The sequence below is a fragment of the Aotus nancymaae genome, unplaced genomic scaffold (assembly GCF_030222135.1).
Source record: "Aotus nancymaae isolate 86718 unplaced genomic scaffold, 86718_ANA_hifiasm-v0.15.2.pri h1tg000008l, whole genome shotgun sequence".
NCBI classification, from domain to species: domain Eukaryota; kingdom Metazoa; phylum Chordata; class Mammalia; order Primates; family Aotidae; genus Aotus; species Aotus nancymaae.
Genome location: NW_026988419.1, coordinates 62,895,091 through 63,366,954, shown reverse-complemented (window position 1 = coordinate 63,366,954; position 471,864 = coordinate 62,895,091). Strand labels below are relative to the sequence as shown.

General features: G+C 38.9%; 6 protein-coding genes, 1 non-coding gene and 2 pseudogenes across 19 annotated transcripts; 5 read left to right on the top strand and 4 right to left on the bottom strand.

Annotated features, from left to right (window-relative positions):
- Positions 1-23,728: 23,728 nt before the first annotated feature.
- LOC135273775 (U1 spliceosomal RNA) lies at positions 23,729-23,892 on the top strand. The gene has a single exon (XR_010341581.1). It is a non-coding gene; the product is annotated as a U1 spliceosomal RNA (small nuclear RNA).
- Positions 23,893-54,344: 30,452 nt separating this feature from the next.
- GPR155 (G protein-coupled receptor 155) lies at positions 54,345-97,569 on the top strand. 4 transcript variants are annotated; one of them, XM_021668982.2, is made up of 17 exons: positions 54,345-54,557; positions 57,616-57,721; positions 58,765-59,261; positions 67,565-67,964; positions 70,062-70,227; positions 71,538-71,693; positions 74,211-74,294; positions 74,932-75,049; positions 80,079-80,163; positions 80,259-80,349; positions 81,643-81,853; positions 82,684-82,788; positions 87,517-87,653; positions 88,752-88,847; positions 89,895-89,959; positions 91,534-91,671; positions 94,388-94,532. In XM_021668982.2, the coding sequence occupies exons 3-17, from the start codon at positions 58,796-58,798 to the stop codon at positions 94,431-94,433; spliced, it is 2,364 nt and encodes a 787-aa protein (XP_021524657.1). In that variant the 5' UTR covers positions 54,345-54,557; positions 57,616-57,721; positions 58,765-58,795; the 3' UTR covers positions 94,434-94,532. The 4 variants fall into 4 exon arrangements, with proteins under 4 accessions (XP_021524657.1, XP_021524655.2, XP_021524656.2 ...); XM_021668980.2 differs by having other exon boundaries at positions 54,348-54,557; positions 94,439-97,569; XM_021668981.2 differs by lacking the exon at positions 57,616-57,721 and having other exon boundaries at positions 54,348-54,557; positions 94,439-97,569.
- A 1,586-nt stretch (positions 97,570-99,155) lies between these two features.
- On the bottom strand, positions 99,156-123,145 carry SCRN3 (secernin 3). The gene is made up of 8 exons (XM_064373407.1): positions 123,059-123,145; positions 120,470-120,639; positions 118,819-119,000; positions 117,739-117,938; positions 114,584-114,796; positions 106,616-106,778; positions 104,882-105,056; positions 99,156-101,773 (listed from the first exon to the last, which is right to left on the bottom strand). Exons 2-8 carry the CDS (start codon positions 120,626-120,628, stop codon positions 101,603-101,605), a joined length of 1,263 nt encoding a protein of 420 aa, XP_064229477.1. The 5' UTR covers positions 120,629-120,639; positions 123,059-123,145; the 3' UTR covers positions 99,156-101,602.
- Positions 123,146-132,742: 9,597 nt separating this feature from the next.
- Positions 132,743-176,750, top strand: CIR1 (corepressor interacting with RBPJ, CIR1). Its single transcript, XM_064372770.1, has 11 exons — positions 132,743-132,796; positions 133,487-133,552; positions 134,389-134,483; positions 143,452-143,525; positions 144,362-144,450; positions 144,539-144,603; positions 145,001-145,049; positions 145,885-146,002; positions 173,137-173,243; positions 174,095-174,180; positions 175,630-176,750. The coding sequence occupies exons 1-11, from the start codon at positions 132,743-132,745 to the stop codon at positions 176,276-176,278; spliced, it is 1,452 nt and encodes a 483-aa protein (XP_064228840.1). The 3' UTR covers positions 176,279-176,750.
- A 7,774-nt stretch (positions 176,751-184,524) lies between these two features.
- On the bottom strand, positions 184,525-286,402 carry SP9 (Sp9 transcription factor). Of its 9 annotated transcripts, XM_064373406.1 has the most exons (5): positions 286,070-286,402; positions 284,741-284,847; positions 231,682-231,841; positions 197,202-197,317; positions 184,525-188,628 (listed from the first exon to the last, which is right to left on the bottom strand). In XM_064373406.1, the coding sequence occupies exons 4-5, from the start codon at positions 197,277-197,279 to the stop codon at positions 187,201-187,203; spliced, it is 1,506 nt and encodes a 501-aa protein (XP_064229476.1). In that variant the 5' UTR covers positions 197,280-197,317; positions 231,682-231,841; positions 284,741-284,847; positions 286,070-286,402; the 3' UTR covers positions 184,525-187,200. The 9 variants fall into 9 exon arrangements, 3 of the variants coding, with proteins under 3 accessions (XP_064229476.1, XP_012317778.2, XP_012317777.2); XR_010341480.1 differs by lacking the exons at positions 184,525-188,628; positions 197,202-197,317 and adding an exon at positions 198,239-198,584; XR_002478230.2 differs by lacking the exons at positions 184,525-188,628; positions 197,202-197,317 and adding an exon at positions 199,589-200,090.
- LOC105724043 (ras-related protein Rab-28-like) lies at positions 231,247-231,972 on the top strand (annotated as a pseudogene).
- On the bottom strand, positions 248,727-250,536 carry LOC135273628 (heterogeneous nuclear ribonucleoprotein A3-like; annotated as a pseudogene).
- A 273-nt stretch (positions 286,403-286,675) lies between the features above and the next one.
- OLA1 (Obg like ATPase 1) lies at positions 286,676-462,146 on the top strand. 2 transcript variants are annotated; one of them, XM_012462357.3, is made up of 11 exons: positions 286,676-286,782; positions 288,751-288,851; positions 307,101-307,244; positions 312,387-312,514; positions 393,966-394,141; positions 412,251-412,331; positions 412,650-412,747; positions 455,188-455,328; positions 456,002-456,098; positions 458,173-458,295; positions 461,637-462,146. In XM_012462357.3, the coding sequence occupies exons 2-11, from the start codon at positions 288,751-288,753 to the stop codon at positions 461,736-461,738; spliced, it is 1,191 nt and encodes a 396-aa protein (XP_012317780.3). In that variant the 5' UTR covers positions 286,676-286,782; the 3' UTR covers positions 461,739-462,146. The 2 variants fall into 2 exon arrangements, with proteins under 2 accessions (XP_012317780.3, XP_012317779.2); XM_012462356.3 differs by lacking the exon at positions 286,676-286,782 and adding an exon at positions 287,491-287,565.
- Positions 359,744-360,324, bottom strand: LOC105724045 (small ribosomal subunit protein eS10). The gene has a single exon (XM_064372863.1). It carries the CDS (start codon positions 360,283-360,285, stop codon positions 359,788-359,790), a length of 498 nt encoding a protein of 165 aa, XP_064228933.1. The 5' UTR covers positions 360,286-360,324; the 3' UTR covers positions 359,744-359,787.
- Positions 462,147-471,864: the final 9,718 nt, after the last annotated feature.

Here is a 471,864-nt window from a genome sequence, read left to right as displayed (position 1 = left end):
CTTTTGATGATTCAATGCTTCTGAATCATAGTTTTAGCTCTATTAGAGTCATTAAGGAAGAGTTCAGTTTTTGTTTTTGTTTTTGTTTTAAAACAGAGTTTCACTCTTGTTGCACAGGCTGGAGTGCAATGGCATGATCTCAGCTCACTGCAACCTCTGCCTGCCAAGTTCAAGTGATTCTCCTGCCTCAGCCTCCCAAGTAGCTGGGATTATAGGCATGCACCACCACGGCCAGCTAATTTTGTATTTCTAATAGAGACAGGGTTTCTCCGTGTTGGTCAGGCTGGTCTGAAACTCCCAACCTCAGGTGATCCACCTGCCTCGGCCTCCCATAGTCCTGGGATTACAGGCATGAGCCACCATGCCTGGCCTAAGAGTTCAGTTTTATGGGAAACTCAAGGTCAAGTTCCATTGGCCTTTTCTCTCCATCAAAGCTTTAAATACATAGTAAACAGAAACATAGAAGAGATTTATTTGTATATAATCGGTGTGTCTGGTTGGTTGGTTGTAGCTGCAAGTAATCAACTAAAGTAGATTGATTTCATAATCTCCTAGAATAAGAAGTCTGGAGGTAGAGCATTTGAAGGTTGGCTCTGCCTGTTAAGTTTGTACATTCAGTATGAAACTCAGGAACTGTTTTGTTGCAAGGGAGGAAATTCACAAATTCCAATTCTCCTACTTAAAATTTCAGTGGCTCAGTGACTTACTGAGGACCTAGACTCTTTCTACATTTCAACCCATCATCCCAGGCATATTGGTTTTAATCCTAAAGCTTGCCCCTATGGTCAGAAGAGGGCCACTACAGCTCCAATAACTTCCTAACGCGTCACCTGAAGTCCAAAGGACAAGCGTGTCCTCATTACGATGAGGAGAAAGAGCTTCCCAGAAAATACCCAGGCTTCAAATAGTGAGTGACTGATCAGCCCCTAAAGTGGGAACTTGGAAAATTCTATGTATGTACGCTGAAGGTTAATGAGCCTTTCTATTATTTCCCATGGAGACTGTATCTGAGAAATGAGCTTAGAACCAAGTAACCATTTTCTTTTTAGACGGAGTTTCACTCTTGTTGCCCAGGCTGGAGTGCAGTGGCGTGATCTCAGCTCACTGCAACCTCCACCTCCCTGGTTCAAGCGATTCTCCTGATCCAGCCTCCCAGATTTAAGCAATTCTCCTGATTCAGCCTCCCAAGTAGCTGGAATTACAGGTGCCTGCCACCACACCCGGCTACTTTTTGTATTTTTAGTAGAGATGGGATTTCATCATGATGGCCAGGCTGGTCTCAAGCTCCTGACCTCTGGTGATCCACCCACCTCAGCCTCCCAAAGTGCTGGGATTACAGGTGTGAGCCACTGTGCCCAGCTTCAAGTAACCATTTTCTAAACAGTTAAAACAGTACCAAGAGAGTGGGTGTGAGGAGGGTGTCTGAAGGGGTGTGAGGAAGGGGTCTGAAGGGGTGTGTAGCTTGATGATTGGGTTGAGGGGTGATCAAAAATGAAGAAAATGTTCTAGACAGTGATAATTGCTGCCAACATCACAAAAAAAAGAGATAAGCAAACCTTATTTGCCTTCCTACAGAAGATTTCCTAATCATATCAGATTAAACTTCTAGATCTAACAGCCTACAGGAAGTATAGAGATGAAAGCAACTTACTAAACACAACCATGGATGTAGTCAGCAAAATCCAGGACAAATGACCTGGCTTCATAAGTAAAAGGAGAGGGAGCATTTTAGATTAAATGTACTTAAGAGAAGGAGCATTTATAGATTAAAATGTTTGGACCCTGTTTGGATCCTGATTCAAACACAGCAATTGTAAAAAGACACATACAAAATGATTGAGAAAATTTAAACCTGACTGGATATTTGATGATATTAAGGAATCATCAATGTTTTTAGGAATGATAAAGGCATTGTGGTTATATCTGCTAAAAGAGTTCATATTTTTTAGAGGCACATGCTGATATATTTGTAACAGAAATATGACATCTGAGAGTTACCTCAAATGTCTCTTAAAAATCCAGTAGAAGTACAGGAGTGAGGGTAGGAAACAGGTGGCCAGGAGTGATAGCTGGGAAGCTGGGTGATATGTACTTGGGAGTTCCTTATACAATTCTCTCTGTTTTTATTTATTTTGAAATATGATTTTTATATATTTGATTTTGTTTATTTTGTTTTGTTTTGTATTAGAGACAGAGTCTCACACTTTCACCCAGGTTGGAGTGCAGTGACACGATCATGGCTCACTGCAGCCACAAATTCCAGAGCTCACGTGATCCTCCTGCCTCGGCCTCCCAAGTAACTGGAACAACAAGAACATGCCTCAATACTTGGCTAATTTTTAAAGTTTCTGTAGAGACAGTGTGTCACTGTGTTACTCAGGCTGGTCTCCTGGACTCAATCGTCCTGCCTCGGTCTCCCAAAGTATATGTGACTTTTTTACCTACAAGATGAGAAAAGAATAAAAAGAAGAAAAGAGGGAAAGTCAGGTAAACAATCTTGTGTGACTCAGTCACCAATTTGGGCCAATGGACTTCAGTTTGGGATTTCATGGTCCAGAGCAGAGACTGACAGTGATATGTGCCTAGGGCTCCTGGGAATAGGCCATTTGCTTCTTCAGGTGACACAGTCAAGGACGTCTCAAGGGAATACTTACAGCAGTAGGCTGGATGTGAGAACTCCTGATATCTCCATCATTATTATAAGAAAATGCAGAAAAGTCTTCCTGACTCTCCTATACTAAGCACTCCCAAATAAACTTAACCCCATTGAAATAAGCGTTGGCTGGATGCAGTGCCTCATGCCTATAATCCCAGCACTTTGGGAGACCCAGGTGGGTGAATCACCTGAGGTCAGGAGTTCGAATCCATCTCTACAAAAATATAAAAATTAGCCAGGCGTGGTGATGCATGCCTATAATCCCAGCTACTTGGGAGGCTGAGGCAGGAAAATTGGTTGAACCCAGGAGGCAGAGGTTGCAGTGAGCCAAGATGGCACCACTGCACTCCAGCCTGGGTGACAAGAGCAACACTCTGTCTCAAAAAAAAAAGAAAGAAGCATAGTGGGTTATAGAATGTTAATTCTAGCCCATGAGGTCCTAAACATAACTTTTTAGACAAAAATAAAAATTCTAGTAATATTTTACTACATAATTCTGTTAAAGTTGGTGTCTGAGCCCTAAGATCATTTATTCACTTTCAGTACATTTTGTGTTGATTTTGAGAAGATGTAAGTCCAGTGCACCTTAGAATCAGGAAACTTCATTTTTAGATTTTGTTTGCCTGCTATGAATGACAGTAAACTCAAAAGCCAAACCTCTTAACAGAAGTGAGCCAGTTTTGTTTCAACATGACTTCAGTATCCCAACCCGATTTTTAAAAATGCCAAATGCATACACACACCCCAAACAGCAGAGACAGACATTATTTAGATGTTTTTTAAAATGTGAGTGATGGAGATGTCCTCCAAGCTCCAGAATTCTTGTGAAAGATCCATGAGCATGGCCCCACTAAAGCATCTCAACAAAGGCACAAAGCTGTAGAGACATTTGGGCGTTTTACTGACTACATCCAAACATTTCCTGGAATTTCACTTTGGTCATTTTGAAACTACCTCAAGAAACTAGCTTGATTCTCACTTCCACCAGGATGAGAGAGAGAAAAGAGTTGAAGGAAATGTGAGATGGGAATAGACTGGCAAGAACCATAAGAGGCTGAAGGAAATAATTATTATTTTTGGAAGCTTTCTACGTCCGTGATCTTCTTCCTCTCTGGTCCCTCCCTCTTCCTCCTGGGTTCACAGCGCTCTCCTGCCCTCTGGCCTCCTTGAGCTTTTCTCATTTATGTACTCTCTCTAAATGTTCAGTGATCCCAAATTCTTTTGTTTGATCCCCCAAACCCTCTTCCACCAAAACTCTAATTCTCATTTTCTCAGTGTGCTGATCTAATCTAGTAGTTAGGAAATAAATCTGATTAAACAGCTTCTAATAGACCCTCTCAGTGGCCAGTTCACAGTCCTCAGGTCTATTATCCTATATTTTCTCTCATCGGAATGCTCAGAGAGGCCAGGCGCAATGGCTCACACCTGTAATCCCAGCACTTTGGGAGGTCAAGGCAGGTGAATCACTTGAGCTCAAGAGTTCGAGACCAGCCTGGCCAACACAGTGAAAACCTATCTCTACTAAAAAAAATTAGCCAGGCATGGTGGCTCATTCCTGTAGTTCCAGCTACTTGGGGGTGCTAAGGCAGGAGAATCACTTGAACCTGGGAGGTAGAGGTTGCAGTGAGCCAAGATCGTGCCACTGCACTCCAGCCTGGGCAACAGAGTGACTCCATCTCAAAAAAACAAACAAAAAAACTCAGAATGCTCAGAGGTTGCATCTTAGAGAGGTGCAACCTCTCGAAGAACTGGAACTAAACAGAGAATATAGAGTAGAAAAAAAGGTTTCAAATATTTCTGATCATTATGATTTACTTTCAAATAAAAAGACACTCCCGGCTGAGGCAGGTGGATCATGAGGTCAAGAAGTCGAGACCATAACCCCATCTCTACTAAAAATACAAAAATTAGCTGGGCGTGGTGGTGCGTGCCTGTAATCCCAGCTACTCAGGCTGAGGCAGAATTGCTTGAACCCAGGAGGCGGAGGTTGTGGTGAGCTGAGATCATGCCATTGCACTCCAGCCTGGGTAAAAAGAGCAAAACTCTGTCTCAAAAAAAGAAAAAAAAGGAAATTCCCAATTAAATCTCTACCTTGGGCTGGGCATGGTGGCTCTTGCCTGTAATCCCAGAACTTTGGGAGGCCAAGGCAGGCGGATCACCTGAGATCAGGAGTTCAAGACCACCCTGGCCAACATCGCAAAACCCCATCTCTACTAAAAAATACAAAAATTAGCCAGATGTGGTGGCATGCACCTGTAATCTCAGCTACTCAGGAGGCTGAGGCAGGAGAATCACTTGAACCTGAGAGGTGGAGGTTGCAGTGAGCTGAGATCGCACCATTGCACTCCAGCCTGGGCAACAGAGTAAGACTACATCTCAAAAAAACTTAAAAAAAGTTAAGGCCTGCCTCATTAAAGTGTTTAAGAATGAAAGTGGCTCAGATGACTTGAGCAAGGTACTTGGTAGGCTTTGATATTCTCTACTTTGATAAAAGTTTTCTCACAGAAAAGAAATCGAGACTCAGGCTTTACAAAGTATGTCACAAGGTCTGTGTGGTTTTGATAGTTTTATAGAAGTATCTTCCCTTCTGGGAAGTCAAGGTGGCTCATGGCCCCAACACTACTCTTTTTGTGCACCTTACTGAGATACTATGGACATATTTTTCACTATCGGACTTTCAGGCAGGAATATCTTTTAGAATAGTGGTCTCCAAAACTCACTGGTCATCAGAATCACATGGGGACTTTTAAAAATGAAGCATTTTCATTCATCTTGCCCAGCCCTACTCAATCAGATTCTTAGCCAGAGAGAGAGAAAGAGACGTAAGGGGCTGGGGTAGGAATGTTTTTAAATTCTCCATGTAATTCTAGTGATCAGTCAGGTTAGGAGCCTCTGTTGAAGATACGAAGGTGCCTTCCAGTACTTAAGACACCTGCTCAGAACCGTAAAAAGAAGGGAGACAAGCCTTTGGGAGCCCCAGCCTGCTCTCTCCACACCCCACTCCCCCACAGCCCAGCTCCTGACCTCCCCCACCCCACTCTTTCCCCACCTGCTCTCCCCTTCCACCCCCACCCCCAGCACAACGTTCCTTATGTCTCCATCCTCAGACCCCTGAAATCTGAGCCACCCAATTCAGATATTGTAATTCCATGAAAGCAGGCAATTCCTCCTATAAAGAAAAAAAGAAAAGAAAATATACTTACTAGGACCCTAAGTCCTGAGCTTCACAGATAGCTAATTTTATTTCCTGGTCACAATGTCCTTGTAAGGTCTGTATCAGCACCGTTGGTAGTTGAAGAAACTGGGCTGAGAGGACCGTAGGGTAATTTTTCTAGGCTCTCTAAGTTAGTCCCAGAGGGATCTGGAATCCAGTGAGATGGGATAGATTATTGATGTGATAATTTGTGCCCTGATCTTATTTCTATTGGAGACTTATTTGATAGAAGGAGAGGGGGCTTTCCCCTTCTCTTCCTCTCTGGAAAGAAATCTTGCCTTTTGCTCTGAGGTTTCAGACTCTCATATGCTCAATGAGCTCTCAGAGCTTCTGTGTGTGTGTTTTTTGTTTTGTTTTGTTTTCTGAGGCAGCGTCTTGCACTGCCTCCAGGGCTGGAGTACAGTGGTGCGATCTCAGCTCACTGCAACCTCCTCCTCCCAGATTCAAGCGATTCTCCCGCCTCAGCCTCCAAAGTAGCTGGAATTACAAGTGCCCACCACCACGCCCAGCTAACTTTTCATATTTTCAGTAGAGACAGGTTTTCACTATGTTGGCCAGGCTGGTCTTGAACGCCTGACCTTGTGATCCACCTGCCTCGGCCTCCCAAAGTGCTGGGATTACAGGCGTAAGCCACCATGCCCAGCTGCTTCTGTGTGTTTTCTAAGCTGTTCTGGAAAAAGTTCAACCAGGACTTTGAAAGTTCTTGGCTCTTCAAGAAAGAAATGGAATTATCCAGAAAGGAAGGTGATGCAAGCCACTGTTTCACAGGAGAGGCAGATATGCTGATCCCCAAAGAAGAGGGGTCCTAGAGGTGGGAGAGAGGGGTGCACATCTTTTGCACCCAAGTGTATGGAGCAATTAAGAGTTTTCCACTCCACCACAGCTGCAAAAGGGCGAGGAACGTGTCACCCTCAGCCAAACCTCAGCAGTTGTCCTGTCTTCAAACCTGACTCATGAGGAACCACGCAGCGAGAGAGAAGGAACTGGCATTCACTGCATACCTGTAAGGTTCCATGAACGCTTTCCGCTGAGAGCCCTCTGGCATGTCAGAGCAGATGGCAGCCCTACCCAGTCTGATTTTCCTCCTCATTCCCATCCCCCACTGCTGGCTGCACCGAGGTTTGTATCTGTGTCCAGAGCCCTCGGGGGCCATGCTGGGAGATCTCAGCTACCTGCTCCTGGTGGCCATATGCTCACCAGTTCCTAGCCTTTAATGCGTCTTGTTTTTTATGAAAATAACAAACAGGACGATTAAAAGAAACCAAACATGGAAGAGCACAAACTGTGTGTTCCATTTATATGAAATTCAAAAACACACTACACTTGCCTGTAGTCATAGAGGTTAGTTACCTTTGGCTGGGTCTTCTGTGAGACTGGAAACTCTCTATTTCTTGATCTACATGGTGATTACTCAGGTGTATACATTTATAAGAATTCTTTGAGCTGCGCACTTAATATCTGTGCAGTTACTGTTATGTGAATGTTACTGCCACAAAAATAAACACATCATAAAAGCAAATAAGCCAATAGATAGACACAGACACAATAACCTGTAATGACTTGCTAGCTGCAGCTTGCCTATTACTGGGGCCACTTATTCCAACCTGCTGACTCAATCCCATCCCAATTCATAAAATGAATCTGGTTCCCTACCCCTAAAACTGCACAGGAAATTTAAAAAGCTAGAGAAGGGCATTCAGTCCAATAGTCATACCCACGGGGAGCTCTGTGGCACGGTGTTTATATGCAGAGATGACAGAGCCAGGCTGCCTAGGTTCAAATCCCTGCTCTGCCACTTAATGGTTATAACTTTAAGCAGCTTGTGTAAATTCTCTATTCCTCAGTTTCTTGATCTGTGTAATAGGCTTCATAATCAGGATTATACCAGATTAACCCATGTAAATTTACTCAGGAAATATCCAACAGTATTACATGCCAAGTCTAGAGTAAGAACTTCATCAATATTACCGCCTTAATCCTTGCAGCAACGCTCTGACTGATGGTGTTATCCCCATTTTGCAAGTGAAGAAATGGAAGCTCAGAGACTAAACTTGCCTAAGTTTACATAGTTGGTAAGGGGCAAAATCAGGATTTGAAATGAGATCTGTCTTTTCTTTTTCTGTTAAATGGCTTCCTCCTGGACTGCCCTGCTGCTAACCCACTGTCAATCTGCATGTCTCCCACCGCCTGCTGTTGCACCAGGATCACATGGCCTGCTCTTCTGAGAATGTTCCAGTCTTTTACATTCTGTCTGAGCCCAGGTACAGAACAACCAGTCTAAATAATGAGCAGCAATTGGCTTAAGATGGTGAGCTGAGCTCCTAAGATTCTATCCCCTTCCATCCATTGTTTTTTGACAATAACAAGGGGGAGTGTGTTGCTTTTAACAATGAGATCCACACAGCACTGGAAAATAGGAAAGTGTGCCCATTATCAGAACATTTTTGAAATATCTGGTAGATAGGAGTTAAATAAAATCAACATTGACAAGAGGGGGGGGGAAAAAAACACCACACATCCAAAATTGGCAGCATGTTCTGGTTCCCAGGGGTTTTGGGAGGGGGGAGCAAGCTTGGCTGCAAGAAATGAACCAAATAACTAATTAAAACAATTGAAAATTATTTTAATTTTTACAAATTAATATTAATAATTTAATTATTACAAATCCAGAGAGATTCCAAACTCAGAAGGACATTTACAGTAATCAAGAATCCAGAAGACTCCGGACCAACCAACAGTATAATTTATTAAAGAGCTGTGGCCGGCCAGGTGCCCCAGTGGCTCACTCTTGTAATCCCAGCACTTTGAGAGGCCAAGGCGGGCAGATCACGAGGTCAGGAGTTCAAGACCAGCCTGACCAACATGGTGAAACCTGTCTCTACTAAAAATATGAAAATTAGCCAGGTATGGTGGTGCGTACCTGTAGTCCCAGCTACTCAGGAAGCTGAGGCAAGAGAACTGCTTGAACCCGGGAGGCAGGGGCTGCAGTGAGCCAAGATCATGCCACTGCACTGCAGCCTGGGCAACAGAGTGAGACTCTGTCCCCCCACCCAGAAAAAAGAGCTGTAGCCAGAACATGGGGCCCATGGCCTTCCCCTCGCCCCTAAACTGGCCGAAAGAAAACATCAGTAGCATCTAGGCTGGGGAGTGGGGCATGGGAGATGCATGCGCAGGAGGAAGTGTTAGGAGGAGGCCGAGCAGCCATGGAAGAAAAAGATGCTCAGGGTCCGCCACCAGTGTGAAACCTGCCTTACTTCAGCATCGTGGCTAGGAAGTCCTGCTCATCTTCCCGGGTGGTGCACCGCCATAACAAATTACCACAAACTTGGTGGTTTAAACCAACACAGATTTACTATTTTATTGTTCTGTAGGTCAGAAGTCTGACGTAGGTCCCTCAGGACTACATTCAAGGTGACTGCAGGGCACATCCCTTCCTGGAGAATCCAGGGGAGGCTTTTCTGGCTACTAGTGTCCACCCACGTTTCTGTGCTCACAGCCGTCTTCCTCCACCTTCCAAGCCAACAGTGCCGCACCTCTCTGACCCTTCTTTCACAGTCATGCCTCCCTCTGGCCACAGCTGAAAAACAGTCTCTGTTTTTAAGGAATCATATGGGTGGGCCCACCTGGGTAATTCAGGGTCATCTCTTCATCTTAAAGGCCTTAAGGTAATCCCATCTGTAAAGTCCCTTTTGCCACATAAGGGAACATGTTCACAGGTTCCAGGGATTAGGGGCCATTATTCTGGCCCCATGTGTGGTCATTGGCTGCCTGGCAGATGACCTGCACCCTGGTTTGACGCTGGAGCACTATCTGCTTCCACTAGGACCTAAATCTGAGGTGGTATTAGCCAAGGCAACGATGACTTGACCAGACTGTCGCCTCCTTCGTTCCTGCTGGTTTTCCAAGCCTGATTCTCAGCCTTCTGGTTAATTTTGTGAGCTATGTAAAGCCTGCCAATAAATTATTTTTTGCATAAATTACCCAGAGCCAGTATCTGTCACTTGTAATCAAGAATGTTGACTGAGAGGCTGGGCATATGGTTTATGTCTGTAATCCCAGCACTTTGGGAGGCTAAGATGGGAGGATCACTTGAGCCCAGGAGTTCCAGGCCAGACTCGGCAATATAGTGAGACTTTATATCTACAATTTTTTTTTTAATTATCCAGGTGTGGTGGAGCATGCCTGCAGTCCCAGTTACTTAGAAAGACCAGAATAAAATCTTTATGTTAAAAAACAAAAGCAGTCCATGAATATTTTACATACATACAACAAGAGCATTCAGAGAATAAGGAGTTCTGAGAAAATAAAAATCCAATCAAAGGACTTGGCCACTGAATCCCATCACTTGAAATAATGCCTGACACACAGAAGGAACTCACTAAATATTTGTTGAATGAATGAAAGATCAATGGAACCTATAAAATGGAAAATAAAATTAGTACTCTGAGAAATAAAGGTAAGAAACTTTCAAAATTGAAATTAGGCTGGGCATGGGGGCTCATGCCTGTAATCCCAACATTTTAAGAGGCCAAGGCAGTGGGTGAGATGGCTCATACCTGTAATCCCAGCACTTTGGGAGGCCAGGGCGGGTGGATCACATCATCAGGAGTTCGAGACCAGCCTAACCAACATAGTGAAACCTTGTCTCTACTAAAAATACAAAAATTAGCCCAGTGTGGTGGCATGCACCTGCGATCTCAGCTACTTAGGAGGCTGAGGCAGAAGAATCTCTTGAACCTGGGAGTTGGAGGCTGCAGTGAGCCAAGATCATGCCATTGCACTCCAGCCTGGGTGACGGAGCAAGACTCTGTCAAAAAAAAAAAAAACAAAAAAAACGCTGAGGTGTATTTTTGTATTTTGTAAAACTACAGAAAAATTAGCCAGGCATAGTGTCAGGCACCTGTAATCCCAGCTACCCAGGAGACTGAGGTTGGAAAATTGCTTGAACCTGGGAAGTGGAGGTTGCAGTGAGCCGAGATCGCACCATCACACTCCAGCCTGGGCAACAAGAGTGAAACTCTGCCTCAAAAAGAAAAAAAGAAAAAAAAAAGAAATTAAAAGGACAAAGTAAATGGGAGATATAAGAAAGAACTTAAGCAATATGCGAAATTAATCCAGGTGATTGAAAATCCATCTAAATCCATCTAACAGGAGTTCCAGAACAAAAGTAAAAAAGCAATAGAGGGTAAAATCATCAAGGAAAAATCAAATAAAACTTTTCAGAGCTGAAGAAAGCACAATTTTCAATGAATGGAACCCACTGGCAAGTACCAGTACCATTTAAGAAACCCACAGATCAAGAAAATCCTTCTGAAAAATTCCACATAAATAAACAACAAGCAGATTGGCATCAAACTTTCTCATCAACATACCTGGCTGCTGAAGACACCAGAGCATTATCTTCACAATTCTGAGAGGAAAACAGTTTTCGACTTGGAAGTCTATACAGAGGTAAACTTACAATCAAATAAAAACATTGAAGACACGTTTGAACATACAAAGACTCAGAAGCTTTGCCATAAACACACTATCTCCAATATCATTACAAATGTACTATAACAAGACAATAATGACAAAAAGTGCTCCAAAGAAAAATATAATGTGGGATACACACACACACACAAAATCAACAGTAAAACTTACGCTTAACTAAGGATAAAACTCATCTGGCAAGACTGCTTACCCTGTAGAGGTAGCAGTGGAGAAAGGAGGAAGTTGGAGAGTGTAAATTTCTTGTTTAATAGGAAAATATTTAAGGGTGGCAGAATACGCCACCCAAAAAATGCCACTTTTTGGCCTAAGGATTATCTTTAAGCTAAAGGCACTTGAAAAATAGCAGATGAAAAATGCACATTCTCATATCCTTTTTTCTTCCTGGAAACAAGAGATAAAAACTCCCATGTGAAAGATGTCCTTGTACCAGGAGAAAAGAAACATTCTTCAACAGAGAATCATAGCCAAGAGAATGCTGTACAAACAGGCTTCGTTAAAATAGTTCTCATCTTCCTGTAGCCTCCCCTCATAACTTGGTTGTTTTTCTGTAATTGCCTCTTTAGTATGCAGGTTTAGCACTTCTTTGGTCATTTTTTTCCGTGAAGGTCCCCATGTCATGTAAAATTTATAGAAATTTATAAACTTTTCTCCTGTTAATCAGTCCTATGTCAATTTCATTTTCAGGGACAACCAAAAACTCGAAGAGGGTAGAAGTAAAATTTTGCCTCCCCTACAATATAAAGATAGATTAATTCTAGATACTCATAGAAAGCATATGTAATCATGGGAGTAAACATTTTAAGTTAACCATGTAAATAATTGAAATAGAATACATAACCCTGGCTGGGTGCAGTAGCTCATGCCTGTAATCCCAGCACTTTGGGAGATGAAGGTGGGCAGATCACGAGGTCAGGAGTTCAACACCAGCCTGGCCAACATAGTGAAACCCTGTCTGTACTAAAAATACAAAAATTAGCCAGGCATGGTGGTGTGTGCCTATAGTCACAGTTACTCCGGAGGCTGAGGCAGGAGAATCGCTTGAACCCAGGAGCAGAGGTTGCAGTAAGCCAAGATCATGCCACTGCCCTCCAGCTTGGGCAACAGAGTGAAACTTAGTCTCAAAAAAAAAAAAAAAAGAATATATAACTCTGTCAACCCATGGAACAAAGAAAACTTGATCAATCTAACAAAAAAGAAAAGGAGGAAAAAAGAAACAGCAAAAGAGCAACATGGAAGAGAAGCACGTATCAAGATAACAGAAATATATTTAAACATACTACTACCAATAAATGTGAATGAATTCAAAACCATAAATGCCTGGATTAAAACCACGAATTAAAACCCACCAATGCCAGAGTCTCTGGAAAATAGGAAAGGGTGTCCATTATCAGAACATTTTTGAAATATCTGGTAGATAGAAGTTAAATAAGATCAACATTGATAAGAGTGGGGGGAAAAAACCCACATATCCAAAATTGGCTGCATGTTCTATGCTCCTTTATTTAAAAATTTAGTCCTGATTTGAGTCTGCAGTTACAGTAGTCCCTTTATCTGCAGGGATTCTGCAATTTCATTTACCTGTGGTCAGCTCTGGTCCAAAAATATTAAATAGAGAATTCAGAAATAAACAAATCTTAAAGTTTTCAGTTGTGAGCCGTTCTGAGGTAGCATGATGAAATCCCACATTGCCCTGCTCAGCCCTGCCTGGGGCATGAACCACCCCTGTCCCAGCTTATCCATGCCAGAGACACCAGCCATCCCTTAGTCACTTGACCATCTTGGTTACCGGATTGACTGTCATGGTATCACAGTGCTTGTGTGCAAGCAACCCTTATTTTACAAGATTAATCATGCTGGTAATTTGAATGTGCCAAAGAGAAGCTGTAAAGTGCTTCCTTTAAGTGAAAAGGTGAAAGTTCTCAACTTAAGGAAAGAAAAAATAATCATATGCTGAGGTTGTTAAGATCTACGTAAGAATGAATTTTCTATCCCTGAAGTTAAGAAGAAAGAAAAAGAAAAGAAATTCATGCTAATTTTGCTGGTGCACTTCAAACTGCAAAAGTCTCAGCCACTGTGTACGCTAAGTGCTTAGTTAAGATAGAAGTGGCATTAAGTTTGTGGGTGAAAGACAAGGAAAGAAATGTGTTCTCATCAGTGGCAATTGGGTTTGGTAGTACTCAAGGCTTCAGCATCCACTGGAGGGCTTGGACCTATTCCCCTCTGCTAAGTGGGGACTACTGTGTATGCTGTTTACAAAATAGATACCTAAAATTTTAACAGAAAAGAAGGCTATTTCCAAATGATAAAAGTCACAATTCACTAACAGGACACAAGAGTCAAGAACTTTTATTCACTCAATATAGAACTTCACAATTCAGAAAACAAAGATGTTAGAAATACAAGAAGAAATTAAAATCAATCAATCTATAATGATGGGGAAAACTATTTCAGAAATTGATAGACAAAAAAAGTCATCAAGTATATTTGAGCAGTACATTTAACCACCTTGAAAAACTTTGTAAAGATGGCAGGAAACTTCATCACACAAAATCCAACTATGTTCATCTTACTCCATCTCCAGGCGGCAGTGGACACATTTGGCACTGGTCTCTGGAGATGTCATGCTCTCCTGACTCCTGCCACTTTTTGGGTCCAACATGGCCAGGCTGCTTTGCTGGTGCCTCCTCCTGTTTGTGACCTCCCAGTGTTGAGATAGTCCATGACGCAGTCTTCCCTTTCTCCTCTCCTCTCTCTCCACTGCCTTCCTAGGGGACCTCACTAGTCCTCAGTGTTTAAGTGCCATCCCCATGTTGATGACACCCAGATTGATTTCTCCAGTCCTGAACTCACACGAGCTTCAGTTCCCTTTATCCAAATCCACCTGAATATCTGGTAAGCATCTCAAATTTAACATGTGTTAAACTAAACTCTCAGCTTCTCTACATACATCCTGAAGCTTTTGGTTGTTGTCTCAGATTCTTTTTAATTATGGTAAAATACATGGAACAGAACATTGACCGTTGTAACCATTTTAAAATATACAATTCCATGGCATTTGTACATTCGCAGTGCTGTTCAACCAGCTCCACTATCTAGCTCCAGGACTTTTTCAACACCCCAAATGGGAACTCTGTATTTATTAATTACTCATTCCCAGTTACTCTTTCACTGACCTGAACCCCTGACCTTTTTTACTTTATGGATTTGTCTATTTTGGATACTTCATATAAATGGAATCATACAACATGGGGTGTTTGGTGTCTGGTTTTTGTCACTTAGCATGATGCTTTCAAGGTTCATTCATGTGGTAGCATGTGTCAGTACGTCATTCCTTTTCATAGATGAGGGACATTCCACTGTATGGATATAACACGTTTTGTTTATCCATTCATCTATCGATGTACACTAGGTTGCTTCCGTCAACACATACCAAAGTTTTTCTTCCAATTGCACCCCTACACCAACTCTCCTCCTCCCAGTCATCTCTATCTCAGCTGGCAGCATCACCACTGACCCAGGTACTAGGCTCGAAACCTAGGAGTCAACTTTGACTCCTCCTCTTTCCCTTGGCCCCACCCCACCTCTGACATCCAAACCATCAGCACGTCCTGTTATATCATCCGGATACATCCCAAGTTTGGTCACATTTCACCACTTCCCCAGATGCTACCTAGTCCATGCTACTGTCACTCTGGCCACAACTCAAAGTATTTTTGCTTCTTTCATCCCCTTCCAATTCATTTCCCCACAGCACAACATTATCTCTTAAAAGTATAGATCAGATCATGCCACACTAGGACTGAGGAGCCTCTGATGCCTTCCCATTACACTGAAATAAAGCCTAAACATCATGCTGTGGTCAATAAAGCCAGTGTGATGTGGCCCCAGCCACACTGGCCTCCCTCCGATCCTCTCCCACATACTCCCTGAGCTTCCTTCTGGGATACAGGCCTTCCCCTCAGACCACGTGGCTCCCTTCTCAACATGCAGAGAAGCCTTCCTTGACTCTCCGATCTGAACCGTGTGAAACTATCTTACTTTTGTCTCTTATATTATCTGTCTTCCCCTACAAGAATGTAAGCTCCGAGAAAGTAGGTTACTTTGCCTTCAGCCAAATCCCTGGAGCCTAGAACAGTACCTAGCATGTGGGAGGCATTCAATAAACTCTTGTTGCTTGAATAATGAATACAATGTATTATATACACACATAGAGGACTTTGTGCTCAATAAACAAAATATCCATTCTTTGCAAATATCTTTGAACATTTACATGAATAGACCACAGAGCACTTTGCAATCAAGTTGGTGAGACTATAAATTACTATAAGTTTTCTAATGAATCATCTGATAACATCCAATTTTCAAATGCAAATATCCTTTGAACCAACACCATTTATTGAAAAGCCCTTTCTTTCCACATTGAATTTCACTGGCACCTTTGTGATAAATTAAGTGATCCTCTGTATGAGGGTCCATGTGTGGACTCTATTCCTTTCTGTTTATTGTCTATTAGATCACTTTCAGTAATGACATAAATGTTCATATGGACCTGGAAAATGTTTCCTTTTGACAGTGTTAGTTTTTTCTACTGGTGTATGTCCTGGAGCTAGTTACTCTATACAGCAATAGATTTAGTAAAGATTTAATACTATGGTAATACAGAAAATGCTTTTGGTTTTGCTAAGATTTTCACCATATTTTGAAGCATTTTCTGGGACATCGTCCTCTTGGACCTTAGTGTATATGTGTGGAGGGGGAAGAGAGGGGTAAATTTTTTGAAATTAAGGGAACTACCACTTTGCCTTTTTTCTTTTCTTTTTCTTCTTCTTCTTCTTTTTTTGAGAGGGAGTCTCGCCCTGTTGCTCAGGCTGGAGTGCAGAGGCACAATATTTGCTCCCTGCAACCTCCACCTCCCAGGTTCAAGTGATTCTGCTGCCTCAGCCTCTTGAGTAGCTGGGATTACAGACACGTGCCACCACACCTGGCTAATTTTGTGTATTTTTAGTAGAGACAGGGTTTCACCATGTTAGCCAGGTTGGTCTCAGTCTCCTGACCTTGTGATCCGCATGGCAACAATTTCTAAAATCTCTAGCATCTACAAGACTTCTTTGTTGAAATAATAATTTCAATGATAAATTTACTTAAAGAGAACAGAAAAAGCTGGTAGAAGATGGGAGTATTTGTGCAAGACTTTGTTTCACAGTCCTGTGATAGAAATAAAACTCATGTCCTGTGAGAGTTCACATTTAACATCTTGCCTCATCAGATCCTTTTACCAAGTTTTACACTATGAAATGATCTCTCTCTCCTTCTCTCTAATTGCTATGGAGAAGAAACATCTTTTTCATCTCTTTATTAGACATTTTTTTAAATTATGAACATCTGTATTTTCAGAGCCAGACTCTGATATGTCATTAGTTAGCACTAAAAGCAGAGCACGACCTGTGAGTCTCAATTTTAGAAATAGAAATGGACTGTTAGGATTTGACTGGATAGTAGTGCAATAGGAACAATTTATCTTGCATGTTACAAAGAACAAGAGTCAGGCTCACATTGGACTTCTGCTGTATGGTTTGAATGTGTCTTCTCCAAAATTCAGATGTTAAATTAAACCTTGTTGGTCGGTGTGATGCTATTAAGAAGTGGGGCTTTTAAGAGGTGATTAGGCCGTGAGGGCTCCTCCCTCACCAATGGGATGAAAGCCCTTATAAAAGAGGCTTCAGGCTGCTTTCAGCGCTCTTGCCCTTCTGCCTTCTGCCAGGAGAGGACACGGCATTCCTTCCCTCTGGAGGATGCAGCAGCTCTCACCAGACGACTGAAGCTGCCGGCACCTTGAATGTGGACTTCCAGCCTTCAGAACTGTGAGAAAATAAATTTCCATTCTTTATAAATTACCCAGTCTATGGTATTTTGTTATAGCAGCAGAAACGGACTAAGACACAAAGATACTAAAACACAATGAGAAAATAGCTACTATTGTTGGTAACATGATTGTGAACTGGAATATCGTGGCCAGGCAAGCACAATTAAGTGTGCAGGTGGAATAAAGACATTTTCACATGTGCAAGGACTTGAAGCAATTATGTCTCGTGCCCATTTTTGGGAAGTTGCTTAAAAATATTCTGCAGGCTGGGTTCAGTGGCTCACGCCTGTAATCCCAGAACTGTGGGAAGCCAAGGCAGGTGGATCACAAGATCAGGAGTTTGAGACCAGCCTGACCAACATAATGAAACACCATCTGTACTAAAAACACAAAAATTAGCTGGGCATCATGGCACGTGCCTGTAATCCCAGCTACTCAGGAGGTTGAGGCAGGAGAACTGCTTGAACCTGGGAGGTGGAGGTTGCAGTCGGCAGAGATCATGCCACTGCACTCCAGCCTGGACAACAGAGTGAGACACTGTCTCAAAAACATATATATACATATATATATATATATATCTGTCTCAAAAACATATATATATATATATATATATATATATATATATATATTCTGCAGCAAAACAAGAAGAAAACAAAGAACAGGGAAGACCAGTGATCCAGGAAACAGTGAAACAAACCCGAAAAGCAGGAAAGGGACATTGCAATGTGACTTGCTAAGAAGCAAGTCCCCAGGAGGAAAGTCACCAGGGAAAAAGTGTTTGTGGAGGAGGGGACTGGTTGTAAGTAATAAAATGAAATAACTGAAAAATGGTTGAAAATATTATAAAGGCAAATGACACAAGAGATGTAAAAAAGGCAAGTAGAAATATCAGGAAAAAAAAAAAAAAAAACAGGCCAGGCGTGGTGGCTCATGCCTGTAATCCCAGCACCTGAGGTCAGAAGTTCAAAACCAGCCTGGCCAACATGGTGAAACCCCCATCTCTACAAAAATTGGCCAGACATGGTTGGCGTGGGCCTATCTTCCCAGCTACTCAGGAGGCTGAGGTGGGAGAATCACTTGAACCTAGGAGGTGGAGGTTGCAGTGAGCTGAGATCGTGCCATTGCACTCTAGCCTGGGTGACAGAGTGAGACTCAGTCTCAATAATAATAATAATAATAATAATAATAATAATAATAATGATAGAAATCAAGCTTAGTGAGATGCCAGCTCCTACTGGGAGATGGAAGAAAATACTTTTTGAAGTAATTTCTGCTACTTCTTCTTTAATGAAATTCCTTATTTTATGTTTCCTTTCTTTAGCATCCTTTACTTAATGCCACGTCTACCTATTTAGAATTAAAACCAAGTAGTACTGGGAGGTCTGAGCGCAGTCAGGGAAACTCACTTCGAAATTCTTCTTTCAAAATATGTTTTGGCTGAAAACAAATGCACTCATTTTTAGGAAGCAGAGCTACTTAAGCAAGATCCAGCCTAGGAGAAACAAGGATGTTCTACATCTTGTTTTGTTCTTATTTCTGAAGACAAAAAAAAAGCACGTTATTTTCAAAGGAAGCACTAGGTGGCACTTGTGATGTATTCAATAGTTGCCTGAGATCCTTTTTGGAAAAGGTTTGATAGAAAAAAATGCAATAAATATTAAAATGGGAAAATCGTCATTACAATAATGAAGATCAGTATGATTGTGTTTACTATGTTACTATGTATGAGCAATATCTTTATGCAGTATTTGCATTTAAAATCTGGGCTTTGCTTTCTTGATAAAAACTGCAAGAGGCGAACTGACATTTCTATAATACGTGAAAACCCCACATCACCAAGATAATAAAAATATAATGGTTGATTTGCAAAAAAAATTGACTATAAATCTTTTAAATAGTTTCTGTCTTCCATTTAGAGTGTTTGAATTTGTAAAAACAAATAACAGAATACATTTTTCAAGGTCCATCTATTGTGTAAAGCAAAATTTAAAAAATCATTAACTTAAAATGAGGCACTGCAGCTTCAGGGTTTTGACTAATATTAACCAAAAAAAGATAAAATAAAGAGAAAGAAAGAGAGATGAAGGTTAAAGCAGATATTTCAGGGTTTTTACTATCTTTAAGCTAATACCATAAAGACTGTAAGCAAATGTATTCTTTTCTGTTATTCAGTTAGTTTCCATTTGGCAACTGCTTAATTATCTCATGGTCCCACTTTAACGTAGAGAGATTTCATGCTTTTAACAGACATTCAGGTTGAGAAGGAACTATGAAAAGCAGAAAATATTGTTGCCAAATACCATGGCAACAACTGTAGCCTGCAGACCTTTTTACGATACTGCATCTTTCCCCCACCTATTGTCTAGCCTTGGCAGTAACTGTTTAATGGATTAGGTTCTCTTGTGGCTTCATCTCACTTTTCTACCTCTTATTCTTCCTTTGGCTCATTTTTGTTCCTTATTTTAAATGGACTTTTTCTTGCTGTACTTTTGTAAGATAAATTAACACAATGAAATCCTTTTGGAACAACCTGGGTTATAAATAAATTAATAATGATGCTAATATATTGCCTTGTAATTGCCCTAATGTGTAGGTTTGGATGAAATTGACATTTTGAAGGTAGTATCTCATATAGTAGTAAACTCAGCATGTCAGAACTCAGAGCTAAATATGCAAAACAGTGACAGGGCTCAAAAAAATCTTGGATCTCGGTATAATCGTTGGATGTCTTTGGATGTAAATGATAGAAATGGATTCTGACTAACTGAAGCAAAAAGAGACTTTAACAGGGTGCTAGTTAAGAACTCAGAGGATACATGGGAGGCTAGAGAGCCAAATCAGGACACAGGACAGGAACGAAGGCAACTCCCGGAGTCCAGGCAGCATGAACAACTGAAGGATCTTATCTGGGTGCTGCTGCTCCAATATTCGTGTTCCAATATTTTCCCATTCCTTATGTGCCTCCACTCAAGATGAAAAGTTCCAAGAGTCCAGACTGCTTAATGTTTTCTGGGCATTCACAGATTCATAGTACTAAAAATATGTGAGACCAGGTGTGGTGGCTCATGCCTATAATTCCATCACTTTGGGAGGCTGAGACGAGAATTACTTGAGCCCAGGAATTTGAGACCAGCCTGGGCAACATAATGAGACACCATCTCTACAGATAAGTAAATAAATTAGCCAGGCATGGTGGTGCACATCTGTAGTACCAGCTACTTGGGAGGCTGAGGTGGGAGAATTGCTGGAGCATGGGAGTTCAAAGCTGCAGAGAGTGAGTGGTGATCACACCACTGTACTCCTGCCCGGGTGACTGAGAGGGATCCTCGATCTCTCTAAAAAAAGGGAAATTTAGTATGGAATAAAAACTCTCTTGAAAGGTTGCCAAAACATAAAATTGCATAAATTTGGAAAAAGAAGACATTCCAGTAGTCCATTTGTCTTACTTTGGGTCACATGTAGCTCCTTGGTTGCACAGTAAGGATGAGAGATATTGAGTTACATTCCCATCAAGACTGTCCTCCAACTGGGAGATACAATAGGAAATTGGGGTGCTCCTGGGAAGAGAAAATGATCACCTGCAACCCAAAAAACAATGCATGTGCATCACATTACAGCAAGAGTAGGTTGTAAGTTTCTGTGTTGTATCCTAAAGCTCTATCATGGGACACGTAGTGTCTCTGAAAAGTGCATGTCCATGCAGAACCTCAGAATGCAACTTTGTATAGAAATAGAATTACTGCTGATGTTATTAGTTAAGGATCAAGATGAGACCTCACTGGATTAGAGTAGACCCTAAATCTGATAATTGTCCTTACGAGAGTAAAAACAGCATGCACAGAGACACACAGAGAGGAAGGTGATGTGAAGACAGAGCCAGAGACTGGAGTGATGCACCTACCAGGCAGGGAACACCAAGGCTTGCTGGTGTCACCGGAGGCTAAGAAAGAAGCATTGGAAGGTTTCTCCTGCAGAGCCCCCAGGAGCCACTAAGCTTATCCACACTTTGATTTGGGACTTCTGGTCTCCAGAATGGTGACAGAATACATTTCTGTTGTGTTAAGCTACTCATTTTGTGCCACTTGGTTATGGCAGCTGTTGGAAACTAATGCAACCCCTAAGAGCAGAGTCATTGGCAAAACCCTAAGAAGGAAAACCACGAGAATAGGCACATGGTCGATGAATTTTTGTGATAGTGAATACAAGTTTTCCTTTTTATTTCAAAAGCAAGTAAATCTATGAATGGTTTAGTTCATTTATGCCACAAAGAGCTATTGAGTCCCTCTTATGTGCTGGGACATTCTAGGACCTGGAAATACAGGGGTGAACCAATGGGACAGAATCACTCATCTCAGAGGGCTTGTACTCAGAGGGTTAACTGTACACAAGACATATCGGGGTTGAGATCAGGGCCAGGAGGAAAGTGAAGCTGGATGATGTGATCTAAAGTGATGGACAGGAAGTGGGGAGCCCGTTCAGATTGGTGGTCAGTCAAGGAGAAGAGAGCAGAGACCCAATTATGAGAAGGAGTCAGACATTCTTGAGCTGGGGGAAGGGCATTCCAGGCAGAGGGAACAGAGAGAAACTGGAGCAGTGGGACTGCTGACAAGCAAAAGGAGATAAACTAGATTTAGGCAGAGACAGTTCATGACTTATTTATTTATTTATTTTTGAGATGGAGTTTCACTCTCATTGCCCAGGCTGGAGTGCAATGGCACGATCTCAGCTTACTGCAACCTCTGCCTCCTGGGTTCAAGCAATTCTACTGCCTCAGCCTCCTGAGTAGCTGGACTACAGGCATGCACCACCACACCCAGCTAATTTTTGTATTTTTAGTAGAGACGGGATTTCACCATGTTGGCCAGGCTGGTCTTGAACTCCTGAACTCGTGATCCACTGGCCTTGGTCTCCCAAAGTGCTGGAATTACAGGTGTGAGCCACCGTGCCTAGACTCATGATTTATTTTCTAAGACATGTCACAGAAGTGGAGAATCTCAAGCAGGAGAGTAACACCTGCTGATTTAAACATTTAGTCAGTCCACCTGCTGTGTGGGGAAAAAAAACTGCACTGGGGGCAAAGGGTGCAGGGGACACCTGGGAGGCTAGCATAGGCCAGATGAGAGTAAACGGGGCTCAGAATCAAGTCGTTAGTGAGCTGTAGAGAAGTGGGCTAATTCTGGCCATGTGAGAGGTCAAGTCTGACAGGAGGAGTAATTATTAGTTGAGTGCTTTCTCTTGGTACACCAAGAATTACTTGAAATTCTATAAGGGATACCTTATAAAAAATATTACATGGTAGCTCATGCCTGTAATCCCAGCACTTTGGGAGGCTGAGGTGGGCGAATCACGAGGTTAAGAGATCGAGACCATCCTGGCCAACACGGTGAAACCCCATCTCTACTAAAAATATAAAAATTAGCTGGGCATGTTGGTGCATGCCTGTAGTCCCAGCTACTTGAGAGGCTGAGGCAGGAGAATTGCTTGAACCCAGTAGGCAGAGGTTGAATGAGCTGAGATCACACCACTGCACTACAGCCTGATGACAGAGTGAGACTGTCTAAAAAAAAAAAAAAAAATATATATATATATATAAAATATCACCAGGACTCTAATATTTAGGAGGTTTGCATTAAATTGAACAGAAAAGATGGTATACATATGACATATTTATAAAACATATACAAACTCAAAATGCCTCAGTGTGTGATTGACAGAGGCAATAAAGGTAGGAAAGAAGGTCCCTGTGCCAATAAAGGTAACAAGGAAGTCTCCATGCACTTGAGATGGGCCGTTGAAGATACATGAGATGGAAGGAGAGCATTCCAGGGTGGATTAGTCATGAATGAAAGAAAAGAGAAAAGTGGACGATGATTGTGCAATACTTAGGGTGGGTGAATAAACTGATTTGATTGGATTAGAGGGCTTATATACAAAATAATACCAATAAAATTATGTCAGTAAAGTGAGGATAGATGATAGAGGACTGAAATTCAGGAGGAGTTTAGATTTAATCTTTTAGCTGGGCGTGGTGGCTCTTGCCTGTAATCCCAGCACTTTGGGAGGCTGAGGCGGGCAGATCACTTGAGGTCAGGAGTTCAAGACCAGCCTGGCTAACGTGGTAAAACCTCGTCTCTACTAAAAATACAAAAATTAGCCAGGTGTGGTGGCAGGTGCCTGTAATCCCAGCTATTTGAGAGGGTGAGGCATGAGAATCGCTTGAACCTGGGAGGCAGAGGTTTCAGTGAGCCTAGATCTCACCACTGCACTCCAGCCAGGGAAACAGCAAGATGCTGTCACAAAAATAAACACATAAATAAAATAGATTTACTGTTTTAGGCCAGGGGTCTGTAAACTTTTTCTGAAAAGGCCCAGGTGGTAAATCTTTTTGATCTGACAGACCATGCAGTCTTCATCTCAACTCTCAATTCTTTCACTGTAGTGTAAAGACAGCCATACCCAAAACTTTGAAAATAAGCGTGGCTGTTTCAATAAAACTACTAATGAACTTACCTGGCAGGGGAAACACCATGATCATGAAGGTGGTTTTCCCAGGGCGAGGCTTATCCATTGCAGTCCGGATGTGCTGACCCCTGCGATTTCCCCAAATGTGGGAAACTCGACTGCGTTACTCGTGGTAGTGGGGGACTGCACTGGGAGGATCCCTTGAAACCAGGAGTTTGAGGTTGTGGTGAGCTATGATCACACCACTACACTCCAGCCTGGGTGGCAAAAGTAGACTCCATCTCAAAAAATAAAAAAATTAAACAACAACAACAAAAACCAGTGGCAGATTGGACTTGGCCTTTGGGCTAGAGCAGTAGAGCAATAAAATAAAAATGGTGTTTTATTTGGATTTTCAAAATAACCACGTACAAGGGTAGTGGGCATTTTTAGCTATTCAGCATCCATTTCACCTGTCCTTCATCTGCATTCTGTCCAAGATTTCTGTCGGACACCTACTTCTCTCATATGTTTAAGGAGAATCTGATTGCATTCCCAGCTCTATGAGTCGAAGCCCATCAGGTTATCCTGTCTCTCTTTCCACAGTATTGATTCACACAACCCAGATGCAAGCCACCTAGTGCATGCTGTTTCTCAGGCACAGATGTTGGTTCAGGAAGGGCATCTGGCAAAAGGTGACCAGTAACATGCAAAGGATGTTCACTGGAGCTTCTGGAAAGAAGCTTTCTCACTTCTCTGAGTGCCACCACAGAGGACACTCTCTTCTCTTCTGGGTGGGATGGTACATGGATATGAAACCTGGATCTCTGGATTCATTTGGCCACCCTGAGAGAAGCAAGGTCTGGAATGAAGTTGACAAGACTGAAGACAGAGAAGAGAAAGGTAAAGAAGACAGGGCTTGTATAACAACTAAATTAAACCTACCCTGAAGCCTATCCTACCTTGGAATTTTTAGCCAATAAATCACTTCCATTGCTTAAATTTGTCTGAGTTATCTGTCCCTTGAAATTGAAAGTATTCCATTGTCACAGCAAAATCACACGAAATGAGGAAATGCTGAAGGGAGCCAGAGCAGATGGGAGACTAGGCACAAAGTGATGAAATGAGACAGCAGTGAGATGAAGAAGAGGGACAGCCTGAGTCACAGGAAGGGGAGAATTAATTTGGGAGGCTAATCTGTGTCAATGGGACCAGCATGTCCTCATTAAATAAGAAGCAAAGAGAAAAATTACAAAATATAGCTTCCTTTCCCCACCACACCTCACCACCTCATCACTAAAGGCCTATTTATAGCGCTTCCTTCTACCCAATACGCCATGTTTGGCTATCATGAAAAAATTACAAGGCATACTAAAAGGCAAAAAACACAGTTTGAAGAAACAGGCATGACAGGAATGTTGGAGTTATCAGAGAGAAAATTTCAAATAACGATGATTCATATGCTAAGGGCTCTACTGGATAAAGCAGGCAGTGTGCAAGAACAGATGAACAATGGAAGCAGACACAGAAATCTTTGGAAAAAAAATGCCTAGGTGAGGTGGCTCACACCTGTAATCCCAGCACTTTGGGAGGCTAAGGCGGGCAGATCACCTGATGTCGGGAGTTTGAGACCAGCCTGACCAACATGGAGGAAGCCTGTCTCTACTAAAAATACAATGGTGGTGCATGCCTGTGATCCCAGCTGCTCGGGAGGCTGAGGCAGGAAAATTGCTTGAACCCAGGAGGTGGAGGTTGCAAGTGAGCCAAGATGGTGCCATTGCACTCCAGCCTGGGCAACAAGAGTGAAACTCTGTCTCAAAAAAAAAAAGAAAAACAGAACAAAATTTCCAAGAACTGGGACAACTATGAAAGATATAACAAACTCACAATGGGAATACTAAAATGAGAAGAAAGATGAAAAAGAACAGAGGAAATATTTGAAATAACAATATCTGATAATTTCCCCCAAATTAATGTCTGATACCAAACCACAGATCTAGAAAGCTCAGAAAACCCCAAGCAGGATAAGGACAAAAAAACAAAACAAAACAAAAAAAAACACCCCGTAGGCTGGGTGCAGTGGCTCATGCCAGTAATCCCAGCACTTTGGGGGGCTGAGGCAGGTAGATCACCTAAGGTTAGGAGTTCGAGACCAGCCTGGCCAACATAGTGAAACCCAGTCTCTACTAAAAATATAAAAACTAACTGGGCATGGTGGCATGCACCTGTAATCCCAGGTACTCAGGAGGCTGAGGCGGGAGAATCACTTGAACCTGGGAAGTGAAGGTTGCAGTGAACTGAGATAGCAGCACTGCACTCCAGCCTGGGTAACAGAGTGAGACTCTGTCTCAAGAGAAAAAAAAAAAAAAAAACACCTTGCCTATCACTTTTATATTACAGAAAATCAAAGAGAAAGAAAAATTCTAAAAAAGCCAGAGGGAAAAATATTCTTATCTACAGAAGAGCAAAGATAATAATTATATCCAACTCTAATCAGAAATCATGCAAGCAAAAAGATAGTGGAATGTAAAATTTGAAGTGTTGAGAGAAAAAGATCACCAACATAAAATTCTGTACCCAGAGAAATTATTCCTCAAAAGTGAAGGATAGGCCAGGCACAGTGGCTCCTGCCTGTAATTCTTGCACTTTGGGAGGCCAAGGCAGGCAGATCTCTTGAGGCCAGGAGTTCAAGACCAGCCTGGCCAACATAGTGAAACCCCACCTCTACTAAAAGCACAAATTAGCTGAGTGTGGTGTCACACAACTGTAATCCCAGCTACTCAGGAAGCTGAGGCATAGAATCGCTTGAACCTGGGAGGTAGAGGCTGCAGTGAGCAGAGATTGCACCACTGCACTCCAGCTTGGGCAACAGAGCAAGACTTCATCTCAAAAACATAAAAAATAAAAAAAAAATTTAAAACTTCTTTTTTTTGGAGGTGTGGGGAGGAATTTTGCTCTCATTGCCCAGGCTGCAGTGCAATGGTGTGATCTCGGCTTACTGCAACTTTGGAAGATGGTTTAGTGGTTTTCTACAAAGGTAAACATCCTGTTATCAAGCAATCCAGCAGTTGTGCTCCTTGGTATTCACCTAAAGGAGTTGAAAACTTATGTCCTCACAGAAGCCTGCACATTGATGTGTATAGCAAGTTTATTCATAGTTGCTGAAACTTGGAAGCAACCATGATGTCCTTCAGTAAGTGAATGAATAAGTAAACTGTGGAACACCTAGACAATGGAATATTACTTAGTGCTAAAAAGAAATATCTATCAAGCCACAAAAAGACATGGAGGAAACTTAAAGACATATTACCAAGTAAAAGCAACCAATCTGGGCCAGGTGCAGTGGCTCATGCCTGTAATCCTAGCACTTTGGGAGACTGAGGTGGGAAGATCACAAGATCAAAAGATCAAGACCAGCCTGACCAACATGGTGAAACCCCATCTCTATTAAAATACAAAAATTAGCTGGACATGGTGGTGCACACCTGTAATTCCAGCTACACAGGAGGCTGAGGCAGGAGAATAGCTTGAATCCAGGAGGCGGAGGTTGCAGTGAGCCAAGATCATGCCACTGCACTCCAGCCTGAGTGACAGGGCAAGACTCCATCTCAAAAAAAAAAGCAACCAATCTGAAAGGCCACATATCATATGATTCCAACTATATGGCATACTGGAAAAGGCAAAACTATGGAGACAGTAAAAATATCAGTGATTACCAAGGATTAGAGCAGAAGGAGGAATAAAAAGGCAGAACACAGAGCATTTTTTTTTTTTGAGATGGAGTCTTCCTCTATTGCCTAGGCTGGAGTGCAGTGGCACAATCTTGGCTCACTGCAACCTCTGCCTCCTGTATACAGGTGGTGGTTCTCTTGCCTCAGCTTCCTGAGTAGCTGGGACTGCAGGTGTGTGCCACCACACCCAGCTAATGTTTGTATTTTTAGTAGAGACAGGGTTTCACCATGTTAGCTAGGCTGATCTCGAACTCCTGAACTTGTGATCCACCTGTCTTGGCCTCCCAAAGTGCTAGGGTTACAGGCATAAGCCACAATGCCTGGCTAACAAAGAGCATTTTTAGGGCAGTGAAATTATTCTGTATGTGCTATTACGGTGATACATGCATTATACATTTGTCCAAACCCATAGAATGTACCACACCAAGAGTGAACCCTATTGTAAACTATGGCCTTTGAATGATAATACGTCAGTGTAGGTTTGTTGACTGTAACAAATATACTACTCTGGCACTGGGATGTTGATATTGGGGGAGGCTATGCATGTGTGGAGACGGGCTATATGGGAACTCTTTGTGCTCTCTGCTCAATTTTGCTGTAAACCTAAAACTGGCTCTAAAAAGCGGTCTAGTTTTTTGGGTTTTTTTTTTTGAGACGGAGTTTCGCTCTTGTTACCCAGGCTGGAGTGCAATGGCGCAATCTCGGCTCACCGCAACCTCCGCCTCCTGGGTTCAGGCAATTCTCCTGCCTCAGCCTCCTGAGTAGCTGGGATTACAGGCATGCGCCACCATGCTCAGCTAATTTTTTGTATTTTTAGTAAAGACAGGGTTTCACCATGTTGACCAGGATGGTCTCGATCTCTTGACCTCGTGATCCACCTGCCTCAGCCTCCCAAAGTGCTAGGATTACAGGCATGAGCCACCACGCCCGGCCAGTTGTCTAGTTTTTTAAAAAGAGTTTTAGGAGGGGAAGTCATGATCATATTTTAATTTTTAAGAGGTCACTCTGGCTTCAGTGACCCATGTGGGTGGAAATAAAGAACAAAAATGGATGTAGAAGAAAAGTTAACTGCAATGGTCCAGGTGAGAGATGGTGCTAGTTTGATCTCAGGTGGCAGCAAAGAAGATGAAAACATGCTGGCCCTAGAGGGGGAATAAGATTCCCACATGTGTCCCTGAGGAAATCAATGAACTGTGTGCCCTTAGTTTCCTCATCTATTAAAAGAGAGAAGAGGAGTGTAGAGGTTGGCCCGGGGTCTTCATGTAGAGACAGCCTATCACTGTACAAAACATAAGGCAAGCAGAATCAAGTGAGTACTTGAGTCAGACGTCTTTTCCTTTGTAATGGCAGCCCTATATTAGACAAGAGTAGTATCAGGCAGATGATGGTTTCTATGAGAGAATTTTGAAAACATAACTTCCTGGGCACTCTTTAAATATAATGACCCACTTCTTTATTATCCTAACTGTGCTGATAGTGACTATTAAACATGATGACATTATCAAATATCAACAGCACCATTAAGAGACACAGACAGTATTTGGAGAGGTTCCAAACTACTTCACACAGGAGTCCCAGGAGTAAACAAAGGAAATAGAAGAGAAATGCTATTTGAAGAGATAATAGCTAATACACTGATAGACTTTGAGAAAGGCAGAATCCCTCAGATTGAAAGTAATCAGAGCTACAGAGCAGAAAAAGTGAAAGTAAACTCATATCTACACGTTACAGTGGAACTGTGGAAAATCAAACCTGAAGAGGAAAAATCTTAAAGCTCCCAGAGAGAAAGTACAGATTGCTTACAAAGGAATGATGATTAGATGGACAGCCAACTTTTCATCAGCAAAAACAAATGCTGGAGGACAATAGGTAATGATGGAAGTTAGTGCTGATGATAAATAACCATCAACCTAAAAATCTATACCCACATAAACTATTAAGCTATTTAATAGTACCTGAGAAATGTAAGGGAAAGACCATTGATGAAAAGGACATAGTACAGAAAAATACTAATAATAACAGCGAACATTTACTGAATACTTACTATGTGCAAAGATACTGTTCAAAGCCCAAAAGTCATTTAATTCTCACAGCAATCTAACAGAGCTACTATAATTACCCTGATTTTACACAAGAGAAAACTAAAGCACAGAAAGGTTGAGCTACTTATCCAAGATCACACAGCTGTAAAGTGGCAGAGCTAAGGCTCGAAACAAGTTAGTCTGACTTTGAAGCCTATGTATTTTCTCACCACTTCCAGAACCCAGGGGAAGGAATCAGACTCAGGAAAAAGTGGCAGGCACAGAAATGAGTAGTAATATGGGGGTAATATGTTTTTAAAACTTGAGTGAATTAAATTCTTATGTGTCCTTTTAATAAGCAAAATTAAAATTCTTGGCAATACTGACAAGGCAAATAGGGAAAAAGCAGGAGTGAGCTTTGTTCCCTAATAAGTGTAGAAAGTCCAGGAAGTGACCAGAGATAAATCTTGGACTTTGGGCTTTTCCAGTTGCTTTGTAGGTTTAGTTAAATGCAAAAGGTAACAGTAAAAACATATATAAAGAGAATATGAAACCTCATTATAAGGAAGAACGTGGAATTTACCTTTATTCCCACTGAAAGAATTAATTAAATAGGCTGGGCACAGTGGCTCACACCTGTAATCCCAGCACTTTGGGAGGCCAAGGCAGTGGATCACCTGAGGTCAGTAGTTCAAGATCAGCCTGACCAACATAATGAAATCCTGTCTCTATTACAAAAAATACAAAAATTAGCTGGGCATGGTGGTGGGCACCTGTAATCTCAGCTTTGTGGGAGGCTGAGGAAGGAGAATTGCTTGAACCCAGGATGCAGAGGTTGCAGTGAGCCAAGATCATGCCACTGCACTCCAGCCTGGGTGACAAGAGTGAAACATTGTCTCAAAAAATAAAATGAATTAAATGAATTGTGGCCAGTGGCCAGTGTTCCTTCTCTGTGGATAACCCTCAGGAGTTTACAGTGCACATACCAGATCACTCAGGAGTCACCATCACATCATGGGGCACCCTCAGTGGTCTTCTGCATCTCTCACCAAGTTAGCATATGCCTCTGACCAAAGCCTCACCTGTAAGCTCAGGGCAGAGCTGTGAACTGTAAGTGGAATGTCACGTAGGCCTTACAGAGCAACTGTAATTCATGGGTTGGTTGAGTGGAAGTTGTAAACCAAAAATAAAATTCTAAGTCCCCCAGTTGGCTAAATGGGCCTCTGTCTTGGCCAACAGGATCTCAAAGAAACCTGAGAAACTACTTCAGGCCATGATGGGAAAGGCAAGATTGGACACACCTCCTTTTACCCTGGTAAATGATAAAATTACTGGTTATTTATTTATTTTGAGATAGATTCTCATTCTGTCACCAGGCTGGAGTACAGTGGTGCAATCTCGGCTCACTGCAACCTCCACTGCCCAGGTTCAAGTGATTCTCGTCCCTTAGTCTCCTGAGTAGCTAGGACTACAGGCATGTGCCACCACACCTGGCTATTTATTTTATTTTATTTTTAGTAAAGACAAGGTTTCACTGTGTTAGCCAGGATGGTCTCAATCTCCTGACCTCGTGATCCACCTGCCTAGGCCTCACAAAATGCTGGGATTACAGGTGTGAGCCATCACACCTGGCATGACTGGTTATTTTATTTGTTTGTTTGTTTTTGAGATGAGTCTCACTCTTGTCATCCAGGCTGGAGTACAGTAGCATGATATCGATTCACTGTAGCCTCTGCCTCCCAGATTCAAGTGATTCTCTGCCTCAGCCTCCCAAGTAGCTGGAACTACAGGCAGCCACCACCATACCCAGCTAATTTTTTGTATCTTTAGTAGAAATGGGGTTTCACCATCTTGGCAGGCTGCTTTTGAGCTCCTGACCTCATGATCCACCTGCCTCAGCCTCCCAACGTGGTGGGATTGCAGGCAAGAGTCACACGCCCAGCCATGACTGGTTATTTTAAAAAGAGGGATGCTTAAGACAAACAGAAAGTCCAAGCATGTCACAAATGGTTTCTGAAAGTCATGATAAAGTTCATAAAAGGAGAACTTAGGAAAGAAATTTTGTATGTAATTAAGTAAGGAAATTATAACTATCTTTCCAGAGATTCAGCTTTGATATTAAAAACACACTAAGACACTAAATAATTGATTAGAACAACAGATTTTCTTTTTCTTTTCTTTTTTTTTCTGAGACAGAGTCTCACTCTGTTGCCCAGGCTGGAGTGCAGTGGTGTGATCTCAGCTCACTGCAACCTATGCCTCCTGGGTTCAAGAAATTCTCCTGGCTTGACCTCCTGAGTAGCTAGGACTACAGGCATGTACCATCATGCCCAGCTAATTAGAGATGGGTTTTCACTGTGTTGGCCAGGCTGGTCTCAAACTACTAACCTCAAGTGACCTACCTGTCTGGGCCTCCCAAAATGCTGGGATTACAGGAGTGAGCTACTGAGTCCAGCCCAAGATTTTTTTTTTTAATTGAGAGTTGATTTAATAAAGTTGAATTACAAGAAGTTTAAATGTTTCATTCTCCTTCAGCACTTTAACTATGTCATGCCACTCTCTCCTGCCCTGTGAGGTTTCCACTGAGAAGTCTGCTACAAACGTATTGGAGCTCCTTTGTATCTTTCTTTTCTTTTGCTGCTTTTAGGATCCTTTCTTTATCCTTCACCTTTGGGAGTTTGATTATTAAATACCTTGAGGCAGTCTTGTTTGGGTTAAATCTGCTTGGTGCTTTATAACCTTCTTGTATTTGAATATTGATATCTTTCTCTAAGTTTGGGAAGCTTTCTTATTATCCCTTTGAATGAAATTTCTACCCCAACCTCTTTTTTTACCTCCTCTCTAAGGCCAGTGCTTAGATTTGTTTTTTTGAGGCTATTTTCTAAATCTTGTAGGTATGCTTCATTCTACTTTATTCATTTTTCTTTTGTCTCCCCAAACTGTGTATTTTAAAATTGCATGTCTTCAAGCTCACTAATTTTTTCTTCTGCTTGATCATTTCTGCTGTTAAGAGATTGTGGTGTTGGCCAGGTGTGGTGCCTCATGCCTGTAATCCCAGGACTTTGGGAGGCCAAGGTGGGCAGATCACCTGAGGTCAGGAGTTCAAGAGCAGCCTGGCCAATATGGTGAAATCCTGTCTCTACTAAAAGTACAAAATTAGCTGGGCATGGTGGTACGCACCTGTAATCTCAGCTACTCAGGAGGCTGAGGCAGGAGAATTGCTTGAACCTGGGAAGCAGAGGTTGCAATGAGCCAAGATCACACTACTGCACTCCAGTGGTGTGCACTTTTCTTTTGCTGCTTTTGGGATCCTTTCTTTGTCTTTGACCTTTGGAAGTTTGATTATCAAATGCAACAAAGTGAGACTCTGTCTCAAAATAAAACAAAAAAAAAAAGAGAGATTGTGATGCATTCTTCAGTATGTCAACTGCATTTTTCAGCTCCAGAATTTCTGCTCATCTTTATTTATTTTTTTTAAGATAGGGTCTCATTCTGTTGTCCAGGCTAGAATACAGTGACATGATCACAGCTCACTGCAGCCTTGACCTCCTGGGCTCAACAGATCCTTCTGCCTCAGCCTCCCAGGTAACTAAGACTGCAGGAGCACACTACCCCATCACATCCAGCTAATTTTTGCTTTTTTTTTTTTAGAGACAGGGTTTTGCCATGTTGCCCAGGCTGGTCTTGAACTCCTGGACTCAAGTGATCTGCCCACCATGGCCTCCCAAAGTTCTGGAATTACAGACCTGAGCCACTGCATCCAGTCTGACTCTTTTTTAATTATTTCAATCTCTTTGTTAAATCTATCTGGTAGGATTCTAAATTCCTTTTCTGTGTTATCTTGGATTTTGTTAAAGTTTGCCAAAACAGCTATTTTGAATTATTTGTATGAAAGTTTACATACCTCTGTCTCTCTGGGACTGGTCTCTGGTGACTTATTTACTTTGTTTGGTGAGGTCATGTTTTCCAGTATGGTCTTGATGCTTGTGGATGTTTGTCAGTTTCTGTGCACTGAAGAGTTAGGTATTTATTATAGTCTTTGCAGTCTGGACTTGTGTGTACCATTCTGCTTAGGAAGGCTTTCCAGGTATTCAAAAGGACTTGAATGTTGTGATCTAAGTCTTTGGTCACTGCAGCCATATCTGCTTCAGGAGGCACTTAAAGCCGAGCAATGCTGTGGTTCTTGCAAACTCATAGAAGTACCACCTTGGTAGTCTTAGGTAAGGTCCAGGCGAGTTCCCTGGATTAGCAGACAGAGACTCTTCCTCCTTCCCTTACTTTCCCCCAAACAAATGAAGTCTCTCTCTCTCTCAGCTGACTGCTTAGAGCTGGGGGAGTGGTGACACAAGCACCCCTGTGGTCACCACCACTGGGACTGTGCTAGGTGAGACCTGAAGCCAGCATAACCCTAGGTCTCACCCAAGGCCTGCAGTGACCACTGCCTGGCTACTATGTGTGTTTACTCAAGCCCAAGGGCTCCAGAATCATCAGATGGCAAAGCCAACCAGGCTTATGTTCTTCCCTCTAGGGCAGTTAGTTCCCCTTGGTCCCAGTGGGTCCAGAGACACTGTCTGGGAGCTAAGGTCTAGGGTTGGGAACCTTAGAAATCTGCCTTGTGCTCGTCCAGGTGCGGTGGCTCACACCTGTAATTCCAGTACTTTGGGAAGCCAAGGTGGGTGGATCACGAGGTTAGAAGATCGAGACCATCCTAGCCAACATGGTGAAACCCCGTCTCTACTAAAATACAGAAAAAAAAAAATCAGCCAGACGTGGTGGTGCGCACCTGTAGTCCCAGCTACTTGGGAGGCTGAGGCAGGAGAATCTGTTGAACCCAGGTGGCAGAGGTTGCAGTGGGCTGAGATTGCACTTCTGCACTCCAGCCTGGCAACAGAGCAAGACTTCATCTCAAAAAAAGAAAATTTAAATTGGCCTAAACTGCTTTTCATGTTTATTTATGACCCTAGAGCATTTTGGCCCATAATGGAGAGGGCTTGCCAGAACTCAGGTTCCCACCACTCAGATGGATGATTTGCCTCTGGCTAGGGCTGGTCTAAATGTTCCCTTTGTGGGTACAAGCTGGATTCTGCCCCATGTTGCTTTGCACTGTGATAGTGCAGCACTGAGTTCCAATGCAAAGCCCCTGACACTCACTGTGCTCTCTCTCTCTCAAGCACACAGAGTTTCTCTATGCACTGCCAGGGAATGAAGTAAGGGTCATATAGGTAATTCAAGACTGTTTTTCCTACCCTCTGCAGTGCTTCTTTCCTTAATAGCCAGCCTAGAGGGAAATTGAGACTGAGAAATAGGAGGGCAGGAGAAGGCCAAAGAAAAACTTTTACTTCTGAAGCTGCTCCTTTGGTTATGTGAAAGGAAAATACCTTCGGCCCCCAAAATCTCATCAGATAGGTGAGAATGGGTCTCATGTATCTGATGTTAAAACCAGGTACTATAATTACTCACTTGAATTTCCCTTCTTATGAATGTGCTTTCTTATGGGGATAGTTGTTCAATTTGTTGAACAACTTCCCCTATCTTCTTCTTTGTAAAATTTCTCAGACTGATATCTCAGAAGTTCAACTTCTACCGTACTCTGCTGCTTTCAGCTTTTTCTCCCTTTAGAAAGGCCTGGGATGATAATGCTCTCCTTCAACTTTTATTGACTTCTGTGACAATTTTTTCTTTTTCCTCCAGTTCTAAATCTGTTTTTATGGCCTGATGCTAAAATGTTTTATCTTGAAAGTCTGTAATCCCAGCTACTTTGGGAGGCTGAGGCAGAAGGAATGCTTCAGCTCAGGAGTTTAAGGCTAATATGGGCAACATAGTCACACTGTATCTCTACAAAAAAAAAAAAAAATAGCCAGGCATGGTGACACAGGCCTGTAGTACCAGCTACTTGAGAGACTGAGGTGGGAGAATTGCTAGAGTCCAGGAAGTCAAGAATGCAGTGAGCCAAGATTGCGCCACTGCACTCCAGCCTGGGTGACAGAGCAAGACCCATCTCAAAAAAATTGAAAATTAAAAAATAATTATTAAAAAAAAGAAGGCCATGTTTTCCTCCAGTATAACTTAATTCTGCACTCTTAGCTTTTCTAACATATTTAGGGGCCAGGGCCCCCCCAAAGTTTTGCTGAAAAAAATCAACTCACAAAAGACAGATTGGTTGAAGAAGAGGCATATAGATTTGTTTGGCAGATAAATGTGGGAATTTTCAGAGTAAAGGCCCAAGATACAGAAAATTGATCATTTTTAGGCTTAGGTTCAACGAAGTATGAACAGCCATGTAAAAAACAAAGCATATAATTGAATGCTAGTAGACTGTGTGGGGAAAACAGCAAGGCCTGTCTGTCTAGATTCTTCTTCACCTCCCTGAGTATGTATTTTCTTCCTTCTGGGCATAGAGGTCTTATAACCTATAGTCCAACAAGGAAGTTCAGATAATTTCTTTATGGCCAGTTTTTACACAGAAAAGTGGAGAAAAAATTAGAGGTATGTGTTAAAACATGCACTCTGAATGAAGAGACCCCCCTCCCCCAAACAGGCTTTGTGTGAGCAACATAGCTGTTTATTCACCTGGGTGCGGGCGGGCTGAGTCCAAAAAGAACATCAGCGGAGGGTGGTGGGATAGGAGTTGGTTTTATAGGTTTGGGGTAAACAGTGGAAAGTTACAGAAGTTACAGTTTAGGGCAGTTTTTTGCAAGCTGGGAGGGGGTCGTAGGTTTGCAAGCTGGGAAGGGGTCATAGGGTGTGCAGTCACAAGGTTGGCCACGGTTGGTTACAAAGTCCAATGGCCTTGTCAATTGAGGCCGGAATAAAAACAACAGAAGAATGTCTCAAGTTAGTTAGGCACCACAGGGGTTGATAGTTCTGCTTTTCAGAATCTTCCAGCAACTTCAGGTTTTCTAATTCCAGAAGGCTCTCCAGAGGTGTACGTGTGAGTCACAGATGTTGCCATACCATCCATGGCACCATCAGACTTTATGGAATATTTTTAAGTTTTATGGCTGGCTTTCAGGAAAAGGGGATCTGGTTTCTAGAACCCACCTTGGGGAAGAGAGATTCTAGTTTCTATAGCCAGCCTAGATGGAAAATGGGACTGAGAAACAGGAGGGCAGGAGAAGGCCAAAGAGAAGCTTTTACTTCTGAGGCTGCTCCTTTGGTTATGTGAAAGGAAAATACAAAGGAAAAGGCCCCCAAAATCACTAAGGCAAACTCAAGCTGGAAACTGTTTAGGGCAAACCTGCCTTCCATTCTATTTAAAGTTATCCTTCTGCTCACTGACATAGACACATATCTGACTGCCTCCTTTGGAAAGGCTAATCAAGAATGCAACAGTTTGTGTCTCACCTATCTCGTGACCTGGAAGCTCCCTCCTGACTTCCAGTCTTCCTGCCTTTGCTTCAAGTTGCCTTTCCAGGCAACTTCTTACTTCTTACTTATATTGATTGATGTCTCATTCTCCTTAAGATGTATAAATGTATACAACCAAGCTGTGCCCCAACCAATTTGGACACATGTTGTCAGGACTTCCTGAGGCTGTGTCACAGGTGGGTCCTCAATCTTGGCAAAATAAACTTTCTAAATTAACTGGGAGCTGTCTCAGATTTTCTAGGTTCACAGTTATCATTTTGGGGTATTACTTTCTGAGCCCCAACATACGTCTAAAGTGGTCAACATAATCAGAGAACTTCCCCTGCTATAGCTAAGAGTCACATATTCGCCTCCTCAAGGCCTTTATAGCATAGTGGTCACTCAACCTGGGACACACTCTTTCTGTGTGTCTGAGTAATTTATCTTTTCATAAAGTCTGACTTTCAGTTATCCAAATGAGCTTCTCATAAGGGAAAACAGTCACTGTAGAAGGGGTTTTTTCCCTCCTTTTTGGCAACCAGCCTAAGGAACAAAAATTTTAAGGTAATTCCTATGTTGTTGTTATTAGGTTTTTAAAAATTACTTTTAAAAACTAAATTAGAAAAGAGTTAAGGTTTTTACATCTGTATAATTTTCTATACAGTTTTTAAAGTCTTTTGGTGGGGGCGGTGGCTCAAACCTGTAATCCCAGCACTTTGGGAGGCTGAGGAGTGCAGATCACTTGGGGCCAGGAATTTGAGACCAGCCTGGGCAACATGGTGAAACCCCATCTCTACCAAAAAATACAAAAGTTTGCCAGGCCTGGTGGCATGCACTTGTAAAGCCAGCTACTTAGGAGTCTGAGGCAGGAGCATTACTTGAACCTGGGAGGCAGATGCTGCAGTGAGCCAAGATCAGGTCACTGCACTCCAGCCTGGGTAACAGAGTGAGACTCTTGTCTCAAAAATAGTAACAATAAAAATAAAGTCTTTTGATTATCACCCTGGGTAAATAACTATTATTTTATAATGACCCGTGATTCTGTTTCAATCAAATTGAATCTTTTAACATTTTTTGACAAACATTCTCAAAAGTCAAATCCTAACTTAAGCCTCTGAGTTAGACTTATTGCTGGGGGCTTACCAAAACTTAAAATTAATCGCCTCAAGGTTATAGAGTCTTTCTATAGCTTCCAACTAAGATAAACTTCAGTATCATCACCTCCAGTCTGATGATTAGACATCAGTTGAGAGACTCCCTCCATTCCCATTAAATAGGGTCTTTATCAAATATGTTAATTAGCTGTTCCAAATATGTTAATTAGCTGTTAAGTTGCAGGGGTTTCCTTTTCCTGTCCTTGTCAGAGCCAGGCAGGACCTCTGTCCTTTTGTTTTGTTTTCCACAGTTGGAAAAACAAACAGGGCGGGGCACAGTGGCTCACACCTGTAATCCCAGCACTTTGGGAGGCCCTAGGTGGGTGACTCATCTGAGGTCAGGAGTTGGAGACCAGCCTGGACAACATCGCGAAACCCCATATCTGCTAAAAATATAAAAATTAGCCAGGCGTGCTGGCGTGTGCCTGTAATCCCAGCTACCAGGGTGCTGAGGCAGGAGGATAGCTTGAACCTGGGAGGCAGAGGTTGCAGTGAGCCAAGATTGTGCCACTGCACTCCAGCTTGGGCAACAGAGGGAGACTCTGTCTCAAAAAAGAAAAGAAACAGACAAACAAAACCCCTTTTTGTTTTTGAACTATTTATAGCTTACAAAATTCAGGTACCTTTCTCTCTGTACCTGAAAGCTCCAAATTTTAAAGTAATTTAGAATCTCACTGGACTGAATCCACTTTCATTGCTAACACCCACTGCTAAAACTTCCATCTATGGGAAATATAAGCACCTTCCCTCTAGGTCCAGGGACTACTGTGAAAGAGGTGGGCATGTGGGATTGTAAGGACCAATTCTGAGGGATAGAATCAGTTCGGACCCTCCACATCAAAGGTGGGCACGCAGATGCCTAAACAGCTGATAAAATGAGAGACTTTTCCTCCTGGGCCATTATGTGGCCCCTTTCCATCTATCTCAACCATAAAGAATTTCCTGCTTCCTATAGAATTTTTTTTAAAAATTGCCAAGATGATATCAAGTGACAAAGCTTTCTGGGTATAGTGCTCCCAGTTATGAGATTTATGAAGATAAATAGATATAATTATGTGTATTTTTTTGTGCCCGGGAAGATCTTACTATGTTTTATTAGCCATCTTGGAACAAATTACTGAAAGACTGCAAAAAGCATTGCAGTACCACAAAAGTCTCTAAACTCCCAAGTTTAAATGGTTTTAACAAAATGTTTATGTTCTGTATAGCTAATTGCTACAGGTCTGTAACTAAAACCAAGCCTGTAGTAGTTCAATGCATAAAATCTATAGATAAATCATTTCTATGATTTATTAAATCATTCAAAGCTTTCCTTTTGACTTTTTGGCTGTTACATTACTTAGAAGATTTTTAAGATTGATGAATGCCTGCCCATCTCCACTCCTGCCTGGCCTAAAATGCTTAAATTGACTATGAGTCTTTTGGCTCTAAGTGTCTTGGCTGCAGTGGTCCCAGCAAGGGACAGGATGGACGCAGGTCAGGTAGCCACACTACTGTGGCAACGATGCGGAACAAAATAAAAGTTTGGCCATTGATGTTGCTTCTGGCGAATCTTGGCCAGAGAATGTAAACCAAAAATAAAATTCTAAGCACCTCAGTTGGTTAAATAGACCCTTCTCTTGGCTAACAGGATCTCAAAGAAACCTGAAAAACAACTTCATGCCATAGTGAAAAAGGCAAAGTTGGACATACCTCCTTTTACCCTCCTCTCTTTTGAGTCTAGGCACAACTGACCAGCATTAAAGTCAAAATAGAGATCAAAAGACTGACAACGGACTCTGTAGCAGTAAAATGCCAAATTCCAACTTGACTCTGATATAGCATCCCATGGCAGATAGCAGGCCCTGAAAGGAATCAAAGTATTTCACCCCAAAATATATTTCTTTGACATATTTTGAAATGGCCCTGTAAAGCTATCTCTTGTGAGGAATGTGTATTCTGTACAGAGCTTCCCTTCCTAACTAGGTCTTTTCCAGAGAGATTGACACCTTTTGAGGTTCTAATAAGAGGCATTTACCATCTATTCTCTCTGAACCTGCTACCTGGAGGCTTCAACTACATGACCAGGACCTTGGCTTCCACAACTCCCCCTATTTTAAGTCAAGAATTTCTTTATGCTGACTTCAAACTCTTAAGGGGCAAAGCTTAACTTTTCAACCAATTGCCAATCAGGAAATCTTTGAATCCACCTATAACCTGGAAGCCCCTCACTCAAGATGTTCTGCCTTTCCAGGCCAAACAAATATATACCTCCCATGTATCGATATATATGTTTTTAACCTGTAACTTCTGTCTCCCTAAAATGCAGAAAACTGAGCTATAACCAAACCACCATGGGCACATGTTCTCAGGACCTCCTGAGGCTGTGTCACAGACCATGGTCTTTAACATTTGCAAAATAGGCCTCTAAATTGATCGTGACCTCTCTGAGATACTGGTGGTTTACAAGGTTTACCTTCAGAGAAGGAGCACCAGGAGTGCGAGTAGTCCACTGGCTCTTGAGGAAGCAGAAGGAGAGTCCTCTAGACCTATCATTCTTTTGTTTTTCTTTGTTTTTTTTTCTTAGACCTATAACTCTTGAAGCTAGGCTTTTATGGTGGCCAGGGCCCTGCACTGCTATAGGGACTCTGGTGACAGGTCAGATCTATGGCCTGAGATTTTCCCAGGCAAAAACTTTGCTTCCATGTAGAATGCTAACCACTGGGGAGTTCACATCATGGGGTGGAGGTGAGCTCACAGTCAATGACTATAGGGGATCTAAGATGTCAGAGCCTGACTATTTCAGATTCCTGGGCTATTCCAGGGCAGAGAGAATTTGGAAGTGGCAGAAAGAAAAGCGTGTGAGGTAGTGCCTTTTTATTGAGGAGGCAAATGGGGGAAAAGTCCACAAAGTGGTGAGGAAGGAATGGGCCATCTGCCCAGCCAGCCGAGGCAGCCAAGTCAGTGCTGTCAGTTCACCTCCACATCCAGAGGCCCAGCCAGTCCTGGGCAGTTGCAGTGACAGAAGTAATACTTCTTTTTTTTTTTTTGAAATGAAGTCTCATCCTGTCCCCCAGGCTGGAGTGCAATGGTGCGATCTCGGCTCACTGCAGCCTCTGCCTCCCAGGTTCTAGCAATTCTTCTCCCTCAGCCTCCTGAGTAGCTGGGATTACAGGTGCCTACCACCATGTCTGGCTAATTTTTGTATTTTTAGTAGAGATGGGGTTTTACCATGTTGGTCAGGCTGGTCTCGAACTCCTGACCTCAGGTGATCCACTTGCCTCGGCCTCCCAATGTGTTGGATTACAGGTGTGAGCCCCTGCGCCCGGCCCAGTAACACTTCTTATAGTGGATAGCAGGGAAGTCAGCTGCTGGTGAGGAGGGAATCATCCCTTGAACCCACCAAACTCTCAGAGTCACTTGGTGGGAGGAAAATAGGTCTTCCCACAAAGGATGGGCCTATTCAGCCCAGGGTAGCCTAACACAGGTCACCCCTTTGAAAACGGGTGATTTCATATTTATAGAAATACCTCCTTTGCTAGGAGGACTGTCAACAAGACCATTTGAGTGGGTAGAGCTCTCATAATGCTTTGGCTTTGCCAGTACAAGCAATAGTCTCCACCAGGTAACAGCAGGGGAGGTAAGGCTAGAAGCTTACTGCTATCAGCTTAACGTGGTATTAGGGATCACGGAGGGCCTCTGATTCTGAGTGTACAGGTGAGCCAAGTCAATAATAGAGTGGCACCACTGGGGCAGTTCAAAGACAGGAGGTTACAGATGTTCACAGAGCGAGACAAGGGCTAGAGCCCAAAGTGCAACAACCAGTTCCAAAGTTGAGCCAAGGACCTGAGGGAGCAGGTGGACGTGAGAGGCTGCAGCCATAGCAGGGTTCACCTGTGTGGGACACCTTCCAGGAACTGTATCCAAGGATTTCTTTCTTCTATTATTATTATTATTTTTAATTTGTAATTTAATTTTTTTGGAGACAGGCTGTCACTCTGTCACCCACGCTGGAGTGCAATGGTACAATCATAGCTCACTGCAGCCTTGAACTGCTAGGCTCAAGTGATCCTCCCACCTCAGCCTCCTGGGAAGCTATGACTACAGGAATGTACCACTAAAGAGTTCTGTCTTTGAGATGACTTTGTTTTTTAGTTTTTGTTTTTTTAGAGACAGGGATTTGCTCCGTTGCCCATGTTGGTCTTGAACGCCTGGCCTCAAATGATCCTCCCACCTCAGCCTCCTGAGTGACTGGGATTACAGGTGTGAAACACCTCGCCTGACTCTGAGTGATTGGTTACTTATTAGCCATGACCTGAGACTATGAAGTGACTTTTGTTCAAGGGCATCTTCAAGGCCCTGCCAGACATTTGACGAATATATGATAAGTATATCTCTGCTAGACATTTGACAAACATGTGGTAAGATTATCCACACCAGGGTTACTGGCCATTAGACCACACACACTGCATTTGCTCACTCTTCTCAAGGCTTAAGGCCTCATCTCTTCAGTATCTCTGAAGTATTGGCTTTAAGATAATTTATATTTCTATTAGCTGATACTGCTTTTACTGCTCTGCTATCTTTTTTTTTTTTTTTTTTTTTGAGACAGAGTCTCGCTCTGTCACCTCAGCTGGAGTGCAGTAGCACCATCTTGGCTCACTGCAACCTCCACCTCCCGGGTTCAAGTGATTCTCCTGCCTCAGCCTCCTGAGTAGCTGGGATAACAGGCATGTGCCACCACACCCAGCTGAGGCGAGACGATTACTTGAGCCCAGGAATTTGGGGCTGCATCACATCATTGCACTCCAGCCTGGGTGACAGAGCAAGACCTCATCTCTTAAAGGGGAAAAAAAAAGACATAATTTCTAGTTTATTCCCTAAATGAGAAGCTCTTAACTGGGAATTTGCAATAGAATCATCTGCAGAATCTGGTGGAAAAAAATACAGACCTTGGACCTGATTCCTGTGACATTGAGTAAAGTCTGGCTGGGCACTGGCATTTTATATTTTAAAATATAATTTTTTAAAAGTATATTCCCCAGGTGATTCTGGTGTGAAGCTCCTGTTGAGAACTACTGTGACAGACCTTTTGGATTCTTAACTGTGATTCAGCTTTCTGCAGAATGCTCTGTAATAGCCCTCCATCCTTATGACTGTGCTCGCCCCCTTGTTCTTCCATCTGTTTGCTCACTCAACCTTCCTAGGTTCTTCAGCAAGAACCCATACATGCAAATCATGTTCAACAGATAATATGTGGAGCAAGTAGGTAGCCTGGTAGCACCAAGTTGCTAGCATGTAGTAACAATGAAATGAGAAGACTGAGAAGGCGAGAAAATGCTGAGAAAGAGAACGAAAGATGGAGAACCTGGAAGCACACGAAGCCTAAAAGAGGAAACCAGGGGCTGGGTGCAGTGGCTCACGTCTGTAATCCCAGCACTTTGGGAGGCTGAGGCGGGGGAATCACCTGAGGTTTGGAGTTCAAGACCAACCTAACCAACATGGAGAAACCCCGACTCTACTAAAAATACAAAATGAGCTGGGCATGGTGGTGCACGCTTGTAATCCCAGTTACTCTGGAGGCTGAGGCAGGAGAATCGCTTGAACCTGGGAGGTGGAGGTTGCAGTGAGCCGAGATTGAGTCATTGCACTCCAGCCTAGGCAACAACAGTGAAACTTCGTCTCCAAAAAGAAAAAAGAGGAAACAAGGAATGGGAGCAAATGCATAAACGCTGACCCTCTTCCCTTCATCCTGCCTGAAGTAATCCCTGCACCAGCTGTCTCCTTAGCAACAGCTTCCCATTGGTTGCCAGCCTCAATGGGACTGACACAAACCTTCTGTTACTTCCCTTTCTGAGAGCCGAGGAGATAACTGCCTCTTCTTCAGTCCATTCGCTATTACTCTTACTGATGTTCTACACTGTTGGGAATGTCTAGCTATTCCCATGAAGGCTTTTTCCTCTTGAACCTTCACACAGGCTAAGTTCTCTGTAACAGAGCTCATGCTTCTTCCCTGCTTACCACCTTCAGAAGTTAACAGGGAATCCAGACAAATTTGTTTGAGGCAAACATCACCTACATACTCTAATTTTTGACACTCATGGCTGGATGAGGGAGATTAAAGTGGTTATGAAGAGACTGGGATGTCTGCTTGTGGTTTGATTTCTAAAAACTGCTACAATTGCCCTCAGATTTGATTTTCTTTGTTTCTAAGATAAATGATATATTCGGCTGGGCGTGGTGGCTCACGCCTATAATCCAAGCACTTTGGAGGCCAAGGCAGGTGGATCGTCTGAGGTTGGGAGTTCAAGACCAGCCTGACCAACATGGTGAAACCCCATCTTAAAAAAAAAAAAAAAAATGATATATTCACTGTGGCAAATTTTGGGCCGAAATTTTCAATACCAGTTCTTGGTTTGACAAAGACTATTGGGTTAAAACAGTAACAACAAAAAATTTTTGACCAGCCACTGACACAATATATGAAATGAAATTTTTAATAATCCTCTAGGAATTTGTCTTTTTTTTTTTTCCTAGAGTCAAGGTCTCACTCTGTCACCCAGGCTGCAGTGCAGTGATGTAATTAGAACTTCCTGCAGCCTCAAATTCCTGGGCTCAAGCAATCCTCCTGCCTCAGCCTCTCAAATAGCTGGGACACAGGCATGTACTCCCACACCAGGCTAATTATTTTATTTTTTGTGGAGATGGGGGCTCACTTTGTTGCCTAGGCTGGTCTTGAATTCCTGGGCTCCAGCAATCCTCCTGCCTTGGCCTCCCAAAGTGCTGGGATTACAGGTGTGAGCCACTGTGCCTGGCCGCAAGTTTTAACATTACTGTAAACATTTTACTGTCTCCAAAATATGTAAGTATAATAAACCTATGTGAGAAGGTTTGAGTTAGGCCATTTGGACCTATAATAGGTCAGACTTGATATAGTTAATTATGCTATTAGCTATAGACTATAGAAACCTAGACCTCAATTCACACTGCACTGAGAAGCACAGTTTTATCAACGTTATTCTCCAAGAGCAACAATTCTTTGTGAATAGGCCTAGTGAATGCTCTTGTGGTTCAGAAGTCTTAGGTTTCCTTTCCTGTCTCAACTTTTTGGAAAGGTCTAAGGAAAGACTGCATAAGAGTTAATTAAGGTAAAGAAAAGTCTAAATAATGTTTGGAATTCTGAGAACATTTAAATATTTGTAGAATTAACTAATGAACAATATCATATTTAGTCTATGTAATATCAATGATGAGTCCCCATGATTTATTCTGTTTCAGCCACAGTCATTTATAAAAATTACCTGGTTCCAGCCAGGCACAGTGGCTCACACCTGTAATCCCAGCACTTTGAGAAGCCGAGGTGGGTGGACCACGAGTTCAGGAGATCGACACCATCCTGGCCAACATGGTGAAACCCCATTTCTACTAAAATACAAAAAATTTGCTGATTTGGTGGTATGCACTTGTAGTCGCAGCTACTTGGGAGGCTAAGGCAGGGGAATCACTTGAACCCAGGAGGCAGAGACTGCAGTGAGCTGAGATTATGCTACCGTACTTTGGCCTGGTGACAGAGCAAGACTCCATCTCAGAAAAAAAAAACAAGAAAAAAGAAAAAAAAAGTTATCTGGTTCCTCTGCTTCCACACAGACAGTTGAGTTTTGATACTTCTTTTCCATCAGTTACTTTTGTTGATAGCTGAAAGAAGCAGTCTAAGAAAGAGCAGTGGCCTGGCGCAGAGGCTCACGCCTATAATCCCAGCACTTTGGGAGGCTGAAGTGGGTGAATCACTTGGGCCCAGGAGTTCCAGGCCAGCCTGGTTAAAATGAAAAAACCCTATCTCTACAAAAAATAATAATAATAATGATACAAAAAGTAGCAAAGTAGCCGAGTGTGGTAATGCATGCCTGTGCTCCCAGCTACTCGGGAGGCTGAGGTGGGAGGATTGCTTGAGCCTGGGAGGTCCAGGCTGCATTGAGCTGTGATCGTGCCACTGCACTTCCAGCCTGAGCAACAGAGTAGGACTCTGTCTCAAGAAAACAAAAAACAGGTGTTTTTGTTTTGAGTGATTCTCTAAATATAGACACATCACCAACTTATTTAGCTCTATTGTAAGAGTTAGTAGGGCAACAAAAGTTCCTCAAGTTTCTACTTTCTATTCTACCAAATAGTGTTCTGACACTGAGGAGACTATAGCAATCAACACAGATAGAGGGCCTGCCCCTTCAAGGAGGAAGGGAGACTGGAACCCCTGAAAAATGCCCTCTGCTAGAAGAATGCATCTGAGGTATGTGCTTAACTGTTGTGCTGAGGATGTGATAGCCTTTTTTTGAGCTAGCTATTTACTCGAAAATGTTTTAACTAGAATCAGCTAAAAGCCTGCTTAATCTAAAGTCAAGGTTAAATCTGGGATTTCTCCACTTCCTATTTATATTTTACAATGTTGGTTAGTTTTAATTTTTCACCTTAGGCATTATTCAATTAGAAAGTGCTCTGCACAGTTATAAGGTTCTTTCTTTAAAGGCTGCCTATTAAATAAAATCATTAGTGAGCCCATTTTTAAATGAATAAATTAGGAGTAGGAACAAGTGTATTTTTTTTCATCTTCATGTTCCTGATCCCTAATCTAACTCTTTTAAAAAAAAAAGTCGTCAAAACAAAACCACAAGTTTCAAGAAGCTAAGTCTTGAAACAGATTGGTGGAGTCCCAAAAGTTACCATGCTTCTATTGTATGGTTTCTGCAGCCTATCTTATCTAAGTCACCGATTTAAGTTTCAGTTTCATAACCTAATTTTGGTTTCATTGCTTTTCTGCTTAATTTTTTTTTTTTTTTTTTTTTTTTTTTTTTGAGACAGAGTCTTGTTCTGTGGCCCCTGAGCTGGAATACAATGGTGTGACCTCAGCTCAGCACAACCTCCGCTTCCAGAGTTGAAGCAATTCTCCTGCCTCAGCCTCCCCAGTATCTGGGATTACAGACACACACCACTGTGCCCAGCTAATTTTTGTATTTTTAGTAGAAACAGGGTTTCACCGTGTTGGCCAGGCTGGTCTCGAACTCCTGACCTCGAGTGATCCACCCGCCTTGGCCTCCCAAAGTGCTGAAATGACAGGCGTGAGCCACCACGCCCAGCCTCTGCTTGACTTCCTAAGTGTTGGCCTAGACAAAAGCCTCTGCCCATTTAATCACATTTGAGCCTTTCTTGAGGTCAATAACAAGATCAACAGCCACATGAGATGTTTAGGTTCCACTTTCCTCTATTGCTTTTGTGAGAATATATCTGCTTTTGTAGCAGATTGAAAGGGAAAAAAGCTATTATATGTTTATGCACATGTACACACATGTATGTTAAAAATAATATTCAGGGTTTTATCTGGACAGATCAGAAATAATTATTTAATTCTAGCTTTTATAATCACAAAAAAGTCAACAATTTGGGGGAATATTTATTTATTTATTTATTTGAGACAAAGTCTCCTTCTGTCACCCAGACTGTAGTGCAATGGTGCAGTCGCAGCTCACTGCAACCTTTACCTCCATGGTTCAGGCAATTCACCTGCCTCAGTCTCTAGAGTAGCTGGGATTACAGGCTCATGCCTGGCTAATTTTTGCATTTTTAGTAAAGACAGGGTTTCATCCTGTTGGCCAGGCTCATTTTGAACTCCTGGCCTCTTGTGATCTGCCCACCTCAGCCTTCCAAAGTGCTGGGATTACGGGTGTGAACCACTGTGTCTGGCCTGGGGCAATATTTAAATAAGGCTATAAAACTAGGTCAAGTGAAAAGCTGGAAATGAGAAATCCAGTTACTATAAAAGCACTATGTCACAGTTGCTTGTATCAAATACTTCCCACAGTTACAATTCAACTTCCTAGATAGCTGATAGGCAATTATGTTTTATTCAATAATTCAAAAACCATTTACGGAATACCTACCATATGTCAGGGAAAACACTATTCTAAATGCTGAGAATACAAAGATCAACAAAAGCAAGGCCTTTGTCTTCTCTAAGGTCATAGGCTGCATCATATCTGTGCTCTTAAATCATTCTATGTTATGGGTGGATTTTGTATATCTGCCTGGTTTAATACACGAACATGGTTTTAAAATTTGTTTTAGAAGATTTCTATATAGCCAAAATACCACTTTGTATATTAATTTTATCAAGAAAAAGGGAAACTTTTCTGCACAGAAGAGAACTTTTAAATCATGTATATTCTTACCACTCAGAGATAATTATTGTTGTATTTTCCTATAGCATTTTTTTTCTATGCATTTGATTTTAAGTGATAGAAAACTCAACTCAAACTTGTTCAAACAATGAAGAAAACCTGATAGGTACACATGAATGAAGACTCCACAAGCAGACCGGTGAGGCTGCTTCAGGTGGGTCTTGATCCCACAACTCAATATGTCATCAAGGTCCCTGTTTATTTCCTTCTCTCTGCTGTGCCTACCTTGGTCTCTGCATCATTCTAAGGCTAGCTTCTCTTATAGTTCTAAAATGGCTGTCAGCATCTCTCTCTTGTCTAGCAAGAAAGAGAACATCAGCATTCTCTGCAAAAGTCCTGAGAATTATTCAACTGAGCTACCCTAGCTAGGATCAGTGCCCACCCTGACAAAGCATTCAGTGCAAAGGGATGAAATATACTGATTGGAGAGCCTGTGTCAGTTACATCAGCTCTGAAGGGAGAGTGAAGTCAACTTCTCTGGAAACATATGAATCCCTAAAAGGAGAAAATGATGCTTTGGGAAGGGGAAGGGGAGTTTTAAAGAAACTAAAAGTTTTTAAACAAAATTTGGCATCACACTAGACATGTTCAAACAGCACATTTTAAGTCACTGTCTTTCGTTTTTCTGTTCTTTACTCAACTTTGATTAGACTTTATAGATGGTCCAGTTTCCACTTTTTCAAGGATGATCATTCTCAAAATTTCACTATGGAATACATAATAGGCATTAAAAATGATGATATAAATCTATCCATATGAATATAATTGTTTATAGATTAAAACAGTAATATATTATTAAATGAAAAGTTACTAAAAATCGTGTATAAAAATCATATGTATAATCCTATTTTTCTTAATCTCTATTTGTACAAAATGATACATATACTGTATAATGTTAAATAAGTTATACATAAGAATGATTTTTACTTTCTTCGTTCCTTTCTGTATTAACTGAATATGTTATCATTGTTATTTATTACTTTCATAGAAGGAAACGTTAGCAGTACTTCATTTTGGAAAAAATAAAATTCACCAGGAATCCACATGTACATCATATTGCCTCAACATATATCCTACATGACCTTTGTCATTGTATCAAACCATTTGATTTGTTTCTCCCGTCAATTTTGATCAGCTGGACTTGAAGGAAATGGGGATATTGGTATGCCTGAAGTTTTTAAGTCCCACTTATAAAGTGCTCATGCCTGTAATCCCAGCATTTTGGGAGGCTGAGGCAGGCAGATCATGACCAAGAGGTGGAGACCATCCTGGCTAACATAGTGAAACCCCATCTCTTACTAAAAATACAAAAATTAGCTGGGCACGATGGCCTGAGCCTGTAGTCCCAGCTACTTGGGAGCTAAGGCAGGAGAACTGCTTGAACCTGGGAGGTGGAGGTTGCAGTAAGCTAAGACCATGCCACTGCACTCTGGCCTGGGCGACAGAGCGAGATTCCATCTAAAAAAAAAAAAGAAAAAGGAAGTTATGATTGATTTACAGTTTTCCCTCCATTATTCTGCATTACTTTTAACTTTTCTTCCTTTTTTCCAGTTAATAGTATAGAATAAGTCAGCATCTCTGTCACCCAGGCTGGAGTGCAATGGCGCAATCTCAGCTCACTGCAACCCCTGCCTCCCGGGTTCAAGCAATTCTCCTGTCTCAGTCTCCATGGTTACAGGTGCACACCACCATGCCTGACTAATTTTTGTATTTTTAGTAGAGATGGGTTTCTGGCCAGGCGAGGTGGCTCACGCCTGTAATCCTAGCACTTTGGGAGGCCGAGGCAGGTGGATCACAAGGTCAAGAGATGGGGACTATCCTGGGCAACATGGTGAAATGCTGTCCTACTAAAAATGTAAAAATTAGCTGGGTGTGGTGGCGCACACCTGTAGTCCCAGCTGCTTGGGAGGCTGAGGCAGGAGAATTGCTTGAACCCGAGAGGTGGAGGTTGCAGTGAGCCGAGATTGTGCCACTGCACTGTAGCCTGGCAACAGAGTGAGACTCCATCTCAAAAAAAGAGACAGGGTTTCACCATGTTGGTCAGGCTGGTCTCGGAACTCCTGACCTCATGATCTGCCTATCTCAGCCTCCCAAAGTGCTGACATTACAGGCATGAGCTAGCTACTGTGCCCAGCCTAATTTTTCTATTTTTTCGTAGAGATGGGATTTTGTTGTAGGGCTGTGGAGGCCCCACAGGGTCATGGGGTGTCCCTTATGCTATGTTGGGGTGCAGGATCCAAGAGGTAAAAAGACAGGACACTGAAGAACTGGTGAAGAGCATCTGGACTCGGGGAGCTACACCACCTGTGAGCGGAGATCAGCAGCAGCTCCCCCAAATGCCCAAGAGCATCTGTATTTATTAGGTTCAAGCAGGGGGCAGGGTCATGAGTGAGGTCATCATCTATAGGCTTAGTAATAGAGCATACATAATCATGTGAGTTACAAGTGAGGGGACCACCCCATTATGTCACCTGGGCAGAGAGGTGGGCCGTGTGCAGCAGGGGACTGTACCGTGCGCAGTAGTAGAGGGTTGTATACAGAAAAGGGGTCCACCTCCATCAGGTCACCAAGGCAAGGAGGTGGGCTGTGTGCCACAGGTGTCATGCACAACACTTCTTAACTGGGGGCTGGAGACTTCAAAAGATTTCTAATAGAAGGATACTGTACGCTTAATGCAGTGGGAGCTGACAGACTTGTGCTCTTCTCTTAAGATATTTATGGGAGGATTCTTTGAGCTAGCACAGAAGCAAGAAAAGACTGACAGGGTGTACAGCTGCCATGACCGGTCACACCAGAGGGGTTTTTCTCCCTTGGTTACTTCCAGGATCTCAGGGCTGAGGCCTGCTTTCCACAGGAACTGGATGCAAGGTACTACAACTCCTTTATCAGGAGGAGAGGCACTTGCTCCAAGCCTGCCATACAGTGTATGCCCTTTCAGGCAGGGATGCCACCACCTGGATCTTTGGTTCTCATCCTGGTCTGGCTGTTTTCCCATGTACTGCTTCTGTTCTGTGACTGCTCTAGGCATTCCTCCTACTACAAACCACTATATGGTTATATAGAAGGATTCTATAAATCAGCACTAAACATGTCAGTACAGCTCTGACTACAATACCTGTATGATTATATAGAAAGATTATATAGAACTAAGTATGCTAGATATATGTAAGCAGTAAGTTACACTTCAAGCACTAATTCTATAAACTAATATATGATTATGGATGAAGGATTATATAAAGGAAACAGCTGAGCAATAACACTATAAACTAAGATATTCTTCAGGCACTAGTTGTGCCTGGGGTCTGGACAGTTCTCCTTCCTTGGTGCCCATAGGGGGAGTTACCCACATTTTGTCATGTTGCTCAGGGTGGTCTTGAACTCCTGGGCTCAAGTGATCTTCCTGCCTTGCCTCCCACAGTGCTGGGATTACAATGAGCCACCTCGCCCTGTCCTTCCTCCTCTTTAGCCCTATCAGTAATTGAGTCCCATCAGTTCTCTTTTTGTAATGTCTCTCAGACCTATTACATTCTTTTTACTGTCATCACCCAAGAGTAGGTCTTCATTTCCTTATGTCTTGGTTCTTCCTCAAGTCACTACACTGTTTTTCTTGTCTTCAGTCTCTCTTTCAACTAATCGTGGTACAGTTTCCAGATTACACATCTACAAATAGTGTGATCATTAGGACATGTTCCTGTGGGGAAAGAAAAGTTTAAAAAAAATTTTTTTTTGAGATGGAGTTTCACTCTTGTTGCCCAGGCTGGAGTACAATGGCTCCATCTCGGCTCATCACAACCTCCGCCTCCTGGGTTCAAGCAATTCTCCTGCCTCAGCCTCCCGAGCAGGTGGGACTACAGACATGTGCCACCATGCCCAGCTAATTTTTTTTTTTTTTTTTTGTATTTTTAGTAGAGACAGGGTTTCACCATGTTGACCAGGATGGTCTCAATCTCTCAACCTTGTGATCCACCCACCTTGGCCTCCCAAAGTGCTGGGATTATAGGTGTGAACCACCACGCCCGGCCAAGGTTAAGTGTTTTACTGTGGCCAAAGGATAAGGTTCAAACTCTAAGACTAACCCAAGGAACCTCCTACAGGTTTACCGTAACTTACCTTTCCAGGCCTCTCTTCCAGTATTCCCCTAATAATCAATGCTCAATAAGTATTTATTTAATTGAATTAATCTTCATAGTTTCTAAACAAAAATCCTTTTAGCCTTGAGCTAATTGAGATACTCAAATTTTTTTTTGGTTAGTAGTCAGGTTCAAGGGAAACAAAGAAGGCAGTTAAAGTGAGCATAGAAGATAGAGAACAGAGAAGCAAAGAGAACCAGAGCAGGAATGCACGCCTTTTCATAGTTTCAATTTCTGCTCATTTTCTCCTGCTAAGTTACAGATCCTTTAACCTACCCTTAGCTTACTGTAATTTTTCTTAGTAAGCCACACAATTTTGTATCTTTCCACTAAGATGGCCGAGATGACAGGAAGACACTGAAATTGTCATACAGAGAAATGTTTAAGATAGAAAGAAAGATAAAAGGTTTTAAAGGACAAATGCTGTGGATATCTTAAGTGGGATCAGATATAAATTTTTTTTTTTTTTTTTTTTTTTTTTTTTTGAGACGGAGTTTCGCTCTTGTTTCCCAGGCTGGAGCGCAATGGCGCGATCTCGGCTCACCGCAATCTCCGCCTCCTGGATTCAGGCAATTCTCCTGCCTCAGCCTCCTGAGTAGCTGGGATTACAGGCACGCGCCACCGTGCCCAGCTAATTTTTTGTATTAGTAGAGACGGGGTTTCACCATGTTGACCAGGATGGTCTCGATCTCTTGACCTCGTGATCCACCCGCCTCGGCCTCCCAAAGTGCTGGGATTACAGGCTTGAGCCACCGCGCCCGGCCATAAATATTTTTAAATTTAAAATAATTTTTATTTCAAAAGGCTAACTCAGTTGCAGGATTTATTCAGGTTTCAAAGTGGAGCACTATATTTAGCATACTGTAACTATATAGGTTTGTTGTCTGATGCCCATGACAAGTTAATACACTGGGACACCAGGCTGCAGAAGAGAAAGAGGTTTAATTAAACACAGATGGGCGGAAACCTCAAATCTGTCTCCAGGAGGACTTTGAGGCTCAGGTTCTTAAGGGTTTTTGAGTGGTCTGAAGTGTGGAGATCATTAGTTAATTCGTCGAAGAGTGCTGGGGGAAGTCCTGGGACACGGAGATTAAGACTCATGCTGATTACCTTCTTCTGCTGGACGGCGGTGGGAGCACGGGGAGGGGTCTTCAAGCTGGTTGGCGTCAGCTGTTTCGCTGGAATTTGGGGTCTGAAAAACATCTTAAGCAATTCTTAAAAGCCTTATGACTCTAACGTCAGAAATCCTAACTATAGGAACAACGGGGATGCAAATGTGCTATCTAGCGCTACGTGACTTTCGGGTACAAGGAAGTGGGTCAAAGGGTAGCCTAATTAATGCTTAATTATATTTGTCCAGAATTCTTATAAATCCTGTGAGGATAGTTTCAATACCTTTATTTTAAGAAGCTTTGGAAGTTTTCCATCAATACAACCAGTTTCCTTTCAGTATACTGAAAGGATATGCATCTAATTCCCCACCCCTGCCCCCGCAATGGAATAGCAGCAGTCACGGACAGGGCCCTGATTCTAAAGCAAGCCTAGGACTAAGGGTTTACATTTTAATGTCTTGATTTAGGAAGGTCAAGGTCACTCTTCCTCGGTGAGGGTGGAAGGCTGGATTTTGACCCAAGTCTGATTCTAAGTCCTTGCTTTAAAACTCTATGCTATAAAAAGTTCTGGGCTAACTAGGAACGAAACTGGCAAATCACAAAGGGTTGGGGTTAAGCGGAAAGACAAACCCGCTCTGCGTCTGAACTTAGGGAGAGGGAAAAAGAGACTGGACATCCCCACGGCGGCTGCCATTTCGTGGGAGCCAGGAGGCCGGAAGTCCCGCCCCGGAGTATCGCAGCTGGGCGGCTCCCAGCCGGAGGGGCGGGAGGTGGGGGCGGGGACTGAAGGCGGAGTTGGGAACTTGTGGTCCCAAGGCCCTAGGCTGTGGGTGGAGCTTGAGGGCGGGACGGGGACTCTGGCCTCAAGGTTCCGGGCTGTGGGCGGGACTTGGGGCGGGGCGGGACCCGTCTGGCGTGAGGTTCGGGGCTGGGGGCGGGCCCTGAGGGCGGGCGGGGGCGGGGCCTCGCGTCCGGCGAGGTGCTGAGCTGACAGGGCCGCAGCGGCTAACCCCACCTCATTTTATCAGAACGTGCCTGAGCTGCTGCACCTGGCAGCCGGCACCCGGCATCCGGCTGCGCTCGGCGAAGAGGGCTGGGGGCGGGAGATGACAAGTGGTCTCCTCCCTGCTTGTCTCTCCGCGAGCACCAGCTACCTTCTCCTCCTGACCCCAAGGTTGCAGACGAAGCAGGTGAGATGGGCTCCTGGAGCGCGGATCTGCTGGGTCCTGTCTCTGTCTTGGCGGGCACGGGGTACCCCTACCCCGCCCCTCGGGCCTGGGCATGTGGGCAGCCGCCGACCCTCTGCGTCCCGGCCCCGCGGCCCGTTGTCTGGACCTGCTGTCTGTGCTCCGCAGCGCCTGCCTTTGGAATGTGTGAGATCACCCGGGAAGTCTCACGCGGGGGAAGGGGTGTCTCGTCCCCTCCGGAGATAGAACTGCCATCCCTAGTTTGGAAAGCTCCTCACTGCCTGGGCATCAACCCTGTCATTCTTAGACTCTTCCCTTTATCCCAAAGGTACCCTTGGTATCTCGCCCTCCTGAAGTCTTCTTCCCAGGCACCTAGAGCATTGCGCCAAATTTTCTCCCTTACCCATTTTTGGACTATGCTAGTTACCATGACGTGGTTCCCATGCTCTGGGAAGACGAGCGACCACCTTTTTCGTACCCGAAGCACAGACCCCTGGCTGCCTTTTCACTTCCACTGCTGCCTTCCCAGGCGTTGGCTGGCAGCTGTTCTCCGAGCAGCCTGTTTGGTTAGGAACTCTTTGCGCCCCTCATCTTGGAGGGCCACAGTCTGTCTCTGCAGACGAGGGAAGGAGGCAGTGCTCAGCCTTCCCTACACTGGGTCTCTAGGGAGGACATTTGGTCCCCTGCAAGTAGGTGGGAGTGGGTGAATGGTGTGACTGTTGATGTTGAAGAGTGCTTTAATAGTACCACACTGTATTACACTTATCCCACGGGATAAAGGATATTGGCTGTTTGAGAAATAGCCTGAGAGTTTCAAGCTTTCTCTATGAAGTTGGTCAACCCTCTCCTTCCCCCCGCCCCCCATTTTCACTTAATAGCAGGTATTTACGATATCAGTGGTTCATTTATGTGATCTAAGCCAAATATGACGTGGCCAGAAGCAGTCTGTAAGTACCGCAGCATTTGCCTCAGCGAGTGGTCTTTTATTGTGAACGTGTTTGTTCTGTAACAAGCTTTGTTTTTATAGATGAAAAGGCTAGATGTAATTTTTTTTAAACTTCCTTTGCTCTGGTTCCTGTTCATTTTAAAATATGCTTTAGAAAGCATATTATCTTCCCGTTTAAAAAAGATGAGGATGAGATGAAACTGTTTAAGTCGTTTTGATTATTTTGACTTTCCCTCAGCAGGTATTTCTTTTATAATACTGAAAAACATTAAAAGAAACTTCATGGGGAGGGGCAGATTACTTTTTTTTTTTTTACGTTTTCAACGAACTGAAAGTTAAACCTGGACATTGCTACAACTATTCGACCATCACCCTGAGAAAAATGAAAAGCGCTGCCTTCACTGTTAACCATTTACAGTCAAACCAAATTAAATTCAGCTTGGCTTAATTGTTTGGTATAAAGCAAAAACTGATGAATTTATGATGCATCCCATCTCTCTTTTTTTAGTTGGTGGATCTTTTACCTGGTATGTTTGAGGAACTAACATGTTTGCTTTTTTTATCATTATTAGTAGTAAGACAACAGTTCCTAATGCAATTGCTGCCATTTCTTGAAGGCCTACTTCAAAAGTATAAAATATTCTATCCACACAATATCCCTCTAAGAAGGTCTTTGTTTGTTTGACACAGGGTCTTACTCAGGCTGGAGTGCAGTGGCGTGATCATGGCTCACTGCAGAGACCTCCTAGGCTCAGGTGATCCTCCCACCTCAGCCTCCCGGGTAGCTGGGACAACAGGCACACAAGACTATGCTCAGCTAATTTTTTGTAGAGACTGGGGTTTCGCCATGTTAGCCAGGCTGGTCTCAAACTCCTGGGCTTACACAATCCACCTGCCTGGGCCTCCCAAAATGCTGGGATTACAGGTGTGAGCTGCTATGCCCGGCCCCTCTAAGGAAGTTTTTACTCATTTTACAGTTGAGGAAACGAAGGTTCAGAAAGGCTAAGTAACTTAGGAGTTGATAAGCCATAAAGCCCAGAATCTGTCTGACTCTCCACTGAACTTCTACTAGTTTAGTTAAAATTGTTGGTTAGAAAAATTATTGGAATGCATTGACATTCTTGTGTGGTACAAATAAGGACATGTAAGCAGAATGAGTTATTAATACTCCAGGCACTTTTAAAAGTGGACAAAAGCCTGGACTAACCTATTACCTTCTTCTTTAGCACTGCGTTTCCAAGTACACACTTTCTTAACGGCTCCAAATGTTTAACGCCTTTGTTTAATTGTATACCAGCTCTTTACTTCAAGTATTGGTGTTTGTACCAACCGGTAGCTTTCCCAGGATATAATTTGACGCTTGTTTGGTAAACTTCAAGGATGTGAGTGTTGCAGGTTTCATGTAGTATATTGACCACTCCTATCTAATCCTAGTAGAAAAATACTTGTCCTAATCGCGATTAAATATAAGGTTTTTAAATGGTTCAGTTTATACAAGGGTAGGACAGAGAAAATTCCCTTATACCCCCACCAGGTGTCAGTTGTTGGTGATCTCTGGGCTACCATCTAAGTCTTTTTAATGTGATGTAGATGTTTGAGAACTTAACCTGAGCATTGTAAATTTCCAGAAGCATGAGCTTTTTACTTTCTACCTTATATATGTCTACTTTCGATGGTAAACCCAGAATAATCACTTTGATATTGACAGTTGTCATCATATTAATTTCAAGATACTAAAAAAGCCGATTCGTTTTAGAGTTATCCAGACCTCATGTTCATTGTGTTCCTGGCAGCAAGAGGGAGTCTGATAATTATTGTACTATTTGCTTAAATAATTTGTTCCATGCTTTAGCATTTTCTGAACCTCTTTAGAACATTTTACAAAACATTTTGTATTTTGTAACATTTTATGAACACCTTTAGACGCGTTATTGGTTCTGTTGCTATAGTGAAAAACTTAGAACACTTTATCATTCAGAAAAAAAAATTCTGTCCATGAACTAAATACTGCCTGAAAGAGAACATTGATCCATGAAAGGGTAAAAGGTTTATTTAAGTGTAAGTTATTATAGTTAATTCATTAAAAATATTTTTTTTCTGTCTCTTGTGTGCCAGGTACTGCCCTAGATGTTAGACACACAACAGTGAGCAAAAACATGCATAGTTCCTGCTTCCATGACACTTGAGTGAACTGTATGTGCAAGGTCCCTGTGGCACAAAGGTACTGTGGGGCCAGTGTGTATGGCTGGTATAGAAGGAACTAAAGGTATATTGGTGGGATGTTGTCATTTTTTCTCTCTCATAGTCTACCAAAAGTTATATTTAACTCTGGTTAAGTAATGACTGTTCCAGATGTGATTAAAGACTTCAGTTGAATAATCTCAAGTTCTCATGTGGTAGGTATTACTATTATTGCCATTTTACAGGTGAAGAAGGTGATGTACAGAAAAGTTAAAGTTAATTGGTTCAGGTTGGGCACAGTGGCTCATGCCTGTAATCCCAGCACTGTGGGAGGCTGAGGCAGGCAGATCACCTGAGGTCAGGGGTTCAAGAACAGCCTGGGCAACATGGTGAAACCCCATCTCTACAAAAGTAGAAAAATTAGCCAGGGGTGGTGACACACAGATTGCTTCAACCCAGGAGGCAGAGGTTGCACTGAGCCAAGATTGTGCCACTGCACTCTAGCCTGGGCAACAAAGAAAGACCCTGTCTTTAAAAAAAAAAAAAAAAAAAAAAAAGTTAATTGATTTAAAGTTGATTAGTGATGCTCTGCTATATACTCTTCTTCCCATCCTATACTCAAGTATGACCACAGGCTGGAAAGGACTTTCTGGTCCCTGGGTGACTCCTCAATGTAGCCTTGAGAACTTCAGAAATTTCCAGAGAATTTAAATGCAGGGAGACATTCAGCAGAGACTGTGAGCCCAATGCCCTTATCCACCAGGTGGAGCTCAATTGTTGGAGAGCATCACTGGCGAGAACCACAGGGCACCACTAAAGCTCTAATATTTGTGGTTCTTATTTTACTTATGTCTAATATTGAATATAGAACAGCAACATAAATATTTTGAGCTGACCTACCTTTGAGAGTGAAGCGATTATTGTTAGCAACTCCCTACTTTTTTTGCCATTGTTTTTTCCCTGGTGGTAGTTGAAGAAAGTATATATATTTATTTGGCCATTTAATAACTAAATGGCCAGTGTATTTTTTCAACTAGAATTCTTATTGATGGCCATACTGAATCTTTCTTCCTTTCTTTCCAGAGATCTGGTTGGAGTTGGAGGGTGAGAGAAAATGAATTCTTTTTCTAATTTAGCTGCGGAGAACTTAACCATTGCAGTCAATATGACCAAGACTTTGCCTACAGCAGTAACCAATGGATTTAATTCCACTAATGATCCACCTTCAATGTCAATTACAAGGCTTTTTCCAGCCTTACTAGAATGCTTTGGCATTGTCCTTTGTGGCTACATAGCAGGAAGGGCCAATGTCATAACATCCACACAGGCCAAAGGACTGGGAAATTTTGTCTCCAGATTTGCACTTCCGGCTTTATTATTCAAAAACATGGTTGTACTTAATTTTTCCAATGTGGATTGGTCCTTCCTATATAGTATCTTAATTGCCAAAGCCTCTGTATTTTTAATTGTATGTGTATTAACCTTATTGGTTGCCAGTCCTGACAGTAGATTTAGCAAAGCTGGACTTTTCCCTATTTTTGCTACACAAAGTAATGACTTTGCATTGGGATACCCTATAGGTAAGTTATTTTTTATTTTTCAAGTGTTTTATAAATTCAATTTTAATTTATTTAGGCATTTGTTAGTGACAGAGTTTTACTCTTATATCTAAGAAGTTTTTCGGCCGGGCATGGTGGCTCATGCCTGTAATTTCAGCACTTTGGGAGGCTGAGGTGGGTGGATCACCTGAGGTCTGGAGTTCGAGACCAGCATGACCAACATGGAGAAACCCCGTCTCTACTAAAAATACAAAAATTGACTGGGCGTGGTGGCGCATGCCTGTAATCCCATCCTACTTGGGAGGCTGAGGCAGGAGAATCACTTGAACCCTGGAGGCAGAGGTTGCAGTGAGCCGAGATGGCACCATTGCACTCCACCCTGGGCAACAAGAGTGAAACTCCATCTCATAAAAAAAAGAGTTTGGCCGGGTGCGGCGGCTCACACCTGTAATCCCAACACTTTGGGAGGCCGAGGTGGGCGGATCACGAGGTCAAGAGATTGAGACCATCCTGGACAACATGGTGAAACCCTGTCTCTACTAAAATTACAAAAATTAGCTGGGCATGATGGCGGGTGCTTGTAGTCCCAGCTACTCAGGAGGCTGAGGCAGGAGAATTGCTTGAACCCGGGAGGCGGAGGTTGCAGTGAGCCAAGATTGCACCACTGCACTCCAGCCTGGCACCTGGCGACAGAGTGAGACTCTGTCTCAAAAAAAAAAAAAGTTTTTCATTTTTTTCTGAAATATGTCTTAGTATGAATCATAGTTTTTCCTGAACTTCAGAGTTTGAGGATCCTTTAAACATCTACCTAAAATAAATGGTTATATCCTAATAATCTAATTGTATTTTTTTCTTCCCAGTCATATGTAAAAGAAGCTTAGTTTTTAGAAAGGATCTGATTCTGATTTAAATTATGTTAAAAAAAAGTTTATGTCTGTATAAAAATAGTTATTATTAAGAGTTTGTGGAAGGAATTTATTTTTCTTACCATTTAGAATACATATTTTGTTCTGGGGTCAGACGCAGTGGTTCACACCTATAATCCCAGCACTTTGGGAGGCCGAGGCAGGTGAATCACTTGAGCCTAGGAGTTCGAGATCAGATCTATATAAAGTTCGAGATGGTCTCTATAAAAAATAACAACAACAAATTAGTCAGCTATGGTGGCACTGGCCTGTAGTCCCAGCTACCCAAGAGGCTGAGGCAGGAGGATCACTTGAGCCTGAGAGGTAGAGGTTGCAGTGAGTCAATATCACACCACTGCACTCCAGCCTGGGTGACAAGAGTGAGACCCTGTCTCAAATTTAAAAAAAAAAAAAAATTGTTTTTGAGCTTGTTGTTCAAAATTTTAATGTATTTTAGTTGGAATTAATTTCTTAAGAACAAAAATGGTGAGAGCTTTTTTACCTTTCTAACTTCTCCCTTTTTATGTTTCTAACTCTTTTAGCAGCTTAATTTTATGTTTCTATGTGTATATGTTTTCCTGATGAAACAGTAAACATACCAGTTTGGGATATTGACATATCTTTAAAGGAAACATTCTATATTTCAGAACACTCTGTCACTAAGACAATGTATACCTAGTAGCTACTTTTTAATATTTTAAATTAAAGTTATATATCTTTTGATCATGTATCAAGTATGACGACCTGAATATTATAGATATATTCATTCATTGATCCATTCATTCACTCATGGGAGCTTTTTTCATACCAGTGGCTGTGCTAACCATTGGGAATACAGCTGTGCTCTTGCACATATTAAATTTACATTGTAATGGGAGAATAATAAAATTAAAATCATGCCAGCTAGTGGTGACAGGGCCATAAAAATAAAGTCATGTAGAGGGATAGGAATGAGGAGGTGCTATTTGAGATAGGGTGGTCAGTAAAGCCCTCTCTGATGATATGTCTCCTGAGCAGAGACTTGAGCCTATTGAAGTATGCAATTGAAATCTACCATTAACTTCCAAGTTTTTTATCTAGTAGTTTTATCCTCTCCCCTGAAACTCCAACTTATTTGACTAGTGGCACCAAAAAGATTCTAGTTAACTATACTTTTCACCTTTCTCTCTACTTTTGACCTTCCTCTATCTTGCTTACTAGAAAGAGAGAAACACCTAAGAAGTTAAATAACTGTGAGTGAAGTTGGAGGTTTAAGAGAGAGGGAAAAGTAGGCTCTTAGATAATTGAGCTACAAATAGAAACTAGATAGGTGTTCTTTTAAGGTTATTGAATTTTAAAAGGAAATAAAGACGTTTGGAAAGAAAACAGCAAGAAGTTAACGTGTTTGTCCATTTCCCCAGGAGAATTAATAAGGTCAAGGTATTTATGGTATAAGGACCTTAGAACTGACTCAGTACCATAGTTTTAAATGTCTGATAAATACTGCCGTATCTTACTTTAGACATAAATAGAAGTATATAGTTTCATGCTCTCATAGATTAGTAAGCTGATAATGAAATAGAACTAACATTTCTAACTGTATAGTTTACAGAGTACTTTCTTATATACTTATCTCATTTGAGTAGGGCAGATATTATTATCCTCATTTTCAAATAAGGAAACAGGCTTACAGAGATTTAATTATTTTATCCCAGGTCACACAACTAGCAGGTGACTGAGACCCAAACCTAGGTCTTCTGGTTGCAAATCCAGGGCATTCTCTTGTGCCATGCAGTTACATAATGTGTCAGTTCAATCTTCAGAAAACCCACCCAGCCTTGTAATATACTAGTTTCAGAAAGAATCAAAGGGTCTTTCTCTAAAATATTCCATAAAATGAGTAGTAGTGGAAAAAGACCTATTAGAATAGTTAATCTATTGTCATATTGAGGCAGACTTTCCAAATAAAAAATGTAATCAGCCATTTTATCACTGCTTTTCTTATGTCCCACATTAAATCAGTGAATCTGGTAATAATCACGTTTCTAGCCATGTGTCAGCCCAAATTTCCCTGATGGTTTTTTGTTGATTTCAAGGTATAATTTTTGTTTTTATGTTTTTGTTTTTTAAATCACAGTAATGAAAGTTCTTATAACATTAAGCTGTAGTAACTTGGCTAAAAAACAATATATTAGACAAATGCTTTTTCATATACCTAGACATTGGAAGGTGTGGTGTAGAACTATTAGGGCTGAGTATCTGATGAGGTAATGTATTACTGCTGCTGTGCCATCTGCCTCCTGACCTTGTTCTTGGTGAACAGAGAAAGAATATTGTCTCCAGAGAGAAGACCTTTCTTTCTTTTGTTTCCTGGCCTCTCCAAGGACTTCCTACTCTCTTGCTCACAGATGAGCATTGATGGGTCACAAGAAATGTCCTTTTTACGACTGCATTTGTTCTTCATCTGTCCAATTTGCAGTTAACACAGGAAATGCTGGCAAGGAGAAGACATATAAGTTAATGAATAAAGAAAAAGGATAGTCACGTTTTCTTTCGCTACATACTATGACAACTGTAACAGTCAATGAAATTATATTAAAATGATATATTTTTACTCAAGGAACAGAATAGTGCATATAGCAACTAAAAAAGAAGGCTGGGCCCCATGGTGGCTCATGTCTGTAATCCCAACGTTTTGGGAGGCTGCGGCGGAGCGATCCCTTGAGTCTAGGAGTTTGAGACCATCCTGGACAGCATAGTGAATCCCTGTCTCTACAAGAACAACAGCAAAATTAGCCAGATGTGGTGGCGCAAGCCTGTATCCCAGCTGCTTGGGAGGCTGAGGCAGGAGGATCTGTTGATCCTAGGAGTTTGAGGCTGCAGTGAGCTATGATTGCTACTGTACTTAAGCTTGGGTGACAGTGAGACCCGTCTCTAAAAAAAAATAATAAGAGCTGACTGTGTTTTAGAGCAATTGTTTCCTAAAGTACTTTTTAAAATCCAAGTATGAGAAGAAACCAAGAATCTCCCATGGCAAAATGTTGATTTCAGCATATTAGAATGGTTCCCTGCCTCTGTCATTAAAAGATACTAATAGGGCATAGTTAAGTCCTATAATTTATTCTTCAAACAATGCTGATAGCATAAGTACCCTGACTAATCGTAATTATGCTCTAGTGCTTGAGCTGTAAACAGAAAGGAAATGAAGCATTTAACTATATGCCATTACATAATAGAATGATCTTGTCTGGGTCTTTGTGTTATATGCTAGGGATGGAAACCCTTCAGGAATCAAAATAGGAAGCACAGTGGGTGGCTAATTTTGTCTCTTAGTTCTTCAAAGCTATATAATAACTCCTCATAATGTGATTCCCCCCATCCTCCAAGAGCCTTATTTGTAAGCATTAATTAATTAGAACTTAAAAGTTGATATAATGATTATAAATCTAATTTTAGTTACTATACTATATAGCTTTCATGTATATTTTTTCAGGTTTGAAAAACTGTCTTCAGATTGATAGCAAAAAGTAAGTAATGCCAATTTATAGATAAAGATGTAATGTTAATTATGCAAATGAATGACAGAAGTAGACTGAAATTCCCGTGTTGAACCCTATTCTAGTAATTTAACATGTATTTATTTAATCACAAATTTTTATGTGTTCCCTCTGGATACACTTCTGCCTTTGTACACTTGGTCTGCTGACTTAAAATACCCTAATAATAACCTGCTTTATAAATATTCATGATGTTTAAAACATTAAAAAAAGATACAAAATTTCAGTTAGATTTATTGTACAACATGGTGACAATGGTTAATAACAACACTTCTTGAAAATTGCTGAGAGTAGATTTTGTGTTCCCATCAGAAAAAACAATAAATACATGAGATGATATATATTTTAATTAGCTTGATTAGCCATTCCATAATGTATACATATTTCAAAACATGTACATTATAAATATATAATTTATATTTGTGAGTTAAAAATAAATTAGTAAAAATAAAGTTTAAAAATGAATATAAAGATGGATTCATTGACAACAATTCTATGTAAAGAGCTGTGTATTAGCAAATACGTTTACTACATCTGAAACTTGACATTCATTGATGTGTTCGTTAATACCATTCAGCAAGTATTTTCAGATTTTCTCAGCATTATGCCAGGGACTGTGGGCTATTAAAATGATGCTTTCAAGGAACTTAGAATGTGTTGATGTGGAACTAGTATGAAATAAAGTACCACAGCATGCCAGAGAAGGAGAGATTAATGACATAGGTAGAAGACCTGGTGGAAAATGTAGCGCCAGAGACAGGCCTTAAGTAATAGGTAAAACAGGAGATTAAGAAGTTAGAGGGTGATGGTATGAACAGCATATAGAACGAATCATTATTAATGTGGTGGTTGTCTGGTATAACTGTGTTATTAAACTATCTGATGGAGTCTTTGCGTTAAGGATGGGGTGGATAAGTAAGGGCCCAATTGTGGAGACTGGACTGTGGATGTTAAAAGAAAGGTTTTGTAGCTGTTCCTGTGGGCGGTGAGAGCCGTGAGAAAATCTTACCTTTTAAAAGTTTAGATTTAGATGGTCCTGTTAGCAGTGAATAAAATGGATGAAGAAGGTCCAAGAGAATGTTGGTTGGTAAACACATGAAGTAATCTAATTTTGAGATTTTTGACTAATGATTGTAGTAGCAATCAAGAAGAGAAAATCCTTCAAAAGAAGAAAGAATGTGGTGATTGGCCAGATATAAAGACTATTGCTTAAATTTGCACTGAGTTCTTAAAATAATGTCAAGTTCTTTCTATGGTGGTGATTAAATGCTAGTGTGCCAGGAAAGTTAATTTCTGGAAAATGGCATTAAGATAGGGGCTTTAAGTAGATCATAGAACTGTATAAACTGTGTTGTCAAAGGAAGCATGTTATGCATCTTATTGTGGCTGGTTAGGAAAAATTCTTATACTTAGATGAAAACACAAGACTTTTCCAAAATATATGCTCTATTATAAAAGTTGAGTGGTGGGCAGGTATGAACATCCTTCTCTTGAGGTAAAATATCTCAAGAGAATCAGAAATACAGTTATCTAAAAATAGTTATCAAAAGTGCTGCTTTTTGTTTAAAAGATGAAGCCTTCTGAAACCTGAAAGAAAACCAATAACTTATATAACTAGCATATCTAATTTGAAAATCAGTGGAAATAACTTACAAAATTTTATGTTATCAAATATTTTTTAACCACTGCTTTATTTTGGAGATATTATAGATCTCTAAATTTACTTAGCTGAGAAAATGGGGATTGAATCTGTTAAAAAATAGGTTTTAGCTTTTAAGAAAAAGGTGAACTTCTAAAGGTTATATAATCTACTTATATAACTTTAATGGGACATGTGCGTGACATTAACTGAACTTTTATATCCTGAATAAGTAAACAAATGTATTTTCCTACTTATGTCACTTTATCTTAGTGTAAATTGAGAAACCTAATCTTTTACATGTTTTCACCTGGTTGCCTCTCTCCTTGTGAGCAATTGTGGCTGTTCTTTTTCATTGTTATCAACTTCAAGTCAATTATAAATCAGGCTTTGTTTGTATGAGATTGTATAATTTCAGGACCCATTGCCAAAAATGTGCTAGAGACCAGGTTGTTTACTGAAAAGGCCCTAAGTTGCTCTCATAAACTCAACACTAGGTCACCAACCCTCACATCTTCCAGGAAACTGCTAGAAGTCTGATCGAATTCACTTACCTCCCTCATGAGATTAAAAAAAAAAAAAATCTTCTGCAGTGGTTAGGTTCTAAAGTCATCTTGTATATACACTCAGACTCTTGAAAATGCCCACCAAGCCCGGGCATGGTGGCTCACGCTGGTAATCCCAGCACTTTGGGAGGCTTAGGTGGGCAGATCACGAGGTGAAGAGATTGAGACCATCCTGGCCAACATGGTGTAACTCCATCTCTACTAAAAATATAAAAATGAGCTGGGCGTGGTGGCACATGCCTGTGGTCCTAGCTACTCGGGAGGCTGAGGCGGAAGAATTGCTTGAACCCAGGAGGCGGAGGTTGCAGTGAGCTGAGATTGCGCCACTGCACTCCAGCCTGGCAACAGAGCAAGACTCAGTCTCAAAAAAGAAAGAAAGAAAGAAAGAAAGAAAGAAAATGCCCACCAAATACAACACACATAATTTGTCTATATTGTACCATTTTTCCTAAGTCTAACACAGCCAGATTTTTTTAGCTAGCATTGTTCTTCGACGAACAGCAGTTGAAATAATTCATTTGCACTTAGAAACATGCTATGGGGGTTGGGGGAAATTAAGCTTCTGTTTGGTTGAATTTGTTGAATTAAATGTCCATTGATGTGACTCTACCGTACTTCCCTCCCAAACGTACTAAGATCCACCTTTCTATCTCCACTCCTTTGATATCTCTACCGGTCTTCTTTGAAAGCATTCATTCCTTTTCATCCCTCTCAAATGGAGGTTGTTCATTTTCCCATTGCTAGCACACCACATAAGCAGTGGAAGGCAGGACTGGCATCCTCACAGCTGCTGTGGACCATTGCTAGACCATTCCTCTGCTCTGTTGTTAAAAATTACTTTGAGGTTCACGCTCACCAGCTAGACTGCTCATTCTCTCTGCTATTACCTGCTGACCTCATTCTGCACCTGCCCCCTCATTCATATCCCATGTACTGTCATCTTTATCTCAAGTTTTGCCATTATCTTGTGAACTACCATGAAATTCTCTGCCCTGTCATTTCCTTGACCTCCTCGTCTCCAGCGATGTTTTCCTTTACTCCGTTTCAGCCACCAAGTCCCATAGTCACCTGGGATACATTTAACTGAGTTGCCTATTGTCTGATTTTCTCAGAACTCCTGTACCTCCAACTGCCCCTAATTCCTAGAGGCCTCAACCATCTCCCATCTTCATTTCTTTTCTTACACGGCGTGGGCTCCATCGCATCCGTACTCCTTCCTTATCTCCTAACTCTCTCCTCAGTCCTCTCTGATCTGACTTCTGTCTCTTATCACTCCAGTAAAACTGCTCTCTCCATGGATACCAAAAATCACATTTTTGCTAATACTACTTAAATGTCTAGTTTGTCCCTAGATTTTTATTTTGAATTGTTTCTTCTGAAAATTCTATAATTCTGCCCATTTTGGAGACCAATTTTAACCCTTAGATAGTAATAATTAGTGAGGGTTAAAAATAATGTTTAAATTTGATTATCATTTTATAAGCTATAAGATATTTATTACATTTTCTTTTTTCAGCTTTATTACTAAAATGTACTTTTCAAAAATAGGCCATTTGGGTCATTTTGAAAATTTTGTTAATTTATCATTGCTATAATTAAGTACAGAAAATGTTATATACATAAGATATATCTGTATTTCTGTGGTCATCATCTAAAAATCAATATTCTTGTTTTGCAGTTGAAGCTTTATATCAAACTACATATCCAGAATATCTCCAGTACATTTATTTGGTGGCACCAATATCTCTTATGATGTTAAACCCTATAGGCTTTATCTTCTGTGAAATCCAAAAGTGGAAAGACACTCAAAATGCTTCTCAAAATAAAGTAAAAATTGTGGGACTCGGACTCCTGCGTGTATTGCAGAACCCAATAGTATTTATGGTCTTCATTGGCATCGCCTTCAATTTTATTCTTGATCGAAAGGTGCCTGTATATGTAGAAAATTTTCTTGATGGACTTGGAAATTCTTTTTCTGGATCAGCCCTATTTTATCTTGGTCTCACGATGGTAGGAAAAATAAAGAGACTGAAGAAGTCAGCATTTGTTGTACTAATTCTTCTCATCACAGCTAAACTGTAAGTATCACTTATTTAACTTGAGAACTGTGCTTTTCGGAATTCGTATTTAGCCAATTCTTTGGGTTATGGATCTGCAACCATTTTCCCCTTTGAATATTAATAATCCCTCCTTGTAGAGTGGTTGTGAGTTAAAGGAAAATGTGACATTGGTGTATTGTGGAAAGTCATTTCCTTATTCCCTGTAGCTTATTCTTTACATTTTATTGTCAGAGGGTAAAGGCAATGGGTTTCCCTTCAGCTTTTACGTAAAGTTTACTCAGTATCTCCTCATGTCCCAGTTTAACAGTATTTTCCAATAAATTTTGCAGCATTTCTGACTTTTCCAGATCCATAAAGATTCTAAAGACAAAAGCATCTTAGTAATAATGAGAACAATAATTTATAATATAAATTTTTTTCATGAATTTAGGAAAAGTATTTTGTAGTTCTGAGGTTGGCTAAACTTTCTAAACATAGCTAAGTCAATGTGAATGATGATTATCAGCCATATGATCCTGACTTGCCAAATGAAAAATGCTTATCAACTTCTTTTTTGTTTTTTGTTTGAGATGGAGTCTTACTTTGTCGCTCAGGCTGGAGTGCAGTGGTGCAATCTCGGCTCACTGCAACCTCCGCCTCAGAGATTCAAGTGATTCTCCTTGAATCACTTGAATCGGCCTTCCAAGTAGCTGAGATTACAGGTGACTGCCACCACACCTGACTGATTTTTGTATTTTTAGTAGAGATGCGGTTTCACTATGTTGGCCAGGCTGGCCTCGAACTCCTAACCTCAGGTAATCTGCCTGCCTTGGCCTCCCAAAGTAGTAGGGTTACAGGCATGAGCCACCATACCTGGCCTCAACTTCTTAGTTAGTAGTTTTTCAGCTTACTTGGTCCATTAGCCATGGAGTTCTACTTCATGGTGCAGGTGACATAATTTTGCTGCAAGATTATCCCAAAGTACTTGAGGCATACTTAACTATGGAATTCCCCTTGTGTATGGACAGTTATATTCATGAGACCAGTGCAACATATTTATATTTTTATAATAATAAAAATGAATATAAGTACTGAAAATTATTTATTGTGATGTAATGCTCTTCAGAAACAAAGTATTAGTATTGCCGAAGCAATAAGTATAATTTTAACAATAATTGTATTATCAACTTTGGCTTATAAGTAGAATTTAAATATTCTAATTTTAAAGATTTTGGGGATGTCTTTGATACTTATTAGATATTTAAATTTTTTAATTAAAAAAGATAAGAGTAGTTCTTTTCTCCATCCCAGAGTGCCTGTTTAGGGCTGCTGTAAAACTGTTATCAATCTTGGTCTTGTTGATTTCAAAGGAGAGCCCCATTTTCTCAGTTATTATGGATTCGCTCTTTCTTTGGAATCCTGAAGGATTTGTTTAATAATTGACTCTTCAAGAGGTCTGCATTTCACTAGTTTTCTGCTCCATCTCAGTTGTTTTAGTTCCCTTTGCTAAAATTTTTTGGTATTTACAAAGATGAAGAGCTACTTGAAGATATCTGTTTTTCTACAGGATTTTAGAATCTTATTGAGCACTCTTGTTACCATTAACTGAACCATTTCAACCCCTACTCATGATAAAGTTCATGTTTTATTTTTTTTTTTTTTCAAAAAAGGAGTTTCTCTCTCTCTAGAATACTTTGAAAGAAAAAAGTTTAGTAATCCTCTTGAAAGAAATTTTTACTCAAATTGTCAACCTTCTTTCTTTCTTTGAACATTTCAGTAAACCGATAGAGGAAGCAAGAAAGTAGCTAGAATTGCAACTTTTACCATTGTTTGGCAAAAAAAAAAAAAAAGAAAAGAAAAAAATTATTTGTAGAACCAAAAAAAAATTTTTTTCCCTCCTAATCCCTAATGTGTGAGATATTTCCAGAATATTGTTACCCTTTAAATGGCTCCAAGTTGAATTCGTGATTCTTTCAGCAAAATGTGCCCAAGTAGACATGCCCAGAATATGTGCATGCAAATAGACATACCTTCTGGGCAGGAGAAGAACCTAATGCCACATTCACCGGAGCAGTCTGCTACTGTGTACCAGCGTGCTATGATATCAAGTAAATGATGTTTTTCTTTTTTCTTCAGTCTGGTGCTGCCACTTCTGTGCAGAGAAATGGTGGAACTCTTGGACAAGGGCGACAGTGTAGTAAACCATACAAGTTTATCAAATTATGCGTTTCTGTACGGTGTCTTTCCTGTAGCACCAGGAGTGGCTATCTTTGCAACACAGTTCAACATGGAAGTAGAAATTGTATGTATATACTACTTTCTAAGTTTGATTGTGTGTTTAGTAGAAAAAAAATTTTTAATTCATTTAAAAAAATAAATTTTTCATTAATTCATAATTAATGAATTAATGGGGTCTGTGTTGCCTCAGGCTGGTCTCAAACTCCTACCTTCTGCCTCGGCCTCCCAAAGTGCTGGGATTACAGGCATGAGCCACCATGCCCAGCCCATTTTAAATCTCTAAACATAGAAAGCAATGTTTTTTATGAGGCCCAGCATTTGGGAGGCTGAGGTGGGCAGATCACTTGAGGCTAGGAGGTCAAGACCAGCCTGGCCAACATGGTGAAACCCCATCTCTACTAAAAATACAAAAATTAGCTGGGTGTGATGGCAGATGCCTGTAATCCCAGCTACTTGGGTGGCTGAGGCATGAGATTTGTTTGAACCCAGGAGGCAGAAGTTGCCATGAGCTAAGATTGCACCACTGCACTCCAGCCTGGGTGACAGAGCAAGCAACATTGTTTTGTATAAGAATTTGATGTCTATAAGCTACCTCATTGTAAGGAATGGCATCATGTAACAATGTAACAACAGTCATTTAATTTGGGATCTTTAGTCAGCCATGACCTTCTTTATTCGTCTTTTTTGGTTTTAGTTATTTTATTTCTGTACTTATACTGAAACCTAAAAATTATTTACAGAAAAGTAACTTTGAAATTTTGAAGAAAAAAAAGTCGTTTTATTGGTTGATAATTTCAAGCACCAGATGCAAAATACCACATAATTAACTGTAACAAATAGCTAAAATCAATTGACACCAAATTATTAACGGTGTCTAAATGTATTGTACATAGTATCTATAGCATCAGAGTAAATGATTTTAAAATATAATGAAAAGGAACTAAGTTGTTTAATGGAGGTCAATTCTGGTTATTTAAACTGTAAAATAAATATTTGCATGGTAATTTTTCTTTTTGAATTCCTTTTTTTTTTTTTTTTGCCCTATAGTTTATGAGATAGGTTGATTTAGCTCATTGCTATGGTTTACTTTCTAGAACCTAGAAGATAACCATCAATAGTGGAATTTCTAGTATTTATTATGCATAAATATAAATTAAGCATAGATTGGAAGAGGAGCCAAGGTAACTTAATTGTGTTTTCTGTTAAGGATTCTCAGAAAGAGAAAGTATGGTATTGGATAACATGCTGGATTTTATAATATCTTTCCTAACTCTCATTTTTATTTTAGAATGCTTTAGTGTTCCCTGGTTATTTAAAGTTTAAAATATTATTTAATTGAGATTGTAACTCCTCTGTTTGATTTCATTTTTGCAGATAACCTCAGGGATGGTGATAAGCACATTTGTGTCTGCTCCCATCATGTACGTTTCTGCCTGGTTACTGACCTTTCCCACTATGGACCCTAAGCCATTGGCATATGCCATCCAGAATGTTAGTTTTGATATAAGTATTGTCAGCCTGATCTCCTTGGTAAGTACGTTGCCATGCCAAAATAAATGGAAACCACAGAATGAGTTTTGAGAATAGATTGGTAATAAAGGAATTTAAAAATCTAGTTTCAGAAAGCTAAAGCCTGCTCATAAAATATAGTATCAGCCTTCCGATTAACTGAGTTTCATCTTTCCATTTGGGAGTTAGAGTTTTATAGCAGACAAGACATGAGATTTAGTCAGACCTGGATTTTCTTCCTGGCCCTCTCACAAACTAGCTATATGTCTCTGTAGAGTCACCTTAACCTCTCTAAACTTCTGTTTTCCAGCTGTAAAATAATGACAATAATTTTATGTATTTCCATGGGTGTTTTAAGGGATTCAATGAAATAATATATATGAAAAGCATTCTGCAAATGATGAATCACTATAGAATTCCTAGCTGTTCTAGAATCATGGGAATCATGGGGTCAGAAGGGATCTTTGAGATCAAGTCCAACAGCCTATTTAATGTTAATGAAACTTTTGGCTACTTCTCAGATCGAATATATCTAGCTCAAAATTAAATAATTAAGCATATGACAGCTAGAGTATCTTACAGATCAAATGGCCTATTGAATTCATGTTAGTAAAACTACAGATATTCCGGCTGAAAAAAAGGCAATGTGTACAGTTAAAGGAAAGGAGATGGGGTGTGAATATGTATATTGGTAACAAATAAATGTGTGATTAATTTTAAAGAAATTCCACCTCTGTCACATATTCTTAAAATCTACTACACTCATTCATTACAGGGCAGTGGGGAAAAAGACCATATACATTTCAGTTGGCAATAAGGAAAGAAAGAAGGAAGTCAGCCAGGATACTTACCTGGCCACTATGTAGGTACAATGGAAACCCAATCCTTTAAAATATGAGGAATGTGGTTTGGCACCATGGCTCACGCCTGTAATCCCAACACTTTGGGAGGCCAAGGCCAGCAGATCACTTGAGGCCAGGAGTTCAAGACCAGCCTGGCCAACATGGAGAAACCCTATCTCTACCAAAAATACAAAATTAGTCAGGTATGGTGGTGTGCGTCTGTAATCCCAGCTACCTGGGTGGCTGAGGCACGAGAGTCACTTGAGCCTGGGAGGCAGAGGTTTCAGTGACCTGAGATTGCACCACTGCACTCCAGTGAGACTCTGTGTCACACACACAAAAAGAATAAAACATGAGAATGTAAGATGATTAATCTTAAAGGTGGGTGCTATGTGTTGTTTGAAGTGAAACAGCCTGGCATTTAGATATCCCATGAGCCAATGTGGTGGAAATAGAAAAAACTTATATTAAAACATATGTATGTTTTAATATAACTTATAACTAACTCCCACTAAAGCTCCTTTCCTGAATAGTTGTCTGGGACCCTGTGTCCCACCCTAGACACTGGAGGTAGGCATAGTTAGAACATGGCCCTGGTCAAGGCATTAGTTCTTTTTTTTTGAGTGTCCCTCTGTTGCCCAGGCTGGAGTGCAGTGGCATGATCTTGGCTCTGCTCACTTCTACTGCTGCCTTACGGGTTTCAAGCAATTCTCTTGCATTAGCCTCCCAAGTAGCTGGGATTACAGGCATGTGCCACCACACCCAGTAGAGATGGGAGTTTCACCATGTTGGCCAGGCTGGTCTCGAACTCCTAAGCCACTGTGCCCGGCCAAGGCATTTGTTCTTTTTTTTTTTTCTTTTTTCAGACAGAGTCTTGCTCTGTCACCCAGGCTGGAGTGCAGTGGCATGATCTTGGCTAACTGTAACCTCTGCCTCTTGGGTTCAAGCAATTCTCCTGCCTCAGCCTCCCTATTAGCTGAGATTACAGGTGCCTGCCACCACACCTAGCTAATTTTTGTATTTTTAATAGAGATGGGGTTTCACCATGTTGGTTGGGCTGGTCTCAAACTCCTGACCTCATGATCTGCCCATCTTGGCCTCCCAAAGTGCTGGGATTACAGGCATAAGCCACCATGACTGGCCATATCAGTTCTTAAATTCTCTGTAAATTTTGGGACGGGCGCGGTGGCTCACGCCTGTAATCCCAGCACTTTGGGAGGCCGAGGCGGGTGGATCACGAGATCAAGAGATCGAGACCATCCTGGTCAACATGGTGAAACCCCGTCTCTACTAAAAATACAAAAAATTAGCTGGGCATGGTCACACGTGCCTGTAATCCCAGCTTCTCAGGAGGCTGAGGCAGGAGAATTGTCTGAACCCAGGAGGCGGAGGTTGTGGTGAGCCGAGATCGCGCCATTGCACTCCAGGCTGGGTAACAAGAGCGAAACTCCGTCTTAAAAAAAAAAAAATTCTCTGTAATTTTTGGAGAGTTAATTTATTATGGGATCTCTCCATGCTTGTTATTTTACATTGGCTATAATAATTTACCTTTTTGGAACCAGACAGATTAAATATTGGAAATTCTTTCTGAACCAGGATAAAGAGGGTTATTTAAAGAAGCTAATTATTATGTTATTTAATTAGTGATTATAAAGATTAAGAAACATAAGTAACGTTTGAACCTTTTGTCTTCAAGATCTGGTCTCTGGCTATTCTTCTTTTGAGCAAGAAATATAAACAGCTTCCTCATATGCTTACAACTAATTTACTCATTGCTCAGGTTAGTAAAACTACTGATATTTAGAGCTATGTTTTTCTCATGGATTATTCTATTATAGAGGAATAATAACTTTGCTAGGTTTTCTCAGTTATAAAGTCAGAAGTATTATGAAATGCAGTCAATTACAGTTTGATTGCAATTAGTATGTGCCTAACATATTTAATATTGCAAAATGTCTTAAACTATCTAAAGCTGAGGCTAATAATTACATTCAATGATAACTTTGCATTTTTAAATAGGAACAATTGAATTATTAATAATTGAACTCTTTCACAATCTTATTTTTCTAATCTTTGCATGTCTCAGATTATAATGGAAGGAACTTTAGCAATTTTAATTTAAGCCATTACTAAATACAGGTATAAGATTAATATTTAAAATGTAGTCATCTGTTTCAATTGAATATTTATATTGTCCAAGGCTTTGTATAAAAAGGATTTTTAACATAAAGCTTGAAGTTTTAGTATAAGTAGTATGGAATACTTGATAATTATTCATAAAAAATTTTAAATGAACAATTATGTTTGTTGTGAATGAAACATGAATATGGCTGGCTTAATTGGAATTTTCTGTTACAGTATTGAATTATATGGTTTTCTTATCTATTTACAAAGTCTTTTAATAATTTTTTCCTTAGTCTATTGTCTGTGCTGGAATGATGATATGGAATTTTGTTAAAGAAAAAAATTTTGTTGGACAAATTTTGGTGTTTGTTCTATTGTACAGCTCCCTCTATAGCACCTACCTGTGGACAGGTGAGTTGGATTATGAATGAAAATTGAGGCCTGTTCCCCATCCCACCCCATTCCTAATAGACCTGAGCTTCTAGTAATCTATTTGAAGTCTGGTAGTATAGGATCAAGGCATGCACTGAAGCAGATCAGCCCACTCACAGAAGCCATCGGCAAAGCTGAGTTCTGTTTCCTAATATACTCTATTCCTGCCTGAGCTCAGGGCCTTGTCCAGTCATGTGGTCCTTTTCCCCAGGGCCTATGGCTCTAGGCTGCTGCAGTGCTGCTCCATTTTGAAGACAACAGCAACAGGGTAGACACTGGAGGCAGATGGAGAAAGGAGGGAATGGGCAAGATGCATGAGGTGTGTTCCAGAGCTTATTATCGAGTCCTGCTGAACAGGGAAATTCTGGCTCTGGCTCTGCCTCATGGAGATTACTTAACCTTATTTTTTTTTGTTGAGACAGAATCTCGCTCTGACACCCAGGCTGGAGTGCAGTGATATGATCTCGGCTCACTGCAACCTCCACCTCCTGGGTTCAAGGGATTCTCCTGCCTCAGCCTCCCGAGTGGCTGGGACTTCAGGTGCCTGCGACAGCATGCCTGGCCAATTTTTGTATTTTTAGTAGAGACGGGGGATTTCACCATGTTGGCCAGGCTGGTCTCAAACTTCTGACTTGTGATCCACCTGCCTCGGCCTCCCAAAGTGCTGGGATTACAGGCGTAAGCCACTGTGCCTGGCCTACTTAACTTTTGAAACCTCAGTTTCCTCATCTGTAAAATTGGGTTACAGCACCTTACAGAGTTATTTTAAGGACAGAATGAAATGTGAGTATTTATGTCTGGTACATGGTAGGCACTAAACAAATGGAACTGTGTTATTAAATAGAAGGATTAGAGGTAATATGAGAACAAGAAAACTAGGGGAATAAAAAGACATAGAAATAGAAAAGGACCTAATGAGAAAGACTGTTTCTCCTTTCAACTGGCTCCAAAAATGATACTCGAAATGTTCTAGCACATTGCTGTGTTGAAGTGTAATATTTATTTGGATGTATACATTTTGGTATGTTTGTGAAAAATTCTGTCTGGCTGTTTTATATTCATCCTACAAATTTGAACCTGTAAAATGGCACATGAAGGAAAATAGTAGAATAGTAGGAGGCAGGTGTCAGGAAGTGGCTGCAAAGGATGGACCTTTGATTTCATGCTTTCAGGATCAAAAGCAGGTCCCATCTCAATCAACAGCCTTTTGAAGTGAAGCAACAATGTGGTGAGGACTCACAGAATGAAAAATTCAGCACAAATAGAAGATGGTTTGTGCTTCTTAAAGGCAAATGCATCTTGCATAGCATGAGTTTTTATGCGATGTCAAGTTAAAAGAGCTTAAAGACTTTATATTTCAGAATATCAGTGGACCAACTTTAGGGTTATTCAGGTTAGCTTTATAATCAGAATAAGAGAGCAGCAACTGGATCAATCTATTAAAGGCCCTAAGTCTCTCTGAAACCCTCCTCAAGCTTGCATGGCAAAATCCATTCAAATAAGTTGTTCTGAATTCCCTAAACCTAATAAAGGTGCCCTTTAACTATCAGATTATTGTGCTATGGCAGAATTTTAGACCTGGAAATGTCATTTTAAGTCATCCCATTTGATCATTTTTAGTTTTACTCATTTTCATACCATCCTCATAGTTTTTACCATATCTACATACTACTTGTTCTTTTTTCCTTAAAATTGATTTGCTTTTTTCTTTAACTTTAATCAGTTATGCCTTATATCAATAAAATCCCAGGTTTCATTTGCTAATTAATTTTTTTAAATGTACATAAAATAAACGTATAACCAGTCAAAACATTTTCACCTTTGTGACATCTATAATCTCTACACCTTAGGAAACACTGGTCTAATTTAAATCCTTCATTTTGCAAACTGAGAAATAGACCCAAAAAGTTAGACTGATTTAGGCAGAAGCTCTCCCAGCTTCTTCAGTGAGAGATCCAGGGCTAGCTGGATTCTACCTGTTTGTATATAGTTCTTTTCACAAGGCTGGAGTGATGCACATTAGAATTTTGAAGACTGCCTTTGCTGCTGTAACACAGACGGCACCCTTTTGTGATTGGTTACTTGCTTCCCTGGCACTGCAACTATACAGTGTACAAATGGATTGAGGGAGGAGCAGTGGTAAAGAAAACCAGTTCTCAAGCACCTCAATGTAATTTATATTAATTCTAGCACAGTGTTCTTTAATCTGTACAATCATAAATCTAGGTATATATTCTTTACAGCTTAAAATTTCTCATAGAAATATCCAATTCTAAAGCCAAAGCAAATTCACAGATTCTATTCAAACAAAACTACAAACCCAGTAATTCTAATTAGCAACATAAATTAATATGACAAAGGATCTTGTTTTGCTAATGTAAATCACAGCTGGAAACATAAAATGGAACTCATTGCTATAGCTTTTTTGTCTTGCCTTTAGTTCTGTATGTGGGGTTTTGACCTTGTTATCTTACTGATTTTCTTTCTTCAAACTACCACTTCATTTGGACTGTGTGTTGTAATATCATTTGGCCTTCACTTGACTCAAACTTAATATGAAACCCAATATAAGGTCTGGACAGACACAGTTGCTCATGCCTGTAATAACAATACTTTGGGAAATCCAGGCTGGAGGACCGCTTGAGGCCAGGAGTTCAAGAGTAGCCTGGGCAACATAGTAAGACCTTCTCTCTATAAAAAATTTGAAAATTAGGCCGGGCGCAGTGGCTCACGCCTGTAATCCCAACACTTTGGGAGGCCTAGGCAGTGGATCATGAGGTCAGGAGTTCAAGACAAGCCTGGCCAAGATGGTGAAACCCTGTCTCTAATAAAAACACAAAAATTAGTCAGATGTGGTGGCGGGTGCCTGTAATCCCAGCTAGTGAGGAGGCTTAGGCAGGGAATTCCTTGAACCTGGGAGGCAGAGGTTGCAGTGAGCCAAGATAGTGCCACTGAATTCCAGCCTGGGTGACAAAGCAAGACTTCATCTCACACACACACAAAAAAAAAAAAAAAATTGAAAATTGAAAATTAGCTGGGCATGCTGGTGCAGGCCTGTAGTCCCAGCTACTCAGGAGGCTGAAGCAGGAGGATCCCTTGAGCCCAGAATTTTGAGTTATGACTGTGCCACTGCACTCCAACCTGGGCAACAGAGTAAGACCCCATCTCAAAAATAAATAAAAATAAACCCAATGTAAATTCTGAAATCATGAGACTGCACGTTGGTTACAAGGTGGATACACAGAGGACTACCATTGAAAAAAAAAAATTAACATTTCTCATAGAAATTTCCAGATCCTGAAGAATATGTCTTAGGCACCCTAGGGGTCCACAAATCTGAGTTTGAGAAACTGACTCAAGAAACGAAGAATTTAGCTTGTGTCAAAAGACTAGGTTTCTAGTCCCACTCTGCCCTCTGCTGGCTATATGACTTGGGCAAACCCTCATTTCCACATCTATAAAATGAAGGTGCTAATTTAAAATAGAGGTCTCTTTCAACTTTAAAGTTCTGAGATCTTATAACTATGTAGAATTTATTAAATAAAATGTTACTTGAATAAATAATTATATATGTTGTAAGGAAAGTTCAAGAACTTCAAAACATTTGTGTTTGTATTCAGAGTGTGTTTATATTAAGCACTATCATTACACTTAGGCGTTTTCTAAAAGGCATTCTCTAAAAACATAAGGCGTTTTCTAAAAACATAACCTGGGTAAGAGTTGCCCATACTTCTGTTTTGTTTTGTTTTGTTTTGAGACTGAGTTTTGCTCTTGTTGCTCAGGCTGGAGTGCAATGGTGCAGTCTTGGCTCACCGCAGCCTCCACCTCCCAGGTTCAAGCAATTCTCCTGCCTTAGCCCCCCGAGTAGTGAGATTACAGGCATGCACCACCACGCCCAGGTAATTTTCTATTTTTAATAGAGACAGAGTTTCTCCACGTTGGTCAGGCTGGTCTCGAAGTCCCGACCTCAGGTGATCTGCCTGCCTTGGCCTCCCAAAGTGTTGGGCCTGCCAATACTTCTTAGCACCAGAAGAGATGGGTGTTTTTATTTTTCCAATTGTTCCATATTCAGTTATGTTCTTCAGCCGAGCCCAGTGGCTCATGCCTGTAATTCCAGAACTTTGGGAGACCAAGGCAGTGCAGCACTTGAGACCAGGAGTTCAAGACTAGCATGGCCAACATGGTGAAACCCAATCTCTACTAAAATTACAAAATTAGCCTGGTGTGGTGGTACACACCTGTAATCCCAGCTACTCGTATAGCTAAGACATTAAAATTGCTTTAACCAGGGAGGCAAAGGTTGCAGTGAACTGAGATCATACCACTGAACTCCAGCCTGGGTGACAGAGTAAGACTCTGTCTAAAGAAAAAAAATGTTTTTCCATTATACTTAGATTCCAAACACATGAGTCAAAACAATAAAATGATTAGGGCTTTTGGAAAGAAATACTTCTCCAGATGCAATGACTCATGCCTGTAATCCCAGCACTTTGGGAGGCAGAGATGGGAAGATCTCCTGAGCTCAGGAGTTCAAGAACAGCTTGGGCAACATAGTGTGACTCTGTCTCTACAAAAAAAAATTTTAATTAGCCAGGCATGATGGCATATGGCTGTGTTCCCAGCTAATCAGGAGGCTGATGTGGGAGGATCACTTGAATCCTGGAAGTCGAGGCTGCAGGGAGCTGTGATCACACCTCTGCACTCCAGCCTGGGCAACAGAGGAGACCATATCTAAAAAACAAACAAAAAACAGAAAAGAAAATAAATCCTCACAGCGAAAAAGATTTGAGTAAAGAAATAATATATGAGGGAAAGCATGAATGATTTTGAATTAAAACTTGCTTCAAAATATTGGGGATAGCATTTATTTAGAAGGAATAAATTCTAAAGCAAAAAACACAGACTACTACGAAATAAGCTTGGTTTGAAAAAATAAAAAGGAAATAAAGTTCCATGAAGTCTGAGTAATGTCGAGTAATTGTCTCTCTTTCAATTTTCTTGTTCTCAGGACTTCTAGCAATTTCTTTGTTTCTTTTGAAAAAGCGAGAGAGGGTACAAATTCCTGTTGGAATCATCATCATATCTGGCTGGGGGTAAGTTGGTAGTCCTCCGTTTTCTTACATGTTTCCATATACACAGTTATTATTCACCCTTTCTTTTTCTCTCCTAATAACCATTGTGATTACAGAATTCCTGCTCTCCTTGTTGGTGTTCTTTTGATAACCGGAAAACACAATGGAGATAGCATTGACTCCGCCTTCTTTTATGGAAAAGAACAGGTGGGAAGAGCTTATTGGCAGTTCTGTTCTTGAGAATGTCTCTTTAGCTTGTTAATGTGCCTTGCTAGACTTACATTAAAATTAACTTTGAAAATCTATTTCAGTTTATTGCATATCACATTGGTGATCCTATGTCACTTTGTCTCACCTACAACATTAACATTTTACACGTTTAAGTCCATTTTTAGTTGAAGATTTCTAAATGCTTAAAACGTATTGAAGGTTTTTAAACACACTGAGGGATTATGTTTCCTCTATTGGAGAATAGAGTGATTGATTTAAAACCATTTAATAAGTTAGCAGTAATGATAAAGGTCAAATTCCTGACTCTTAATCCTATCATAAATATAAATTTCAGGATAAAATGTATCTAGGAAAAGTATGCTTGAAAAGCTATAGAGTAGGAGGCTTGTGGGAACTGCAGAATTCTTTTTTTTTTCTTTTTTTTATTTTGAGACAGAGTCTTACTCTCGTTCAGGCTGGAGTACAGTGGCATGATCTTGGCTCACTGCAACCTCTGCCTCCTGGGTTCAAGTGATTCTCCTGCCTCAGCCTCCCAAATAGCTGGGATTACAGGTGCCTGCCACTGTGCCTGGCTAATTTTTGTATTTTTAGTAGAAACTGGGTTTCACCATATTGGCCAGGCTGGTCTTGAAGTCCTGACCTTGTGATCCACCCACCTCAGCCTCCCAACGTGCTGGGATTACAGGCATGAGCCACCACACCCAGCCAAGGGGCCTGCAAAATTCTTTAGGGGTAGGGTCCAAAGACGTGTGTTTTTAAAAAACCTCTCCACATAATTTTGATTTCTTACTCTTTTTTTCTGTTTTGCAATTTTGAAATTTATTGTGTTTTTGTGATAATAAGACTATGCATCTGGTTAGTGCTCAATAAATATTAGCTATAATTATTTATTTTTAATATCATTAACATAAAAACATCTCTAGTGACTGGAGTATGCATGAAGTGTACGTGAAAGTGAACAGAAACTTAGAAGTAAAGAAAACATCTGAAAGAAATCATTTAGATGCCTTTTAAAGGAAACCAGTGGCTGTGCTGGTAACCAATTGCTGTACAATGAAAGAAACATCTAAAAACCTTGTGTGGCTACAAGCAAACCTTAATTTCTCTCCAAGTAACTTGTATTCCTTGCATACACTTACCTTTTTAAAAGAACCACTGTTCTAGAGTATGTAAAATGGGTGGAGATATAGTGTTCATCAAAAATGTACCCTAAGATTATCAAGATGAAGTTGTGAAAAGTGGCCTGGTATCTTTTTCTCATGTTGGCAGATGATCACCACAGCAGTCACCCTGTTCTGCAGCATCCTGATAGCTGGCGTATCGCTCATGTGCATGAACCGAACCACACAAGCAGGAAGCTATGAAGGTTTTGACCAGTCTCAGAGCCACAAAGCAATGGAGCCTGGAAATACTGCTTTTGAGGAGAGTCCAGCACCAATAAATGAACCAGAACTTTTTACAAGCTCTATTCCAGAAACAAGTATGATCTTTTTAATTTTATTTTTTTAAAAAATGAATAATTTTATAAGCAGTTTTGTTGACTATGATGTAGATTCTTCATTTGACAAGTACTTATGATATTCAAAGGAGTTCAAGAAAGTTTCCCTTAAACAAAACATTTAAGATACATGCTTCTCCTTCCCCTTCCCCTCCACTTCCCTTTCCCCTTCCTTTCCCCTTCCCTTCCTCCCTCCTCCCTCCCTCCCTCCCTTCCTTCCTTCCCTTCTCTTCCCCGTCCCCTTCCCATTTCCCTTTCCCTTTCCCTCTCCCCTTCTCCTTCCCCTTCCTTTTCTCCTCCCTCCCTCCCTTTCTTCCTTCCTTCCTTCAACAATCTTGCTCTGTCACCAGGCTGAAGTGTACTGGTGCAGTCATTGCTCCCTGTAACCTTGAAATCCTGGGGCCAAGAAATCCTCCCATCTCAGCCTCCCAAGAAGCTGGACTATAGGCACATGCCAACATGCCCAGCTATTTTTTACAAAGTGTTTTGTAAAGACAGAGTCTTGCTGTGTTACCCAGGCTGGTCTTAGATTCCTAGCCTCAAGTGATCCTCCCACCTCAGCCTCCCAAAGCAACAGGTGTAAGCTACCATGCCGGGCCACATTCACTACTCTATGAGATGAAGTTTTTTTTATATTTTGCGTATGAGTGAGAGCACTCGGATACTTTTGGATGGATACCATGTGAAAACTATTGAGGCTACATGGGAAGTGCATGTGAGCGGGTTTGGTTTTGTTTTCTTTGGCATGTGTTGAAATTGTCCATTTCTGTTGTAGTTGGGCTCTACTCTCACATACTATTTGATTGATATAGGTTGCTGCTCCTGCTCCATGGGAAATGGTGAATTGCACTGCTCATCAATAGAGCCAGTAGCAAACCCAAGCTCCAGTGAGCCTGTGATTCCTTCATTTGAGAAAAGTAAGTGCCCCTGGACTATGGGGATGGGATTAAGGCACAGAATATTCCTTATCCTTATCCCTCGAAAGAACTCTACATAGAATATCTACAAAAGCTAAAAACACCAAGAATATAATATAGATTCTCAATTAAGAGCAAAAAAGTGCTGGCCGAGCACGGTGGCTCATGCCTGTAATCCCAGCACTTTGGGAGGCCAAGGTGGGCAGATCACCTGAGGTCAGGAGTTCAAGACCGGGCATGGTGGCACGAGCCTGTAATCCCAGCTACTTGGGAGCCTGAGGCAGGAGAATCACTTGAACCTGAGAGACAGATGTTGTAGTGAGCTGAGATTGCACCATTGCACTCCAGCCTGGGCAACAAGAGCAAAACTCTGTCTCAATTAAAAAAAGTACTAATAGGGAATAATTGTGCATAGATAGAATACTCACTTAAAATAATAAAGTACTCACAAAGCAGTAATAGGTAGTACCATACACACATTTTCCAATAAATTTAACCCAAGTGACAAATCCAGGAAGTTTGCCCTAAAGGGCATTTTGGTGGGATGTGGGAAGAAGGAGGGCTTTTTCTTGTTTTAGAAGCTGAGACTTTTCCTCCAACTCTCATCCTCCAGGACCAGAACTAATTAATTAGTTCTAATTATATTTTGAACCTTTATGCTTTAAATATTGCCATTATTATAAAATAAGGAACAAACACCTTTAAAAGTGATAACCTTTGGACTAAGAGACTGAATTACATTTGTGGCCTAAATTTCAAATTTCTCAAAACAACTGAACATGCTTACGTGGAATTGCAATGCATTTTTCATGGATTATACTTATTTATAATAAAACTAAAAAGGGAACCCCCAAAAATGCTCTTTTTGATAAGGCATATGTCAACAGTATTACTACTAAAGGCATTATGTTTTTATATAAGAGATGTTATAAGGATTATAAGAAACAATGTATGCAAATCACTTGGCATGGTATGTGGTCTACATAGTAAAATGCTCATTAGAATATGTAGTAGCAGTAGTAGCTATTATTATTCAGTTGGGATTTATATTTGGCTGCTATTTGTTGGCAAGGAATGAATCTTAAATAATAGTAGAATTCACATTTCCATAAAAAGGAGTGAAAACATATCAGCGATCAAGCATTCACTGACTTTTTTTTCCTTTTACAAGAAACCCTTTCTGGCAGTTAAAATGTCTTTGTTTTATGTGTCTGTCTGTTTTCTAAAATTGTTTCTTTATATCAGAATTTCCAAGGTTTTCTTCTTATTGTTTTCTCCCTACACAATATACCTAATAGTAAAATCCATGAACAAATTCAACATGTAATCTGATTTGGCAGATTTCTTTTTCCCTCCCCAAATCTCCTTAGGCTTTGCTTATCTGTCATTTTCTTCATTAATAATGTTGATTTTCAGCTGAGCATAGTGGCTCACTCCTATAATCCCAGCACTTTGGGAGGCCAAGGTGGGAGGATTGTGCTTGAGCCCAGGAGCTCAAGACCAGCATGGGCAACCTAGCCAGACCCTATCTCTACAAAGAATCAAAAAAATTAGCTGAGTGCAGTGGCTCATGCCTATAATCCAAGCTACTCAGGAGGCTGAGGTGGGAGGATCACTTGAGCCCAGGAGGCTGAGGCTGCAATAGGCCATGATCACATCTGAGCAACAGAGGAAGACCCTGTCTCAAAAACAAAAAGTTGATTCTTGAAAATTATCTTAAATTATAGGGGCTTGGATTTTCTGATGATATTTTATAAAAATTATATAGAATGAGAGCCATTGTATAGGGACTTCATCTAATCATACAATTTAGTATCATTCCTAAACCTAAAAGAAAGTCCAGGAAATTAAACCATTGGCAAATTAGAATTTTTATAGTTGACAATATAATTCATTCTCCTTGGCATAGTACAAAAGCAAAAATAAGTGTCACATTTAGATTGTTAAATGGCAACAATGTGTGAAAAAGCAAATGAAAGATTTATTTTTATCCATTTTTGTAGTATCTGTACTCTCTCTCTATATATATATGTTAGATGAAGTCTTGCTCTGTCTCCCAAGCTGGAGTGCAGTGGCATGATCTTCGCTCACTGCAACCTCTGACATCTGGGTCCAAGCGATTCTCCTGCCTCAGCCTCCCAAGTAGCTGGGATTACAGGCACCTGCCACCATGCCCAGCTAAATTTTTTTTGTATTTTTAATAGAGACAGGGTTTCACCATGTTGGCCAGGCTGATCGCAAACACCTGACAAGTGATCTGCCCAGCTCAGCCTCCCAAAATGCTGGAATTACAGGCATGAGCCACTGCACCTGGCCTGTACACAATATTTTAAAACCAGATTTATTATATATAGGTATACTTCCAGAATTTTTCCACAGTATATATAAATAATTTTTATTAAAATAGGATCATATTACAGAGACAGTTTGGCAACCTACTTTCATTTTACTAAGCAACATTACGAAGCTACTTCCATGCTATCAGCAATTGTGCTAGACCATGTTTAACAAGTATACATGGCCTTTTCTAAAATGCTTTAGGAAGTACAAAGTTTTTTCTTTTAGGTTGAGGGCAAGAGCTATAGAATTGTTGTTGTTTTTTGAGTTGGAGTCTCGCTCTGTTGCCCAGGCTGGAGTGCAGTGGCATGATCTCAGCTCACTGCAACCTCTGCCTCCTGGGTTCAAGCGATTCTCCTGCCTTAGTCTCCCAAGTAGCTGGGACTACAGGCATGTGCCACCATGACTGGCTAATTTTTGTATTTTTAGTAGAGATGAGGTTTCATTATGTTGGCCAGGCTGGCCTCAAATTCCTGACCTCATGATCTGCCCTCCTTGGCCTCCCAAAGTGCTGGAATTACAGGCATGAGCCACTGTGCCCAACCAGAATTGTGGTTTTTAATCATTGACTTGTATAAAACCGTATGTTGGAGTAGACATCTATTTTGTAAAAAATATTTTTCTTTGCTTTTGCTCCTATAGATAGAGTGGAGCTGAGGTAGAAAAACAAAGATTTCCTGTGAAAAGTACCTCACCTCTATTTTTGGCCAGAAAAGAGTCATGCCTGTGAGTTGTGTTTGGTTCCACATGTGAACAAAACATGGCATATAAATACTTTTATGGTTCCTCAAAGGTCTTTTTGAAGGCAAATTTTTTTCAACTTTTACTTTTGGATTCAGTGGGTACATGTGCAGGTGTGCTACCTGAGTATATTGTGTGATGCTGAGGTTTGGAGTACAAATAAATGATCGCATCACCCCAAAGCATAGTACCCAGTGGTTTTTCAGCCCTTGCCCCCTCCCTCCTACCCTCCCACCTCTTGTAGTCCCCAGTTTCCATCGTTACCATCTTTAAGTCCATGAGTATCTGATGTTTAGCTCCCACTTATAAGTGAGCACATGCGGTACTTGATTTTCTGTTCTTGTGTGAATTCGCTTAGGATTAGGGCCTCCGGATGCATCCATGTTGCTGCAGAGGACATTATTTCTTTTTTATTGAGACAGGTTCTGGCTCTGCCATCCAGGCTGGAGTGAACAGCTCACTGTAACCTTTGCCTTCTGAGCTCAAGCCACCATCCCACCTCAGCCTACCAAGTAGCCAGGACCACAGGCATGTGCTATCATTCATGCCTGGCTAATTTTTGTTTTGTTTTGTGTTGTTTTTTAGAGACAGGGTTTTGCCATGTTGCCCGGACTGGTCTCGAACTCCTGAGCTCAAGTGATCCGCCTGCCTTGGCCTCCCAAAGTGCTGGGACTGTAGGCATGAGCTACTGTGCCTGGCCTATCTCCTTCTTTTTGTGGCTACATAATATTCCATGGTATATATGTATCACATTTTCTTTATGCAGTCCACCATTGATTCAAACCTGGTTTGATTCAATGTCTTTGCTATTGTGAGTAGTGCTGTGATGAACATGCAATTGCATGTGCCTTGGTAGAACGATTTGTTTTCTTTTGGATATGTACCCAGTAATGGGATTGCTGTTCTTTGAGAAATCTCCAAATTGCTTTCCACAGTGACTGAATTAATTTACATTCCCACCAATGGTGTATATAAGCATTCCCTTTTCTCTGCAACCTCACCAGCATCTGTTGTTTTTTGACTTTTTAATAATGGCCCTTCTGACTAGTATGAGATGATATCTCATTGTGGTTTTGATTTGCATTTCTCTGATGATTAGTGATGTGGAGCTTTTTTTTTTATGTTTGTTGGCCACTTGTATGTCTTCTTTGAGAAGTGTCTGTTCATGTCTTTTGCCCATTTTTAAGTGGAGTTATTTGTTCTGTTTTGTTTTTTGTATTTTTAGTTGAGAAGAGGATTCACCATGTTGGCCAGGCTGGTCTTGGACTCCTGACCTTAGGTGATCTGCCCACCTTAGCCTCCCAAAGGGCTGGGATTACAGGCATGAGCTACCACACCTGGCCAAATAATGTGTGATTTCTAAAGGCCAAATTATATAACTTATATTAGATAATTATATATATAACATTGTTGAATAGTGTAGAAAAAAGAACTATTGTGTTCTACTTACGTTTTTTGAGATAAAAACACTTCAACTAGAATTCTTCTAAAACAACATGAAGGAGCTTTCCTCCAATTTCATCTAAAATATTATACTGATTCTTAGCTGAATGTGCTTTTCTGTTGTTTCTCTCAGGAAGTCATTACACATTTAAAATGCATTTAGATAAAAAGCTCTGATTACAAATTGTTGTGCTTACTGTTTTATAGACGATCTTTGTGTGAGTCGCTGTAACTCCCAGAGCTGCATATTAGCTCAGGAAGAAGAACAGTATCTACAAAGTGGAGACCAGCAACTGACCCGACATGTGTTGTTGTGTTTACTTCTCATCATTGGCCTGTTTGCTGTAATTGTTTTTTCTGGTTTTGTTTTGGGGCCATTTCTTTACATTTTGGGGAAAGGTTTTATTCAGGCATCTGGGAAAATCTTAGGTGCTGCTTTCCAGAAGTGTGATAGCTAGGTCACCTGAATTCAAATCTTGAGTTAAATATTTGGGAGTGTGAGGGGAAGAGATGAATCATTCACATTACATTTCCAAGGCCTAAGTGCTCCAATAGCTTATTCTGCTTAGAATCGTTTATTCATTCTATGCTCTGAACCTAGAATTTGGTAAAAGCAGGTATTTCAATAATGTACACATGGCCTCTTATTCCTAATATACCTGACCAAAATGGATAAATGCCTACATTAATCTCTCAGAAAAATGAAACCTCAGAGCCCGCCAGAAAAAAAAAGAAAATCAAAAAACCTCTTAGAACATATTCATTGGATAAGCTTTAAAAAATATTTTTCACTTATCAAAATAATATAACTGCTTCATACAATAGATGCTTGCAAAATAGAGAAAAATAAAATACAGTACTTTATTTTTAGACTACATGGATTTCTTTGGTTACTAAATGTCCTATTTGTGAATTATCAGTTGTTATATTATTCTTTGAGATGGTTCAAGTATAACTTGTCCAGAGGTAGGAGAGGGACCAGATAACCTATGAAGGAACCCTTTGCACACTGGGATGCTCGTGAGAAAGTGTGATTATCAGCCGCCACCATTTTATGTGCTGTTTAAGAACAAAAATCAAAAATAAGAAATGCTGCCAAGAATTGCTTAGTGATGTAATTGTTTTCATTGTGTAGAACTAAATTTAAAATCGGCCTGTCTTAGGCTAGTCGGCAATCTTGATACATTATGTAAGCTTCTGTATTATGGCTCATGTCTTCTTACTTCAATCTGATCAGAATAGATAGTTTGAATGACATCTGTCAGGAGGAGAGGTTGAAACTTCTTGTTGAAAAGACAAAGCCTCTGTATTCTCTCAGTGTTTTTCCCTCTAGTCTTTTTCCCTGTAATTATTAAGTAGGTAAGTTATTGTACTATGCTGTGGATGGAGAGGAATTGTTAGCTTGCTTCATTTTAAAATACTCTTTTCTCCTTCCATTACAGAATCTTTCCAGTTGTTTATGGTGGCTATTCAACCAAGAGCCTGGAAGACTTTATGTTGAGTTACAGTTTTTCTGTGCTGTGTTTAACTTTGGCCAGGTATTTATTTATGGAGAACTTTGAGGGGTTTTTGTTTTCCTGGATAGGTTGATTGGTGGGGGGATGGGGGGAAGTGGGGAGTGGATGAGAATGTTGTTTTCTTTCACATAAAAGGATTTAGTTTGTTTGCCAGCTGCTGGTGTGCATGACAGCTGACAGCTGCTGCCTGTCTTCTAGTACAGAAGAACTATTATATTTCTTGAAGTCATCAGAATGTACACTGAGTGCTTCCATCAGAAAAATACCAGATAGTAACTTTGGTGTGATCTTAATAAGTCACATCGGGGCTGGGCTCCTTGGCTCACACCTGTAATCCCAACACTTTGGGAGGCCAAGGTGGGTAGGTCACTTGAGGCCAGGAGTTCAAGACCAGCCTAGCCAACACGGTGAAACCCCATCTTACAAAAAATACAAAAAAAAAAAAAAAAAGCCAGATGTGGTAGTGCATGCCCGTAATTCCAGCTACTGCAGAGGCTAAGGAATGAGAGTCTCTTGAACCCAAGAGGTAGAGGTTGCAGTGAGCCGAGTTCGTGCCACTGCACTGCAGCCTGGACGACAGAGTGAGAAAAAAGTCTTGTTGTCAAAATCCTTTAAACTCTTCCCCGAACCACTAGCCAGTTTCACTTTACATAAATTATGTTCAATTACTGCATTATTATTAGATACTGCAACACTTGTTAATTATAATTTGTGACACTTCATGGAAAAATAAATACTTAAGCACAGTGGGAAATGTTTTCTTTTGATAAAGGGGAAACAAAGACATATGTACCCTTAAATGTTTTCATTTTACTATCATGTATGTAAATGTGGCTGCTCAGCCCTGGGTTGTAGCTCTCATCATAATAAGTAGGATAGAATGACTGGAAAAGGCAGCAAAGTATCATATCTGCCTTGGAAGGGCCTGCTTCATGTTTGTATTTTAAAATGTTGCTCTCGTCACTGTAAGTTTGCCTCCTCAAACGCTAAATTTGGTGACTTCCTAAATTTCTGTTTTAAAATGTTAGTGTTGAATTCAGAAAAAAACAACTTTGTTTTCTTCCCTAGGGATTTATTTCCTTTGGAATCTTTGGATTAGATAAACATTTAATCATCCTACCTTTCAAAAGAAGGTAAATTAAGTTTTGAAATAAATCTGTATCTGTAAATGTGATCACAAAGCCATTCTATTAAGATACTTATAATGGGGCCAGGCCTGGTGGCTGCCTGTAATCCCAGTACTTTGGGAGGCCAAGATGGGCAGATTGCTTTAACTCGGGAGTTTGAGACCAGCCTGGGGAACATGGTGAAACCTTGTCTTCACAAAAAAAAAATAATACAAAAATTAGCCAGGTGTGGCGGCATGCTTCTGTAGTCCCAGCTACTCAGGAGGTTGAGGCAGGAGTATGGCTTGAACCTGGGAGGCAGAGGTTGTAGTGAGCTGAGATTGTGCCACTGCACTCCAGCCTGGGTGATAGAGCAAGATCCTGTCTCTCTCTCTCTCATATGCACGCGCGGATGTGCTCTCTCTCTCTCTCTCTCTCTCTCACACACACACACACACACACACACAGAAAGATATTGATGTTTTTAAATCTTTATTAACTGCTAGGACACTGCCAAATGCCACACAAAGGTTATAAACAATTGCAAAAAAAATTGCAGGAACTATTATAAATCCCGCATTGTAATTTGCACTTTAACAAGAATTGATGGACATTGATTTCTATCTATGCCATTAACTACATAGTTAAATCAAACTTGAAAATGTCTTTGGAAACGGAAGGAGTAGGTGGTGTGCCCCCATGGTCTGTATTTGATTGTCTTTCTCCTTTGACAACACAATTTCTCTTTTAATCAAATTGACAACTTACAGGAAACTCAAGTTTTCTTTCTAAATTGTTGGTTTTTTATCAGCTTAGTGAAGGGTTTCTTTGAGTTAAGATCAAGGATTTCTTTATGAAAAATAACAAATAGTAATACTCCAACATGGGGGTAGGAGGAAGAGGTGGGGACAAATCTTTGTACTTCATGTGTTTTCAAAGTGCTAAAGAAACGTATCCTGCCAAATAAATCGAACAACAACAAAAAAAAAAGAAATGTATCCTGCCAGCTCTATGAAAAGTGCCTAGTAGATGATAATGGTTCTTTCTTTTTCTTCATCATTATCATCAAGATGTAGTTGCTAGGTTCATAATCATTTCATGAAAGAGGAAAAGCATAATTGGAAAGTCATTGAACTTAGTTATCAGCTTCATAACGTTGATGGGGTAAAGTAATCAACAATTCTCTTGTCTAGGATGGCTGAAACAAAACTGCTCTGTACTCCAGTTTTGGTACTCTGGTATTTGTCTCTGTGGTACTAAAATAGGAAACTGATTAAACAAAACATTTGATCTCTAGTTTATCTTGGCATTTCAAAACGGTAGAATGTAGAGTAAGGAACATTTATTAGTAGAACCTGAAATGGGTTGAACATGTCTGGAGAGTTTATAAAATGAATAAGTCTTCCACCCCAGTAAGCTTTGAATAGGAAAATGAATGTAGAATGCTTTTCTTCTGAGACTAATGATGTCTGGGTATTGTAGATGACAGCTTTGGAGATCAACAGCTTTGGTACAGCCATTTTGATGGGGTGATAAGGCAGGAAGAGTTCTCCTCTCAGTGATTTTCTTTCCTTAAAAATGGCCTTAAATTTGATTTTCAGACTTGAATTCCTATGGAACAATAAAGAAACAGCAGAAAACAGGGATTCTCCTGTTTCAGAGGAAATAAGAATGACCTGTCAACAATTTATCCATTATCACCGTGACCTCTGTATCCGAAACATTGTCAAAGAAAGAAGGTAAGCAAACTGCCAGTACAGGTTCTAGATAATTATATTTTAAATGATTAATTTTGGATTGTAATGGGCTAAATGAGGTGGCTGTCACTGATTACATGATTATTTTTACATGTGCATGTAAAACTTAAAGGATTTATGGTCAGTTTATAGTTTCAGAAATGGCATATAAAAGAGTCATATTACTATGATTTTAATATTTTTAAAATGTCATATCACTTTTGATTGCCATGCAAAATGTGAACACTTCAGTTTAGAATGAACCAAAATGTCATAGAATATTAACACTCCTTTCAAGTTGGCCAGTAGTGTCTCTCACAAAACTTTGAGATATATTGGATTTAGAAGTGATGTTATATTCCCACCTCACCATTTCTTGACAAATGCAATTGTCAAGAAAATGCAATGAAATTTCTGCCTCTTAATTTTATTGCTTATGTTTCAATTCAAGTTCTAATCTTTAGTCTGTGACATATTTATTATTCTAATCCTTAATGTATGAAGTATATAGCAATTTATAAATTGAGAAGAAAATTTATAAATGAAGTATACAGCAGGAAATTATGAACTTTGAATAAATACTATACTACCAGTATTGCTGGTTGTCATAAAAGAGAAAACATAACAAAATACAAAGAACCAAATACTTTTCTGTCTATAAATGAAAATATGAAATGTATGAAAATTAGTATTAAGGAGAGTTTATTTACATATATTATGCCACTATATTTAACATATGTGTCATTATAATCAGAAGGTAGCCTGGTACAGAGAGTGGAAAAGGGGACACCGTGGGTGTGGACTAATACTAGAACTCAGCTCCTGAGCTGCCTCTTGTTGGCTGTGTGACTACAGGCGCGTGGCACCACGCCCAGCTAATTTTTGTATTTTTAGTAGAGACAGGGTTTTACCAGGTTGGCCAGACTGGTCTCAAACTCCTGATCTCAGGTGATCCACCCACCTCAGCCTCCCAAAGTGCTGCGATTACAGGCATAAGCCACTGCGCCCAGCAAAACCCTGCTTTTTGAAATTAAAAAAGAGAACTCCATGTTAGCTCTTTCAGGCCCATTGTGATTGCCAGCTCTCAGGAAGGAAGCATAGCTCTTGCAATTTGCAGGGCTGCCAGGCTGCCTCAGTCCCATTTGGCTGCATGGACACTGGCTGGGAGCATGCTGGCCTATTCCCTGCCCCTTTCCAGGATCTACAGCCTGTACAGTGTCACATTCTCTGCCACTTTGTATAGCTCCATGGGTTGCTTTTTTGTTTTTTTGAGACAGAGTCTCACTTCTGTCACCCATGCTGGAGTGAAGTGGCACAATCTCAGCTCATTGCAGCCTCAACCTCCTGGGCTCAGGTGATTCTCACACCTCAGCCTTCTGAGAAACTGGAACTGCAGGTGTGTGCCACCATACCCAGCTAATTTTTTGTACTTTTTTAGTAGAGACAGAGTTTTGCCACATTGGCCAGGCTGGTCTCAAACTCCTGAGCTCAAGCGATCTGCCTACCTCAGCCTCCCCAAAAAAGCGCTGGGATTACAGGCATGAGCCACTGTGCCAGGCCATGGGCTGTTATTATAGCTGCCTGATCACAGTCATCAGGAAACAAATATTCTGTTGGTGTCTGGAATAGAAGGTGTTAGGCTATAAATCAAAAAATCAACAAGCAAAAAGAAGCTAACACATACTATAATATTCAGGTTTTTGTTGAATATGGTGTTTCTAGTTGCAAGACATAAATTAAGATAACATCACTAAATGAAACACTGATATTAAAGTATTGTAATCTTATGTACTTGAGAAAATTTCATGAGTATTAACCTTTTTTTCTAATTCTCATATAAACTCTAATGAATATTCATTTATGGTGAAATGTTTTAAAATTTTTATTACCTGTTTCTCCTTTCATCTTGATCTTCATCCACCATTTCCCATGTCAAGCACTTTAGGTTTTATAGCCTGAGTGATGCTTGTGGACAGATTCATGTTGTCTAGCTACTATGTATTTGTGCGGAAATGTACAGCATTCATGTAATTAGATATTTTTCCCTGTATCTCTCTCTCCTTTGTTATTTGTACATACTTAAGATATCCCATATTTGTATCAAGAAGACAGATTTTAAATACTCAAGAAGTAGATTCACAAAGCACATTTTTAAAATCTTAGATTTGTAGCAAGTTAGATCTCATTTATTCTGTCCTTGCTTCCTAATGAAGCAAATTTCTGACAAACACATCAGTAGGATTGTCTTGCCTGGTGAGGGCAAGAAGAAAGGCTACTTGTGGGCACTATGATGTATGTAGTGCATATGTATACACGATGTATATGGAGCTAAAAAGTTTGATTTGAATAGCTTAGTGAAAATAACTCAAGAGCTTGTGAAAAATATTTAGTGTTCCTGAGACAAATTACTTAGTATAACTAAAAGTATAAATTATAAAATATATAATATTCAGCTATGTACAGGACAGATCTGATAATAAAAAGAGCATTTCTTTGTATGTACATTTATATTATCTATGACTTTTTTTGGTAATGTTTAAGCATTTCTGTTTTTACAAGCATTACTGGCATATTTTTTCCTCCAGTGGGTCTTTCTAGGGTCAGGAGAGTTAACAAACCCTTTCTATTCAGAACAGTTTCCTTCCTGCCATGCTTTTAACTATCATGCTGTCTTTCCTTCTTTCCTTCTATTTTTCCTTGCTTGTCCTCTATCATGCAGTGCTGATACCAGATTTACAGAACATATGAGTGAATCATTCCTTTGACACAGGTGTGGTGCAAAGACTTCTGCTGGGACTTTCTGTGGCTGTGACCTGGTGAACTGGCTAATTGAAGTTGGCCTTGCCTCTGACCGTGGTGAAGCTGTGATATACGGAGACAGGCTGGTACAAGGGGGAGTCATCCAACATATTACCAACGAGTATGAATTCCGGGATGAGTACTTATTTTACAGATTTCTTCAAAAGAGTCCTGAACAGAGTCCTCCTGCTATTAATGCAAGCACTCTCCAACAGGAAAGATATAAAGAAATTGAGCATTCATCCCCACCCTCACATTCCCCTAAGACCTAAATTATGAAGGGGAGAACCCTACATGGGAATCATATTCTAGCCCCATATTCATTACTTTTTAGCTGGGTGACCTTGGGCCAGTTCCAGAGGCAACCTCTCTGAGCCTCAGTTGTCTCTTCTGTAAAATATGATAAGATGTGTTCCCACCACGTGCTCAGGGTCTGTGATTTTATGTGTATGTAAAACACACAGGAAGCTGACTTATGAAAAAGAAAACCAAATTAAAGTTCTGATAATGAATATAATAATTATAGTCATCCTTCAGTATCCACAGGGGATTGGTTCCAGGACTCTTGAAGATCCCAAAATCTGAAGATGCTCAAGTCCCTTATATAAAATGGTGTAGGCCAGGCAAAGTGGCTCACACCTGTAATCCCAGCACTTTGGGAGGCCGAGGCAGGTGGATCACTTGAGGTCAGGAGTTCAAGACCAGCCTGGCCAACATGACGAAAACCTGTCTCTACTAAAAAATACAAAACAATTAGCCAGGTGTGGTGGCAGGTGCCTGTAGTCCCAGCTACTTGGGAGACTGAGGTGGGGGTACCCCTTGAGCCTGAGAGGGGTAGGTTGCAGTAAGCCAACATTGCATCACTGCACTCCAGCCTGGGTACAGAGCAAAACCCTGTCTCAAAAACAAAAAAACAAGCAAAAAAACCTTAGAAGCACCAGTTTTTTAAAAGTTTGTCTTTTCTTTTCTGCCCAAATTACTAATCTATGCCATTAAGGAAAAGAATAAGAACCTCCATAAATATTATCTCCACAATCCTTCTGCAGAAGTATAATCTGATCTTTAACTTTTATGCTACAAATAATAATTTGAGCAGATTAATTTGAATTTTATAAACAAAATTATTGCCATATGAGGTATCATTTCTGTATTTGAACAACGCATCATAATGCAGGATAACCCTTCTACTTTATTCCCTGCAGTTAGAAAAGAAAAATCTATATAGTATATAGTTCAAGCCAATATTTAAAAATTCTAAACCTAGGCTAGGCATGGTGGCTCACACCTATAATCCCAGAACTTTGGGAGGCTGAGGTTGGTGAATTGCTTGAGCCCAGGAGTTCGAGACCAGCCTGGCCAACCTGGTGAATTCCTGTCTCTACTAAAAACAAAAAAATTAGCCAGGTGTGGTAGCATGCACCTGTAATCTCAGCTTACTTGGGAGGCTGAGGCAAGAGAATTGCTTGAACCTGGAAGAGATTGTAGTGAGCCGAGATCCTGCCACTGCACTTCAGCCTGGGTAACAAGAGTAAGACTGTGTCTCCCCCCACCCCACCCCCCAAAAAAGTCTAAAGATTACATTTAGAATTTTGTCTTTTTTAAGTGTCCATATATAAAAAAAAATAATTTTTAAAATTACTAAATGTTGCCTTCTCTCTTAGTCTATTATTTCAGCTACTACAACAAAGTATCAAAAACTTGACAGTTTATAAACAACAGAAGCTTATTCCTCACAGTTCTGGAGGTCATGAAGCCCAAGATTAAGGCACCAACAGATCTGGTGTCTGGTGAGCGTCAAATTTCTGGCTCAGAGATGGTACCTTCTTGCCGTGTCCTCACATAGTAGATGGGAAGAACTAGTATCTTCAATCCCTTATAAGGGCATTAATTCCACTCATTAGGGCTCCACCCTCATGACCTAATAACCTCTCAACGGCTCTACCTCTTAATACCAACACATTGAGGACTGGGTTTCAACATATGAATTCTGGGAGGACGCAGACATTTAGACCATAGCATCCTCAGTTATCTGAGGTAAATTTAAAAGAGATCTTCAGTAAATTAAAAAGAGATCTATTCATATGTCCTTTGAACATCTTAATTATTAGATGTCAGTGCTGGCTTAACTTGTTTTAAACATGTTTCAGATATTTATTTAATTATATTTTTAGTGTCTCATATGTAAAAGTTATTTATAAAATAATTTATAGGGTTAGAGCCATTGCCCTTTTAATGCAACAAATATACAATTTTTAAAAAACTTGCATGGAGGCCAGGCTCGGTGGCTGATGCCTGTAATCCCAGCACTTTGGGAGGCCGAGGTGGGCAGATCATCTGAGGTCAGGAGTTCGAGACCAGCCTGACCAACATGGAGAAACCCTATCTCTACTAAAAATACAAAATTAGATGGGCATGGTGGCACATGCTTGTAATTTCAGCTACTCAGGATGCTGAAGCAGGAGAATCACTTGAACCCAGGAGGCAGAGGTTGCAGTGAGCTGAGATCATGCCACTGCACTCCAGCCTGGGTGACGAGGGAAACTCCATCTCAAAAACAAGCAAACAAACAAACAAAGAACCCTGCATGGAAGCCTATATTTATTAATAACAGATAAATTATACTTTAGTGTGCTATTAACCTGTACCAACTTTAAGTTGTGATTAGGGAACGGGCATGTTTTTAACTAGAACTGTCTTGCTGTGGAACTTTCCTTATTAAATATGACCACATTATGACTCTGAATGCTCAGGGGTAAGCCTAAGGCCTCACTGCTGTTACCAGGAGACTTTTATAGTTACAATAATAAAGATATTAATTCTCATGCATGCAGACAACTCAAACTCAAGTGGAGAATTTGTGAACAAGTCATAACTACTTATCTTCTGTTATTTGCACGAATGGAATCTGCAACTTTTTTTTCCAAGGGAGACACTAAAAGAAAACCCTGGATCAGAATGATCTGCAATTTCAGATAATAAAGGCTTTTAAGAGACATTTTTAGAATTAAAAATATGCTAATTTTATTAAACGAAAATATTTGTAACTGTTACTTTCTCACTAACAAAGCAAGTTTCTCAATAAAATGCCTATTTTAACTTGCATTGCTGACATCTTTTCTTTGAGTAATCTGAATAATGCAAAAGCCATTATAGAGGTCTTTTCTTTACATTCTCAATGTTCTCTTAAGTGGGTTTCCTGAGCTGTTTTATTCTTCATGACTCTGGGTTCTGCAAACAGGGTTTCCTAATTACGCATTCTATAAACACTTTTATGAATGAGTTGATTCCTTTTCATACAGTTCATCATTTTCAATATGTATAGTGACAGCTAGAAAAAAGGTGATAAAAAATAGATTAAAACCTCTATCTTTTTCTTCGGCATAGTCAATTTTTTTTTTCATTTTTTATTTTTTAACCGGGGACCTCTTGATGTGCAGAGTCAATTGTTTTCTTAACTCTCAATGAGTAACTCCATGCCTAGCTTGTGCTTAGCTTTCAATATTTTTGGATGAAGATAAAGTGTATTTGGCATTTTGAGAACAACAATTAGTGATCAGTAAATTTCTAAAGCAAGAAAAATGTGAAACTAGTGTTTTATATGTTTGTTATGCAGCAGAATACAGCTCTTAGTGTTTACCCCTTCAAATCTCATGTAAAATATTAAATTACTTTAGGCCACTGGACATAGTCATGTGATGAGTGATGGCTGGAAAAAAAGTTCAGGATCATAAATGTTATCACCATTCTTCAAGAAAAGATGAGATTATAAATTTCTGCAATTGGTATGATAAAAGGCTGAATTAATTAATGAAAAAGAGAAAACATTAGCTCTGTAGTTTCTGTAGAAGAAACTAACTCTCCAAAATTCTAGGCTACATAGTTATTTCTAGAGCAAAATGTTTGATTCATGATTAACATATATAAACTGATGTTTTCATCAAATATCAAACAAAACAGCCTTCTCTAGAATACTCATATTATTGCCCTGGCTTATTAAGTAATAGTAAGTAATACACATTATCTAAGAGGTGACAGGTTAACTCGAGACTTATCAAAGGATATCAAGTCGTGCAGATACGTTGTCTAGCTAATTTCTTCAACTTTACATTTCCACAGGCAGAGAAGAGGCGCTGTCTAAGTTCTTCCCATCAGTAATTTAACAGATATTTATTGAGCAATCTAGCATGTACCAGACACAATCTGAACACTGAGCATACAACAGTGGAAACAAATATGATTCCTATCCTTGTGGAGTTTCTATTCTGTGAAAAATAGATGTTAGACATGATTAACTTGTGATCAGGAGTGCCTCTAAGAGTGTGTAAGAGAGACCTTGTGGTGTGAGGAAAACTTCCCTGAGGAAGTCATGTCTTAGTGAAACTCGAAAGGATGTAAAGTATTACTTATGTAAATGGGAGCACATGGAATGAATAGTACAGACAGACAGTACAGCCATGAGGAAGGCACATTCAAGGACATGAAAGAGCAGCATAGTAGAAACGTAAAACACAATGGTTGAAGGTGTAATAAGATATAGATGAGGCAGATCAGTGGGATCTTTTTGGCATTTAAAGAGTTTTAGACTCAACAAGAAGAAAATAACCTGAGTAAACAATGGGCAAAAGATCTAAACAGACAACTCACCAAATAAGATAAACAGATAAAACCATATGAAAAGATGTTCAACATCGTATATCTTCAGGGAATTTTTAATTAAAACAAGATACCATTATACCTATTAGAAGGGCCAAAATCCAAAATTCTGACAATAAATGCTGACAAGAATACAGGGCAACAGAGCTCTTATTCAGTGCTGATAGGGATGCAAAGTGCTGGCCACTCTGCAAGACAGTTTGGCAGTTTCTTACAAACTAAACATAACGTACTTTTACCATATGATCCAGCAATTGTGCTCCTCAGTATTTACACAAAATGAGTTGAAAACATGTCCACACAGAAACCTTCACATGGATATCTACAGCAGGTTTATTCATAATTTTCAAAACTTGGAAGCAACCAAGATGTCCTTCAGTAGTGGTACATTCAGACAATGGAATATTATTTAGAACTAAAATGAGCTATCAGGTCATGAAAAGACATGGAGGAACCTTAAATGCATATTACTAAGTAAGTTAAAGAAGACAGTCCTTAGAAATCACATACTGTATGATTCTGATGATATGACATATGGAAAAGGCAAAACTATGGAGACAGTAAAAAGATCAGTGGTTGCCAGAGGTTGGAGGGAGAGTGGAATAAATAGGCAGAAGATTTTTAGGGCAGTGAAACTATTCTGTATAATACTATAATGGTGGATACATGTCATTTTACAATTTTCAAAGCCCATAGGATGTACCATATCAAGAATGATCTCTAACATGAACTATGGACTTCAGGTGATAATGTGTCAATGTAGGGCCATCGATTGTAACAAATGTACTATTCTGGTACTGTGATGTTGATAGTGGGGGAGGCTATGCATGTGTGGTAATAGGGGCTATATGGAAATTCTGTACTTTCTGTTCAGTTTTGCTGTGAACCTGAAACTGCTCCAAAAAAACAAAGTATCTTTTCAAAGTTTTAGGAGGGGGATTCATAATCAGATTTAAATTTTTTATAGATTACTCTGGCTGCAGTGACTCATGTGGATGGAAATAAAGAACAAAAAGAGTGTGTAGGAGAAGAGTTAACTTCAATGGTCCAGGTAAGAGATGGTGCTAATTTAGTCTAGGGTGGCAGCAAAGGAGAATGTGACATGCTTGCCCTAGAGAGGGAAATAAGATTCCCACATGTGTCCCTTGGAAAATCAATGAACTGTGTGCCCTTAGTTTCCTCATCTATTAGAAGAGAGAAGAGGAGTATAGGGGTTGGCCAGGGGTCTTCATGTAGAGACAGCCTATCGCTGAACCAAACTTAAGGCAAACAGAATCAAGTGAGTACTTGAGTCAGACATCTTTTCCTTTGTAATGTCAGTCCTTTTTAGACAAGAGCAGTATCAGGCAGATGATGGTATTTTGAAAGAACTTTGAAAACATAACTTCCTGAGCACTCTTTGAATATAATGACCCACTTCTTTATTAACCTGTGTTGATAGCAATTAGCAAATATGATAATATAACCAAATACCAAAATGGACAATCTAGAAACCCAAAAATACTTAGTGTTATTTTCAGTTGGATTTTTCTTTTGTTTATATTTGCAATTTTGAGTCTTACTTGATAATCTTTATGTAACCTAAACAATGTTTTATAAACTTTAGGAAGCTGTTACTCATTTATAATATTCATAATATATAATGTATTATAGTGTTCTTAATGTTATCATGTTCATAATATACTAATAATTTTGTTTCATTGCCACTACTTCATTCTTGTTTCTGTTTTCACTGAGTGAATAGAAGTAAACAATGAGAGAGATTTCAGACCCAGAAACAATATATCCTAAGGTTTGGTTCTTTTATGTTATTCTCTAATCTCCCAAATAAGCTCTTGTAAAAATATATGTTATTAACATAAAAGCCTATTAAGGAGAATGACCCTAAAAATGCTAGATAATCAGAGCTACAAGCTCACTGGTTAGCCAAATCTTGACAAAGAGCATGTCTGAGTTTACTAAAAGTGCATTTGCAGAACTAATATACTATATTAACAATGTGTAAATCTAGAAATTTTTCTTGTTAGAGCTGGTTAATATTTGCCTAAAGCACAAACAGCTCATCACTTGAGATGTTTTTCATCAATAAGGAAAATCTGCTTTCTTGATGTAACTGAGAAAATGATTTGAGGGTACTAAATAATTATAATAAACATAAATCCATGCATCATTTTAATGTTTCATTCTTAATATAGAATTGAATACTTAATTATCATGACAAAGTTACTATAGCAAAGAAAATAATACATCACCTGAAATAACACCTGTATCCCACGATACATTAATCCAGTTCCAATGTTTTCTTTCCGAGTATTTCAGCAACAATGTAGTTTTAATAGTCAAGATATCACTTGAATGCTATCCAAGAATAATCAGATCTGCTCAAATTAGGTTTATATAATTTACCAAGGTGACAGATTATAACTTTGGAGATTGCTGACCATTGATCACTAAGAACTAATATTAGCTGACCATATGATCACTAAGAACTAACATTTGACTGATAAATTTGAATTTCATCTTTTGTACACTGAGGAAAGAGATTAACAATTTTATCCACATCAAGATGCTTGTTTTGAAGGATTGATTCCATCTGTCTGAACAGCTCTTTCTCCAGTTTCCTCATGTAGTCCAACATTATTTTGGCTTTTTCCTAAACAATTAAAAATATAAAGATAAACACATATACACATACACATGAATCTAACCAAATTCCAACCCACCTCTACAGAAAGGTTTGTTCATTCTGGCGTCTACTTGTGGTTTGGTTCCCTTCTTGTTCTTTACAGATAGAAAGAATGAAATTCTTTGGGGAAATCATTGCTCTAAATTGAGTTAATGTATGAATATCAAACTATTAATTATTTTTAGTAGAAAAGACAAAAATAATTATGAGACTAGTTTATAAGTAAGAGACCTAAAAGACAACAGGAGAATAGAAAATCTCATATGAACTGTGTATGTGGAAGGTTGCTGAAAACTGAGGCTAAAATATTTTTATCAATTTATATCTTTTATATTTAAAACCAATATCAGATTAAGAAACCAGAATAGTAATGTTGAGGAAAAAATCAACAAAAAGGAGACATTTCCTCTATAACTGCATCCTTATTTCAATAAAGGGAGAAAAAAAGATCCATGACTCCTACAGAAAGAAGCAGCTTTTAAATTGTTGATGAATCACCATGATCAGTTATGAAGTAGTTATCTAGAGGAAAAGTATGTAAGAAAAAAGTTGGCTGGGTGTGGTGGCTCATGCCTGTAATCCCAGCACTTTGGAAGGCCTAGGCGGGCGGACCTTCTGAGGTCAGGAGTTCGATACCAGCCTGGCCAACATAGTGAAACCCCATCTCTACTAAAAATACAAAAATTAGCCAAGCATGGTGGCGCGCGCCTGTAGTCCCAGCTACTTGAGAGGCTGAGGCAAAAGAATCACTTGAACCCAGGAAGCAGAGGTTGCAGTGAGCCAAGATTGCGCCACTGCACTCCAGCCTGGGCGACAGAGTGAGACTGTCTCAAATAAAAAGAAAAAAAGAAAAAAGTTACTAGAAAGTGAGCATAATTTTTAAAATTTGAACCATTATGGGGTAGAACTCTACAAAACAAAGATTGTTAAACTTAACATGGATTTCAATATGAAATTGTATGCAGTTCTTTTCTGAGGAAACACATTTCATATTAGTGGGAAAAAAATTGATTTTGTCTATAAATGGTATGGAATAATTAGTTACCTTTTTGGAAAACAAAGTTAGAATCCCTACTTCATGAAATACACAAGAGTAAATTACAGATGGACTAAAGAACTAAATTTAAAAAAAAACACATATATGCTAGAAGTTATATTTATATTGAGGTGAGACAGGCCTTTTCAAACATGAAATTAAGGTGCCTTAAAGCAAAAGACTAATACATATAATTGACTAAGTTTAAAATTCTTGTCTGACAAAAAAGTTAAATGCCAAACAATAGACTGGGGTAAAATTTTGCCTTATTACAAACAGTTAATATTCACATATTTTTGCCTATTTAAAGCAAAAAAAAAAAACAAACAAAAATAACCCAAAATCAATGGAAAAATAGCCTAAGGGAAAAAACAGACAAGTAATTTAAAAGTAAATACTGATGACCAATAAACACAGGAGAAGGTTTTCAATCTTACTAGTAATCAAGAAATGTAAATTAAAACTACCCATAAGATTGACTCTCCCTAAGACATAAAAGTATTTACTTACAGAGCCAGGACCAGAACCTAGCTCTTTCACTCTTCTTCCCTCAAATTCCATTATCTTTCTACTACTTTATGTTGTCAATCAACATTTTATGCTTTTTAAGTAAAGGCTAAGATAGTTGCAGCTGGCTGGGCACGGTGGCTCACGCCTATAATCCCAGCACTTTGGGAGGCTGAGGCGGGCGGATCACAACGTCAAGAGATCGAGACCATCCTGGTCAACAAGGTGAAACCCCGTCTCTACTAAAAAAAATACAAAAATTAGCTGGGCATGGTGGCGCACGCTTGTAGTCCCAGCTACTCGGGAGGCTGAGGCAGGAGAATTGCTTGAACCCACAGGAGGCGGAGGTTGCGGTGAGCCAAGATCGCGCCATTGCACTCCAGCCTGGGTAACAACAGCGAAACTCTGTCTCAAAAAAAAAAAAAATAGTTACAGCTTAAAATTTTTTATTTAAAATAAAAATTTTCAAATAAAAATTGGAAGTCTAGCAGAGCTCACTGCTTTAAGCATAAGTGAAATAGGTGAGGGGGAAAAAAAGGCGTGGCAACAATGCCAACACTGCAGACAAAAATAAGTAATTACCTGGAGGAAAATTCATTTAATCCATTTTAGTGTGGAGAGAATGTAAATGTATATGCCTTGACAAAGTAAAAGGAATTATAGGAAAAAAAACCAGAAGGTAGTAGAAACAGATGAGAAAAGATTTAAAATGGTTAATGTTTTCTTTCATTGCAGGGAGTCAATGGATGGATGTCTTTAGGCAGACTTTCCATTCCCTTTTTATCTGTTTTTCTGTAGCAGCCTGAATAGGTATAAACATTACAAAATTACCTATCTATTGATGCCAGAAAAAAAGAAATCATTATTTTTCTTTAGCAGACTGGATAGGTAAGAACATTATAAAATTACCTATCTGTCTATGCCAGTAAAAAATAAATCCTTATTTCTAGAGAAGAGATATATTTTGAGTGATATATTACTCTTCTATAATGCTTACATTTTAAAATAATGAGGATGCATCACTTTTTAAAAACTAAAACTTATTATTAGTTTAAGTCTCTGGGGTTTTAAGTCACTTTCAATTAATTTTAATCTGGGGCTGTATGATTAAGAAAATTACATTAAGAAACCAGGCCAACTGCTGTTCGGAGGCTTTGTAAATTTTGGTTATATACTAAGCAAGTTACTTTAACTCTTCTAGATTCAGATACTTTATCAGCAAAGTGGGAATCGAAATAGTGGTTGTGAAGATTAGATAAAATAATCCATGTAAAAATACTATATAAGTGCTCAACAAATGTTAGCTATTGTTACTATGTTTAATGTACTAAATTTCTCTACAAGATTCACAATACATATATTCATAACCAAAGATAAAAATAATACAGCTCTATTATAGTCTGAGCATCTAAACTATTCCTAAACCTGTATTTTTTATAAGAGGGGAGGAAAGCTGATACTCTGAAGTTCAAAATATGGATTGAATCAAACTTTATACTTAATGATACAACAAATAATATAATCTAGCATACCTCATTATTATTTACTACTTCCAATGCCTGTTGATGTTTCTGGTAGAGTGGGTGTCTTCTGTCAGGCTTAAAATGTGACTTCTTTTTAACTAGGTCTTCAGGTTCAAATGTTGGTGAACTGGTATCCAACAGTTGTGAAATATGTGGCACAAATATGAAAGGCTTAAAAACAGATCTAGAAGAAAAGAATCTTTATTAAATTATCATGTCAATATATAAAAATATTCAGTGTTATTCTAAGTCTTCCAAGATTCTTTCTAATTAGAAGTTTCTGTTAATGATGCTACACACTAACTTGTTCCTGTCCCCTTAGTTATACCATGCCTGTCTTCCCTGGTACACTGGGGTCTCCTTTGGGGCAGAGAACCATACTTTATTTAGTCTTGTATTCCCATGAACTTAACAGAGGACCTGGCACATATACAGTATCAGCAAAGTAATAGTCTGTCTTTCCTACTTCAAATTCCACAGTTGGAGGATAAGAACAACCTTTGATGTTACGCATTGAGAATTAAGACTTAGGGTAAACATCAGTGCCAGTGTCAGTAAGGAGGACACAGACTGGGCACAGAAGCTCATGCCTGAATTCCCAGCACTTTGAGAGATCAAGGTGGGAGAATTTCTTGAGACCAGGAGTTTAAGAACAGACTTGGGCAACATAGCAAGACCCCATCTCTACAAAAAAATTAAAAATTAGCCAGGCATGCACCTGCAGTACCAGCTACTTGGGAAGCGGAGGGAGGAGGATCACTTGAGCACAGGAGTTCATGGCTACAGTGTGCTGACTGCCACTGCACTCCACTCTAGTCTTGACTCCACTCTAGTCAAGACTCTATAGTCTTGACACAAGACCCTGTGTCAAAACACAAAAGGAGGACTCAAAGGCTTTATTCTTTTCTTGAGGATATTTTTAGTACTGTGAAAGGCTATAATACTAAGAGATAGTGAATACAAAATCATTTCTAAATGTGAGATACTAGTGACTTAAATCAAGATAGTCTACAAAAGTACTACCTAAAACATAAACTGGGCTGGGTGCAGTGGCTCACACCTGTAATCCCAACACTTTGGGAGGCTGAGGCAGGCAGATCACTTGAGGCCAGGAGTTTGAGACCAGCCTGGGCAACATGGTGAAATCTTGTCTCTACTAAAAACACAAAAATTAGTCAGTGTGGTGTTGCACACCTGTAATCCCAGCTACTAGGGATGCTAAGGCATGAGAATCTCTTGAATTTGGGAAGCGGAGGTTGCAGTGAGCTGAGATCATGCCATTGTACCCCAACCTCAGTGACAGAGCGAGACTCTGTCTCAAAAAAATAATAGTTAAATAAAACTGGAACTATTGATAAGTTGTACATGTATTTTCTAGATATGAGTGCATAAGTAAATCCTGTACAACTATATCATTTAACCTTTTTACTGTTATGAATTATCTAATATCATATCTGAAATCTGAGTAAGAAAATCTATCTACTTTCTTTCCTTAACAATATTAAATCTATTTGTAGGAAGGAGTAGGGATAATGCATACAAGAAACTTCACATTTCCTTCCCATAAAAAGAAAACAGTTACGCATATGTGGATATTGCAGATTAAAGCCTGAACAGAAAATACATAAAAAATTATTGTCCTATTTGTATAACAAAAATTTATCCTGACAAAATCATTAACATACTCATGACTCTACTCCATCCCCTGACCCCTTGCTGGTTTATAGTATTTTGTGGCTTCACCTCTCAGGATCAGGAGTCCCTGTAAAGAAATGAATGCAAGGAAGGCTGGAGTCTTGAGGTAGAATAGAAACCATGCTTGCAGTGGTCAAGAATTCTCCCTCCATATTGATGCCACTTGGTTTATCTCGAAGAATTTCCATCATTGTTTCAAAAGTTATGTTTCCTAGGGAAATAATTTTAAAAATTATCAAATACATATGTATATACAAATGCTTTGCAAATATGAACTGCTTTCTCTACTGATAATATATGAGATATTAGTCTTGACATAAATTAAGAGACTATAAACAAACTTTGTATCAACTGCAATTAGATTCATTCCACTGTCACAAGAAAGGTATTTTATTTTAAATATAAACTAGGCAAAGTTTCAAAGCCATTGTAACAGGTAAAAACTCCCTAGGAAGAAGGAATTAGTAATGCAAAAATATATTCAATCCCATTGCCCTTACAGAATTTTGTTATTATTTTTATTTTTTTTAAGACAGAGTCTCGCTCTGTCAGGCTAGAGTGCAATGGTGTGGTCTTGGCTCACCACTATCTGTGGCTCCTGGGTTCAAGCGATTCTTGTGCCTCAGCTTCTGGGACTACAGTCACGTGCCACCATGCTGACTAATTTTTGTATTTTTAATAGAGACGAGGTTTCACCATGTTGGCCAGGCTGGTCTCCAACTCCTGACCTCAGGTGATCCTCCCCAGCTCAACCTCCCAAAGTGCTGGGATTACAGGTGTAAGCCACTGTGCCTGGCCTATGCCTGGATAATTTTTAAATTTTTCTGTAGAGATGGAGATCTCACTATGTTGCCCAGGCTGGTCTCAAATTCCTGGCTTTAAGTGATCCTCCTCCATCAGCCTCCCAAAGTACCAGGATTACAGGAATGAGCCACTGTGCCTAGCCTTTTGTCTTTAATTGAAAAAATTAAGCCTTGTAAATATAATATAGTTACTAATGATTTGGATTTAAGTAGACCATTTTATTATTAGTTTTCTATATATCCCATCTATTTTTTGTCTCTTTTCTTCTTTCTTGTCTTCTTTATAATTTATCAAGTATTTATTATTCCAGTTCTCCCATTAGCTTATTATTTATACACTTTAGAAAATCTTATTACTTTCTCTTGACTTGACTACAATTGGTCTTAAATTAGTTCTTTATCACTCACCAATTAAGACAAGAAGGACTCATATAGAACTTAGCTCCAATTACTGCCTCCTATCTTTTGTGCTATTCTAATTTCTACTGTGTTCATCTGGGTCTTCTGAGAAGCAGATGCCACAACATGGGATCAAATGTACAAGGAATTTTCGGAGAAATGACTGTTACAGAAAATGGGGTAGGAACCTGGAAAGCCTCAGAGAACCATCAGACTGTGATACAAGTCTGAATCTGAGTTTAGTAGAGAAGGAAGAGAAGTTGGAGAGGTATCCTAGACTGCCGTGCCATCTAAGGAAAGCCTGGCCAGGCTGTCAGGGAGTCCTTGATCCAAGTCAGCCATTAGAGGAGTCCTGTGTATCCCTAGAATGGGCCTGCCTTCATCTCCCTGCAGCTCTCAGTCACTGGCCAAAAGCAACCTGTGGAATATATAGTGCTCCATGAAATCCATGCACAATAGACTTTAAGCACTGCAGCTATGGCCATTGGTTAGAAAATTACTATTATTTTCAACAATGTTTGTTTAGTTTTACCTATGTATTTACTGTTTCTGTTGCTCCTGCATACCTTGCTTCTATCTGCCTGAAGAATGCCCATTAGCATTTCTTTTAGTGCCAATCAGCCAGTAATTCTCTGTTTTATTTCACCTTTATTTTTAGAGGATATTTTCACCGGATATACAATTCTAAATTAGTAGTCATTATCTTTCTCCATCACCTTAAAGTTGTCATTTTACAGTCTTTAGAATTCCCTCCTTTCTGTTGAAAAGTTAGCTATCGGCTTTATATTTGCTCCTTAAATATATATATACACACACACACATATATACACACATGTGTGTGTATATATATATATATATATTTTTTTTTTTTTTTTTTTTTTTTTTTTTTGAGACAGAGTCTTGCTCTGTCACCAGGCTGGAATGCAGTGGCGCTATCTCGGCTCACTGCAACCTCTGCCTCCTGGGTTCAAGCTATTCTCCTGACTCAGCCTCCCAAGTAGCTGTGACTACAGACATGCACCACCACACCTGGCTAATTTTTGTATTTTTAGTAGAGATGGGGTTTCACCATGTTGGCCAGGATGGTCTCGATTCCCTGACCTCTTGATCCACCCTCCTCAGCCTCCCAAAGTGCTGGGATTACAGGTGTGAGCCACTGTGCCGGGCCTCCTCTAGATGTGTTTAAGATTTTTCTCTCTTTTTTTCCCCTCAGGAATCCTACTATGATGGGCATAAGGGTGTTTTCCTCTTATTTGTCCTTCTCGGGATTTGTAGAGCTTCTTGAGACTGTTGCTTGATGACTTTTATTAGTTTGGGCAAATTCTTGGCCAGTATCCTTCAACTAATCATTTCGCCTTTCCCTATTTTCTCTCTCCTTTCCTGTTGAGTCTCTAATTTTATGTACGTGAGACTTTTTCACTGAACCCTATATATGCCTCTCAGACTGTCTATATTTTCTAAGCTTTTATCTCTGTTTGAATTGGAATCTTTTCTACTCATCTTCCAGTTCACTAATTTTTTTCTTCTTCTATATCTAACCCATTGTTAATCAATCTATTGGATTTTTAATTTCAGTTATAATTTTCTAGTTGTATTATTCCCATTTGGTTATCTTTTACAGACTTCAGTTCCCTGATAAAATTTTCTATCTTTTTATCTAATTCTCTTGAATATATAAAATACAGTAATTTTAAACTCTGTTTCCAATAAAGCTAATGTGTAGACAGCCTGTGGATCAGTTTCTACTATCTATTTTTTCTCTTGGTTTTCAGTCATTTGGTCTTATTTCTTAGTATGCCTGATAATTTTTGATTGAATGAAATTTTATAGAGGCTCTGCATGATATTTTCTTTCACAGAGCATTTAATATTCTTCTGGCAACCTGACAGAATATAGGTAGATTATCTTGATCCAATGTTGAGACTAATCTATCCCTTGTTTGTTCTTACTCTTCCTATGGAGTAGCCTTTCTGGGGTCTCAATTGAAAGCTTAGGGGTATTTCCCAGGTCCCTTCTTCTTGGTTGGCCCTCCAATCCAATTTTTGTCCCTAAGGCTTTATGACACTGCAAAAAACCTCTGCTTAGCTTTTAAGGCTGTTAGCAGCTACTTTCTGCTTGATTTCTCAGCATCATGTCTCATCCTACCTACATGCTGCTTAGAAGTCGACAATTGCATTGAGAAACTATGACCCAGAAAGTCAAGCTCTTCTCAAAGTGTAGAGTCTTTTTCTCAGTCTCCAGGATCTAGGCTCTTCATCTCTATTCTTTCATATACTCTTTTGGGTATTCATCTATCTCTTCCAACAACAGGGGTTTTTCCCTCCAAGATCTCATAGATATTCTTGGAAGGAAGTTGGTCTAATACCAGCTACTCCTTCAAAACTAGCTCTGTACTTTTTTTTTTTTTTTTTTGAGACGGAGTTTCGCTCTTGTTACCCAGGCTGGAGTGCAAGGGCACGATCTCGGCTCACCGCAACCTCCGCCTCCTGGGTTCAGGCAATTCTCCTGCCTCAGCCTCCTGAGTAGCTGGGATTACAGGCATGCACCACCATGCCCAGCTAATTTTTTGTATTTTTAGTAGAGACGGGGTTTCACCATGTTGACCAGGATGGTCTCGATCTCTTGACCTTGTGATCCACCCTCCTCGGCCCCCAACGTGCTGGGATTACAGGCGTGAGCCACCGTGCCCGGCCCAGCTCTGTGCTTTTTAACTACTCCACTGCACTAGTATGCCTCCAATTTATTAAATACATTAGTCTCCTTTTACCCTGAAGTAGCACCAATTTATTAATAATAGTAATGAATGTGGTGAATCCATATGGTAACAAGTACAGTTGTTTAAAACACAGACACACACAAACACACACACAGGCCAGGCATGGTGGCTTATACCTGTAATCCCACCAGTTTGGGATTATGAGGCAGGAGTATCACTTGAGCCCAGGAGTTTGACACCAGTCTGGGCAACATGGCAAGTTCCCCATCTATTTAAAAAAAAAAAAAAAAAAAAAAAAAGCCAGGTGTGGTGATGCATGCCTGTAGTTCCAGCTTCTCAGGAGGCTGAGGCAGGAGGATCGTTTAAGTCCAAGAGATTGAGGTTACAGTGAACTATGATTGCGCTACTGCACTCCAGCCTGGATGACAGTGAAAGACCCTGTCAATCAATCGATCAATCACAAAACATTGTTTCTGCTAACAGATATTTTTAGATACTTTGTATGGAAATGTTTAATTATTATATTTCAATTAGTTCTAAAGAAACAACTTTCACTTAACATGGTTGATTAACCACAGATATTTCCTTCCTCTCTCAAAACCCTATTATAATGACAGTAAGAATGAAAAATGAAGTAACTTGTAAAAACAAAGAGAGCATGAAAAGCAAGCATCTCCCCCCTGCCCCATTCCCATAATTGGGAATTAAAAGAAAAAGCTCATGGCAAGTCTGTATCCAAATTGTAATTTATAAAATTTCAAATTAAAACTGACTTCGTATAAAATAACCTAATGTTCTTCCCTCAGTTAATTATATAGGCTACCAACTATTTTATGTTAATAACAACAGATTTATACAATCTACATTCTCTTATCCAGTTTCTCCACAATATAGCCATTACTTCAAAATCAAGAAAAATAACTTATTAACTTTATAGATAACTAGTTACAGAAGTAATATATTTCTGTTTATTCGGAAAAACACAACAAAGAAGGTGTGCCTAAAAGCAGCCCTAAATATTAAAACTAAACAACAAAGCAAAAACCTGCCATCCACACCTATTTATCAGGCACATAGCTTCAGCACCTAGTGAGCCTTAAAAATGATTCAAATCCAAATTTCTACAAATGGCAAGTTTTAGTAAAAACAGTGTCATAACCCTAATACTGTGATAATACAGGTATTAGGAAAATACTTTCTATATACAAAACCTACAATTCTCAAAATGAAAGGAGGATTTACATGATCACTTGAGTAGGATAGCCATAAGTAATCCACTAGCAAGCATTGACTAAGTACTGAGACTGCAGTGGCAGGGTTCAGTAAAATAAATGCAAAACACAGGGTGTAATTTCATTGCAAGGTAAGCTAGTTATTTAAAATACATGAGTGAATATAGATTCAATTTGGATATACATGCAGCACAGTTAATAGCTATCAGGTAGGGATAGTTGGAAAGAAGAGAGGTAGGCTATTCTATCTAGAAAAATCATAGGAAAAAATAACTATAATGTGCTGGTAGACAATTTTCTGTGAAAGTATTAGACATATTCTTTTGTCAAAGCACAGAAAGCTGGATGAACTATACTTCACACTTGAGAAAAAGTAATTTCATGTCAGATGCATCTATTACTATAAGCATGTATGCATTTCAAATCCATGATTCAGTTATTCTTAAATATAACTGAATTAATTAATATGATGCAGTAGCTAATTGGCTTATAATTATTTCTTTTTTCTTCCTTTTGTCCAATTACTCTAAACCTTAGAATTTTCCTCTCCATCTTAATTATGCATTGTTGTTCTTTATTTTTAAAGAATATCTGCTCATTTTATTTCCTGAGCTTTTAAGTTTATTACCAGCAAAAAAGTACCCAACAGTGATCTTTGTTAAACTATCTGCAAATTACAATTTAATTCTAATCAACTAACAATCCTTTATTAATTTATTCAATACTTACTAAGCACACACAACATAGTGAATTAGGTGCTGAGAGAAAAATACGGACAAATAAGAAAGTTCATTTATTTCAGTTTCATGGAAAAGAGCACAAACACAGATGGTTTCTTCATTTGTAAAATGAAGATATCTATTTCACATGGTTGCTTAAAGAATAACATAATTAGGATTGGCACATTGGCTCATGCCTGTAATCCCAGCACTTTGGGAGGCTGAGGCAGGTGGATCACAAGGTCAGGAGTTTGAGACCAGTCTGGCCAACATAGTCAAACCCTGTTTCCACTAAAAATACAAAAAAATAGCTGGGCGTGGTGGCAGACACCTGTAATCCCAGCTACTTGGGAGACTGAGGCAGGAGAATCACTTCAAACTGGGAGGTGGAAGTTGCAGTGAGCCAAGATTGCACCACTGAGTTCCAGCCTGGGTGACAGTGTGAAACTCATCTCAAATAATAATAATAATAATATAATTAAATCATTTAGCACAGTATATGACCCTTGATACAAGCACTTAATAAATGGGAGTAGGTGTTGCTGCAACAGCTACTCCTGATTTACTGTTTTTTTTTTAAATTTTGAGTTCCAGGATACATGTGCAGGATGTGCAGGTTTGTTACATAGGTAAACGTGTGCCGTGGTGGTTTGCTGCACAGATCAACCTATCACCTAGGTATTAAGCCCAGTATACATTAGGTATTTCCCTGATGCTCTCCTTTTACAGTAAGTCTAAAATTAAAGTCCTTAGTATAACATGCTTTAGCATTTTCTACATACCTATCTATCAACATAGGGGAAAAAGATAGGTTAGATTACCTATTTATAAAACTATAAACTAACATTAAGAAACCTTACAGAAAACTTTCAAATTATAAGATATTCTTTTGGAAATTAAAATATAAATAAGATATTAACTACTTTGAAAACAATAATGTTAAGGCATTCCAAAAATATTGTCAAACTTTCTTCTTTTTGTTTGTACTGAGATTGGATTTATTTAAATAGCTGTATTAGGACCAAACAACATTAATAATAAAAAGTACAAGAAACATATATACAGGGGAATGTACTCATAACTTCATGTAAAAATCTCCTTTGCCACTCCCTGTGTACCTGTCAATAAAAGACTCAAAATATCCAAGAGCATCAGCTTTATTCTAGAGTCTTACTCTATTTTTGCTACAGGTCTGAGTTAATATCTTGAATTTCAAGTGGATAGGAGTGCCCACCTCCTAAGACTACTCCTACCCCACACTCCACCCTCAATCACCACCACCTTTTGGGTGAGGTTCTAAACCCAGCAAGGGAAGAGGATGAGTTGTCTTCTCAGACAAAGGAAGATGCAAATCATTCCTTCTGGGAGGGTTAGATTATCATCTCAGAGGAGTTGATTCTTGCAAAACAAAAAACTATACTCTTGACCCTTAGATCTTCCATCTAGCCTGTCTCTACAAATAGCATTTCCAACTGTTCACTGGTTCCCGACAGAAACCTGGTATTCATTTGCGACCTCTTTCTCTATCTAACCTTCACTCCAATTAATTAAATCCTGTCCATTCTGCCACCAAAGTATATCCCAAATCTGTCCACTTTGCTCCATCTCCATGCCACCACTGCCATTCCTGAGCTAGCTAACCTTTATGCAAGTTAGAGAAAGGAGTCTCTTCTTTTGGGCAGATAGTGGGGCTGGATTTCAGCCCCTCCACAATCTTGCTTGGTGGCCCTGGACCCCAGACCAAGCCATCCTGCACTGTTGTAATCAATTCCTCAATGTTTTGCCCACATCACACCACTGCACTCCAGCCTGAGTGTCAGATCAAAACACTGTATCAAAAAAATTTTAAAAACTAGAGTCATTTTATCCTTCAAGTGAAGGAGGGTATATCAGTTACATATCTTTATTAGTAGTATGACCCTTTTGGCAATTATCTGCCACTCTAATCTAAATAAAGCTTACTTTGCTGGAATTATTTGGAAACAAATAATTCAAAAAATAGCTTTTATAATAAATAAATCTTTTCCATTTTAACAGAAGAATATTTTTACTAAGTATAATTCCCCAAAACAGATTTTATCACTTGCATATTACATCTAAACAAAATGTAGTTTGTCATCCTAATATTATTTATATGATAAAATTACCTTTGTGCTTATTTAGAAGCTTGTAGCCCTCACAGTATCTGCCTGATGAAGTCATCATCTTGGCTGTGTCAAGATAGGAGTATGCTGCAGCAAAATCAAACTCCTTTTTACCATCCCACCAACCTTTCTGCTTAGCATAGGTTCTCATGTTTGGGTGTTCCCGGTCAATCTTGGTTGTTATGGAAAGCTGATTAGAAATATTACGAACTCCCTCTATTTTCAAAGAAGAAGAAAAGGGAGAAGAAAGGTCATATTTAACATAAAGCATGCATCTGTACATTATGATTCTTAATCACTATTTAAATGTAAATATAGACTTCTAAATTTTGTGCCATGTGCATGTACATCTATTACATATTCAAAAAAATAAATGATTTTTAAAATTAAACTTATTTTGAGATAATTGTAGATTCACATGCAGTTACAAAAAATAATACTGAGAGATACTGTGTACCCTTTACCCAGTTTCCCCCAATGGTAACATCTTGCCAAACTGTAGGGTAGTATCACAACCAGAATATTGGTATTGATATAGTGAAGATAAAGAATACTTCTATCACCACAAGGATCCCTCATGTTGCCCTTTTATAGCCACAACTACTTATCTCCCACCCCAAATCCTTCATTAACCTCAGGCAACAGCTAGTTTGTTCTCCGTTTCTATAACTGTAATTTCAAGACTGTTATATAAATGGGAACACTACAATATATAAACTTTTGGCTTTTTTCACTGAGCACAGTTCTCTGAAGTTTCATCCATGTTGCTGTATATATCAATAGTTTATTACTTTTATTGCTGAGTAGTATTCCAGGTATGAACGTATGATAGTTTGCTTACTTTTTCTCAAGGTAAAGGATATCTGAATTGTTCCATTTTCAGTCATCATAGAGAAAGTTGCTATATTGTGTACAGATTTTTGTGTAAATGTATGTAAGTTTTTATTTCTCTGGGATAAATGCAAAGGACTACAATTGCTAAGTTGTATGGTACTTGCATGTTTAGTTTTTTTTTTAACTGACAAACTATTTTCTAGAGTGGTTGGTTATACATTCTTACTAGCAATGTATGAATGATGCAGTCTCCACATTCTTACCAGCATTTGGTAATGTCACTGTTTTTTCTTTTAGTCATTGTGATAGAGGTATAGTAAAATCTCATTGGGGTTTGCATTTCCCTAATAATGCTGAACATCATTTCATGTGCTTATTTCACATCTGTACATCTCTTTGGGTGAAACGACTCTTCATATCTTTTGTCTATTTTCTAACTGGATTTTTTTTTACTGTTGAGTTTTGACTGTTCTTTATATATTCGAAATACTAGTCCTTTTTATAATTATTTTTTAGAAATTATAAATAAATCTAGAATCAAAATTTATGACTTCCAAAAACATTATGGCATGAAACTATAAACAAAGTTTTCAACTAACATACAAAATAGGAAAAATAAAAGCCCATCTTAGAGATTATACTAAATGAAATAGATTATGATAAATAAAAATTGATAATGTTTTAAAAACAACTAAAATGACAGACTGTCAAGTAAAAATCAATGAAATTACTCTAATGAAGTCATACTTGGGATACCCTCATTACAAAAACCAGATCCGAGTCATGATAGAATCAGATAGAAGAATTTCTTTCTTTCCCCCTTCCCCTTCCTTCTTTTCTTTTCTTTCAACAGGGTCTCACTCTGTCACCCAGGCTAGAGTACAGTGGCATAATAATAGCTCAGTGCAACCTCAACCTCCTGGATTCAAGCAATCCTCCCCACCTCAGCCTCTTGAGTAGCTGTAACTATAGGTACATGCCACCCCACCCAACACCCCACTGTGTTGCCCAAGCTGGTCTCATACTCCTGGGCTAAAGTGATGCTCCTGCCTCAGCCTCCCAAAGTGCTGGGATTCTAGGCATGAGCCACCATGCCTAGCCAATAATTTTCCATTAATAAATGATTCCCTGCCATTTAACAATTTAGTTCTTGGGCTCAATTAGTAACAGAAAGGAAAACCAGTTGGCAAAGTTAATCTATAGCTAAACAATCAGATCCAATGAAGGTGTTCATTTTAGATGGCCAGGTGGAGCTTTTTCAATAAAATGTATTTATTCATTTCTCTCTTGCGTGTAGTACATTTAATGAAATAAAAGTGCTCAACGGTATTATCAGCCCAATTATCACAAGAGGAAAAAGTCTAACTATAATGTTATATATCAACAAACATATGTGCAAAACATAAAACAAAATGTCCATCAAAACAACTGATAATGACCTGTTTTGAAAAATAACACCCAAATCCTCCAAAGTTCACAGCTACCTTTGTGAAGCCTTTCTGAACTCCTCTAGCTCACAATAACCTTTCTGTTCTCTAAATGTTCACAGCACCTATGTGTCTGTATCATTCATGCACTGTTTAACATTTTCACATGTATATCTTATCTCTCTAGTAAACTAGGAGTCCAGGAGTTAAACACTCAAGAAGCACATGATTATGCTTAAACATAAAGCTATGTTCTAGTGAAAGAACATTGAACTGAGATTCAAGATGAAAAGATTTAAATTCTAGGTCATTCATTCACCACCTTAAATCACCTTATGTCTCTGGATTTCCTCACTTGAAAAATGAGAGAAATATATGATCACAAAGAAAATTAGAAAGAAAAATCAAAGCATTCTACAACAATCAAATAATGTTGTTTTATTCAAAGATACAGAATGTTTATGTTTTACTATTATATCAACATAGCTTTTCCAACCACCGACTCACAAACACTTGTCTCTAACCCCATTCCCATTTCCTCACCTCCACACTTACATGTAGGATTTTGGAGTGCAGCCCAAAGTTTAAAGGGGAAGAAATGGTAAAGGATTATTAAAGTGAAAAAGTACTATGAAACGGCCAAGAGCTGCAGCAAAGAAAGTATATACAGGTTATGTGAAATTCATATTCCCAGAGGTAATGCTACCTTTTTATCTTTTTCAAGAAAGCTCTTTATAGCAATTTTTACTGTTCTTTCAAATTTTTAAATTTCCCTTGTAGTTCAACCCTTCATTGGACTAGATTATCAATCTTGGAAACGATTAAATGCAATATGTACAGGTAAGGATGTATTTTATTAATTGCAAAACAAGTTAAATCACAAAAATTTGTCCATACCTTGAACTTTTTCTGCTGCCCAGTACTTCCCTGCAGTCTCCAGTATCCAGGCTTCATTCCTATCGGCTATCAGGAAACTGTTGTGATAGCTAAATGCCATCCTACCCTCTGTGCAATTTCCACCCTGGCCATATTTTTCTAATAAATCAACAATGACATTGAGGGCTTTTTCAGCTGTATCAGCTCTTTCAAGGCCAAGTCTAAAACAAAAATATAAAGTTCTCAGGTTAAAAGAAATTCCCATTATTTTTCTTAAATAATTTCATGCTTATGATATTTTTTACATTTAAAGTAAAATTTCTTTCAAGTTAACAGATGAAATGACATCTAACTTTAAAATTTTTCCTTCTGAAATCAGTCTAGAATCATGGAAACAAAGTTTCTGGAGTCAAACAAACCCATCACATTTGAAGTTGGTAATTCACTGTCAAGTTACTTTATCTCTGAACCGCAGATATCTCATTTGTAAAATGAGCACAGTAACCCATGAGGTTATGGTGAGAATTAGTTAAGGTGTGATAAAGTATATTAGGTACTTCCAATGCATTATAATTTCTACTTCTTCCCTTCTCCCAAATAATAATATCTGAAAGCTGGGCATGATGCCTTGTGCCTGTAATCCTAGCTCTTCAGGAGGCTGAGGCAGGAGAATGGCTAGAGGGCAGGAGTTCAAGACAAATGTAAGCAACATAGCAAGAACCAGTCTCTGAAAAAAATTTTTTTTAATTAAAAATTAGCCAGGTTTGGTGACATGTGCCTTTGATCCAACCAAGCTACTTTGGTGGCTCAGGTGGGATGATTGCTTGAGCTCAGGAATTCAAGGCCACAGTGAGCCAGGATCACACCACCATACTCCAGCCTGCATGACACTGTGATCTTGTCTCAAAAAAATAAAAAATAAATAATAAGGAAAACAAACAAAACTGAGAGTCATGAAATTGCAAGTTGGTACTCTAAAATATTTTGACACAAACTACAAAGTATCAAAGCTCCCTAAAAAATAGGAAAATAAAACAGGAGTTATACAAAAATTACAAATTTAGACAAGGTCTATAGTATAATATGTAACAAAAAAACAACCTGACAAGATCCATTCCCAGTAGTGCTTCTTCATCACAAACTTCTTCTCTTCCCCAAACAGCTTCATTTCCAATGCAAACTCCATGCTCATTGGCTCCCATTTCTGCCCCCCACAACCAAGCTGGGCGACTCAGGACAACAGCATATGTTTCAGGAACTTGATCAATTTCTATATATGTACACTATAAGAAAAAAAAATCATAGCATGAACCACAAAACCAGCAAAGTTATCAAAATCCAGAATTTAAAATATCAGTCAGAAGACAAGACTGTTATGAAAGAGGTAAAGGAAATAAAATTAAACTGAAATTTTCAATAAAAGGCATTACTCTTAAAACATATTCAGAATAACCCTAAAGTATTATATTCATTCAAATATTTGCTGAGCATTTCCTATAAAAAAACATTCTGCCAAGAGATATGTTAGTTACAAAGATGAATCAGATACAGATCTCACTTTTGAGAAACTAAAACTTGTACATTAACTAGGATAAATAAAGCATAAAGTATTAGGGTCAGGAAGTAAAGATGAGGTGTTACTGAAGCTCAGGAGAAAGATGGTCTCCAGCTATAATAACTTGAAACATTTTTGTAGATGTATGTGAGTTGAAGCTTAAGGAAGTAGTTCTCAACCTGAATGTCCAGTGTTACTTGATTAGTGATATAAGTACCCATAGGGTAGCCTTTGAATACAAGAGTATTGCCATAGGAATCTCATGTCACATGTTGAAGTCATCCATTAGGTATGTCCACAGCAATGAAAAGAATGAGAAACACTGGTTTACAGGATAGACTAGATTTAAATATGAAGAGATAAAGTGGAAATGGTATCACAGATGAATAAGTGGTCTTAGCAAAAGAAAAAAATATGGCATAGTATATAGAAAAATCCAATATTTAATATATTTTAATATTAGAAGATCAATACAATAAAATCTTAAAAGTATGAATTAGCAACAATAGCATAATTTGAAGCTCTCATCTTAAGTTCCGCATTAAATGGGTTTTTTAAATAAGTTCTCAAAGGATCCTTTAATTAATGTGTATAGTACTGCATAAAATGTATATTGATACTGTTAACACAGGGCCTAATAAACCTTTTTTGATGTGTCATAAAACTGTCATTCCCAGAGTCTGGGATGACTTTCCTATTCGACATCAAGTAGAACCTATATCAATTCAGAATCAGAATCCTTTTTGTCCATCCAACTCCAGCTAACTCCAAGCTGAATTAAATGTTCCTTCTCTTCTGCTGCCACAGCATGCTGCTCTTACTTAAATTTAGCATTTAAACCATCCTATTTTATAATGGGGTATAATCATACACATCGTATTCCTATACTAGACTCTAAGCTCTTGGAACAGTCAGAGTCTTGACAGCTGACTTTAAATCTCTTGCCGTATCTAACATGCCTGCATATGGAAAGCATTCAAATAGTTAATAAAAGAATGGATAATTTTTATTACTGTTATTTCACCTTCCTCCAAATCACTGAAATAAAAGATCAGAGTTTATTTCTGACACATTTATTTTTCAAATTTAAATTCCTCAATTTTAACTTCTATAGTTTCTTCCAAATTGCTATTTATAGAAATAGCTTTATGATACTTTTAAAAAGCACATTGCTAACAAAACATTTATTTCACCTACCTTAAGATGTTCTCCCAGGTTATCATGAACTGCAGCAGGAAAATAAACTACCTCTTGTACTTCATCACAGAGTCTATCTGAATTTTTTCCAAAAATAATCCTGTTAGCGACTGTTGCTGGAGGTAATGCCACGAAAGTGTCACAGGAAAAAGGTTCCATTTTTTTTTTAACTAAAAATTACACAAAAGTTTTAAAATAAAAAAAAAATACTTTTAAGTATATAAAAACAAAGGGTTTTACTCAATGACCAAAGGATATTATTACCAAATCTTATGTTCATTGAAGCTTTGATTTTTTTATTTTTGTTTTTTGGAGACAGGGTCTAGCTCTTTCACCCAGGCTGGAGTGTAGTTGTGTGATCACGGCTCACTGCAGCCTGGAACTCCTGGACTCAGGAGATCCTCCCTCTTCTGTCTCCCAAAGCACTGGGATTACAGGCATGACTGACCATGCTTGGCTGTTCATTAAAGTTTTAAATTTCATATATTATAGCGCAAAAATCAGTAAGAATATAACTCGGAACTCAATCTTGTACTACAAATCAATAAGAAAATGACAATGAGAACTACCTTCTAGTCTATAGTTCAAATTTATTCTCTAAGACCTTTCTCTCCTAAAGTCTTCCCTGAATTTCCTTTCACCACTTCCATATTTGGGAATCCCTGTACCTAGCTATACTGTGGTAAAGGCTATATTCTACTGTATTTGTGTATATATGAGTCCCTTTACTGGACAACGAGATCCTTGAGGGCTGGGAGTATATCTTACAAATCTTTGTATTTTCATTGCTGGAACTTGTCTTATGGAAAAAAATCTTATGTGCCAAGTACTTCCTCAAAGGAAGGAAGAAGGGGTCTTCTTTGAGCTGAGAAAAAATATACACAGATAATTCTGACGAGACGGAAATTTTGTAACAGACTTGCTGATTCAGACAAAAATGTCAATATAATCCCAAATTGCTGATATTTCTAGGAGAAAGTTCACATATTTAATTTATAAATCCCAATTGTATACTTTAATATCTACATTACCTCTTCAATTGTAATTTGGAAAATCTTAACTCTTCAGTTATAATAGAACACCTAAAGGTCCTTATTTTGCTGCCAGAATGGACACATTGTTTTAGTTTCCTTCTTTCCTTTAATAATGACAAAACCTTAGAATGGCTTTACATAGGCAGATGCTTGCAATTTAAAAACAATATTTAAATATAATAAATGTTTCCTTAAAAAGAAAACAAAATGGCTAAAGAAAAAACTTCAGCTGGAACTCCTAAGGGTTTTCCTCTTCTCAGTGAGGAGTAGACAGAGATCATGATGGCTTCTGTTATTTTCTTTGTATATTTCAACCCTTATTTCCTGGATCTCCTATTTGTGTTCTGGAGTTAGTTCCATCACTATATAACTTTGGCAGACTATTTAATCTCTCTCTTCCCTATGCCTTCTGCCTCATCAGTAAAATAAAAGATACTGTTTGATGGGCTGTTATGAGAACTTAAGGCAACATATAAAGTGTTTTGCACAGTACAGATTACATAGTAGACACACGAAAGCTGTTATTGTTCTTATTTGGTAGGAGAGGAAATTTCTTATAAAAGCTTATTCTTTTTTTAATTTTTTTATTTTTTTGAGACGGAGTTTCACTCTTGTTGCCCAGTCTGGAGTGCAATGGCGATCTCAGCTCACTGCAACCTCTCCCTCCCAGGCTCAAATGATTCTCCTGCCTCAGCCTCCCGAGTAGCTGGAATTACAGGCGCGTGCCACCACGCCCGACTAATTTTTTGTATTTTTAATAGAGATGGGGTTTTCACCATGTTGGCTGGTCTCGAACTACTGACCTCAGGTGATCCACCTGCCTCAGCCTCCCAAAGTGTTGGGATTACAGGCGTGAGCCACCGTGCCCGGTCAAGGCTTATTCTTAACATCGCCCTGATGGAGAACTTGGTGGATCACCTGCTGCAGTAGCAGCCAAGTCCATTCAAAACCCTGGAGTCTCAAGGGCCATCAAGATGTAATAGGTAATCTGAGCTGCCCAACTGGGATCGTAGGGAAAGCTAAGGAAACTTGCCGCCTGGTTAGAATGGCACTTAGCCCACTGAGGAGGTGAAGCCTTGAGAGATTTTACCAACTTCTAATGCGTATTCGTCATTCAATAAATATTTATTGAACGTCTTTCGGCGCCAGCACCGTACAGCTGGGGACAAAATAGGGCCTCCGTTCTTGCAGAGCTGTCTTTCTATTTCACGCGCTCTTAGTTCACTAGGCGCTTTCAGAAACATATTGTTGGATTCTCACAAACATACTACGGTTAGGGTAGGAATTATTATCTCCATGATACAGATGAGAAAAACGGTGCAGAGAAGTTTCTGCAGATCGAGTTAGAGTTCACAGAAAGTAACGGGCTCGAGCTTCAAGCACCTCCGATCGAAGAGGCGCCGCGGTCCACCCAGCACTCCGGCCTGAGGCGCTCAAACTGCAGCCGGCGCAGGTGGGCCCCAGAGCCCCTCGGTCAAGCAGCGCCGCGCGGCTGTTCCGTTTTTCTGGTTTCTGCCTCAACTATGCACGCCCCTCCCCCGTGCTCGCCCCTCACCTGGCCTCCCAGCTGCCCGAAGAGACTGGTCGACAGAGGGAGGAGTGGTGGGTGGAGGCAACAGTTCCCGGAAGCTGTCACCTTTGACCTCGGAAGTTCCCCCCTGCCGCTGGAAACGCAGTTCCGGTTAGGCGGCTGAGTTTGTTTACGTTGCCTACAGAGCTAGCTGCTGCTTTCCCCAGCGCCAGCTCCAAGATGGGGAAATCCTTCGCCAACTTCATGTGCAAGAAGGACTTTCATCCTGCCTCCAAATCCAATATCAAAAAAGTGAGTAAAGAGACCAGGGGAGGGATCAGGCCCACGGGGACTGCCTTCCCAGAGGCTGCTGGAAGTGAAAGTGGTGGCGTCTCTGAGGTCCCTAGGACAGCCCCCCATTCTCTAGGCCTAAAGCCCTGGTGGTCTCGCCTTTCTTACTGAGCAACCCGCTTATGCAACGGGTCCTCAAAGTTTATTCTGCAACGGCAAGAAGTCCGGCAGACTAGAGGATCTTTGTCGCCCGGAGTGTAACTCCATAATATGTGGAGACTAATGTCAGAATTCCTCAGTACGTCCCTCAGCTGATTCTGGTTTTGTCTTTTCGGATCCCAGGGATCACGGCTTCTGAACTCTACTCTTGTGTACCGAGAAGACGCCCCATTTATTTAAGATACATCTAAAAGAAATTTATCCAATAATCTAGCGTCTTTTTGATGACCTCGTTGAAGTTTAGTGTTTTACATAATTACAGGTCTAGCAGGTGCAATAGTTTGGTGAATATCGTAGTAATGAAAAGCAGAAGAGTGAAGTAGAAAGAATCGGCTTTGGAGTCACAACTGGATTCTAGTTATTCGAGCAGTCACTTTTAGCCTTAAGTCCTTGCATAAAATATTTTAAATATCTGATCCTCAGTCTCCTCATGTGTAAAATTAGGATGAATGACTTGATTGTAAAGATTAAGTGAAATAGTGGAGATAAAGGATTTGAAACAATGTAGGCATCTGTCAGTGTCCACTAGAGAGGAGGTGCTCAATAAAATGTTAATTGACTCTACATAGAAACTTGTGAAAATAACCAAGTTTTTTTTTGTTTTTAAAACGAGTTGAGGTGATGAGATTTTGCTATATACTCACACTGCTAGACCAGTGATTCTCAACTTTTTTTTTCACTGTTACCTTCCTAAAGAGCCTTATTAAACACTTTTTCTTGATCACTCCTCCATGAAATTTTAATAACACAGATAAACCTTGAAAGCTCTTTGGTAATCAGCGAGCCTCATCTCCTCATTTTACAAATGAGGAAACAAATTTGCCAAGAGTTACACAGCTAGTTAAATGTTGAACGAGAACTAGGATCTGGAACACCTGATTAAGTGCTTTTCCACTGCACCAGTTTGCATTTCCGTCGTTGCAACTATGGAAGGGAGAGGTTTCTTGTATTTGCTTGGCTCAAGTAACTTTTGACACCAAACACAGACATTTCCTTTCTCTGCATACTCAGGGTGTTAGCTATTACTATTTTTACAGGAATGAAGAGATTAGATGGAATTCAGGTGCTTGCTTATTTGCTGTTTACATAAACAAATATACTTGAGAAAGCATAATTTGTTACTGGAACTTTTGACATTTAGCTTTATAAAATTCAATGAAGCAGTGTTCTTACAAGAAAAAAGAAATCCACAGAGAATAACTTTAGCAAATCCACTATGAGAAATTCAGTAAAGCAGTTACAGGCTTAGAATCTACATTCTTCTCATCCGTGTAAAGTGTCATGTAAAATGTATCCAATACTGTTGGCCTCTTCGATCTGTTTTATACTTTTCCCAGGACAGAGGAGAAGAATGAAGTGTTTCTGATAGCAGACCTTTATAGATAAGTTAACACTTTATGGAGGGAGGGGGTAACCTCTAGCATTCTTTATTAACTAAGGATAGAGGAACTTTAAATGAAGATAAATAGAAAAATAAAGAACATAGGAGGAAACTTTTGGAAGTGGTGGATATGTTTATAGTGTAGATTGTGGTGATGGTTTCACAGGGATATACTTATCACCAAACTCAGGTTGTATACATTAAATATATACAGTTTTTTTTTTTTGAGACGGAGTTTCGCTCTTGTTACCCAGGCTGGAGCGCAATGGCGCGATCTCGGCTCACCGCAACCTCCGCCTCCTGGGTTCAGGCAATTCTCCTCCCTCAGCCTCCTGAGTAGCTGGAATTATAGGCACGCGCCACCATGCCCAGCTAATTTTTTGTATTTTTAGTAGAGACGGGGTTTCACCATGTTGACCAGGATGATCTCGATCTCTTGACCTCGTGATCCACCCGCCTCGGCCTCCCAAAGTGCTGGGATTACAGGCGTGAGCCACCGCGCCCGGCCATATATACAGTTTTTTATGTGTCATACTCCATTAAAGTTTTTTTTTTTTAATAGAAGTGAAAGAAAGGAGCTTCATCAAAGAGTGCAAAAGAGTTCCACCATGAAATTTTTAAGGGCCAGGTGTGGTGGCTCATGCCTATAATCCCAACATTTTGGGAGGCCAGGAATTCAATACCAGCATGGGCAACAAACTGAGACCCCATCTATATTTAAAAAGAAAGTTCTGATTGTAAAATTAGGCATGTTGGGTTTATTAAAGTCCAGTAGTTTTTTTTTTTTTTTTTTTTTTTTTTCTTGTTTCTTATCAGTTTCCCAAGCTTACAAAAAGTCCGGTAGGTTTTAAGGTCTCATTTGTTCACCAAAAATAACAGTGAATGCTATATGTCTGCTGGTCACTCGGTTATGTATTGTTATGCACTGCCTCAATCATTTATGCCACAGGATACACTGTTTTAGTTCAGTTGTTCTTTTTTTTTTCTTGACTTTGTTAATGAAGGAAACAGTTAATTTACATTGTGGTCCAAGCTCCTTATTTGTCTTCTTGTAGACTGGCAAACAATTTACAAACTTGCTATTGACAATAGTACCACCTTAAACTACTCCCTTTTTGTGAAACTCTCTCTTTCCCTAACTGTAATAACTACTTTCTTTTAGTTTTCCAGCTCTCTTACTAGACTGTCTTTTTCTATCAACTTCACTGGATCTTTATTCTTAGCCTGCTCCTAAAATAAAAGTATTCCCCAGAGTTTCATCCCTGGCTGACTTCTTGCTTACTTTGTATGCTTTCCTCAAGCAATCACATCCAACTAGCATTTTTTTTTTTTTTTTTGAGATGTAGTCCCGCTCTGTCGCCCAGGCTGGAGTGCAGTGGTGCGATCTCGGCTCACTGCAACCTCTGCTTCCTGGGTTCAAGTGATTCTCCTGCCTCAGCCTCCTGAGTAGCTCGGACCACAGGTGCGCACCACCATGTCTGGCTAATTTTTGTATTTTTAGTAGAGATGGGGGTTTTACCATGTTGGTCAGGCTGGTCTTGAACTCCTGACCTTGTGATCCGGCTGCCACAGCCTCTCTCAAGTGCTGGGATTACAGGGGTGAGCCACTGCACTTGGGCCAGCCCATTTTAACTAGCCTGACTACTCATGACTCTCAAATCTGCAGTCCCAGTTTTCTGTTTTTAACTTTGATGTGGCTCAAGACAGCTATCTACTAGACATTTGCATCTTGATGTCCTATAGGCACCTCAAACTCGACATATCTGAAGTAAAAGTTTTTTACTTCAAATCTGCCCTTTTTATACTGGCTATCTCATATGGGTAGAAATATAGATAGTAAAACAATTCTTCATCCTGTTACCCAAACCAGAAGCTCAGGATTCATCCCTTTTCCCATCACTCCTTTATCTAGTCAATTACTGAATACTATCGGTCTTACCTTCCAAATATCTCTTGAATCCATATCTTCTCTCTGTCACTACTGCCTGTGTCTTAGTGTAGACCTTCATCATCTTTCACCTGGATTGTTGCATTTTCTAAGTGCCTTCAATCTTGACTCCTCTCAAATCCATTCACTATACAGCCATCAGAATAGTCATTTTTCATTTTAACAGCTCTGCTGAGATAAATTCACATATCATACAATCACACATGTGAAGTGTACAATTCAGTGGTTTTTAAAATATATTCATGAAGTTGAGTGATCATTACCACAAACAATTTTAGAACTTTTTCATCACCCCAAAAAGAAACCCCCGCTGAGCAAGGTGGCTGACACTTGTAATCCCAACACTTTGGGAGGCCAAGGCAGGTGAATCACTTGAGGTCAGGAGTTTGAGACAGCCTGGTCAGCATGGTGAAACCCCGTCTCTACTAAAAATACAAAAGTTAGCCGGGTATGATGGTGAGAACTTGTAATCCCAGCTACTCAGGAAGCTGAGGCAGGAGAATTACTTGAACCCTGGAGGTGGAGGTTGCAGTGAGCCAAGATTGTGCCACTGCACTCCAGCTTGGGTGACAGAGCAAGACTCCATCTCAAAAAAAAAAAAAAAGAAAACCCCCATACCTGTTATCAGTCACTCCCATTTTTCGTTAACTCTCCTCCCTCTCTCCAGCCCTAGACAAGCACTAATCTACTTTCTGTTTGTGGATTTGCCTATTCTGGAAATTCATTTAAATGGAATCATGCTCCATTCCATGTGGTTTGGGAAAAACAAAGAAAAATAAATAAATATAAATAAATAAATGGAATCATGCGATCTGTGGTCTTTTGTGACTGGCTACTCTCACCATAAAGAGTAGAGTATTTGTTTTTTATTTATTTATTTATTTTGAGACGGAGTCTTACTCCGTAGCCAGGCTGGTGTGCAGTGGCACAATCTCAGCTCACTGCAACTTCGAACTCCCTGATTCAAGCAATTCTCCTGTCAGCCTCCCGAGTAGATGGTATTACAGGCACATGCCACCACACCCAGCTAGTTTTTGTATTTTTAGTAGAGACAGGGTTTCACCATGTTGGCCAGGATGGTCTCGATCTCCTGACCTCGTGATTCGCTCACCTTGGCCTCCCAAAGTGCTGGGATTACAGGCCTGAGCCGCTGCACCCGGCCACACCATGATGTTTTTGAAGTTTACCCATGGTATGGCGTGTATCAGTACTTTATTCCTTTTTATTGCTGAATAATATTCCGTTGTATGGATGTAAGTTATTTCAATAGAATTGTCTTTTTTTTTTAAAAGCACAGACCTGATGATCTCTTTCAGTCCCTTATTAAAATATTACAGGATTGAGTCCAAGTAATCTCCCTCTATCTTCTTTCTCCTTCCACTCCTACTATTCTCTCACCTCAGTTTTTTTTTTGTTTTTTTTTTTTAAGACAGAGGCTCACTCTGTTGCCCAGGCTGGAGTGCAGTGGCACAGTCTTAGCTCACTGCAACCTCCACCTCCCGGGCTCAGGTAATTCTCCTGCCTCAGCTTCCTGAGTAGCTGGGATTACAGACATGCAGCACCACACCTGGCTAATCTTTGTATTTTTAGTAGAGATGGGGTTTCACCATGTTGGCCAGGCAGGTCTCGAACTCCTGACCTCAGGTGATTCACCCGCGTCGGCCCTCCCTCAGATTTTATACGTTAGTAATATCGAACTACTTACATTCTATTTTACATCTTTGGGCCTCTGCCTGAGTTGTTCCCTCTGCCAGTAGTATCTTGCCCTGTTTTTTCCCTTGGCAATGCCTTGATCCTTTTCAAAACCCTGCCAAATGTGTGTGAAATTACCTTTGTATTGAGTTCTTGTGGCAAAGTTTGTAATAGCAAAATATTGGTAATTTCTTGAATGTCCACTCATACAGTAAGAGACTGCTTAAATAAATTATATATTATGGTATAGTTCAACAGTAGAAAAATATGCAACTTTACCACTCAAAAGAAGAAAGCATTTGTTTACTGATCTGGTAACAATCTTGTATTAGTCTGTTCTCATGCTGCTAATGAAAAAATACCTGAGACTGGGTAATCTATAAGGAAAGAAGTTTAATTGACTCAGTTCTGCAGGGCTGGGGAGGCCTCAGGAAACTTAAAATCATGGCAGAAAGGCAAACAAACATGGCCTTCTTCACATGGCAGCAGAAATGCCGAGCAAAAGGGGAAAAGCTCTTTTTCTGATGGTTTTATTCATTAGATTTTGTGAGACCTCACTCGCTATCATGAAAACAGCATGGAGGTAACCACCCCTGTGATTCAGTTACCTCCCCCTGGCTCCCTCTCATGACATGTGGGGATTATGGGAACTACAATTCAAGATGAGATTTGGGTGGGGACACAGCCAAACCATATCATTCCACCCCAGCCCCTTCCAGATCTCATGTCCTCATATTTCAAAACAAAATCATGCCCTTCCAAGAATCCCCTAGAGTCTTAACTCATTCCAGCATTAACCCGAAAGTCTAAGTCTGAAGTCTCATCTGAGACAAGGCAAGTCCGTTCCATCTATGAGCCTGTAAAATCAAAAGCAAGTTAATTACTTCCTGGATACAATAGGAGTACAGGCATTGGGTAAATACACCTGTTCCCATTGGGACAATTTGGAAAAAACAAAGGGGCTACAGGCCCCATGCAAGTCCAAAATCCTGCACCCCGACAATGGAATTAAACCTTTAAGTTCCAAAATGATCTTTGACTTCATGTCTCACATCCAGGGTGTGCTGGTGCAAGAGGTAGACTCCCACAGCCTTGGGCAGCTCTGCCCCTGTGGCTTTGTAGGGTACAGCCCACCTGGATGCTTTCATGGGCTGATGTTGAGTGTCTGTGGCTTTTCCAAGCACACAGAGCAAGCTGTTGGTGGATCTGTCATGCTGGGGTCTGGAGGACAGTGGCCCTCTTCTCACAGCTCCACTAGGCAGTACCCCAGTAGGGACTCTGTGTGGGGGCTCCAACCTCACATTTCCCTTCCACACTGCCCTAATAGAGTTTCTCCATGAGGGCTTCACCTCTACAGCAAAATTCTGCATGGACATCCAGGTGTTTCCATACATCTTCTGAAATCTAGGCAGAGGTTCCCAAGCCTCAATTCTTGCCTTCTGCATACCTGCAGGCCCAACATAACATGGAAGCTGCCAGGGTTTGGGGTTTGGACTCTGAAGCAACAGCCTGAGCTGTACATTGGCCCCTTTTAGCCGTAGCTGGAGCAGCTGGAATGCAGAGCACCAAGTTCCAAGGCTGTACACAGCAGGTGTGGGGCTGGACCCAGCTCAGGAAACCATTTTTTCCCTTCTCCTAGGCCTCCAGGCCTTTGATGGGAGGGGCTGATGCGAAGGTCTCTGACATACCCTGGAGACATTTTCTCCATTGTCTTGGTGATTAACATTTGGCTTCTCATTTATGCAAATTTCTGCAGCCAGCTGGAATTTCACCCCAGAAAACAGGATTTTCTTTTCTGTTGCATTGTCGGGGTGCAGAATTTAGAGACTTTTATGCTCTGCTTCCTCTTGAATGCTTTACTGCTTAGAAATTTCTTCTGCCAGATACCTTAAATCATCTCTCTCTAGTTCAAAGTTCCACAGCTATCTGGGGCGGGGCAAAATGTTGCCAGTCTCTTTGCATAGCAAGAGTGACTTTTACTCCACTTCTCAAAAGATTCCCCATTTCCATCTGAGACCATCTCATCCTGGACTTCATTTTTCATATCACTATCAGCTTTTTGGTTAAAGTCATTAAACAAGTCTCTAGGAAATTCCAAGCTTTCCCACATTTTCCTATTTTCTGAGCCCTCCAGTTCTCTAGGAAGTTCCAGACTTTTCCACATTTTCCTATCTTCTCAGTCCTCTAAACTGTTCTAACCTCTGCCTGTTACCCAGTTCTAAAATCACTTCCACATTTTCAGATATCCTTTTAGCAGCACTCCACTCTACCCATACCAATTTACTGTATTAGTCCATTCTCACACTGCTATGAAGAAATACCCAAGACTGAGTAATTTATAAAGGAAAGAGGTTTAATTGACTCACAGTTCCACAGGAATAGGGAGGCCTCAGGAAACTTAAAATCATGGCAGAAGCGGAGTAAACACATCCTTCTTTGCATGGCGGTAGCGAGGAGAAGTGCTGAGCAAAAAGGGAAAAACCACTTATAAAACCATCAGATCTTGTGAGAACTCACTCAGTGTCATGAGAACAGCATGGAGGTAACCGCCCCCATGATTCAATTACGTCCCACTAGGTCCCTCCCTTGACACATTGGGATTATGGGAACTATGATTCAAGATGAGATTTGGGTGGGGACACAGCCAAACCATATCAGATCTCCATGGTATATAATTTTATACATGTTTTATATGTGTGTGTGTGTTTGCATAAAGTATGTTACCATTTATATAAGAAGAATTGTGTATGTTTTGCATATATATGCATTAGAACATCTTGGAAGGAAGTCAATGTTATACATTTATACAATAATATACATAGGTAGGCAATGTTATACAATATTTAAATATTAAATATAACTTTTAAAAACCAAAACTTGCTATAAAACATTCTATGGGCTGGGCGTGGTGGCTCATGCCTCTAATCCCAGCACTTTGGGAGGGTAAGGTGGGCGGATTGCCTGAGGTCATGAGTTCAAAACCAGCCGGGTCAACGTGGCAAAACCCTGTCTCTACTAAAAGTACAAAAAAAATTAGTCTGGTGTGGTGGCGGGTGCCTGTAATCCCAGCTACTCGGGTAGCTTAGGCAGGAAAATCACTTGAACCTGGAAGGCAGAGGTTGCACTGAGCCAAGATCACACCATTACACTCCAGCCTGGGCAACAAGAATGAAACTCCATCTCAGAAAAATAAAATAAAATAAACATTCTATGATAGCAACCTTCCTCTTTGCCTTCCGAAGTTAATCACTGTCATGTACTATTTCTTTATCTGGCACTGTTGCTCAGATACAAACTTTATTGTTATTTATTTTCACAATTTTTATCTCTTTTATTATGAAATAGTTTAAACACGCAGAAAAATTAATGATTTTCTATTAGCAGATTCTGAGCATCTGAAGGCAGGAGTATGTTTTATTCTTTCTTATTCCAGTCCATGATAAGTTCTTAATATGTATTTAAGCTCAAGCAATTGACACTAGTGAAATAACTTTGTAAAAAAAAAATTTTTTTTGAGACAGGGTCTGGCTCTGTCACACATGCTGGAGTGCAGTGGCGCAATCTCGGCTCACTTCAACCTCCGCCTCCTGAGTTCAAGCGATTCTCCTGCCTCATCTTCCCGAGTAGCTTGGACTATAGGCACATACCACCATGCCCAACTAATTTTTGTATTTTTAGTAGAGACAGGGTTTCGCCATGTTGGCCAGGCTGGTCTTGAATTCCTGACCTCAAGTGATCTTCCTGCCTCGGCCTTCCAAAGTACTGGGATTACAGATGTGACCCACCATGCCCAGCTATAACTTCATGAAATCTAAAGCTTTAAATAAATGGTAGTTATTTTTGTTAGAAATGATATGTTATTCTACCATGCAGTGAAGCCTTACAGTTCTCTGTTGCATTGTTTACATTTTGGGCTTCAGTGAAAATTCCAAATATGTGCCTATTCCAAGTGTAGATTTTTCTTCCGCTAACATTGCAGTAGAAGAAATGTTCAAAAACTTACTCCAAAAGTAATTTTAGGTACATTCTGTTCCTAACAGGTTCTATTTATACCTATTTTTGCTTTTATCTCCATATTAATCCTCTTATTCACATTCCAAACTGTTCACATCTCAAACTGTCCCCATAGACCCTTCCTGTCTCAGTGCTACTTTTAAAATGCTATTAAATACCCTTGTTTTGCTTCTAAAATTGAATAATGGCAACTTGTTCTACATCCTCCTTACCATACTTATCTGCCCCCAACCCACAGGTAATAATTATAAATTATCTCAGTGTAAGTGTTTGTTCTCAAATTTACCCTTTTAAAACTTAGCATGTTTGGAGAGAAAGGTTTGACTTGCTTTTGTTGAATGGTTGTCAAACACTTTGTCCTTTATTCTAAAGGTGGAAGGGAGGTATTAATACCTTTTAAACCAGGAAGTAATGTGATTAAATATCTTTGCATGGCCAGGCATAGTGACTCACACCTGTAATCATAGCACTTTGGGAGGCTGAGGCTGGAGGATCACCTGAGCCCAGAAGTTCAAGACCAGCCTGAGCAACATAGTGAGACCCTGTCTCTACAAAGAATTTAAAAATTAGTTGGGCATGGTGGTGCACACCTGTAGTCCCAGCTACTTGGCAGATTGAGGCAGGAAGATTGCTTGAATCCATCCAACCTGGGCAATAGAGCAAGACCCTATTTCAAATACACACACACACACACTCACACTCTCTCTCTCTCTCTCTCTCTCTCGCATAACTTATGTGGGCTTTCTATCTTCACCACTTTTATAATTTGAGAATTTCACATAGGGGCACATTTAGCCTATGGTGTTCATGTCCCTGAGCAACTCTAGAACATCTGATACACTTGTGTCTTGTTTTTTTCTCGTCTTTTCTCTTTTTTTCTGCAGCTACCTTTATTTCCTTTCTCTTTTTTCCTCTCCTTCTCTCTTAGGGTGTCAGTGACACCCAGTGCCGTCTGTGGTCATTACTTAACCCTGCTAAGTTACCTAGGCTACACGTAATCTGCATAGAGAGATGCTTGTTCTGTTCTCTGAAGTAACATAGGGACCGAATGCATTAAGTTATTATACCAAACCTGCCTGGAGAGGTTCTCAAGTTTGTCATTTTAGCCTAGAAGTCTATTTTGAGTGGTTGGATTTAAGAACTTATATCAGCACTTTGGGAGGCCAAGGCGGGCGGATCACTTGAGGCCAGGAGTTCAAGACCAGCCTGGCCAACTTGGCAAAAACTCATCTCTACTAAAACTACAAAAATTAGCCAGGTGCAGTGGTGCATGCTTGTAACCCCGGCTACTTGGGAGGCTGAGGCAGGGGAATTACTTGAACCCAGGAAGCAGAGGCTGCAGTGAGCTGAGATCATGCCATTGCATTCCAGCCTGGGTGATAGCCAGACTCTGTCAAAAAGAAAAAAGAAAAAAAATTCATATCAAGGCACTTCAGATTTTTCAGGTTTGTGATGATATAATTATGGCTAAATTGGATTATGTTGTAAACTTTCAGCCAACCTTGTTCAGCCCTTAGCCTGTGGGTCATGTGGCCCAGGATGGCTTTAAATGCAGCCCAACACAAATTTGTAAACTTCCTTAAAACATTGTGAGATTTTTTTGGCCCTTTCTTTTCTTTTCTTTTCTTTTTTTCAGCTCATTGGCTATCATTATCGTTAGCGTATTTTGTGTGGCCCAGGACAATTCTTCTTCTCCTGTGGCCCAGAGAATCCAAAAGATTAGACACTTGTGCTTTAAACAGTTGCATTTTACATTTTATTACAAGAAAAGCAAAATTTGTTTAACTTAAATCCAACAATTTAATTTATAATTTTACTTCATTAATCTAGGTATGGATGGCAGAACAGAAAATATCATATGATAAGAAGAAACAGGAAGAATTAATGCAGCAATATCTTAAAGAACAAGAATCATATGATAATAGGTAAGAAATTCTATGCCAGTATTTCTAGAATTATCAATTTCATGGGAATAAATTTCTACTGAATAATATATTAAGTCAGTTTTTTGGAATCGAATGCCCAGTTATAGGATTCATTTCTTTCCCTGAGGGCTATCTCTTTTACTCTCATACCTGTAGATGGCCTCTTTTTCCAGCTTTACCATGATTCATGTAAAATACAGATTCATGTGACTCATATACAGTCTTTGAGCAAGTCTCAAATTAGGCAAAGCTTAGAAGAACAATAAATGTCCACACTTGAACTGCTGAGACCTCTTAGAAACTTATTTCTTTAACACACTCAAATGAAAAGATACTTAGGACACCTTCAAGAAGAAAAGTAAAGTGACTATTTGACATGCATGTCATTGTTCTGTTAAAAGCTGTATCATGGCTAGAGTATTTCATTGGTGTTTTCTAACATGGTACCTGCCTTTAGCTATTGTGTTTGTATATGCAGATCTAACACTGAAGCTGATTTCTCTTGGTTAAGCAATTGAATAATGGTGTTTTGGTAAATTTTTCATGAAGTTCAATTTTTAATCAAAATGTGGAATTTAGCAAAGTAATACTAAACTATTACTATTTAAAATATAGTATATTGAGAGGAAAATTAAAGAAATAAAAGTTGAGTAGCCTTCTCACTAATTTTATTTAATCTTGTTAACTTTTGTTGAGTACCTACTCCATGCATAACGATAAGTGGTAGTATAGGGATCTGTAAAACTGTGTGAAGTGTAATTTCTCTCTACCCTTAGGAAACCTTAGTGAGAAATACATACATTTAGTTCAAAGCCAAATATAATAACTGATATATTAAAAACACACACTGCTTTTAAAAATACAGTATGTTAATACAGGAAAGAATAATTCCAGTTAGGATAACAAGGAAAACTTTATGGAAGAGGCGACATTAAAGCTGAAATCTGAAGAATGATAAGGATTTAGATAGGTGGTTCTCAACTGAGCACCATTTTTTGCAACCCTTGCCCAGAGGACATGTGGCAATGTTTGGAGACACTGTTTTGACAATGTTTTGATTGTCACAACTGCGGACTCGGGTACTATTAGCTTCTAGTGGGTGGAGGCGCTGGATGCTTCAAAACAGCCTACAATGCACAGGACAACTCTCTAATCCAAAATGTCAATAGCATCATTGTTTTAAAGCCCTAATTTATATATATTAATAGTAAAAACATATTAAACATCAGCACTGTGGGAAAAGAGAAGGTGTTCAGGAAACAGTTGTTGAGTTAGAGGGATAAAAACAGAGTGGAGGTGGAAAACTGGGTTTGAAACAGATCATGGTGTTCATGTTTATCTTAAAAAAAAGTTACTATTTTCCCTTTATAATTAATTAACATTTGAAGCCCTGAAAATACTGTTTCTCCTTGGACTTTTGCCAAATTTTGGTATTCATCAGTAGATATTGCCTGCGTCAATTACTTATTTATGTGGTGTTCTAATGGTGATTTTCTATTTCTGTCATTCCCTCTACATTTCTTAATTTGAATTCCTCTGTAAGGAAGAATTTCCCTTATCTAGTTATTATTTGTTTTCTATCAATATAAACTCATCGATATTTCTTTGGATTGTAATCTAATATTATTGTTACTTGTTTTCTGCATGACAGAAATCACATTCTTTATAGTTCTATTTTAACACTTAAAGTTCCCTGTTTGAGCTCTGTTTAAAAAAAGGTATGCTAGGCTGTTTAGGAAAAAAAAGCTCTGTAACAAATGGAATGACTGGTTGAGTCAAAGTTTTAATTCACAAGATCCAAGTAAAAATAATAAAGAAGGCGGCTAAAGAGTGAATATAGGGAAAGGGATCCAAGATGGCCGGTTAGGAGGAACTCAGGATTGCAGCTCCGAGAGAAGTGCAGAGGGTGAGTGGATGCCGCATTTCCAGACGGATTTTTGCTGCCCACAGACCAGGAGATTCACAGGCGGAGGAGCCCCACGGGTCACCAGCACCGCTGCTTTGACTGGCGCGGCCGCTTGGCCTGCGCCCTGGGGCAGCGGCTCCTTGTGCAGAGTGAGCGAGACTGAGTCCCCTCTAAGCCAGCAAGGGGAGCTGAAACGGGGAGTCAAGCCAGGAGATTCCCGGGCAAAAACGCGCCATGGGAAACACAACTGAACCCGGGATGGTCCAGCTCTGTGGAGGAGAGGCGTCCTCCATTACGGAAACACCCTGCAGTTCCCAGGGCAATTTGCAGTTACCAAGGCAACCTGCCACTTCAGAGACTCCATCACTACAGGGGCAGGCCAACATAGCGGAAGCAGTTCTAACTACACCCATATAAACAGGATTGCAGGGAAGTTCACATGGAAGCTGGGCGGAGCCCACAGCAGCTCAGCGAAGCCTCTGCAGGCTGAGTGTGACTAAGCTGCCACCTTGTGGGCAGGGCAGGGAAAATGGCAGCAAGACAGCAGAAAATCATACAGCCCTAACTCCCTGGGACAGAACACCTGGCGGGAAGAAAAGGGAGTTTATGAGTTCTGCTGCTGCAGACTTAAAATTACCAAAATCAGAAAGACAGCAACTACAAAGTCGATAGGTGGATAAATCCACAAGGATGGGAAGAAACCAGCGCAAAAAGGATGAAAACACCAGAAACCAGAACACCTCTCCTCCTACAAGGGAGCACAACTCCTCACCAGCAAGGGAACAAGACTGGATGGAGGATGAGTGTGATGAAATGACAGAATCAGCTTTCAGAAAGTGGATAATAAGAAACTTCTGCGAGCTAAAAGAACATGTTCTAACCCAATGCAAAGAAACTAAGAACCTTGAAAAAAGACTTGACAAAATGCTAACGAGAATGGACAACCTAGAGAGGAATATGAGTGAATTGATGGAGCTGAAAAACACAACACAAGAACTTCGCGAAGCATACACAAGTTTCAACAGCCGAATTGACCAAGCAGAAGAAAGGATATCAGAGGTCGAAGATCAACTCAATGAAATAAAATGAGAAGGCAAGATTAGAGAAAACAGGGTAAAAAGGAATGAACAAAGTCAACAAGAAATATGGGACTATGTGAAAAGACCTAATCTACGTTTGATAGGTGTACCTGAATGTGACGAAGAGAATGCATCCAAGCTGGAAAATACTCTTCAGGATATTATCCAGGAAAACTTCCCCAACCCAGCAAGGCAGGCCAATATTCAAGTCCAGGAAATACAGGGAACACCACAAAGATATTCCTCAAGAAGAGCAACCCCAAGGCACATAATCATCAGATTCACCAGGGTTGAAATGAAGGAGAAAATACTAAGGGCAGCCAGAGAGAAAGGTCGGGTTACCCACAAAGGGAAGCCCATCAGACTCACAGCAGATCTCTCAGCAGAAACGCTACAGGCCAGAAGAGAGTGGGGGCCGATATTCAACATCCTTAAAGAAAAGAACTTTCAACCCAGAATTTCATATCCAGCCAAACTAAGCTTCATAAGTGAAGGAAAAATAAAATCCTTTGTGAACAAGCAAGTACTCAGAGATTTCATCACCACCAGACCAGCTTTACAAGAGCTCCTGAAGGAGGCACTACACATAGAAAAGAACAACCAGAACCAGCCACTCCAAAAACACACGAAATGGTAAAGAGCATCAACACAATGAAGAATCTGCATCAACCAATGGGCAAAACAGCCAGCTAGCATCAAAATGACAGGATCAAATTCACACATAACAATATTAACCCTAAATGTAAACGGACTAAATGCCCCATTCAAAAGACACAGACTGGCAAATTGGATAAAAAGCCAAAACCAATCAGTGTGCTGTATCCAGGAAACCCACCTCACATGCAAGGATACACAAAGGCTCAAAATAAAGGGATGGAGGAAGATTTACCAAGCAAATGGAGAGCAAAAAAAAGCAGGAATTGCAATTCTCATCTCTGATAAAATAGACTTTAAAGCAACAAAGATCAAAAGAGACAAACAAGGACATTACATAATGGTAAAAGGATCAATGCAACAAGAAGAGCTAACGATCCTAAATATATATGCACCTAATACAGGAGCACCCAGATACATAAGGCAAGTTCTTAAAGACTTACAAAGAGACCTAGACTCCCACACAATAATAGAGGGAGACTTCAACACACCATTGTCAATTTTAGACAGATCAACCACACCGAAAATTAACAAGGATATCCAGGACTTGAACTCAGACCTGGACCAAGCAAACCTAATAGACATTTACAGAACTCTCCACCCTAAATCCACAGAATATACATTCTTCTCAGCACCACATCACACCTACTCTAAAATTGACCACATAATTGGAAGTAAATCACTCCTCAGCAAATGCAAAAGAATGGAAACCATAACAAACAGTCTCTCAGACCACAGTGCAATCAAGTTAGAACTCAGAATTCAGAAACCAACCCAGAACCGCACAGCCTCATGGAAGATGAACAACTTTCTCCTGAATGTTGACTGGATAAACAATGAAATGAAGGCAGAAATAAAGATGTTCTTCGAAACCAACAAGAACGAAGACACCACATACCAGAATCTCTGGGACACATTTAAAGCAGTCTCTAGAGGAAAATATATAGCAATAAGTGCCCACATGAGAAGAAAGGAGAGATCTAAAGTTGATGCCCTATCGTCAAAATTGAAAGAGCTAGAGAAGCAAGATCAAAAAAACTCAAAACCTAGCAGAAGACAAGAAATAACTAAGATCAAAGCAGAATTGAAGGAGGTAGAGACACGAAAAACCCTACAAAAAAATCAATAAATCCAGGAGCTGGTTTTTTGAAAAGATCAACACAATAGACAGACCACTAGCCAGACTAATAAAAAAGAAAAGAGAGAATAACCAAATAGATGCAATAAAAAATGATAAAGGGGATATCACCACAGATTCCACAGAAATTCAAACCATCATCAGAGATTATTGCAAACAACTCTATGCACATAAACTAGAAAACCTGGAAGAAATGGATAAATTCCTGGACACTTGCCTCCTCCCAAGCCTAAACCAGGAAGAAGCCAAAACCCTGAATAGACCAATAACAAGGTCTGAAGTCGAGGCAGCAATTAAGAGCCTACCACCCAAAAAAAGCCCAGGTCCAGATGGGTTCACAGCCGAATTCTACCAGACATACAAAGAGGAACTGGTACCATTCCTACTGAAACTCTTCCAAATAATCCAAAAAGAGGGAATCCTTCCCAAATCATTTTATGAGACCAACATCATCCTAATACCAAAACCTGGCAGAGACTCAAAAAGAAGAGAAAACTACAGGCCAATATCCATGATGAACATAGATGCAAAAATCTTCAATAAAATACTGGCAAGCCGATTGCAACAGCACATCAAAAGCTTATCCACCATGATTCATCCTGGGGATGCAAGGCTGGTTCAATATACGCAAGTCTATAAATGTAATTCACCACATAAACAGAACCAAAGACAAAAACCACATGATTATCTCAATTGATGCAGAGAAGGCCTCGACAAAATTCAACAGCCCTTTATGCTAAAAACTCTCAATAAACTAAGTATCGACGGAACGTATCTCAAAATAATAAAAGCTATTTACGACAAACCAATAGCCAATATCATACTGAATGGGCAAAAACTGGAAGCATTCCCTTTGAAATCTGGCACTAGACAAGGATGCCCTCTCTCACCACTCCTATTCAATATAGTACTGGAAGTTCTAGCCAGAGCAATCAGGCAAGAAAAAGAAATAAAGGGTATTCAATTAGGAAAGGAGGAAGTCAAATTGTCTCTATTTGCAGACGACATGATTGTATATCTAGAGGACCCCATCATCTCAGCCCAAAATCTCCTGAAACTGATAAGCAACTTCAGCAAAGTCTCAGCATACAAAATCAATGTGCAAAAATCACAAGCATTCCTATACACCAATAACAGACTTAAAGAGAGCCAAATCAAGAACAAACTGCCATTCACAATTGCTACAAAGAGAATAAAATACCTAGGAATACAACTAACAAGGAACGTAAAGGACCTCTTTAAGGAGAACTACAAACCACTGGTCAACGAAATAAGAGAGGACACAAACAGATGGAGAAACATTCCATGTTCATGGTTAGGAAGAATCAATATCGTGAAAATGGCCATACTGCCCAAAGTAATTTACAGATTCAACGCTATCCCCATCAAGCTACCAATGACCTTCTTCACAGAACTGGAAAAAAACCACCTTAAACTTCATATGGAACCAAAAGAGAGCCCGCATAGCCAAGTTATTCTAAGCAAAAAGAACAAAGCGGGAGGCATCACACTACCGGACATCAAACTATACTACAAGGCTACAGTAATCAAAACAGCATGGTACTGGTACCAAAACAGAGATATAGACCAATGGAACAGAATAGAGGCGTGAGAGGCAACACAACACATCTACAACCATCCGATCTTTGACAAACCTGATAAAAACAAGCAATGGGGAAAGGATTCCCTGTTCAATAAGTGGTGTTGGGAAAACTGGCTAGCCATATGCAGAAAGCAGAAACTCGACACCTTACACTAAAATTGACTCCAGATGGATTAAAGACTTAAACATAAGACCTAACACCATAAAATGCCTAGAAGGAAACCTAGGCAAAACCATTCAGGACATAGGCGTAGGCAAGGACTTTATGACCAAAACACCAAAAGCATTGGCAACAAAAGCCAAAATAGAGAAGTGGGACCTAATCAAACTCCACAGCTTCTGCACGGCGAAGGAAACAGTCAATAGAGTGAATCGGCAACCAACAGAATGGGAAAAAATTTTTGCAGCCTACCCGTCTGACAAAGGGCTGATATCCAGAATTTACAATGAGCTAAAACAGATTTACAAGAAAAAAACAAACAAGCCCACTCAAAAATGGGCGAAGGATATGAACAGATACTTTACAAAAGAAGACATACATGAGGCCAACAAGCATATGAAAAAATGCTCATCATCACTGGTCATTAGAGAAATGCAAATCAAAACTACATTGAGATACCATCTCACACCAGTTAGAATGGTGATCATTAAAAAATCTGGAGACAACAGATGCTGGAGAGGATGTGGAGAAATAGGAACACTTTTACACTGTTGGTGGGAGTGTAAATTAGTTCAACCATTGTGGAAGGCAGTGTGGCGATTCCTCAAGGACCTAGAAATAGAAATTCCATTTGACCCAGCAATCCCATTACTGGGCATATATCCAAAGGATTATAAATCATTCTACTATAAGGACACATGCACACGAATGTTCATTGCAGCACAGTTTACAATAGCAAAGACCTGGAACCAACCCAAATGCCCATCGATGATAGACTGGACAGGAAAAATGTGGCACATATACACCATGGAATATTATGCAGCCATCAAAAACGATGAGTTCGCGTCCTTTGTAGGGACATGGATGAACCTGGAAATCATCATTCTCAGCAAACTGACACAAGAACACAAAATCAAACATCGCATGTTCTCACTCATAGACGGGTATTGAACAATGGGAACACATGGACACAGGGAGGGGAACACTATACACTGTTGGGGGGGAGTGGGGGAGACAGTGGGGGGGTAGGGAGTTGGGGAGGGATAGCATGGGGAGAAATGCCAGATATGGGTGAAGGGGAGGAAGGCAGCAAATCACACTGCCACGTATGCACCTATGGGACAACCTTGCATGTTTTTCACATGTACCCCAAAACCTAAAATGCAATAAAAAAAAAAAAAAGAGTGAATATAATTTCTCCTTATATTTGGAAAAGATAATCACAAAGGATATATGACATAATTATAATTCCTCTCCTTATATCCACTGGATTCTATAAAGAACTATTAAAAAAGAAAAAAGAAAAAGGCCACAGGGATCTACATCCCTACAATAGAGTGGTATTCAGCAATGAAAGGGACTGAAGTACTGATATATGCAATATCATGGGTCAATTTCAAAAACATTGTGCTATGTGAAAGAAGCCAGTCACAAAAGACCACATGACATACGATCTAATTTATAAGACATGTCCAGAATAGGCAAATCTACAGAGACAGCAAGTAGATTAGTGACTGCTCTGAGCTGAGAGGTAGAAGGTGGGGGGACAAGGCGAGGGAATGAGAAGTGACTGCTAGTGGGTAGAAGATTTCTTTTTTGGATAATGTAAATGTTCTGAAATTAGATTATAGTGATGGCTCCAAAAGTCTAAATATACTTAAAAACAACATACACTTTAAACAGGTATGTATATATACAGCTATATATATACAGCTATATATATAGCTGTATATATACATACCTGTTTAAAGTGTATGTTATACACCTGTTTAAAGCATTTAAAGTGTATAATATAAGATATATACTTTAATTTATATTAAATTAACATCATTAAAATATCAAAATCCTGGCCAGGTGCCGTGGCTCATGCCTGTAATTCCAGCACTTTAGAAGGCGGATCATGAGGTCAAGAGATCGAGACCATCCTGGCCAACATGGTGAAACCCCATCTCTACTAAAAAATACAAAAATTAGCTGGGTGTGGTGGTGTGCACCTGTAGCTCTAGCTACTCAGGAAGCTGAGGCAAGAGAATCACTTGAACCTGGGAGGTGGAGGTTGCAGTGAGCTTAGATTACACCACTACACTCCAGCCTGGCGACAGAGTAAGACTCTGTCTCAAAAAAAAAAAAGGGAAATCCTGCAAGAAAAATGACCATGTCATTTTTTCCCTTTTTCGTTAGGATGGCCAGGATCTCTCAGATAGTAAGAAAGTCTCAGAGCTTATAACCAGTTACTAAAGAGGCAGCACTGTTTGATTTCCCTTCAGATATTTCAGATGTAATCTAGTCAGTGGAGTAAAGTTTTAGAACTCTGTTTCTAACAAAAATATTTTATCTTAATTCCCTTAGGTTTTTTGGTGGGGAGTGGATTATTCTGTGATATTTTTTATCCTACATGAAATTATTAACTTTGTCTTGTTTCACTTAGATTACTTATGGGAGATGAACGTGTAAAGAATGGCCTTAATTTCATGTATGAAGCCCCACCAGGAGCTAAAAAAGGTACATATCTCTTCCCTTTCCTTTTGTTTTTGTTTTTTTTTTTTTTTTTTTTTTTTGAGGTGGAGTCTTGCCCTGTCGCTGAGGCTAGAGTACAATGGCACGATCTCGGCTCACTTCAACTTCTGCCTCCCAGGTTGAGGCGATTCTCTTGCCTCAGCCTCTTGAGTAGCTGGGATTACAGGCACGCACCACCTCATCTGGCTAATTTTTTGTATCTTTAGTAGAAACAGGGTTTTACCATGTTGGTCAGGCTGGTCTTGAACTCCTGACCTCAAGAGAGCTACCCACCTCGGCCTCCCAATGTGCTGGCATTACAGGCTTGAGCCATGGTGCCTGGCCTCCTTCCTTTTAAGTCTTTGATGTGTTTGCAGCTAAAGATTGAAAACTATGACAGATATTTTTTTAAAGTTTAAAAAAAAACTATGACAGATTTTTTTTTTAAAGATAAAGCTATTTATCTTTTAAAATTGCGTTATCCTGTGAAGATAATAAAAACTATAATCATATAACACAATAAATACTAAAAAATATCTTTCTAATCTGGTAACATTTCATAATGTGCCCTTTGAGGAGGAAGAAAACCTTCATGTCCAAAGTACGTTTATTCTTTCATAATTTGCATATATATAGTCCTTCTTGCTATTTAATATTTTGTAAATAAAAAACATAATATTCACTGTCAATGCACAGTAAAAAGTTTAAAAACTAGGAACTAACATGCTTATTAAGTACTATCTCTTACTTTGTATTTTATCCTGCAATGGTCTAAATTTTTATATTGTGAAAGAAGAAAAAAACTAAAACCAATGAACTCTTGTGACAATTATATATCATAGTGTATACAGTAGACTTTTGTGTTGACATTTTTAACTTGTCATACCTTTTTTCTTCCATATTTTTGATATGCAATCAAGAAAACAAAGAGGTAAAGGACTAGTTTCTTTTTCTGAATTTACTTGCAATTCATTGTATTTTATGGAAAAGTTAAAAGAATTTTCAATGGATGTTTTCAGAAAGAAGAAACAGAGGGAGAGACTGAATACAAATTTGAATGGCAGAAAGGAGCCCCACGAGAAAAGTAAGGACTGGTTTACTTTTAAGACAAGATATGTATCATTAAATTTATATTTACCTGATATCCCATCTTATGTTGCTTTTTCAATCATTAGAGGGGGCAACTGATGTGAAAAGTTATTCTTAATGATTTTAATTAGCTGTCTTATTCAACTAATTTGCTTGATCATAGTCTTTTGTTTTATATACTTTTTCATATTTTTAAAATCACAAATTATCAGACTAGACATATAATAACTAAATGGTGTTTGGAAACAGTAGATAGATTTTCTAGTTCTAAATGTTTACTGAAGTAATATATTTTGTAATGTTCTTAGAACTATAAAACTATTTTTCTGATTAACTACTCTTCAGTATTTTAAATTATTCTTAATATTGTGTTTGTACATTTCCTCTAATAGATATGCCAAAGATGACATGAACATCAGAGATCAGCCCTTTGGTATTCAGGCAAGTGACATATATTTTACACTGTTAAGAATAATTTTTATTTAATAAATATGTCTTTATATTGTTGCCTAAAAGGTGTGTAAGCTGAAAAGGGGCACTATGGTTTTGATTTGTATCAGAAAATATAAGGAATAGAGAAGAAAACATTAAATGTAGTAGACTGATGAAAGATAGGAATCAAGCTTTTATAGTGAGAGCTACAATGATATTAGTCTCTTCAGTTTTCTAAAAATTTGGAGAATTAGCTCAAGTTAAGAAAAGATTTAAATCCATTATTGGTTTAGAATCAGACAGACTATCATCAGAGGGCAAATCCTTGTGGTAAAGAAAGTTTTATTGGAACACTGCTTTGCCTATTCATTTGCTTACTGGCTACGCCTGCTTTCCCATTACAGCAGCAGAATTGAGTAGTTATAATAGACAACATCTGTCCCAGAAAGCCTAAAATATTTACTATATTTAGACCTTTACAGAAAATATTTACCAGCTCCTGGTTTAGAAATTTGAAACTTACTAAAATTAGAGAATATAAGCTTAAATTCTTCACATAATGACCTAATTCTTTTTGGTATTTTGCCATTTCTTTTTGGATGACATTATATTGCCACCAAGTAAAAGGCAAAAAGAAATGAGATTCAGCTTAGCTTCTAGGCAAAATTTATAGTGAAAGATTTTAGTCTTTGTATTAAATTACCAATCATAGTTACAGAGTCTCTTTCCCTGGAGATCTTTTAAAAATGTAATTTTAGCTTAAATTCTATCAAGGAATAGGAATTTCAACATTGGTTAGATTCTTACTATTTTAGTAACCAAAGTAACATTCATTATTTCTCAGGTTCGAAATGTGAGGTGCATTAAATGTCACAAATGGGGTCATGTTAACACAGATCGAGAATGTCCTTTGTTTGGTCTTTCTGGAATCAATGCAAGTTCGGTTCCCACTGATGGCTCAGGTAGGCACTAGACATGATTTGTTTTTGGGATAGGACAAACAAGGAAAGATTAAACAATATTTTTCTTTACTCTTTCTGGGTATTGTTTTATGTGGGTTTGTGTGAGTGGCTTTTTTGTTTTTGTTTTTTTCTTTTCTTGGACTAAGACCATTCCCAAAATATGATTAATGGGAAACTCTGATGTTGAATTGAAATGCTGTGTAATAGGATTAAATTTAATTTTTCTAGCCAAAGGCCCTATGAACTAAGTTTTGAAGTAAAATACATTAAACATAGTTGATCAGGTTAGTAGCCTAAAAATGGAAGAAAAAATGGTATTTTCTCCTATTCATACCCTCCTGAATTATAAAACTAGACTGGACTGAAAGCCTCAGCAGCCTTCTCTTTTTAGTACAGAGATAAAAACATAGGTGAGTATGTTAAAATTGTTTTTGACTTAAAGTTACTTACTGTCCTGTATATTACTGTCTACTTCAGAAAATTGGTCTAATTTGGTTTAGATCATTTTGGTTCTTTTTCTAAAAAGATACTAAACTGAGAAGTTTTAACTTAGATTTATCAGTGCCTTGTTAGTATATTATTGAAACAGGCACAATAATCCAACCCTAACTTGTAATAGATCATGATAGAAATAATTTGCTTAATACTATAACCTTAAGCAAGTCCTTTTACTTTTATGAACTTCAGCTCCTTATTTTACAATAAGGATGATAGCACAACTTGGAGATTTGCTGCATTTTTAAAGCAGCTACAGAACCCTTTTTTTTTGTTTTTGTTTTTTTAGAGAAATCTTACATGAAACCTCAATATAAGAACATACAAAAGCAGGACTGCTCTATTGAAGCTCTGGGCATGAAGCCCTGTCCTCTCAGGCCTCCAACGCCTGTGGTGCACCTCCTTAGACTCCCTTTGGCTCTCATAGCTGCCTCAATTTGAGCCCAGGGTTCACTCTCAGTCAGCATATGATCTTCAGCCTCTATTCTATAGCTAGAGTTCCTGATTCTTTCCAGCAAGCCGATATAGGATTCAAAGTGCCAGTTCTCCTATTAGGAGTTTAGGTATTTGCTGAATGATAAGTTTGTCTGTTTTTTTTTTGAGATGGTGTCTCACTCTATTGCCTAGGCTGGAGTGCAGCGGCACAATCTTGGCTCGCTGCAACCTCTGCCTCTTGGGTTCAAGCGATTGTCCTGCCTCAGCTTCCCACGTAGCTGGGATTATAGGCACACACCACCACACTGGCTAATTTTTATACTTTTAGTAGAGACAGGGTTTTGTCATGTTGCCTAGGCTGGTCTTAAACTCCTGAGCTCAAAGTGATCTGCCTGCCTTGGCGTCTCAAAGTGCTGGGATTACAGGCATGACAAAAGCCTTTTTTTTTTTTTTTTGTAAGGTGGGGACAGAGTCTTGTTCTGTTGCCCAAGCTGCAGTGCCGTGGCCCGATGTCGGCTTACTGCAACCTCAACCTTCGCCTCTCGGGTTCAAGCAATTCTTCTGCCGTAGCCTCCCATGTAGCTGGGATTATGGGCACCTGCCACCACATTTGGCTAATTTTCTGTATTTTTAGTAGAGAGGGGGTTTCATCATGTTGGCCAGGCTGGTCTGGAACTCTTGAGCTCAGGTAATCCATCTGCCTCAGCCTCCCAAAGTGCTAGGATTATAGGTGTGAGCCACTGTGCTCAGCCCTTTTTTTTTTTTTTTTTTTACAGACAAGATCTGGTTCTGTCACCCAAGCTGGAGTGCAGTGGCGCAATCTTGGCTCACTGCAACCTCCGACTCCCAGGCTCAAGCTGTCTTCCCACCTCAGCCCCCTGAGTAGCTAGCTGAGACTATAGACACACGCCACCATGCCAGGCTAGTTTTTGTATTTGTTAATAGAGATAGAGTTTCGCCATGTTGCCCAGGCTGGTCTCGGACTCCTAGGCTCAAAGTGATCCGCCTGCCTCAGCCTCCCAAAGTGGTGGGATTACAGACAGGAGCCACCATGTCTGGCCAGTAACCCCCTTTTAAGTAGAAGGAAACTATTTGTTCAGTTGAAGTAGAAGGAAATTATTCGCTCAGTATTGTCAGGTAAGACCGTACTGATATGGACTTAAGTCTGGCAATCTCTGACAAAAGAACATCCCACTGATACCACAGTACAGATACCCTTAAAAGTTTATATACCTAATACCTTTTCCTCCTTTGCCCCCAGCTAATGAGTAGAAGAAGGGAGAAATGCCTCAAAGGAAATAAAGCCCCAAAGAAAATGGAGTAGCATACATTATGTACTGAAAACTCATTTTCAGAAATACAAATATTTTGTGTTTCAGAAGTACAAATTGTATTTCTGAAAATGGGTTTTTAGTACATAATGTACAAACATATTCAGAAGTACAAATATTTCAGAAATGTACTGAAATATTTCTGACCCCTTTTTTTTTTAGTCACAGGGATTTGTTGTTATATCTGAAAAGTATAACCTGTTTTCTGGAAAGGGTTGCATCTTTCTCATCTTTTCCTTCACTCTAACCTTGTAGTGCCCGTACAACCACATGACTCGTGGGTTGACTTGGGTCAGGCGGAAGTAGTAGTTACCTTTATGCCTCAACCTTGTCTTACTCTGATCCTGAGTACATAAACTCCAGACTTCATGCTTTCTTTTAATAATCAATAGACTTGCCTGTAATCCCAGCACTTTGGGAGGCCGAAGCGGGTGGATCACGAGGTCAAGAGATCGAGACCATGCTAGTCAACATGGTGAAACCTCATCTCTACTAAAAATACAAAAAATTAGCTGGGCATGGTGGCGCGTGCCTGTAATCCCAGCTACTCAGGAGGCTGAGGCAGGAGAATTGCCTGAACCCAGGAGGCGGAGGTTGCAGTGAGCCGGGATCGCGCCATTGCACTCCAGCCTGGGTAACAAGAGCGAAACTCCGTCTCAAAAAATAATAATAATAATAGTAATAATCAATAGACTTGATTTCTCTTGAGTCTATGTTAGAAAGTCTGTTAAAAATCAAAAGAACTTGTGCTAACTGAATACTCAACCTGTTTTTAAGAGTACTGAAAACAATAAAACCTCACAAAAACATGCCCACAATTATGTGAATTCAGATATAATAAAGCTGGTTATTGGCTCTTCTTCAGCCACCTCATAATAACTCAGTCACTCAATTTATACAGTTGACAGTTTTGGACCCCTCTTATGATGGGGTTTTACTGTAGTACTATTCCTTAGTAAAATGAACTTTTTCAGAATCAAGGGAATGAACTAGAAAAAAATGTTCAATCATTTGGTTCCTATCAAGCTTTAATATGTATGTAACCAGGCTTGTGAAGTCTACTTATTAGTGATTCTTTTTCTCTAAATGAATTGAGCACCTGGGTGGGAGAGGATGAGAAGCATTACCTTTGTGGAAATAGTGTGGTTTCTCTGCATGAGGCTGATACCCCTAATATATAAAATGTTCTTTCAGGGCTGGGCACGGTGGCTCATGCCTGTAATCCCAGCACATTGAAAGGCCAAGGCAGGAGGATTGCTTGAGCTCAGGAGTCCAGGACAGCCTGGGCAATATGATAAAACCCTGTCTCTACAAAAAATACAAAAAAATTTAGGTGGGCTTGGTGATCTGCACCTGTAGTCCCAGGTAGTCAAGAGGCTGAGGCAGGAGGATCATTTGAGTCCAGGAGGTTGAGGCTGCAGTGAGCCAGGTTTGCACCACTGTGCTCCAGTCCTGGTGACAAAGTGCGACTCTATCTCCAAAATGAAAACGTTCTTTCAAGTCAGTATGAGGAAGATGAACAAACAAACACGAAGGAGCAAAGAGCATAAAGATGGTTTACAAAAGGAGGAATTCAAATGACCATTAAACATATGTACATATTTTCAACAACGTGAATAACAAAGAAATGAAAACTAAAACAATATATTACCTTTTTGCCTGTCAAACTTGGTAAAGATTTTTAAAAGGTATGCATCCAGTATTGGCACAAGTGTGGTAAAATGAACATTTTATTTGTTTGTTTGTTTATTTTTTTATTTTATTTGAGACAATGTGTTATCCTCTTTCCCAGACTCGAGGGCAGTGACATGGGTCTCAACTCACTGCAACGTCTGCCTCCCAGGCTCAAGCAATCCTCCCACCTCAGCCTCCTGAGTAGCTGAGACTACATGCATAAGCCACGATGCCCAGCTAATTTTTGTACTTTTTGTAGAGATGGGGTTTCACCATGTTGCCCAGGCTGGTCTTGAACTCCTGACCTCATGATCCACCAGCCTTGGCCTCCCAAAGTGCTGAGATTACAGGTGTGAGCCACTGTGCCCAGCCTAAATGAACATTTTAATCCTCTCCATAAATTAAATATATAACCTTTCTGGAGAGGTTATATATTTGCTGATATATATCAAAAGCCTGGAAAACATGCATACCTTTTTAGAAATTTGCCTTCCAGTAATTTATAATAAAAATGTGATAAGCCAGATTTTCTAAGATTTATAGTAGTGAAAGATTGGCAACAACCCTAAATGTTCATCAGTAGTTGGTAAGATAAACATACTTATTCAGTCATCATTTATGGAGCACTTTTTCTGTGCCAGGCCTTGTTCTAGGCTCTAGGAATGCAATACCAACACCTTTCATTATATTGGGAATGACACACAGTAAACTCATAAATAAGAAAATGTGAGGTACTTATAAGTTCTGTGATGAATATTTAATTGGATACTGTGATGATAACTAAATGGGGAATTACTTTAGATTAAGTGGTCAGGAAGGGCTCCTCTAAGGAAGCAATGTTAAGCTGAGACCTGAATGACAGGAAGGATGCTGACATGCCAGACGGGAAAAGAGCATTGAGCACCTTAGGCAAAAGGAATACTCTTTCATGTGGAGGAATCCATCATTTCTGAGGGGCCCTGTACTTAGTGGTTAAGCACACAGGCTGAGGAGCTGTGGAGCTACATAGATGCCTTGTTTGCAGCCAGGTTTACAGCCAGGCATCTATGTAGCTCCATACATAGCTACTAAGTGTTTTGCTGCTTTGTATCTGTATAACTTTAGGCAAGCTGCTTAACATCTCTCTGCCTCCGTTTGCTTAATTCTTAGAACTGAAGTTTTTTGTTTACTTTTTGAAATAATTGTATTTGCCAACTCTGTTGTATTTGACATCTTGCACGTCAGCCAGTAAGTTTTATTTTTTGAACCCAAGCTCATAGAAGATACAGACTCAACCCCTGGTTTACAATCTAATCAGACACATCAAATTAACATAGAGTAACTCCCAGTTTACAACCTGGTCAGGAAAACAAAGTACAGTATTCTGTAAGACTCTATTTAATAGAGAGTAACAGTGTTAAATTATGTAGCTAATAGAGGAGGTGGGACTAAAATGAGCTCTGAAGAATTAAAACTTAGGTAGAAGGAAAGGTTGACTGAAAAACAAAGATTAGAAGAGAAACATAAGCACAGAAGATTTAACTTGGATGACTTTAAATGATAACAACAGATTTGAACGGCTCTTAAAAAGCTGGCCGAAAGGGTTTGGCCACTGATGCTGTAGCCAGTGTTTTCTCAAGCCTACTTAAAGTAAAGTTTCACTTAAGTATTTTGTGTGAATGTTGGTTCCCAAGCCCCAGATGCAGAGGGGCTGTTGAAGAAGAGTCCTGAGAGGAGGGAGAAGTCTGAGCATCTTGCTTCGCAAAGATGTTGTTCACAATCTGAAAGTTTGGTGAAACCACTGTAAGCAAAATTAATGCCATGGAATTGTGTGTGTGTGTGTGTGTGTGTGTGTACACGAATTAATGAAATCACTTCTGAACCAGACTGTATCACAGTTTCTGGCCATTTTCACAGACTGTCTGGAGAATTGGAAAAGGAAAAAGAAGATACACAAGGGTTCACTTTAGGAGAATCGCCTGAATCAGAAGATGACGATTCAGGCGATGCAATGGATGTAGCAGGACTTGGTGTTGAAACCAGTTTTTCTTCCTCTTCTACCTTGGTAGCATTGTCTATTGGTAGTAATCCCCAATCTTCTTCTGGGTTAGACTGTGGTAATGATACAGATATTACTACTAAAGTATTCTCTACTGAATCGCATCATTCAGAACATAAATTACAAACTAAAACTTTAAACACGTTACATCTGCAGTCTGAGCCACCAAAGCGTTCTATAGGAGGAAACAATTTGGAGAATAGCATGCATGCCTTGAGCTCTGAATTGGGGGCATCTAATTTTAATGATCAGAAGAGCAATGGGATAGAATATACAAAAGTCGTAAAAGGCTTGACCAAAATACATTCACTTCCTCGGTCAGTATTTATGAAAGCTACGAAAGATGGGCAATGCGAAAGTCAGGATCCAAGAATAGTGTGTTTTACTTGTAAGAAGAAACAGGCAAAACACACACAGAGGGATAATATAAAGGAAAGATGGTAATGTGTTAAAAGAGGTTTTTTTAAAGGTGAGAGAAGACATTTTCAACATCATTTCTAATTTTTCACCTTTGTAAACAGCCTAAATATCCAACACTAGGGGAATGGCAAACTAAACTGTTGATATCTTAAGTAAACTAAAGAATACCAATTGAATCTATGCTATAATTCTAATATAAATCTAGGGGCATGTAAATTAAGACTGGAAAGAAACAGAAAAATGAAAACAATTAATATGTTAACTTGGTGAAATTACAGATAATTTTTTTATGTTAAAATGTGTGATTAATTAAAATTGGAAAAGAAACTTAAAATTTAGGCTTTTCAAACACTGAATGTCACATTATATTCTTCAGAAGGCTAATGTTTTCCTTTGTACTCCCATATTAAACATATTTTCAGAATAATTGGAACAGCTAAAAAAAGCAGAGTTACCGGTGTGTTGTAAAGGCTATGTTCATGATGAGAAATAACGAGCAGACTGAATTAATTCTTTGCCTCAGTCTTTATAGAATAAGATGTTAGGGAAATTTCCATTTCCAGTTTTTCCCTTCAAACTGACATGATATGAGAACAAATATTTGTAAATACCTTGGGTATTTTAATTTCTTAAATCATGTATCTTAGAATATCTGAATTGTATGATAAAATTATGATTTACAAAATCAGTAACTTTCACCATCTTTATGCCCCATAAAATGATGAAAGCTACTGATCTATTTCTTAGGCATCATCAAAGTCAAGAACCATAAGCTTAAACTATATGTAAGAATAGTTGACAATTTGGGAGCAAAGTACCTTTTTCTGTTTCTTTAAATTATGTTTTACTTATTACAAGTCATGAATCTATCCTAAGGAATAATCAAGGATATGTTCAAATATTTAGTCACAAAGTGTTGTGTGTAATATTTTAGTAAAAGAGAGGGTGGACACAGTGGCTCACGCCTGTAATCCCAACACTTTGGGAGGCCAGGGCAGGCAAATTACCTTAGGTCAGGAGTTTAAGACCAGCCTGGCCAACATGGTGAAACTCCATCTGTACTAAAAATATAAAAATTAGCTGGGCGTGGTGGTGTGTGCCTGTAATCCCAGCTACTCGGAAGGCTGAGGCATGAGAATTGCTTGAACCTACGAAGCAGAGGTTGTGGTGAGCCAAAATTGTGCCACTGTACTCTAGTCTGGGCGACAAAGGGAGACTCTGTCTCAACAACAACAAAAAAAATAGATAAAGAACACCTAAATATCTAATAAAAGGATATTAAGTGAATAATTATAGAATATTGTTACAACGGAATACTATACTATGCAGCTATTTTAAATGATATGAAGATTTCTTAATGATATGGATATTGTTTACAACCTTTGATCAAATAAGAAAAGCAAGTTATAAAACAGAGTAGTTACATTTGTGTTTCTCTTTGTATCTTGAGGTAGACATGTAGATAGAGAGACAGATACTTTTAGAAAAAGGATTAGAAGGAGACAGACAAATATTAACATTAATTTTAGTTTCATCTTGTTGGCTTACCTGTATTTCCATTAGTGAAAGTAAATTACGTTTATAAGTTTTTTAAATGAACATTGTTTTAGAAGAATTAAAAATTGTAGGCCAGGCACAGTGGCTCATGCCTGTAATCCCAGCACTTTGGGAGGCCGAGGTCGGTAGATCACCAGGTCAGGAGTTTGAGACCAGCCTGGCCAACATGGTGAAACCCTGTCTACTAAAAATACAAAATTAGCCAGGTGTGATGGTGGGCACCTATAATCCCAGCTACTTGGGAGGCTGAGACAGGAGAATCACTTGAAACCAACCCAAAAGCGGAGCAGTGAGCCAAGATCATGCTACTGCACTCCAGCCTAGGCAAAAGAGCAAAACTCCATCTCAAAAAAAACTAAACTAAAAAAACAACTGTACATAGAAGTAAATTATTTAAAATTGTATTGCTCTGTTAATGCCTTTAAAGTTTGACTTAAATTAGCAGTAGTACTTAACTAAAGCTAATAGAAACTCTTAAAGATTTCTCAAAAACAAAATCAAAATTCTATATCAAATAGGAAAGCAAATAATAATGGTGTTGTGTTCTGAATTTGAATGCAATGAAAAATAAACTGACCAATTTTCTAATCCACTTGCTGATTCAAGCTAAAAAAAAGTCTTTTCATTTTAAAAAAATCACCTATTGAATAATGTCTCACCAGTGAATAGAGATTATTTTTGCAATAAGGCAATTTCAGTGGATGTGGTTATCATGGGATAATCACACCCCTGGGGTACAGCCTTGTGCCTGTAATCTCTCAGGAGTGTAATTATTTCATGATAACCGCACCCCCTGGTGTTGCATTATTTCTATTATGAAATTCTTAGTTTAGTATATAAAGTAACTTACTTTGATAACTGGAAACTGCAAGGTGCTGTTAGAATGTTCCAGCTGTGAGGTTTACAGAGACCAGCTATAAGATTTACTTCTCCTTTACAAAGTTAAATTAGGCAATCAGAATGCTTCTTTGCGCTAAAATGGTTTAGAATATCTTTTCTACTGATAAGATCATCTTAACTTTATAAGTTTTCATCCACTCCAGATACTCAAAATTATATGTAAAACTTGTAAGCTTCAGTGGTGACTGAATTTTTATCAGATATTTTTATACTACAACACAATTAAATGGCCAGCTCACCTAGCTTTTATCTATATTCTGTAGCCCTTATTCTTATCATTGACTCTCAACATCTGTCAGCTACTTGTGTTTTTAATGTATATTTAAATTAAACATTTTTAAATCCACAGTGGGATAGATCAACAGAGCAAGTTTGTTTTCTTTTAACAACTTTTTTGGGCTATAATTTGCATACCATACAATTTACCTATTTGAAGCATACAATTTAATGGCCTTTAGTATATTCACAGAGTTATACACCCATCACCACAGTCAATTTTAGAATATTTTCATTACCCAAAAAAGATATCCCTTAGCCCTCACCCTCTAGTCCTCAGCCTCGGGCAACCACCTAATTTTTTCTGTCTCTCTAGATTTGCCTACTCTGGACATTTTATAAAAGTAGAACCATATGAGGTAAAGAATGTGATTTTAATACCATTTTCTTTGCCTTTGAATTTCACAATGTAATACAACTAAAATCGCTGATACCTGCTCCACATTCTTCCATGGAATATATTTTTCTATGACGCTTAAACATGTACACACAGCAGAGTACATAGTCTTATAATAATTAAAACTTCTAGCCCACTATGGGATAAGAATTTGTGTATATGTATCTATGAAGCAAATTAACATTCATCAGATTGTCACAATAAATATAAAGCAAAATTCTATCTACTAAACAATTCTTTTCCCCAAGCAAACAAAGATTTTGTGCATCTTTCCATGTTTGAATTTCAGATTTCTTTACTTAGGAAGCTAACAGGTAACACCAAACAGTCACTCTGGCCCATGCCTATAATCTCCTCACTTTGCGAGGCTTAGTGGGGAGGATAGTTCAAGACCAGGTGTTTCAGACCAACCTGAGCAACATAGCAAGACCCTGTTGCTGCAAAAACTTTGTATAAATAAATAAACAGTTGCCGTGTAGGAAAGACATGGGGCTGGGAGTGCTAGCTCTACTTCGGCCTGCTCCTCAACCACCCATTATGCCCACCATTGAACTCAGCTCTGCATCTGCAGTGAAAGTGGATGAGCCAGCCCTGAAACCCTAATGCAGGCATGCCTTGTTTGATCATACTTCACTTTCTTGCCCTTTGCAGATGCTGTGTTTCTTACAAATTGAAGGTCTGTGGTAAGCCTGTGCTGAGCAAGTCTATCAGCACCAGTTTTCTAACAATATGTGCTCACTTTGTCTCTGGGTCACATTTTTGGTAATTATTGCAATATTTCAAACTTATAAATTATTTTTATATCATTATGGGTGATCTGTGCTCAGTGATCTTTGACATTACTATTGCAATCGTTTTTGAGACACACAAACTGCACCTGCAGAACATGGCATACTTAATGGATAAATGTTGTGGTTATTCTGAGTGCCCTATCCACTGTCTCGTCCCTCATTTCTCTCCCTTTCTTCAGGTCTCCCTGTTCTCTGAGACACAACGATATTGAATTTAGGCGATTAATAACCCTAAATGGCCTCTAAGTGTTCAAGTGAAAGGAAGAACCACACGTCTCTCACTTTAACCAAAAGCTAGAAATGGTTAAGCTAAATAAGGAAAGCATGTTGAAAGCTGAGATAGGTCAAATGGGAGGCCTCCCACACCAATTAGCCAAGTTGTGAATGCAAAGGGAAAGTTCTTGAAGGAAATTAGAAGTGCTACTCCAGTGAACACACAAATGAGAAAAAAGTGAAACAGCCTTACTGCTGATATGGAGAAAACTTTAGTAATCTGGTTAGAAGATCAGACCATCCACAACATTCCCTTAAGCCAAAGCAAGGCCTCAAACTCTGTTCAGCTCTGTGAAGGCTAATAGAGGTGGGGAAGCTGCAGAAGAATAGTTGGAGGCTAGCAGAGATTGGTTCATAAGGTTTAAGGGAAGAAGTCACACCCCTAACAAAACTGCAAGGTGAAACAGCAAATGCTGATGTAGAAGCTGCAGCAAGTTCTCCAGAGAATATAGCTAAGATCATTGATGAAGGTGGTTACACCGAACAACAGATTTTCAGTGTAAATGAAACAGCCTTCTATTGGAAAAAGATGCCGTCTAGGACTTTCATAGCTAGCAAAGAGAAGTCAGTACCTGACTTCAGAGCTTCAAAGGACAAGCTGACTCTCTTGTTAGAGGCTAATGCAGCTTGGGATTTCTGAAGCCAATGTTCATTTATCATTCTGAAAATTCTAGGGCCCTTAAGAATTATGCTAAATCTACTTTGCATGTGCTCTATAAATGGAACAACAAAGCCTAGATGACCGCACATCTGTTTACAGCATGATTTACTGAAGATTTTAAACCCATTGTTGAGAATTACTGCTCAAAATAAAAGATGCCTTTTAAAATCTTACTAATTTACAATGCACATAGTGACCCAAGAGCTCTAGGGGACAAAGGCCAGCCAAATTCCTTATTACATAGCAGTTGCATTTTCATTTTCTTTTTTAGAGACAGGTTCTCTGTTGTCTGAGCTGAAACTCAGTGGCACAGTCATAGCTCATTGCAGCTTCAAACTCCTGGGCTTAAGCAGTCCCTCTGCCTTGGTCTCCCAAAGTGCTAGGATTATAGGTGTGAGACACCGTGCCCAGCCATTTTCTTTAGTTCAAAATTTTTTTTTAACTTTCTCTTGAGACTACCTTTTTGACTCCTGTGTTTATTTATAAGTGTGTTTTTTAATCTCTAAGTATTGGGGGATTTTCCAGCTATTTTTCTGTTACTGATTTCTGGTTGAATTCCATTGTGGTCTGAGAGCATACTTTGTATGATTTCTATTCTTTTACCTTTGTTAAGGTGTGTCATATGGCCCGTATGCGGTCTATTTGATGAATGTTCTATACAAGTGGGAGAAGAATGTATATTCTGCTGTTGTTAGAGGAAGTGTTCTATTAATGTTAGTGCATCCAGTTGATGGATGGTACTATTCACTTCAACTATATCCTGCTGATTTTCTGCTTGCTGGATCTGTCAGTTACTAATAGAGGGGTGTTGACATCTCCAACTATTATAGTGGATTTGTCTATTTCTAAAAACATTTGAATCTGGTTTTGCTTCATATTTTGATGCTCTATTGTTAGGCACATACACAGGGGATTGTTGTGTCTTCCTGGAGAATTGACCCCTTTGTCATTTATGTAATGCCTATCTTTATCCTCGATGATTTTCCTTGCTCTGAAATCTACTTGTCTGACGTTAATATAGTTACTCCAGCCTCATCAATTAGTGTTAGCATGGTATATCTTTCTCTGTCCTTTTAATTTATGTGTGTCTTTATATTTAAAGTGGATTTCTTATGGACAACAATAACATATAGTTGGGTCTTGTTTTCTTATCTACTCAAATAATCATCATCATCATCCTCATCTTCTTTTTTTTTTTAAGAGACAGCATCTCTCTCTTGCCCAGGCTGGAGTTCAGTGGCAAGGTCATAGCTCACTGTGGTCTCAAACTCCTGGGCTTAAGCTATCCTGCCACCTTAGCCTCCTAAGTAACTGGGATAACAAGCATGCACAATCATTTTTGGAGTAGCACTGCTAATTTAAAAAAAAAATTTTTTTGTAGAGACAGACTCTCACTATATTGCACAGTCTGGTCTTCAACTCCTGGCCTCCTGTCTTGGCCTCCCAAAGCACTGGGATTATAGGTGTGAGCCACCACATCTAGCCTCCGTCTTTTGATTGGTATGCTAAGACCATTCTTATCAGAAGCAATGATTGAAATAGTTGGATTAATATCTACTGTATTTGTAATTGTTTTCTATTCATTGCCCTAATTTTTTGTTTTATCTTTTGTCTCTTAGTTTCTGTTTTCTCTGGTTTTTTTTTTTTTTTTTGAGAGGGAGTTTCACTCTTGTTACCCAGGCTGGAGTGCAATGGCGCGATCTCGGCTCACCCCGCAACCTCCGCCTCCTGGGTTCAGGCAATTGTCCTGCCTCAGCCTCCTGAGTAGCTGGGATTACAGGCACGCGCCACCATGCCCAGCTAATTTTTTGTATTTTTAGTAGAGACGGGGTTTCACCATGTTGACCAGGATGGTCTCGATCTCTTGACCTCGTGATCCACCCGCCTCAGCCTCCCAAAGTGCTGGGATTACAGGCGTGAGCCACTGCGCCTGGCCCTTCTCTGGTTTTAATTGAGCATTTTATAGGAATCCATCTTATCTCCTCTTTTAGCATATTATACTTTAGAGATTTTTTTTAGTGATTGCCCTAGAACCACTTTTATATGTATGCCACAGTTGTAAATATGAATTTATAACTAATCTAAGTCTACTTTCAAATAAACCTATACAACTTCATGGTTAGTTCAGGTATCTTTTAACAGAGAAACCCAATTCCTCTTCTATAACCAAATTCTTCCCTCACATCCCTTATAACATTGCTGCCATATATTTCATTCATCCCTAAGGTACAATTCCCAGTATATTGTTGCTCTTTTTATTTTGAACAAACTGTTATCTTTTAGATCAGTTAACAATATGAAAAATAAAAGATTGTATTTTACAATCTTCATTTCTTTCTCAAACATTCTTCCTTTATTTATGTAGATCTGAGTTTCTGGCCTATATCATTTTCCTTTCACTAAGGAACTTCTTTTGATATTTCCTTCAAGACAAGTCTACGGGCAAAAAATTCCTCCATTTTTGTTTTCTGAGAGGGTCTTTATTTCTTCTTCACTTTTGAAGGATAATTTCACTGGATACTAAATATCTTCATTTTTGTTGATTTTTTTTACAGTGTGAATGTGATATGCTTAGGTATAGATTTCTTGGTATTTATCTTGCTTGGTGTTTTCTAACCTCTGGATATGTGGTTTGGTTTATATCCTTCGTTTTGGGAAATCCCCAGCCATTGTTATTTCAAATATTTCTTCTGTTCCTGTCTCTCTTTATTCTCCTTCTATATTTCCATTATATATATGTAACACCTTTCATAATTGTCCCACAGTTCTTGAATATTCTTTTTCTTTTCTCTCTTTTCAGTTTGGGAATTTTCCGCTGACATATCTTAAAGCTCACTAGTTCTTTCCTCCTGATGAGTCTATCAAAGGGATTGTAAATATGAATTTACAACTAATTTAGGTCTGATAGTGTTTTTGATTTCTAGCATTTCCTTTGATTCTAAGAGTTTCCATCTCTGTGCTTACATTATCCATCTGTTCTCACATGTTGTCCACTTTTTCCATTAGAGCCCTTAACATATTAATCTCAGTTATTTTAAATTCCAAGTCTGATACTTCCAGAATCTCTGCCATATCTGAGTCTGATTCTGATGCGTCCTTTTTTCTTTAGACTATGATTTTTCCTTTTTCAGCATATGGTATGGTTTAGCTGTGTCTCTACCCAGACCTCATCTGGATTCCCCACATGTTGTGGGAAGGACCTGGCAGGAGATAATTGAATCATGGGGGCAAGTCTTTCCTATGCTGTTCTTGTGTTATGAATAAGTCTCATGAGATCTGATGGTTTTAAAAAGAGGAATTCCCCTGCACAAGCTTTCTCTCTTTGCCTGCTGCCATCCATGTAAGACATGACTTGCTCCTCCTTGCCTTATACCATGATTGAGAGGCTTCCCCAGCCACTTGATACTGTTAAGTCCAATTAAACCTCTTTCTTTTGTAAATTGTAAGTTTGGGGTATATCTTTATCAGCATGTAAAAACATGCTAGTACAGTAAATTGGTACCAGTAGAGTGAGGCGTTGCTGAAAAGATACCCTAAAATGTAGAAGCAACTTTGGAACTGGGTAACAGCAAAGGTTGGAACAGTTCGGGGGGCTCAGAAGAAGAAAGGAAAATGTGGGAAAGTTTCGAATTTCCTAGAGACTTGCCGAATGTCTTTGACAAAAATACTGATAGTGATATGAACAGTAAGGTCTAGGCTGAGGTGGTCTCAGATGGAGATGAGGAACTTGGGAACTGGAGCAAAGGTGACTCTTGTTGTGTTTTAGCAAAGAGACTGGCAGCATTTTGCTCCTGCCCTAGAGATTTGTGGAACTTTGAACTTGAGAGAGATCATTTAGGATATCTGGTAGAAGAAATTCCTAAGCAGCAAAGCATTCAAGAGGTGTCTTGGGTACTATTAAAAGCATTCAATTCTATAAGGGAAGCAGAGCATAAAAGTTCAGAAAATTTGTAACCTGACAATGCAATTGAAAAGAAAATCTCATTTTCTGAGGAGAAATTCAAGCCAGCTGCAGAAATTTGCATTAGTAACAAGGAGCTGAATGTTAATCCCCAAGATAATGGGGAAAATGTCCCCAGGGCATGTCAGAGGTCTTCAGGGCAGCCCCTCCCATTACAGGCCCAGAGGCCAAGGAGGAAAACGTGGTTTTGTGGGCCAGGCCCAGGGTCCCCTGCTGTGTGCAGTCTTGGGGACTCAGTGCTCTGTGTCCCAGCCGCTTCAGCTGTGGCTGAAAGGGGCCAATGTAGAGCTTGGGCCGTGGCTTCAGACAGTGCAAGCCTCAAGTCTTGGCAGCTTCCACATGGTGTTGAGCCTTTGAGTGCACAGAAGTCAAGAATTGAGGCTTGGGAACCTCTGCCTAAATTTCAGAAGATGTATGGAAATGCCTGGATGTCCAGGCAGAAGTTTGCTTCAGGGGCAGGGTCCTTATGGAGAACCTCTGTTAGGGTAGTGTGGAAGGGAAATGTGGGGTCAGAGCCCCCACACAGAGTCCCTACTGGGACACTGCCTAGTAAAGCTGTGAGAAGAGAGCCACCATCCTTCAGACCCCAGAATGGTAGATCCTCTGGCAGCTTGCACAGTGCATCTGGAAAAGCTGTAGCCACTCAGTGCTAGCCTATGAAAGCAGCCAGGAGAGAGGCTATACTCTGCAAAGCCACAGGGGCGGAGCTGCCCAAAACCATAAAAACACACCTCTTGCATCAGCATGACCTGGAGGTGAGAGATGGAGTCAAAGGAGATCATTTTGGAACTTTAAAATTTGACTGCCTTATTGGATTTTGGACTTGCATGGAGTCTGTAGCCCCTTTATTTTGGCCAATTTCTCTCATTTCAAATGGCTGAATTTACCCAATACCTGTAATCCCACTGAATCTAGGAAGTAACTAACCCGCTTTTGATTTTATAGGCTCATAGGCAGAAGGGACTTGCTTTATCTTGGATGAAGCTTTGGATTGTGAACTTTTGAGTTAATGCTTGAAATGAGTTAAGACTTTGGGAGACTGTTGGGAAGGCATGATTGGTTTTGAAATGTGAGGCTGTGAGATTGGAGAGGGGCCAGGGGTGGAATGATGTGATTTAGTTGCATCCTCACCCAAATATCACCTTGAATCCCCGTGTGTGTGGGAGGGACGCAGTGGGAGGTAATTGAATCATGGAGGCAAGTCTTCTCCATGCTGTTCTTGTGAGAGTGAATAAGTCTCACAAGATCTGATGGTTTTAAAAAGAGTAGTTTCTCTGTACAAACTCTCCCTTTGCCTGCTGCTTCATGTAAGATGGGACTTGCTCCTCCTTGCCTTCTACCATGATTGTGAGGCTTCCCCAGCCACGTGGAACTTACGTAAGTCCAATTAAACCTTTCTTTGTAAATTGCCCAGTCTAGGGTATGTCTTTATCAGCAGCGTGAAAACAGACTAATATGGCATCCCTTGTAATTTTTTGTTGAAAGCTAGACCTGGTGTATCAAGTGAAAGGAACTGAGGTAAACAGGCGTTTAAGGTGAGGTTTTATGTTTATCTGGCTGACCGTGTCTACTGTTTGCTGTCACTGTAGATGTCAGAGGCTAAAGTTTCCTCTAGTGTCCTTGTTTTTGTCTGCCCTTATCTTTAGGTTTCTTAAAAGACTCTTCTTTCATTATTAAGGGTCTGAGCCTTGAAGATCTTTCATTTGTAATCCTCTAATGTTACACAGGAATGCTCCTGATGTGGTGGTAAGATGTAGGGAAAAGGGAAGCATTCTCTAACTCTATGATTGAGTTTTAGTCTTTCAGTGAGCCTGTGCCTGTGGGCTGTAACCTTCACACGTGCTTCTCAGGTTTATTTTCCCATGTAGGCTAGGGTATGGTGACATAGTTTCCCTTGAGAGTAAGCATTTGTTAGGGACAAACAAAATGCTCTGGGCATACTTGAAAATGGTTACTTTTCACTTTCCACTGTTGGAAGGGAAGCACATGGAGATTGTTCTTTGGTCTTCATGGTGAGAACCTGGTGGATATTCTGGAAGTAAAAGTCATGAACGGGGATCTACCATGTTGGGCCTCTAGGAGCTTTTATCTGTCAAGCTAGTCCCTGATCAGTCTCCAACAATTAGTCAAATTACTCTAAGTATTCCTACCAATGGCTGGCTCCAGCAATGGTTTCTGATTCCAGCAGGCTATAATACTCTGTATTACCTCTCTCTCCAGTTTTCAAGGCAGCAGTTTCCCCTGTAACCTCAATTCTCTGATAGATTTAAGATTTTTTAAAATTTTCTGTTTTTTCAGCTTTTATCTTGTTATGAGAATAAGAGGACTTTCAAGCTCTCTATATTGGATTGAACCCCAGAAGTTATAAAAGCAACAAAAAATGAATAAACATTGATTCCAAATTTATTAACATTTATTTTATATTTTACTAATTGAGGTTTTTATTTTTCAGTTTAAATTATTATATATTTATAGTTACTTTGCCATAATTTTTTTTTTTCTTTTTTGAGGCAAGGTCTCACTTCATCACCCAGGCTGGAGTGCAGTGGCACAGTCGCAGCTCACTGCAGCCTCAACTTCCTGGGCTCAAGCACTCCTCCCACTTCAGCTTTCAGAGTAATTGGGACCACAGGCACATACCACAATGCCTGGCTTATTTTAAAATATTTTGTAGAGACAGAAACTCACTATGTTGCAGAGGCCAGTCTCAAGCTCCTGGGTTCAAATGTTCCTCTGGCCTTGGCCTCCCAAAGTGCTGGAATTACAGGCATGAGCCACAATGCCCAGCCCTGCCATAATTTTTTTTTAAGTTAGCTAATTTTTTCAAATATTTGGTACTGAGTAGATAGGATAATATGGTAAATTTCATGATTTGAATAAAAGTAAATTTCAAATTCAAAATAATGTCACCGGATACACTAGATCAAAATAATGTCACCGGATACACTAGACATATACAGATTGCTTTTTAAAAAAAATATATTGCTTCCTGCAGAAGGTTTGCTCAGTTGTGTAAAAAAACAAAAAAGCAAATATATATATATATATAAAATTGCTTAAGTCTGAGTCCCAGACACACCACAAATGGCTAAGATACTGATAGGGACTTAATGTTTCAAATGTTTCTATCCAATCTTGTTTACACTATAGCTTTTAGTGTGTTCTAACTGAATGAAGATGAGCAGTTTAAGGAAGTCTTATTTTACACTTGCTGCAAAGATTTGTTCGTGTATCAGTGTTCTTCTCCTTGCCTAATTTTTCCTAATTCTTGATTTAATTTTTTTGGAGAATGCTGCACTAGGCCATGGTGCTGATAGAGGTTTTCTGCAACAAGCGCTCCCACATGGTGCTCCTCCATCTTTTCATAAAACTTTCCTGTTGAAGGCATTTTTGTTGCTTGGGAACACATTAGAGAAATTTACCAAAATAATGATCTGATCATAATCTTTGCTAGAAAGACACCTAGAAGCATGCCAGAGGAACTTCCTATAGAAAGAAAGAAAAGAAAGATGATAAACTCCGTTGCCCTTCTGGCAACCCCACCTGAATCTGTTACAGAACAGTTCCTTAGGCAACTCCTTGAAGAGGTCAAGTCCTACCAGCATAGCTCCTGGTAGCCCTACATCTAATGCAGACTTCTTTTTAATCCTTCAACGTAATTCTACTGCAGAAAAACATTGGTGTTACCAGAATTTCATTAAAGCTAAACTCCTAAAATAGGCAGATATTGAATCTAGTAAATAAAGAAGTGACCTCGAAGTGAAGTTAGGGACTGTTTCCGCCTTTTATAATATGTAGTTGATCGTAGTTTATTGTACTTGATTATAGTTGATTATAAGTTTCTCCTTTATAACATGTAGGTGATTTATATTTAAATTTTTTCTTTTCTTTTATGGAAGAGGAAGCTAGTCAGTTGAAAAGAAATACTGGCCTATTAACAAGAGATTTCAGTAAAACCTGTCCAGTTATAGTGCTTCAAAGGTCAGCATGATGCTCCTTATTAGTACTTTACATTTTGGCTATTTTAAGTATTACAATGGTTAAGTGATTTGAAATTATTTATATACATTATTATAATTTTGTAATTAAATTTGTTGTTAGAGTGGCTGTTCCTTGAAATTTAGTTGACTTGAACAAATTAACTGCAGTCTTGTTCTGTCAGTAAATGACCCTGCTTGGTGTTAAAGGCAGGTACTAGTGGAGGCTCCACCTCCCATAATCTCAAAGGGGTATTATGATTCTCCAGTCACAGTAACAGCTCTTTTTTACATGACTCTTTCTGTTACCATCATTTCATCTACTCAAGGTCTATCAGCTTCAAGTAAAGGAAATTAGCTTGTGATTACCTGGGAAAAGGAGAATGAATGAAATTTAGTCCACCTAGTAAATATTCATTCTTCTACCCAAATCATACTTAATGAATTTAACACAAACTTTCATGTTCCACTAACTGATTTAGTGAGTGAATGGAAAGGCTTTGCTAACTACTCTAAACATTACTATTTATAATCTCTTCTGGATGTATAATAAGAATTTACAGTTTGTCTTTCCTATGAAATAATTTTCCCCAAAATATAAACTTGAAGGCAAAATCAAGTTCTTTCGAGTACTAAGGAGATAAAATGATAAACTCTCAATATTATAATTTTTAAAACCATTTTCTATGTTACATGCTTGGGATAGATGTAAGTTTGAATTCCCTATGCAGAGGTCTTCTCATAGAGAGATATATAATGTATAGATAAAATGAGTGTCTACAGTACCATAGTCACTCAGTAATCACTGTTGATGGATTTAAAATGTCATGTAATTTTTTTAAAGTAAAATGCACTGGTCTTAAACGTAGAGTTTGAATTTGACAAATGTATACACCCAGGTAACCAACATCCCTGACAAGAACTAGATCATTGCCATCACCCTAGAAAATGCCCTTCTGTCCTTTTCCAGGCTGCCTTCTCCTCCCACAACCATTTTTCTAATTTCTAATCCAGCATATTCATTGTATCTGTTCTTGAGCGTCATATAAGTGAAATCACACAGTAGGTACTCTTTTGTATCTCATTTCTTTGATTCAACAAGTTTTTGGGGCTCATGGATGCATAACTTTTCAAGAGCATTCATATTCTCATAACTCATTTAAAACGTAATGCTAACTTCTGGGCCGGGCCCAGTGGCTCACGCCTGTAATCCCAGCACTTTGGGAGGCCAAGGCAGGTGGATCACCTGTGGTCAGGAGTTTGAGACCAGCCTGGTTAACATGGTGAAATCCCATCTCTACTAAAAAGACAAAGATTAGCTGGGCATGGTGGCACGCGCCTGTAATCTCAGCTCCTTGGGAGGCTGATGTGAGAGGATTGCTTGAACCTGGGAGGCAGAGGTTGCAGTGAGCTGAGATTGTACCACTGCACTCCAGCCTGGGCAACAGACTGAGACTCTGTCTCAAAAAAAAAAAAAAAAATAATAATAATAATAATAATGCTAACTTCTAATGCTTCACATTCATCACAACACAAATGATTTTTTGTAGTCTTCTAGGGCTATGAATTAACTATTATTGCCAGATGTATCATCACTAAAATATTTGCATATAAATTAAGCTGAAAATAAAAGTAATGACATATAAGTCCTATATCTTTATATTCATTCTGGGCCGGCACAGTGGCTCATGCCTGTAATCCCAGCACTTTGGGAGGCCAAGGTGGGTGGATCATTTAAGGTCAGGAGTTCAAGACCAGCCTGACCATGATGAAACCCCGTCTCTACTAAAATACAGAAATTAGCTGGGTGTGGTAGCCGGCACCTGTAATTCCAGCTACTCGGGAGGCTGAGGCAGGAGAATTGCTTGAACCTAGGAGGTGAAAGTTGCAGTGAGCCGAGATGGCGCCATTGCACTCCAGCCTGCGCCAGAGAGACTCCCTCTCAAAAAAAAGATAAAACTAAATAAAATAAAATATATTCATTCTGTAAGCAAGGTTTCTAATAAACAGTGATTTTTTTTACTAGCATACAATAAGGACAGATTCATATTTCTTTGCCTTTGTGTATTTTCCAGACACATAGACTAAAATGAAATGTTTAATTTTTCCTTTACATTGTGTTTCAATAGACATCAATTAGCTGTCTTCAGTATGAACTTGGGATAAGGGCAATAAGAAACCCTATTGTTTCCAGCCTCCACTAAGATGAACTGGCAGTGTGTCAGGAAAATTCCCAGTATGGAGCAGTTTTATTACAATTCAGTACAATTGGTTCTTGCATAACCTTTAGAAAATCATACATAAAACATTCTCATCTATATAAATAAAAATCACCCACACACTTTATTAATAGCTTTGTTCACTTTTTTCCTGGGTGTTATGCTGCATGTTCCTACTGAGCCCCTTTTTTTAGTCTTTTTAAAAGATAACTTTAAGCTTTCTTAAAAGCAGAAAGGTATGGTAATATCAGGAATCAAATATAATTCTTGATAAGTCCCATTAGATACAGATCTTCCTTCTGATCACATAGCATCTAACTGTCCTTTTTACTTTTAGTGAAAGGGACTGGGTTATTCACTAGATATAGTCAGTTTAGCTTTAGGAAAGAAAAAGGGACAGAAGATTATACTTTCATGGAAATAATCATATTTCATTTGTGATGTTTGGGATTTATTTTAAAACAACTTTTACGGTTATACTACAGTTAGTATAACTGCAATAAATACGTGGGAAAGTGGTTACAAGAACATATAAATAGTCTTGGCCTCCTTTTTCTTTAGTTAGAAACATGTTTTCATTAGCCAGAAATGTATTTTCAGCTGTCATTTTCCTGAATCCAAACTTTAGAAAACTTGCCATACATTCCCCCCAAAGTATGTGGTATAAAATACCAAAATCGTTTAATAATAAGCCTCTAGACTTAACTACCAATTTATAGGAAATATAAGAGCTAGAAGAACAGGTTAAATGGCATCACCATCCAGAATGTGGGACATCTACCCAGTTTAACAAATTACCCAGTTTAACAAAGGAATAATAGGGAGGGGAAGATAGGTAAATGTTTTAGATTAAAAGAGATCTATAAACCAAATGCAATATGTGGACCTTGTTTATATTCTAATCTGAACAAACCAACTGTAAAAAGATACTTTTGAGACAGTTGGAGCAATCTGATTGTTGACTATTCGATGACATTTTAAAATTATCAATGTTGATAGGCATATTAAAGGTGTTTGTGAGGTTTTAAGAATTAGTTTTTATTTGTTAGTGATTTATACTAAAATAATATCTGAGATTTTATTTAAAATACTCTATGAAGAAAGAAATAAATTTGGAAGTAATAGATAAGACAAGAATGGTAAAATATTGTTAATTGTTAAAGTTGTATGATGTAGGTTTGTGGTTTTCCATGGTATAAAGTTAAATCTCTCACATACACACACACGATGAGAAGGGAAAAAAATAGATCATCATTGTAATTGTAATAGGAAGCAAAACCATATTCACTTGAGGGTAGCAATTTAGTTTCAGCCAACAGTGGCATGCTGTAAGTTAAGTACATACTGTGTTAAATTTGGAAGACGGAGAGAAAGGCTTTTCTTTCTTTCCTTTCTTTTCCTTTTTCTTTTTTTCTTTCTTTCTCTTTCTTTCTTTGTCTCTCTTTCATCTCACTCTGTTGCTCGGCATTTCTCTCTCTCTTTCTTTTTTTTTTTTTTTGAGACAGAGTTTCGCTCTTGTTACCCAGGCTGGAGTGCAATGGCGCGATCTCGGCTCACCGAAACCTCCGCCTCCTGGGTTCAGGCAATTCTCCTGCCTTAGCCTCCTGAGTAGCTGGGATTACAGGCATGCACCACCATGCCCAGCTAATTTTTTTTGTATTTTTAGTAGAGACGGGGTTTCACCATGTTGACCAGGATGGTCTCGATCTCTTGACCTCGTGATCCACCCCCCTCAGCCTCCCAAAGTGCTAGGATTACAGGCGTGAGCCACCGCACCTGGCCTTCTCTCTTTCTTTTAAAGGGTCTCACTCTGTTGCTCAGCCTGGAGTACAATGGTGAGATCACAGCTCACTACACCCTCAACCTCCTGTGTTGAAGTGATCCTCCCACCTCAGCCTCCCTAGTAGCTGGGACTACAGGCATGTGTGCCACCACAGCCAGCTAATTTTTGTATTTTGTAGAGACAGGGTTTCACCATGTTGCCCAAACTGGTCTTGAACTCCTGGACTCCGGCAATCCACCTGCCTCTGGCTCCCAAAGTGCTGGGACTACAGGCATGGGCCACTGCACCTGGCCAGGAAAGGCATTTCTAATTCAGCCTTACCTAACCTACAACTCACTGCCCCTTTTTCTCCTACTTAATGCCATAGAATTGTAGGTGATAATGCATTATTTGAAAAGAATGATGAACTTGGAATGGAGCAGAAGGACCTAGTGTTTGCAGTGAAACGCACATGTCTGCCTTCAGCTTTAGTCTCCCTCCTGTGCCATTGTGGCATTCCCCCGGGACTGCCATACTAGTTGTATGGCATTTCCTCGTAGCCAGAACTTTTGAGTTTATATATTATTCTTTGAGAAAATGCCTATTTTACAACAGGACATTCTTTTTTTACTTTTCATTGGTTTTGTTCTATAAAAGTGAATACTCCTAGTAAATACATTACTCTCTTTACACACATAATTCTATATGCCATAATTTACCTGCTGGGAATTTTTCTTCTCTGATACTCTGATTTCATGGTATTTTTCCCGTAGAAAATGCCTGGATCCAATCAGAACATGGAACTACACACAGTTGGTATTTTGACACTTGTCCATCTCTCAGCAAAGAAAAGTTTGTAAAATAAGTGAATGTTGAAAGCAGTTTCTTCAGTGGACCTGCTTTTCTAAGTTGGCACATTGGTTTTCATGCTGTGAAGGCTTGGCTGAGATGATCTAGAAAGGAACCCTCACAAATCTGCATTTTAGAACAAATGCCCTCTCTCTGAATTCTCTAGTATTATTCTACCATAGCAAATTTAAGTTAAACAATTTCTAAGATCCAACTTCAGCTATAATTGAAATTATTAAGGCACCCTACATAAAAGTAGTTATTATATTTTTCATTTGAACATACTTGTATAATCTATTTTACCAGCATATCTAATAATGTTGTATCAACTAAATTTTGAATTCTCAAAAGAGCTGGAGTCATTTCTGTCAATGTAACTCTACATGGCCTCTGTCATAATACTGTGAAAGTATAAAGATGCTTGCTAAATATATCTTAATTAAACCTGACTTGTCTCATCTCCTAAACCTAGGACTTTAAACCCAGAACTTTGGTTGATAGCAGAAGGTTTAAGTACAAAAAAATATGTGAATAAGATGATTGTGAAAAGTATTACTACTAAAAGCATTTTTTTTAATTATGAAAAGTACCATAATATAGTCATAAAAGTTGGATAGCAGCCAGGTGCAGTGGGTCACACCTGTAATCCCAGCACTTTGGGAGACCAAGGCAGGTGGATTGCTTGAGCTCAGGAGTGCAAGACCAGCCTAGGCAACATGGCAAAACCCCGTCTCTACCAAAAAACATGTATTTTAATATATAAAAATATATATACTAAATATATAAATATATAAATTTATAGAAAATATATAAATATATCTATATTAAAATGTATAATTTCTTATATATAAGGAAGTTGAATAGCTATTGGTAAAAATAATAGTTGTTCCTCTTTTTTAAGTACTATTTGTCAAGCACTTCGCTAAGCACTGTATTTACAGTCATACAGTGTGGAAGTGTGCTAAATTTATATGCTACACAGAGTTCAGTGGGGGTGTTTGAAAAATATAAATGCTAGAAGAGTAATGTTTAATAGTCTGTATAATCTCTGACACGGGAAATAGATCATTTTCTTGAAGTAGTTGGAAGTATTGTAAAGAAGTCATGTTTTCTATAACATCTTATTAAAATTACCCACCTTGTGATGAAAACTGATGAAATTAGTATAACCTCTCATCATGATGGCCAAGCTCTGTGACCCTTTATTGGAGTGGTTTTTACTCTAATTCTTAACAAGTTTGCTGTCTGAATTCATTTGACGTATTATAAAATTGTTGACAAGGAAATGTAGTTTTGACACTTCAGAAGAGATATTTTCTACTTTATAAAATTAAGTTCCTACATGTGAAATTTGAGAAGCCACCAAAGTGAATGTTCTATTATTCGTTTGAAGCTCTTAATTGTATGAACACTTTTATGCCATTTAGAGGCAACCAGTATTAATATTTCAAATTCAGTTTTAAGATTATATTATCAGTATTAGCAACCAAACTGAATAAAGGGCCATTAAAGTAATGTATAGGAATTAAAACTTTTGTATAGAAGAAAAATTTAAAACCCTCTTGGTTTAAAATAAAATAATATAATAAGACAGAGGTGCCACTTTATGATGTTTTTGTTTTTAAGTAAGGTTTTTTTCCTAAAATTATCACATCATTAACTTCCCCCATACTCCAGTAATAAACAGTTTTTTCCCATCATCTCCCTAATACCTAGAGCAAACATCCAGTTGTTCTTGGTAATATGAATAGAATGGTAAAGCCCAGAAAATGCAGTAAAAGATGTTATCTTTTAACTGAGTTTTTCTCACCAAATTTTTAACTAAAGCTCCTATTGACAGGTAAACAAATTTGAACTACCTTTTGCTTTCCATGATGACATGCAGGTGAACATGCAAATAAGTGGTAAAAGACCAATGAAACAATAAAAAGAAATAGACAAAGTATTTAAGCAACAAACTAGAGAATTCATTTCTGAGTATTTTTCTATCCCCCTACCCTCCCTTATGAACTTCTTGTTGGCAGTAACTGTCTCTTTCTTCCTTAAATGGCAGATCCATCAGCTGGAGTAGTTCATTTAAGCCAGTATAGGTGATTTAGGCTGGCAACTTTAAATAGCTGCCATGAAATGTTGTCATTAGTTTGCTACCTGCAGGGAAAACAAAATGAAACAGGAATATACCAAAGGAGGTAAGAGTCTCTCCTACCTTACATAAACCTTATGTTTGAGGGTAGGGAGCAAACCTTTAAAAAAAGTATTAATTTATTTAGAGACAGGGTTTTGCCATGTTGGCCAAGCTGGTCTTGAACCCCTGGGCTCAAGTGATCCTCTCACTTTGGCCTCCCTAAATGCTGGTATTACAGCCATGAGACACTACTCCCAGCTGAAAAATTTTAAAATTTATTGTTAGTCCCTATTTTGGGACCAAAAAACTCACTTTTTAGTCTGAGATTTTGCAAAAATAGAAGTGTAGTGTCCTGTAAAAAAAATATAAAACATGCACACCAATAGCCAGCCTAAAACTGCTTGTTACAAACCCAAGCTAGTAATTAGAAATTCCAAAATCTGGGAATAAAAGCAAGATTAATTAAAGTACTTGATGGTTACCCATGGGGGGTGTGTGTGTGTGTGTGTGTGTGTGTGTTTAGCAACCACATGGCAATGTATTCAGCATTGTTATTTGACAAATAAGGATGAGGAATTTTGAATGGAAATGAGGATAATAAATTTCTCATGTACCTTTAAAAATGTATCTTTTAAATGAACTCTTACTGAGAGAATACTAAAAGTTTAATTGTAGTTTTTTATTATAATATTTTGCTTTGATTTTGTACTAAAAACTGCCAAGCAGATAACACATAAATGTATCTTTTTCAATATGACAAAGTTACATAAGAAGACTCCCCTTGCACGTAAAGAAAAATGCAATTATTTTCTATTCTGAATCTCCAGACTGCTGTTTTAGAAAATCATATCTGATTATTTGCTCAGCAGAAGATTATTGAGTTGATTTAGCTGTGATTTTACTTAACAAAGCTTCAACTGCATTCCTACTGTGGAGTCCGAAAAAGGTAGAGAGATATAAATGATACATTCAAACTGTGATTTTTGTGAACAGGGCCATCGATGCACCCCTCGGAGCTAATAGCGGAGATGAGAAACAGTGGGTTTGCACTAAAACGAAACGTACTGGGGAGAAACTTGACCGCAAATGATCCATCACAGGTAATGATCTTTTTATCAGTAAGCTGAAAATGTCTATAAATCTAAATGTGATTGCTTGTGAATTGCTACTTAATGTTTTCCAATATGCATATATCCATAGGAAAGTAAGATAGAGCAAAGAAAATGTCCAAAATGTATTTTGATTTTGCTTATTTTAACCTAAATGAGAAATTGTTTATAAACCTATATTTTAATAAATGAAACTATTCCTCTGAGTTTATATGGATAAAATATCTAACTGAACTGGTGATGAGGTTGCTGGGTTTTCCTTCCTGCTAACTTACTCCTGATGTGACATTAAATAGAACCAGTGGTTAGAAGTATGTAAAAACAAACCCCTAAAAATTGTAGAAAATATTTTAAACTTAGTTTATTAAACTGTACATAGATCCAGAAAATGATTGAGTTTGAAGGGCTGTATTATATACTTGATAATGTGCCGTTGAAATTATAAAGGCTAAAATTGTGGATATTTTGACCTTTCTATAAAACTCAGTTTTCTTTTTTATATTTCATTAAATTAAAAATATACTGGCAAGTGTTAAAATTCAAGAGATAGAAAATGGAAGTCATGCTGTAAACATTTTATCTGTGTTTGTCTATGATCCTTTTCCTGGAAAAGTTTCCTAATGCTGGCAAAGCAGTCATGTTAACCTCTTAGTGCCTTATGATCCACTTTGGCAAGTAGACTACAAAAAATGTTTCTAATTCCCTCCCATTTTCCAATCTAAAACATCATATTCACCTACAGTGTGTCCCTGTTACAAATCTTATTTATAAATCTTTTCTTTCCTATCTGATAATGACCTTTTGTGAAATCTAGCAATTTAATGATGTCTTTGTTGACTCAGGAGTATGTTGCAAGTGAGGGTGAAGAAGATCCAGAAGTTGAATTTTTAAAGTCACTAACAACCAAACAAAAACAGAAACTTCTCAGGTAATTTAAAAGTATATATTTAATAGATTTATTTTTTCCTTATGTTTCATCTCAGTATCTTATTCAACTCTGATCCTAAGAGCTCCTGAAGGTACGTAATCCATACATCACATTCATTTATTCTTCACTCATAGCTAATACAATTTTGTCTTTCTTTTCAGTAACATGGAAATGAGTGTAAGATTGTATACTCAGATTATACCACAAAACTATTGCACTTTTCAGAATGTTTAATTTGTAGCTTTTACTTTTCAAAAGAGATTTTTATGTATCTTTGCAAACAATTTGTTCTTAGAAAACGTTTTTGGCCTTTTTTTAATGTTCTGTAAAATTTTATGAGAAATGCAGAAAGAATGCTTAAATTTAAGGTAAACGTGAATTTTGTTCAACAGACTACCTCCGAATTAAAGAATCCGAGAAATGTTTGCTGAGTCCAATAGAGGGAGCTCATGATGTCTTCAGTATGTAGTGTTTTGAGAATCACTAGACAGAACCTAGAGACTTATTTTCAGAGTAACTCAAACATACCATATAAACAAGTTTAGAAATTCAGAACATTTTAATAGAATTGTCCTAATTATTTATAAAACAATTGTTAAAAACAAGTATTAACTATATTACTTTATAAAACCAGTATTTCAAAAGTTTCATCTGTACTCTTACTCAATTTCTGGAGAATATTCTCTGGAATTTTGATAATGTAATGTTTAATATTTATATACTGTAAAATAGTACATAAAATTAATTTTTCATCTGATTATAGTTATATATTTGCTTTTATAGTAGGTCCAACTGAAAGATGTGAAAGGTTATACACCTTTCACAGGTTTCTTTAGATAAGGATGACCATTTAGAGTGCTATATAATTTCAAGTTCTAACTCAGTAAGAATTTAACAAAATAGTACTCATTACCATTGTAGTCAGAAAATTGGCTAATGCATTTAATTTTTTAATTTAATGTATAAATGCCTTGAATAATTTTAAAGGAAGAAAATGAGTTGTCATTTAGTAAACAATGAGTTCATATATGGATACCATTTTTTTTTTTTTGAGACAGAGTCTCACTCTGTCATTCAGGCTAGAGTGCAATGGCACGATCTTGGCTCACTGCAACCTCTGCCTTCCAGGTTCAAGCAGTTCTCCTGCCTCAGCCTCCTGAGTAGCTAGGATTACAGGCACCTACCACCATGCCCGGCTAATTTTCGTATTTTTAGTAGAGACGGAGTTTCTCCATGTTGCTCAGGCTAGTCTCGAATTCTTGACCTCGTGATCCACCCACCTCGACCTCCCAAAGTGCTGGGATTACAGGTGTGAGCCACTGTGCCCAACCATGGATACCATTTTTAATAACTAACTTCTAAAAAAATAACAAAACAAAATTATTTGTTGGTACTTACAGTTGATGAAATAACTATTTTTCACAGTCTGTTACTATTTCCCAATTACAGGAAATTAGATCGACTGGAGAAGAAAAAAAAGAAAAAAGATAGAAAAAAGAAGAAAAAGCTTCAGAAGAGCAGAAGTAAACACAAAAAACATAAATCCTCTTCCTCTTCCTCTACTGAGACTTCAGAAAGCAGTAGTGAGAGTGAGAGTGACAATAAAGGAAAAAAAATAGAAAGGAAGAAAAGAAAGAAAAGCAAGTGTTCAGGGCAGAACAGCAGTGATTCTGAAGAGAAGTCTAAGAAGAGGAAACTTCATGAAGAACTTCCCAGCAGTCACCATAACAAGGAAAAAGCCAAGGAAAAGCCCAGGTTCTTAAAACACGAGAGTTCTAGGGAGAACAGCAAACGGAGCCATTCCGATTCTGACAAAAAGTCCAGAAGCCGTAATCATAGCCCAGAGAAGAGAGGCTCTGAAAGAAATGAGGGGAGCGGCAGAAGCCACGGCAGGGATAAAAGGAGCAGGAGAAGCCGGAGCAGAAGTCCTGGTAGTTTTAAGCAAAAGGAGTTAAGAAAATGGCCACAGCGAAGTCCCACTGAAGAGCAAAGTAGAAGAAATGACACCAGAAGCCATGGCATAAATGTATACAGAGGGGAAAAAATGTACAGAGAGCACCCAGGAGAGAAGCATGCTAAAGTGACACAAAGAGAATGAAGTGGAAGTAGAAAGAGAATAAAGACTGTATGTGACAGTTACCTGGGAATAAAATATCTCCACACTTTTATTGAATACCTTTAGCAAGGGCTAAATTATGTACTATTGTCTTTCTAATAAAAAAAAAACCTCAATTTTAATTTTTCATCTCTGTAAACTGTCAATTCAAGTCTAAAACTACCTGAGTACCATAAGAACAAATTTTGCAAATATTTGTAAGTAAGCTATTTTGGGACTGTAGAAATATTTTCTGTTGGTAACTGTTTCTTGTGCCATATACCAGATAAAAACTGCATATAACTCTGTGACATTTTCTTTGTTCTGAAACATCATTAAAAGAATGACAGTACTGGGTATAATTTAATTTTTTTCAATTCAAATTTGTTATTCTAGGATTTGAATTTGCTTGAAGCAAAGTGTAAAATCATTCAAATTCACTAGTATGAATTAAACAACGGATTAATTTTTCAGACTTTTAAGCCTCTTTTGGTGTTTTTTCTATAGAATAAACTATTTACATTTGGATATTAGTTTTCTATGCTGGCATACAGATGATTACCTCAAACTTAAAACAGTCCAGCTGAGCCAGGCGAGGTGGCTCACGCCTGTAATCCCACCCTTTGGGAGGCTGAGGCGGGTGGATCACTTCAGGTCAGGAGTTCAAGACCAGCCTGGCTAACATGGTGAAACACCAACTCTACTAAAAATACAAAAAAAATAGCTGGGTGTGGTGGCATCTGCCAGTAGTCTCAGCTACTTGGGAGGCTGAGGGAGGAGAATCACTTGAACCCGGGAGGCAGAGGCGGAAGCTGCAGTGAGCCAAGATCGCGCCACCACACTCCAGTGTGAGCAACTGAGCAAGACTCCCTATCAGAAAAAGAAAAAAAGTCCAACTGTATTAATAGTTCTAGAGGTCAGACATTTGACATAGGTCTCACTGGGCTAAAGTCAAGGTGTTGTTAGTAGAATTGTGTTTCTTCTGGAAGCTTAAGGGGAAAGTATGTTTGCTTGCCTGTTCCAGCTTTTAGATGCTGCCTGCATTTCTTGGCATCTGGCCCCCTTGCTCCATTTTCAAAGCTAACAAGAGTCAAGTCCTTATCACATCTAATCATTCTGACACTTTGACATTTGGCATCCTTCTTCCAATTTTAAGGACCCTTGTGATTACATCAGGCCCCTGAATATCATGCAGTAATCTCCCAATTTTAAAATCAATGTTAATTCTATCTGCAACTTTAATTCCCCTTTTCTGTGTAATGTAACATTCACAGGTTCCAGGGGTTAGGACACGTGCATCTATGAGGGACTGTTCTGCCTTCTACAAATGGCCCTTCTATTACAGGCATACAACTATTAAAGATTTTACTTCATACCTGGTTGATCCTGCCAGTGACGGGTGATGGGGGGAGATTTTACTTCAAATGAAACAATGCAAACGATTTTTATATATTTCGCCAGTATAGATATATAAGGCATATTTAAATTTAGCTGCAAGTTTTCCCTTGTGTTTCAAAGGATAGGGTAAGGGAAAAACTACAGGAAGAACTGTTATAAGTCACAAGTAACATGCAGCTCCAAAAAAAACATACTTCACATCTTGGACACAAGTATTTTTGTTATCAGTGTTTTTTTTTTTTAAACGTCTGCTATTTAATACAAAACAAATACTAGATGGTTTTGATCACTGGCAGTCACAATTTCATAAATTCTGTAAGAGAGCAAATAACTCCTATCTGAAAGAAGTAAAATCACTCCATATGGTCTGACATATATGTCTTTACCTTGTCTATGCACACACGGAAAACAAATGTCCTCTAATTTAATAAAAAGTGAAGGGGTAAGCAACCCTTGATTATTTAGATTTTTAAGATGGAGAGGGGAGGAACTTGAATCCCTTCCACAGTATTGTTTACTAACTTACAGCACACCTCAAATATCCCTTCACTTAGAAAGCATGCATTTGAAATTGATAGACTCCTAATTTACACCTTGAGTTCATCAGTGTTGCAGTGATTATTTTCTACCTTATGCCTTTTTAGACTTTATAATTTTTTATAATGTCAAAACCTATGCAATACTTACTGCCTTAAAGCGTTTCCGAAGCAATAGTGTTCATGAAGAGAGATGCTGAAATGCATCCTGTAATTTAAAATGAATTAAATGTTATTTCTTATACTTCTTTCATTTGACTCACAAAACATGGTGCACTTTTTTTTTTTTTTTTTTTTTAATCCATAGATGAGGTCTTGCTATGTTGCTCAGGCTGGTCTTGAACTCCTGAGCTCAAGCAATTCACCTGCCTCAGCCTCCCAAATTGCTGGGATTATAGGCATGAGCCACCATGCTTGGCCAATGTAGTCCACTGCTAACTTTATAAAGTGGCCGTGAGAATTTTTTTGGTCTCTGATTTTTTTTTTTTTTTTTTTTTTTTTTTTTGAGACGGAGTTTCGCTCTTGATACCCAGGCTGGAGCGCAATGGCGCGATCTCGGCTCACCGCAATCTCCGCCTCCTGGGTTCAGGCAATTCTCCTGCCTCAGCCTCCTGAGTAGCTGGGATTACAGGCACGTGCCACCGTGCCCAGCTAATTTTTTTTTTTGTATTAGTAGAGACGGGGTTTCACCATGTCGACCAGGATGGTCTCGATCTCTTGACCTCGTGATCCACCCACCTCGGCCTCCCAAAGTGCTGGGATTACAGGCTTGAGCCACCGCGCCCGGCCTGGTCTCTGATTTAATTATCCTTATTGTTAGGATTGAGAAACTATACAGTACTGCCAAAAGCCCCAATATTTTTACCCATCTAATTCTGAGAAAAAATTCCATGTAGTTATGGAAGATGTTGATTTTCTGTTTGGCGTTCAGCCTTGGTTACCCAAGGGTGCTCAACAGCCCTAATGAACTAGCATTCTAACTTCGTAAACTTAAAAACAGAAGAGAGGCATTTTTCACACAAAATCATACCATGATAAACAGGTTTAAAGAGGCTCATCAGCTAATGTGTTCGACCTACCCTAATGATGGAGAAAATAATTGGAAGTTATTTTATATTAGGCAATTCTACTTTTGCTTTTGAAATGTAAGCTAAAAACCAAGGAGATGAACCTTCTAAGATGAACCTCATAATAAAAAGGACGTCTAGTATGTGTAGAGATTCCTCTAAGTACCTAAAGCTCAAGAAGAGTCCTCCAGATTTAATGAATCTATGACTTAAGAACCCAAACAGAAGTCCTCACCGGAGACATTTTTTAGAAAACCAGTCTGGTGAAATTTGTCATTCTTACACATCATAGAGAAGTTCCTTTAAAGAAATCTTGGTACACCTACACATTTCTTACTTATCCATGAACCTGGAACTGCACGAGGCATAGGACACATTTTGCGGGCATTTCTCCCCCTGGGAAGTCTCCTAACATTTAACATGACACTAGCAAATTAATTCCTGTAGGAGGTGCTGTCGATTCATAAATAACCAGGAAAGATCAAGTTGCTAGGTTAGAACTTGTTTATCTGAACGTCTCCGTAGTAAATTAGTCCTAATTCATTTTAATAAAGGCCAAAATGGGCAGAGGTTTCTGCAGCGTAGTGGCAAGTCTACTTACCTTGCATTGTAAGATGGAGATCTTGTTTTGAACCAGAGGGCTGTAGTCTTAAGAAAGCTTTTCATCTGAAAGGCTTGGAGAGACCTTTCTTGCTGTGATTCCATGAGACTGCTTGCTGATAGAGAATCAAATCATTCCACGCTGCTGGAAGCAGGCGTTTCCCAGTTTTAATCACTGAACATTTCGTATGCTTTGGCATTGAAGCTCAAAGAGTTCAAAATCCACCTGAGCCATTTCACTCTTCTCCTTACCTAATGACGACTGGGCCAAGACGCAGGTGGAGGCAGCTCCGGAGGACCGCAGCTCCACACCCCGGACTAAGACCAGGAAGAAAGCAGCGTTAGGGCCTGAAGCAGCTGAAAGATATTTTTAAAATATTCAGCAGCTGAAGGATATTTGAAAATCTTATTTAGGTTTTCTGAAAAAGAAAACCTCTACTATACTTATCATTTATTGAAAAGAGATAAAAACATGCAATACCTGCAAGCCTTGGGGGCATTCTCTGATCAAAAAGGAGAAAGGCCTTTAAAAAGTTGTGAGAACAAGTTAGACCGGGGAAAGTCTAAGGCTTGGGAAAGCGGGGGCCGCTGAGAGCCGCGTTTCCCCAGCCCCTACCGTTTGAAGGACTTCGCGAGGGGGTGGACAGAAGTGGAGGTCCGAGGGCTCCGGGGCTCACAGAGCGGGGCTTCCTTCCTCTTACAGCAGGAGGACGTCGCCCTAAACCTAAAGGAAGCCGGAAGGGGGTGGAGTAGGGTGGCGGGATGAATTCTGGCTGGAGTCGCCCCTTCCCGTCCGAGGCGACGCCCCCTCCCGCGTGCTCCGGTGCTTTCCCTCTGGATGCGGGTCTGGCAACCTTGCGAACACACCCCAAATCCAAATGGGGAGGCCGAGGATGAGGGGGCGCACACCCTTCCTAGCAGAGGCGCCTCCCGCGCCAGGAGGCCGCCTGACACCCGACTCACAAGGTCCGGCGGGGAAGGCCGGCCCTCTGCGCCGCTCCCTCGGCCCCCATTGGCCCAAGCCACCCCCTGAAGCAATTCTCAGGCCTTTCCGCCCGGGGCTTGCCCACCGAGGGCCTTGCCAGTCCCCGCCTAAGCTTGCCGGGCCTCTGGCGCGGTTCCCCCGCGCAGGTCGGAAGGCGGATTCGCCTCCAGCAGTCAGGAATGAGAGCAAATTGTTCTAGCAGCTCCGGCTCCACAGGTGAAGAGGGCGCTTTATGAAGCTCCTGGGACAAACAGGACGATAACAACTTTCGTCAGCAATCCGCAAGCAGAGTACGGACTTGGGGAGACACCCTCTCACTTTGCATTTCCTTTATAAATAAAGAAATCACCCATAAATGGTTATTTGCCTGCAAAACAATGCAAAATCCCCAATATGGATTTCTAAAGGAAGACGGTGTAGGGGTTTTGGAAAATCTAGAACTTTTAGGGGCTGCGGTTTTCCGGGTCCTCGACAGCGGGCCCTGGAGAGACGTGTCCCCACGGACATTCTGAAACCTTTTCCTTAACTGGAGTTGCAAACACACAGTCTATATTTATATCAACACTATGTGGAGGAGGCATATCTGTATGTATTTACCTCATACATATTTCTATACACTCCAACGTCTGGGAAGGGTGGGGGGTAAATAACACTGAACGGTTAAAATTACGGAGAAGGGATAATAACTGATTACTAATTTGAAAGTAAACAAACAGGTGACTTTTTCAGATCAAATTCCTCCTTGTATCGTTACAATAAATATCTCTGAAGGAAGCTCTCTATTTATGTTGTCATTGATTAATTCTTCACTACCTCATTTGATTTCGATTTAGAACGATTTGATTCTAATTTAATTAGCATGTAATTTGGATGTACATAATTACTGTAATTATGACATTCAGGTAAGGCAGCTTTAGGCTGAAAGGCAATTTCAAATTTTCTAGCAACCTACTTTGTACTGGGAAATGGACAAGGACTTTGCGCCCTGCTATCCAAGTAGTAATTAGCACATCTTTGAAACAGGCAGTGCGGCGGGGTTTGTATTAAAACAGCAAATACAAACCCAGCCGAGCTACCCGCCGCGAAGGTGGCTGCGAGTCCCCAGAAACGCGCCACATCTCCCCCGCGAGAGTTCAGGGATCCCGGCGCCCAGGCGCCCTGGCTGGGCTCTCCCTGCTGCGGGCTACGGCGCCTCCGCCGCCTCAGGCGCAGGGTTTGAAGGTGTCGCTTTTTAAATTAAAATACAATAAATACGCGCTGGGGGGGTGGAGGACACAAAAGAGGAGAAGGAAGTCACTCCGGGCAGTCTGAGGACCGGCTGGGGTAGGGGAGATAGTGGACTGCGAAGAGGAGGGAAAGGGGCGGCGGGGGGAGGGCAAGGCACTCAGAGGGGAGAAAATTGGCCAACACCCCCGACGGTTACTCACTCTCATATTTGGGTTTCAAAGGGAAAAGGTGAGGACAAAAGGGGCTGGTTTGCTCCGGGATGGTGTGCGCACCCTTCGGGGAGGCCTGAGGAGGAGGGCTTGGGGGCTTCTCGCCGCCCTCGGAGGCCCTGTTAGCCCGACCCGGCTCCTGCCTGCCTGGCCGCCCCCCGCACCCCACTCGGGCTGGGGTGGCGGCCGGAGGACGAGGGCGAGGCAGAAAGCTACTCCGGCCCGCCTCGGGTTCCGGCTTCGAAAGCAACGGGTCCCTTGCCTTCCCTGAATGTCCACAGGGGGTGGTGGGGTGGGATGGTTTGGTGGCCTGCTGGCATCGGCCTGGTTCCAGCCGGCCCTGGATGGTCCACGCGGGCCTTGCGGGACGGGAGCCGCGGATGCAGGGTCGTGGGAGTCTGAGTCTACAGCTGGGTCCCCACATCGCGGGGTCCACGTCGCCGCCGACAGCGCTCAGTGTTCTCAACTCTAAATTGGAAGACCCTGAAGTTGCCTTGAAAAGGATGTTAAATGCGACAATTCTTAGACCAGGGCCAAGCGGTCGTTATTTTGTTTTGTTGCGATTTTCAGTTAGCACGTTCCAGAAATGACCCTCTTGCCCAGAAGCCACTGCTAAGCAGTGCTCTCCACCCCCAAGAGCAGGGCTCGTTCCCCGCTGGAACGCAAACCCTCGCGTTTCTTCGCAGAATCCGCTGGGTTGCTGCTGCTCGAGGCAAAAGCTGGTCTCCCCGCGCTGACAGCCGCGAGCCGGGCAGGCGGCTGCCTTTCCGCCTTGGAGCTCTAGATGGCGCCAGCGAGCCGCACTCGCTAAGCTCCTCTTATGGGAATCAAGAGCTACTGTCAAACATAAAAGCAAATCAGAGTTTTCAGTTTTTTTAATGTGTTAAGAATGTTATTCCTTAAGAAAATTTGTAGCTAAATTATTCTCACTTAAAATAAACACTTAGTATACCAATTACACAAATGGGCGGGATTTATGTGAGATTTACTTCATCTGCATTTTTGTAGTGGAAGAGAGCCTTGGTGAATACAGATAATAGATGCAAATAAGATTAGAGTTAAAATAAATAAAGTTTCCATCTGAATAAAAAGAAATTCAATTTTACACGACTTGTAACGATTTGACGAAGGTCCAGACGCGCCATTCAGGTGCACAATCTAATCTCGTCAAAATAATGTAGTTTCCCTCCTTGAAGAAAGAAAATCTCTCTTTTCTTTTTCTTTTTCCTCATCAGGTAGAATCCAATTCAGTCCAAGGGGAGAAAACTGGCGTCAGAAAAAGAAACGCCGGAGGATGGTGCGGATCGTGGCAGGGTGGGCGCTGGGCCGAGGAAAATTTGGTCTTCGTTTCTCTGTTGCGCTGGAAGCTACGGGACAGGAAACACCGGGGAAACCCAGGGACTCGAAATCGCGCTGTCCTCACTCTGGCCTGGGCGGGACTCTGCATCCCCAGGCCGCGGCCCCCACCCCACCGACCTCCAAGCCGCTGCCCACCTCTGCCCTTGGGTCCCTGGCCGTTGAGCCGGAGAGACCCAGGCCCCCGGGAACCCCGAGGTGGCCCTGGGGAGGCGGGATCCCACCGCAGTTGGGGACCGAACTTGTGTTCTAGTTCGGGGGGCTCTCTCCTCCCACGCGCGCTGTCTCCAATTTGGTCATCCCCGGCCGGCCGGTCGCCACCCGCTCGGGTCAAGGTTCCCCGCGCCCCCAGGGGCGCCTAGGGCTGAGAGGAGGGCGGTCAGGAGGCCTGGGCCCTGTTTTCTCCGGTTGGCTTCAGCCGGGGCACCGGGGCCCCACTCCCTCCGAGCTCAGGTTCTGCGCACTGCTGTCTCCCGGCTGGACGCTCTGGCCGGGGCTACCGCCCGCCACTCCCAGGAGCCTGGGTGATGGACGTCCGCTGACCCGCGGGGCAGAGGCAGCGCGCACAGGCCTTGATCACTGGCCTGCGGAGGGAGCCGCGCGGTCAGCGGGACCTGCACGGCCGGGCCCTTTGATCTGCCTTTATTATCAACGAGAAACAAAGCTGCCTGAGCCCGACGCCCGGGCGCCCGCGTTCCTCGGGAGACTCACTACACCCTCTACTCCGCGCCGCCAGCCCGCGGCCCCCAAACGCGCCAGGCACCCTCTGGGCTCCAGCGCCCCGGCCCGAAACCCCTGCAGAAAACGCGCCGCTGCCAGCCGGTTCTCCAGAAGACCATCCCCCAACCAGAGGCGCGTGGGGAGTGGGGGGCTCCCGGTTATGAACAGCATGAGCCGGGAGAGAAAATGGCTGAAGAAAAACTCGAGGAAGAAGAGCAGGGCAGCCTGGCTGCACGGTGCGCAAGGAGGAGGAAGAGGCCCTTGAACGTCATGCTGCAAACTCCCTGCTGGGGACCTTCGTTCTGTTTCATCGCTACTTTGCGACTTGGTGTTTCAGAACAGTTTCCGAGAAAACAATTTGCTGATTGTTAATTACAAGAATTTATTTTTTCTTTCCTAAAAATCAAAACTTTCGTTCAAATTCCCAAGGCGGACAGTCATCAAAAATGGGAAAAAAATTATGTTGGTGCTGGCTTCGCTTGTATTTCCTCTTGTGTGGGAAGTCTTTTAGAAATATTTTTATTCTGTAAATATGTAGTTTATTTTCTAAATTAACGTTTTTTCGAATTGCGAAATTATCTCATTTACCAATTTTCTTTTTGTCTCTCCCTCTTTTAAACTGGGGCTGTTAAGTTGGTGGTCAGAAGACAAAGAGAGTGAAAATAATTTTCATTTCAATAATTGCCTTCTGGTCAATTTAACTGTGCCTTATTTTGAAAGAGACTGTCTAAATGAGATTCCTGTCCCAAATGTGTTCCCAGGCCTGATCCCAGCCTTTAATTATTCCTGAGTTTTTTTCTTCAGAATAAGACGCCGCACTGAGTAATCACAAAGAAGTCAGAGAGCATCCTTGAACCTTTTCAGAAGCAGCGCCACTGATATTCAAATAACCTGCGAGGGCCATTTGACGGCGCGGGGACCTAGGCATTTCCAATTCACTATTTGCATAGATCAGCCGTCTTTGAAAAGGAAAGGAGCAGTTGTCTTCCATAACATTAAAAAGCCTAGTTATCAAATCAAGTGCTTAGTTTGGGGGCTTTTAAAACGTTTACATTTTATCTCAGGTTGCCCTTTACCGTTTGACATGCAAATTTGGTGCAGTTAATTTAGACAATTAAAAAGATTTTCAAGGGAGCTTTGTCACAGAGAATATTTGGAGTTTTCCCCGCGGACCAGCTGAGATAAAGTTGGCCAGAACAAATGATGTCTAGGAGATTAATTAGATATTTGATAAGACATGAATCCCTAATAAGGGAATACAAGGCACAGGGGGCTGCTGTGTGCTCTAAGTCAAAATTAATAACATTTAACAAGATTTTCATTTAGGCATGAAATGTCTTTTCCGGGGTATTGACTCTAGCGATTTATTCCCTTGAGTTGCTTCCCAACATACAGGGCCCTGGGAGCTAAAAGACTTCTTTTTAAAAAGCGTTTTCCTTTCACAGATTGTTTTTAAATCACTTTTTAAAAACAAACAAAACCACCAGAGTTTTCTCTGACCCCTCCCAGAGGTTTAGGCACCTCCCCAGTTAAAGCTGCCAATGACCTTTGCATTTAGGCGATCCAGAGTTTTAAAATGTCACCTTTTGAGAGCCTTCACATTAAGTAATAGAACTACAAGTCCTTATAACCCAATTTAATTTCCACTGTTGATATACAAATAAATAATTTTGACTTCTCAGAAACGTATATGTAGTATGGCTTTTGTAACCCACATAAATTTTACATTACCTACAACTAACATTAAGGAAATTTTTTCCCAAACAAAAAACAAAAACAAACCAAAAAAAATCGACCCACGAAAAGGTTATTGAGGGGGAAACAGGATTTTAAAAAAAGGAACTGTATTGTGCAGAGTCCTTTAATAATACCAAAAATGAAAATATGATGTCAAGATTTTCTTCATACAGATAAACGCATTTAATTTCTTTAGATGACCTTAACTTACGTATTTGTGAGTGAAATGATAACTCAACATTTTAAATATCTTTTACATATATACTGACTTTCACAAAGTGCATCAGAAAATTAAAAAAAACCTCCCTGAATTTCAGGGATTCACCAAAAAAAAAAAAAAGAAAAAAAAAGAAAAAACTATTCGAATGAACATTTACAAGAAAATAAAAGAGAACACAATCTTTTGAACCCTATTTATACAGATGTTATGAAATACAGAGAAACTGTCGCTAGACTTCCAGTTTAATTTCTCACCTTAAGCCTTTTGATGCTTCCTTTTTTAGGAAAAAAAGTCTCATTGTAAGTAGATATCAAGCAGGACTTGGAGCATTTTATATATAATATAATCCACACAAAGGGTGTTTTTTTATCGGTCCCGTTTGTTTTCAAATGTTCTGACAGTCCTTTGCTGGGTGGTGGCTTGTTTTTGAGAAAAGGAAAGAGAAGCGTGTTGGAGGGAGATGGGTAGTGGGGAAAGAGAGCCTTTCTGTGTATTGCTCTTCGCTCGAGAAGTTTGGGCGAGTGGTGTGTGCGCGCGCGCGAGTGTGCGTGCTTGTGGTTGAGGGTCTCCGGTGTATGTGTATGTCTGGGTGTACAGTTTTTAAAGTGTTTGTGTCGGAGGATGGTTCGCTTTTGTTTCCGAACCACGCGTTCGATTCTCATCGGGGCGCGAAGGCGGAGGAGAGCTCCTGGTACGGCGGGCGAACCGCAGCCCCAGAGCCCCGCGCGGCTCCACCTCGCGCCCAGCCCGGGCCCCGGGGGCGTCACTGGAGCCCCATGCCCTCCCGTCCCCCGCTCGCTCGCCCTCCGAACCTCTCGTTCGTTCTTGGTGTCTCTACTCGCTCGCGTGCTCGCGCCTCTCGCCCGGCCTCTAAGAGTCGTTGGGGCCAGATGCTGCTTCCTTGCCTCCCGCGGAGGCCGCCGCCGCCGCCGCCGCCGCCGCCGCCGCCGCCGCCGCTCGGGCGGCACTGACGCCGGAGTCATGCAGGATGAGGTCGGGGGATTCGGAACGGGGCGTCTCCAGGTTGCTGGCGTCCGTGTCACTGTCGCTGCCCTTTTTGCCCCCGCCGCCCCCGTTGTGCGTCTTAATGTGTTTGCTCAGGTGGTCGCTGCGCATGAAGCGCTTGTTGCACACCGGACAAGCGAAGCGCTTCTCGCCCGTGTGAGTCCGCAGGTGCCGCTGCAGCTCGTCCGAGCGCGTGAAGCGCTTGCCGCAGAAGAGCCAGTTGCACACGAAGGGCCGCTCGCCCGTGTGCCAGCGCAGGTGCGCCTTCAGGTGCGACGTCTTCCCGTACACCTTGCCGCAGCCCGGGATATGGCAGCTGTGCAGCCCCTTGCGCCGCAAGCTCGCCCCGGCCGGGCCCAGCCGCTCCGCCTCCTGGCAGTTGGGGCAGTCGCAGGTGGCGCGGCCTGAGTAGCGACGGGCAGAGCGTGCCGAGCTCCCCCCGGCGGCGGCGGCCGCGGCGCCCGAGATCATGGCGCTGGCAGCGGCGGCTGCCACGGCGGCGCTGGAGTCCGAATAGGAGGGCAGCACCGGCTTGAACCCGTCCTGGGCCAGCAGGTGCTGGCTGGTGGAGAGCAGGTGCGAGGCGGCGGCGGCGGAGGAGCCGAGGCCCGTGGAGCTGAAGGCCGAGTGCGTGAGCGAGCTGAAGTCGGGGTTGTAGGTGCCCAGCTGCGAATGCAGCGAGGCCTGGGGGGCGCCCGAGTGCAGCGAACTCTGGAGCCCCCCAGCGGGGTTCTGCACTTCCAGCCACGAGCCAGGGCTGCTGTGCACGTCCCACCACGACGACGCCGCGCCGTTGGTCACCTCGCCGGCCGCCAGCGTCGAGTGGAAGCCCGACTTGTACCACGACTCGTACGGGTGCGCCATGCCCACGCGCGGGTACAGGCCGTCGGCCGCCGTCGTGTGCACCTTGGAGATGAAGGCCGATTGGCCACCCGCCTCCTGCGGGGACACCCCGGCCGCCGCCGCCGCGGCCGCCGCCGAGTTGGAGAAGAGGCCGCCGTAGTCGCTGCTGAAGGCGGACGACGTGGGCGACGTGGAGGCCAGGCAGAAGGCGCTGTTGGCTGCGCCCGAGCCGCCCGCCAGACCGCCAGAGCCACGGCCCCCGGTGGCCACGGCGAAACCGGAGAGGCTGGAGCCGAGGTTGCAGCTGGACGAGGAGCGCTTCCAGGGGTGAAAGCCGCCTTTGGCGAAGGCGCTCGACTCTGGCAGCGTCGTCAGCGGGCTCGTGTTGCCGATCTTGTTGCAGGTCGCTGCCAGCATGGCCAACGGGGTCGTTCCGAAGCGCGGCTCTTCCTAGAGTGGGTGGGATGGGGCAGGGAGCAAGGAGGAGGGGGGCAGGAGGAAGTGGGGAAGAAACAAAGTGCACCCGTGAGCAGCCTCGTCCCCTGCGGCGGCTCCCGGGGGGCCGTGGCTCCCCGGCTCGCGCCTCCTCCCGACTCGCTCGCAGAGGAGTCGCCGTGCCCCGCGCGGGGCAGGGGCGATCACAGGGACGAAGGTCTGGGCGCCGGAAAGTTGCTCTTCGCTGAGCCTATAAATCAAAGATGCCTCCGGTTCCCCGCCTCAATCGCTACAACCCTGCCCACAACCGGACTTTGGTTGTCGCCGTAAACCGGCTCCTCTCCCAGAAAACCCCAAGTCGCCCTTCGGGGTGAAGCACGAAGGTAAACACAGAGACAACAAACACCAGGTGAGGGCGGAGGCGGCTGAAACAGCTGCCAGGGACCGGCGAAACTTGCAGCACTCCAGGGTGGCTAAGACTTGACTTTTAAATAGAAAACGTTTGGTTTTAAAGTTTACGCACACACACAAACACAGCGATTATGAAAACAACAATCCGAGGATAAGCGGCCAGCGACGTATTTCAAAGTCACGGGTGAATTGGGGAGCCGCGGAAATGTAAATGTTTATTAGCCTGACTAGATGGACTGCAAAACGATTAAGACTGTTTTCTGGAAACACCTCTGTCGCGTAATTGCAACAACCCCCAAAGCAAGGCGGGGGATGGGGTATAAATCACCAGGGGAAGAAAAGAAACCTCTAGCTTTTCTTTGAAACAAAATAAAAAAGGACTTGCTTAAGAAGGCCTTTTCTTGCAAAGGCATCTGCTGGGTTCCAAAAACTTGGGAAAAAATCAGTCCCAGAATTGTGGAAAGTGCTAAATAGAAGCTGAAGCTGCAGTCCAGCAGCAACAGTTTCTCGGGAGCCGCAGACCCCAGAAGCCATAACGAAAAATTACTCCGGTTAAAACAAGCAAAGGAGTTGCCGCGCTTGCGACTTACCCCGAGTATAGACGTGGCCATAGCAGGTCTCTGGCTGCGCAGCGAGGCTGGGAGCGGGGCTGAGCGTAACGGCTGCTCTGAAAAACTGGTTGGGTCCCGCGCGGCTCCCCGGACTCCGGGCTCCCGCCGGCTAAACTCAGCCTAAGTGCGAGGAGCACCCGCTTTGAAGTGCCGCTGGCTGTGCCTCTCGCCCAATGAGGGCGCAGGCAGAGCAGACGGGAGCTGCCCCGCAGCCAATCAGACGCGCCGAGGGGCCCGAGCCCGGGCTCCTGGCGCGTGCCAGTCAAGTCCGCAAGCTAGGACTGCGGGTGGGGGTGGGCAGGGGGGCATGCTGGGGGGGGGGGGGCGGGGGCGGGCTGGGGACTGAAGAAATTACAGTGCAATTAAAAATTTACACACACGCACCAAGCCAGGTTTAAGTACCAATGAAACCCAGCCACAGGCACCCCCCCAACACACACACACACAAGCCACCCCGAGATTTTGCAAGTTAGGGTTGACAGTCCTACTCGACTCCCCACTTGTAGGAAAGGAGACAGGAGGGGAGGAGACCTCGAAGCAGAGGCCGCACCAGCAAGGCCCAAGTGGAGACAGAAATGTCAGCGGTCACTTTGTGTGTCCAGGCTCTTGCCTAAAGAGCACAACTTCAGCTCGTATCTATCATTCTTGCTTGTGACTTTTATTATTTTCGTGTGTCTTCTACCCAATTCTTTATTCCACTAGATTCAGTGTTACTCTCACAGTTACACTGGGGAGGGGCGCGAAGAGAGAGCTCCTCCGAGAGGAGCGAAATAGGCCTCTATGTACAGGTTTACACCCACAGATTTGTTGGGAAGTCCTGGAGCCTGCTGCATCCCGCCATTTCCCCCCAGCGGTGTAAGTGACTTCCTAATTGTCGCTCTGGCCTCTGACCCGGGGGGTAATACAAGTGCCACTCACTCTAGAGGCTTCTGGTGGTAATTGAGGGCACCCTTTGTACGGTTTCGCCAGCGCTTAGATACCAGGTTAACCCAGTTGTCAAATATGACTAAACAGTGGGATGTGCTGATTATCTGCCGGGTTTTGCTGGGGGCTGGTGTGGGGGTGGGAGGCATCAGCCCATACAACACGCTGCACGAAGCCGCTTATTTTCACATTGTAACAACTTTGGAAACAGAGACCGGCGCGAGCGGCTTCCGCCCCCACCTCCACCTCCGCTGAAGCTGCAGCTTGCTCGGCTGTTTGTTTAACCCGGTGAAGATTTGCACGTCGCGTTTCATCCTGGAGTGCAGTTTTCCTGTCCCAGCTCCAACCCACTCCCACTCCAGACCGCCAGGGCCTAGAGGCTCTTCTGTAGGGCAAGTGCGCCGCGTTAAGAAGTGGGCTCCCCCTTAGTGTCCTGCTTTCACGGACGTGCGTGAGAAACCTTTCCAGGACTGTCACCCAGGAGGGCGGAGGACCAGGCCACACATGGACGCCTCCACATTTTGCAGGCTGGAAGCATCCTGAAGTCCTCCTTGGACCTTGTCAGTGTGTAAAGAGGTGTCCTCAAACAGCCCAAGGTGAAGCTTCGAGTCCCCCAGCAACCGCTGAACTGCTTGTTTTTCTCTTTCTGGGCCCCGCTTTCTCTTTCTTCTCCAGGGTAGCCAGAAGCTGTTTTTGAACCAGAAATACCAGCGCGCCCTCGGACAGACCTGGGCACTGGTTTTAATGTAGCACATTCCCCACTAAACCCACACCCTGTTTCTTAGGAAAAAAAAAAAAAAAAATTCAACTATCAACCCCAAATGCTTGGGTGCAAACGACGAGTTGTCTTGGAGCGGATGCAAGTGACAAGGACGTGGAACTGTGCTTCCGTGTTTTCTCTCCTCTTTTGCAAGATCTCTTGACCCAACAGTACGACCAGCGTGGCACTGCTCTCGGCCCTGTGATGGAGCCTGGGTGCATCTTGGCGCGCTCCGTGGGTGGGGACTATGTGGGTCGCTTTCTTGGATTCCTGTTAAAATACTTTTCCTCGGAATGGTTTGTCTTTTTTTATTTTTTATTTCTCTTTTTTAAGGTGGCGAAAGCACAGAGGAGGAGAAGGGACAGAAGAGTAGAGAACGAGAAGGCTCTTCTGGCTGTCAATGAAGTGCTGTGCCCTGGGAGACTGAGGTGGAAATGGGGGTGGGGAAGTGTGAAAAGTCTCTGGGGGACGCGGGGTGGAGGGTGGAGGAGAAATCAGGCCGCCTGGAACAGCTGGAAAGCCCAGCAGGGGGACCCGGGAGTCGTTCCCAACAGGTGACTTCTGCTCTGGAAGAAGACACTGGTCCTCGGCGTCCCATAGAGTCTCCGCGTGGATTTACTAATAGAGGGATTGTTAAGTGGCAGCGAGGCGTTTCCGACTCACCCAGTGTAGCCCGGGGAAGAGAAGCTCCGAGGCTTCCCCTGTCCACCTCCTCCCCCACCCCCAACACACCCTCTCCTTAAGGAAACCTGACAAAGTAATAAATAAGACAATCGGAAAAGCCACTTAGCACTAGTGACATTTTCAAGCCAACCATTTAAAACAGTTCTTGCAGGCACCTCGGGCTCCCGGCGCCTTGCTCGCCTTCCTCTTCTCCTCCTCCCCTCGGCTTCTCTCCCTTCCCCCTTTCGCCGTTTCCCCGTAGTTCCAGCTGTCAGACTCTAGACGTGGGCACTCGCATATTCCTTTAGATACACGCGTCTCCATCACAATAAAAGTTAGGGAAATCTTCCAAACTAATGCAGGCAAACACCCGGGCCACTTCAACTCTAAGGTGGGGCCCCAAGGAAATCTTTCGGAGGAAGTCCAGATTTTTTTCGTCTGACAGATTTTTTTTTTTTATCCTCTAAAAAATCTAGTTTTTAAACAAAGATCAATGTGTTATGCTAAAGTGTTGAGCTGACTGTTAAAACATTTGGGGAAATAATGACAATGTAACAAAGGCCTGGTTTGGAGTGAATCATCACCCTTTTAAAAGTTAAAGCAATTTTCAGGAGAATAGCTTTCAGCAAACGCTTTACATTATTCAAAACGGCCAAATAATGCTCTATTATAGCGCCTGAATGCTGCCAGTCAGCCCCTAAGTGCAATTTGTGCAAAGGCCCCGGTGCCTTATCTCCACTTCTTTATAAAGAGGTGAATATAAAACAATTTCTTCCAAACCCAGACAGAGAGCACGAAAATTGCTTCCCTTTCTGCAATCAGGGCAATTTAACTGGAGTGCAATTAGCACTATTAAATGTCGATTCTGCATAAACAAATCTGACTGAGCAGCGAAAGTGGGGTGAGAACCTCATATACACTGAAACTGATTTTTTAAAATTATGTATCCGGGTCCTTTACAATTGATCCGTGACGTTTTCATCTTGGAATATATTTACATCATAAATACACTATGGTTAAATCAACATAATTTTTTTGCAAAAAAATTCAATACGAATCCTAATAAGGAAGAATAGGGTAATTAAAGGGAAGAGTTCACTTCCTTTGAACAAATATTGTTTCTCCCATCTTGCCTCTCCCGAAAGCTTTGATCTGAGCAACTGCTCAAGTTGCTGTGTTTAGAAGGCAAAACCAGGGAAACAATTCAGTCATTAGCTCTGATCGTAAGGATTGGACCTCCTAAGCCACAGATAAAATGCTTCTCCCTCATGCAAAGGAAGCAGAGTGGCAACTGGGAGGACCAGTTATTTTCTGAATAACTCAATATACTAGCTGGTTAAATATTAGGTGGCTACCCAGTCTCCCCGGAGCTTTAACCTAGCAGAATTTAGCAGCAGATATATGCCACTGGGGTGCGGTGAGGTGGGGTAGGGGGAGGTGAGGTGGAGTTGGGGGACTCCAGAATACCATTGAAGGGGAGGCGTTGGGGGAGGAGGAACAGAAAATGCTCGCCTTGGCCAGGCTGGCTGCAGTCAGTCAAAGTCTGGACCACCAGGACCAGGAGGCCTGGGGGGTGGGGGGTGGGGGGTGATGGGAGCCCAGCCTATAAAAATCTGACCTGTCCTCCCAACTGCCTTTATTTATTTCCTAAGCCACAGCGATCCTTTTTAAATCATTTGTGCAATTAATTATGCTTTTCATTTGCATGATCTTCACTAGAGCAGTGATTATCAGGTCAGCACGGTGTGGGAGTTGGGGAGATACATTAATAACTTGAGTTTTTAAAAAAAGAAAAAGCTGTCCTTGTGTACCCACGTTGCCTGCCATGAGCAAGGAAGAAGGAAGCCCAGGAAGGTCCATAGTGCCTGTTGAGTCAGGTGAATCCTTCCCACAGTTGGAGTCTTGTCAGTGGGTGAAAATGAAATACAGCCTTTGATTAGAAGGGAATCTTTTATAGTTAACACATATTTATATTTTTTTAAAGCACCAGTTGTTGAGATCAAATGGATGGAGAAAATTAATTGAAAATTAAGAAACTCTCCCACAGTTTCTGTTGAGCTTTCATTTCGTATTTGTTTTATAATGTGCTAATTCCAGCCCAACCCTTGCAAATGAAAGAGCCAGGAAGAATCAATAGGCCAATGGGACTTTCATCTTTTTTTCTGTATCTAAGAGGCGTCACTGCCATTTAGCAGTGGTAGAAGATGCAAATCTTTCTTGCCTCTGTAAGGTCTGCTAAAGAAATTGAAAACCCCTAGTCTATTAAGTACAGTCCAAACGTTTGTTACACAACTAGATGTATCTGGGCCATGTATTTTAAGCTTGCCCCGATCTGTTTATCTGAGCCAAAAATGCATTAACAATTAAGGGAAAGGCTGGTGTGTCAAAGGAAGGAAGGTGACTGTAGACTGTGTGATGATTTTAATGACTGCAATTATTGGAAGATTATTCAACAAGCATCATAGATTTGTTTACTGCATCACTCGGAAACTATGGGGTGCCTATTCAGCTTGGGGTTTTACTTTCCTCCCTCCCTCACCAACTACCACAGAAGGGTCTTAGACCTAAGCAAATGCAGCATTCTGTAGTGCCTTTCTTCTTTTTAAGAGCATCTCTACCAAAATGATGCACATGTATTGTCTCAGCCAACTCTAATGGAACTTTGGAGATATTAAAGCAATCTTTTCACACAGACTCTAATATCAAGAAAAGCCAGAGGCCAGAGGATTCTGATCATTAGTCAGCTTCTCCTAGCCAGGGTACCAGTTTCCTCAGTTTTAGCCTTTCATAGGCAGGTTTGAGGAGGCTTCCAACTCTTTCCTCCTCCCTCCAGGGCTTGGAAAAGGCACTACAACCACAAGATGTTAAACATGTGAGTAGGCATACCTCCAGGACCCTCTTGGATAGTCTGGCTTTTCCTCCCTTGCCGTTAGCACACCCCTCCCCGATGGTTATTTCCTATCACAACTCCTGATGTTGCTCTATTAAAAATAAGTTAAAAAAAAAAAAAAGTATGGCTAAAAGCATATCAGTTTGTAACTAAGGAAGTTTTTACTGTAAATACAAACACAGGGGATGCAAGTAAGGAAAGTTTCTTCTCTGATATTAACAAAATGATCCTCAGTCCACAATAATCTATAAATCGCCACATGGGCTTTGCTCATTCATCAGTGACTGATTCAGAAGAGAGATTGGGGAAAAAAATGAACAGCAAATAGCCCCACTAACACCCCCTTTCTTCCCTCCCCTGTAGAACTGAGACTGGAGTAACAGCGCCATCTAGACTTTTTCCCTGGATTCTGTAATCGCCCAACCTCAAGCCTTAAAGTGGACTTGGCTGGAACCTTCCCTGTTCAAATGTGAGCCTGCAGGATTCTGCAAGTGGCAATTAGGAGCCTACTACAAGCCATTAGATTGATCAATGTACCTTAAACAATGCGAATGATTTGTATGACTGATTTATACGGGAAGAAAAAGAAAGCAGTGGGGGACGATTTCATCTCCTTTACAACCACAGGCTGTTCCGGAGAAGAACCGGGCCCAGCCTCTGGTTCATCACAGTTTAGAACCACCCAAGCGATTTATCTAGAAAACTTTTCAAGCAAAGACAAGGTCCTCTCAGCTCGTCCTGTGGGTGGCGAGGTGCACGTCCTCTGCCCCTCTCTCTGCTTTCTAAGGAAGAGCTTAGAAAGACCAAGGCCCCAAGGGGCAGCCGAAGGTCACAGCGGCGCCACTCTGCTAGCCAAGGACACCGTCCGGAGCGGGCCCAGCTGCCTCCTTCCCTAGAGTCTGTCCACAGAGAGGGGGAGGACGACTTACATATTTGTTTAACGGAGTGCTGGAGAGCTGCGTGGCCTCCTAATTACGTCAGGAACACAGAACCATCAGCCCTTGAAGTTTCCAGTGAGACTTCGGGAGGAGCGGCGACCCGACTCCGGGCGCGAGATGACGCGGGGGGTAGGGAGGGAGGGGACTCCGCAGAACGTAACTCCATGCTAGGGCTGGCGGTTCCAGCTAATCTATCTGACGAAGACAAAATTACAACAGAGCTGGAGCGATCAAAGCTGGCCCCCGCCCCCACCCCCGCCTGCCCGCCTTCCTTGCCCAAAGTCTGTTTGTAGTTGTCTTCTCGGCTGCAGACACTCGTCCATCTTCTCACAACAAGGAAATTCCTGCCAGTTTTTCCAGAGCCTGCAAGGAGAGGACAGACGCACTTCACTCGTCCCAGAGAAGGAGGATTCCCTTTGTTTAACCTCCTCCTTCCACAGTTGGCCTTCAGCTCTGAAATAGGGGAGGGGGACAGGGGATGGAAAGACCCTTGGCGTGGAGGGGCGGTTATAACAGAACCCCGGGTCCAACTCTGCCCTGCTGGTCCCTCCTCTTCCTCCTCCCTCTTCTCTTTCCAAGCTTCTTCCTCCCTCCCTCCCTCTCTCCCTGCCGCCCTCCTTCCGATCTTCTAGATCCTCTTCCCACCCAAGTCCTCTCCCGAGCTCGCGCGCCCAGAGCCTGGGCAGGCTCTGTTTATTTCCTGGCCTTCGTAGTTTGGCGGGAAAGGGCTTCGTCCCGGCTTGTTCGTGAGTGTCTGGGACAAATCCTTTTGTTTGTGTCTAAATGTGGAATGGGAAGCCTTCCAGATTGATAGTGGGGCGCAGAGAGAAGAGGGAAAGAGCAGAGAAGCAACCTGCGTGTTTCTTTTGTAGTCAGTATGCGATGCCAGCCAAGGGCTTGGAACCCTTTCCAGATGGATCATGATTTCACACACACACCGGGTGTGCTCATCTGTCTTTTATTATCCATGTTCCACTCCTGAGTTCTTTTCTAAGTTAGTTCCTTTCAGTTCTCTCCTTCCTAGAACCTCTTCTCAGAACCCTACAGTTCAGTGAGAAGGGGAGAAAAAAAGATAGGTTCTAAGACGCTTCTCGAGGACCAAGGCACTCCCGTGACATATCCGGGAACAGGCCAGCCCTGGGCCCACGCGTCCATTCTTTCTTGATTTCCGCCACTGTAGAGCCCAACCCTGACAGTGGGACTTCCCTGTCACACCCACGCCCTTCCAGAGTCCGGACGGATACCCTTCGCCCTGACCCGCTTCCTGGAACGTTGACTGGAGGGTATACGTAGGGGTAGAGGAAGGCTCTGCGCACTTTAGACACGTGCGCCTCCCCCTTGCCCCGCTGCCACATGCAGAATGTACACTTATGACAAACAGACACACTTACCCGGACACATGCCAGCGGCGTCCATCCTCCTTCCCAGGCAGGCATCAGCAAGGGAGACGGCCTTGAGGCAGGTGCCATCGCTGCAGGGAGGTTGGCTCCGAGCTCCAGATGTCTCCCTAGGAGTCGGGACATTCAGGTCCCCCAAAGCCAGATTCTAGCCTCCCGGGCCGGGTGGCTGAAGACCTTAACGAGGCTAGGCGTCCCCCTCCGCCTCCCGCTGTGCTCCCGCGGCGCTTCCTGCTCTGCACCACCTCCGCCGCCGCAACTGCCGGAGCGCCCCTCTCCGAGAAGCCCTCTGCCCGCCGCACGCAGCCCAAGGCTCCGCTACATCTGGGATGCATTGCCCCTTAATTGTCAACCCTATTATTGTGATCAAGTGAACGTTGCTAATCTCTACATTTATTATTTAGGTAAATAGAGGCTGCATTTAATCAATATGCAGGGCCCCCCAGCTCCCGCAGCGCCAAGTAACTTAAGTCAACGGTGAAGATTTCAGTGTGTGCGTAATTACAGAGCTCGCGGAATCTTCGCTCCAGCTCAATTCCACGTCTCTTCGCCGACCCGGGGTAGAGGGAGGAAGGAATGCGAGGAATCTCCACCCTCCAAGGGGTCGAGGGCCGGCTCCTTCAGGGCAAGTAAATGAGTTCGTGGCGTTGACACCGCGCGCCAGGCCCGCGCCCTCAACTGAGCGCGCTGCGAACGCGGGGGCCTGAGGCGGGGCTGGGAATTGCCCCCGACTTCCGAGCGGCAGAATCTGGCGCTTCGCGCCCCCACTCTACCGCTTCTGGACCCCGCCCCTCCCAAATCTGCCTCAGGGAGGTGGGTGGTTCCCCATTTGGCAGTCCCCGGCAGGCGGGAAAGCGGGGGCGGGGCCCTGGAGGTGGGTTGCCCCAAGTTCCCAACGCCCCGGCCCCAGCACGCAGGCTCCCTCTTCTCCACCCCAGCTGCGGGGAGCAGCAGAGTTCCTTGCCCGCGGGGAACTCCCTAGAATGCCACGCTTGGGCGTGCAGAGAGCGGTTTATTTTGCGCTTCTTCTTAAATAGCTATAGTTTCCTAATTTAAGTTGACCTTCGCCGGGCAAGAATCTCAGGGATTCACAGCAGGGGGTGGGCGGGTCTGGGGAGGTGGGCGGTTCGCTTGGGCTTGTCAGCTCCTGAATGTAGCTTGGCTCCGGGAGTGGTCACAGAGTGAGGGCCTCTGGGTCTCGGCGGGGTTAGCTGAGAATCTTCTGGGCGGCGGCGGAAAGAACCCGACCCCCTACACACGCCCTGGAGTGGGGCCCAAGAAGCTGATCCTCAAGTTTGAGACGCCAACACTTCTCTTTCGGCAACTCCGTCGTCGCGAGTTTCTCTTTCTCCTGGTGCCTCTTTCTCCGCTCCATTCCTGCACAAGTCCGCCATAAACAATCAATAACTTCATTTGTAACCAGATACCCGCCTTGCATGGAATTGTCCGGCTTTGCATAAGCAGGATTCTAAGGTCAACTCATCATTTGCAAGTTTAGAGTGCCATTGCAACCTCCCAACTAAATTACAGCTGAAGTTTGAAAAAAGGGCCCGCGGTATTTGATGGCAGCTGGCTGTTTTTAATTTTCGGAATTGAACAGTTTTCGTATAAGGTACCTCTCCCTGCTTTCTTCTTCCCTTAAGTTGAACAGCATTTGGAACAAGAGGGAAATGAAACACAAATGTCAGCGCAATCCCGAAAACCTTTGTGTTTCTATTACTACATTTAGAGCCTCCCCTCTGCCAGGCCCAAGCCACTCCCAAGCCTGTAACCCTCCTCATCAGCCAGGCAGACCTCTTTACCACTTGGCTGCAAACCAGTGCAGCCTCTGCCTCTACAGGACAGAGGAATATGGTGTCAGACTCTTTTAATTGGGAATATCAACTTAAACTTTTCTGGGTGGCAGTTGTTTTTAAGCTAGGATAAGGAAAAGAAAGGCAAGAGAGCTGATAGCCAGAATTCCTGGGTAAGCACCAGCCCTTTGGAGGTCTCAGGAGCTGGGTGTGAATTGAGACCCACTCTTAACAGTGCTGTGACCTTGGGCGGGCCTTGAAACTTGTGTTTCCTCCTCTCTAAAATGAAGCTAATAATTTCAACTTTGAGGATTGTTATGAAGGTTAAATAAAACTATATAGGGAAATTCCTAACAATGTGCTCAATACTTATTAATAGTTGAGCTAAAAAAGTTCTTGCCTTCCATTTTCCACTGAAATAGCATTCCCAGCTAAAACTTACTGTGAAACTAAAGGCAAAGCCAACAGCCGCTATCAAACAGAATTTTAGTGTGTGTGTGGGAAGCACAGGGCCTAGTACAGAAGCAAGGTTGGATGAGGATGCATGCAGTGACAGCTTGCAGCTGTCTGATTTGGAAGGAGTAAGGTTAGCTGCTCCAGTCAGCAACACATTTCATGGTCTGGCTTTCATAGTTCTGCAGGAGGGGAAGAGGTGGCCTTGTCTCTAAAAGTAATAGCTAGTATTTATTGATCATTTATTATATACCAGGCATTCTGCCAAGTGCTTTACACACAGCATCTCATTTAATCCACACAATAATCTTACCAGGTATTACTAATACCTCTTAAAAACTTTTATTGTAGAAAGTATCTGCTGGGCACCGTGGCTCAAGCCTATAATCCCAGCACTTTGGGAGGCCAAGGCAGAGCATATCCCTTGAGCCCAGGATTCAAGACCAGCCTGGCAACATGGGAAAACCCTGTCTCTACAAAAAATACAAAAATTAGCTGAGCATAGTTGTGTGTGTCTATGGTCCCAGCTACTAAGGAGGCTGACATGGGAGGATCAATTGAGCCTGAGAGGTTGAAGCCGCAGTGAACCATGATTGCACCACTTCACTCCAGACTGGGTGACAGAGCAAGATCCTGTCTGAAAATTGAAAAAAAAAAAAAATCAAATACTTATTTAGAAGTAGAGGTAATATTTTAATGAGCCCCTCTATTTCCATCACCCAGTACCAACATTTGTCAGCTTATGGCCAGCTTTGTTTCATCTCTATCCCATCCATTTCCCTCTTCCTTATTTTGAGGCAAATCTCAGACATTATATTATTTTATTTGTAAATATTACGGTATGTATCAAAATGTCAAAAAATAACACCAAAAATCCTCCAAAACAATGTTATTCTATACTTATACCTAAACACATTTGAAATAATTCTTTAATATTATTAGATATCTAATCAATGTTCAAGTCTCTCCAATTGTCTCATAAATGATTTTTAAAAATTTTTTTCAAATCAGATTTAAACATGCACATATTACATTTAGTTAATATGCCTCCCAGTGTCTTTTAATCTATAGGTTCCTCTCTCTCTTTTCCTTTCCTTGTAATTTATTTGTTGAGGTAAGTCAGTCATTTCTTCTGATATCCCCCTCCCCTACACCCACCCTGTATTTTTTTAATAGACAGGGTCTCACTATGTTTCCCAAGCCAGACTCCAGTTGCTATTCCCAGTTGGGATCATAACTCACTATAGGCTCAAACTCCTGGCCCCAAGGGATCCTCCTACCTTAGCCTCCCAGTAGCGGGAACTACAGATGCATACCACAGCCCTTGGCTGATATTCTTTTCATATTTAAAGTATTTATTTATTTAGAAACAAGGTCTCACTCTGTGGCCCAGGCTGGAGAACAGTGGTGCAGTCACGGCTCACCGCAGCCTTGACCTTCTGGGCCCAGTGGATCCTCCCATCTCAGCCTCCCAGGTGGCTGGTACTACAGGCACATGCCACCATGCCCAGCAATTTATTTATTTGTTTGCTTTTAGTGAGACAGGGTTTCACCATGTTGCTCAGCTGGTCTTAAACTCCTGGGCTCAAGCAATCCTCCCACCTCAGCATCTCAAAGTGTTGAGATTACAGGCGTAAGCCACTTTGCTTGGCCTTAATCTTTTCATAAATAAATAAACTCAGAGAGGTGAAAAAAATTTAGTAAGAGTTAGAAAAGGAATTTAGTCCAAGATATGACCAATTCCAGAATCCAAACACTTAATGGCTTTATTATATTCACTTTAAATCAAGTGATGAAAACCAAGACAGAAAAAATACAATCACTCATAAAATATTTCAGAACATGCATGACTCCCCCAAGTAACCGGTTCCTTTACCAAGTACTCATGGAAAACTGTTCACTTAAAACCCAGGCAAGGCTTGAAATGCGGGAAGAGAAATTGAAAACAGAATAACCCAGTGTCCACCTTATGTTTTGAATCTGACTAAATAAATCCTGCATACAAATGTATCCATAACTTAAAAGAATTTTTACTTCCAACAAATATTTAGCAAGGCAAAAACATTTCTTAAACAAATCTATCAGTTTTTTTTCTCCCTTTTACTTCTTTTCTTCCTGTTCTTCATTTCCCTCTATTCTCTATAGCTAAGATAAGGAGGAAACATCTCTTTCAAGCAGTTATTTTAAAATACCAGTCAAATTAACAATTTGGTAGTTTGATATGTGATATCTGGGCTTTTGTTATGGTAGTTTTGAAACCACAGTTACCCTAGCAACTGAATACATTTTTTCTCTAAAAAAATTTTTAGCTGTCTGAAGGAGAAAAAAAAGAAAGAAAAAGAAAACTTCTTGCCAGAATTTTCCCATAATAGCTTCCATTAACTGCAGTGACTTCTATTGGAGAGGCCAGCACTGCTGTCTCCTGCTGTCACCAGTCATTCACTGATCTAGCAGATGTTTTGTTTGATAACGCCAATTTTAGCTTTATAAAACATTTATTTTTTTTCACCTCCAAGGAGCAAATACAGGTAAGGATAGATTCAACATCGATCACTGGATACCGTACAAGGGCCTCAACCTGCCAGTGGAGCTTGTAGGTGAGAAGAAAAGCTTAACAAGAGGCCAGGCACGGTGGCTTATGCCTGTAATCCCAGCACTTTGGGAGGCCGAGGTGGGCAGATCACCTGAGGTCAGTAGTTCGAGACGAACCTGGCTAACATGGTGAAACCCCATCCCTACTAAAAATACAAAAATTAGCCAGGCATGGTGGCACATGCCTGTAATCCCAGCTACTGGAGAGCCTGAGGTGGGAGAATCGCTTGAACCCAGGAGGCAGAGGTTGCAGTGAGCTGAGATTGCACCACTGCACTCCAGCCTGGGCAACAGAGCAAGGCTCAATCTCAAATAACAAACAAACAAACAAACAAACAAGAAACAAACAAAACTTAGCAAGAGGAAAGAGTGAGCAGAAGAGCCAATAGTCTATTTTAGAATCTTTCTGGCAATACCTGGTAACTGTGCAGTTGCCAAAGAGGGCAATGATGCTAGTTAATGAGAAAAAGGAAGAAAAAAAGGAGTGATGGACATTGCATTGAGTTTTGTACGTTTTATAAACCATGGGTTGGCATTTTTGAGATGGAGTCTTGCTCTGTTGCCCAGGCTGGAGTGTAATGGTGCAATGTCGGCTCACTGCAACCTCTGCCTCCCAGGTTCAAGTGATTCTCCAGTCTCAGCCTCCTGAGTAGCTGGGATTACATGCATGTGCCACCACGCCTGGCTAATTTTTGTATTTTTAGTAGAGACAGGGTTTCACCATGTTGGTCAGGATGGTCTTGAACTCCTGACCTCGTGATCCACCCGCCTCAGCCTCCCTAAGTACTGGGATTACAGGTGTGAGCCACGGTGCCGGGCCCATGGGTTGGCATTTTAAGGAGGCGAAGTAGGTAAGACTCAGCAAGGAAAAAAAGGTGTACATTAGGACTTCTTGAAGCACCTAGACTCTGAGCGTTGGCGCAAATATTCACTTGCTTCTGAACGAAATCTCTTTCACAGTCATGTTTGTAATACAGATAGCTCTATGTTTCTTTTCTTAAAAACACACACACAAACTGATTTTACAAAAATATCCATATCCTTTCTCTTGAATAGGTTTTAAGACCTGGGGCTGTGGTGTGGGTAAATCAAGAGATGGCAAAAGAAGCACAGGGTAGGCCGGGTGCGGTAGCTCACGCCTGTAATGCCAGCACTTTGGGAGGCCGAGGTGGGTGGATCATGAGGTCAAGAGATCAAGACCATCCTGGTCAACATGGTGAAACCCTGTCTCTACTAAAAATACAAAAAATTAGCTGGGCACAGTGGTGCGTGCCTATAGTCCCAGCTACTCAGGAGGCTGAGGCAGGAGAATTGCCTGAACCCAGGAGGCGGAGGTTGCGGTGAGCCGAGATCATGCCATTGCACTCCAGCCTGGGTAACAAGAGCAAAACTCCGTCTCAAAAAAAAAAAAGAAGCAGCACAGGGTAGTTCTTCCTGTTAGTAAGATACTGCTTTTTGTAGGCCTCCTGGGGCTCATTTATTTAGTCATTGTGCAGAGGACCAAAAGAAGCCAAAATCCAAAACAGGAGGCTATCCTTTGCAATATAACGGCTCAACAAAGTTTGAAAGAATGAAGATTGTCATCCTTGGGATTTTATTTTAGATTGCCCTACCTACCTAAGTATACTATTTTAACTTGAGGAATTATATTTTAAGCCAAGGTAAGAACTGAAAAAAAAGAAAGAAGACCAACTATTTTTGCAGAAAGTGTAATTTTTCTATAGTAAACTCACCCCACACTAACTCTCTCTCTCCCTGTCTCTCTCTCTATATGTGTGTGTATACATATATATGTAAAGTCCTAATGAGCACATTTCTCTCTAAGGCAAAATAGAAAAAGAGAGCAAAACCAGCAAGATTATTTAGGCCTTTTTTTCTTTCCTTTTTTTTTTTTGGCTCACTGCAACCTCTGCCTCCTGGATTCAAGCGATTCTCCTGCCTCAGCCTCCCGTGTAGCTAGGACTATAGGCGCACACCACCGCACCCGGCTAATTTTTTGTATTTTTAGTAGAGTCGGGGTTTCACCATGTTAGGATGGTCTCGATCTCCTGACTTGGTGATCCGCCTGCCTTGGACTACCAAAGTGCTGGGATTACAGGCATGAGCTACCACGCCCGGCCAGGACTTTTTCTTAACGACTTAAACTATTAAAGGAACTTGCTGCTTCTTTATTGACCATCTGCAAGATGTTATACCTGTGTTACATTTTTATTCTTGAATCCCACTCTTATGTAAGATCTAAAACTGGAGAATGGCTCTCCAAAGGAAAATCTTGACACTGTTAGCATCAGAAGGGGGACTGGGTATTGGGAAGAGAAACATAAAAATGTTAACTACAGATAGCAAAAAAGAAAGACAAAATCATATTGATTAATTAGAAGAGCTGAGGAAATAAGGAATGAAGGATTGCTCTGAAGTATTTAAGCACCAGTAACAACAGACATTACTACCAGAATTAGGGAGCTGTGCAGTAAATTCAGTTCTTGTTTCTAGTCATTACCCTTTTCTTTTCGGTTTCAACATGCTCCTTATTTTGAAATATAATTTGAAGCTCAAAATTTACATAGCATCACTCTCCAGTGTATTTTTTTTTATTGAGACAGTTGCAAATGTTTGCCCAAAGTTAAGGGGAAAAGACATAAACTCCACTTCTCCATAAGATAAATGTTAAGGTCACACTATAAGAAGAGCACTCAGAAAAACAGATTCTGTTTCAGCCATTTTGGGAAAATACAATCTGCAGTAAAACATAAATGAACACAAAAAGGGAGCATCTAACAGAGTGCAAAGAATACGCATCTGAGAGGTATTTTTTATTGTCTATGGTAGTTGAAATTTAAAATATTTCCTCAAAGACTAAGATATAAGGAAGAATTTTACATATACCCTATGCCTTCTTTATTAGGAATTATTTTCCACAAATGTCTTGAAAAAGTAAGATTTGCAGAGGTATTTATTTATTTATTTAGAGACGAAGTCTCACTCCATTACCCAGGGTGGAGTGCATTGGCTTGATCTTGCCTCACTGCAACCTCTACCTCCCAGGTTCAAGCAATGCTCATGCCTTAGCCTCTCGAGTAGCTGGGATTACAGGTACGCACCACCATACCAGGCTAATTTTTGTATATTTAGTAGAGACAGGGTTTCATCATGTTGGCCAGGCTGGTGTCAATCTCCTGACCTCAAGTGATCTACCCGCCTTGGCCTCCCAAAGTGCTGAGGTTACAGGCATGAGCTACCATGTCTGGCCGCAGTGTTTTGATTAACACTTTGCTCTTTTATGTACAACTTAGTGGATTACAATTCTTTAAACATCTCATGAGCACATGAACAGCAGCTCATGAGATGTCCAGAATTACAAATTCTATAGGAGTTTTCCATTTGGCTCAAAATTGAGGTGCTGATTTAATAACTTGATCACTTGTATCTCTTTAAAATAAAATCTGATAGATGGCTTTAATAGAGAATTATTCATAATAGAAAAAATATTCAATCTGTCAGGTGTGCATTCTTTTTTATTAGCTCCCATTTCATATAATCCAAAGGTCTGGAATACTGGAAATCAGCCTGCATCTTTGAAAGAAACCTTAATACTTTTCTTTGTTACTGCAAGTATTTTTTTCTTTTCCTTTTTTTAAAATATGAAAAGAGACTGAGGAAATGTCTTAATGTTTGGTTAACAAATTAAAAACCCATGTTTAAGTGTTTTAATATTCTAGTCCTATTTCATTGTGTCATCAAGGGGTTGATTTACCAGCTGTAAAATTACGTAAGAAACCTTTTAAATGTAGACCTGTTAACAATATTTGAATCTCTGTGCATATACTGTGATCTTCTGATAATGACTACATCAACTGTGACAGCTCATTGTAGCTTACCAGCACTAGCTCTGCATTCACTGATGTATTTTCAGAGATCAGAGAAGGTAACAAGGCTGGGCTTGTTCTAATATTCAGTGCTTGTTACTCATTCAGTATTTCAAGTCTTTTCCAGCCTTCACCAAATCCTTTTTGCAATACCATATGAACAAAACATTACTTTTTTTGAGACAGGGCCTCATTCTGTCACTCAAGCTGGAGTGTAGTGGCACGATCACAGCTCACTGCAGGCTCAACCTCCCCAGGCTTAACTGATCCTCCCACCTCAGCTTCCCAAGTAGCTGGGACTATAGGCACATACCACCATGCCCAGCTAATTTTTGTAATTTTTTTTTTTTTGAGATGGAGTTTCACTCTTGTTGCCCAGACTGGAGTACAGTGGTGCAATCTCAGCTCACCGCAACTTCTGCTTTCCAGGTTCAAGTGGTTCTCCTGCCTCAGCCTCCCAAGTAGCTGGGACTACAGGCAGGTACCACCATGACCAGCTAATTTTCTATTTTTAGTAGAGATGGAGTTTCTCCATGTTGGCCAGGCTGGTCTCGAACTCCCAACCTCAGGTGATCTGCCTGCCTTGGCGTCCCTAAGTGGTGGGATTACAGGCATGAGCCACCGTGCCTGCCCCAATTTTTGTAATTGTTTTTAGAGTTGGAGTTTTGCCATGTTGCCCAGGCTGGTCTTGAACTCCTGGGCTGAAGTGATCAGCCTTGGCCCTCTAAAGTGCTAGGATTACAGGCGTGAGCTACAGCATCTGGCCAGAACACTACTTTTAAGAACCAAGAAACTGATATATTTGAGTAGCCAATCAATTAAGGCAGAAGAGATGTTGACTGTATAGCAAGGTCCCACCAAGGGAAAGGAGTTTTGAAAGTTGAACATTTTTCATCTTAAAACATTAAGTTTGGCTGGGTGCTATGGCTCATCTCTGTAATTCCAGCAAATTACAAGAGAATCACTTGAGGCCAGGAGTTCGAGACCAGCTTGGGCTATGTAGTGAGATCCCATCTCTACCAAAAAAAAAACAAAAAACGTTTTTTTAAATTAGGGTGATGTGGTGGTGTGCAACTGTAGTCCCAGCTACTCAGGAGGCTGAGGTGGGAGGACTGCCTGAGCCCAGGAGTTTGAGACTACAGTGAGCTGTGATAGCCTCACTACACTCCAGCCTGGGTGACAGAGCAAGACCCTGTCTCCTAAAACAAAACCAAAAACCAAAAAACATTAAGTTTAATGGAATACATCTCAGTTAATAGTTACATTACAAGAGGAGGCCTTAGCTCAGAGCAAATTCAGTTTTCTGTGTGTCTAGTTCTACCATAATTGAGCGATGAGGAAAGATGTATACAGCAATGTGTGTAAGTCAGGGTTTGTTTGGCTACAGGTGTGAAAGTAATCAGAAACCAAAATACAGAACATTGGCTTGAAGTGCAGAAAGAAGTTTACTACCAAATTGATATGGTGGCTCCATGGATCATCAGAGATCTGAGTGTCTTTTCTCTCCCTTTTTTTCCCCATTTGTCTATGTCATCTATGATTTTTTTAAAATTATTTTTTATTTCAATAGGTTTTCGGGGAACAGGTGGTGTTTGGTTACATGGGTAAGTTCTTTAGTGGTGATGTCTGAGATTTTGGTGCACCCATCACCCAAGCAGTGTACACTGTACCCAACATGTAGTGTTTTATTTCTCACCCCCTTCCCACCCTTTCCCCTGAGTCTCCAAAGTGCACTGTATTATTCTTTTTTTAATTTTTTTTAATTGCTTTTTAGGTTTTGGGGTACATGTGAAGAACATGCAAGATGTTGCATAGGTGCATACGTGGCAGTGTGATTTGCTGCCTTTTTCCCCTTAACCTATATGTGGCATTTCTCCCCATGCTATCCCTCCCTAACTCCCCACCCCCGCTGTCCCTCCCCTATTTCCCCCCAACAGACCCCAGTGTGTAGTGCTCCCCTCCCTGTGTCCATGTGTTCTCATTGTTCAACACCAGCCTATGAGTGAGAACATACGGTGTCTGATTTTGTGTTCTTGTGTCAGTTCGCTGAGAATGATGGTTTCCAGGTTCATCCATGTCCCTACAAAGGACGCGAACTCATCGTTTTTGATGGTTGCATAATATTCCATGGTGTATATGTACCACATTTTCCCTGTCCAGTCTAACATCGATGGGCATTTGGGTTGGTTCCAAGTCTTTGCTATTGTAAACTGTGCTGCAATGGACATTCGTGTGCATGTGTCCTTATAGTAGAATAATTTATAATCCTTTGGATATATACCCAGTAATGGGATTGCTGGGTCAAATAGAATTTCTATTTCTAGGTCCTTGAGGAATCGCCACACTGTCTTCCACAATGGTTGGACTAATTTACACTCCCAACACCAGAGTAAAAGTGTTCCTATTTCTCCACATCCTCTCCAGCATCTGTTGTCTCCGGATTTTTTAAAGATCACCATTCTAACTAGCGTGAGATGGTATCTCAATGTCTGAAGTTGCTTATCAGTTTCAGGAGATTTTGGGATGAGACGATGGGGTCTTCTAGATATACAATCATGTCATCTGCAAATAGAGACAGTTTGACTTCCTCCTTTCCTAGTTGAATACCCTTTATTTCTTTTTCTTGCCTGATTGCTCTGGCTAGAACTTCCAGTACTATATTGAATAGGAGTGGTGAGAGAGGGCATCCTTGTCTAGTGCCAGATTTCAAAGGGAATGCTTCCAGTTTTTGCCCATTCAGTATGATATTGGCTGTTGGTTTGTCATAAATAGTTTTTATTATTTTGAGATACGTTCCGTCAATACCTAGTTTACTGAGGGTTTTTAGCATAAAGCGCTGTTGAATTTTGTCGAAGGCCTTCTCTGCATCAATTGAGATAATCATGTGGTTTTTGTCTTTGGTTCTGTTTATGTGGTGAATTACGTTTATAGACTTGCGTATGTTGAACCAGCCTTGCATTCCCAGGATGAATCCTACTTGATCATGGTGGATAAGCTTTTTGATGTGCTGTAGCAATCGGCTTGCCAGTATTTTATTGAAGATTTTTGCATCTATGTTCATCATGGATATTGGCCTGTAGTTTTCTCTTCTTGTTGAGTCTCTGCCGGGTTTTGGTATCAGGATGATGTTGGTCTCATAAAATGGTTTGGGAAGGATTCCCTCTTTTTGGATTATTTGGAATAGTTTCAGAAGGAATGGTACCAGCTCCTCTTTGTATGTCTGGTAGAATTCGGCTGTGAACTCATCTGGACCTGGGCTTTTTTTGGGTGGTAGGCTCTTAATTGCTGCCTCAACTTCAGACCCTGTTACTGGTCTATTCAGGGCTTCAACTTCTTCCTGGTTTAGTCTTGGGAGGAGGCAAGTGTCCAGGAATTTATCCATTTCTTCCAGGTTTCCTAGTTTATGTGCATAGAGTTGTTTGTAATAATCTCTGATGATGGTTTGAATTTCTGTGGAATCTGTGGTGATATCCCCTTTATCGTTTTTTTTATTGCATCTATTTGGTTATTCTCTCTTTTCTTTTTTATTAATCTGGCTAGTGGTCTGTCTATTGTGTTGATCTTTTCAAAAAACCAGCTCCTGGATTTATTGATTTTTTGAAGGGTTTTTTGTGTCTCTATCTCCTTCAGTTCTGCTCTGATCTTAGTTATTTCTTGTCTTCTGCTAGGTTTTGAGTTTTTTTGATCTTGCTCCTCTAGCTCTTTCAATTTTGACGATAGGGTGTCAATTTTAGATCTCTCCTTGCTTCTCATGTGGGCACTTATTGCTATATATTTTCCTCTAGAGACTGCTTTAAATGTGTCCCAGAGATTCTGGTATGTGGTGTCTTTGTTCTCGTTGGTTTTGAAGAACATCTTTATTTCTGCCTTCATTTCATTGTTTATCCAGTCAACATTCAAGAGACAGGTGTTCAGTTTCCATGAAGCTATGCGGTTCTGGGTTAGTTTCTGAATTCTGAGTTCTAACTTGATTGCACTGTGGTCTGAGAGACTGTTTGTTATGGTTTCCGTTCTTTTGCATTTGCTGAGGAGTGATTTACTTCCAATTATGTGGTCAATTTTAGAGTAGGTGTGATGTGGTGCTGAGAAAAATGTATATTCTGTGGATTTGGGGTGGAGAGTTCTGTAAATGTCTATTAGGTTTGCTTGGTCCAGGTCTGAGTTCAAGTCCTGGATATCCTTGTTAATTTTCTGTCTTGTTGATCTGTCTAATGTTGACAATGGGGTGTTAAAACCTCCCACTATTATTGTGTGGGAGTCTAAGTCTCTTTGTAAGTCATTAAGAACTTCCCTTAAGTGTCTGGGTGCTCCTGTATTAGGTGCATACATATTTAGGATTGTTAGCTCTTCTTGTTGCATTGATCCTTTTACCATTAAGTAATGTCCTTCTTTGTCTCTTTTGATCTTTGTTGCTTTAAAGTCTATTTTATCAGAGATGAGGATTGCAACTCCTGCTTTTTTTTGCTCTCCATTTGCTTGGTATATCTTCCTCCATCCCTTTATTTTGAACCTTTGTGTATACTTGCATGTGAGATGGGTTTCCTGGATACAGCACACTGATGGGTTTTGGCTTTTTATCCAACTTGCCAGTCTGTGTCTTTTGACTGGGGCATTTAGTCCATTTACGTTTAGGGTTAATATTGTTATGTGTGAATTTGATACTGCTATTTTCATGCTAGCTGGCTGTTTTGCCTGTTAGTTGATGCAGATTCTTCATTGTGTGTGTTGATGCTCTTTAACATTTGGTATGTTTTTGGAGTGGCTGGTACTGGTTGTTCTTTTCTATGTGTAGCGCCTCTTTCAGGAGGTCTTGTAAAGCAGGCCTGGTGGTGATGAATTCTCTGAGTACTTGCTTGTTCACAAAGGATTTTATTTTTCCTTCACTTATGAAGCTTAGTTTGGCTGGATATGAAATTCTGGGTTGAAAGTTCTTTTCTTTAAGGATGTTGAATATCGGCCCCCACTCTCTTCTGGCTTGTAGGGTTTCTGCTGAGAGATCTGCTGTGAGTCTGATGGGCTTCCCTTTGTGGGTAACCTGACCTTTCTCTCTGGCTGCCCTTAGTATTTTCCCCTTCATTTCAACCCTGGTGAATCTGACGATTATTTGCCTTGGGGTTGCTCTTCTTGAGAAATATCTTTGTGGTGTTCTCTGTATTTCCTGGACTTGAATATTGGCCTGCCTTGCTAGTTTGGGGAAGTTTTCCTGGATAATATCCTGAAGAGTATTTTCCAGCTTGGATTCATTCTCTTCGTCACATTCAGGTACACCTATCAAACGTAGATTAGGTCTTTTCACATAGTCTCATATTTCTTGTTGACTTTGTTCATTCGTTTTTACCCTGTTTTCTCTAATCTTGCCTTCTCGTTTTATTTCATTGAGTTGATCTTCGACCTTTGATATCCTTTCTTCTGCTTGGTCAATTCAGCTGTTGAAACTTGTGCATGCTTCGTGAAGTTCTCGTTTTGTGTTTTTCAGTTCCATCAATTTACTTATATTCATCTCTAAGTTGTCCATTCTCGTTAGCATTTTGTCAAATCTTTTTTCAACATTCTTAGTTTCTTTGCATTGGGTTAGAACATGTTCTTTTAGCTCACGGAAGTTTCTTATTACCCACCTTCTGAAGCCTGATTCTGTCATTTCATCACACTCCTTCTCCATCCAGTCTCGTTCCCTTGCTGGTGAGGAGTTGTGATCCCTTGTAGGAGGAGAGGTGTTCTGGTTTCTGGTGTTTTCATCCTTTTTGCGCTGGTTTCTTCCCATTTTTGTGGATTTATTTACCTGTTGTCTTTGTAGTTGCTGACTTTCTGATTGGGTTTCTGAGTGGACGTCCTGTTTGTTGATGATGAGGTTATTTCTGTTTCTTAGTTTTCCTTCTAACAGTCTGGCCCCTCTGCTGTAGGACTGCTGAGGTCCACTTCAGGCCCTGCTTGCCTGGGGATCACCTGCAGCAGCTGCAGAACAGTAAAGGTTGCTACCAGTTTCTTCTTCTGCTTTGTCCCAGAAGGATACCTGCCAAATGTCAGTCTGAGCTCTCCTTTATGAGGTGACTCTTTGGATATACGGGGGTCAGGGAGCTGCTTGGGGAGACAGTCTGTCCATTATAGTAGCTCAAGTGCTGAGCTGTGAGCTCTGTTGTTCATTCAGAGCTGCTGGGCAGGTACATTTAAGTCTGCTGCAGCAGAACTCATAAACCCCTTTTTTTTTCCCAGGTGTTCTGTCCCAGGGAGTTAGGGCTTTATTTATGAGTTTCTGCTGTGCTGCTGCCTTTTTTTTTTTTCAGGGCTGCCCTGCCCAGCAAGGAGGCAGCCTAGTCACTGTCTGCCTGCAGAGGCTTCGCTGAGCTGCTGTGGGCTCCTCCCAGCTGCTGTGTGAACTTCCCTGCAGTCCTGTTTATATGGGTGTAGTCAGAACTGCCTTGGCAATGGTGGCCCACCTCTGTAATGATGGACTCTCTCTGTAATGGCAGGTTGCCTCGGCAATGGCGGCTTGCCTCGGCAACGGCAGGCTGCCTCAGCAATGGCGGACTGCCTCCGTAGTGGTGGAGTGCCTCGGTAATGGCGGACGCCCCTCCCTCACAGAACTGGACCGTCCCGGGTTCAGCTGTGCTTTCTGTGAAACTCTCAACCCAGAGTGTTTCCAATTGCTGGTTTTTTTTGTTTTGTTTTGTTTTTTTGTGGGGGTGGGACCAGCCGGGCCTGATCACCTGGCTCCCTGCCTCAGAGCTTTTTGTTTTTTAGTTGAGCGGTTGGCTCTTTCCCAGGTGTTCTGGTCGCCTGTTGAAAAGGCACCGGGATCTGTGTAATTTCCCGTGCAGCGACCCACTGCGCCGGCTGACACAGCGGCTCTGAGATTCGTGGCACTTTTTTGCCCAGGAATCTCCTGGCCTGGCTCCCTGTTTCAGTCCCCCGCTGCTTTTTTTTTTTTTAATCAGATGAATGAGCGACTCTGCCTTCCTGGAACTTCCTGGAGCTCCCCTTGCTGGCTAACAAGGGACCCAGTCCCATTTACTCTGCACCAGGAACTGCCACGCTGGGGCACCAGCAAAACAGCTGCGCCAGCCAAAACAGCCATGCTGGCGACCCATGGGGCTCCTCTGCCTGGGAATCTCCTGGTCTGTGGGCAATAAAAATCCGTCTGGAAATGCGGCATCCGCTCACCCTCTGTACTTTCACTGGGAGATGCAATCCTGAGCTGCTCCTAACTGGCCATCTTGGATCTTCCCCATGTGCACTGTATTATTCTTATGCCTTAGCATCCTCATTGAGTGCTTGTCTTTTAATATCTCACCTATTTTTCTTCGTACACAGCCTCATAGATCAAGATGCTTCAGTTCCAGCGACTGTTTCTCTGTTCTAGTGAGTAAGAAGGAGAAAGGGCAAAGAAAACATGCCCTCTACCCTTACAAACACTTCCCAGAAACTCAGCTCAACAATTCAGTTAACATCTCGTGGACTAGAATTTACTCACAGTCACATCTAGGTGCAAGGAAGGCTGAGAAATACAGTTTTTATTTTTTATTTTATTTGCTTCTAGCTAAAAATTCTATAACCAAACACTATGGTTTGAATGTTTTTGTTCCCTCCAAATTTATGTGATGAAAGCTTAATCCTCATTGTGACAGTGTTGAGAGGTGGGGCTGAATGGGAGGTGTTTCAGCCATGAGGGCTCTACCTTTGTGAGTGGATTCATGCTGCTGTTTAAAAAGAGCTTGCAGGAGTGGGCTCTCTCTCTTCTGCTCTTCTGCTATGTGAGGAACACTGTTCCTCTTCCTCTGGAGGATGCAGAGTTCAAGGCACCATCTTGGGGGCAGAGACTGGCCCCTCACCAGATGCTAAACAGGCTGGTGCTTTGATCTCAGACTTCTCAGCCTCCAGAACTGTGAACAATAAATATCTGTTTATTATAAGTTCCTCAGCCTCAGGTGTTCTGTTATAGCAGCACAAATAGACTAAGGCACTAAAGAAAAATGGGAGCTAACAGACAGTATTCCCTGACATAAAATAAGTCTTTTGGGAGAGGAGGGATGATCTAGGAACCAATAAACTGTTGTGGTGAAAAAAATTTATATGATGCTTGGCTAGTTAGTATGTGACCAAATAGCAAAATGATTTTAAACTTTATTCTACCCAAATGAACATCAAGAATTCAAGAATTAGATTTAAATGAGACAAATAATTATTCATGATGTTATTAGTGTGAAAGTGGCTTGTGGTGGTGATGTTAGGAAAAGGCCCTTAATTTTTAAAGATTTATATTGAGGATGAAGGGGTGAAATGACATGATCTTTGGCATTTTCTTAAAATACATCTACAGGCCAACTGCAATGGCTCATGCCTGTAATCCCAGCACTTTGGGAGGCTGAGGCAGGAAGATCACTTGAGCCCTGGAATTCGAGACCAGCCTGAGCAACACAGTGGGACATTGTCTCTACAAAAAAATAACTAAAAATTAGCCAGGCATGGTGGCACACCTGTAGTCAGTCCAAGCTACTGGGAAGGCTGAGGTAGGAGGATTTCTTGAGCCCAGGAGGTCGAGACTGCAGTGAGCTCTGTTCAAGCCACTGTGCTCCAGCCTGAGTGACTGAGCAAGACTTTGTCTCAAAAAACTAAACAAAAACAAAAAAACTTCTACAAAGAAAAAAAGGGGGAAGATGAAAAATATATAGTCAAAATCTTGATCATTGTTAATTTGGGGTTGGGGGTGGTGACTCATACCTGTAATCCCAGCACTTTCAGAGGCCAAGATGGGCAGATCCCTTGAGTCCAGGAGTTCAAGACCAACCTGGGCAACATGGCAAATACCCTATCTCTACAAAAAATACAAAAATTGGCTGGGCATGGTTGTTTATCCGGTGTTCCTGGCTATTTGAGAGGCTGAGGTGGGAGGATCATCTGAGCCTGGGAGGTCAAGGCTGCAGTGAGCCATGAGATCATGCCACTGTACCCCAGCCTGGATGACAGAATGACACCTTGCCTCCAAAAAAAATTTTTTTTTAATTTGGAGTATGAGTACATGGAATTTATTGTACTTTTTAAAAGTATGTTTGAAATGTTTCATTAAACAAACTTTTTTGTAAATAATCAGGATCAAAATTTCTAAATCTTAGTTTGGAATATCAGTATCATGTATCCTTGGCCAATTTAATGTTTCTGTGTTTGGGCTTTTTCATATGTCAAATGCAAATAATAATAATACCTGGCCTAACTAGTTAACAGTACTGTACTGAAGGCCAAATATAAAAATGCCCGTGAAAGTTTCGGAACCTACAATGTAATATGATATCAGATATTGTTGATAATGTGCTTGCTGTCATTTTTATTCATGTGAGACCAGAGTCCATGTCCCATTATTCAGTGCTATATCTCTAGTGACTGGTAAAATGCCTGGCATATAATACATATAAAACAAATGTTCGATAAGTGAGAACAAAAATTAAGAAAAAAAGTTGTAAATGAATTGACATGAACTCGTAAGGATAGAAGAGACCTGGGAAGTCATCCAATAACCTCACGTTACATATGAAGAAACTGAGCCCAGAACAATTAAAGGATGCACCTAACATAACACAGGTGGCAGAGCTGCAGTACAGTCGAGCAGATAAAGGCACAGTCATCCTAAAAATCACAAGGGAAACACCAGAGACTCCAGGAGAATGTTGCTCCGTTTTTAGCTACTCCAAGAAAATCATGCCATCATATCATCACATCACTTCTTGTTGCAGTCGCAAGGAACAGTGTATTCTCTAGCAGCACTCAGACTTTGTTCCATTAACAACTGTTACCAAACAGGAGGCAGTACAGACTCAAAAATTCTTTTGTCACATTTTGGTTCTAATGTTTCCAATGATAAGAATTGGTCCTGTGGATGGAACAACTACTTATAATCTTTTCTTTAAAAGTTCTCGTAGGCTAGGTGCGGTGGCTCACGCCTGTAATCCCAGCACTTTGGGAGGTTGAGACAGGTGGATCAGCTGAGGTCAGGAGTTCAAGACCAGCCTGGCCAACATAGTGAAACCCTGTCTTTACTAAAAATGCAAAAATTAGCTGGGTGTGGTGGTGGGCACCTGTAATATCAGCTACTTGGGAGGCTGAGGCAGGGGAATCACTCGAACTCGGGAGGCGGAGGTTGCAGTGAGCCAAGATCGTGCCATTACACTCCAGCCTGAGTGACAAGAGTAAAATTTTGTCTCAAAAAAAAAAGTTCTCATAATACTGTTAAACAGTCATTGTGGCCAACAGCTATGAATTCTGAGCAAATATTTCATGGAAATCTTTTCCTTGAGTATGCATCTGGATTGACTGTGTCAACCATGTCCTGACATAACAGGGCTGAGTCAGGATGGTATTTTTCAGAAGAGCACTCTACTTTGATGTGCGGGGTACCCAAGCCAATAGCACCAGACAGCAATCATTTAGTAGCCAAGTTTCAAGGATAGAAATTATCCAACATTTATTTATTTATTTTGGCATATAATTTTTTTTTTTTTGAGATGGAGTTTCTCTCTTGTTGCCCAGGCTGGAGAGCAATGGCACAATCTTGGCTCACTGCAACCTCCACTTCCTGGTTTCAGCAATTCTCCTGCCTCAGCCTCCCAAGTGACTGGGATTACAGGCACATGACACCATGCCCAGCTAATTCTTTTGTATCTTTTAGTAGAGACAGGATTTCACCATGCTGGTCAGGCTGGTCTCGAACTTGTAACCTCAGGTGACCCACCCACCTCAGCCTCCCAAAGTTCTGGGATTACAGGTGTGAGCCACCATACCCTGCCAAAAATATTTATTTTTGCTCATGAGTCTATGGATTCACTAGGCAGTTTTGCTGTTGAGCTAGCCTTGATTGATTTAAGCTGGGTTCGCTGGTATCTGTGATCAGCTGGCAGGTCAGCTGGGGGCTAATTGGACTAGGATGGCTATGGCTGCTATGACTCATCTCTGCGCTTTCAGGTTTCCTATTATGGTGGAGGAAAGCTTCCAAACGAGCAAGCAGAAGACACGCAAGGCTTCTTTCTCAAGGCCTCAGGTCAGAACTGGCATATTCACTTATGCTTCATCCTATTGGTTAAGCAATTAACAAGGCCAGTAGAGATTCAAAGGTTGGGGAAATGGACTTCATCTTTAGATGAGGAAAGCTACAAAGTCACATCATAAGGGGCATAGATGCTGGGAAGAGAAGAACTGGGGCCATTTTTGCACTCATTTTATCACAATAAGGATGAAATGTTGCTAGGGATACTTCAGTGAACTTTCTCCTTGGAGTATTCTAAGCCAACCAAACACATAGCACATAGCCTTTACCTCTTGAGTGGGTAGAAGAGGAGCACTTTATTGAAATAGTGGAGATAAGTTTGAAGTCAGGCAGGCTGGCAACAGATATAGACTTTACAAAACCAGGCATGGATGTTATTTTTTTTTTTCTTGCCAAAGTTTGTCCATGCCCAATAACAACATGGATTTCTATGTTCTGGGTATTATACCCTTTACGTATAGCGGTTCAATTAATCCTCACAACCACCAAATTAAATATAATTAATCCATATTTTATAGACAAGTTAAATGAGGCTTAGGAAGGTTAAATAGTCTAATCAAGGTCTCTCAACTATAATGGGGAGAGTGTAGATTCACACCCAACTCACTCTAACTTCAAGGGCTGTAGGAGACGCCACACAGTATCTCCCAAAATGCAGAAGCTCCCTCTACCCCTGTAAATTTCACTGCACATCCATTTGGAGGTACAGAAAAACCCAATAATTTCCACTTTAATTTTTATTTGCAGTTAATATGGTAAAGCAGGTTGGGGTCAAATCTTAACGAAGGTGTCTATAAACTTTTTTTAAAAAGCCAGATAGTAAATATTTTAGGCCTATGGGTCATAGTCTTTGTTGCAACTCTTGGCTCTGTTTTTGTAGAACAAAAGCAGCCAGAGACAATGTGTAAATGAATGGGTTTGGCTATGTGCCAATAAACTTTATTTATAGAAACGGGTGACGAGCCAGATTTGTCGTAGAGGATTTGATAAGAAGCCAGGACTTAGCTAAAATGTACTCTGTTCTAAAGGCCAGTTTTAAGTGTTCTCCAGCTCCTCTCAAACATTATAATAATGATGTACATTATAATTCATATATGCTACTAATAAAATGTTATTTATAAAATAAGGCAAAAGTGTGACTGTCATATAAATATTTTAAAAAGTTAAAGATTTTGCCAGGTATGGTGGTTCATGCCTATATTCCCAACACTTTGGGAGGCTGAGGCAGGTGGATCACTTGAGGTCAGGAGTTCAAGACCAACCTGGCCAACATGGTGAAAGCTTGTCTCTACTAAAAATACAAAAATTAGCTGGACATGGAGTGCAACTCCCAGCTACTCAGGAGGCTGAGGCAAGAGAATCACTTGAACCCCGGAAGCAGAGGTTGCAGTGAGCCAAGATCCCACCACTGCACTCCAGCCTGGATGACAGAGTGAGACTTTGTCTCAAAAATAAAATAAAATAAAAATAAAAATAAAAAACAAAGTCAAAGATTTTATTTAACACATTCATTAATAAAGAAAACACTAATAAATTAAAACCAGTTGAAAGGGGATTAAAAGAACAAACACATATAGAAGCAATCAGGAATGCCAAAATGAATTTGTTAATAGATGAAAACTGATCGATATTTGTAAGAAATAGAATAATGCTTGGAATCATCTTTTCCACAGAGTGGTCATCAACTGCATCTTCACCAGACACAATTTATTGCCAGGTCTATGGAAAAGACTCATTTGCATTACTGTAGGGTTTTTTTCTAAGACAGGGTCTTGCTCTGTCATCCAGGCTGGAATGCAGTGGTGCCATCCTGGCTCACAGCAACCTCTGCCTCCTGGGTTCATGCCTCAGCCTTTTGAATAGCTGGGATTACAAGCATGTACCACCATGCCTGTTTAATTTTTGTTATTTTAGTAGAGACAGGGTTTCACTATGTTAGCCAGGGTGGTCTTGAACTCCTGGCTTCAAGTGATCCACGTGCCTTGGCCTCTCAAAATGCTGGGATTACAGGCATGAGCTACCACTCCTGGCCTGATTTTTTTTTTTTCTTCTTTGCACCCATGCTGTTGATTGCTAAATGTAATAGTCTGATTGTAATGCTGAATAAATGTCTTTTTTTTTTTTTTTAATGTGCTGTATAAAGTTAGTCTATGTTGAAGCCATCTTGGTAAACTTCCCCCAACAGTGTGAAGTTAGAATTCTTTCAGGGTGATGCCAGGTTCTATTTGGAATTTATATACAACCTGCTTGGGTGGAGAAGCCATTGTTTTCAGAAACCTTGGTGTAGTTGAACTGATAGTTACTGTTGCAACCTGAAGTTTACCATTAAAAGGGATTACCCAAGCAAAATCATGGAATTATTGGCTATACAAATGATTGTTGGCACATCCCATGCAATATATCTAAATTGAATAATGGTACCAGATAAAACTATAGATGAGAATGAAGCTTGTGTATCATCCATTATCATGTGTAATCAATAAATGATTAAATTCTCTTAGGAAAAAAAGAAGCAAGAATCAAACAAATATCAGATTTCCTATCAACATTAGATGCTCAAAAACAGAAAAAATACCTTTGAAGTTTAGAGTAAAAGTTATTTTAAGTGTAGAATTTTATTTCCATTCAAACTTTTCAATCGAGAGTGAGAGCAAAGCATGGTTATGCTCAGAAATTTAATAACTCAGAAGATTTAATGGCCATATAAATTCCAGATAAATTAAAAACTTAAATGTGGTACAGATTTGTTTCCAGCCCAGATGGAGTCACAGAGACCAGGTTTACCCTTCTGCCTGAAATCACTAAAAAAAAAAAATCTGACAAAATCTATGAAACAATGGTTTTTAAGGCACTAGACATGAGACAATGAAGACTGATCCCTGAGAGATGGGAAACTAGTCAAGTGAGCCCAGTGATTGTCTGAGCTTAGTGCCTGAGGAGAGTTTCCAGGCTGCAGGGCACGAGCATTAAAGGGGGAACCCAAGCAAGATGCAGTGACCTTCCGGACTTAAGGAAAAGACCTGAAAGTTGAAGAGATGAAGGTGGGAAAGACCAAAAAGACCAAAGCTGTTGGAGTTTGCAGAATAAAATGCTGGAGAGGAGAAAGGTTCTCAGAGAAAGAGAGAATCACCAAAATGTCCAGAGGTTCTCCCTCACATACTCAGCTGAGTACTTTCCAGCACATGCACAGGGAAAAACGACACATGAAAAGAACTACTCATAAGAAGCTCAGGTGGGGCCAGGAATAGTACCGATTCCCCCCAGTCAGACTTGAAAACCTCATAAATAAGGGGGTTTTGGGTAGAGTACTCAGAAGGGTTTTGCCTCCATAGTGGGAGAAAGTTAGCCCTAGATTAAATGTTATTCTGATCTCACCTAATGAGGCTTAAAAGCAAGAACTGAAAGGCTCACACTTTTTCCAGGTAACATAGTTGCATCTCAGAACAAAGCTCAAGGATGTTTATAGGTATATGAGAATATCCAGCACCCAACAAAGTAAAATTTACAATGTCTGACACACAATTTAAAAAAGACAACTCTAAGGCATGCAAAGAAGCATAAAAACTATAAGGAGAAAAAAATCAATCAATCAAAACTGCGTAAAATGAACATAGTTGATAGCATTAGTAGACATGGGCCGGGCATGGTGGCTCACGCCTATAACCCTAGTCCTCTGGGAGGGCAAAGCAGGCAGATCCCTTGAGCCCAGGAGTCTGAGACCAGCCTGGGCAACATGGCAAAACCCCATCTCTACAAAAAATGCAAAAATTAGCCAAGTATGATGGCACACACCTGTAGTCCCAGCTACTTGGGAGGCTGAGGTGAGAGAATCACTGGGGAGGTTGAGGCTACAGTGAGCTGAGATCACACCACTATACTCTATCATGGATAAGACCCTGTCTCAAAAAAAAAGTAGACAAGGACATTAAAACAGCAATCATAACTGTATTCCTTGTATCTCAAAATCTAGAGTAATAGTTTTCAGTAGAGGCATCTTCCCCGTCCCTGGTGACATTTGGCAATGTCTGGAGATAGTTTGGTTGTCACAACTTGGGGGTAGTGGTGCCACTGGCATGATGTAGGTAGAATCCAGGGATGTTGCTAAACATTCTTTATGCACCAAATAGCCCCCCAAGACAAAAAAATTATCTAGCCCAAATTGTCAGGAGTACTGAGGTTGAGAAACTCTGATCTAGAGGAAGGATTGATTATGTTAACTAGAGACATAGGAAATATGAAAAAGATACAAATTGAACTGTTGAAGATAAAAATAACAATGACTAAGATTAAAAATACACTGGACAGGATCAATGACAGGTTAGACACTGCAGAAAAATATGAGTGAACTTTAAAACACGGCAATATAAGCCATACAAAATGAAACTCACAATACAAGTCTGGGGTATAAGAAAAAAGAAACAGATCATCAGTAAGCTGTGGGACAATGTCAAGTTAATACAAAGATTAGCTGGCTGTGATGGTGGGCACCTGTACTCCCAGTTACTCGGGAGGCTGAGGCAGGAGAATCACTTGAACCTAGGAGGCAGAGGTTGCAATGAGCCAAGATGGCGCCACTGCACTGCAGCCTGGGTGACAGAGTGAGACTCCATCTCAAAAAAAAAAAAAAAAAGAAAGAAAAAAAAAGCCAGAGGAGAAAGAACATATAATATGTACAGAAGAAAGGAGATAATGATGACAGAACATTTCTTGTCTGGTGGCCTAATATATATGTTGTTGGAGTCCTGAAGGAAAGGGGTGATAGAAAAAAAAGTCTAGGAAGAAATAAAAGCCAAGACATTTCCAAATTTGATAAAAGCTATAAACCAACAGATACAAGAAGCTCAACAAAACAGAAGCACAAGAAATGTGAAGAAAACTACACCAAGGCAAAATCATAATCAAGTCACTTAAAATAAATTATAAAGAAAGAATATTAAAAGCAGCCAGAGGGCCAGCCGGGTACAGTGGTTCATGCCTATAATTCCAGCACTTTGGGAGGCTGAACTGGGTGGATGACCTGAGGTAAGGAGTTTAATACCAACCTTGCCAACATGCTGAAACCCCATCTCTACTAAAAATACAAAAATTAGCCAGGTGTGATGGTGGGTGCCTGTAATCTCAGCTACTTGGGAGGTTGAGGCAGGAGAATTGCTTGAACCCAGGAGGCAGAGGTTGCAGTAAGCTGAGATCATGCCACTGCACTCCAGCCTGGGTGACAGAGTGAGACTCCATATCAAAAAAAAAAAAAAAAAAAAGCAGCCGGGGAGAAAGAAGATATAATTTGTACAGAAGAAAGGAGATAATCATGATAAACATTTCTTGTCAGAGACAAGGTAAACAAAAAAAACAGTGGAACAACATGTTTAAAATACTTAAAAAGAAAAAGCTGGCAACCTAAAATTGTATATTAAGATATTTTTTAAGCCAGCACATGGTGGTGCATGTCTGTAGTCCCAGCTATTCAGGAGGCTGAGGTGGGAGGACCACTTGAGCCCAGGAGTTTGAGTTCAGCCTGGGCAACATAGTCAGATTCTATCTCTAAATAAATAAATATATCTTAAAAAATAAGAAAAAATAAAGACCTTTTAGATATTAAAAAACTGAAAGTACTTATCACCGGCATATCCACATTACAGAAAATATTAAAGGAAATATTTTAGGCAGAAAGAACAGTTGGAAATATAAACCTACATAAAGGAATAAAGAGCACTGGAAACAGAAACTATGTAGGTAAATATATAAAATTTTTATCTTATTATGTCAATATTTTAAAAAGATATTTGCCTAGTCAGAGCAATTAGGCAAGAGAAATAAAGGGCATCCAAGTTGGGAAGGAGAAAGTCAAATTGTCCCTGTTTGCAAACAATATGATCTTATATATAGAAAACCCTAAAAGTGCCACCAAAAACTCTTGAAAAAAAAGTTTAGTAAAGTTGCAGGATATGAAATCCACATACAAAAATCAGTAGCATTTTTATACATCAACAAGAAGCTAGCAGAACAAGGAATCAAAAAGTAATCCAATTTACAATAGCTACCCCCCCAAAATTCCTAGGAATAAATTTAACAAAGAAGGTGAAAGCTGAAGATGTTTCTCTATAAACTATAGAAAAACTATAAAACACTGATGAAAGAAATTGAAGAGGATGCATTCAAAAATGGAAAGATATTCCATGTTCATGTTTCTAATATTCTTGGAAGAATATTGTGAAAATGACCGTATTACTAAAAGCGATCTACAGATTCAATACTATCCCTATAAAAAATATTAATAACATTTCTCCAGAAATAGAAAAAAAAATCTTAACATTTCTGTGGAACCACAAAAAGCCCTGAATAGCCAAAGCAATCGTGAGCAAAAAGAACAAAATTAGAGGCATCACACTATTGCACTTCAAAATATACTACAGAGCTATAGTAACAAAACAAGATGGCACTAGCACAAAAACAGGCAAACAGATGAATGGGACAGAATGGAGAGCCCAAAAGTAAATCCACATATTGTAGTTAACTTATTTTCAACAAAGATGCCAAGAACATTTATTGGGGAAGGCACAGTCTTTTCAATAAATGGTGATGGAAAACTGAATATTTGTATGTAAAAAAAATGAAACTAGACCCCTGTCTCTCACCATATTTTAAAAAAAAAGAGAAAAAAAGAAGGAGGGGATCCAAGATGGCCAAGTAGGAGCAGTTCTGGATTGCAGCTCCCAGCGAGAGTGCAGAGGGTGAGTGGTCACCACATTTCCAGAGGGATTTTTATTGCCCACAGACCAGGAGATTCCTGGACAAAGGAGCACTATAGGTCTCCAGCATGGCTGTTTCGGCCGGAGCAGCAGGTCTCCTACAAAAACTCACACGGGTCCAGGTGCTGTTTCAGCTGGCAACTGGAGCACCTGGGAGACAGAGTCACCCATTCAACTGATAAAAATGTGACTGAAATAGGGAGCCAGGCCAGGAGAATCCCAGGCGAAAAAGTGCCACGAGTCTCCAGCACGGCTGTTTCAGCCAGCGCAGCGGGTCTCCACACAAGTACTCACACAACTGGTGCCATTTCAACTGGTGACTGGAACGCCTGGTAGACAGAGTCACCCATTCAATTGAAAAAAAAAAAGGGACTGAGGCAGGGAGCCAGGTGATCAGGCTCGGCTGGTCCCACCCCCCACAAAGACCAGCAATCTGAAATGCTCTGGATTGAGAGTTTCACAGCAAGCACAGCTGAACCTGGGATGGTCCAGCTCTGTCGGGGAGGGGCGTCCACCATTGCCAAGGCAGTCCGCCATTAGCGAGGCAGCCCGTCACTGCCAAGGCAGTCTGCCATTACAGAGAGAGTCCTCCATTACAGAGGTGGGCCGCCATTGCTGAGGCAGTTCTAACTATTCCACTATAAACAGGACTGCAGGGAAGTTCACATGGCAGCTGGGAGAAGCCCATGGCAGCTCAGCAACACCTCTGCTGGCAGACTATGACTAGGCTGCCTCCTCGCTGGGCAGGGCATCCCTGAAAAAAGGCAGCAGCATGACAGAAACTTACAAATGTAGCCCTACCTTCCTGGGACAGAGCACCTGGGGAAAAAAGGGCGGTTATGAGTTCTGCTGCAGCAGACTTAAACGTACCTGCCCAGCAACTCTAAACAGAACAACGGAGCTCCCAACTCAGCACCTGAGCTCCTATAAAGAACAGACTGTTTCCTCAAGCAGCTCCCTGACCTCCGTATATCCAAAGAGTCACCTCATAAAGGACAGCTCAGACTGACATCTGGTGGGTATCCTTCTGGGACAAAGATAGGAGAAGAAGAAACTGGCAGCAACCCTTACTGTTCTGCAGCTGCTGCAGGTGATCCCCAGGCAAGAAGGGTCTGGAGTGGACCTCCAGCAGTCCTGCAGCAGAGGGGCCTGACTGTTAGAAGGAAAACTAAGAAACAGAAATAAGTTCATCATCAACAAACAGGACATCCACTCAGACCCTATCTGAAAGTCACCAACTACAAAGACCACAGGTAAATAAATCCACAAAGATGGGAAGAAACCAGTGCAAAAAGGATGAAAACACCCAAAACCAGAACACCTCTCCTCCTCCAAGGGATCACAACTCCTCATCAGCAAGGGAACAAGGCTGGATGGAGAACAAGTTTGATGAATTGACAGAAACAGGCTTCAGAAGGTGGGTAATAGGAAACTTCTCTGAGCTAAAAGAACATGTTCTAACCCAATGCATAGAAACTAAGAACCTTGAAAAAAGGTTTAATGAAATGCTAATGAGAATAAACAGCTTAGAGAGGAATATAAATGAATTGATGGAGCTGAAAAACACAACACGAGAACTTCGCAAAGCATACACAAGTTTCAAAAGCCGAATTGACCAAGCAGAAGGAAGGATATCAGAGGGTGAAGACCAACTCAATGAAATAAAACTGAGTTTCATAAATGAAGGAGAAATAAAATCCTTTTCAAACAAGCAATTACTCAGAGATTTCATCACCACCAGGTCTACTTCACAAGAGCTCCTGAAAGCAGCACTAAATATAGAAAGTAACAATCAGTACCAGCCACTCCAAAAACACACCAAATGGTAAATAGTATCGACACAATGAAGAAACTGCATCAACTAGCATAACAATATTAACCCTAAATGTAAACGGGCTAAATGCCCCAATCAAAAGACACAGACTGGAAAATTGGATAAAAAGTCAAAACCCATCAGTGTGCTGTATCCAGGAAACCCATCTCACATGCAAGGATACACATAGGCTCAAAATAAAGGGATGGAGGAAGATTTACCAAGCAAATGGAGAGCAAAAAAAGCAGGAGTTGCAATCCTAGTCTCTGATAAAATAGACTTCAAACCAACAAAGATCAAAAGAGACAAAGAAGGACATTACATAATGGTAAAAGGATCAATGCAACATGAAGAGCTAATGATCCTAAATATATATGCACCCAATACAGGAGCACCCAGATACATAAAACAAGTTCCTAATGACTTACAAAGAGACTTAGACTCCCACACAATAATAGTGGGACACTTTAACACCCCACTGTCAATATTAGACAGATCAATGAGAGAGAAAATTAACAAAGATATCCAGGACTTGAACTCAGACCTGGACCAAGCAAACCTAATAGACATTTACAGAACTCTCCACCCCAAATCCACAGAATATACATTCTTCTCAGCACCACATCATACCTACTCTAAAACTGACCACACAATTGGAAGTAAATCACTCCTCAGCAAATGCAAAAGAATGGAAACCATAACAAACAGTCTCTCAGACCACACTGCAATCAAGTTAGAATTCAGAATTCAGAAACTAACTCAGAACCGCACAGCTTCATGGAAACTGAACAACCCGATCTTGAATGTTGACTGGATAAACAATGAAATGAAGGCAGAAAAAAGATGTTCTTCAAAACCAATGACAACGAAGATACAACATACCAGAATCTCTGGGACACAATTAAAGCAGTGTCTAGAGGAAAATATATAGCAATAAATGCCCACATGAGAAACAAGGAAAGATATAAAATCGACACCCTATCATCAAAATTGAGAGAGCTAGAGGCGCAAGATCAAAAAAACTCAAAACCTAGCAGAAAACAAGAAATAACTAAGATCAGAGCAGAACTGAAGGAAACAGAGACACAAAACACCCTTCAAAAATCAATAAATCCAGGAGCTGGTTTTTTGAAAAGATCAACAAAATAGACCATCAGCCAGATTAATAAAAAAGAAAAGAGAGAATAATTAAATAGCTGGAATAAAAAACAATAAAGGGGATATCACCACAGATTCCACAGAAATACAAAAAAACCATCAGAGATTACTACAAACAACTCTATGCACATAAACCAGTAAACCTGGAAGAAATGGATAAATTCCTGGACACATGCATCCTCCCAAGTCTAAACCAGCAAGAAGTCAAAACCCTGAATAGACCAATAACAAGGGCTGAAGTTGAGGCAGCAATTAATAGCCTACCAACCAAAAAAAGCCCAGGTCCAGATGGGTTCATAGCTAAATTCTACCAGACATACAAAGAGGAGCTGGTACCACTCCTTCTGAAACTATTCCAAACAATCCAAAAGAGGTAATCCTTCCCAAATCGTTTTATGAGATCAACATCATCTTGATACCAAAACCTGGCAAAGACTCAACAAGAAAAGAAAACTTCAGGCCAATATCCATGATGAACATAGATGCAAAAATCTTCAATAAAATACTGGCAAACCAACTGCAATAGCACATCAAAAAGCTTATCCATTACGATCAAGTAGGCTTCATCCCGGGGATGCAAGGCTGGTTCAACATATGCAAGTCTATAAATGTAATTCACCACATAAACAGAACCAAAGACAAAAACCACATTATTATCTCAATATATGCAGAGAAGGCCTTTGACAAAATTCAACAGCCCTTTATGCTAAAAACTCTCAATAAACTAGGTATTGACGGAATGTATCTCAAAATAATAAAAGCTATTTATGACAAACCAACAGCCAATATCATACTGAATGGGCAAAAACTGGAAGCATTCCCTTTGAAATCTGGCACTAGAGAAGGATGCCCTCTCTCACCACTCCTACTCAATATAGTATTGGAATTTCTAGCTAGAGCAATCAGGCAAGAAAAAGAAATAAAGGGTATTCAATTAGGAAAGGAGGAAGTCAAATTGTCCCTATTTGCAGATGACATGAATGTATGTTTAGAAGAACCCATCGTCTCAGCCCAAAATCTCTGAAACTGATAAGCAACTTCAGGACACAAAATCAATGTGCAAAAATAACAAGCATTCCTATACAACAATAACAGACTTAAAGAGAGTCAAATCAAGAACGAACTGCCATTCACAATTCCTACAAAGAGAATAAAATACCTAGGAATACAACTAAGAAAGAATGTAAAGGAACTCTTCAAAGAGAATTACAAACCACTGCTCAATGAAATAAGAGAGGACACAAACAGATGGAGAAACATTTCATGCTCATGGTTAGGAAGAATCAATATCATGAAAATGGCCATACTGCCCAAAGTAATTTGTAGATTCAACACTATCCCCATCAAACTACCAATGACCTTCTTCACAGAACTGGAAAAAACCACCTTAAACTTCATATGGAACCAAAAGAGAGCCTGCATAGCCAAGTCAATTCTAAGCAAAAAGAATAAAGCGGGAGGCATCACACTATCTGACTTCAAACTATACTACAAGGCTACAGTAATCAAAACAGCATGGTACTGGTACCAAAACAGAGATATAGACCAATGGAACAGAACAGAGGCCTTGGAGGCAACGCTACACATCTACAACCATCTGATCTTTGATAAACCTCACAAAAACAAGCAATGGGAAAAGGAGTCCCTGTTTAATAAATGGGGTGGGAAAACTGGCTAGCCATGTGCAGAAAGCAGAAACTGGACCCCTTCCTGATACCTTACACTAAAATTAACTCCAGATGGATTAAAGACTTAAACATAAGACCTAACACCATAAAAACCCTAGAAGGAAACCTAGGCAAAACCATTCAGGACATAGGCATAGGGAAGGACTTCATGACTAAAACACCAAAAGCACTGGCAACAAAAGCCAAAATAGACAAATGGGACCTAATTAAATTCCAGAGTTTCTGCACAGCAAACGAAACAATCATTAGAGTGAATCAGCAACCAACAGAATGGGAAAAAAATTTTGCAATCTACCCATCTGACAAAGGGCTAATATCTAGAATCTACAAAGAACTAAAACAGATTTACAAGAAAAAAACAAATAAGCCCATTCAAAAGTGGGCGAAGATATGAACAGACACTTTACAAAAGAAGACATATATGAGGCCAACAAAAATATGAAAAAATGCTCATCATCACTGGTCATTAGAGAAATGCAAATCAAAACTACATTGAGATACCATCTCATGCCAGTTAGAATGGTGATCATTCAAAAATCTGGAGACAACAGATGCTGGAGAGGATGTGGAGAAATAGGAACATTTTTACATTGTTGATGGAAGTGTAAATTAGTTCAACCATTGTGGAAGACAGTGTGGCAATTCCTCAAGGACCTAGAAATAGAAATTCCATTTGACCCAGCAATCCCATTACTGGGCATATATCCAAAGGATTATAAATCGTTCTACTATAAGGACACATGCACACGAATGTTCATGCAGCACTGTTTACAATAGCAAAGACCTGGAACCAACCCAAATGCCCATTGATGGTAGACTGGACAGGGAAAATTTGGCACATATACACCATGGAATACTACGCAGCCATAAAAAACAATGAGTTCGTGTCCTTTGTAGGGACATGGATGAACCTGGAAATCATCATTCTCAGCAAACTGACATAAGAACAGGAAATCAAACATTACATGTTCTCACCTATAGGTGGGTGTTGAACAATGAGAACACATGGACACAGGGAGGGAAGCATCACATACTGAGGTCTGTTGGGGGGAACTAGGGGAGGGACAGCGGGGGGTAGGGAGTTGGGGAGGGATAACATGGGGAGAAATGCCAGATATAGGTGATAGGAAGGCAGCAAACCACATTGCCATGTATGTAACTATGCAACAATCCTGCTTGTTCTTCACATGTACCTCAAAACCTAAAATGCAATATATATATATATATAAAAGAAGAAAAAACTCAAAATGGATTAAAGATTTAAATGTAAGACCCAAAACTGGTGGGGCACAGTGGCTCATGCATATAATCCCAGCACTTTGGGAGGTTGAGGTGGGTGAATCTCAAAGTCAGGAGATTGAGACCATCCTGGCTAACATGGTGAAACCCTGTCTCTATTAAAAATTTTAAAAAAATTAGCCAGGCATTGTGGCGCGTGCCTGTAGTTTCAGCTATTTGGGAGGCTGAGGCAGGGGAATGGCTTGAACTCAGGAGGCGGAAGTTGCAGTGAGCCGAGATCATGCCATTGCACTCCAGCCTGGGTGATAGAGTGAGACTCCGTCTTAAGAAAAAAAAAGACCCACAACTATGAAGACAGGAGAAATGCTTCAGGACATTGGTCTGGTCAAAGATTTTTATGGAAAAGACCTCATAAGCATAGGCAGTAAAGGCAAAAACAGACAAGTGGAATTCTATCAAACTAAAAAACTTCAGCACAGCTAAGAAAATTATCAATAGAGTGAAGAAGTGACTTACAGAATGGCAGAAACTATTTGCAAACTATTTATCCAACTAGGGATTAATATCAAGAATATATAAGGAACTTGAACAGCTCAACAGCAAAAAAAAAAAAAAAAAAAAAAAAAAAAAAAAAAACAGAAAAGAAAAGAATGGACAAGAAAAGAAAAAAAATTAAAAATGGGAAAATGAGTCAAGTTGATATCTCTCATACAGGAAGATACACGTATGGCCTACAAGTATATGAAAAAATGTTTAACACCACTAATCATCAGAGAAAGGCAAATCAAAACCACAATGAGTTCTCTCACCCCAGTTGGAAAGGCTATTATTAAAAACAAAAAACAAAAATAAAAAAAATACCCCACAAATGCTAGTAAGGAGGTGGAGAAAGCAGAACTCTTATGCCCTTTTGGTGGCCATATAAATTAGCAGTCATGGAAAACAGTATAGAGGTTCCTCAAAACACTAAAAATAGGCCAGGCACAGTGGCTCATGTCTGTAATCCTAGCACTTTGGGAGGCCAAGGCAGTTGGATCACTTGAGGTCAGGAGTTCCAGACCAGCCTGGCCAATATGGGGAAACCCCATCTCTACTCAAAATACAAAAATTAGCCTGGTTTAGTGGCATGTGCCTGGGATTCCAACTACTCAGGAGGTTGAGGCAGGAGAATCTCTTGAACTCGCAGAGGTTGCAGCGAGCCAAGATCTTGCCACTGTACTCTAGCCCTGGCCACAAGAGCGAGACTTCATCTCAAGACAAAACAAAACAAAACAAAAAAAACCCTAAAAATAAAACTACCAGATGATCCAGCAATCCTACTTCTAGGTATATATCCAAAGGAACAGAAATCGGTATGTCAGAGAGAGAGCCGCACTCTCATGTTTATTGCGGCACTATTTACAACAGTTAAGATATGGAATCTACCTAGATATCCATCAACAGATGAATGGAAAAGAAAGCATGGTGGCAGAGGGAGGGGAGGTTGGCAAGATGGGGCCTGGCGAGTGATTCTCCTCGGATCCGTCCAACTGGTGCGGACATACCGGGGTGGGCGGGGGTCCTGCCACCACTATCTCCCTTCCTCCTCTCCTCTGCCCACAAAGCCTTCCTTCTTCCCTTCCCCCCTCCACCTCGCGGGGCGCGCCTGGTTCTTGGGACACCATGTTGGACTCTGAGGAGGAGAGCCAGGACTGGCAACTGAAAATCGTCATGCTGGGGATGGCGCCTCTGGGAAGACCTCCTTAGCTACAGGTTTTGCTCAAGAAACTTTTGGGAAACAGTACAAACAAACTATAGGACTGAATTTCTTTTTGAGAAGGATAACACTGCCAGGAAACTTGATTGTTACCCTTCAAATTTGGGATATAGGAGGGCAGACAATAGGAAGCAAAATGTTGGAAAAATATATCTATGGAGCACAGGAAATCCTCTTGGTATTTGACATTACAAATTATCAAAGCTTTGAGAATTTAGAAGATTGTTATACCGTGGTGAAGAAAGTGCGCAAGGAGTCAGAAACTCAGCCACTCGTTGCCTTGGTAAACGATAAAATTGATTTGGAGCATATGTGAACAGTAAAACCTGAAAAACACTTACGGTTTTGCCAGGAAAATGGTTTAAGTAGCCAAGTTGTCTCAGCCAAGACAGGAGACTCTTGGAACTTTGAAATGGTTTGTTCGTACTAAATTACTTTAAGACTTGTAATCATCTCCAGCTCCAGGTTTTCTTGTGCTTTCAGAAAGTTGCTGCTGAAATCCTTGGGATCAAAACACAGCAGAAGTAGAACAGTCACAGAGAGTACTGAAGGCAGATATTGTAAACTACAACCAGGAACCTATGTCAAGAACTCTTAACCCTCCTAGAAGCTCTATGTGTGCAGTTCAGTAAGTGCGTTTTCATTCTGTGTTGATAGTTTTGGCTGCCCTTCACCTCTGGGTGAGCCAGAGGACTTCTAGGAACTTGTTTTAACAGTGACCATCTCTGTAGTTCAGTTAACTCTTTCCTCCCAACTTGCTTCATCATTGCTGTTGCCTCACAGTGGCAGGAAGCTCCTGGATTTGAAAGAATTCAACTTTGGGACCATGCACTTTGAATTCAAAATGGAAAACCCATTCCCTGGAATTAGACTGCTTTGTTGAGAAAGAATGATGTTGCTTCTTTGTATGTCCTTGATTCTTTCTTCAGTAATGTAAATTTTTTTAACTTAATATGAAAACTATCCAAGTCTTTATCATCAGCCAGGATTTTGTCATTGCACAGTTTCATTCTCTTATCTGAATTGGTATGTGTCAAAGTATACCTCAGAGTGCAAACATTAAGCAAGTAATATATTTTACCTACAGATATGAAGACATTGTTTTGCTATCTATTGTTAGTAAAAATATATAAAGATGTATCTAACTGGAAATGCTTGAAATAAGGCTGTAATAGAAATATTTTTTCATTTTTTAAAATGGGGTCATGGCTGGGCGTGGTGGGTCATGCTTGTAATCCCAGCACTTTAGGAGGCTGAGGCATGCGAATCACCTGAAATAGGGAGTTCGAGACCAATCTTACCAACATGGAGAAACCCTGTCTCTACTAAAGATACAAAATTAGCTAGGCATGGTGCTGCCTGTAATCCTGGCTGCTAGAGAGGCTAAGGCAGGAGAACTGCTTGAACCTAGGAGGCGGAGGTTGCGGTGAGCCGAGATCACACCACTGCACTCTAGCCTGGGCAAAAACAGTAAAACTCCATCTCAAAAAAAAAAGTGCCTAAAGTGTTTATATTGTAGTTTGTAACTCACAAAATAGTGAGTATTTGATATTGTATTTTTATTACTGTATCATTGTCATTACGTATTATGTAATACTCAGGTTTGATGGCTTTATGAATTTTGATAAATGTTCAGCTGATGCTCCACATGGTATTTCTCTTGCAAACTGCATAAGAGTACTCCCAAGAATGTGTTATGACATTGTGGATAAGACTTATGTCCAGATGTTTTTCTTTCACAAATAAATTTATTTAAATTAAAAAAAGAAAGCGTGGTATATAGCACAATATAATACTACCATAACAAATTTTAAAATTCTGTCATTCACAGCAACCTGAATAAACTTGGAGGATGTTAGGGTAAGTGAAATAATCCAGACACAGAAAGATAAATACCGTGTGTTCTTCCTTATATGTGGAAGCTACAAAGATAAATACCGTGTGTTCTTCTTTATATGTGGAAGCTACAAAGTTGATCTTTTAGAGGTTAAAAAGTAGAAGAGTGGTTACTAGAGGAAGAGAAGGGTTGGTGGGGAGGGGAAGATAGGCAAAAGTTGACAGAAATAAAAGTACAACTAGGTAGGAGGAATAATTCCTAGTGTTCTATAACACTACAGGGAGGCTATAATTAACAACAATTTATTGTATATTTTCAAATAGCTAGAATAGCAGATTTTGAATGTTCCCAAAACAATGAAAAGATAGGTGTTTGAGGTGATGGATATGCTTATTACCTAGACTTGGTCATTACACATTTTATACATGTATCTAAATATCACACTGTACCTCAAAAATATGTACAATTACTATGTATCCATTTAAAATAATAATAAAAGCAAAAAAATAAAACACCCCAAGTAAAAAAGATTGATTGTTTAAACAAAAAATAATAGAGGATGGAGTTTACAGCATACGTAGAAGTAAAATGTGTGACAATAGGACAAAGCACTGGTTTGTTTGGAGGTTATACTAAATGGGGGTTAGCAATGCCCAGGAGCTCTATCTGTGGCTGAACGGTATGCTAAACTCAGTAGAAGTATTATAACACCTGTCTGGCCTAGAGGCCAAGCCAATTTTCCAATTTGGTAGGTATGAAATGAAGCCATTATTTTTTTTTTCCTAAAGAAAACAAAAAGAGCCAGGCACAGTGGTTCATGCCTATAATCCCAGTGGTCTGGGAGGCCAAGGTGGGAGGATCACTTGAGGGCAGGAGTTGGAGACTCACTTTGTGGCAACATTGCATCAAACTACTGAATTGCCTAATATTTTCATTGATTTGACTAATTGTTTTGATATCGTACAGATACAGGATTTAAAATAAATTCTTTCTTTAAAAATTGAGGCAGCCAGGTGCAGTGGCTCACACCTGTAATCCCAGTGCTTTGCAAGGCCAAGGCAGGAGGATCACATGAGTCCAGGAGTCTGAGACTGCAGTGAACTATGATTGTGCCACTGCACTCAAGCCTAGGTGACAGAGCAAGACCCTGTCTCTAAGAAAGAAAGATGAGAGGAGGGAACTGAGGCCCCTAGTCTGGTGATGTAGGTATTGGCTGGGCTGAAGTCAGCCCAGAACTCCAGGGTGCCAGCCTTTTAGCCACAAAAAATCCCTTCTCACCCAAGGACCAGAACCCACCGAAAAGATCTGCATTCCCTACAGGTAATTTCATGCTCCAAAAATGGGACATAAAGTGGTCATATTTGACATTTCTGTTGTCAGAGCCTTGTGGGAAACTCATGTCAAGAGCACAAGTTTGGCAGAAGGAGCCAGAAAGCCTTGAGAAGAGTGCACTGGAAAAGACAAAAGAGGAGTGGAACCTCGAGGCCAAGTACACGAGGAAAGGCATCCCCCCAGCAGTGTACTGCAAGAATAGCTTCAGAGAGAGATCCAAGATGGCTGATCACTAGCAGCTCGGGCTCGTAGTTCCCAGTGAAAGCGCAGAGAACGAGAGGACGCCACACTTTCAGACGAATATTTGTTGCTCACGGACCAGGAGATTCCCAGCAGAGGAGCCCCACGGGTCGCCAGGGCGACTCTTGTGGCCGGTGCGGCGGTTTTGCTGGCACCTCAGTGCGGCAGTTCTTGGTGCAGAGTCCGGAGATTCCTGGGCAGAAAAGCACCATCAATCTTAACACCGCTGTTTTGGCCGGCGCAGTGGATTGCTCAGATTTCGGCGCTGGGAATCAACAAGTTGGACGTCTGCTCAGAGACCTAGTTAGAAAGTCGGTAATTACAAAGACAACAGACGGATAAATATATAATGAAGGGAAGAAATCAGCGTAAAAAGGCAGAGAATACTCAAAAATCAGAATGCCTCTCTCTCTACAGGGGATCGCAATTCCTCATCAGTAACGGAACAAGGCTTAATAGATTACGAGTGTGTTCCAATAACAGAAGCAGGTTTCAAAACGTGGGTGATAAGAAACTTCTGTGAATTAAAAGAACTTGTTCTAACCCAATGCAAAGAAACTAAGAACCTTGAAAAAAGGTTTGACGAAATGTTAACGAGAATGGACAATTTAGAGAAGAATATAAGTGAACTGATGGGGCTGAAAAACACAACACGAGAACTTCGCGAAGCATGCACAAGTTTAAACAGTCGAATTGATCAAGCAGAAGAAAGGATATCAGAAGTCGAGAACCAGCTCAGTGAAATGAAACGAGAAGACAAGATTGGAGAAAAAAGGATGAAAAGGAATGAGCAAAGTCTCCAGGAAATATGGGACTATGTGAAAAGACCTAATTTACGTTTGATAGGTGTACCTGAATGTGATGAAGAGAAGGAATCCAAGTTGGAAAATACTATTCAGGATATCATTCGGGAAAACTTTCCCAACCTAGCAAGGCAGGGTAATATTCAACTCCAGGTAATACAGAGAACACCACAAAGATATTCTTCAAGAAGACCAACCCCAAGGCACATAATTGCCAGATTTATTAGGGTTGAAATGAAGGAGAAAATACTAAGGGCAGCCAGAGAGAAAGGTCAGGTTACCCATAAAGGGAAACCTATCAGACTTACAGCAGATCTCTCAGCAGAAACCCTACAAGCCAGAAAAGAGTGGGGACCAATATTTAACATCCTTAAAGAAAATAACCCAGAAGGTGGAGGTTGCAATGAACCGAGATTGTGCCACTGGACTCTAGTCTGAGTGACAGAGTGAGGTTCTGTCTCAAAAAAAAAAAAAAAAAAAAAAAAAAGAATTTATGAAAGCCTATACTGAAGATCTTAAGGAAAAAGAATCTGTCCCAAGCTATACCACCAAAGTGTCCTTTAGCCCTCAACTTTGATAACATCCATCAGAAGAAAGCAAAGTCTCAGTCTTCTGGAGCTTAAAGTTTTTGTGTTATGGATAACGTCATGTAGGAAGAATGGTTTGTGCTTAAGGACAAAGTCTAGAAACCACTATCATAGTTGTTAAGAAAAGTAACTTTCAAATATCAAATATGTGAATACCTCCCTCCAAAAAATTAAAAAAATAAAAATAAAGAAAAAATGAGGCTACGATATTTGGCCTTAAAAGATATCAAGCCTAGAAAATGTAAAAATTTCTTAGGCTCTTAGGATAAAATACTGAGAGAGGAACTAATTATGGTCTGGAGTTTCATTGGCTGTTAAAACTTATTGAATGTTGTCTGGCTTCTAGTGCTTTTGTGTTGTATTCTAATGTATGCTTTTGCTTTTGAAACTGTTGGAAAGGTTGAAGGTCAACTGAATTGTCTGAAGTCGTAAATGCAAATTGTTTTCTCACCTCTGGAATTAGAAATCTTTGAATGAAAGCGAGGATTTCCTTAAAAGTTAGCAGAAAAAGGTTTTTTTGTTGTTTTGGTTTTTTTTGAGAGGAGTCTCGCTCTGTTGCCCAGGCTGGAGTGCAATGGCGTGATCTCCGCTCACTGCAACATCCACCTCCTTGGTTCAAGCAGGATTCTCCTGCCTCAGCCTCCCGAGTAGCTGTGATTACAGGTGCTTGCCACCACACCAGGCTAATTTTGTGTATTTTTAGTAGAGATGGAGTTTCACCATGTTGGTCAGGCTGGTCTTGAACTTCTGACCTCTTGATCTGCCTGCCTTGGCCTCCCAAAGTTCTGGGATTACAGGAGTGAGCCACCAGGCTCAGCCCGTTAGTTTTTATTTGGAGACATATTAGGTTAATAACAGTCTTAATTTGATGGAGTACACTGGAGGTCTTTTTAATGAACATGAAGAAGCTGGAAATATTATACTCTATAACCTGTTATTAACCAGATAGGTGAAAAAGTCCTAGGTAGAAAATTAAGATTAATATAAATTATGCTTCTTTGTGAGGCATGTTTTTATCTTAGCTATTTGGACTCTAGCACTTCATCTGGAATATGTATATTGCCTACCTGATAGCTCCTGTGCTAATTTGTAAGATTATTGTATTAATGAGCTTTTATGTGGCAATAAGAAACACCCCCACATCTCAATGGTTTATGACAATAGAGGTTTATTTCTCCCTCTTGGTATACGTCAGCTGCAGCTTAGTTCAATGGGTATTCATTTCAGAATCCAGGCTGAAGGAGTAACATGAATTAAAGACATTCATTACTGTGATAGAGGGAAGAGTGCAATGGCTAAGCCATGCAATGTCTCTTCCAACTTTCATTTTGATGGTACACATGGCTTATGCCACCCATTTCATTGGCTGAAGCAAATCACATGGTTAAACCCACTGTTAATAGAGTGGGGAAGTCTGCACCTATAGGAAGGCACTGCAAGTCACATGGAAATGTGTAGGATATCAAATTCTCTTATGGGAAGTGTGGGGAATAATCGAGAACAAAAATGCAATCTTCCACAGTTATTAAAAGAGATATATCTAAAGAAGAAATAATTCAACAGACTATTCTCATCTCAGCATTCAAATAAGACCAACCTGGTGATCTATGAAATATCCTTTCAGGTTTTATCACTGCACTTTTAATTTAAGAGTCATGCAACTTATAGTGAAATACAAACCTTGCTACTCAGTGCTATGGTGTTTTTGAAGTAGAAGGATAAAGGAGAAAAACCTCCTTAATAGGACCAATCACTGGTTCTGCCAAAGAAATGACCATTCTCTATAAAGCAATGCCCAAAGCATTTCTTCCCATATATGGCTTACATGTTCTTTTTAAAATGTATAGCAGTCACCACCCTTAACAGTCCTTATTACTATTTGTAACTCTGTCTCTTAAAATTTATCCTCTACTCAAAATCTCTTCTCAGAAAGTATTGTCATTGATGTTTTTCCAGTATTCTATGGAGATGCCACATTGAAGCAGAATGTCAGTGTATATCCTTACAGCAATTCTTCTGGCAATAATCATCCCACACCCCCACTTTAGCTTATCAGACAGGGCTAGCTGTTCCATTGATGCCACACATATCTCATGTCTTGGGCAGGAAACTGTTTTTTGTTTGTCACATGGAAATGTGTAGGATATAAAATTCTATAACCCAGGCTGGTTGTCTTTTTTTTTTTTTTTTTTTTTTTGAGAAGGGTTTTGCTCTGTTGCCCAGGCTGGAGTGCTGTGGTGTGATCTCAACTCACAGCAGCCTCTGCATCCCAGGTTCAAGTGATTTCTTGTGCCTCAGTCTCCCCAGTAGCTGGGACTACAGGTGTGCATCGCCACATCTGGCTAATTTTTTTTTTTTTTTTTTTTTGGTATTTTTAGTAGAAATAGGGTTTTACCATGTTGGTCAGGCTGGTCTCAAACTCCTGATCTCAAGTGATCCACCCACCTTGGCCTCCCAAAGTGCTGGGATTATAGGGTTGAGCCACTTCGGTCAGCTCTTTGGTTGTCTTTTTTGAGTCGGAGTCTCACTCTGTTGCCCAGGCTGGAGTGTGGAATGCAGTGGTGTGATCTCAGCTCACTGCATTCTCTGCCTCTCAGGTTCAGGTGATTCTCTTGCCTCAGCCTCCTGAGTAGCTGGGATTACAGGTCCATGCCACCATGTCTGGCTAATTTTTGTATTTTTAGTAGAGATGGGGTTTCACCATATTGGCCAGGCTGGCCAAATTCCTGACCTCAAGTGATCCACCTGCCTTGGCCTCCCAAAGTGCTGGGATTACAGGCATGGGCCGCCGTGCTTGGCCTATTTGGTTGTCTTTTGAGACAGGGTCTTACTCTGTTGCCCAGGCTGGAGGGCAGTGGTGCCATCATGGCTCACTGCAGCTGCAACCTCCGAGGCTCAGGCAATCCTCCCACCTCAACCTCCTGAGTGGCTTGGACCATAGGCGTATACCTCCACACCTGGCTAATTTTCAAATTTCTGTAGAGACAGGGTCTTCCTATGTTGCCCAGGTTGGTTCCAATCTCCTAGGCTCAAGCAATCATCCCACCACAGTCTCCCAAAGTGCTGGGATTACAGGCGTGACACACTGTGCCTGGCTAGAACTGTTTTGGATGAGCTCAGCTACCACACATTTTTTTTCTTTTTTTTTTGAGACTGAGTCTCACTTTACCCAGACTGGAGTACAGTGGCACTATCTCAGCTCATTGCAACCTCCGACTCCCGGGTTCAAGCAAGTTTTCCTGCCTCAGCCTCCTGAGTAACTGGGATTACAGGTGTGTGCCACCATGCCTGGCTAATTTTTGTATTTTTAGTAGAAACGGCGTTTCACCATGTTGGCCAGGCTGGTCTCGAGCTCCTGACCTCAAGTGATCCGCCCACCTTGGCCGCCCAAAGTGCTGGGATTGCAGGTGTGAGCCACTGCACCCAGTCACCACACAGATTGTCTAAGTCTTCATTTGTGCTTCAAGAATCTTGGTATGATACCAGATTTTCTATTTTTTTGAAAGAGATTGAGCCCCACCATAGTTTTAAGGACCTAATTTTCATCTAATTTAATTTAATTTTCATCTAATCTAATTTTCACCTAATTTAATGCAACCCGATTTTTCAGTTTCCATTATGATATGATGAACTTTCTGATACTGTTGCTTAATTTTGTTTTTTAGTGCATATGGGAGACTCATTCCCCAAATTCTCATGTTACCTTTAGAGAGAAAAGTGTCGATTATTATTATTGAGTGAGATGAGTCATCAAAGAGATTCTGGGTAATAGGTAGACCTCATACAGTAGGTAAAGGTGAGATTGTTCTTTGGGCTTAAAAACTTGCCTCTGATCTTTCCCAGGCACATAAGTGAAGAGTTTGAGGTTTCCGAGAGATAAAAATGAGCATCTGAGTGGTTGATCCAACAGAGAGGCACAAACTTTGAACTTGAAGGGTCATAAATTCTTCTGCTGGCCCTGGTGGGATGCTGACATAAGATGGAACACTCACTATGGAAACCTGAATCAATGACATTGCTGAAGAAGTAAATGTTCCTTAAAAGCCTTCACAATACACCAGCAAAAGGGCTTCAGAAACCCCAAAAGGGACAGAGAAAGAGGGTCAAGTGACAAAAGTACAGCCCATCTTCATCAGTGTGAAAGGACTGACTAGCCAGTCAATACAGGATTCTTCCAAGGAATTTTTAAAAATCACTTTATGGAGGTACGATTGAAATACAAAAACTGTACGTATTTATTCAGTGTATATGACAATTAATTTGGAAATATGTATACACGCGTGAGACCATCATCACAATCCAGGCCATAAACATATCTATCACCTCCAGAAGTTTTCTTCCTCTCCCTTTGTTTATTTATTATTATTGTTTGTGCTAAGAACAGTTAACGTTAAGACCTACCCTCCTAGCAAATATCTAAGTATACGTCACACTACTGTTAACTATAGGTGCTATACTGTATCGTAGATCTCCAGAGCTTATTCATGTTGTATAACTGAAAATTTGTACCCTTTGACCAACAACTTCACATTTCCCCTTCTTCTTTTTTTTTTTTTTTTTTTGGAGAGGGAGTTTCACTCTTTTGCTCAGGCTGGAGTGCAATGGCGTGATCTCAGCTCACCGCAACCTCCGCCTCCCGCGTTCAAGCAATTCTCCTGCCTCAGACTCCTGAGTAGCTGGGATTACAGGCAAGTGCCCCCATTCCCGGCTAATTTTTGTATTTTTAGTAGAGACGGGGTTTCTCCATGTTGGTCAGGCTGGTCTCGAACTCCTGATCTCAGGTGATCTACCTGCCTCAGCCTCCCAAAGTGCTGGGATTACAGGCGTGAGCCACTGTGCCTGGCCACATTTCCCCTTCTACCAGTTTCTGTGAACCATCATGCTGCTCTCTGCTCCTATGAGTGTTATTACCCAAGATTCCTCATATAAGTGGGATTAGGCAATTATTTGTTTTTCTGTGTTTGGCTTATTTCACTTAGCATAATATCCCCCCAGGTTCATGTATATTATTGCAAATGGTAGGATTTATTTTTTAAGGCTGAATAATATCCTATTTTATGCATATACCATACTTTTTTCATCCATTTATCCCCTGATGGATATTTAGGTTACTTCCATGTGTATTTTTTTGATATAGAGCAATATATACATATTTGCAGATATTTTGACATACTGATTTCAATTCCTTTAGAAATATACACTCAGAAGTAGGATTGTTGGATCATATGGTAGTTTTCTTTTTAATTTTTTGAGGAGCTTCCATAGTATCTTCCATAGTGGCTGTACCAATTTACATTCCCTCTAACAATGTACCAGGTTTACTTTTCTCTCTATTTCACCAACACTTTTCTTTTTTTTGTTTGTTTTTTATAATGGTCATTCCAATGGGTGTGAATAATATCCCATTGTGGTTTTGATTTGCATTTCTCTGATGGTTAGTTATGTTAAGCACCTTTTCATATGCCTGTTGGCCATTTGTATGTCTTCTTTGGAGAAATAGCTATTCAGATCTTTTGCCCATTTTAAAGATGGATTGTTTTTTGTTTTTGTTTTTGCTGTTGAGTTGTAGGTGTTCTTTATATATTTTAAATATTAACCCCTCATCAGATACATGGTTTGAATTTTTTTTTCTTTTTGCAGGTTGCCTTGTCATTTTGTTGATTGTTTCCTTGTCATGAAAAAGCTTTTTAGTTTGATGTAATTCCACTTGTCTGTTTTTGCTTTTGTTGCTTGTGTTTGGTGTCATATCCAAGAAAACATTGCCAAGAATAACATAAAAAGGCTTTTTCCCTATGTTTTCTTCTAGAAGTGTTACTGTTTCAGATACCCACTCTCACCATAGTGGGAGAGTACTGGAATAGTATTGTTAATAGAAGAGTTAGGATTAAGGTTACTAGTACTAGAAATCTTAGCAGTTAGGCAAGAAAAAGAAACAGAAATAAAAGGCATCCAAATTGAAAATGAAGAAGTAAAACAATTTCTGTTTGCAAATGACATGATCTTATTAGACACTAAAGACCTAATGACCACAAAAAATCTGTTAAAACTAATAAATGAATTTGAGAAAGTTACAAGGTGCAAAATCAACATGCAAAAATCAGTTGCACTTCTATACACCAACAATGAACTACTCATAAAGGAAATTAAAAGAACAATCCAATTTACAATAGCATCAAAAGAATAAAATACTTAGAAATAAACCTAGCTAAGGAGATGAAAATCTTGTACACCAAAAACTGTAAGACATTAATGAAAGAAATTAAAGAAGACACAAATAAATGAAAAGATATCGTGTGTTTATAGACTGAAAGAATTAAAGTTATTAAAATGTCAATGCTAGTCTAAGCAATCTATAAATTTATTGAAATCCCTATTAAAATCCCAATGGCAGCAGGGCATGGTGGCTCATGACTGTAATCTCAGCACTTTGGGAGGCTGAGGTGGGTAATCTAAGGTCAGGAGTTCAAGACCAGCTTGGCCAACATGGTGAAACCCTGTCTCTACTGAAAATACAAAAATTAGCTGGTCATGGTGGCACATGCCTGTAATCCCAGCTACTTGGGAAGCTGAGGCACAATAATCACTTGAATCTGGGAGGTGGAGGTTGCAGTGAGCCAAGATCATGCCACTACACTCTGGTTGGGCAACAGAGTGAGAATCCATCTCAAAAAAATAAATATATATATATTCTAATGGCATTTTTTTTTTTACAGAAATAGGAAAAAAAATCTAAAATTTATATGGAACCACAAAAGACTCTGAATAGCCAAGCAATCTTGGGTGAGAAAAATAAAGCTAGAGGCTTCACATTTTCTGATTTCAAAATATATTACAAAGCTACAGTAATCAAAACAGTATGGTACTGGCCTAAAGTCAGACATAGACTAATGGAACAGAATAGAGAGTCAAGAAATAAATTCATACATATAAACTTTATAAATGTATATGTATATCATACATAAAATTTTTTTCAGTTCAACTTTATATGTATGATTTTTGACAAGAATGCCAAGGATACACAATGAAGAAAGGATAGTTTCTTCAATTCATGGTATTGAGAAAACTGGATGTCCATGTACAAAATTATGAAATTGGATCCTTATCAAATGCCATACACAAAAATTAACTCAAAATTGATTAAAGGCTTAAATGTATAACACCAAGAAATTTTGAAACCAGAGAAGGAATCCTCTCCCTTTCTTTGCTAGAGGTTGACAAAAGGCAGAACTCAAGGGACAAGGTAGCTGGTGAAACTGGCTAGGGCCTTGGGTCTACATCCTGTGATAAGAACCAGCAGGTAATTTCTGGAAGAGACAGAGAATTCTGTCAGTTCTGGTATTGATATCTGGCCAGATCTTGCTCTGGCTAGCTGTCTGAGCAGTTTCACCAACTGTCTAACTAAGACTGGGCAGGAGCAAAGCATGGAAGAAGGGCTGTGTCAGTCAAAGTCAATCTGGGCTGAAAGATAGTCTTTTTGATAAGGAATTTGTGGTTTATAAACTTTTTGTTTGTTTGTTTGTTTTGAGACAGGATCTCACATTGTGGCCCAGGCTAGAGTGCAGTGGCGGGATCTTGGTTCACTGTAACCTCCGCCTCCTGGGCTCAAATGATTCTCGTGTCTCAGCCTTCCAAGTAACTGGGATTACAGGCACGTGCCACCATGTCTGGGTTTTTTTTTTTTTTTAGATAGAGATGAGGTTTGTTCATGTTGGCTAGGGTGGCCTCAAACTCCTGGCCTCAAGTGGTTACCGCACCTCAGCCTCCCACAGTGCTGGGATTACAGCTATGAGCCACTGCTCCTGGCGTCTGTTCTCCAAACTCTTAAAAGGGCAAGGGAAATCTTCTGCCCCTTTCTCCAGGGAGAAGGGGTTGATACTTTAGCCAGACTCAGGGAAACTTACTAGATCATAAATTTTTTTGTGGACAGGTGTCACTGTGATTAGAGACATGAAATGTCTTCTCTTCCTTGCTTTTGTACCATGATGGGACCTTCTGCTCCAAATTGGCATTTTGCTTTTTTGGGGTACTTTCTCTTCACTGGTGCAGCAGAAGGGATAAATGAGCTCATGTCTGCCTCCTTGGGGAAGGCTGGGTCATCTTTCTCTCTATCCTTTTTCATTAGATACTTTAGCTTCTAGGTTAAGTAGTCTTGCTTGGTTCAGGTAAAACTACTCATATGTTTAAGTAGTTTTAAAAATCTTTCTTAGGGGGATGCAGTGGCTCATGCCTGTAATCCTAGCACTTTGGGAGGCCAAAGCAGGTAGATCATCTGAGCTCAGGAATTCAAGACCATCCTGGGCAACATGGCAAAACCCCATCTCTACCAAAAATGCAAAAAAAAAAAAAAAAGTCAGGTGTGGTGACATGCACCTGTGATCCCAGCTACCCGAGAGGCTGAGGTGGGAGGATTGCTTGAGACCAGGAGACGGAGGTTGCGGTAAGCCAAAATCACGTCACTGCACTGCAGCCTGGGTGACAGAATGAGACTCCATCTCAAAAAAAAAAAAAAAAAAAATTCTTGTGCCCTGGAAATTACTATGAAGTAGGATACACCAACCTGAACCTGTTCCCAATCTGACTTCATTCTATCGGTTGGGGATAATTAATTCACTCTCTCATAAGCAACATCAAAGAATAAAAGGCAATATTTTCAGAGCTACCAAATGTTTCCAGTGGTGGTCAGATTCCAGGTCTACAGATGGTAGGCTTTCATATGTCATAAATGTTTGCTCAGGCTCATGATGGGATAAACAAGACATTGGGTAGTGGATCTATAGTAAACATACTAGCTAATTCATGCTCTACAGGTGTTTTACATATAGAATTGTTTTATGTGTAAAACTGGGGAGAAAACAGCTGTTCCACAGCCCTTCCTATCCCAGCAGGCCTTTCCTTTTAAAGGATAATGAATACATATTGCTCCCTGTACATTCTCTATTTTTGCTGTCACAAAGATTATATGCAGGAGGCATGTGATTCTAGAAGATTCATTTGAAGATTGGTGAATATTATAAATTAATTTGGATGAATTTCTGGAAGTTGCACCCAACAATCCTGTCTCCTTTGAAGTGCCACACAGGATTGCAATTTGTTTGCTGCTGGCCTTCTGCAGCCTATTTTGTGGTAGATGAAAGGATCAGCATCATGTAAATCACTTTACTGTTCAGACCCTCCCCATACATTGCATCCTTAAGAAGCAAATCTGCATTGGTGGGAAGGGGACCCAAAATGGTAAAAAAAAAACAAACAACAAAAAAAAACAAAAACGGTGGGGGGATGGCAAGGCTTAGAGTACAGTATGAGACTCACCTTCAGGCCTTCAGACTTGGCAGTGGTCTATAGTAAGGGAGGGTGTCACTATGGGGAGCTGTTAGGATCATCGGAGGCATCTCCATCAGGAATCTGTCACCTTGTGCCAAGAGCCAGGAGGCCAGATGGCAGCCCTAGAATTCACCTGCTCACCAGAAATTGTTCTGCTAATTTGATGGCCTTGTCTGTTGGGAGCAAGAAGAAAGGAATGCAGTATTGAATTGAGTACATTCCTGGGAACTTCAAAGGAGGACTGTGAACTGAGAGTATTTACCACTTTCTGATTCATTATGTCTGATTTATGACATAATTTAAGACTAAGAATTCTAAAAAAAAAGTTATTAATATGCTTACTTCAAGTAAACATCTTTGTTCATATCTGATCATAATTTGGTAAATTTTTTGTTTTTTGAGTTTAATTAAGATATATTTCTTTTTTTTTTTGTTTGAGACAGAGTCTCACTCTGTTGCCCAGGCTGGAGTTCAATGGCGCGATCTTGGCTCACTGCAACCTCTGCCTCCCAGGTTTAAGTGATTCTCCTCCCAGCCTCCCAGGTAGCTGGGATTACAAGTGTGTGCCACTATGCCTGGCTAATTTTTTGAATTTTTATTAGAGACAGGGTTTCACCATGTTAGCCAGGATGTTCTCAAACTCCTGACCTTGTGATCTGCCCACCTCAGCTTCCCAAAGTGCTGGGATTAAAGGCATGAGCCATCGCACCCGACCTGAAATATATTTCAATGACCAATGTCATTATAGCACCATTATACTCTAGGTTCAAAAATGGCAATTTTTTTTTCTTTTTTATATAGAGTCTTTCTCTATGGCCCAGGTTGCAGTGAAGTGGCATGATCTCAACTCACTGCAACCTCTGCCTCCCAGGCTCAAGCAATTCTCATGCCTCAGGCGCTCTAGTATCTGGGACTACAGGCATGTACCACCACACCCAACTAATTTTTATATTTTTTGTAGGGACGAGGTTTTGTCATGTTGGCCAGGCTGGTCTCTAACTCCTGGCCTCAAGCAATCCGCCCAGGTTGGCCTCTCAAAGTGCTGGGATTACAGGCATGAGCCACTGTGCCAGGCCCCTAAAATGGCAATTTTCTTATTCAAGATTTCTTGCTTTGAGTGATCATTGGAGATAATTGTTATGCAGATGAGCCAATGACTACATCTGCACTTATAACTCTACAAGTATTTATTGAATATATAATACTTGAAAAGTAGGTTCAAAGGTGAACCAAATCATAGATCCTATTGGGAAAGAGACTAAGATATATATATCAAAATATCCAGAGGAAATGTCAAAAATGTAAGTCCAACATCCAGAGGTCTGGCATTTTTTTCCCAGAGTGTTATAGTCATGGGACAATGTAAATGTGGCCTACACATACTGGTTTGCACTGTGTGCCCAATTCTGTTTCTTCAGGCTTAAACACTCACTTCTATTCTACATGTCAGTTAAAAATCCACATTATTAACATTAATAGAGTATTTCATTGCTCATAATACTCTGCTTGAAAAAGACACATTCTAGGCCACTGCCACTGCCTCCTCCTCCTCCTCCTTCTCTACCTTGTTCTTTGTTTTCTTCAAAATAAAATTATAAAAATTAGCTGGGCATGGTGGCAGGTGCCTGTAATCCCAGCTACTTGGGAGGCTGAGGCATGAGAATCACTTGAACCCAGGAAGCGGAGGTTGCAGTGAGCTGAGATCCTGCCACTGAACTCCAGCCTGGAGGATAGAGCGAGACTCTTTCTCCAAATAAATAAATAAAATAAAACAATAAGGAAGCCTAAAAGAAAATTCAAAGAAAATATAAAATTCACCCTTCTTCTTTTTTTTTTTTTTGAGATGGATTCTCACTCTGTTGCCCAGGCTGGAGGGCAATGGGGTGATCTCGGTTCACGGCAACCTCCACCTCCCAGGTTCCAGCAACTCTCCTGCCTCGGCCTCCTGAGTAGCTAGGATTACAGGTGCCTGACACCATGCCTGGCTAATTTTTGTATTTTTAGTAGAGACAAGGTTTTACCATGTTGACCAGGCTGGTCTTGAGCTCCTGACTTCAGGCAATCCGCCCACCTCAGCTTCTCAAAATGCTGGGATTACAGGTGTGAGTCACTGCACCTGGCCTAAAATTCACCCTTCTAAAGCTTATAATTCAGCAGTTTTTAGAATATTCACAATGTTGTCTGATCAGCACCTATGTAATTCTAGAACATTTTTAACACCTGGAAAAGAAACTCTGTACCCATTACCATTAGTAGTAATTTCCCAACTTTCCATCTGCTCAGCCCTTGGTGACCACTAACTGCTTTCTGTCTCTCAAGGTTTGCCTATTCAGGACATTTCATATAAATGGGATCATACAGTTATGTGTCTGGCTTCTTTCACCTAATATCTTCAAGGCTCATTAATGTTTTAACATAAATAGGTACTTCATTCCTTTTTATGGCTGAATCATATTTGATTGTATGGATATACCACACTTTGTTTATCCATTCATCAGTTGATGGACATTTGAGTTTTTTCCACTTTTTAGCTATTATGACTAATGCTGCTATATGAACATTCATGGTACAAGTTCTTGTGTGAAGATATGTTTCAATTCTCTTACGTATATACCTAAAAGTGAAATTGCTGGTTTATATGGTAGCTCTACGTTTAACTGTTTGAAATTGTCAGTGTTTTTCAAAGTAGTTGTATTATTTTACATTCCCACCATCAATGTATGAAAGATCCGCTTTCTTCACATCCTTGTCAGCACCTGTTACTGTCCATCTTTTTTATTGTAGCCATCCTTGTAGTTGTGAAGTCATGTCTCATTGTGATTTTGATTTGAATTTCCCTAACAATTAATATTAAACATCATTTATGTGCTTTTTGGCCTTTTTTATATTTTCTTTGGAGAAATATTTATTGATTCCTCTGCCCATTTAAAAATTGGTCTTTTTATTATTGAGTCATGATACTTTTTTTTTTTAAAGTTAAAAATTCCTTAATTTTTTTTTTTTTTTTTTTGAGACAGAGTTTCGCTTTTGTTACCGAGGCTGGAATGCAATGGCGCAATCTCGGCTCGCTGCAACCTCTGCCTCCTGGGTTCAAGCAATTCCCCTGCCTAAGCCTCCTGAGAAGCTGGGACTACAGGCGCATGCCACCATGCCTAGCTAATTTTTTTTGTATTTTTAGTAGAGACAGGGTTTCACCATGTTGACCAGGATGGTCTTGATCTCTTGACCTCATGATCCACCCTCCTCGGCCTCCGAAAGTGCTGGGATTACAGGTGTGAGCCACCGCACCAGGCCTAATTTTTTATTCCTGGTCCACTACCACAATTTACAGGGCAATATACCTGATATAATGAAAATAAAAAGAAAAAGCTACAATAGATTAAAGACCTCAGGAATGTACATCTAATTGACACTACACTGCATTAATCAATAGCTGCACTTTTTACAAACTGTGGCTATGACAGTCCTGAACAAGAAGGGTTTCCTGTTTAAGCTGCAGTAACTTTTCTGACTAGGGATCATCGCTCCTTCTGTGGCAGATTTTTATAGTTCCTCTAATGCATTTGGGACGACTGTCTCAAAGTAACCTGCAGCTTTCCTGACAACTCCTCGCTCTCTCTCCTGCTAAGAACTACAGCCCTTGTCTGCTGTTTTTAGAACCTTCTGTTACCATATCTACCACTTCCACCACCAGATCCATAACCACAATAGATACTGCCTGAGCTTCTTCCATCAAAACTGCCCCCTTTCATGGGTCCATAATTTGATTGCTGCTGTCCACTACAATTTCCAAAATCGTTATAGTTCCCACCACCACTATAGTTACCACTGCCAAAATTTCCTCCTTCATTGTAACCATCATATCCTCCACCACCACCACCATATTCACCACCTTGGTTTCCATATCCTGGTCCACCACCACCATAGCCCCCTCTACTACTATAAACAGGACCACTGCCATAGTTGCCACCATCACCTCCAAATCCATTATATCCACCATCACCTCCTCCATAACTACCTCTGCTGCCACTACCTTCACCACCATAACCTCCTCTTCCATCAAAGTTTCCACCACAGCCAAAATTACCTCCACCGCCTCCTAAGTTTCCTCCGAGACCAATAAAATTGCCAGATCCACCTCCACGACCTCTCTGTGATCCAGCAGACTGCAACTCTTGTTTAGAAAGGGCCTTTTTCACTTCACAATTATGCCCATTAATAGTGTGGTATTTCTGAACAACAATTTTATCAACTGTATCATGATCATCAAAAGTTACAAAAGCACTCTGTCTTCCATAACTTCTATGATTTCAATCTTGCCACACTTTTCAAAGTAGTCTCTCAAATTATACTCTTCTGTATCTTCTTTAATACCACCAACATAAATTTTCTTCACTGTTAGATGGGCACCAGGCTAAACAGAATCCTCTCTAGAAACAGCTCTCTTTGGTTCCACTACACGCCCATCAGCCTTGTGTGGTGGAGCACACATTGCTTCATCCACCTCTTCAACACAAGACTACTAAGTCACAAAACCAAAGTCCCTGGAATGTTTTGTTTTGGGATCTCTCATTACCACACAATCTGTGAGTGTGCCCCATTTCTCAAAATGTTCTCTTAAACTATCATCTGTAGTTTCAAAGCTCTGACCACCAATAAACAGTTTTCTCACCTGCTCTGCTTCCTTTGGATCACGGCTCCCCAGCCCCGCCCCGACTCTGGCTGGGGGCGACCAGGAAGTTTTACCTCCATTTTGAGACCAGACTCGCCTCTTCCAACTCGAGTTCAATATCCAGAGTTCTTTATATATTCTAAATACTAGACCTTTATTGCACATATGATTTGTAAATACTTTCTTCTATTTTGTGGGTTGTCTTTTCACTTTCTTGATGATGTCCTTTGAAACATATTGTTTTTAATTTTGTTGAGGTCGAATTTATCTACTTTTTCTTGTTGCCTGTATTTTATATGTCACAGCTAAGAAGTCATTGCCTAATCCAAGGTCATGAAGATTTACTTTTATGTTTTCTTCTAAGACTTTTATAGTGTCAGCTCATATAGTTGTTAGGTCTTTGATCCATTTTGAATTAATTTTTTTATGTCTTTTTTTTTTTTTTTTTTAGACGGAGCCTTGCTCCGTCACCCAGGCTGGAGTGCAGTGGCCCAATCTCAGTTCACTGCAACCTCCCCCTCCTGGGTTCAAGTGATTCTCCTGCCTCAGCCTCCTGAGTAGCTGAGACTACAGACACGTGCCACCACGCCCAGCTAATTTTTGTATTATTAGTAGAGACGGGGTTTCACCATATTGGCCAGGCTGGTCTGGAACTCCTGATCTTATGATCCATCCGCCTTGGCCTCCCAGAGAGCTGGGATAACAGGCGTGAGCCACTGTGCCTCGCCAATTTTTTTATGTCTTGTAAGACAGGGATCCAACTTCATTATTTTGCATTTGGATATCTATTTGCTTTCTATGCATTTTTTCTTCTTCTTCCCTTTTTTTCTTTTTCTTTGAGACGGAGTCTCCCATCTCCCATTGTTGCCTGGGCTGGAGTGCAGTGGCACGATCTTGGCTCGCTGCAACCTCCACCTCCCAGGTTCACACGATTCTCTTGCCTCAGCCTCCTGAGCAGCTGGGATTACAGGCACACACCACCACACCTGGCTAATTTTTTTGTGTTTTTGCTTCTATTCTAAATATGAAAAGTATTGATAAATGAACTAATACAATTCTAATGAAATACAGTATTAACAATAAAAATGGGCCAGGCGTGGTGGCTCACGGGGAGGTTGCAGTGAGCCGAGATCGTGCCATTGCATTCCTGCCTGGGCAACAACAGCGAGACTCCATCTCAAAAATAGATAGATATAAACATACATACATACATACATACATACATGCATACATACATGCATACATACATACTGAAGATTCAGAATTGTCTGGTTTCTAGTTTCAAGGCCACATTACATTATCTAAGGGAAACCACTAAATCCTTTTCACTTAACTTTGTAATCACTTGAGCATCATAGATTTGTATAACTCTCTGCTGGTGATAGGTTTTCATAGTTTAAATAGGGCATTTTCAAAGAGCAAACTGCTGGAGCTGACTCTGAATTCTTCACTTGGTAATTGGCATTTTGAACATGAAGCAAGCATAGTTTTTGGCCAATGGTGAAAAGTGTATTTTGCATGTCTTATTTTAGTATAGTACTTTCTCTTCTTATTTTTATAGCAATGATTGAACAGCCAATACTTGAGCTTTACCCTTTTATTTCATAGCATTTATTGACTTGGATTTAATCCATAATAGTTGTTAGATCTAAATCTTGTTCTTCTACCATATCATATATTCCCTTGCCTGTTTGTAACTGAAAGTGTGGAGTTATTTTATTCAGAAGTGGTCGATGAAATTAATTGACCCAGTAGACAAAATATCTCAAATTAGGAAAGTTAGACTTCCTCTACCTCATTTTTGAAATTAGTGCAATTGCCAGTTTAGCATTCTTGGTTAAGAAAATATTGGCTACCTTTGAAAATGTTATAGAAAGAAAAGCAGAGATAGCATTGTACATATTTTCCTCAAAGACTTTCAGACCTAATGCTAATCTCCAATCTGGCTGCCATGGAACTGGCATTCTAACAAGCAGATGCTGTAAGCAAGAATGTGAATTATTAATGCACCATAGCATTGTCACCAATAGACCACAAAAATCTATCTTAAAAATTCTTTTACATACATAGTAGATTTTGATGTGGCACTGTGTGCTCTCAGACCTGCAGATACATTTTAGAAAACACTGATGAAGCCATTACTGCTCTGTCCATTTGTTCATGTATATATCACTATTCAAGAAATTTAAGAACTATAATGATGGAAAATCACACAGAAAGAAAAGAAAAGGAACATGGACTCTGTCAGAAACAAGGGCTACATTTTTATTCAAGAGGTCCCTAATGATGGAAAATCACCGTGAAAGGCAGAGACGAAACTGGGATTCCATAAAGGACCTGACACACATCAGTAGCACAAGTAGGAGAACAGTCATAGCAGACGCATAAAAATAAAGAAAAACAAAATTAACAAGAGACAAGCTGTACTGGGGCTGACGCACAAAACAGCAACAAATCACAGCAAATTCTGAAGATTAATTTAAAAGAATCTTCTGAAATAAGCAAGGAGACAGACAGCATCAATATTAATGAAGCTGAAATGGAACTCCAAAAGAGCCACTGCATAAAATGGCACATGAAATGTTTTGTTTTTAAATGGGTTGTAGATTGGATCACAGTACCATCAGGAAAATGAAGGGACATTCACGAGAACATCATAACAGGGCCAGCTGTGTGATAAGCAATTACAACATCAGTGCTAAAATCTCCCATGTAAAAGAAAAACATCAGTGCTGAAATAAAAGAAAATGTCAACAGTCTGCAGATGAGGTAGAAGAAAGTGAATAATAGATTTTATTAAGACTCAATAGCCTGCACTGTCAATATCGAATGTCTTTGATAAAACGGACAATAGGCATTCGAAGAAAGATCAGAATGTGATTCCATCTTGTACTGCACTCAATTTACCTTCAGATTGTCAGTTGAGGCAGCCCTGGAATCAGCCCAGTGCTTTCACTATCTAAACTACTTGCTGGTTATAAACTAGATGCATTAGGAAGCTGTATAACTTTGATAGGTTCCTAGAGTTCTGCTAATGTATCTCTCATGTATCCCTATAAATCATATTTTAAAATAAATAGTTTAAATGTGCTAATAGTCCTGGCTACTTAAAGGGATGCTATGGTCCAAAGTTTTATAAAATGAAGGTGTTTTTATCAAAATGCAAATGCTTGTATGCCCATTGGCTATGGAGAGCTGGCCTTTGGTTGGACAGGTCCTGAAGCCATGCAGCAATGTCTTGTGGCAATTCCGCCTGGTATTTCCATTGCTGTGTATACCACAGAGGGAGAAAATAACAACCACTTCAAGCTTTTTCTCTCTTCCTATATCTCTACAACATTTATGATTGCAGGGTTTTGAGCTATTTTAACCACTAGCTGAGCCACAGGCTGCTTGGAGGGGAAGGACGAGCATAGTGAGGATTACTTCCCATTCACAATTAGAAAAGCAAGTCATGTCTGGCACAAAACAGCCCCGTAAGGCCAGTTTCTTCACCATCTTCCCCAAAAAAGATGGGTGGGAAATTACAGGCATATCTGAGGATTTTTCTTTTTCTTTTTTTTTTTTTGAGATGGAGTTTTGTTCTTTGTTTCTCAGGCTGGAGTGCAGTGGCACAATCTTGGTGCACTGCAACCTCTGCCTCCAGGGTTCAAGTGATTCTCCTGTCTCAGACTCCCGAGTAGCTGGGATTACAGGCACCCACCACCATGCCTGGATAATTTTTGTATTTTTAGTAGAGATGAGGTTTCACCATGTTGGCCAGGCTGGTCTCGAACTCCTAACCTCAGGTGATCCATCTGCCTCGGCCTCCCAAAGTGCTGGGATTACAGGCGTGAGTCACCATGCCCAGCCACTAGGAAGTCCTTTTATGAAGTTTTGCTCTCTGCACTACCATGAGGTGATTTTAAAATATCTTCACAGATTCTTTGGAACTCTTCCCTTAAGGAGGTAGCATTTAATTCCCCTCTCCTTGATAGTTGGTTGGACTTAATGACAAATAGCATATGATGAAAATGATGGGTCCTGCCTTTAGAGACTGGGTCATAAAAGTCACTGTGCCTTCATCCTTGCTCTCTCTTGAAACACTGACTCCGGAGAAAGCAGTTGCCATCTCGTGAGGACACTCAAGCAGTCCTATGGAGAGGCCCTCCAGGGTGAGGAACTGAAGCCTCCCACTGACAGCCCACAGGAGTAACTGAGGCCTTCTGGCAAGAACCGTGTGAATGAGCAGTCCTCAAGCTCCAGGCAACGTTCAGATGACTGTAGCTCTGGCCAACATCTGGGCAAATGTTTGGGATAGTGGTGGGGAGAATAAAACAATAATTTTGTAGTCTAAGCATAAACTTCTCATTAATAGATAATTCTGGAATATGATGCTATTTTTCTCTACTGGACTCTCCCTATAGAACCTTCCTGTTCTCCTGCCTTACCACCCCATTTTTCATTCTCAGAGAAAGGAGGTACCATTAATCTGGGTCTCTCAATGTCTTGGCAACACATCTACAGCTTACACTGCATCTATAGCCTACCTTCCTTCAACTTCACTCCCCTCCCGTGTAAGGCCAACCTCTCCATCTGCACCCTGGATTCCATTCTCCTCTGTTTTCTCAGAGAACTTGAACTGTTATCACTTTTTCCTTTTTTTAACTTTAATCCCTCTCTACTGGCTCCTTTCCATTGACATTTAAGAATTTTCAAGTGTCTCTCATTTTAAAGGTTCATTGAAACACCAAGTAGTGAGTACCACTAAATTGCATGAAATTATAAAACCCAGGCAGAGCTTTGATAAAAGAACGTGACTCCTCAACTGAAGAAAGCATCTTCCCAGAGAACCTTTGCGCTACATGTGCTAAGGATTCATTCATTCAAAACAAGTATTTGTTAAGCACCTTCCAGGATTGGGATAGAAAACTGGAAATGTTTTTATTCAACAGAAAAATAGAAGTTGGCTCCAAAATTCCCACTGAAATATATAGTTCATGAGTTTCTTAGAAAGAGAAAGAAGGCCAGGTGCAGTGGTGGCACACACCTATAATCCTAGTACTCTGGGAGGCCAAGACGGGAGGATGGTTTGAGTCTAGGAATTAGAGACTAGCTTAAGCAATGTAAGGAGACACTGTATCTACAAGAAATAAAACAATTAGACAGGCATAGTGGTGTGTCTGTAGTCCCAGCTACTTTAGGGGATAAGCCAAGTGGGTAACTTGAGCTCACAAGTTGTCAGCTGCTGTGAGCTATGATCATGCCACTGTACTCCAGCCTGGGTGACAGAGCAAGGCTCTGTCTCAAAAAAAAAAGGCGGAGGGGGAGAGAGAGAGAGACAGCAAAGAGAAGTAAGTTTTCTTTGTAGTTGGGAAGGTATAACCATAAATAAGGACTGATATGCTTAGCCATTTGGATGAAGCCTTTCTGAAGCCTTTCCAACAAAACCACTTATTCTACTCCTTAGCACTAGGAAACAGAACCAGGCTGGGTATGGTGGCTCATGTGTGTAATCCCAGCACTTTGGGAGGCCAAGGCGGGTGGATTGCTTGAGGTCAGGAGTTCAAGACCAGCCTGGGCAACATGGTGAAACCCTATCTCTACAAAATACACACACACACACACACACACACACACACACACACACCAATTAGCCAGGTATGGTAGTGTGTTCCTGCAGCCCCAGCTACTCAGAAGCCTCAGATGGGAGGAGGATCACTTGAGCCTAGGAGGCAGAGGTTGCAGTTAGCCACCATTGCACCACTGCACTCCAGCCTGGGCAGCAGAGCCAGACTCTGTCTTGAAAAAAAGAAAAAAACAGAACCAGAAGTATGGAAACTTTTATAGATTCCTGACATTAAAACATATAACACATCTATACCCAAAACATACAGCCATATTCTTTTTTATTTTTCTGTTTTTCTTTGTGTGTGTGTGTGTGTGTATGATGGAGACTCACTCTGTCACCCAGGCTGGAGTGCAGTGGCACAATCTCAATTCATTTCAACCTCTACCTCCCAGGTTCAAGCAATTCTTCCACCTCAGCCTCCTGAGTAGCTGGGATTAAAGGCATGCACCACGATGCCTGCCTAATTTTCATATTTTTAGTAGAGATGAGGTTTCACCATGTTGGCCAGGCTGGTCTCGAACTCTTGAACTGAAGTGATCCACCTGCCTTGGCCTCCCAAAGTCCTGAGATTACAGACATGAGCCACCGTGCCTGGCCACAGTCATATTCTTGTACACTCAATTATTCTATAAAGATGAATTAATATAATTTAAAGATCTGAACTTTTAAGGAAAAAAACATTTATAATAGCATCACAAATAATTTTTTGTCTAAAGACCTACAAAAGAAGTACACTAAAAATGACATAACACTGCTGAAAGAAATTAAAGAACATCTAAATAAAGAAAAGTTTATTTACTTTTAGTTTAGTTACTTTGTCCATGGAGTTGAAAATATAACATTGCTAAGATGTCAGTTCTCCCCATATTGATCTATAGATTCAATGCAATCACAATAAAAAACTCAGCAGGCTGTTTTGTAGAAACCGACAAACTGATACTGAAATTTGCATGAAAATGCAAAAGATCTAGAATAGTCAAAATAATCAAAAAAGAACAAAAAAAAGACTTACACTATCTGATTTCAAGGCTTTATAAAGCTTCAGTAACCAAGACAATTACTTGAGTGTACTTTGAGGTATACATTCAGGTATATTGGCACAAATACAGACAAACAAAATAGAAAAGAGTTCAGATATAGGCCCACACTATATGGACAAGAGATTTTTTGACAAAGGTATAAAGGCAATTCAAGATAATCTTTCCAACAAATGGTGCTGGAACTCATATAGCTACAGGCAAAACAATGAATGTGTGTATACTTATCAAGTTGCACATTTTAAATGTAGTTCATTGTATGTCATTTATACCTCAATATAGCTGTTTAAAAAATAATATCCGCCGGGCACGGTAGTGAACGCCTGTAATCCCAGCACTTTGGGAGGCCAAGGTGGGTGGATCACCTGAGGTCAGGAGTTTGAGACCAGCCTGGCCAACATGGTGAAACCCCGTCTCTACTAAAATTACAAAAAATTAGCTAGGCATGGTGGCGCACAGCGGTAGTCCCAGCTATTCTGGAGGCTGAGGCAGGAGAACTGCTTGAACCCAGGAGGTGGAGGTTACAGTGAACACAAATGGAGCCACTGCACTCCAGCCATGGTGACAGAGCGAGACTTGATCTCAATAAATAAATACATAAATAAAATAAACATCCAATTTCTGAAGATCAAACACGTAATTACCAGATGACACTGTCAGAAGTCTTCCAAATCATAATTGGAATGTCATCTGGGTTAGGATTTCCTGTGGATGAATAAAGAATTTTATCCATACAAGATTTGGTCAAGATCACTCCTTGGTAAGTTAGGCTTACCAAGGCTAAATTACTAGGCTAAATTCAGATGTTACCATTAGATTATTTTTTTTTTAACATGAAACATTTTCTTATTGTATACAATTAGAATTCGTGATCAGAACCAATTGCCAATATGCAAATAGATTTTACCTGAACTCTGATTTTAGAATGATACAATTCAGCCAGATATTTTTTCCTACTGCTTTTGATAATCTGAGTTTGCATTATAATATTAGACTAGAAATCCTAGTTTATTCTTTTATCCATTTATTAGAGATGAAGTCTTGGTCTGTCGCTCAGGTTGCAGTGGAGTGTTGCAATCATAGCTCACTGCAGCCAAAGTGATCCTCCTGCCTCAGCCTCCTGAGTAGCTAGGCCACCATGATTGGCCCCTATTAAACTTAATGTCCAACCATGCTAAGAAAATTAAATGATTCCCAGAATCATCCAGAGTAAAATTCTGAGGGCATCAGTTTAGCTTTAATCTATTCTGTCAGCATAATAGTAATCAGAATAACAATTAGGCTTGGTTTAATGGCTAAGAGGTTTGTCATTCAAAAGACCTGGGCTAAATGTCCATCAAGGGATAAACAGATAAACAAAATATGGTATATACATTAAATGACATATTATTCAGCCTTAAAAAAGAATGAAATTCTGACGCTACAACACAGATGAACCTTGAAACATTATGCTAAGTGAAATAAGCCAGACACAAAAAGACATGTATTATATGATTGTACTTGAGATACACAAAATAGTCAAGTTCATAGCGACAGAAAGTAGAGAGCAAGTAGGATAGTTTTTACCAGGGGATGGGGGAAAGGGAAAATAGGGAATTATTGCTTAATACGTGTAGTTTCAATTTGGGGTCATGGAAAAGTTCTGAAGATGGACAGTGGTGATGGTTGCATATTGTGAACGTATATAATGCCACTAAATTGTACACTTACAAATGGCTTAAATGGTGGCCAGACATGGTGGCTCATGCCTGTAATCCCAGCACTTTGGGAGGCTGAGGCAGGTGGATCATGAGGTCAGGAGTTCAAGACCAGCCTGGCCAAGAGACAAGCCTGGCCAATAGAGTGAAACTCCGTCTCTACTAAAAATACAAAAATTAGCCAGGCATGGTGGCGGGTGCCTGTAATCACAGCTACTCGGGAGGCTGAGGCAGGAGAATTGCTTGAACCCAGGAGGCAGAGTTTACAGTGAGCCGAGATTGTGCCATTGCACTCCAGCCTGGGTGACAGAGCGAGACTCCAGCTCAAAAAGATAAAAAAAAAAAATGGCTAAAATGGTAAATTTTATGTTATGTATATATTACCACAATTTTTTAAAAAGGACTGGTTGAGAACCATTTCTGCCATTTAAAAGTTATGAGATCTTGGGCTATATGGGAGCCACAGGCTCCTGATATGCAAACAGGAATAATACCTATCCATGGAATAATACCTATCTGTGGAGTTTTGGTGAGAATTAAATGAAATACATTATGTAAAGTATTTATACAGTTTTTTTTTTTTTTTGCACAAAGTAAAAGTGAAGAAATGGTAGCTATTATTATAAAACATATTTATTTACCTCTGTATCTCTAAGGTCAACAATTTGTTGATGAATAAATGAATGTTTCAAGAAACAAATGAATTACAGGGCACTGTTTCCAGTGACTCTGACATGTTAGAACAATAACAACAAGAATGACTACTAATGCTAGTTTTCTTGAGACAGGGTCTTGCTCTTTCAGATGAAGACTGGAATGTAATGGAGCAATCACAGCTCACTGTAACCTCAAACTCCTGCCTCAGCTTCTCGTGTCTGGCTAATTCTTGCATTTGTTGTAGAGACAAGGTCTCACTAAGTTACCAGGGCTGGGCTCAAGCTCCAGGGCTCAAGGGATCTGCTCTCCTCTGCCTTCCAAAGCGCTGGGATTACAGGTGTAAGCCATCGCACGTGGCCTAATATTGGTATGACAAGTGAGAGTTTACAGAGAGCTTTCAATACATCACTTTGTTTGAAGGTCAAATGACAAAATGAGTTATTGCCTATGAGACCATGCAATGCACAGCAGGGCAGCAATTGGGATAGTTAGGAGGATGGAAGAGTGGAGGCCAATTAATTTACACTTTTTTTTTTTTTTTTTGAGATGGAATCTCATATTCTGTTGCCCAGGCTGGAGTGCAGTGGCGCGATCTTGGCTCACTGCAAGCTCTGCCTCCCGGGTTCAAGCCATTCTACCTCAGCCTCCCAAGTAGCTGGAATTACAGGCATGTGCCACCACGCCTGGCACACCAATGGGGTTTCACCATGTTGGCCAGGCTGGTTTCAAACTCCCAATCTCAGGTGATCTGCCCATCTTGGCTTCCCAAAGTGCTGGGATTATAGGTGTGAGCCACCGTGACCAGACTAAATTTAAACTTTAAATCCAGATTCCGAGTCCAGGGTGTTTTCCACAGATACAACATAAAGTTACCAATGGATGGAAACGTACAGAACATATGATCACATAAAGGATTGGTGGGGAGTCCTGCAGTTTGGTTACTTTCCCTCAGATATCCTTCTTTCTTCACACCTAAAAATTTAAACTTTGTTTCTATTTATTTTTTTTGAGACAGGGTCTCATTCTGCCACCAAGGCTGGAGGGCAGTGGTACAATCTCAGCTTGTGAGTGAGAGGAAAAGAGGACAAGAGAGAAATCTGACACTGATTACCACAAAGGAAGAAGCAGCATTGCCCCAATCTCATTTCCATTGCTGTAAAAAAGCCCTGGAGAACAAAGGGCAGCTGTCTCATTACTTAGACCACGACTTTTCCAATTGCTTAAGTCACTCTTCTCCTCCATACTAATAAGATACTGCAATTTATCTAGGTTGGAAGAGGGATAATGCAAAGTCAGAAACAGACAAGGTAACAGAGTTGGTACAAAATCCAGATTGGATTTAGACTAATATTTTGCTAGAAACTGGGTAGGACAGTGACTTGTACAATAAGCAAGGAAGTTTTTGCTGGAAACTGAAGAGGACCATGACTCAAGCAGTAAGTGAGGAAGGCACAGGCCAAGAAATGGGACTGTCTTCCTTTACTGCTCCAGAGTATTTTACGGCAATGAAAATGACGCTATATATTCCCCCATGTATTATTTTCTGTGGCAACTCTTCCTCCATAATTCCTGGAACTGTCTTTTGTTTGTTTGTTTTTAAAGACTAGATTTTTTGGAGGTGTTATCTTCTACCTGCAAAATGGAATTTCTGCCTTTAAATTCTACAGCTGAAGTGTGTACCAAATTCTTTATTTCCTTTAAAATGTAAGAATTGAGTCACAAGAAAGCTGGATAGCCATACAATCATCTTGAAAAGTGCTTGAAGCAAAGCTTTAGTGAGATGATTTCGACCTCAAACTGTATAGCAAGCAAACGGTTCTCCCAATGCCTTCATCATGCGAGAGATGATCTTCCTGTAGTCTCTTTTGTTGTATGTCTGCCTAGGATGCTCTTTCCGGCTCTAATGAGTGAGGCTACAGACACATGTCACCGCTCCTTTCTCTTTACTCCTCTGACCTCAGATAGCACGCAGCCAGATCCTTTCTCCATCGTTACTGCAGAAAGTGCTATCTTTAAAGGAAGATGTCTTTTTCAATCTTGTAAGAACTCCAGCTGGTCCAGCAAAGGTTGTAACTCTTTATTTTGGGGTGTCTTTATAAAAGCAACACTCTATAACTACCTGTTTCCTTATGTAAAATTCCCCCAAGTTCTTAATCACTAGGCTCAACAATGCTCTCAGGAGGTGTAAAGACTACAAGTAAGATCTGAAAAGCTCAGTGTTAAGAATTATAAACATGTTCTTAATTATACATGGTAAATAACATATATGTTATTAATTATACCTTAACCTTCAGTCAAGGTCAATAGAAACTTCTTTAATGAACATTTGCATGACATAATATATTTTCAGACCACAACAAGTTGTGGGTCTAATGAAAGATACAGAGAAAATTTCATATGGATGTAAATGAAATTTTGATAGTTTCCTTTTTTTTGTTTGTTTGAGATGGAGTCTCATTCTTGTTGCCCAGGCTGGAGTGCAGTGGCGTGATCTTGGCTCACTGCAACCTTCGCCTCCCAGGCTTGAGTGATTCTCATGCCTCAGCCTTCCAAGTAGCTGGGATTACAGGCATCTGCCACCAAGACTGGCTAATATTTTTGTGTTTTTAGTAGAGACGGGGTTTTACCATGTTGGCCAAGCTGGTTTCGAACTCCTGACCTCAAGTGATCCACCACCATCGGCCTCCCATAGTGCTGGGATTACAGGCATGAGCTACCGTGCCTGGCCAAAGTTTTGACAGTTTCTAAGGCTACTGGTGTCTCTATCAGAAAAAGAAATATATGCTTCTAAATAGCGTCCAGAGGAAAAGTATGATCACAGCAGTAATACATATACTGCCTTTAGCTGCTTCTGGGTTAAAAAGTAACTGAGGCATACAGAATACTGATGACAGATGATAGGGATAATGTAATGCTGCCTATTGGTTGTGCAGGACCCCCAGAGGAATGCAGCTCTAGATAGGAGGGCCATGTGTTAGCAGGCCCTTCACAAAGTTTGAAGGAAGGAGTAGGTGGCTTATGTAATGGGTATTTAAAAGATTCTGGAGGAGTACACAGGAATATATTTGTTTGCTAGAGGTGTAATAACAAACTGCCACAGACTGGGTAGCTTAAACAATCTAAATTTATTTCCTTACAGTTCTGGAAGTTAGGAGTCCAAGATCAAGGTGACAGCAGGGTTGGTTTCTTCTGAGGCCTGTGTCCTTGGTCTGTAGATGGCCAGCTTCTTTTTGTCTGTGTCCTAATCTCCTCTCCTTTTTTTTTTTTACCTGAGACGGAGTTTCACTGTTTGTATAGGCTGGCGTGCAATGGCATGATCTCAGCTCACTGCAACCTCCGCCTCCTGATTTCAAGTGATTCTCATGCCTCGGCCTCCCGAGTAGCTGGGATTATAGATGTGCACCACCATGCCCAGCTAATTATGTGTGTGTGTGTGTGTGTGTGCATATATATATGTATATATATATATATATATATATATATATATATATATATATTTTTTTTTTTTTTTTAAGTAGAGACAGGGTTTCACCATTTTAGCCAGGCTGGTCTCAAACTCCTGATCTTAGGTGATCCGCCTGCCTCTCAGCCTGCTGGGATTACGGGTATGAGCCACTGCGCCCGGCCAATCCCCTCTTCTTATAAGGATACCAGTCATATTGGCTTGAACAACGCATATGACCTCATTTTACCTTAATTAATTCTTTACCCTATCTCTAAATACAGTCATATTCCAAGGTATGGGGTTTGGGGGCTAGGATCTCAACATATGAATTTTGAACACTATTCAACCTAATTCAGCCTATAACAGAGCACTGTAGGCAGGAGCATGAAGACATGAAAGTACATGACGATCACTGAGTGTTTGCTATGGCAGAAACATAATGTGCTCCTGGAAGAGTGAAGAGAGATGGGGCTGGACGGGTGGATGCAGCTCATAGGATTAAGGGTCTTACCTACCAGGCTAAGGAGTTTGGACTTTATCCTGAAGACTATGAGAAGCCATAGAAAAATTTAAATTATGGAAATCGCGCACAACAAAATTTTGAATGCTCTGTCTGCATTGTAGGGACTGGATTATAGAAAGAGAAAGTGTTTGAAGGCAGAGAAACTAAGAAGTTAAAGGTGAATCTGGAGAGACTGTGTAAGCTAGAAAGAGAAAGTTTTTAGGATGGCATGCAGAGACTGTAAGGGAGGAAATGGTGTGGAAGCACCTGAGACTATAAATGAGGAAGTTGACAGAATAAGGTCCCGAAGGAAACCAAAGGGGCATAAAAGGCACAGAGAAAGAGATCAATGAAGAAAAGAGAAAAAAAGTGAGAATGAGGAAAGATTCACATGCAATTGTAAAATCCCAGCCTGATGGCCTCTATTTTGTTGCTTTTCTTCTACCATGAGAATAGTGGATAATCTGGGATTGAAGAGAATAGTAAACGTTTGTAGTAGTCACTGTTAACTAGAAAGCAAAAATAACCCTTTTCTGCGCCACACTGAAACCTCAATAAGGTAAGGTTCTCCTAAGTGTGTGACAAGGACAGAGAATAGCAGTCCTAGATGCAAGAAACTGAACTGGTTGATTTCTGTTTGCATGGCTGACAAGACTGAGGAGCCCAAAATCCTGGGCTCAGGGAATTTAGGGGGCTGGTGAGAGGGTGCTGATGATTTAGGATCCAGGCATGAGGGGAAGAAAAGAAACCAGAAGGGGCCAGAAGTCTGAAAATCTAAAATACTAGGGGTAGAGATGAGGCTGAAGAGCAGATTTCATGACAGGATAGATGTGGAATGAAGATGCCTAGGCAGTGGTGGTGAAAAGTGAGGTGTCTGCTGAAAGATTTCACAGGAAAAGCAGTTTCAGGCAGTGTCAAGGTCTTAAAGTCAGTATTAAATGAGAGGAGATACGTGCTAAGATTCTGTAAGAGAAATTTATATTAGACCTAGAGGAAATATTTCATAAAAGTTCTGTCAACATGGCTCTATTGTTTGCTCCTTTTTAACTTTAGGCTTAAGGAAATATTGGAAACCTCTGTTCCCTAAGGAAGATGAAAGTGAGAAGATAGAGCTCTGAAAAGCAAGTACATCTGGGGTCCGTTAATTACATGTAAAAACAAAACACTCTCAGAACAAGAAACAGGATGGGGAGGCAAGCACTCTGCCTGTTGCTATGTTAAATAACTAGCTGGAAAAGAGTTCTTTGCCCAAATCTTCATAACAGGGCAATTTTATTTGGTTTATACTTTCTATAAATCTTGAACAACAGAAATTTTATTTAAGTTTTGTTATATAAATCCCCCCTACTTCTGAAAAACAGCTTGAATTCTCTTTTACGTTCTTGTCATCCTCCTGGGGTTTTGAGTTTGATTAGTAGAGTGGACCTGTAATTTCTAACTTCACACTCTACACTTCATCTAAGTATTCATTATAGCCCCAATTTCTCCCTCCAGAAATCAGTTTTCCTTTAGACAGCTTTCTTTTCCAAAATATTATCTAAGATCTTAAAGTAAAAGCAGAAAGAAAGAAAGAAAAAAACTAAAAACAAATATTAACTTTAACATATTCTGTAGGAATCCTTAGTTTAAAGTAAATCAAACCCATAAATTAATGTTTATAGCATTATTCATAATAGCCAAAAAGTGAAAACAACCCAATTGTCTATCAGCTGATGAATGAATAAACAAAATGTGGTATATCCACATAACCGAAAATCATTCAGCAATAAAAAGAAGTACTGATACATGCTAAAACATGGATGAGTCTTGAAAATGTGCTAAGTATGATGGTTAATTTTATTATAGGTCAACTTGACCAGGACATAGGGTGTGCTGATTAAACATTATTTCAGTTTGTGTCTGTGAAGGTGTTGCTAGATGAGACTGGCATTTAAATTGGGAGACTGACTAAAAAAGACTGCCCTCCCCAGTGTGGGAGAGCATCAGCCAATCCAGTGGGGCCCTAAATAGAACAAAAAGGTAGAGGAAGGGGAAATTCCTTCTCTCTGCCTGAATACTTAAGCTAGGACATCAGTCTTCTGCCCTCAACTGGATTTATATCATCTCTGGGTCTCCAGATTGCAGAGGTCAGATCATAGGACTTCTCAGTCTCCATAATTGCATAAGCCAATGCCTTATAATAAATCTCTTCCATCTATTGATCTTTTTTTTTTCATTTGATGCCTGTGGTGTGAATCTTCCGCCTATCAATTAGCCAATTATATATCTATCTATTCATCTATCTAATCTATTTATCTATATCCATCCATCCTACTGGTTCCATTTTCTGAAGAACGTTGACTAATAGACTAAGTGATGGAAACCAGATACAAAAAGCCATACATTGTAGGATTCTTTTGATTTTGTTTTTGTTTTGAGACAGAGTCTCACTCTGTCGCCCAGGCTGGAGTGCAGTAGTGTGATCTCAGCTCACTGTGACCTCTACCTCCCAGGTTCAAGCCAGTCTCCTGCCTCAGGCTCGAGGGTAGCTGGGATGACAGGCATGCACTACCACATTGGCGAATTTTTGTATTTTTAGTAAAGACAGGGTTTCACCATGTTGGCCAGGCTGGTCTCGAACTTCTGGCCTCAAGTGATCCACCCACCTCAGACTCCCAAAGTGCTGGGATTACAGGCATGAGCCACAGCGCCTGGCCTGTATGGTTCCACTTATTTAAAATATTTAGTATATACTTATATAAAATATTCTGTCTCAAATCCATAGATACAAAAGGTGGATTAGTGGTTTCCAGGGGCAAGGGTCAGGGAAATGAGAAACAACAGCTAATGGGTACAGGATTTCTTTCAGGGGATGTTGAAAATGTTCTGGAATTAGATAGTGGTAATGATTATACAACTTTATGAACATACTAAAAAAACACACTGAGTCATACACCTTAAAAAGGTAAATTTTATGCTATGTGAATTATATCTCATTAAAAAACAAAGTGCATAAGGCTACTAAAGATTAAAGTAAGGTCTATTCTACACATAGGATTTACTATTAAAAATAAAGCATTTGCTGAAGTTTAATGCCCTTACGGCTAGTTTATTTTGCCTTGTTATACTCATTCATCACTCCTAAGCTATTAAATTATCTGACTTAAGGTTTTTAAAATGGGGCAAAACTCATCTTTTATTCTGATCATACTTCATTTTTTTAAGAAAAGATTTCTACATACATTTAAACACTAAAGATCAAATCCAAGAACTTCTTTTTTTAAATTTTTTCCTTTGAAATAGGGTCTTACTCTGTCACCCAGGCTGGAGTGTAGTGACACGAACATGGCTCATATCCTCAACCTTCTGGGCTCAAGCAATCCTCCCACCTCAGCACCCTGAGTGGCTGGGACTACAGGTGCACACCACTATGCCTAATTTTTGTATTTTTGTTTTGCTAGAGACAGGGTTTCACTATGTTGTTCAGGCAGGTCTCAAACTCCTGAGCTCGATCATCACTGGTCATTAGAGAAATGCAAATCAAAACTACATTGAGATACCATCTCACGCCAGTTAGAATGGCGATCATTAAAAAATCTAGAGACAACAGATGCTGGAGAGGATGTGGAGAAATAGGAACACTTTTCTCCACTGTTGGTGGGAATGTAAATTAGTTCAACAATTGTGGAAGACAGTGTGGCGATTCCTCAAGGACCTAGAAATAGAAATTCCATTTGACCCAGCAATCCCATTACTGTGTATATATCCAAAGGATTATAAATCATTCTACTATAAGGATACATGCACACGAATGTTCACTGCAGCACAGTTTACAATAGCAAAGACCTGGAACCAACCCAAATGCCCATCGATGATAGACTGGACAGGGAAAATGTGGTACATATACACCATGGAATATTATGCAGCCATCAAAAATGATGAGTTCGTGTCCTTTGTAGGGACATGGATGAACCTGGAAACCATCATCCTCAGCAAACTGACACAAGAACAGAAAATCAAACACCGCATGTTCTCACTCATAGGCGGGTGTTGAACAATGAGGACACATGGACACAGGGAGAGGAGCATCACACACTGGGTCTGTTGGGGGGAAATAGGGGAGGGACAGAGCGGGGTGGGGAGTAGGGGAGAGAGAGCATGGGGAGAAATGCCAGATATAGGTGAAGGGGAGGAAGGCAGCAAATCATGCTGCCATGTGTGTACCTATGCAACAATCTTGCATGTTCTTCACATGTACCCCCAAACCTAAAATGCAATAAAAAAAAAAAAGAAAAAAAAATAGCAATGGATAATCAAACTCCTGAGCTCAAGCAATCCACCTGCCTCAGCCTCCCTGGGATTACAGGTATGAGCCACTGTGACTGGCAGCAGATAGTATTAATATTTTTTAAATCATAGGCCTTTGCAGCCAAGGTGTTACACCTGAGATAATATACCTGAAGGCATTTATCTGCTCCTAGACCTTCTTTAGATGACAAGTTCCTGGACTTTGAGCTGATGCCATAACAGTATGAGAGGTGAGTATATTTTGCACCTGTGAATTGCTGTGGTCTGGGAGTAGGCTCTATACCTAGCCTCCAAGGGTTGCCTCTCATCCCTCAACAAATACTTCTCCTACTTGTATATATTTCCCACTCTTTACATCAAGAGAGGGTGCTCACTTTCCTTTCCTTGAATCTCACTGACTTTGACCAAAAGAATATAATCAAAGTAATGTTCTAGGTCTTCTGGACCCAGACCTTAAGGGAATTGGCAGCTTCTACTTCCTATTGCTCCTCAAATGCTCACTCTTTGAACTCAGCCAGCATACTGTGAGAGAACTGAGCTGCATAGAGAGGACATGCAGAAGAGAACTGAGGTGCCCTAACCAATAATCCCCTCTGCCCAGCACCAAATGCCAATCTAAATGAACGAGGCCATTTTGGATATTCTTGCGATCCCAGAGCCCAACCTGATACCACCTGAAACAGAAGAACGACTTTGACAACCACAGAAATGCAAGACAGCCTAAATTATTGTTTTAAGCTACTAAGTTTCGGTTGATAGAAGGCTGTAGCGTAAGGGAAGTAATATCTGCAGGATGCTCTCATCTTGTGCTAGGTAGCCTGCTCATCAGTGTACACACTGTTTTTGTTAATTTTCAGAAAACCTTTGTGAAGAAAATGGTGGTAGAAGCAGGAAACCGAGGCTGAGAAAAGTAAATTGATCAAAATGACATAGCTAGTTACCAGTAATACCAGAATTCAAATCTGGATTATCTGGCTCCAATGCCTGTGTTCTTTCTAGTGTACCACAATGCTCACCAATACTTCATAATTAATAGGAAAATTTCAAGTTCAACTGGAGAAAAACATGACTTGCAATTTTATTTTTTTAGTAACTTGCAGTTTTTAAAGAGTACTAATCAAGGAACCTGTTTATATTATTAGGTACAAGCAAATCCTTATTTTATATACAATGTTAATTCTAGATATAGCCAAATTCTGGCCTTCTCCTAGTCCTGACAGACTTGTATTGAATTTAATTTATTCTTTTAGCATGTATTATTCAAATAACAGAATGATGTTTGTTGCTTATTTTGATAATAAATTTATATTATATTTCTATAAAAAAGTCTTTTCTTCTTGTTACTTATGAGATTATTTGGTTGGCTTAATGCTGTCAAACAACGTGACAAAAACCTGTTCAATATATCATACTTTCTTTAAAGTTAATATTTATGGCACAGATATAAAATGCAACAGAAGACAAGTGCATTTGATAGGCACAATGTTACTGAGATTTTGACTTTAAAAAAATAATGTGGATTAGAAGACTAATGTTAAAAAAATTTTCAAACAGCATGAAACATCTGCTTCAAAGCCTCACATCTAAGGTAGAATCTGTGGCTAAAGAATAGTGACATTTCTATACTTTCCCAAGATAGCTCATTTCAATTTATTCACAAGTGATTGAGTAGTTATATTTATCTAACAATTCTACACAAAGGAAAAGGAATCTCTAAGCCTCCTCCTTTTTTGGGGGGTGGGGGACAAAGTCTCGCTGTGTCACCCAGGCTGGAGTGCAGTGGTGCGATCTCAGCTCACTGCAACCTCCACCTCCTGGGTTCAAGTGATTCTCCTGCCTCAGCCCCCATCAAGTAGCTGGGACTACAGGTGTCTGCCATCAAGCCAGGCTAATTGTTTTTTTGTATTTTTAGTAGACAGGGGGTTTCACTATGTTGGCCAGGCTGGTTTGGAACTCTTGACCTCATGATCCACACTCCTGCACCTCCCAAAGTGCTGGGATAATAAGCATGAACCACCCCACCTGACCGTAAGCCTTCTCTTTAGCAGGATAGCTTCATATAAATGTGGGCAATGGTGTTAGGCCAGATTTGTTCCTTTTATTTGCTTGCTCTAGACTTTTACAATTTCATAATCTGGCTCTTCTTAAGGTTGTTTTACTACTTGGCAGAGACTTTAGTCCACTTGAATTGTGTGCATTAACAGATAATATTGGTAGAGACAGCAGTGGTGAGAAAAGGCTGGCAGATAATCACGTTTAGGATCTTGCCTTTGTCCACTGCTACCATCCACCTTATGGTTTGCCCTAGTCACATGCAGCTATTTATTGAGGACTCTGTGAATAAGCCGTGTTCTTGCATTTCTCCGAGACTTGCTTCCCATCTCATTTAACCTACACTCAGTCTATACAATTCAGCACAAATGTCTCCCACTCCAGGATGCCCTCCAGTTATTTTCAGTCTTGGTGCTGTATTGCATTTTACTCACTTCCACTATGGGCCTGACTTATTATATTGATTCTTTCATCTCTTTTCCCCATTAGACTATAGAACCATTGAGAGAAGAAATAACATGTTAACCATCTTTATCTCCTGGCCCTGGCCCTCAGCAGAGTACCTGGCAGGACATTAGGTTCAGTAAATGTTCTTTTCTTTTCTTCTTTCTTTTTTGTTTTTTTTGGTGAGATAGTTTCACTCTGTCATCCAGGCTGGAGTGCAGTGGTATGATCATAGCTCACTGCAGTCTTCAACTCCTGGGCTCAAGCAATCCTCCTGTCTCAGCCTTCCTGAGTAGCTAGGACTACAAAAATATGCCACAGTGCCCAGCTAATTTTTTTTTCTTTTTGAGATGAAGTCTCACTCTGTCGCCAGGCTAGAGTACAGTAGCACGATCTCGGCTTATTGCAACCTTCACTTCCTGAGTTCAAGTGATTCCCCTGCCTCAGCCTCCTGAGTAGCTGTGACTACAGGCGCATGCCACCACACCCAGCTAATTTTTGTATTTTATTAGAGACAGGGTTTCACCATGTTGGCCAAGATGGTCTTGATCTCTTGACCTTGTGATATGCTTGCCTCGGCCTCCCAAAGTGCTGGGATTACAGGCATGAGCCGCCATGCCTGGCCATGCCCAGCTAATTAAAAATTTTTTTTTGTAGAGATGGAGTCTCACTCTGTTGCCCAGACTGGTTTTCAACTCCTTGCCTCAAGCAATCCTCCCAAAGTGCCGAGATTATACGCATGAGCCACCATGCCTGGCCAACATGCTTGTTAAAGGAGAATATGAAGAAAAGCCTCTCTGACTTATAGGGAAAAAAAAAAATCAAGGCTTAGAAAGACATCTTCGTAGAGAACCATACAAGAAACCACTGTTTTACTTTCTGTTTTGAACAGTTTTATTGAGAGATCATTCACATGCCATATAATTCACTTCCTAGGGTTATTTATGCTGCTATGATGAACTGCTGGAAGATGTTAAAATTTATAGCCCTTCAGGCCATCACATGTACCACAAATAGTTTTTTGTTTTTTTTTTTTTTTTAAAAAAAGCTTTTTAAATATTGGGTTTTCAAAGACACTAAAAATATTTCACACCCTTAAAAAATGTTAAAGCTCTTTGTCTAGTATACAGGGGTTCTCAAATTTTATCAGAATCACCCACTGGATTTAACAGGTAGATTGCTGGGCCCTACCCTCAGAGTTTCTGATCCAGTGGATCTGGGGTAGGTCCAAGAATTAGCATTTTCAACAAGTTTCCAAAGTAGGCCAATACTGCTGGTTGGGAGACCTCATTTTGGGAACTACTAGTCTAGCAGTTTCAACAGTTATCATGGGGTACAGTGGCTCATGCTTGTAATCTCAGCACTTTGGGAGGCCAAGGTGGGCAGAGCACTTGAGGTCAGGAGTTCCAGACCAGTCTGGCCAAAATGGTAAAACCCCAATTCTACTAAAAATACAAAAATTAGCTGGGCGTGGTGGTGGGCACCTGTAATCCCAGCTACTCAGGAGGCTGAGGCAGAAGAATTACCTGATCCTGGGAGGCAGAGGTTACAGCGAGCTCAGATTTTGTCACTGCACTCCAGCCCTGAGCCATAGAGTGAAACTCTGTCTCAAACAAAAAAATTAAAAAAAAATTCACTATTAACATATGGCCATTTATCCTTTCCTTATCTTCTGTAGTTTCTTTTAGAATTTACTTTTAGCAAATTTCCCTCCCTTCTTTCCCTCTTTTCCTTCCTTCCTTCCTTCCTTTCCTTATTTCTTTTTTGAGACAGAGTCTTGGTCTGTCTCTCAGGCTACAGTGTAGTGTAGTGGCCAGATTATAGTTCACTGCAGCCTTAAGCTCCCAGGCTCAAGTGATTCTTCTTTCTCAGTATCCCCAATAGCTGAGACTACAGGTGTGAGCCACGATGTTCGGCTGATTTTTAACTTTTTGTTGAGACTGGGTCTCACTATTTTGTCCAAGATGGTCTTGAACTCCTGGGATCAAGCAATCCTTCCACCTCAGCCTACTGAGTAGCTGGGACTACAGCGGTGTGCCATCGTGCCCAGTTAATTTTTTTTCTTTTGTAGAGACGAGGGTCCACCATGTTGCCCAGGCTGGTCTTGAACTCCTGAGGTCAAGCAATCTTCCCGCCTTGGCCTCCAAAATTACCATAATTACAGTTATGAGCCACCTCACCTGGACTTTAAAAGTAAATTTTTGGCATTTCTCTATCATTTTACCCTGAAATACTTTGATATATATCCAAAAACTAAGGACTTTCTTTTTTACATATGTTCACATCTAAAAGTTAACAGTACTTCCTTAATATCGTCTAACTGATAATCATCTTGATTATCTGAAAAACACTTTTTATGGTTGGTTTGTTGAAATCAGGATTCAAACAAGGCCAACACATTCCATTTTGTTGTCATGATTCTTAAGTCTCTTTGAATCTAGAAAAACAGTGATCTCTCCCTCTTTTTTTTTGAGACAAAGTCTTATTTTGTTGCCCAGGCTGGAGTGCAATGGTGCAATCTTGGCTCAGTGCAACCTCCAACTCCCGGGTTCAAGCAATTCTCCTGCCTCAGCCACCACCCCCTCCTCACCCCACCCCGAGTGGCTGAGACTACAGGTACACACCACCACAGCCAGCTAATTTTTGTATTTTTAGTAGAGACGGGGTTTCGCCATGTTGGCCAGGCTGGTCTGGAACTCCTGACCTCAAGTGATCCACCCACCTCAGCCTCCCAAAGTGCTGGGATTACAGGCATAAGCGACTGCACCTGGCTCTTTTTTAATTTTCTTATGCCATTAACCTGTTGACAAAAATCAGGTCAGTTATCAGGTAGAATGCAGTCCTGTCCTATATCCTGGGTTGGATAGTTGTTTCCTTGTAGTATCATTTAAACTTGTCTTTCTATCCACTGTATCATTTATAAACTGAAAATCAGAACTAAAGGCTCATAGATTCTGTTTTAACTTCTTTAGCAGGAATATCTTGCTAGTGATGCAATGTACTTTCTACAGCATCATATCAAGAGGCATATAATGTCTGGCTGTCTCACTTTTAATGATGCTAAATTGGTGGAATCAAGGAGTAACAGCTTAAGTTTTACTTTGAACAGTGAACCAGTAACCTTTCTCTTAACAGTTTCATCATCTATTGATGAGCACTGCCTAACCCACATAATAATGGTTTTTTAAATCTATCATTCCTTTTACATTGGTTAACTGTATTTCTCTTTTCTCTCCGTCACCCAGGCTGGTGTGCTTACTACACCAGCGTGATCTCAGCTTACTACAACCCCAGCCTCCTGGGTTCAAGGTCGAGTAGCTGGGATTACAGGCATGCACCACCATATCTGGCTAATTTTTGTATTTTTAGTAGAGACAGGGTTTCACCATGTTGGCCAGGCTGATCTCGAACTCCTGACCTCAGGTGATCCGCCCACCTCGGCCTACCAAAGCGCTGGGATGACAGGTGTGAGCCATCACACCCGGACCTTCTCTTGTCAATTAGGGCTATTTAAGACTTAAAAACACAGTTTCTACAGGAGAGGCAGGATAAATTCTTTTTTCTTCTTTAATTTTGAATTGTCAAAGTATGCACTTGGAGCCTGTCCTTACTACATTATGTCTCCTAAAATTCATGTGTTGAAGTCCTAACTCTCCATTCCTGCTTTTATAGACAGGTCTTTAAAGAGGTAAATAAGTTAAAATGAGGTCATCAGGGTGGCCTGTAATCCAATACAAATGCTATCTTTATAGGAAGAGGAAATTTGGATACAGATGGTACAGAGGGAAGACCATATGAAGACACAAGAGAAGACAGCAATCTACAAGTCAAGGACAGAGGCCTCAGAAGAAAGCAACTCTGTCAATGCCTTGATCTCAAATTTCCAGGCTCCAGAATTGTGAGAAAATAAATTTCTGTTGTTTAAGCCACCCAGTCAGTGGTCCTTCATTATAGTAGCCAGCTGCTTCTAATGATGACCAGTGACTTTTTGTTTAATCAATCAATTAGCTTTCATTTTCTTTTTCATATCACTATGAATTCATGGATTTTATACAACCAGTGTGTTTCAATCGGTCGCAGTCATTTTTCTTTTGGATGTTTAAATATTTCCATATTTGGTCAGAGGAAAGAGGCCCCAGAGGAAGTTGACTTTTGGGTCATTTTGATATGACCTCAGCAGTCTTTGATAACTTTCTTACTTTCAGGTACATTTTCTGTCCAACACCTGGAGGCAGTTATCTTAAAAATGGTACAGTAGTACCCCCTTATCCATGGGGATACATTCCGAGACTTGCAGTAGATGCCGGATACCATGATAGTACTGAATCCTATGTATACTAAGTTTTTCCTACATATACATGTGATAAGTTTAATTTAAAAGCTGGTTCAACTGCAGTGGTGTTTACAACTAATTTGATCACAACCAGTTATACATTTCTTTGTTCCTTCCTCACTCCTGCTTCCTTTACTTGACTAGCCTAAAAAAAAGTTTAATTTATAAATTAGAACAGGCAAATGTTAGCAAAATTAATAAAACAGAACAAATACAAAAATATAGTGTAATAAGTTATGTGAATATATTCTGTCTCAAAATATCTTACTGTACAATACTTCTTGTGATGATGTGAGATGATAAAATGCCTATGTGATTAGAAGAAGTGAGGTGAATGACGTAGGCATTGTAACTTGGTATTAGACTACAAATGACCTTCTGACAATACATCAAAACGAGGAGAATTTGCTTTGGGTGATCCTGGATCATGAAGCCATGACAATGGAGATGGCTGGCTGTCAGGAGCAGATGATGTTGATGACTAATGGGCAGGTAGCATACAGGGCATGGATATACTGGACAAAGGGATGATTCATATCCTGGCTGAGACAGAGAGGGACGGCTCAAGATTTTATCATGCTACTCAGAACATCCCATAATTAAAAGCTTATGAATTGTTTATTTCTGGAATTTTCCATTTAATATTTTTGGACTACAGGTAACTAAAACCTTGAAAATGGAAACCATGGTTAAGGGGATCATTATATAATCTGGGCATGTGACTGTTCATTGCTACTAGGTTGCCACTGCATCCAAGCTTTTTCAGGAAATTAGAGATTATAGGGCTTTTACTCCTTTGTTTGTCTATTTATATCTTTCATCTCTCACACACAAAGTTTTGGACTTAACACATTAACACAATCATTTGTACTATAATATCTACAAAAGTTCCAAAATGATACATATGTACTTGCTAACCATTAGACTATTAAACGAAGCTTTAAAATTTTTATTTATTTATTTATTTATTTAAGACAGAGTCTTGCTCCATCACCCAGGCTGGAATGCAGTGACGCAATCTTGGCTCACTGCAACCTCTGCCTCCCGGGTTCAAGTCATTCTCCTGCCTGAGCCTCCCGAGTAGCTGGGATTACAGGCATGTGCTACCTTGCCTGGCTAGTTTTTGTATTTTTAGTAGAAACAGGGTTTCATCACATTGGCCAGGCTGGTCTTGGACTCCTGACCTCAAGTGATTGGCCTGCCTTGGCCTCCTTAAGTGCTGGGATTACTGGCGTGAGCCACTGTGCCTGGCCTAAATGAAGTTTAAAATTCGCCTTTTTGAGTTTGCCTGACTAACGTGGTGAAACCCCATTTCTACTAAAAATACAAAAATTAGCCAAGCGTAGTAGTGCATGCCTGTAATCCCAGCTACTTGGGAGACTGAGGTAGGAGAATCACTTGAACTCAGGAGGTGGAGGTTGCAATGAGCCAATGTTGCACTACTGCACTCCAGCCTGGGTAACAGAGTGAGAATTTGTCTCAAAAAAAAAATCACCTTTTCTCCTTAGAATACATATTTCTAAGAATACATAGTCAAAGTCTTGTGTTCTAAAATAATTGAAAATTGTTCTTCCCTTTATGGTTACATAACTTGATACACAGTTAAATTCATTTGTTTTGTAACAGATTTTTTGGTTATATCAACTTGATATACAGTTAAGTTTATTTGTCTTAGAACAGTTTTGTTGGTACTTTTTCAGCCAGTGTTCTTTGTTTTATTTTATAAACATCATTAGAAAATAGTTGTCTTCAAGCTGCAATGAAAACTGAGGTTAAAAGACAGAAGAAATGGGGGCCGGGCACGGTGGCTCACGCCTGTAATCCCAGCACTTTGGGAGGCTGAGGCGGGTGGATCACTAGGTCAAGAGATCCTGGTCAACCCCGTCTCTACTGAAAATACAAAAAATTAGCTGGGCATGGTGGCGCATGCCTGTAATCCCAGCTACTCAGGAGGCTGAGGCAGGAGAATTGCCTGAACCCAGGAGGCGGAGGTTGCGGTGAGCCGAGATCGCGCCATTGCACTCCAGCCTGGGTAACAAGAGCGAAACTCTGTCTCAAAAAAAAAAAAGACAGAAGAAATGGAAAGAAACCATTCTGGGACCTCATCTTCCTACTTATATGCATCAGTGAATAGTTCACCGTTGATTTCACAGTAATTCATCTAGGATTCCCTGAATAAACTGTTCCTTGACAAAACATTTTAATCATTGCCTCAATTTAGATAATCCTGGTCACATCATGAACATTGAAGCCTTAATGTTTCCAGGCTCTTATTTCTCTTTGAATACTGAAGCCTACTGATAGACTAAATATGTCTTCCAACACTGTTAATAGTCATATTTACAGAACTGAAATAGTCATGATTAAAAACAGAAATCCTAGCCAGAAGTTCCCTTTGAGGTCAATTTTTTTTTTACAGAAAACATTTGAATTAATCTTTTGCTTCAGTAAAAAGAACAAACACACACACACATTCTTCTTCCTTTTTTTTTGAGACAGGATCTGGCTCTGTCACCTAGGCTAAAATGCAGTGGCGTGATCACAGCTCATTGCAGTTTTGACCTCCTTGGGCTCAGGTGATTCTCCCATCGCAGTCCCCAGGTGGCTGAGACTACAGGTGCACATCACCATCCCCAACTAAATTTTCGCATTTTTTTTTTATAGAGACAGGGTTTTACCATGTTGCCCAGGCTAGTCTTGAACTACTGGGTTCAAACAATCTGCGTGCCTTGGCCTCCCAAAGTGTTGAGATAACAGGTGTGAGCCACCGTGCCCAGCTATCTTCTCTTTTAAAAAACAGACTTTATTTTTTTTACAGTGGTTTTAGGTTCACAGCAAAATTGAGAGGAAAGTATAGAGATTTCCCATATACTTCTGCCCCACTCATGCATAACCTCCCTGTTATCAACGTCTCTCATCAGAGTGGTGCATTTGTTACAACTGATGAACCTACACTGACACATCAATATCACCCAAAGTCTATAGTTTACATTAGGATTCACTCTTGGTGTTGTACATTCTATGGGTACAGACAGATACATAATGACAAATATTCACCATTATAGTATCATACAGAGTAATTTCACTGCCCTAAAAATCCTCTGTACTCTTATTCTTTCCTCCCTTCCCTGAAACTCTAACAACCACCGATCCTTTCACTGACTCCATTGCTTTTGCCTTCCCCAGAATGTCATACTGTTGGAATCATACAATATGTAGCATTTTCAGATTGGTTTCTTTCATTTAGTAATATGCATTTTAAGTTTCCTCCATATCTTTTCGTGGCTTGATGACTCATTTCTTTTTAGCACTGAATAATATTCCATAGTCTAGATGTAACACCATTTATTTATCTAGAATTCTTACTGAAGGGCATATTGGTTGCTTCCAGGTTTTGGCAATTATGAATGAAACTGCTATCCATGTGCAGGTTTTTGTGTTAATATGTTTTCTGCTCCTTTGGGTAAATACCAATAAATGCAATTTGCTAGATTTTATGGCAAAACTATGTTTAATTTTGTAAGAAACTGTCAAACTGTCTTCCAAAGTAGTTGTGCCATTTTGCACTCACATCAGCAATAAGTGAGCCTTCCTCTTGCTCCATATTATTGCCATCATTCAGTGTTTTCAGTGTTCTGGATTTTGGTCATTCTAATAGGTGTGTAGTCACTTCTTTTTTGATCTATGCTGTTAGACTGCATTTTTTACTATACTATGTTTGTGACATCATTTGGCTACTGTGGGAAAAACATGTTTAAATAGAGTACAAGAACTCTGAAGTCAGATGGAACTGGTTTTATGCAATCTAACAGTTGTTAAAAATTAACAAAATAGTGGCCAGGTGCAGTGGATCATGCCTGTAATGCTAGCACTTTGGGAGGCTGAGGCAGGCAGATCATCTGAGGTCAAGAGTTTGAGACCAGCCTGGCCAAGAAGGCAAAACCCCATCTCTATTAAAAAAACAAAAATTAGCTGGGTGTGGTGGCACACACCTGTAATCCTAGCTACCCTGGAGGCTGAGGCAGGAGAACCGCTTGAAACTGGGAGGCAGAGGTTGTAGTGAGTCGAGATCGTGCCACTGCACTCTGGCCTGGGCAACAGAGTGAGATTCCGACAATCAATCAGTCAATCTAATACAATTTCCTAGCTTTTTACAGACTTGGTGTCCTTAGCTGTAAAAGGGTTATAATAATACATACTCATAGAAAGTTATCTTGAGCAGTAAATGAGGTCCCAAATGTACAGCGGTTAGCAGTGTTTCCCACAATAGGGGTTTAATCATCATTATCTTTTTCTCAACCTAAAAATCTCTTAAAAGACAAACATAAACAGAAAAAATAGTTTGATCCTGAGGATGTTAGTACAGTCCTCTCTTGATTTTTAGATCATTTGTATAATACAGCTGTAATTTAAAAGAAGTACCAAACTGAGCCCTTATTTGTTACTTCAGTTGGGCAGGAAGCCAATGTATTAAGCACTCTTTTTAGTCTTGCTAATTCATACAGGGCACAGAAATAGTATTAAAAAGTGGCTATTATAATGAGGAGTTCTTGTACCGGCTGTCAGACACGGCATCCCAAAGACAGTTTCTAGAGGGAGAACCCTAATTTGCTAAGGTCGTTTAAGAAAAACTACAAATTTCATCCCACTCTTTGGAGATCTTTTACTCCACTTGAAAACATATTTTCTCATCTAGAATGAAATACAGTTCAAGACTCTTAATTCTAATTTTAAATTTCTTCTTGATAGTGAGGCATCTTGTGGGAGCACTGGTTTCCTTAGGATTGAAACTCACATCTCTTTTTCCTTGTTATCATTTTATTGTTTGTTTGTTAGTTGTTAAAACGCAAAGGAAGACAGCATTCTTCAATATATATTTTCTTCTGAAACAAAAGTACTCGTAAATCACTATAGTAGCAACTTTCAAAGAGTTGCTCTCCACAGAGTACATGTTCCAAGAGATTTTAGTGCTCATTATATCAAGAAGGCTATGTGTATTTGGTAATGCTGGGTTAACAGATCTTTTTTCTTGCAGAATGTCTCAAAACTTTAAATATATTAATATATTTTATCAGTCTCCCAAAGGGGTTTTACAGAACTTTCTAAAGTTATCTGATCCTGAATCTCTTATTTTGCAACATGAAGTATCATTGTTCCACAGAACACACAGTGGAAAATAATGTCTTACAACTTAAAACTACAGATAAGAGGGGCTGGATGTGGTGGCTCACACCTGTAATCTCAATACTTTGGGAAGCTGATGTGGGAGGCTTGAGATCAAGAGTTCAAATCCAGCCTGAGCAACGTAGCAAGACCAAAAGAAAAAACTACAGCTAAGAGGAACAGTGGACCACTGTGCCCCAAAACATATTAACAGTTTTGGGGAGAGTATATATTTTTGTTTGCTTTGGACATTGCAACCATTGTTTGGCTATAAGAAATAGAAACCCACTGCAAATGCATTTAAAGAGAAAACAGGCCGAGCGCGGTGGCTCAAGCCTGTAATCCCAGCACTTTGGGAGGCCGAGGCGGGTGGATCACGAGGTCAAGAGATCGAGACCATCCTGGTCAACATGGTGAAACCCCGTCTCTACTGAAAAATACAAAAAATTAGCTGGGCATGGTGGCGTGTGCCTGTAGTCCCAGCTACTCGGGAGGCTGAGGCAGGAGAATTGCCTGAACCCAGGAGGCGGAGGTTGTGGTGAGCCGAGATCGCGCCATTGCACTCCAGCCTGGGTAACAAAAGCGAAACTCCGTCTCAAAAAATAAATAAATAAATAAAAAATAAAGAGAAAACGGAAATTCTTGGTAGAACACAATGCTATCTTACAAAGTCCAAGCTCAGAAAATACACAGGACTTTAGGAGAACTAGATTCTGGAACTGGAAACTCAGAACTTGTGATGACTTTTTCCCCTCTCAGTTTCCCCAGAACCATATAGATGGCTGATAAACTACCCTTCTTCCTCCCTCAGTGTTTATTTTTCTCTTTCTTTAGAATATCTACATGTCAAGAAATTGTTTGACGTAGACCTGATTCAATGTTCTCCTTTAAGCAACTGATATTATTTGTTGCTATGTTCTAAGTCCAGCTCCTAGAGAGAAAGAGAATCTCAATTTGCACAGTTTGGGTCAGGTTTTCATCCATCCCTAGTCCAATCTACTGTAGCTGGAGGGTTTATGTACTATAAGCAGGAAGGCTAGGTCTCAGTTTGATGAGGAAAACGAACCCTTCTTAGAGTGAAGGGGCTATGGGATGATAGGCACCACTCAAAGTAACAATAGTCATGACTTCTAAGAATCACCTTAGGACCGGGTGCAGTGGCTCACATCTGTAATCCCAGCACTTTGGGAGGCCAAGATGAGCAGATTACCTGAGGTCAGGAGTTTGAGACCAGCTTGACCAACATGGAGAAACCCTCTCTCTACTAAAAATACTAAAAAAATTAGCCAGGTGGTTGTACATGCCTGTAATCCTAGCTACTCGGGAGGCTGAGGCAGGAGAATTGCTTGAACCCAGGAGGTGGAGGTTGCAGTGAGCTGAGATCACGCTATTGCACACTCCAGCCTGGGCAACAAGAGCAAAACTCTGTCTAAAAAAAAAAAAAAAGAATAAAACCAGGGAAGCCCAAGGAAGACAGAGACATTATATGGAAAGAATTAGGATCCTTGAAAATAGTGTTGAGCTACCGAATCTATCAGCCTTGTTCTCCCGCTCTGTACTCTGTTATATATGATACATTTTCATTGAATCAAAACTTCTGTTATTTGTATCTCAAAGTATTAGCTAGCTAATACAGTGATAATATATTTACTTTTATGAATTAGGATATGTCTTTTTATGTTGCCTCTGGGAAAATAATATGTACATTTTTCTTTTAAGAATTCCTGGCCGGGCGTGGTGGCTCACACCTGTAATCCCAGCACTTTGGGAGGCCGAGGTGGGTGGATCACGAGGTCAAGAGATTGAGACCATCCTGGTCAACATGGTGAAACCCCGTCTCTACTAAAAATACAAACAAAAAAAAAAATTAGCTGGGCATGGTGGCGCATGCCTATAATCCCAGCTTCTCAGGAGGCTGAGGCAGGAGAATTGCCTAAACCCAGGAAGCGGAGGTTGCGGTGAGCCGAGATCGCGCCATTGCACTCCAGTCTGGGTAACAAGAGCAAAACTCCGTCTCAAAAAAGAAAAAAAAAGAAAAAGAGGCTGGTCGTGATGGCTCATGCCTGTAATCCAAGCCCTTTGGGAGGCTGAGGAGAGAGGATTGCTTGAGCCAAGGACTCTGAATCTAGACTGAGCAACATAGTAAGACCCTGTCTCTATATACGAAAAAAAGAAATAGCTGGGTGTGGTGGTATGCACCTGTAGTCTCAGCTACTTGGGAGGCTGAGGTGGAAGGATCTCTTGAGCCCAGGAGGTCAAGGCTGCAGTGTGCTATGAACAGTCCCTTGGTGAATAGCCACAGGTACTTCTGTGAATAGCCACTCCATTCCAGCCTAGGCAGCATAGGGAGACTCTGAATCTTAACAAGAACAAAATAATTCCTAAATTGTTAATATCTATGAATTACAATAGATATTACAAAACTCCAGCAGTTTCTAGGATATACGAATTCTTTAATCAGCATTCTTTCAAATGCTATGAGCAATTCTAGAATAGAAGCAATTGATTACTTGTGTTTTAATTCACCAGTAACTTACAGTCCAATTTCAATAACTTAGAAAACAGACTCTGTCAAGTGTAGAATGACAATGGAAAATTTGGGCTCGGCACAGTGACTCATGCCTGTAATCCTAGCATTTTGGAAGGCTTAGGAGGGCAGCTTGTTTGACTCCAGGAGTTTGAAACTAGTCTGGGCAACATGGCAAAACCCCACCTCTACAAAAAATACAAAAAAACAGGCCAGGCATGGTGGCACACACCTGTAGTCCCAGCTACTTGGAAGGCTGAGGTAGGAGGATCCCTTGAGTCCAGGAGGTCAAGACTGCAGTGAGCTGTGATCTGGCCACTGCACTCCAGCCTGGACAACAGAGCAAGACCCTGTCTCAAAAAAAAAAAAAAAAAGAAAAGAAAATGGAAAACCTGTTTCTTTGCTGATGCCTAACAGGGTCTGAGTATTGCTGGTGATAGAACAAGGAAAGGGGATGATGACTAGGCACTGCCTGGTACATAATATCAGACATTGTGAAGGTAAGTGAAAACCAGGATGCTTTAAACTTTCAAACTGTAGTTAAAGTATTTAGATATTCTTTTATATATTTTACCAGATTCTCATATAATTCTTTGTGAAGTCACCTATTTGTTTACTCCACTAGATTGCTAGCTCCTTCAGGGCAAGGACCATATTTATCTTATTCTTCATGACTCCAAAGCCTACAGCAATGCCTGGGATGGAGTAGGTGTTCAAGAACATAATTTTATATAAATAACGATAACAAGAGTGTTCAGTAGGATATTCTAAGTATATGGGACTATACCCAGCCCTTAGTCTGGAGACTGGCTATGATAGTAAGCTTAGTGTAGAGAGAGAAAAACATCTGATACAGGTAATAGAGAAAAATGCAATTTAAGTTACTACCTATATGGGGTATTTTTGTGCAACTTGTCCCTTTCCCCTCCTAAAGTTATTATCAAGACTCAACTTCCCTTTTAGTGTAGTTATTACTATCATTCTGTTTTCTGTTCTGCCCCTAACAGATGTGAACAGGGCTGGCCAACAGGTGTAGTCAGGCCTTGCAAGCACATGGTGAACATGTTGCTGCCATTTTCCTCTTTTCCTTCTCATCCTCTCTCTTTGTGTACTCTGTCTCCTGTTACTTCGCTTTCTGTACAGGATCAATAAATCTCTGAATTTCCAACGGAGCTACTCTGTATTTGGGGATAAATTACTGACCCCAAACCATTCTCTAGATCCTTCGTGACCTTAGGTCAACTCACTTGATCCCTGGTCATTGGCAGAGCCTGGGAAGGAAAGAAAAATCCAGAAAGGCTAATGATAGCAAAGACTGAAACCATGGGCTCTGTCTACTTTTTCATTCCATTGATCTTTCCTCCGTAGCAACCTTCTGTTGACCTGATCTGATGGTCTAGTCTCATTCCCCTCTGACTCAAATCTTTTGCTCAGTTTTCATTCTAGACCACATCTGATTCTTTCCTCTAGGCTTCACCTAATCATTGAGCCAAATGGGTACTAAATAGACTTCCCTTTGTGCAAAAGCTCAAAAACATGCTTTCCTCTGTTCAAAGTCTTTTTTAGGCTTGGCATTAGTGTTAACTATTAATATCCTATTTGTTTCACTGAGTCTTCCTTTAGCATTGTAGAATAGTAGATACCCAGTAGGGTCTTTCCTGAGAACTATGTATGTCATTGGTAGAGAGGGAGAGGTCACTCATATGGTTGTTTTAACTATGTGACCCTTACCCACTTAGCCATGGCTGATGGGACCCTTGTTAGAACTTTACCTGAACTGGCCAATGAGATCTTCTTTCTTGTGAATACAAACTGATCCCCAGTGACAGTGAGTTGGAAATGGAGTCCTACTATCAGGCAAGTGCTGGCAGCAGCATCTGGCCACTTCTGAAATTCTGCCTAGCTCACTGAGATTTGCGTAACCTGTTTTGGCAAGGCATTTTAAAGGTGTTTAAAAGTGCAGGTAAGAAAGATGTAACTATAAATAGAAAAACAGGTGATTGACTTAAGAACTTGATAGTGTGAATTTAAGGAAATGGGTAAATCTGAGAGATACTGACATTGAAGAAGTAGCTAGATTTGGCCAACAGACAGTGATAAGTTGAAGATGATTCTAGTACTCCACGACTGGGGAACATTTTCAATCAGTATTGGAGTGGCTGATTGCTGGGCAGAGAGGGCTCTCCAGGATTCTTGAGCATTTTTTTTTTTTTTTTTAGGATAGAGTTGTCCTCTGTTGCTTGGGGTGGAGTGCACGATCTTGGCTCACTCCAGCCTTTGCCTCCCAGGTTCAAGTGATACTCCTGCCTTAACCTTCTGAGTAGCTGAAATTACAGATGCCCGCCATCACACCCAGCTAATTTTTGTAGTTTTAGTTGAGAAGGGGTTTCATCATGTTGGCCAGGCTGGTCTCGAACTCCAGACCTCAGGTGATCTGCCTGCCTCAGCCTTCCAGAGTGCTGGGATTACAGGTGTCAGCCACCACACCTGGCCTCTTAAGCTTTTAAAGTAATGGTTCTTCTCTATTTCCACAAGCAGCAATGTGAATGCACTATAGAACTTCATTACTAAAATAGCAGCAAATGATTTAGGAATCACTTTGAAGGGCTATTCCTGAGAGTTATTTTCACAGTGGCCACAAAATGTGGGCTAGTTAGCCCTCTTTTTCATAGCTAAAGTGCACCAAGATAACTGTTTTTTATATATGTATGGTTTAGTGACAAGGGTACAAGACCAGGAATATACATAGGGCATATTTATAAATAATATTCAGAAAAAAATAATATAAAACCAAATCAAGTTGCCTGTGTCCTTGGGAATTTTCAAAATTATAGAGAAAGCTCTTTAACTCACCTCAGTAGATCACTGTTATAGGCCTAAGGAAAAGCCTTAACGCAATTTTATTATGAATACTGGCTCAGTTGGAGCTTATAAGGAGTCTCTAGTTGAATGAATTCTCGCTGAAAGAAAACAGATTTTTCAGTTAGTTTTAATTACATTTAATTAATTTTTATTTTTATTTATTTTGTTAGAGACAAGGTCTTGCTCTATACCCAGGCTAGAGTGCTGTGGCAGTGATCGCAGCTCACTACACCCTTGAGCTCCCAGGCTCAAGCCATTCTCTCACCTCAGCCTCCTGAGTAGCTGGGACTACAGGTGTGTGCCACCATACCCAGCTAATTTTTTTTTTTTTTTTTAGAGATGGGGTCTCACTACGTTGCCCAGGCTGTTCTCCAACTCCTAGGCTCAAGTCATCTTTCTGCTTAGGCTACCTAAGTGCTGGGATTACAGGTATGAGCCACTTTGCCGGCCAGATTTTCAGTTACATTGGGGTTTGAAATATGTTGCTGCCATTTACTAGTTGTGTGACTTCATCCAAATTAACCTTTCTGATATTGTTCCTTTACTAGTAAAATGGGGATAGCAACTAATCCCTTTAAAAGAAGCTTCTAGTGTCACAGTTTTTGGACAGATATTATATTCATTACAACAAATACCTGAATGGCATCTGAAAGCCAGGGCCTAAATAAAGGAATTCCTTCTCCAGTGGCGCTCATGGTGTTGACATGGTGTGGGTGAGATGGGATGAAATCCTAATAATTAACAGCAGTGACTATTCACGAGCCTTTTCTTTTTTCTTTTCTTTTTTTTTTTTTTTTTTTTTGAGACGGAGTTTCGCTCTTGTTACCCAGGCTGGAGTGCAATGGCGCGATCTCGGCTCACCGCAACCTCCGCCTCCTGGGTTCAGGCAATTCTCCTGCCTCAGCCTCCCGAGTAGCTGGGACTACAGGCACGCGCCACCATGCCCAGCTAATTTTTTGTATTTTTCAGTAGAGACGGGGTTTCACCATGTTGACCAGGATGGTCTCGGTCTCTTCACCTCGTAATCCACCCGCTTCGGCCTCCCTCACGAGCCTTTTCTATATGTGCTGGGTACTGTTGTTAGGAGCTCAACACGCATTGTCTCATTTTATCCTCACACTAACAACCTCATAAGGTGGTCTCAATAGCCTCATTTTATCCAGAACGAAATTGAAGTCCCGAGAAGTTAATTTGTCTAGGGTCACAGTCAATGAGTGGCGAAACCCAGACGGGAAATCCCCAAATTTCAAAAGGCCCTGCTCTCAACTGCCAAAAGGAAAAGGGGGGAAATTGGCTCAAACGCATTCTGGGTTCCAGTACCTGTGTGAGACGCCTTAACTGTAAGGTGAGGAAGGAATCCTTAGACCAAAGCTTCCCTTAGTCCCCTTTTCCTTCAAGAACGTTTAGTTAACAGCTTCTCTCCGTACGGACTGACCGAATAAAGTTATAGGAAAAGGGAGACAGGCTGGCGGCCACGCGGTCCCCGGGGCTGGTGCGGCAGTTTGCCTGACTTCAGGAGCCCCGGATCTCCCGGAGGAAGTCAGGGTCCAAGGCGCTTCGCAGTCCAGTGGGGGAAGCGCGGGGCTGCAGGCCAGCGAGTGAACGTAAGCAGGCAACTCGGTCCACGCAGCCAGGCGGAAGCGGAGACATGGAACCGAGAAACCCCACGTGCTAACGCGGAAGCTTAGAGCTCGCGGGAAGCGCCTGGCCAGCCCCTTCACGCTCGGGTCCTCCGGAACGCCGCGCGGCTCCTCCCACCCTGGGCTCCTCCCGCCCTGCTCCCGCCTCCCTGGCCTGTCGGGCCAATGGGCGGGGCGCGCGGGCGAGGCGGGGAGGGGCGGGGCCCACGGCCTGCGCGCAGGTGCCGCCCGGTGCCCGGCCCGCCCGTTCCGCCGCTGCCGCGGCAGTTTGCGTGCTGCTCAGCGGAGGGGCCGGGCCTGCGTTCTCTCCTCCTTCATCCCCGCCTCCGGCTGCCGGCAGGACCTTTCTCTCGCTGCCATTGGGACCCCGTGTCATCGCCCAGGCCGAGCACGGTGAGGTCCTCAGGGAGCCCGGGGGCGCGCTCTCCGCCAAGTCTTCGGCGCCCAGGCCCATTGCCCTGAGGCTGGTGCGAGGCCTGGGCCCGGTTGCCAAGATGGGGCCAGGGCAGCGGGTGGAGTGGGGGTGTGTGGATGAATGAGGCGCTGTCGGACTAGGCCGCGCGTCGGGAGATCGGCCTACACTTCACGCGGGAAAGCCCTGGGGATAGCCTTCTCCTGAGGCCGGGACGGCCCGTGGCCCAGTCCGGAGCGGGAGGATTGGGGGTGAGGCCCGCCTTGGGTGGGCGGCCGGCCACCGATCGGTATGCCAGAGGGCCCGACAGGCGCTGTTCATGTTATCTGTGCTTTGGAGGCCTGGGGTTTGGCCAGGAACAGGTGTCAGGAGGCTGAGAAGGGAAATTCCTGTCCCTCGGGGTCAGGGATCAGAGGCTGGAATATTACTACAAGGGCAGAGCCCCAGTGTGGTCCTAGGAGGTACAACTCTCAGCCAGAAGACAGGGACAGTTTTAGTTCCCAGCTTTTGAGACTTGAGCTCAGCAGTCCTTGTGATTTCCCTTGGCAGTACAAGAGTGGGACTAATTCCGCATGTACGAATTAGGAGCCAGAACTAGTGAGGGACAGAAAGTTTCGACTTGTAAATAAAAAGGTTTCATCGATTCATTTACGATTAGAAATAGTCACCATGGTGTAGATTTTGGAGGTTGCTTATGAGGACTGATGAGCCGTACCTTCAGTGTCAAAGGTGGGAGGAACTTGGCGGAAGGACCCCAGTACGTGGTAGGTGTTCATCTATGTGAAAAATGGGGGTTGTGGGTGAATGGGAAAGATCAGATTCCAGATTATAGAGGAATGGTTTGGTGTGAAGGATGACTTGGTTACTGGTGGTTCTAGAATGGAATTTTCTTTTTTTTCTTTCTTTTTTTTTTTTTTTGAGACAGAGTTTCACTCTTTTACCCAGGCTGGAGTGCAATGGCGCGATCTCGGCTCACCGCAACCTCCGTCTCCTGAGTTCAGGCGATTCTCCTGCCTCAGCCTCCCGAGTAGCTGGGACCACAGGCATGCGCCACCATGCCCAGCTAATTTTTGTATTTTTTTTTTTTTTTTTTTTTTTTTAGTAGAGACGGGGTTTCACCATGTTGGCCAGGATGGTCTCGATCTCTTGACCTTGTGATCCACCCGCCTCGGCCTCCCAAAGTGCTAGGATTATAGGCGTGAGCCACTGCACCCGGCCTAGAATGGAATTTTCTTTTATTCTCATCTGTGTACCTGCTTCCAAATGTTTTCGTTCATATAACCATATATCAGGTTAAGAAAATAAAGTGTTTTGTGAGCAGTCTGGATATAAGGTTGGTAGCTAAACTCTTTTATCTTTGATTCCTGATGCCACAAAGATTTTATTTATTTATTTATTTATTTAAGATAAAGCCTCGCTTTATGGCTCAGGCAGAGTCCAATAGCGCGATCTCAAAGCACTGCAACCTCTGCCTTCTAGGTTTAAGCAGATCTCAAGCCTCAGCCTCCCTAATAGCAGAAATTACAGGCACACACCTCCATGCCTGGCTAATTTTTTTTTTTGTATTTTTTTTTTTAAGTAGAGACGAGGTTTCTCCATGTTGGCCAGGCTGGTCTTTGATTTTGGTCTCAAGCAGTCTGCTCACCTTGGCCTCCCAAAGTGCCGGGATTACAGGCCTGAGCCACTGTGCCGGCCCAACAAATACTGATTTTAGATCAGTCTTTCTGGGACTTCTCAGCAGTGACTCTTGACAACCATCAGAATCAGATATATTTACAGGACTTTTAAAAATTTTTTGTTAAAAAAATAAATTGGATTTAGCTGTTAGTTTTGGATCGCTGTATATAGTATGTTTTGCTCTTAATCTTAATTCAGTAAATAATGAAATGTGTTTTGGGTCCATGTGGATAGTAAAAAGTGTTGTTCATATGTCTGCTTTGGTATTTCAGATGCCCCCCAAGAAGGGAGGTGATGGAATTAAACCACCCCCAATCATTGGAAGATTTGGAACCTCACTGAAAATTGGTATTGTTGGATTGCCAAATGTTGGGTAGGTGAATGTTGGGGCTTTTCTTATTTTCATTGTGTAAATATTTTGGGTCCTATTGTAGAAATGGGAACAATGAGGTAATTAAAATTTAAGTTGAAGAAAAGAGGCCAGGAAACCAGACTATTAACGTTGCAAAATTAGACTTTAGATTTATTTTATTGATTTCAGTGCTGGTTGGCTATGTGTAGCACCTACCTAGGCTGGCTACTAGAGGTCACGCAGTAGGATACTTTAGGAAATAGATTTGAAAGCTCCGTTATAAGTTTGGTGGAGAAGGAGGTGACAGTTTTGAATTTTGTAGTGGAACTTGTTAGGATTCCTGTTACAAAATGTCTAAATCTGAAAGTTCTGAGAACAGAAATTTGAGTTTTTGTAATGTTTTCTTTTCTTTTGAGACGGAGTCTCATTCTATTGCCCAGGGTGGAATGCAGTGGCATGATCTTGACTCACTGCTATCTCAGCCATCCGGGTTCAAGCAGTTCTCCTGTCTCAGTGTCCTGAGTAGCTGGGGTTACAGGGGTGGCAGGTGCACGCCACCACACCCAGCTAGTTTTTGTATTTTTAGTAGAGATGGGGTTTCACCTTGTTGACCAGGCTGGTCTTGAAGTCCTGACCTCAGGTGATCTGCCTACCTCAGCTTCCTAAAGTGCTGGGATTATAGGTGTGAGCCACCACACCCTGCCCAAGTGTTCTTTTTCATTATTTAACCTTTCACTAACCTTAAAATATAAAATGTCTCAAAAGTGATTAGGATGTACTAATAGGTAACAGATTCAGTGTGGATGTGTGAAGGTGATCAAGGGTATTTTGGGATATACTGTGGTCTTTTAGGTTGGTGGCAGGTAGGACAATCATGTTCTTAGGTATTCCTAGGAGCTTCTGTCATAGAGATTCCTCAATGAGTAGAACATGGTGTGACCAAGTGAGGCATGTCTTAAATTCATGTAATGTAAAACATGAACAAGTGTGGCTGTCCTGATTTCAGTCGTTCCTGGAGCTTGAAGAGGTTTGCATTTTGAAGGGGTTTCCTGCTGTGATATAGTCTGCTTGCAAAGTAAGACTAAATAGAGAGTGGAAATGTGAGCAAAACAAATAATTAATCAGAGTACTGTAGGGTGCTATCAATAAATGTGAAAGCAAGGTGTGATCATTATGTATGTTGTGAGCTAATATGACACTAGTAAGGAAGATATAGTTTTTAGATATTCACATACTTCCCATTCTAGAATCGTTACAGTTACAACAACTTGACTTTAAACAGGATTACTTTAAAATGGGCCGTATTAAGTGTTTTCTGTACATATAGGCAGCCCTCTATATCTGCGGTTTCACATCCTCGGATTCAACCAATCTTAAAAATATTTTTTTAAAAAATTGGCCATGCATGGGCGCTCACGCCTATAATCCCAGCACTTTGGGATGCTGAGGATCGCTTGAGGTCAGGAGTTCGAAACCAGCTTGGCCAACATGGCAAAACCCCATCTCTACTTTAAAAAAATACAAAAATTAGCTGGGCATGGTGGTGGGAACCTGATACTTGGGAGGTTGAGACAGGAGAATAGCATGAGTCTGGGCAGGCGGAGGTTGCAGTGAGCCAAGATAGCGCCACTGCATTCCAGCCTGGGCAACAGAGCGAGACTCCATCTCAAAAAAAAAAAGAAATTTTTTTAATTAAATAAAAAATGAAAACAATAAAAAAACAAAAAACAAAACAGCAAACACCTATTTACCTAACATTTACATTGCATTAGGTATTATACTACACCATTGTATATAAGAGACTCGATCTGCTGGAATCTTAGAACCAATCCCCTGCAGCTACGGAGGGACGACTATATACGCTTTTTAGTCACAGAGTATAATGAAATTAATGTACATGGAAATAACCTAAAAATATTTTATTATTCAGAATAAATGTGCTGTTTACACTTTTAAATAAAATGCTTCCCCCACCCAGTGTCATTGAGGTATACTTCACAAATAGTAAAATTCACTCATTTTAAAGGTACAGTTTAATGAGTTTTGGCAATTAATTGTATTTGGTTGTAAACACTACTTTTTGTAGAATGATCTTACTTCACCCGAGTATGTCAGGTAGGATTCTTTGTAAGCAAAACAATTCTGGCTATTTTCAGCAAGAAAAAGAGGTTTATTGGAATGAGTGAATTAGAATCCGAACAGCCAGGCCTCAGGCGGGATAGGAGCCAAGTGGTGCTGGCAGAAGTGGATCCATGTGGAGCTCAGCCATGTAAATCCCTGGACTTCTGGTTGTTTCTCATCTCCTGTCCCTCCTGTAATTCCAGTTCCTGAGTAAGGAAATCTGACTGGACCTGTGTGCTTCTGTATAGGTCTACAAGATACAGATTGTGGGAAGGGGACAGTTGTTGATCAAAAGTAAGGATATTCAGTACAAAACCATCTAGAGAATCTCTTGGTTTTTAGCTGGGTGAATAGAAAGGCTTACTTTTTCGTCTGCATAAGGCTGATGAGCCAGAAACTTAGAGGTAATATTTATAGCTAATCAGATATTTATTGAACATTTATGATACGCCAATCACTATTCTGAGTTCTTTATATATATATTATCTAATTTAATAAGCAATTTGACCTTTGCCCCATTACAATTTAAATCCCATGAAGGCATGGATTATCTTGTTCTTGCTTATTGGTATATTTCTAGTGCCTAGACATGTGTTAGGAACATAGTAGATATTTAGTATTTGTTAATGGGATACAGTGGTGTTGGAATATAGTAGATATTTAGTAATTATTTGTTAATGGGATACAGTGCTGTTGGAACATAGTAGATATTTAGTGATTATTTGTTAACGAAATACATATTTCCCCTTTGATGGCTGGGTGTAGATTTAGTGATAAGGAAACATGTTTTTGTTTTTTTGAGACAATATCTCATTCTTTTGCCCAGGCTGGAGTGCAGTGGCATAATCACAGCTCACTGCAGCCTCAACCTCCCAGGCTCAAGCAGTCCTCCCTCCTCAGCCTCCTTAGTAGCTGGAACTGCAGGCACACACCACTGTGCCTGATTAACGTTCATATTTTTTGCAGAGACGGGGTTTCACCATGCTGCCCTCAGGCTGGTCTCAAACTCCTGGGCTTAAGTGATCTATCCACCTCAGCCTCCAAAATCTTGTCTCCCATTAAAACATGTCTCCAGTTGGTCGTGGTGTTTCACGCCTGTAATTCTAGCACTTTGAGAGGCTGAGGTAGGCGGATCATGAGATCAGGAGTTGGAGACCAGCCTCACCAACATGGTGAAACCCCATCTCTACTAAAAATTCAAAAATTAGCTGGGTGTGGTGGCACGTGCATGTAGTCCCAGCTACTCAGGAGGCTGAAGCAGGAGAATTGTTGAACCTGGGAGGCCGAGGTTGCAGTGAGCCAAGATCACGCCACTGCATTCCAGCCTGGGCAACAGAGCTAGACTCTGTCTTAAATAAAAACATGTCTCCTTGCCCGGCGTGGTGGCTCATGCCTGTTGGAATTACAGGTGTGAGCCACCGCGCCAGGCAAGGAGACATGATTTAATGGCCTCTTTTAATGAAGTAGAAAGAATATGGAGATTTGGTTTCTAGTTCTGTACTGCTTTTTCTTACCCGAGTGACCCTTTATGAATGAGCTCCTGTTGGACCAGTGTATCATTGTGGTTGTGAGGCTTAAGAGAATGTTGAGGGGAAAGTACATTTTTATCAATATTCCAAACTTCTTTATTTCTGTGAGGGATTGCTGGTCTTGTTGCTATCCACTGCCTCAGATGGGATTAGATTCAATTAAAAGCATCAGAAAACCCCAGATAACCAGTTTCTTTTTCATGTAAAAAAATGTACATTTTGCAGTCCTAGATTGGTATAGTGGACCTGCTTTATGAAGTCCTCGGTTACCCATGCTCCATTCAGTTCACAGCTCGGCAATCCCTAGGGTTTGGCCTCATCCTCAAGGTCTAGGGCTAGGGGTCCCCGAACCTCATTCTGCGGACTGATACCGATCTGTGGCGTGTGAGAAACCAGGCGGCACCTCAGGAGGTGAGCAGCAGGCAAGTGAGCATTCCCACCTTAGCTCCACCTCTGGTCAGGTCAGCAGCTGTATTAAATTCTTAGAGGAGCGCAGGCCTTGTCGCGAACTGCGTATGCAAGGGATCTAGGTAGCAAGCTCCTTATGAGAATCTAATACCTGATGATCTGAAGTGGGGCAGTTTCATCCTGAAACAATTCCCCACACCATCGGTCCGTGGAAAAACTGGCTTCCATGAAGCCAATTCGTGGTTCAGTCCCTGGTGCCAAAAAGATTGGGGGCTGCTGGTCTAGGGTGTTGTGAATTGCAGCTGGTTATCGAAGGGTCAAGGGGCCAAACTTGACTAGCAGCCTTTTTCCTGTAAACTGCCATATTATACTTCTGCTAACATTCCTTTGTCCAGAATTTAGTCACAAGAATTTAGTTGCAAGGAAGGCAAGAAAATGTAGTCTTTATTTTGACATGTTCGGTTAAAAATTCTATTACTGGGCATGGTGGCTCACGTCTGTAATCCCAGCACTTTGGGAGGCCGAGTTAAGCAGATCACTTAAGGTCAGGAGTTCTAGACCAGGCTGGCCAACATGGTGAAACTCCATCTTTACCGAAGATATAAAAATTAGCTGGATGTGGTGGCACACGCCTGTAATCAGCTACTCGGGAGGTTGAGGCAGGAGAATCACTTGAACCTGGGAGGCAGATGTTGCAGTGAGCCGAGAGTGTGCCACTGCACTCCAGCCTGGGTAACAGCAAGACTCCATCTCAAAAACAAAAAACAAACAACGATTACTCTGAAAGAATGGGAAAATGGATATTAGGGCAGCTAGTATACTGTTTAAACACTCACAAACTGCCCCAGGAGAGTAATTGTCTTGCTTAGCTGTTGCTTCTGGGAATACATTTTGGTGTTTCTGCAAATTGCCTTCTCCCAATTTTCTAGAGACCAATCACAGCATCTGTGAAAGCCATTTACTATTGCTGAGGGAAGAGGTTGTAGAAAATGCTGGAAAAAAAAATCACAAGAGAATTATCATCATTGTTTAGTTATCTATTGTTGTGTAGCAAACCATTCCAAAACTTCATGGTTTAAAACAGTAACAGTTTTTCTTTGTTGGGAATGTAGGTGAGCTAGATAGGTCTTCTGCTGGTCTCATTAGGATCCCTCGTGTGACTGCATTCAGCTGGTGGCTAGTTGAGGCTGGAAGATCCAATATAGCCACTTCAGTAGATCTGGGACCTTAGCAGGGTTGGCTAGAAGTCAGGGCACTTCTCTTATACTTGGTGTCATTCTCTTTCTAAATGGTCTCTAGACCAAGCTTCCTATTTCATGGTGTCTGACTCTTGAGAGAATGGAAATGTGGCAGTGGCATAGCACACTTATACAGAAATCTTTTGGTCAAGGCAAGTCATGACACTAGCCCAGAGACAGGGGGAGAGGGGAAATAGACTCCATCTCTTGATGGCTGAAGTGACAAAAAATGTGTGGCCATCTTCAATCCACTGCAGTCCACTATTTTCCTAATACAAAATGTGTGATGTCTGTGTGTTGCTAGAAGTCTTCCTAGTTGATTCTTAGCTTTCTTGTTTTTTACAAGCTCCATTCTTGATTGCTCAAAGGAACTCACAGGAGGAAAATTATTCTCTAGGCTGCACATACTGGTGATCTGAGTATTTTTGTTCTAAAGCACTGATAAAGTTAAGCTGAGAGTCAGATTCCCATGTCTATAGAGAAGACAGGTATCTATGGATATCAGAGATATCTCTTGATGATTTGTAATTTTGAGCGTCTTTTCATATGTTATTGGATATCTTATATAAAAAGTCTGGGTTTTTTTCTTAATGATTAGGAGTTTTTTTATTCTGGATATGAGTTCTTTATTGGGTATGTATTACAATGATCTCTTGCCAGTTTACTTGACTTTTCACTTTAAATTAAATTGGAAAAAATTTTGAGCTGGGCTTAGTGGTGCCCACCAGTAGTCTCAGCTACTTAGGAGGTTGAGGTAGGAGGATCCCTTGAGCCCAGGAGTTCTGGGCTGTAGTGTGCTATGCTGATTGAGTGTCTGCAGTGCTACCCACAGTGCCGATCCAGTGTCCACACTAATTGGACACTGGATCAATATGCTGACCACACCACAATATGGTGACCTATCAGGAGCGGAGGATCACTAGGTTGTCTAAGGAGGGTGAACTGGTCCAGGTCAGTAACAGAGCAGATCAAAACTACTGTCCTGATGGATAGTGAGATCTCTGAATAGCCACTACACTCTAGTCTGGACAATATAGCAAGACCCATATGGAAAAAAATTTTTTTTGAAATAATTTCATGCTTAAAAAATCTCACACTCACAAAAATAGTTTTAAAAATTACTATTTAACCTCTGCTTGCAACCCCTAAGTGTTAAAATCTTTATAACTGGGCCAGGCGTGGTGGCTCACGCCTGTAATCCCAGCACTTTGGGAGGCCAAGGCGGGTGGATCACGAGGTCAAGAGATCGAGACCATCCTGGTCAACATGGTGAAACCCCGTCTCTACTAAAAATACAAAAAAAAATTAGCTGGGCATGGTGGCGCATGCCTGTAATCCCAGCTACTCGGGAGCCTGAAGCAGGAGAATTGCCTGAACCCAGGAGGCGGAGGTTGCGGTGAGCCGAGTTCGCACCATTGCACTCCAGCCTGGGTAATAAGAGCGAAACTCCGTCTCAAAAAAAAAAATCTTTATAACTATTGTACAATAATGAAAATCAGGGAACTAAACATTGATTTACTAATTGTCCCACTAATGTCTTCTTTTTGGTCTAAGGTTCAGTCCATAATTGTATGTTGCATTCAATTGTTTTTAGTTTTTTTTTGAGATAGAGTCTTGCTCTGTTGCCCAGGCTGGAGTGCCTTGGCCTGATCATAGCTCACTGCAGCCTCGAATTCCAGGGCTCAAGTGATCATTCCACCTCAGCCACCTGAGTAGCCGGAACTGCAGGCACATGGTATATGTCAGGTTAATTTTTTTTTTTTTTTGAGGCAGAGTTTTGCTTTTGTTGCCCAGGCTGGAGTGCAGTGGGGCAATCTCGGCTCACTGCAACCTCCGCCTCCCAGGTTCAAGTGATTCTTCTGCCTCAGGCTCCCGAGTAGCTGGGATTACAGTCATCCACCACCACGCCCCACTAATTTTTTGTAGTTTTTTAGTAGAGATAGGGTTTCACCATGTTGGCCAGGCTGATCTCGAACTCCTGACCTCAGATGATCCACCCACCTCAGCCTCCCAAAGTGCTGGGATTACAGGTATGAGCCACCGCGCCTGGCCCGGTGTCAGGCTAATTTTTAATTTTTTTTTTTTTTTTTTGAGATGGGTTCTCACTGTGTTGCCCAGTCTGGTCTCAAACTCTTGGCCTCAAGCAATCCTCCCACCTCGTCCTCCCAAGTGCTGGGATTATAGGCATGAGCCATTGTGCCCAGCTGCATTTAATTGTTTTGTTTCATTAGTTTCCTTTAACCTGGAACTCTTTCTCAGTCACTTTTTGTATTTGATGTCCTTGACACTTTTGAAGAGTGCTGGCCAGTTATTGTGTACAGCCCTCATTTGGGGTTTGTTTGATGTTTCCTCATGATTAATTTCAAATTATGCACTTTGGGGCATAGAAGTGACATATGCTTTTCAATACAGTGTATTAGAAAGCGCATGATGTTGACTTGTCCATTTTTGGTGATGTTAACTTTGATTGTTGGTATCTGACAGATTTCTGATACCAACAAGGGTTAACTGAAAGGGTTATTATTTTTCCCATTGCAATTAATAAGCATCTTGAAGGGGATCTTTTGAAATTATGTACATGTATTGTTTCTCATACTTTTGCCTCCTAATTTTGGCATGTTTTATTGATTCTTACTGAAACAATTATTATTGTGGTGTTTGCCAAATTAAAAAATATTCCTTATTTCTTCTACATGTAGAAGAAACAATTTATAGAAGGAACAATGGAAATTCTATTGTGTAAAATTCTATTGTAAAAGAAAATTCCCTATTTATTCAAGTATTTCATTATAACTTGTTTATATCAGTATAGATTCTTAATTTATTCTTTCGGTTGTAATCCATTACTGTTGTTATTTTGTTGCTCAAATTGCCCAGATATGGTGATTAGGAGCCTTTATGTTCACTTATATTCATTTTGACATGTCCTCTTTATTTTTCAAGTGCTCTCTACTTTCTGGCACCACAGTATCTTTCAGTGATAATATGACATATTGTATATTTCAGTACAATATGTTATTTGTACTCTTGTCTGCTTCAGTCTTAGGATATATAAATTTTTATTTAGACATATGTTTTTATTTCTCTTAGGTATATATTTAGGAGTAAAATTTCTGGGTCATATGTGACTGTATGTTTAGCTATTGAGGACTGCCAAACTATTTTCCATAGTGGTTGCACCATTTTATATTTGCATAAGCAGTGTAGGTAGGTTCTAGTATCCCACATCTTGTCAACACTTGTTACTATTACTATCTTTTTTATTATAACCAAGTTGTGAAGTTTTTGATCTGTGGTTTTTTGTTTTTTTGTTTTTGAGAATGGAGTCTTGCTCTGTTGCCCAGACTTTAGTGCAATGGCACAATCTCAGCTCACTGCAACCTCCACGTCTTGGGTTCGGAGTGATTCTCCTGCCTTAGCCTCCTGAGTAGCTGGAGTTGTGCGCCACCACTGGGTAATTTTTGCATTTTTAGTAGAACTAGGGTTTCACCATGTTGGTTAGGTTGGTCTTGAACTCCTGATCTCAGATGATCTACCCACCTTGGCCTCCCAAAGTGCTAGGATTATAGACATGAGCCACCGTGCCTCACCAATTGGTGTTTTCTTGGTGGCTAAGTATATATCTTTTCATGTGCTTATTACTTCTTCATTTTGAAAGATATTTTCACTGGGTAGAATTCTAGGTTGACAGTTACTCTTCTAGTGCTTTGAAGATAATCTTCCACTTTTTTCCCTTTCTGGGACGCCTATTACAAGTGCTGCATAATGATGTTGGTCAATAACTGACTGCATATATAACGGAGGTCCAATAAGATTATAATGGAGGTGAAAATTTTCTATCACCTGGTGACCTTGTAGCTGTAGTAACTTCATAGTGCAAGGCATTACTTACACATTTGTGGTGATGCTACTGTAAACAAGCTTGTGCTGCCAGTCATATGAACATATAGCATATACAATTGTGTATAGTATCTAATACTTGGTAATAAATGACTATGTTTTTGGTTTATGTATTTACTATGGTTAGTTTTTGTTTGTTTTTTTAGGCAGAGTCTTGCTCTGTTGCCCAGGCTGTAGTACAGTGGCCTGATCATAGTTTACTGCAGGCTAGAGCTCTTGGGCTCAAGCAATCCTCCTGCCTCAGCCACCTGAGTATAGCTGGGACTACAGGCACACACCACTCCACCTGGCTAATTAAAAAAATATGTTTTTGTAGAGACAGGGACTTCCTGTGTTTCCTAGGCTGGTCTTGAACTCCTGGCTTCAAGGAATCTTTTTGCCTCAGCCGCCCAAAATGTTGGGATTACAGGCATGAGCCTGTGTGATCAGCCTATACTGTAATTTTTATTGTTATTTTAGAGTGCACTCCTTCTACTTATTTAAAAAAAAAACAAAACAAAAAGCGTAACTGTAAAACAGCCCCAGGTAGTTCCTTCAGGTGGTAATCCAGAAGGAGGCATTGTTATCATAGGAGATGACAGCTCCATATGTGTTAATGCCCCTGAAGACCTTCCAGTGGGACAAGATGTGTAGGTGGAAGACAATGATGATGATTTGACTCCATGTAGGCCTAGGTTAATGTGTGTGTTTATGTCTTGGTTTTTAGCAAAAAGGTTTGAAGGTTTAAAAAAAAAAACACATTTTAAAGATATTTTAAAAAGCATATGGAATAAGGATATAAAGAAAAAATTTTTGTACAGCTAACAATGTATTTGTATTTTAAGCTAAGTGTTATTACAAAGACTCAATCAGTTAAAAAAATTAAAGTTTATAAGGTAAAAAGTAAGCTAAGGTTAATTTATTATTGAAGAAAAACATTAAAAAATAATTTTAGTGTATCCTGAATGTACAGTATTCATAAAGTCTACAGTAGTGTACAGTAATGTCCTGGGCTCTCACATTCACTCATGACTCACTCACTGACTCACCCAGAGCACTTTCCAGGTCTGCAAGCTCCACTCATGGTAAGCGTCCTGTACCACTTTTATACTATATTTTTACTCTACCTTTTCTATGTTTAGATACACAATACCTGCCTTTACATTTGTCTACAGTGTTCAGTACAGTAACATGCTGTACAGGTTTAGCCTAGAAGCAGTAGGCTATACCATATAGCCTAGGTGTGTAGTTGGCTGTACCATCTAGGTTTGTGTAAATATACTCTATAATGTTCACACAATGATGAAATTGCCTAAGGACCCATTTCTCAGAATATATCCCCATCATTAAGTGATGCATGACTGTAAATGCGTGTTCTTCCCTAGAAAGTATCCTGCTGAAGCCCTGGTTATTTCATTCTCCAGTCTTTTTCTCTCTTTGTGCTTCATTTGGATACTTTTATTGCTGTCTTCAAGGTCTTTTCTTTGTAGTGTCCAATCTGCTGTTAATCATGTCCAGTGTATTTTTCATTTCAGTTTCATTTTATTTCAAATACTGTATTTTTTAACAGTAATTTTATTTGGATATTTATTATATGTTTCATTTTCTTCCTCATTGTCTTTATATTAGCTTTATATCCTTAAGAAAAATTTAAAAAGATTTATACCATTTATTTTAAGGCCCTTTTATGCTACTTCATCTCTCATTACTTCAGTATGTTTGTATTTATTGACTGTTATCCTGATTTTGGTATATATATTTCTGCTTTTTTGCATGTCTTATAATTTTTATTAGATTTCATACACTGTGGATTTTATATTAAACGCTAAATATTGTTGTTTTCCTTTAAAGAATATTGGACCTTGGTATGGCATTTAGTTATTTATGTATCAGATTAATTGTTTTGAGGCTTCTTCTTATGCTTTCTTATGATGGATTAATAAGATTTTGTGCTTTGGTGCTACTTAGGCCCTAGTATTAAGACTTGACCCTTTTGAGGACTCTATCCAAATACCCTTGTATTACAAGATCTCTCCACTCTGGCTCATAGGAATGTGAACTGTTCCAATCTCTGTGTGAGCCCTGAGAATCGTTCATCCTACCACATTTGGGAGGTTCTTTCCCTGGACTTGCAGAGATTGAATTTACTCATGCACAAATCATTACTTAGCCGTGTTCTTGAAGGGACCCACTGTGGCTCTTCAGAGCACTTTCTCTGTGTAGCTCCTGCCTTTCTAGCGTACTCTCCCATAAATTCTAGCTGCCTTGGCCTGCTAACTCTCATCTTAGTCTCTACAACTTGGTGTGACTGCTGGGTTCTGTTGGTTTCCCCTCTTGGAATGGTGACTTTGAAACCATTAGTAGGTAGTAAGCTAGGGGAATTGTACAGCTTAATTTATTTGTTACTCTCTCAGGGAATGCAGTCCTCTGATACATACTATCCTTTGTGTGAAAGCTTATTTCACAGGTTTTGTCTGATTTTCTAGCTGTTTATAGCAGGAGGGCAGTTCTTGTGGCAGAGGGGAATCAAAACTCCCCAATATCATTTTAAATGAATTTAAATCTTATTGTATACTTGTCAACATTCCAGAATGCCTGCTGTTTCATAGAAATTTGTGATTCGGGAATTATTTACTTTCTCTTTTTAATATGTTCTGAATGATCATTTTGAACATATCTATTTTCCTAATCACTCTTTCCCGGTATTCAGCAGTAATTATATGCCTTAGAAGTACTTCATAGATTAATGGGTTTTAAGTTTAAATTTTTTTTTTCCCCAAGACAAAGTCTCACTGTCTTGCCCGTGCTGGAGTACAGTGGCGTGATCTCCACTCACTGCAACCTCCGCCTCCTGGGTTCAAGCAATTCTCCTGCCTCAGCCTCGCGAGTAGCTGAGATTACAGGCATCTACCACCACGCCTGGCTAATTTTTGTATTTTTAGTAGAGATGGGCTTTCACCATATTGGTCAGGTTGGTCTCGAACTCCTGACCTCAAGAGATCTGCCTGCCTCGGCCTCCCAAAGTGCTGGGATTACAGGCTTGAGCTACTGTGCTCCACCTAGTTTTAAAATTTTAAATGAGTTTCTTTTTCAGAATTCTAGTGTATATTGCTGTATCACTATATAATTTCAAATAATTTTTTTTTTTTTTTTTTTTTTTTGCTCCTTAAGGTACAGTTGAGGGCTGGGCATGATGACTCACACTTATAATCCCAGCACTTTAAGAGACCAAGGCAGGCAGACTGCTTGAGTTCAGGAGTTCAAGACCAGCCTGTGCAACAGGGTGAAACCCTGTCTTTACAAAAAATACAGATATTAGCCAGGGGTGGTGGTATGCACGTGTAGTCCCAGCTACTTGAGAGGCTGATGCGGGAGGATGTCTTGAGCCTGAGAGGTCGAGGCTGCAGTGAGCTGTGTTTGTGACATTGCACTCCAGCCTGGGCAATAAAGTGAGACTCTATCTCAAAAAAAAAAAAGAAAGAAATTACAGTTGACCATTGAACAATTCGGGGATTAGGAGCGCTGACCCCTGGCCCAGTCAAAAATTTGTGTGTAATTTTTGATTGCCCCAAAATTTAACTACTAATAAGCTACTATTGACTGGAAGCTTTACCAATAACATAAACAGTTGTTTAAGCTATATTTTTTATGTTATATTATCCTATACTGTGTTCTTACAATAAACTAAGCTAGAGAAAATAATGTTATTAAGAAAATCATAAGGAAGAGAAAATGTAGTTACTATTCACTAAGTGGAAGTGGAACATCATAAAGGTCTTTGTCATCTTCATGTTGAGTGGGTTGAGTGGATTGAGGAGGAGAAGGAGGTGGAGGGTTTGGTCTTGCTGTCTCAGGTGGCAGAGGCAGAAGATAGAGAGGAAGTAGAAGGAGAGGAAGGAGGGGCAGGCATAGTCAGTGTAAATTTTATTGAAAATAATCTATGTATAAGTGGACACATGCACTTTGAACATGCATTTCAAACCAGTGTTGTCCAAGGGTTAACCGTATTTACTTTTTTGCTATTAACTAAACTACAGACTTTATTTGAATTTCACCAGTTTTCCCACTAATGTCCTTTTTCTTTTCCAGTGTAAAATAATATGTTGCATTTAGTCTTCATGTCTCCTGTCTCTTCTAATCTTCAATAGTTTTTGAATGTTTTATTTTTCATAACCTTTAAAGATTTATTTTTGAAGAGTACTGGTTAGGTATTTTGTATAGTATTTATCCATTTGAGTTTGATGCTTTTTAAAGAAATTATGTTAATAAACACATAATATATGACCAGGCACAGTGGCTCACACCTGTAATCCCAGCACTTTGGGAGGCTGAGGTGGGAGGATCACTTGAGGTCAGGAGTTCGAAACCAACCTGGCCAACATGGCAAAACCCCGTCTCTACTAAAACTACAAAAAATTAGCTGGCTGTCGTGGCATGCACCTGTAGTCCCAGCTACTCTGGAGAATCCCTTGAACCCAGGAGGCGGAGGTTGCGGTGAGTGGAGATGGCACCACTGTACTCCAGCCGGGTGACAGAGTGAGAATCTGTCTCAAAAAAAAAAGGAATATAAAATTTACCATCTTAATTATTCTTAATGTACAGTTCAATTATGTTAACTAGATTCACTGTTGTATAACAGGTCTCTAGAACTTTTTCATCTTGCATATCGGAAACTCTGTACCCACTGAACAACTTCCCATTTCTCTTTCCTCACAGCCCCTGGAAACCACCATTCTACTTTCTGTTTCCATGATTTTGCCTACTCCAGATATCTCATATGAGTATAAGTAGAATATATGAGTATATGAATATAAGTGGAATCATAAGATATTCGTATTTTTGCGATGGGCTTATTTTACTCAGCATAGTGTCCTTAAAGTTTATTCATGTTGTAGCATGTGACAGAATGTCCTTCTTTTTAAGGGCTGAGTAATATTCTATTGTATGTAGATAACATTTTCTTTATCCATTCATCTATTGATGGACATTTGCTTCTACCTCTTGGCTATTATGAGTAATGCAGCAATGAACATTAGTGTGCAAATATCTCTTTGAGATCCTGCTTTCAAGTCTTTTGGATATATACCCAGAAGTGTGATTGCTGGATCATATGGTAATTCTACTTTTATTTATTTATTTTTTTGGAGGAACCTCAAACTGTTTTCCATAGTGTCTATACCACTTTGCATGTATACCAGCAGTCCACAGAGTTCTAATTCTTGCCAATACTTGCTGTTTTGTTTTTTTGATAGTGGCCATCCTAATAAATGTAAGGTTATATCTCATTGTGGTTTTGATTTGCATTTCTCCAGTGATTAGTGGTTGAGCATCTTTTCATATTTTTTTGGCCATTTGTGTCTCTTCTTTGAAGAAAATCTGTTCAGAATAGACATTTCTCTAGGTGTGATCATTGCTGCTGTAGTGTTACTGTTTTTAGGCCTTCTTATCTGATGGAGTTAGGAAATATGTAATTATACTCACCCATGTATATATGCATTGATATTTATTTCTATCATCTTATGTATTTACCAGATAGATGCTTTTAACAGTTTAGTTATATCTAAATTGAAAACATTTTTAAAGGACTTTCTACTTCTTGTCCCATGTTTTGGATGGATGTTATATATAAATGGTTGATTCAGAATGCTGTGGTATTGCTACTTCTCATTACATGCTGCAGTTTTGTGTAAAGTTTTACATAAAACATCTTTTCAGCCAGATTTACTCAATAGAGTAATATAGTAATTTCCAAAATGAAGTATTTAGGTCCTAAGTCTAGGGGCCATACATTTAGTCTAGTCATTGTTTTTTTTTTTTTTCTTTTAATGCTTTCATTGCTGAAATAAGTTATGTATACCCATTCTTGCATGAGAGAAATTCCTATAACTTTGAATCTTTCTCCTACTTTTAAGCTTTAATATTAACCTCAAGGGATCTAAGAGTGTGTGTGTTTGTGTGTGTGTGTGTGTTTAAAAAGTTCTCATTTTACAAAAAGCCTATAGGCTTTAACACTTAAGGCATAGGCCAAAACTTTCAAATTCTTTGCTTTCGCAAGCCTTTTCTTAATAGATTTGAATAGATCAAAATGTCTTTAGTTGCCACCGAAGCCTATAGTAATGATCCTTAGAAATTTTTCTTTTTCCTTCTTCCTTATTTCTTTTTACTTTTTTATACCTACAAAGCTATGAGAAGCTACAGATGACTAGAATTTCATGAAATTTAAAATTGATCTAAAATGAGACAGTCTGTGAAAATGGACATTTGTCTTCTAAGTTTAGTTTGAATGTATGTAAGAATTTTTTCTGCCTAAGAAGCTTTCTTTTGCTATATTTTACCATGTAATATGTTTTAAGGGATACACTTTAAAAAATCATAAAACAGCCGGGCGCGGTGGCTCACGCCTGTAATCCCAGCACTTTGGGAGGCCGAGGCGGGTGGATCACGAGGTCACGAGATCGAGACCATCCTGGTCAACATGGTGAAACCCCGTCTCTACTAAAAATACAAAAAATTAGCTGGGCATGGTGGCGCGTGCCTGTAATCCCAGCTACTCAGGAGGCTGAGGCAGGAGAATTGCCTGAACCCAGCAGGCGGAGGTTGCGGTGAGCCGAGATCGCGCCATTGCACTCCAGCCTGGGTAACAAGAGCGAAACTCCGTCTCAAAAAAAAAAAAAAAAAAAAAAATCATAAAACATACTTTTGTCCAGGCAGACAGTATAACATACTATACGTAGTAACAACCATAAATTAGAAAAAAACTCCATAAACAACCTATGGCCTTTTTAGAATTCCAATTGACTGTGGTAATAGCAATGAGCAATTTTTAAATTACAGTATGCAAAAATGCAATAGCATTTTATTTTGCCCTCATAATATTAGGCCCAAGTGTCCTATAAATGTTTAAATTAATAGATTTAAATTTTGTCCTAAGTACTTTTATTACAACATTATTCTGTAATATTTCCAGTAGATATACAGTATTTTCATTACATTTGATAAATAAGGATTCATGGACTGTTCTGGCAACTCAACTATCACTCTTTATTTTTAATTTTTTTCGTGGAGTGAGGAAGAGGGTATGGAGAGTGGGCCAGTCTGTGTTACCAATTACTTGAGTAGGCTTTTGTAGTTTTCCCTCGAGGAAAAGATCCTGAGTGGGGAAACTGGTGGTATGCCTGAGGTTCTCCAAGTCTCCTCCAAATGTTAAATGTTTTGCTGGTTTCCTTCTCCTTCAGCATCAGCTTTCCATGGATATAAAGTCTGGATCCTTGTCTCCTTCCTTTGCCCAGAACAGGCACAAGTCCCCAGGGTAAAAGTGGCTATAGAGGTCAAATCACTTCTTCCAATTTTTTTTTTTTTTTTTTCATTTTCAGAATCCCAGTCTCTTCAAACAGATGACTTCTGTATCCTGCATTTTAGATGGCTTTTCTAGTTCTGGGTTTGATTGCTGGTCTGCTGTTAGCTTTTACATCTCATCCAGAACCAGAAGTTTCCCACTTACTTCCAGCCCCCAGATGACCTGTTAAGAAATCTGGTTGTTAGATTTACCAGAGTCTGGATTTTATTGATTTTATCCCTGTAGTATCATTTAATATGTTCTTCTGTCCTCTATATTTCCTATAAACTGGCAGTAACATGTGAAGTGTTGATCAGATTAAGATGACAGATGATATATATGCTTCTTTCAAGAGGTACTGTTTTTTCTTCCTTTTTTTGCAGTACTATCATTGGTAATTATTACCTAGATCCATTAATTTGTTAGAGGTTGCAAAAATGGTGCCATTCTATGTTTTTATTCTTTTCTCATTTATTGGCTGGAATATGTCTATAAAATAATTTTCTTTTCGTAACTATTGGTTATTCTGAAAGTACAGTTTTTATAGGAAAGACACGATAACCACTTTAACAGTCTTCAAAAAATTGATCACCTAGCATTCTTAAAAGATGGCCACTGAGAGTTTAAATTTTGTTTGGATTTTATTCTATATTATATTATATTGTCTTATCATATTTATTTATTTTTAAAATTGTATTTCTTTTTCATATTTTTAAGACATGAATGATAAAGTATTATCACATATTTTTTTAAAACATGGCTGATATTAATGTGAGTTGGCTTTCTCTGAGCACATATTACTTGATAGCAGTCAAATGATTAGAAAAGTAGTGACTAGTTTATTTCATATTAATAAGTATTATATTTTCTTGATTTAAGTCATACCTTGAATAAAATTTATATTTTGACTTTCATAATTCACAATTCTAGACTTGCTAGTAATCCTTACATACTAATGATTAGAAGGCAGTTCTGAGTCCCTACTTCCCATTTCCTATCAGATATCAGACATGTAACATCTCTTTCCCAATTCAAAGTTTTTGGGAAGTCATTGACTCAACTAGAGACATGCCTTCTACATTTCATGTTAGAGGAGGTTATGTTAGTTATAGATGAAGTAATACTGGTACGATCAGGTATATTGTGGAAAAAATAGATTTTCTAGTATGATATGAAACTCTATTACAAAGATTCTTTAAGAACATGCTTTTCAAGTTTCAAATAGACTGTGATAGGGACATAACCTAATTATAAGTCATGAGTTGCCACTTTACTGTTGTAAATTTCATTCACTTCTGTTAGTAAAAAAATGTATTCTTCCTTTTTCCCTGTCTTACTAGATTGGTTTTATATTTCTCATGGATCTTTTTTTTTTTTGAGACGGAGTTTCACTCTTGTTACCCAGGCTGGAGTGCAATGGCGCGATCTCGGCTCACCGCAACCTCCGCCTCCTGGGTTCAGGCAATTCTCCTGACTCAGGCTCCTGAGTAGCTGGGATTACAGGCACGCGCCACCGTGCCCAGCTAATTTTTTATTTAGTTTAGTAGAGACGGGGTTTCACCATGTTGACCAGGATGGTCTCGATCTCTTGACCTCGTGATCCACCCGCCTCGGCCTCCCAAAGTGCTGGGATTACAGGCATGAGCCACCGCGCCCGGCCATTTCTCATGGATCTTATTTGAACATTGAAATTGGAGTGAGATAAGTTTTTCTTGGTATTAACTTAAGAATTGATTGAAATTGCTTTTGTTCCTTATAGGAAATCTACTTTCTTCAATGTATTAACCAACAGTCAGGCTTCAGCAGAAAACTTCCCATTCTGCACTATTGATCCTAATGAGAGCAGAGTACCTGTGCCAGATGAAAGGTTTGACTTTCTTTGCCAGTACCACAAACCAGCAAGGTAAGAGATATTTAATGCTATTTTTTACTTGGTGGCTCTGTGTGGACTGAGCAGATATGTATGTGATATGTTTAAAGTCATGTAGAAGAGTTTTTCTTTCAAAATTCATGTAACATTATTGTTTTGGGTGATTATAAAAGTAATGCAGAGTATGGAGAAGGGTGTAGAAGAGTCTACTCAGTTGTTAACATTAAAGTTATTTTTTTCTGGGGAGTATGAAGTAGAGGAGTAATTAATCTGTATTTTGTGATCTTACTCATGTAAAATTGTATGTTTCTTTATATGCATAGAAAAATGTATGAAATGAAGATCATAGACTGATGGTTATCTCTGGCTAGTGGAATTTTTAGGTGATTTTTATTTTATTCTTATTTTCCTCTATGTTTGAATTTTTTTATAATAAGCATGTATTATATCTTTAATTAGAAAACATAAGTAAAACTGTTTGATCAAGAAAAAAAATAGTTTAAGTTCATTGCAGGAAATTCAGACAGTAGGGAAATGTATAATGAGAGGAGTGAAAACCAGCTCTACTTCCTCTACCTTGATATAACAGTTGTAAATACTTTGGGGATATATCCTTCCATAATTTCCCAACTGTGTGCACACTTACTTACAGAAATAGGATACTTGTTTTACTTGAGATATTATTAATATCTTTCTGGATTAAACAATACAGACTTAAATAATAATTTCTAATACACTTATACTGTTGTATTATATGAATGTAGCACAGTTTACCATTTGCTTATTGAGAATTTAGTTTGTTTTTAACTTTTTACTGTTTTTAATGTCCTGATAAATCCCAAGTTTCTGTCTCATGTCCTGAACTCTGCAGAACTCCAGATTTGTATCTCTAACTGCCTTTTTAATATTGACACTTGGATGTCTGAATAGGAGCCTTAGACTTGACATGTCCAAAATGACCTCTTGATTTCACCTTCTTGAACCAAATTCTTCTTCAAGACTGCCATAACTCAATAAATATCACTATCATTTCCTCAGTTGCTTAAATCAGTGCCCACAATTTATCTTTGATTCTTCTCTCCCCTCACCCATATCCAGTCTATCAGCAATTTTTGTGAGTTGTAACTACAAAGTATGTACTGAACTCATTCACTTTTCCCACTTTCACTTACTAGTTGTAGCATCCATTGATTTTTTTTTTTGATGAATTCATTTTTACTATGTGGATTCTCACATGGTGATTTTGTAATTTTATTATTCCTCCTTCATTTGTTAATGTTGTACTGAAGGAAGAGCTTTCTCATCTTCATGTATTTATTCAGATTAGTATTATTTAATTGGTTTTAATCTGTCACAAACATTGATTTGATGCTCAAATTATATCCCTCAGATTGGCTCCTCAGCTTGACTTCAGTGTCTTGATTTCAGTGTCTTTTCTAAAACCTTTTTATTTTTAAATGATTTTAAATCTATATAAAAGCTGCAAAAGTACATGCGTGCTTATATACCCTTGTATACCCAGATTATTTGAACCTTTGAGAATAAGTTATAGACATGATGCCATATTATACTTTAATTCTTCAGTTTGCATTTACTAAATACAAAGACATCCTCCCACATAACCATAGGAAACCATCAATATCAGGATGGTTTACTATGGGATTAACACTGATCCCATATTACCATCTTGTTCATAGACTTTAGTTAGATTTTTTTCAGTTGTGCCAATAATATGCTTTCTTGCATCTAAAGTAGGATCATGTGTTTGTTCGGTTGTTCTTTTTTTCTTTCTTTTCTTTTTAAAATAGAGGTGGGGTCTTGCTATGTTGCACCAGGGTGGTCTTGAACTCTCGGTCTCAAGCACTCCTCCAGTATCAGCCTCCCAAAATGGTGGGATTACAGGCATGAGCTACTGTGCCTGGCCTTCTTTGTTTTTTGTTTTTTAAGGCAGAATCTTGCTGTGTTGCCCAGGCTGGAGTACAGTGCTGTGATCATAGCTCACTGTAGCCTCAAACTCCTGGACACAGTCAGGTGATACTCTTACCTCAACCTCCTGAATAGCTGGGACTACAGGCACATGCCACTGTGCCTGGCTAATTTTTAAATGTTTTGTAGAGTTGGGATCTTGCCATTTAGGCTGGTTTGAACTCCTGGCTCAAGTAGTCCTGTCTTGACTGGCCAAAGCCATGCCCAGCCCCACTAGCCTGTTTCTATTGAAGAATATTTATAAATGTTTTTGGTAGTCTGTGTTCATTACAGTATAGTGATTAAAAAGATTTTTTACATCATTTAAGTCTCGAGAGTTCTAAAGTATTATTTTATTCTGAAAGCATTTTGTTCAAGTAGTCATGAAATCTTTGGTGTAATACATCAGAAATGCTGGAATTAAGTCTCAAGTTTTAATTTTTTGAGATATTATATTAGTTTAAACCTTGTCCTGTCCTAGCCATAAATCACAAATCAGAATTGAGAAGCTCATTTTCAATAGAAAATAAAATCTCAGAGCTGAAGATCTTCCTATCTAGTTTCCTCATAAAAAGAAACTTGAAGCCTAAAAAGATGAAATAATTTGTTCATGGTCACACTTATAGTTATGTCAACCAAAAACAGAACTCAAAGCTTCTCACTTCAAATTTAGTGCCATTCTACCCATATGCATGCTACTTACTGTACTTCTGCATTAGTTCATTTTGCATTGCTATAAAGGATTACCTGAGACTGAGTAATTTATAAAGAAAATAGATTTATTTGGCTCATGGCTCTGCAGGCCATACACGCACAGCACCAGCATCAGTTTGGTATCTGGCGAGGTCTCAGGAAGCTTTATTTCATGGCCAGGAGACCAAAAGGGGAGTAGATGTGTCACATGGAGATAAGGGGAGCAAGAGATTGAGAGGCACTGGACTCTTTTAAACAACCCACTCTCCGGTGAACTAACAGAGCAATAACTCACTCATTACTATGGGGAGAGCACCAAGCCATTTATGAGGGATCCGCCCCTGCGACCCAAACACCTCCCACCAGGCCCCACCTCCACCACTGGGGATCACATTTCAACATAAGGTTTGGAGGTGACAGAACATCCAAACTATATTAATCTCATATTTATCATATGGGTGGTTTTAGTTGTTAGAAATATCATTTAGGATGCATTTGGTTGCACTGAACACAATGACTCAAAGAGCTGAGTAACAGGTAGCAGTGTTCAGCTCAGTAATATCATCAAGAACCTGGCTTCTTTCTCCCTTCAGCTTACTTTATCAGCTTGGTCATAAGTTGTCTTCCCCTTGTGGTCACAGGATGGAACTGTATACTTTCTCATCCATGTTCAGAGTGAAATGGGATTGCTTCTATTTCTCCCGGAAGACTGATGAGGTTCTATTAAAGAACCTCCTACACCCCCTCCAGTAAACCTCTCCTTAAGTCTTTTCATTTCTCTTTGTTTTTTGAGAGGTGGAATCTCCCCATGTTGCCCAGGCTGGACTTGAACTCCTGGGTTCAAGCAATCCTCCCTCACGCCTCAGCCTCCCAAATACTTGAGACTACAGATATATGCCACCATGCCTGGCTTCTTAAGTTCTTTGAGGCAAATAGAGCAAGGTGAAGGTCCTAGAATTTTTTTTTACTTTGCCTAGGAATGAGATTAAACTACTTAGTGAAGTCCTGAGCTACATATCCCACTTCTCAAGTTAGGGGTAGAGAAAGCTTCTCCAAAGCTCTGAGCTATACTGGGGAGGAATGGCTACCTGAATGAAAATCAGTATAGGTACGAGAGAATGGGCAGTGGATGCTGGGGAGGCAGTCACTGTGTCCAACAACAAAAAACTAATCACATTTATATGATTTTAGTGGATTTGGTGGTAACAATAATCAAGTAATTTCAATCTGCCATGCTTGTTTATAGAATAATTATTTTGAAAGGATTCATTTTCCATACCAATAATAGGGGAGTCTTTTGTGGAACTTTTATGTTGTATTTTATCAGGTAGTGAAACTGACATTCTGAAAAATGAGTGCTCTTGAAAATTGACAAAGGATACAAAATTACATTATACGTCTTTGTCATATGACATTAAAAGTAGCTTTTATTTATTCATGTACTAAAATCTCCATTTTTATATGGCAGACTGATTTTCCTAACTTGGTTTCTAATTTGTGTTAAATGTGCCTTTATTAAGCAAAGCAAAGGTTATTTTGTATATAGTTTAATTTGGTTGCTGTTATCAACAACTGGGTATTACTATGCTGATAACTGGTTCTCAACATTACGTGCATTTTTTTGTCTGTATAGCATATGGGTGATCAAATGCAAACCCAGACAGCCTGTATTTGATTCCCAGTTTTGTCACTACTGGCTGAGTGATCCTCAATACAATAGATTTCTTAACTCCTCTAAGGCATAATTTCCTTATCTGTAAAGTGGGCTTAGTAAATAACACTCATCGAGTTGATTTGAACTTTGAAGTGAGATAATACATGTAAAACACTTTTAGTGTCTGGCACAAAGTTAGTTGGCTCATTTTTTTTTTTTTTTTTTTTTTTTTTTTTTTTTTTTTTTTTTTTTTTTTTTGAGACGGAGTCTCGCTCATGTTACCCAGGCTGGAGTGCAATGGCGCGATCTCGGCTCACCGCAACCTCCGCCTCCTGGGTTCAGGCAATTCTCCTGCCTCAGCCTCCTGAGTAGCTGGGATTACAGGCACGCGCCACCGTGCCCAGCTAATTTTTTTGTATTAATAGAGACGGGGTTTCACAATGTTGACCAGTATGGTCTCGATCTCTCGACCTCGTGATCCACCCGCCTCGGCCTCCCAATAGTTGGCTCATTTTATGATTACCCCAGCATACTCTAAACATTCTTCACCGCTTTTGAGTGTGCATACATGTGGCAATAGAACTTTCTAGTAAAATTACTAAGATCTTTGATTTCAGAGACACAATAAATACATTTATTCTGTTTTAGTTTTCTCCCTCATATTCCTAGGTAAGAAAGTCCTAAAGTATTAAAAGGCCATTTCTAAGTTTTTGAGGGGTTGATGGATATTCATTTATCAAATCATTTTTGTAGACATTGTTCTAGAAAGGAAAGAATTTATGTGAAATGTTTGGGGAATTCATTTGGTTAATAGATAAGTTCTTAATACTGTTTTATAATAAAGCTTTCTTTTGTTTTTTTAGCAAAATTCCTGCCTTTCTAAATGTAGTGGATATTGCTGGCCTTGTGAAAGGAGCTCACAATGGGCAGGGCCTGGGGAATGCTTTTTTATCTCATATTAGTGCCTGTGATGGCATCTTTCACCTAACACGTAAGTACAGTTGTTTATTTAATAATTGATTTCATTAAGATCAGTGTTTTCTTTCCATTAGTGCTCAAATAAAATTAGAAATGACTAATGGAAGATTGCTTTGCTTTACCAGATGAATCTTGGGTTTGTAAATCTGTGACTATGACTTTAATGTTACTTAGTATCATCTTCGTATCTGAAGACTTATTCCACAGCAAGTATATGCTGTGTTGACATTATATTCTAATTGAATTTTATTTCCTGTTCTGGATTAGAGCCATTGAGAAGTGTTTCTATATGGAACTTTGTTGATTGTAAAGGCATTTTGAAATTGTCTTAAATTATGGAATTTTATTGCTTTTCTGTGTGTTAAGAAGGCAGAATTGATAGAGAAGGGGATTCTAATTATTTAACAAGAGAGAAAGGCTTCCAGGTTTTCTATTAAGAGATGAAAGAATTAAAGAGAAACTGTAGATCAGCTGGTCCTTATGGAGAGAGGATTATAAAGCAAAGAGAAAGAACTGTGACTTGGTTTGGGCTCTGTTGACCGACTACAAAAGTGAGCCAATAACAGTAATTTTCTGACAAAATAAAACAGTTGAGGTTAAGGCTTAGGTCAAGGCTGTACTTTTTGGTAAAGTATTATAATAAGCAAATTAATAGAAACAAAGACAACACAAGTTAGAGGTGAGAAGGCCAGCTGTGGTCTGGTTAAGTGCCTTTGTTACGGGTCCTCAACTAGGTAACTATAGTAATTGAGAGTGAGCATTTAGGAAATATCATAGCAATTTGACTGATTTTTTGGTCATTTGAATAAAGTAATAATAAAATTGTGCTAGTATTTTTTAATGTCCCTTTTATAAAAGACCATTTATCTCTGTGGTTTGCATAAGCTGCCAAATAAAAGATTTGTTTGCCTAGAATTAGGTTGGTGCAAAAGTAATTGCAGTTTTGTTAACGTGATACCCAAAACGGCAATTACTTTTGTACCAACCTAATAATTCATTTTACTGTATTTTACAAAACCCCATGACAGACAGTTTGAGAAGGATTGATCTAGGTAGTTTAAACTTGGGTAAAGGTATGGTCAGGCCTCTGGGAAGCCTAGACAAAGAATGAGGCTGTGATGGGGAAGTGGTCCAGTTGTGTAGAGAAGTTTTAACTAAAGCCTGTACATTAGCAAGAACCTCTGTTTTCGTGACTGGTTTTCTTCTGGGTTTGGTGACTGATGTGAGGATTTCAAAGAGAAAGTAGAGTGAAGTGTGACTCCTGGATTTCTGGACTAGGTCAGTTGAATGAATTGTCATACCATTCATTGAGATGTTAAACACAGAAAAAGCAGCAAGTATTGAGAGAGATGATGATGAGTTCAGTTTGGGACAGTTTCTGATAGATGTCTTTCAGAAAGTAGAATTGATAGGGCACATGTGACAGGAGAATGAGAGGCAAGAGAACTGAAGATTTGGATATGAGAGAGAGAGTGGGTTAATGGGTGGAAAAGAACTTAGAGTGGGAATGAAAATAGCAGAGGACTGAAAAATGGAAGGCTTATGAATCTGATTCCCTGATAAGGTTTTATAACAGGTAGGTTGAGTTTAAGGGTATTGTGTGGTTAAGGAGGGATATTTGACTTAAAATTTTCCAAGCTGGAGCAACTTAGGATGATGGTAAAGTCCTGAAGATGTTGGTAATAAAAATGTCTCTGGTTTTGTTGTTTCTTACATAATATTCATTTGATGTGTTTTTCTAACCCTTAGTGGGGTAAATGAATTTGGTGAGGAGCATACATACTATACTGTATTTCATTCAGGCTAAAGATACCATCATTAAGGAAGGAAAGAAAATCCAATTAAACTAGATACTATGCTTTCTTAGAGTGATCTCAGAGATGTCAAAATATGCATCTTAGAATTGATGAAATACATTGTATATATTATTATATAGTACGTAGAACACTGAATGATACATTTATAATCAGAATTTTTTAAAAATCCTTAGATTTACAGTAAAAAAAAAAAAAGACTTGTAGAGATTAGAAAGATTGGGGATTGCTTTGAAGCTATGAAAATTGATAATTCTTTTATTTCAAATTATATTTTAATTCTCAACAGTCAGATATATATTAGTGTTTAGAGTACTTTTCAGCTTTCTGTTGGAATATCTGAAAGTTAGGGAACAGAAAAAATTATTAACGAGAAGTTTTATCACTGAATTTTAATTTATTATCATTTTTCTCTCCATTAATTTAATTAATTTTTAAAATTTGAGTTTTCCCTTGCCTTGTTTACTTCCTTTGGTTATTAGAAATACATAAAATATATATGTTATTGCAAACACATATACTTGTTTAAAATGCAAATGCTCATTTTGATGTATTTGCTTTGGCTTTAAATCTTTAGATCACTCTTATTCATTTGACCCATATTTATGGAGCATCTCTTATAAGTGTGCTAGATGTTGAGGGATGTAGTGGTGAGTAAAAACAGATGGGACCATTGTCCTCTTGAGCTTATAATCCAGTGAATAAAATGGTCACATAAATATTCGATGCCTTTCCAGTTGTGTGTGTGAGTATGCAGTGTTACCTTGAGGAGGTGACAGTTATGCTGAGAGGTAAAAGCTGAATGGGAGCTAAGTTAGCAAAAGAAAGAAAAGAAAGATTGATTATTCAGAGCAAATGGTTTGTTTCAAGGCCCTATGGTAGAAAGGAGCTTTAAGAACTGCCATTGTGGTTAGAATGAATGATGAGGAGTAGGAGTGATGGAAAAGAGCCCAGGGATATAGTTGGGGATGTCATCATGTTCACCATATTAAAGATATCCATCTCAAATGGCTTAAATATAAAGGATTTTATTTATTTATTTGAGATGGAGTCTTGCTCTGTCCCCCAGGCTGGAGTGCAGTGGCGAGATCTTGGCTTACTGAAACCTCCACCTCCCAGGTTCAAGAAATTCTCCTGCCTCAGCCTCTCCAATATCTGGGATTACAGGGGTGCACCACCATGCTGGGCTACTTTTTATATTTTCAGTAGAGACAGTGTTTCGCCATGTTGACCAGGCTAGTCCCGAACTCCTCACCTCAAGTGATATGCCCACCTTGGCCTCCCAAAGTACTGAGATTACAGACATGAGCCACCATGCATGGCCTAAACATAAAGGATTTTAAATGGACAGTTGAGGTGGGGGTGGAGGCGGATGAAATTGTTCCAGTAGCTTGTTTTGCAATTACAGTATTGAGTGGCTCTTCTAATGTTTTAACCAATCAAAATGGGCTGGGCACGGTGGCCCGTGCCTGTAACCCCAGCATTTTGGGAGACTGAGGCGGGCAGATTGCTTAAGTTCGAGACTAGCCTGGGCAACATGGTGAGATTCTTGTCTCTACTAAAAATACAAAAAATTAACTGGGTATGGTGGGGTGCACCTGTGGTCCCAGCTACTTGGGAGGTTGGGTTGGGAGGAATGCTTGAGCCTGAGAGGCAGAAGTTGCAGTGAGCCAACATCATGCCACCGTACTCCAACCTGGGTGGCAAAGTGAGACCCCATCTCAAAAAAAAAAAAAAAAAAAAAAAAGAAATAAAAATGGAGTAAGTTGTTTTTCATTTCGTGTAAAACTATATTTCCAAGATGCTGATAATGATTTCCCTAGATGACATTTGAGTATAAACAATGTAGAATACTTTTTTAAAAGATAGATCCAGGGTCTTGCTACGTTACCCAGGCTGGTCTTGAACTCTTGCACTCAAGCAATCCTCTGCCTTGGCCTGCCAAAGTGCTGGGATTAGAGTCATGAGCCACCATGCCCTGCCAGTAATGTGTAAAGATTCTTTCACACACAAAAAAGTATTTGCCCAGGTGTGATGGCTCATGCCTATAATCCTAGCACTTTGGGAGGCCTATGCAGATAATTTGAGCCTAGGAGTTCAAGACTGGCCTGTGCAGCTTAGGGAGACCACATTTCTTAAAAAAAAAAAAAAAAAAAAAAAAAAAAGCTGGCCTTGGTGGCCTGTGCCTTGTAGTTTCAACTACTCACAGGTGGGAGGATCACTTGAGCTCAGGAGTTCGAGGCTGCAATGACCTGTGATTATACCACTGCACTCCAGCCTGGATGACAGAGCAAGATCCTCTCGCTAAAAAAAAAAAAAAAAAAAAAAAAAAAAAAAAAAAAAAGATTGAAAGAATCTATTCACATTACTTAGTTTGCTTGCCCCCAAATAATGACCCCTTCCACCCTCTGGGGTTTGCTGCCTAATGTAAAGATATTTCAGATCCCTACCCCCATTAGTCATTTAGAGTTCTCTTTAAAGTTTTGTTTTCAGTAGTTTTCTTGTTTGCAGAGTGTACTAATGAGGACAAGCAAGATAGTAGAAATAATGAAAGACTATTTTCTTGTTTGAATGTGTGCAGATCTGGAGTTACTCTAGTTTTTTAAAGTATATTTTTGAAGTTACTGTATACTAATTCATAACTATGGATTCAGCTATATAAACAGGAGTTTATCTTTCACTAAACAACTGCTGCTGAGGTGAAAGTTAGGTCTTATTTTGACACTTAAAAATATAACAACTGTCAGGATTTACATAAGGAATTATGAGAGCTTATCGTTTTATTCTGGTGGGTTTTTTTAATTAAGAAAGCTTTGTGAGTAGTATTTTTATAGTTCAAATGAATATCTGCTTATTAAATTTAATTTAAAAACAGAATCAGAGTCTTCACTTATTGGAGAGTCACTTATATTTCTTGTCCTAGTTTAAATCCTTAGAATACTTTTCCAAAAGAGTATTAGTTCTTCAGTGGCGGTAGTAGGGAGCTGAAAAAAAAAGATTCAAAGCCAGGTGCAGTGGCACATGCTAGGTAATCCTAGCTACTCAGGAGGCTGAGGCTTGGGAATTGCTTGAGCCCAGGAGTTTGAGGCTATAATGTGTTATGATTGTGCCTGTGACTAGCCTGGGCAACACAGCGAGATTTTGTCTCTTTAAAAAACAGATAAAGAATATTGATTCAAGAATGATCTAATAATCTGCTGTCTAGATGAAAGTTCACGTATAGCTGATTGAAGATTCTCATCTTGTGAGTAAGCCCAGTTTGCAGCAAATGTGGACTAATTTTATATAGCAGGTAGATATGCAGCATCAAAGATTTTTCTACACACAATAACATGGATGAATCTCAAAATAATTATGCTGAGTGGAAGAAGGCAATCCAAAAAAAGAGCATATACTATGATTCCATTTATATAAGATTCTAGAAAATGCATACTAATTAGAAAGCAGATCATGGTAGCCTGGGGGAGGAGCAGAGAGGGATTATAAAGGGCTATGAAGAAACTCTTGGGGGTGGTAGATATGCTCATAATCTTTATTGTAGTGGAAGTTTCACAGGTGTATGCATAGGTCCAGACATGTATACATCTGACTATACACTTTTTGCACATTTTATCATATGTCAGTTTCACCTCATTAAAGCAGAAAAAGTGGGAAATAAAACTTTTCTCATACTTTTCCTTTTAGGGGAGCTTTGTTTGTACTCTGTTTACTTTGTTTCAGCAGTGTAAGCATTGGAAATAATGTCATATTTTTAGATAATAATTAGCAGATTGGTACAACTATTTGTATTGCTTTAAAAATGAAAATAGGGCCAGGTATGGGGGCTCATACGTGTAATCCCAGCACTTTGGGAAGCTTTTGGGTGGATTGCTTGAACTCAGGAGTGTGAGAGGAGCCTGGGCAACATAGTGAGATCCCGTATCTAGAAAAAAAAAATTAAAAAGAAAACCAAAATAAAACCTGATTATTTGTGAACCTTAAAATTTTGTGAATAACTTTGGGTTTTGGTGCAATTATAGTGAAATTATTTCTCTCTCATACATGAGTCTTGGAAGTACAGAATCTTTTCTGTTACAAAATGTATTAAACTTGATTCCAAAATGCAGTTGACCCTTGAACATACTGGGATTAGGGGAGCTGATCCCTGCACAGTTGAAAATTTGCATATAACTTTTGACTCCCCAAAAACTTAACTACAGATAGCCTACTGCTGACTAGAAGCCTTACCAATAATATAAACAGTCAATTAACATATAGCTTGTATTTTGTATATTCTATATTCTTACAATAAGCTAAGCTAGAGAAAAAAAAACTTTTTAAGAAAATCGTGGCTGAGTGCAGTGGGTCAGACCTGTAATCCCAGCACTTTGGAGGCTGAGGGAAGAGGATTGCTTGAGTCTAGGAGTTTGAGACCAGCCTGGTGGACATAGGGAGAGCCACATCTACAAAAGGCAACATTAGCCAGCAGTGTGGTGTGCACCTGTAGTCCCAGCTACTCAAAAGGCTGAGGCAGGAGGATTGCTTGAGCCCAAGAGTTTGAGCTGTGATGAGCTATGATTGTGACACTGCACTACAGCCTGGGTGACAGAATGAGATCCTATCTTAAAAAAAAATAAGAAAGAATATACATTTACAGTACTATACTGTATTTTAGTGATACTGTCATCTGTTTACAAGATGAATTGTTTGTCTGAAATGGCAGTAACCCCAGGTGCAGACCTCAGTCTGCAGTGCCTATCAAGCAATTCAACTTTTTCTTGTATTGCCATGACTTTTCTCTGCTTCTCGGGAGCACTTCCAGCATCACTAGTTATACTTTGTATATAGGTCCCATAATGTTATTTTTAAATATTATTATTGTTGTTTTAGAGACAGGATTTAGCTCTGTTGCTTAGGCTGGAGTGCAGTGGTGTAATCATAGCTCACTGCAGCCTGGAACTCCTGGGCTCAAGCTGTTCTCCTGCCTCAGCCACCCAAGTAGCTGGGACTACAGGTGTGCACCATCATACCCAGGTAATTTTTGTATTTTTGTTCGTGTAGAGACAGGGTCTTGATATGTTGCCCAAGCTAGTCTCAAACTCCTGGGCTCAAGCAGTCCTCCTGCCTTGGCCTCCCCAAGTGCTGGATTACAGGTGTGAGCCACTTGCCCGGCTTATGTTATTCAACGTTTACAGTATTACAACCATGATGAAAAATAATAATATGCAGGAACCTCAAGGGATCACTTTTTATAGCAATACACAATTTACTGGAGAAATGAACTGGTCACATGATAATGATTACTGTCTCACAGTGTTTTAAGATTAGGATACTCGGCAACACTCAAGCTCCTCCCAATAGCAACAGGAGGTGAATGTGAAATAATTATGGTAGTACAATATGAGTACAGTTAATTTTATGCAGTTTTGATTTCATACTGCATTTTTAGTTTATTTACATTTCCCTTGAATATGAATGATGCCATGTATGGTCTGTAAGTGTGCCTAAGTTTTGATACATTTTAACTTTTTATGTGTATTTATAGTATTAAGTGGTAAAATAGACAAGTATCTATATTTTATGCATGCATGCATGGCATACCCAGTTTTTTATTATTTTTTTCCATATTTCTAGGCTACGTGTTTCATCTGCAAGTTTTTTCAAATTGTTGCAAATCTTCAAAAAATTTTCCCTTGTATTTATTGAAAAAAAGTCTGTGTGTAAGTGAATTCTTGAAATTCAAACCCATGTTCAAGGATCAACTGAAATATTATTTATTGACAAGTTTATTAGTAACTTTGTTATGGAAAACATTTAAAAATATTTGTAAAGCTTAGAAATGTATGTATTTTATTTTACAAATTGTCATACAGAAAGTAGCTATTTTGGGTTTATAGTTCTATGAACTTAACATGTGTATAGACCACAACGGTATGGATACAGAACACTGTCATCACCCCAGAAAGCTCCCTTCTACTCATATTCTTTTATGGAACTTTTAGGTGTCTTTTTTTTTTTTTTGAGACTGAGTCTCACTCTGTCACCCAGGCTGGAGTGCAGTGGCACAATCTCAGCTTACTGCAACCTCTGCCTTCCAGGTTCAAGAGATTCTCCCTTCCCGGCCTCCCAATAGCTGGGACAACAGGCGCTCGCCACCAAGCCTGGCTAATTTTTGTATTTTTTAGTAGAGACGGGGTTTCATCATATTGGCCAGACTGGCCTTGAACTCCTGACCTTGTGATCCACCTGCCTCGGCCTCCCAAAGTGCTGGTATTACAGGCTTGAGCCACTGTACCCGGCTGTTTTAGGTGTCTTTAAATACCAGAACGTTCTTTTCATTCTTGGTGTTTTTAGAAATATTGCTCTTATTTTCTTCCAAAGTTTACCTTTTTAAAATTCTTTTTCTTAGACGGAGTCTTGTCTGTGGCCCAGGCTGGAGTGCAGTGGCATGATCTCAACTCACTGCAACCTCCACCTCCTGAGTTCAAGCAACTCTTCTGCCTCAGCCTCCCGAGTAGCTGAGATGACAGGCACCTACCACCAAGCCTGGCTAATTTTTGTATTTTTAGTAGAGATGGGATTTCACCATGTTGGCCAGGCTGGTCTCAAACTCCTGACCTCAGGTGAACCACCTGCCTCGGCCTCCCAAATTGCTGGGATTACAGGCATGAGCCACCGCCTCCAGCCCCTTTTTAAAATTCTTAACAAAATTTTGTGTTAAACCAAACTAAGTTTTGAACTAATGGGCAGAGCTACCTATTTCTGAAACATATGAAATATCTAGAAAATACAGGATAATATAAAAATGGTGAGACTCCTGTGTTTGTTAAACTTTTCTACCCAAGAGCCCTAACCACAAAGGATAAGGAACATGATGGCTTTTGGTACGTGGTGTAGTGCCAGACACTTTACTTCAAGGAAAAGTTTTTAGAATCTCATGGTTTTCTTTCTTCTGTACTTCCAGCAGTCCCCAGTTTGAGAGGCAGGATCTTAGGTTAAGATAAAAATACCGTAGGGCAACCAAGAGGCCTAACTGACCAAACTACTAAGTGCAACTTACAATAATAATAATGAATTTTTTTATAGCACTTTGTTCATTTTTTTGAGGCAGAGTCTCTCTCTGTCGCCCAAGCTGGAGTGCATTGGTGTGATCTCAGCTCACTACAACCTCTGCTTCCTGGATTCAAGCTATTGTCATGCCTTAGCCCTCTGAGTAGCTGGAACTACAGGTGTGCACCACCATGCCTGGCCAATTTTTGAAGTTTTAGTAGAGATGGGGTTTTACCATGTTGCCCAGGCTGGTCTTCCACCTCCTGACCTCAAGACACTCACCTTTGCCTCCCAAAGAGCTGGGATTACAGGTGTGAAGCACTGCACCTGCCCTTGCTTTATTGTTTTTAATGATGCATTATTGTTTTTTTTTTTTTTTTTGGTGAATATAGGTTTTAAATTTCAACACTTTTTTTGCTTTTTAGATTTTAAAAAATTGTGGTAATATATACATCACATGAAATTTGCCGCTTTAATAATTTTTAAGTATAGTGTTCAGTGGCATTAAGTGCATTCACAGGTACTTATAAAAATTACAGATGACATTGCTAATGAATACTTCTTTTTAAAATTTTCTTTTTTTCTGAGATGGAGTCTCATTCTGTTGCCAGGTTGGAGTGCAGTGGCATGATCTTGGCTCACTGCAACCTCCACCTCCTGGGTTCAAGTGATTCTCCTGCCTTAGCCTCCTGAGTAGCTGGGAATACAGGTGCGTGCCACTACACCTGGCTAGTTTTTGTATTTTTAGTAGAGTTTGGGTTTTACCATGTTGGCCAGGCTGATCTTGAATGCCTGACCTTGTGATCCACCCACCTAGGCCTCCCAAAGTGCTGGGATTACAGGTGTGAGCCACCATGCCCGGCCTAAAAAAAACTTTTATGATAGATTTTTCTCTTTCATCTTCAGTAAACAGAATCATGCTCAGATAAGACAGCCTGCCAAAAATTAAATACAGGAGAAGGAAACAGCAATCATATTATAGGAAGCAAATTCTTTTTTTTTTTTTTTTTTTTTTTTTTTCGGAGGCTGGTCTGCTCATGGGAGCAAGGCAAGGGCTAGGCCTGGGGGAGATTCAAAAGGGTCTCACTGAGCTCTGCAGCCTACAGCTGGGGCCAAGGACAGAGCTTTCTAGAACCCGGCAAAATGTCAAACATCAACGCATTATGTTTGGGCACAAAGATCTGAAGTTTAGGACCCCTGGAAAGACCTAGATCTGTGACTTAAAATGCCAGAAGCACATTGGCTATGGTAACAGTTTGCACTGGAATCGTGCTTAGGGTTTTCAAGGTACCTGCACAACATAATTTTTTCATCTCATCTTCAAAATCCCCCTGCAAGAGAGGCCCCATCTTGTAGATGCAGAAATTGAGGCTTGGAGAGATTCTATGACTTTCTTGGGGTCACGTAACTGGTATGCTACAGAGCTCACTCCCGGGGGTCTGACCCGCAGACCCAGGCTTTTCCAACTCTCAGTCCAAAGAATATAAAGACACGACAGGCCAGGGAGTCACCGGCCTTCTTTCGCTCTCAGCTCAGACCTCGAAGCTCATAGCTTCAGCTTTACTTGCTTTCAAATATGCTAACTCTTCCTTTGAGGTTTCCTTATTTCCAGGTCAAACTGAGCTTTCTCAAAAGTTGCAGGTATGCCTGTGCAAGGGTTAGCCTAGAAGGGAGGCTGCTGGAGCGGGTGGGAAAGGCCTGGGCCCAGGCTGCAGCCAGGCTGCTTAGAAGCAAGCTGATTTTTTGGAGGTGTATCATGAACTGAAGGGTGGCAGCAAACATGCTATTGTTAGCAATTCTGAGAGAAATCTTAAACTTTATTTATTTATTTTTTTATTTTTTATTTTTTTTTTTTTAGAGAGAGAGAATGGGGAGGAGGAAAAAGGAAGAGAAAGAAAGAGAGAGAATGGGGAGGAGGAAAAAGGAAGAGAAAGAAAGAGAGAGAATGGGGAGGAGGAAAAAAGAAAAGAAAGAGGGAGAGAGAATGGGAGTATTGCTTTCTTGCCCAGGCTGGAATGCAATTTAATAATGGGTATTGAAAACCTCTTTTATACTGATAATTATACTTAATGATGTAGTCAGGAAGGAATAAGGGAAGAAGATAACAAACAAACAGCCAACCAATATTTCATTTAAACCTATGAAATGCTATGCGATTACTGAGGAGTGATTTACTTCCAATTATATAGTCACTTTTGGAATAGGTGTGAGGTGGTAATGTATGTTTTGTGTATTTGAAGTGGAGAGTTCTATAAATGTTTATTAAGTTTACTTGTTCCGGGTCTGAGTTCAAATCCTGAATATCCTTGTTAATTTTCTATCTCGTTGATCTATAGAATCTTTAGCTATTCTTGTTACATTGATCCTTTTACCATTATGCAATGTCCTTCTTTGCCTCTTTTGATCTTTGTTGCTTTAAAGTCTACTTTATCAGAGGCGAGAATTGCATCTCCTGCTTTTTGTTTATTTGTTTATTTTTACTCTCTGGTTGGTAAATCTTCCTCCTTCTCTTTGAGTCTTTGTGTATTGTTGCATGTAAGATGGGTCTGGATGCAGCATACCGATGGGTTTTGGCTTTTTATTCAATTAAAATATATATAACTTTAATACTGGCGTTTGATGCTAGCTGGCTGTTTTGCCCATTAGTTGATGTAAATTTTTCACTGTATTAATGTTCTTTGCTTTTTGATATATTTTTGGAAAGGCTGATATTGGTTGTTCCTTTATATGTATAGTGCTTCTTTCAGAAGCTCTTGTAAAGCAGGCCTGGTGGTGGTGAACTCTCTAAGTGCTTGTTTGTTCGCAAAGGATTTAATTTTTCCTTCGCTCATAAAGCTTAGTTTGGCTGGATAGGAAATTCTGGGTTGAAAGTTCTTTTCTTTAAGGATGTTAAATATTGGTCCCCACTCTTTTCTGGCTTGTAGGGTTTCTGCTGAGAGATCTGCTGTAAGTCTGATAGATTTCCCTTTATGGGTAACCTGACCTTTCTCTCTGGCTGCCCTTAGTATTTTCTCCTTCATTTCAACCCTAATAAATCTGGCAATTATGTGCCTTGGGGTTGGTCTTCTTGAAGAATATCTTTGTGGTGTTCTCTGTATTACCTGGAGTTGAATATTACCTTGCCTTGCTAGGTTGGGAAAGTTTTCCTGAATGATATCCTGAAGAGTATTTTCCAACTTGGATTCATTCTCTTCCTCACATTCAGGTACACCTATCAAACGTAGATTAGGTCTTTTCACATAGTCCCATATTTCCTGGAGACTTTGCTCATTCCTTTTTATCCTTTTTTCTCCAATCTTGTCTTCTCGTTTCATTTCACTGAGCTGGTCCTCGACTTCTGATATCCTTTCTTCTGCTTGATCAATTCGACTGTTTAAGCTTGTGCATGCTTCGCGAAGTTCTCGTGTGGTGCTTTTTTAATTTTTACATACAGTAACTTCTCTGAAAGCAGGTGTGTTATTTGGAAAAACACGAACTTTTTCTCTTGGGTTCAGTAAGTTAATATGACTTCACCAGTTTTTGGAAGCAATATAACTTAATGTTGCTGGATTTTAAAATATTTGAACATGATGAAGCTATTGATTTCACTAAATCCTTAACCTTTTTTTTTTTCTTTTGACACCTAAAGATCACTGAGTAAAGAAAGATTCTTAACTTTTTAAAGTGGGCTTCTGAAGTTACATTTCAACAGGAAGCTAAGATATTTGTGTGTTATTTGAAGGATAGCACCTTGACAATATCATTGTACCTACTGTCAGGCTGTTTACATATACAACTTGTTAAGGTTTCTCAGTAGGTACTTAGAGATATGAGCTTGGAGACTAGAAGCAAGAGTGCTGCTTTCTGAGCTATGGGACAGTTTTCTTCTCAGTTTAGAAACATAGTAGGAGGGTCTGATATATGGGACTGGTATATAATTAGTTATAGTTGTGGAAAACAAAATTTCAAATATAATTTGATTATTTTCAGCTAAGTTTGTGTGTGCATGTGTGTATATGTATATGTGACGGTGATGGTGGGAGTAGGGGATATATTGCCCTATTCTTTCCTGGGTTCTGGTCACCAATTGTTATAGTTAAATTTTCTGCCTATGGATTTATGTTGAACTTTTTGTGTGAATTTCAGTCACTATACTTTTTCTTGCTAGAGTGTGCTCTTCCCAGTTATTAAAAAGAAAAGTTAACTGTAAAACAGCCTCAGGCAGATCCTTCAGAAACTATCAAACAAGAAGCCATTGTTATCATAGGAGATAATGATTCCATGTATGTTACTGCCCCTGAAGACCTTCCAGTGGGACAAGATGTAGAGGTGGAAGACAGTGACACTGATGATCCTGACCCTGTGTAGGCCTAGGTTACTGTGTATATTTGTGTCTTAGTTTTTAACAAAAAGTTTTAAAAATAAAATTTTAAAAATGGAAAAAAGCTTATAGATAATATAAAGAATTTTTTTTTTTTTTTTGAGACGGAGTCTCGCTCTGTCGCCAGGCTGGAGTGCCGTGGTGTGATCTCGGTTCACTACAACCTCTGCCTCCCAGTATACCAGTTGTTTTAATATTCACAGTGCAGAATCACCTAAACAAAATTCTTTTCTTGATTTGTCAAAGTGAAGGAAAACCTATGCTAGTTATGCCAGCCCACTGTTGTTTTAGATATAATCAGTAGTCATCTACTTGCTAACAAAAAGCATTCTCTTATAATAGATTGAATTGTATGCAATTTAGGTACAAAAACTTGTGCTTTAGAAAAAATGAGGGTCATTCTATAGTACATATAACATTATGATTTAATTATGTGTTTATACCCCTTTCCCTTGTACCTTATGAGTAGACAGTTTTGGTTTTATCAGTTTTGCACTCCTTTTGATTATAAATGACCAAACTAATGCTATTACTTTAAAAAAATTTGTATGTATTTTTGTAGCATATATTACAAAATGTATATGTAATATATAAAAATTCTAGATGATATATGCTTATTTTAAACAAAATAAGAAATAAGGTTCAAAATAAAATTTCATGTTTACCTCTGTTCCTAGTCTCCAGAAGTAACTGCTTTTCCTTCTTTTTAAAATCAAAAAGGACATATGCTTGTTTTCTTCTGATTACATGGGTAGCACATGTATGTTGTACAGCATTCATTTTCAGTAACTAAAATATGATAGATACAATGTAGAAAGTGAAATCATATAACATCTACTGTCACTTATGTTCCTCCAAGTTTATTTTTATTCTTGAATATATCTTAATGTAAATTGTTAATTTTTCCCCCACAAATGGAATAATTCTATGTATACTTTTTGATGATTTAATTTTATCTTTGATATAATTTTTTAATCTTTCCTTGTCAGTATCGATACTTTATTTTTTAGCAGCTATGCAGATTCCATTATATGGATATATCATTGGTTATAGTTCCTTATACATGGTTATTTTTATAAACAATTCTGAAGCGAACATTTTTACATAGAACATTCACATGTTATAACTTTGCAAACAGATGTGAATAGTTCTGAAGGATAGATCCCAAGTGAAATTACTAGTCTAAAATATATCCATTTATAATCACACCAATTTATTTCTCCATTTAGGAAAATTCCAAGATCTTCACCTTTACAACCTTATCAGGAGGGGACAGTGAACCAACATTATTATTGAGAGGGGACACTGGGAGGGGACAGTGAACCAACATTATGATTGGGAGGGGACACTGGGAGGGGACAGTGAACCAACATTATGATTGGGAGGGGACAGTGAACCAACATTATTATTATTTTTTTTTAGAGCTCAAGATTCCATTTGTATGCAGTTACCAACAGAGTCTCTTCTGCCCCCACTTCTTGAATCTCTTTATCCTAAATTGTCCACCTCTGCTTCAGTCTGAGTTTTTAATCACTCCTTACTCCTTTGGAGTTGATATTTCTTGCTGACCCTTGATTTGGCAGCTAGCCCAATGTACCCACTCTGTATGCCCAGGAAACCTAGCCTGGCCCAGGATTCTTGGGCCCTTTCATTTGCTTAGAAAAGAAATTGGAAATTATGTATACTTGGGATATGAAAAACAGTATGTGATAAGTGCCAGATGAATGGTACATAAAATTAGTCATATATCAAAGAGGGATAGAAGTTCTACAGATAGTTTGGGTCAGGTTATATAGGTATCAGGATGAAAATACAGAATTATTTTTATGAGTAGTAGAAGATATTGATGATTTTTATGCTGGCAAGTATATAGCTTTGTCAGTATTTCAGGAAATGTATTTGATTCAAAGAAGACTGTAAGATGGGTGATCAGTGAAAACATTGTTTTATTTATTTATTTAGAAGCGGGGTCTCATGATGTTGCCCAGGCTGGTCTCGAACTTCTAAGCTCAAGCAGTTCTAGTGTCTCAGCTTCCCAAGCCATAGCTGAAACTGCAGTCATGCAGCACCACACCCAGAGAATAGATTGTTTTAATAGTCCAGGTTAGAGGTCTCAAAATAGAAAGGAAGGGACAGATTTGAAAGGCATAGACATGAGTATAGAGTTGATGGTAGTGTTTTTACTAACTTTATGCAGTTTTTGTGTATTGTCCATTTATTTGAGACATGAAAGCTATTGTCCCTTCTGCCAAAGTCCTGAGAAAAGAACCTAGCTAGGGGAATAGATAAGACGTTGTATATGTGGAAGTGGGTGATGGATGTGCATTTAGGAGGGAGTACAGATACATAGAGTGAACAGAACACACCTTATGCTGATAGTAACATCTGTGAACATCAGGTTTGGTGGGAGAGCTTTGAATAAGAGGGAAATGTATACTTTCAGTTTTTAAAATTTTCAATTTGGCCGCTGTATACTGCTTTGCTCCCATCACATGGTAAATTGATATGGTTGACCATAAAAAAGCTTTAACACTGAAATCAGTTTGGAAACATCTTAGACAGACTAAGCCCTATATTCTTCTGAGGTGAGAGGAGGAGAGTCATGAATAGCAAAGACGATTGCTACATGGTATGTTGTATAACTGATTAGAGAGGCATTTTTCAGAGGTCTGAAAGCCAGGGAGGAAAATTCATACTTCTTCCCCTTTTTAGAGAAAGTAGAAATATAATAGACCCTTGACCTTTTCTAATTTAATAATAATTATATAGATATCAGGACTATTGGTTTGGACTATTTTTAAGCATTTCTGAAGATACCAGACATGATATTTACTTATAATTTTGCTGACCCATTAATTTGAATGGCTAGAGTTCAGAGGCTGATTTGCCAGGTAATTGTAGCTGATGATTTTATTGTTTTCTATGCATCCTTCTTCCAGCAGTAACATCCATTTTTTGCTGTTTTTATAAAGTCATGGATGATAAAGGTTAGAGGTGAACTGTATTTATGAGGCTTAACGTCCTTTACAAATCTAAATAAAGCATTGCAAATTTTTGAATATAGAAAGGCGTTACAGTTGTCCCTCACTATATGTAGGGAGATCAGTTCCACGACTGCCCAGATTTTGCACTGGGCCAATACAGATGCAAAATCTGGGCAGTATTTTCTGTCCGAGTTTGGTTAAAAAAAAAGTCTGTGTTTAAGTGTACCATATGCAGTTCAAACCTGTGTTGTTCAAGAGTCAGTTGTACTTATTTTCTCTCATAATGATATTTGCAATGTTAGACTTAAGTTTTTTTATCCAATAATTTAATTTCTATTTGATTTTACTTTTCAATGTTTATTTTCCTAAAGAGTCTATTTTAACAAGTAGAGCATATCAATTTTTTGAATAACTGCTAGCTGTACTGGTTTTAATGTCACTTTTTATTTTGAAAGATCTATACAGTTTTACAGTTATTAGAAAAATAATTCTGTCTCTTGCCCCCATCTCCCCAAATGTGATATTAAGCCATTGACTGATTTCACTTCTCCCTTGGCCTTTACCACTCATAGGCTGGTCAGACAAGTTCTTATGGAAATAGAACTAAGATCAATCGATGTAGGTAAGTTCTGTGCAAATGGTTAGAATTTTTGGCTAGGAAAAATAAAAGCCCTTATCCTTTCTCCTTTGTTATTAATGACAGATGTGACTTCATTCTGTTTTAAGTTACTGTCTGTCCCTCTATATCTGTTTGAATTTCATATGTTTAAATTGCTCAGGGCTTTAAAAATAAGATTCCTAAGAGCTACTTTAGTTTTGTTCTGGATGCCTGGTTAAAAAGAGATGAAGGTGGCACTGATAAAAAATAGTTTCTAAGTTGCCTTTTTAGTGCATATGGAATTGTAGCCCTTAAGGCATTACAACTTTATTGAACTGCTAAATGAGAAGGTAAAAATTCCTTCATTTAATTGCCCCCCCCCACAAGTTAGGTTAAGTTAGGTGTTGTTTATATGTCTTGTAAATTACCTTTAGTAACCATGAACATAAATTACTGTTTTCAAGAGCCCACCTTCCTCCCCCATAAGCACATCATTTAAAAGTTTTAAATGAGTCACACATTTTTGCCTAGACACAAATTGCCAATATAAAGCTGTCTTTGATTGTATCCTAAAATAATGGAGTTTTTTCCTTGGGTCCTGTAATTTTCTTTTTCAGCAGTATTTATTAAATTACTCTAGTATTGGATTGCAGTAAACAATCTGACCAAAAACCATATGTTTTCTTTGTTTCTTCAGTACAAATTCAATGGGTTAAGTAATTATGCAGTGGTTCTCATCTACATATACAATGCATCATTCTAATAACCAACTTGTTTACTATGGAAAATATTGCAGCAGTAGGAAGCAGTTCCTTCTACTTTGCATTGTAATATTGTATGAAGCTATTTAATCTACAAGCTATTTACAATTTAATTGCATGAATATATCCTTATATTCATTCATGGTGGTCTTATATCTAAGTGATTGGTGATTGAGGCATTTGTATTTTTTTCTGGAATATCTTTTGTGACATGTTTTTGAGGTCTTGTTTCCTGTCCTCTCTGCCCAAAATAGCTGACTGTTTGGGTTCTTTCAGAAACTCTTGTATCTTGAAATTCCTCAGGGATGTGAGGGCAACTTCTAAGGTACTGGAGAGTGTCATAATCTTTAATTATTAGGTTTTGGTTTTTTTATTTTAAGAGATGAGATCTTGCCATGTTGCCTAGGCTGTCCTCAAATTTCTGGGCACTAACAATCCTCCTGCCTCAGCCTCCCAAGTATCTGGTACTACAGGCTTGCACCACTGAGCCCAACTTAGCATCAAGTTTGAACCTCGTTTTTCTTGTCAGAACACTGTCATTATAAGTTAAAAATGTAAGTATTGAGACTGTCTCAGTTTTGAAAACAAAGGCATTTATTATTATGTGTAACTTGCATGAATGAAATCAGTTGAGCCTTTGTGTTTTATTACAGTGAATCTTCATTGCCTTATAACCTGTCCTTTTGCAAATTTTACATTGATGCCTTTATACCACTCATTACATGCCAGATACAATTTTCCTACATCAGTGACTTTTAGTTTTGAGCTTATAGCTTGGTAGTGCTACTTGCTGGCCCTGACAGTTGAAGGAAAGACAGGGCTATAGGGCTCTAAGGCTCTATAGGCTGTAGGCTGTGTTGCAGCACTGGTCACAATAATCAAAAGTTTTCTCTGTCTACATTGGCAATGTTAGGGCATCCCCTCAGAATCCTCAAACTGTCTATGTGCCTGGAATTTTTTATTCAGGGCCATGGTGTCCTATTGACTGGTCCATCTCCTCCCACTCCAACTCTGTCTTTGCTGTCCTTGCTCACTCTGTGGCAGGAAGGAGCCTTACCTGGCTGTCCTGGACTTGACTGACTCAACTCTTGCCACAGTACCTAAGGAAGACCCCATTGAACCAGCAGAGATTTAGATATTTTGCACTTCTCACAGGTAGGGGGTTAGATCGGGGAAGATGGTCTTGTTTCCTCTTCCCTAATTCCTGAGATGAAAAGGACAACTGTATCCACCTTCTGTTCAGTTCAGTTGTGAAGGTCTTCTTTTGCATTCCAGGTTGCCAGATGAGTAGAAACCAAAAACTAGGGATTACTTTATAGGTGTCTGGGAATAGTGTTCTTTAATCCCCCAATTAACTCAATGTTCAAATCTAGTTTTTAAAAGTATTAGGTGTGAAGGTGCAGGGCAGGTGTCTTGAAATCTACTCCACCCATTTTCCTAACTTCTTTTCCCCCCATTTTTGTAAATTCTGATTTGTGTTTTGTAGGTAACAATTTCGTTTGGGAAGGAACTCTAAATTGAAATTATTTTGAATATGATTTTTAAAACAATTGAAGCAGTATTATATTCAGGGTTACAGCTATACCAGAGGTTGATGACTTTTAAAGAACTGAGGAAGATACATGAATAAGGATATTTACTGTATGTGATAATTTTAAATGTAGAACCACAATCTTAAATCACTTAACACCATTTTAGATATGACTTTGTGGTGCAGTAATAGGAAGGGAAGCAACTGAGAAATAGGGAAGGGAATGTATTGATGTTAGGGGGCCAGGAACTTTATGGTGATATAATTTGATTCTCCTAGGAACCTATGAATTTCATGTTGTTACCCCCATTTTAGAGATTAGGAAACTGATTCTCAGGGAATTAAAACATTTGTCAAAAAATTACACAGCTGCTAAGTGGCAGAATCAAGATTTTTTAGCAAGACTTCTATCTTTACTGCTACTGTATATCTATTTCTTAAATGTGTTTTTTAAAATTAATACTATATCTTAAAACACTTTTCTTGTTTTGGAATAGCTTTAATATTAATAATAGCTTTAGTGAAGGACTATTTCATTGTATCAATGGTGTACAATTTCTCATTCTATAATTATTAGACAGCTGGATGTTTTCATTTATTTTGCTATTATAGGTAGCTCTTTAGTGAATGACTTTATTTGTGTATATTTCTACCTTTATTGATTTATTTCCTTATAAAATATTTATTGGAGAGAAATTAATGAATTAGAGATTGTATTTCTCTTTTAGTGGCTCTTGTTATACAATACCATGTTGATTTCCAAAAGGATTTATTGAATTTACTTTCTAAAAATAATTACCATATTCCATTTAACTAACTGTAAATATAAAATTATACAGTATACATAGGGAACAACTTAAAGTGTATGTATGTAAGTAAAATAAAATAACAAATCTATTTACCCTATCTAGAATAAAATGGAGGAGCTGGGGAACCATCATATGGAAACAGCTGGAGAAGGCCCAAGAATAGAACTGTTTCTAAAGCTGATAAAGCCTGGGCACAGTGGCTTCTGCCTGTAATCCCAGCACTTTGGGAGGCTGAGGCGAGAGGATCGCTTGAAGCCAGGAGTTCGAGATCAGCCTGGGTAATAAAGCAAGATCCCGTCTTTAAAAAAAAAAAAAACAACAAAACAAAACCTGTTAGCTAGACAGTAGTTAGGAGTGAATGCCCTTGAATTTGTTAGGGAGATGGTTTTTAACTGCTTTCCTATAATTGGCAGTGTGTTGCAGTTAATCTTTATGAATTGAATTTGATGTAAATTAAGATCAGGCTATAATTTCAATTTGAATTTTAATCCCTCTTTGTTATAATCCCTTTCTGTTCTTCTCATCAGCCTTCCTTTGCTAACATTGTAATTCATGGTGAGAGAATTTTAAAGTTTGCTTCATTTGATTTGAGAAGCATTAGGAGACTGGCCTATTTTACTTGAAAATCAGTTTATACTGAATATTTATGTAGAAGGATCATTATGTTTTAAACGTCACTATGTTTTTTTCAATAAATGACATGTTCAATAATACTTTATTAAGAAATCTAGAAAAGGAGACCAAGTTGATGCAGCTTCAGATAGTATAGTTACAGATGGTTTCTGTGAAAATATGTACACATTTATGCACAGTTGACCCTTGATCAACATAGGGGTTAGGGATGCGGCCCTCCTGCTCAGTTGAACTGTGTGTAACTTCCGACTCCCCAAAATCTCTACTGTTGAGCAGAAGCCTTGCCAATAACATAAACAGTTGATTAATACATATTTTGTATATGTAGTATATACTGTATTCTTAAAGTAAGCTAGAGAAAAGAAGATTATTAAGAAAATTGTAAGGAAAATAATTGATGGTACTGTACTTCTGATACTGTAAGTAATTATCTGTTTACAAGTTGGGTCTTCTGAAATGGCAGAAACCACAGCTGTAGATCTCAACCTTTAAGTAGACCGTGTAATCTGTTGTCCAATTCAACATTTTCTTGTAAAGTCATGATATTTCTCTGCTTCTTGGGAGCACTTCCAGCATCACTAGTGGTACTTCGTATGGCTCCCATGGTGTTAGTCAAGGTTTACAGTATTGCACTAAACATGATAAAAAAAAAAAAACACAAGAACTGCAAAAGATCACTTTTTCTGTAATACACAATTTTCTGGAGAGATGAACTGCGCGCAGGAAGATGATTAATGTCTCACAGTGTTTTAAGCGGATACTCACAACACTCAAGCTCATCCCAATAGCAATAGGAGGTGGCTATGAAATTATTATGATAGTACAGTATGGAGTACAGTTAATTTTATGCAGCTATGATTTCATACTACATCTTTGTGTTTGTTTACATTTCTCTCAACTGTGAATGGTGTCATGTAACAATCTGTAAGTGTGTGTGTGTACATTTTGATAAATTTTAAGTTTTTATAATAGATTTATGTATATATTATGTTAGTAGATAATAGACTATCATCTGCATATTTTTATGCATTCATGACATACCTAACTAAACATTTTTCAGTATTTCTAGGTTACCCCCTTCATCTGTGAGTTTTTTTCAAACTGTTGCAAATCTTCAAAGATTTAAAAATATATTGAAAAAAAATCCACATGCAAGTGAACCCTCTCAGTTAAAAGCCATGTTGTTCATGGGTCAATTGTATTATATTTTCATGTCATTTTTATAACTGCCTCTTACTGGCTAAAGGCAAAATGGTAGCTTACCTTTATTGGACTGATAATGATATCCCTTGATAGTTGATATAAGGAGTTGTTTTACCCAGCATTTTCCCATCATCTTCTTTCTTTCCCATTACATGATATGAATGGTAACAATGTACTTTTACCAGAGGCTTTATTTATTGAGGATTAATGTGTTACAGGGAGTATAATAAAGGCTTTATTATTACATCTATTACCTCTTCTTTCTTTCTCAAGATTTACATGAAGTACACACTGCTATTCCCATTTTGCATACTATAGAAACAATTCTAGTACTTTGGGGAGGCTGAGGCAGGAAGATTGCATGAGTCTAGAAGTTCAAGGCCAGCCAGGACAGCATAGTGAGACCCTCCACTTCTCTACTAAAAAATAAATCAGCCAGGCATGGTGGTGTGTGCCTGTAGTCTCAGCTACTTAAGTAACAGGTGGGAGAATCACTCGGGCTCAGGAATTTGAGGCTGCAGTGAGCCATGATTGTGCCGCTGCACTCCAGCCTGGGCTTTAGAGCAAGACCCAGACACTGTCTCTTAAAAAAAAAAGAGAAGTTAAGTGACTTGCTCAAGTTAATAAATGGAAGAATTGAGAATTTAATCTAGGTTCTGTGACCTAAAACCCATCATTTTAACTTCTCTCATATTGTATGTTCTGTGCATTTTTAGTTAATTGACTATAACATTCATGGTTATATAAACCTTTAAACCTTTAGTCTCCTTTACTTTATAACCTATTTACTTAAGAAAATCGTCACATTCTCTTTTTGAACCGAAAATACTTGTGATAATACTTTGATGCTGACAAGCAGTTCTAGGAATAGAGTCCAGAGGGCAAGAGAGATCATCTTTAGTCAGACAAGTTGTAATTTTGTTTGGTTCTTAAAAGTAGGTGTTTAGTGTAGGATTCTTTGAAGGTGAGTTTATGTATGGTAAGGGAAATACAGTTTACTTTAGAAAGTACATACTTACTATTAATTAGCATCAGTGTATCAGTATTTTATATGGAATTTAAACAGTTGTATTTAAGGGTTACAAGAGCTTATTTTTACCAAATGAAGATTTCATTGAAATGCTTTACTGTTTCAAGCCTCCCTCCCATACTCCTTGGAGATGTGGATAGGATTTTTTTTAAAAAAGGGATTATATTGATGTTTTCCTTGGATAAAGTTGGTTCATTTGGCTCCTCCAAAGGTAGATAATACTTCCTGAATTGTTAAAATCTGCTGTATTTAAACATTTGTTATGTTTCCATCCATTGCAGTTATCCATGTTGATATTCCAGTTATTCCAGGGGAATCTTTTCATGTTGCTTCCTGAGCACTTTTGATGCCACATTAGTGGTCTTTTATAGCTTTCTTGCTGTCTGGTATGACCTCAAGGGTGTTCCAGGCCTAGCTTTTTATATTCTCCCCAGGTCTGGAAATAGCCAAGTGTCCAGGGAGACTTAGTTTCTTTTTCTAACTGCTATAGTCTTTCTCATTCAACTATCCTTTGTAGCTCCTAGAAAAATGTATTTTTATAAAAAAGAATGTAACTCTTCATCCACCTGTCTCACTATGGAAAGATAGAAATATATCTTGGGAGGAATTGGTATTAATAAACTCCAGAGCAATAGTTCTCAAATTGTTTTATCTCAAGACTAGAACTCTTAAAATTATTAAAGGATCCCAAAACCTTGTGCTTTTATAGGTAAATACCAGTCAATATTTACCATATTAAAAATTAAAACTAAGATTTTAAAACTGACTTATTAATTCATTTTAAAATCACAATAAATCCATTAAATGTGTACCTATTTTTTGAGAAAAGATCATATTTTCTAAAACAAATATTTAATGAGACAAATGAGATTGCTTTATTTTTTAAATATTTTTTTTTAACATCCAGCATAATAGAAGACAGCTGGATTCTCATCTCTGCTTGTACATTTAATCTGTCGCAGCATGTTGTTTTGGCTGAGGTGTATGAAGAGAGCCAGTCTCAGATACATGGTTGGAAAAGGAAAGAGTATTTTAACAACCTTTCAGATAATTGTGAATATTCTTCTTTGATACTACATCAAAACTTGACAAATAATAGTATCTTAAAAGTTAATCAGAATGTGGAATCTGTAACTATAACAATGAACATTCTGTACTCTTACATTAAAGTCACTTAGTCTATCTTGTACTTTGAATGACTCTTTTACTCATTTGGTCGTTTGGAAAATACTGATTCTTGGTAAGTGATGATCTTCCAAATCTTGACACTTTATGTGATACAGTATCAAAAAAATCAGATCTGTTGATATCACCACAGATCTCATCAGAAAAATCTTTAAATATTGGGAAACTGTCAGGCTCACTTGGCAAATGCAACTTTTTAAATGTTCTCATTTTTACTTGAAATCCTGAATCCCGCTGACTCCCAGCCCCCCACCATCTTGCCAGGTTTTATTAACACTTGACAAGGAATAGTGCGTTGCCTGTGTTTGAGCAGCTGTCCCCTGCTGGTGTGTAATTCAGGGAATTGGGAACATGGGAATGTTGTTGGTTGGTATGGTCTATGTCTGCCCCTGTCCTGAGCTTTCCCCTGGTGACTAAGAGCCTGAATTTTATAATTTACAAGAAAATGGCTGCCAGATACAAAAGATTAAATAATCATAGTTTGAATGTCAGTTATTTTTTCACGTAGAAATGGTGTTCTACAAAAAAGTGGCTAGTTCAGCTTGCAACCCAAATGCTTTCCTACGACAGCCATTATTTTGGTGTGTAGCAGAAATATTTTATGCATACTTCTGTTTCCTCATCCAGCATATTAGAGATGTGTACCCAAGGGTTGAGATATAATAAAATTAATAACCCTTACTGACTCATCAAGGACTTCCTTAGGTGAAACTGGGTTGTTTCTTTTTAATTGTAATGAACACATTGACCAAGTACAGTATGACCTTGATTCATGCTAAGATACTAGAAGTTTTTCCCACAGTTACTTTTGTACCATGACTGCAGATGTCGATACAGTGAAACAGGAAAATAACATCCTAATATTATTATGAAATCATATATATGTAAAACTATATATATATTTTTTTCTTTTTTTTTTTGAGACGGAGTCTAGCTCTGCTGCCCCTCTTCAAGTGCAATGGCGGGATCTTGGCTCACCGCAACTTCCACCTCCCAGGTTCAAGTGGTTCTCCTGCCTCAGCCTCCCAAGTAGCTGGGATTACAGGCATGTGCTACCATACCTGGCTAATTTCTTTGTATTTTTAGTAGAGAAGGGGTTTCTCCATACTGGTCAGGCTGGCTTCAAACTCCCGACCTCTGGTGATCCACCCACCTCAGGCTCCCAAAGTGCTGAGATTACAGGCGTGAACCACCGTGCCTGGCCTTTTTTTTTTTTTTTTTTTTTGAGACAGAGTCTCACTCCCTCACCCAGGCTGGAGTGTAGTGGTTCACTGCAATGTCTGCCTCCCAGGTTCCAGCAATTCTTGTGCTTCAGCTTCCCGAGTAGCTGGTATTACAGGTGCCCATCACCATGCCTAATTAATTTATGTATTTTTAGTAGAGACAGTGTTTCACTATGTTGGCCAGGCTGATCTTGAAAACCTGGCCTCAAGTGATTTGCCTGCCTTGGTCTCCCAATGTGCTACGATTACAGCCGTGAGCTACTGCACCTGGCCTGAAATAATATTTTGACCTTGAAGACTCTCAGGTGTTCATGGACTATACTTTAAGAATCCCTGCTTTAAGTTATTTGAAAATATCCAGAAACCTATATTAGCCTTTTTAATCCACCCACTTCCTTGTCTTTAACTTGATTTCTTCAGTTTCTACTAGTACAGGTAAATGACATTAATTTATAACTCAGTTTTACCATTTTTGCTTTGCAAGCATTGCATATAAAATTTCATTGCAAATATGCAGCTTTCAGCTACATGATCATTTGAAAAGATTGAATAGATATTGTATGTTTAGAACCCCTTGCTTACAAATTATTTGGCTACACTGTGTCAATAAATTGGGTGTTACACATATACTCTAGTATTAAACAGTTTTAATGTGAGTTTGAGGTATTCTTTGCTTGTATTAATGTGACTGTAAGAGAAGTTTAGATCACATTTGCCTGTTCATTTTTTCTTTATTTTTTAGTAGCTTAATTTCATCCCTCTTCACCCTTTAAACTAGAGCAACTGTTACCCTTGAACTAGAACAGCTAAAATCATTTAAGAGAAATAAGGATCCTTTGTGTATATGAACATTTAGGGGTAGGGAAGTGGGAAGAATCCTTCACAGTGTAATTCATTCCTAATCAAGTTTTTCCCCTCTGGGCATCATTGAAGTTGGGTGTGGGATAGTGAGTACCTATGTTTCAAACTTTTGAAGTTTAATTTCATTCTGACTTGGGATTATTCTCATTAAAAAAAAAAAAAAAAAACAGCAACATCAAAACAACATAGCTTCCAGCACTTTATTAACAGGTTAAATCCTTAGGTGGTGGTAGTAGTGGAGAATGCTAGTCATTCGGGATGCTGCCATCTGTTTCAGTTTTTGCCATCGGTGAGAAACTGCCTCCAACACTGCTAGTTAATTAGCCCTTTAGAGCTTTGGTGTTTGTTGTTTTATTTAGCTTCTATGGGGTGGTTTTCTCCAGCACTGAATAACAGTAGCCAGATATCAACCAATTTATGCCTAAGTGTTCCATTATTGGAATGCTACACATGTGGGAGTTATTTATATCCTGCTGCTCATGGTCATCTCCACAGTCTGATTTTTCACACCCACACCCACACACACACACCAGCTTGCCACCTCCAGCATAAATGGGTTAATAAGGACAAACGTTTAAAAATATTGTAACATAAGTTATTAACCTATAGAATACACTGGCAACATATCACTACATTGGTAATATATTGATACATTGTCTTATGTAAACATTTTTAGCCCAGCATTAATTCTAGTTTATCTGATTCAGCTTCTTTTTTAGGTTGAGAATATTATATTTCTCTGAAGAGTTCTTTAAGCTTTTCAAAGATTAGAGCAGATATTCTGACAAGGCATATTATAAAAACATTGATTGTGAACATGTTAAAAGCTTCTCTTCAGTGTTTTCTTTTTATAAACCACCTGTTGTCTTATGTGCATAGCATATACATTTAAACAAAGTGCTCATCACTTGTCAACCATCAGTGGCAGCATAGAAATTACTTGTGGTACTCGCTTTGCAAGAAGTTCTTTTGTATTTGTGACATCAGCTTTGTTTTATACAATTAAAGTATTACACGCTAGAATAATCTAAATTACAGCCACCAAATGGTGATGTAGTTCTTCTTGCCTTGAACTGAATTTGTTTACTGAATGTGTGCAGCTATTGCCTATTATTTAACGTGACAGTTTCATAAAAATCTCTCCCTTATTTTGGTAGCAAATAAGAAGGTGGTTGTATTATTAAAGGTATTTCTCAATTTCAAAATGTACTTTGAATAAATAATACATTAAGAGAGAAAATGTAGAAAACCCCATGTGTGTGAAAATCCTTCAATTATACAATTTGATTTCAAATGAAATTTAATACTCTTAATATGATACATTCATGATCACTTTAATAGTATTTTTCTAATTTTTAAATTCCCCGTTAAAAGCATCTTGCACTCATTTTAATTTATTTTCTTCTGTTAAAAAGGAACAAAATATAACTGATTAAAACTTAAGATTAATACTAGAATAAATATTTAGACTGTTAGATAACTTCTTTTATATCTGCACAAGCATTAACTCTACACAGCAGTCTAGATGCTTAGAGAACCATACCAATGGATTCTAAGTAATTGAGTTTTTCACCTTTGATGTTTTGTTGAATAATCCTGGTTATAATTTATTTAAGTAAGTTAACAGTACTAGTATATTGACATTATTTGAGTTGACAGGTATTTTCAGGTAATTATTTCAGTGAACATATTTCGGGACTAATGGAATAAAATTACTCATTTAAAGTAAGTTTATTATCTTGCACTTTGTAGAAAGCTTTAAGAATGTCACTGTTGTTTAATAATAGGTAAAAGGTATATTTAGGTTTTATTTTAATAACAGGTAAAAGGTATAGTATAAGGATGTTTCCTAAGGTAGCCAATGGTATGCCTCTGCAATATAATTGGCTTGCTAAACCTCAATAATAGTTTGCATACAGAAGCTCTACATGAATTCAGTGATTAAAAAGCAGGAAACTACTTAAAATAAGACCTTTTTGTTCTTTTTAGAAACAATCTAAATGGGAGCTTTATATTTGCAGGAACAAGATTTGGCATTTCTTTTTCACTGCTTGGTTGCTTTGATGTGAGTGGTATAATATAGTGGACATTAGTATATAAGTAAATGATTAAATGAGTCATAAGATGGAACATCTGCCTGAAAAGGCCTTTCAGACAGCATGAGTTATGTTGTTGAAGTCTCTAATCAGTGCATCTGTCCCTGAGACTTCAGTTGGTACAAGGATAGTTTTCTATTTTGGATTAGTTACTATATGAAGACAGCATATTTAAAAAAATTTTTTTCATGCATGCAACTGGAAAATTTGTGCCTGTGATATCAGAATAAAAAAATTACAGCAGTGATATTTTTTGAGCATAGTAATAAATAAAGGATAGCAATAAGTGTATACATTTTAACTTTTAAATGCCTTAAAATGGTTATTTATGGTAGGATTTTACATTATAGACCCATAAGTCTTAATGTCTTACCTGAGGAAATATTCTTACAAATAATGGTATTACAACAGGAGAGAAATTCAGATGGAGGCTGAAGCACAGCAGGATGCAGATAGGATATTTAACTGAAACCGCAGACCATATTGTGGGTCCCTCCCGATGTGGAATATTACCATAGTTTTAAAATTGCAGAGAGAGAGAGAATATGAATATGAATGTGTCTGTTCATACAGTATGTTGTATACAAGATAAAAACTCCTAACCAAAAGCACATTGTAGAATACCAGAGGATGATGACATAGAGTTGTGGTGAATGTATGTATGTTTTATTCTTTATAATCAACAAGCCGCAGGAGACAAAATTCTTGTGATCATAGTTAATTTTCACTAAAGGGTGCAATCGAAAGAAGAAATTGGCTCTTCTTTGCTTCGAAAATTTATACTTAGCTGTTCAATTAAACTTTTTTACAAGAAAATAATGGTTGTAATTAAAGGAGAATATGAGGGTTTGAATAAGAATTGGGCACATGTTAATTTACATATTGGGATTTTAAAATCTTTGAAAAATAGACCAGTCATCAGGAAATATTTTATTTTAAAGAAGAGTTTTGAAAAGTTGTGAGGCCCTCTAGTTTTTGCCCTAGGGTGTAGAGAGCTGGAAGGAGTGTCACTCCCACCCTCACAATGAAAAAGAGCCTGACTAACTTTAAAATGTAAGGATGTACAGTGCCTGTGGGGATGAAGGAGACAGGAACACACACTCAACTTCGAGATCAGCCTGGGCAACACTAGTCAGCAGAACTCCAGTGAGAAGAGTTCAGCTAGAATTGGGACAGATTAGTGAAGGTTGAGTATAGGTCAGCAGGAATTTGTGATATCCGTGAAGGCTGCAGAAATTAGGGGATCTGGTACCCTCTTGTGTGTTCTTTCTTCACTAGTGGATGGGGTAAGAATCTCAGGAGATGGGAAATGGGTAAGAGTCCCCAAAAGTATGCATTGTGGCACATATCCTGGGGACAAGAACAGCAGTGACAGGTGGCTTCCCCCTTCTCTCCACTATATAACACTGTTCATCTGGGAACAGTGGAGTGGGAAGGAAGTAGTAAGCACAGCAAGCCTTAGAGTCTTGATGAAATTCTGAAATCCACTGTAGTTGGGGAGAGGAAAGTGGGTGTGCATGTCTGCCTACTTTGTCAGGAATATGCTGGCCTGCAACTGTGGCTTAGGGCAGGAGGATAGATAACTGATACGGTTATACCCTCAAGACCCAGGCTGACATGTGACTAAGGCTGAGGCTTGCTCAGAACAGAGGATTGGCCTGGGCCAACCGTTTCTCACCACCAAACTAACAGGGTTCTAATAATAATTAACAGCTGCTGGGTTAGGGACAGGAGAGGAAAAAAGAATAGACAATGATTCCTGGTGTAAAGGAAAGAGCTAAACTCACAATAGAATAGACATTACTCAGATAAACTAAGCCCCATTGTGAAAACAAGATATTCCTACAGGAGTTTAAAGCCTTTAGGATACTGAAGGTAACAATAGTGCTAACTTCAAACCCAGCCCAGTTCCTAACTAGATAAACGCTAACCCTTCAGTAAAGCCCTAGGAGAAGAAAAGACTTGCCCCGTTTTAGGCATAAAAACTATTTAGTTTCTACTGTTGCACCCAAGAGGATCAGCTTCCAACAGAACATGAGACATATAAAAAGGCAACAAAAAAACACGCTCAGAGATAAAGCAATCATTGAAACTAGGCTTAGATGGCTGGGTATGGTGGATCACATGAGGTCAGGAGTTTGAGACCAGCCTGGCCAACATGATGAAGGCTCGTCTCTACTAAAACTGCAAAAATTAGCTGGGCGTGGTGTTGGGTGCCTGTAATCCCGGCTACTCGGGAGGCTGAAGCAGGAGAATTACTTGAATCTGGGAGGCCGAGGTTGTGGTGAGCTGAGATTGCACCACTGTGCTCCAGCCTGGGCAACAAAGTGAGGCTCCATATCAAAAAAAAGAAAGAAAGAAAAAGAAACTAGCCTTAGAAATGACATGGATGTTAGAAGTAACTGACAGGGAATTTAAAATAACTACGATTAATATGTTAAAGATTACAGCAGAAAAGGTGGATGATCAGATGGATAATTTTAGCAGAGGGAGAAGGAAAAAAATCAAATGGAGAAACTAAAAATGAAAAACATAATGACAGATAAAGAATCCTTTCAATAGACTCATTAGTAAAGTCCACACAACAAGTAAAGACTCAGTGAACTTTAAGATGAGTCAGTAGAAGTTACTGAAATTAAAACACAAAGAGAAAAATGCTGAAAAGAGTATCTAAGAGCAGTGAGAAACCAACAAAAGGTCTAATATACACGTAACTGAAATCCAGAAGGTAAAGAGAGAAAGAATAGGGGTAAAAGAAATATTTTGACCAGCACAGTGGCTCACACCTGTAATCCCAGCACTTTGGGAGACTGAGGCTAGTGGCTCACTTAAGGTCTGTAGTTCAATACCCGTCTGGCTAACATGGTGAAATCATGGCTAGGAATTCATTGCCAGTAGACCTATTCTATAAGAAATGTTAAAGCAAGTTCTTCAGACAGATGGAATAAATGAAGGAAAAAAATTGATAATTTATTGTTTATTGTTCTGAAACAAGAATCAGCAACTTTTTATATAAAGATTAGGTAATAAATATTATAGGCTTTGAGGACCATACAGTTTTTGAAAGTACTCAACTTTACAGTTGTAGTGTGAAATATGAATGAATGAATGAATGAGCACATACCAAACATGAAGTGGTGTGTAGGTTGAGTATCTCTAATTTAAAAATTCAACATCTAAAATGCCTCAAAATCTGAAGCTTTTTGAGGACTGACATGATGCTCAAAGGAAATGCTTGTAGGAGCATTTCAGATTTTAGATTTTTAGATGATGGATGCTTAACTAGTAAGTATAATGCACATATTCCAAAATCTAAAAAAAAAAAAAAATCTGAAATCTGAAACACTTCTAGTCTCAGGCATTTTGGATAAAGGATATTTGTAATATCATTTAAAGGTGGATTCAGATTAATGAAAAATGTATATTGTAAACCTTTGGATAACTGCTGAAAGTTTTAAAATAGAGGCATAATAATAAATCTATAGAAGAGATAAAATTGAATTTAAAAAATCCTTAGCACAAGTCAGAGAAAGAGGAAGAAAGAAACAAAGAATTGCTTGAACAAGTAGAAAATTGCTAGCAAGATGGTTAGATTTTAGTCCAGCCATATCGATAATATTAAATGTGAATGATCTAAGTCAGGGATTGGCAAACTGCTGCCAACTACTTTCATTTGTTTGTACACATGCGCTGTGATAAAGAGAATTACTGGACTTAGAGCTTATCTAGAATTTAGATAGCTGCAAACATGTACGTGAGGGATGAATTTAGATAATGCAGGGTGTGACCCACCAGTTAACTGGTAATATTTTTTTTTCAAGAAACAATTTTTGGTTGGGTGTGGTGGCTCATGCCTATAATCCCAGCACTGTGGGAAGCCACGTTGAGAGGATTGCTTGAGGTCAGGAGTTCGAGACCAGCCTGGGCAACACAGTGAGACCCCATATCTACACAAATTTAAAAAGTAATAAGTTAGCCGAGTACGGTGATGGGTACCTCCAGTCCCACCTACTCAGTAGGCTGAGGCAGGAAGATCACTTCAGCCCAGTAGTTTGAGGCTGCAGTGAGCTGTGTTTGCACCTCTGCACTCCAGCCTGGGTGACAGAGCCAGAGCCGGGACCCTGTCTTCACAGAAGAAAAAAAGAAAGAATTTTCATTTTAGGGGAAAAAAATTGACTTGGGTGAATGTGAGTAGAGATAAAAGGGGACATTGTGTTTTAGACTTTAGGAACACTTTTCTGAAATAAAGGAGAAAGTGTTATTGTAAACATACACTGAAGCTGTTCGTTCTTGTCAATTTCTTGACATTGGATCAGGAATAATTTTTCTATATATACATACATTTTTAAGTATAAATTATATATGTTGTACAACATGATGTTTTTGTTATGTATACATCGTGGATTGGCTAAATCAAGGTGTTTAACATACACATTACCTCACATACTTGCCAATTTTTTTGTTTGGGAGAACACTTGAAATCTACTCTCAGCAATTTTCAAGGATGCAAATATAGTATTAACTATACTCACTGTTATGTACAATAGAGCCCTTGAATGGATTCTTCTTGTCTAACTGAAATTTTATATCATTTGACCCAGGGTTACTTTCTAATGTAAGAAGTTTTCAAAATTAATTTGTGAAACATAACCCGTTATTAGGTACACACCAATTGTTCCTAGAGCTAAGGTATATATTTTTTTCCTTTGGAATACTGCTAAATGTACTAAAATGGGAATGCTTCCATGTTACTCTTTGATAATTACTAATGTGTGATTTATCAAAATCTGTTCTTAATATTGTGCTTGTAACTTTCATGTAAATCATTTGAAACAGTACTTACTGCCTTTGAAGATAGAATTTCACATATTCAACATAGAAGAAACCCAGTATTTGGAAATAGATCTGTGTTTTTTAGTCCCAGCTTCATTCCTTACTAGTTTTGTGCAAGGAGTAGTAACATTTAAGCTTTGTGTGTCTCAGTTTCCTCATATGTGACGTGGAGATGATTTTCATATCCAGTTTACAGTAAGAATTGAGATATATGTCAGACATTAATTACTGAGAAATACTATACAAATTTAAATCCAAAAGTAATTGTTTTGAATATGTAATTATGTATGTTACACAAAAGTAAAACAGACATAAAGACATTAAAAAATATATATTCTGAGAAGGCTTACTCCTTGTCTGTATCTACCACATCCCCCCCTCACACCCACAGCATTTATTTTTACTAATTCCTTATTTATTTTTTCTGTAATTTCTTTTACAAATATAATATTGCAATTAAACATTTTTTTCCCTTTCCTAAATGAATAATAGCCTGCCATATACACTTAAGTATCTTACTTTTGGCATTTACAATATCCTGGAGGGCCCTCCATATTAGTGTAGAGTTATTGTTTTCATTTTTCTTCTTAGATGCATTTTATTTCATTGTATGGCTGTAACGTTATTTATTCAGATCATTCAGTATTGGTGGGTACTTGAGTGTTTTCCAGTTTTTTTTTGTTGTTGTTTGCTCTGCTTGTATTATAATGCCACAGGCCAAATTCGTAATTTAGTATATATGTCATTTCATACATATATAGTGAATGGGAAATAGATTTACAAAAATTGGGTTGTCGGGTCAAAGAGAAAACACATCAGTAATTGTGATAGATAGTGCCAGGTTTCCCATTTAGGGGTTCTACCATTTTGTACTGCTACTGCCAGTGTATGCGAATGCCTATTTCTCTATGACCTTGCCAGCAGAATATGTGTTAAACCTACACATTTTTGCACTTTGCTAGGAGAGAATTGTTATGTTGGTATAGTTTTACTTTGCTTTTCTCGTTATGAGTGAGTGAGGTTGAACATCTCTTTATATTTAAGAGCTATTTTTTAATGGATTGCCTGTTCATGTTGCTTGTCCCTTATTGTATTGTTCTTTCTTTCATTTCAAAATTTCTCAACAACTAAGACTTCTTTATAGATGGCAGCCCTATGTTATATGAGTTGCAGATATTTTTTCGAAGTTTGTCATTTGTACTTTAACTTTGTGACGTCTTATGTTATTCAATTTTTTTTTAGTTGAACGGAGTTATCAGAAAGGTTTTCCTCAACCCATGGTTACAAAATAATTCACCTATATTTTCTTTCAGTACTCTTATTATTTCATTTTTTTCTTTGTAAATCCCTGATCTATTTACAGTTTATTTGCATTGAGACATAGATCCTACCTTTTTTTTGCAAACAGCTCTTTGGTTGTTCGATAATTTTTTTTAAGTCTATATTTATGTATTTGAATTGCTTTCATCATATGCTAGATTCCTATGAGTATTTGGGCTCATTTTAGATCTTCCTATTCTGTTTCATCAATCTGCCAATGTATTAATTTCTTAATGCCACACCTTTTATATAATTAAGAATAGTAATACAAGGTGAATATGTCTTATCTGAAGTGCCTGGGATCAGAAGTGTTTTGGATCTTGGATTTTTTCAGATTTTGGAACATTTGCATATACATAATGAGATGTCTCGGGTATGGGACTCAAGTATAAACATGAAACTTATTTTTCATATCCACCTTGTATGCATAGCCAAAAGTAATTTTATACAATATTTTTAAATAATTTTGTGCATGAAACAAAAGTTTGTGTATGTCAAACAATCAGAAAGCAAAGGTGTCACTATCTCAGCCACCCATGGGGACAATCTGCAGTTGTTTGACATCACCATCCTTCCTAACTCTGAATTTATGTGCTGCTGATAAGCAGCCATTGTCTTACACTTACTTACATGTAAGTACTTAATGGTAAATATAACATATCATTAATACGTGAAAAGATCATGTGTTCAGGGTAATTCATCAGCACAGTAGCCTCACCAGAGTACCCATGTCAGCTGTTACACAATAATAACCACCAACAGCAGCAGGCTTTCAGTTTCTATCTATGATGCTGTGTTTTGATAAAAAGGTTACTGTATACTGTATTTATTTTTTTTTAGGGGAAAGGAAATATTAGAGGCACTTGAAGGTCCAGAAAGTGGATTTTCTAGACATAAGGAGACATTCTGCTGGATGGCTTTTTAAAATGTTTGCTCCAGATCATCTGCCTCATTACAACATTTTTTTGTCTTGGCAACCTCTCTTTGATTTTATAAACTGACATTCCTTGTTCTGTAATGAACGCATGGTATTCTAGTCCTTCAATAAGCCCATCACACATTTCACCATGTGGTCTGTATGTACTTCTGCAGAACATATAGACATCATCTCCATCATTGCTATTATCATGATCACCTGGATTCAGAACCATTTTCCATTTTACCATTGGTCAATGAATGAACAACTAGAGCCTCATTAGTGATGTTAAAAACTTCTTTGATATCCGCTTTTTCCAATTGCTAACAGACCCTGAAGGTATATATTTTGCATATATAAGGAGGTCAGGCATCATTTTTTCTCATTGGACATACAGAATCCTTCACAGTCACCACCATGTTCATCATAATCACTCAACATAGTCACAGGACAGAGGTTGTGTCTTTAGTTACCGTGTTCCAAGCATGAGCATATATATGGCATCCTTCGTGCTAAACTCTTTTTGGAAACCTTTCATACTCATGCCTTTGTTCACTGCTGCTAGCATGCTGTTCAAGAAAGTGTTTTATATTTACTCTTAGTTGATCTAAGATATCCTGGTCACATGACTTAAAAAAGTCACATTGGAGGAAAGTACATGGCATAAACATTACTTTTGATGAGAATTTCAACTGGAAGATGAGCAGAACAATTTTGAAGGAATAACATCCAGTCCAGCTTCCCTGCAGTGAGCATGAGCTACTGGTACAAAATATTTGTGAAACCAGTTAGAAATGGTGTCTGTGGTGATTCATACCTTTTTGTTAGCATAATGGACTGGCAAGAAGTTTACTCATTGAAAACAGCAAGGATACAAGCTTTTGGCTCTCACAGCAAGTGCTCCTGGTGTATTAGCACATCCTAGCACAGGTATTCTTTTGTTGGCATCTTTAATTCCTTAGGAACTATCTCATTAACCGTAGTCAGTATCTTTCTGGGGTAACACCAAAACAGTAGTGATTTTTCTTCAGCAATATAGACTTGTTCTGGCATCACATTTTTATCAGTGATGACCTTGGCAAATGTATCAGTGAATTTTTCAATGATTTGTGATCAGCAGATGCTTTATCACCACAACATGTAAAAAATTGAATGCAGTGTTTTAAATTTCTACAACCAGCTGGTTGGATATTCACAATTCCCTTTAATTTTTAGTTCTTTATGTAGATCTTTGCTTGTTTTTTGATCATATTAATAAGTGGCATGTGTTCACTGTGATACTGATGGATTCACTTTTTCAATACATGATCAAGAGCTTCATTTTTAGCTTTATATGATGTTTTTCTGTTTTTCATTAACTTCTGTTCGTCACTTTTGGTATAGAGTGTCAACAATTTATCCTTGTTTCTTCATGTGGTATATGGTGGAGATTGCAACACCACGCTCTCCTGCAGGATGTTTCACACTTACAATGCTGTCCAGTTTCTCCAGGTCTTTTTATGCTATAGATAAACATAAACGCTTCCCTTTTTTTCTTATCACTGTTACCTATAGGGGCTTCTGCGAGCCTCTTTTTAAAGACATTTTCAAGAATATTTTTACACCACAGAGAAAGAATGAGAAAAAAAAAACAGTGAGTAATGCACATAGGTCTTGGCCTTACATAGGGACATCGGTAGGGAACCTGCATGTTCATCCTGCACAACACATGCCATTTTACTACCCTTTGTGGACGTGCTTGCATGGGGGAATCTGGGTATGATTGGAAAAGGTATGCCAGCTCAAGAGGACTAGGAGGGTCTTTTTGTTCTTTTGGGGATGCTGAGTAAACTGCGTTGTATGCTTGCATTTTGACTTAGCTGTCACAGAAATCAATTTTGGAATTTTCCACCTGTGGCATCATGTTGGAGCTCATAAAGTTTCAGATATTGGAGCATTTTGGACTTCAGATTTTTGGATTATGGATGTTCAACCTGTATCTTGTCAAACTTATTTCCTCTCATATTCAGAGTGTTTGGTCTTACTTGTTAATTTTTCCCATATAAACTTAAGAATCGGCTTTCTTCATCCTAAAAGTAGAAATATTGTTGGAATTATTATTATGAAGACAATAAATTTATACATTAACTTACTTACATGTTTTGAATCTTCCCATCCAAAAACATGATATGTTCTTTTACTTGTTCAAGTCTACTATTGGAGCATTTAGAAATGTATTAAAGATCTCTCATGTTAGTTTTGCACATTTCTTGTAAAGTTTAGATGTCTTGTTTCTTTTCTTAGTTTGTATTATAAATGTGGTATTCCCTTGTGCTATGTTCTCTAACTGCTGTTTATGAATGGAAAATACTTTATTTATTTATTTATTATTTTTTGAGATGGAGTCTTGCTTTGTCATCTAGCCTGGAGTGCAGTGGCACGATCTCGGGTCACTGCAACCTGCACCTCCTGGGTTCAAGCGATTCTCCTGCCTCAGCCTCCCAAGTAGCTGGGGCTACAGGCATACGCCACCATGCCTGGCTAATTTTTGTGTTTTTAGTAGAAACGAAGTTTTGCCATGTTGGCCAGGCTGATCTTGAACTCCTGACCTCAGGTGATCCACCTGCCTCAGCCTCCCAAACTGCTGGGATTACAAGCGTGAGCCACCGTGCCTGGCCTGAAAAATACTTTAAAAGATCAGTTTGTTTGCCTAATTCTTTATTAAGTACTGTAGGTATTACCTAAGGAAAATGCGAAAAATATTCTTTCTTCCTTAGTGATTAATATATAGGTTGAATATATAAGGCTTATATGTTTGAAATTCTCAGATTTATATTCGTATTTAAATTATGCATTTCAGACTATCATTGGGAATTAATGATGTCAGCATCAGTATAATTAATAAACTCAACGTAGCAAAAGCCTTCCTGGATGAGGTAGGTTTTAAAGAAATGCTTGAAAGATAGGTAAAATACAGATGAGAGGAAATTAGATACAGCATGTTCATTCAGTGCAGTGGAATACTATGCAGGTCGTATTAAAGTAAAAAGCTGTCTGTGACACTAGAAGTGAAAAAGTAGGTTATACATAGAAGCATTCTGGTTTCTTTAACCAAAAAAAAGTCTCATAGGAAAAAAGTCTCAAAAAATAAGTATTCAGATGTTGACAATGTTTATTTATAGATTTCTAAATGATTTCTTCTTTTGCCTACCTATTTTAATGGTGATTACTAGTTGTTAACCATAATCCATGCTCTCCTTCTTCTTGGCACACGGCTGCTAATCTTTACTACATTTTTTTTTAACTACTTTTCCCACTTTACCTTGAGAATGTGTGTTTGTGTTTTCTGCAATGGGTTGTGAAAGGAATTGGTATGTGATACTTTTTGGCCTGAATCTCAAGACATTGTGCCTTTCCTAGCAATTGCTCTTTTCCTTTTATACTGTTTTAATTGGAAGTACTCAGACCATTCAGATGATGACAGTGCCTTAGGGAATAGCAGAGACATGACTTGGAAAGTACCTGAATCCGGAATGACTAGGAAGATCAGAGCTGCTCCACTAAGCTAGACTATTTATGTTAAGATTGAAATTAAAGAAAAATAAACTTTTCTGTTTGTTAAGCCACAGTATTTTGGAATCTTTTTACTTTCATAGCCTTATTTATCCTAGCTAATATACTTGTATTTTCTTGATATATTATATAAGTACATATTACTTTATAATTTTAAAAAAGCTATTTTTCAAACAACTTCAGAACATATTATGCATATGATGCATAGACTTGCTTTTCTTGGTTTAATATAGTCTGATGATCTTGCCCATTTTGTTGAAATAAATGTTTTATTTTTAAAGTGTTAGATTTACAGAGAAGTTTCACAGATAATACATAGAGGTCTCATATACCCCTCACTCAGTTTCAGTTCCCTCTTATGTTATCATTTTACTGTGGTACATTTGTCAAAACTAAGGAACCGACATTGGTATATTATTTTTCATAACCTTGACATACTTGACTCTTCAGATATTTTGTAGACCATTCCTTACATTGGGCTTATCTGATACCTTCCTCATGATTAGACTGGGGGTTGTGGGTTTTTGGAAAGAATATTATAAAGGTAAGATACACTTCACATCATATCCTGGAGTACATGATAACTACGTGCCATTAATAATTCTCCTTGCTTGGTTAAGGTAATGTTTGTCAGGTTTCTCCACTGTGAAGTTACTATTCTTTCCTTTCCATATTTTTTTTGGAAGCAAAAGAAACTTAGGTCCCTCTCAAAGCAGAGGAGGAAACACTCATTTTTAAATGCTAACTTTAATCAGATGGATGTCAATCTTCATGTTCATCAGACCAACTTTGGTTACTTGAATTTTTATTAAACACTTTCAACCTATGGACAGCTGAGCAGCCGGCATGGAATCAGGCTGGAATTTTCTTCTTTAGTTGCACAGAGTATATAGGCCACTGGTTGAGAAAGAGAAGAAGAAATGAGATCAAAGAATATACCTGTGTCCCAGCCCCAAAGCTCCATTTTTCCTATTGGTCATCTTGATTTGGAAATCAAAGCTAAATTCCTATCTTTGGAGAAGTGAACATTTCTGATAGTATTAATGAGAAGAAGAGGTATTCAGTACCCTTTATTGAGTTCTACTTGAGGTCAGGACTCTGCAAGGCCTCCTACGTGAATCGTCTAATTTAATCATAAGAGGAAAATACTACCATTATCTACGTTTTACAAATGAGGAAACTGAGACTTAGATTTTGACTTGCTTAACATTTTTTAACTTGTGAATGGTAGCATCCAGATCAAAATCGTTGTTTGCTTGTTTTTGTCCTCTTACACATCACAGTACCATTAGTTCTACATCAATGAGAACAATCTAGTTATCAGAGGAGTATGGTATTCAATAGAGGGATAAGGTAGCTATTAGGTGTACTGAACAGATAAAGGCCATTAATGTCAAGTGGTGGATTCAGATTTTTCCAGCTAGAGTTATCTTTTCTCCAATCTGGATCTTGCACGCTGTGTTTTCCACCTGTTTCTCTGCCCTAGTGAATACTTCCTGAAATATCTGAAGAAACCCATGAGAGACTGAACTCTTCTGGTCTCAGTTTGGCTCATCATTGCACAGCTGATGGCTGGATTATCAAGTCTGACTTTGCTATTGGCCAGTTCATTCTGATGCCAGTGGTCTAGTTTTTGCTAACTTTGAGTCTTGGTATGCCAACACATTGTAACTAATTCCTCCCTCAGAACTGCATTTGTTGTGATTTTTCTGGGAGTAAGTTGTGTGCAGATACAGTAGTTACATTAGCCAAGATTGACTGGTTTGTTTTGTTTTTGTTTTTTTTTGCTGAAGTAGTGTCCCATTTTATTATAGAGATGATGCTGGACTTTTTAAAAAATGACATTTTTACAGATTGTATGGAGCCACTTAAGGGTGAAACTGTCTTTAACATTTTATTAGCTGAGACAGTACACACCTACTTGTCAGTGAACTAAATTCTTTGACTAACAGTGAGATTCTGGCATTTATGGAAAACTTTTAGTTTAACTCCCACAATTAGATAAGGTAATTGGGGATGGAGTAACTGACAGTTTTGTTGTCACCATCAAATAAACTCAAAACATCTTGCATATTGCAAGGCATCTTATAAACAGGATAAAAAGAAATAGCCCTACCCTGGAGAGACCTGCTTGGGAAGGTTGTCGATAACATGGTGAATTGAGGAATGAAAACAGTGGGATTTTTTTATTTGGGAGAAACAAAAATTATTTTCTTCGTGATAATTATGACCACAGTAATACATTTGTATTGTAGATGAAGTGTCCCATTGCTGCCAGATGTGTGCACCTTCCTCAACACTCTTTATACCTCACAGAAATTAAATTAAAAAAAAATAATTTCATGTCTTTACATATAATACATATAGATCACTCTTACTCTTTTTAATGGTTATGTAGCATTCTGTCATAGGAACATACCACAGTTTACTTAAATGATGAATATTTAGGTCATTTCAGATTTTTAGTTCTTCAGATATTTAACTCTTTCTTCCCTCTTTCAGTTCCTTATTTTATTGAGAAAACAGAAGCAGTCAGAAAAGAATCATCTCCCCCTTTTAACAAAAATCTGTGCCCTCAGAATGCTTATATACTAAAGGAGAGAGACAGACAATAAATAAGGTGTTTAAAAAGTAAAGTCTGTTATATATTAGATGGCAATAAATATTGGGGAGAAAAAAAGTAGGGAAGGAGCCTCTAGTAAGTGTTGGGTTGGAATTTGCAGTTTTAAAGACAAGGAGAGAGACTCCTTGAAGTTGACAGATGAGTAAATAACTGAAGGAGGTAAGGGAACAAATCATGTAAATATTTGTAAACAGAGGCAACAGCAAATGCTAGTGCCCTGAAGCTGAGTGAGGCCTGTTGTTTCTGATTCTGTCACTTCACATCCACATGTATCATATGCTCTACTTTTCCCTCTGATCATAACGAGTGAGTTGTCCCTGCCAAGGCCAACCCCATCCACTTGCATGTTAAATCTGCTTCCCTCTGTCATATAGAACTGTGATCCTGCCATCGTGCCCTCTGTTAGGTTTCACATTTTCTCTCTAGTTGGTTCCCATGAGCTTGCAAACATGCAGTAATATCACCCATCTTTAAAAAATGAACATAAAAGAAAAATGCCACCACAACAGAGTCCCTTGGCTGTCATTCCCTCATCTCCCCAGCTACTGTTTCATTTCTTTGTTCTCCTTCACAACAAAGCTAAAAAGAGGTCGCCTCCACTTCTTCATATTCTGTTTCTTTTTAAAACCTACTCCAGTGAGGTTTTGCTCCCAAAAGAGCATTTAAAAATGCCCTATGTCACCAGTGACCTCTGTGTTGCCAGATGCTCCTTTTCCATCATTTTCTCTGATTAAGTATTAGCAAATCATGTTTTTTTGGTTTTGTTTTTGTTTTTTTGCCATACTAGAATGTAATATCATGACCATAGGCACGTGGGTGCTCTTCAGTATTTGTTGAATGAGTGAGTGAATGATGCTACAAACCTCCTTGTACATACCTTCTAAGTATCACTGTCCTCTTGCCTGAGTTTTTTCCTTTGAGATAAATACCTAAAAGTACTAAAATGATAATTTCCTAAAAGTACTGAGTCAAAGACTGTGTGCATTTTTAAGGGCTTTTGTTACGTGCCAGTAAGCAACCTCCAAACATGCAGTTAGTATTTGTTTATTTTTAAAACTTCGGCATTTATCATGGATACTTCTGAAAACAGATTCTTTTACTACTTTTGATTTATATCTTTTCCCAGACTGCCAGGATCAAATGATGTATGCAGAAATTCCAATGTAACTTGTATTTTCTTACTTGAATATTCTGTTAGGGCTAGGAAGGCCAGTAGCAAAGGGTTCTCCTCAAGTTTTGTGTCCACAGGACAGTGGAGACTTAGAATGTCATTGAAGCAGCATGACTGTCTTTAGAAAAAAAGGTTTTAGCCATTATACTGCATCCTGCTGTCTTATCCGAGGAATAACACATTTGCCAGAGGTGCTTTCCTTTAGATTGCTGCCCCAGTCAGAAGTCAAGTACTTTGGTAACTACACTTTTGCTATATTGATTGAAGAAATAGAGTACTAACACATATACAACAAATTTGTACTCAGATTATGTGGCTGGATTTCTGGTGCTGTACTTAAAACTGAGTAGTCTGCTTTTACTTACATGTTCCCAGCATCTGGTAGTCAAAATGCAGAAAAGCTATTGATAAGAATAGAAATGTATACATTTGTTTTATAATTGTCTTAGTGTTAGACTGAACGTAAAATATTAATAGTTTTCCACATTAATATTTACAACAAACTATATTTTATTATGGAATCTTTAGATTTTTTAACCTTCATTGAGAAAAATGTTTCCGCTAATGTTAATTAGCTAGTAACTGCTGTTTTCAGTGTGCTTCAATTACAGTATGTTGCTTGATTATATGTTATAAAATAAACTTAAGGTTGCCCTAGGCTGTTAGACTCAGTAGTTTTATGTTAGCTTATAACCTAGAAGCAAATTTCTTATAAATTTGTGAGGAAAGGAGAAGATAAAAGTGAAAAATGAAGCTCTATCAAGATATTTGTCTATTTTATTATGCTTGCTCATTAAATTAATCTGTTTCTGTTTCTATTTTTTTTATTATGCGACTTGCAAGTGAAAAGTTACCAGTCCAGAATGTTTCAGAAACATGGAATGTTTCAATTATACCTATCACTACTGTCTAATAATTGATAGGAAACATTTGTTAAGTGCTTACAATGTCAGATGTAAAACCCTAAGGTCTGGGTTAGTAAAATTCATACTATATCTGTCCTTAAAAAGTTCAAAGCTCAATGGAACAATTAAGACAAATGATGAAATTCTTTACAACTCAGATTTAGTCAGTAAGTCAGTCTGCTTTGTAAGGGGCATGTAGTTTTAGGGAATTTATTATGATATTGTTACCCAGTAGTTATGTCTACAATTTTTATATGTTTATCTCACATGAGCCTTTGTCTGTTTTTCAAATAATTCAGCAAAAATATTTATAGATTCCATAACTGTTGATATTGAAGAGTTTTTTTAAAGAAGTATTCCTAAGTTAAAATAAGATTTCCATAAATAAACCTTCAGGCTAACAAAGATACATATTTGAGTATCTAACATATGGACATGAAGTTTTGAATATTTAATAAAATAAAGTCAGTTTATTATACTGAGTACTCATGTGAAACTATTTTGAGACATTTCTATTTATTTAAACTTTGATGTATTGTACTAAAGCCAGTCATTTCTCTGTTTGTCAAACTGTAACCATAAAATTGCACTTCAGGAATTTTTAAGCAAGTTTTTTCTGATTTTGTTAAAATCTTTGCTCACATTTGCTTTTTAAAATATCTAATACAGTTTCAATATAAGTTATACAGCTCAGAACATAAACTAAACCAATATAAAATAAGGCAAGTAAGATGGATAACATATGGCATCTTTCTTGCCATACTCCTTCCTTTCTGGTGGAAGTGGAACTTTTGAAAATATAAGATAATACTGTTTAGGAGCAAAGTTTTAATTTTGGTCTCATTGAAATAATTGTTAAATTGCTTATTTCTTTGCAAATTTGTACTTAGTTTCAGAAGCCAGGAGTTTATCAAGTTTGTACAAGTTTTTTGGAACGAGTTTTACAAGATAAAATAATTTTGCTATCTTCTCGTTTTGTGATTAGACATTTAAACCAAGTATAAAGCTTAGGTTAAAGATGTCGGATAGAAAATAGCATATATACTATATATTTGATTTGAAATGTACTTCGTTCATAGGCCCATATAAAGACAGTTTAAGTTAGCTGACACAATGTATACAGAAAGCAATAACAATTTGATCATGTCAAGTGTATGTTTGTCTTAAGGAAGTAGAGTAAGTTTACTATATTTTTTCTTGCTCATGAATTAATTAAATGTAGATTTTACTTTTCCAAAGCACTGAGGCTTTGAAACTGGTGATTATTTATAGTGTTCCTTTGTGGAAGGAGTGGATTTATAAATTAAAATTGTCTTCTTTTACCAGTGTTTATTTTGATTTAGTTTATTTGTAAAGTTAGTTTAGTTCTTCATGGAGATCTGTGTTTTGATTTAATTAATAAATAGAAAATAGGTATCTTTAACTTTTGCCTAGGTTTATAATATGCCACCAAACATCCTTAATAAACACTGAAATAAATACCTGTATTTGGGTAATACCTACAATAAATACTGAATGTTAATGAAATTATTACATAGCATTGAACCTTTAGGTATAAAAAGAGCTTGGATGAATTAACTGTAGTTTAGTAGCAATTTGGAATGTACAGCTTTTTTATGTAGTTTAATCCAATGTTTTAAAAATAGGGCTAGTATATTTTCAAATCACTAGTGAATTAGTTGAATTGGGGAAAAGTCAATAACTTTTGTAAATTAAGGTTTTTTGAGATCTATTCTTTCCTTTTAATTGATACTAATTTTCTGAGGAGTTGATGTTAATTTTCTATTAATCATTTTAGGTTGTGTCTGAAAAAAATTTAAGAAATCCAAATGTACTTGATTTTATTAAGCTGGCTGCCTTTGTCAAAAGTCCATTGCTGTTTGCTTAAGATTTCTAGCTTTTGCAGCAGAGAATAATAGTGCTCTTAAATTGGATTTATGCTAACTTTTAAGAAACATATTTGTTCCAAGCAGTCTAAGAAGTACAGAGATCCATGTCAATATTCAGAATTCATATTTTCCTTGAACAGAAGGTTGTGATAAAATGGTACATGGTGTGTTTTCATTGCCTGTTGAAAGACTTTCATGCAGTTAAAATAAGCATTTTGATGGTGGTTGAATTAAGAGTTTTTGTCAGTCTCTTCTCATCATGGATGATTAGACTAAAACGTCTGCTTGTCTTGACTTGAGATCACCACAGCTTCAGATAACATGCTTTGTGATTGAAGGTCGAAATATTTTGAATTCTAATAGGCTGCCAGATGAATTGCTTGAAATAGACTGTAAAATTTCAAGGCTTCCTTTTCCATCTGCTGTGAAAAGAACCATTGGGAATGGTTGAGCTTGATGATCATAGAATTACTGGATGGTGATTCTAAAACCCTCAAAGGGAAGTTGCTATGGAGATCTAGTTCCAAACTGTGAAATGATTCACCTTTGAAAGGCTGCAGGGTCTGAGAAGCTGAACACATCATTGTTCAGGTGGTCATTGGTTAGGAAATTGCTGGTGCCTGTGTAATCAGCACTCCTGTGGTAGTTAACGATCTAAAAAGGTTTGTTCTGAATGATGTGGGACAACAGCAATGTGCATAAGATGGCTTCTCTCAATCATGGTTTGCTCAGTCTGGTGCTTGTAAAAATACAGCAAACTAAATAGCACAGAAATGAATTGCTTTATTGAGAGAATCTTTCAAAAACAAAATTTTGAATTGATGAGTTTAGCATTTAAAATAAAATGGTTCTTTTTGAAAATAAAGTATTTGCAGAAACATGCATTGTTTTCTTTATTTTAAATCACCCCCATACCTCTCACTTTTTGTGATAAAAAGCTCTTTGTCTCTCTAGGTATAAGACCTTACCATGGTGAAATATTTAGCTTTTAGTATCCTAGAGTACTGTTTCAAAAGCCTTCTTGCATAACCACAGGGGCACCTGAGAAGGAGCTTAGCAAAGCCCCAGTCATTGAGAATGAGTCTAGGAAAGTCCCCAAATCATTAGAAGTAGAAAGTAATTAATCCCCTTGTAGCAAATTGTTTCCCCTCAAATTGTTTTTTAGTATGCATATTTGTGACATGTATTTTAAATTGATGTCTTTTCCAACTTTTGTTTATATTACATCGACTTTCATTTTTATTTCCAGAAACCTGAGACCAAAATAATTTTTGAAATTCATTTAAAAGCAAATTATTACAAACTGTTACTCTCCCATGTTAAGATTTCAAAATAGGTAACATTTAATCTTAATTTCATATCAGCCTATAATGTTGAACTTTAGTAATCAAGTATGAAACCTTATCAAACATAATATATATATATCAAGTTTGTATGGTATTTTCTCCAGACATTATTAAGGTAAAATATACATATAACAAAAATCATATATTCTTAGTGTACAGTTTGATGAAGTATATTGTACATAGTGGTAGATCCACTGTCATAGTCAAAATACACAATGTTTCCATCATCCTAAAATGTTTCTTTGTATCCTTTTGCAGTTGATCCTCTCCCATAACCCTTATCCTTAAGTACCCATGATCTGCTTTCTATTGTTATATTTTTATATTTAGAATTCCATGTAGTATCTTTTAGTATGTAGTTTTTTCTGTTTGACTTTTTTTAAACCTAGCATAATGTTTTTGGTATTCATTCATATTGTGTACATTAATACTTTCTTATTGCTATGTACCCTTTAATATTATCACAATTTGCATATCCATTCATTAACTGGTAGATATTTGAATTGTTTCCAGTTTTTATTTTATTTTATTTTATTTTATTTTATTTTATTTTATTTTATTTTATTTTATTTTTAGCTGTAAGTTTATTCAATGCAAAATAATCCTCTCCAATTTTACTGAGGTGGCTGACCACGTCCACGACCAAATCCGCCTCTAAACTGGAATTCGGTTGCTGACCCAGCCCCCGCCTCGGCTTTCTTGTCGGCACCAGGTGGTACAGCACTCCGTCTGTAGGTATCTCTGTCAGCTTCCCCTCTTGTGAGTCTTGCAGGTCGCTCACCTTCCAGACCTTTAGGCCGAGGCCTGCCTGTCTCTGGACGGCTGCGGCGTAGGGTGGCAGGCACGATCTCTGGGGGCAGATGGAGGTAATCACGGAGATACTGGATACCCTCATTGGTAAGGTACCAGTAGAAATGTCTCCAGGCAAACTGTTCCTTCACGTAGCCTCGGGACTTGAGAGACTGCATGGCCTTCATTACATGAAGGTTGGGCACGTTCTTGTCTGCCAGCTCCGGGTGCTTAGGCATATGGACATCCTTCTTGGCCACCATGACTCCCTCCTTAAAAAGGAGCTCATAAATGGCAATCCGGTTCTTCTTAGGCATCAACATCTCGGCGACCGTAGGGTCCGGGGCTGGGGCTGGAAAGGAAGGGCAGTTTTTATTATTATGAATTATTTGTGTAGAAATGTTCATATGGATATATGTTTCTATTTCTTTTGGGTAAATATCTAGAAATGAGATTGCTGAAGTGTATGGTAACTGTATGTTTAGCTTTATAAGATACTGCCATACTGTTTTCCAAAGTGACTATAACATTTTGATTTCTCACCAGCAATATGAGTTCCAGTTCCTCCACATCCTTTCTAATACTTGATATTGTCAATTGTTTCTGGTTTAGGCATTATAGAGAATATTTCATTGTGGCTTTCTTTTCTATTTTCCAGTCAATTAGCAATGACCATCTTTTCATTTGCTTACTTCCAAACTGTATATCTTCTTTGGCAAAGTATCTGTTTAAATCTTTTGTCAATTTTTAATTTTTTTTTTTGTCTTATTTTGAGTGGAAAGAGTTCTTTACATATTCCAGATACAAGTTCTCTGTCAAGTATATGTTATATGAAATTTTCTCCTAATCTGTGGCTTTTTTTTTTTTATTGTGTCTTTAAAAGAACAGAATTTTTCATTAGGATGTTCATTTTATCAGTTGATTTTCTCTGATATTTGTGTTTTTTGTGTCCTGGTTCAGAAATCTTTACCCAGCCCAGTGTTACAGATATTTTCTTTTGTTAAAGTTTAATATTAAATAACTTTAGCTCTTACATTCCAGTCTATCATTCATTTCTAGTTAATTTTGCATATGGCATGAAGTAAGGTATTAATTTTCTTCCATACAGATGCATAATTTTTCCAGAATCATTTGTTGAATATCTTTTCTCTCAATGAATTAACTTGGCACCTTGTCAAAAATCAATTCACTGTTTTAGGAGGTCAAGTGCAGATCTGTTTCTACACTCTATTCTTCTGTTCCATTGATCTATTTGTTTTGACAATACCATACTGTCTTGATTACTATAGCTTTATAGTCAGTCTTAAAATTAGATAGTCTAGGTCTTCTGACCCTTTTCTTATTTTTAAAGACTACTTTAGCTTTTCTAGTTCCTTTGCATTTCTGTATAAATTTAAGAACCTGAAAAAAAAAAAAAGCTTGCTGGAATTTCATTGATTTTTTACCTTAAATTGAAACTGTCAGTGGAGACTACCAATCCATGAAGGTGATAAATTTTTAAATTTATTTAGGTCTCTTCTTAACAGTATTTGGTAGGTTACAGAGTACAAATCTTATACATATTTTGTTAAATTTATCCCTAGGTATTTAATATTTTTCTGCTATTATAAGTGATATTAACAGATTTTTTTAGAGGTCCTTAGTCAGGTTAAAGTAGTTATCTGTTATTCCTAGTTTGCTGAGAGTTTTTATCCTGAATAGGTGTTGAATTTTGTCAAATGAATTTATCTATTGGAGTGATCTGGTTTTTCTTTTTCATTCTATTAATATGGTGAATTACATAGACTGATTTTTGAATGATTAGCTTTTGTTATTCCCAAGGTAAACTAACTCTGTCATTATAAATAAACCTGTGTGCTTTTGGATTTGATTCAATGAAAATGTTTTAAAGGATTTTTATATCTGTGTTAATGAGGGATTATTGTTTCTGTGGTTTTCTTTTCTTGTGATTTTTGTCTGAATTTGATACCAGGGTAATATTAACCTTGTAAAATCACTTGAAAAGTATTTTCTCTTTGATTTCCTGAAAGAGTTTTTGGAGGATTCATGCCATTTCTCCCCTAAATGCTTGATAAAATTTACCAGTAAAGCCATCTAGGCATGGAGTTTTCTTTGTGGGAAGGTTTTTATTTCAAATTCAATTTCTTGAGCTGATGTAGGACTATTCATATTTTCTGTTTCTTCTTAGTTCAGTTTGGTAATTTGTGTCTTTCTAGCATTTTGATTACTTCATTTAAGCTGTCAAATTTATTGGGCATAAAGTTATTAATATTCTCATTATATGTTTAATGACTTAGGACCTATAATGTCTCTTCTTTCCTTCCTGATGTTAGAATGAAGTGTAATTTTTGTCTTTCTTGATTCGTCTGTCTAGAAGCTTGTCAATTTTATTGAGCTTTTTAAAGGACTATTGGTTTCATCAATTCTTTTTTCTTTGTTCATTTCCTGTTTCACCAATTTGTTCTCATATCTTTTATTATTTCCTTCTTTCTAGCTATTTGGGTTTAAAAAATTATTTAAGACCTTTTTTAACAGGTGCTTGCAATTTGTTGACTTCTAAAAAAATTAAGTTGTAAACTTTTATCACAGCTTTAAAATGAAGTTCTTAAAATCTTAACTTGAGCAAATATAAAACAATTTAAAAACCTTTTTTTTAAAGGCAGATTGAGAAAAAACAGGCTTAAAAAAACCATGTTTGTTATTAACAAAGAAACATCTTTAGGTAAAAGTAATAAAAATCTCATGCTGCATAGATAATGCAAAATAGTTCTAGTTATCTGATCAATGGATAGAAAGCAAGCACTTAAGGTCTTCAGCTCTGATCTTTTGTTCATTTCTTATTTCTAGAATTTTATATTCATTTCTTCTTGTTAGATGACTGAACAGTATGATAGTAGAAAGCCTTGGGAGGCTTCTCAGCTGGTAGATCTGACTTTTTTTTTTTTTTTTTTTTGCCACTTTGCCATCTTGTCATTTAGAGTTGTTAGTCCACTTTTTGCACTGCTGTAAATAAATACCTGAAGCTGGGTAATTTATAAACAAAATAAGTTTATTTTGGTTCATGGTTCTGTAGGCTGTACAGGAAGCATGCCACCAGCATCTGCTTCAGGTGAGGCCTCAGGAGCTTACAGTCATGGCAGAGGGCAAAGGGGGAGGCAGCATATCACATGGCGAGAGAGGGAACAAGTGAGATGGAGCAAGAGAAGAGTGCCACTCTTTTTTTTTTTTTTTTTTTTTTTTTTGAGATAGAGTCTCACTCTATCACCCAGGCTGGAGTGCAGTGGCGCAATCTTGGCTCACTGCAGTCTCTGCCTCCCAGGTTCAAGCAATTCTCCTGCCTCAGCCTCTGGAGTAGCTGGGATTACAGGCACCCACCACCATGCCCAACCAATTTTTTGTATTTTTAGTAGAGACTGGGCTTCACTATGTTGGCTAGGCTGGTCTCAAACTTCTGACCTCGTGATCCGCCTGCCTAGACCTACCAAAGTGCTGGGATTACAGGTGTGAGCCAGTGTGCCCGGCTGCCACTCTCTTTTAAACAACCAGATCACACTGAACTCAGAGCAAGAACTCCTTATGGTTGAGGACAGCACCAAGCCTTTCATGAGGGATCTGCCCCCATGACCCAAGCGTGTCTCACCAGACCTCACCTCCAACATTGGAGATTACATTTCAACATGAGATTTGAAGGAGACGAAACAGGCAAACCATATCAAGAGTTTTCAGGTTGTCTGTACTGGTACTTGAAGTTGTAGTGTCACTGTTGCTGAGGTGGCTGCTGACCTTGGGTGTCATCTCCTTGATTTTTCTTTATCCTTTTCATTTCTGTCCTCTCTAGACTACCTTTGGCAGAGGGTCCCTTCGGAATCGTAGTCTGTATCCCCAATACCTATTCTGCCTCACTGGCCTGCCTTGTTCTCTTGCACCCTGGTCGTGGGTACCCTTCAGCACTTCTGCCCACATATGGGGTCTCCACATGTAGGAAGGCGGGAACTTTTCCTTGCACTAGGCCCTGCCTGTTGGGTCTGGCTTTCAGGAGCACTCTTTTCCCTGGTTCTTTTCCCCACTCTCATTATTACAGTAATTCTGCTGGCAGTTGCCTGGAGGACCCCTAGGAGGTAGATAGGGGCTAAATAGGTACAATCTGCTGCACATTTACTGCCTTGAACTGGAGCTCCACCAGGGCCTACAGTGTTGGCTGGCTGCCTCAACATTCTTTCCTCCTTCAGCAATATCAAACTCCACATCTCTCCAGCTCCTCCACTGCCAAGGTGTTTCTTGGGGTTATTCTTTCTGGCAGTCTGATGTAAAAATACATCTCACTTGGTGTTATTATCCATTTCTTACGTTGAACTGTCCTACTGTTCCCCAAACTTTCCTAGTGATGACCTTCTTGTCCCTGCTGGACTATATGAGACCACCTCGGCCCTGCTCCCGGTGCTGGGCTGGCTGTAGGCAGTGCTGAGGGCGGGGGCGCCAGCAGCTACTGGGTCTCCCCGGTGTTTGTGTTGGTGGTGAGTGAGAATGGTGGTGAGTGGGGCCAGCTGCGCGAACTGCGGCTCCTCCCGTGTGAGGCCCTGAAGGCAGTGGTGGATGGGGACTGCTCAGGGCTCTCTGGAATCCGCTCTCCTCTCCTGCTGCCCATCAAATGCCTGTTTGTTTTTAATTTAACTTTTTCTTTCTCTAATTTCTTAGGGTTAGAACTCAGATTATTAATTTTAGAGCTTCTTTTCTAATATAATTAAAGTTACAAACTTCTCTCTAAGCACTGCTTTAGCTGTATCCCACATATGTTGATAGGTTTTATTTACATTATCCCTTAGTTTAAAATATTTCCTTATTTCTCTTATGACTTCTTTGGTTCATGGATTCTTAAAAAGTTTTGTGTATTTCCAAGTATTTGTAGCTTTTCTACCATTCTTACTGTTATTGATTTTTAATTTAATTTTTTTGAGACGGAGCCTTGCTCTGTCTCCAGGCTGGAGTGTCGTGGCACAATCTCAGTTCACTGCAACCTCTGCCTCCTGGGTTCAAGCAATTCTTCTGCCTCAGCCTCCCAAATAGCTGGGACCACAGGTGCGTGCCACCATGCCCGGCTAATTTTTGTATTTTTAGTAGAGATGGGGTTTCACCATGGCCAGGATGGTCTCGATCTCTTGACCTCGTGATCTGCCCGCCTTGGCCTCCCAAAGTGCTGGGATTACAGGCGTGAGCCACCGCGCCTGGCCTTTAATTTTTCTATAATTAGGGATTTCAGTCCTTTTAAATTTGAGACCTGTTTTTTGACTGTGTGTATTCTGGGCCAAATGAACTACGTGCTGTTGAAACGAATGTGTTTTGTTATTATTGAATGTAATGTTCTGTAAATATTTTGTTCAAGATGATTGATAGAATTGTTCATATCTTCTGTGGTTTTACTCATTTTTTAATCTAGTTCCATCAATTTAGTTAAGAGAAGGGTGTTAAGATTTCCATTTCTGATTGTAGAATTGTTCATTTCATATTTACTTCTGTTAATTTTGGCTTCCTGTATTTTGAAGCTGTCATTAGGCACATACACATTATGTGTATATTATGCCTATGTGAATATTATGCCTTTTGGATGAATTTACTTTTTTCTCATTTAAAAATATGCAGTTATTTTTATTTTGAAATCAATTTTATCTGATATTAATACAGTTACTATAGCCATCTTATGCTTACTGTTTTCCATCCATTTACTTTCAACCTATCCCTGTTTGTTTGTTTGGAGACAGAATCTTGTGCTGTTTGTTACACAAGATAGGGTGCAGTGCCACAATCATGGTTCACTTCAGCCTCGAACTTCTGGGCTCAAGCAATCCTCCCACTTCAGCCTCTTGAGTAAGTAGGACTACAGGCTCATGTTACCATGCCTGGCTAATTTTTTAGTCTTAAGTTTTTGTAAAAATGGGGTCTTGCTATGTCGTCTACACTGATCTTGAACTCTTGGCTCAAGCAATCCTTCTGTCTCAGCCTCCCAAAAGTGTTGGGATTACTAGTGTGAGTCGTTGTGCCCAGCATGTCTTTATATTAAAATCATATGTTTATCCGGAGCATATGATTATGTTCTATTTTGTTATCAATTTTGATAGTCAACACCTTTTAAAGTGTTTATTCCATTGTCTAATAGAATTGATAGGTTTGGATTTGTATCTTTTTGTGTTTTATTTGTTGCTTCTGTGGTTTGTTACTGTTTCTCTACATTTTTTTTTTTTTTGATTATTTGAACATTTCTTAGGATTTTATTTGAATATTCATCTTGGGTTCCAACTAGATTTCACTTTTTTAAAGTGATTGCTCCAGCAATTACAGTATATATCCTTAACTTTTCAGTTTGTTTACAGATGCCCTTAAGTTTTTTTTATAGTTTACAATTTATATTGTATTGCTTCATGTAATATAGAAAACTTACAAGTATGTAATCCCATATTCCCTCCCTGTCTTTTATGCCGTAGTTGTATATAATACTCTACACATACTATAAATCCCATAATTTAAAAATTGAGATAAAATTTACATTATCTAAAATTAACCATTTAAAATGTGCATTTCACTGGCATTTAGTACATCATAAATGACTTTCATTTAAACATATATTTGTATTATGAGGAAACCATAAGAAGAAAAAACAAAAAGTCTTTTGCACTTACTTAGATATTTGCCATTTTTGATGCTTTTCTTTCTAAGAATCTGAGGTTCTATTTATCATTATTTCTTTTAACTTTGAAGACCTTTCTATAGCATTAATTATAGTGCAGGGCTGTTGGCAATGAATTCTCTTAGTTTTCTTTCATCTGAAAATGTTTTTATTACAAGATTCATTCTTTAAGAATATTTTTGCTGGATATAAAATTATTGGTTGACAGGTTTGTTTTACTTTTTTCTGCACTTTAAAAATATTGTTGCACTCTCTTCTGTTTTTAATTTCTAATAAAAAAATCAATGATTAATTGAAAGGTTTTTTTTTGCTTCTTTCAAGAATTGTTCTTTACCTTCAACATTTGTGTCATACCTCTGCTATTGTATGTCTTAGCATTGCACTTCAATTTGTAAATTTCGTTCGATAAATTGTGTAAATTTTTATTCATTAATTCTTCAAATTTTTTTTTCTTCCCATCTCTTTCCCCTCTCCTTCTAGAACTTTAATTATATGAATGTTGGAAGCAAGCGGGGTGGCTGACGCCTGTAATACCAGCACTTGGGAGGCCGAGGCTGGCAGATAACAAGGTCAGGAGTTTGAGACCAGCCTGGCCAACGTGGTGAAACCCTGTCTCTACTAAAAGATACAAAAAATTAGCCAGGTGTGGTGGCGGGCACCTGTAATCCCAGCTACTCAGAAGTCTGAGGCAGGAGAATTGCTTGAACCAGGAGGCAGAGGTTGCAGCTGAGATCACGTCATTGCACTCCAGTCTGGGCGACAGGATGAAACTCCGTCTCAAAAAAAAAAATTATATAAATGTTGGATTATTTAATATTATCTAGCAGGTCTCTAAGGTTCTGTTCATTTTTATTCTGTCTTCTGTGTGTTCGGATTAGTTTCTGTTGATTTATCTTTGACAGATTCTTTTCCTCAGTCATCTTAACTTGGTTGTTATATCCATATGTGTGTGTGTGTATATATATATATATACACATAAAGATATAAAGATATTGTGTTTATCAGTTCTAAATCTGCCTTTCTCCCTATCCTCCTCTCTTCTTCTTGTCTTCCTTCTCTCCCATCATTTCTATTTCTCTTCTGGGGGTGCCTGTCTCCAGTTCATTGTGTGCATAATTTACTTTTGTTTATTAAGGATAGTTTTAATAGGTACTTAAAATTTTTTCTCAGCTTCTTCCAACATCTGGATCATCCCAAATTCAATTTCACTCGTTTTCTGTTAGCATTATGCTTGATTTTTCTTAGGTAATCTTGGATTGCATCCTGGACATTATGAATTTTATGTTACAGTGATTCTGGGTTCCAGTTTTTCTCTCATATGTGTAGGGAGTTTGTTTTGTTTTTGTTTTTGTATTAGTAGACAATTGGACTTGAACTGCAAACTCTATTTCTTAGGTGGCAGCTCCAATTTCACTTCAACTTGTCTTTAGCTGGTCTGCTTTGAGTCTCCCCTACCTATGCATGGTTCTGGTATCAATCAAAGAGATGTGTAGACTGAGGGGATTTCTTCTATTTTTCCTGTCTCTTTTGCATTCTCCCATTGCCGTAGTTTCCCCAGCTTTGGTTTTCTGCTTCTCCAGGACAGAAAGACTGTGATTTATCTACAGCTTGCACTGTGTTGACCATACTTGGTTGTGAGCCTTGAAAAGATGAATTCTGTTTATATGACTCCCCTTCTTTGAGCATGTGCTCCCAACCAGTCTTTCTGATTTCCTTTGTCCTCCATTGCCTTTAGGTAGCTGCTTTTTGTATCTTGTCTGTGTTTTATAGTGTTTTTCCCCACCAGGGTTGTCAGTGGTAGTTTTCCAGTGAGAATTTACCATGCCATTATTGAAAATGAAAGTCCTTGGTTGAAATTTTAGGCTACCTAATAAGTCAATAGCACTTCTTCATATCAGATTTGTATACCAGTACTTTACTTCCTATAGTAATACACTTTTTTCTTACCAAACTTATACAACAGTACTTTACTTCCTATAGCAATAGCATGCATACTAAGACAGTGGGTTTGAACCTTAAGGAAAAAGTATTTGTGATTTATAGTTAATTTTAACTTACTACCAAGTATAATCATAATCTTATGTTGATTATTACACACTATTTAACTTTATTATTAATTTGTTACCATCATACCTTAATTGCTGTGTAATACAGTTTTATCAAGTGAATAACTGATAATTGTAAGGATTATTTTTCTTTTTTTGTTGTTGTTATTTTTAATGATGGATTTTGCTCTTGTTGCCCAGGCTGGAGTGCAATGTTGCCATCTCAGCTCACTGCAGCCAACACCTCACAGGTTCAAGCGATTCTCCTTCCTCAGTCTCCCAGGTAGCTGGGATTACAGGGCGTGCACCACCATGTGCAGCTAATTTTTGTATTTTTAGTAGAGACAGGGTTTCACTATGTTGGTCAGGCTGGTCTTGAACTCCTGACCTCAAGTGATCCACCCGCCTTGGCCTCCCAAAGTGTTGATCTAATGGGGGCCTTTTTTTCTTTTTGCTGGGGATAGGCTAAATGTTGTGTTGACTTCTGGGTTTTTCCCCTCTCTTCTTTTTCAGTTTACTCAAAATTTCTTTAAGGCAATTGTTGACTCTTTTTAATGTGAGTTAATCTTTATCTTGCATAACAATTATTATGACACTATTATAAAAGAAGATATTAAGTGAATTCTTAACTAAACAGGGGTTATAGGAGAAGGGAAGGGAACTTTAAAATATTGTTTCCATAAAGAAGGCCCCTTATTAAATCCTCTACAGAAGTTAATACAATCTTTTAGCAAGGTAATTGAAGCCATAAGGTGGAGCAGTGGTTGGGTAAATCAACAGTACAAGAAATACAATCTGCCACATTTTTGTGCCCCCATATTTTAAAGTTAATAGTTATGATTTTCACTTAGAGAAATTTTGTGGACATCTGTGTTATTACAGAACAGAATTTTGTAGATATTTAAAATCATGTAGATAGCAACACTTAGCAAAATGACAAAAGGAAACACTATTGCACAGTGCTATACTTGTAATAGAAACGACTTTCCTCTAGGAAATCAGAACCCCATTCAAGTAGACATTTACCTAGATTTATGATACACTGAAGGAATTTGAATTGGCTGCCAATCTTTGTTGTTGTTGCTGCTGAGAGTTCATGTTCAGATCATGTTTCCCAAGTATGTGAACTAGTACTGCGACTCCCACAGTTGGGTTTCTAAGGAGAGCTTCCTTGTCTTCTTGTATCTGCCTGCTCAAAACTGATATCTGTTCTCAGTCTGCCTAAGAAACTGCTTCTCAGAGGCCCAGTCATATCTTCCTCTTCCACAGAAGGTAAATTTCAGTCCCACTTGTAAATAATTTGGCTTATTTTTAGTATGTGAATTGAAATGTTCTGAATTAGGTCAAAAATTAAATGTTTATCAGTTAGCTACAAATTTATCAGATACTATCTTCTGATAAGTAATAGAAGGTGACATTTGAGTGTTTTTTTTTTTTTTTTTTTTTTTAAACAGAGTCTCACTCTGTTGACTAGTGGGGAGTGCAGTGGCACGATCTTGTCTCACTGCAACCTCTGTCTCCCATGTTCAAGCAATTCTTCTGCCTCAGCCTCCCACGTAGCTGGGGACTACAGGTGCACGCCATCACTCCAGACTAATTTTTTTTGTGTTTTTTGGTGGAGACAGAGTTTCACCTTGTTGCCCAGACTGGTCTCGAACTCAAATGATCAGTCTGCCTCGGCCTCCCAGAGTGCTGGAATTACAGATGTGAGCCACCACACCCAGACTTACATTTGAATTATGAATGGCAAATCATTTGCTAGACGATGAACAGAGGAACTACATTCTCATTCTTAATAAAGTCAGGTTTCTTTTAGTCTCTGTTACAGAAATTATTTAATATTTGACAAGCTAATCCAGTCCTTTAATAGGTGATACTCTTGGATATGATAAGTGCTTAAATATAATTTAAACAAATTATTTTATATTTAAGAAAGAAAACTGGAACTGAATAGACTTCTTTAGTTAGATGAAAGAGAACCAGAATTTCTTTGGTGTAGACTCTCTGGCAAAGGGGGGAATAGGATCACCATTTATTCTATACCTTCTTTGTGTCAGAAATTTTGCTTCACAATTTTTTTTAGTACATATTATCAGTGTTTAGAAATGAAGAAACCTCTTAAAAAGATTGTTTTAGCTATGTGACCTTGGGCAAGTTACTAGCAGAACTCAATTTCTGAAGACAGGACTGTTGTTGACCTGATCACATCCTTTCTTTCACCTCTTATGTCAGTGGATGTATTTTCTTTAGGCATATTTGTTTTCTGAATGTACCTTATGCATTCCACCTTTGACTTTGCTTTATCCCATTTTAAATATGGGACAGTAGATACTCATTATTACAATGTTTTATTTATGGTAGGAAGTCTAATATTTGAGTTGTGATACTTTTAGTTGTAATAGAATTCCAGTTCAAAATGGCTTAAAAAATGAAAGTCGATATATTGGCTCATAATTACTGAGAAGATAAGATACATAGTTTCGTGCAATATATGATCAGTGCATTGACTCAGAACTTTTCCTAAGGTCTTAATTTCTTTCTGTCTCTACTGTGCCTTTTGGCCAGCTTTATTCATCTTTTGGCTGATTCCTCTCATGATTGTAACATGGCTTCCCACATTTCACTAGCCCTGTGGTTTTTAGTTCACATCTGTCAGAGAAGAAAGAGTGACTTTGTTCAAGTCTTGCAATAAATTTTGAAATGTCCTCCATTGGGCTAGCTTAGGTCACATGCCCAATCCTTCAGTAGTCACTGTGGGCAGATGAAATAATCGAACCTAAAGTTACCTAAATTCCTAAGCAGTAGTTGAGGAGCTAGAAGAGAGTATAGATAGTATATAGATAGATGCTGAAGCCTTAACAGCACATCTCTGCCTATCAGTGACAAACTTGAGATTGTTCTTTATAATTCTGTGAATTTGGAGAGGGGAGAAAATGCCTGTGAAATCTTGTACTTAAAAAATTTTAAGAACCTATTTACTTTGATTCTTGACTGAAAAATACATTTATCTCATCTTGGTAATATCTCGTAATACTGGTTTAAAACATCACACTATTATGAGAGTTAGAGCAGTATAATTCTGATGAAATTTCATTACCAGAATTGTAATAAAAATGTTTCCTCTTCATTAAATATATGGTGAAGCTTATTGTTTGTGAAAATGAAACTGATATATTAGTTTGTGGGATCACCAAACATAAAGCAGAATGGTATCCAAACCCCTTCTTAGTTCTCTGTATTGCATAGTGCCGACTCTAACCTTGTCCGTATGGGAGAAAGTGGGGGCATACAATAAACTGAAAACTTTATTAAATGCCACGTGTATTAATGTGTTCTCACGCTACTATGAAGAAAATACTCAAGACTGGGTAATTTATAAAGAAAAGAGGTTTAATTGACTTACAGTTCTGCATGAGGCTGGGGAGGCCTCAGGAAACTTACAATCATGGCAGAAGGCACCTTTTCACAGGGTGGCAGGAGACAGATTGAGTAAAGGGAAAAGCCCCATATAAAACCATCACATTTTGTGAGAACTCACTATCACAAGAACAAAATGGGGGTAACTGCCCCATGATTCAATTACATCCCACTGGGTCCCTCCCATGACACATGAGGATTTTGGTTACTACACTTCAAAATGAGATTTGGTTGGGGACACAGCCAAATCATATCACCATGTTTTAAAAGTTTTATTTCTGTTGATTTTTAAAAGTCTGTTTATTTGGTTAAAATAGTTTTGTACTCTAAATGCAAAAACTTTTTTGGGGATCAGCTTTCTAAGCAGGCACCCATACTTTTATTTACTTTTAATTAGTAAAATTGATTTACCTTCTATTATTGCTATAATCTGGCATCAAATTCTATTGGTCTTTTCTGCAAGTGCTTCCTTTTTGCTTTATTCTATTTTCACTACCACTTAACTGACCTTACTAATAAATTGTTGCTGGGCCTCTCTTTTCCTGATCAATGTGACTTTGTAATCTTATCTCAGACATATGTTTTCTTTATAATGCAGAATCCCAGGTTTCTCGCCAGTAATCCAGAATCAAAGAGAGGGCTGGAATCATCTGCACACTGGAAGATTTTTGAGAATAACTGTTATAGCCTCCTCCTCTTCTTCCAGTTTCTTCCTTTAAGAGCAGTGATTCTTTTCTTTCTTTCTTTGAGACAGTCTCACTCTGTTGCCCAGGCTGGAGTGCAGTGGCATGATCAAGGCTCACTGAAGCTTCGACTTCTCGGGCTCAATCAGTTCTCCGTGTCAGCCTCCTGAGTAGCTGGGACTACAGACACACTCCACCAAACCCAGCTAATTTTTGTATTTTTTGTAAGACAGGGGTTTCGCCATGTTGCTCAGACTGGTCTCAAACTCCTGTACTCAAGTGATCCACCTGCCTCGGCTTCCCAGAGTGCTAGGATTACAGGAGCAGTGATTCTTAACCATTCTTATATCACTTAGTGACTCTGCCCCAGTGCTTGGTTTCCTATACCATAGAGGGGTTGAAAAGTCTATTTTTCACAGAACAGAAAATAATTTTGTGTATTTTGTTAAATTTCTAACTTAAGTTTTATTAGCATTATAGTATTATTTAAAAGTTTATATTGTTGCCATGGTTTAAAAATAAACACAAATAAAAATCTACCAATAGCTGAACATTACAGTGAATATTAAGCTTTGTACTATACTAACTGTAAAACAAAAAGATAATGAACACATACAGATACAGTTCTTAAAGGGGAAGCAATAATACCTTCATAGCCTGGTATGGAACAAGAACTTAAGGTCCTCGAGTATTGCTTTTATTCCAGAGGACCACATCTTTGGCATATCACCTTTAATTGTGATATGGCCATTGAGAAATCAGATGTATCACTGCGTGAGGATCATTGCATTTGATTATGTTACTGCCTGTTGTAAAACATTCATGCCTTCCTGAGAATTCCATTTTCTCTGCCTGGTACTCAGTGCTCTTCGTTGTTAAGCATTAGTTTGTTTTCTAGTGCTTTCTTTTCTGTTCTGAAATTTCCTCAGATATATTTACTCTGTGTCCTGAATGTACCTTATGTATTCCACCCTTGCCTTTGCTGTACTTCTGGCTAAAGCTACGTTTTGTCCTTTAAGGTCCATATTCTCTGTGAACTCCCTCTTTCCCCCTTTTGCTCACTTTTCCTGCCTTTGAGTTTAGGAGCATTCTTCGTGTAGGATAATTTTTTTGATGCCATGGTTTAGTTAAATATTCTTATCTTATTTCTCCAACGAGACTGTAAACTCCTTGACAGTATGGGCCATGTCATTTAATTTCATCTCTCCCTAGATACCTAAAATAAGCTTTTTACATAGCAGTTAATAAAAGAAGAAAGGAAATCAGTTTCATTGCTAGAAATTTTTTCTTACTTTACTGTAAGCTGGTCTAGATGTGGTCTAGTAGGTTTTTTATACTACTTTAGTTGCCTAAGAGAATACACAAGGTGCACATATATCTGTATGTGCGCACACGTGTGTGTGTGTGTTTGTGTGTGTGTGTATCTATCCATCTGTGTTTGTATTTTATTTTTAAAGAGACAAAGTCTCAGTCTGTTGCACAGACTGGAGTGTAGTGGTGCCATCAGTACTCACTGCAGCCTCAAACTCTTGGGCTAAAGCAGTCCTCCCATCTCAGCCTCCCAAGTAGCCAGGACCACAGGTGTGTGCTGCCATACCTGGCTAATTATAGGAGTGAATCACTGCTCCTGGTCAATGTATGATTTTTATTGTCTTTATCCAAATCTGTTCATCAAGCAGTAAGATTTTAGATAAATGAAAATAAAATTCTTATATTTTACTGTTTTACATTTATTTCTAAGCCTCTGTGCATTTTTCTTTATGCTAGTCACATGCATATTTATATACAGCATGTGTATAAGTAGGCCAATGTAAGTTATAGGTGTATAATACGTTTATGTTTACATTGTTAGTTTGCTTTTATTACTATAACTTGTGTTGTCTTTTATGTTATTAATACTTTTATTCAGGATTAAAACTTAGCTAGCAAAATAATATATGATATTGTATTAACGATGTATGTGATATAGTTGGATATATTCTTATAGGTAAAAATTTATATGAAGAAATGGAAATCTTATTTAAAAAATGAACTACACTATTTAAAATAGAAACCCATGATCTTTTTAACATTGCTACTGAGTTAAACAAATAATCTTTCCACCATTACCAAGAGGTGCTGTAGTTAAAAATACATTTATACATATTATTTTTTAAAACCTAGTTAACTTTAAAATATGTAAGTTTTCTTGTCGTTTAGGGTTCTGTGAAGCTGATCATCAAGAGGGTTGCAAATCATTGGTGGTTTCTATTTTCAGATTTCCACATCCCGGAGTAATTTGCTTTAATTTCACCCAATTTAACCTATACTTCACACCATCACCATTCAGCTTTAATAGCTATGTTCTATGCATAAGAAAAGCAGATAAATGTCCACAATTAGGCTGCAAATGATTATAACTAGTTAGGGCTTTATGAAGACAAAACTTAAAGGACCATGGCGCCAAACAAAGCCACAAAGACGGCTTGAAAATGCTGTCTCAAGAAGTCAAGTCTACCATGGCATTTGATTTAATACTTTTGTAGCTGAGTTTACTTATTTTTAATATATTGGCAGGTGTGCCTACTCTGAGAAATATTCATCTTTAAAGAATATTAGTTCTCCATTTATTTTGGTTTTTAATGTATTTTCTTTTTGAAACTCAGCATAGATAACCAGATTGAACCTTTTTTCAAAAATATGTTTAAGAGGTAGCAATTTTTTAAAAATTGAGAAAAATTTGTTTGAAATGTACTGGCATTTATATGCCTTGTTAATGCATTTCTGAAATCAAGACTTTTCTGAAATATTTATTTGTTGAATAACCCTATCAGATATTTAGTAGAGGTATAGTTTTACAATTTTCTATAGATTTCATTTCTAGATAGGTTTTTGTATGCAAAATACAAGCCTATGGAGCATTATTTCTATGAAATTTTACTTGTATGTGCATATTTATAAAAATTTCAGAAATTGTTTTAATCTTATTTGTATGTTGTATTTTCTGTGATGTATGTTTTTGTTGATGGTTAATACATACCATTATTTCAAGGTATGAAGAATTTATAGTTTAAGGTTTTAAAAAGTTAAACTGTTTATTTTAATATAATAGCATTTTATAAATTTACTTTCTCTCCTATAAAGTAAAATTTGTTATACCTCTGTATTTAATGTAGTAAATAAATCTCAGTCTCAAGACTGGATCCCATCTCTTTTCAAAATTTTCTGAAGATTTTAATCAAGGGGTGACATATAAAAACATTTTCTTTAAATACTTTGTAATAAATATATACACAATATAAATATAAAATAGATATAACTCAAGGCTTTAGTGTGGTATTCCCACATTAGTCATTCTGTTAAATGTTCTCTCAGACCATTCTATATAGATAAGAGTAGCAATATTGATGGATAATAATTTTGTTTTATAGTTTATGTGCATCCAGAATTATTCTTATAATTGTAAAACTCCCTATTTTAGAAATGTAATGTTCACGATTTTATTATATAAGAGGTAACATGTATTTATTTTAGACATTTAGATAAGCCTTATTTTCTTAAATAATAATTGTGCCCATAGTTTCTTATTGCTTAGACTCCAAAATAAATGTAGATGAAAAACCAAAGCAATTGTGGGTTTTTTCTTTTTTTGTACACATGTAACACACACTTGTGTGTGTTGCATGCAGGTGCTAACTTTAAAAACAATACTGAGGAATTAATAGCTGTCTACCTTTGTTTATAAAAAACCAGTGTATGTGGGAAATTACACTAAAACTTATTATTTTTAAATATGCTTATTTTAAAGAAAGTAGTCACTTATTTATCCTACAAAGTAGACCAATATAGCCATGGCAAGACAATACAGCTACACAGCTTCACAGTTGTATTAAACTAGTTTCATATGCTATATCATAAAACTTTCAGTCCAATCAGCAACTAAATTTAAATACTGCAAATTGTAGCAGCAAAACAATAATTCTGCTGATTAGCCCCTTTCCATTTCTTGTAAGTGAACTGTTTATGCTGTTGAGTACCTTTTGAAAAAAGAAAAAGCCAAAACAGCCTTGATTAGTCAAGGAGTAATTGGATGACTTGATTTTAGCAAGAGAATGAATTGGTTGATGATAGCCTGTAACTAAGTGTAGTGGTTCTGTTCAGATGAATACATAACATACAGTCATCAGATCTTGACAGGTATAACATATAAGCAGTGCTAAAATGCCGTGGTGGGGGGATAAGATGGAAATGGAGGGGAATAAGTTTGCCATGAAGTCTTTTACTGGAAAATTTGAGGTGATTCTTAGAGGAATTTAGAGAAATAGCCATAGTTTTTTGTTGTTGTTGTTGTGCTGATTTTACATTGGGGGGTATATAGGTGGAAAGATTTCTGTTTATTACAATAGTCCCCCTGTTTTATGCTCTAAAGACAAAATACTTCTATAGACAAAAAAGTTAATGGGATCACTAACTTTTTGCAGGAGATCAGTGATACATCCTTTCACTTCTGTGGAAAATCATGGAGTAAAGATCATGGCTTCTTAGTAAGAGCCTTGATGCATTAAATGTATTCATATTTAACTAAAGTCTTGATGTCAGAACTTTTTGCACACTGCATTCTTATTTATGATTTCCTGATTACTTTTAAGACTGTATCTGAGTTTATATCAATGAAATGTGGCATAAAGCAGGAAAGAAGTTTTTTAAATGTGTTCATTTGTAACTAGTCTTTAAAAAGCCCGGTCGTACTTCCTGTCCCCCACCAAGAATATAATAGAATAACCACTCCTTCTCTACCATAATGTGCTGTGTGGGTCCAAAAGTTTCATTTGCATAAAATATGGGATCACTTTATTTCTAGGTAAATGAAATCAAGATGAACCTGCATAGCTGACCGCAAGGATATAAGGGGTGTCATAAGGTCCTGGCCCATCCAAATTCCTTCTGATGCTGGCTTTGATTTGGCACCACCTGGTGGTGATTGTTAGCTCTGGCTTAACTGGTGATGGCGAGGACTAGATCTTGTAGACTGACTAGGACTTTATAGGATTACAGTAGAAATTCTAGAAAGATCTCAGGTAGATAGTACCCATTTTGTTGGGCCAGCTGGGGTGGGTTACATCAGAAAAGTACTGGGGGGCAGTGCCCTCTCTTACACAGTCTGCTCCCAAAGGATGTGGTTGCTTGCTTGTCCTTCATTTCTTCTACGTTTCTACTCACATTTTGGAACTGTGTGTTACTGCATTTAATGGTTTATTTTGTGAGGTATATTATCTGGTTTCAGGGCATCTACTGTCACAGTACTTTTCATTTGGACGCAAGAATGTGATCTCTATCATATAATGTGGATTTAGTCAAACCGTCATCTTCCTATTATAACACTGGGTGTTATTGGTGAATCATTCCTCTTACATTCCTCTATTCTCCCACCTAAGAAAAATTAGATAGAAGTCAAAATCCATTGGTATTATGAATAAAGGTTATAAAATAGTTATTTTAAATAGCCAGGTATTTACTTGACTGATTAATACTTGTCCCATGTTTACATTTTTTAAGCATTTAAACACTAGTTTCAAATTCCAACAGAGAAATATTTTATCTCTTCTCACAGCATCAATACACTTAAACACGGGATTAAAAATAGTTTATACTTTCAGCAAAACCTGTACATGACTCTTCGTATAACTTTTGAATGATAATCTTCATACACCAGTGCTCCAATTTGAAACCTTGAAGGCTGTCTTTTTCCATCAACTTGTGTGAATACTGACTCCTTTTCTGTTCCCCTTCATCTTGGGTTTACTTTCTTATTTTTATTATATGCTGATCTGTCTCTCCTATTAGGCTTTTTGAAAGCAGAAACTCATTGTATTCAGCTTTTTCTTATCTTAGAAATTTGCCTTCCAGTTCGTGGCACCGTTCTCTTTGTGATTAATATCCAGTAAACATTTGTTAAATATGTTTCTTAAAATGTGTATCTTTTTAACTATTTATTTATACACCTCCAAGTGGATGCCTGGCCACATTTTAGTTCTTCTGAGTTTGTTATTCTTCTTGCCCACTAGATCAAAAAACATTGTAAATTCTCCTTCATTTTCTTTCATATTTTTTTAGACTTGACCACTTTCATGTCATTTCTGTGACTGCTACTCACAGTCAATGACTTTATTTGTGACCATCAGTCTCTCTCCAAGCTATTACATCTTGAACATAATTGGCAGAATCATTTAGAGTGTGGGAGCAGTCTGGGTATGGTGGCTCACACTTGTAATCCCAGAACTTTGGAGGGCTGTGGTGGGTAGATCATCTGACCTCAGGAGTTCAAGACCAGCCTGGCCAATATGGAGAAATTCCGTCTCTACTAAAAATACAAAATTAGCTGGGCATGGTGGCACATGCCTGTAATCCCAGCTACTCAAGAGGCTGAAGCAGGAGAATGACTTGAACATGGTAGGCGGAGGTTTTAGTGAGCCGAGATTGCGCCACTGCACTCCAACCTGGGCAACAAGAGCAAAACTCTATCTCCAAAAAACAAAAATCAAACAAACAAAAAATCAAAAAATCCAAAAAGAGTGTGGGAACAAACAAGCCAGCAAGAGCAAGATCACAAGAACACTTCTCTGAAAATCTCCATAGAATTTTTCTTATCTAAGAGATTAAATTTCAGCTTCTCAGCTCAGTGTTAAAACTTTTCTATCAATTGACATCTACACATTTGAACCCCTGGTAATATTTTTTGGTTACTACATGGCATAATTTTTGTCTTTCAGTATGTACCAATCCATTTCAACTATAGGTTGGCAATATCTGGAGATATTTTTTACCTTTATAGCTGGGGTGCTTGTGTGCATGTGTGTTACTGGGCATCTAGTTTATAGAGGCCAAGGGGTGCCATTAAGCATTCTCCAATGCACAGATCAGCCCTTCACAACAAATAATTATCTGTCCCAAAATGTTTGTAGTGCCAAGGTTGAGAATCCCTGGTAGACACTTTGTCTTTAGCTTTTGATTTATGAATATATTTAATAGTTAAGTACATTGAGGGCCTTCTGTGTGTAAGGTACCGTCCTAAGCTCTTTACGTACATTATCACTTTAAATCTTCACAACAGTCTTATGAGGTAAGTACTATTATGTACATTTTACAGAGGAAACTAAGGCATGGAGAAATTAATCCTACAACTAATCAGTCAGTCTGAAATCCAGATTTGAATCCAGATGTTCTGATTCCAGAGTGTGTGCCCTTAATCACTTCTGTTATACTTCCATCCTGCTGTAATGTCTTCTTTACTCTCTGCTTCCCTTTGCAAATATGTGTCCCTGAAAGGCCTGTCTATATACCGGCCTTCTCTCTTTAATCCTGATTCATGCTGATCCATCCCTTCTCTCTCTTTCTCTTTTCTTATGGCTACATTATATTGGTCTTAGTTATAGTTTGTAGGTATGCATTTCCGCTTCTTAATTTGACTTGTACATTTAAACAATTGTTTGTATTGACTAAAATATATAATCCAATGCAAACACCCAAGAAGTCTTCAGAACATAATTGTCTATCCTTCGCTAATAGTTAAGCAATTCAGGGATGAAGAGATAACAAGAGATTTCTTGTGTCTTTTATTGCACTGTATAGTTTGCCATGTTTTATGCTTTGCTTCTCTAGTAATTTGTGTGATTGATATGCTTAGCACTAGTTTCTTTGAAATGCTCACTAAATGTCTTATTGTGTGCTGTGAAATTGATCTGTTTCTGTTGTGATGCATGTTTAAGCTTCATCTGGAATCTGTAGTTTCCCTCTAACAGTTTTTCATTCTAAGCTCCAATAACTGCTTGAGGCATTCATTCATCCATTGATTCCTTCTTCAGTCATGTCTTCATTTGTATTTTTGCTCACCCCTTTTTGGGGCCTGTTGTGTATCAGCTCTGATCAAGGCACTGGTGGGAACTAGAAAGCCATTTAAGACATACATAATCCCCAAGCTTAGGTAAGTAGGCATAGAATCAGATATTCTAACACTGGATTGTACATGCTGTAGGTCAGATTAATAGAATGAACAGATTATTGTGGCAGTTCAAATAGAGGGTATGGTTAGAGGAGGCATATTGCTATGGAGATATCATTTCAGTGACATTTCATTAAGGCCATGAAAGATATGTAAGTTTTTTTAGAAGGTAAAAGTAGGGAGGAAGAATATTCTAAGCAGAGGGATGAGTAGCAGCATGGAAGATAAGAAATAAAAGCATTGAGAGTAATTCAGTTTGATTGAAAGTGGAGTATTGTGAGCACCAACGTTACAAAAATTAAAGCTCTGATTTGCTGTTTAGTTTATTTCTTGAATAATGAATGGTTCACATGTCCCCTTTATCCATAACGTACAGTATTGCTAATAAAGACAGAATTCTAGTTTTTGTTAATTTCTGCATTTGCGTTTTTTTCCTCCTTATAATATAACTCCTTGGAAAGATGTAAAAATGAATTTTCTCAGAAGCCATATTTAATGTAAAATATTTAACCACCAGTTTTACTGTAGTTTATCCCAAATAAGTCTCTGCAACTCCTCTGTGACGCAGGTACGGTAGAAATCTCTTAGACCTGAATTCCTCTAGGATTGCCTTGTAAATGAGGGGAAACTAAAACTATACATTTTAAGGATGGATATAAGAAAGAAAGGATATTTACTTATCTTTGAGACCCAAAAAAGGCAGTGGGAAAAAATACAGTGATTGTTAAACATGAAGAACTTTCTGGCCTTCATGAGTCAGCACAAGAGAGTTTGGCTTGAGTTGAGAATTTCTGGAGAGTAGTGATGGTAAGGTTGTAAGAGTAAGGGCAAAGTCAGTTTATACAGGGCTTTCTCTATGGCCAGAAGGCTAAATGATGTTTTGTAAGTTAAGAAAATAGCGAGATGGCTATTGCAAAGGGTAAATACAACAGAAGCAGTCAGCTCAATATTGGAAGTAGGGCAGAATCCCAATATTAATTCAAAATAGCATTGATTGGCCAAGCACAGTAGCTCACATGTAATCCCAGCACTTTGGTCAGCTAAGGTGGGAGGATTGCTTCTGCCCAGGAGTTCAAGACCAGCCTGGACAAGATAACAAGGCCTTGTCTCTACTGAAAACAAACAAAAAATTAGCCAGGCTCAGTGGCAGGCACCTGTAGTTCCACCTACTCAGGAAACTGAGGCAATAGAAGATCAAGGCTGCAATGAGCCCTGATTGTGCCACTGCACTCCAGCCTGGGTGACAGAGCAAGACCCTGTCTCAATACAAAAACAAAATAACATTGGTTAATTTTGCCTTTTACATATTTAAACTGTCTGTTATATAATAAGGAATAAAAAGTGAAAATCTTGTTGAAAGCTGAATGCTAGTTCTCATTAAGATACTTCTTTTTTTGCCTACTTCTTTGAAAAGAGTTGCTATGTTGCAGCAACTAAAAATTTAAAACCCTTGAGCAATTGAATATAATTAAGTACAGGTGTTGACTCTGGGTTATAATTCATAATTCTAAGTAACTTTAAGGATTCTTTAATGGTGCGGATGCCTAATTATCTACAATATAAGTATAATGCCCATAACTGTTAGGCAGAATTTTCTGGTGTTCTGTACATTTAAAAGAATTACACTGTATAATACTGTAATGTGTTGCTTCTTGTCAGTTAAGTGGTGTCAGTCATAACCAGAAGGCCTTTTTGATTGCTACTATACTAAATATAAGCTCCAATTTTAATGTTTTTCATGTCTTTCTACCTGCTTTTTTTCTCTTTATCTTATCCTTACTATTCAATGTTGTTTTTGATTCACTGTTTAAATGTATACTATTTTTAATTTAAGAGAACTGTTAAAATTAGAAAAAATTAACAATTTTTAAGGTTTCTCAGAGCTGAATTGACTCACTTTATTATTCTCTCCTATGCTAAATATCTGTTTGTCTCAAGATTTGGAATTGTTTTTACTTACAGTTTTGCTTGATTGCTCCCATATAAGTTTACTTTGCATAAAAGTCCTGTAGGAATCATTTATAATTTCTTTAATTTTAGACTAGTCCCTCAAAGTCAGCCACATATGCCTTTTATTTTACTAAGCTTTTTGAAAACCTTAATCAATTTTTGAATATGTCAAAGGGATGGTAGTTTTCTTCCTCTTGGTCTAGGTTCAGTTTTAGAGCTGTTTCCTGTAATGAGAGAGGAGGAAGGAAGAGGAGAGGGGAGAGAAGCAAAGCAAAAGCAAATTCTTCTGGCTACTTCTAGTTCTATTTTTTACTCTAGCATTAAACAAGTAGACTGTAGCACAGACTGGATTATCTTATGGCCTTTGCTATATCTATTTTAATAGACTTTTCCCTGGAAAACAAATATTAAAGACTTTAGATATTACTTCTGGTTGATTTCTTATTGTAAATCAGTACAACCCATCAACTCCAGTTATACTATTCCATTTATGGTTTTGCATCAAGTAATTAACACTTTACTAGACCAGTTATTTCCATTTTTATACATTTACAATTTTGTTTCTCCAAAGATCTAAGAATATATCCACTGATTAATACAACTCTTTCAATTTGTTTCAAACTCTGAAGGCTGGAAACATAAACCTGCATCTTTTTGAATGGAATCTTGTTAGCAGAAGGCATTGTTATTTTGTGTATTCCAAAATTTGCCTTGTTCCCTGATATTGCTAAGAAAGGTAAATTGATTTTTAAAGTGAATATAATAAATTGAGATGCTCTTCTCCCACTTTTTGACCTTTTTTTTTTTTTGAGACAAAGTCTCACTCTGTCACCCAGGCTGGAGTGCAGTGACATAATCTCCACTCACTACAACCTCCACCTCCCCAGGTTCAAACAATTCTCCTGCCTCAGCCTCTTGAGTAGCTGGGACTACAGCCATGCACCACTACACCTGGCTAATTTTTGTACTTTTAGTAGAGACAGGGTTTCACTATGTTGGCCAGGCTGGTCTTGCCCGCCTAAGCCTCCCAAAGTGCTGGGATTATAGGTGTGAGCCACTGAGCTGGGCCCCACTTTCTAACTTAAGGAAAGTGGTTAAAACTACACATCTTACTTAAGGCAAAGATACATATTACATGCTTTAGGTTAAGCTATAAATTAGACCATGGTTTTGTTCAAATTGCTTTAGTTGCCAAGATAAAAAGGGGCTTTATCTAGATTAAGACTATGGTTTTAAAGTGTATCTGTAAACCAGGGCTTAAACTATATTTTCAAATCAGAGCATTCGGAGTGTGCAATAATAGCTTTTATTTACCACCCCCCATTCACATCCCCACTCCCACCCCAATGCAATAAAAATTTTTGTCATGTCATTTATGGAAAATAAATAGGAGTTTGCATTTTCCAGTGTTTATCAATAAAACTATAGATATTAAATGAATTGCCAATGCATGTTTAGCTCTCTTCCTTCTCTTTAAATATTAATGAGCTAGAGAATTATAAGGAAGTTGGGAACCAGAGTTTTCTGACATAAGTAATACTTTGTTTTGAAGAATGAATTGGAAATTTGAAAAAATAAAGACTTTTTTTTTTTAGCAGGATATTCCTGTCTTGATTTCTAACATTGTATTTAATAATTTAACTTCTTCTATTGGTTTAGGAATCTGGCCCCTAACCTCTGAATGATTGTGGCGGGACTCTGGATTAGAATACAAATACTCAAAATGTTCACTGTTAACACATAGGATAAACTGGAAAGCACTGTAAAATAATGTAGCATATAGATTGTTTTGGTGCTGTGATTTAATATGACCATATATTTAAGTAATAATTTTATTTCTCTTTTTCTTAAGTCTGCATTTTAGAACAGTGGTCATCTGGTTGACATTGTTTTCTTCAGTTAACTAGCAATGTTCATCCTGTTTTCATGTGTCCCATCAGAATTCTAATGCCGTTCTTCTGATCCTATTTGGAGAACAGTGATTCCCTTTTTCCTGGTTCTTTACTTCTGGTTAGTCTTTCTAAAATGCTGCTTTCTGTATTACTCATTAATTTAAGACTCATTGTTGCCTTCCTATTGACTAGCATGTGAACACCAGACTTACCCTGATATTTGAACTTGCCTATCCTCCATGCCTACCTTTTATCATCTACTCTTCAACACAATTTCTCACTGTGATCAGCTCTCTAGTAAACTTTGTTCATTTCAAATTTTATTTTTTATGATGCTTCCCCCTGTTGCTTGTCATGCCTTTCTTCATCTTCTTAACCTATACTAATTTTTTCTATTTTTAAAGGCCTTGCTCTTTACCCGTTATTAATTATGCTTATATTTAAAGTCTTTGGTGGTAAATATTGCTCTCCCTTTTTAATAGGTTAGATTTGTTTCCTAACCAGATTGTCTAGTTACTGAGATCAATTTTGACTTTTGTTTTTAATTCTCACAGACTTAGCATATTGTTGGATATATAAGGAGGCTTTCTCCAACTGGAAACATATTTAACAAGGCATATTGTGGTTTGCATATGTGTTGAGAGGGTGGCAGTTAATGCACTGGTTTACATACCAAGGAATTCTTTATCTCTGTATTGTATAATGGTAGAGTATGGGAAAAGCGTAAGTCAAATAGGTCCATTTTGACTACATACCCTCTTATTCCCAAGAAAACTCTAGACATGTATTTGGAATATCAAGGTATCTTAGTCTCTTTTCTCTTGCTGTAACTGAATACCAGAGACAGAGTAATTTATAAAGAAAAGAAACTTTTTTTTTTTTAGATGGATTCTCACTCTGTCACCCGGGCTGGAATACAGTAGCATGATCGCTGCTCACTGCAACCTCCCCTTCCTGGGTCCAAGCAATTCTCCTGCCTCAGCCTCCTGGGTAGCTGGTATTACAGGCGACTGCCACCACACATAGCTAATTTTTGTAGTTTTAGTAGAGATGTGGTTTCACCCTCTTGGCCAGGCCGATCTTGAACTCCTGACCTCATAATCCACCCACTTCAGCCTCCCAAAGTGCTGGGATTACAGGCATGAGCCAACATGCCCAGCCGAAAAGAAACTTATTTCTTACAATTATGGAGCCTGGGAAGCACAACGACAATGGGCTGCATCTGGTGAGGGCCTTCTTGCTAGTGGGAAATTTCTGTAGAGTCCGAAGGCAACACAGGCCATTATGTGGTAGTGGAGCTCACAAGAGATGACCAAACTTTTAATAACAAACCCCCTCTGGTGATGAATAGCCCACTCCCTTGATAACCCATTAATCTATGAATGGCTTAATCCATTCTGGGGGCAGAGCCCTAGTTAACCAGAGATTCCACTTCTTAACACTGCTGCATTGGAGACCGAGTTTCCAACATGAACTTTTGGGGAGCACATTGAAACTATAGGTTTCCTATGACAGATGGCTTATAAATATTGCTGTGAACCCTGTACTCTTCAATACATCATGTATTTCTATGTCTTTCTAGGGATTCTTCTAAAAACTGAATGCAACCCAAGTTTAGGTAGTAATATAGGAAACCAGTTCACTGAAGTCTTGAATTTCCAAAGTATATTTTTGTTTCTGAAGTTCTTCAGGTTAGATTCAGCATCTTTAAACAGAGTATAGATTTATCCTTTTTACTCACATCTTTATGGAATAAGAACAGGCTTTGAGTGAATGAGTGAATTGATTAATCTTCAGTCCATTTATAATCATCGAAAAGAGCCAACTCATCATTTCTGCCAAATCATACCAATAAATAAGTAGCATGCAGAATGTCCAGTACCATAGGAATAGTCAAATGTATCTCACCAAGTAAATATGTGTTTTGAATGGACCTCAGGAAGGGAAGTACAGAAATTAGAAAAGTCACGATTTTAGAGTAACCATTGACATTTTGCATTTAGTCACTGAGTGAACAGATTTTATATTAGAAATGGTTTATATAACTAACGAAAAATATTTTTTGGTTCATTTCATTTGATACTGCCTCAGAGTATACTGGAGCCACTCAGGGGAGTTCTGAGTTGGAGATTCTGTTCGTGGGAGTGTAATAGAGGGATAAGAGAAGAGAGCTAAGAAAGACATCAACATTTATGGGGAAATTATAACAAGAAAAGGAATGACCTGAGAAGTGACCAGAGAAAACAAAAGAAAATCTGGAGAATGCAATTAGAAGCAATGAAAGAGACTACTATTTCAGTGCACTGAGGTTAGACGCTACCAAGTGGTCATTCAAGATTCCTGAAGAATGGCTGTTAGATTTAAAATCATTAAGGCAAATCACTGATGTCTGATGTCCCTTCTAAGATCAGTTTCTGTTAGCTTGGTGGTGACATATGCCAGACTATAGTGGGTTGAGTTGTAAACAGGGGGAAAGAAGTGGAGAGAGCAGATTGGACAGCTCCTTCAAAAAGCTTGGCTCTGAACTAGAGGAATGAAAGCAATAACTAGAGGGGAAATTAATGTCCAGGGTGAGTGACATGATTGATTTAATGCAGAATCTTAAGCATGCTTAAATGTTGATAAGAAGTATTAGTGGAAATGGAGGAGATACAAATACAGGAGAGAGGTGTAATAGATTGAGGTCTCAGGAAATGGAATAATCTACGGAGTAAACTTCTTTGGGAGGGGCTAATATCCAGAACAGAGATGGGAGAGAGATTAACCAGAAATAGTAGAAGGAGTTCTCCATTTTACTGCTGGGAAGAAGGAAAGGTTAGTTAGATAAAAACAAAAAAGGGGGTTGGCTGTCCAGAAGTGACATGCATTTCCTTGTGAGGTGGGAAAGGTAGGGTAGCAGGGGAGAACTGGAAAGCATTGGAAATGTGAGAGAGATTAAGAAGGTTTGAAAAGAGTACTTTACTGTGAAAGGAAACACTGTAGGATTGCTGGGTAAGAAATATGCATAATAGAATCCAGCTTAAGCCTATTGTGGTTAATTTTTTTTTTCTATAACAAATGGTTTTTTAAATGAGCGTTTAGCATAGTTAACATTTTAGTTACTCATTCATTATGTGAGTATTTCTCCTTATGGCTAGTCACTACAAGACCAAAATTTTAACCAAAATTTATGTAAAATTTTGTGCAAATTAAACTTGTATATTGTGTTTTTTGTTTTGTTTTTTGATACATAGTTTCACTCTTATCGCTCAGGCTGGAGTGCAGTGGCGCGATTTCAGCTTGCAACCTCTGCCTCCTAGATTCAAGCGGTTCTCCTGCTTCAGCCCCCAACTAGCTGGGACCACAGGCACCCACCACCACGCCCGGCTAATTTTTTGTATTTTTAGTAGAGCTGAAGTTTCACCATGTTGGCCAGGCTGCTCTCAAACTGCCTTCCTCGGCTTCCCAAAGTGCTGGGATTACAGGCGTGAGCCATTGCACCCGGTCTATTGTGTTTTTTAAAAAATGACTTAAAAAGGCCAGGCGGAGAGACTACTTGAGGCCAGGATTTGAGACCAGTCTGGCCAACATGGCAAAACCCCGTCTCTACTAACAGCACAAAAAAATTAGCCATGCGTGATGGCACACACCTGTAATCCCAGCTATTCAGGAGGCTGAGACACTAGAATTGCTTGATTCTGTGAGGTGGAGGTTGCAGTGAGCTGAGATCCCACCACTGCACTCCAGCCTGGGTGACAGAGCAAGACTCTGTCTCAAAAATAAATAAATAAATAAATTTATAAATAAATAAATAAACAAGTCATTTCAAAATACATATTTTGAAATGACTTGTTTTTATATAAGCAATGCATGTTTATTATAAAAAGTTTAAATGAGACAAAACTAACAAAGAAGTTCTAAAAATTAGTAGCTCACTTCACAGAAATTCCTATTAGCATTTGATCGGTGTCATTGAGAGAGAGAAAAGACTTTATATAAATGTGATCATATAGTGTATGTGCTATTTCAAATAGACTACTAAATTTTATTTTGAGTTTGAAAGAAAAAGAAATAATAGAGGAGAAATTACTGAACATCAGGTATTTTTTTTTCACAAAAGGTACAAAAGATAGGTTCTTAAATGATCCATTAAGCCATAAGAGAGAATTCTGAAACCTTGTGTAAACTTGATTTTTTCTTTTTCTTTTCTGTTTAATCACCCAACTTGAAAATGTGTGACTTGATTTTAATGCTTGTATGAACATAGTTTTCTTCTACTGCTCTTGATGTTATGTGTGGTGTCAGTGATTCTGTGTCAGTTGGTTTACCAACCTGCAGTTGGTCAAGTATACTTTTTATTTCAGTGTTTATTTTTGTCATCTTATTTGGAATGTGAGCCTTTGAAAGTGGCTGTGATTTCTAAGTAGGCCACCTTCTTGACTGATAGGATCACTTTCACAGACTGAGAAATCTTAGGGTGTCTTACTTTATATAATTAGTCCACTTAGAGAAAGAGAAAATATTCTCAAAATTCAAAAAGCTAAAATTTAGCTGTTTTGGACTCTTGAGTTATAAGAAATTTTATCTGTCTTTATCTCTAAATAGTATCTGATGGTTGAATACACCTTCCTTCTTGAAACTTTTTTTCCCTCACTCTCATGAGAGCATACTCCTAGTTTTTCTCTGACTTTAGGTCAGTCCTTCTCAGACTCTTGCGAGTTCTTCTCCTTCCTCAGACATCTGAGTGTCGGAGTGCTCTCTCTAGGTGATGTCATTCAGATCTGTAACTTTAAACATATATTCTAATTGTCAATTTTATATCTTCATTTATGACTTTACATCCTACATCTAGCCTATCTCTAAAATACAGTCCTAGTACATACGCTTCTCTTCTTCTCTACAGTCTTATTTCAGTACCACTCGTCTGGTTATCTCTCATTGGCACCAATACAGCCACCTCCTAATTTTGTCTGCAGTCACTCTTGCCTCCTCTCTTAGAATCTGTTCTTTTTAAAGTAGCTAAAGTGGGCTCTTTAAATCATAAGTCATATCTTGTCACCCTGGCTTCCCTTTATTTAAAACTATCCAGTCAATATCCAGACTTCCCATTACAGCTAGAATAAAATCCAAACTCTCATGGTTTACAAATGTATGTGTACTGTGTTACCTCTCCACCTTAAAGTCTAATCTACCATTCTCTGCCCTGCTTCACCTGTACTGACCATATTTCTGTTTCTGAAGCACTTCAAATTTATTGCTATTTTAAGGCTTTTATACTTCTTAGAAGAACCCTCTTCCCTCAGATCTTCCCATTACTGCCTCATTCTGGCCATTTGGCTCAGACGTCATCTCAGAGAAATCTTCCTGCCTATCCTAGCTGAAGTATTGCACAACTCCTCACTCTTCTCAGCACATACATACGTGCTCTGTCATCTTACCCTATTTTATATAGACTGGCATCAAAAATAAATTTCACAAAACCATATCATATCCTATCATCATCAATATGATTATAGTTAGTATTTTCAGGCATTTCTCTTGATAGCAAGTTATTTTACCAGAATATATGATTGTTTTTATATATATTGATCTAAATGTAATACTTATACATAATGACTCACATTTTTGGCTGAATTTATTTGAACAGGAAACTTTGTCACTAATGTAAGTGGAAAATTAGTATTACTTGCCAAAATTGAAGCTAATAAAAACAAATACAATGAAAACTGCAGTTAAAAATTTTTTTTTTAATCTTTAGAAGCTCTGAGACTTATAGGCTTGCTCTGTTGATAAAAGATAAACATTAAAGACCAACAGCATTAAACTGAGACTTTCTTGACATGGAAAAATTGAAAGAGAATTGCAATGAAAGTAACTTTCTCATCAAGCAATTCAGTGTAATGTAGTGTAGTCTGTCCTCTGAATTTACTAGTGCACTAAAACAAAACATTGTTTTAATTAATGTGAAGTTGAAATAACTTAGGCCATGGACTAAGGTAAAAGTGTGCTAGTGAACTAGTGAGAATTTCTAGGGGAAAAAAACCTAGAAACTCTGTTTATTTTAATCCTTTCCAAGGTGAATTGAATAGCATGAAACTGTATTATTCAAAATTAATGTTTTGAGTATATTGCTGAGGAATTCTTCTAAATTACTAATTCCTACATTATAAAAAAAAAGTATTTCCTAATTACTGAAAGAGTTTTGTGTGTTGAGCTCTCTGCTGAACACTTGACATATATTATCTGATTTAATCATATCCATTCTCTGAGAAGTAGAAGCATCCTCATTTTAAAGTTGCTAAGATAAGATCTATAGAGGTTAGGTAATTTGTCTAAGATTCTATGATCAGCAAATCTATCTGATATATTATATATATATATATAATATATTTCGTGAACTCAGATTTGCTGATCATAAAATTGTGCGCGCGCGCGCGCGTGTGTGTGTGTGTGTGTGTGTGTGTGTATAAACAGGGCATTACTCTGTCATCCAGCATGATCATAGCTCACTGCTTGACCTCCCAGGTTCAAGCGATCTCCCACCTCAGCCTCCCAAGTAGCTGGGACCACAGGCATGCGTCACCATGAATGGCTAACTTTTTGATTTAGAGACAAGGTCTTGCTGTGTTGCCCAGGCTGGTCTTAAACTCCTGAGCTCAAGCGGTCTTCCTGCGTCAGCCTCCCAAAGTCTTAGGATTATAGGTGTGAGCCACCATGCCTGGCCTCAAGGACTATATTCTTAAGCACTAAATCTTGTACTAGAAAAGACAAGGTGCAAAAAAATGCTATGACATAAATGTATGGTGAAGATGGTTGACCCAGAAGCATGTCTTTGGAAAAGAATCTCTAATTTTTTAGCTCTTAAGAAATGGGAAGTTACCGAAATGGCCACCAAATTGTTTGGAAACTTTTATTTTATGACTGTTCTAAGCCTGTTCTAGTGTATTCCATTTGACAGGATAGCTTTACTGTTCCCTTTACTTAATTTTTATCTTAATATTTGACAATTTTTTTCAGAAATAAATTTAAATTCTACTTATGGTATGTTACCACCTCACAATACAAATGAATATAATAATACTAACCTTGGGGCAGGGGAGCAACAGTGCCACCAGAGTGTGTAAGGTCTGTGGTTTTTTTTTTCTTATAGTAGGGGGAATAGATTAGTGATGATACAGTCATAACTCCTTTCCTAGGCTAGTCCTTGGCAGTGTCTAGGCAAGGTACAATCTAGAAAATAATTTGGTTTTTGTTTTTTGGGGTTTTTTTTGGCAGGTTTTTGACTTTGTTTTTGCTCAAGACAAACTCTTGCTCTGTCGCCCAGGCTAGAGTGTAGTGGCGTGATCATGGCTCATTATAGCCTTTAACTTTTGGCCTGAAGCAATCCTCCTACCTTAGCCTCCGCAGTAGCTAAGACTATAGTCGCACACTATGCCCAACTAATTTTTTTTTTTATGTCTTCTAGAGACAGGGTCTTGCCTTGTTGCCCAGGCTGGTGGTCTTGGACTCCTGGGCTCAAGTGATCCTCCTACCTTGGCCTCCCAAAGTGCTGAGATTACAGGTGTGAACCAACCTAAAAGATAATTTGAAGGTTGCAGGATAGACACATGATTTCTTCCCCTCCCTCCTTTATTCTGTTTTTCTCTTTGGATTTGTTTAGATCATCAGAAGGCTCTGTTTTTTTTGTTTGTTTGGTATTTGTTTGTTTTGTTTTGTTTTTTTGCTTTCAGAAGAATTGCAGTAACTAAGTTTCTCCCTATTATCCACTTGGTTAAAATTGAGGATTATAATTAAGAATTGCCATTTAAAACCTGCTAATGCATTTACTGTAGGGATGTTGTTGAGGACATCACTATAGTTAGTCATTGGACCCTACATAGAGACAACTATATAGGATAATTTTCATTCTGAGTGTCATAGAAAGCTTAGTCACTTCTATAACTGGCAATATTATTTGTGTTGCTTGACTGCCAGGAAGCTTCCATTTTTATTTTCCTATTTTATCATGCTATTTGCATAAGATGCCTCAAATCTTGACAAGAAGTAAATAATATTGTGCTTTCAGGTAGACTTCTCTCATATTTTCCTCATTTCTGCTAATTTTGCTCATATGAATTTGACATTAAATCGTACATCTTTGTATGCAAAAAATACTTAAATATTACTTTACATACCTATACTTTAATTGTAATAGTATACTTATGTTTTATTACTATTACTGAATAGTCCACATTAAGATACAACTTAATTATTTTTAATTCTGGGAAGTCATATTTTAAAACTATTTATAACCTGTAACAAGAACATCTTGGTTTTTGGTGTTTAAGAATGAGCAATGTTCACTGTTTCTCTTACCAAACTCAATCAAACTCTCTCATGATTTCTTTGATACCTCTGTCTACAATAATTGATACTTTATGTTTGAAAACATCTCATTTTGAGACTATAATCTAATTGGTAATTTTAATGAAATTAATTTGTTTATAAATGTGTATGTTGTTTCACGGGTATATCATTGCTTTCTGTTTGTAATATTTCTCAGTATTTGTTCATTTTTTATGATACTGTTCTTTATCTGGTAATTTGAGTAAATCCCAGTTGAATTATGTTGCCACATTATGTCTTCAAAAGGGCAGAAAGTCAGTACACATGCTTCAGTAATATCTGGTTGTTTTACCCTTATGTTTCCAGTTGGCAATTTGAAATTATGGCTTCAACTGCACTTTAAATATGTGATAATAGCATGTGTTTCTAATAAGGGCCAGCATCATTTTGTTCAGATAGTGTGAATGGTTGTCACTCATATATGACAAATGCACCTTCATCTGCTTCTTTGATAGCCCCCTAAAAACCATACCCTCAAATCAGGCCGATGAAATTAGCTGCTGTGTAAATTGTGTGTCTGAGTGGTTCATTATCTAATCACCGTCAGAACCACAGTGATAAAGTAGATTGAAGCAGGGAAGAGGTCTGCCAGATGATTTCAGACCCCCCCACCCAAATCTGGTTTCCCTTGGAAACCCTAATAGTGCAGTTTAGAACTTCAGTCTTTCATGCCTGGAATTCAGTATCTTTTAATGTACCAAAGTTGGAAATGCCAGTAGTTCTGGAACATCATTTTGTTTTTATAAAGACTATAATTTTATTTATTTAAATCAATTTTTGAAATATTGAGGCTCTTGAACTACTCTTTTGTTGCTAGTAGCCTCAGTATTACTAAATGAGGGAAAAAATGCTATGTCCTACTTGCCAAGAAGCCAGAGTAATTTATTTATTATATTTATTTGTTAACCTTCCTTGGAATCTCTCACTCTACTCTAATCATAATGAACCCTCTGTATTATTTGTTCATTGAATTGCTTCTCTTTAATTCATTTTAGGTGCTTTTGAAGATGATGATATCACGCATGTTGAAGGAAGTGTAGATCCTATTCGAGATATAGAAATAATACATGAAGAGCTTCAGCTTAAAGATGAGGAAATGATTGGGCCCATTATAGATAAACTAGAAAAGGTGGCTGTGAGAGGAGGAGATAAAAAACTAAAACCTGAATATGTAAGTAAAAATTTCAGCTTCTTTAAACACTCAAGAGTTTATTTTTCTTGATTAAATGTTTAAAATAATGCATATGACATATCTAATATGGGTATGGAATTTTAGAAGCCAAGGGTTATTTCTGTGTAAAAAAATTGTTAAGAAACTTTATTTTAAAACAACCAAGGGCCATGGTGATAGGCTATTTAGGGGGTTCTGAGCAAGCAATAGCTAGCAGTAATAATGAGTGTTTTATATGATTACTATGTAGATCTTCAAGTTTTAATGTTAATAAAGTATGGTTTTATGATGAAAAATTTACTGGATTTGGAGAAATGGCTCATACAGGTTTCATGGATTTGAAGAAGTGATTTATACAAAGAATTGGTTCTCCATTCTCCATAGAGGTTGACTAAATGAATATACTCTTAAAGTAGACAGATCATTTTACTCTTGTATGGAATGAAAACATGCATCATTGCTCTTAATATTCAAATGTGTTTTCACATTAGAATGAATAATTATTAGTAATGTTATAATAAGTGTTCCAAAATGTATTTTGAAGCTTTTAGTTTACATATGATTGAATTGTTTTTAACATTTAAAAAAACGGTGCCCTGGCTGGGTGTGGTGGCTCATGCCTATAATCCCAACTCTTTGGGAGGCTGAGGCAGGTGGATCACCTGAGATCAGGAGTTCGGGACCAGCCTGGCCAACATGGCGAAACCCCATCCCTACTAAAAACACAAAAATTAGCTGGGTGTGGTGGTGGGCACCTATAATCCCAGCTACTCAGGAGGCTGAGGCAGGAGAATCACATGAACCTGGGAGGCAGAGTTTGCAGTGAGCAGAGATTGCGCCACTGCACTCCAGCCTGAGTGACACAGCAAGACTCCATTTCAAAAAAATACACAATGATGGTCTCATAAGATTATAACATCAGATTTTTTCTGTACCTTTTCTATGTTTAGATACACAAATACTTACCATTGTGTTACAGTTACCTGCAGTATTCAACACAATAACATGCTGTACAGATTTGTAGGAGCAATAGGATATACCATATGCCCCACAGCCTAAGGGGTATAGTAAGCTGTACAGTCTATGTTTGTGAAAGTATACTCTGCGTTGTTTGCAAAAGGACAAAATTGCTGAAAGACACATTTCTCAGAACAGTATCCTCATCATGAAGCGCTACATGACTGTAGTTTCTTTCTTTGGGAACTGTATCAGGAGACACACATCAGAGAGTAAGGAATTGAAACTAGCAAGAGAAAGTAACCAACACAAAGTATGTAAATGAGCAGATTACCCCATGGGCAGCTGGGGCTCAGTCCAGCTGGGAGCCTCTGGAAAAGCAGTATGGAAAGTACCTTGTAATTTTCTACTGCAAGAGTGAGAAAGCTGGGGTAATTATCAACCAATTTATACAGTTAAGGCTATGGGTTACTCCTAGGAGTGTTAACTCCCTGGTGTCTGATGTCTTTGTGGTTTGATCATAGAGTTTAGGCAGACTAACAAATGCTTACCTTAAGCCACCACCATGTACTGGACCTGTGAGGGCAAAGGGGATATGGGCAGGGTAATCCTGTAATCTCAGCACTTCGGGAGGCCAAGGCAGGTGAATCACCTGAGATCAGGAGTTCAAGACCAGCCTGGCCAACATGATGAAACCCCATCTCTACTTAAAATACAAAAATTAGCCAGGTGTGGTGGTACACACCTATAATCCCACCTACTCAGGAAGCTGGGGCAGGAGAATCACTGGGACCTGGGAGGTGGAAGCTGCAATGTTCCAAAATCACACCACTGCACTCCAGCCTGGGCGACAGAGTGAGACTCCATGTCAATTTAGAAGAAAAGAAAAGAAAAAAAAGTGGATACCTATATGATTATGATATCAACTAGTTACTGTAGGGACGTTTCTTTTAGAAATATATGTCTTATGTTCTCTAGCAAATGGTCTAATAGCATAAAAATGTGATGGATAGAAAAGAGATCGCTACTTGAAAGTTATGAGAAAGATAGAAAGGTCATTTTGTTTACCAGGTATTTACCTGATTATGTTTTAATATTATTGATTCTTCCTGTTCATTAAATGTATCTTCTTTATTTTCTGGGTAATCTTTCATAAATTCAACATTCAAACCTCTTTCTCTATGAAGTTTCCAGTTTCTAGATTTGGATATCATTTATATTTTTATGTTAATAAGCATGAAAGACTTGGGTTAAATATATTCTAGCATGAAACATGAGCCAGCTTTTTAATGCTAAAGCAGAGCTTTTCCTAAGAGCAAGGTTGATCTATTATGATATAAGATATATCTTTTTTTTTTTTTTGAGATGAAGTCTCACTCTGTCACCCAGGCTGGAGTGCAGTGGCGCAATCTCGACTCACTGCAACCTCTGCTTCCCTGGTTCAAGCGATTCTTCTGCCTCAGCCTCTCGAGTAGCTAGGACTACAGGCATCATGCCTGGATGATTTCTTTTGTATTTTTAGTAGAGACTGGATTTCACCATATTGATCAGGCTGGTCTTGAACTCCTGACCTCGTGATCTGCCCGCCTCTGCCTCCCAAAGTGTTGGGATTACAGGCGTGAGCCACCGCAACCGGCCAAGATAACACCTTTCATAGTGATAGTGAGTCTTGCTGTCTGGAGTAAAACCCAGGCACTAAAGAAGGCAGAAGTGGGATAAGCATTTTCTCTTGGTATTAGCCAGGTGTGTTTTTTTCCTGGGTTGCCATAACAAGCATCACAAACTGGATGGCTTTAAACAACAATTTCTTCTTTCCGTATTCTGGAGGATGAGAAGTCTGAAGTCAGGGTGTTGGCAGGGCCATACTCCGTCCAAATTTCCCTCTTCTTATAAGGACACGAGTCATATTGGCATACGAGCCCACCTTCCTCTAAATATGGCTTCAGCTTAATTAATTCCCAAATAAGTTTACTTTTTGAGTATCAGGAATAGGATTCAATCTATAATACCAACTCATCAATATCAAGTTTAATTTTAAATCTATTTAAGTGTATGTACATTCCATTTGGAAAAATGAAATTTGAAAAATGAACTTAGGCTTTAAGGAACAATTTATTTTGTATCAATTATTTGGAAAGCATTATAGTTAGAAAATATTCATAGAACTAATAGTTATCTAATTGAAGAACTAAAGGCCACCAGAAATTATAATTAATGAGTCTTTTTTTCTGAAAATATTTGGGTAAAAAATCAATGTCCTCAGTAATATGTAGCTATTAGCAGATTTCTTCTTATATTCTTAAGGCAATTTTAAAAACTTATATTGACATAAGTTTTTTTTTTTGAGGCGGAGTCTCGCTCTGCACCCAGGCTGGAGTGCAGTGGCGCAATCTTGGCTCACTGCAACCTCCGCTTCCTGGGTTCAAGCGATTCTTCTGCCTCAGCCTCCCGAGCAGCTAGGACTACAGGCGTGCGCCATCATGCCTGGCTGATTTTTTTTGTATTTTTAGTAGAGACGAGGTTTCACCATATTGGCCAGGCTGGTCTGTAACTCCTGACCTCATGTTCCGCCCGCCTCGGCCTCCCATAGTGCTGAGATTACAGGCGAGAGCCACCGCGCCCAGCTTAACATAATTTTTGAAATATTTAAGGTATTTGTTTTTAATGAAAATTGAAAGATTCAGAGTAGCATACATGCATACTTTGTTTTATTGACCTTCACTTTATTTGGTTCCACAGGTATTGTGGGCTTTGGGGGTTTTTGTTGTTGTTATACAAATTGAAGGTTTGTGGCAACCCTGTGTTGAGCAAGTCAGTGCCATTTTTCCAACAGCATGTGCTCCTTTTGTGTCTCTGTGTCACATTTTGGTAATTCTTACAATATTTTAAACCCTTTTATTATTACAGTATCTGTTAAGGTGGTCTTTTATCAGTGATCTTTGATGTTCCTGTTATAACTGCTTTGGGGAGGCATGAACCATGCACATAGAAGGCAGCTAACAATGGATAAATGTTGGGTGTGCTCTGATTGCTGCACCTACTGGCTGTTTCCCATCTCTCTCCCTCTCCTGGGTTGTCTGTGTTCCCTGAGACACAACATTGAAATTGGGCCAAATATTAATGATACCCCTACGATGGCTTCTAAGTGTTCAAATGAAAGGAAGAGTCACATCTCTCACTTTAAATCAAAAGCTAGAAATGATTAAGCTTAGTGAGGAAGGCATGTTGACAGCCAAGATGGGCTGAAAGCCAGTTCTTTTGCACCAGTTAGCCAAGTTGTGAATGCAAAGGAAAAGTTCTTGAAGGAAATTAAAAGTGCTCCTCCAGAGAACACACGAATGAAGAAGAAAGCAAAACAGCTTTATTGCTGATATGGGGAAACAGTTTTGTTTTGGTTTGTTTTTTTGACATGGTGTCTTACTGCATTGCCCAGGCTGGATCCAAACCCCTGGGCTTAAGTGATCCTCACTTCAGCCTCCCAAGTAGCTGGGATTATAAGTGTGTACCACCATGCCTGGCTAATATGGAGAAAATTTTAGTGTTCTTGATAGAAGGTTAAACTATCCACAATATTCTCTTGAGTGAAAGACTAGTCCGGAGCAAGGTCCTAACTCTCTTTAATGATAGAGTTAGAAAACTGAGAGAGGTGAGGAAGCTGCAGAAGAAAGGTTGGAAGCTAGCAGAGGTTGTTTCATGAGGTTTAAGAAAAGAAGCCATAGCCCTAATATAAAACTGCAAGGTGAAGCCACAAGTGCTGATGTAGAAGCTGCAGCAAGTTCTCCAGAAGGTCTAACTAAGATCATTGATGAAAACAATGAAAACAACAGATGTTCAATGTCGACAAAAGAGCCTTGGAAGAAGAGGCCATCTAGGAATTTCATAGCTTGCGAAGAGAAGTCAATGCCTGGCTTCAAAGGATAAGCTCACTCCCTTGTTAAGGGCTAAGGCAGTTGGTGACTTTAAGTTGAAACCAATGCTCATTACCATTCTGAAAATCCTAGAGCCCTTGAGAGTTATGCTAAATCTATTCTGCCTGTGCTATATAAGTGGAACCACAAAACCTGGATAACAGCACATCTGTTTACAGCATGGTTTACTGAATATTTTAAGCCCACTGTTGAGACCTACTGCTCAGAAAAAAACAATTCCTTTCATTGAGACCTACTGCTCATTGACAGAGTACCTGATCATTCAAGAGCTCTGACAGAGATGTGCTAGGAGGTTAAAGTTGTTTTCATAACTGCTAAGACAACATCCATTCTGCAGCCCATAGATCAAGGAGTAATTTTGATGTACATATCTTGTTATTTAAGAAATACATTTCATTAAGACTGTAGCTGTCATAGGTAGTGATTTATCTGATGGATCTGGGCAAAATAAATTGAAAACCTTCTGGAAAGGATTCACCATTCTAGATGCCATTAAGAATATTCATGGCTGGGCGTGGTGGCTCATGCCTATAATCCCAGCACTTTGGGAGGCCAAGGTGGGTGGATCACGAGGTCAGGAGTTCAAGACCAGCCTGGCCAACATGGCGAAACCCCATCTCTACTAAAAATTTAAAAAAAAAAAAATTTTTTTTTTTTAAATAGCCAGGTGTGGTAGCATGTGGCTATAATCCCAGTTACTCAAGAGGCTGAGGCCAGAGAATTGCTTGAACCTGGGAGGTGGAGGTTGCAGTGAGCTGAGATTGTGCCACTGCACTCCAGCCTGGGTGACAGAGCAAGACTCCATTTTGGAAAAAAAAAAAAAAAAGAATATTCATGATTCATGAGAGTTCAGAACATCAACCTTAATAGGAGTTTGGGATGAGTTGATTCCAAATCCACATGGATAACTTTGAGAGGTTCAACACTTCAGTGGAGGAAGTAACTGCAGATGTGGTGGAAACAGCAAGACAACTAGACGTAGATGTGGAGCCTGAAGACATGATGGAACTGCTGTAATCTCATGATAAAACTTGAATGGATGAGAACTGGCCTCTTATGGATGAGCAAAGATAGTGGTTTCTTGAGATGGAATCTGCTGCTGGTGAAGATGTTGTGAACACTGTTGAAATGACAACAACAAATTTAGAATAATATCACATAAACTTAGTTGGTAAAGCAGTGGCAGGGTTTGAGAGGATTGGCTTCAGTTTTAAGAGAAGTTGAAATGTGAGTAAAATGCTATGAAACAGTACTGCATGCCACAGGGAAATTTTCTGTGAAAGGAAGAGTTGATTGATATGGCAAAGTTCATTGCTTTCATATTTTAAGAAATTGACACAGCCAGCCAACCTTCAGCAACCACTACCCTGATCAGTCAGCAGCCATCAACATTAAGGCAAGACCCTCCACCAGCAAAAAGATTACAACTCACTGAAAGCACAGCTGATCATTAGCATTTTTTAGTAAAAAAAAATTCTTAAATTAAGGTTTGTACATTGTTTTTGTAGACATGCTATTGCACACTCAACAGACTACGATATAGTGTAAACATAACTCCTACGCATACTAGGAAACAAAAAAAATTGTGTGACTTGCTTTATAGCAATACTCTATTGCAGTGGTCTGGAACTAAACCTGCAATATCTCTGAGGTATGGTTGTACTGTAAAAATCTATTCTTCCTCCTTTTGTCTTCACATTTACCCCTTTCTACTCTTTGGACTGTTGTGTGTCCTTTCAGGACTATTCATATATGACTTAAAGAGATTATTTCTAAAAAAGCATGATACTAGAGTAATTTTTGGTAAGGCTGGACTCTCAGTCTTCATAATTTCTAGTTAATTGAACCAAATTGTTTAACAGAGAAGCTGTTATCTATGACTCCTTCTGCTTTTATACCATCTATATCTCATCCTGTTGATTTTATTTCTTGAACATTCCCCATACCTCTTTCTTCTTCCTTGTTTTTATGACTACTTCTTTGGTTTGAGCCTCAATTATGCTTAATTTATTTTTGCAGTTTAACTGATCTTTTTTCCTCTAGCTTGCTCTTGTTTTCCACTAATATAAAATGAAGATCTAATCATGTTATTCCCATGATTAAAATACCTATTTTCTACAGGATACTGCTAATATAAAGGCCATGGCTCACACAGTTCTTTGAGATTTGGGTTTGCCTGGTTTAACTCTGCTTTTTTTCTCAATTCTCCTGACAGTGAATGTAGGGCTTTAAATGTACTGATTTTACATGAGGTCATTTACCAGAACTTTACCTCTTTGGTTCTCTTCCATTCGCATTTCTTAGTCATTCTTCAAGACATAGCCTAAAGCGAAAGTTCCCTGTTCCTTGAAAAAACTTTTTTTATTGTGGTAAACTATACCTAACATAAAATATACCATTAATCGTTTTAAGTGTATAATTCACTAGCATTAAGTACATTTATAATATTGTACAACTATTACCCCTATATATTTTCAGAACTTTTTCATTATCTCATACTGGAACTTTGTGCCATTATTATTCTTACAGCTTTTCTGTAAGTTTAAAATTTTTTCAAAATAAAAAGTAAAAACAAAACAATAATGATAACATGTTTTAATGTATAGTTCAGTTAAAATACATGACAATAATACAGACAGGGTAGGAGCAGTAAAATCGAGTAAAAATGTTATAATACTGCAATAAAAGACAAAGATTGTATTTCAAAATAACCAGAAGATTTTGAATGTTCTTACTACAAAGAAATGATAAATGTATGAGGTGATGAATATGCTCAATACCCCAATTGATCATTACACAAAGTGTACATGTATCAAAACATCACACTGTGCCCCATAAACATACACAATTATGTGTCAGTTGAAAATAAAATTTCAAGTAAATTTACTTTCTCTGGGGAAAGAGAAAAAATGAGTTTGGCAGTTACTCAAAAAGTTAATTATAGACTTACCATATGAACTAGCAATTCTAATTCTGGGTATATACCCAACACAGTTACTCAAACAAATATATGTGCATGTATGTTCATAATAGCAAGTCATAATAGCCAAAAAGGAATGAAGTACTGATGCTACAATGTGCATGAGCCTCAAAAACATTATGCCATGTGAAAGAGGTCAGGCACAAAAGGTCACATTGTGAATGATTCTGTATATATGAAGTGTTAAGAATAGGCAAATCCATAGAAATAGAACTGCATATTGGTGGTTGTCAGAGACTAGGGGGAGGAATAATGGATAGAAACTGCTTATGAGTACATTGCTTTATTTTGAAGTGATGGAAATGTTTTGGATCTAGACAGAGGTGGTTTGCCTAACATTGTGAGTGTATGAAATGCTTTTGTACTAAATTATGTTCAGATGACTTATTTTATGTTTTATATATTTCACTCCAATAAATTTTTTTAAAATAAAAAAAAAAAAGAATGTCAGATTGGATTTTAAAAGGCCACCTCTCTGCGGCTTACAAGAAACACATCGTAAATACAGATGCTTCTGGACTTACACTGGGGTTACATCATAAGTTGAAAATATTTTGTCAGCCTGGCACAGTGGCTCATGCCTGTAATCCAAGCACTTTGGGAAGCTGAAGTGGGTGGATCGCTTGAGGCTAAGAAACCAACATGGCATAATGCTGTCTCTACTAAAAATACAAAAATCAGCCAGGCGTGGTGGCGCACATCTGTAATCCCAGCTCCTCGGAAGGCTGAGGCAGGAGAATGCTTGAACCCCAGAGGCAGAGCTTGCAGTGGGCTGAGATCAAACATTGTATGTCAAAAAAATTGAAAATATTGTATGTCAAAAAAAATCACTAATACCCCAATAAACCCATCATAAAGCCCAGAATTCATAAGCTGAACTATCATAGGTCCAAATTCTTCTTGACTTACAATGCAATTATGTCCCAGTAAAGTAAAAAATCTTAAATCAAATGAACCATAGTAAGTTGGAGATACAGAAACGTTGAAAGCAAAGAATGAAGAAATGTATACTGTGCAAGCCCTAACAACAACAAAAAGGTTAATGTAGTATACGATATCAAAGTAGACTTTAAAGGCGTTAAAAGGGGCATTTCATAATGCCAAATGTTCAGTAGACCAGGAGGCACGGTAACTTAAGTTTATATGTGCATGATAATATAACCTTAAAATACGTAATGCAAAAAGTGGCAGGATTGAAAGACAAAACAAAAAAACAAATCTATAGTAGTGAAAGAAAATCTTAATACTTTCAGTAATTGATAGAATAAGCACACAGAATTTTAGTAAAGAATATAGAAGATTTAAACAACTAAATGAAGGAATTTGACTTAATTGACATGTATAGGATACTGCACCCAACAACAGTAGAATGTACATTCTTTTCAAGTAAAAATGGAACATTTACCAAAATTGACCATTTCATTGGCTATAAAACAATGAACAAATTTCAAATTATTGAAATTATAAAGAATATATTACCTGAACACTATGAAATTGAACTTAGCAGTCAATGATGGGAAGATTACTAGAAATTTTCTAAATGTCTGGAAGTTAAGCAGTATAATTCTAAAAGATCTCATGTTTCAAGAAGAAATCACTATGGAAAGAAAATATAGTTTAACTATGATAATGAAAATGCAATATGTCAAAATTTGTTTTTTCTGATGTATACACTCAAGTTCTATACATTTAGTCATAAATATATATGTCTCAAAATAAGGAAAGGTGAAATCAGTGATCTGAAAGTATTTTTCTGAAAGAATTAGAAAAAGAACAATAAAAGGAACCCAGAGAAATTAAATAAAAGGAAACAAGATGAAAGTAAATATTAATGAAATAGGAAAGAAACATGTAATAAAAAGGATCAAAAAGGCCAAAAGTTGGTCATTTGAAAATACTATTAAAATATAAATTCTTAGCAAGACTAGTGAAGGGAAGAAAAGAGAAGCAAAAAACTAGCATTATGAATGAAAATGTATTACTGTAGATTCTATAGACATCAATATACTACTAAGAAGATATTATAAGCAATTTATGGCAATGATTTTGAAAAGTATATGAGATGGGCAAATTTAAAAGACTACTTAACAAAATGAGTTTAAAAGGAAATAAAAAATGTAAGTAGTCTTACATCTTTTGAAGAAATTGAACTCATAATTTTAAACCTTACTATAAATAAAAGTCCTGACCCATATGACTTTAGTATACATGTAAAGTCTCAGTCACAGTTTTTCATACAGTAGAAAAAGAAGAAAAACTTCTCACCTAGTTTTATGAGGTCAGAATAGTCCTAATACCACAATCTTACAATAAAGAGAGAAAAATTATAGATGAATCTCTTTCATGCACATAAAAGCAACATTCCTCAGAGAAAGAAGATATTTGCAGTATACACCAAAGAACTCCTACAAATAAATAAGGAAAAGACAGACAGCTCGATATGAAAAATATGCAAAGACTTCAACAAGTACTTCACAAAAGAAGAAAATTCCTCATTAATCACTACAGAAATGCAATTTCAGACTATAGTGAGATACCATACACTTGCCATAAATTAATAAGACTGACAATACCAAGTGTTGGGAAGAATGTGAAGCAAATGAAATTGTCATACAGTGCTGATGGGAGTGTAAATTAGTACATCTGCTTTTGAAAATGTATTAGTAATATGTATGAAGTTTGGATAAATGTCTGACCTATGACCAAGCAATTCTAGTCTTAGGAATATACTCAAGAGAAATGCATGCACAAATTTACCAAAATACATGTACAAGAATGTTCATAGCAGCCTTATTCCTAATAGCTTTAAAGTATGAATAGCTTAGATGTCCATTAACAGTAGAATGTATAAATTGTGCAATATTCCTACGGTGAAATATTATACAACAGAGAACAACACAATACTGCTACATGGAATGGCATGGATGAATTTCACAAATAATATTGAGCAGAAGAATCCAGACCCAAAATAATATATATTGTATGATTATTTCTATAAGTTTCAATAACAGGCTAATTTGTGATGCAAATAAGCCAGAATAGTTATTATCTCTGAAGAGGAATGAAACATTGTGACTATACTAATAAAAATATTCTAAATGTTGATCAGGATGTTAATTGCAGGCATGTGTTTATTCTCTGATAGTTCATTTGGGCACTTATATATGTTACACTGAGTGTATGTTATACTTCAGTATATTCCCTTCTCGAGTTTGACCTAGAGACCATTGATTATCTTCTGCCATATCATTGTGTCTCCGGATTGGACTTTTATTTTCCTACTTTGATTTTGGTTTCATTAAAAATATTTGTACTTTTATCAACTCCTTTGACATACTCATTTTTTTCTAGCCTCACTGTTCTCTTTTCATGATCTCATGCTCCTATTGCATAGATGCTCTTATCTTTTTGCATTCTACTAATTATGCCAAATAATTCATTGAGTTTTTTTTGTTTCTTGGTCATTTTTAAAGATGTGTTTTTCCTATGACTCTACTTTCCATAAATTATCAGTATTCCTTTTATTAAAATCAGATTTGTTGGCTTCCCCACAAACTCTACCCCTTCCTCAAACATGGCAAAATCCATTCAAACTTATTTTTAGGAATCATAGGGACAATTGCCTTCTTCTCTTTAGTAATGGCCAAATCCTTGAGTGTATACCTCAAACTTAGAATACACCTCAGAAGTAAATTGGTGTCCATTTTGTTTACCACTTTATTGTAGACAGGGGCTAGGAACATTATATTAAGGTGGTGGTCTTACTATCTGCTTCAGTGAATCATGTAACTGAAAATCTACAACTGGTAACATGTATTCTACCAAGGTTATTGCTAGAATTAACCTATCATGTTAATGCTTGGGGGATCCCACACATACACACCCATATACTCATTGTCACGTAGAGTATTACTGCTAGTTCTGTCTGTTATTGCCTAATCCTCTTCTGGAGTTTCAGTCATTCAGGTATGTAGAAAGATATTAGTCAGGGATCAGTACTCTAGCCTTCATAAGTAGCAGCCTTCATATAGTAGAACAACAAATGCTTAACACTGTAATTCAGAGAGATCCCAAACATCAGGTTATTAATAGAATATACAGTGGAGGTCTATTTTATAAGAGAAAGCTTAGTTTGATTTTTTTTTTTCTTAAATTTCGGGTGTTTAAAGGGAGTAGTTGGAGGATGCTGTATTAGTGGACTTCTAGCGAGACTGTTTTGAACAGGAAACCTTGCCCTAATTCTTGCGGCCTGGGTACATTGTTAGCTGTCTTTATTAAAGCTACCTTAGCAGCATAAGTCAGTTCATCTGGATATCAGCATTAGAATTAGGGTGGCAAGTTTTCCTGAAGGTAAGTATAACTTGGAAGTTATAATTATTGCAGAATAAGAGTGAGTCACCTTGTTAAACCACCAAGTCTATCCATTTAGCCATCAAATTTTAGGATTACAGATGGTGGGCAGAGAATAGATGAAGTCCCTCCCTCCCCTTATCCTGTGAAAATATCTTCATTTTTTTCTTATTATAACAGTGATATTTATTGGTTAAAAATTTTAAAAAGTGTTGTAGTTTTAAAAAGAAGACAGAAAGGGAAAGGCTCTCTGGCATCTAACCTTCTGGAGATTTCTATAGCTAATTATTTAGTGTGGTATCTATCCAGTTTCATTATTAGAGTATGTCTATTTGTATATATGATATGTAGTTTCAAAACCATAAATGGAATCACTCTATGCACTCTACAATAAATATTATAATCTATTGAGTATTTACTGTATGCCTGGAACTTGCCAGTTGTATTACATATATTTACTTGTTTTACTTTCACAATCACCATATGTTTAATTGGAGCTATACAGTTTTATAGAAGCAAACGTAGAGCAATTAGGTAACTTCCCCAAAATTACTCAGCCAGAAAGTGGTAGAACCAAGACATGAATTCAAATCTTGAGGAATATGGCCAAAATCCATACTTAACCATATTCCATTGTTCTAAACCTCCTGTTCTCACTTAGCAGTATATTTTGGACATTTTCCCATGCATATGTACGTATAGATATATCTCATTTTAATGTATACAAAGTGTTCTGTTGTATCAGTGCCCCATAACTTAATTAGCAAATCTCCAATTAATCAATTAATGACATTTTAGATTTTTTTTTTTTTTTTTTTTTGAGGCAGAGTTTCACTCTTGTCACCAGGTTGGAGTGCAATGGCAAGATCTCAGCTTACTGCAACCTCTGCCTCCCAGGTTCAAGCAATTCTCCTACCTCAGCCTCCCAAGTAGCTGGGATTACAGGCATCTGCCACCACGCCCAGCTAATTTTTTTTTTTTTTTTTTAAGTAAAGACGGGAGTGTTCATCATGTTGACTAGACTGGTCTCAAACTCCTGACCTCAGGTGATCTACCACCTTGTCCTCCCAAGGTGCTAGGATGACAACTGTGAGCCACCACACCTGGCCTAGATTTTCTTTTAAAAAAAAAAAAAAGAAAAGAAAAGTTTATTTCTATCATTATGTGTTTGGAAACAGGGTCTTGCTCTGTCGCCCAGGCTGGTGTGCATGGAGCAATCATAGTTTGCTGCAGCCTCATACTGGGCTCAAGCAGTCCCCACCACCTCAACCTCTTGAGTAGCTGGGACTACAGACACACACCACCACGCCCTGTTAATTTTTTGTTTTTTGTAGAGATGGGGTCTTACTGTGTTGCCCAAGAATGGTCTCAAACTCCTAGTCTCAAGCCATCCTCCTGCCCCAGCCTCCCAAAATGCTAGAATTACAAGCATGAGCCACTGTGCCTGGCTTTTTAGATGGTTTCTAACCTATATCTGAATTCTTGTGCCAGTGTTATACTATTCTAATTACAATAGTTTTATGTCTTATTTTAATATATAGTAAGACAAATCCCATGTATTTTACTCTAAACATTTTTTTTACCCTCAAGCAAGTAGTTCTTTTAGAATATTGATATATTTAATATATAATATTCTCCAACATCCCTATTATGATTTTAACTGGAAATTGTTAAATATTATAATAGGTAGAATTTTTATCAGTACAGTATTGATTAAGATAGATAAATTTTCAGTGCAGGATCTGGCTAAAGCAAGTTTTGGGTCAGTGTCTCAGCCTCTGGTCTGGGAGTCCCTGGACCTAGAACATTTACTTAATTGGCTGTTGTTGGGGCATTTGAGTATTGCCATCAGAGTCACTAACAGCCATTGTTCTTGGACTTTTGGATTATGGATCCCTTTGAAAAGCAGTTGAAGTATATGTGCCATCTTCCCTCAAAGGCACATAAACAGAACTTTATGTACAGTTTCAGGGTGTTAAGGAATCCTTGAAATCTATTTATGGATCGTAGGTTAATAATTCCTGCTATGGGAACTGAAGATACCAAGACAGGGAAGTCTAGTAGTCTAGGAATGTCTAATAAATGACTGAATTATTATGTAATTGTCTGCAAAGATAAATTACTATTTTTGTGATACATGGATTAATGATCAGCTATTGTACCCAAATAAGAATAAGAATAATATTGAATTTGAGAATGAGGATTTTGAATAACAATCTTGGGGGATATCTAGGCTAAACAAGGAAGAGTTATAAAAGCAGTAAGGAAGACAAATATGCCAGAGTATGGAGCAGAACATGAATTTTCAGGTTATTTAGACCTAAATTTGAATCTCATCTCTGCCACTTACTAGCTATGGGAATTTAGACAAGTCACACATAATGCTCTGAGTCTAAATACGTTACAGTTACTGTTAACAATAACAACAATAATAAAATATATCAAGAAAATAGAGCATTTCTAATGTTAAATGTGAAGCTATCAGTAAGAAGAGTCAAAGCAAAAGAGTGAGGTTTTCAAGGTGAGTTTGGGTTAAGTTTCTTTGCAGTTAAAAGACAGTTGTTCAGCAAAAGGTAGTCCTTGCAGAATGTGAAGATTAGAAGCCTGACTTGAGATTTCATGAAAAAAAGCCAGTATATTTAGTAACTCAGAAATTTAAAGAAAAGGACTAGTGAACAATTATACAAATGCAAAAGTGTACATATGCTTTAAAGGAGCACCCAAGAGAACATACTGCCATTTTGCAGATCACTGGTATTTAATCTTTCAGCAATCATAACAATGGCAACTACTCCATTTATTGAGAATTCATTATGTACCAAGAACTGTGCTAAACACTGTATGTATTATCTCTTTTAATCATCACAACAACCTACAGGAGGTAGATCTCATTCTCTGCATTTTATCAATGAAATAGTTCACAGACCTGGTAAGTGGCTAGGATTTATTCCCACACTTAAGCATTATACTGTTACCTCTCAAATTAGTACACTCGTATAACTGCAATCTAACCAAAATGTTCAAACGACCGGGAGTTTTTGTATATCTCTATGATAATGTACAGAATTTATTTTGAAAATGAGGGATTTGTTAAAGTTATCAAAACAGCCCACTTTAGTACCCCTACATCTGTATTTCTATATAATGATAGTAAAGAAATATGGAACCTAAGGCAACGTCTAAATGCATTGGGTGTTTTATTTTCTTTTCCAGTAACCAAGTTCAGTTAACTGGAACTTTTTATTGTTCTAATCATCGTTATTTATATATGTATTTGTGCATATGAACATAAGGAAATAAATTCAATCAACCATTAAGCATTATGTGCAAACAAGCCCAAATGTTTTCTTTGATCTGTTTAGAAGTTTTTCAGATAGGGAATATAACATCTTTTAATTTTTTGCTAAAATTAGAATTAATTTTTACTTTATGTAAGAAAAAGAACACATTGAAACTATACCATATACTGATCATTTATGTAAGATAATCTTATTTGAAAAACAATCTATTTTTGATTTGTCTTAAATAAAACTGACATCTTTTAGTCAATCTAAGTTGTCTTTTCTTGGCTGTTAAATCTTTTGTGGGAATAATTAAGAGAGCACTGAGTACAAAATATTTTTCTTTCAACTGTTCAAAAACTAGGTTATAATGTATAAATTTCTCTAAAAATATTTGAATGTGGCTTTAAGGAATACTATGCTGTTTAAGAATTTGATTATAAGTGAATTATATTTAACTTATTTTACTTGACTGCAAAAAATTTTTTGAGTGCTCCTAATTGGTAATATAATTTGTAATGTGACAAAAAAAAAAAAAAAAAAAAACTAATGCCAAAATGCTTTTGTGATAAGATTCCTATATCTGAAGTAATGGTCTAGTTAATTTAAAATGAAAGAGAAATACTGAAATTCCTTCACTAATGATCAGCACTTATAGAGGCTCTTAGGTTTTGTAAAAATGTTTATAGTTACAGAGTATTTTATAGTTTTTATATGATTAAAATTTAATTTCTTCCCCTATTTTTGTTTGGCTTTCTTTTGTCTGTTTTCTTTCTTTAATTGAAAAAAACTAATGGAACCAAATATAAGATGGTACCACTGTTTTTTCCTTCTTTTGTATAATCTTGTTGCGTGTCTACATAAGCTGTTCTGGCCACTCATCATAGTAACCAGCTGGGCCATTTCACCTGCTGGAGCCATTAAAGAGGACTCTCTCCCCCTAGATTAATCCCCTCCGACATTAGTTTTTTGCACTGACAACTAGAGCAGGCATTCAGAATTTGCAGGTGGCCAGTGTGACGCACATAATTGCCTACAATTTTAGGCAATGAATAAAAATGGTCTACATTACTTGTCAAAGGTTGTATATGCAGTGCCAAGTGAGATCTATGGGAAGCCTTTTAGGGTTTAAAGAACAGTTAATAGCAAGGCTGCACAGGGCTTTTTTAATCATAATGCATTTGTAATATAGCACTTTGATCTTCTCCTTGTAGGAAATGGTGTTACATTAGCCACTTTTAAACATTTATGAGTGAAATTCAGTTATAGAAGAGTAAAAGTGATTATTCTTAAGCAGAACATGTTAGATTTCATTAAAAGTTTTCAGCTTGCCCCTTCCTTGTTAAAATCTGTGGGAAGTCCTTTGCCTGGAGGGTTTCAAATCAGGATCTAAGGATTTAAGGCTTTTTCCTTATTTTTCCTGTTGGTAACAGCAAGATTTGGAAGGAAGGTACACTAAATATTGAGATAATTTATACAAATGGACATTTAAAGAAGAATAACTGATTATGGCAAAGTAAAATACATCGATGAAAATCCAAGAAATTGATTACTAATAATTGTGTTACAATAAATTTTGAGAAATGCATATTTAAAACATATCCATAAATTATCTTTAATAACAACAACAATAAAAACCCAGATGACTCTCAAATGCACTTCTTCTGGAAGAGCTAAATTTGACCTTTCAGACCCGAGAGCCTTTTATTAACACCTGCCTGTAAGGAGAACCTTGCCACACGCAGCTTTTAGATTCAGAACCACAAAACTGATGAGGAAAGGCTTGAAGGGTTCAGTTTGTGTCACTTGCTGTTTGCCGTTTCCATTTCACAGATGATTAATCTTTCTGTGAAGAAAGGCCAGAGAAACAAAGCACATTGGGCTCTTCCTGCAGTTACTCCTTCTGAATGCACACTAGCTTGCTAACTAAAAGGCCTTTAGATTTCCAGCAGAGAGAGATGTTCTGAAAGTGAATGCAGCTGGTTGGAGGTCACCAGTGCAGGGCTCTTGCCATTGTGTAATGGAGGCTTTGGCAGGTTGAGAGGGTGGGGGTATTGGGGGTATTGGGGGTGCAACTGCAGGAGAAGTGGGCAGGGAGAAGGTGTTGGCAAAAAATTAGTTTAGAATAAAAAGGGAATTGGTCAGTTGATTTAAGATTTTGGAGGGTGGATTATCGATAATAGGCTCAATTTTGCCTTGTTTGTTTTTCTTCTTAGGGAGAAAAAGTATAATTTAGTCTTTCTCCAGTATATCCCCTCACTCCATTTTCTAATAGCATGTTTGTCTTCTATGTGGCATCACTAGGTAATATTGAAATGGTATTACCTCTTGTATTTAGTCTTTGATGTAATTGAATTGTCTTGACATTTTTCAGGCTGTTACCAATTTTTGCCAATATTGTCCATTTTATACATTAAAAATTTAATGCCATCATGTTTTGTTAGTATTTGGTTTTTAAATGAAGTATTGAAAATAATTGTTTGTGTGGCCTAGCCCCCCTTTCATTAAAACAATCTATTTTTATTTTGAAAATTTGAAATCTTTATTTTAATATTTAGTATCTAAATGCTTAGTTATTCATATATATTTACTTTTTTCTCAATCATGTGTAGGATATAATGTGCAAAGTAAAATCCTGGGTTATAGATCAAAAGAAACCTGTTCGCTTCTATCATGATTGGAATGACAAAGAGGTAAGTTATAAACATCATGCCATCTATTACTGCCTTTGCTTTGATTTCCTAGGGAACAAATTAGAGTTGTTATTATTTTACACTCACCATTATATCTAAACTTTTATTTCTGTCAGTGATTGCTTATTCCTGGGCTTGTTATTTTTCTCTTTTCCCCCTACTCATGATATTTCATAACCACTAATCCTTTGGAAACAAGAATTATAAAAATGAAAATGCCTACTTGTTTTAAAGAATATTTACTTTCAAATTCTTCAGTGATTTAATGCATATTTACTAAACTTTTAAAAGGGATTCTTTCTCCATCTCCCACTTTAGATTGAAGTGTTGAATAAACACTTATTTTTGACTTCAAAACCAATGGTCTACTTGGTCAATCTTTCTGAAAAAGACTACATTCGAAAGAAAAACAAATGGTAAGTTTTTCCTCACCAGATATACCCAGATGTGTCATCTCTGCACACCCACAAACACACACGTGCATATATGTACTTAACACTATGTTTAATTTTAATATTTTTCTCCTTATTATTAAAAAGTTTAAAATGGATGAGAAAGCTTTGCTTGGCATTTACCTTCACAGGTGAGTCTTCTAGTTGATTTATAGAGAATTTAAGAAAAACTGAATTAAATTAACCAATATTGAATCATATATATTTACTTATCAAATGTAAGTTTATTAGACATTATTATTTCCATTGCAAAATGAGAATAAATGTAGTTACAACAATAAAACTTACAGTAGCAATTTCTAGCTGTGTTGACATTATAAGTGACTTTAAAATACCCTCTTGGGGTTGTAGCTGGGCATGAATTTTAGAATCCAGGTTGAATGCTTTAAATATTAAAAAAAAAAAAGGTTGCATGTGGGGAAAAGCCAGTACCTGTTTCAAATGCTTTAAAAGTACACCAAGGTAAAAACTATGCAGTAATGTATGGCTGTCATTTTTGGCATATAACCAAAATGTGCAAGATTTGTTACTGTCACTAATGGCTTCAGCAAGTTATGTGTTCATACGTGTGGGCATGTCCACGTTTGGCATAGTACTCACTTTGACTTGCCTCACTGGGCTCTAAGTATTTTATACTATTGAGTCGTACAAACAGATCAAAACTATCCAAAGCAAAATATCTGAATTCTCCTAAAATATGTCGGTTTCTCCCTGTACTTCATTAAGTACTTAGATGCACATGGTTTCAATTTTCCATTAAAAATTCTCATTTCCATATGATATCAAAGAGTGAGAAGGCTTTAAACTGAAAAATAAACATTCATAGACTGGAAGCCAAAACAATAATTAATGTCAGATGGTTAACTCCAATAAATCGTTAGAATAAATTCTGTGAAATTACTGCAACTAAAAATGCCCTGTTGATATTACTATAAGACATTTTGTGTTCCTGATAGGAAGCTGAATTTAGCCTCTTTTTTTGTAATGTTGTAAAAATCATAAATTTAACATAAAGATTTCATTCAGGCTGGTCAGTATCCTCCATCAGGTAATTAACTTTAAAATAATCAGTTCTGTCTCCTTTCAAATTCTTATAAATTTGATGATTAATGTGTTAAAAATTGTTACCTTTAGGAATGAGTTTTAAAATTTATTACTTAACCTCAGTTAATAAATCTTCTCATTGTAGTATGGATGGTAAGGTTACTTGAGGCTCTGTAAAACAATACAGACATCAAAGTTTACATGAAAAGGGATGAGTCAGTTTCCTTGCCCAAAGGGGCTTCTCACACCTGTATTTGGATGATTACAGGTAGAACTCCCTGGCTCTAATTGTATAGTAAATACCATTTCCCAGACCCTAATGGTAGACAGACTGCTTAGGAGACGCCAGTCTGTGATTTAGCTGTCGCCAGACACCCCATGTTTTTTGTGAGACCAGTTGTGATGATGATATGGTTATAGCAATTGAAAGTAAACTCTTGTCTAAATAGCAAATTTTAATTTATAATAATGTAGAGGTATGAATGATCCTATTCTAGAAAACCAAATTTTAATAGTTTTATGTATAACTAATGATCTGGTTTGGGGTTGGTGTCCGTATGTTTTGTGGGGAGGGTTGGGAGGGATCCAGATCTTGTGGAAGTTAGTGTAATTGTAGCTGAAAGATCAAAGACTGGGTAACTGAGTGATGTTCCAGAAGAGAATTTACCACATAGCCATTTTCTGTACAGTTTCTGCCGCCTGCTGTTCCTATTTTCCCTCAAGCTAGCCATTGACTACCCCCTGTGCATCCCTGCTCGTAAAAAATGATTGAGGAAGTATTTGTCATGTATTTATGAGTGGGAAATATTGTGTGATAGGGAATGGCATCTACTGGAGCCAGAAAGATTGCCATTTTCCTTTCATTCAGCCACTCTGCTATAGCTTTAAATCCTCTGTTTATGCAACATAGCCTTTGTATTAAAGTGCAGAATAAATTTTTATTATGAAGGATATGAACACTAGGTTTTCATCATTTATAACACTGAAAGCAGATGTAAATAGTTAAAATCCATTTTAACTACTAAATCCTTTTAATTGTGTTAGCATCTTGTTTTTTGGTAATGTTTACTGCTAAGCTCCATTTGCATTATTTGTTGCTTCTTTATTAAAAGAAAAAGCTTTTTTTTTTTTTAAGGTTGGCATGTAGTGTTTCTATAGCAAATAAGACTGATGCAGGAAACAGTAATAAATATTTTCATTGGTCTTTTAGATCTGGAAAACTATTTAAACCATCAGGAAAGAGGAGAGGAGAGGTTTGTGACTTTGGCCACAAGAGGAAGACTAAAACTGTTGTTATTTTAGCAGGTCACCATTTCGGATGTAATGAACACTTTAGTTACTGAAGTTCACTTTAAATGTAAATGGTTACATGTTATTTTTCAACCCTTGAAAAGAAGGAAGCATTTTGAAAGATAAGTCTATTGTGTTATTGAGTAGCTGTATTGACCTTTTGAAAGATGCAAAAACTGGAGTGGCTCCAAGCATCTACTCACTAGTTTTAACAATGTTGAATTAGTCATTCCGTTGATTTATGATTGACGACCTAGCCCCTGAAGAGAAGTTGACATGGCAGCCGGGTTGGTTGCAGTTGTGTTATGATCAAATGACAGTAATCAAGATGTTGTAAGTAAACACAAACCATTTTTTATTATTACAAATTCCTATTTCTGGAATGAATAAAACTATGTAGAAGTTTTTGTTGTTTTTGGTGAGCACAAGCGTTTTTGAACACTTGCGGTTTTCATTTTCTAAACACGATCAGCTGTTACTTATAACTAAGATTATACTGTACGCGGTATTAATTTTCATTTGAGATTGCTTACTGAGTCATGGTGTCAAGCAGGTACAGGACATTAGAACTGTCAAACTACTGCTTAATTAGGGGTTTAAATTTCAATCTTTGTACCCTTGCTGCTCTGTTAGTAGTGCATGCCATCCAATTATGAAATCAGTAGAACAAACTAATTTTAGATATTTTTTATACCTACCAGCTATCAATTATGTTTCATTCTTGTGATTCTACCTTTCTTGAAACTGTTAATAAAAGATGATTATATTGTTACTTATTATGCTACATATTTATGTTCAACTGGAAAATATAACTAAACTTTCAGATATGCAGACTGTGTGTGTGTGTGTCTGTGTGTGTGTGTGTTACACACATTTTTATGTGCCCTGGCAGACTTGTAGTCATTTAACATTACCTTTTGGGTAGTAGTATATAAGACTCAATTAATCTTAGTGATGAAATTGATTCAAGATAGGTAGACAAATACTTGGAAAGTCTATTAAGATGTTTTATAATGAAGGGCAATGTGGCAACTTCACTAAATGCATTTTAAGTAGAAAAGTGTTTTATTATTAATTCTTATTATACCATGATTCAGTTCCTTCCTCTTTCCATCTTTGTGTGTTCATTAGTTTTCCACATAATTTCTATACAACAACTAAAAATAGTTTGGGGATACTATATATTAAGTGCTTGGTTCAGGGGGAATCATGGAATATAATATTTTCTTGATTTCTTGAGCTGCGTATAAAAATTACAGCTACTATATCTCAACGAGTATATAAGTAGGTAGAAATGTGTACATTTTTGACACAATTTTCTATATCTATGTGCATATATATACACATATATGCATATATACTTACAAATATAAAAACTGTTTCTGGGGGCCGGGCGCGGTGGCTCACACCTCTAATCCCAGCACTTTGGGAGGCCGAGGCGGGTGGATCACGAGGTCAAGAGATCTAGACCATCCTGGTCAACATGGTGAAACCCCGTCTCTACTAAAAATACAAAAAATTAGCTGGGCATGGTGGCGCGTGCCTGTAATCCCAGCTACTCAGGAGGCTGAGGCAGGAGAATTGCCTGAACCCAGGAGGCAGAGGTTGCGGTGAGCCGAGATTGCGCCATTGCACTCCAGCCTGGGTAACAAGAGCGAAACTCCGTCTCCAAAAAAAAAAAAAAAAAAACTGTTTCTATAGAACTATTGTAGGAGGTCATCAGTTATGGACAAGATTATTTAAGCTAGAAATATAACACAGACATTCTGCTTTGGAAAGATTACTTTGTATTATGATAAAGCTTATTAACAGTATTATTTATACTATGAATTAGAATTTCAAATAATTTTTGGTGAATGAATTTTGTGGAATTGATTATTTATCTGATCAGAATCTTTAGAGTTAAAAGGAATATACTAAAGAAAAATCTTTTTATTACATGACATGGAAGGCTGAAAGAAGTGGGGGTAGGGAAAGAACCTTTGCCCATTCAGGAATTTTTTTTTTCTTTTTTTGGTCAAATGTACTTTTGCATTTGAATATATTTTACATGTAATATTATTTGTGAATTTCTGTTTGGTTTTCATTAAATGTGTTTTGGTTATTTTGACAATTTCATATTCTTATCAAGAGGTAACAATGCAGTAGTGTATTACTGATTTCTTATGAAAGAGATAATTATTTACGAAAGCACATCTTTTTATATGAACATAGTAGTTCTGACCCTATGCATATTAGGAATTTCCCTTGGCCTGTTTGTGTTTTTTGCAATACTATTTATAGCCAAAGATTTTTATTTGCCAGATGGTTCACTGAATTTAAGAAAGTGATACATTTGGAAGTGTCAGTTGTAATCTTCATTAGCACCATCTGCTGAATTACTGATTTGTGAGTGATATAATTCATCAAATATGTCAGGACTTTCATCTTTTTCAAACTAGATGAAGAATTTCACTTCACATAAATAGGAAAAGTTTTACAAAATTTTTTCTAGCTTCCAGAGATTAAAAGGTTTGTAAGTACTTTTTAAAAAATAAGCATTCCTTAGAATTCTCTCATGTGAAATTAAAATATATATTCCCTATACATGTACACATGTTTATGGTCTAGGAAATGAAGTATAAAGTTTGGTTTATAGCTATACAGTGTTCTTCAAATTACAAATGATTAATGTACACAAAGAATTTGCTTGCTTCCCTACCCTACTCATTTTGTTGAATAATTCAAAGACAATCCTCTTAAAAATCTGCACTGGAAATTAAGGATCTCGGAGTCATATTTTGTTCCCAAGACTCTGAGTTGGGATGAGCTACACTCTTACAACCGGAGTTGACGAGGCTTGGGTTTGTGTCCCTGCCCAAATCTCATGTTGAATTATAATCCCCAGTGTTGGAGGAGGGGCCTGGTAAGAGATGATTGGATTGCAGGGGGGGATTTCCTTCTTGCTGTTCTCGTGATAATGAGTGAGTTCTCATGATATCTGGTTTAAAAGTGTGTAGCACCTACCCCTTTGCTCTCTTCATCCTTCTCTGACCTGCTGTGCCTGATTCCTCTTCACCTTTGCCATGACTGAAAGTTTCCTGAGGCCTCCCCAGCCATGCATCACAGCCTGCAGAACCGTGAGCCAATTAAACCTCTTTCCTTTATAATTACCCAGTCTCAGGTAGTTCTTTATAGCAACTCGAGAATGGACTGTTATAGAATTTAGACTAGTAGTTGTTGAAGAAGGTTAGAGGAGAATGTTGAAGCTTGGAAATCTTAGTACCGTTGGGAGTGGGAAATACAGGGCAGGACTTTGGGAAAGATTTAGAATGGAGGCTCAAGATAGTTTGTTGGATTTGAGTAACAGGTTTTCCTGGGAGAAGCCTGGAGAAAAGAAAAGGTGAACAATGTCAGTGTTTTGCCTAATATGCCCTGCTTGTGCAGGATAGGAGGAAGAGTATTATTTGTCTCTACTCTTCTCTGCTATGCAGCATGTTCCCCAGGCACAGCATCTACCTTTGGGCATAATGTTGTAGTTTAACAATTTGATGAGTTAGACAGACTTGAAGCCTAGCCTAAAATGCTAGGTAATTATATACCGTATAATTAACAGTATATTAATAATACTGTTTAAGGAAAATGGATCCTAAAAAACTGGAGAATATGGTTTATTTGTAACCTAGGGAGTAGATGCTACCAAGGAGTTTGGTGTATTAAGAAGAATACTACTTTTGAATTTGAAATACAAGTACTGTGGTCCTTACATGCTCCTATAACTAGCTCTTTGACCTTGACCATTTAAATTACTTAGCCTTTCATGAAGAAGATAGTTCATTGAGATTGTTCATATAAAATGTGTTCTGTATAAATAGTGTTTCCCAAATTTAGTTATAGCTCAAAAAGAATTCAGTAATAGAAAAAAGTACTTGTTTGGCCTTATGAATGCATCCTTTGGATACATTACCTTGGTCTTTATTTCTGTTATATGGATTAAGGAACAAATGCATCACGTATAAATATAGCAGTGAGACTCCCATGATGTCACTGCCATCTTATGTACAAGCCCATCTCCTTTTTCAGGTTGGGCTCTATAACTTCACCATTTGCAGCTTAGAGAATTTTATTGTCACCCTTGACTTCCATTAGAGTAAATCATTCTTTATTTACATAGTTTACAAGGTGTACAGTCTTTATGTAAAATAGTGTTAAAGTAGCATGATTTAAAAAAAAGTTTGTTCTTTTAAAAACCTTTTAAAACAGTTTCATTGTGACCTCCTATATCTCAGTTTCTCTGTTTTTTGAATATGTATATATATATATATGTTGGAGCTGAGACAGTGAAAGTTAGTAGAGAATTAAAGATCATCTCTAAGCTTCCCTTCCAGGGCTAGACTCTTATTATTTTAATGAAGTGTAGCAAATTCATAAAGAAAAGATGCCCATGCAGATATCTAGGTTTGTCATGCTACGTTTTTCCTAATTGTGTTCCTGATGCTGCAGATACCCAATTTCAGAGCATCTTTTCTAGACTGGGTTGCAGATAAGACCTGGGCTTTTTTCGGACTCTCATTCCCTTTTCCATATCTTAAGCCCTTGAAAATCAGTTTTTTCTGCATCTTACCATTTTCCTTCCCATCTTTCCTCATAGTGGGCAGCTGTTGCTTCGGCTAGAATAAAAACAAAGGGAAAATAAATTTCTTTTTGGAGAATTGGCGTATCTATATTTGAGATCAGCAACATTACTTAAACTATTACATTCCTTTATTCTAAATTGACCTAGAAAGCATTTCCCATTAAAAACATTAGATTGTGGAGAGAGAGATCCAAGATGGCTGATCACTAGCAGCTCGGGCATGTAGCTCCCAGTGAAAGCGCAGAGAACGAGAGGACGCCACACTTTCAGATGAATATTTGTTGCTCACGGACCAGGAGATTCCCAGCGGAGGAGCCCCACGGGTCGCCAGGGCGACTCTTGTGGCCGGCGCGGCGGTTTTGTTGGCGCCTTAGTGTGGCAGTTCTAGGTGCAGAGTCCGGAGATTCCCAGGCAGAAAAGCACCATCAATCTTAACACCGCTGTTTTGGCCGGCGCAGTGGATTGCTCAGATTTCGGCTCTGGGAATCAAAAGTTGGACATCCGCTCAGAGACCTAGTTAGAAAGTAAGTAATTACAAAGACAACAGACGGATAAATATATAATGAAGAGAAGAAACCAGCCTAAAAAGGCAGAGAATACTCAAAATCAGAATGCCTCTCCCTCTACAGGGGATCGCAATTCCTCATCAGTAACGGAACAAGGCTTAATGGAGAACTAGTGTGTTCCAATAACAGAAGCAGGTTTCAAAATGTGGGTGATAAGAAACTTCTGTGAATTAAAAGAACTTGTTCTAACCCAATACAAAGAAACTAAGAACCTTGAAAAAAGGTTTGACGAAATGCTAACGAGAATGGACAATTTAGATAGGAATATAAATGAATTGATGGAGCTGAAAAACACAACACGAGAACTTCGCGAAGTATGCACAAGTTTAAACAGTCGAATTGATCAAGCAGAAGAAAGGATATCAGAAGTCGAGGACCAGCTCAGTGAAATGAAACAAGAAGACAAGATTGGAGAAAAAAGGATAAAAAGGAATGAGCAAAGCCTCCAGGAAATATGGGACTATGTGAAAAGACCTAATTTACGTTTGATAGGTGTACCTGAATGTGACGAAGAGAATGAATCCAAGTTGGAAAATACTCTTCAGGATATCATTCAGGAAAACTTTCCCAACCTAGCAAGGCAGGGTAATATTCAACTCCAGGTAATACAGAGAACACCACAAAGATATTCTTCAAGAAGACCAACCCCAAGGCACATAATTGCCAGATTTATTAGGGTTGAAATGAAGGAGAAAATACTAAGGGCAGCCAGAGAGAAAGGTCAGGTTACCCATAAAGGGAAACCTATCAGACTTACAGCAGATCTCTCAGCAGAAACCCTGCAAGCCAGAAAAGAGTGGGGACCAATATTTAATATCCTTAAAGAAAAGAACTTTCAGCCCAGAATTTCCTATCCAGCCAAACTAAGCTTTATAATTGAAGGAAAAATTAAATCTTTTGCGAACAAACAAGTACTTAGAGACTTCACCACCACCAGGCCTGCTTTACAAGAGCTTCTGAAAGAAGCACTATACATATAAAGGAACAACCAGTATCAGCCTTTCCAAAAAATATCAAAAAGCAAAGAGTATTAACACAATGAAAAATGTACACCAATGAATGGGCAAAACAGCCAGCTAGCATCAAATGGCAGTATTAAACTTATATATATTCTAATTGGATAAAAAGCCAAAACCCATCAGTATGCTGCATCCAGACCCATCTCACATGCAACAATACACAAAGACTCAAAACAAAGAGAAGGAGGAAGATTTACCAACCAAACAGAGAGTAAAAATAAACAAACAAAAAGCAGGAGATGCAATTCTCGCCTCTGATAAAGTAGACTTTAAAGCAACAAAGATCGAAAGAGGCAAAGAAGGACATTACATAATGGCAAAAGGATCAATGTAACAAGAAGAGCTAACGATTCTATAGATCAACCAGACAGAAAATTAACAAGGACATCCAGGACTTGAACTCAGACCCGGAACAAGTAAACTTAATAAACATTTATAGAACTCTCCACTTCAAATACACAAAACACACATTACCACCTCACACCTATTCCAAAAGTGACTACATAATTGGAAGTAAATCACTCCTCAGTAATCGCATAGCATTTCATAGGTTTAAATGAAATATTGGTTGGCAGCTTGTTTGTTATTTTCTTCCCTTATTCCTTCCTGTCTACATCATTAAGTATAATTATTGGTATAAAAGAGGTTTTCAATACCCATTACTAAACTGCATTCTAGCCTGGGCAAGAAAGCAATACTCCCATTCTCTCTCTCTCTTTCTCTTCCTTTTTCTTCCTCTTCTTCATTCTTTTTTTTCTTTCTTTCTAAAAAAAAAAAAAAAAAAATTAGATTGTGAGACTCACCCTCAAAAGCCTATTTAATTCACAATGTAGTAGAAATATAATAATTTGAGAAATATTTTGGTATCTGTGACCATTTTTTACCACCAGTTTTAAAATTCTGCTTTTTAAAAATGTGTTCTAAAATAACTGACTTATGAACTTTGCATATACCCCTATTTATATAAGGCTAGGACTGCACATGGTGTACAATCTGGTTTTGTTTTTTTTTCTTTGAGACACACTTAAGCTGGAGCACAGTGGCACCATCTTTGCTCACTGCAACCTCCACTTCCGGGTTCAAGCAATTCTTCTGCCTCAGCCTCCTGAGTAGCTGGGATTTAGGTGCATGCCACCATGCCCAGCTAATTTTTTGTATTTTTGGTAGAGATGGGGTTTCATCATGTTGGCCAGACTGGTCTTGAACTCCTGACCTCATGATCCACCTGCCTCGGCCTCCCAAAGTGCTGGGATTACAGGTATGAGCTACCATACCCGTCCACAATCTGTCTTTTTAATGCTTTAAATTAAGAAAAGAAGCAAAATTTGATTTAAGAAAAAAACCTGTCATTATAAATCCATATTTCAAATTTATGTTCCTTTTGAAGACTGTGAGCTCAATGAGGAGGTGGGTACTTTTTTTTCCTTTTGTAAATAAATAATTATTAAGTCCTTCTGTGTGTCATGTATTATCTTAGGTGGTGAACAGAAAAAGTCCTTGCTCCTGCAGGGCTTATAGTCTCATGTAGTAATAGACATCCACCAAACAGACATTTAGTATAATCCAGGGAATGATTAGGACTGTGATTTAAAACAAAGCAGAGTGAGAGGAAACTGTTTTAGTTAGGGTGGCTCAGGAAGACCTTATGAAGTAAGGATACAGCCATGAGAGAATCCAAGGAAAGCTCAGTCCAGGGAGAGGAAACTGCAAGTACGAAGGCTCTGAGGCAGCTAGATGGAATAAAAAAGAATACGAGATATAGGAATAGAAGTTAAAGAAGGAGACAGGGATCAGTTGGTGTAGAGCGTAATGGGGCATCAAAAAGGAATAAAATGTGAAGACAACCACTTGAAAAGAGCATAAATATTCTTATTTAAGTACATTCCATTGAAATAGATTTTAAATGTGTTCTAAAATTTAATTCGGGTTTTAAGAATAACTATCATGTATTTTCTAGTTTGCTTTAGTTGATTTCTTATAGTTCAGAAATATTTTTGATTGCTAAGTGTTTTAAACAGCCTTTAAAGTAATAATTGCTGTTTATTTCACATTTCATCTTTTCTTTTCCATGCTTGTCTACTGACTTGCTGATTCAAGTCATTTGTCTAGTGACTCGCTACCAATTATGAAGCTTTTTTTTTTTTTATTGAGACAGAGTCTCGCTCTATCACCCAGGGTGGTGCAGTGGCCCGATCTCAGCTCACTGCAGCCCCCGCCTCCCGGGTTCAAGTGATTCTCCTGCTAAGCCTCCTGAGTGGCTGGGATTACAGGCGCCTGCAACCATGCCCAGCTAATTTTTGTATTTTTAGTAGAGACGGGTTTCACCATGTTGGTCAGGCTAGTCTGGAACTTCTGACCTCGTGATCCGCCTGCCTCAGCCTCCCAAAGTGCTAGGATTACAGGCATGAGCACTTTTTAAAAGTTCTTCTATGTATGACTTCAAAGAAATAGATCGAACTTCATTAAGACATAACAGCAGCCTTCATTTGTCTAGAGCCTTACAGGGTTTCAGCTTACATTATTTCATTTGATCCTCAAATTCCAAGATGGCCCTCATTACACTATTACATTGGCCTTGAATTGAATTTTTAATAAAATGAAACATTTTTTTCCTTTTCTGTTTTTCAGAGACAGGGTCTCCCTCTGTTGCCCAGGCTGGAGTGCAGTGGTGCAATCATGGCTCACTGCAGTCTGGACCTACCTGATGGGCGTGGGTCACTATACCCAGCTAATTTTTGTATTTTTTGTAAGAGTCAGGGTTTCACATGTTGCCCAGGGTGGTCTAGAACTCCTGGGCTCAAGCGATCCACCTGCCTTGACCTCTCAGAGTGCTGATATTACAGGTGTGAACCACTGTACCTTCCCATAATGAAGCATTTTCATCATTGGAATAAGAGTTATGCATATTAGGTTAGGAATAGGTTACGCCAACAGAGAAAGAAATAAGATTTGTCTTTCCATTAGCAAAGATTTAGCAGTGCCTTTTTAGTACTTTAAATATTTGTCATTGAAATCAAGGGATAACCATCAATGTTCCTGGGTGATAATCAGCATTTTTCTTAGAGATTCTTTTAAAAGAATATTATAGTCTGTGGAAAATGTTGGATTTAATCCATTTTGAAATTTAAAAGGAAAAAATCAAATAACATCTGTTCACTGGTAATCATTTTTAGCTTTTTTAAATGATATTTTAAAAGATTTTCCCCCAGGAACATAAATGGATGCCTGACATGAAGGTCACTAGTACGTTTCAAATATAATTTATATTTTAAATTGTTACCTTTTAAGTTTCGTCATTTTTCTTTTGTATGTCCTGCTTCCCCCTTCCTCCATTTAATATAATTGATTTAGCTTTTCTTACACCAAACTAAAAGACATCCATAGCAAACCATTATTTATTATTGAGTTCCTGCTATGTGATAGACATTCTGACCTTGGAAATTGCTGAGATGTATGGTATTGTACTTATTAAGCAGATATCATGCCCATTTTACAGATAGGGCAGACAGTTGGAAGGATTATAAAACATGCCCAAGTTCTTGAAGCAGGTAAGTGGTAGAAATAGATCAATTTGACTTAAATGCACCTGCTCCACACAGGATGACTGACAGCCAAGTGACAGTACAAGATATGTTTGTGAATTTCCAGAAATCTTTGAAAATATCACTTTAGCAACTTTAGCATTTTGCTCTGTTTTATCTCAGAAAGTTTAATCTCTTTCAAATTGTTTAGGATTTTAGTTAATAAAAAGAACAATTCTCAAGACAACATTTGTGGGGTTTTTTAAGGATAATAAGCATTTGCTGCTGCTGTTTTTGCCTTGTCTTATAATTTTATTAACCATTTAATAACATTGTTAAGAGGCAATAGCAATGTATTTTAGTACCCACCTTAGCGTCCATTTTTAAGCAATGTCACATATAAAAATTTTGGTGGAGAAAATACAGTGGCTCTTATTGAAACCAAAATTAAAAATTATATGAAATTGCCAATTCTAAAATAGTGGTATAGGATAAACCCCCAAAAACATAGCTATAACCACAGATTGGTTTTTATATATTGACATAATAAAGAAGATTTGACTTTTTCTTTTATAGCAAACCATAATTTGTTAAAAATTATTCTTCAGCCAGGCACGGTGGCTCACTCCTGTAATCCCAGCACTTTGGGAGACTGAGGAGGGTGGATCACCTAAGGTCAGGAGTTCGAGACCAGCCTGACCAACATGGTGAAATCTCGTCTTTACTAAAAAAATACAAAAAATTAGCCAGGTGTAGTAGTGGGCACCTGTAATGCCAGCTGCTCAGGAGGTTGAGGCAGGAGAATCACTTGAGCCTGGGAGGCAGAGGTTGCAGTGAGTCGAGATTGCACCATTGCACTCCAGCCTGAGCAACAAGAGCGAAATCCCATCTCAAAAAAAGAAAAATAATAATAATAATAATTCTTCACTGATGGGGTGAGGGAGTTGATGTTAAATAAATAGAGAAGTGAGAGAAAACCACATGTGTTCGTTTGTTTTCTGCTGCTGTAACAGAATACCACAGACTAGGTAATTTATAAAGAAGAGAAGTTTACTTGGTTCATGGTTCTGGAGTCCAGGAAGCCTGAGAGTATGTCACTGGCATCTTCTGAGGGTCATTCCATGGCAGAAAAGCGGAAGGCAGAAACAAGTGGGAGACAGAAAGCAAAGTGTGTCAAACTCATCCTCTTTATCAGGAGCCCACTCCTTAAATAACTAACATACTCCTGTGATTATAGCATTAACCATCTCATAAGGGTGAGCCCTAATGACCTAGCCACCTCTGAAAGATTCTACCTCCTAATCCCATTGCATTGGGGGAATTAAATTTACGAACACATGAATCTTGGGGGATGCATCCAAACCACAGCACTGTGAGGTAGAGCAATGGCAAATCATTTGTATACCTAATGTTGTATTTGTAGTGGTTGTCATGTCAGTCAACACTTCATACTTGACCTTATGCCAGTTTTATTTAAGATTCCCAACAAGCATGTAAAGTAGTACCATTATTACCCACATTTTAAGAAAATGAAAAGCAAAAATGGGGAACTTGGCCAAAATTACATAACCAGTCAGTGGTGCCAACATTCAAACGTAAGCAGTTCGTCTGCAGAACTCATATTCCTCACTAACTACTAAGCCATAGTATCTCAGGACTGGGGCACTGGTGAATGCTGGAAAGGTAGACAAGCCCTGAGATGTATGTCATATACTAGTCGTATTTCCTATTACTATAAATTTCATTTTGGTAAGGTTTGTCATTAGATAGTTCATGCACTATAAAATTGAGACTAAAAATTTATTGTAACCTAATTAGAGAATGCCAACTGATAGTAATATTTTTTTTAAATTGTATCTAAAATTCCATCTTTTCTTGAATTTTATGGACTTATCTCTAAAAACTATTTTCCAATTTAATAGCCTTTGAAGGGACAGTACATAAAGCAGTTTATATATTTTTTATATTGAAAATACTTATTATTGCTGCTTTTCTCAAGATAACTACTTTCTTCAACCACTTGTTTTATTTGTGTGTTTGTTTTTAACCATGTACTGATTTATTGTTTCCTTGCATTTTCACCAACTTGGATTTGTTTTTGAAAAGTACTTTGGGAACAGGGAAGTGTGTGAAAGTGTGTGTGTTTGTACATATCTTACATATCTCCTTTTTGTTGAGGTGGAGTTTCACTCTCGTTGCCCAGGCTGGAATGCAATGATGCAATCTCGGCTTGCTACAACCTCCGCCTCCCGGGTTCAAGTGATTCTTCTGTCTCAGCTCCCCGAGTAGCTAGGATTACAGGCACATGCCACCATACCTGGCTAATTTTTGTATTTTTAGTAGAGAAGGGGTTTCATCATATTGGTCAGTCTGGTCTCGAACTCCTTACCTCAGGTGATCCACCCACCTTGGCCTCTGAAAGTGATGGAATTACAGGTGTGAGCCACTGTGCCCGGCCACATATCTTCTTTATTACCTGAAATACAAATGGATGATTTGTATAATGTTCTGGTTTGGTACTATATTAGTGCATAGCAATATAATGAACATTGTATTGGCTCATTCCTGTAGTCTTAGTGCTTTGGGAGACCAAGGCAGAAGGATCCCTTGAAGCCAGGATTTCAAGACCAGGCTAAGCAATATAGGTACATCCTACGTCTACAAAATATAAAAACATCAGCCAGGCACAGTGGCATGCACCTGTAGCCCCAGCTACTCAGGAGGCTGAGGCAGGAAGATCACTTGAGCCCAGGAATTTAAGAGCAGCCTGGGCAACATAGTGGGACCCTCTCTCTACAGAAATTAAAAAGAAATTAGCCTGGTTTGATGGCCTGCACCTGTAGTCCTAGCTGTGTGGGAGGCCGAGGTGGAAGGATTGCTGGATCCCAGGAATTCAAGGCTGCAGTAAGCTATGATTGTGCCAGTGCACTCCAGCCTGGGTGAGCACCGTCTCAAAAAAAAATTGGCCAGGTGTCGTGGCTCATGTCTGTAATCCCAGCACTTTGGGAGGCTGAGGTGGACACATCACTTGAGGCCAGGAGTTCAAGACCAGCCTGGGCAACATGTCGAAAACTCTTCTCCACTAAAAATAAAACAACAACAACAAAAAGCCAAGCATGGTGGCACATGCCTATAATCCCAGCTACTTGAGAGGCTGAAACATGAGAGAATTATTTGAATTCAGGAGGTGGAGGTTGCAGTAAGTGAGTGGAGATAGAGCCTGGAAGGCAGAGATCACAGTGAGCCAAGATTGAGCCCAGAAGGCAGAGGTTGCAGTGAGCAGAGATTGCACAGTGCCACTGTACTCCAGACAGGGTGACAGAACGAGACTTTGTCTCAAAAAAAGGAATCCTTAGCAAACTAACACAGGGAAAGAAAACTAAATGCCGCATGTTCTCACTTATAAGTCGGAGCTAAATGATAAGAACTTAGAAACACAAAGAAGGAAACAGTAGCCACTGGGGTCTACTAGAGGGGAGTCGGTGGGAAGAAGGAGAGGAGCAGAAAAGATAACTATTGGTTACTGAGCTTAATACCTGGATGATATGTACAACAAACCCCCGTGATGTGTTTATGTAACAAACCTTCACATGTACCCCCAAACCTAAAATAAAAATGTTTTTAATTGTGATCGTATTTTAGGACTGGAAGAGAAAAATCTGTGATAATGTTTTTATTATTTAAAAGTGTTTTTTTCCTGAGTCTTACTTTGAAAAATTATATGGAATAGTTTGCATGGCATATTCCTTGCATCGTAGAACTTTCTCTGCTTCAGGCCAAATTGAAATAGAGACAGAAAAGAAAGAGACCGAGAGAGGATATGGAGAATATCAACCATTTGTTTCCTTTTCTCTATTCAAAGACAAACATCTTAGTTGTCTGGATCTATTGAAATTAGTACTTGTTAAAACTTTTAAGTGTTACTAGGATACATTGTTAAAGCCATATCTAGTTAAAGTTTTCTAATTAAGCATGATTAAATAATTGTTTCAGCAATTACACAGTTCATGATTATGGTGTGTGATGGGACCCTATTTTCTTTTAAATCTGTTATTAAGTAAAATATGTATTGGTGGCCAAGTATAAGTTTTAATGTGACTTGCTATCTCTTGGAAGTTTTGCATATACAGCTTAAAGACCAGTGGAGTAGATTGGGAAGTTCTGTCAGCTTCATAATTTTGGAAAACAGAAACAAAAGAAAAAACAATGCTAATTAAACATTCTTAGCCATAAGAAGATATGTGAGTGTGGCTTAGCTAATAATACCTACTTTCTTACTATGTATCACTTAATGACATTTTTTGCTATGAAATATATAATAGTTATGCATTTGCTATTTTGCAGTTATTTCACTGCCCTATTAACATCAAGGGTTACTGATTGTTGTATTAGTAGTTCCTGACAAATAGAAATTATTTGATATTCTATGCCATTTCTGACAGAAGGTATAAAGTTTTGACAAACACGTATGGCACAGCAAGTGTCCAATTCTAAAGAGCAAAATAAATGCAAACCACCATTATGGTGAACACAAACAGCCTGAAAGCAAGTTATCAGTAAGCAAATAATTGTTGAACTGTTATGAATGGAATAGGATGTTGAAATAGGGCATGATTGGCTGATGTTACATATGTCCTTGATTACCTTCCTTGTGCTTTTATCCTAATAAGTGACATTCTTTGTATTCCTTTGGATGGCTAGACAGTCTGACACTGAAGAAGAATAAATATTGCATGTGGTACACATTAAGCTGTCATCCAAGACAGCATTTATAAAAAGTAACTAGAGAAATTCATAAGAAATTCTGCACTGCTCCAGTTTCCTGGCTCCAGTCATAATTGTCAAAGTTCTTGACACATTCAGGTCTTCAGAAATGATTTAGGTTTACGGTGGTTTGGTGTATGAATAATTATTATGGATTTGAGTTCTCATATTGCCTTTGGATGTTAATGTTAGTTACCAAAATGTTATATTTTATGATAATTTTTATTTTAAGAAATGTCTCTATATTGATAATTGTGACATATCTTCCACCTTACAGACTTTCATCAAAGGCTTTTAGACAATTCATGTAATTGAAAGGAAGAACAGGAGTTTTTAAATGTTTACATTATCTTTAATCTGTTGGAAAATATTGCTTGCTTGTGTTTAGTGCTAGCAAACAATTTTGAAAATAAGTATTTTTATTTTTCTTCCCTAGCAACATTGGAAAGCCTTCAAACAGTCTAAATGAATACCATTTTAAAACTATTTCCAAAAAAACCAAATCACTGATGTTTCATTTTAAAATATTGTATGCTTTTATTCACATACTCTTGTTATTTTAACATAGTTCTTTGAGGCAAGGGAATATTTTATTTGTTGCAGTCACTATTTTCTCTTAAAATTTCCTTTCATAGGATGGTAGGTAGAAATTAAGATATTATACTACAATAAGCATACCTAAAGAAAGAGGTAAATTATGAATGTAAATTTAGAGAGCATATTTTAAGCCCCTTTGTCTTTCTTTAAAACACCTCCCCTTTTTAAGCTATCTGTATAGTATATGATAGCTGAAGGATGCCCCCTCTAAATTATTTTTATATTTTTGTAATCTGACACAATTATCTTAAACCATTTCAAATTAAGCAATAAGTAGTCTCATTCTATAATCGAATCGAGAATATAGTATATTCTATCAGCTGATGACTTCTAAAATGTGATTAAGTATCAGAATGATTTAGGACCCAATACCAATATGAAAATAAAATATAATAATGTTAAGTTCCAAATTCTGAGCCCCTGTTTTAGGGGAATGAGTGGTCAGTCAGGGTTTCTATAACAACTGTATTTTATGTTGGTTTTAATATTTATAATAATTTGGGAAAATGTTTAGGATGCTGTCTTTGCTTTGAAATCTAAACTATCCATTTAGATTGAAGAAACTTTTCTCCAAGTATAACACTACTCCAATGTTACCTATAGCTTTTAACTCTCTAGGCCACTACAGAGCACAAAATATTTGCCCAACTGGTAAATTGAACTGTAAGTCCCACTGTGGGAAATTGCTTTGCTGTGCTCCAAACAGCAGTTATCTTAGTAATTGTACCTGAATTCTTTGTGGCTAATAGAGCGTAGACGTCCATTTTACAAACAGAAAATTATTTCTCTTAAATACTTTTAATTATAACGTCCCCAAATAAAATGTGAGCCAGTAGACAATAGTGAGACATTAAACCAAATCATTTTAATTGTTAGTGCAGAAAAGTGAAATCCTTTTTTCCTTTTAGTGTAAAACTGTACATATCCGACATTTCACATTCTAAACTGGAGCTCCCAACAAGGAGCTTATCAGAGCAAATTGTCTAGTCCATCCCCTTCCTCACTCAAAACCTAATGACCCTTTATCATCATGGTTTAGATTGCTGGACACAGATGTGAGAAAATACAAGTAATCTACAGGTAACTACAGTAGCTGCACTGATGTTCTCAGAGAACTGACTGCTGGGAAGATAAAGAGCTTCCCACAGAGTCTGTGACTTTCTGGCAGCAAGGCACATCATGAGCTCATACATGAAGTTTTATTTGCTGAAGATTCACAATAAGATGCATTAGAACATTCAGCAGGGACTCTTTTTAGATGAGCACAGAAATTCTGGAGGGTTATTAGTTGATGCACCAGTGCATAGCATCACACTAAAATAAGAATAGTTCAACAATAATCCTTTCCATGTACACCAAAGATTATGGCCACAATGCAGCATTATTATTGACTTCTTTTCTTGATATTTATATAATCTACTAAACTCTAATCACTTTCTCTTCACAAATGGCTGAACTTCTTGCTGAAAACAGTTTGGTTATGATTTTTAATATGAAAGCAGAACAGCAATTTCTCAAACTTTGATACTAAATTGCATTTCAAAGGACTTGTTTGTGGCCAGGTGCTCTGCTTTTGTTAGCTGCTTAGATTGTGATCAGTGAGGTAAACTCATTTATCTGTTTGCATGCAATTGAGTAATTTACCATGAAAAGAATGAGTGGTTTTTGGATAAAGGTACTGCACCTGTAGCTTAAGTTTATAATTGTTAGTTTGCCTATTATTTGCAATGATCATAGTTTCATACTGCTTTAGAAAACAACAATACAAAATATATTTACTAATTTATATGTGAGATGTTTTGTTTTTAGTTAATGAATTTGGTTTAAGTTTACTAGATTGGGGTGAATCAATATGAATTAGACTGTCTGAACTTCAGGTGTGTATTTCTTTTTAAAAACCATTTGCTTGTCATATTTTTAAAAAGCAAATTAATTTTGTTTCTATAAAACACTGTAACTACTATATTAGGAATAGTGATATTACTTTTGTATGTCCTCAAATGGTTTTTAGAAATTATTATTTTAATAGCTGAAAGATAATTTTCAACAACCAGTATTGGTTAAGCAGTTGACAGCCAACCAAAAGAGATACTGAGATATTTGATTCATTCTGAAATGGTTGTGTGTGCTGTGCACCTAGCTTAATTGTTGCTGTTTATGGAAAATATTGAAATGCTCAGAAAATTAGAGAAGATACTAGTTAAATCTTTTTGGCTATGTTCGTACTCATTTTTGCTTCAAGAATATTATAATGTACTTTTAACAACAGTCCTTTGCAAATGGAGCGCCACAATTATATCAAATATATCTGCAATCTTAAATAATTAAATTAATATTAAGCTTCTAGTATAGAATAGCCAGTAAGAAAATAAAGTTATCAGCAAACAAAACAGATAGATTATCTATAAGTACTGCTAATCATTAGAATCCCTATTATTCTTCTGATAGCAATTAGGGTCACTCTTTTTGGAGATTTTCTGTCAGTGAAGATTTTTAGTTTACCGTGATATATTTGAAATATTCGTAGTTTCATGGCATAGATAAATCTAGAAAACAGAACACTGAAGAATTGTTTGAGGTGGTGTTATACATTAATTCTGTTTTTAGTTTGCTATAAGATCTAAAGAAAAAACTATATTTGTTTCCATTTAGCAGCAAATAGGAAACACAGAACTCAAAATTCTACAAAGTACATTTTCTTGCCATCTTCATATTTAAAAGGAAACAAACCAGAGGAGCATGTGCAGTATAAGATTGTTTTGCATTTTTGTTTTTACATCACCAGATTAAGTATAATGAAACCCATCTGCAAATTGCAGGAACTACTCATTGATTTTTGTCAAGGACTGTAGAGTGGTTTTTCCCTTCTTTTTCTTCTACTTTTTTTTTTTTTCTATTTCAACAAGATATACATAAAATTAAAAACCTTGTCTGTTATAAAGTTTTGTTTGAGCTTTTTAAACTGAGTGATTAGCAGAAATAATGACCCTGTCAGCCTTAATCACATTAAAATGTGGTTAACATCATTTAATTTTTTCCACTTAATATGCAAAAATTTCCAGTAGATTTGCAGTGAAGGCCATTGAAATTCCATTAGAACAAGAATAAAAATTTCAGGCATCATTTATTCAGAGAAGGAATAAGGTCTTGACTGAGAACTGCTGAATCTTTCTATTAGAGACACTATGAATCATTACATTGAATTGTACCTATGTTTCAATAGACCTGTGTCTGGCTTTTCAAGTGGTTCAAAATCGTGTGTTTTTATCATTTTTCATAAGGAGAAATAAGCCAGAATTGCATAATTATTTTATAAATATTTAAAAGACTACTGAACAGTTTTTGTGCTGCTTCAACCTGCTTAAATTTTAAGTAGAAAGTTGGTTGTACTCTGGAAACAGGATAATGAAATAATTATTTTAAAACATAGGAAAAACTGCATAGCCATCCCACAAAATGGATAGATTGTATTTTAAGTAGTTATGTTGGTATATTCCAAGAAAGAAATTAAGAACCAAGTGACGCTAGCTCTTTCCCAAAGTTCATAGCTGATCGTTTGTCAAGCTTCAACTGGTATGTTATGCCACATTAGCTATGTATGAATTACAACCAAAGAATATTCTACTCTTTCTAGTATTTATTCTTCTATGATCATTTTGATATTTAATTGTTGTAATATGTTCTTAGAATTAAAAAGTAGGAAAAGCTTAATGTTATTTTAAGCAGTGTGTACCATTTATACTTTCTTTGGCATGTGCACATTTGCTAGCATCCTGAAAACTTACATTGTGTGGAATGATTTTCCCCCATTTAAAAAAACAAAAGTGTTACTGTATATACCTGATAAGCGGAAATGGCTCTCTGGAACCATTCTTATCCTTCGGGTAATTAAGTAATTATACAGTGTTGTGGTTTTTTTTTAAATTTGTATTTTGTTACTGAACCATTTGGACCCATTATACAATTACACTGTGTGTACTTTGTAGTAAAAATACCACTGGAAAATTCATCAGGGAAAGTAGTCTATGCATATGCTATTCACAAGGTATAAATTTCTCCCTCCTGCCATTTCTATGTCTGTGAAAATCTCAGAATATCGTCTGCTTTACCCATACCACTTCCCCGCATCATGGTTGACTCTGTGCTTCCTCAAAAACACCTTGTCTGACTGCCTTGTCAAGAGTAATCCCCCAGACTCCCTTTTGTTCTCTATCATAGCATCATGTTTATTTCCTTCAGAGCACTTATCACAAGCTGTATAATCTTGCTTACTTGTCTCTTGTTTTTGTTTTGTTTGTTTGTTTGTTTTCTTGTAAAAATTTAAATTCCATGAGAATAAGGACCATGCATGTTTTGTTCATTTTGCATCTCTAGTGCTTGGCACTGGACTCAGTAAATATTGTTGATTGATCGAATAGCTGGCTGGATGAAATCCATTGAATTTATCCCCTTTGTTCAACACTGACTTTTAGTCTTCATTAATGAAATATTTGGGTGATTTGAAGTCAATCTATTCTGGTTAGATACATCTACGGTTTAGAGCACAGGTGCATAGGCTGTATATGCCAGGGTTAGCATACACTGTCTGTAATGGATCAGAATATTTTTGTCTAGGACTACACAGTCTCTGTTGTAGCTACTCAACTTTGCCATTGTAATGCAAAAGCAGCCATAGACAATATGTAAACAGATGGGCATGTGATTATTCGAATAGAATTTTATTTATGGACACTGAAATTTTGAGTTTTTTGGGGGTTTTTTTGAAATTTGAGTTTTATATAATTTCACTGTCACAAAATATTTTTCTTCTTTTGGTTTTTTAAGTCATTTAAAAACATAAAAACCATTCGCTGCACAAAAATGTGTGCAGTGAATTGCTTATCCCTCAGTCATGTGATCAGCCAAATACACGTGATACACATGTACACATGATTATATATCATCATTCATCTCTTAAAGTAGTTCCTCTCTCTCTCCTGCATCATCAGTTCTTCCTTATTCAGTGGATGTTCCCCAGTAGCATATAAGCATGATGTTGTTTCTCTAATCTTAGAACAACAACATATTTTGACTCTGCTTGCCTTTCACACTACTGCTCATTTCTCTCTTTCCTTCTTGAAAGTGATATATTACTCATTGTCACTTGGGCCACCATGAAAAGCTCAGCAGTCTTCTTTGTAAAAATGAAGAAAAAATATCATTTGAAAAGTATAGCTCTCAATTCACAAATTGAGTTTTTGAAAATAAATAGGCAACTTGATACAATAGGAAGATCAGGAACTTTGAAGTCAGGTGGGCTTGAATCCTGCAGCTACCACTGTGACAAATGATACCAAAAATCATTAAGTAGTAAATGAAATTGCATATGTAAAATGCCTGTCAGTTTCTTCTTTCCCTTTCAAAAACATGTGGTTGTGTAGCAGCATATATTTTATTATCACGCTGCAGATTTCCCTTATTTGAAGGAAAGCTACTCTGGAAAGTAGATCATGATTAATATTCTTCCTCAAAACAATATGACCTTCATTTTGGGATTGGGGTTCTTGACTAGAGAAAGTGCACTTTCATTCTATGTGCTTTTCTCTGTCTTTCTGTCTCTGTCTCTCTCAGAATAAACCAAACTTAGAAACTTCATGACACCCTCTTCTGCTTGCCTTTGGGAGACAGGCTTATTAGCCTTTCATTTATAATCTCTTCTCTACTGAGTTTTCTCTGTCGGCCATGACTCTTCCCTAGGGATTAGTAATTGTGGGATTCTGTTAACTTTTTTCACTTGCCTTCTGTGCTTATGCCTCAGCTCTAACCTGTGTACTGTTTTCAAACTTTAGAGTTCGTTAGAATCATCTGGAGGCTTTATTAAACAGATTGCAGGACCTCACCTTCAGAGTTTCTGATTGAGATGGGGCCTGACAATTGTCCAGCATGTTCCCAGGTGATATTGATGTTGCTGATACTTGGATGATAGTTTGAAAAGCATTGCTCTCTGCTAATGATTTATAAATCTAGCCTTCATTTTTGCCCTTTTCAAGTTTCATTATTCCTGATTGTCAACAAGAAACCTTTATTTGAATATTCTCTTATCATACTAAATGTAAGATTTATAAAACTAAACTCCCTGTTTTTTTCTATAGTAATATCCACGATGAAATCTACTTTCAGATTTTCCTGTCTTTGTTAGCATTGGCACCCTCTGAGTCATTTAGGCTTGGGCTCTTCAAATCATTTTAACATAACTTCTTTTATATATTATATTCAGTTAATCAAGTTTCATGTTTTTTCTTCTAAATTTCACCTTTATTTATCTCTTCCTCTTCAGTTACACTGCTTGTCAAGCAAGACTAAAACTGCATCACTTCATTTTGGAGTTAGGTAACTGCCTCCTAACTTACTGTCCTTGACTCTGTTGCTGCTTTTCCTCTGCAGGGCATTCTGATTAGCCTCAAACACTTCCACTCTACCATTTTTCTTTATGTCACAATCCTTCATTGAAACATAGATTATCTTCACAAACCAGGATAAGCAAAGATCTCTTGGATGAGTCACAAAAAGCACTAACCATAAAAGAAAAAAAAATGGACCTTATGTCATGTCAAAATACTTCTTTTTATCAAAAATCACCATTAAGAAAATGAGTAGATTAGCCACCAGCTGGAAAAATGTATTCACAGCACAAATATCTGACAAAGGACTTGTTTTCAGAATACATATTTTAAAAATTTCTACAGGTGAACAATATAAATACCAATGACCCAGCTTTTAAAATAAGCAATACTTGAACATATACTTTATAAAAGAAGATAAATGAATAAACATAGAAAGGTACTCAGCATCTTTAAGCTGTCACGGAAAGACAGATTATAATCGTAATTGAATATAATTTCATACTTACTAGAATGGCTAAAATAAAAATAACACCACCAAATGTGGACAAGGAAGGACAACCAAAGGAACTGTCATGCATTGTTGGTAGGAATATAAAGTGGTACAACTGCTTTGGAAAATTGGCATTTTCATTTAAGTTAAGCATATATTTACATTGTGATCCAGTAATTCCAATTTTCAGCATTTACTCAAAAGAAATGGAAATATGTTCATGTCTTATAGATGCATTTATTACACAAAGTAGCAGCCTTGTTCATGATAGTTCAAAACTGGAAACAGCTCACATGTCCATCAATAGGAAAATAGATAAGTTGTGGTCTATTTATGCTATGGAAATCAGGCACCTTACTAAGAAAATACACAGAGCAACATGGAGAGAAAGTGAAGACTGACTGGAAGGGAGTATAGGGGAACTTTCTGTGGAAATGTTCCATGTCTTTGTGGGGGAATAGTTACGTGTGCATATAAGATTTTCAAAACTTATTCAACAGAACATCTAAGATATGTACATTTTAATTATTTGTTAATTATACCTCAATAAAAAATATTTTTTTCTGGAGGCTGAAGCAGGAAGATCACTTGAAACCAAGAGTTCAAGACCAGCGTAGGTATCATAGTGAGACTCTGTCTCTTAAAAAATTTATTTAAAAATTAGCTGTAGTCCCAGCTACTCAGAAGGCTGAGGGTGGGAGGATTGGTGAGCTCAGGAATTCCAGGCTGCAGTGAACTATGATTGCACCACTGCACTCCAGCCTGGGCAACAGAGTGAGACCCTGTTTCCCAAAAAAAAAAAAGCTATTAATGTCTCCTTGTTTCCTACTAGGTGTATATAAACATACATACAAAATACCTAGAGAGATAAATCAACAGCAGACTTGATCATCTCTGTAAAGACAAGGACAATGTCTGTCTTACTTATTCCTAGCAAGCTATTACCCAGCTAGCATAGTGTCTGACACGTAGTAAATATTTAATAAATATTTCTTGTGTGAATAAATATTCTCAATTTGCCATGAATATTTTTCCATGGATTTTCATTGCTGTGTGATATATTATTATATTGGTGTACTACATTTTATTGATCCAGGTCCCCCAGTGTTTCTTACTTTGGTTACTTTTTTAAAAAATAAAATACATTAAACACTGATGCAGCCATTCAAGAAAATATATTTGTCTTAACCCCAGCCAACACTGGGTTATTATTGTTTTGATCTTTACCAATTTAATAGACAAATAGTGGTATTATTTTCATTTTATTTATTTGATTACAATGGAAAAATAAGGTGTATTTAATAACTATTAGACTAATTATTAGAAGATGGAAACTATTCTGTATCTCCACTGGGAACAAATTTAAAATGGACTTAAGTCAATTACATAGCATTTGAGTTCTCATTTATGATTATTATTTTGATACTAAGAGCAGAAATCTTAAAGTAGGAGAAACCTCTTAGGAATATTTAATTATTACATGTCATTAATAAAATTATTTTGGGCAATTTATTTTCAAGTAAATTAATTTATATGTTAACAGTAGGTAAACATAAAGGCAGTGTGCCTGGGTGATGGAAAGAAACCTTTGCACTGGGGATAGTAGCAAAGGAATAAATGTTTCATCAGTTTTTGTCTTTCCTGATATGGCCAGAGAATGAAGTATATGAAATAGCTTTTCATACACAGAGCCAAGTAACAAATGGTTCCATCACTGGCAACTTAGAGTGGTATTAGTTTAGAAAATATAACAAAGTCAGCCGGGTATGGTGGCTCACGCCTGTAATCCCAGCACTTTGGGAGGCTAAGGCGGGCAGATCACAAGGTCAAGAGATTGAGACCATCCTGGCCAACATGGTGAAACCCTGTCTCTACTAAAAATGTAAAAATTAGCTGGGCATGGTGGCGCGTGCCTGTAGTCCCAGCTACTCAGGAGGCTGAGGCAGGAGAATCTCTTGAACCCGGGAGGAGGAGGTTGCATTGGGCCAAGATTGTGCCACTGCACTCCATCCTACTGACAAAGCAAGACTCTGTCTCAAAAAAATATATATATATATATAATAAATAACAAAGTCAAATATGCTTCTTACTGGTTTACCTCAAATCTATTTCTTGTATGATATTTGCAACCCTACATAGTTTTTTTGCTCCTTCTTAGAAACTGCAGGATTATCACTCAGCAGTAACTTTTAATGAATAGCAAAACTTGTTATTTGTCTATACAATGGACAGAACAATCTAAGGAGGAAAAGAAAGAAAAAAAATGCCTTTGAAGTGGTTAATGCTTAGACCTGCCTTCTCAGATAAAACTGATTAATAGCCACATCACAGGTAAATACAACACAATTCTGTTTAGGAAATTGTGATCTGAACATTGTGGAAGCCATTCTTCACTTTATAAATAATAATAATAGCAAATACACATTGAGCACTTACTTTGTATCAGATACCATGCTAAACATTTTACGTGTACTTCCTCATTTAATCTTCATCATAACCCTCTGAGGTACCTAATATTATGACCTCCATTTATAGGTGAGAAAACCAAGAGTGTAGAAAGTTCCATGGCAGGGTCAGTATCCCCCTTGTCTGGCCCCAGTGTTCTATAGCCATATTCCATACTACTTCCTTTGCAAACAGGTTGCTTGTGGGATTCCTTTAATTATAGGATTTCTTTAATTAAAATAAATTAACTTTTGTATTTTATTTACAAAAGTTATTTTTATAAAACTATAAGCTATGAAGCCAACTACAAATTTTGGTGGATATGATTCTACTCACACATTTCCCAATCCTTCCTTTTCTCATGTCAGAATATTCCATTAAGCCGGTTGGCACTTTGTATAAGACTGTAAACACCAAATTATGTTAAAATAAACATTTCTTTAAGAGAGAATAAGTCTTTCAGAAGCAGCTGAAAGTTTTGCCACAGGTTGCATGCATATCACTGGTAGGGAAAAGTATATAGAGTAATGTTTTTACCAAGGTATTTCATTTCTCATCTAACTTGGTTTCACTAAAAATATATGTCAATAGGAGTTGTTTCTCGTGCCTATTTGTAACTATACTATTGAAACTTTGTAACTATTAAAGGTTGACTAAAAACCACCATTCCTTTTTTAGTACTTCTTGTTTCTCCTCTGCGTTCAAATTCCTTTTTTCTAAAGATCCAGAAACAGTGACTTCCCCTTTTTTACACTGACTGACTGCCTTGGCTTTATATCCCTCTATGTCTACTCCTTTATGAAACTACATATACCACACATGGCAAATAGTGAGAGGATTTGGGTAAATAGGATCATGGAATGGACTCTTTTATTAGAATAAGGAGAATAGAATAATTCATCCTCCAGAGGATGAATTAAGAACAATTTCAGGAAGAAGGATCCACTTGGGAAAGGATGTCTGTGCAAACGGGTTCTGTCGTACACATCCACATTTATCTTTCTCTTGCCAGTGTCTTACTTTCTTTTTTGAGACAGAATCTTGCTGTGTCACCCAGGGTGGAGTGCAATGGTGCAATCTCGGCTCTCTGCAACCTCCACCACCCAGGTTCTCAATGCCTCAGCCTCCCAAGTAGCTAGGATTACAGGCTGGTCTCAAACTCCTGGCCTCAAGTGATCTACCCACCTCGGCCTCCCAAAGTGCTGGGATTACAGGCATGAGCCACTGCACCCAGCCAAGAGTTCCTTACTTTCTTACTGGCCCCACAGAATCCCAGCTCTGTTATGAACAAAAACCTTTGCTTTTCTGCTTTTCCTATTCTAATTAAATTTCACCTGAAAAAATGTTTTATGTATGTAACCGAGAAGACTATTAAATATATTACTTTCCTTTTCCATCCCCTAAACTTTTTTTTTTCTTTTTCTGAGATGGAGTCTCACTCTGTCGCCAGGCTGAAGTGCAGTGGCACGATCTCAGCTCGCTGCAACCTCTACCTCCCGGGTTCAAGTGATTCTCCTGCCTCAGCCTGCCGAGTAGCTGGGATTACAGGCACCTATCATCACACCTGTCTAATTTTTGTATTTTTAGTAGAGACGGGGTTTCACCATGTTGGCCAAGATGGTATCGATCTCTTGACCTCGTGATCTGCCCGCCTCAGCCTCCCAAAGTGCTGGGATTACAGAGGTGAGCCACCACGCCCACCCACTCCTTTTTCAAAGTTGCATTCTCAAGATCCAGCATAATGCTTATTAATACACATAGTTACTTAAATGTATTTTTGCAGTCATTGTGCTTGAATTCTTTCCCTTCCAGTTACCTCTCTATCTGTAAAGATTAGATTAGGCAAGACTTCTTAGAAATAAAGACCTGATTTTTGAAAAGAGCTCCCATTCTTTACTTACAGGCAATATAACGGTATTTTTAACTCTATGGTAACTATGGAGAATGACCCACTCACTGACAGCAGACAGTTAAGATTGAGGGCTACTGTGTGAAGTCCTCCTACATTCGAGGGATTTTAATCCTAACATCCACCTGTGAGGGTAGGTATTATTTTTGTTACAAGTGATTAAACTGAGGCTGGGGAGGCTTAAATGGCTTCCCCAGGATCTTATACCTAGTATGTAATTGAGCTGTAATTTGAGTTGATACTTACTACAAAATCTCTGCTTTTTCTGCTGGCCCATACTATTTACAAAGGAAGGTCAGGCATCGTATGATCATATGTGGGGAATATTCGAATTTCTGTTTTTTAATCTTTAGAGTAGTTCTCAGTTTAGTTTTGGGGTTTTATTTTTTAGGTATAATTAACATACACAAAATTCTCCCTTTTAAAGTACACAGTTCAGTGGTTTTTAGTGTATTCACATTGTTGTGTTGCTGTCATCACTAATTCCAGAACATTTTCATCCGCCACAAAGAAACCCCTGCCCATTAACAAGCATTTCCCATTGCCTCCCCACCTAATCCCTGGTAACCACTAACCTACTTTCAGTCTCTTTGGATTTGCCTATTGAGACTATTTCACATAAATTGAATCATACAATATGTGGCCTTTTGTGTCTAGCATAGTGTTTTCAATGTTCACCCATGTTGTAGTGTCTATCAGTACCTCATTTCTTTTTATTGCTGAATAATATTCTGTTGTATGGATATACTACTTATAGTCTTCTTATTAGTCATCCTAGTAGATGTGAAGTGGTGTCTCATTGTGGTTTTGATTTGACTAATCAAATCATTGTGGTTTTGATTTGACTAATGATGAACATTTTTTATCATGTTTATTGCTTTATTATTGCTATATAATATTGTTATATATTCTCCAGGGAGACCTGTCCATTCAAATTATCTGCCTATTTTAAACTTAATTTCTATCTTTTTATTTGTTGAGTTATAAGAGTTCTTTATATATTCTGGATACTGGACCTCTGTCATGTGTATGATTTCCAAATATTTTATCCCGTTCTGTGGACTGCCTTTTCACTTTCTTGATAGTGTCTTTTGTTACATAAACTTTTTACTTTTTAACTCTTACATTTAGATCTTTGGTTCATTTTAATTTTTGTATGTAGATATCCAGTTGTCTGAGTACCATTTGTTGACTCTTCTTTACCCATTGAATTGTTTTGGTGCCTTTGTCAAAAATCAATCAACCATAAATAAACTTTACAATAAACCACACACTCAATTAAAAACATGGGCAAAGACTTGAGTAGACATTTCTCCGAAGAAGATATACAAATGGCCAACAAGCATGAAAAGATGCACAACATCACTAATCAGAGAAATGTAAATCAAAACCACAATGAGATATCATCCCACACCCATTAGGAGGCCACTGTCCAAAAAAAACCCTAGCAATTAACAAGTGCTTGCAAAGATGTGGGGAAATTAGAACCCTTATGCAGTACCGGTAGGAATGTGAAATGTGATGTAGCCACTATGGAAAACAGTATGATGGTTCTTCAAAAAGCTAAACATAGAATTACTGTGTGATCTAGCAAACCCACTTCTGGTTAAATATCCTAAAGAATTGAAAGCAGGGTCTTGAAGACATATTTGCACACCCATGTTCATTACAGCATTATTTGCAATAGCTAGAGATAGAAGCAACCCAAATATCTATCAGTAAGTGAATGGATAAAGAAAATGCAGCATACATAGGCATACAAACAATAGAATGTTTTCAGCCTTAAAATTAAGGAAATCCTGTCACATGCTAAAACATGGATGAACCTTGAGGACATTATGCTAACTGAAATAAGCTAGTCACAAAAAGACAAATACTATATGATTCTACTTATGTACAATTTCTAAAGTAATCAAACTCATAAAAACAGAAGTAGAATAGTGGTTGCCATGGAAACAGGAAGGTGTTATTCAATGGGTATAGAGTTTTAGATATGCAAGATGAAAAAGTTCTGGAGGGCTGTTGCACAACAATGTAAATATAGTTAATACTAATGAACTGTATACTTGGTAAATTTACAAGTGTTAAGATTGTAAATGTTATGTTGTGTGTTCTCTACCACAATTTTTTTTAAAAAGCAATTGACCATAAGTGTATAGATTTATTTCTGGACTCCCAGTTCTCTTCCACTGATCTTTACATCTAGCCTCGTGCAGTGCTGCATAGTCTTGAGTACTACAGTTATCTAGTAAGTTTTGAAAGAGGGAAGGCTAAGTTGTGCAACTTTGTTATTTTTCAGGAATGTTTTGGGTATTCTTGGCCCTTGCATTTTCATGTGAATTTTAGGATTGACTTGTTAATTTCTGGAGGCGGGGGAAAGCCAGAATTTTGATAAGAATGGCGTTGAATCTGTTTCAGGAATATCGCCATGTTAATATTAAGCCTTTCAGTTTACTCACATGGATGTCTTTCCATTTACTTAGCTCTCTAATCTCTTGCAGTAATGCTTTGCAGTTTTCCATGTAAAAGTCTTACACTTCTTTTGTTAAATATGTTTCTTTCTCAGTTTAGTTTATATCATTTATAGACTCTTCATCAGTTTCAGCCAATCTCAGAAAGAGTTACTGACTTTTTTGTTTTCTTTGTGTAGTATTTCTTTCTTATATACCACTGTGTCACACATGCTGTGATGTGGGCCCTGTCTCCTCACATGGACACACTCACTCTATTCTCAGCATCCTCTCCTCATCTCTCCCAAGATATCAGAGGAAATCTTTTGACTTTCTTCATCCTCATAAATAGTTTGGATATGGAAGTTCCATCTCTGATACTACCACATTCCAAGAAAATGGTATCTGGTGGTTGTTAAATCAAGATTTGTGTCTCTCCCTATAAACTTATATCTTGATTATAAACTACATCAACCTACTGTTGTTGTCCTCTTTAAACAAAAATGGAAAAGAGACATAGTTTATCCTGGGGCCTCATGGCCAGAAGTAATTTTATCTCGTATATAGGAACATAACATGAGGTTGGGAAATTTTCTAGCAGCTAACAGAGTTTCATAGTCTCTAGATATAAATATTGGCCTCATATCTCATAACAACTATAATTACAGAATGTTTCTATGTGTGCTGTTTACAACCAGAATATAAAATTACAAAGAATAAATACAGATTAAAAAATAGTGACTTCCAGACGTCTGAGTAAAAAGTGTTGTAAGAGTTAAATGCAAATTCCTTGCTTCCAGAGATCATAAATTTAGGTGGGTTTTTTTTGGTGATGGTGGTGTTTGGTTGGTTGGTTGGTTGGTGGTTTTTTGTTTTTATTTTTGTTTTTGTTTTTTTGAGAAGAGATTTTCCTCTGTCGCCCAGTCTGTAGTGCAATGCAGTGGTGCAATCACGGGTCACTGTAGCCTCTCCTGGGCTCAAGTGATTCTCCCACCTCAACCTCCTGAGTGGCAGGGACTATAGGTACGCATCATCATGCCTGACTAATTTTTTTATTATTCATGGAGATGGCATCTCACTATGTTGCTCAGGCTATTCTCCAATTCCTTGATCCAAGCCCACCAAATTTCCAAATTGTTGGAATTACACGCATGAGCCATTGCACCAAGCCAATTTAGTTTTTTTTGTAAAGCATGGATTCACAGGTTGTTCACAAATTATATTTTGAGAAACACTGCTTTAATGTTTCAAAAATGTAACCTGCTGGAGGCCACTTAGTATGAACACAAATCTTAGTAGCCTTGAAGCCAAGTAAGAAGCCTGAGATTTGGGAATGATCTAAAAGTTTGAGGTGCTTGTTTTGTACATTCACAATGAACCTTGAGGTGGTTAGTAGCTTGATGGTTCAGACTTAAATTGTAGTAGGTCAAGCCACAGATATAACCTGGGAATGAAAATAACCCCACTGTACTATGTTTTTGAGACAGTCTAACTCTGTCACCCAGGCTGGAGTGCAGTGGTGCGATCACAGCTCAGCACAACCTTGAACTCCTGGGCTCAGGTGGTCCTCCCACCTCAGGCTCCTAAGTAGCTAGGACTACAGGGGCATGCCACCATGCCCAATTTTTTGTATTTTTTATAGAGACGGGGTTTCACCATGTTGCCCAGGCTGGTCTCAAACTCCTGGGCTCAAATGATCTGCCTGCCTCAACCTCCCAAAGAGCTGAGATTACAGGCGTGAGCCACCACCCAGACACCCAGCCCTAAATGTTCTTTTACCTAGTCTTTTTTAGATTAAGTGTCAACTTCATTCATTCCTATTCATTGATCCACCCAATATTTATTGAGCAATTGCTTATGCCAGGCACTATTATGGGTGGTGATGGAGATACTGCAGTGTACAAAATATTCAAAAGTTCCTTGGCCTAATAACTGATCAGGTATGTCCACTAATGCCAGATGGGAGACAATTAACATTAAGTACATAATATAATAAGTGCCATGAATAAAAATAAGTCAGTGTAAGGGAATAGAGACTGACAGAAAATGGAAAGAGAAAGGCTTTTTTTTGTTTGTTTTAAGACAGAGTCTAGCTCTGTCTCCCAGGCTGGAGTGCAGTGGCACGATCTTGGCTTATTGCAACCTCCACCTCCGAGGTTCAAGCGATTCTCCTGCTTCAGCCTCCCAAGTAGCTGGGACTACAGGTGCACGCCAGCACGCCCAGCTCATTTTTGTATTTTTAGTAGAGATGGGGTTTCACCATGTTGGCCTGTGACCACCAGGCTGGTCTCAAACTCCTGACCTCAGGTGATCTGTTCACCTCAGCCTCCCAAAGTGCTGGGATTACAGGCAGGAGCCACTGTGCCTGGCCACTATTTTTAAAAAGATGTTGAAAAGTAACATTTAAGCAGAAATCTGAATGAAGTATCTGAAGGTTCCAGTACTTGTACTTGTTTAATTTCTGGCATGTGCCATAAAGTTACAGAATTTTCCATCTGAAAGAGATAATTTCACCAGTGAACTTTAGAGTTGTTAAAAACAACAGAACTCTGTCTTCAGATAAAATCTTACACAGAAGCCCAGCATATTAAAATGAAGCAGCTCTGGTGGAAATGCAAGAGTGGAAGATCCAAAACCTCACTGTCCCTTCTTCCCTTGTTCTCTCTACCCTTTTTGTTCCTTCCACCTTGGGAAATCCTTTTATAGAACTCAGACAAGGTTGAAAACTACTTATCTAGACCAGTTTGCAGATGAGTATATTAAAGCTAAGAGACGTTAAATAAACACCTGGAGACACTCAGCTAGTTATTAGCTGAAACTCTTTCCCCTGTATTATCCATTTAGAAAATGTTTGAGCATCCACTATGTGCCAGGCATTGGGCTAGGAGGTTTCTGTAGATATAATAGAGAGTGAAGCCACAGTCGCTGACCTCAAGAAACTTTTTCCTGAAGTCCCTTAGCAGGCCCTCCCACAAACTCCATTGACTTCTTTGACCAGAACTGGTTCACATGCCTCCCCAAACCATTTGCCAGCTGGAGAATGGGGAACTGTGATTAACTCAAACTAATGTTTTCTTTCCACCTGTTTATTCATTGCAAAGAACTTTTTAAAAGTGGAGCCTTTTTGCTAAACATTCTAATTTGCTTTAAGGTTGCCTACTTGTTATAACACTTGTCATTTCAATTTTGTGAGAGCCTTCCAGTTATCACTAGTATCAGAAAGTTTGTTAATCCTCAAAACAGAAAGTCTGAAATCCAATTTTTATATGCTACAAAAGGAATGACCATTTCTCTTTTAGAGAGATGGGGTCTTGCTATGTTGACCAGGCTGGTCTCAAACTCCTGGCCTCAAGCGATCCTCCCATCTCAGCCTCCCAAAGTGCTGGGGTTACAGGCATGAGCCACCATACCCAGCTCCCAGGAATCACCACTTCTCTGGAATTTCTTTTCTTGCACATAACACACACATGCTGCCTTATTATAGTGACTAAAAGGAATGGGGTTTTTCAGCCAGTGGTTCTGTGAAGTTTTCATAGGGAACAGTTTGTGGTAATATATCTATCACTTGATATAAATTTGGGTTTCACAGTCCTCTGTGCTAGAATCACTTCTTATATTCTGAATCTAGACTCCAAAGCTAACTTACTACAGATGTTTCTCCAGGTATTGAGACTTATTAGGATAAGAAAAGCATAATGTCTTCTTTTCTTTTTTTTCTTGAGACAGGGTCTCACTCTGTCATACAGGCTGGAGTGCAGCAGCATGATCTCAGAGCACCACAAGCTTCTCTTCCTGGGCTCAAACGATCCTCCCACCTCAGCCCTCCAAGTAGCTGGGACTACAGGCGTGGGTCACCACACTTGGCTAATTTTTAATTTTTTGTAGAAACAGGGTTTTGCCATGTTGCCTGGCTGGTCTCAAACTTGTGAGCCCAAGCAATCTGCCTGCCTCGGCCTCCCAAAGTGCTGGGATTACAGGCATGAGCTACTGCATCTAGCCAATAATTAATGTTTCACAAAGTAAGACACTGTTGACCATAATAATTCTGTCTAAACTAGTTAATTATTTTTACTATGAATTTGAAACTTCTTCAACATTGCAGAGGATTCAGAGCAAACATTTCCCTTACACTTCCTGAAATTCTGGTGACATTTTCCTTTGTTGATTTTGAACCTGGAAAACGTAAGCAGGAATTTTCCTATCATTTTCACTGTTTTCAGCTATCAGCAGTATAGGTTGTCAATATCTGCTTCTAGTTTATCCGTTGGTTTGCATAGTTATCTCAGACATTTTCATACTTTTCAGTTCATGTGCTTTTATTTTCAAAGTACTTTGGTTTAGTACTTCTGAAAGTTTAACATGCATATGAATGTCATCCAGGGAGCTTGTTAAAGTGCAGATTCCGATCAGAGGTGGGGTTCAAGATTCTGCATTTCCTTTTATTCTTTTTTGTTTTGTTTTGTTTCTTTTTGATGGGGTCTCATGCATTTGGCCAGGCAGGATCATAGCTCACCGTAGCCTCCAACTCTTGGGCTCAAGGGATCCTCCTTCCTCAGCCTCCCAAATAGCTAGGATTACATGTGCAAACCACCATGACCAGCTAAGATTCCTGCATTTCTATCACACACTCAAGTGATGTGATCACACTTTGAGTAGCAAAGTTGTAATTATGTTATTCTGTACAACTGCATGAAGTCAGACGAGAACATTGAAACTTAAAGTCTCTTACATGTATGGAAGATGGAACTTTATTTATTTATTTTTGAGACAGGGTCTCACTCTGTCACCCAGGCTGGAGTACAATTGTGTTCTTATAGGTCACTGTAGCCTTGAACTCCTGGGCTCAAGCAGTCCTCCCGGCCTCAGCCTCCTGAAGTGCTGGGATTACAGGCATGAACCACCAAGCCCGGCCTTAGCTCTCTTTTAGAAGAGGGATTAGGCTTTCAAATACTAGTCAGTTAAACTAGAATCTGCTTTTTTGGTATTTCTTCTTTCTCCCTCTTGTTTTCACCACAGACTTCCTTAATAACCTCCATTCAGAGAATGTTTATAAGTAGAAATAAAATGAAAGTAAAGATGTATTTTAATACTTTTATTCAAAGAATTTTGAAGAGTTGAGAATTTTGGATTTTCTAGAGCTATAATTTTTGACTTTGAAAGAATATTATTTGTGACACATTTTAGTTTGTATATGGTTTGTGGTATTGATTTTAGTGTAGATTATAAACCTGTTATAACAGGTTGACAGGTTAATACTGTAAACTGACATTCATGTATAGTAATCATATCTGGAAAGTGGTAAAGAGGATTGTGATATCTTGAAGTCATTCTTTGGGACTCTGAGCAGTTGTAATAGAAATGAGTGTAAACCCTCAAGGGAGAAGGGTAGAAATGACCTCAGTGTCCGTAACAGAACCCCCTGGATTAATGGTACATCCATACCACAAACAACATGAGGGAGCTAGCTTAGTAAAGGCCAACTCCTTAATGACTGAATGATGCTAAGTTACTCAGTTAACCAGCCCTGGAGCCTCTTTTGTGTAAATTGCATCATTTTGTGTATATCAAGATATGGTTCTTGCCATCAGTTACATGCAATCAGAGAAGCAAGATATCACTGATGATTTTTTTTTTAAGTGAAGATATAAGTTCACACAGATAACTATATAAGGTGTTTGTAAGGTTCTAATAGTACCATATGTAACATTTTTAAAAAGATTCTAAATGTACTTTGATATCAAAAAATAAAATAATCAGATTTGAGGACATCCTAATATATATCAACAAAGATGCCATAAATGGTAATATAACTTGGCTTTATTGTTGGATGGAGTATAAAGGATTTTCAGAAATTATAATCAGAATTTGAGTGGCTAGGAGTAGTTGAAAGGTTAAGGTGGGAAAAATTTCTTACTAACGTATGCTAGAGAAAATTATTTGAGGGTTGTGTTTTAAGTTGCAAGAATTTGGTTTTGCTTTGTATGCAAAATATCAAATAGCACTGTTGGGATTTCTCTGTTCCCTTTATAATGTGTGTAGAAATAATATGTCTGTATACCATATGTTTGAGTCAAAGTGTAAAATCTATTCCTTACTGGGGGGTGTGGTCAAAAAAAGTTTGAAAGCTATTGTATTAGAATGCTATAGAATGGACATGTAACTGTAGTACGAAGTGCTTCCCCTTAAGATGGTAAGCTGGGCCAATACAGGAAGCTTCCTTCCTTCTTGTTCATAATACAGAGAAAGCCCAGATAGAATAATCAGAAAAAACTGATATTGATGATGGTGTGGTAGTTTTAGAATATACAGTAGGACTTAAAAGCAAGAAAAGGACTCTCTAAGTGCCAAAAACAAGAAGGAAACTCAGTAACAGTAGAGAATGAAGTCACCAGTGCATGGCCTTCAGAGAAAATTCAGCCAATACAGCAGCTCCCCCTTATCTGCAGTTTCACTTTCTGCCAGTTCAGTTCCCATGGTCAACCACAGTCTGAAAATATTAAATGGGCAAAAATAAACAATTTTTAGTGTTAAATTACACACCATTCTGAGTAGCTTGATGAAATCCTGAACCACCACCCCGAATGTGAGTTGTACCTTTGTCCAGCATATGCCTGCTGTGGACGTTAACTGCCCATTAGTTACTTAGTAGCCACCTTGGCTATCCAGACCATCAAGGTATCATGGTGCTTGTGTTCAAGTATCCCTTAATTTACTTAATAATGACCCCAAAGGCACTATTAAGTGTAGTGATGCTGGCAATTTGGATGTGCCAAAGAGAAGCCATAAAGTGCTTCCTTTAAGTGAATACGTGGAAAGTTTTCAACTTCAGGAAAAAACATAGTATATATAGGGTTTGGTACTGTCTGAGGGTTTAGGTATCCACTGAGGATCTTGAAACATATCCCCATTGGAAAAGTGGGGGCTACTATATGTGGTTTAGAGGCTTTAGTGTCCCTATAGGAATAAGAGTCAAGGAACATGTTGAGGCTGTAGATACTGGAGCAAGGCTCACTCAAAAAGCCCAGAAGAAGCTTTCCTTTCCCTGACCAGATACTAGAAAAATACCCCTCACTCCTCCCAAACAAGGGAGGAAACTGTTATTCACAGGAAATTAGAAACTAGACTGCACTGTAAGAAGCATTACCCATAACCTAGTGCAGAAACGCTAAGTCTAAAAACATATTAATAAAACTTCCCTGGATCCCAGGACCCTCCGTAGATCTCTCCCTAGAAGAAGTAACCACAAGACCACCCCATAGATACATCTCAACCCTGGGGACCACCACACTCCCTTGGAACACAACTGCAGCTGCAAAATGACGACACACACACACACACACACACACACACACACACACACAAATATAGCACATATGCAGGAACCAACTGTCCTCAAAAATCATTAGCAGATGACAAGTGGGGACAGGAGGATTTGAGAGGGGAGTTATACCCAAGAAACTACAAGTCAAAGCACTCTGAAAACAACTTGTAAATTAATGTTGAAAGGGACAAAGAACATATTAAACAAGAGTAAAATGTTACCCAATTAGAGCAAGTAGATTTGGAAGAAACAAATAGAATTTTTAGTAGTAAAATTCGTATCTGTGAAAAGAAACAGAAACAATGTAAATTAACCCTGGGAAAATCAAATTTTGAAATCTGGAATTTTAAGACTGCCTAAGAAAGTCAGATTACAAGACTAAAGCAAATTTGAGACCTGATCTTTTGGAAATGTGATATTAACTTACTACTAATGGTCTCATTCTGCCAAAGAATCTGTAGATCAGCGGTCCTCAACCTTTATGACACCAGGGACTGGTTTCATGAAAGACCATTTTTCCATGGATGGGTGATGTTGGGGGTGGTTTTGCGATGAAACTGCTCCACTTCAGATCATCGGGCATTAGATTCTCATAAGGGGCGCAAAATTTAGATCCCTTATATGTGAAATTCACAACAGGGTTTGGGCTCCTCTAAGAATATAACGCTGCCACTGGTCTGACAGGAGGCAGGGCTCAGGTGGAAATGCTTGTTCCCCATTCACCTCCTGCTGTGAAGCCTGACTCCTAACAGGCCACGGTCCAGGGGTTGAGGACTCCTGCTGTAGACCACAACCTGCCAGTGTATCTCAAAGTATCATCCTTTAGTCTTAAGACTAGTTGTCTTTGTCCCCTTGCTGTGGTCTCACTACCAGGGAGAAAAACACAACTAATGGCATTTCCTCTTTCCATTTGTTACTTCTAAGACTTTGAGGAAATCACATATGGCTTTGGCTGATTGTGGGGAAGGATAGATCTCTTTGCAATAATCTGCTCAGACAGATTTTTGCAAAATGAAGTCTATGAAAGGCTTTACAGTTTAACTCTTTAGAAGGGTCTACTGTCTCTGCTGTTCCTTTTCCTCCCACACACCATACAATTTGATATTCTTTGACGATATCATCATCATTATTTCGGTCACTAGCAAATTGGATGACTTTCTTTAGACATTTGCTAACATTTGTACATAGAGATTATTATTCAGACACTTTGACAGAATGGCTTGGAATTGTTTTTCTAGTAGTGGTACCCAGCTCAACTTTAATTTTCTATAGCCCTCATGTGCCAATAGCACACATTTTTGAGATGACTAGCTATAGTTTGGGGTATGGTTTGTAGCAAGAGAATAGACATTTTTCTGCAAAAGGTAACTGGTCCCTGTGGGGTTCAAACTTGTGATCTTGGCCTCATTATCGCACTTTTGTAACCATCAGACCTAATAGATACACCAGATATATTTCAGTCTATAATCTTGACGTCAAATAATATTTTTAATTACCCTAGGTTTATTTCATAGATGTAATTAAAAATCACTTTGGGACATTTCTCACTTTTGTTTGATAGTAAAAGTCATGAAAGTAAAGCAGACAGCCAAAGAACCTAACTCACTTTTCATCTTCACTGTGTTTTCTATGACAGCGAAAGTCACAAAAGTGAAGCTTGCAGGCAAAGAGCCTAACTCACTTTACGGGAGAGTGCCACGGTACCTTTTTCTTTTAGTGAGGCTATAGCAGGTCTGATGTCAGTCACTTTAGAGACCTTTAGACCTCAGTGCTCATTTACTGCTAAAATGTACCAGCTCTGCTTCTGCATTATGAAGATCATCTGTCAACACTTTGAGATATTCTCCTTTGTTATTAAGCTTGTGATGCTCTACACTGTCAGGTTTTTTGCCAATTATAGTTAAGGTACAATAGTGTATTCACCAGATCAAAGTCTCACATTGGCGGTAGAGGAATGATTTGTAAGTCTTTATTCATTTGAATTGTACAATAGAACACCTGAGGAATGCAAATAATCCCTCTGAGAACTCTGCAGGAAAGGCTGTTAAAATGACAGGGTAGGACTATTGTTATTCTGAATTGATGTGTTAGCTAAAGTAATTATTTATCTTGTTGTTTCATAACATTTCTAGTTTTATTAGTTCTCTTGACCATATTTATGAAATAAAATATGTATGATATTTTTATATTACCCTTTTACAGGGGCTTGTTTTATTTCATTTTCATTGAATCTGTATTTGGTATGTGATCTGCTTTTTTAAAACTACATATTTGACTTTAACTTGTATAATGAAAGTATGTTACTAAACCATTGATGATAACATTTGAATATGGACTTTTGTTTGAATAGTGTAAGTCCATGAAGTAACATAGAATACCATAATGTCATCATAGACAGAAGTACCCATTTCAGTCCCCTCACCTTTTTTTTTTAACCTGTACTTCATAATTTTGGATAGGAAAACATCTGGTTTGAATTTCATTTTAAAGGCAACATACTTTTTTTTTTTCCAAAATAAATCTTAGGGCTTGGTCCATTTCTTAGGATGTGAACAAAAGAAAAATACTATTATGAAGATTCAGAAACACAAATAACATATTAAATAAGTAGTTACCTTTGTATAACAAACATATACAAACTGTTGTGTGATTTTTTTTTTTTTCATTCCTTTCTCCATCCTAAATCCTTCTCCATGGACCATGGTCTTAATTTTCTAATAACTCTGCTCCCCTGCCATTGATGGATTTGTGATTCAGTTCTTGTTTTTCTTTTCCCCTAAAGTGGTATTTACATTAATTTTTTAAAGGACTTCTGCCACAGCATTTTGCCATAATAACTACTAAAACCTTTGTCTAAATATAGCAGACTAGTGGAATTATGTAAGACTATAGCATAATTTTAATGAATATTTTAATGGAATGTACAGTCTCACACTAAACTCAGTACCAGATTCATAGGAATGTATGCTATGATTATCTGAGATGGAAAATTAATAATAGTAACTGTTAATTCTTTACTATTTGCAGGCTTTACTTTTCTAGATTCTTTACAATATAATGTATACTATTATTATCCCTATTTTTATAAGTGAGGAAACTGAGGCTTAGAAAGGTTCAGTAATCTGCCCAGTAATAAAAAGCTGAGAAAGTGTTAAGATCTGAACCTAATTAGTATATTCACTACACTTATTTCATTTATGTTCTAATTACTACTTTGCCAAACCCTCCATGCTTTGGAAAGAAAAAAAAATGACTCAATAATGTCTTTTCAGGTAACAACTAGGATCAGTTTCCTAACTGATTTGGCTTTCCAAATCCTTTGTGATTAAAGGAATTTATTTCCTCTGCAGTTGTATTATTCACGTTCTCATAAAAATCAGGTTCATAAGAACTGCATATGTGACCAACTCTATTTATAAATCTGTATTTCTGCACATGCTTGTTTTGGCTAGTGAAAATCTTCCTCAAAACCAGTGACCAGTGTGAGTTCTGTTAGTCCATGAAGGCACTAAACCAGGCATATAGATATATCTGGGTGGAACAAATTATTTACTTGTGAAGGGCTCTTCAGAATCAGCTGGTATTTTTAGGTATGGTTCCTGTACAAACAGAACTTTGTGTCTTCTCCTTTTAAAAATTTACTTTGTAAAATAAGGAAAACAAAAAAATTATAAAATGGAAGCTTTATTTAAGGGTACAGGTGTTAGTACTGAACAATTTTAGTGTAACTAAAAAAAGTTTTTAAATATCTGTGTAATAGTTCCCATAGATGATGTGCTAAAGTAAAACTAGGTTACAGTAGAATATTATGGCGTATACCTGAAGCAGTTGCTGCCTGTCAATGCCTTGACCTTGGAAAGCTATACACAAAAAGATGGCATCATAAAACCGTGCAATTCTTATGAATATGTATGTGCTACTTGATAATAATGAATGTGGCACAGTCATTCATGCACTACAAGATAATGTTGTGCCCTTTTTTGTCTACAGGTTGATAAAAATTAAAGAGTGGGTGGACAAGTATGACCCAGGTGCCTTGGTCATTCCTTTTAGTGGGGCCTTGGAACTCAAGTTGCAAGAATTGAGTGCTGAGGAGAGACAGAAGTATCTGGAAGCGAACATGACACAAAGGTTAATTAGCATTCATTTTCCCTACACTTTATTATCAACTATTTCCTTGCAGTAATTTAATTGCTTGCGCTGATAGAATAATAAATGACAGAGTAATTACCATTATAAAGAGGGAATCTTCTCCTTTCTTTACCATGAGACAGAGTGAAAAGATTTATTTTAAATTAAGTTTTTAACTGTCATCTGTCATCTCCGTACAGTGTTTTAATTATAACATAGGTATTAGTTATGTATATTTTTGAGGGGGAATGATCGCCAAAACTCTTTCGTCATGTTCAGTGGGGGAGGGGAAAGGGCGAATCAGTTGCGGTAAATTTGTCTGAGTAACAGTAATATATTGTTTAAATATCAGATTTCAATCAAATAATTTTGCTTTTGTGGCTCAGGTCCTGAAAATAATTAATTTTGGATGAAAATAGTCATAATTTTTCTTTTTTTAAATAGTAAACAATTCAAAATAATATCTTCAGGCTAATACAATTAAAACCAATTTTAGAAGAGAGGTTTTTAAAAATAGTTCTTGCTTTCTGACCTCTTCAAGTATTATGAAAGATGAATGATCATTTACTAATATCTTTAACATTTTCTGCTTGAAACGAATAATTTTAGCTCTATACCAATTTCTAGCACAATCAACTTATATGTTGGGTGAATTTGTTTCATTTGATTTCAGTGCGTTGCCAAAGATCATTAAGGCTGGGTTTGCAGCACTCCAGCTAGAATACTTTTTCACTGCAGGCCCAGATGAAGTGCGTGCATGGACCATCAGGGTAAGATTCATACTTATTCATCAGCCATATCCAGTTCCACACTATTGAATTCAGATTGATATCACTGACTTTGAAGTTTGTCATGGTGGCGGTTAGCTAGTCATTACAGATGAGGTTTTTGTCCAGGATAACTTTAATTATTTGTGAGCTGCTGAACAGTGAAAGTGGAGCGGCATTGATTGAGGCAGGTAACAATTGATTCTGCCTATTACATAGTCTGAATTTCTTCATCCTGTAGAATCTGTCTACCCTCCTCCTGTGGTCAGAGATAAGACGCACCAGTATTGTGCTTGCTTAATCTGTGTGACTGGGTTTGTCTGCAGTGAAATTGATGTTGCTTTTCATTTTGTATTCGCTAAGTTTGTTTGGGTTGCGGGTGGTTCTTTCCTCCTTTGCTTTGCTCGGATTACATTTTCAGCAATAAAAGCAATATGACATCATTATGCTCTTCATAGATACACAGTTGGGCTCAAAAAGCTAAACTCAACGTGTAATAATTCATGCCTTTTAAAATTTGAATTTGTAGAAATAATGTTTATTTTTAGTGTTATATGTTCAATCTTACTTCTTTAAAAATGTGATATGTATTTTAAAAATTGATGTATACTGAATACGAGAGAATGACTAATTTAATGACTAATTTATTCCCAGAGGACAATAGGAACTGAACTGTAATGGTTTGCTTTTAAATGTAAATATATTATAACACAGTAGTTACTATTGAAAAATATTTTGAAATATATGTAATCCTAAATAGTGTGTTGTAGAATATAAAAATAATGCCAGAACTTTTAGAAATAGTTTCTTATTCAGTCTTTTATTATGCTTTTTAAATATAGGCACACAATAAATTTTAGTGGTGCTTTGATTCCTGTTTTCAGTGACTACTGTAATTTATTGTTACATGTATTTTGATTTAATATGGATAGAAACATGGAGGCAGTTCAACATAATGTTAAATGCCTTGTGTGAATGTGAGATTTGCTTTTCTTTTATCTCTTCGCCCCTTTGTAAAAAAATGTTTGATTGACTTCTAACCAAGGTCCTTTTATATAGATTTAAAAAATAATGTCAAAGCAAATCCAAGTTGGTAAACAAATTGCCAGGATTTATTTTTACTACGTATTTTAAAGATGTATTTGAAAGCCTTAAAACTTTCTACCTTAAGTATGTGGAGGTAGAAAAGATCGCATGCCCTGGGCTTGAAAATGTGAAAGCTGGTTTATCTTAAGACCGATGATAAGTATTCATGATTTAATGTGCTAAGATATTTAGTCAGGTAAGCATCAGTGAGTAGCCATATTAACCCAATACATCTTTTATTGTAAAAACTGTGCTTTCTAGTGTCAGACTCCTTATCACTTTAACATGCTTTATTAAGCACCCTTTAGGTCATCATTATTTCTCACATTTCTTTCCATGGTTATGTGTGTGTGGAATATATATCCTTGAAATATAACATATGGGGTAATTATAAGACCTTTCTTTTCCTATATCAACTTGAATTTCCTTCATGATGGTTAGAGGCAGGGACTATTATACAAAATGTTCAAAATTTTTATTATCAAAATTTTTTGAGAGTTTCACAGTTATTTGCTGAACGTAGATTTCCAACATGATTTGTTGGAAATGTCTTTAAAATGTCCCTTTGTATATTGATTTTTATATGTTCTTTGGATGAGCTGAAATTTTGAGGGCTTTTTATCTTTTTAAAACCTTTGATAATTCAGCTTGAAAGTTACTTAAAAATCTATTTTTTTTCCACTGTGAAGAATAGAAAATCGAAATGAAACCTACACCAAAACCAGACAACTGCTTCTAAATCAATAAAACTGTGGATGACTGTTAGGAAAAACAAAGCTACGTTTCTTTAATATCTACTGATCTATCTGTGCTAAATCTGCTGCACAGATACTACCCAGTGCTGACAATGTCCTAATTGTATACCTGGCATCTTAACAGATATTAAACTAAGTTTTAGTTGAGCCCAACTGCGGATCAGAGAAAAGAAACTCTATGCTTACAATCAATCATCTTAAATGCAATTAGTTTTCTCTGGTCTTTCTTTTCAAAGAAAGGGACTAAGGCTCCTCAGGCTGCAGGAAAGATCCACACAGATTTTGAAAAGGGATTCATTATGGCTGAAGTAATGAAATATGAAGATTTTAAAGAAGAAGGTTCTGAAAATGCAGTCAAGGTAAAGAATTATTTTTATTTTTGTATTTCACAATGTTTCCACTGATGTGAAGATATTCATGATAAAAATGGATGATAATTATCTTTTAAACTGTGTGTAGTCTAAAATAAAGTAATAAGATGATCAGCATTTAGTGTTACTGTGAACTGACTTAAGAGCTTTAGACGTTAGCATACTTTCAGATAATTTTTAAAATCTGTGAATTGTGAGTTTTGTGGACATTTTTTCTATAATTGAAAATTAAAAATAAATTAGTTTTAAGTAATTGTAAATAATTTCAAAGATTTTGTTCACTGATGGCCAATGAAAAATTATACTTCCTACATTTGAATATCTGAAGTATAATATATATGCTTATGATTACTTCAGGAATAGAGATAGAAACTTAGTTAAATAAAAACTGTTCTTTCTAAAACTTCATGGTTTTACTTGTTTGTTGCTTAAAGATACTTGGGGATTTGATTTGCTTTCTCAACACTAGAGGGCAGGTCCAAAATTGTGCTTTCTTTTAGCTAATAAGGATAATTTGGTTTGCAGACACTAATAGTGAGGCAGTTTTATACATGAGTAGTAGATGATTTTTTTTAATGTAAATTCTGTTGGAAAATTAATTTTGTTTGATTTATTAGATGTTAAAGAAATCTAGTGATCTCTAATATAGATAGATTAGCTGACTAAACTGACATTGTAGGAAGGTTCTTTAATTTAATATTTGAAGACTACCATAGTAAATGTTATAGAATTTAAAGAAGATTCTTATGTTTGCTATTTCATAAGTTAAAATAAATACAAAAAAGTTTATTTCAGATTTAGTTTATTTTCATTGGTATCATTGGAAAGGTCATACTGAACATCAGAACTTTAACAGAACTCTTGGAACACCAGGAAGGGGGGGGGAAATTTTGTTGCAATTGGTGCAATGTTGAATGACAGCCGTTTTGTTTTTTTAAAAGAGTGGAAGGAGTAGCAGTTTACATATAAACACACTTGTTAATTTTTCAGTGGTGACATCTGTATAGATATAGGTAGGTATGGAAATACTGAGATTGAACTTTGTCAGGAATACTAATTAGGCTTGAACAGAAATCTCAGACTATTTGTCAACGTGCTACATCATGTTGGCATATCTATTTTTTATAAGGAATATAAAAATGAGGATATTTTCTATTACTAGAATTCAGAGATCAGGTGCTTCTTTTTTATATTCTTAAAATGATAAACTTGTTTACCAATCCTTAGTAGATCTATGTTGTAATAAACTTGATAGATGAATTGTAAATATTTCCTTTAACAATTGAAAGAATCTTTATAATAGCCAATAAAATAATATTTCCTGCTTGTAAGACTATCTACCACTAACTGGCAGCTTTTATACTATAAATTGGAAAAGGTTGACTCTGACATTTTCACCTAGGATGCCATTAAATGTTTTATGTTGTTTTAACCTCCAAAACTAATATTTCAAAATTTGAAGTCCAAGTAAAATGAAGCATTTATGAATTGCTCTATGTTCCTTTATGCAACAAATGTTTACTTGCAGATTATCAAGTAGGCTTTAGGTTTGAGAGCAAGATTGTGTGTATGTGTATGTATGCATGTATGTATGTATGTGTATTTCTAACACCGGTGCAGCATAACTAATTTAATGCCAGTGCTATGAACTATATACTGAATAGCTCTGTGTGGGCTTTGTAGTCTACAGGGATATCACATTATTAGCAATCATATCTGCTTAGGCAAAGCTGGCTTCTACAGATGGCTGCTTTCAAGTGCAAATGAACTGGTTAGACGTGTCTTGTTTAATACATACTCAAGATTCACAAATGGGTATTGATTTTTTTTTTCAACCAGTGTTTCTGATAGCAGTGGAAATGGATTAAATGGTCTCTAGAGAATTTAAAGGAACACTGTCACTTTTAATTAATAGTAAACTTGAGTGGTAACAAAGTATATAAACTTACATTAATATATCATGTCAATATGTACTTGATTTAGTTTGTCTATATAGTTTTATAACAGTTGGCTATAGATTCTAGAAATAAGTAGCTTATGGCCTTCAATACACTGCATGTCTTTATAAAAGTCATGTGAATATGTGTATTTATATATGTGTGTGTATATATATACATGTATGTACGCCTTTTAGCATGTAGGGTACATTGGCTTTTAAAAAATAAGCTTTATCTATTCTTCATATATTTATATTCTGTTAAAATCAGGACGGTTTTATATGGTGTAGATAATTGAAAATATGCTTACCAGGGCTCTGCAATCTGGTTTGTTGATTTTACCTTCAGATGTATGATCTTTATTAGTGTTTTTGTTACAGATTAGTATAATTTCACGTGGCTTTGAACATTCTTATCAATATCTTCAAAGAGAAGTACTAATCCTGTTGGGCAAATGTTTCTTCTCAATAAATTCTAACAGAAGGGAAATACTTTTGAGAATTTCTCCCAAAAGATCCTCAGGTCCTTATTGTTGAGGAGTGGATGGTGGGGTCATGTGGGACCATGTCACTGTGTGCAATGTCAAGTGTGGGTGCTGCAGAGCCTGCTGTACTTAGGGTGAAGTGAAGTTCATGCCATGGACTAAACTTGGTTTTCTGGAACTGCTGCTTGTTTGTATTAAAATTACCAGCAGATTGCATGTCTGGATCTGCATACCAGCAGGTGGAATCAGTTGCTTTGCCAACTAATTTACAAGTGGAAGAAATATCTGTCTTTGCAACTGCAACCTGTTAGAGTCTCCTTGTAACTCGGGCCATTGGTTAGTAAACTTTATGATGACTTCTAGTACATACTTCTTTGTATAGACATTGTCAAGACTAAATTTTAGAAGCTACCAGGAAATAGTTCAGAATCTGTACACAATTGATCACAATTTTCCTTATACCAACTATATTTTTGGCCCAGTGTCACCAAAGGATTTATTTAAGCAAATAAAGCAGCTTTTAACCAGTTATATAGTCTTTTTCTTTCTGCCTGGTTTGATCTGTTTTGTTGCAGTGACTTGCTAGATGTTTGCAGACACATCAGAAATGTACCATAAACAGCATGTCATGAAACTTAATGATACTGGTATAATTACATTTATGGACCAACAATTTAGTGGAGAATACATTATGATTATGTATATATGGAAAATCTAGTTCTGCCCAAATCAAGATACTTTGCTTCTCTCCAAGTCTAGTTTTGAACTTGGATGCTTTCCTATATTTCATTTTTTCTTTTTTTATATGACCCAAGTAGTGTAACACTTTTTATATCTGCTGCCACCATTTACCCTGTGTATTTAGTTGTAAAATAATAACCCATTTCCTGTATATTTTCTGTTTGCAGGCTGCTGGAAAGTACAGACAACAAGGCAGAAATTATATTGTTGAAGATGGAGATGTTATCTTCTTCAAATTTAACACACCTCAACAACCGAAGAAGAAATAAAATGTAGTTATTGCTCAGATAAACATACAATTTCCAAAAGGCATATGCTTTTTTTTAAATTAAAATTTCTGAAAACCGATGGGACAAATAAAGTCGGGGAGATGGGAATCTTCGACAAACAATTTTTATTTGTTTTAACATTAAAACACTGTGTACCTCCAGTGAAATGCAAGTTCACTAAATGTGAACAGCTTTGCTTTTCACGTGATTAAGACCCTACTCCAAATTGTAGAAGCTTTTCAGGAACCATATTACTCTCATGATACTTCATTAATCTCCATCATGTATGCCAAGCCTGACACATTTGACAGTGAGGACAATGTGGCTTGCTCCTTTTTGAATCTACAGATAATGCATGTTTTACAGTACTCCAGATGTCTACACTCAATAAAACATTTGACAAAACCAGCCTTGGTGTGTTTGGGGATGTCTGTATTGACTGACTGTGGTGTGCTGAATGCGATACGGCACCTGGTGGTTGCTGATTACAGAATTTTAAGGCATGTGTATGACACAGTAACTGGCAGTGTGGGGCAGCTGCAATTGTATCTTAAAAGTGAGTCTTTCATGGGAATCAGAAGAATAGTATACCAGGGATTTGTCTCCAAAAAATTAATTAATTTATAGATCAACATTTATTGAAAGATGGTAGCAATGATATTACAAGGGATATGAGATAGGTGACTCTGACCACAAAGAAGAAAATTCAAAAATTAAGGAATTTTGTTTGTTGTTGTTGTTCTGACCATACTGAAAAGAGGTTCACTTTTAATCTCTCCTTTGAAATTATTAAATTGTGAGAACTGACCCATTGATATCTTTTGGGTTATGTTTTGCTTCAATTCAGCAATGTGTATAAAAGTTCATACACTGATTTTGACACACTAAGATCAGACTTTGAAAATTTTAAAAATTCTTTTATTCTTACCCTTCAGATATGTTACAGCAGCTGAAATTGTAGTATGTGTAAGCTAAGCACTTCTTAACATCATAGCAGAAAATTCCAAAAGAAAGACGAGAACGGATTCGTCGTTTGGAGACCCTTTGCCACTTAGCCTTCTCTTGTGATGATGGGCTTAAAGCTCTCTCAGCCCCGGGCCTCCCTTTCTCTCCCATGTTTCCCTTACTGTGAGATCTCCCTTCCTTGTCCCCGGCCTCTGCCCTTTTGTGCTCTTCTGTGATCACAGGACCATCTCCATGGAATGCAGATTCATACCCAGACAGCCTTTGACAATACTGTATCACTTTGGCACTTTAAAGATGCAGAAGTATTAAAACACACATAAACTTAAAATGGAAAGTTACCAAATGTAGCACAAGAGGCAAGAAAAGGGGTGATTTTTAAAGGCGATTTGGCTATTCTTAGGAAAGGATATTTAAAGAGGACGAGGTTGAGTCGTGAATATAATTCAGGAACTCTCCAGTGAGGTTTTTTTTTTTTTTTTTTTTAGTATCAAATAGTGATCTTCTTTTGCTAACATAAAAATGAGTAAATTATAGCAGAGAAATAATGAAACTAATGAAGGAGTTTTAAAAAGAACTAAGTAAAACAAATGAAACTAGGCTACAGGTATAGCTGACCAAGTTTGCTGTGAAAAGTCCTCGTTATATCTATTTCTGTATTGAAGTATGTATAGATTAGTGGATTGTTAGGGATTTTAGCAGTATAAGAAAGAATCAAATATCTTGCTTTTGAGTCTTCTCCAAAGTAAGTTGCATAGACTTCTTAAAGAAGTTTGAAATCTCAGTAAAAAGACATTAGTTACTTTTTCTAGCTCCTAATGTGATAATTACACATTACACAACAGAACCGTTAATAAGAGAAAGAAGTTAGTTTTGAGGTAACTGCATTCATTAGGGACTGAAATTAAATGTTAAAAATGTTTAATTTGGTTAGAAGTTCTGCAACATTGTATGTACATACACACAATTTCATTTTCTCCGAAAGTTGAGAATTCTAAGAACTGTTACATATAATCACATACATGCATAGATCTAAGTGTTTTCCCTCCTTAATATTGATAACAGTTAATATATTTTAGAATGTTATGTAAATATTTTTGTATGTATCCATAGCTCCATCTTAATCAAATTTATAATTAAAAGAGATTTGAGGCCAGGCGTGGTGGCTCACACCTGTAATCCCAGCACTTTGGGAGGCCGAGGTGGGAGGATTGCTTGAGCACAGGAGCACAGGAGTTTGAGACCAGCCTGGGCAATGTGATGAAACACCATCTCTACCAAAAAAAAATACAAAAATTAGCTGGGCGTCATGGCACACATTTGTAGTACCAGCTACTCAGGAGGCTGAGGTGGGAGAATTGATTGATTGCTTGAGCCCGGGAGCTAGAGGCTACTGTGAGCCATGATCATGCCACTGCACTCCAGCCTGGGCAACACAGTGAGATCCTGTCTCCAAAAACAGAGAGACTTAAGAGGACTTGTGCCCCAAGCTTGAAGAAAGTTCATGGAGCATTTAGTTTGTTGTGTCTTATTACCTTCATAACTTGCATTTTGGGCATAGCTCAGAGCAGAACCAGATCTCCCAAGGAAGCACAAATAGTTTTCATCACTAAGTTATGAGTGAAGAAGCCTCTGTTCACATAACCTGCCAGCTTCATTGATGGAATAAGTCCTCTTACTCATGATTCATCAATAATCCTATATTAGAATTCCAGTTTGATGTTTGTCTCTTAATTGTCTGTATATCATATTCTCAAAGCTCCTTTGTAACAACCCCGTCTCCATTCATGAGTCAAGAGACGGTATCTCCTCCTGCCTCTTACATCGTTCTGATTAGTCTACTTAAATTCACCTGATGCTCTTTTTATTTTACCAGAGACTTGAGAAATGTTGATTGTTTGTAGTGGCGAACTATTTTAGCTGGGAAAATTCATTTCAACTTATTTTAAGCTTGTAAAAATACACTATGGTGATAAAATAAAAGAGCTAGGTTTGATTTTTGAGTGACTTTTTTGTCTCCTAACTGGTTTGGGGCCCCTTATAAGAACTGACAGTTCTTGAATCACTTTCATGGTCTCTGACTATCCCAAACCACTTATAAGTTAGTACCTCAGCGAAAAGCCTCGTGTTGTAATGAGGAAATATAAAAAAGAAGGGATGCACGTGGCCACCCAGGCAGCAAGCACTTCCCAGACCTCAAACCACACATCTAATCTGCTCCTTGGCTCTGCAGGTCTAGGAACTGACTTTCTTCAGCTCAGAAATGCTGTATTATAACACTTTCCAAACGTCTAAGAGCCTAATTTACAAATTAGAATGGCAAGTTCTTCTTCATACCCTGATGTGTGGGTAACAGATGATGGTTAAGGCTCATCCATCCTCAGGAATCAGACGGCCAGGATCTGTACCTGACTGTACCACTTCCTAGTTGTATGACCTTAGTTATGCAAGCTATTTAACTACTCAGAATCTGTTTTCTCACCCATTAAAATGGGGATAATAGGACCACCCTCATGGAGTTTTGTGAGGGTTATATACATGGAAAATGCTAGAGCTGCTTAATACCTAGTAACTGCTCAATAAATGTTAGCAATTCTTTTAATTGGGGTGCTTGCTTCTTGTGTCCACTCAAGACAAAACTATAGAATGTTGCTTTGTAAAATTAGAAGAGAGCAACATAGGTGTTCTTAAGGAAATTACTTCCAGGATCTCTCTCTAAATGGATGTGCCTGATTGAGGATACTTCTGTCTGCTCAATCAAGTGAGTTTATTGTTTCCTCTGTAAGGTCACAGTGAAAAGATGAGCACAAATAATTTCTAAAAAAACATGAGAATAGGAGATAACGGTTTGCCTATTCAACATCACAGACTTCCACCAGCTCTAGAATGACCAACAGACTTCTTAATGAAACCTGAGATGAACTGGCACAGTATCTCACACCTGTAATCCCAGCACTTTGGGAGGCCGAGGTGGGCCCGGTAGTTCAAGACCAACCTGGGCAACATAGCAATACCCTGTCTCTCCTAAAAAATCAAAAGGAAAGGAACTCAGCCATCAGTTGGGATTTTCCAATCCATCTCCCTTTAATTCTAAATGTATGCTGCTTGGATCAGAGAATGGCTTATTTGATGCCATTCCAGGAGAACATTTCTGTATCTGGTTTCTTACTGTGGATTATAGAGTTACTTTCACACTTTGGCAAGTAACTAAGTAGGAAGCAGCCTTCATAAGGTGCCTGTGTATGTGGCCTGCCTTTGAAGCTCCACGGAGCCCGTCAGTAAATCAGTGCGTTCTGTTTCCACAGAACGTGGGAAAGACGGACAAATAGTGAGATGTCCTATTCTTCGACTGTTCTTCTTCTGGTCTTATAAATTGCCTTTTTTTTTCTGGTGAGATAACCCATTTTGGTTGCCATAGGGTACAAGGAATAGGTCACAGCTTCATTTAATTACATGATAACATATTTCCCTAGTACTCTGTGTTCAGGATCTTAATAAACTCCTATCTGTTTGAAGGGGTGATTTGCAGACTTCTTGATCCTGTCTATGTTGATTTGATGCTGAGGAGAGGACATTAGAGGAGGTCTGAGGGGGTGCTAGTTGTCTACCAGAACGCATTCCTAATCTGAGTAGAGTACAGCGGGGTGAGTGGCTGTCCCGCTGTAGGCTGTTTCCCAGCTTCCTTGAAGCCAGATGAAGTTCTCATCCATGGAATATGAACAGAGTGATGCAGGCTGATTCCAGAGATAGGCCTTACACATCTGGATGCGTGCTGCCCTCACGCACTCTTCCAGAGCACTCGTCATTAATAACGCATACGAGGACAGCGCCCAGGGCACAGTGGCGCAGCAAGGCAGCAACCTGGCTCTCTGAATGACTGTGGGGAGCAGTGCTACCCAGTAACTTGGCTGCTTACCTTGGGGCTGGGACATGAAAGAAAAAGGAACATGAATTTGAGTGTTCCTTAAGCTACTGTATTTGAGCTACCATGTTCCTGTCATAACAGCTTAGCTTTCTCCCCTAGCAGGTACACATACGCATTTTCTGTACTTGTTTCCATTATACCTTGTTTGGAGTTTATAGCTCCTGTTCTGTTATGAACACAGCTTTATAGAGTGGAAAGAGCTTTTGATCAGATCTGGAATGAGACTCTACTTCCACCACTCAGATGGCATCTTGTGCAAGTTAACTCTTCTGGCCTTACATTCTTCCTATGTTTAATGAAGATAACGCTAACGTGTGGATGAAATGGCCACGTATGAAAGGACTGAGGAAAATTCCAGATATAAGCCGCTCAATAAATGCCAATTTCTGTATAGTTCCTTTTAACATCACCTGAAAGGAAACACCATTAACAGGCCCAATCTTTATGTACAACACACCAGGAAATTACGGAGCATGTTTTTCTGTTTCTTTACCTACCCTGAGGAAGAAATGTTCATCTTTTAACGTTGCTAAAGAATATTCTGAAAGGAAATTTGGGGATTGAGTGGTAAGTGTTGACGTCTTGCTAATAACACATCAGGATTTCATGTAAATCACTGAATTTTCAGACTGAAAATGTCATTTGAGAGTATCTTGCTTAACTCACCTATTATGAAAGAAGTTACTGAGAGGCAGGAAGATTAAGTGGCTTGGCTGAAGTCACACAGCTAGATTGAATAATGCCAACCACAATGGCCAGGAATGAAACAACAAGCTGCCAAAAATTAATTTATTAATTAGTTATTTGTAAGTTGGAATTAATTTTCTCATAGAAAATTGTGATTATACTTTCAGAGTAGCCACAAAGTTCTGTTGAACGCAGTGTTACTGAAGGGCTTTAGGGGGTCTTGGACAACCAAGAAAAAAAGAAAAAAGTAAGGAAGTCCAAACATCTCAGCTTAACAGCTGGCGATCTGGCTACAGCGTACTTCTCCGGCTTTCTCTGCCATAATTCATTTTCTTTTTTCTTTCTTTTTTTTTTTAAAGATGGGGTTTCACCATGATGGCCAGGCTGGTTTTGAACTCCTGACCTCAGTGATCCACCCACCTCGGCCTCCCAAAGTGCTAAGATTACAAGCGTGAGCCACTACGCCCGGCCGCTATTATTCATTTACTTGTACAGATACAGATAAATTACTTAACCAAAATCACAGAGCTAATTATTTCCTCTGTTAAAAATAAAAAAAAAAAATTAAACCAGTACAGTATAGCATTCTTTGCATTGAATGATTCATATTTGTTTTAATGAATTAAACAAGGTTGGCTGAGTACAATGAAGATCCCATCAGTCTTGATCAAATAGGCTTGAAATTTTTCAGCAATTCATGATTTTCTCATTCAATCCCGCGTAGTACAACAAACAGATCCTTGTAGTTCTTTTTTTTTTTTTTTTTTTTTTGAGAGGGAGTTTCACTCTTGTTACCCAGGCTGGAGTGCAATGGCGCGATCTCCGCTCACCGCAACCTCCGCCTCCTGGGTTCAGGCAATTCTCCTGCCTCGGCCTCCTGAGTAGCTGGGATTACAGGCACGCGCCACTATGCCCAGCTGATTTTTTGTATTTTTAGTAGAGACGGGGTTTCACCATGTTGACCAGGATGGTCTCGATCTCTTGACCTCATGATCCACCCACCTCGGCCTCCCAAAGTGCTGGGATTACAGGCGTGAGCCACTGCGCCCGGCCAGTTCTTTTTTTTTTAAACTTGCTCTCTCTTCTCCAAAGCATTAGTACCAGAAGAATCATAAAGGAGTACTCATCCTAAAGAAATGAGAATATCGAGTCTTCATAGAGTGCATATGGGTTAAAATTTTAAAGATGTTGTCTAGAAATTATATCAATATAGAAAGTGCATACAAAAAAATTTGTTAATGTTCAGAATGACCACGTTTCACAATTGAACAGGGTATATTATTTCAGAAACTATAATAAGGAACTGGCCTCCCGTAGAAGAGAAGGTAAATTATTTTCTATGATCCAAAGAATTGAAATCCATGTCAGTTATAGTAAGACTCAATTGTAGTAGCAAAAACAATTGGGAACTATTTAAATGTCCATCAATACAGGAAAATGGTGGCATGAACTATAATACATCCACACAAAAGAATACTGTTGGCCATTAAAAGAATAAAGTCCATCTTATATGAGCTGGCGTAGAGAGATTTCTTACACTGCTTTGTGAAAAAGTACCTTGCAGAACAGTAGAGTGTAACCTCAGTTAACTGGTATGTATCCTTCTAAATAGTTATCAATATATTTACAAATATGTACACATGTTAATACATATCTACATATTAATTAGATCATCCTATACATGTTGTTACGTAATTTTCTCTTAAAGAACTGAACTAAAGATTTGAAGATGCTTGGGTGCGGTGGCTCATGCCTGTAATTCCAGCACTTTGGGAGGCCAAGGCAGGTGGATCACCTGAGGTCAGGAGTTCAAGGTCATCCTGGCCAACATGGTAAAACCCTGTCTCTACTAAAAATACAAAAAATTAGCTGGGCATGGTGGCGAGCGCTTGTAATTCCAGCTACTCTGGAGGCTGAGGCAGGAGAATCGCTTGAACTCGAGAGGCAGAGGTTGCAGTGAGCCGACATCGTGCCACTCCACTCCAGCCTGGGTAACAAGAGCAAAAGCAAAACTCCCTCTCAAAGAAAAAAAAGAGATTTGAAGGAAATGTAAAAATACATGTAGAATTATTACATCATATTTGATAACTTATTTAAGTTAATGATAATTCATTTAAGCCAAGACTTAAGTGGAAATCATCCGGCCATCCAAGCAGGTGTGGTGGGAGCCTCCCAGGCAGGATGACCAGCAAATATGGAGGCTGTGAGACAGGAAAGAGCCTGGGGTGGCTAAAGCATCATGAGAGAGGGGGACCATGCAGGACCTTGCATGTATGGTAAAGAACTGGGATTTCATGCTAACTGAAATCGATCGCCATTAGCGGGTTTTGCACAGAAGAGCTGTATTTGAAAAACGACCGGGCATCCGGACCCCTCTGCCATCTTGCCAAGTCTTTCCAGTCGTGAGAGCCCCCTGTGAGGATGAAGCTGAGGTACTGGCTGAAGTACAGAGGGAAGAGGGAGGAGAGGCCCAGGGAGCAGGAAGCAGGGAGGTCAGGGGCCAGAGAACTACAGCCGACAGGCATTACTGCCCAGGGCGGCGTGGGCCGACAGACCCATTATGGGGCACATACATGTCACTGAAATGTTCCCAGCCACCACATTTTTGGCTTTGGTTTTTTTGTTTGTTCATTTTGAGACAGGGTCTCACTCTGTCACTGGGGCTGGGGTGCAGTGGTGTGAACATGGCTCACTGCAGCCTCAAACGCCTGGCTCAAGCAACCCTCCTTCCTCAGCCTCCCGAGTAGCTGGGACCACAGGCATATGCCACCACACCCGGCTAATTTTTAATTTTTTGTAGAGACAGTCTTGCCATGTTCCCCAAGCTGGTCACAAACTCCTGGACTCAAGCAGTCCTGCCTCAGTCTCCCAAAGTGCCGGGATTACAGGCACGAGCCACCATGCCCAGGACAACCACATTTTAAAAAAGAATCAAAATTCATATTAATGATTTATTTAATTCAGTATGTCCAAAATTTTGTCATTTTAACATGTAATGACTTAAAATTATTAATAAGATACTTTAGAATACTTACTTTTTTTTTTTTTTTTGAGAGTCTCTGTTGCCCAGGCTGGAGTACAGTGGCGGGATCTCAGCTCACTGCAGGCTGTAACTCCTGGGTTCAAGTAATTCTCCTGCCTCAGCCGCCTGAGTAGCTGGGGTTACAGGCATGTGCCACCATGCCCAGCTTATTTTTGTATTTTTAGTAAAGACTGGGTTTCGCCATGTTGGCCAGGCTGGTTTCAAACTCCTGACCTCATGTCCACCCGCCTCGGCCTCCCAAAGTGTTGGGATTACAGGTGTGAACCACCATGCCCAGCCAGAATACTTACTTTCATACAAAGTTCTTAAAACCTAAAGTATACATTATAACACATCTCAATTCAAACTAGCCACGTTTCCAGTGCTCAATGATTTCATATGGCTCGAGGCTACTGAATTAGACAGTGCAGGGCTTTACTTTTCTCATAAGAGATTTGCACTGAAGCATCATCCTCATCTGATTTCAAGTTGTCATAGAAACCCCACTTGGGTGGGTGTGGTCACTCACGCCTGCTCCATTGTAGAGGAGGACAAGAGGTACAACAGTTATATAGTACCAATGAGGTTCGCTCTTGAACTTAGTAGAAACAGAAAGATGAAACCTGTTTGCTGAAGGAAGAACTGAGAGGTATTGATGGGCTGGAAGCAAGTTGGGAAGGAAAGAATCAAGAATGACTTGCAGGTTTTTAGCCTGAGCATGTGGATGGATGATGGTGCCAGTGACTGCGATGGGAAAGACTTGGGGGTCAAATAGGTGTGGGCGTGTGTGCAGAGGTGGGAATCAAGAATCTGTTTTGAATGTAGATGACACTACCTGACTTCCAGACTTACTATAAAGCAGCTGGGCATGGTGGCTCACACCTGTAATCCCAGCACTTTGGGAGGCGGAGGCAGGTGGATCACCTGAGGTCAGGAGTTTGAGACCAGCCTGACCAACATGGAGAAACCCTGCCTCTACTAAAATTACAAAAATTAGGCAGGCATGATGTCGAGTGCCTGTAATCCCAGCTACTCAGGAGGATGAGGCAGGAGAATCGCTTGAACCCGGCAGGCAGAGGTTGCAGTGAGCAGAGATCACACCACTGCACTCCAGCCTGGGTGACAGAGTGAGACTCCGTCTCAAAAATAAAATAAGATTTTTTAAAATCTCACCACTTTGGGAGGCCAAGGTGGGAGCATTACTTGTGGTCAGGAGTTCAAAACCAGCCTGGGCAACATAGCAAGACTCTGTCTGTACCAAAAAATAAAAAGTTAGCTGAGTGTGATGACCACACCATTGCACTCCAGCCTGGGCAACAAGAGCGAAACTCTATCTAAAAAAAAAAGGAAAAGAAAAAAAATATGTGCTGCTTGACAAGTTCTGTTTAATTTGAAAGCAAGTTGGATTACTTTTTTGAGAAGTTTTGCCATAAAGGGGACAAGAGAAATGGAAATTGGGGAGATGGGAAGCAAAGAGGTTTTGTTGGTTGGTTGGTTGGTTGGCTGTAGATTTGCTAGCAATGGAGGGT

What these genes read in the sequence shown, in the direction of transcription:
- SP9 (XM_064373406.1), bottom strand. Translation starts at nt 197,279, where the DNA reads ATGGCACCTGCCTCAAGGCCGTCTCCCTTGCTGATGCCTGCCTGGGAA. An exon ending in CGCCGCTGGCATGTGTCCGG is followed by an intron (nt 188,629 to 197,201) that starts GTAAGTGTGTCT and finishes CACCCACTCTAG; the next exon opens with GAAGAGCCGCGCTTCGGAAC.
- CIR1 (XM_064372770.1), top strand. Translation starts at nt 132,743, where the DNA reads ATGGCAACTTGTTCTACATCCTCCTTACCATACTTATCTGCCCCCAAC. An exon ending in CTAAGTTACCTAGGCTACAC is followed by an intron (nt 133,553 to 134,388) that starts GTAATCTGCATA and finishes TCATTAATCTAG; the next exon opens with GTATGGATGGCAGAACAGAA. An exon ending in ATCAGCCCTTTGGTATTCAG is followed by an intron (nt 145,050 to 145,884) that starts GCAAGTGACATA and finishes ATTATTTCTCAG; the next exon opens with GTTCGAAATGTGAGGTGCAT.
- OLA1 (XM_012462356.3), top strand. Translation starts at nt 287,506, where the DNA reads ATGAGCCGTACCTTCAGTGTCAAAGGTGGGAGGAACTTGGCGGAAGGA. An exon ending in ATGATTGGAATGACAAAGAG is followed by an intron (nt 412,332 to 412,649) that starts GTAAGTTATAAA and finishes CTCCCACTTTAG; the next exon opens with ATTGAAGTGTTGAATAAACA. An exon ending in GTTCTGAAAATGCAGTCAAG is followed by an intron (nt 458,296 to 461,636) that starts GTAAAGAATTAT and finishes TTCTGTTTGCAG; the next exon opens with GCTGCTGGAAAGTACAGACA.
- LOC105724045 (XM_064372863.1), bottom strand. Translation starts at nt 360,285, where the DNA reads ATGTTGATGCCTAAGAAGAACCGGATTGCCATTTATGAGCTCCTTTTT.
- GPR155 (XM_021668981.2), top strand. Translation starts at nt 58,796, where the DNA reads ATGAATTCTTTTTCTAATTTAGCTGCGGAGAACTTAACCATTGCAGTC. An exon ending in TGCATTGGGATACCCTATAG is followed by an intron (nt 59,262 to 67,564) that starts GTAAGTTATTTT and finishes CTTGTTTTGCAG; the next exon opens with TTGAAGCTTTATATCAAACT. An exon ending in CTAATTTACTCATTGCTCAG is followed by an intron (nt 74,295 to 74,931) that starts GTTAGTAAAACT and finishes TTTTTTCCTTAG; the next exon opens with TCTATTGTCTGTGCTGGAAT.
- SCRN3 (XM_064373407.1), bottom strand. Translation starts at nt 120,628, where the DNA reads ATGGAACCTTTTTCCTGTGACACTTTCGTGGCATTACCTCCAGCAACA. An exon ending in ACCTGGGAGAACATCTTAAG is followed by an intron (nt 119,001 to 120,469) that starts GTAGGTGAAATA and finishes TTTTTCTTATAG; the next exon opens with TGTACATATATAGAAATTGA. An exon ending in AAGTAGTAAATAATAATGAG is followed by an intron (nt 101,774 to 104,881) that starts GTATGCTAGATT and finishes TTAATTGTTTAG; the next exon opens with GAAAAAGCCAAAATAATGTT.